Source organism: Mchenga conophoros, linkage group LG23 (assembly GCF_057382185.1).
Source record: "Mchenga conophoros isolate Kocher_MC1m ecotype Shallow Benthic linkage group LG23, M_conophoros_male_GT1.1, whole genome shotgun sequence".
In the NCBI taxonomy this organism is placed as follows: Eukaryota; Metazoa; Chordata; class Actinopteri; order Cichliformes; family Cichlidae; genus Mchenga; species Mchenga conophoros.
In genome coordinates this window covers 23718938-24166415 of record NC_140547.1, presented here as the reverse complement: position 1 = coordinate 24166415, position 447478 = coordinate 23718938, and the positions used below count along the sequence as shown (strand labels likewise).

General features: G+C 42.1%; 11 protein-coding genes and 1 non-coding gene across 41 annotated transcripts in view; 2 read left to right on the top strand and 10 right to left on the bottom strand.

Moving 5' to 3' along the window:
* Window positions 1-5054, bottom strand: part of LOC146547270 (actin-related protein 3) — a 17523-nt gene extending 12469 nt beyond the window's left edge. The window contains exons 1-6 of the mRNA XM_085264882.1: window positions 4846-5054; window positions 4427-4482; window positions 3452-3576; window positions 3255-3365; window positions 434-529; window positions 28-135 (exon numbers count right to left, since the gene is read on the bottom strand). Of these exons, the coding sequence (XP_085121008.1) occupies window positions 28-135; window positions 434-529; window positions 3255-3365; window positions 3452-3576; window positions 4427-4482; window positions 4846-4889 (540 nt within the window). The 5' untranslated portion in view covers window positions 4890-5054. The remainder of the gene's footprint in view (window positions 1-27; window positions 136-433; window positions 530-3254; window positions 3366-3451; window positions 3577-4426; window positions 4483-4845) is intronic.
* A 7886-nt stretch (window positions 5055-12940) lies between these two features.
* On the bottom strand, window positions 12941-25673 carry LOC146547269 (ly6/PLAUR domain-containing protein 1-like). Of its 2 annotated transcripts, XM_085264301.1 has the most exons (5): window positions 24424-25673; window positions 20141-20275; window positions 19754-19816; window positions 16636-16896; window positions 12941-14260 (listed from the first exon to the last, which is right to left on the bottom strand). In XM_085264301.1, the coding sequence occupies exons 1-4, from the start codon at window positions 24470-24472 to the stop codon at window positions 16661-16663; spliced, it is 483 nt and encodes a 160-aa protein (XP_085120427.1). In that variant the 5' UTR covers window positions 24473-25673; the 3' UTR covers window positions 12941-14260; window positions 16636-16660. The 2 variants fall into 2 exon arrangements, with proteins under 2 accessions (XP_085120427.1, XP_085120428.1); XM_085264302.1 differs by lacking the exon at window positions 19754-19816 and having other exon boundaries at window positions 24424-24796.
* A 3261-nt stretch (window positions 25674-28934) lies between these two features.
* On the bottom strand, window positions 28935-29009 carry trnar-ccu (transfer RNA arginine (anticodon CCU)). Its single transcript has one exon. It is a non-coding gene; the product is annotated as a tRNA-Arg (tRNA).
* Window positions 29010-29982: 973 nt separating this feature from the next.
* LOC146547267 (nck-associated protein 5-like) lies at window positions 29983-214578 on the bottom strand. 7 transcript variants are annotated; one of them, XM_085264291.1, is made up of 20 exons: window positions 214362-214576; window positions 200378-200480; window positions 154958-155031; window positions 116784-116904; window positions 103998-104131; window positions 85877-85967; window positions 80221-80400; window positions 74438-74506; window positions 71572-71610; window positions 71325-71444; window positions 63296-63400; window positions 62171-62359; window positions 58290-61840; window positions 57597-57702; window positions 55546-55633; window positions 47643-47966; window positions 44622-44743; window positions 42793-42922; window positions 42493-42668; window positions 29983-32918 (listed from the first exon to the last, which is right to left on the bottom strand). In XM_085264291.1, the coding sequence occupies exons 1-20, from the start codon at window positions 214478-214480 to the stop codon at window positions 32607-32609; spliced, it is 6153 nt and encodes a 2050-aa protein (XP_085120417.1). In that variant the 5' UTR covers window positions 214481-214576; the 3' UTR covers window positions 29983-32606. The 7 variants fall into 7 exon arrangements, with proteins under 7 accessions (XP_085120417.1, XP_085120418.1, XP_085120419.1 ...); XM_085264292.1 differs by having other exon boundaries at window positions 116841-116904; window positions 214362-214575; XM_085264293.1 differs by lacking the exons at window positions 200378-200480; window positions 214362-214576 and adding an exon at window positions 181878-182026.
* A 14519-nt stretch (window positions 214579-229097) lies between these two features.
* Window positions 229098-236175, bottom strand: LOC146547266 (glycerol-3-phosphate dehydrogenase 1-like protein). Its single transcript, XM_085264300.1, has 8 exons — window positions 235770-236175; window positions 235074-235251; window positions 233194-233334; window positions 232827-232965; window positions 232568-232680; window positions 232249-232482; window positions 230198-230304; window positions 229098-229666 (listed from the first exon to the last, which is right to left on the bottom strand). Exons 1-8 carry the CDS (start codon window positions 235808-235810, stop codon window positions 229570-229572), a joined length of 1050 nt encoding a protein of 349 aa, XP_085120426.1. The 5' UTR covers window positions 235811-236175; the 3' UTR covers window positions 229098-229569.
* Window positions 236176-237143: 968 nt separating this feature from the next.
* Window positions 237144-256061, top strand: LOC146547265 (oxysterol-binding protein-related protein 11-like). The gene is made up of 13 exons (XM_085264299.1): window positions 237144-238014; window positions 238253-238321; window positions 238515-238690; window positions 239015-239094; window positions 243723-243908; window positions 244518-244716; window positions 246273-246418; window positions 246553-246693; window positions 248887-249349; window positions 250695-250881; window positions 251654-251836; window positions 251916-252069; window positions 252431-256061. The coding sequence occupies exons 1-13, from the start codon at window positions 237899-237901 to the stop codon at window positions 252485-252487; spliced, it is 2157 nt and encodes a 718-aa protein (XP_085120425.1). The 5' UTR covers window positions 237144-237898; the 3' UTR covers window positions 252488-256061.
* Window positions 256062-258903: 2842 nt separating this feature from the next.
* Window positions 258904-263332, top strand: LOC146547264 (high-affinity choline transporter 1-like). Its single transcript, XM_085266487.1, has 8 exons — window positions 258904-259273; window positions 259439-259552; window positions 259819-259974; window positions 260417-260565; window positions 260708-260851; window positions 261526-261679; window positions 262008-262222; window positions 262308-263332. Exons 1-8 carry the CDS (start codon window positions 259090-259092, stop codon window positions 262830-262832), a joined length of 1641 nt encoding a protein of 546 aa, XP_085122613.1. The 5' UTR covers window positions 258904-259089; the 3' UTR covers window positions 262833-263332.
* A 743-nt stretch (window positions 263333-264075) lies between these two features.
* Window positions 264076-334104, bottom strand: unc80 (unc-80 homolog (C. elegans)). Of its 20 annotated transcripts, none has more exons than XM_085266470.1 (67): window positions 333615-334104; window positions 333267-333315; window positions 332758-332914; window positions 331364-331704; window positions 330827-330950; window positions 329224-329288; window positions 328822-328967; window positions 316423-316696; window positions 316185-316319; window positions 315886-316102; window positions 314762-314902; window positions 311916-312184; window positions 311321-311656; window positions 311090-311221; window positions 309963-310110; window positions 306834-306884; window positions 306242-306459; window positions 303323-303486; window positions 300380-300478; window positions 299944-300152; window positions 296584-296690; window positions 296297-296450; window positions 293509-293681; window positions 293204-293416; window positions 292985-293120; window positions 292133-292266; window positions 291872-292049; window positions 291552-291761; window positions 291023-291120; window positions 290736-290939; window positions 290525-290632; window positions 289288-289426; window positions 288977-289158; window positions 287910-288041; window positions 287408-287440; window positions 286503-286689; window positions 284674-284805; window positions 284452-284595; window positions 284263-284363; window positions 284090-284176; window positions 283820-284003; window positions 282127-282221; window positions 281873-281962; window positions 281502-281603; window positions 281237-281417; window positions 280881-281146; window positions 280622-280756; window positions 280383-280521; window positions 280061-280157; window positions 279813-279983; window positions 279637-279729; window positions 279323-279541; window positions 276549-276779; window positions 274550-274673; window positions 274323-274448; window positions 274114-274237; window positions 273806-274012; window positions 273549-273733; window positions 273293-273458; window positions 272786-272965; window positions 272539-272686; window positions 270637-270693; window positions 269547-269625; window positions 268600-268705; window positions 268243-268263; window positions 267788-268002; window positions 264076-266959 (listed from the first exon to the last, which is right to left on the bottom strand). In XM_085266470.1, the coding sequence occupies exons 1-67, from the start codon at window positions 333704-333706 to the stop codon at window positions 266459-266461; spliced, it is 10461 nt and encodes a 3486-aa protein (XP_085122596.1). In that variant the 5' UTR covers window positions 333707-334104; the 3' UTR covers window positions 264076-266458. The 20 variants fall into 20 exon arrangements, with proteins under 20 accessions (XP_085122596.1, XP_085122602.1, XP_085122592.1 ...); XM_085266476.1 differs by having other exon boundaries at window positions 291552-291791; window positions 296357-296450; XM_085266466.1 differs by having other exon boundaries at window positions 291552-291791; window positions 333615-334103.
* A 2763-nt stretch (window positions 334105-336867) lies between these two features.
* On the bottom strand, window positions 336868-415819 carry LOC146547262 (uncharacterized). 3 transcript variants are annotated; one of them, XM_085265926.1, is made up of 20 exons: window positions 415723-415819; window positions 385637-385707; window positions 372175-372238; window positions 360562-360749; window positions 358169-358243; window positions 355484-355708; window positions 351660-354341; window positions 351265-351456; window positions 351034-351171; window positions 350364-350419; window positions 349681-349698; window positions 349069-349254; window positions 348846-348963; window positions 348634-348681; window positions 346579-346889; window positions 343914-344006; window positions 343165-343257; window positions 342450-342531; window positions 338718-338830; window positions 336868-338621 (listed from the first exon to the last, which is right to left on the bottom strand). In XM_085265926.1, exons 4-20 carry the CDS (start codon window positions 360701-360703, stop codon window positions 338412-338414), a joined length of 4782 nt encoding a protein of 1593 aa, XP_085122052.1. In that variant the 5' UTR covers window positions 360704-360749; window positions 372175-372238; window positions 385637-385707; window positions 415723-415819; the 3' UTR covers window positions 336868-338411. The 3 variants fall into 3 exon arrangements, with proteins under 3 accessions (XP_085122052.1, XP_085122050.1, XP_085122051.1); XM_085265924.1 differs by lacking the exons at window positions 349069-349254; window positions 349681-349698; window positions 355484-355708; XM_085265925.1 differs by lacking the exons at window positions 348634-348681; window positions 349069-349254; window positions 349681-349698; window positions 355484-355708.
* Window positions 415820-417577: 1758 nt separating this feature from the next.
* Window positions 417578-422024, bottom strand: acadl (acyl-CoA dehydrogenase long chain). Its single transcript, XM_085265468.1, has 11 exons — window positions 421813-422024; window positions 421008-421187; window positions 420790-420927; window positions 420270-420434; window positions 420112-420178; window positions 419866-420030; window positions 419417-419518; window positions 418993-419106; window positions 418714-418841; window positions 418542-418628; window positions 417578-418458 (listed from the first exon to the last, which is right to left on the bottom strand). The coding sequence occupies exons 1-11, from the start codon at window positions 421899-421901 to the stop codon at window positions 418365-418367; spliced, it is 1329 nt and encodes a 442-aa protein (XP_085121594.1). The 5' UTR covers window positions 421902-422024; the 3' UTR covers window positions 417578-418364.
* Window positions 422025-429531: 7507 nt separating this feature from the next.
* mylz3 (myosin, light polypeptide 3, skeletal muscle) lies at window positions 429532-432494 on the bottom strand. The gene is made up of 6 exons (XM_085263835.1): window positions 432368-432494; window positions 431974-432001; window positions 430577-430720; window positions 430325-430495; window positions 430143-430220; window positions 429532-430055 (listed from the first exon to the last, which is right to left on the bottom strand). Exons 1-6 carry the CDS (start codon window positions 432368-432370, stop codon window positions 430027-430029), a joined length of 453 nt encoding a protein of 150 aa, XP_085119961.1. The 5' UTR covers window positions 432371-432494; the 3' UTR covers window positions 429532-430026.
* Window positions 432495-436540: 4046 nt separating this feature from the next.
* Window positions 436541-446269, bottom strand: lancl1 (LanC antibiotic synthetase component C-like 1 (bacterial)). 2 transcript variants are annotated; one of them, XM_085265301.1, is made up of 10 exons: window positions 446160-446269; window positions 445683-445829; window positions 445476-445593; window positions 444272-444482; window positions 443301-443448; window positions 443007-443153; window positions 442419-442601; window positions 440150-440326; window positions 439297-439369; window positions 436541-437273 (listed from the first exon to the last, which is right to left on the bottom strand). In XM_085265301.1, exons 2-10 carry the CDS (start codon window positions 445767-445769, stop codon window positions 437197-437199), a joined length of 1221 nt encoding a protein of 406 aa, XP_085121427.1. In that variant the 5' UTR covers window positions 445770-445829; window positions 446160-446269; the 3' UTR covers window positions 436541-437196. The 2 variants fall into 2 exon arrangements, with proteins under 2 accessions (XP_085121427.1, XP_085121428.1); XM_085265302.1 differs by having other exon boundaries at window positions 446152-446253.
* Window positions 446270-447478: the final 1209 nt, after the last annotated feature.

Genomic DNA, 447478 nt, shown 5'->3' with positions numbered 1-447478 from the left:
TAATCACAAAAAAGACGCGACACCGACCACCGGGATGACGTGCGTGACCCCGTCTCCGCTGTCGATCACCGTCCCCGTCAGCGTTCGTTCTCCCACCTGTCTGGATGTCCAGGAGGCAGCCAGCGCCAGGACAGCCTGGGGAAGAAGAAAAAAAAAATCATGAAACATAGGTTTACGCTCAGGACACTCATGTGCATTTATATGAAGTAAGAACAACCCAAACAAACTGTGAAACCTTGAAAAAGAAGAAGTGAAAACCCGCATTTCCCCATAAAACATCCTCGGAATCACATTCTCAGTCAAACACACAAATCTAATTATACGCACGCAGCTCTCACGTCTGAGCTCAGTGTTTGAACCAGCTGTGAGTGCTGGGTTTGAACTTTTAGGGATTTGTTTCCAAAACTCAGAAAAGCCTTTGCAGCAGTCTTACCTGAACAGCAATGTAGAGGCCGGGGACATTGAAGGACTCGAACATGATCTCTGCTGTGTACTCTCTGTTTTCTGGTGTGTTGAGGGGAGGCTCTGTCTGAAAAGGGAAGACAGAAGATTTTAGGCTGATCGTTCACACGAGACGGTCGTTGCTATTTTTGTTGTACTCTTGATTCCCTAGCAGTTTGTATTGAAAACAAACTCTCTGCAGAGGAGCGGACACGTCTGACAGATTAGAGAGGCGAGGCTGAGATGGTTTGATGGTTACTCGGCACAGCTCGACTTTCATTAGGCCAGGGGTCCCCAATCCCAGTCCACGAGGGCCGATGTCCCTGCAGGTTTTAGATGTGTCCTTGAACCATCACAGCTGATTTAAATTACCTCCTCAACATGTCTTGAAGTTCTCCAGAGGCCTGATAATGAACTAATCATGTGATTCAGGTGTGTTGACCCAGGGTGAGATCTAAAACCTGCAGGGACACCGGCCCTCGTGGACTGGTGTCCCTGCACCAGTCCCCTGCATTAGGCGGTAGCAGCTGGTACCAATTACTTTTTTAGTGTCCGTTCAGGCAGGGGCTCCAAGTGATCCGAAAATGTGATGTCAACATACTAAATGCCACCGATTGGCCAGTTAGTGGCGTCTCTCGATCAGTTATGAAGTCCGTCTTCCTCATGAAAATCAAAACTGAAATGGCTCCACACAAACCCACAATGTGGTCCCAGAGTCTGTCCACTGTTATGTTGCTGCAGCAAGAGTGCTGACAGGGACTAGAAAGAGAGAGCAGATTTCTCCTGTTTTGGCTTCCCTTCATTGCCTTCCTGTTAAATCCAGAATTGAATTCAAAATCCTGCTCCTCACATACAAGGTCTTAAATAATCAGGCCCCATCTGATCTTAATGACCTTGTAGTACCATATCACCCTATTAGAGCACTTCGCTCTCGCTCTGCAGGCCTACTTGTTGTTCCTAGAGTATTTAAAAGTAGAATGGGAGGGAGAGCCTTCAGTTTTCAGGCCCCTCTTCTGTGGAACCAGCTTCCAGTTTGGATTCGGGAGACAGACACTTTCTCTACTCTTAGGTTAGGCTTAAAACTTTCCTTTTTGCTGAAGCATATAGTTAGGGCTGCCACGATTTGTCGACTAGTCACGATTACGTCGACTATCAAAATCGTCGACGACTGATTTAATAGTCGACGCGTCGTTTGAAGCTTTGTAAGATCACAAAAGACGCAGGAATAAGTGGCAGGATTTAAGAGTGTAATAACGGACTGAAACAGAAGATGGCAGCACTGCATGTACAAGGATGCCAGCTGCCGTTAAACCCCGAAGAAGAAGAAGAAGGAGCAGCTGTGTCCCAGAATTCATAGCGCGGCCCAGCGCAGTTTCCAACAATGGCGGCAGCTAGTTAGTTTTAATGTTACTCTTATTATTCTTTCTGGGTCACAAAATAAACGTTTAACATATTTTCAGGCGAGAATGTAGCTGTGTAAACTTCAAATATCTGCTCAGTTTATCAGGACACCACATTTTTTCTAAAGCGCTCCGACGTTTTCGGAGACATCTGTTACCCACTAGCTCGTTAGCGAGCCGGGGGCTAGGCTCACTAGCGCCGTGAGAACACCGGACTCCCCGCAAATCGTTTTCAAACCCACCGCTGTCTTTCGCTACTCAGGTTAAATATATATGAGTCACTTAGATAACTTAAAATGTTATTGTTTGGCTTTTTTTTTTGTATTTTATTTGTTCCTGAGTAAATCAGTTTGTCTGAGATTAAAGTTATAGTTTTTACACAGCTGAATAAACGTCAAGCAGACAACTGATTATCAGAAGTGTGAGATGCTCCAGAATATACTCCAGTGTCCTGTTATATTTTAGATAGCAAGGAGTTTATTAAACTTCACCGAAACAATCTGCAAATTTCATTAAAATTTAATAAACTATCATCTTGTCTTTATTTTTAGTTAGCACAGACCTTAAACACTTAAAGCTGTAAGCTAATGATAGTTATATAAGAGCAGATGCTGCTGGTGCAATAAGCTGTAGTTTTACGTCCAATGGATGATGATCTGATTAGTCGACTAATCGCAAAAATAATCGGTGACTAGTCGACTATCAAAATAATCGTTTGTGGCAGCCCTACCCTGAATCCTCCCTTAGTTATGCTGCAGTAGGTGTAGGCTGCTGGGGAAGCTTTCTCACTATGTGTTAATAGACCTCTCTGCATTTAATCATTAGTTATTGTTATTCTTTGGCTCTCTCCCACAGCATGTCTTTTGTCCCACCTTCCTCCGTCACCCTCAACCAGTCACAGCAGCTGGCTGCACATCCCTGAGCCTGATTCTGCTGGAGGTTTCTTCCTGTTAAAAATGAGCTTTTCCTTTTTACTGTCGCCAAAGTGTTTCCTCACAGGGTTATATGATTGTAGGGGTTTACTCTGTTCTATTACTGTAGGATCTACCTTACAATATGAAGTGCTTTGAGGCGATTTTTGTTGTGATTGTGTCGCATACAAATGACGTCACAGTACTTCAAGCCGTGTCACTATAATAACCACGCCCAGAGGGACTCAACTGTAATGTAATGACATGTAATGGTAAACGACCAATAGGAACAAAAGGAATTATTATATTATTTAGGTCGCACCAGTTTCACAACACTGAGACAATTTGATCCCACAAATATACTTTTGAGAACATCTGTGTTTTGCCCTCTAGGCCACAGTTAACAGAAGTTTGTGTTTGGTGTAGACAAGAAAAAACAGAGGAAGGGCCCTGCCTGCTGCTTAGCTCTAACTACCATTAACCCACAGTGCTCTGGTCTTACCAAAAGGAAGTAATGATCTTCAGGTTCTGCCCGCAGATACTTGAAGATGATCTGCTCCATAAACCTTTCCATCAGGTCCCAGTCTTCCACAATCCCGTGACGGATGGGCCACTGTGGACGCAAAGAGAGAAAAACAGCATTAATATCGATCCTCAAACACAAATCTGACTCGGCCCCCACGTCGGCGTCTATCTCACCTTCGTTGCATACGACGGTTTATCGATGGCTTCGTCCCCGATGAAAAAATCCAAATCATCGACTCCCTTCATCATCCTGCGCTGGGCCTGGTCTCCGACCTTGGCCGATTCTTTGATCGCAATACCTGCAGACAAACGATGTAAACTGTAAATACTACGGGTGGAAGAAAAACAAAAATTTGGTACAGCACAGTACCAAATATATTTTATTAAATAACTATGAACAACAGGATTGATCATGCACTTACATCCTGAGATAACATTAGTCGAGCAAACTTAGATTCAATCGGCTCAAGAAAAAACAAAAAAATCATCCAACACTGGACACAATTAGCTTGGCAAAGATATTTTAGACACTCAGTCACACGAGTGGAAACAGGACAGCTGTTTCCTGTCTAAATAGTTGCTCAGAGTTTGATGGCGTCGCACACTCATGAGGTCACCACAGCAGATCAGCTGCATGTTCTCCTTCACCGCATCCATGGATGTGCTCTGAGGTCTTGGTATTAAACATCCTTTGTCCAACTTGTGATCTGTGAGGTACGTCTAACCCACTCCCTTAAATATATGCAGACCAATCATGCTTACAACCACAGTCCCTCCCTACTAGAATTTACATTATGAGCCAGGAAAAACCTGCTGTGCGTGAGTTGATAAGAAAATATTGTTCCAATATGATACCAGCCTTACGGAAACCAGTTTAACTGCTCTGGTACATCTCTAGGGTGAAAGGAAGTCGGCCTGAAACTGTTAACCTGCATTAAACCACACAGAGGCAATCCACATTAAACTGCTGGTGTTTATGCAACTTAACCAATAATGCAGTTTAATAATAAATATGCTCTCTAACAGCATCCCAGCACGTAAATAAATCCACATGTTCGACATTGCCTTGTGTTTAAACTAGTTTTAGGTCTTTAGTGGTTTTGTTTTTTGTTCTGTTTTTTTGAGGGGCGGGGGGGTCTGTTTACTTACATGAAGGCATGATGAACTGTGGCTCTGTGTTTCCTGCATATCCGAGCTTCGTGTACCTAAAAGGGAACACAATCAGGGATATAAGACACTTTCTCCAGGCTTGAGCGAACGTAAGTGTGTAATATGAGGGCTGCTTTCTCCAGGAAGTAACATTAGCTTCAGCGGCTAGCAGCAGCTAACAGCAATGACAAAGCTGAGGGAAGAACAAAAAGCCTTCAAAATAAAGCAGCTGGAAACTTTGGCTGGATTTGTGGCATTAACGCCGACTTCACCGACGAACTCAGAATAACAGAGAGGCGCTGAGCAAAAGCCCCCAGCCTGAAGGCTGAATAGGGCGTTAGCTGAAGTTTGACAGTCGCTTAGGTGGTCAATGAAAAGCAAGCTAACGCTAACTAGCCTTTTATTGTGCTCCTACTCACCCCGTACCGCAGTCAACAACACAAGCCGGTAGCCGACCAGCCATGCTCGCTCTCCTTCAATCTGTCCACGGAGAAGTAAATGAGGCGCCCGACACAAGCGGAGAGATCAACAACGGCTGAATGAAATCGCTGCAGCCTGAATGAATAGCAGAATAGCTGCCGAACGGAGAGCGCTTCCGGGTGCGGTGGAATTTCTTCTAGTGCAGAGTCAGCAGGTTCAGACGGGCAACTGTGGCCCCAAGTGGACGGAGACTCCAACTGCAACAGTAGAAAAACAGAACAACAGTTGAATAGCCCCTTATTGTCGTTGAACTTGTCGGTGATCCACACCAACTGTGCTGGAATAAAATATGAATAGTAAGACAACATGAATATCTTCTTGATGCATGCTCAATCATCCAGGTAAGTAAATCACAAAAAGTTGATTCTGTTCATCTGGACGTAGCGTTTTCAGTGGGAGAAATGTTTCGTCGCTCATCCAAGTGACTTCTTCAGTCTCAGCTGACTGCAGGTTTCCAACCTTATAAACAGTACATTTGCATAATGACTTAAACCAGCACCACTGAATGAACGAATGGGCTGGGAGGTCAGTTCCTTGATCATTAATATGCAGATTCTCATGACCATTGATTAACCACCACTGATCAAAACACTGTGATCAAAGACCACTGATCAAGGGCCATGAGTACGATTCACAGAGAGTTGGGGATTGGCTGCAATCACACAAAGGGCGGGGTCTTATTTGGCCTTCTGTTTGGATTAGTGGCTGCGGTCGTCACGTTTCACCCACAGCATCCGCCTGATTGAGCCCCTCTTTGTCTTCATATTCAGCTACCTTTCGTACTTATTGGCTGAGCTGTTTCCCTTATCCAGCATCATGGCGTAAGTGCAGTCCAGACACGACAATGTTCACAGCTGAGAGCAAAATGTAAATAAACCTGCACCCAACATTTAAAGTGGGAAAGTGTCACCACAGTGTGAAAAATAATCATGTGACATATATAAGTACTGTTAGTAAAATAACAATAAATGTAACTGATGATTAGTTTGGTGTTCAACAACTTTCCAGCTCCATATTTTAATTTTAGACTCTACTAGAAGAGCTTTGCATGATTAACAGTTCAAAATAATCCTTATTTATCTGATGCTCAGCCTTAGTGGAGCCACTCAGGTACTTCCGCTCCTCTTCCTTTCAGACAACTTTCTTCTTGTTGGCTGCCCTCTCAAATGGAAGGTTTAAACATCAAGTGTGCAGGACATCTGTGCTCACAAACAGAGCTGTATGCCACAGATGACCATGTTATGGATGTCTGTTTTTAAAAAAGAATCACACAGAGCCAGAAATGGAAATATTTGAGTGCAGTGATCTCATTTGTTGTATTAAAATAAACAGTTTGAGATGATGAAGATGATCAGAAGATGGTGCACTGTGGTCATAAAGGGATGGACATGGTCAGTAAATATACTCAGGTAGGCTGTGGTGTTTAAACGATGCTCAGCTGCTGTATCCCATCTGTCACAACCATGCTACATATAGAGTCACTTAAATCACCTTTCTTCCTCATTCTGATGCTCAGTGTTATCTTCAGCAGGTCACCTTGACCATGTCTGCATGAACATCAGGCTGGGTGGTCATATGCAAAGTTAAATCTAGCAAACAGGGATTTAAAGCATAAAAACATTATAGACTCTCTGTTGTAAAAGAATCCTTTTGAAATGCCATTAAAATTGGCATTTTTTTAGCCAACTAAATGTAATAAAAACAAATGTGAATTTAAAGCTTGAATAATGCTTTGATATGACTGTTTCTTAATAATCAGGTAAATAAATGCTATAGCACCCCCGTGTGGCCAAAAAACAATGTAAGGTTCAAAAGTCTGTTATAACCAAAATGATATTTATATATGTGTATATAATATAAATATTCCCTCTCTTTTTGGTAATGTTTCATAATTTTTCATAACAATTAGTTTGTCATGTTAAATGCTCTAAAGTTTAAATCTTTATTTCTGTTATTTTTGCACATTTTCCCTTTTATTTTCTTTCAGTTTTAACACATTGAATCAGAATCCGCTTGGTGGCCTCTGAAATATTATGCTGTGTGGACAGAGCTGTGAAAAAGAACCATCTGGGATTTTTTTGGTTTGTTTTATTGTCCTCCCTGCAGCATTGTTGTATGTGCTATAACCACGAAGTACTAAATGGAGGAGAATGTATCCCAGAGGTTGTGCACCACCATTCACCACGTTGTCAAGATGCGGTCCACTGTCTCCAAAATAAAACCTAATATATATAAATATATATGAATAAGTCACACAATAATCAATAATATTACTAGAAGATGGATATGTTGCTGACATAAAATGTATGCAGCATCTTTCTTTTTTCACTTTGAGTTTGCAAATTGAAATAATAATTTTAAAAAAATAAGAACAATATCATCACCATTAATATGAATAATAACAGCATGAATTGGAATTGAATTGAATTATTATCATTAATATTTGTCTTATTATCGTCCTCATGCTGCTGTAGCGTGTGGTGTATAAACATGTATAATGTAACTGCAAAGAGCAGCAGACCTGTTCTGTAATGACCTGTACTTTCTGTGCAAGCTCGATTTTAACGTAGACTTCAAACATTTGCGGTGTTAAAAGTATCCAGCGTTTATTCTTTATGCTGTCTGTCTTTGCAGGTTTTCCCCATATCAAAAATAGAAAGCGACCTCGTCTCCCTCTGTTGACTCCACCAGATAATATCAGTGATTTAGGTCCCATCAGAAGCCAGACGAATTGGTGCCAGCCCTCCACCGGAGGCCCGCTGATAAAGACGATATATGAGCAGGAATGAGCTTTAGGGCTTGATTCTGTCTCTCGAGCACCTTCCCACATTAAAGCCAACCCTATGTCCCGAGAACATCGGCCCTTTGTCCTCAGGCAGACTCATCACTCACACAAGAGTCTCTTCACCACATAGTCTCCCATAAAGGCCCTTGGCTCTGCAGCCTCTGATAGAAACCGTCCTCTTCTCGTTCCTGTGGAGTCTGGCTGCTTAATGAAAAATCTCTATCAAGAACTGTGGCTGAAGCACTTTGTTTCATCTCTGTCAGTGGCAGCAGAGCAGAAGCCGTTATTGAAGAAGGACTTCCTCCCTACATCAAATAAAATAAAACAGCAGAGGCGTGTTTTCTCCTACTGAGGGAAAAACAGCATTTCTGCATCATTGTGAAACAACAGAACTGTACCAACGGGGTAAATAGTATTTAAATGGTGTTAAAGAGGTTTTAATTTAGAATGCAAAGGAAAAGAAAAATACGTTTTTGCAAGGTTAAACAGGCATGTGGGAGATAATCCCACAACTCAAGCGCACTGCCTAATGTCCAAAATGCCCTACATTTGTATTAATAGTCTGTTTTTGTCCTGCTTCGGTGGTATTTCCTGCAATGCATTTCTAACACACGCTACAACTCTTCCTGGAAGTCTTTCCACAGGTTCAATGTTTATGGGAGTTATGGAGCGTTCCTTCAGAAGCACATTTGTGAGGTCAGATACTGATGTTGGACGAGAAGGCCTGGCTCACAGTCTCCACTCTAGTTCATCCCATAGGTGTTCTGTTGGGTTGAGGTCAAGTTCATCCACACCAAAATCTCTCCTCCATGTCTTCATGGACCTTGCGTTGTGCACTGGTGTGCAGTCATGTTGTAATAGGAAGACTCCATCCCCAAACTGTTCCCATAAAGTTGGGAGAAAACATCTTCACTGCTCTCCAATGTAAGGCTTGGATATATAGAAGCCGTAAATCATCATGGCATAGAAACCCATTCAGTCAAGCTCTCTATCCACTGTTCTTGAGTTAATCTCAAGGCGACATGAAGTTTGGAGGTCTATAACACTGTGCCGACCCCACTCTGCACTCTTATAGTGTGTCATCCAGAGCTTCATATTTTTGTGTGTCACTCTTTTGAATACTAGAGGGCACCACTGCTCACGTTTTCAAGGCCTTCCACCCTGAGAGTGCATCACTCACTGGAATCACACAAAGAGCAGCTTCTGCACCTTTTAAACAGCCTCTGTTAAATGCAGGGATTTAAAAAAAAAATTTCTTCTACTTGGCCCTCTTTGATTCAGCTGCTTCTCTCTGCTGAGGTGCAGAGTGTATTTAACACTCGTCCGATACTTGTTAACGTCCACACAGCCACAGATTAATCTCCCCCTTTGCGCTAAATTGTGTTTATTGGCCCCACTTAGTGGAATGGAGATTTGTGTTTGTGCTCTAAAGTGGATTGGAGGGAAGCAGTTTGTGTCAGCTTGACTGCCAAGTCATCAGATTCAGGATCATTATTGGCTCTACCCACTTTCCAGGCCTGACGGTGTAGACAGTGCAATCTGTTAATAGAGTCTCGTCTTAATTTAAGGCCCACAGCTGGGCTTTGATTCGCTGGTTGCAGCTAATGGAATTTAAGGAGGTTGGACACACTGATGGAGGGTTGCTTTCATTTAGTTTAACTATGTGTACAGTATCTGAGGCTAATTGACCCTCTGGAGCTTTTCCGATCTCGCCGTCCTCTCTTGTCCTGCGATCTGTGCCTCCCACACCAGAACTGATCATTTCCTTCTCATTTCCAGACAACAGTAAACAAAAGTAGATGAGTTGAGGTCCCTCGTCAGCTTGAGTATTTCCGCTGCCAGAGTCGTACTGTGACTGCGTCATTAGAGCAAGGCAGAGGAGGGCCTTATTATTTTTAATAATCTCCTGTTTTTTGCTGCTTCTTATCCCCCAGAGGTCTGCAGTCGGCACTTCCCCTCTGTGATCGTCAGCCCTGACTCCCTCGCCCTCCTCCTCCTCCTCCTCCTCCGTATTCATGCTTAATGATGCTCAGTCATACAGGCGCGCCCTCACACTGCAGGACTCTCACTGATGACAGGCACAAAGTTTAAATTGCAGCAGCAACACGCACACACAAACACACAAAACTGAGGTTTAACCTCCCCTAATGTGAGTAACGTTGCCGCGTTCATGATGGCTCCAACAAGCCGACGGTTGTCTTTTCATCGCTTTGCCAAAAATTATTGCATGTTTCTCTCTATAGTCTGCAGGACTCATCGAGTGGGAGCTGCTCTATTGTGTCTCAAACAATGCACCGCTGCATTGTCAGGCGTATAATTGAAAACGGTTACTTGGAAACACTGTTATGGCTCTTACAAGTCAATCATCCATTACTGGTGACGCTTATCATCGCAGCCACAACTGGACTGTCAAAAGCCTTCAAAGCGGTCGGGAAAGAAACTGGAAAAGTAGCTCACGAGGCAGCGTTTAGCACACATGAAGTCACAGCTTAGGGGTGTTCCCACCTGAGAGCTGCTCATTAATAAATTAAATCATCATTTAAACACTGCATTTTGTATTTACACAGGTTATCTTTTATATTAACATGTCCTTGATGATTTGGAACATTTAGGTGCAACAACTATGCAAAACAAAGAAGAAGAAGAAAGATCCCAAAACTAAGAAATCAGGAAGGGGGGAAGCTGATTTTCACAGCAGTGTATTTAAAATGATACACCGAGGAGGAAAACTGTTTTTCCCAGGGAAAAAAATGAATCTGTAGATACATGAGCTGCAAATTCCAAAGACCGAGCTACCAGACAAACAGCCACTAGAAGACAGAGGTGTAAAACAGGTTTGCTGTTCATTCTGATAAAGTCCTCTGTGTGATATAACACTTTTATCACGTTTACACTGTTGGCAGTCTTTCTATCAACTGCAGGTTCACTTAACAAGACTGTGCTTCCTGCTCAATAACGATAAGTGAAAGCAGGCTGCAAACTGTCTGAAATGAATGTCTTGCATGCTCAATCATCCATGTTTATCTGGACGTAGCGTTTTGTGGGAGAAACGTTTCGTCACTCGTCCAAATGACTTCTTCAGTCTCAGCTGACTGCAGGTTTCCCCAATCTTATAAACAGTACATCTGCACAATAGCTGAAACTAGCCGACTGAAAGAACAATGGGCTGTGAGGTCAGTTCCTTGATCATGGGCTAGTTTCAGTTATTGTGCAGATGTACTGTTTATAAGATTGGGGAAACCTGCAGTCAGCTGAGACTGAAGAAGTCATTTGGACGAGTGATGAAACGTTTCTCCCACAAAACGCTACGTCCAGATGAACAACCTTCTGGGATGTCTGAAATAAAAAATGCTGCAAAAACATACATGCATAGTCATTTAAAAAGAACAGTACAGAGACATGTCAGCAAAGTGGTTAATTTAATAAAACACCACATCCATGCCGTCCTCGGGCTGGCTGTTCTCAAGGTTAAAGACTCAGAGAGGTTAGGCATACCTAACCCAGCAGGGACCACCAGCAGAGGTGAATATAATTTGGAGTTTCACCCCCTCAAAAAAGTTAATGCCTAGGTGCAGTGAAATTCTAATATCAGACTGGAAGCAGGATGGTTTTATTATGAAAAAGACATTAACGTGTGATAGTCCAGCACAATATTTCATAGACTTTAAAGGTTCCCTGTAATTTCCTAGATAATAATTATGTGGCTGTAAATTTACAGCAATATTCTGTTAAGGGGCTTAATTTGTTTCTAATTACTGCAAAGGAAGAAAAAGAATCTGTGTTCAAAGGAATTTTTTCAACAAATTAACTTTAATTAAGCAGTAACCTCTGTAAGTTGGAGCACAGAAGGTCAGTAGATATATCGTAAATAAAAATGTATGATTAAAGGAATCCATTCATTGTTGATTTCTAAGGGAACATCTACACAGGCATACATTCAGTAACCATCGCTCCTGTGCAGTTGCCCCCTGTGTTACCAAATGTAAGTTTATCATGTTATAAATGCTGATTGGTCATTAGAGAAACTCTTTTCCAATTATGGTAGCAGAGCTGAAAATGGTGCTTGATCTAATAGTACTGGCTGAACTAATAAGAGTTGAGGGTCCGCGGTTGTTTTGTTGAGCAGAGGTGAGGCCGTGCTGCCAAGAACCCCAACCTTTCTTTTACTTTATATTGTTTAGTTTCAGTTTGGTTTTTCCTAGTTTCAGTGTTAGTTTTAGTTGTTTTTTGTTGCTCATGAACACAACCGATCATGGTCATGTTCTCAAGTTCAAGCTGAGCATCAGAAACTGTTGTGATTTGCCACACCACCGTCTGTTTTACGCAGAATGTCTTGCTGTTGGCAGAGGTCAGAGGAGAATGACCATACTGCTTCCAGCTGACAGGAAGGGAACAGCAACTCAAATAACCACTCGTTTCAACCAAGTTATGCAGAAGAGCATCTCAACAGCAGCAGAAGACCACGCCGGGTGCAGCTCCTGTCAGATAAGATCAGGAAACTGAGGCTACAATTCACAGGGGCTCGTCAAAATTGGACAAAAGAAGATTAGAAAAACGTTGCATGGGCTGGTGAGTCTTGATTTCTGCTGCAACATTCACACGGTAGGGTCAAAATTAGGTGTGAACAACATGAAAACATGGATCAGCCTGCTTTCTATCAATTCAGTCTGCTGGTGGTGTAATAGTGTGGGGGATATGTTTTTAGAAAAAGTATAAAGTGGCCAATGAAAGCATTTGTAATGTGCGTGACATTTGTTAGGGGCAGATTTGATAGGTTCAGACTAGCAATTACAATGCAAACACTTGACGACATGCGGACATGCTGGTCTCGATAAATGTCCAGACTGTCTCGGTGCTTGTTGGACAAATTTGACCACACTGACCAAGACTAAAGCCGAGGACATTTCCCTATCCATAAATTATAAATTTAGTTTGTTTTATAAGCACACAATATTGTTTCTGTTTGTTTTTATTGTTATTTCATTTAAATACAATTTCTAATATTTTTAGCTTCTAGTGTCGTTTTAATGAATTATTATTGCTTTGGTCAGAAGTCTTGCAATTTCTTGACAATTTCCCCGCCTTAAATTGTCTTAATTACATAGACCAAGAAGTTTCCAAAAAGTAACAGAGTTATTATTAAATGTTTAATATTTTGCGCTCCATTATCTGTTAAACTTCTTAGTTTTTAAACACAAAGTGAACGAGCTCTTAGAGTGAAATCACGACGTCTTGCTGCTTAACGGCAGTTTTTCTGCAACATTTCTGCAACATTTATTTACATCACATATCAGCAGAATACAGTGTTACTCTTCACAGAAGATCAATAAAAAGACAAAAGTTTATCAGATGGCCCCGTCTCTGACACAGCTTTTTCAAATCTAGAAATAATAAACTCAAGTATGCCTTTCCTCTTGACGTTCTTGAACTGCAGTTTCTTGTCCTGCGCTCTCCTCGGGACCGTTAAAACCTTCACGTGTGGCATTAAAATACAGCGCCGGAGTGTCTGCATCGCCGTCCACAGCACATTCACCACAGAATAAATACGATACGGTACAGATAGCCAACGCAAGCAGCAAAACAAATATCCGTGATAAGAATAAATAGGCAAACAGATCATTTAGAGGCAAATATAAATGCAGAAATTTTCTAAAATGCTCATCTGAACACTGAAATATGAGAATCAAATCAGGTTTCAGTTATGAAATTTGTTTTACAGCATGCAGAGGGAACCGTGATTTTGGGGCCATGAAGGATACTTAAAGGGAAATATGACAGAGATCACCTGAAGCAAGTCTCGAGTGAGAATTTTATTTGTACTTATATTTTTTTCTTATTATTCTGCACTATGTAATATGAAGGTTATGAGACAATTTAATAGATCATTCTACACAGGAATATTAATGCCTACTAATAGTGCTTTATATCGCAGAAGCAACCCTATGATTGACAACGCAGAAACAAAGAGAAATGACGGTTGATAGTGGAGAATAAGCATAAATGTGAAAGGAAGGTGTGAGAGAGCTGGGAAACCTTCAACTTGTTGCCTCAGTCAATGTGCAGTCTTCACGGTAACATATGAGAAATAAAACTAAAGTTTGGCTTCGTAAGGTCAAATCTGTGTATTCAGAGCATAAACAGCTACAGCGTCGACAGGAAAATGAAACCAGCAGCGCCGTTTCAAACCGTAAGACCAGAAAATGAAAAAGCTCAAAAGTATTATAACCTCCACCAGCACTTTTTTTTTTTTACAGCATCTAATAACCAGAAAATAACTTGAGACCAGCTTCTTCACATAAACACTCCACTTCACAAAAAGCCAAAAGAGAAAAAAAAAAGAGAAAAGAAAGAAAAAAAAGGCGAGAGATGACGCAGCCGCATCCTCTTCAAACCCGAGCAATCAATGATTCACAAAGCTCTGTATGCTTTCACTTCTCCGGGGTTTCCGTGTCACTCTCAGCGGTTACGCCATTTTATCAATAACACTGACAGTTTTCCATAAAGCTGAGAAGCTACGAAGCCGATGTGGTGTCCAAATCTCCTCGTAAGGTCCAGACCCCGGGATGAACCTGTGGCAACAAAAAGCACATCGTATGTATTTGTTTAAAAAGAAAGAAAGAAAGAAAAAGAAAACACTATCTTAAAACAGTAACTTTGAAACCATTTCTGTGTGTGTTTAGTCTTTTCACCTTCATGCTAAATATCTCACAGCCAGTGAACTCAGGCAACACATACGATCCGACACTCGCTGTTTTGTTGAATTTTGGTTGAAATCAGGGCTTTGTGCACTCCACTCACATTCATTTATTAAAAGATGAGAAAAATTATTTGTTTAGGGCCTCCAAACTGTTGCAAAGCAGGAAAAGCAGTTATCACTGTAGAGAGCAGCATTAAGATTTCCCTTAGCTAATTTAAGAGTAATAGATTGAGGACATATGCTAATTTGCTTTCTAGTGCATATCAAATGAGACGATTGATACTAGTCTCACATCTGCCCATTACGTTTACAGCCAGATGGTAGTTAGCTCAGCTAATCACTGGAAAAAAGGGGAAAACAATCCCCCTCGCTCTGTCTAGAAGACAAGAGTCACCTACCTTCACTTCTAAAACTGTCAAAATGACATAACAAGACTTATTTGTTTAATCTGTTAAAGAAGCACAGTGTCCTTTGTCACCCAGGTCAGGTTCCTCTCATAGCTTCCAGGTTTTGTGCACAACTAAGACAACCTGTTGTGAGCTATAACTAAAGCAGGGGCGGGCAACTCCATGCCTAGAGGGCCGGTGTCCTGCAGGTTTTTGAATGAACACAGCTGATTTAAATGGCTAAATTACCTCCTCAACATTTCTTGAAGTTCTCCGGAGGCCTGGTAATGAACTAATCATGTGATTCAGGTGTGTTGACCCAGGGTGAGATCTAAAATCTGCAGGACACCGGCCCTCGAGGCCTGGAGTTGCCCACCTCTGAACTAAAGCATTAACTCACACTTGATCAGCTTTACCTAAAAGAGGGCCGACAAAAGGTCCTGTACCTAGTTTAGCTCCATCGCTCTGTGGTGAAGCTACAGGCTGAGCTCATACACTGTATATATAAGACGGATGGCCCACCATAACATTACCCAGTGATTTGTAGACTATCCATTGAGGCTTTGAGTTTGGTACTTCATCCCTTGCAGTACTGTTCATACCTTTAATCATGCTTAACTCGAAGCCAAGGAAAAACCAACCACATGGAGAGCAGTTGCTGGAGGTTGCTGATTTTTACCAGGAGAAATTGGTAGCAAAGAGGGTGCTGTGCCAAAACTTCCTTGAGATTGCTTTGGCTGCTAGCAGACTGCTGTTGATACCTGTGGTTTACACGGAAGATGCTGACCTGTCTGCAAACACTTACCAACTACTTCCCAATCTTTAGTAAAATTTGCAAAAGATGCAAACCAGACACAGAGAATCTTTGCCTTCAAAGTAAATGTTGTACCTTTTTGATGCAAGCAACACATTAAAAAAGGAGATACCTTTATTTGGTCATTGCATTTCTAGTTTCCATTGCATTATTTGTAGTTTTCTCACTGTTTGATTTGTTTGCAGCTAAGTCGGTGTCTCTCATGTCAGCTACTGACAATCCTGGCAAACGGCTAGTGACTAAAGCAATCAAAAGGAGACCTCTTTGAATGCTACCAACAAAAGCAATCATGATCTCACTGGTTGAGGAATACAGATTCTTCCCTTGGCACCGGTGGTTGCCAGATGGTTGCAGACTGGTCCCTAACTGAGGTTTTAATAAAACTGAAATGATGGAGTGTCAGAAAAATTAAGTTTTACTGAAAAGAAACAAACCAAAGCTTCTTTTTTTTTTCGGTGTGGGGGGGAGATGCTTTGAGCATGTGTATATCTGATTTAAAGGTACTCGGGGGACTGGCTTCCTTTTGCAGTGACCTTCACCAAGTGGCCATTCAAGGAACTGGGGTTTTTGTTACTTGGGCTTTATTTTAGAAGTAGAAGTTCAGCAGCAATAGATCACTGGCTCTGCAGTACAGAATATCCCTGTTTATATCACCTATTTATGGAAAAATATACTCCGCATGAATGATGGATGCACTTTCCTTGTGTGCAAGGTGAGAGCAAAGCAAAAGTGTCTGAAACCTGCATTTTTTTTAATGGCCCCATGGGCAAATTTGTAAAAACCCTTTGGTCTTTGCAGAAATCTGTGGATAAATGTCTCTTGGCCCTGATTTGAGTAATTACTGTCGTGTTTGATAAGCTCAGTGCCTCAGTCATTTTGGGTCACACTGATTTAAAAAAAACCCAAAAAAACCCACATTAAATCTACCGTCTTATTATCCCCTCGCTTATGTGGTTTTAACACCATGCTTTCTTTTACAAACTTGACTTTAATTCTGATTGGAAAGGTAAATTCTTTTAAATGGTTTAGACAGAAAACAAACTGTACAGCGAAGTTGTGGCGGGAACATCATCTACGTCAGTAGGAGGAGCAGCAGTGCGAGCAGGAAAAGAAGAAGAGGCCGGTTCGTCTGCAGGGTGGTCGTTGCCGCCGAGTTGGTGGGACGCTTCCTCTTGGGGCCGTTGCAGAGTGGGGTGTTGCAGCAGGAGATGCAGACTGAATTCAACCTGCCGGTGCAGAACTGCTGGTAGCCAGAGGAGGCGATGAGGCAAGCCCCCGAGGATGCACACGATTTCCGATAATGTATCCCTGAAAATAATAATCAAGAGCTCTCTAAATGTTTCCAGTGTTCAAACAGAAAAAATAGTAAAAATAGTAAAAGAGATTCCAGTAGTTGGAAATGCATTTAACAAAAGTTGCAAAGAAATGTGGATTCATTGTCCCTGCTGTAATAAGATTGCTTAGACTCAACTTATAAGAGCTGCAGTACTTTATTGTCCTATTTGGACTTTGAAAGTACTGATTTCCTGTCTCCTTTTATTAACTAACGTTGTGCGGTGAGGGACAATTTGTTTCTGCGATGTGTTGGAAAAATGCTTTTTATTCACTCTGCACTTTCTGACTTCTTTATCAAGTAACCTTTCTCTATCTGGTACCTATTGCTGTTATTTGTTATGTTTTTCTACGGTATGCTTGATATAGGAAGCATTTTGTCATCTATGTGGTATTGTTACTGTATTATTCATGTGGTTGTTTCTGTTGTCTGCAAATGAAACATTCCTTTGCTGTGTGGATTAAATCAAATTCAGATAAATTCAATTTCTGCAGCAGGGAGTTCCATTAAGTGGAAAGGCAGGAAAAATGTGCATCTTAGCATTTTTTCCCCTTGATAGTGCTTGTTTGGTATGTGGTAATAAGGCACATGTTTCTACAGAACTGCTTCTCTGTCTGTCAAGGTAAAGCCTAAAATTACTATCTGAGGAAATGCTATGAGGGATCAATGTTTTACTCAAGGACACCACGCAAGGCTACTTTGTTGCAAGCACTGAACCTATAAACTTCCAATTATAAGACACTTCATCAAGCCACGTGCTGTCTGAGATTTGACAACTAATAGGAAAAATCTGATAAGCCAATCAATGATAACTTTGTTATCTGAAGGGACTTTTGCAGGTAGCTGCAAACATAATATTGACAGTCTGTAAAAATAAAGAATATTTTTACTTCAAATACTAGGCTGCAAACATGTTAGGGAAAGCAAATGCACAATACCGTGTAAAGATGGAGTAGTTGAAAAATAAACATCCCCAAATTTAGTAAAAATTGAGCAAAAAACAGATTACAGTCACTAATGTTGGTTTAATTTCTGTTTTGCATAATATCAGAAATTAAACTGATATTAATATATATATAATAACATAATTGTTAAGGCAGAAAAAACATTTACACAATAAAATGATAATTAATGATGTGCTTTAGCCTTGGATTAATTATATTAATATCAGTACTACAACGGAAGATTTTTCTTTTTTTTTTAAAAATCGAGCTATATGTAAACACCAAAATCCAACAAAGAACAGGTTACTGTTGACAGTTGTAACTCAGATTCTAATAGCATTTTGCACAAGCTCCCACTCGGGTCTTTAAATAAGAGTGAACAAAGCAAACTGATAGCTAATGACTGTTTGGGCCTTAGAAGCAATGTTACAAAAATATGTTTGATACTAGGTTAATTAATATCTAGATTAAATAAAAATACATTTGTTACATGGAAGAAATTGAACTAAAGGAACAGGACTGAATAAAACTGAAAATGTTTTTTTCCCAACACTATAATAGAAAAGACTTTTAGAAGAACTAGCCGTTGTCTGTGCACATCTTTTGATTATGTTAGCTGGGGATGCTAAAGTGTAAACGTCCTCAAAATGTAATGAAAATCACGTTAATAATTTCTGTTTAGAAACTGAGAGCACCTTGGATCTTTCACAGCTCTTTAAATAAGATTTAACTCAACAACCTTAAAGTTAATGATGAGCTTTGGTCTTTGAAGAAATGCTATGCTAATACTTTTCATACTTGGCTATGCTAGTTAGCCAAACAGATGTTAGCAGATAAATACACAGATAAATGTACAGATAAATATTTTATGGAAGCTTGATTTTGCTACTGAATTTTAATTATTTAGTTTTACCATCAATAAATTAAAATGTTAGATAGCATCTCAAAACAAAACAAAAAACTTGAAATTTCGAATTAGATATGCCAAAATTTTAACTTGAAATTTTAAGATACTCAGTAAGTTCAAATTTTGAGATAGCTCAAAATAATATTCTGGTGCCCAAAACAAATTAAACTTCCTACCTGCTCTGGATGTGAAATAAAAGTTCAAACGCTACACCCGTATTGTGGTTGTATCCACTTTTCCTTTTATTATTTCATATTTATACATTTTTAGACAATAAATGGAGGTTTGTTAATCTTTTTTTGCATTTTCTACCACATGACCCCTGGTAGGTTTCCTAGTTTGGAATTTTAAAAAAATGTCTGCTTAAAAAATTGTCCCACCTCTTTTCCAAACTGTCAGTTTTTTTCACTCTATAGACTGAGCTATTTTATTTCTTGTAAGGCGGCACAAAACTAATCTAATCTCAGTGGCAGCTGAATGAAAGCCTCTTGTCTTTGACAAATGAGCTGAATGAAGTAGTTTCAGTCAGCTGGGGTTTTGGATCAGCAAAACAACATCACAATACAAATAAGGCTTATGTGAAAACGAGCCTGCAAATAAAAAAAAAAAAGCAATGGATGGGAACGTTTATGTAGGTTTACAACTGGAACATTTTTACACACTGTACCACAGCCCAGTGTCCCCTCTGTGATACCGAGTCCTACACCAGAGTCAGCCTACACATCAGTCAGTGCTTCTCTTTTCCTTCAAAGCAGAGCAAAGGAACTAAATTACAGATAACAATATCTATTTCACTGAAAATCACAGGAGATTGCTCTTTTGGACCAGTCAATAAGACACAACGATTAACAGGTATTTTGGGATGGAAGAAGTTGGGTATCCTTGGGTACTTTCTTTTTTGTCACTAATGACAGAGAAAATTACACACATCTGCAAACATCACAGTTAATTTAAAGAGTTGTTTATGTAGGCTCCACTTACGTGACTCGAAAATAAAAGTCATGCTACGACCAAAACGAGCGTAGTCAATTACGGCAGCCTCACCTAAATGGCAGAGAAGAAAACTTAAGAAGTCACGTTCTCTCTGAGCGATGTGTTTTCAGTTTCATCTCTGGTTTCCAGACGGTCACCTTCCTTCTTTCTACTGATAGACAGAAACTCTATCTTTGTACTTTTGGCTGGCTCAGACTGTGCATTAATCCCAGTCTCTCAACCTTTATGGACTCTGTTCTGGAGCGCGTAAAGGAATGAGAAAACCAAGAAAGACATTCCTCCATCAAGCATACATAATTCTGTAATCTCTGTAACGTTGGGGCCTCTACTGAGGCATTGCCAGACTTCATGAGCTAACAACGAGAAGCGGCTTACCATCAGATTTGACCAGCACCTCCTTCTGGCACATGTCCTGTACGTTGACGGTACAGTTGACGATGTACTCTGGCGTGGAGCAGTCATTGTGCTTCATCTCCTCACACTGGTAGCACTGAATCTGAAGGGTATCTCCTGCCACACAGAGTGGAAGCAGAAATGTTCAGTTATTGCAGGACTTTTTTTGTTTCCCGCCCTACAGAGTTCTTCACGTGGATAATCAATCCTCCCGTCACAGCTTGATAAGCAAAGGAATGCGTTTAACATTTGTTTTTTTGTCAAATGTCAAAAGCGCGGAGCTTAAAAACTTGGCTAGATTTTTTTATCTTGTGAAGAAAATTAGAAAGATAGGCCTAGCCACTGTTTCCAAGAGGTTTGCAAACTCAAGATTAGCAGAAGGTGGAATCTTAGCTTCCTGAGAGATCGGTTGAATAAACTTTGATATTACTTATTGATACTTTAAAGACTTAAAAATATGCCCATAAGCTGCATTCTTCTATTATGCACCACTGAGTGATAATGAATGATGCTCTGTGATTAATGTGACTGTGCAAAGCTATGAAATTTCAAGCAATATGATTTTTTAATTTTCCAATCATTACCTAGAACTTGAATCTAGCGTTTGAGTCCATCAAACGATCAGAAAAAGTGTTTACTGAGGTCGTAAACCAAGGAGAGTGTGTACAATCTGAAAAGCAATAGCAGACACCCCCTGCCGGCCATTAAATTAAGTCACTTGGTCCACGAGTATTGCCTGCTTTTAAACTCATTTTCAGGTGTTTTGTTTTTTTTTCTCTCCTCCCCCCCTTCTCACCGTCTCTTCTCCCCTTTGGTTTTCTTTCTCTCCCTCTCTTTCTTTCATTCTTTCTCCCTGTCCTATCCCCCAGTCATGTCTGTCCCGTTTGTAGCAACCGAAAATAAAATAAATTCATACTTATAATAAAGGTCAATCAAATGGACCAATATGGCAAGGCCATGATGATCCAAATCAAATCAAATCACTTTTATTGTCACATCACATGTGCAGGTACATTGGTACAGTACATACGAGTGAAATTCTTGTGTGCGAGCTTCACAAGCAACAGAGTTGTGCAAAATACAATAACATAAACAGGCAAAATACAAGAATGGCTACATCTGAAACTAATAAATATATGTACAATATATAATAGTATATGCATTTCTGGATGTGTATACTAAATGTTTTCCACGTGTGTGTGTGTGTGTGTATACACATATTTTACAATTTAAATAGAGTAAACAATAAAATAAAATATATAAAAATATACAGAGTGAGACATGTGCAAAACAGTGGCATTACTGTACAGTATGGAGTGCATAATGTTGAAGTTCCAGTAGTAAAGGTGAGGTGTCTATGACGTGTTCAGCAGTCTGATGGCCTGGTGGAAGAAGCTGTCTCTCAGTCTGCTGGTACGGGACCGGATGCTGCAGAACCTCCTTCCTGAGGGAAGTAGTCTGAACAGTTTATGGCTGGGGTGACTGGAGTCCTTGATGATCCTCCCCGCTTTCCTCAGGCAGCGCTTCCTGTAGATGTCTTGGAGGGAGGGAAGCTCACCTCCAATTATCTGTTCAGAGCACCGCACTACTCGCTGGAGAGCTTTGCAGTTGTAAAATTGGTAAAATAAATCCGCTTGGCATCTTTCTTGGCCTTAAGACAACAATTCTGATGGCTAAAGATCCAAACGGGACACAAAAAAACAAACAAACAAAAAAAACTCATTTACAGTCCCAGTTTAACTTAACAACGAGTGTCTACAGCCACCTGTAAAACACGGTGGAGGCTCTGTCATGGTTTGGGGCAGCATTTCAGCCAGTGGTGTTAGAGATCTTGTCAAAATGAATATATTTTGAACACAGAAAACTACCGTCAGATTTTGATCCGCCATGCAAAACCATCTGGAAAGTGTCTAATTGGCAACAGCTACATTTATTTGATTGACTGGCCTCTCCAGAGCCTGGACCTCAGTGACTCAGACAACAGGGTTTTTCACACCTCCCCCTCCTCTCAGTGGCGTTATGCACCATAGCAACTGGCCACCACAGGTGTGTGGTGATGTCACCCTTTCTCCCTCACTGTAAACCTAATCATGGCTGATCCTGTGAGTGTGTACGGGCTTCAGCCTGTCCTCTTCAAACAGCAGCTTTAAAGCAAGTCAGGATAGGCGTTATTCGTCATATGAACAGCACAGGTGACGACTGATGAAGTTTGCCAGACTTTTCTCAAGTTTGAAGCTGCTCTTCACAGGACTATTTTTCTTGGATTATTGATAATTGTTCACAGTATCTGTGAATCAGGGCTGTGTGTTTATTTCATCCCCTGTGTTCTCCCAGAGTTGAGCAATAGATGCTTGTACAGATTTTAGCACATATACCATTTGTTCAACGGTATATTTGCTCCAAACATGACTAATGGCGCTCCACGAGAGCGCTCTGTCATCTTTTTATCTCCCGCTGGGTGTTTTGACTTTACGCCTACAAGCAGATGGACAGTGACAAGGTCTCCTGACTGCACGAAGCACATAAAAGCACATGTTTTTCTTTGCTCTCTTTTATTGGATGTCTCGAGTGTCAGCAGAGAGGTTATAAATTCACACAGAATAAGCCGTAAAGAAAACACATCAGCAAAGCTCAGAGTGGCTGTTCTTAATTCCCTGGTAACCCGTGGATTTTATAGCTGATAAAACTCCATTTACAACACAAAGCTGCCGCGTTAAATGTAATCTGCCAGTGCATAGATGACCCATCTGCATCCTCATCCCTGAGGTACTAAAACCAGAGTCCAGATTGCTACGGCAACCTCTTGTAAATATACAAATGCACTTTTATGTGGGTTTTTGCCAATTTCATCTGCCGCTTTTTTTAACTTACCAGCAGAGGCACCTGCAGACCCCACAGGAGCTGTTCAAAGACCTACTCGGTCCTCATTTTTCAAATAAATCATTCTGTTCTTTGCATGTTCTCTGTGGAGCGTTAAAAGATCAGCTCTAATTTAAAAGGTGGACTGGACTCCGTCAGTCATTGCAGATGCAGCAGACATATTTCTTTTGCAGTCATCAAGCTAAATCGTGAGGATTAATTTGAAATACATATATTCAGCCTTTATTTTGAAAGAGCACCATAGGCCTTTATTAACTTTTATACTGTGTGAGAAAAAATGAGCCCAGAAATCACAAAAATATTTATTCTTCTCCTATTGCCAGAAACCTTGAGATGCCTCATGCTCTGCAGAGATCTGCTCAAACCGTGAGGCAAAAAGAAAGCGAGTGTAAGTAAACATATGAATTAGACATCACAGTGCCCACAATGACGTTGTAGTCCTGTTTAAGTGACTGCTACGGTTGGAAATCAGATGATCTACAGACTCAGTGCCACCTCTCTGCATCATAACTAAAAGCAAAGTCTATAAATTTATATAATCAAATCTCAGCATTTTTCATCAGATCACTGCGTATGCTCACTTACTGCTCCATGCTAGGATATCTTCATCAGAGCAGCTCAAAAATCCATCCCTGCAGAAACGCCTGCTCTAAACATCCCACTCAAGCTTATAGATATCACTGGTGCAATCATTTAAATGGCAGCAAGCATTCACCTCCAACTTTAAAGGTCCTCATATCATATCCACCACCACAACACCACCCTAAAACATTTAAACCAAGCAAAACCTGCAGACTCCTGAAATCAGGACACCAGAGCAGCATCCAGCTCCCGAGCTCTGCTCATCACTTCTAGAAAACTGCTTCAAATCCCCCGTTTTCTTAGTTCCGCTAAAGAAAACAGACCACAAACCACATCCTTTTTGCTACTTCTATATCGCCATCCTCTGAACTCCAATCACCTGACGCACTTCGGAACAACTAAATACTATCAGCGCGATGTGGCAGAAAGTCATGCAGCAGCGGGAACAAGCGGCTCGCACTTTTAAAGGGCGTCATTGGCGTGGATCTGTGTTACTATTGTTCCCACTTTGCTCCAAAATGAGCTCGGGGTGTGTGAGGTGTGGGGTGGGGAGAGGGGCACTCCTTCTCCAAAACCATAAATCCTTCCTGCTGTTTCTCCACTTATCTAAAAACATCTGGAAAGATTCTCTTTTTTTATTCTTTATCTATTGGCACAAAGACGAGTCTCCAAAATGTTACACCGGCTATAAAGTAAAGTTCATCTCGACTGGCTCTAAACGAAGTCTGCATTTCCTCTCTGTGCGTGGACATGACTTCTATCATCATACGAGACCACTGCGGTCTCCCCAAAGTTGCACCTACCCGCATCGAGGAGGACTCCGAGCAAAGTCGCGAAAACGAGCAGACGCATTCTCTCCCAAATGATGCTCGGAGGGGAAACATGAAGAGAAGAAGAATGGGGGGACAAACACGCGTGGACTCCCTGAGGTTGTTATAAGACAAGGAGGTCGACCCGCCGCAGAGGCAGCCCGGACTCGGATCCGCTCATCCTCCCGGCTGACTGAAGTGACAGCGAAGAAAAAGAGAGAGAGGGGAGGAGAAGTAGTAGAAGAAGAAGCTCCTGCCCGCAAAGTGCGCGTCTCCTCTCCACGCAGCGCGACTGGAGACAGATCCGGAGCGCAGAAATCATAAAGCGCAGCCACGTGACTGGAGCGCACAGTTGGCGTTTCCATTTCTCATCCTGTGCCCGCGCACTAATTGCGCATCATTACTTGTTATCCTCTCACCGTGACTCTTTCTCGGCGCTGGCGTGTGGATTTGGATAACAAATAAAATCCCCCGTGCGCAAAACTTGGATTGACGCGTTTTGGTGCTTCCTAACAGCTCGCCAGAATATTTCAGTGAATGGAGTCCGTAGCCCCCGCAAAGGGAAACACTTTCCCCTCGTCTGCTTTTAAGATCTTTCAGTCACGTCAGACTCTCAGTGGCCTGGATCACATAGCACGCGACGTGTATGTTTTTTAATGGCGTAAATAGTCCGCGTGCAGACGCACATTTTAATATTAATTAATGTAACTGAGTCAGCTCTAAGGTGGGGTGGAGGGCCACGGTGCGTTTACTATTACTCTTATTCACGCCATGTAATCGCCATGAACTTATTAATGACGTATCATGTGATCATTTTACTTTGGAAAATAAAAGATGTAATGTGAACATTTTTATCTGCGCGCGCGTGTGTGTCACTGAATGCATTTAACTCCGTTTTATTTATAAATAATCACTTTACACCGTGAAGTAAAGACCCTACACTAATAGATTGATTTATCTATTGATAATTATCACTGAATCACTGTAACTGTACCTGCCTGTGTGCACTGAGCTAAACTTTGTTATTTAAGTAACGTCTGTCAGTTCAAACTACACAGAGCAGAAAAATGTTATCTTTACAATTAAATTAACTCAGGCAATCCATCTTTAAAAAAAAAAAACAACAACAAAAAAAAAACGACAACAACAACTATCATCTAGTTTTGGATTCTAAGTACATACACAGAATACTCAGAGGAGAAGATTGTGCCATCGCTGTTGCTCCAGTGTTTCCCTCCGCTGCAGGTGTTGGGGTCCTGAGCTTATTAATCTGTGCTCAATACACCTGTGAACACCACTGTTGGTGAACATGTGGCTAATTAAGTCATCAACTACTTCATTAGGTCCACCTGTTTAATGCAAATATCTAATTGGCCAATCACATGGCAGCAACTCGAGGCCCTCAGGCACAGCCTGCTGAGGTTCAAACTGAGCATCAGGATGGAGAAGAAAGGTGATTTAAGTGTGAATGTGTCATGGTTGTCGGTCTGAGTGTTGGGATTTCCCCACACAACTATCTTTAGGCTTTAATAATAATAATAATAATAATAATTATAATAATAATAATAATAATAATAATAATAAATTTTATTTATGAGCGCCTTTCAAGTCACCCAAGGACACTTTATAATAGGATAAAACACTTAGTAAAACAATGGGAGAATAAGAACAATAAAACAAAAGCACAAGATAAAATGAACAAACAGTGGATTCACAGTGAATATGCAGATTTGAACAGATGAATTTTGAGTTGGGATTTAAACTGGGGGAGAGAACCAATGTTTCTTATTTCTGGGGGCAGAGAGTTCCACAGCCTGAGAGCAGAGCAGCTGAAAGCTCTGCTTCCCATGGGGGTGAGGCGGAAGGAAGGTACAGCAAGCTGGATAGAAGAAGAAGAACGAAGTGAACGGTCAGAACAGGTAGTGGTTAACAGGTCAGAAAGGTAAGGAGGAGCGAGGTTATGAATGGCCTTGAAGGTGAGCAGAAGAAGTTTGAATATTATCCGGAATTTCACAGGGAGCCAGTGAAGTTCCTGAAGAACAGGGGTGATGTGCTGGTAGGAGGGGGTTCTGGTGATAATGCGAGCAGCAGAGTTCTGAAGCAGTGGAAGCTTATGGAGGGATTTTTGGGGGAGACCATGCAGAAGAGAATTGCAGTAGTCAATACGGGAGGTAACAAGACTGTGGACAAGAATGGACGTAGACTGGGTGGAAAGAGAAGGAAGCAATCTTAATGCTGCGTAGATGGAAGTAGGCAGAACGGGTGAGATTGTTGATGTGAGATTTATAGGAAAGTGAACTGTCTAGGATGACACCAAGGCTCTTAACCTGAGGAGAAGGGAAAACTGTGGAGTTATCGATGGTGAGTGAGAAATGGTTCGCCTTCAAAAGGTTGGATTTGGTGCCAATAAGGAGGATCTCAGTTTTATCCTCATTACAGAGAATGTGCTGTAAAAGAGACAATATCCAGTGAGCAGCAGTTCTCTCAGTTAGAATTCTTTGTTGTTGACCAGCCTGGTTCAAGCTGGTAAAAACAGGCAATACTAACTAAACTAACCACTTTTTGCAACTACAGTATGCAGAAGAGCATTTCAACAGGAGCAGAGGGTCACTCCTGACTAGAGATGGACATCAGATATTACGTATCGGTATCGGTCCGATACTGACGTAAATTACTGGATCGGATATCGGAGAGAAATAAAAAAATGTAATCCGATCCATTAAATATAAAAAAAAGCACCTCACAAAACTTGCTACATGGCGTAACTCGGCTCATAACCGTAGCATGTCGGAGCAGTGTGCTCAAGTGATAGAGAGGCTGTGTGTATTTGAAGCCTGCTACCAAACCAGGGTTTCATCTCTGAGAAGGTTATCCCAGAGAGAAGTAAAGCAAGTGTGTAAGTCCATCTCTGAATGTTTGTAAAGCATTCCCGCGTTAAGCTTAACAACCAATACCTGGAGCGACTGCATCTTCTTGCTGCTACTTCAATCGTGAAACTGCTTAATGATCAGCTGATCGGCTTTTCTGTGCGACTCCGTCTCTCTTCTTTGTTTTTGGCCCACTTCGCGCCAGAAAGAGGAAACCAGCGGCTGAACAACAGCAGCACGTTTAAGCTTGATCAGCTGTTGTTAGAATTTATTTAATATTACTTTCTACTTGAGGATCTTTTGCAGCTGGTAACTGTCCAGGGGCGGATCTAGCAAAGTTTAGCCAGGGGGGCCGATAGGGCATGAACAGGGAAGAGGGGGCACAAAGACATACTTTTCTTTCTTATTCTCATTTAAAATGTCTAGCTTTTAATCAATAACTATCTGAATCTTACACCCAAAGTCCATTACTGTATATAGTAACTGTTAAGTCTAATATACCCTAGTAAGCTATATTACTTTTTCCTTTGGGAAGATACCATCTGTGCAGTCTGCAGTTCTGTTGAAGGAAGATGTTGAATCTATTTAATTATTTTTCAAAAATAATTTATTTCTGTGCATTTTTTTTCCCACACTGCATCAAATTAAAGTTGATTACGTCGATTAAGCATCATGAGGTGGAGGGTGGGTGGTTCCCTATTTTTTTTTTGCTGGGAGTTTGCAACCCTATTAGTTAGGTTGCTTAAGATTTCTGCTAAGTACTCTTTAAAATACCAGAATAGGAAGGATGTAGTAGGTTTAAGTTTATTAGATTGATCAGTATTGCTGAACTATGAAATATTTTGTGCAGTGTATTTTTTACATACAGGTATAACAGAATAGCTTTAGTGTTGTTGTTTATTTAAACTTGAGTATGAACTTATACAAAATGCAGCAAGATATTTAAAAAACAGTTTTATTGATTAAAAACACTATATCGGATTCATATCGGTATCGGCACATATCCAAATTTATGATATCGGTATTGGTATCGGACATAAAAAAAAAGGGGTATCGTGCCATCTCTACTCCTGACATCAACCAAGAGTCGTCTTATTCTTCTTCTCTAAAAACAGGAAACTGAGGCTACAATTCAAATTCACCAAAACTGCATAACAGAAGATTGGAAAAATCTTGCCTGGTCTGATGAGTATCAATCGCTGCTGCTACCTTCAGATGTTTTCAGAATTTGGCATAGACATTAAAACATGGATCCATCCTGCCTCGTATTAGTGCTGCTGGTGTCTGCTTCCAGCAGGATAACACACCATGTCACAAGCTTAGATCATCTCAAACTGGTTTCTTGAACATGATAATGAGTTCAGTGTTCTCCACAGTCGCCAGATCTCAGTCCTATAGAGCGCCTTTAGGATGCTAGATGGACAAATCTGCAGCAACTCAGCGATGACATCAAGTCTATAATAGACCAAAATCTTTGAGGAATAAAGGGACACATCAGTACTAGAAGTGGCAAAGCCAGCGTTTGTATACGAGGACAGCAAGGTGGCTGTCTGAAAGTGCTAGCAGAGGATGGTTTTGATCCATCGACCACTGCGTTATGGGCCCAGCACGCTTAGGCTGCGCCACTCTGCTGGACAGCACCCCAGATGGGACTCGAACCCACAATCCCTGGCTTTTAGGAGGCCAGTGCCTTATCCATTGGGCCACTGGGGCTGCACACAGGAGCTAGCAGGTACAAGCAAGGTTTAACTTTAAAGGACACTTAGACATGTTAGTGTTTGTGTGCCTGATTATTAACCCATGAAGACTTTTATAATCACTTGATTACTGCTCCATTTTATTATTTGCAGCAATTGACGTTAGCTTTGGCTTCCGGACCGTTTGCACGTCTCTGAAACTCACTTTGAGAACTTGAACTACTTTTCAGTTTTTGAGTCATATTTTCAGTGCTGTGAAAATCCATTAAGTTCTGCACTTTGTGACTCATTTTTATTTTTGTAATACCGCTGTGTAGTCATCACCAAATTCTGTGACCTTTTCATGAAATTTTAATACAGTCTTTTCTAATAATAAATCAGTGCACCTATGTCTCTCTTATTCTTTCCTCTCTTCGCTTTCTCCTAATCCTCTACCAGTTGCTTCCACTTCCTGAGACTTGGTCAGCTGGAGATCTCTTCCCGTTAAAAGGGAGTTCTTCCTTCCCACAGTCACCAGATGCTGCTCACAGGGGTTATTGGTCTAATACTGTCAGTTCTTTACGTTGTGATTCACCTTGAGGAATTGCACAGAACAAAAGAAAAAAAAAGCATACTACTTAACCTCGACTTTAAATCTGCTCGCGTGCTGATCAAATAACCTACAAGCCTATGCTTAAGAGGCAGACACAGAGAAAGAGAAATCTTCCAAGCGTGCTTAAACTAATTGCGTTTATTTATATGCGTATAATTGCCCATCAGGGGACTAATGGTTATAAATCCCTCTGCAGCGAGAGCTCTGAGCTTCAGCCCCTGCTGACAGATTGTGAGGGGGAAGCGGTGATTACACGCCATGAAACATTTTAGGGAGGGCTTTCTCCAAACCTGGATTTTCACACTTAAAGAAAGGTCAAATGAATCACCGCGTATGAAGGTACACGTAGCACCTCCTTCACTATATTGCTCAGAAAAACACACAGACATCCTGCAGCTCAGGTTGAAATAGGAAATAGTTTCTCGTATTTATTTAGGAAATAGTTACATAAAATATAGCATTAAAGTCTAGTGTAACAGACAAATTGCACACAGTAATAATAATAATAACAATAATATTAATTACCAAAGTAACACTGCTGGTAACTTTCTCTTTACAAAGGAAGGTTTAAGGAAAGAGGTGAAGCATGACAATCACACTACAGTCTGACAGTACAAAATGTGGGTATAAATACTGGACATCTAGAAAAATACACAAGTCCTCTTCAGACTCTCTTCATACAATATTAACAGTTTCATAGAAAAATCGAAAACACACAGTCGGCTCTGTTGATTAGCACCAGCTGGTCAAATTCCAGAGAGAAATGTGATAAAAAAAAGTGATAAAAAACATTTTAGCGTGAGCTCTTATTGATCAAAATAATATTTTTACTTTTTTTAAAAACAACAAGAAGAAGAAGAACGCCCGAAAGAAAACACAAGACGCCAAACAGCAGACATTAAACAGGTTGAACGATTGGCAAACAATTTACATCTTTTTACTTTCTTTTTGTTCTTACTTGCATATATATCGATCAGCAATGCCCGTTCTGATATTAACTTATATTTTTTTAATATATACAACATAATATACAGCCACGAGAGGAAAGCTGAGGTTTTGGAGAGTTTGGGTGTGTTATGCTACATGAGACTACGTTTGGATGCTTGGAGAGCCATTTGTCTACGCTTTCCCAATGGCTGCGTTTTCATTTTTACAATCGACTTTAGTCCAGTATGTTCCCTGAGCTACGGGCGACGACACCTTATGTTTGCTTGTTTTATCTGTACCTGGTCTCATTAATTCATGTACCATGTGGAAACGTCCTCGTTAGAGAAGCTGCGGAGATAGTTTGCCACCACTGGGTGTTTAACTGCTTAAGGAAAAACACAACAAGATTAAAATGATAAAAAATGACTAAAAAAGAAAGAAAACTTTAATTATGTCTTTGAAAAATATTGCTTCAAGAGAGTAGAGAAAGATGGATCAGGTGGTTTTTTTTGTTTTTTTTGGGGGGGGGGGGGGGGGGTAACTTTTCAATGGGCGTTGTACATAGCAGCAATCCATAAGATGACACCTTGGGTTTTAAAAGAGTTTCAAAAATGGAGTTTTATGCAAATATTGCCCATTCTGCTTGTCGTGTTTTCTTTTATTTTACACATCTTTGTACAGTATTTGTTACAGTGCAATGATAAGAAGTACACCAGCATGGTGGGAGGAAGAGGAGGAGGGGTGGTCACTAATGATACAAACGTGTATTGCTGTCCAGTCCACCACACCCAAGCCAAACCTTTAAAAGTCCTGTTTTTTTTTCTTTTCTTTTTTAGGTTGAGGATTCATCCTCGCGTCTGTAGCTCTTCTAAGTGCTTCTTGTTGTAGGCAGAGGGGACCGGCACTCGTCCTTTCATGGCAGGGCTGTAACTGAGACAAGTCCTCTCCAAGATTAGCTGAAGGTTGAGAGGAAATCAAGAGCAGATCCAAACCAAAACCAAGACATTTTTGCAAGGCTGAGAAAAAAGAAGAAAATAAACACAAACTAGTGTTTAGGGTTGGGCGATAGGACAGTGACCGGCTCAGATGATTGGCGGTTGTATTATTGCGGGAGATTTTTGGCGTTTTAGTTTGCTAATTTTCTGCGTTGCAACCGTAGACAGTATAAAAGATGGATGTGGCTGTGGTAACATCACCCATTGGTTTCAGAAGTTCAAACTTCCGATGTTTTTAAACTGCAGTTGACGAGGGACGGACATGGCACACCCCGGATAATCGTTAAACTTCAAAGAATGTACAGAATGGACTTAAATATTTACTGAGTATGACCCAAATTAAGCAAGTGAGCTAATAAACTCATCACAAAAGTGTTTACTTATGTTGTCTCTGGATTATTTTCCCATAGACAACAAGTCTTTCTGGAACTACAGGTCTGCATTCCCTGGTGGTTATTAAAGAATAATGCAGGTTTAAGGCACTTCTGCATTGGCTTTATTTCTTTATTTATTTTGTTATATTCGGAAGTACGTCCACCTTTTATAATGTCGCTGTAAATAATTAACTCTAAAGTGCAATAGCTCCTTACTTTCTGGAGGTTTTATGAGCAAGAGTGGAAAGCTGTACACAGATATCAAAGTTTTTCACTGACATGCCAAATGTTCCTGGTTTTCTACCCTAATTGTTTGATAGAGTTGCTGTTATCCCATCTGTGGTTCCCAAAGTTTGGGCGTTTTCAATAAATAAATACAAACTTTTTAAAATGTCGGCTTTCCAAAACGATGCCACTTCAAATTGATAGTTTTTTAATTAATATATATTTTTAATTTGGGAATGGCTGCTTTAAGATGCTAAGGTGTACCTCAGTTTGCCAAAATAATTAGTTGTGGAGATGTGGCAGAAAATGTTAATGTATCGCCCAACCCTGTTAGGGGTAATCCCCTAGAAAAACAGATGTAATCTACCCAAAAATCCACTCCATATGTCCACTGTGTCATTCAACCTCCAGCCAATCAAGGCATGATTTCCAATAAGAAGGACAGAATCTGAAAGAGAAATGTCTTGAAAACTGGACTCCATCTCTACAGCCCTGCTTTTTCAGACTTCGTTGGATCCCTGGCTGGTGCAGGAAGAGAAGCTGTCGTACAGCGAGTCGCTAAGGGAGCCCACGGGATCCACCGCGGGCCTGCTCGTGAAACTGGAGGAGGACGAGGCCTCGTCTCCTTTGAAGCAGCTCTCCCCGCTCTTCCCCCCGTCGGCGTGGCAGTCAGCTCTGCAGCCGCCCGAGCCCGTGTCCGGGTACAGGCTGCTGGAGCTGCTCTGATTCAGCTTGTTTAAGGACTCCAAAGAGAAGTTGAGAGAGAGCGGCTGGCTTGTGCTGACGGGCATCTTCTCCATGGGAATCTCTTTCTGCAGAGAGAAAGGAACATCTGTTAATGAAGAGCAAATACACGCTAGTTCATGTTACGGTAAATGCTGCAGTGTGAACTTTTTGCGCTGCCCTGTCTCTACTCTAACAACAGTGAGTACGACAGTGATCTATATTGAGATTTTTGTCACGCTCAACGACCAAATGTACGTCTTGGGTGCTGGCAGGTCCCCTCGGCACTCTTCCTGCTACATTAACTGTGCCATTCAACGTTATTATTTCTTTTGCATTACCTCTGACCATCTGCTTTGTAGGAATACATTAGTAAAAAAGCTGCTGTTTGTTAACACTGCTTCAATTAGCAGGAGTGGTTTCATCTCTTAGCTGATGCCAAAATGTGCCAGACCAAGAAACACACCTTTAGCTAACTCAGCTACAAAAACTGTAAAAGCATGCATTAGCCGTCTGCTTCACTGTCATATGACCCATTGCCACACAATCACAGAGTAAAATAATCCCTTCAGAGGGAAAGCAACACAACACATACACCTAAAAATAGTCTGTTCTTATTCATAATGTACCTGCTTCCCAGTATCTTTTTAATGCGTGTCTCAAAAGACACTTTAACAAGGTAGTTACTGTACCCCTCAGCATCAAAACACCTCCTCAGAGGCTGTAAACAACTTTATTTCTGCAACAAATAAAGCCTGGGAGCACAGCAGCTATCTTCATAGGTGCTTTTTGCAGGGGTAAGTACACAGAGGAGTAGCTGCAGGGGCTGGACAACCTCTAGGGACCCTCCAAACCTGGACCGTTTAGCATTTAGCTGCGAGCTGTAGCTCCCTTCGGACATAAATCCAGAACTACTTCACACAAGGAGCACAAACACATACGCCACTGAACTTTATTAGCACAATTTGGCCCGTGCAAACTCTTACTGCAAGGGTCACGCACACACAGAGATCTTTAAAAGTTCCCCTTAATATGAAGGTCTCATCTGCCTCTTATCACACTGAAAACGTGATCACATTTGTCTTACTTAGCCATAAATACATGCTTTCACAGCCTTTATTACAAAAGTTCCACCTAAATAAAAACCAAAAGGGTTTGATCGAATAAGTCATAAAGCAAGGAATTTCTCCTTTTTATCAAAGAGGCCACAATGAGAAAAGTTTAATTTGGTTATTTCTGATTTAACAGTATGTAAAAGTGGGCGACCTAAGGAGACATTAGCTCACCTTTTTTGTTTACTCTGTAAAAATGTCTATGTTCATAATGCTGCTATATCCCAGCCTAATTAATATACTGTAGGGTGAAAGCTTCACATGAGCCTGTTGCTGTTAGTCTGGTCCACAGGGTTGACATTTCCAGCCACAGAGCAGGAGCAGGCTCATAGCATCAATCTACAAGAAGCTGAAGTCACGTAATTTTGAACTGTAGCAGGAAGTACAGTGTCCCTTTATGTAAGCACAGCTGTTAATTAATTAATTAGTCCTGTTGTCTGTGAAACCATTGATTGAACAGCTTATTTTAATTTATTTTTTTATTATTTATATTTTTAATTCATTCTAAGGTCTGTATGTAATGGAAGTGTGTCCATTTAGGGTTTCTTCTATTTCCTGCTGCAGCCTGATCTAGCATATTTTTCTCCTTATCAAGTAGCCTCATCTCTTATCTTATCAAAATATTCCACCTTTGGTGATGTGGTGCTTCTGTAGATGTATGCAGTGACAGCTTACTGACTAAATGACATACCGCTGAAACTGGATTTCTTTCTGTGAGACATAGCAGGCTGTTCGTGCTCGATACAGGGATGTCACTGCTCTATAGTGAAACATTAGTTAAGTCTTCTCAGTTTCTCTTACTAACAACCTAATTACATTCACGTGCCAACCCAGGTGTAAACTATGTCATGATGAGGAAAGGATTGAGAGGGAAGAGAGGAAATCATTTGCCTCTAAATGCAGCAGGTCTCATAAGAGCATCAAATCCTGGAAGAGTTTTAAACATGCAAATGTAAAAGAAAATGCCTGAAAAGTTCAACAGGAAGGCTAAAAATGAAAGTAATCACCTCATATTGTGACTGATGCCGAATCAACACAAAACCCTAACATCCCATCGAGGCCCATTAATCTGCACGGTGACCTTTGTTGGGAGGCGGAGTCATCATAAATTTGTAAAGAGGTCGGAATCAAAAGAAATATTAAAGGAAAAATGTGCCCAGAGGTGACGTGTGACTCACATCTGACACACAGGAGCAGCTTTTTTCTTTTTTTTTTTGCAGGTGCGGAGGTTAACTTCCAAATTAAAAACAGGTGCTGAATGCAGATTAGACCGGACGAGTTTTAATTCGACACCCACGCGTGCTTTTTCATAGCTTTCCTATTTTTGTGTCAGATTTTTGTCAGCTGTACAAAAAAGAAAAGACCTGTCGTTAAACCGCCTCGGGGCAAAGAAAAGAGTGCACAACGTGAATCTGTGATTAGCTGTGCGACAGTGAAAAACAGTCTTCAGATGCTGATTCTCTCAGCCAGCCTCCATTCGTCACAAACAAGAGGAGAGAAAAGAAAGGGGGGTTGGCTGTGCTATCGCTGATTGGGTTTGATTTCGGAGGAACACAATTACCTGCAGATCGAAGCTTCCCGGTGCAGGTCTCTGTACCACCTGCGGGCGCAGCCAAAATGATGGCTCCACACATAACTCAGGCTCCAGGCGGACGTCTCAGTGAGAGCTTCCTTCTTGAAAACACGAGGGCCCGAATCAGCAATTGGTTCTGCATCACATGCCAGTAATAGGATGTCTAAACTCAAATTCAGCAGACCTGCTTGCTACAAAAGCTGAGTGAAAGGGTCTTTTATTAAGGCTCAAGCAAGAAACATTTTTTCGTTTTCCCCTGCTGTTATGTATTTTTCCCTTTTTACGTTAATATTCTGAGTCGTACAGATGTTACACGTCTATGCTTTAGATCTGTAATCCTTCAGATTTCTCATGAAGTCAAACTAATTGTATGCACACTGCTATACTTAGTAGCTTTTAATGACCAAAATTGTAATAGCCACACTCTGTAAATAAAAGATGGAGCTAGTAACAGTTGCCATCTTGGAGTCCCCAGGGAGGGGGGGTCGCCTTTACTGGAATGAGAACACATCAGCAGCCACAGGTCAGGCAAAATAATGACTTTACCTTCTAAGGAGGCTGATGAGAGCCAAACCGCTCCAACAGCTGCTCATCACCTTCTACACATGCACAACAGAGAGCATTCTCATAGCCTGCATGACAGCCTTGTATGGTAGCTGCACCAAAGGTGACACAAGCATGTTGTGAAAGCAGCACAAACAAAAACAAAATCATAAAGAGGGCCAAGCAAAACCATGAAGACAACACACCCCTCGGACGATGGTCTGTATTTGTATAGCACTTTTCTAGCCCCTAAGGACCCCAAAGCACTTTACACAACCAGTCAGCCACCCATTCACACACTGGTGATGGCAAGCTACATTGTAGCCACAGCCAACCTGATGCGCACTGACAGAGGCGAGGCTGCCGGACACTGGCGCCACCGGGCCCTCTGACCACCACCGGTAGGCAACGGGTGAAGTGTCTTGCCCAAGGACACAATGACCGAGACTGTCCAAGCCGGGGCTCAAACCGGCAACCTTCCGATTACAAGGCAAACTCCCAACTCTTGAGCCACGACCGCCCCGATCTGTGTTCAGGCTCCTATGACTATGGCAGGCGCTTTAAAACTATCCAAACACATACAGACCGACCGAAACACAGCTTCCTCCCCATCTTAACACGACCCCACAGTAACTATGCATGAACCTCATGTGCAGTTTCACCTCCTTATGGGGATTTTATATTATGCAAAAAAACTCATGTAAAGTGCTCAGCATCATACCATTACAACCCTCATGTATCTGTTAATTAGTCAGTAAGCTATGTTTAAATATGGTATTTATTGTCAGTAATTTTGTTATGCTGGGATATTGACAATGAAGAATTTTTCTGTCTAGTGACAGTGATGCTGAGATGAGCTGTTTAGGGCGTGTGAACTTTTCTGTCAGTAAGTGCAACTGTTTTTGCTGCTGTTAGCCTCTGTTAGCTGCTGTTAGCCTCTATTAGCCACCGTTAGCTTCTATTATCTGACATTAGTGAAACTGTCTTCAATTGGATTGGACTTAGACACTTAGTGAATAAACTCACCAAGGATTTGAGAATGTAATCAAACTGTTATCAGAGGGAAAGTGTGGTTTTTAGGACTCTCAAGCCTAACATTAGCTGGCATAATGTTAGCTTATAACCAGCTGTTGCTGCTGTTTAGCGAGCTCATTGTCAGATGTCCAGAGACAGGAGCATCACATGTCTAATGTGCTGATAATAACAGTATCAGGAATAAATGAGTATATTTATCCACATTTTTGCATGTTAGTGTTCAGGACATTGAGGATAACATTTTATTAAAATGTTGTTTGCGTTTTCTCTTTCCTTTGCATTCTTTGGTGGAGAGGACACGTTCTCATATAATAAAACATTGGCATGACGCCTCATATTTTGAGTCTGCAGTTGCAGTTTGTTAGAAAACATAATTACACACTAATCAGTGCATATTTATAACTATATTATTCTTGTTTTTCTATTTAATAAAGCAGCTGATGCAAAGCAGTTGGTCCAGAAGTAAACTCTGAGGTTGAAAATTGCAACGACTGCCATTTACTGACATATCAGTGAGTGTCAAACGTATGGCTATGCTGGTATATACATGCATGGTTCATCATTATATATTTATATGTAAATGATGCTTTAATACTGCATAACTTGGAACCTTAATACGATTAAAATGGGTGGCTTAAAGGAGCCCTCATCTAGTTTAGTTTAATTTCGTAACAGGCTGCAAACATGTTTATTTCTCCTGAATAGTATGTATTTTTAACAGGAATGTATATGGAGGATTGACTTGCTTCTTTTGACTGGTTTATTAAAGATATAACTTGCAATAAGATGACAAATATTATTATCTACACTGTAAACCAATTAGCAAACCTTCCTGTCACCACGAGCCAAGATTGAGAGCTCAAGGACTTTGACATAGATGTTATTTGTTCATCCTCAAAATAAAGCAACAAGTCCACTGCTGGCATTTAAGTTTGCCGAAAGGATGTGATGAGAAAAAAAATTAATAGAAGCAGATCTGTATTCAGCACATGGAGGCATTATGAAGCGAGATTTGTGTTAATACTAACAAAACAATTTTTTTCCCATGTTATCTGCAAGAAAATCAGAGCAGCTGTGGACAGACATCAAGCTGGGTGTTGAATGGTTATTAGAAACTATTCATGGCCAGTTTCAATGACGTGAAAGTGTATTCAGTGTGAACTGTGCTGAAAGGAGGCAACAAATCACAAGTTTGGTCAGTGTCAGGTTTGAGAAAAGTTTGGAGGGAGAAGTAATTGGAAAACTCATTTTCTATTGTTGCTGACAGAATTTCAGCAACTTCGTGTCCGTGCATCGTGTGATCGTAGCGTCTGGGTTACTTTACAATGAGGACAACAGTGGTGGTGGGAGGGGAAATGCTAATATAACTTATTTATTGTCTCGGGCTATGTGTTGTCTTTGCTGTCACCACTGCGCGAGTAATTTGATCGCGGGCCAGTGTGGTGAAAGTGCGATGGCGGCTTCTCGCTTTCTATTTCGGGGTCTTTTCCATCTGACTCTGGCGATGCTATCAGCCTGACAGTGACACAGTGGGAAGCGCATATTCCTGCTGCTGATATTTATTTGTACACTGATGCAGTTTTGGTTATCTAGCAGCCTTATTTCAAACTGCATGTCAACTGAAATGTTCCCCTAACCCTCACCATGTAATTACTGCCCAAGGTAACAAGCTGTTCCACGCTTGAGGAGTCTGCTGATTTGTGCTACACAGAAGGGTTTTGTTTGGACCTGGGCCACAGGAATATCACCAATGCCACACCTTGGCACAAGTTCTGATGCTGTTTTCCTGCAGCAATATCCCAGACAAAGCGTGGAAATAAAGGGGGGAAAGTAATGAGTAAGCAGGAAAAGCAATAAAAGCACAAAAGTTCATTCAAGGAGGACAAAAACAAGACAGAAGGAGACAAAGGAAACCTGTTTAGAGCGAAAGCGGGCAAAGTCAACTGGGAAGAAAGACAAAGAGAGTTGTATGGGAGACAGAAATAGAGAGGGGCAAAACTGAAGGGGAAGAAAGGCAAAGACACGTGGGAGAAAGAGAGACTGGGAGGAAGGAGAGGATAGAAAGGAGAAGGGGGTGGGGGACGCCGTTAGCGGGGCTGTCAGGTGCTGTCAGGATGATGAATGGGAGGCCAGCACGGGCTGTGAGGGCCCTGATGGGAGCCGCTGAGCTTTACATCACTCTCCTGAGTGTTTGTGAAAGGTTATTAAAGGCGCTTAAATCACGGGGCTCTGACACAGGCCCGCTACCAGCCACCAAACTTCCCCAAACTAAAGGCGGTGACAGTCAAATGCTCCCGAGCCACGACAAAAGGAGAGCGGCCGCACAGGTGTGGACGTGCACAGCCAGGGGTGAGGAGGTGATGACACTCGGATAGATTGTCTTTTTCAGAGGAATAATGCGGGGTAAATGGGTTCAGAAGCAGTCATCCATCATTACGGTCGGTTCACGGCTGACGAATAAGGTTATTGTTGACACGAATGCTTATTTTAACGCAGAAGTTTGAAATCAGTGGAATTAGCTGCTAGTAAAATCACAGCAAACGTACACAGTGCGATAGGATGCTTCAGTAAGTGGGTTCCCATCGGAGTAAGTAAATTTACTATGCAGCAGTAGTAAGGTGGAGTCAAACTTTACAGGTTAAATTTTACAGCTGCTCTTTTTTTATTTGTATTTTGGGTTTTTTATTGGTGCTTTGTCTAAAAACTGTAAGTTTACAATACTATTTGTACCTAAGAAAAAGTTTAGACAAACTCAGGTGTGCTGTTGTTGCATTTGAAACACCTTTTACCTTTTATTAAAGCTAATCAGACTTCCTCTTCATCTGGATTTGTCTCCCTGGGTTTGAAAAGTCACATTTTACACGGACTGGTACTTCCACTCACCGGTGACTTCATTAGGTACGTGTGTTTAACTGCTCATTAATCCAAATACCTAGTCAGTACCAGCCAATCACAGGGCCCACGCATGCATAGATCCATCCTGTCTTGTAGCAATAGACATAATCAAACTCAGTTGGTACTAAAGGCGTACTAAGAAACAGGTATTACAAGTACTTTAAGCACTTTGTCTAACATTCGTTCGAGGAGTTCTAAATTGGGACCAACTTGGGGTCAGTATCTCGCTCAAGGACAGTGTGACATGCAAACTACTAACCTTTGGATTAACAACAACCAGCTTTACCTTGTGAGAAACAGGACTTGAGATGTAAGCTAAGGGTAGCAGGAACAGATATCATTCGTCACATTATTTGGTTAGCCTAGCAGACAGGTGTGGATACTTGCGTTGGCACCCATCTTCCAGTGAAAGCAGTCAGGCTCTTAAATTGGGGGAAAATTGGTTAAAACCATAAAAACAGTTTTTAGCTGCTGGGTGGAAAGTTGTTTATTTCCTCTGTAAAACTGGAAGTCTATGGGGAACGAGTCATTTTCAGAGCCAGTAGAGAAACTGCAGTTTCTGAAATGTCGTTGTTTTTGTTATTCATGTATGGAAGTTGCTGCTTTATTTGAACTTTTTGCAGTAAACATGACTACCATAATACGAATAGCAGAAAAATACGACACATTTCATACCAAACGCAAAGTGTCTTGAAATTAGAGTTAGAAACCTGCAAAGTGGTCTACAAGTAAATTACTCCTCATGACAGTGTCAGCTATTATTGAGGAAGCTGTTTCTTTAATCTCTTGGATCAGTTCATAAACCTCCAATGCTACGACACACAAAGCCATTGATCCCAAGTGGTAGCAGCTAACACTCATTATCGCTGTATTACTGTACAATGGAGGCCTATTGATAAACTGCATTTGGGGCCATTGCAGCTTTGGTCCTAAAGTACGTGCTCAAAAACACGTGAATATTAGAATTAGGCAGTCCGTTGCGTGTGGGCTAATGGAGCTGTGCTTGCAGCTTGGCCGCACAGCGTCACTTCAAAAGCTTCCCGTTCGATGCTTTGCCTGTCCACCGGGACTCGGATCGGAATCAGAAATCTCTCTCTTCCTGTTTCCTCGCTTGTAGTTCGAGTGGAGTCGCTGAACTTTGCTTTGTTAAATGGCGAATCGGCCTCTGTACAATAATGTAATACTTGATCGAAACGCTGCTTTTGCTTGACTTGGCAGAGTCAGCAAACTGACCTCGGAGCTTAGGGGGATTCATTTGTGCTCGAGTGCCGCTCTCAGGACACTCGGGTGTGTGTTTACTTGCTGAATCACCCTGGACTCACTGCATCACCTACACCCAGCGCAATTTGTCATAATAATCTGCAGCATGGTTCAGATGGAGGCTGCATGTGCACAACAAAACTTGACTGTTTAATGGTGGGAATGAGATCTAAATTCGAAAAAATGTTTATTTTTTCTAATTTGTGGGTGTAAATGATTACAAATAGATTCGATCTGATCTCATTTTAAATTCCAAGATGACTTCAGAGGTCGAGAACCAGCCCACACCATAAATTGAGATTTTTCTCCCCCATCTCTAATAGACAATAGTTTTTCTGAAAAAGTCGTGCTGACTCAGGCCTTTTTTTTTTAAATTATGGATTTTTATGTCAGGGCTGCTGCTGCTGGGGCAGGCGCACTGTAAGAGAGTTTGTCCCAGAGAGCCGGCATATTGCAGGCTGCAGGCCATTTCATGGTCTCTGATTCTAATTTGTCATTCAGCAGCGTTAAATACTTGTAGGCAAATACCCGCTGACACAAGAGGGTGAGGTGATCGAAAGCAATTAGGCGGATTTTTTCCGTGAAAATCTGTAAACGATTCCAAACGGCCGAAGAGAAAAACCTTGGGAGCGCAAACAACTCTATCGGGAAGAAAAAAGAAAAAACCTTGGATTTTTAGTGACTTTGAAAGAGCTCTTGTGCTTTGGGAGTCTGACCATCTGAGGAGTCTCCTTGCCGAAGTTTGCGACATACGAGAATCCTAACGGTCCAATTTATTCTTCCTCCCTCTGCCTCCGCTGCAAGGAAAGCGAAATTATGCATCTTCCATCCTGGGAAGACTTTCATTGAGGTCAGGCGCCGTTTTTCTGACTCAATACTCATCCTCTTTATGCTGCATAAAGAAGCATACATCTGGGAGCTGCATGGCTTTTAACACTTTAAAGTGCCTCTTTTTGGGCTACGCTAAGAGCCAATTGATTTATCCTAGAACAACAAACACAGGGCGTAGTGCATTTTCTCTTTCTAATGGTATTCTGAGGCCTACCAATCAATAATAACTATTAATATACAGAACATTCACCCGCTAAATTGAAACACTTAGAAAGTGACCTACTGGACGGCTTCCTTGACAGGAAAGTTTAACACGAATAAAATGCTTGATGGGAATCGGCAGCAAGCCTGTAAAACAGCTGTTAATGAGCGAATCTGATTAGCGGGGAAACAATGAGGAGTTTGAATACTCACACTGAGCCTGTCTCCAGCTTTTCCATCAAGGGCCGACTCCTTGTGCAGCAGGTTGTACTGCGAAATCTTCCTGCTGTCCTTCTCCAGGTGCGAGAACATGTCGTGTTGGTAGTAGTCCATGATTGACAAGGATTTTTCCACACTTCTTCTCTTCAGGGTGTCCTCATTCTGCTCGACTAGAAACACAGGAAACAGATTCACAAAAAAGGCATTTTTTGTTAAACTTGATCCAACTTCTACAAAAGATAAAGACTGAGGAAGCTTCATGAAAGATTCAGCGACTACAACTTTCAACCACACCTGAGTCATTCCTCTTAGCTCTGTTGATCAGGGTCTTTTGCGGCGAGCCCAAAGTGCTTCCCGTCCCCTCGGGTTCAGTCTCAGTGTCGCTGCTGCTGCCTGAGTACGTGCACACTCGCAAGGCTCTTTCCTATTCATGGACAACAAAAAAGTCATTTTAAAACAGAGACATAACGCGCCTTCAAAGCCATACGAGCGCTATTATGCAGTCTGGTTTTTGCACAGAGAAGATACCAGGAAAAAACTTTAAATATAGCCCTCATGACTAAGTTAACTTTTTGCAAAGCAAAGTGGTGTTTAAGCTTCTCTCTTTTTTAGTTCAGTAGCAAATTTAGTTATTCATATGTAGATACCTACAGTTTTGAGAAAGTTTACTTTTAAAAGTTATTTGCAACATTATAAAACAGTCGGTAATGTTACAGAGTCACAAAGGCCTGGAGACCGGCTGGGAGCCATAGATCCCAATCCCAAAGTGTCAAAGTGTCCCCTTAGCAACTATACTAACCCTATAAATGGAGCGGAGCGGTCAGTAAGCCTAGAAAAGCACCATTTGAATCCCAGGTCTATAAGACCTCAGTCACACAGGTCTAGAGTTTGGTCAACAACCCCCCTGGCAACCAAGAATAACTTTGTTGGCAATTGGCTGCTGGAAGTTGCTTTCTAGGTGAAACTAGTTGCAAAGAGGTTTACTGTGCTTGGGGAGTAACCTCCTTTTAATTGCTTTGGTCTCTAGTGGTTGCAGCAGTTGCCAACTAGTCTGCAAGCACTTCTCAACTACTTGCTAAATGGTAGTGAAACTGTGAAAAGTGTGACACAAACCAGAAACAGAGACTATTAACTGTCAAATAAAAAGCCTTCTGAAACGTAAGTGAGGAGAATATGCATTTTTCACTCATGACTGGAGGTTGCCACGAGGTTGCAGACCAGTCTCTGGGCCTGTGTGATCTTACCTGCTGAGGAGAGCAAAGTCTACAGTACTTTTGGGTTATTCTTTTTCTTTTAATTTTCTTCCTGTGCACCTTGGACATGGACTAACTGCAGAAACATCTGATTCTAAACACACTTTAACCAGTGAAGTGATTGTGTGAGTATCTGTACACTGCACATCATGCTGTAGATATTGGCCAGATTTCTTTGATCTCAATGGGACTGGTTAAATAAAGGTAATAATTAGCTTGTGCATGTTGGTTATGTTGTCAGATTGGAGTATATCCTACCGGACTTCTACATCTGAATGTATTCTCCTCTACCACATAATCAGCAACAAGCTAATTAATCCCCCTTGGAGTGACAGTTTCAGCTGACCTAAAAGCTAGGCACTGATGCTCTGTAGCTGCAGCACGGCCATCATTATTTTTCTCAACACACACACACTGCATTTCACTGTGATGCAGTTATTGTCTCCTTTCAACTATATATTCAAAATAAAGTGAATACTTCCATGAAGAAAAGGCTGTCTTTTCTGCCATCTCACTAGCTTAGCAGCGCTAAAGAAACGCATTAAAAAACTGTAACTGCTTAATTCAAAAGCAATTAACTGCAACAAAAACAGATATTTCTAAGAAGCTCCTTCACAACACGTTACCCTCAACAGTTGGTAAGTATACAGCCTCCCTGGTGACATTAGTGGGAAAAATGCTAGTGTGTGGCCACCACTTTATTACCTCATTCCTCAAAAACAAGCAATGACCATTTTCAACTCTGCAGCTAATGAAAGAATTTCATCTTTGAAACTGTGTAAAGTTTGAGACAGTGTCTGGGTATCTCTCGAGTCCCTTTAAGAACCACAAATATGTCAACTTAGACTAAGTGTAATGTAAACGACTTACGCCCAGCATATCATGGTCCTTGGATTTCATCTTCCTCTCTGCTTCTGTCTCTTTGTCCTCAGTGGAACCTGAGATGGTGCTGCGTGGGGCACAAAAACTCAACCTCTTTGTCTCGATTGCGTCTAGAAATCGGGGGATATAAAAGAGAAATGAGGCAGGAGGTTTATAACAAACATGATAAGACGGTGATGAAGGTGATGAAGGTGATGTGGCGAACACTGACCACTGAATTTTACAAGAAGATCTGAACTAACATATGACCAAGTGGATTACCTGTGCAAACAGAGCGTGGAATATCCACTGGCAACTAGATACACGCAGGATTTTTGAGTATTTGAAAAATCATTAAATTATAAGTGATCAAATAGGTTATGCAACTACTTTTTCTCTTAAAATTGATATATTTGCCGTGCTAATCGATGTGCCTGATAGTGTGTAATGTGCCACTGCTGCCAAAAAGTGGTAATAATTCAACTAGAGGCTGTTCAGCGACAAAACAGAAGCGGAATGGTTTGTTAGCCAGCTAAATGCTACCGCACAAACAGGAGAAACAGCTGTAAAGCTAGCAAGTCAGAAGTCTACCACGACAGTCATTTGAGGAACAGTCAAATACTTCAGAGCGACAATCGAAAAGGACTTTTACTTATAAACTACAAACTGCAACATATTTGGACGTAGGGCAGATAGACGTGGGAGTGGAGCAGGGAAAGACCACTGTAATTCTCGTGGTAATTTCTCCTTGAGCTGACAGGCTGATGAAACACGGGATGAGTACATCTTGTACATCCATTCAGTCGAAACCTATCCAGCTGGCTACAAACCCATTTCCCATTCGCATATCTGAATGAAACATTAACAGCGTCCACCCTGTGACTGCTCCATCCACAACTCCTGGCAGCCAACAGAACAGCTTTCAGCTGTCGTCCCCAAATGACGTCGGGCCGTCTTATTATCACTCTACCCAGTGCTGTCAGACGCCAGTTTAATTGTCTCGCATTCAGAAACCTCTCTTTCAGCTGCATTACAATAACGGGCTGCTTTTGGCTCGTGTTCTGTCTCCATCTGAGAAATCTGCATGGAGATCATAAAAGTCCTTTCCCCTTCTTCCTCTCACCCATTACGAAACAAACAATGTGACAGACGTTCTGTCTGTTCAGGTATCCTTTGCTTTTTTTGAATTTTTTATAATGATGAAGGCAAGGACAAAGAGGTAAAACCTGTGATAAAGACGCACAGCTTACTGTTAAGGCTTTCATAATCAACTTGTTTCACAGGGAAGACTCAACAGGAGCCACTTTATGTTTGTAGTTTTGCCTCAGATTCCTGCCTCTGCAGTGACACCGCAGCACTGGGGTGAACGAGATGCCGCCTAATGTCTTGTAAGCATAAATCTCCGGGTGTGAGCGCTCATCCCTGCATGTTATTGTAGCTTTAATTAGCCATCTGATTGCATGCTACCCTCCGCAGTTCTGCCGTGCATCATGGCCGACGCCGAGGCAGAAGGTGCTTTATGATCTATGGCTGCGGTGACGTGCCTATCTAATTGCATTTGTTGGTTTTCCTCGGGGAGTGGGAGTGTATGGCTTTCTACTATCTCAACTGAGTATCAGATGTCAGTGTTGATGCATTAGTCTCTGAATTAGCTGAACAAACAAGGTTCTTCTTTTAATCAGAGTTTAATAAACCAAACGGCTTCCTCTTGTCTGCTCCTCGGGAGCCCTTGAGCAGTCAGGAGGAAAATGCATTAACATAAAGTACAGTGACATTCAATACTTCACTTAACTTCCTGAAAGGTAAATAAGCTGTCTGAGGCTTTCGAGCCTAGGCTTTTTGTCCATCAAACATGATAATGGTAACGTTTACAGGCATGGATTTAAATTTATTTCCACTGTGACCTCGATGGAAAACATGAATAGCCTGAAAAGCACAATGAAAAGCACTGTTCTTTCTATTGTGGTGCCACATCCTGGCAGCTCTGATGACCTTCAAGTTAATTTAAAGAAAAAAAGTGCTGTAAAAAACTAACAGTACAAAGCACTGATGAGTATCAGTGATATATTAGATTAATAAAGCCAGACATCTATTATCTGTAAGATATAAATGAGGCTGGCACCTTTGCTTTGATTTAAGAAGCACTGCAAGTTGTAAATGTAATGCTTATACAAGCGAATGCACAAGCTAGGGTTACTGCAGGTAGATATACTGCAGAAACTCATCAACCATCACTTGTAACATTGAAGGAAACTCTTCAGAAATGAAACTGCTGTCATTGTAGTGGATTTGTTCATTTGGCCTGAAAGGCAGATTGACTAGGAATCAAATATTCATCCAAGAGATTCACAAACTAGCCAGCCATATTTACTTGGCTGATATTTTGGTTAGGTGTTTAATCCAATACCGATGCACTCATGTCAGTGTAACAACACGAGTAGCTGGGTGTATTCTCCACTTTGACTGTTTCAAAGCAAACAGTTGGCCTCTTTGGGCAATCGCCATCTCTGCTGTTTCAAAAAAATCGTCCACAGATTTCCATTCAGGACTACAACCTCATTCCATTTAGGAAAAATTGGTGGGTGCCCAGTGTTTGCATTGATTTTTTTCTTTTGCATTTGGTGACCGAATGCAAGTAGTTAGCAGCAACCAACTGGTTCCCCAGAGGTTGATCGTGCAGTGCCTTCAACTCCTAAGGAAACAGTTTCAATCACAAGACAATTAAACAGGTTGCTTATTGGAAGGCAACCTGTCTCCAAACGATCAGAGACCAGCTCTGGCTGACTGCAATCGCTCTCAGCAAAGGTTTGTAAGTAACTGCTTCTAATCTATGAAACTCCCATCATGTTGCAGTCAATCTGATTCACTCTACACCAATGAGTACAACTTGTCTGCGATGCCATAGGGGACTCGACTCAATGGGTTGCCATTCCACTTAAAATGACCGGTCAATACTATAAAGGGTCTACAAACAGGAAAAAGAAGGCTATGTTGTGAGGCATTTGTTTACAGTTAATATTCCTGTCTTACCTGAGGATGCTAATTTGGGCAGGCGGCTCTGGGTGTCCTGGGCGTTGTTGTTGCTGCAGGTCACAGTGGGGTCAGACAGGGAGTGACCCATGCTCATAGAGACATGCGGGTGGGGTTTTGAAAGGGAAGGCACTTTCACATCAGGTTGTGAGGGGTCAGGGTGAGAAGAGGGAGGCTCCCGATCGAGCTCAGAGGAGCCACCGGTCACCCCCTCGGGGCTGGATTCAGATTTAGGGATGTGGCGACCGCTGGCCCGGGTGACAGAATCGGGGAGAGGGAAGGTGCCGATGCCACTGTCCAGGGTTCTCATCTGACAGCCGAAGCCTAAAGTGACAGGGAGAGGAGTGTGACGTCTGGGAGAAGCAGGAGACAACGACACAGGAAAAGAAAAGGAGGACCTGGATTTACATGCAGCGGAAAGGGTTGTGTTTAAACAAGGAATCTGTAGCAGGTTCAAAACACAATGTAAATGGAAAAAGAGAGAAAACAAAACATTTTAAACTGACACAGTACTTTTTGGAAGCTCCTTTCTGGTGCCCATTTGTAGTTATCACTATGGTGAGAGGCACACAGCTCTCATATACACAGTACACAAGAAACACCTGCTGCCAGCAATTCTGAACTAAATACACGATTGAGCTGCAACCCGAGGACATGCTCCTTGGATTCATCAGAGTGCACGCTGGGTTGTAATCAGGCGATGTGACAGCGAGTAGGAACAGATGGATGTCGTTTAGAAACCACAGTTTGCAGAGCCTTGACTCAGGCTGGAACAGATGGATGGCCATTCAGCACAGCACAGGCCCTTGTAACTGTGAACGGTAATGGCCAACAGTTACATCGGCTAATTATTAGTGGTTTGCAACTTTTTGCTGAGTTACACTGAAAACCACTGAGGATTAATTAGCTTTCTTACCAGGGACCTGTTATTCTTTTTCTTGTTTTCAGCTGTGTATACTGTTCCAATGGTGGACGCTCATATTAAACATTGCCAGAGTTTTACATAATGAGATAAAAGTACGTCAAAGTAATTCTTGGGTCAAAAAGATTCAGATTAATTTACAGCACTGGGAAAAGCCTTGAGCCACCCCCACTTCTTTCTATTTTGCAAGGAAAATGGGAAATAGTGATTTAATGAAGCATGTGTAAACATACATGTAAATACAGCATATAAAGCAAAACCAAAATGTGTAGAATTCCAACGAGCTTGAAAGTCGGAATTTGGTATGACCAAGTTTTTACTTAATATCTCTTTGGGAATCACCTGGTGCAAAAATACCATACTAGTACAGTTATCTTTGGTATTTTTCATAGATTGTACTTAAGAAATTGGGGGAAAAAAAGTGTTTTTGTGACAGGCTGCTAATAACAAAGTTAAAAAAGTAAAATAGGCTCTTCACTAAGGTGGCTGTTACATACAAAAACAAAACTGGTTCATCCATTGAGTTAGGAGTCTTTTTATGCTTGAATAACTTATAGGTCAGAGTTAAGTGGCTTAACAGACAAAGCCATTCCTTTTAAAATGGTTGGGAACACGTTCTGGACTGACAGTGAGTGAAAAAGAAGCCAATGTCTAAAGAAACACTTTGAAAGACCTTCAGAAAGTCTGGAGAACTATTGCTCAAGTCTGGTTCCTTGGACACAAGAAAGATGAGAAGTATGATCGGAGATACTGGAGTGTAAACCTCCTAAAAAGTTGTCTGAAGTAAAAAACAGTGGAAGTTCAAGACTTTTTCAGTTCTGCATCTCCAAGTATTGGTTGTTAAAAACTCTTAAAGCGAACCTGAAGGCTTTCTTTTCTTCAGTCTCTCAGAAATGCGTAGATATTTACAGATTCTGCTTCTCAGTGTTACTAAAGCTTAAAGGGTTTCTTTCAACGCTGTTGTGCTTCACAGTGAGCTTTAAAAAGAATTTGCAAGTACTTAATCGGGCATACTTCAGAATTAGTTTACCGCTAGAAAGAAAAACAGAAAACAATATTTACACTTAGATGTGAAGCTCATACCATCTATCCATTTTCTCTTTGGACGTTTTTCTAGCAAGGATGCCAAGTACATTACTTAAATGTACATTATCTAAATTTAAAAGCATTGCCAATAGATGCACAAAGTAGGAGAATATTTGAGCGAGTTTTTGAGAAGAAAAATCGGTGCATGTCGCCAACTTTCAGCAGATTTCGCAACATACTGTGAAAACGAGTCCTTATATAAGTGTTTGGATGTACAGATACACCATGTTCATTGCACAGATGGCCTGTTAGTTGCAAATGTATCTGCTATCAGGCCCTCGAGGACACTTACATGTACTGGAATAAACAGAAATGCTGATCTCAGTGCATGTCATAGCCTCCGTATGCACATGGATGTTTACTTGTATATGAGAGCGAAAGGCGGAGAGAGCCATAGATTACACGGCTGTGTAATTGAATGCCAAGCCTGGCAGTTCAAAATGCCCTCTATAACCAAACTATAACAAGGTCCACAGTAATTCTACCCAGAGGGAACAACGACTGGACATAATCTAGTTTTTCATGAGCTCCCTATCACTTCTGTATACAACCTCCAGGGTTTGAGCAGAGAGAGTTGCCTTATTGATACCTCCTCTGCGTGGAAATGGGTTTATTCGAGGAAGAAAAACACAACAGAAATTGTAAGGCTGGATTAATACAACAGAGTGTACTATCTCTTTTGTTGCTGGAGCAAACATCCAGTTGAAATTATTCCTCTTTGGCTGAAGAATACAGTCTTTTTCTGTTATTTTGTACTTTCGTGCTTGTTAAAAATGTTTTAAAAAGGCAGCGCCATTTTCTAAAAACAAAAGTCTACAAAGTAAGTTTTGAACACCACACACATCAGCACCTGGTGAAGTAATAGTTGAATTATTAGTATTGATCAACAGTGCCATCAAACCTCTGCAGACGTATTAGAGTCATTTTGAGCTCCGGGTCAGTCAAAACGTTATTTATTGTCCCTTTATGAGGAAAAAAATACCTGCCTTGAGGGAAATTCTTCTAATGCACAGTACAATAACTGACCAGTGTGAACCTCCAAGCCCACATTCATAACTCGAGCTGCTTGCATCATAAACTGGCTGGATGTAAACTATTTTTATGATTGATGTGTTTACCTGGCATTAAAGCCTGTGAATGCTGCACTTTGGAGGGACGTGACATTATAGCAGTGCTGAAAAGCAACGAGCAGCCACAGCTGAACCTTTATTAAATATTTAATTCAGGCTGTCGGGAAGCGCTTAGTTGGCAGAATGTAAAGAAGGCAGCCTGTTAACCAGAATACAGAGACAATTAACATTTTTATTTTTGGTGACATGGCTCAGACCCAATATTAGTGGCTCAAGCCAAAAGTATTTTGTGATTGATTAGTAGCTTCGCAGCTCAATCTGTGGAGATTATTTCCATCTGCACTCAGCCTTAACAAACACATTTATTTTAATTGTGAGAACTGGCAGATGTATAGATTTTTCACTGTCACCAGCATGCATGTTTTGCATACAAACAGGACTAATTAAGATGCAACCCCAGAGAACAATGGCCAGCTTTTCCATCTAGTTAAAATATATTACGTTTGGAGACTAAGACTTTATTGCTATTGTTAGTAAACCTTTGAATATTCAGTTTTGTTTTTGCTCCGTTTTGATCTCCACCAACTCCTGGAGGAACTTTCTGACTCTTTAGCACCTAAGTTCTTAACTACAGTCCCTGGCCACTTTGTTAGGTACACCTGTTCAATTGCTAATTAATGCAAATATCTAATCTAATAAGTAACGCAACAACTCAGTGCATTTAGATATGTAGACATGATCAAGACGACCTGCTAAAGTTCAAACTGAGCATCAGAATAAGGAAGAAAGTCGAGTTAAGTGACTTTGAATGTGGCATGGTTGTTGGTCTGAGTATTTCAAAAACATAGATGTTTCTAGAGTTTACAGGGAATGGTCTGAAAAATTAGAAAATATCCAGTGTTTGGTAGTTCTCTGGGTAAAAACAGCATGTTGATGCCAGAGGTTAGAGGAGAATAGCCAGACTACATTCAGCTAATAGGAAAGCAACAGGAAGTACAATAACCAATCATTATGACCAAGGTATGCAGAAGAGCATCTCAACAGCAGCAGAAGACCACGGTGGGTAGGGATTGGGTATTGATAAGATTTTCACGATTCCATTTTCGATTCTGTTTAACGATTCGATTCTCTTATCGATTCTTTTTTTTAAAAAAAAGGAGAACACTAAGGTCGATTAGCTTAGAACTTTGTTTTATATCTTCTCTTTGAACAAGATAGAAATTTAGGAGTAACATGGCCTTACAAACCCAACAGTGAGATCTTAAGAGATGCAGCCTATGGCTCTTCAATGGGGGGTCACAGGGTCCCCAGGAAAAAAATTGTAAATGTAAAATAATAAAATAAATATTCTTCTGTAGCAATAACAAAGTATAACATAAATTATTCTGTAGCAATTACACAAGAATATCCAGTAATGTCCCTGCCTACAATTAAACACATTCACTTACCAAAGATCAGGGCATCTGCTGTGGTACATGGGTGCAAGCCTTTTACCACAAACTTAGTCACTGCTCGGTGACATTCGTCTATCCTGGCCTGAAAGGAGACGCTACCGGTAGACTGCAGCGAGAGCTGCCAGCATCTGAGCCAGACTCTGTCTGTCTCTCTCATCATGGTCACCTAAATGCACAGTAATGGCAGGTTTTGTAATAAGGCAGATCGCACTAACATAATATGCACTGTTAGTTGATTATTTACCTGCCGCATTAACGGGAGAGGACGTGGAAACGTTACCGCTGCTGCTGGGTTGAGATTCACGAGTCCGGAGCGGAATTAAAAACACGACATTCATTTAAGGTCATCGTGTGTTTTGTGAGCAAATGTTTCCTCCCTTAAATGAAATATCTACTTTGCAAGTATTGCAAGTTGCCCTGTTGTAATCCGTTCTCGTAAAGTATAACCAAACTTTTGAGCGTTTGAGCCGCCATGTTTCCTGCCAGGTAAATGACGCTCCGCAACGTGGTGATGTCATTCAGGGCGACTGGAATCGATAAGGGAATCGTTTGCAAAAATGGCAAAGAATTCCAAGGAATTGAAACAGTGGGAACCGGTTCTCAACAAGAACCGGTTTTCGATACCCATCCCTAACGGTGGGTGCTGCTCCTGTCAGCTAAGAGCAGGAAACTGGGACTACAATTCACACAGGCTCACCAAAACAAGACAACAGATTATTGGATGTTTTGTTGTCTGATCAGTCTCGATTTCTGCCACGCCATTCAGAATTTGGTGTAAACAAAATGGAAAACTTTGGGCTCTAAGTACCAACTGAGCTTGAACGTGTCCATCCTTTTAAAACCACAGTGCACCTATCTTCTGATGACTGTAGGATAACACACTGTCTCACAAAACTCAGATAATCTCAACTTGTTGAATCTATGCCATGAAGAATTAAGACTGATCAGAAGGCAAAAGGGGGTCTAACCTAATACTAGAATTTACAAAACCACGACTCTGAGCAGTCGTTGGCGAGCCAACTTTCATAAAAGTCCACTGCTGGAACTCACCCCAGATGAGACTTTAACCCACAATCCCAAAATCCCTAGCATAGGAAACTAGTGCCTTATCCATTAGGCCACTGGGGTGTGCACACTGTAATAATGTAACAAAAACATTTTGTTCAGTGTACAGCCGGTACATTGTGGCTTGTTTATTTAAGCTGTCTGTGCTAGCAGCAGCAATCAAAGATTCTTATCCTTTCAGGAGCATCACAATGGTAAAGTAAGGTGTGTCTTTAAACATGGCATAGTTGTCGTTGGTGCCTTGTTGCAAAACTCAAATAAAACTGGTTTCTTGAACATGACAAAAAGTTCACTGTACTCAAAAGATTACCACAGTCGCCAGAGCTTAAGCAACTAAAAGCCCATTCACATGGATGTGCAAGCTGACAAATCTGCAGAAACTATGTGACGCTATCGTGTCAATATGGGCAGAAAAGTCTGAGGAATGTTGCACCTCGTTGAATCTGTGCCATGAAAAATTGAAACAGTTTTGAAGAAGAGGGTCCAATACTTTTACTAGCAGTGGGTAGCTAATAAAGTGTCCGGTCAGTGTATGTTCACCAGCTGTGTCTGGTGGCTAGTTGGTTTTTGGAGGTTTTCATTCTCTGAAAACTCCTACCTATCACAGCTGAAAATGACACAAAAATTCTAAAGTTACATGCTTGAAAAAAGTACCCATAGGGCTTTTCCCTGTCTAAAAGGAATCACAGAGTCAGGAATTTCATCACCTTAAATGACCTCTTTTACATGCAGTACACGCTGTCCTGCAATTCTATTTTTAACATGCATGTACAGGTTGGCCCTCGGGTCTTTTGCATCCTCAGACAGCTGCTCTAAGTGGCAGCTCCAACTCGGCTTCTAAGAAGGACACATTTTTAGTGGTTTTCAGCTCCCTGTAGCGTTTCTGAGATTTTAGAATATACTATTTATTTTATTTGAAGTTTTATTTGCGATACTGTTCTTACCTTTACTTCACTTACATCTTTTATTATTTTCGATTTCTTCTCTCTTACAGTTATAGCACATATAAAGCACGAAATGGTTTGATAGTACAGCCATCCTAACCATTTGCCATCAGAATAAGCTATTTTATTTACAGTTTTAGTGTTCTCCCAAGTTTTGGCAAGGCAAGGCAAGGCAAGGCAAATTTATTTGTATAGCCCAATTCAACAACAAGGTGATTCAAAGTGCTTTACAGAGACATTAGAAACAAAAACAAATAAAAAGCATGATTTAAAATTGATTAAAACAAGCAAACAAACAAACTAATTAAACACACACATTTCACACCTGTTCGCGCGATCTGAACCCTTATCGTAAGGGGAGCTACCAGTCCTTCTGTGGACGAGCTACTTTCTATTTTAAATTCCCTGAATTTAAAATACTCTCTAGACCCAGTCTAGACCCAGTTGGGGAGCTACCCAGAGCTCTAAACCCACTTAACAAACAAACAAACAAACAAACAAAACAGTATATAAAATCAAAACAGATAAAATCAGAACAGTAGATAAAATCAGGCAATGAAGGAACAAATAAAATAATGATTCTGACTTATCTGCACACCCCTCTTTTCCCTCCGAAACAAACTGGCTGGGGTTATAACCCATCTAATTTATTTTAATAAAACTAAGAGAAAAAACAAAATCGCTACCCTGCTATCAGCAAATCTAAATTCACACCTGCAATAGAGCTACATTTCAAGAAGCATGCCATTATGTACTTTGAGATGAATCTGTGAAACAATTTGTCAATAACCCGGTGAGTGACAGCCGAGTAATGAACACGGTGCACTCCACATCCAGTAAACAGCACCTACACCCCCTCCTTCCCCTCACCGAGCTACAATCTACAATGTAAGTTTGTCGCTCTGCAGTAATAACAGTCATCATCTCATCTCACAATTGTTTGATGCATTTATTTTTTCACTTCTTTAGCTGCTCAGGCATTGTGAAACATCACCCGGCTGCACGTCAATCACCTGAACAGACTGTCAACGTGCCGTTTGCAACCGCTGCTATTTCCCCACAGTAATGGTGAGTCTGGCAGTGAGGGGAATCAGTTGGCGACGGAATTGAGTTGTCAGTCACATCAGGAAATTGCAACTGTAAAAATGTGTTAATGCTTTGTTGCACCGGTTGATTTTTGACAGGTTTAAGCCAAATGAAAACCTGTACTCAGTGAGATAAACACTTGCAGATAGAGTATGAAACCCAGAGAAGAGAAGACGTGAAGTTTAGGCAAAGTAACAACTCAAATCAGAGAAGAGGAAAGATATTGTTCTTTTAAACTGCCTTTAGTGAAAGCTGAAAAGTAACTCATAGACTCACCTAACATGTGGTCTTGACAAGCTGCGTCTGGGATGTGTCCCTCTACATTTTCAGCCTTTAGGTTGATCTTCTCTGTCATTATGAGGGTCTAGAAAATGAACAAACTCCATGTTAGTGACAAAGTTATGACGTAAAGCAGAGATTTTAAACCTTTTTTCTGACACACCCTTAAAGGTTTGTCAGATAGACCTGAGAACACCTCACCATCCCCACTTTTCAAGTTCAAACACGTTTATTTGAAAATTATTTTAAACTGGAAACACTTTCAGCTTAGTAACCAATCATAGCAATTAAATTCAGTCACACCACAGTACAAATAGGACAGAAACCTTCTTGCTTGAACAGAGAAAATCAGTGGTTGCTCAGTAACTGCCCTGAATTTTTTCACATTGGTCAACTGATTGCAAGATGTTGCAGCAACCGCTCTCCAAACAATCCTAGTCTAGCTCAGATTGCCTGCAATCACTCTCAGACAGATTGGCATACATTTACTGGGAGTGGTCCCCAACTTTGAAATAACAGTGAAAGCCCGTGCTTTGAATAATTTTAGTATAGTATGACTAGTATAACTGCAGCACTAGTGAAATATCCCAACTATTAGATGACTGACAGTTTGTTCATCTATTCTTATTTTGCTAATAATTTGCTAATAATTTAAAATGATTCATATTTCTAGCTAGATTGTGTAATGGTTTAAGCTAGTTTTAGCTAGATGGTGCAAGTTTTATTGCTCTTTCATTTCTTCATCTAAATTTTTATTTGATAGGTACGCTGTTAGGTCATAATTTCTCCCTTTTTAACCCTAATTTTAGCGAGCTACTGTGACTTTCCTGCAAAAAAATTTCTCTTGCTTATGCCAACATTTATCCAGGTATTTTGACATGCCTTTTCTTAATTTTTTATTACTTACGCAATCCAAATCCCTATACATGTTTATAGTTACATTTCTATTGCTTATCAATTAATTATTTTTTTCTTTTAGATGAGTTGAGCTAAGCTGTCCACATACCCCAGGATACCTTCTGGATATATTAGACCGTATAGATGCAGCTTTGTTAGTATAAGCTGTTAACATTCATCAATTTAAAAGGCTTTCTTTTAGGTAATGTGCAAAAGAAAATTGTGGATGAAAAGGATCGGTTAAACCGATTCACGTACTATATGATTTTCCAGAGGACTGGACAAGCTTCTGGCTTTGTGAAATGTGTTGAAAGTTTTGTTCAGAAAGAAGTAAGGTAATTGTCACAGACTTTCTGCCATACTTTAATTAGGTTATTTTAAAAATGTGGTTTTGGGGGTGGTGTAAAAGGAGCTTGTAGGTCATAAAGTGTGGCTCTTTTGTTGTATTTCTGTGGGGAGAAGATAGACGGAAAGCTTGGAGGATGGTATTAAATAGCTCTTTTGTCAAATTGAGTGTCTGCGATAAGGGGCTCCTCCATGTTATCAAAATTTCACATCATCTGGATTAAATTTCCTACATTATGCGGTGAGACTGTCATTCTTTCCCCCTGTTCAGACTGCTCCTTTCAGTTTCTTTTATTATTGCTGTCTCCCTTCTTTCAGTCGCTCTCAAGCTCTCAGGCTCTCCGTCATATTTTGGCATTTTGACTGACAGGTAATAAAGAATAAACCCACAAGGTCAAGATTTTAGCATTTTGCTTACAAAGTGCACTGATATGATTTACAAAATCAAACAGCTGATAGGAGCCTAATTTAAGTCTGTACTACATCCACAGCCTGATGGCTGCCTCTATGTGAGATATAGCTTAAAAACCTTCAGCTTTGTGGAGACAACAACAACACAGGATTGGGTTTGATAATAAAAAAAGTAGGCGATGAATTGTAGGCTGAGTCAGAACACAATGCGAATCAATATTGAGCCTTCAGGGGATGTGATGGTGAAGAGGCAGAGGTGTTGTGGATCTGTTTGTGAACATGTTCATACTGTACAAGTGTGAAAACCTATGGGAATTTTGCACGTATGCGTGCACTGCAAACAAGCTTGCCCCAAAAACTGTAACAAAGTCCGCAGTGCATGTTTGTCTACTTACAGCAGTATCTGAACAGATCTCCATATCTCCCTTCGTTTCGCTGTGTTTTTTGGGCGTGGCGATCCCAGGCGGCGATGTGGCCACGGAGTTGCCCTTCACAGCGGTCCTGTCAGGAAATAAGATTTGATCTGTTTTTCATGTCTGTGTGCCGAGTACTTCCTTTATCAACTCACCAGGTAGAAAGCGAGACTCCTGATAAATTGCGTTGACCCACTCTTTCGCTTCATGAACGCGCAGGTAAACACATGTGTGCACGCACACATACACACATGGAAATGTCATCGCACGGTTAACAACCTGCATGAAGTGGTACTTCACAAGTGTTTGAAATCTGTCAGCTGGGTTTTTGAAGAGGAAAATGAGCAAAGAGAGTAGATGACTGTGGCTTAAACACACAATAATCCTGAGTGTTGCTGACTATGTGTCTGATCCCCAAACTGTTTATGCTCACTAGTGAAGAGTCACACCTCAAACAGACAGCTGCTGTTTGTGTTTCTCTGAACACACAAGCTTAATGTAGGGATTGCTCATGTTTAATGTAATAGAGCTACTACTTTGCTTCTGAATCGTTGATTCACTTGGTAGAAAGGCATCTCTGAGAAAGCTCGGTGACAGGAAATAATCAGCACAGCATCCGATCAATTAGGATAATAATACTTGATTTTCTTAATGACAAAGGTGTTGCTAACTCACCTGCCAAGAAGCTCTTTCACGAACTGGTCTTTTCCAATAAAGGCCGTCGTGCACTGGATCTGACTGGCAATCTGACCCATCTGATTGTTGCAGTGGTCCATAATGGAGCTAAGCTTGTTGTTCATCTCAGACAGACCCTGCACCTCCTGGCTTTCTTTCTGCTGATTATCATTTTTCTTCTTATCCTTCTTCTTGTCAGACTTCATCTGTTTGCCTCCGATCTTCAGCTCTTTCTTCTCCTCTTTTCCCTTGGGAGAGTCGGCTTTTTTAATACTCAGAGCTGGAAGTTTGCTCTTACGGAGGCCGAACCAGTTTGCCAGAGAGGGACCCGTCTTCTGTTTGGCCTCGGTGGCAGCGACTTTCTCCTGTTCTTGACATTTCTGCACGTTCTCCTCAATTCCCATCATGACTTTCTCTTCAATAGTGGTGACTGTTGGGCTGATTTTTTTCTCCTCCATATCTGGGTGTTTGTTTGGGGAGTCCGTCTGGGTTTTGACTTCCCTGCTGAAGTCTGCCTCATTAGGGAATGCTGCTTTGTCTTCTGTCTCTCTAACTGGATTTTCCAAGCCGTAGACACAAGAGGACGGAGGATGAAACTGTGGATGAGAGGCAACCTTCGATGGCTTACGGATGTTTAAACCAGTCCGATCACTGATGGGTAAACTACGGACCACTTTGTGAGAAGGTGACATGACTGCCTCCCCCTTCCCTGTGCCCTGTGACCCCTCAACTTTAGAACCCGATTTGAAAGCTCTGTCAGGGAGGATGCCGTGACTATTTGACCCTGTCATCCCTCCATAGTGGCTAAGTCTTGTCCTTGGAGAATGAACAGGGCTCTCTGCTAACCCAGCACAGGTCGCTTCTAAGGAACTCTGTCTCGACAGAGAGTTCCCCCTTTCCCCTGAGTTGGTAATGATCTGAGTTCTGATTTTTCCCGGCCCATCTAAGGAATTGATGCTTGGTTTTTCAATGTAGTTGGTGCTGAAACTCTGGCTACGAGCTTTTGCCCCGTTCATCCCTAACGCTGGCTTTAAATGAGGTTTGGCAGCAATAGATATGGATCTGCCAAAAAGCTGACTACTCCTTTTCCCATTATCACAAACACCCCCTTCCTCTGGCACGATAAGAGCTTGTAATTCTTCTTCCAGTAACCTACACTGGACTTCACCTTTCCCCTCTGTAACAGACATCTTGGATGGCGAATCAATATTGTACTCTGTCTGCAAGTTGTCACACTGGGCAGAAGCATTTGAAGTCACAGTCTCCTTGGAGACTGAGTTGATATGATCTTTCTCTTGTTTGCCTGGTATAGAGGGACTATTTTTATGGCTAGGAGGAGACTTTAAAAATGCCTTAAAGCCCATTGGGATGCGAGTCTTTGAGGCTTTTTCTGCTAGGTTAGGGGACATAATAATAGAGCTGTCTAAAGCTTTGCCAGTTTGTGGCTCTGCCTGACCTTGAGGTGTGTCCTGAAGTGAAACAGGTAAACTAATAGAGGTCTTCTGCACTGACTGATGGACATTTTTATTAGATCCTTTTTTGCTTGCAGGTGAGTTCTGAAATGAGGACCCTCTGAGGGCACTGTAGGGAGGAGGGACATTCTTCGAGGTTTTAGGTGCGGTTTCAGGTTCTCGAGCACACCCTGAGTTTGCAGAAGGGAGGTAGTCTTTCGTGGTCATCCGCTTGGAATCGCCTTTAGCAGGTGTCTTAGTCATGGCAGGGGACTTTTGAAGGTGCTGACTGGTTTTGTCAACCAGTTTCTGAGGTGCAAGTGCAGTCCCGTAGCCTGCATCCAAGTCTAAACAGTCTTTATCCTTGATGGGTAGCGTTGATTGCATATTTGGTAAAAGTGAGGTGTGGTAACTTGGGGGTGGACCCCTCACAGTGGTTGGCGGCCCCTCGTAATTTGGTCTGATCAGTAAAGAGGTGGTGCGGCCCGGGGGAGGGGGAGGAGAGGGGGACCTGAGTTTATTTTTGCTGTTTTCACAGTGTTTGTCTCTGGTTGGCTGTTCGCCGTTGTCAGCATACTCCAGGTGTCTCCTTGAGAGGTGAGGGGAACTCGATGAGGCGCCCTTATTCCATTCGGCCCTGCTGGGGAGCTTTGAGTTCACCGCTTTTGGGCTTTGAATACAGGTTCCTGGTGTCTTGATGAATCTGGACATTTTAACTGTCGGAGAGGAGGGGGACTTCTCCTGCCCAGGGGGTCCTGAGTTCCCGCTGTTACTTGGTTCAGTGGCAGAGCCCTTAGATAATCTCAGTGGGGATCCTGAAGGTTTATTACTACCAGGTATCTTTGAACTACTGTACTTGGAACCAGCAGCATCATTCATGGGAGGGATGGAAAGGCCTTTACTAGCTCGGTTGCTTGGTGGTTTGATAAGTTTCCGTTGTGGAGTCAGCTGCATTGATAGCCTCTCTGCACTTCCCTCCCTGCTACTGCTTTGCTCCCTTGGCTTGTGGGTCCTGATCTGATATTCAGACGGCTTCTCTGGAGACTCAAGAACACTGTAGTTTCTTGATTTTGAGGGTTTCTGCTTTGTTGGCCTCTCTTGGGGCACCAGTTCTGTGTAGTCAGGAACTACTTTGCTACCCTGAATGTCTTTTTGAGTCCCAGCAGCTGCTGCAAGTTTCTCTGCACAAAGTTCAATAGGCTCTCCTTCTGCATCAAATATTGCCAACACGCTCTCCTCAGATTGGGTGCATTTGGCCACTTTGGGCTCCTTAATCAGGCTGAAAGGCCTGGGTCTTCCATCTGCAGACTGGGTACGAACCTGGTCTCTCCGCAAGCACTGCTGTGTAATCAGCTTGGCAGCATCTCTTGACAACCTCTTCGAGTCCCTCTCGGCTTGCTCTGGTGGCTGGCTAAAGGACATTCGGATGTCACTTGACTCAGACTTTAACTCCTCCAGATCATCCGCATCAGACAGACGGGGAACTTCTGGTTCAGTAGGGGTGAGGTGCAGCTTCGATGGTCTCGTAAAAGCTGATATCCGCCCTCGTTCAGGGAGAAGGCTGTTAATAAAACTCATGAGTCTTTCAGGTTGCTCCTTTGAGTCATACCCAGAAGGGTGTTTAGTAGCCACAGGACTTGAGATAGTGTCACCTCCGCTGTCTTGCGTTCCCTCCCAGCTACATAAACTGTCTGAGATGCTGTGTGAGAGCTTCTTACAGTGAAACCAGTTGTCCTTGGTGGGGATGTTATCTCTACAACTAGAATGTGCTAGTTCATCATCTGCATCATCAGAATCATAAGCGAACTTCTTTCCCTGAGCAGTTCTCCCCACATGGGTAGGCCTAGACACCCCTTTACTGCTACTCTTGATGCCCAGTGAGTAGATGCCCTCATTGGAGTTCATGCAGTCTTTGTAGCCTGACTTGGAGACCTTGGAGGAACAGGAGGAGCTCCTGTGTTTCCTCCTTTGGAGCTTTCTCAGTCCTTCCAGTATGTGGCTCTCCTTACGTCTTGTGGGGAGGTGCTCCTCCTGAGCAGCACAGATATTACTAGGGGCTGACGAACCCAAACTCAGCCTCTTCTCCCACGTCAGAGATGACTAAATGGGAAAGAGAAAGGAGGCAGAGTCAGTCTCTGTGTAGTAAGAACACATATTCTTTAGTACGTAAAGCAATAGAACTGAGAAAAGCAAATCATAATGTTGGCTTTTGCGTGCAAGCTATTTTTATTCCACCACATATTTTAAATGCTTGGAATTAGGATGGTGCAGGACTGTCTTTAAATATGAAATCTCACATTTTCTCAGAAGCTTTAAACTCCAATTGGAAACATAATCAGCAAACTCATGCATGAAGGTTGTGGGATTAATTAAGGTCTCGAAATAAAGACTAAAGCACCCCTAATGAGCCTGATGAGCGAGGTGGTTTACCATTTTCCCACAGGAGCGTCCATCATTCCAGGTGTACGAGCCGCTGGAGAATTCACTGCACGCGCTCGACAGCGACAGCTCACTGCTGCTACAGCTGCTGCGTGGGTACACGGGGGCTGGCGCTGTCAGGCTCAGCTGGCTCAGACATTTGGCCACAGGGAGACCTGCCTTTCCATTCAACTGAACCTCCTATGACACAGAAAAGAGGCGACATAGCATTAAGATGGAGTCACTTACATGGCCGCTTAACAATGTTTGTGAGTTACATAAGCTTTCCTTTAGTCCGACTAGACATCAAAAGTGTTTATGTGTTGGGTACTGCTGCATATCTAATTGCCATCATGCTGTTGATTTTGTGATGAAAGGTATTGAAGAAAACCTTGAGACACCCAATCAAATATCACAGAAAAGTCGACTAAATTGTCGATGTACTGCACTTTTCAAACTTAAAGAAATACCGATATCAATCATCTTTCGTGTGCAGTCACCACACCGCGGCAGATGTTTGTCCAATTAGCATTTCCCTGAAGACAATCTGACAATGACAGTGGAGTTTAAGATGAGGAATCTGATACATCCATGGCACAGTTTTCAATTCTCTAATCTCACATTCGTGTGCGTGTCACTTAACACGGCTTATTTAAGGATATGTAGAGGTTTTGCTCATCCTGATTACAAGATGATTCATAATTCGCTTTTCAGCCATTATTATTTCATTTTCTTTTTCTGCTCTGATGGCACGCATTAGGGTTTATCAGGTGGCATCCTCAGAGGGGTAAAAGGGCAAAGGAAATGGAGCAAACTCATTTTCGGGCCTTAATGCATAATATATAAGATGATTAATGTTCCAGAGTGTCCTGTGGAGTCATTTTTACTGAAGACGAGTCTCAATCGATGGTTTTCTGGTAATATGACAAGGATATATCCCTCTTAGTGCCAAGTGATACTGCTGGCTTTTCCTGCTGAGAGCACAGGAGGGGTCACGGATTTGGATTTTAGATCTGTATTTTAATATCTTGGAATGATTTCTTGATGGGAGACGGGGGTATAGTTGTGCTGCAACACTTGGATGAGTTATATGGGTAGGGGAAAAAAAGTACATTTAATGTTTCCCATTAGGCTTACATTAGAGGGGGAGTCTGTATTCCTGGAAAGTAGGAAAGCCTTGCTTCTCTCTGGCTCCAGGAGCAAATCTGCTGCAGACAGATCCATGATCCGAGAGTGGAGTTTCTGAAAGTCAAACGGGAAGTACACGCAAAGATGAATTTTTGACTTTGGGGGATCTCAAGAGGAGCATCTGAGATGACAGAAGAGCATAATTGGTATGAAGATCTTTATCAGTACTTTATGCGGCGCACAGCATAGCCTGAAATTCCTTTTTGTAGCATCTCAGCTGGGCGTGAGGATTTTGATCTGAGTATTGTCTAAATCTCCCTCGAATGACAAATATTAAAAGAAAGCAATTAAACAAAGTAATCATTTGAGTTCATTTTTGAAAATCTCAAACAACTGCACAGTAGGCTGAGGCGGAGCAATATTTTTTACCTATCTGATTCCCTCCACTGGTGCCAAACGGAGCCCCGATTCATCCCTCTCTCTCTCAAAGTCATTAATGTCATCGTCCAGAAAAAAAAAAAAAAAAAAAATGTGAATAGGAAATAATTGCATCAGGGAGTTTGGGATTGCTTTGATTTTTTCCCCCTTTTTTATTTGTGCTAGTCTCTTCTGTTATTTCACTCTCATGCTTAAGAGGGAAGGATACAAAACCAAATACATTTCCACATATTAATCCCAGAACTTAATTACACTGGATTCCCTGAGCTCAAATTAACTTAAACTAGAAATCTGCAGGAACAGAACACTTGATCTTGTGCTGCATTTCCTGCCAAGGGTAGAACTAATGCTCACTTAGGGAGTATATGCATGTGCTTCTACGCACTGGTCGCTTTGTTTTCTTTTGTTTTGTTTTTTAATTCAGTTTCTACCATTAAAGTAAGTGGCGACTCACATGCTGTGCACCCCTTGAAGAAAATAAATTGGGTGTTATAAAAGCAAAAGTCACCCACGGTAAATGGAAACTGAGCTTTGAAAATGATCTCCTCAAATTTTCCTTCAATGGCATGAACGTTTTAAAATAAAAATGGTTTCCATTTTATTTACTTCCATAAACCTCTTTCCCGACTGTGTATATCGACTTGTGAAAAGAAAAAATACACGACTTCTAATGACACCAAAACTTCCCTGCTTTCTTTTGTCTCTTTAGAACAAGTAACCTGTGTTGCATTCATTGTGGATTTTTCACTCCAACTTCAGACAAAAAAAAATCCAAAAGAAAAGCTGCTTTTTGTATTAGAGAAAGCCTGTGAATAAGCTGTTAGCGTGACTGATTTTTGTACCATCAGCGACAAGGTGGTAATTTGCCATGGAAACAGATCGATGCCCATTTTCCATGTTTCCTCTGAACAGACTGTATAAGGACCGTATTCTTTACCATTTGTAAGATTTATAAAAGCATCCGGCTTTAGATGCTGGCACAGAGTTCTTTCTAACGTGTTCAGGTTTCAGTGAGTTCAAAAACAGTTAAGCTACAGGGAGGATTTCTTTTTTTTGCCTGTTACAGATCAAAACTTAACTTTTAAAATGATCTTGCCGAACACTCATCAGATTTATAAATATAAAGGGTCTGTTCTGTGCCCTGGAAAGCTTAGGAGATCACATTCTTTCAAAAGCAAATAAAGGCAAAAGTAGTAGTAGTAATATCGTGCAGTTGTACTAGTTTGGGCATATATATATATATATATATATATATATATATATATATATACATATATATATATATATATATATGTCTGTATGTGTGTGTGTTAAGGCATTAACAGCAAAAGAGCAAAAAAAACCTAACATATAAAAAAAATGCATCAGAGAGTTAGGGGTTTTCTTTGATTAAATAAAAAAAATATATTTTAAGTGCAAATTCTTGTCTTATAAAAAATATGCAATTTTCACTTTTCTTTTTAAAAGCCGACAAACTGCTGAAAAACTAATTATTAGAAACTTCTACAGGACTAAACGTGATAAAATAAAATTTGAGTTCATTTCGTTTTGTCAAAATACAGTGCATCTCAGGTTCTGTAAAATTGTTTGTAACTGTTTGTTAAACACAATCCCACTGTTCCCAAGAACAGACGGCGATTGAGCTGCTGAGGTCAAAGTGATCAGCCTGTGCCAGCTAGGACTCGGGTAATTCTGTACCCGGGTTTGTGACAGTTCTGCTTCTGTGTCTAAACTTTGTCTTGTACTGCTCTTAAGCATGTTTTAATTATTGTGCAGTATAAACGGCCTAATTAGTATTATTATTATTATGATATGTGATAGTTTTAGGTTTTTAAATAAAAAGCTGTCTTTTTCACATGGTTTGTTAAAAAAACAAAGCTGACAACCTTTTTCAACGAATGTTTCATCAAGAAAACATCAAAACCATATCGAAACAGTTTTAATTTAAGACAGATGAAAAAACATCTACAGGATTTGAGTTTATTTTGTTTTGTGAAAAAAAATACAGTTCAGGTTCTGTAATTGTCATTTTACTTTGTTAATCTTTTAGTTCTTCACACTTTCCTTGTAACATTTTTTATCTAAAATTATCTTTTGTTAAACATAATCTCACTAAGAACAGGCGGTGTTTGAGCTGCCGAGGTTACAGTGACCGACCTGCGTCAAGCTAAACACTCGTTGCTATTTTAGCAACCGGCTTCGTTCCATTTCTGCTTTTGTGTTTTTTTACATTAAACCTTTTCACCCTCACAGTGCTCTTAACCATGTTTTAATAAATGTGCAGTATTTGTAGTTGATCTTTTTTTTCCTTTTATTTAAAATTTAGATTATTGTCTATAAAGCACTTTGCAGTTTTTGCTTGTAAAAGGCACCATCTAAATAAACATTGTTTGGTTATTATTTTATTCTGTCCACAGAGATAACTGTGTATGAAGCTCTGATGCGACACGGCCGGGCCTGGATGCTGTCCACACAGGATGGGAGTGGCTGAGCTGTCACGGGGGGGCTCTGATCTTATCATGACGGTGCTGGATTTCACCTCCTCAGCATCCTCATCAACGATTCAGTCAATAGTGTCACAGGGTCACGGGGGGAAAGATAGGTGAAGGAAATGCTAGCTGACAAGGCCGACTGTACGCTTCTTGAACTTTTTGACATTCAAAGTCAAAAATGTAAATTGTCCCATTAATGCAGGGATGACTGCAATATATCATGCAAATAATGGCCTTTTATTGACTATTAGCTAACGTCTGGAGTAACTTCATTAGTCTGGGAGCCAAACTTTTCAAGATATACTGAACAGAAGGAAAAAGCCTTCCTGCTTTTGTTCTTTTGTTGTTGCTTTTTTTCTGCTTTGACAGTGGTCATATTTCAAGATAATGAACGTCGGCCCAGAATAGCTTCCAAACAAATACGTCAGTATTGGCACTCGCTGTCAAAAACACATCGTCCTGCAACACACCCACACATGCACAAGAGAGAAAAGCCGTGCTCGCAGATTAATTCACAACACACACACACCTACTCATCCACATAATGCTCACCTGCATGACCTGATCTATACGTCTGACTCATCACAAAGGCTCTTCCTAAATTTCCAGCTACACACTGCCCACTGCACTGTAGCTGGAACTAAGACAAATGCTCCGCTGCAATATAATAAAGTAAGATATATGGAGCTCCATTAAAAACAGACATTCTAAAGCTCCACTCTGCAAATTTTGTTATTTATGTTTGTGGAAGAGTATTTGTTTAAATCTGCTATTGCAAACTTCTTTTTTTCTTCTGTGCACAAAGTTTTTACAACTTTTTCACAACCGCATGAGCAGTAATGAGGTCACGGCATGCATGTTGTGTCCTTGGGGCTCTTAGGTTTGAAAAAGAAAACAAGCATTTGTCCCAGTAATGGGTGACTCAATTGCTACTAGCCCGAGCAGCATTAGTGGCTGGTACTACACATAGCTGGTCGTAGTGCAGAGTTTGAGAAATCTTGCTTTTTGTTTTGTTTTTTTTAACATGTGGATGTCAGAAATGAATATGTGGCATTTTCACACAAAAACATTTCAGCTGAAGGCAGCGAAGGTGCACAAATGGTGCATTCACTATCAAATGCATTATGGTTCTTTATCAGAGGAACTCAAGATGCCCACGGGGAACTGGGGAACGTTTAATTACTGATAAGCAAAAAGGTCCAGAGCTAAATGGGAAACTGTACACTCATATCGGTGATTAAGTCTCCCTCGGCTTGAGGGTGTAGGACAGAAAAGAAATGAAAACTCACCCCGGTTATTTTCATATTCTCCTAAGTAATTCAGCTCAATTGGTTTAGTAAGTTGAACACAAAATCTATCTGTAATCTGACAGATACAAAATCCAAACCCGTTTGTTATCCTTTGCTGTACGCTTACGCAGACTTCTCAACTGAGTATTTATGACTATTTAAATAATGACAGCCTCATTTCTATAAGATGAATGTGTAATTGGTTCACTGTGCTTAGCACGTCAGCGGTAAACAGAGAAGCTATGTTAAAAAAAAAAAAAGATTCTTGCATTTTTCAACTTCACTAAATGTGTAATCCATTAAAAAGGGGGAGGAGAGGGTTAAGCTAACTATCAACTAGCTTTTATTTGAGGCCCCAGTAACATAGGCCCAGAGACCAGTCAGAGGAAACAATCAAATCATTCAAATGTTTAATTAATAAGGAAAATGTGTTTGATATAAAGTGAATGCGTACCAATGCAGTATATTCCATTTGACCATATTTAATAAATGTAACATTTTGTAGTGTAGTTGTGAGCTTTGTGCTAACACAAATCCTGTATTCTTTATAAGAAGAACACACAGACTTCTGTGTCACGGTTTGCGGGGGCAGACCGTGTGTATTGTGTATCAGAAATACACAATACATAATGAACTTGACATTCATTATGTATTGTGACAGATGGCTGCCCATCTATACAACCAGAATGCCCATGACATTCTGGTTGTATATTTAATTCAATTTAGCTCAGTTCAATTCTTCTGTAGCCCCAAATCTCAACAACTGTCAACTCAAGGTGCTTTATATTGTAAGTTAAAGATCCTACAACAATACAGAGAAACAATACAATACAGAGAAATCCCCAACAATCAAACGACCCCCTAAGAATAAGCACTTGGCAACAGCAGGAAGGAAAAACTCCCATTTAACAGGAAGACATCTCTGGCAGAACCAGGCTCAAAGAGGGGCAGCCATCTGTCACAATCGGTTGGGGGTGAGGTAAAGCATTGAAGTCTAAGCTCCCTTGTTCTGGGACCTCCATAAACACTTTCTTGATGACTTAATGGCCTCAATTGTTGATTTCAGGCGTTATTAAATAAAACACAAAGTTCATTTTGTAGCTCATGGTCACTATTGGAGTCAGAAAGGAGGATTATCAAGGGTATGCTCATTGGCTATGCTCATTGTACTCATTTTTTGGTTGGTTCTGCCTCTCAGCTGTCACATCTGGTTTGAAAACACTAAGATAAGAACAACAGGAAATGCTCAGCTCGAGGCTTCAGAGTGACTTCACCACCACTACTACCCATGAATAGCAGCTAAATCCGTCTTTTATAGAGTCTATGGTTGTAGTGTTACAATGAACAGGAAGATAAGAAAGTGGCCTCGATCTTCTTATCTAACTCTGCAAAAAATAAGTATAAAAATAATAATTATACAGCACGACAGATAAAAATATAGCTGTTCCGTAGGAAGTCCCGAGCCTTTGTGACGTGGATAAATATAGCTGTTTTTAAACAGCTCTCCCACACGACTGAAGCCCTCATAAAGGACACGCCGAGCATCCGGAGAGGCGTGATCACATTATGATTAACTCTTACATTGAATCACCCTGATGATGGTTAAAATGTTGCTATTAAATAATGAGCGGACAAAAACCCACACGCTTGTAGAAACCACACAAACAGCACTGTAGCACGCACACGTTACATGATTATGTTCCTTTCACCTGCCTTACGTTACGTACGTACTCATAATGTCTGAATCACGCCGGAAAGAGAAGAAGAAAAACAGTCTCGGCTGGATGCCAGAGGGATATAAAGCAATACGCCGCAATCCAATTACCCGCATGGGATCTCAATAACGACTGAACTTGATCTCAAACTCTATCATATTCCTGAGTGCCTTAATACACCTCTTCAGTGAGATTGCACCTCTTTGGTTTCCGCTGCGGTGTCGGCAGTATCCTTCTTCCAGCCTTTTATATTGCACTTTCACTTAACAATATTCCTGCCTGTCTGCTAATGGCAGCAGAAGTACCTTGAAAGGATCTTTCTAACACGCCTACAACTACATTAGTTCTCTTTCCTCATTTTTTAAATTCATTTTCTGCATTTGTACCACTTCCTGTTTTTGCTTTGCTTTCTCATGTCCTTCCTTTTCCTTATCTACCCATAATTTCTTTCTCCCGAAAGAGCCACAATTATGTGACATTCCACTTTCCGAACTCATCATATTCCCCTCTGACTTCGTATTATGGTTGACAATAGCTGCGTAAAAACACAGCCGCAGGTCCGTCAGCCTCATAATTACACCTTACAGAGTCTGCTGGATGGACACATGGACACTTTTCAGTAAATTGGGACCAAAAGGAGAGAAAAAAACACCCACTCCTGCTGAGAGAATATAGGGTTTATGGGGTGTACAAGTACAGTGATGTTTGGTGATGGCTACAGGGTTCAAATCTTTGTTGTTTGTTGGATGTGGAGAGTTGGAGATTATAGCCCTGGCGCTGCAAACATTTCAGAACTTATGTGAAGTGTGTTATTTTGATTTGGAGGAGGGGATTTGTTTTCAAGAGGGCACCAGGGAAGACGCTCTACTTTGGGGGAAGGCAGGAGATGTTTTAAGTTTGTATCTGCCATTTAAAGACTTCCAACATAGTTTTTAATGTAGAAAGCCGTGCTGCAGGGAGACCCGATTTCATGTGAATCCTCAACATAAAACTATAAAAGTAACACTAAACGGCACATATGTAAGCTTAGAGAGAAAGATGTAAACCCGTAAACAATCAAAGTGTTTACGGGTTATTTTTCTTTTCTTTTTTAGCAGTCTCTTTCTCTGGTTAGGACCCCAAAGCTCTTTAAAAACAACTAAAAATGGAAAACAACTTCAAATGCATGAGAAGAAGTACTCAGGGTCGTTTACTGGAGTTCTTTCCACCATGTTTGAGTGTGGATATGCAAACTCAGGCTAAAACTATAGGACCCCAAACTGACCTACTTAATTTTTAAAATGTATACCTTGAATTTTTTTCAGGATAAATAATATTAATAACTATAAAATTTAACTATATAATATGATATTCAGTCTGCTGCTCAAGTTTGCCAGTAACTTGTCTGAGCAACAGGAGACATAAACTGTTCCAGTAACCTGAGGAGGTGGCTGTTTCGATTGGAGAAGCCAGAGCAAAGACTTATGTTTGAGTTCAAATATCTATATACAGTACTTTGTGCATTACTAAAACATTTATGTGGTAGTAGCGAGACTAAAATAAAAGTATACTGGCAAAGGAGTAGCTGAGGACGGTATAATCCTGCAAAGCTTGCATATGACAGGACTCTCTGCAGCTCTGTGCAAACTAAATCATTCCTTACTGATTCACATTAAGAGGGTTAAAGCACTCGATTAACTGATCATCAGCCACAGGGCCTGGACATCTTACAGTCACTGAGTGGACCATGAACTCCTCTGTATTTTTAATTCACTTTTATTTATATAGCCCCAAATTAGAACAACATTCAACTCAGGGTGATTTGTATTGAAAGACAAAGGCTCTACAAAAATATAGAGAAAGGCCAACGATTAGACAACCCTCTGTGAGCAAGCACTTGGCAACAGTGGGAAGGAAAAACTCCCTTTTAACAGGAAGAAACCTCCCTTAGGCTCAGGGAGGGGCGGCCATCTGCAGCGACCGGTCTGGTCGGCTGAGGGGAGGAACACACTCTGTTCTTCTTTGTTTTTTGTTCTTTACCTGTTTAACGATACATTTCCTGCCATTTGATCACCTACAATGTAGTGTATCGACAGGAGGGTAGGTTCTGGGAAGGGCAGCGTACCTGGAGAAGCAGGTCCGAGGCCGGCTTGATCTTCTGCTGGAACAAAACACCGAGCGCCCGATTCTGCTGCTCGAGATCGAAAACCCTTGTTCGCAGCTTCAGACACTCCTCCCTCAGATCCTGATTCAGGAGGACAAATAGAAAGAGCATCGTCTGAGTGTAAAATTCACATGACAGTTAGAACAACACTGAGAGTATATCCATTAATTTATATTAGCATGCATTAAGAGAAAAAGAAGTAACAAACCTTCTGGGTTAGAAGCGCCTGCACGACTTGATTGGCAACCTTAAAGAGAAAAAGAAAACATCACAGAATATAATTTATCTGCTTTGGCACCATAATAAAGTCCTGACCTCATATGACCCTTCCGGGCCTCTATAGAAACCCTTACACTGCACTTTGGAGTGTTTGTACTTCCTCAGCCAATTTACACCTCGGATGAATTATTATGAGCCCAAGCAACCGCTGTGGCACAATACATTGCACATTTTTCCTCCGCTATTGGGTGTGTGTGTCTCTTTTACACACTCGTGCAGACAATGTTGAGCTCTCACAGCATAATGGTGGTATTGACAGTGCCTGGTTGATGTAGGGTACCAGAGGTGTGCCTGACTTAAGTGCTGCTGTGCCCAGGTCTTGGTCTCAGAGCGGTTCGCACTTCAGACCGCAACGCCGATGGAGGAGCGTCTACGATTACTGCCCATTGATTGCTCATTAATACCCCGTGAAGCCCCATCGGCTCTTTCGAGCGCCTTGTTTCTCGTTTATTGAACGAAGAGAGATGGGGGTAAACATAGCAAAATGAGCCCTGCTTGTGGAACCGCAAAGTTACAGATCTGCCTCTTGTGATCAAACAAACTGGAGTTAATGGTGTTTGACAGAGGATGTGAACTTGCGCACGCTGTACGTCCTGGAAACAAGTTACAAACACAACAAACGACTTTAAAATTTCACACAGACAGCTGGTGTAACATAAAAAATAATCATCCCTTCTGTTACACTGTTGTTCTAGTTAGAGGGGCGCACACAGTCTCCATCATTAAAACAGGATTATTGCTAAGCCGTCCTTCCACCGAAAGCCAACCACAAAGGAAAACAGTTGACAAATAAACACAACAAAACCGAGCTGAGCCATCTTAGTGAGAGCAGGGAAGCAGAAAGGAGACGAAGGCTGAGTTTACTCCAGATGCAATCCATCGAGGATGCAGCTCTGTATAACAATGGCCCCGCTTCCCTGTACTTTCTTTTCTTTTTTTTAACTTTCGATCTTCTTCCTCACCCCCTCTCATTTTTATTTCCCCTTATGCTCTCACCAGTCTTTCCCACCCTGCGGCAGATCTGCTCATTCTGCTGAGCTTGTCGGTTTGAGGACAAATTGGGCGACTTGTCCCTGCTGGACATGCTTTCCTTTAGCAGCGCTCCCTCCATCCCGGAGTGATTCAGCAAGCAGGCACAGCCCAGAGCCGGGGCTGCTTCATTTCCCTCATGTAGCTCCCTAAACAGTGCTTAACAAGCTCTCGCAAAATAACCAGAGGGCACAGAAGTGATATTGTTATGTAAACTATTTCTGCACAAACACCGGTTCATGTCAGGATGAAGCTACATACAAGCTGACATTTCAGACTTGCATCACAAGCACTTAACTGCACGTTACAGTTACAAAAAGAAGGAAAAATAAGTAGTTAAGGAGCAAAAGAGACTGCAGTACCTCAAATAGCCACTTGAAGCTGGCACCAAGTATGAGTCAATCCCCACAGATTTTCATATTAAAATGACCAACTTTACAGCAGAAATAAACATGTTTAAAGGCTAATGCAAGAAGCATTTTGGGCTCTATAAATAATTTCAGCTTCCATGAGAACTTTACAGAGGGATGGATACCAGCCGTATGCTATAACAGCTGTACGATAAGCTTAGCTTAAGCTAATTTGAGTGACTGTACTTGTAGTGTTAGTGCCTTTTACAGTTTAATGTGTGTATAATTGTACTTCAGTGCATCAGTCTCGAAGAGTGAAATTCTAGTAGTTTCTTTGTATTTCATTTTTAGCACTGATTACCGCATTTCTGTTGTGTATTATGCTATTCACACTAGCTAGCATTAGGTCCTGGTGAATTATAGCATGAAAAAACAAAACCAAAGAAAGAAAGAATGGGGTATTATCATAATGCTAAAATTATACATTGTTGCAAACTGGCCTTGTTTAAGGAAAAAGTAAGTGCCTACCTAGCTGCTAGCTGTCCACTAGGCTTAATTTCAGATACTTTGTGCTGCTGTCTTTGTGGTGTTGGTGCTTTTTGGAGTATTTTTTATGCAACTAGTTGTCAAATAATACGGCTTAATGTGTGGGTAACTGTATTGACAGCCTGTAAAGAAGTCTATGCTTCAGTTTTGATGAGTGAAATTCTAGTTGTGTCTTTGAATTTCAATTTTAGAAAATTGTTATCAGGTATCCCAACCTCCAATTTGAACCCATCTGTCACACCTACTGTCTGCCTATCCTCATGTCCTTCCTCCTCACTTCCTTCCTGTCTTTGCATCATATAGATATACTGTTGATGGCCTACCAGCTACTTGCGCTGTATACTGCAGCTGCTAATAGTATGGAAAATAAGTAGTATCCATGTAGTTGTGAAGTTTTAGATTCTTTATTTGACATATAGTGCAGACATAGACATAACAAAATTCCAAAGGCAACTGCTATTAACTATCATATCTTCTATTAATTTAGCCTGGATAGTATAGAGTTATGTAAATGTGTGTGTGTTGTTACTTAACAGTTTAAAAGTAAACAGAGGATGTGAAAAGACAAAAAATGTCAGATAAAAGAGTGTGCGTTAAGATTTAGTTGCATGAAAAATAAAATTAATTGTCATTATCAACAAATTCTCTCCAGCCTTCCTCGAGCTGTGGCTGGAGTAAATTGCCAAGCTGTAAGATAACCATAGCATGGCTCAGGACCTCATTAAAACCTTAATCTTCAGGTCCACAATACAATTTATTTTATTCTGTCAAAACAAATTCAGTTTCAAGGTAAGTAAAACATCTCACAAGCCACTCAACGTCCTTGAATGTTGCCTGGAATGAATAAAGATAAACAAGGTGTGCACTCACCTCGTCGAGACACCGCTCGTACTGCTCCCTTTGACTCTCATTCTCTAAGGCCAGGGTGGAGTTCTCCTCCTGCAAAGAACACACACTCCAGTTATGTTTGATGCAACAAAAAACAACAGAGACAGGAGCGGCAATCGAGCGTTGCTCCGGCTAAGACTGAGACTTCCCTCACAAAGGTCATATGTCAACTTTGAACCAGGACAGCCAATAAAAATTTACCAAGTGCAACTGAGAAAAAGGTCAAGGGGATGGAAGTTATGATGCTGAACTTTGGGGCGGCAGCTAGCCGTTTGGAGCCCGGACCTAATAAGAATATCTCCTCTGCTTGCCAAGCGATGAGGTGGCGTCCTATTGATCTTTGGGAGTTTCCAATTTGTCAGAGGCAGGCAGCATATTAGGAGCTGTCAGACTCTTTGGTTCTCTCGCCCTCTGCCCTTTACTAGAAACTACCAATCCCTTGATGAAAACATGGGAAACATGATTACAACCCAAAACAGTCCAACGATGCTGTCTTACGAAGAAACACTGACTAATTAAAGCCTCAAAGCCTGCAACGTGTGGTTATGAGTGCAAATCTAATGAATGGCCTGAGCAATTAAAGAGAGCTCGAGCATCTCATGTGTTAGTTTCTATTTTCAAGAGATGCATTTAGCTTGGGAAATCCCCCTGACAGTGTATTTATCACTGTTACACAACGTAATTTATGATTCAAATGTGCCAGCGAAGACTCATATTCCCATCATTAACTGCAGAAGGAGAAAAACAAATAAATCAGCTCCCATTTATTCACACCCAAAAAGAAATGAGCATGACTTTTTAAAATATGTGATGATTTAACCAGAGCCTCGCCTACACGGCAGCTCATTTTCTTTAACTCAAGCTTCAGTATGAGGCGCTATCTGACACGTCCGCGCGCAGCCTAAAATCAGTTTTGCTATGTTGTTTTAGTGGCATGCAAGTCTGTAAGTGTTGGCGACTGGACGTGCTTGTGTCCTTCTTTCTTTGTGCTGTAGTTATAGAGATGAGCAACCTGGAAGTGCACCGCTCTCTTAGCAACAGGGCTGCACATGGAAACACATGCATGTGACATTTAGGTCTGTGAGGTAGCACGGTTTGGACGGATTATTTACATTCCTGCCCCTCAGAAGACACCAGAAATATTATATATATTAAATAATCATATAGCATTTAATTTCAAGGTTACTATGCCAAAATAGTAAAAACATTTCATTGTATTAAGTTATGTCGCTGTTAGAAGAATGAATGGCGGTGGCTCTGAGGTGTCTACACCAGGGAAAACACTTAAGCGGGAGCACATCCTTGGCAGGTGACAGAAAATTAACTTTCTTTGTGTTGAGACTGGAATTTAATATTTTTCAGGGATGATGCTTTCTGAGACCAAGAATCAAGGTAAAAGGATTAGTCTGTCATTGAAAATAGTACAACTCAGCACAACAGGCACTAAAAATTTGACAATAAACCTTCTCAGTCAAACCGTGTAATCCCGCTATCATATTCTGCCATAGTTCAGTGTATTATTATAACACCACAACAACCCTGCAGTCATAATGTCAGTGTAAATAACAATTCTTGTAACTAACTTTAAAATCTATTCATGACTTGGGGCAGAGCAGACGCCTAAATAATATAATCTCTAAAAACCTTCGATTATTTAATAATGCTCATGTTATGTGAAAAAAATCTATTTTGGGCCATTTTAAAGCTGTTTGTTGTCATTAGAAATGAAACAGGATTCATCTGAAGTCACCACTGACAGTACAAAAGACCGATATAGCTACCATGACATCACCCACTGGTTTGAAATATTGTCACGGTTACCATCCCGCTGTTTTGAAACCAGCGAGGGGTGCATCTAACAGTGAAACATTTAATGTGCTTCTCATCCTTAGAATGACCATAATTTAGAAAATGCATTTAATTAATTTAAATAATTTATACAATCCAAAATGAATGACTGAGCTCATTAACTCATCTGGAAAGTGTGTACACAGGTCAGGGCTGAGGGGCGTTTTCCCACAGACATCTACAGCATTGGAAGTTTTTTTGCAACCAGAGCTGTCGCCCCCTAGTGATTATTTAAAGGAATGTAGGTTTAAGGCACTACTACGTTGGCTTCATTTTTCAAACTTGGAAGTTAAATCACCTTTAATGTTGCCCATAGAAGTCATGAAAGTCTATTTAACTTGCATCTGCAAGCCGCTTTGCAACCCCACTGAACCCCATTTTCTCCATTTAACGCTGAGTAAAGTCTGACATAACAAATGGCATGCCTATTATCATTGATGCCTGCTTTGTACTGGACCTGCTGTGGACCTTTAATGCTTCCAATCTACACTGTAGGGACAAAATTATTGGGTTCCACAGCTTAATCTTTTATTTTATACCTCTGTGGCAATGGGACTTAAAAAAACCCTTCATGTTAATGGTGTGGGTTTCTATGCTTGAGCAGCTCCTGGAAGTGTAGGTGGCCTAGCACTTTAGTTCATATAGTGCACGTAAATGTGAGGGTGGGAATGTTCCAGAACAGAACTGCAAAATTCAAATTACTGTACATGGGATACTAATCTTCTTTTGACAGTAGTTTTTTCTCACTGTTTAGTGGCTAATAATTTAAGGATTCGACTCTTCTTTATGCTCTATTTTTTGGGGCCCAACATTCTCTGAGAACATTTCTTTGGCTCTTTAGCTCTTTAGTCATTTTCTTCATCAACTAGTACTCTACTTTATCTCCCTGTCATTTGGTGCTTCCTAGTAATGAACTGGCATGGGTAAAATCAAAACAATTTACATAGCTGATAGGAATATATCTATGCTGTCAAATAATATTACAGCAATTACAAACCTATAGCTTATCCAGTTTATCCACCAATATGTGAAGTACAGACATCTTTAGACTCAACCTAATCCATATATAATGTATATACCCTGACACGTCTTACAACAGGCTCACACGCTTGCATTTTTGGGTCTTTGGTAAATATTTATCAGGTTGTGTTTGTCAGGTGTGGACTCCTGGGTAATTTTAGCTTTAATGCCCTTATCACCTAATCAGTAAAATGACCAGTGGCCATTTCTCCCAGAATGTGCTATGTGTATTCATTTAGGCCCCGGTTACAGACTGCAGCACGTGCCTGCCAAGTTAATGAAGAGAAACAGAAACAGGAGCCGGGCGGTGCTTACTTAGTGCCAGTGGAGTTTATGCACAATGAGGGGCAGTGATGTATTGCCTCTGTTTTGTTCCTGCTGCTTTAGCTGGGGGTGCATCCATCACCCACACAGCAGCAAGGAATAAAAACGGCAGATAACTTTTGATAAAGCTGTTTAAAATGTAGCGTCTCCGTAATGCGCTTCACCAGATGGATCGCAGGGACAGGTTGACCATACTTTTCGCCAGTCTCAGAAGATAACTCACCGCTGGAGGAGCAACAGGCAGGCAATTATCTGCCACTTTGCTGTAATTAGGGTCTGTTTTCTTTCAGGGATGAACAAACAAAAGGAAGAAAAGATCAAATACACTCTGAGGACTTTTTTTACTTTTTCACTTCTTTCTCCTTCATGTGTCTTTCTTGCTACCAAAGTGTCATCTTTATTTTTCTACACGCATTTGGATTGTTTTAATTGTTAGATGGCATCTGCTGAAATATTTGGATTGTTTTATTATCAGCCTGTGTACACAAAAATGTTTGTGAGCACTTGTTTTGAACCCATTAAATTGAGTAGTAGGTACTCTGTAGTATCTAGTAGGTAATTGCCACCTCATTAAATGCAAGCTGCTCCACCAAGTGAAACAGAAGCAAAGGGCAGAAAACAGCAACCAAATTCAGCAGAATGAAGCATGAATGGTGGTAGAAGCTTTATCCATTTAATCCAGAGCTCAAAACAATTTTTTTATACAAGCTTTCTAACAACTTGCCTTTTATTTTCAATTTTATTCACTCTATTTTTATTTAATATGTGCGCTGTTTGTTTATATCAGAGGTCAACAACCTTTACTATCAAAAGAGCAACTTTTTAGCAAGGTTTGGCTTAAACAAGCTGTATGGAGACACTGCTGTGTGTGGGGTTATAATGAAGTCAGCTAAATACATATTACACTATTAACATAAGTAATAGGTGCAATACTGTGTACTTGTTATATATAATAAGTTTTTATATTTGAAATAACTAAAAAAACCTACTGACATATAAAGGCCTACTTCAAGCCTGCTTTTGATTAATAAAACATGTAGCATTAGAGCATGACTGATATATATCTGCTGGGCTGATATTATCGACTGAACGTAGCTATTTTGGATTTGCTATTTATAAAGGCCAATAAATGAAAATTTAAAAAGTAAACCAGGGATAGAAAAAACACCCTTCAACCATGTTATGAATGTTGATGTTACATAGTTTGTCCACCAGAGGGCACTCCCTTTGCAGCCTCTCTTTAATGTGTTTGGAATGGCACAAACAATAACCAGATGATCCAAGCTGAGCATAAACGAGTAAATGACGAGCCGTGCCAATAAAACAAGATCATGTTTAAACTGTGTTATCATATTACCTTAATAATGATTAATCATTACGCATAACATATGTTTGGAAAATTAGTTTACTGTAATGTGTGTCTAAAAGAAATAAAATATCAGATTTTTAAAATCACCAAATCTCGATATCAGTTGTAAAAATGCTATATCGCTCGTGCTCTATGTAGCATAATAGCTTTAGTAAAAAGTAACATTTTCATTTCAATTATAACTGAAGTGCACAGATCAAGCACACCAGTAAGAAAACTATCTTTAAAAAAAAAGCAAAGCAACAAACCTCTTTGTTCATTTTTATAATTAAATTCTTTTGTTACCGTCATTAGAAGAGTTGCTGGAATTGGATAAACGAGCCACATGTGGCTCTGGAGCTGGAAGTTTGAGACCCCTGGGTTAAGCTTAGGCACCAAAGTGTCTGGCTGGGGTTAGGAAATGGTCATGACATTTACTTCTACTTCTTCACTTCCTCCTAGATAATCTGTGTTGCTCTCTGTTTATCACTGATGCAGCGGAGGATAATAGCCTCCTGAGCCAGACTAGAAGGTAGAAGAGGGCAGCTCCTGGCCGTATGCATGTGACAAATAACAAAGGATGACATCCACTCACTGGGATGATAATATATGAAATGAGTGACATGACTCGGGGTAAGACCGAGTGCCACGCACCCTTCACCACACCAAAACCAAAAAGCCACGTGGAGCCACTTAGGAGTGTATCAGTGAAGACTAAAAGCCTAACTTAATTAAGCCTGAGCACTTTAATTACTGAAGAGATCTGAGCGGATATGTGTCCAGTGGCTTCAGCACAAAAAACAAACAGTGTAGATCGCTGTGGCTGAGCATCTGCTTTGGCTGCTTTGGCTGCTTTGGCTCGTGGCGGAGTATAGCCCAAATCCCCAAGCGCAGAGGAAAACAAACCAAAGCTGGAGTACAGCCCGAGGCCCCGGCGGCGATTCTCACAGGATGACTTTGCTCTCCAAATGAAGGAGACCGGAGAATTTGATGAGCTGTCATGCTTTCAGACACAACCGAGCAAGGACTCTGACAACTGTCAGACGGGCTGGCCACAAAGGATAGCCAGGGGTGGCTAGGAGTATGGATACAAGAAGTATACAGAGGCACGAATAAAGAAAACTCAGAAGGAAAAGGAGGTAGGCAGAGAGAAAAAGAAAGCTGAAAAATTCAAAGCAGGAGAGACTTAAAGAGACAACAGAAATGCGTGGTGGCGAGTTAGTACCTCCAGGGCCTTGAGGCGCTCCAGCAGGAGCTTGGTTTTGTCTTTATCCTCTTCTGCTTGGCTGGCATCATGTTCAGGATTCAGCAGCAGCCTGGGGTCCAGCTCTGCTTGAGTCACCGGCAGGGAGCCCTTCTCTACTGGGCCGTCGTGCTGTTTCTGCACTTCCTCAGAGAGTTTATCCTGACGCACAGACAGCGAAAAGAGGTTAGAGGGGGGGGGGAAAATAAGGAACAGAAAATCAAAGCATGAATTTGGCGAGCAAAAAGCAGAGCAGATGGGAGGAAAGAATTGAAAATAGAGGTATGACAAATGTTTCAGGGTAAAACGGTTAAGGAGGCGTGAAAGGCAGAACTCAGAGGGAAGGAGGGAGTGAATGAAGAAGAAAGGAAAAGGGGAGAGGATCAGATGGGCAGATGGGACAACAGGGAAGCAGCTTCAACAACAGAGCTCCAAAACATCCCATAATCCCTAATCATGTTTCTCTTGTTTTCTAAAGAGTGGCAGTGACCTTCAGGGGCTTTCTTTTCTGTATAATGGGGATCCTGTGCTCTCCCTCTTTGCCCTTACACAGTGTCTGTCTCACGCAGTCTCATTGCCAGCAATCTTTTCTCTTCTGGTGTTTCCTGGCATCTGTGATAATTAAACACTGGTTATAAGTAGCTAATAATGAGGTACTGTCTGGCTAGCGCCAAACTGCTAAAAACAAACTCTTGGTCACAGTTAGAACACTATTCATGCTTTTCAAGGGATCTTTGGAGCCTCACATTAGATGCTTACTGAAAACATCTATTCATCAATATTTGCTGGAAAAAGATCATCTGCTTCTTTGCTACAAGGGCTGAAAAACAAAACAAACAATTTATAGTAATGTCATTGAATTTTAAAGAAGAAAAAAAGCCCCAAAGTGGATTGTTCCAGCTTTTGTGTTTGTCTGAGAAAACAATTTGAAGACATCACCTTAGATGAAAACTCTGATGCACGCTTTGTTCTGCATTTTTTACTTTAAAAGCTGTAAAAGTATCTGACTCCACTTTTCAGTTGAAGTGAATTTTGCTTTGGCAGTAGTTTAGATATTAAAGTCATCGCTCTCTGGCATTTTTAAACCTAAAATAGTGGTTCCAGTGTTTGCAGCTGGTGACCTTTGCAAGCGCTCATCATAGGCTGAACATGTTAATAAAATTTGAGCACTGATGTTCTCTAAATATTGCCTTTCACCGTACCTTAATAAGTGTAAGAGACAAGAAGTAGCCAGTATAAGATAACTTCTGAAATAAGAAAAATTATATAAACCTGGGGGGAAAATAATAATTGTTTTTGATGAGATATACTCAGATTTGGTCTTTGGACTTTCAAGGAAAACCAAGTCAGTGCTTGCCCACAACCAGTGATTGCCCAGCTGGAGTTCTGGGCAAGTAAAGCTGCACTTCCTCTAACATCAACTTCCAGTTGGCCCTAAAAGTCAGTCGACAAATAATAGTGCTTGTTGAGCAGTAATACGAACTAAAACTGACTGACTGAGTTTTAATTAGTAAAATTCTAGTTTTACTAGAGAATCATGGGTATGGACAAAAACAGCCAAATAATGACAGAATCGAGAACAACCAGTGTTTCCAATATTTCACTTCACTGCCTGCAAATATTTCTCAAAAATGTGCTGTTGAATAGTTCCTGATATATAAACTGCAAATAAACAGCGTACTATCCTCCTCCAGCAACCTTCTCAGGTATGAGGGATCCAGTCTGGCCAATTAAGGGGTGACATTTACTTCCTTGGTGACTTTTCTGTCTTTGGCCTGTGGCGATAACATTTAGTGGACTGACGATTGACGATTTCTTTTAAATATAGTGGAATTTTTATTAGAGGTTTCACCTCATCTCAGTCATAAGAGCTTGAATATACTGATGATTCTTGAGAAAAGAATTGTTATTTTCCTACAATAAGTCTTGCACTTGAATAAATGAATGAAGTAAAATACTTTGCTGTATCTGATATTCAAGAGTGGCTGATTTCTTTAAAATCAGCAGTGTCTCAGTGCTTGATCATTTAGGGCAATTTCCCCCCCAGTGGTCTTTGATTTCTTTCATTTGAACAGGTTTTCAAAGAGGCAAAGATTCACAGGATAAAATAAATATGTGAGGAAAAGCTGGATGGTAAAGACCCAAATTTGATGCACATTTTTCTTTTTTTTCCCTCACAAATTCATCATCTTGTGACCCTTCAGATTGATCCTAAAACCTCTTGAAGTGATCCCTAGTTGCAGTTCTTTATACTTACTAACTGCAGGCTTTTGGTAAAAAGATGTGTTGAATAAATGTTAATAACATGTTAGCTAGATGACAATGAAGGTATTATTGCATCCTAAGTCACAAGAGCAGAGTAAGAACTTGAGTGCGACATATCACTGTGCATGTGCCTTAAAATTTTCCTCCTCAGCAGATGAAGTCTGAAGACACCTGCGGTTAATGTGCTCGACAAAAGTGAGGTTAGCATCACAGATGAATAGCCGCAACTCTTTTTTTTTTTTTAATCTGAAAGCTGCACAGACCAAGCTGCTACTTTCTTCTAAAAGGAATTGGAAATAATGTCCTTCAGAATACACCCCCACCCCACCGCTTGATTAAATGTCGTCTAAACATGTATTAGGTTTTCAATCTTGTTCGATTCCATCAGACAATTGTGTTCAAGGCAATACTTTATAGTCAAGGTTTTAAGTCTGCTTTCGTTCGCCTGTGATGCCTGTGATTTGAGAGACTGCTCATCAGACGGCGTTAAAGGGCTCTGTAATAATCTCCGCAGAGAGAGTCTGGAGTGGGAGAGGGGAGGGAACTTTGTCCCTCACGTTGCCCTTTCAAGTTATTGAGTTTGCCTGCTGAATACACAGAATACAGCAGCGGCAGCAGGAGCACATCACTGCGTAGGAGCGGCTGGTGTTTAGTTATACAGCATATGGGAATAGCACAATAACCCTCCAAGTATATTCTCTATCCGCTGCTGATCACATAAGGAAATGTTTACAGTTTACATCAAGCAGCAGATCACTGAGTTTAGCTTGTTTTTAAATTTTTGACTTCTGTTGCTAAAAAGATAAAGAAATCCAAGTCCTTCATCTGTTATCATTTTGTGATCGTTTCCATGAAGGTTTATGTGATGTATATCCATTTTAATTTGCTTTAATCTAGCTAGCAGTTCACTATGTAGAGAGCTGGCATGCTAACATACTAATGGTAATGTAGTACAATATAGGCTACCATAAAAAACATATCTTGTATATATAGTAGCCTTTCAGAATATACTAGCTAAGGTTTTGAGGGGGATATAGATTCCTGATCTTCCTGTTGGTCTGTCTTTAGGCTTTAAATAAAGAGCACAGAACTTTCACTTGGGAGAGTAGAGTTCAAATCTCACTTGAAGACAAAAATTAGCACTGACTGGTAGGAGGGGCAAAGAACAATTGAGAAGGGAGTCTCCCTGTTGTTTAATTGCAATGGGTTTTTCTAGATTTCCACCTTCTGCAGTTAAAAAACTTTGCAGTGTTAGCGTTCTTGTTGGTATTTTGACGGCAAAAGTTACCATGTTTGGAGTACAACGAGTTCTAAGCTATAAGCTAACACTAGCAAGTGTAGTTAGCAAGGTGCCATCTGATAACAGGTGCCTAAGTAAGAGACTAAAGCTTATTTTAGACTTCTGTGTTGAGCCAAGGCAAGTAGCCAATACCGTTGCCAGCATTTATACCTGTTCGTGCACTTTTGGCACCAAAAACCAATTTGGTGGCTGATTTTCTCTCTTCAAATTGATCCCTTATCTTACAGTCGCTTTTGAAAATGGCAGCAGAAGAAGTAGCTGAAAATGCATAAACAGGCCAATCAAAGGTGTTTTGAGCTACATCGAGGCAATGGAGGTGCATGTCAGGAAATGGCATAGGGCTTCTTCGGTGTTAATGGTTATGATGTATCTACGGTATAGATTTAATTACACTGTAATAAAATACTCTAACTTAATTCATAAGCCACAATCTTCTATACATCACAGCAGGTCATATTTTTCCTCAGATAATTCAATTGCCAACAACATTAGAGAGATCCAATTAAGTCCAATTAGTGGAAGTGGGTAGTAGCAGGAATCCATTAGTACAGTTGCTACCCCTAATTCCAGTATTTGATGGACAATTTATTGAAGTTGGCTCTTGAGTTTCTTCAAGTTTGTCTATTGTTTTCCTTTTAAGGCTTTAGATAAAGAGTACAGAAGTTTCACTTGGGAGAGTAAGGTTCAAATCCCACCTACAACCAAAGGTTAGCAAATGTTATTAAAAAATTAACCCCATTCAGAGTTTTGTGAAGAAGGAAGCACAAAAGTCAGAAACACTCTTGTATTAAACTGTAAATGTGCTTTCTATAGCTGTAAAGTATTTTCTAACATGGGTGTCCAGGGTGAATTGAATTGCTTTTGGAGAACAGCCTCAAGTGGCCATTAGACGAACTGCAGATTTAGTACTTCATGCTCAGAACCCCAAATTTTTTAACACCACTGACTGAGTGTTTCTTCCCCTCACACTCCCTTTTTAAGGGTTTATTTTATATGCACAGACAACAGACAACGCTATCTGCATATTAACAAAGTGGATTCATTTGATATATATTTCATAAGACTGCACTGTCGAGTTGCATTTTTGTGATGAAGCTTTTGCGCCTCAGGACAACTTTCAGACATGAGTCTATTATTATGGCTGCTAAACCCATGTTTCACATGTACTCAGTGGAATACATAAGCAATAGAGCCACTGACAGTGAACTTTACGATCCTTGTTCTTTATTCGGGACACTTTGATTCGCACTCATCAGTCAAGGATGATTTTTTTCTGCATCTATTCCTGTCTTGTGATATACACATGTAGTCATTAATAAAGACACTCTTTTTATTGCATACTTCATGAACTAGTGGCTGCCCTTTTCTTCTCCTCCCTCGAGGCATTTCACTCTCATTTCACCGGCTCGAAGTTAAAGACAATAATGTGGCTGCTGCTTTATGGACACTGTAGTTACCGTGTGCCCCTAGTGTGACATATAAGAAACAAACGACCAGTGAGGCTTAATAAATACTCTAAGAGTCTAAAGTATTTTCAAGACTACAAATGAATGCAGCACACATAGCTGGGGGCAAAAGAACATTTGTTTTCTATAGTTAGGCCTCTCAGATAATGCCCCACTGATGATAGACCGAGCGAAGCATTTCTGCACTGCAACACTGTGTAAACATGTTCAGCTCCAAATTGTGAAGTGAGACCCCAAAGGTGACCCAAGCTTCAAAAATACACGGTATTACTTATTCTTTCTGCATTTCTGCTCAATCCCAGCAGCTGTTTCTCTTACATAACAGGGCCGGGAATGAATTCTTTCACCTTGACTCAGTCTGGCTTTAGTCAATACCCAGGCTCTCAGCTAAATAAGAAAAAACAAACAGTGGAAGACAAAGACGCATGTCTCTACTAAATGATCACTGCATGTCAGTAAATAAATTCTGAAAATAACAAATTTCATTTGTCCTTTCATTATTTCTGTACTTTTTCCTAAGATTGAAGCAGCTTTAAGAATAACCTCTCTCTGGACCATCACTGGCATCACAGTCTCACTGTAATGAGATTTTTAAATGAGAGTTTACCTTGTAGACCTTCATGATGTCCACCGTGTCCACAGCAGTCTGCTCCAGGACACCCTGATTCTGCAGCAGTGACCGCACTGTCTCTTCCATCCTGCGCACACGAAACACACATCGTCAGAAAAAAAGATGCATTAGTGGGAAATGATGATGTGGAGACCTAAAAGTCAGAGGCTATAATGTCCTTAAAACTAATATTAAGTTCTTTATTTTATTTTATTTTATTTCATACAACAACATTGCTAAATATCAGCCCAGCAAAGGAGGAAGTATGCTAATGTTATACATTGCCACTGTGTGCGTACGGAGGAGCTCAGGGTGCATGTAGGGTCAACAAAACATGTAGGAGTGAAGAAGTGTAGTTTTAAAACAGTTTATTTTCCTGTTAGCTCTAAATACGTTTTTTTTACACATGAAATTAGGACCGAGTGTTGTCAAAACTGTTGGTAAAAGCATCTGATTGGTAACATCTTCATTTTTCATCATGATAATGATCCCAAACAATAAATAATATTAATAATAAATAGGTAAAGCTGGACTTTTTCATGTGTCGATACGTCTTCTGGCCCTGCACCTGCCCCATTTTTAGATGGGGTAGTGCATGTACTGTATTTTTCGTTCTTACTGTAAAGCAAACCCTCATCTTTCCTGAGAAATCTAATAAAACCTCCACCACCACCCTCAGATTTGAGGCATGTACTGGCAGATGTGTTTTTCTGCAGGATGGTGCATATTTTAATTTAATTTCGAGGACTTCTTGTTCTCATGCACGCTCACCCAAGCAAAAACAAAGATAGATAAAGGCTAATAACGGTGCCTTTCAGGGTTTTAGGTTCCACTACTCCAAAAAAGATAGTAACTCAGAGCCAAGGTCCAAATGACCTCAACAGTATATAAAACATCCCAACCCATGTGATACCAGCAGCCTCAAAATGATGAGCAGAGTCAAATGTTCGGCTAAAAACATCTGACGTGGAATCTGTTTTCAAGCTAAAGGCTTGCTGTTTGAAACGGATCATTGCGTTCTTCTTCCTTTGTTTTAATACTCTCCATAAGAAATCCCACACAAACACACACACAAATGGCTCAGAAGTGAAAATAGAAAGGGGAATGGGACTGAATCAGAGCCAGAGACACAAGATGGATGAGTCGCAATTTTTCTGGACTGAATCCCAACTTCTGCTCCGTTCGCTATGCGAGGAACATGTCGTCCAAAATGACCAGACTGAGTGCAAAAAACTGCAGTCGCAGTGTTTACTGACTTATTGTGTGAGATTTTCTAGGCGTGTGTCAGCGCACAGCTGTATTCACGTCTGCTGATGACTTGAATTAAGCGCAATCACGGCAGCACAAACCAAGCGAGCGACCCTGACCTTCAAGGCCCCCGTCTGCTCAGAAACAATCTTTTGCTTCTATTTTGTGCTGCGAACGCTGCAAGCTGCATGCAGAACAGGTACCAAAGAGTGAAAACACCTCTACCTATTTCCATCTGAATAGCAGCCACATGCCCTCTCAATCCCCAGCGCTGTACGGTGACCTTTCACCTCACAGGCGTTCACTTTGTGATTCTGTGAAAAAGAAAAGAAAACCTACCCCAGCACCAGATAAGCTGTGAAAGATAATCTCGGGCCCAGCTGGGATCATGTAAATGGAAGTGATAAGATGAAACTGACATTCAGGAGCACCAGAGGATCCAGAGTAACAGGCAGTCTTTGTAAAAAAAAAAAAAAAATTTTAAAAAAGTCTCGACAAAAGAAAAAACGTTGACACTGTCAGCTGGGAATCATCTGGATTCATGACACCATCTTCTTCTTCAACTTTTGATTGGTTTGATTTGCGGTGAAGTTAAACAAGGAAGGACCCACACGGAAGGAGCTGAGATGTAAATTTGAACGTTCAGAGCGACATTCAACCCAGTCTGCCGCATGCTATTTGCATTAGCAAGGACTATCACCTCCTTTTTTCTCTAGCCTCAAAGTCGGGACTCATGTGCCTGTCAGTGTGACAGAAGGCCTTGTATTACTTACTGAGGCAGTGCAAAAGTGCATGAATCATTCAAAAAGTTTAACCAACCAGAGTTTCAATCAATTTCTGGATGTCCTTTACACATTTACAGGCAATGTTATCAAAGTTTTGACTTATTTGTACAAGAATGTCAAACATTCATAAACTGTATGTGGGGGCTACGAGGACACTGTTACACAGTTTTAAAAAATACTTGTGTAATTCAAAGAAATTCTTCAAGGTTTCAGGATTCTCACGTACAGTGTTGTGAGGAACCTTCCTTTCTGATTTATTCGTTTTTTATATATTTGTCACACTTACATGTGTCAAGATAACCTGAGTAAATTCAAAATGCAGTTTTAAAATGATGATTTCATTTATTAGGGGATCAATTTTATCCAAACCTACCTGTCGCTGTGTGAAAAAATGAACTGCCTCCTAAACCTAATTACTGGTTCTGCCACCCTTGGCAGCAAGAACTGCAATCAAGAGTTTGTGTAAACTGGAAATCAGTGTTTCACATCACTGTGGAAGAATTACATCCACTCTTCTTTGCAGAATTGTTTTAATTCAGACACATTGGAGGGTTTTCCAGCATGAAGGGCCTGTTTAAGGACAATGCAAAGCATCTCAATCCAATTTAAGTCCAGACTTTGACTCAACCACTCCAAAACCTTCTTTTTTTTTTTGAGTCATTCTGAGGTGGACTCGCTGCTGTGTTTCTGATCATTGTCCTGCTGCGAAACCCAAGTGCTCTTGAGCTTCAGAGCATAAACTGATGGTCAGACATCCTCCTTCAGAGCAGAATTCAAGGTTCCATCAGTTACAGCAAGTCGTCCTGAAGCAGCAAAGCAGCCCCATCACACTACCACCACCATGTTTGACTGTTGCTGTGATGTTCTTTTTATGAAATGCTGTTAGTTTGATGTCAGATGTAACAGGACTTAAACCTTCCACAAAGTTCAGCTTTTGTCTCGTCAGTCCACAGAATATTTTCTTGGGATCATCCAGATGTTTTTGGTAAATGTGAGACGAACCATTGTGTTGTTTTTGGTCAGCAGTGGTTTTCTCCTTGGCCTCTTATTGTCTTTCTTATTTTAGCGTTATGGTAGGGAGCATTGCCATTTTCAAGGAAGCTGGTGCCACCGGGGAGTTGTGTGTTTGGTCTGAAACAGATTTTGGTGGACTAACAAAGTGCAAAGTAGAAACCATAAAAATACCAGGACCCAACGATAACCAATGCTCCTCATTTTGTCTGTCTTCATTTTTATAATGTCGAGACTGACCAGTGGTTTTATCCATTCATATTTTTGGAGCCAAAGGCAGAAGAGCACAACGATGTTCCTGGTGGTTTTTCAGTGATCAGCAGTGGCTGTCGGCTATGTGGTAGTGGGTGAAAATGAGCACATGGAGGCAGGGCAGAGGAGGAACACCATCTGTCCAGGCTGAGCCATAAAGCCGGCTGTAATCAGGCTGCTAGCTGCTGAACGAACAGTCAAAGCGGCAGTCAGGCAGAGCTGATGGCAGATTGCTCCAGTTTCTGCTTTAAATGCTGCCCTTAATCAGCACAACCTATAGAGAAAAGAGGGCGTAGACACGGATAGCTTCGGTGTCCGGAGACGCCGAAATGGGTCAAGGACGAACATGATCAGCATTGCAAGCGGTTGCCGTCCTTGGGGCTGAGGGGATTTGGGCAGATGACCACCAACAGATATAGCACCAGTGTCTGCCTCTGTGTATTAACATGCCACTGAGATATCTATCAGCCTGAGAGATAAATCCCTAGCAATTTTTCAAGAAGTCACAAAGGTCTTTTTTTTAAAACACCTAACTTTCAGTTTCACACTCAGTTTCTCAAGCTGTGACTCTTGATTCCAACCGAACGTGACGTGCATGAGCTGATTCTGAACAGCACTTCATTATTTTGTTGATCTCATCCGCGACAATTCAGGAACGAATTGCCAACAATTTATGAGAATGCACTATAAAAATGTAGAGCAGTGTGTGGGGTAAATGTGTGTGTGTGTGTGTGTGTGTGTGTGTGTGTGCGTGCGTGTGTGTGTGTGTGTGTGTGTGTGTGTGTGTAGGGGGCTTTTAAACCTAAACTGCGATGACATTTCATTAAGCGACACAACAGATGGAGTCGAAATTATTCTAATACATGAAAAATGCACCAGATAAGCCGGCAAAGCGAAGCAGAAGAATTAAATGAATACATGAATGACATGGTTTGCCAAAAGTTTGGTTTTGTTGCACACAAGTCCACACCTGCATAACTTGCTGTGAACTGGCAAGGCCTCGGTGACCTTCACTTTACTAAAGTGGCAGGATGGTGAGAAACACTTTGATGCCTCAGGATGCCTGCCTGCTGCTCATATTGTGGCTGGAGAAGGAGGAGGAGGTGGAGGAGGGAGAAGGTCTGGTTTTGTGGCACACCTGAAAGAGAGCCTTTGTGTTTCTAAACAGACCCGGTGCGCTCTGGAGGTGCCTCGTTTTCCATACCCCTTCCATTTCAGAGATCACTGAAGCCACAGATGTGTGTGTGTGTGTGTGTGTGTGTGTGTGTGTGTGTGTGTGTGTGTGTGTGTGTGTGTGTGTGTGTGTGTGTGTGTGTGTGTGTGTGCGAGCGACCGTGTGTGCGCGTGTGTGTGTGGCATCTCACTGGATAGACTTTGGTCCTTTTGAAGGCTCGGGCAGAAAGACTTTGAAGTTTTGCGGTGGTGCTGGGGGACTGGAGGTCTTCATTGTTGACAGAAAAAAAAATCTGGCTCCATCTGGACTAAAGATTTATTCTGCGTGGCGATAACTCTCCCGTTTTCTCCGTTTGCTACAGCTACAACCACATTTCCACAGATTTGCAAATCATTTAACGTCCATATGTGACCAGGAAATGTTATAAAGGCAACATATTAAAAAAAATGTTGTTGAAATTCTATTTTATGCTCGTTTGTTACTTGGGGACAGGGACATGTTTACCACAGTGTTGCATCACCTCCTCTTTGAACATCACTCTGTAAACATTTGGGAACTGAAGAGACCAGCTTCTGTGGCTTTGACAGCAGTGTTTTCCTCTTTTTGCTGCTTAGATTTTTTTTTTTTTTTTTTTTTTAGTTTGGCGTTGTCTTGCTGAAATAGGCAAGGCCTTCTCTAAAAAAGTCATCTGCTGGCAGCGTACGTGGCTCCAGACCTGAATATATTCCTCAGAGTTATTGCTCCTGTCTCCAGGATTTCCAATAAGATCTGAGATCTTCTGAGCTCGAAACATCCCCTTTTTTTCCTGTACACTATAAATTTTTACTTGCATTTGAAGATTCAACAATGAATGCACCCACGCAGTGATTTCCAACTACAGAATCAATCCGGTTTTCAATACACTGAGGGCCCGAGGTACATGGCCACTGAATATTAGTTTTCAGCCTCGTCTTTTATGAACACAGTTCCTCTGAATTTTGTTACTATATAAATGATGTAGATACTGTAGATGCAGGAATCTGCAAATTCTTTGAAATTTTCAAATTTCTCTGAAACTTTTGTCCTCACAAACCTTTACAGAGTGGTGAACTACCATTTTACATACTATTGGCCTTCAGAGCTGCCTTAATTCTTTGTAGTACAGATATGACAAGCTGCTGGAAACATTTCTCAGAGTTCATAGTGACATGATAGCATCAAAGAGTTGCTGCAGAGTTGTACATCCAACCAGTGTTCAGTGGATCAGTGCTTTCATGTTTTTTATGCTAATGTCACAACAGAAATCAAGACTCATCAGACCAGGACACTTTTTTCCAATCTAGTATTGTCCGATTTCGTGAGCCCGTGTAAACTATGGCCATAGTTTCCTGTTGTTAGCTAAACAGAATGGTACCTGGTGTGGTCTTCTGTTGCTGCTGAGATGCTCTTCTGCGTAGTTTGCTCATAACAAGTGGTTATTTGAGCTACGTTTGCCTTCCTGTCAGCTTCAAGCATTCTGCCAATTCTCCTCTGACATCAGTGAGGCATTTTTACCCAGAGAACTGCCGATCCCTGGATGTTTTCTCTTTTTCAGATCTAGAAGTGTGTCCTTTGTAAACCCTAGTGATGGTTGTGTGGGGAGAAATCAGATCTGCCCTTCAGGTACCAACAGCCATACCACATTCAAAGTCACTTAAATCACTTTTTTCCCCTGATGCTCATTGTGAACTTCAGTAGAAGTTGCCATGTGCCATTTGTATTAATGAGCAGTTGAACAGACAGACCTAATGAAGAGTCTGGTAAGTGTACATCCAGTTATCTTACTAATTAACCTCACAGGTTGCACTAGGTGTTTCTATTTTTTTATCATTACCTTACTTTTTCAGTCTTTTATTGCCCTAATCATAATGTAAATGCTTAAATCTACAAGCAGATTAATTTCTTCAATCTCATAAAAATCATATTCAATTAAATAGAGTTTCCAATTTATTTGAAAATCCCTACATTCTCTTATTCCTGACAGCTAACAGAGCACCAGCAGTTTTTGGAACGGACTTGTAGTTCATCTGCTTGAATTTTGAACTGGGATCTGACGTCTTGTGCCTGAACTACTCGTTCTAATCTCATTTTCTTCAGCAACTCATGCAGCCGGCACTATGACTAAGAGTGCTTTGAATAATTAGCATTAATTTGTTAGAAAGTGTTTGCGAGAGAGGTAATTATGAAGTAATGCGGTTCCTCGAGCATTAAAATAGTGCATTTAAATAAGCAAACGTATGTTTCCAGAGCTAAGTAAAGAACAGGACAAGCTCCCAGCTAAACAAGACAAGTAAACAGTGCAATTTGTCTCTGCTAAAGTCAGCTACTTGAAACATATGTGAGAGAAAGGGAGTACGCTAAATGCTTTTGATGGATGGAATATAACCCTCAGATGACAGAGCATTAGTTTACATAAAAAACATGCTCAGTGTGATAGTGTGATTAATCTCAAAGTGCTTGCAGGGACCTACTCAAAGCACCATTCTGGGAAGGAGAGACGAAGGAAAGGACAAAAGGCAAATGCCAATTCTGACTCTCGTGACCCTTGTGGTGCACCAGCTGAATTTCAAGTGTGGTGCTTGTCAGCAGTCCAGGAAATACAATTAAGACTCCAATCAATTTTCAGCCTGGGGTCGACGATGTTAAGGCTAACACACCCCTCTCGCCTCCTCTCAAACACGCACACACACACGGAGAACGCACACGAGCTCAGAGCTCTTCATGTGTCAGCGATCCGCAGCGGTACAAAACGATGCACTGTCAGAACAGAGCGGGTGATACAGTTAGCATATGAAAAACTTCCAGTCCTCTTCCTCTTTTTGCCATACAGCTGTCAGAAGCCACAATGACTTCAAACGCTTCATTCAAAACTATTTCTATTCATCAAAACTGCATCCCCCTTTATTCAGCTCTAACCTTCAATGACAAATTCCTTCACAGACCTGAAAATGATCAAAGGGCTCCAAAAACCTCTGCCAAAAGCTGAAAATTGTAGCTCAAAACTCACCCCGTCTTGACTTTTTCTCCATTTTTACTGCCGCCGTTTTTTCCGAAAAAGGCCAGAAGCACCGTGCAGACATCCCTGAGCTCCATATGTGAAGTCATCCGCTGTAAAGTGACCTAGACACTACAGCACATATGTGGGTCTCTGGGCTAAAATAGGCCATGCGGTCATCATATAAGCCTGAGTGCTTTTCACTCAATCGACGGTCAGTCCAGCGGCCGGGTCAACCAAGTCAGCCTGACGGCACAGCTCCTGTTATCACTCTGTACTTGCTGTGTCTCCAACGTGTCATTATCCGGCACTAGCCTGTGCAAAGACAGTGATCTGGCAGGCAAAGACTTTCCCATATGTCCCATGTTAAGCCCTCCACACAAGAGAAGGGCACCTGCTGGGCGGCAAGCAGGCCAGCAGTCTCAGATAGCATGGGGAAGGCGGTGGCGGGGGGGGAGCAGCGATGGACTTGCACAAGTAAGGACAGGGATCCCCCTGTTTGGCAGCCTGTGTGTGTGTGTGTTTGTGTACACGCACATGTGTAGCTGTGTGGGTCTTTATTAGTGATTAAGAGGCTTTGGCTTTCATAAAATCGACACTTTCCGTGCAAGAAAAGCTGAGAGGGAGGCAGCGTGCCAGGACACTCACCGCACGATCAGAGATCTCTACAGGACTTCCAGCGAGTCGCTTTCTACCATCACATTTTTGGTTAATTTTAGTCAGTGCTCTCCTGCCACGTGCATGTTTGCAAGTTTCACAGCTCAGATGAAGCAGGACACACACACACACACTCCTATTGTGGGGATATTCATGCTGCCAGCGTTCCTCGGCAGGCACTTTGTCTCTATCCCGAATTAGAAATAAAAGCAAGGTCTTTTACTTTGTTTTTCCTCTTTATCACAGAAAGTCCCACAGGCATGTGTTTGAGAATGAAGACCATAATGTGAGGATGAAATATCTGAATCCTCAAAGAATCTTCACCTGAACAAGAGGACGCTCTTCTTGCTCTCTCCGACTGTGGTCGCACTCTCACTTTATCAGCGCCGCAGTCAGGCTTCGGTTGACTGAAACCCTCTAATCTGATTTGACCGGAGCACAATTGGAATATCCCAAAGCTGGTGAAACGATACTGAGAACAATCACCTGGTTGTGCAGCTGAATCGAGGCCATGAGGGGCCCTCGCGTGACTGATTCATCGACAGCTCCAATCGCCTTATCTGACCTTAACAAGGCGCTGCGAAACTGTCTGTTTTTTGGCCCCGAAATAGTCCATTCTTCTTCTCAGACTCCTTTCCAGCAACACACACCCACCGGGTGATTGCCTAGCTTAACACAATGCTAAGCCACTCTTATCCTCTTAGAGCTGTTTTTGCAGAAAACTCGCAAGGAGACCCTTTCTAGTACGTGACCTAAATGAAGCAGAGAGGCAAACAAAACTGGTGGTGAAGAGTTTGGCTTTGAGGACAGGTCAGAGTTGTAAAAGTCATGCATATCAGTCATGCATGTTACAGTGGAGTAGCATTTCAAAGGTCCTCGCCCTTGTGACCGCTGCCTCTCGCCAGAGAACTTTAACCTGACCAACAAGACACACATGCAAGAGACGCAAGGGGGAAAAGAGATCAAGCGGCCGGAGCATTTAGTGTGCCCCGTAAATCATATTTCATAAATCTTTGCTGTGACAACAACGGCAAATAGTAAAAATGTGCAAAAACCACAACAGTTCAGCCATCCAAGACTTCTGAAATAACCACAAAAGGGTTTTTAGCAGAAGCACTGCACAGACTGCACAGACAGGGTGCAATCGAGGACTAGCCTGCAAGAGTGTAAATTAAAAAGGACATATGGAGGCGACCAGATTTAGATTCCTCCTTCATCCCCCTCAACCCCCAGCACTTCCACTACGTTTGGGAGGATTTAGAGTGCAAATTCACGAGGTCTGTCCCACATGTTCACCCCTGGCCAAAGGAAGCATTTAGCAGCAAAGAAGCCATCGGCTCTCGAGAGCATCTAGCTGGAGCCTCTCTAAGCATCTCCCTTATGGGCTGCAGGCATGTGCATCCCACATGTGAGAGAGAGCTACAGACTGAGCAAGACATCCCAGCGGGAGACCTTAGTCGTGATGACAGCGTGTAGCGCATTACTTACACCCAGACCCTACAGCCTCTTCCTACCATGGACTTTTGGGAATTTGAAGGGGTCAAGATGGAGAGAAGGGGTGGAAGACCATTGTTTGACCAAACCCAGTCAAGCCATTTTGAAGGAAAAGCAAAGAAACCAAATCAGTTGTACTGATTTCCCAAAAGAAGTGTGGATATGTATGTGTCTCTCTTAGTCTGGATAAGTTAAATATATTTCAGGCTTCTTTTTCTAATGATTAGACAAAAAGATGTATGTACCCACTGGATTTAAAAGCTCTGAGCTAAGCTTTTGGCTGCCACTCTTTAAATCATTCTTTTATTTGTCATCTATTTTACCCTAAATGGGATAATTACTCACAATAAGAACTTTATGCTGTATTAAACTTAACTTCAAACAAGCTATTTAAACTATAATCCTATTAGGAAAATGTTTACTGGGGACATAAATCTAGCAAGAAGCATAGACGTCCTCCTCATAGACTTTTAAACAATCAAACTTCTCTAGGCAATCTAACAAGCTGGAAGAAATACAGATTTAAGGCACTTCTGAATTGGCTTCACTTTTCAGACCTGGAAGCTACATCCATCTTTAATGTCACCCATGGAAGTCATTGAAGTCTACTATTTAGCTTTGTAACTGGCATCTTTAAGCAGCTTTACAACACATGTGAACCCAATTTTCTCCATTTAATGCAAATTCAAGTCTGACTTAGCCAATGGCATGTCTGTTATCACTCATGCATGGTTTCTACCGTACATCAAGCGTCCAATATACACTGCATTGACAAAAGTATTGGGCCATACTACTTAATCTTTAATTTTATTCTCCTTTGACAATGGGGCTGCAAGCCACTTTGCAACCCATGTGAACTCCAAGTTCTCCGTTTAACACTGAGTAAAATCTGACTAGCCTTCCTTTATATCAAGTCGAATGCGCAATTTCAAAATGTAAGCCTGAACACTGGCTATTTTCTGAAAGTTTGGAGACTAAATGAGACCTAAGTTGTTATAGAAAGTAACTGGTTGACTGATCAGCCTTTCTTGCAAATATTCAGGCAAAAACAAACAAATAAATAAGTAACAGCCAAATTTAAATACTGGAATAAAACTGAGAAATCATTTGTGAATAAAATCAAACCTCAACTCTGTATCCTGTAAGTTAAGATTACCATAAAGATTTCCTGCTTAGCATTCTGCAGCAATGAATGGCAAACAGGCAGATTATTACACCGAGGTGACCCTTCTTTGATTTATTTCAGAGGAAGAAATTCAGCGTTTACATTTTTTAAACTCACCTCAGCTGAACTACAGGGGCAGAGGCGGACGAATCGACCCTTTAGGAAGTAGGTGAGCTGCTTGTGTAACACATCTGTGTATATGTGTCATTCAGAGCAGCTGCCAGACAGCGAAATCTATAGTGCAACCATGAGATCAGTTTGAATTACATGCTCTTTGGCTTTAGGCTACAGTCACCAGCTTCACACTCCAGAGAAAACCGGTGAGCTGCTGCTGCTGTAGATGGATGCCCTACTTCCACACACGCTTGTAATCTGACCTATTAACATCATAACCAGCATGTTTAATCCAAGGTGGAAGTTGCTGTGGTGCAATGGAGAGGGCATGTGCAAGTATTTGTGGCCGTCTGACACAATTACAAGCAGATAACGGGTCACTTTTTGCCACAGAAACCCAGTGGAGCGCTTTAAGTGAGGGGACTGTGTCTTATCTTCAAAGAAAAATGTGAAGATTGATACCAAAGCCCTCTTATGGGCTAGTAATTTAGTGCATGTGATAGAGTAGAATAACCCAAATTAAGTTCAATCAGACATAATTCCCTGGTCAGATTTGGAAGTTAAAGAGAGGAGGGAGGGGGCTGAAACGGACCAATAAATCCTTTCAAATATGAGGTGCTCCCAAAATAGTCCAGACACCTATTATCTATTTAACAGCCCCATTCCCCCATTGGGCAACAGTAAGGAAGTAACTTCAAAAAAGACTGACCCCTCCTCCATCCTGTTAATGACCCAAGATGTGTCGCCTTGAACAGAGGGCCTGATTCATCTGGCTAAACCCTGCAGAGGGAGTGGGAGGAGGGGGGAAGATCTGTTTTGAATGCGCCAAATTAAAACACTTGGACCTGGCGTGGCTGGATGCTTGAATGATTAGAAGAGAGGGCATTGATCTGCAAACAGAGCGCAATCACTCAGCTCCCCCTGTCTGAGCCTATCAGGCTTTGGCGGTCCAGCTGTGGCGGCGGTGGTGGTAATGGAAGCAGAACATGAACGCTGCAGACCGCGGTGGGATCTCAACCTGAGCGTGACTGTCCAAACAACGCGTCCAGACTTGAAAAGCGCTGCCATTCCTGCATGTTTACATCACCGGCCTCCTAAATACGCTGCGTATGCAAGCGTGCATGCATGTTCTCACACACCGTGCTGAAAAGAGCACGCCGCTGGGCTGTAAATCTGCAGGCACCCGTCGTCATCTGCTGCTGTTGTTAGTCTGGCCATAAGTCTCCCATATCCTGCGTGAAGAGGGCCCTTCAAAGACAGTAATGAGTCAAAGTCAAGTGGAGCGAGTCGGCTGTAAACGCCCCAGTTTTGTCAATGAGCGCGCCCGTCTTCTGGGCGACAGAGAGTCTGATTTAAAGATAGAGCAGAAAAAAGTAGAGAGGAATCTCTTGGAAAACAAGGACTTCACATTTTCACTCCTTTCTGGAAGTGTCTGACCTCCAAGAACAGGCAGAGGGATGAGTCCAATAAAGTTTTTAGAGTGTGAGGAAGGAAACAAAACAAATCACTGCAAAAAGTTCCTGGGTAAAATGAAATTTGCACTTGTGCTCATTACCTGCAAAAACTGTCTTCTTCATCCTCAAGCCACATTTTTAATGCAGGGTCCCCAGTGGCCCCTGTGTCTCCCCGGCGGTCATCCTGTCTGAGCTTGGAGCCGAGATGTAGTCAAGGCCTCGGAGAACAGACATCCAAATGTGCTCGATCGTTTCTGTCCCTGACATTAATTTATGCCATCATTTAAGGAAGGACAAGAAGATTTTTAAGTTGTGTCCCCCATCTTTTCTCTGTCTTTCCCCTGCTGGGCCAGTCCTGGCTCTTAAAGTGTCCGTGTGGAGTTGTGGGGACGTCCAGGGTGGGCCGAGGACGCTGCTGAAGTCTCCCGCTAATCCGCTGGAGTTTAATGACTGCAGAGGCCTTGCAAGTAGTGGGGGGAAGCCTTAGAGAGGGGGTCGGTCAGGGGAGGTTGGGCATGTGACCCACACCAGGCTAAGAGCCCAACTGGTTGGGGGAGGGTGCGTGTGCATGCAGAGGAGAGGATATAGACCTATGTCTAGAGTTAAGTGGCCAGTCAGTTGAAGAATGCCAGCTTTCTGATCTCGGGAGCAAATTGAGCTATTTCTTTTATTTTCTTTCTTGTTTTGTTTTTTTTTTTCTTTAGGGTGAAAGCTGAAAAGAAAAAGCCAGTTGTTTCAGTTTTGCCAATTCCTGCCTTAAATTGTTACCCCTGCCAAAAAAGGAAAAAAAAAATAGCCTGAGCATTACAAAGGACAGAAAAAAAGCAAAGGAGACAAAACAAAGGCTGTAAGAAGCCGAGATTCCCTGGAGTTTGTCTGGCTGTAGGGGTGACCGACTGATCTTTTCTGTTTGGTGTTGCTTTTTGTTCACGTATCTGATACAGTAAAGAGCAGCTGTAACAAGCAGCTCATTACCTTCCTGCTTCACATCATCACACAACAAAGCAGAGAGCTCAAAAAGCAAAGAATTCGGAGCAGAAATTACTTATTTGCATAGAGTCTGATACCACAGCTAAAGCACTTGGCTGGCTTTTATCGTTCCGACTGGTCCGCCTTATTTCCATCCTCATCTCTGTGATTCCAAAAGTGCCACCTCAATTAATTAGCGACACGCAAATCAATTGTTGCCTGAGGTCAAGCAGATCACGGTCTATTTATAAGACTGGACGTCCACTTAACATGATTTGTGGGCATTAACTCAAAAAGACACATTGATGAACTAAGGTTTCTACCCCCCCCCCCCCCCCCCCCCCCCCACACACACACACACATCAAATGCACAACAAATAATGAGCCCGAATCAATCAATCAGCCAGCAGAGAGGTAAATAAGTGTCGTCTGCCGGTTGAAGGCAAGCATCCGTAAGCCAACAACTGAAACAGCAGATGCAAGTAGGGCAAAGGTTTACAGGAAGGCTTCTTTTTTTTACTGGCTAATTAAAGTGACCACACTGTTGTCCCATCTGCCACCGCAGATTATTGGCTGCCATGTAAGCATGCTAATGCGGCGAAGGGACCAGGTACCAGTAAACACACTCCACATGCTTGTTAGGGGACTCGTTCACATTCAGATAAGCGCTCGGGCATCGCTTTAAACAAAGATTAAGGCTCTGAAAGTGAAATCCTGTTAGCTTATTTGTGCAGAGGCGTTAGGGGAGCGGGGAGATATCTTTCGAACTTGCAGCCCGAACCCCGCGTTCCCTTTGGGAGTTGCTAAGAAGCATTGACGACGCGGGGAAATTGCAGCAATCGAGCATGATGTCAGCGCGCCACACCGCTGGAATGGCAACAGCCGAGCGAGGTAGGGCCGAACATCCCCACTTCGATGAGCGCTTTTTAAGGACATAATGGAATCTTTGTCTTTACTGCCACGCCGTTGCTTGGCAGCAGGAACGGTAGCCGCCGGATGCCCGATGAGAGCCATCTATCTGGACAACCCCTGCCATGCAGACAAATTCATCTGGCTCTGCGGGGACCTGTGCAGGACCCAATCAGGGATAAGCTTCATATATTTCCCCCCTAATAGAATTGCTGTACTTCATCTCACTCTGGCTTCAGCACATTGACTCTTGTATTGCGAGCTACTATCTCACTAATTCACTTTTAGCCTTGAGGAGCGAGTGCACTGTATCTGCACTCTTTATTATGCCGGGGAACCTGTGCAAAAACCCAATAAGTCTACGTAAAGGTCAGAAGGTGACCCCGATGGAAGACGTGGACAGGGGAAATGCCGGAAATAGAAAACTGCTTCAGGTTTAGGAAGGATAAAGCAAAATGAACTCCCCTCAGCTATCTCCAAAACAGTGTAAACTGTATAAATGTGCATCAGGAATGTGAGGAAGGCCAACATGAGTGAGAAACACCGCTGAGCTTAATTCAGAGGCATCAATGGAACATTTTAAATATGTGATAAATCTTTGGAATGGCTCTTAAATATTTTATTCCTCCCCTGGCAGCGACTCTGCCCTCGTCTGCACTATAACACTGGGACCATTAAAACGTACCGGATTTTCTCCAACCAACTTAATGAGAAGATAAGCAGTCAATGTAAAATCCCCCAGACTCTTTTTTCCCCAGCCCCGTCCTTTTGCATACTGAATGCCTATCGCCTAATTATGGCATCAACTCGGGCCCTGGCTCTTGATTTGCTGTCCCTCTCTGTCACACTTCAGCAGCTGCAAAGAGGAGGACGAGTTCATGAAATAGAGGTTACTGAAGTTATGACGAGAGCATTGTTTAAGGGCTTCACACCTTATGGGTTCCCTTTCTGCAAAGCAAAAGTAATGTATCAGACGATCTTTTTCTGACGAAGACAAGGTCAAGCGTCGCAGAGAAATGGCACTGAAGTGCTCTGATGAAATGGAAAAGCAAAGAAAAGAATGTGAGAAATAGAAAAAGTGGGAACAAGGTATCGATTTTGAAGGTTACTGAAAGATTGTGCTGATTGCAGAAAATTGCTGGCAAAAATCTATTGCTTTCACTAAAAGGGATAGTTACTGGTTTCTGGACGCTTCAGGGAAAAAATGCTCCAGGCTGCTGTACATGCCACTGATATCTCCTTAAAGAGAAACAGTTTGATAAAAAATGTCCAAGTTTGCTTTATTAGATTTACTCTGATCACTTGGATCACCCATTACTGCAGCTTACTGTGAAGTTTTAAGAAATTGGAGCAAAGGGTTAAACTCAGTACCCAGGCAAAGGCTTAGTACAGTGATGGTGGCTGTGGCTCCTCTAGTCCACATGCCAAAATATCCTTCGACAAGATACTGAACCCCCGAGCTGTTGGGGTAAAAGTGCACAGGTATAGAAAAGGGTACTTGTTTGAATGACGTTTGTAGTAAGGAAGCGCTTTGAGTGCTCAAATAGAGTAGAAAAGCACTACTAACTCAAAAGCTGCATTGGGACAGATTGGAATCTTCACCGTGCCAATTTTGGCCTAACCTGGCTCCGTTTTTTTGCTGCCTCTGCAAGCTGCTTTGCAACCCACCTCAATCCCAGCTCACCCTTTTCATTGCATGTCTGACCCAGTCGTGTTTGTTGGTTGTCTGCTGGATGATAGCATTGATCAGAATAGAAATCAGGAACTGGCTGTATTGTTCCATACAACTATACTCAGTATTGTCTGCAATATCTTTTTAACCCTATGACCATGATTCTCAGCTAGAAAAGGGTGGAATGCCCACTTTGGGTCTGGAAGGAGTTGTTGTCAAGGGTGGATGAGTTTAAGTATCTTAGACAGTACAGCTGCTACTCCTCCACATCGAAAGGAGCCAGGGGAGGTCATTCAGGTATCTGACTAGGAAATCAGTATTTTTCCCCCTGAATTCGCTGAATGTCACTGTGAATGCTTTCTGTGTGGACATAGCTTTCAATACTTTTAAATGCACTTTTATAAAGAATATGGGAGTTGAGATTCTTCACTCTTGCACATCTATCGTTTTTTCTTAGCATTGGGTCCAAAAGTCCAGTTTTATTAAGCCTCTGGTAAAGACATATTTTAGAAGACAGAAAAGTCTAGCATGGCTCATTTTTCCTTCGTGAATGAAAAGTTAAAAAAATAAAAAAAAGTGAACACAGGTGCCCTTTTCCAGGGCAACAGAGTTCAAACCAGAGAGGAAAAAACATCCAGGGGTCTCTGAGTCCAGACTCTGACTCCGAGCTACAGACTTTGAGTAAAATCTACTCAAACTCCTGTCATAACTTTTACAGCAAAGAGACAATAATTACTCGATGACCAGATGCTTTGGCCTTTTCAAATGAAAGTAGGACAACAAGTAATGCAAGGGACTCGAAATAAGTCAAACCTCTGAAGGATTAAGTGCATTTCTTCACTGATTACAATTTCTTGCAGATGGCTTGTGATGACCTGCAGTTTAGTGAAAGGAAAGCGTGTGAGGTCATCTCTTTAAAACCTTTTATTACCCAAGGATTATTCATCTAGCGTGGTGTCCGACACATCCATAAAGTCTCAAATAAGAACAGAAAATAAATGGAAAAGCAGTTCAAGGATTTATGTGTGGGTGGTTGCCCTTAAATGGGGTTAAGAAGTAAAATTTTTCTTCTTTAAAATGTTACAGATACTGTGCCGTGAAAAAGTATCTGCCTCCTTCCTGATTTCTGAGGGTTTTTTTGCAAATTTGTCACACTTTCATGTTTCAGATAACAAAGCAAATTTGAATATTAAACAAAGAAATGGATAAGGGACAACAGTTATCCAAACCTACTTGTTAATGCCCATAAACTTAAAAAGTAGTTGTTCCGCCCTTCGCAGCAAGAACTGCAATCGAGCTTCAGTGATAAGTGCAGGTGAATCTTTCACATCATTGCGGATGAATTTTGGTCCAGTCTTATGAAATGCTGTTAGTTTTATGTCAGATGTAAAAGGACCCAAACCTTCCACAAAGTTCAGCTTTTGTCTCGTCAGTCCACAGAATATTTTCTTCTTTTCAAGATGTTTTTGGTAAATGTGAAATGTGAACTTTGACCTTAACCGAGGTCAAAGTTCAAAGTGAGGCCTGTGGTTCTTTAATGTTGTTCTGGTGCAGTAATTTTGGTAGGCTGGTCACTCGCCACTGATACAAGTTTTCTCCATGTGTGTATAATGGCTCTCACTGTGGTTCATTGGAGTTACAAAACCTTAGAAATGGCTTTCTAACCCTTTCCACTGACACATGTCAGTGCCTTTGTTTCTCAGCTCTTTAGATCGTGGCCTGATGTGTTGCTGTTTGAGGTCTTTTAACCTGCTTCACTTTCTGGTTTCTGGATTCAACAGGGCTGCCAGTAACCAAGCCTGAGTGAGTCTTGTGAAACTGAACTCAGCTTTCTAACAAATGTGGTTAATCATCAAAGAAAAACTGAATTTTGTACTTACTCAGGGTAAAACAACTAGACAAACAACAAAGAAATGAGGTGGGGGGCAAATACTTTTTCACAGCACTGCATAAAAAGGAGATCAAATCACTCAAGTGAAACACAATCATTTTATAGACGCTCGTACTTTTCATCACCTCCCACACAGGGTTACAGAGGGCTGAATACAATATTTGCTGATGCTGAATAAACAGGATCAGTATCATAGCAACTTTGTAATTCGTCCTCTATTTGTTTTTATTTATTCCTTTTGTTCAAACGTAATGAGTGAGGGCTGAAAAATGGGATTTAAAGCCCGCTCTGTGCTCCTGGGTTCTTTTACCTGGAGAACTGCAGCTGCAGTGAAACCACCTGCGCCTGACCCAGCTCGGACTCCTCCGTCACTTCCCGGAGACGCTTCTCGCTCTCCAGTCGCAGGCGTCGCTCTTCCTCTAGCTCGTGGATCAGCTTTTCTCGCTGTGGGAAAGAGCAGAAGGACGATCAACTCTCAGGCAGTGTGTGGCCTGGGGCTAAAAAGATCACCCTCAAGTCACATGCCACAATTTTTACGACCCCCTTCCCCGAATATTCGACCCTCCTCGGATGAGGGCAAGCAAACACAGGCTGTCTCAGCATCATAATCACCAAAACATCTGCTCACCAAACATCTGAAACCAAACACAGCTTGTCCTAGCTGAAAAAAACAATCCACGCCTCGCCGCTTTTTCCCCTGACTTTAGGTGTGAGAGGAAATAAAAGAATAAGGGCATGATGACATTTAGGCCGCCTCGATTGGCATTACTTCCAGTAGTTTGTTGTTACTTTGAAACACTCATAATGAGCCTCCGCTTCTTTCTGTCTCTATGAGAGAAAGTTCACACTAAATGTCATCTGAAATCACTGAGCCCGCCCTCCCGTGCCTCAGTCTTTCTCCTGCTTTTCATTTCATTTCAGATCTATTCAGAAAATGCTCCCCGATATCACTGAAGCTATGAATAGCATGTTTACCCTGCTCCTCTCTTCCTCACACCATGCAAACCGTCCTCTCTTCTTCTGCGTGTTTCACCTTTTTTTCCCCCCTTTACGTTATAGTTATGATGATGAGTAAACATGACCTCATTCGACCCAACTATTGATAGATCCTGAATTAAAAAGCTGGAGTTCCTCGGTAAGAGGAGGGAGGGATCACTTATGCCTACTTATCTCTGCTTTCCATTCCTTGATTTCAGAGCTTTATAAATGTTGCTTGTGGTGTATATGGTCTCCATGAAGCATTTAGCCAGTTTTCTCTGGTCTTTTCCAATTCTTTAATTGGATTCTTCATTTCTGAAGGATTCTGTCTTTGGATCCCAAAAGAGAAAGACATCCTTGCCTCAAACCCAACTTCAAAGACTAAGGTCCCTGTGGTGGCACACTCCCTACTCCAGTTTTCTTGACAAAGTTGCAAAAAAAGCTTTAAGCAAATTCCTAGCAGCAAGGCGGAGGATTTTTTTTTTTAGCTGACGGAGCAAATAAGACGGGATCATTCTCTTGGTCTGGCAGTTTCTATTGTACATAAAGCCAAGCATCTGTCGCTGCTGCTGACAGTCTATGACAAAGCCACTGGCTTCCATTTCCGTAGATTTGGGTGATCTACCAACTGTCAAAGCCTTGCCAGGAATATCAGCTAAAAATACAAGATTGTAAAATATCTGCAAATGGGTCTGAGGCCAAAGACACACACTAGAAAGAAAAAGGGAGACAGTTTCTTCTTTTGCAAACAAAGATGCAGTGTTTGGTGAATAAGAGATTCAACTTTGGCTTAACAAGGGTTGATTAGAGATGATTATCATCCTTTTATTTCCACCTAGGAGTACAAGTACCCAGGGAGGTGGTGAAAAACGTATATGTGGATATACAGTGCAAAAGTCTCGACTCACTTCTGATTTCTTTTCTTTGGCTAGGAAAATGGGACACTGTTCAAATGAACAGATACTGACACTTCTTTTGTCCGGTTTCCTCAAACTTTTTAAGGACACCCTGCACACCATTGTGAGATATGTTACATTTTCAGCCAATATCTCTTTGGGAATCACCTTGCTGGTGCAACAGTACTATTTTATCTCTGTCAAACTGTGGTATCTTTGACATCTTTCACAGATTGTTACTAGCAGCCCGTCACAAAAACGCACAGAGGGCCTAAAGACACATCTTATAATTGGGTATTTGCAAAGTTCTCTGTTATGCATAGTCACAAGAATAGTTAATCCCCTGAGTTAAGTTTCTTTTTTGTGCTTAAATGACTCATAGGTCTGTGTAAGTGGCTCAACAAACAAATAAAACATTCCTCTGAAAATGGTCAGTTACAAGGACTGGACTGAAAATGAGCAATAAAGGAGTCAACGTGCAAAAAAAGCTTCAGGAAGCCTAAAGAACTATTCACCCAGAGCACTTTAAACATTACCACAAAGTCTGGCTCTGTGGAAGAAAACATCTGAAGTGAATGCATTAGTATTTTAAACAGAGACTACTGTACATAAGTGAATAAAAGTTTTAAATAACCTTTTAAATAACAGCCTTCACTGTACTCTACAGTATATCTATGGAAACACACCTGTTACCTTGGGAATTCTCCTGCACCTCTCCTGACAGATTCCTTTAAACATCTGAAGTTTTGAAAGCTCTTTGCTGTAAAAGTAAGTCTCTGGATAATCCTCTGGATAAAACATTTGAACTTTATATAAGAGTTCAATGAGAATCAGTTCAGTTGTTTACAGATGTGTACTGGCTACTATTTAACATGAATCTAAATGTGATTGGTTAACTCTAAACAGAGGGTGTGCACACATGCTTAAATATTCTAGTTGTTTTGGAGTCAATCAGAGTTTAAGAGCCAATGGAAAATGTTGGGAATCACCAGATTATCCTGTCAGTTCTTCATCAGTTCTCTTCAGTGCAAATGGAATTACTTACTGCCCATCCTCATCGTCAGCACCAGTCATGATGTGGTATTACTCAGTGCATGCCTGCAAAGAAGCTGGAGTGCTTTCTCTCAGACAAGCATTATGGGGACATCTTGTGGCGTGAAAGAATATAGGTCAGAGACAGTGAGCGTGTCACTCTGTGTGGCATATGGACAAAACATCCTCCTCGACATGAGGCCCTCCTTTATGCGGGGTCTCTCGTGAAAAACCATGAAACCAAACTGGAAAGAAAAACATCGAAACAACTATAATGTGACACCGAGTCGCATTGCTCCATTACTCCGTATGACCATACTCTCCTTATAAACTGTCTTGTGTCACTACATTGTTACTTCTGTTACAAAAGCAGATCCTAACTGGGTGATTCAGCTGCTGAGGGGGAATATTAAACCAGAGTCACCATTAAAACCAGTCCCCGTCTTCACCGCGGCAGTAAATTCACGGCTACTATGTGCAGCGGGGAGGCTCTCCCTGTCAGGAGTAATGGCTGCTGTAAATCCACTCATACAAGAATGTAAAGTAGTGCATCCCCCTGCCAGGAGCTGGACGTATATATATATATATATATATATATATATATGTATATATATATATATATATATATATATATATATGTATATATATATATATATATATATATATATATGTATATATATATATATATATATATATATATATATGTATATATATATATATATATATATATATATATATATATATATATATATATATATATATATATATATATATATATATATATGACTTTTCTGGTTCTTCTTTCTTTATGACACATAAAGTTGTTTTATGTTTTATAGGACACATTTTCCACTTAGCGTTTAAAGAAACGGGCGCCGATTTCAGCCTCCAGCGTCGCAGCAGTTTAGCTGAATTTCACCTCGATGCAAATGAGCACAAAGGCCTTTTATTTGCATCAACATGCATGGCTTTGTTCAGCAAAACAAAACAAAAAAAGCACAGTAGCAGCTTTGGTCCTGATTTTTTTGTTGCCCACACAGGCCTCCAGGCATAAACCACCGACCGCTACGTGTCTGCTGACAGTCTTGCCAACAACCTCAATAACAACACAGGATTTACAGTCTCTACATTGTAGTAAAAGCCCTGCGTTGCTTTTGTTCAATATATAATTTCTGCAATTTTACAAGGCCTGAGGACATTAAATCAAACATTGCTGTATCTTTCTGTGGCCAGAAATCCCCGGCAATACATTTCTCCTCGATTGAAATGTTTATTGTCTGCAGCAACTTCTCTCTTTTTTTTTTTTCCTCCTTTGGTGCTCTAATTGAAAGCATATTCTTTAATAAGCCTTCACTGCAGCCACAAAGACAACACTTCTTTAGAAAAAGCCCTGGGAAGAGATCTCAAAGTCAACACCGAGAGGATGAAAACACGCCTGGCAACTTTCTGTGAGAACATTTATTTTAGTTAATCTGGCCGCTGAGGAGATAATCCCCGCTCTCTCGACAGCCTGTCACTGTTGTATGGATGGGATGAGGCGAGGTGTCCTGCCTTCTTTGTCCTGCAGGGGGCAACATGCTCCTGTTCTATTAAACAATGCAGCGCATAGAAAAAAAAGGAGAAAGAAGCCAATGTCAAATGAAATATGGGGTGTAATCTATAAAATAGCTCCTGCTGGATTTTTATACCACATATATCAGAAACAAGCCCAGATTTGGGCATCAGGGGGTGGGGGGTGAGGGGTGAGGGGGTTTGAGGATTAAATTTGACCTCTGCCACAGAGAGATAAATAAAGAAATATATCCATCTGTATGTGACAGAATTTATCACCATCAACACGCAAAGCCTGAGAAATAAATGAAGAATCTGTTACACCGAGCGGCTTTGGAACATAAGATTTTATTAGCTGCACTCGAGCCCAAAATGAAGCCTCCCGCTTCGGTAATTGGACAACATTAGATGGTAATGGTATTCATCCGAGCTGAATTACTAGAATACTCGGAGCCCCCCTTTCATACCCTCTAAGATTCACTGAGGACTCTAAATTAATTAGAGGCCTCTGCCTCTCCTTGTTGTGCTGTGCTGCGACCTTATCAGGTTAAGTGCATGTGTGTGTGTCCCATCGTGTTGTAGGATGTCCATCTGCAACTGTATATACACTGTACTCGTTCAGGGTTAGGGGGTACAGGCCCAATAATCTCTTCATTACACAGGACATCCCCCCCCTTGCCTCGGTTGGAGCTCTTTGCCTAATCAAAGGGGCCGGGAGCGGCTCGGAGGCTCGCTGGCAAAGCAAACATCGGGGACACAAAGCACTGTGCAGGTTCTCCATTCATTAATAAAACATGCCACCGGGCTGTTTGTGTGCATCAGCGAGGCTGGATTCAAATGAAAGTGTAACACGAGGAGGATCGGGCCTCCTGGCCTGCCTGGCTGGCTCCCAGATACAAGTCGTAAAGATAAAAATTATAATTATGCTCTTGTTTGTTTAGAAACAGAAGAGAAAGCATCAAAGTGCAGGAGTGTGTGTTTTCCGATTACTTGTGACTAAAGTGAGCCCAAACAGTGTTTTATCACCCCACCCCACCCCACACCAAAAGACTCCATCAATTCAATTATCATGGAGCGCCACTATTGGAGTGTACCACTGCTCTCTTAGACAGCCACGGGCACTGTGGCAAATAATACACACACCCCAGGAATATGCAAAATCATACGAGTGGCCCATTTATCATTGCCAAGGGAGCTCCCCCACCCCACCCACGCACACACACCCAGAATGGGACGGTGTGGAGATGCGATTTGGACCTGGCTGTCAGCGCTCGTCACCCGGTGAATGTGCTGAGTCCTGCGGGGGGACCCCATCGCGGCCCCTGCCCGTGGCTGATAAGGCCAATCTGCAGAGACAGCACCTGAGTCCCCCCCAGTTCCCAAACCTCCACGCTGTCACACATCCTCCAAACAGCTGTCAGAAACCCTATATGAGGGTCCCCGAGCGCCCGAGCTCCACGTGGAGCCTCTCCTTTTTAAGCCCGTCAGAGAGCCCCTTTATCTGCTGGCAGCACGCTACGGAGCATGTCCACTCTGAAGGTGCTTTTTCTTTTTTACACACCAATAAATCACTGTCAGATAATCATCATACCTCGATCCACTTACAGCTAACTAATTAAACCCCGTGCTCAAAATTAATTAATATTGCCGACCCGGAGCCCTGCCAGTGTGCCTTATTTGCTTATTTGATTTGGCTAAATGTAATCCAGGTGAGCAGAAAAGCCACACATATGGTTATTTAAACAGTGTTAGTTATTACAGAAGTTTTATTTGGTGATAATATGCAAATGCTACACACTTATCTAGTAATCTTGGAAAAGTCCAGGAAAGTTTTTGTCTTATTCTTTGCGTTTATTTTAAATGTTGGTGCCTTTCAGGGACAAAATCTCGCTATCTTCCAGTATAACACAGTATTTTTCTAATGCAGTAAGTTTGTGACAGTAATTGCTGTTATGCTGCTTTCAGACTTCTTTGATACGGTTTTCTGGTGTCTGTTGCGGTTCAGCCAATCATTAGCTAGTCTGATGACTTAGCCTCAGGGGGCCTGTGTAGCCAGCAGATATCCAGGCCAAGGCTTCTTGTTTTATCTCCCCCCCTGCCTCCGGTCTTTGTTTACAAATACAGATGATTTTTTGTAACAAAGGGGTAGCCAACAGGAGCAAATCTAACTCTCCTTCAAACAAAAGCCTGCTCGTATGTGCCAGAACACTGAGAAAGAATAAATCTTGTTCATTTCCTGCAAAAGTTCGCATAATTATATATCTGATAGCTGTTAATAGACACTGTGTGTTAGCTGGTATTGTGAAGCGATTACCTGGTCTTTAGGGTGTTTGTAAAAATATTAAGAGAGTCAGAGTCATAACTTCAGCTGGATGCAGATGCCTGGGCTGCCACATTGATATTAGTTTCTTGTCCTTATTCCAGGTGACATTGTGATAAAATCAGTGTTTAAAGTCTAAAATGATCTCTATAGTTGAAGGATGTGACTTTAGTCTTTGGCTCGCTGACTTTCAATCCAGCAGGAGTTGCAGCATTTTCTAGAATACTAAGATGTTCTGTTTCAGGAGGGTCCAAAAGAGCGGTGTCATCTGTGAAATCTACTATTTAATCCTAAAGATACCACCCTCTGAGACCCAGTACAGTAGGAACCTTAAATTAAAAGGATATTGCCAACCATACAGCTGACATCAAAAATCATCATGCTGGTAAATCTTGTTTCTCCAACCAACCATCAGCGAATGCAAGTACTGAAGAATACAAAAGAAAAAAAATGGCAAAGGGTGTTTTAGATGCAGAGATTGGTTGGCAGCTACAAGGTTGCTCAGGAAAAATTTATATTCCCCAACTGGTTGGCAAGTGGTTGCTGGAGGTTGCTAACAGGCACTAATAGGTAAAACAAACTCCTTGCGATCGCTTTGGTCACTAGCATATTGATGCTGTTGCTAGCAGTTTGCAAGAGAGATAGCAACTTGTTGTAAACACTCACCAGCTACTCTCTAAGCTGTAGTGACACTTGAGAAAGTGGAACAACCTGTGGTCCATTTATTGAGCGTTTTTAAGTTTTTGGACTTTAGAGTTTTGTTTATTTTTAAGATCTATTTAATTTCTGGTTTGTTTAGTGTTTACATTTACCCTCATATATTCCTCTTTAGTGTAATTAGTGCTATTCCTAGTTCCCTGGTGCTTTGGAGTTTATTCCTCCCTCAGTGTTCATTTCACCTTTGTCAAGTTTCCTTGCTAAGTTCATCCATGTGTCTGCATTTTCCCCATTTGGTTTTCCCACTTCCTGCTTTATTATGAGAGTTAGTTCACTGTGCTTTGCTTTTAGTTTTGATTCATTGTGTCATCTTTGCTGATTAATTCAGCAAAGAATTCAGTATTTATAGTCACCACCTCCTCGCCACAGGGTTTCCAGCATGTTTTCCTGTGTTTTGAACTGTTTTGTACTGCCTGCCATCAGCCAAAATAGACATCTTGCTTTTTTGTTAAACAAGCTTGCCTGTCTTTGGCCTGGCTGTAGCTCAGGAGGTAGAGCAGATCATCTATTAATCCAAAGGTTGGTGGTTTGATCCCTGACTGCTCCAGCCTGTATGCCTTGGGCAAGATACTAAACCCAGTTGCTCTTTGATGCATCCTGTGTAATATAAGAAATGCATTAAAAAGCACTGTATAAAAATTATTTACCATTGATGTTGGGTCCTCACTCTTAACCACCCCTTGTCTGGAGTGCTGCTTTTCTTAGCAACTCTGGGTTCGATATCTTGCCCAAGGATACTTCAACATGTAGGTGAAAAGAGCAAGGGGATGAACTCACCGACCTCTCGACGAGTAGGTGGATTATTTAAGTCAGATATTTCCTGGAATATCTGACACCTCCTCTATCAGTCTACATTAAAGCCTACCCCAAGTCATGCTTTAGCTTAGAATCTTGATACCAGCTATAAAAGTGTGTAAATGTTTGTAAAAGTCCAACACAGACATACTGCAGAGCTATCCAGGGCTGCTTCTTCAGTGACTATGTTGAATTATTGAATGAAATCCTGAAGCTGAAGTAGCAACAAGATAGATTCAGGTGAAACGACCTGTTAAAAAAGGGGCATTCCCTCATCAGAGAACCGCAAATGTTACTTGATGTGGCGTTACAAACTATGTCACACACTCTTGAAGATTGCAGCACACGCAAAATCCATTTTCATGTACAGAAATAGCTGATTCCTATCGTGGCTTGGAGGCTTATTTAACCATGCTGTGCTCTCACTTTATATTCACAAACGCAGCGCCTCCCCCATCGTCCTCCTCCTTTATCTTAACTTCATTTTCTACATGAAATGCTCCGGAGAAATCAGATTTTTAAATGAGCAAGTTGCTCAATTAAGCCGAGGAGTTGAGGCAAATAAAAAAAACAATTCCCTTTTATCACTTGCATGTATGCTTCGCTCAACCGTGAAAGAATCAAACGCCGCAATCAGCCCGAGCGCCCATGGAAACGGCAATGTGTGGGTATGCACGAGGCGAGGCTCGGATATCACAGAGCATCCACAAAACCCAAAGAAAAATAAAGCTAGTTGTTCTCAAAGCCAGATCATTTATTTTCACATGTTGTTTAGACAGCCGTTTCCAGCGGTCATAATCTCACCTAACAGCTTTAAATGCCTTTTTAATGGCGAGCCCAGCCCCCCTCCGCCCCCTCAGCCCACAGAGCAGGCAGCGCCGCCTTTACAAGCCTACACGCAGACTTGTGTTCTCTGCCCCTGACAGGAAACCTCGGCATCCTGCCCCTGATGGACTTAGACTGCACTTCGGAGTGGCATCAAAAGAAAAGTGGGAGACAGAGAGCAGCTCTGCCCTGCCCTGCCCGGCACCTCACCGCACCACGCCTCTGGGATCGGGAAGAATTCCAGGGAAAACCTACAGCAGCGACGAGGCCGCGAACAAACGGGAGCAAGCTTGCTGGAAAGAGGCCGAGACTCTCGCAGTATAAACCCCGACCTGTGCTTTGTCAAACACCTAAAGGGAAACCTGCTGTTTTTCTAGCAGGAGTTTCAGCAGAGTGGGCCAAAAGCAGCACGTCCGAGCCTTGATGTGAAGTTTAAGAAGCAGTGAGAGGCGTAAGACAGGCGGATCATTTTCACTAATAACAAAACGCATCTTGTGTGGTCATATATGTGGTGAAATGCAGCGCAGGCCTAATTACTGATTGCCCTGCAAATTATTTAAAAAGGTTTCATGTGATTCTCCCAAACGATCCATAACAAGAGTTGTGCAGCTTCAAGCTGCCAGCAGTATGCGTGCTTCGCGGCGGGACGCCGAATTAAAGCACACACTCCTCAGTAAACTGTGCAGTTAGTGCTGTTTCACATGCGCAACCCGAGGCTTACGATTGTGGCGATGTTTCCTAGCGCCCTGCACGATCATAAAGATACCCTTCCCTTTCTTTTTCCTACACAATGCAGTCGTGATGGCGCTGCAAAAACACTGCCGCACACTCTCGCGGCATCTCTGATCGCCTTATGCGATCAGATCGAGGCAGCGATCAGAGGCTGCTAAAGAGAGGCATCAGATACAGAGGCGGGGTAGTGCCACTTCAAAAGTCTGCGCTGTTTTAATCTGACTCTATCGGTTCATCCCCTTGCAGGCGAAGATGTGGGGGATGTTGGGGAAGAAGGCGATGGGTTTTGGGGGTCTATGACTGGACGCAGGCTGGGGGTGGTTTGCAGTTTCCACTTCACTCTGGCAGCACTTTGACAATTATCTCCTTTACACAGCAGCCTCTTTTTTCACTCCTATTGAAGAACCTCGCCTGAGCTCCGAAGCCTCCCAGGAATGCCAGAGAGAGAGTGGAAGGGGAATCCAATGGGGATAATCCCAATTTCAAATGGAGCTTAGTGATATCCCCCTCCTCCCTTTCTTCCTCCATACCCCCCCCTCCCTCACCCTCCTCCTGTCTGGCACAGATAACTCATCCCTCTCTCAACACTGTGCATGCGCAGACAGTAACTCACGTCGCCCTCTAAAGTAATAATTAGCATGTCATCCAGTCGTGTCAGTTGGAGAGCCGGGCCTTCTGGGGAGGCTCGCGGCATGGCGAAAGATATATTTTGGTTGGGCTGCACTGAGGTCAGAGGAAGCTGGGTTACTGTTAGAGGAGGAGGTGTTGACACACAAACGTGTTGTCACTTTGGTGTGAGCACACGCAGGTAAAAGAAAGGAAAAAGTGGGGGGCAACTGCAACCAACCTCTGCTGGTGTGGTCCACATGAACTCTCCTACTTGTGCCCCAGAAAGCTGAATCTGTTCATCTGAATGATGTGTTTTCAGTGGGGATGTCCAACGCAACATCCAAATGGACTCCCTTTGACTTTCTCACTGGTATTCCTGGGAGGCTTCAGAGCTTTCCCACTGAAAACACAACATCCAGATGAACAGATTCCGCTTTCTGGGACTTCTTCGCCTTGATGACAGAGCGTGCATCAACACATCTCCTGCTTATGGCTGGCATTTGGTTTGGTGGACCAGAATGTGGGTCTCCAAGAAAACTGTGTTCATGGCACAAAATGAATCAACCACAGGACAATGTGACCATCGGATTAGAAGTTTGTAGGAACTCAGAATGTAACTCAAACAACTGGTTGTTTTCTGGGTACATTCCTATATAAAAGCAAGGTTATCGAGCACCAATGTCATTTTGCAGTTAAATCACCCTCTTGCAGCAGCTACGTGGCTGTTTGTGGAAGAATTTCTGTTTCATATCTGTGGCTCGGGTCTGAACGTAAGCAGATTTATCATTTTTGATAATTTATCACACTCGGTCACTGTATTATCACAAACAGATTGCATCTCATTGTCAATTTGACCCCATTCAACTGCAAACTGAGAGCAGACTGACTTTTTTATCGCCTTCAAATCACTTTGAAGATCTCATCTGACTATGAGTGGTGATCTTACACAGTCTCACTCATTTTGGCCACACTGAGATCTCCAGTTACTGTTTTGTTCCCTACTGTAACTGTAGCGTAGGATATCAGTGACCAAACAACTAAACAAGAGGCTTCAACACAGTAACCCACAAACTTCAAAGTGGCTACTTCAGCCTGTTACAGACATTCTGTGGTTGAAACAAAGATCTTTTGGGTTTGTACAAAATTTGATTTTAAAGGGAAATACCACCAATCACCAAGTGTCCATGGCCCTTTTATTCTTCAACAAACACTAACTTGATTTTGGGCTGTTTAGTCTGTCAGATCTGGCCCAAATGTATCTTAAAAAGGACGGCTGTTTTGGACCACGTCGCCCAAATATCATCACAAAAATATGATCACGCAAACTTGCAGGAAAAACTTCTTTCCCAGCAACTTTGAAAAGTCTCAGTTTCATTTGTTTTCTTTAATATTTCAATCCCAAAACTGACAACCCAAACACATACACAGTGAATGAATTTTTTGAATAGCTTAATATTGAGGTCTAACACCAAATCAGTTTCATCTACATATACATTTTCATTTCACAACACACTGGACACAACTTAAACAACTAGCCTATAAGGAACAGTGATGGTCAGGTTCATATTCCATTCATCAACAGTATGTCAACCCATCAATGCTGAACCTTTTTCAAAATCAATAATGAACCTTCTTGTTTCACACACTGGGCCATGCTTGGGGGCGACAGTTTGGAGTCAACCAGAGGTCAGAAAGTAAGCGCTGGCTGACTCCGGCGTGATTTCCTCTGACATCTGCTGACATCAACAAGTCCTAGAGGTAAAGCCGGTCTTTGTCTGTGCTCTTTTAGTGTCTATATTTACGAGCCGAAGCACAAACTTAGCTACACATCTGGTACAGCCAATAAATTCAGTATCTACTGTGCTAAAATGCCCTTGAGCAACATGCCAAACCCCTGCCCATCTCCAAGGAGGGAGCTCTGCTCAGTATCTGACCCTGTGCTCTGACCTCTACAACTCTGAAGAGGTATGAAGAAAAAATAGAGCATTCCTCCTTTGGGGATCAATAATCACACGCAGCGGTGAGGAGATCTCGGAGCGTGTCGGCCCTTGTGTGCTGTAGCTTTAGGCCTGCTGCCACACAGAATCAGAGGCGTCACTGGGGTGCAGTGAAACAGCTGGGCCTGTGGTTAAAGCGTCTGCTCAGAGGCTGCAATCAGCTGAGCCCCGCTTCATCACCCGGTTCTTCTCGCTTCCTGACCTCGCTTACAAACACACACTCTATAAATGCATTCAGACACACTTGTGGAAACGCAGACACAAACATATACGCTGCTTTGAGCGCATATGTATGCTAATGACCACCTCCAGAACTCATAAAAGAACGGCACATCAGCACTTTCTACCAGAGACACGATGCAGTGTGCAGCATTCTACGGTCACAGAGCCTGGCAGTGCATTCAAGTACCTGTAGTTTGTGCAGAAAAGGTCAAATTTATGCAACGCACTGCTTTTTCCACAAACAGGCAACTGTCACATAACACAGTATTTTTGTACTTGCTTCTATTATTGCCTACACATGCATTTCTACAGGATTACTGCCTTCAAGAGCTTCTGATGAGGTGTCGAGACACTCAGCCAACACAACAGTTTTGGCAGAGCCTGACGGTTTCTGTGTGGGTATGTACGTGGAGTGAACATACTGTGGCTTTTCTGGCTTCGTGAAGATGATAGGGCCAAGCACTTCCACTGTACTTTACCATTGTTCCTTCGCTCTTGCTCCGTGCGACTTCCCTCTGCAGGCGAGCCACAGCCAGCTTTTCCCTAAACCAAAGAAACAGGAGATGGAGGGGAGAGAGAGAGAGGGGGGAAGGAAAATAAGAATGAGTCAGTGTGTGGTCAATCAGCAGCTCAGTGTGCCAGGTCTGAGTGCTCACAAAGTGGCAAATCAAGAAGTACCCAAAAACATATTCATTCTCTACTAGTCCACTGATCATGTAAGTGCTATGCATGTGGGACTCTAGTATGTCTTAGAAAATGCAAACCATTCTTGTCCCAGAGTTTTTGATAATGCAATTTTATGAGAGGCCACCTGCATGTCTCCATTATCCACAAGGTAGCTCTTTGGCCTTGGTGCCAGCACTACATTCGTGGTTTCCAGACAGCTGGAAAGAGTCCTCAAAAGATCACAACAGAAGATAGGGAAGAGGAGGATGTTGGGTTTCCAACCAGGATCCCATTCGTTCCGTTTTCTTTGGACCTTGAACATTAATTAAATTTTTCCCTCTCTTTTTATCCTCACTTCTTTCACTGGTTAGGTTTAGGTGTTAAATACCTTAATGCATGCTCAACGCATACCTCAATAATCATCCAGGTAAGTAAATCACATGAAGTTGATTTTGAAAGTCTTTAGACTGAAAAGGTTACTTGGATGAGTGACAAAACATTTGTCCAAATGAAACGCATAAATTAAATGCATAAATTAGCATTTAGCTTCTAGCTTTTAATACAACAGTCGCTTTAAAAAAGGCAGTGAAAGAAAACAGTGGCACAGCTTACATTATTTTGACTATGTGGAACGGACTTGCAATCTCATTGCCTTTGAAATTCTTGCATTTGTTAATATTGCAAGGAGACGCATCACAGAGTGACTCAGGTTGATTGCAATGCAACAGCAATCAATTTGAGTCAGACCAAAGTAGTTTGAGGCTGGTTGCCTCACACCAGACGACCTGTGAAATCACCTTGAGATCAAAGCTGGTCACCCAGACGTTGAGGCTATTACAGGCTCAACCTCTGATCAGCTGGTTGTTGCAACTGGCTGCAACCAAACAAAAATCCAATGCAGTCACCAGGCAACCACTAATAATTTTCCAAGCATACCAAAGGTGTACCTCAAGGATCAATCCCGGGACCACTTGGATTTTTTTTACACGTCAAAACTTTTAGTGAAAATGTCACCAAGTTAATAATAGATTGGATTTTATTAGCGCTTTTCAAGGCACCCAAAGCGCTTTACAATACCACTATTCATTCACACACTGGTGTAGCCACAGCTGCCCTGGGGCAGACTAACAGAAGCGAGGCTGCCATATCGGCCCCTCTGGCCAACACCAGTAGGCAAGTAGGGTAAAGTGTCTTGCCCAAGGACACAACGACTAGGACAGAGAGCCCAGGGATCGAACCGGCGACCTTCCGGTTACAGATGCGATTCCCAAACCCCTGAGCCACGGTCGCGGTACATTCTGCTACAGTTAGCTATTAATACACTAAGGGACACCCAGCATGGGTACTTGTCTTTTGCCCTGTCTCCCTCTCCTCATCCCCAACCAGTCAAGGCAGATGGCTAAGTCTTGTTTTGCCTGAGGTTTCTTCCTGTTAAAAAGGAGTTTTTCCTCCCCAGTCTCTCCAGGTTGTTGTTTATAGGGGGATTCATAGTTGGGGTTTTCTCTGTATTATTGTGGAGTCTTTACCTTACAATGTAAAGCGCCTTGAGTCGACTTTTGTTGGATGAGAGATGAAACATCTTCAACATAAAGACGTCCAGCTGCCAGACAATCAATCCTGATATTCCTCCAATAGGATATCATACCTCACAAACCTGAAACCACTTAGTTATCCTTTTATTTAGAGCGATTCTTGTTTTGTTTCCATCTTTCATCTTACTTTTATCTTACAAAAACATCAACCACCGTCTTCACACCTAAGACTCACTCCCTCTATTCGTGCCTAAAGGCTGTGATGAAAATGGAAAGAGAAGCCTCCCCTCAGCTGCAAAATCAAATTTATCATCATCAGAGGACACTCAAGCTCTCTACTGGGCAAATCAAATTCCTCGACTTAGCTAATCATTTCTTGTTTACTAAGTGGTTGGTATCAGATATCCAAGATCAATATCAGCTCACTATACAAGAAACCAACACTTCTGCCCTCCATCTATCTCCAACTTCGGCAGAACCCACACACACCTGCAAGCAAACCAGCAGACACACACATGGAAGAGGCGAGGTCGTCGGCTAACTACGCAAAACAGAGTTCGCGGTTCTATCCAGACAAAAATAGCTCAGAGGAAACAAAAAAAAGAAAAGAAAAAAAAGCTGGGCATCCTCGTGCCAGACCCTACAGCCTTACAGGCAGACACACACACACTCATAACAAACTCTTCCACACAAATACGCACAGAGCTGAACAAAGAAATTGACTGTGCACATCCAATCCATTTCCCACGTGAGGGCATTCCAGACTTTAATGGGATAAATCTTGGCACACTAGCACGGATAATAAAAAACCCTGTTTTAAAGCCCCTCCTGAGGCATCCACAACAACTGAAGCGGTGCTCCAGGACAAGCCAGACTGTGAATGTGTTTGCTGAAGGCTTGTCAGTATACAAGTGTTTCTATCCGTATTTCTGGGAAAACAACAAATGTGTAAGGGGATCAAAAAGCCTCCTTTGGCAGCGTAGCCTCTGAGTGAATCTGTTCAAGTCATTATTGTTGTAAATATAGTACTCTACATGCATTACTAGAGGCGCATGATGTGTTATCACCCACTTATTAATGTTTCTGCAGACTGGCTTGAAAGCCAGGTCTGCTAGGAGGTAAATATCAGAATCAATCAGAATCAGAATCAGAATACTTTATTGATCCCTGGGGGAAATTATTTTTTGTTACAGTGCTGATATGATAGTTGCTTTAAAAAATACTTGAAAATAATTAACTTACTTAAAAAAGACAGTAACGAGTCAAAAAAACCAAACCTAATAAATGAATTGCATCATCTTACAAAACCTTAGGTGTGCAGCTCAGGAGGAAAGTTCCTGTCAAAGTCTTGTTCCCGACTGTTTTGTCTTCACAGCACACCTAATGTGGGGCTGTGGGACCCAATAAAGAAGCTGATACACCAGACAGCCCGAGTAATCCCAATCACCTGCACATTTTTCACATTTCTTCAACAATAGCAGACATCCAAACCCCCCAAAAATAGCTCATGAGTAACAACTCCTCACCGCCTCGCAGTCTTTGACAAGACGCCGTTGTTTCTGAGCGGCTTACCTGTCGGAGGGAAAACCCCCCGGTGATTAAGAGACAGCTGACAGAGATGGATGAATCAACCGTCTGAACTGAACAGGCAAAATACAAGGTGGGCTACGTTTCTGCTCCTGGATGGCATTCCCACTGCAGTGATTCCTCTAATGGGAAAACACTGATTAAGACAAAGGCGAGCTAAACGAGCCGATTGTGAAACACGCACTGTGGCGGTGACGAATTCAGGAGGAAGTCGAGCAGAGTGCCGATGCTGTGAAGCAAGCAGGGGTGTGTGCGCGTGTGCGTTTGGGTGTGTATTCTGGACTTTTACTGCATTGGTTACTGCATTCATAAATTCCGTGTGAACGCATGCTCCACACCTGACTAAAACACTCGTGTTTACATTACACAATGTGTCTCTTCCCATTACAGCACACTGTACACCATTACACCACTTTCATTTAAAAAAAAAAAAAACTCTCTGGAAGTTCTCACTGCAGATATTGTTTTGTTAAACGGGACCGGCCTGGCATTCCTCCAGTCTGTGTTATGGCTGAGCGTCACAGCGCTGTAAAGGGTTAAGTTTCAGGCCACTTATGTACAGGCATGTTCCAGGAGCAACGGAGCATGAGCCAACTGCGCCCGGCGGCAAAAATCGCCGCCAAATATAGAACAATTTGACATTCTGTGTTAAACGTAATTATAGTAATTGGCACGAGCGGTAGTCAAAACAGTATTCCAGTGAAAAACGCTCACTGGCGACGTCTTGCATCCAGTTGGCGCTGGTGTGGAATTATATGATATCTGCATTCAAGCGCACATGAATGCAATCTGTAATGTACTCTGTGTGTGTTTATGCCTGTGTTTAGGCTGACATATTCCACTCTAAATTTGTCATGTGCATTTCAACCACAATGGATGCGAGATCCATCACGTCGTAAACTTTTACCAGCTGTGTAAACTGGCCCCGAAATAGTCAGACAGAGTCCAACCTGACGGCTGTTAGAGTCAGGGAGTTTATCTCAAGCCCATCTCTCGCAGAAGGCTCTAGTTTGGTATGCAAAGAGCCATGTTAACACATTAATTACGATGTTTTCATTTTTCCCTCCACATGTTCTCATGAATGTCGTCCAAACGGGTCAAAACGCAGGCACGCGGTCCCTAAACGCCTCATTTTAAAGGGTAATTCCATTTTATAACAAGCCGGGTCTTATTTTCCCAGTTATGGACGTTGTTTCGAGTGGTTATGATAACATTAACAAAGTTTTACAGGGGCTAGAAACCTGAGCAGGCAAACAATCAGCCAACAGTTTGGACAGCGATGCAGCCAAATTATCAAAACCATACTGAAAGCATGTAATCCGTCACAGTGGGAAGACACGAATAGAACAGACAAGCCAGAGCTTTCCACATAAATCAGGATAATCTGGGTTTTGTTTATAACCTGTCAGATTGTTTGTGTTTATTGCCCATAGACTGTATATAAAAGATGTATGTGGCCACAGTGACATCACCCTTTTGTTTGTGGACTTTTGGATTCTAGATCTACACCATTACAGCTGTCACCATCTTGAATTTTTGGACCTAGAAGAAAGCATGACAAGCTCACTAATGGTTAGCTTAATGCGAGCAGCCCTAATAACACATTAATGCTGCTCGCAGGTACCCCCAATATAGCTGCAGAAGATTAGCACGCTGTAATCCGGTTTATTTTAATATGGGACCCTTAGAGTGAGCCTCAAGTGGCCACTTGACGAACTGCAGTTTGACACACTTCCATGTTTGCTTAGATTTTCAGCCCTGGATATTTTGCTTCCTGCCGTCCTTTAAATGAGCTAAAAACATTTTCATTGAGGCAGAAAAGTGAATGATTCTCTTTGGACTCGAACTTTATATATTTCACACTTGATGCGTTTGTCTTCTACATCCTGATCTTGTGATGAAAGCATAAGCTGACAGCTGACCGTGTGCACACGTTCTACCTCCGCTGAAACCCGTGTGGGGTGTGGGCCTCCAGTTTCTCCTGCTGATTGCAATCACCTGATAGTGGTGATGACTTACTAAACAAGGAAATCCCACCAAGCACCAGTGGAGATACCCAAACCACCTGATTTGGGTATCTGATAGCCCCAGTTGCAAGTGCACTTCTCTTCAGTACACAAAATGCAACGAGAGTAAGGTGGTCATGTAGTCTGATCATGTCAAAAAGCAGTACTTTAAAGTGGATTTAATACAGTTACAATGCTTGTATTAAACATGGTCAAGTGTTCAAATATTGAGCGTAGTTTGTGAGTCACAGGCGCAGGCTTCAAACAAACTCAGTTTCAGACAGGTTTTTTTTTTCTACTCTTGGCTTCAAACGAGCAGTTAGCCCTAGCACAGTCATCACAGAAGCCCCACCCACCTGCTGTTTAATCTCTGTTTGTAAAGCGGGACCAGTCAGGATGAAGTTTTCATAAAGGAAGGAGCTGGTTTCAGACAGTGGCTTTGTGTAAGATAAATAAAGCTTATTTTGAACTATAAATCATATAATGCAGCTCTAGTAGAGTCCACTTAAAGCTTAAACAGTGATTTAACATCTAGTTTGTGATGAAAATCTTGGCTTACATGCCTCGTTTGTGCACCTGCTTTGTTACATTCTTAACTCGCACTACCTGCCATCCACCCACACACCTCACAGATCACGTCTTTCCTTTTCACATGCATTTCCTTCAGCGTCAAACGCCGCCCCGTCTCTGAGATAAGACAGACAGCGCGGCGCAGAGCGAACATAACACCCGCCCCGCCGCATTCACAGCAGATCAACCCTGTTTCCTCTGCTCAGTCTCCTGAGCTCAGACGCTGTGTAAACCCTCCGTGTGCACCCGCTCTTTCTCTAGCGTCGCAGCGGCGGTGGCGTGCATGCATGCAAAGACACGACCTGTCAGGGCCGAGAGAGGATCAATCACAGCTTGAGCTGACATGTTGTGGAGCCCTGCGCTTTGAACTACATTGTGGGAGGCAGACGTTTAGCCCGTGTTTTCATCACTGTTATCACGGCTCTTCCATACAGGTGGTTTAATCCACTGTACATTGTTTGCTGCTAAGCACATAATGAAAGAGGGAGAAGCGCTGTCTCCTGTATTTTGGTTTCCTCTTTCCCTCGCGGTACTGTACACCACTATCAAGTGCGTTTAATCTGTCCTCTTAAACACCACATACTGGTTCAGCTTTTTCCCTGCAGAAGTTACTCACTTTGACATAAACACATGCATCCTGATGCATAAAAGATGCATAAATATAAACCATCTCTCTAGTATTGTCATCGAGGCTTATGGGGGAGCTAAACATTTCAATCGTTCTCAGCCACAACTGTACACAGAGTGGCCAGGAGGGATGCATAAATGTTTGGATGAGAGCAGAGCTGCCATGCATTTATGTATTAGCGTCTGCACTCCCGCTGGGTTAAGAGCCCTGATACGCACGCAATCCCCATGGCCCACATAGGGCGCCCTCTTCAGAGGGATCCTGACTCCGGACCGGTCATTCCCATCCTTAATCCTTCTACAGCTGTGTTATGTAACCTTCTCTGTACCGATCCACCCAAAAAAATCAACCCAGTCCCAAACCCTAGTGCGGGACAATAGGCTTACTGATGCGTTTGATAAGTTACAACATCCAAGCCAGCCTGACAGGAAAACAGAGTTACAACTGCCAAGAGAGTAAACTCGAGATGGGGTGTGAAATGCATTTGCACAACTCTAATTTCTCATGTTCTGCATGGATTCCCTGACATTGTCATGGAGAAAATGAACTTGAAAAAGTCCCACTTCATTATGTGTAATTAAAAAGTCCTGTACCAACAAAGGCAACGTATCATTAAAGCATCATTTCCTTAAGACTTTAATGCAGGAATTCCTTTCTGCAGTCGAACCCCAAATGCCGAGATGGCATCAAAATCAGCGTCGGTGTAAACACTTTCATCTGCACGGGCGTCTGAGGGGGTGGGGCTTGCACATCTGTGACCGTTCAATTGGTCCCAATGCATTAGGCAGGTTCAATCAATCACCACGAAGCACTGTGGTGGATGGCGAGGAGTGGCCTGACCCGCGGCGATCCCCCGTTTCCCAGCCACAGCTGGTTCCTGACCTCCTGTCGCTCGTCACGGACCCCCGTCTGCAGTGAAGGGCAGCGGAAAAACATGAGCCACATGTCAGCACCTCTCACACCCAGCCAGCCAGCCAGCCAGGCAGCCAGACAACCCGGCACAATGAGCCTTACCTCACCACCGAAGACCATCAATTATTGACGAGGTGAAATGTGATGAGGTTCTGCTGTGAGCACACAAAGAACACACGCCTTTTCAGGCTGCCATGTGGCCTAATAACGTCTTTATTTTCCAAAAAGACACGTTTCTAATCAGCAACATAGTCCTTGTTTGATGTTGTGGAGCAATAATCTGCATTAGACACTCAGAAACACTGTTAGTCTGACCAAGTATGTATGATAAATGCCTCCCTGTGATGTGAATCTGGACAACAGTGTGCTTGACAAACACTAAGAATGTGGGTCATCTCAACACCCATACATAACTTCATCATCATGACTCATACTTAGTTTTAATTTAGGAGTTGCGTACTGGACTTTGTTTGGACACGTGTGTGCTACACTGAGCAATGTAGTTAGGCGAGTTGAGATGATCACGATTAGCAAGATTAATCCAAAGTCAATAACAGGTTGAGCGCTCCGAGTTGTTTATGCTTTTCCCTCCGAGATAACATCTAGCCCTCGGTACTTCACAGGAGTCTGACAGAATACACCGGGAAGCTTTGTTTTCTTTTTTTTCCCCTCCGACTCTAAGCATTGACATAATCTTGGAGCGTGTGATTGATGGCGGCAATCTCTGTGAACTAGACTGTGTGAAAATTTTTTTGCCTTTCCCACTTAAAAGAACTTCAGGGAATTCTTCAAAACCTCAAAAAGTCATTGCTTCTTTTATCCTATTAAGTGTCTATGTAGAAAAATTGGCACATTCAGTGGATAAGTTCTTGAGTTGTGGTCTAAAATGTGGCTTTTGGAGACACTTTGACAAGCAAAATCTCATTAATTCTTCTGTGTCTCCTCAGCTTCCATCCTTAAAACAGTAGAGTCAAGTCATGTTAAACAGACCACACTCCTACCTAAAGTAATAGGAAGGGTTTCAGCTTTGATTTCAGTGGACATAAAGGACATAAAACCTGCGTTTAGATATTCATCAGGACAAACAGCTTTTACAAAAAGCCTAAAACTTTTCATATATCTCAATCAATCAATCAAAATTGTCAAAGTGATTAATGTCTCATATTGCCAGAACTCTTTCAAATGCTAAATTCCACTACAGATACGGTGAGTCAAGAAAAACTGCAAGCACTCCTAAAGAGCAGATATGCCTGCCACTACTCTGTTCAGACTGTTTGCCGAACTGGCAGATAAGTTTCCGAGTTTGGCTGTTTCTAAAGAAGGCAACTGGGTCTTTGGGGACAGGCGAGACGCTACCAAGTGCAACATTTGTAAATCACCAACAAAACTAAACAACACATATCACCGCTATCACACGCTATTTTGCCCCTCTGGCCATACGAGTGTTTAGGCATAGGAAAAAAGTGGTTGTATGAGTGTGTGCTTGAATGAACGAATCTTGTAGTTAGAAAGCACTTTGAATGCTTAAACAGAGTAAAAAAACGCTACATAAGTACCAGTCCATTCACTATCATCGTTGGTGTTGCAGAAATATGTGGAAAATGCCTTCTGTTTTCATCTCATTTCCCTCAAGATGGGGCCGAGTATGGCAGCCTCGTCGCGAGCTCCCCCAAGCAACGGCTTTCTTCTGTGTTTAATTTTACTTTTCCTTTATTTTTTCACGAGCAGCACTTGTCTCCTTGTGTACGACCGACAAACCTTACTGGACATAAAAGACGGTCTTTCTTATAACTTTCCGGAGTTCAAGTTTTGCAACACGGACGCTCCGTTTGCAGACCCCCCATTCATCTCACCTGAGACGCCTTTGTTCTCTGGCCCTGGAGGCCGCAAACGCCGACGCAGAGGGAGAAGATCTGGCGTTCTGGTTCGACTGAGACGGCGCACTTACAGACCACCGTTACCCAGTTTATTACTGGCTAATATGCAGTCTCTGGAGAACAAGCTGTGCGAGCTTCGGGCACGGATCTCATTCCAGCGAGAGATGCGGGACTGCTGCGTGATCTGCCTCACAGAAACCTGGCTATCGGACAAAGTACCGGACTCCGCAATACAACTGCCGGGGTTCTCTGTGCACCGCGCGGACAGGTCACAGGATATTACTGGGAAAAGCAGAGGCGGTGGTGTGTGTTTCATGATCAACAACAGCTGGTGTGATTATGCGAACGTGCACCCGGTCAAATCCTTCTGCTCACCGGACCTGGAGTACCTGATGATTAAGTGCCGGCCATTCTGGCTACCGAGGGAATTTACAGCAGTGATTATTACGGCTGTTTACATTCCCCCACAAGCCGACACTGACCGTGCACTCAGGGAACTGTACAGCGCGATCAGCAGCGAGGAAACCGCACACCCAGAGGCAGCGTTTATCACAGCCGGAGACTTTAATAAGGGAAACCTGAAGAAAGTCTCACCAAAACTCCATCAACACATCCTTTTCAACACACGTGGAAACCGGCTACTCGACCACTGTTACACCTCTTTCCGGGATGCGTACAAAGCCCTCCCCCGCGCCCCATTCGGCCAATCAGATCACTGCTCCATCCTGCTCCTGCCCGCCTACAGGCAGAAGCTGAAACAGGAAGCTCCAACCCGGAGGGCGGTGCACTGTTGGACGGACCAATCGGAGTCTGCGCTGCGGGACTGTTTTGATCACGCGGACTGGGAAATGTTTCACGTGGCCGCCAGAGACATTGATGAATACACAGACTCAGTCTGTGGATTTATCAGGAAATGCGTGGAAGATGTCGTCCCATCCAGAACAGTCAAATCCTTCCCAAATCAAAAACCCTGGATTAACGGAGATGTTCGCGCGGCACTGGCGGCACGGAACACCGCCTTTGCCTCCGCGAACACATCGGACTACAAACACGCACATTACCAACTCCGGAAGACGATCAAAGCAGCCAAACGTGAGTACAGGGACAGGGTGGAGCAACAGTTTGACAACCCTCGGAGTATGTGGCAGGGACTAAACACGATCACAGACTTTAGAGGGAAAACCAGCACACCGCAGACCACGGCCTCTCTGTGTGAGGATCTAAACGTATTCTACGCTAGATTCGACGCAGCGAACACCATGAGACCGGACAGTGTGCGCACCGCGGATGACGTCAGTGCGCACACTGTGTCTGAGGAGGATGTGCGGAAGTGCTTCAGGAAGGTGAACGCACGCAAAGCTACTGGTCCGGACGGGATTCCCGGCCCCGTCCTCAGGTCATGCGCGGCTCAGCTGGCTGGAGTGTTCACGCACATCTTCAACCTTTCCCTCTCTCTGTCTGTAGTCCCAGCCTGCTTCAAAATGGCCACCATCGTCCCTGTACCCAAATCCTCCACCATCTCCTCATTGAACGACTGGCGACCTGTAGCCCTGACCCCCATCGTAAGCAAATGCTTCGAGAAGCTGGTCAGGGACTTCATCTGCTCTGCACTACCCGACTCACTGGACCCTCTACAGTTTGCATACCGCCACAACAGGTCCACTGATGATGCCATAGCCCTGACACTACACACTGCCCTGTCACACCTGGAGAAGAGAGACACGTATGTGAGGATGCTGTTTGTAGATTACAGCTCAGCATTCAATACCATCGTTCCCTCGAAGCTGGACAGGAAACTGCAGGATCTAGGACTGAGCAGCTCCCTCTGCAGCTGGATCCTTAGCTTCCTGTCTGACAGACGCCAAGTGGTCAGACTGGGCAGCATCACCTCATCCCCCATCACACTGAACACTGGTGCTCCACAGGGGTGTGTACTGAGCCCTCTCCTGTACTCACTCTACACCTACGACTGCACAGCCACTAACAACTCCAACATCATTGTGAAGTTTGCGGACGACACTACAGTGGTGGGTCTTATCACCAACGGTGATGAGACGGCTTACAGGGAGGAGGTCAGCGCCCTGACCCACTGGTGTCAAGACAACCATCTCACCCTCAACGTCGCAAAGACAAAGGAGTTGATAGTGGACTTCCGGAGGTGCAGAGAAGTACACACCCCCATCACCATCAACGGCGCTGCTGTGGAGAGAGTGAGCAGCTTCCGGTTCCTTGGTGTACATCTGGCTGAGGATCTTACGTGGTCAGTACACACAAACAAAACAGTGAAGAAGGCGCAGCAGCGCCTCTTCTTTCTCAGGAGACTGAAAAGATTCGGCATGAGCCCCCGCATCCTCAGGACCTTCTATCACTGTGCCATTGAGAGCATCCTCACTGGATGCATCACCACCTGGTATGGCAACAGCACCGCCTACAACTGCAAAGCTCTCCAGCGAGTAGTGCGGTGCTCTGAACGGATAATTGGAGGTGAGCTTCCCTCCCTCCAAGACATCTACAGGAAGCGCTGCCTGAGGAAAGCGGGGAGGATCATCAAGGACTCCAGTCACCCCAGCCATAAACTGTTCAGACTGCTTCCATCAGGAAGGAGGTTCTGCAGCATCCGGTCCCGAACCAGAGAGAGCTTTTTCCATCAGGCCATCAGACTGCTGAACACGTCATAGACACCTCACCTTCACTACTGGAACTTCAACATTATGCACTCCACACTGTATATAAATGCCACTTGTTTTGCACATATTCAACTCTGTATATTTTATATATTTTATTATTATTATTATTATTTTATTTTATTTTTTTTACTATTTAATTTGTAAAAATGTGTATACACACACACACACACACACACACACACACACACACACACACGTAGGAAAATATTTAGTATACACATCCAGAAATGCATACACTATTATATATTGTACATATATTTATTAGTTTCAGGTTGGCCATTCTTGTATTTTGCTCGTTTGTGTTGTTGTGTTTGCACATCTCTGTTGCTTGTGGGGCTCGCACACAAGAATTTCACTCGCATGTGCTGTGCCAGTGTGCCTGCACATGTGATGTGACAATAAAAGTGATTTGATTTGATTTGATCTGATTACATTTGTGCCAAATTTGATGGTGTTTTTAGGGTGTTTAAGACATACAGTATCACAAATATGTATGGGGTGGAATAGCTTAATGCCTCTGGCAACAGCTGCCACCTGAAGAGGCATGAAACTCTTCAAAGAATTCTGCAAAAATCTTCAAAATCAGAGTGAAGACGCTGATTTAAATGCACTGTTTAGTGGGCCAGAACTTCTCCAAAACTTATGAAGTAACAAAGATCAGACATAAGGAATCCTCTGAGAGAAATGCATTTGCCAAGCGTGGATTACCCCTGCTTGGCTGTCTGTCTGTCTACCTAAATGTTTTCTTATTCTGCGAGCAGGGCCTGACCTCAATTGTTTCCAAGCCACAGATGCATTCCTGCCCAGACGAAACGAAACATTGCGGATGAGCAGATGTGCTTTAAAAATGGCTGCAGCACCCGCCCGCCTGCCTTTCTTGTCTGTCGGGAGGGTTTACTCACCAGCGTGGCTCATGAAGAATGAAGATGGGGCTAGACATGATCACACGGAGGGGCAATCTTAAGCACATGGCTGAGCACACATGTACAAACACACTTGCAAAGATATGCAAAGACATGCACACACACACATTTACAGACAACTTTGAATCTTTCATGTGCAATTCATAAATGAGAGATGACTCCAAACTGGAAAGGTGCTGTTGCTGTACCTTAGCAAACACAGTTGAGGGGATATGTGGAAATGGGGCAAGAGAAGGAAAACAGAGCTTATCAAAAAGCATTCCCAGCCACATACTCACACTCCAACAGGTTGTAATCTTGTGTTTGCTTAAAATTTTCCCCAGTGATGGCTGTCTAACTTATGTCGCACCCTCTGACACATAATTGAGTTTAAGTGAGGCACATTTCACAAAAGACTGCAATTACCTCATGATATAGGAGTTCTCCTGTTTTTTGTGAAATGGATTCGGACAAGATAAACAAAACCAGTTTTTTATTTTTTCGTCCCTGAGAAATTATTATACTTCTCCAGAGATGAACACAAAACATCTCTGCAGATCTATACAGGCTCTGTACGCTTGAGATGAAGCCCAACTGTGTCTAAAGGCCAAGAATGTCTCAGCGTGTGCCAAGACGCCACGCTTAAAGGCAGCAATAAAAGCCTGCTATCATAGACAGAAGCAGGATGAAATGAATTGAAAAACTGGCGATGTGGTGAAGAGTGACGACAATCAAGAGACTAAGTTGGCTATTTTACTTCCTCACCTGACCGAAGTGGTATGAAATGGGTGGGTTTGTGTTGGAAAGCTACAGAAATATTTGTGACACTAAGAGGGCGACGTGTGGGAGGATTTTAGGCGCTGTTTGATCTTCTAATAAGTGTTCCTTTTGAGGCATGCTGATGTCTTTGTCTGGGTATTTACAGGTGACCTGGGTGGAAAATGAGATGATGCTGAGCAATCTGCTATGAAGCTGAACCTGATCGGTTACTGTGATAGTCTTTCCATCAACATCGAGTTTTTACAAGACTCTCAAATGTTTTTCCATCCTTTTAGACATGTAGGTATGTGTACTGCTGATGCCTTCATCGGTCTGATAAAGTGACACTGTCATTCAGACATAGGTCCTATTACGTAAATTGTTCTTTAAATACTTTAAGACATCTTTAAGACTACAAACATATACCTTGTATTCATTAAACGTTCATAGGATGAGAAAAGGTGATCTGGGTGACTGTAACAACTGGCGGGGCATCACGTTGCTGTCGGTACCCGGGAAAGTGTTTTGCCTCGCTCTTTTGAATCGGCTACAACACGCAGTGAATGAACGATTGCGAGAAAAGCAGGCTGGGTTTCGGGGGGCCGGTCATGCGTCGAGGAAATCTTCACCCTCCGCATGATCATTGAACAAACATTGGAATACCAAAGGAAGATTTCTAGTAATTTCATTGCCTTCGAGAAGGCTTTTGACAGCGTCCACCGGCTGACTCTATGGGCTATCCTACGCCACTATGGAGTCCCTCAGCAGTTTTTAGATGCCTTTCGTTGTCTCTACTCCAACTCCCGTTGCTGCGTCCGGACGGATGACGGCTGCACAGATTTCTTCAAGATCAATACTGGCGTCCGACAAGGATGCGTGCTATCCCCTTTCCTCTTCCTGTTGGTAATTGACTTCATCATGTGACGATCAGTTGACCAAGCTGGCATTGGTGTGCCCTGGCACGAAGCGCGTAATCTCACTGACTTGGACTTCGCAGATGACATCGCCCTGCTGGGCTCGACTCAGGAAGACCTCCAAAAGTTGACCGCGGCCCTGCAGAGGGAGGCGACGAAAGTTGGATTAAGAATCAGCGTCAAAAAAACCAAGGTACTCCGAGTTGGCTATGCACGTGCCCGCATTCCTGTCATGATCAACCAACAACGTGCTGAAGAGGTGGAGAATTTTACATATCTTGGCAGCATCATCTCGAATGATGGGGTCTCTGATCGGGATGTCGACGCCAGAGTAGGGAAGGCAGTTGGTGTCCTGCGACGTCTCCAACCTATTTGGAACTCGACCTCCCTGAATGTAAGGGTCAAGATCAGACTACTGAACTCTATCGTCTTCCCTACTGCACTTTATGCTAGTGAAACCTGGCGCTCAACAAGTGCAATTATTCAACACCTGAACGTGCTTCAACAACGTGGCCTGCGGCGAATCCTGAGAATTTCCTACCGGGACCGAATAACAAATGAGGAGGTCCTACGAAGAGCAGGCACCCGCCCATTAGCCGATGTTGTTGCAGAAAGGCGCTTCCGCTTTGCGGGCCATATTTTACGCCTACCCCCTCATCGCCCAGCTAAGATTGCCATGACATGGCGTCCACGCACTGGCAAGCTAAAGCAAGGCCGACCAAAGACCACATGGCGTCGAACATTCATGGACGATCTGAGAACTGTCGACATTGCCTGGGACGAAGCTGAAGCAGTTGCTGCTGACCGACATCGATGGAGATCACTAGCTGCCCGATGCGCCGCCTGGCGTAGGAGGAACTAAGTCTAAGTAAGTCATAGGATGAGATGCCATCATATTAACAGAAAGGAACAACTTGTTTCATTGCTGGAAAGTTTTCACTTCCAGTCAGTTTTCACTCAAATTATTGAAGTCAAAAGTCTCAAAATCCTCCTCCAATGAGCCATTTCAGCTTTCAAAAGCTGATTGAAGTTTCTGGTTCATAGAACTAACTTACTCCCCTTATCACGTTCATGGCAAGGTGCCTAAAGTGCTCCTTTAGACATGATAGAGACATGTTTGGAATGAGATAGTAATAGAAAGGAGTCTGAAAAGGACATTATTTTGGCAGATACAGAAGCTTGTTCAAACATCTGCTTATTTGATCACGTTAGATGCCAAAAAATATCTCCGTGAACCCTTCGTTTGTTCTCAAATTATTGTAAGAAAGTCTTAAAAAAGCAATTATGATCTAGGCCAAACTACATGCAACATATACATACGTGGTTGGAGCGTAACGGGGTGACAACAGGGAACCGCACCTCTCACTCCATGACAGCTGAGGTAGGCTCCCCTGTGACCTATGAACTGGATGTTAAGAAAATGGATGGATGGAAAGTAGATCTCACAGTAGCAGGTAGCCATAGTTTTGCACATGGCTACTGTGAGATGTACTTTGTTGAAAGTGACAAGTAAAGGTCACTAGAACTCAGTAGTATTACATCTTCAATTGAAAAGTGAGCATGGTGCACATTTAGGCACAAAGCAACATTTTCAGAAGACTTCAGATTAATATAATCATTAAGGATGTTTTTCTGAAAGACGCACGAACATGTTCAAATTACCATCAGAAGGTTTTAATAACACCACTCCAGTGAGCCTTTCCACACAGGCTTCTCAGCTTTAAAAGTCCAGTAACCCTGAACAGTGCATTACTGCCAGAAGATGCAAATGCTAATGTAGCACTTTTTGCATGTTCAGTGCTATAAATGCATCCACATACATATAACCAAGTCACACATTTCATCCATTGTTCTGTATTTCACACCCCGGCTAGCCTGCATTGAGGTAATTGGGGAACAGAGACTCATGTGTACTACTGTACTACAATGCTAGAAGGTTCTGCTGACTCATGGAGACCATGCAGAGGCTACAGGGTATTTTACAACAGCTGTCAACACAACAGTAGCCCTTTACAGAAGCGGACAAACGGCCACTGCATATACAATAAAGACAAAGGGGCTGCAAACAAGACGCATTTGAGCCAAGGGTCAGCCATCTCTACTGCAATCCACCTCTGCGGGCACACATATGTGTCCTCAGTGTTCCTGGGAAGCTCATAACTCAGACGCCCTCTACAGGAAAGGGCAGAGCAGGCTGTACCTGCTGCGGAGACTCAGGTCGTTTGGAGTGGAGGGCCCACTCCTGAAGAAATTCTATGACTCTGTTGTGGCTTCTGCTATCTTTTATGGTGTGGTCTGCTGGGGCGGCAGCATCTCTGCTGGGGACAGGAAGAGACTGAACAGGGTGATCCGAAGGGCCAGCTCTGTTCTAGGATGCCCTCTGGACCCAGTGGAGGTGGTGAGTGACAGGAGAACGGCGGCTAAGCTGTCATCCCTGATGGACAACATCTCCCACCCCATGCAGCAGACTGTGACAGCACTGAGCATCTCCTTCAGTGGGAGACTGCGGCACCCACGGTGTGGGACGGAGAGATTTCGCAGGTCTTTCCTCCCCACTGCTGTCAGACTCCATAATAAAGACTTTAACTGATCAAGCACACACATCCATACATATGCAATAATACTAAGTGCAATAATCCTTTCTGTCATCGTTGTATTTTTACTCAGTTGTATATAGTATTTGTATTTGTATTCTATTTTTATCTTATTGTATATTTATTTTATTTTATTCTACTGTATATAGTATTTTATTTTATTCTATTCTGTACAGTTGTGTACTGTATTTATTCTTATTGTATTCTAATTTTTGCCTCATAACTTTTGCACTGTCCACTTCCTGCTGTGACAAAACAAATTTCCCACGTGTGGGACTAATAAAGGTTATCTTATCTTATCTTATCTGTTGCAAAAGCCATGGCATTAATATAACTATTCTCCATGTGTGATGCAGGCAGTTTTTCATGCGTTTAGTTGCATCGCTTTACTTAGAGTCACTTTGCACTGTAGCTTCCATCTTTAAATATGTCTGGTCCCAGTAATTCTCTTTTACGTGTTCACAAAATTGCCATAGCGCTCCTGTTCTTGCCCTCTGGCATGTTGGTAACCAAGCAGTTAAAAGCATCTGCACGCTGCCGTAATTCACTCTAAGTAAAGACTGTCACCAAACGGCTAAAATACAACAAGAGAAGTGTTTGGAAAAGAGTTTTACAGCTTCAAAAGGTGAGCTTCTCCAGCAGCCTCTCTCCATTTCCTTTCCAGCTGCGCCAACACCTTCAGCCTCTGGACACGGTCCCGCATGTTTCTCTCACTATTATCCGACGATTTACAGCCAAGATAGAGGGGAGCTGAAGTTTGTTGACATTCCCCGCCCCCGTGCAACCTCAAATACGACACTGACCCCCTTTTCCAACCTCATAAACGGCTCACTCCGTTGAAAGCGTCACCGTGACGAGGAGAGAAATATGAAACAAGTGGGAGCGCTGGCAAATCAGGCTTAGACCGCTTTGAGCGAGAAAACTTGTGAGGTGCGTGCACGCACTGTGAAAGTGTGTCAGCCTGTGTAAAGTAAACAAGGACAACACCATATTATCTTGTAAACTGTTGGCATGCAGTGCTATGACCTAAAAAACAAATCCAATTTGGGGATTTGCTCCCCCCCCCTTCCAACACTAAGACTTATCAATAAAAGCCCTTACAAAGGAAAAAATTTGCAAGCCAAGAAGCTTTCTGTACAGAGGCAATATTTTAAGCCAGTTTTGACTGGAAAACAGGCAGTTTAAATGCAAAAAAAAAACCCAACCCAGAAGTTTTCACACCTTTTTGAACTCAAATGGAGCAAGTTCATCTGTTTAGAAACCACAAAAATGCTCCAGCTCTAATGACATCACTTAACAGTCAGCGAGGGTGTCTGGGCAATGCTTTGTCTCCAGGCAAAACAGTCAGCTCATGCAATAGACCATTGATAGCTAGCAAATAAAAGCCTTTTATTGGTTATAAATTGTGTCAGACCATTAAACTTTATATTTTTCCCGAGTGACATTGCTCTAACTTGAGCCAACGGGGAGACAGAGGAGGATAGAAAAAGAAAAAAAGACATCTGATAATCCAATTGTTCTGCATTTCCAACTTGTTAACATCCAAAGCATGAGACTTCAGTTGGAATTAAATGTGTTGTGGCTGCATGCATCCAAAAAAATAGCTGCGTCGCAAAATGTCAGGATTCTTTACCAAGCTTCTTTTTTTTTTTTCAGATGATGTATTGGCAAAAACAGGTTTGTATTAGCCTGACGGAGCTCTGCATACTGTTTTTAGGGATCCTATGTGCAGTTTGAGGGGGATAGGGGGGGAGGAATGCATTCAAAGCAGCCTTAATTGAGCTGGATGGCCTGCAGTCACAGAAGCAGAGTGTCTCAACAAGACACAAGCGGGCGAGATCCTGAAATGTGCCTCACACGTATACATCATTAAACTGGCTTACGGCTCCACGGTGCCGATCAGCGCTGCAAAGACTCTGGGAATTATATGGGAAAGTTTGTCTGGAAGGAGCCCTCAACCCCCTCCCTCCTTCAAAATGAAAGTCCTCTGGCTGTCAATGAAGGGGAAGTGCTCCCATGCTGAGGCCCACTGGGCCAGCCATTGAACAGAGGGACATTCCTCAGTAATTCTGTTTGACCTGAGCCCAGAGTGGTAGCTGAGGGTCACCGAATACAGAGCGCCACATACGGGGAGGAGACCAAAGGGGAGGAGGAAAAGTTGGGAAAATCGGATGCACAGGAGTGAGAGTGAGGCAGACTGGTGGAAAGAAAATACAGTCGTCTTTTCCCAGCCTTTGTTTGACAAGTAAACACTCAGGTTATGTCATCTGTCAAGACTGTCCTCCAACAGCAATCCCGTAGGCTGTTTCATAAGCTGTCAACGTGACCTGAAAATGTGTTCAAGATGCAAACAACCTCTGGTGGTGCTGCGAAGAAGTGCCAGGTCAAAGTGGTCAAAAGTGCTTGGTATGAAAGCTGCTGGACTTCTTTGAGGTTCTTGAAGATTTTGAGGAATCCAGATATTTGACCTGCAGCTGAAGGCTGTTGTAGTAGATGCATCAAGTTCAGATAAGCAACAAATACTTTATTTTAACCCAAACCATCATTTTCTTCTATGAATAACCTATAATAGCCTCTGAAAACACCCCAAACTGAAAAATGGGCCCACACAGGACTCAAGACTCAGTTTCCTGGTTAAAAGTTGTCTGTTTTTGGCATCTGTGGTACACTCTGTTGATCTGTTTACAGAAATCAAATAAATTCTGCCCACATGTGAAGCTGTAAAGGTGCATCAGTCCTTTTCAATCTGCTAGCAAAAACTGGAAAACAGCCCAAAATCTGCAGTGTGGTGGGACTACTGCTGCACTACAAACAGGGCAAAGAAACCATAGATTTTTTTCGCAGCTAACTATGCAAATAATCCTCAAATATAGCAAACTCTAACACGCTTGTCCAGCATATTGTAGGGTTGACTGTTTTCCCCTTCAGTGGGGATGGTTGTCACGTTCCAGGAAGGCTTATGTGGGTCGTTTAGGCTCAGCATCCAGCATCCAAACCACTGCAGCACTCACTGTTTACTCCAACCAACGAACTTATGGCAAAAATTCCACCAGCACGTGATGAACTCCTTTTGACCGTTAAATCAAAGCTGGCTAAATGTAGGACACACGATGCAGTAATGAAGTAAGTGTGTCATAAAAGAGTGTGGCACCGGGGGCAAACGGGGGGCGGATGATAATAATGGTTGCACTGTGGCATGGCTGGGATGGAGAGAATTACAGTTTTAATTCTATAAAATCAAATCCCTCCACTTGGCAATCCTCTTATCCAGTAATCCCCAGGTAGGTTTCAGAGAGGGCAACAGGCTCAAACTGCCCACTGTGGCAACACATCTGCCTCCCCCGTGGTCGGTGGGGTTGATATCAATGACTGCTCCTGTGCTCCCCGATAAACGCTCTAAACTGAAACCAGACCAAACAGCTGACACATGTCCACCCTCAATTTGTCTCCGTTTCCATCCCTTCCAATAACTTCTTCTTGGTGGCCTTCTGAGAACCAGCCAGCAGCAGGATTTAGGGGTAAATAAATCAAGGTTGGTTCGCGTAGGTGCTTCTGACGTCTGCAATACTGGTGCTACCTTTTTTGCGGTGGAAACTGGGCGTCAGGAACTTGCTGGTGCAAAAGAAATCATAAACAAATAGCAGATAACATGGTGTGTGTGTGTGTGTGTGTGTGTGTGTGTGTGTGTGTGTGTGTGTGTGTGTGTGTGTGTGTGTCGGGGGGATCAGTGTCAAGTATGAAGCTGAGTTTTTAGGGCTTTGTTTGGCCGCTCGCTGCTGAATACCTCAGTATATACCTAAGTGCCTCATATACTGGGGTACTGCTGCAACCGTAATGTGCTTTAAGTTAACACCTTTTAATCTGCTGTTTGTTACCCTTCACATAGATTGCCTACATTCATTGGCATTCCCAGCTGTAAAGCATCCACTCCATGCCAGATGCTATTTTTTGCTCTTGTGATGGGAAGCACCAGTTCCCAGGGCAAAAAAAAAGCTCTCTTTAACTCAAAAAAAGACAGAATGGCATTTCTCTCTGGCGCTTTGACAACACCAGCAAGAGAGTGATGATACCTCCCATGCTCTCCCATGCTCTCATTTCTCTATTCCCCAGCAGTTCTGTTTATAGAGATAACAAAGTCAGCCCAAAAACATAAAGCCGCCCCGGCATCCCTGCGATGGCTGCAGGCACCAAGCACTGAGCATCTATCTGTCTGCTGCAAATTAGGCTGCCTATAAGGGAAGACCCCCCCCCCTACTGACCTGCCGTGACTTTGACACTGCAGGTCTTAACGCTACATCACTGGGAAAGACTATATATACATAATATTCCATATTATTGTCCACCACCTCAACCAGTTCAGCTCATTTCAGTGTGGGATTAGTGGGCTGGATAGGAAATCTTAATCTGCCTGAGCAAGCGAGACAGAGAGAGTGAGTGTATAAGGAAAGAATTGAAGCCTATGCATTCCTGCACATACAAATCCCTGCAAAGCCGGGCTTCTTTAACCTCCACTTTGTCTGTTTCCTGGTGTTATCAGTCAGAAACAAAGTGGGTTGTTTTTTCTATGCAGCACCCCTGACCCCATGCTGTTGCCACCAGCAACAGAACATGCGATTCCCCTCGCAAATCAGTGCAAATCGCACATGTGTGCAGTCCTTCTATATGAAACATGTCCCCCTCTGGGGCATTACTTGGAAATATTGCAGCTCGGGACAAAGTAAGGAAGCCTAAACGAGGTAACAGTGAATCTGCCGGCATGCATGTGATGCACATCTTAAATCCCCAAACAAGCCAAGCGTACTTCAGTCACAATCAAATCTTACAAGAAAACAAGGTTTCTTTCTTTCTTTTTTTGCCATGTCATGAGCGGCTGACGCCGGCTCGCTCCTTACCCTCGTGGAGACGCAGCATCCTGGTGCATTCAGAGGACACGCATGGTAATCCACTGGCACGCTTTCCTCCTGCTCCGCAGCTGCTGACCGACTGATCCCGCAGATGACAAAGTTTACATCCACAAACAGAGCGCTGCCGGCTCTGCCCCGGACTGCCTTTCCCTCTTCCTCGCTCTCAAAGTCCTTGCTTCCCACCCCCCACCCCCTCCTTTTTCCCCTACTCTGCTGCCTCCCTCACTCTGCCGGCGTGCACCGACTTCTCCCGATACACCGCTTTCCCTTCTCCCTTCCTGCTACATGCACGCTTCCCTCAGCGCTCCGAGGCTCCTCTTTACACACACGCACAAACACACCGAGTGTTTTGTGCCTCCGATCTGCCGCCCACCACCCCACCTCCCGGCTTTATCTTTCCTCCGAATATTTCTCTCCTCAGTCTGTCTCCGCTTCTATCTCTTTCTCTCTCATGCTGTCTGTCTCCGAGCCTCCCTCTCCCTCTCTCTCTGTGACTGCCTCCCTCCTCCTCTTCCTCGGGCTTACAGGACGTTTAACATGTGTTCAGGGAGACGGCTGCTCTGCTGCCTCTCTGAAGGTGGATCTTTCCTCAGGGGGGAAAGAGAGGGCCGGGAGGCTGGGGTGGGGGTTTGCACGGAGAAGGAGGAGTTGGTTTTTTTTAGGAGGTGGGGGGTGACAACAGCGTTGTAGGCTGGGGGGGGGGGGGGGGGGGGGGGTGCAAATCTTTACCTCAAACAAGGGGACATGAACAGGCAAGCAGCAGCCGGCTTGTAATGTTCCACTAAGTGGACTCCTTTCAGAGAAGGGGGGGGGGGGGACAGAAGAGCTCACACATGCAAAAATGTGGTAAAGTTGCAACTTTCAGGTAGTCACTCTGTCTCCCTGCACACCTGGTCGATCCTTTCCTGAGGCTGACACCCTTGTTTGATCATACAGAAAGTTGCAAAAATGGGAAAATAGTCAAATTGGGAGCTCTGTGGGGAGATCGGGGAGGGGGGGGGGGGTGTCAGTCCCCATTAAATGATCTGACAACCACCTACTCTGAGGCCTAAGCCGGCCAAATTGAGCCCTTGTACAAAAAAAAAGAGAGAGAAATGTGGACGGGGAAAACACCGCAACACAAAGAGACAAGCATGCTGACAAAAGACAGATAGAGACAACCGAGGAAGAGATCAAGAGCAAGGAGGAGAGCGAAAAGACGAAAAGTGAAGGAGAAGGCGAGGAGGAGAAAAAAAAGGAAAAAGAAAGCAGTGCTTGGGTCTGCTGGGCCGAGTGACTCCGGCCCATCTGCCACAATCACAATCAGTCCCAGCTGAATGGCTGTGACTAACTGCAGCATGAAGCCCGCAGCCTCAACCCAGGCAGGATGGAGATGAGAAGGGGGGGGGGGGGGGGGGTATGAAGAGGCAAAAGTGGGGAAGAAGAGGAGGGTGATGGGGGGGTTCTATTGTCTACTCCCCAATAGGACCAGTGCAGGAGGAGGCGGGCACCGGATGGGTGAAAAGGGGAGAATTAAAAGGGTCCCGGTGACAGGAGTGCTCAGTTAAAGAGGGTAAAGAAAGGACAGGGGAAACTTAGAGCTGGGGCCATCGCTGCCACTGTGCTCTACAGCCACTGTCAGTGATGTCCTCAGCAAACAATCACGCGAAGCAAAATGAGTCTGCAGGAGGCTGATGGAGCGGCTTGCTCACGTCAAGATAAGGGAAGGTAAATAAACCGCCCCAAAAAAGTGACACTCATTATCAGATGTCTCCTAAAGCCGGCAGCGACATTGTCATTTGTCATCATAAAACTCTGAGAGATTCATGATGACCGATGATTGCGCTCGTGACCAAAGTGTCACGCAGAGCGGGGTAATTGTGTTTATCATAAGCGCAGCTGTCTCGTGAGGGGAAATCTGAATGTGGAGCGAGCGAGATTTGATTTTACGAGCAGGTGGTCACCAATTACACACCATTGTCCCATTTGGGTTAAAAAAAATAAAGACAGATGAATGAATGGCTGAGTCAGCATTAACACAAGGACGCGCACAGTAATCAAGAAATATCGGCTTTAATTTGATCGACGGGGAGCGCCGAAACAGCGAGTAGCGCTGTGCAGTGCAACAGATGTGAGGCTCACTGTGTTTTTTTCCTGCAGGAAATAAGCGATGCTTGTTTGCTTAGCTTTGTTTACTTCCATTTAACTACATAATGATGGTACCATAAGTGCATATCTGCATGATTGAGTGTGTGTGTGTGTGTGTGTGTGTGTGTGTGTGTGTGTGTGTGTGTGTGTGTGTGTGTGTGTGTGTGTGTGTGTGTGCGTGCATGGGCTGACAACTGTAATTGCATAATGAATGGGTTTGTGAAAGCATGTGAAGTTAAAGTCCGTACATTTTAGGTATACACTGGTGGATGTGCACGGGTGCATATTTGTCTTCAGCTGCCCCTCATATCTTTATATTTTGCTTCCAAGCTAGACCTTCTTCACTCCTCTTGAGCAAAACGTCTCCAAGTTCTTCTTGTTTCTTCTGGTTTGTTTGGACATTGGTTTCTTTTTCACTGATTTTTAGTCCAGTCCTTGTACCGAAGCATTTTTTGTTAAGCCACGTAACACTGACCTATGAATCATCAAAAGAAACATAACTGAAGGGATGAACAAGTGCTGTGACAACACATAAAAGACAACTCAGCAACGAACTGGTTTTAAATGGTATCTTTAGCCACTTTGTTTCTGGCAACCTGTCACAGAAACACATCATTTTCTTTTCATTTCTAAAGATGAATCAGCTGATCATCTACTGAAGCCTCATCAGAAATTGTCTCAGTGGAAGGAAGGAAGCTGCCTAAAAGAGTTCAGACTGTGCTGAAGAATAAAGGTGGTCACACCAAATACTGACTTTTGAGCTTGTTAGAATTGTACAATCTCTGTTTTTTTTTGCCTTTAGTGTGTGTTTACATGTATGTTTGCACATATTTCAGTAAATCACTGCATCTATTTCCCATTTACAAAGCAAAATATCAAGAAACATGGGGTGATTCAAGACTTTTGCACACTACTATATAGACTACAGTCTGACTGTACACGTGCACAACGTCTGGGACTGAAAAATGAAGCCATGTCTGAAAGAGTCAATCCCTGTAGACCACCCTTACTGTAAGCACATATTTATAGCCCAGCACAACAAAACCCTTTTCCCCGCCATTATTAGGGCTGAAAGTTGTGTGTGGCATAATGACAGGTGATTCTAGCTAGCCAGGCCTATAGATGTCTTTCCACTTGTTACCGAACTGGATGTCGTGACTGCATTTGTGCTGTTAGAGCCCTTTGGACTCTTATTAATGCAATAACAACTCTACTGACAGCCTAAGAATTCTTCGTGCCAGTGTTGCTGGGTGAAATTCTTTTCTTTTATCTGTATGATACTCAGCACTAATTAGCAGCTATCTGCGTCTGTGCTATGCACTTATGCACCCTGCTAACCAAGCCTGTGAGCGTGAGCTGAAATCGTCACTTCACTAATTAATATGTAAAGTCAGGGTGGCAACTCCCATCCTTTATTTACAGTTTATTGTGTGCGTGTCTTCATGCAATACGTGCAAAATATAATCCATACGTTGTCACAGTGATAATTAAGTCCATTAACACCATTGTGTAAGTGTGTGCGCATGATGTTTGCAAAATTCATATGCGTATATGAACGTGCACGTGTGTGTGTGTGTGTGTGCTGAGTGATCTGCTGAGCTCATTAAGGCGCCGCTTATTGCTCTGCCAGGGGTGTCAGTGACAGATTCCACTGTTTGGAAACACTCGGCCGCCCACACAGCCAGCCTGGCTCCACCACTGTCACACACACACACACTCGGACTAGGTTAGCATTCCACAGGGAGGAGGGGGTACAGGGAAGGAGACAGGCCGGTGCTGGGACAGTGGCCGGAGGGCCGGTGGGTCGATATGGATTTGTAATAGGGTGCAGGGTGGTCTGAGGTATGCTGGCTGTGGCTGCATGTAGCGTGAGTGTCAGCACCTCTGAGGTCCTTTCGGGTTAGAAGGACGCTGGTGCTCGTAGTAGTAGTATGTGTGCAGCGGTTGAAGAAGTATTTAGGACGCTTACTGAAGTGAAAGTAGCAATTCAGCCATGCAAAAATACTCTATTACAAGTCTGTCACGATGTGTAAACTGCATTTTTGCAAGTGAGTTCAAAACAAATTTCCCATTTGGAGAGTTCATGCTGGAATCAAAGCTTTCAGTAACCTTGTTATCTGGCACAAATTAAAGTTTTTGGCTCAATTTACCACCCAAAAAAAATTATTTAAAATGAGACAACAGCGAGCACCGATTCCTGGACTGGCCTGTAAAATATAAACACATCACGTAAAACGAACGCACAGCTTGCTTTGCCGTCGAACTGGATATGCCTCGCATTTCATCAGAGCGATATCTCGAGGCTAGAGAGGGCTTGAAAGTGCTCATTATGAAGAACAGTTCCTGCCAGTGTTAAATAATTGATGCATTACTTTGTGGGCAGCATGATAATGCTGACCCAGATGGAGCTAAATACAACAGATAGTTTTTAAAGCACTGCAGCTGGCAATATTTCAACTGTAGTGAAGTGTAGGTGCACTCAGGTGTAGTACAGGGCCCTGAAATGTTTAGAAAAGTAAGAGTAAGTGCACCACACGAACGCACAAACATCCTGTCAGCCCGCTGCTCTGGCGGTCAGCCACACTTTCCCTCCGTGACATTAATCCCCTGCAGCTTGATCACAGATGAGCGACCAGGGGCGACCGGCGTGCGTCACTTGAGGTCATTACCAGACTGGTCGATTCTACAGTCTAGGTGTGTGTTCCCAGTCAGCCTTTAATCGTACACTAGATTAGCCCAAACGTTTGGGCTTGAGATTTGTTTCTGAGAGCAACCATCTAAAATGTCTGAGCAAGCAAGAGGTGCAAAGTCATTTGGAAACACGTCGGTGGTGCTAGGCGTGGATATTTAGCTGTCAACATGGACGGGAATCTTTTGGGAAGAGGTTCAGGGAGTATTTTGTGCACAATGATGAGTAAAGGAAATGCCATTCTGCAGACAGGCAGGCCTGTTTGTTTACCCAACACTAGCTTGCCCTGGATCTGCACAAGACAGATGCAAATCACACGGCGGGGCTTCCTCCGGAGACTCCCTGCATGTTAGTGAGCATCTACATGTGTGTCATTTCACTTCTTTGTTGCAAGATGAAGTGTGTAATACAATGAAAACCCGCAACGCAGTCTTCGGTCATGTTTCATTAGAGCAGGGAAGGGGGTTGATGGGGGGGGTGGGGGACGATGCCAGTCCAGTGAGACATCATCAAGTGCACCGAGATTTTCCTCTCTGGAAGATCTCAGGAAATGTTTAAAGTCATTAGGAGTGGAATGAGCTGGATTAACGCTGATGGCGGTATCTTTAATTAAACTTAAGTAAATCTTTTTTTAAGAAAAAGAGCATTCCTTGTGTGATTACAATTCACAAATGGGGGCTATTATGGGGTAATCTTAGTTTTATCCTCCTCTAATCAAAGGGACAGTTAGATCTCGCAGCAGAAAGACTTTTTTTTTTTTAAAGAAAGCAGCAAATTTAGAATACACAACATTTAATGCATCCTCTAATTCTTATGCAATCAGAAAGTGCTTATTGTAAAGCACTTTGTGATTTTTATCTGTGAAATGTGCTATATAAATAAATTTTACTTACTTACTTATACTTAGAAGCTCGATTAGGTTTAGAGATGGTCAAATGCAGGTCAAAATTAGATACGCTTTAAATGGTGCTTTTGTACTCCAGCCGAGCCCTCAGAACACTTTTCCCCTACAAGCCACATTCAACCAGTCACACGAGCATTCATTCACCGCTTCATTTTATGCCTTTCAAGTGCTTTTTAGCCATCAAGCACACCAATGGATCCATCGGGAGAATATGGAGTGTCTGACTCAAATATGCAAGATGAGAATTGAACCTCTGACCAGCTCTATGTTCAGAGCCGAAAAGTGAAAACTGTGAACTCTAACCAATCATTAAACCAGATGGGGAGTCTCTAAATTGATATTGATCTTTACCTGTAATACGTTTAACAAGGCTTTGCAGTCCTTGTGATCTAAAGCAACCATCAGCCTCTCTCCAGCTACCAAGAGGTTAACAGAAGCTGACATTCACTTTTTCACTGTGTTTATATGCTGTACTTTCTGGTTACAGCCCCGGGCCCTCTTGCAGCAGTGCTGCAGGAGCTCATCTCTGGAGATGGGGAAGATTATCCCAAAATGCAGGACACTTGGGTGGGGTTTTACAGGACTATTAAAACCCCACCTTCCTGCATCTGTAACTGCTTTCTCCACCCTATGTTCATCATGATCCATGCAGCGCCTTACACCACTGACAGAGACTTAAGCACATCATGTTTTTGTGTTAATTCTTGTTAAGATGGACAGTTATCGTCTTCTTAATAGCTATGATTTAATGGTCAGCAGCATATGTTGTGGCCCTTGTGGTAGCCACTTGTTTTTAGTGGTTTCTATTGTTGTTTTCTAACCACTCACATTTCTCTCTCCCACCTCCGTTTTCATGTTTCAGTGTCAATTTGTTGTCCTTTGGTTACTTCCTGTTTGAGTTAAAATGTTAGTTTTACTTCTTTCCCCTCCTTTGGGATTGTTTGCCCCACCTAAATTTGTTTCCACCTCTCTCTCTAAAATCAGTTCTATGTGTTTGTGCAGCCCTGTGAAAAAGTCCACCTCATGATTCAGTAACTTAAAGAACCACCTTTAGCAGAAATAACTGAAGTAATTATTCTGTGTCTCATGTTATCGGTCTCTCAAATCATTGTGGAGGAATTCTGGCCCACTCTTCTTTCATTGAGGTTTATGCACAGCTCTCTTAAGGTCCCAACACAGCATTTTAATCAGGTTGAGGTCTGGACTTTGACTGGACCATTGTAACACCTTGAATCGTTTCTTTTTCAGCCATTCTGTATTTGTTGTACTGTCACAGCACCCATTTTGGGCCGATCTTTATCTGTTGTACAGATAAAGTCACTTTTGACTCTAGAATACTTTGGTATACGGAGGAGTTCAAAGTGTCCAGGTCCTGTAGCTACAAGAAAAGCCTAAATCATCACCCCTCCATCGCCATGCTGACAGTGGATATGAGGTGTTTGGCTTTGTGCTTTATGACCACACATTTTCACTTTGGTCCAAATGATTTTGTTCCAGAAGTCTTGTGTTATGTCCAGATGCAAACCTAAGCTGTGCTGCCATGTTCGTCTTTAGGCACTTTTGTTCCTTCTCCCGAAAGACCTTACGAACTATACTTGTTCAGTCTTCTTCTAATTGTACTGTCAAGAGCATTTAACATACTAGCTGAGGCCTGTATAGTCTAATTTGTAGCCCTTTGGGTTTGTTTATCCATCCCACCTGCTCCACTTAGGATCCGACTCCAGAGTTCTGTTTAAAACTGACCAGTACATTGTCCTGAAACATTATTCTACATTTACTTTAAGAAACATTCAATTTTACAACTTATCACTTCATCAGAGACTCACAGGACACCCACTTTCAGGACTGCAGTGTTTTGATTTTCACACATTTTCACCCTTTCCTGTTTCCTCAACGACATGAGGATGTTTTCCAGAGAGCCCTGAGCTGGGGGTAAATAGCATGGTTGCAACCACTGTGACTGCCACCACACAGGTTGTGTCAACAATGAAAACCACACGGGCTCTATCAATCTGCTCATCTTAAAGCGAGGATGTTTACCGGAGTGCTTCGCAGCACATGTTTTAGTCAAAATAACGGCACACTTTCAGGAGCATAAAAGGAGTCATAACATATTCACCCTAGAGCTGATCTTGACAAAAATCTATTCACTGTACGGTGAAGAACTCAACTAAAGTTTACAGACCTGAACATTGTGGTGAACAGTCAATTCAGCTGAAATCAGATAAAGTAATATACTAATGTGTAGAAGTGTTTCTTTACAGTACAATACATTTAACTTGAGTGTCTGAGAACCCGGTGAAACACCAGCAGTAATTAGGCATTACACAAAATCCCACTGGCAAAAAGTCTCTTAAGTGCACCTAATTGCTTTTAGGAATGCAGATAATACCCCATTCAGTGGAAATGCCAAGAATAAGTGTCACAAGTCCTTTAAAACACTGCATATGCATGTTGTGAAACCACTAGAAAATGGTTTAGTGAAACACTGCATGTACAGGGAAAGGACAGATCCATTAGGTTAAGCTATTTTCAGAAAAACAGCCAGTACACTACGGCTCTGCAGTGTACTTAACCTTGAAACCAATCAGAAAACATCAGAAACATGAAGGCTTAAGGTGAATGATATGGGAGGCGAAGCATATTACTGGCAGGTTCTCATATGCAATGAACAGGGGAATGCACCTATGAAAACGACCTTGAAGACGCTTCGGTAAAAGGCCTCATTAAACCATTCGATTAACCTTTTCCTCTCATGAGCTCCATAAAACTGATGCATGTATTTTACCAGGGCCTGGACTGTTTTGGTGTGGGGGGATGGGGAAGATCGTCCCAGCTAGACAGAGTTAGCGAGTTTCTGAGAAGATAACCTAGCACGTGTTGACTTATGTCACAGGGCGGCGGTGTCACCTCCTTAACTTCAGGCTTCAGTGAGGTTATCATTGTGTTCACAGTGAAGTGAGGTCAAGATAAACAAGAAGCTTTTCTGTCGACTTGCTACTTCCTTCAAGAAAACAAATTCTCACACATGTTAACAACTTACTGCTATTTACAACAAATTTCAGCATTATTTCTTTGGACATTTTCTACATCTTTTTCTCATTCATTCTCAATTTGAGTCAAGTCCAAGGAATGTTTTGTTTGGTCGACCTGGTGTGTAGTATGTCCTTAAAAAACCTGAAGAAACTTGGACCTGAGCAACCCGTTCTCACTCCCAAAGCGTAACATTTTACGCTAGGTGACAAATCGTCACCATATTACGTTTTCGGCTACCCACCACGTTCCTAAATGACGACCTCGGAAAAAGAGGAAATATGAGAACCGTCTGGACTGAACCTACACATGTTCGCTCTTTTTCTTCAAATCGCTTAGAAACACGCTATTTAACATCATTAAAGTCCTGGTTAAGGTCAGGAATAAGGTTATGGTCAGGGCTAGGGATAAGGTTAGGTTTAGGGCTGGAATACAGGGCTGGAACGTCTACTACCGCGGGAGCGTCATTGCACTGGATTCCAGCCATAACCCGCCGCGTATCATAAGAACGCCGAAGGTCTCCTTTCGCGTTCCTCAGGAACGCCGCGGGACGTGACAAAACGTCGACATGTTACGCCTCGGGAGTGAGAACGCTCTGACCTGAGAGATGCATGTAGACCTTCAGCTGAATGAAGCCTCATCAGAAATGGTCTCGGTGGAAGGGTGGCTGTCAAGAAGCCATTCTTAAAGAAGGGAAATACGCAGAAAAAGCTGAGGTATGAAAATTGCAGAAGAACTGAACTGAAAATTAGTGGAAACAAGTCTGATGGAGGTTAGGAGACGGGTAAAAAAGTGTCTACAGCCATCTGTAAAACACGACGGAGTTTCTGTTATGGTTTGGTATGCATTTCATCCAGTGTTGTTGGAGATCTTGTCAAAATTGATGATTTATGAACACAGAAAGGTACCATCAGACTTTAACATGCAGTAACATCTGGAAAGAGTCTAATTGGCGCAATTTAATTTTTTTTTAGCATGAAAACAACCCAAACCCACTGTCAAGAAAAACACACAGTGGAGCACTATCAGTCATGGATCAGCCTCCCCAGAGCCCGGACCTCAACATTATTGAAGCAGTGTGGGATCATGTGGACAAAGAACAGAACAAAAGGCAGAAACATCCAAAGAAGAGCTTTGAATGTCCTTCAGGAAGCCTGGAGTGTCATGGTCCGGAGTCTGTGACTCCGTGTTTATGTTAAGTTTATTATTATTCTGTGGTTTTGGTTATCTTGGGTTTTTGTATTCTCCTGTTTCACGTTTCATGTCCCTATGTCTGTGTCCCCCAGCCTGTGTTTAGTTGGTGTGTGTTGTGTTCAGTCAGTGTGTTTCCTGTTTTACTTTGAAGGTCTCGTTTCCCCTGCCTCGTCAGCTGTTATGTCTCCCAGGTGTGTTTCCCTCCTGTTTCCCATCCCCTGATTACTGGTGTGTATTTATAGTGTGTGTTCCCTCGTCCTTGTTGCTGGTTCGTCTGTGTTATGCCCTTCGGTTATTCTGTGTATTTTGCCCCGTCTTCCTGTGCATTCTCCCCGCGTAGTTCTCCCTGCAAGGTACCCTCGTTCATGTTCAGGTTTTGTTGTTTAAGTTTTAGTTTTCCCAGTTTAGAGTGTTTTCAGTTCTGTTTCTCGCCATCCTTTCTTTTGTGTTGTACATCACTGTCGCAATAAAGCTCGCTCACCTCAGAAGCCACCTGCATTTTGGGTCCTTAATAATTCGCACGGCTTGCCCCGGCAACCCGTGACATGGAGAACTATTCCTGAAGACTACTTGAAGACATGACACAAAAGCTGCCTAAGAGAGTTCAGACTGTGCTGAAGAATAAAGGTATTGACTTTCAAATATTGACTTTCAAGCTCATTAGAATTATACAAACTGTGTTTTGCCTTATATACCATATTTAAGGTAAGCAGCAAGATAAATCTAGTGGCTTTGTGAAGTGCGTGTAACCTCTGGTCACAAAGCAGAGCATAGAACACACGGTACACAATAAATTCAGCTCTATAGTACAAGATTTATGCTACAACGGTGTATTTTAGCAAAAACATTCATAAACCAAACCAAGCATCTCTGGTGCCTAAAACTAACCAAACAAATGGGTGAAAATTAAGCAAATATTATAACAAAGGGAAAGCTAAGTTGAAAGGAAAAGTCACAGTTACAGCTTCTGAATTGGATTTTTTTTAAACCACACTTAACTCATCATATCTTCCTTTCAGCAGAGTGAAACCACGCAGTCACGGTTATGTTATTGGCGGCCACCGACTGATAATTTATACTGGGCTGCTAAACAACTCGTACTGGCCATCAAGTAGGAAAATAATATGCAAAACCAGATAATTATACATAAAGAGCAGAGACTTTTGTCATTTTACCACTGGCTGTTCATGGTTTACACTCCACAAGGTTTAATCGAGCATTTTATTAAAAAATAACAAAGTCTTGAGGAAAAATACCAACAAATTTAAAAAGGCAAATTCCACCCTCGCATGAAGGTTTAAATGAGGGTTTCACAGACTGATTTATTTGCCCACTAACTGCTCCTTTAAGATATTTTGGAGTCTGGACTCCTGGGCCGTAAAGTGACCTCTAATGGATGGATTAGGTTCAGTCATTTACTTCAGAGGGCGCACAAATATACTTTGGGAGCATATTAGATCTCTTTAAGGCTTAGCGTGATCAAATTATTGCATTAGACCGGTCAACTTATCCAATTAAAGTTGTAAAATGCATGGCTCTCGCCCAAGCGAGACGGCAGATCCTCGGGGCGTCGGAGGGGTTTGCGGGAGGCTGAACCCTATCCACCTCCTCATCGGCAGAGCAGGCCTCGCCGCATACTTCAGCTGAGGATTACAGCCTTTCATCTTGCTCAGACCGCCGGCAGCACACAGGCGTCTTTGAGGCCAGATATGGCTTGTAGCAACATCAGCAAGGTCCAGATTTGTAAAGCGGTTTCCCAGCTTTGTGCTCCTGTGGTCTTTCTTTCTCTGGCATGTTTACAGGCTCACTCATTTAGCTCTTTCTCTCACTTAATGCCACCATCCTCTGTTAAAGGCGAAGGCGCTTTGTACGAGCCCTTAAAAAGGACAAACTTTAAGAAAATTCAGAGTCTCTCAGAAAACTTTTAATAGCTCAAACAATTTTGAGAATTTGCAGCTCAAGAAAGGACTTTCTTGACTTTCCAGTCAGTCTTTGATAGTTGGTCTTAAAGCTCAAACATTGTATGATCAAGGACAAATAGGCAGAAATGTTGAGCTGCTTCTCAGAGAAAAAATGGACCAATTTCAATTCCACCCACAGGCGAATTCACTTACACAAAGCAAGTCCTATTAGCTATAATCCCCCACCTAAGAGCACATCTGATCTGACCTCCGCTTTCTATCTCTGCCGTCTTCGGAGCGGGGCTGCTCTATGAACATGACAAATAGCTTATTGATCAGCAGATGTCGTCGTCAATGTCCTTTCGACGTGGGCTGCAGCTGCAGTTGCCTGCTCCCTGCAACCTGTCCTAAGCCCCGAGCATCTCCAGCTGAGTCCCCTGCCTCCCTCCCTGCTCCCTCATCACAACTCCCCACTTCCCAGTTGCTATGAGGGAGCCCCCCCCCTCTCTCAGTCCTACCCCACACCGCCTTCCAGCCACCCTCCTCATCCCTCCTTGTCCTCCAAGGTGTGGAAAGGGTCACAGACAAACGCCATCTGCTCCAGCAGGCAGAAAATGGCAGGTGAGACCAGCTCTGGGCCATGTGACCCCTTACACTGGCCAGCTATGGCCACTGAAAACAAGGTCAGGGGAAGATTTGTGGAAAAACAAAAAACCCCAGCTCAGCACATTGACAAATCAACAGTGGGAAAGTAGAGATGGAAAGAGGGGAAAAAACTAATCTGCATTGTTTTAATCCACAGGGAAGATTACACAGTCACGGTGCCTTGACACAGCAGCTTGTCAAAAAGAGGTCATGCAAACTCACTCCCCGCCCGTCATGCTTTTTAGTGCTGCAGAGCATCCATATGTTCCCCACCACCACATGTCTGTCACTCAGCAACGACTTTAATAAACTCTTTTTCCTCAACACATCCAACCTGCCCTGACTCAACTGTGTGTCAGCGGCATATCAAGGCCACCACTAATGAGAGTGTAAACCTTTAAAAAGACATTTCATCATGTTTAATGAGTGCCCTGCAAACAAACGATGAATAACTGGAAACCCTGGGTTTGGTGTCCAACTGTACAACGTGTCTGATGTTTCCAAATTTGGATTTGCTCCATCTGATGTTGACACTGTGCCGTGGAGCTTTTGTTTCCGTCTGTCAAGGACGTGGTCACATTGAATAGATCGAGTGGGAGAGGCCGGCCAGCATCCCACTGGGGCTTTGTGCTCCATCGAGCAATGATGCTGCGACCGAGTGCAAGAGACGGCGATTGTGTATCTGCATGCGAACTCATGGGGCTTTAGGATGACGAGGATATAGCAGGTGTTTCTGACACTCAAAATTATCTTTAATTAGATTCAGATAATTAATAATCCATGTTTTTCATTAATTTACACTTACCACCTGTAGCTCTGCGACATTTGGAGCTTGTTTAGGTACAGATGACACCCACTTGGCAAACATCAGTGAAAACTCCAGCTTTTGCACAACACACCACATCCATGTTTTCTTTTAATTTATAAAAATGCAAAAGTCTCGATCCACCACTCATTTCTTTCATATTTTGCTTCCAATGAGCCAGATATTCTTGAAATGTATTCAAGCACTCTCGGGCAATAGCCCTCCAGGCTTTCTGGAGGTCTTTCAAAGCTTTTTTTGGACATTGGCTACTTTTTCACTCACTTTTAGTCTAGTACTTGTTACTGGCCATTTTCAGAGGATTATTTATCATTTCCTAAGCCACTTAACGCTGACCTATGAATCATTCAAGCATAAAACACTCAATGGATGAACCAGTGTTGTGTCTAAATATAAAATTCCAAAGATAACACAGTTTGAAAGACATAAAATAGTATTTGTGCACCAACAAGGTGATTTCCAAAGAGTTATTACCTAAAAACTTGGCATATCTCAGCATGGTGTGCAGTGTGTCCTTAAAAAAATTGAGGAAACTGGACAAAAGAAGTTTCCCATTTGATCAAAATATAAAGTAAGACCAAGATGTACATATTTAGCAATTAAATGAAAGTAGTATCTGCCTTCTAACATAAAAGAAAAAAGTGAAATTAGGACAGAGATCAGCCATAATTGTCCAATTGGTGTACTTTGCCAGTGTGAAACTACCCCATAATATGGTACAATGAGAGCCATGAATGTAGTAGGTCACTGGGTCATAAGGAAGGATGCAAAGAACTAGAGGAATGTACGGGCTTCTCTTTCTCCTCTTGACTGATTGATGGGCCCCATATTCTTAGGGGTGGAGCGAGACATCTACAGCATCGTGAGATGCTGCCTAATAAGGGAAAGGAGGCGGTTTTTTGTTTTTTTTTGTTTTTTTTTTTAAGTCGAGGTCTATGTTTTAGCTGAACAAAAGCCTTTGTGAAATCATTCATCACTGTCGCCGCTCTGAATCGAACAACACTGGAAAAGAAATGAGAACAAATCCTGGCTGGTGGTATGTTGTTTCTAAAAACTGAGCTTCAAAGACAAGGAATTTTCAAAGTACGGATTTCCACTGGTTTGTTTACAACATCTAGAGGCTTGCAACAATGCAGAGCCCCTCACAGTTGAATCTCTCACTGGAGCCCATGGAAGACAAAAGCAATCTTTGTAAATAGCACTTCTCCTCAAGACACCAGCATTACGTGAAAAACTGGAGCCTTTATCCATGATTCTTTCAATCAAGATACTGACTTGAAAGATGTACTTCAAATGGCAAAAACTACTTTGAGTTATGAGTGAGTTTATATCTTTGAACCTCAAGGAAACAAATGTCAGTTTTACAAGGCAGGGGTGCATTGGGGGATACTTAGAGAATCGGTCTAGTCCTTTTTAAAACATACCAAACTGACCGTTAGTGGTTTGGTTTCTCAGGTTTTGTCTACTTTTACTGACTGAGCGTTTTACACAATGGCACAATGGCTAGAAAAACATTGTAGAAGACCAAGTTTGATGCCTTGCGGAGATAAGAGCAAAAGGAAGAGACGTGGCCAAAGGCTAAGACACAACGCTTACATGTCAACGCTTAAGCACTTCAAAGTACAATGCCATGTAGCATTAGATCATTTAAAGGTATAATTTACCCAATCAGAAACAGGGTACTAACCTTGTTTTTAAGCCAGTTTGGACAACCTTAGAAGGATCAGGTTGGAGTACACTCCAAAGGGGGGGGGTTTTCCTTCTCACATGGGGTACAAACAGTAAATGGGAAGCTGGACAGAAGCTGGACAGGTAGAGCTTTGAAAAGGGAGCACCATGAAGAGAGCCCACTGGCATTTATCCACTATTTTTTCACTAGTGGGCAATCAGACATCACATGGACTCCATGGTAGGGCGCTGGCAGGTTAATGACCAGTTAATGCCCAATCTACACTACTCGGGGCATTTGTGTTTCACATGCAGCTTCCAGGGTAATCGGGGTACTTCAATCATTTGCAGTTGTACAAGTTCAAGGCTTTTGAAACCATTTGGTCCCCAGGTCAGTTTGCACAGGTCATCTAAGTGGCTATTAGGTCACTCTGGCTCTCACACGAGATGTCTTAGAAAGTTGGGTGGGGATGACTTAGATGAGAGGGTCATTCCTTTACACATCACTTCCTTTATTAAGGGGCTGTCCTGGCCGAGTAAAGGGGATGGTCAGTGGTCATTTAACCCCCCGCAGCCACCGATCCTGAGACCCTTATTCCCCTTTCCCCTCTGTCCAACCCCCAGCCCCTCTTTGCTCACTCAGGGGGAAAATTACTTTGAGCCGGGGGAATACAGCTCCATTGAGATGGAGAAAGGGTTGTACAAAAGAGGGTGAAGTTTAAAAATTGTCTCTCTTTTCTATGGGGGCTGTGCATCGCTGGAAGGGAAAGGATGATAGCAGCATTGAGGGGACAAGGTCATTAGATTGGCATCTCCATAAGCTCTTCATTTCCATTGTCTGTGCAAATCTGCTCCAAAGGACCTCCATGAGAAATGCCCCCAGTCAACCCCAAACTGAGCCTGGAGTCTCCCCCTTTGTCTGCCACTTTTAGTGTGCTTCCAACACAAAAAGCATTTCTCAAGAACTGTGCACAAAGCTTGTCTCAAGCTCAAAACCAAACAACATTGTTCTGCAGCCTCTGGTTGGCAATGAATTGCAGGCAGCTGCTGATATCTTCAGGCAGAACCTCTTACCTTCGAACGTTTCGGCGCTCCTCCTCGAGCTGCTTGAGAAGTTCATCAATGCATTTGTTGGCGTCCATGTATTCCTGCCGAGAGAAAGAAAACTTTATGTGTAAATGATCAAAGAGTCAAATGCTAACAATGATTAAAGGAATACATGCAAAATCACACCCTGACTGCATCCTCGTGTTGCTTTCATAAATGTCAAAGAACGTCAAGACAGGAGTGCTTTTTAAAAGGTGTGATAATTCAGTTTAGCCTCTTATCCCCTCTCCATGTGTAATTCCAGAAGTACCTCTGGGTAACTTCTAATGGCTGGCCCAGAAGCAAGCCCGGCAGTGTAATGTCAGCTGGGAATAGCGCTACTGAGTTACAGCACACACAAAATGAGCTAAGGCTGAGAGCAGAATGGAAGAAACAGATGTTAGGATTTCTCGGCTTTGGCCTAATGATTTGCTTCTTAGTGGTCTGACATCATATAGCAGAAGGGGGTTGTAACTGTGAGAAATAGGCCACATACAGCGGGCACCATACTTCAAACATCTGGGTTTTCAGATACTCAGTGTCTACCTGCAGTACACAGCAGAGCACACACTGTGCTGTCAGATCAGTGCGGTGGAGGTTTAAGACTAATTAATTAGATATTAGCTTGACAGCTCACGATACATCTCATGGGTAAATGGTTATCTCTGTGGGACAGATGCTCTCCATTGATTTCCAGACACTCTCATCATGTGCTGTGAGTGTAATTGAATAATGGGGATTCCCAAGAAGAAGTCCCTAAGCCAGAAATCTCAGTCTAGGAGGGGAAAAATGGTCATAGTATCTGCAAACCATCCATTTTTTTTAGATCCTTTTATTTTTGCTTTTACTGCAACTACGGCGCCTTGGCCTGCTTCTGAACATAACTCCCTTTGCAGCTATTGTAATCTCAGTTCTCTAATTAGTCACTGCCAAAATAAATCCCTTCAATAAAGCACAAAGTCACTGTTGTAGACCAGAATTCAAGGAAAAAAATGAAAAACAAACACAGTGTCTGCAGTTTCCAAACTTTGTGGGAAAACCCTTGATGATAAAATACAGCAGAGTGTCCACACGAGACAAGTTTGGTCAATATGGAAATTTTTCTTGTTGTAGTGATACACTATATCATAGCAATACACTTTTCTGGGAAACACATTGGGAAATCCCACATAATCAGCCAAAAACAGCAACACAGCCTCAAAAATGACCAATTATTTGACAAATGGTCTAATATTGCATTAATGGTCAAAACCAACATAACCCCAGCACCAACAATGCAATTGACCAGTAACACTGTTGCGATAACACAGCATGCTGACTTAAGGGCTTTCTGCCATTATAATATACTTTACGTGATTATGATTTAATCTTTTTTTAACATTTTTTCTCGCCATAATAGCAACAGCAGCAGCTTCATTTTGCAGCATGACAATGATTCTGTTTTTCTTAGCAAAACACAAAGGATTGGGGGGTGGCTCAAGACTTTTGCACAATACTGTTGCTTGGTGCCCAGGCCTAAGCAAAGTAACAGGTAAAACAGATCATTTACGAAAGCAGAAACAACAAGTCAGCTCAATATTCCCTTTTGGTTTCACACAGAGCACAAACCCAGTCTCCTGGGTAAAAGTTTTGAGCTTCACACATTGTCATGACTACATGAACGTTGCCGATCTTTATGCTATTACTTCTACTTATAAGCATTGTTTTTATGTCTTTTCCCCGATTCACAGGGAAGCTATGACATTACCACAACATGACTGGTGAGTAGCAATGATGGTCCCTGAACACTTCATATGATACTGTGGAAAAACACATACACAATGATATCAGATACAACTATTTGGCACAGGCTTTCAACGCCCTTATTGATTTTTCAGACATGAAACACTGAACTATTTCACAGCCTGTAACACAGCACTTTTAATAATTTGCATTGAGCAATATGAGGACAGAATGATTCTGACCTCCCTGCGAACCACATCTGGGGCCTGAACAGACCTAAAGTACTTCTGTTATCACGACATGGGCTTTTTTAAGCTGTGGCCTTGAGAGCAAATTCACCAGATGTTCAGAGACTGCTGATCTAAATACATTAAGCACAGTTGTTTTGTCTGCTGCTTCTTAAGCAATTATTGGACCTAATCTCGCATCTGAGACTGCCACTCAAAGACAGCCATCACCAGCAGCTTGCACCAGTGCCAGGAGAACATGGCAAAGGCCCAGGTGTCCTGCCGAGTTTGCATTCAAGGGCACTCTGGTGACCATTAGGCAAATAGGGGCAAAGAACGACAACAGATCGATGCTTAACAGTGTGGTGTCACATTTTCCAATTTCTGTCATGCAAAAAAAAAAAGACAACAAAAGACATTAACTCAGTTTCCATCCATCATCCCTTTCATCACTGGAATCATCCATTTTTACTTAATCAGCATGACAAATCTTTCATGTTTGGAAAGCAACCAATTATAGTGCCTAACAACACTGCCCTAAAGCCATCTGTCAGTCTCAGAGTGTCACAGAAGGGGGCCAGAATGGCACTCAGACCCAAGGCGAAAAGGCCATTAGTGCTCAGTGCTAAGTTCCCAAAGTTAAATTTACCGTTGGCTCCAGGAGTAGTTAATCAATAGTGCAAACCATGGCAAATGATTGTTCATGTTTGTGTTCTCTGAATTCATCCTGACCACATGGGTGGACGGAGAGAAGCTTGTAGCTGTGAAATGTGTTCTGCAGAAGAAACAAAGTACACTCTAACAGAAAGATCTCATGCTTTGGTAGGAGGTATGCTAGCTAGTAGTGTGGATAAACAGTTGAAACTGCTTATATATTATGAATAAAAAGGTGTAACTTGTGTATGGCAGAAAAGTTAGAACAGGAAGGTGAAAGCACAGATACATATATCAGCAATAACCTTAAAGAAGCAAATGGTGCTGCCTTCTAGGAAGTGTGAGGCCATTTCCAAATAATTTGCAGTGAGAAAGGTTATTTACAAGTGGAAAACGTTCATGACAGCTGCCAGTCTTCCCAGGAGTGGAGGCCCAGGCAACTTCACCCTAAGGTGAATTAGGTTTGCAAAGTTGCACCTGAAAAAAATCACAAGACCTGTGCAACAATGTGCTTTAGAAGGACAAGACCAAAGTGGAGATGCTTGACCATAATGCACAAAACACAACACATCAGCACAATCACCTCATGTTAGCTGTCAGCACAGTGGTAGTCAAATGTGAGGACATCTGTCTGACAGATAAAGCTTCGCCCAATTTATGTCATGAAACAGGTCAATGATCCCAAGCACAGCAGCAAATCTACAACAGAATGGCTGAAAAATGGAAGAATCAAACTGCTGCAATGGGCCAGTCAAAGTCCAGAATTCAACCTGATTGAAATGCTGAGTTGGGACCTTGAGAGAATTGTGCATAAAGTCTCAAGGAACTGCAGCAACACTGTAAAGAAGAGTGGGCCAGAATTCCTCCACATAATGTGAGAGACTGATAAAGTCATTTAGACCTGAATTATTTCAAGTTATTGCTGCTAAATGTAGTTCTACACGCTACTAAATCATGAGATGTGATTGGTTTTCACGAACTACTTCTGCATGTTGGTATGATAATATATCATCACCTAATTTTAAACCTTGTAAAGACCAGATTATTTTTCAATATGTTCTGGTATGAAAAAGGGTGTACCTACCATAACTGTAGCTAACTATAACTGAAAGTTACCTAGATCCAATTAAAACTGACTTCAAGTGAACACATTGAACATGAGTGGCCCTGAAGATGAAGAAGTTCAAATATGCTGAACCACTGGTCTAAAGAAAACAAGCACACTCTGAACATTCAACAAACCAACATCTGCCAATTCATCAACTAAAATGTGTGACTTTTTCTCAAGCGGCCAAGAGAACCTTCTTGGGTAAAACATCTGTCTCTGAAACACCATTAGCAACACAATCCCATAATGATTACGACTGCTCCACAAAGGGGAACCTTCTTTGCGAAAAGCCCTGTGTCAGGGGAAATATTTACAGGCCACATCAAAGTCAAGTAAAGCTGGCTAAGTCAGTGTTGTCATCACGTAGCCCTCGTCCTAATGACAGGGCACTGAAATAATCCTCAGCACACATGAAGGAATGTAGAGAATGCAGCATGCTTGTTGTCATGTGAAATAGGAGGGTATTTAAAGCGGAGATTTAAAGCATGACTCATGTATGTAATGCCGCGTGTTATATCTTCAGCCAGGCATTACTCCTGACGGTTTTACGGCGTAAGTGAAAGCTGTACCGTTCCCACGAGGCCCAGGTACTCACGTGTAGACTGGAGAGGGGAAAAAAACACAGAATTTACTGACCCGAGACTTTATCAGAGGCATATTTCTCAGGACCAGCGCTCTGGTGAATGCAATTCCTTACAGTGCTTAAAATGTCCTAAGAGCTGTAAGCTCATAAGGAGTACGTAAGCACCTCCAAAGTATACTAAATCATGAAGAGGCTTTTACAAAAGTCCCAATATACTTCACCTGACAGCAAGATGTGCACTTACAGAGCAACAGACCTTCAGGAGACGTTGTGGTAAATTAAACTGAATAAGGCAAGATTGGTTGGACTGCTGCATGTAAATCTAATTTTACAGGTAACAGATTTCACTAAAAATTGTTTCTCGTACTCAGTGTTTTAAGATGACAATTGGACTTGAAGCTGCTGAACAAGGTGAAGCCTCTTTTCAAAGCAAATGTCTAAATGTTATTTTATTTCCTTATTGTAGGTATAACGTAGAATGGGGTTAAAACCTGAGCCATTCAGTCGAAGTGGCCTCTTTTAGGATCTTGTTCCCATCAATGAGGCATGAGGGATCACTAGATATTTTGATGAGTACTTCCTTTTGTCCTTTCGCTGGCAACCTGGTCCCACGTTCCTGCAGTGTGGACATATAAAAAGCTTGCACCAGTTACTAAGACTTCATATGCCATGGAGTTTGTGGTCACTAGGTCTACACCCAGCTGAACACCTATGGAAGATTTTGGACTAATGAGGAAATACATGAAGGGTATATCTTTTACAAGAATGATGTCTGTCCCTCAGTAGAGTTCCAGAAACTTAAAAAGTCAAGAAGGACTGAAGCTATTCTGGCAAAGCTTGTTGAATCAACATCTTTTAAGACTCTTTATTTTGTTTTATTCTTTATTTTGTCACCTTTATTTTGTAATTTATTTCCTGCACTTGAGGTTTCCTAAATAAGAAACCGTTTTAATTATAAATACACATTTTGCCTATTCTTTTTTGTGTGCAGAATGAAAGCTTTTTAAGGTGAATGAATGGAAGGATTGCCCATGGTACAGATGATATTGCACTTTAAAAAGCCATTCATTAACAGCCAGTACTGTGCACAGCATTGATTTTTGCAGCTATAATAAAAGCAGGGGCCGAGCTATTGTTAACCTGTCAGGTAATGTGTTTGCAGATGTTCATGCTCTGCGACCGCTGCTTCTCAGTAATGTTTATCCAGCCGTGTTTACTCAAGTGTGTGAGAGCGTTTGATAAGCAGGCGCTCAGTAGCTGCCGAGGAAAGAGCTTCCCCTGACTCGCGCCATGGCTCGAGTCCCATATCCAGGCCCCCCTCCAACTGCTTGTGTGCCTTTATGAAATTTTTAAACGTGAGTGCCATCCCCCCACTGCCTTGGCACCAAGAAGCAGAGAGGGAACATATATATATATATATATATATATAAGTGAAAAAAAACCCAACACACTTCTGACCACACAAACATGCAAACAGGCAGACTGTCTGACACTCAAAGTCAGTGCAATCTGTTTAAGATTAATGGTCCAGATTTCTCAGTAATAAAACATCAGATGCATTATTCATCCATATGAGCCTCGCAAGCACACTCTGCTCTTTCACACATTTTTGGAGATTAGGAGCGATGGAGCCACATCCCCGACGAGCGTCTGCTTCTTATATCGGCTGCTTTGGAGTCGACTGGAAAAAATAAATAAACTTTAAGCTAGATAAAACTGACCTGGTTGCTGCAGAGGTCAGGATACGTTCCTTTAAATCCTCGCTGATGTAAGTTCCTTCCACCACCTTGATGTGTCTGCAGATGAGAACCTCCGCCTGGCTTGACTGATAAGACACCTTGTAGAGGTCTGCAGCCTCTGGGAATAACACCCAGCCAAAGACAAGGTCACAACCTCGATCCTCCCTAACCCTGCGTCCCAACCCATCCCGCCAACCTATCTCTGCTTTCCAGGAATATATTTGTTTTTGCAGACTGATGACATGCCAGCAAGGCCTGTGGGACTGAAAAAGCATCTGAAAAGCCTGAAAAGCTGCAGGTTTGATAGAAAGTAACAGTCCCACATGGGCTACCGCAAGTCAAAGGTTAGGCCAACAGAATTTAAGATTTCGTTCTGGGCGTTTTGTTTTGGGGGGTTTTTTCACCGTACACTTGAGAATGAGTTATGACAGTGACTTCTCAAGGTGTGGGAGATATACTACATCTGATAGGGCTGTTAGTCTGGGCTTCCTGCCAAACACACAGATGTGTCTGCTGCCGAATACACCTGCCATCCAATACTCCAAAGTTTATGTGAACATCACCGGCAAAAGATGTAAACACTGCAAATTTAATTAGCGTCAATGAAAATGTATTCTCGTTTCCCCAGTATAATTTCTAATGACTGTGATCCTATCATATTATCCGGTAAGACTAAAGCCACTGCTGCTTGTATCAGGTTTAGTTCAGCCTTAGTTAAATTCATTAGTCTTATCAGGATGTTTCGGGGCTCTGTGGTGGTGATCCATCTCTCAGTGGTCTTTACTCACATCCCCAATGACCTGGCGTCATAATATCTGCTCAGCCATCAGGCGCTCATATCCTCAGACCCCGATATCTCCACTGATAGCCCTGCTGTTTAATCCCGGAGCGCGCAGCTTCTTGGATTAATGCGTGTTATTATTCATGTGGGAAAAACATAGAGGTCTGTGTGCTGTCAGCTTGATCTGTCAGGGAGGATTGCTGTCAGTGGCGGATGTGATCCCAGATATTTTCATCGGTCGCATAAAGGACAACCATTTCCTGCATCCAAATGATTTGATGAATTCATAAAGGAAATTGTTGATTCTTGAGAAGACACAATGGGCTGAGACAAGGTCACGACCTCTACTGCCGTGGGAGGTCGGCTCTTCTCTGTCCTCAGAGGCTATCATCTATCTTGGTTCAGTCAGAGACACTACAGAGAAAGACGCATTCGAAGAATCCTTAATAGAAATCTATTGGAGAGTTCCTTAATGGCAGAAATGTGGCTTTGCCCTCCCCGTTCCCAAAGAGCCAATCAAACTTACTGATCACGCTGCACAAATCACTCACTAATTCTAGTCTAATTTTAAGCACAGCAGTGAAATGAATGGAGTTTACCGTTATTAGATATTTATAGCTGTTCATTTTGTGGCTCGCACATGTGGACTTGTTCAGTTCTTTTTTTTTTTTTTTTTTTATTTGATGACTTTTAAGTTTTATGTTAGCAGTTTTTTTTACAGTTCTTTTATAGTTCTGTAGTATATGCTGTATATATAGTTTCTATTCGTATGTCATTTCCTAGCGTCGTTTTTGTATTTTTGCTACTATAATGGTTGACAGTTTGTATAGTGCAAAATGGAAAAGGAAACCTTGCAAAATGCAAGGAATAAAACAGTTTAAATGAACAAAAACACTAGAGGTTGTTATTAAGCTATGACGTTACTTTTATTATTGTTGTTGTTGTTATAGGCTGTTTATAAAGATTGCATTATTCTACAGTCACACATGGGGAAAACAGTGTGTAGGAGACCAAAATAAATTTCCCATGACCAAATTATTGCAACTGTGCCATCTTGCTGCCTTGGGTTTCTTCTAAAACAGGGACCAGGTCTGCGACCACTTACGGTCAGGTGCCATCTCCAAAGCAACTTTGGTTCACCAAGATGGTGATAAAACCACAATAAGACAGAGTCTTACTCGTCCATCAATAGTGGCATAGTTACTGCAGGATAGGCTAAATGACTGCAGGCGCTTGGCCAAGTTGATAGGGTCAAGTTAGCAAATACTTGCAATCATTTTGTGATAATACAACAATTAACTGAAATCAGAATCACAAATCTTTTGCCATCTACAAACACAAAAATTCACATTAAAACACAAATTCATATTTCTTCCACAAATTGTGACATAGTCGATTTAGGATGGTGATTTAATTGCACTCAGTAATGTTATTTTTATAGAAATGTAACCAGAATACAACCAGTTGCCAACCCGTTGATTTGCAAAAAACTCACATCATAGAAAAGTTGCATTCTGGACAACCACTGACTGTTGCCAGCTGCAAGGTGGTTGCTATCAGCCACTGTGAGTTACCACTTTGGATCCTTATGTTGACCATGTTTAGAGACAGAAGACACCATATTTGTAACTACTAAGATTGCAGCTAATGCTAGCTAGCTTGGTTAGCAACATGCATATCACGTTTTGGTTGTACTGCTAGGTAGATAAAATAAGAAGAATTTCATGAAATGCAATTGATTACCAAAAATATGATGGAGAGGTGGAAGTCCACCCACCTGTCAGTGTCCTAATTATGTTTCGGGTTTAGTTTAATTGAAATATGCAATTATTATTTTTTTGCATACAGTTGTGAAGAGGAGGAACTTAGCTACACAGACTAACACCTTTGTTTGTACTAGGCTATAAAAAAGGTTATTTTTGCTGTAAAGTTCAAAATTTTATCATGGAAGTCTATGAGGCTTGACAGGCTTTTGGAAAAAGCCTCAAGTTACTGCATGTTATTGCCAGATTACTGACCTATAACAGCTAATAACAGTAACAATCCCGGCTTTGAGTGTTCATTAGAAAATATTACATTTTGAAATGAAAACTAAAATAAAAATCTCTTTCTGGCACGCAGTTAATGAACCATCACTCATTAAATGTTGCTGAATCTGAGTTGAGTGCTTACACTACGCCTGATTGTACCTAAACTGTAACGCTCACACAGTGGCCTCATTGAGTAGAGGACGTTTGTGTAACAAATGCCTCCAGTGAGCAGGATATTCTTCATCTGCCTACCTGCTCCAAACGGAGGAGTGTCAGGCACCAAGGATTACTTCAAGATACAAAAGGGAGCCTGTTCATCATCTAGAATGGGTTTCAGCAGTTTGGGTTATCTGATGTTCTTCCTCCAGCAGCACCTACGGCCGGGCCCAGCCCAAACATCAACACCTCGCCACCGTCAGGAATCCAAATCCCAGCAGATTATCTTTCCAAACATTAAGATACGCTCCTTCTCCGCTCTTTGGGTTTGACAGAGTGTCCCATTCATGCCTGTTGGGAACAGTGGCCAAGCTGTTCATGCCACAAATCTCTCAGGGAGGGAGCTGAAAAAGTGCCTCAGATGTCAATATTTGATCGCTTCCACAGAGCTGCCTGTGTGGAAGAGCCTGTGGATGCGTGGTACACCCATGTGAAAATATACACGTGTGGATTTAGAAGTTTATATGTGTTTTTGCTGAATCTGTGTGCAAATTTCAAAATAAAAGTCAACAAAAATGAAGCAGTTAAGCGTAAAGAGTACCAAGACACCATCATATAGTTTGTGCACATAAGTAAGGCTGTTCCTTCTTTGTATGTGACGTCGAAACCTTTGAAAAAATCAATAAATATATCAACAGGAATGAAGGCGTTTGAAGAAGCATTTTTCAGCCAAGAATTGTACTCCAGCAATGGCTGCTCTGACCAAACCTCACGGCTGAATTGGATTAAAGAGCTACTGAACTTTGTCTGCATTATATATTTTTCCATTTGTCACATAAATCCCCTTTCTCCTTTTGCTTTGTCTCTTTAATCCCTTTTTATGTTCTCTGCCAAAACACACATCAGGGAGGAGCGGTCGAGGAATGCTACCTTTCCAAATATAAACAAACACTTAGTGTATCCACACTGGTACCAGTGTTTCCAGACAGGATGGGAATCTAGGAAACAGGGAGGGGGGGAGTCTGTTGTGTTGCCTGTGCCCAGATTTTACAAGCTTGGGGGTTCGCTGGGTTTTTATTATCATCTGGGGGCCAATATTCAGCCAGGTGTACTCTGAGCGGGAGGGAGGGTGGCGATGACAGAAATCAAAAGGAAACCTGGACCTGACAAGCCGCGGGAGAGCACCGGGGAAACCAGGGAGGCTGCTACATGAGAGAACGAGAAAGCAAGTGAGCGTCAAAGAGGATGAGAGAGACAAAGGGTACAAAGAAAGAAAGAAAAGGGATATTTAAAACTGCAACAGCTGCTGGGGAAAGAGAGCTAAAACGCGGTTTTGATATTGTGATTTTGACTTTACCCGAGGAGGTTTATTTTTTCTGTTGGGTGAGATCTAAAAGGTTCAGATAAAGTCATGGACAGTATACAGTCAACACTGAAGTGCCTTTGCACCTGCACGCTTGTCTGTTTTCTGTTTGTTTTGAAAATGTGCACGTGAGGATGGATGACTCACTGCACACAAAATCTACCAACAGGTACAAGTAAAGTAACCTGAACCTGAACGGACAGCGAAGGATGGCAGTGACCACATTCGCACAGGTCGCCTGGTGGGAGGCACACACTCTGAGACAGATTGGTGAAGATTTGCGAACAACTGTTGCCCAAGTTATAGCTGTAGCACTAAGCTATACTGATGCTACATGCTTTCAATTAGAAAAAGATACCTAATGCTTTTCTAGCTGGATTTTTCAGACAGATAAGCAGCTTTGGTGACGCTGAGGTAAGTGACATGGCGCCATCGTCTTGACAACAAGCAAGCTAAATCAGCACTACCAAAGCCCTCTGTATGTGAGATGCCCAGGCAGAGGTAAAACAAAGTCAAAGCAGCGCTAAGGGACGAAGAAATGACCTCTTCCCAATGACCAAACACGCGTCTCCACTATATAGGAGCTACCAACACCCAAACACCACATACAGGCTATGTCAATAGTGCTGTGCTGGATGGAGCGTGATTTACTGGCTACGTTCCTCCATAATAGCGATGGAGAGTGCTGTTTGGGTAGGGATATCTGGTCCCATTGACATCATAGCGAGCCAAGAGTAGGACAAACTGTCTGAAACAGCTTATTTAGAGCCGTCTAAATCCTGAGCTTTTGGCTCACAGGGATTACTTGTATATACACTGACCTCATTGTTTGAAACTTAGCCATGTTTAATATGAGCTTCCACCATTGTAACAGTAAACACAAGACCAAAAAAATCAGGAGAAACATAATAATAATAATCCCCTTCAACTGAAGTTTCCCAAGACCAGAACCGTAGAGTTAAATCGCAGCAGCTAGCTACTATTAATTATGGCACACATATAAACAGAATACGTAAAACACTGTTGATTATGTCAGTGATTTAAGCCAAACATCAGTCAGTCCTGAGCCAAAGGACGAGTGACAACACTTTGGGGAAAAAGGAACAAAAAAAAGAAAAAACGAGCATGAGAGAAATCCTTTGGCAAGTGACAGAAGAAGGGGCAGATCAGAGCAGAGGGCTGATGCTAACCAGATGTTGGTTGGTTCGCAGGGGTAAGCTGGGCTTCTGTTTATGCAGGCTTTGACAGACAGGCACCACACCTAACCAAGCCACGCTGTAGCCGAACAGTTCTCCAAGAGGAGGAAGGCTCGATCCAGCCGCAGCAACGGCGCTCACTACACGGGAAATTAGGTAGATTATAGATCGAGCAAAAGACCTCAAGAGGATCCATTTAGCACTATCTGCCTGATACTTATTGTACACTCTTTGGAGGCTTTGTTTGCACTCAATGCTTTTGGCTTGTTGCTGGTACGTTCTATATTTCAGTGTGTGTGTACAATTCTGATACAAAACCCACGAAGCAAGGTTTAAAAAGAAATCAGGAAAACATTACCTACTGTGCCAGAGTTCAGCTGAGAGGACAAGAGAGAACAGCATCTCAGGTAACAAATCAAAACCCGCAAACAGGACGAAATCCCTTCCAAGCGTGTGTTTTTGCAGGATATTTCTTGCCTGAGACACTCCATCAGATTCCCTGACAGCTCACGTACATTAGCTTCAGGACTCAGCTTTATCACGGCCTCTCCTCTGTTTAATCCAGAGGCTGATTTATTGACGGGGCCTGTCTGTGCGCTGAGTCGGCCAGCCCAGGTGCCGGGCAGATGTCGAAGCAAGCTCGGAGGCAAAGAATTGCATTCCTGCTAGAGAAAGCATTAATGTCAGCCTCTGATTTTCGGCACTGGTAGGGGGGGAAGACAGAGATTGCCTCGGAGGCATGCAAGGAAACCATAAGCAGAGAAATGGTAATGTGACAAGCAGTAGGCTCCTGTCATCCACAAACCCACCTGTGCCACTCATACTTATCAGGTCCACATCCCCTATCTGGCCTGGCAGACACAGGGTCCAGATATAGTGCGGTGTTTCTTTTTTTTAACTCAGGAAGCTGGAGCAGAATAATAATAATGAGAAATGTGAAAGGAGATAGGATATGGCGACTTCTGACCTCTGCAGCAGGACTCTGTGCTATGATTATTACAGTGGTCATGAATTATTTCTGCGGTGATCTGGATGCTCACTGCATCTTTCCAGACAGATCGTGGGGTAGGCGGCAGCCTCGGGGTTAACACAACAGGTTTGTTTGAATTCGAGGTCCAACCAGAAAGAAAACTGAGTGTGGTGTGGGGGAAATGAATGAGGACAGAATTCCCTAAACAGACAGGTGCCCATGACCACCACTCGAGTATTCTTCGAGGCTTCAGAAATAGCTGTGACTTTAAAGGAGAGAACTGCAATGATAGTTTTTGGGGGGGGAGTGGACAGGCGGATGACTAACTGACAACTAAACAAATATTTTTAGTCACAAAGGGCGGGGTGTATCATCTAATGAGTGCATTTAGGCATGTTCATGATGAACTACCAAAGTTCAAACTAAGCATCAGAATAGGGAAGAAAGGTGATTTAAGTGCCAGATGGGTGGTCCAACTATTTCACAAACTGCTGATCTGCCAAACAACCTTCAGTAGAGTTTACAGAGGATTAGGGCTGCCACAAACTATTATTTTGATAGTCGACTAGTCACTGATTATTTTTGCGATTAGTTGACTAATCAGATTCTGCATCCATTGGACGTAAAACGTACAGCTTATTGCACCAGCAGCATCTGCTCTTATATAACTATCATTAGCTTACAGCTTTAAGTGTTTAAGGTATGTGCTAACTAAAAATAAAGACAAGATGATACATTTTAATGAAATTTGCAGATTGTTTCGGTGGAGTTTAATGAACTCAGCCGTCTGCTCCTTGCTATCTAAAATATAACAGGACACCGGAGTATATTCTCGACCATCTCACACTTCTGATGATCTGCTTGACGTTTATTCAGCTGTGTAAAAACTATAACTTTAATCTCAGCTAAACCAATTCACTCAGGAACAAATAAAATACTGAAAAAGGCCAAACAACAACATTTTTAAGTTATCTAAGTGACTTATATATCATGTTTAACCTGAGTAGCGAAAGACAGCGGTGGGTTTGAAAACGATTTGCCGGGAGTCCGGTGTTCTCACCGGCTCTAGTGAGCCTTGAACCCCGGCTAGCTATCGAGCTAGTGGGTAACAGACGTCTCCGAAAACGTCAGAACGCTTTTGAAAATATGTGGTGTCTTGATAAACTGAGCAGATATTTGAAGTTTACACAGTTACATTCTCGCCTGAAAATATGTTAAACGTTTATTTTGTGACCCAGAAAGAATAATAAAAGTAATATTAAAACTAGCTAGCTGCCGCCATTGTTGGAACCTGAGCTGGGCCGCGCTATGAATTCTGGGATAGGCTGGGCCACGAAGGATACACTCGACCCATCCTTCAAATCTGGGGAAATGAAGGGCACATTTGTCGGCTGCATTTGTTGGAGTCTTCGAATTTGGACAGCCTTCGTCTTGTCGCTGTAACGTAATCGGCCTACAAATGTGGGCACAGGAGGATGCGGTTCCTGAATTTGGACACAGCTACGATACCGGAGACAGCTTCTTCTTCTTCGAGGTTTAACGGCAGCTGGCCTCCTTGTGCATGCAGTGCTGCCAGCTCCTGTTTCAGTCCGTTATTACACTCTTAAATCCTACTACTTATTTCTGCGTCTTTCAGGATCTTACAAAGCTTCAAACGACCCGTCGACTATTAAATTAGTCGTCGACGATTTTGATAGTCGACTAATCGTGGCCGCCCTACAGAGGATAGTCTGAAAAAGAGAAAATATCCAGTGAGCAGCAGTTCTCTGGGAGAAGATGTCTTGTTAACGCCAGAGGTCAGAGGATAATGGCCAGACTGCTTCAAGCTGATAGGAAGGAGTCAGGAAATCAAATCACCACTTGTTACAGCCAGGCTACGCAGATGAGCATCTCCACAGCAGCAGAACACGAAACTGAGATGACAATTCAGAACCACCAAAACTGGACAATAGAAAACTGGATGTTCTGGTCTGATGAGTCTTGATTTCTGCTCCAACGTTCAGATGGTACGGTCATCTGTGTGATATGGTCATAGGGTGTGCCGGCTTTTTTTATTTAAACATAAAAACAATCACTTGAGCCTAAAGGAAAAAATTGGAATACTGTGAAAAAATGTTGTTATTATTCCTGCCCTACAGGATTTAAAAAGCAAACACATCATTATGCTGTTTTGATGGAAACTGAAATTCTGACACTTTTAACTCGTCACAGAAAGACCATGTAGGTCTTACAAATGTGTCTGCAATTTGTGGGTGACCATCATTGAAACATGACGCTGAGTCTGTTTCCGATCTGCGGGTAAGTGCCGCCTCACAAAGCTTACAGGAAGATTTTTGGTCTTATATTTCAATTTCCACGTGAGTGCAGCAGTTTAAGCCTGAAGACATTATCTCCAGGCTACTGCATCCATTTCATGGGTTAATGTGAACAAAGACCTCTCACTGCAGCGGCTTACCGCACTCTGTCAAGTGATCTGACAGAAGACTGAGGGTCCAATAATTCAGCAGCATAAAATATTTAAATCGACCATCATTGACTTTTAAAGGTATTGTTGCGGCCCTTTTTCGGGAAGCTTTTTACGGTCAGAGCTCATCCAGGTTAGGAAGGAATTTCAATATGAATCTGGAGCCAACCACACGCTGTATTTACACAGTTAATGGCACTAAATCTTTGTTATCATCTCAAGTGGAGTCGTATTTTTAGCAGCCATTTTTTTTGTTTTATTTCATCCAGATGGGAGCCGGGGAGGAATCTGACATCAGTGCTGTTTCTCATTAAGCCTCTCAGATGAGGTGACATCAGTAGACTTTTGCAGCAGGGCTGAAATACACTGGATTTCTCCTTGAAACAGGCGTGGGGTTAAAGGTCTATCTGATAAATAAATCACATTTCCATCAACACAAGAACTCATTTTCCAAACAGGAGCCCAAAATCAAATATTATTTGTTTGTGCTAAAATTAAGTTCATATCCTCACAGCACTGAAACTCTTTGAGATATTTCCAGATATTTCGGAACGTGATAGTGTCGCTACTGTGGGAAAATCTCGCAGAGCAAGGACCTGAATTTCCTTTGCTTACACCAGCTATTTGCTCTTACAATAACAACACTGTTCCATCATTATTATTTGTTTACTCGGCTAACCCTCTTTATCTGGGGCAACCCCCCCTCTTTTTAGCGAATGCTCCAGCATTCTCTGAACCCTCTGGAAGCCATTTCTCAACCAGACCTTCCAAAAGGCTGTTTGAAAGTGAGGCACCAGCTTCATTCTGAGAGTTTACAATAGCACACCCATCAGATGCCCTCTGCCCCTAAAAGCATTACCTTCAGCATGAGCTTTTTACCATGGTACATAATACAGGACATGCTAGAGCACTCTGCATTGTTCCACTTGTAGGTCAAAAGTTGGGCTGATCACATTGGCTGTAGCATTAATGGGGGTGAGCAGACAAGATCCTTTCACTCCATGGTAGAGTAAACAACTCTCACTCCTATAATATCCTGTTGTGCAGAGGGGCTGGAAACAAGAATGATTGGAGTCCCATGAAGCTGTAGCCCCAAAAATGCAACTTAATAAGTCAAAGTTTATGAAAAAATCTTGAAAACATGCTACATAAACTGGAAATATAGAGTTTTTGCCACACATTCACATTCACTGCAGTGCTTTAATGGATGGCTTTAATATTATATGTAGTTTAGGGTTAGTATCTTGCTCAGGGACACTTCGACACACGGATTAGAGAGGCTGGGGATTGAACCATATAGCTTCCGAAGAGCAGAGAGTCCCGTTTATATCTGCCCTGCAATTTTAAATGTATTTGACATAAAAACTAAAATGAGGGATTCTTTTCATTACTCTTAGCTCTTTCATCTGGTTTAGATTAGTGTGGATATTTTTTACGGTTGCAAATATGTCAGATCTCCTGTTTAAATAATTTGGTGATGAGTTAATTAAGAAAAAATGAATAAGCACAACTTCATAATTTGAGAGGCATGCTTGTTCGCTCTGTCATTAATTTGGGTAAGAACATCTTTCATATCTGTTTGTTAAACAGCAAGCACCTAATGAGCTTAGTTTAGAGTTAAAGATAGAAACTCCGTGTTTGGTTATCACTGATCTTTCACCATCTTTTATGGGGAGGAAATTGTTACTTTCCCTAGTCTTGTGTTGCATATCAGGTGCTGATGACTGATCGTGGCGTTTTGGGTAACGAGGCCTGAAAGGAGAGACTAAGTCAGTGTGAAAGTTAGTTGCAGTTAGGGCTGCTCGATTATGGCAAAAATGATAATCACGATTATTTTCACTGAAATTGAGATCACGATTATTTGACGATATTTATTTAACCCGTTAAGACCTACTATAGAACCAAGTCCACCAGAGCTTATATTATTTTTTTTACATGCTGTAGTGCCATTTGTGGGAGCATTTCAAGTTGCTATACATCAATACAACTGTTATAGCCCATATTTTAATAATATGTATGCATTAAGTCCATAGTAATTACATAAATTGCAAAAAAGTGCAATAAACTACAAAAAAAATTGAAAATCGCTTTTGTTTTGTTTACATATATTTCTACTTGGAGAAATTTAAGAGGTTTATCCCTCAAAACTTTAAATACAATAAAGTTGCAAAAAATAGTTTCCCACCACAGGAAATTTATTTTGAGTGTCTTCATAGTTTTATTTTGGAGATACAGCAATTTTTATATACTGCAGGAAAAACAAAAAACAATCCTATGATGCAAATTTGCAAAGAAAACAGCATGTGCATCATTTCACTGTGGGAAGTGTTACGAACAGCTGATAGGAACGGCAAAGCGTGTTTCTGGAATATTATGTTTTTGTTCCTGCAAGCGCTTTTTATGCAATTTTTGCAAAGCTATATGTGGAACGAAACCGTGACCGAGGACAAGCTGATGGCATAAGATGTAAGTACAACTCCTCCGGTTTCATATGCAAAACAAATTATTGCGCTAGCTTACACGGTTCAGATTCTACAGGGATTTAAAAATAGTTACGCAAAACGGAGCGTGCTGCTCTGACCGGCTTTAAAGGGTTAACAATGACTTTAAAAAAATAATATAAAATAGTGTGCAACACCACTGAAGTTTTTTTTTTTTAAACTCTTTTCAACCAACGGCAGTCACTCTCCTCTCCAAATAACTTCTGCTTAGCTTTCCGAGCTTCCCTCGGGTCCTCTTAATCAGCGGTCTCCAACCTTTTTTGCGCCACGGACCGGTTTATGCCCGACAATATTTTCACGGAACGGCCTTTAAGGTGTCGCGGATAAATTAGGGAGGGGCTAATAATCGGCTCAGTCATTTTTAATGATCGTTGAAAGCCCAGATCGTAATCGTGATTAAAATTCGATTAATTGAGCAGCCCTAGTTGCAGTGAAAAAATTAGGAGCTTTCAGCATCACCCCATTTCACCATTTTAGCACATAAGAGGTCCATTTACTGTGAAACCTGTCCTGAGATTATTCAGATGCTTTCCAGGTTACCGGTCCATGCTGGACTCGAGCCATGCAAGCAGTTGGGGAAGTGGGTCGGAAGAGAAAGGCTTAATAATGCACTAATTCAACCAGTTTGACTTGATTTTCACTGACCTCTCCTCAGTGTCTCAGCTTAGGCAGGGATATGAGAGGGGAGGGGTGGGGAAGAGAGAAAATCCAATCAGGGAATACCTCCAAAATAAAAACCTGTTTCTGAGTGAATAAATTGAAGGAGGCAGGATTGCATTGCAATATTCAACAAAGGCCAAATACAGGATGCTTTGTTGGGCAGTAATCACACGAGGGCCATTTCCAGCAAATTCATGATAATCCCAGAGAATGAAGGTAATGGAATAATCATAAGGCTCTTGTTTGCGCTGCATAATTTTCCGCATGGAAATCTATTGGCTCCTACAGCTGTTGAGCCAGATGGATGTTGGGTTGCTGTGTGATAGCCCTCTGGTTAGCTCCCACAATAGCCCTTCATTGACCATGGGACCACACACAATGGCGACTGTTGACCACTGGAGCTGCAGACAATCAGCCCTGAGGGTCAAACGGGTCCTCTGCGAAAGCATCCCTCATTCAATCCTGTTCACCTGAGGCTCGCTCCGCCTCATAAAACCCCAATCACTGCACTGCTGTCTGGCTACGGGGAGGGAAAATCATTGAGTGCCATGAGCACATCACCATAAAATTGACTTATGGACTCATGCAAGGTATACAGATCATATGATATCTTTAGAAACTGGGCAACACTCAATAATGTCAGTGGCTCCAGCAGCTGGATGAGCCATACAGACAAACATTGCTGCATGCAGATGACATTGATTAATCCCGTTTCGCTCTGGTAGGAACAAGCTAGCTTTTAATGTTGGAGTTTAGCATTCAAATAGCTTCATCTTATAAATCAACCACTATAAAAGGATGTTCAGTTTTTTTAATACTTTATCTTTGATTATTTAAGAAATCAGCATTTAAAGGTTGGAACCAGGTTGGAAGGATGAAGCTAAACTAATTTAAGACAGACTTTTTTCAGTGTGTAATTGCATAATCTTCTAGCCAGTGACTTTCCTTTAAAATGGTGCGCCATCAAAGAAGCTTTCCCTCTAATCATTGTAATAACTCTGCCCTGCACCTCAATTGGATGCTTGGCATTTGAGATAATGTGCCCACAGTGTCATGATAAGTGCTTTAGAGCCTCAAGAAAGCAATCGAGTACAGTGTTGAAATGCAGATTGCTTTCAAAAAAAGAAGCAGGCTTCCTTTCCAACCTGCAGTGTGATTAGCAAAGTTTATGGTCTGTATTGCCAAGGCAGGGAAAAGACTGAAATGGACTACCTATCGGCCCTGACAGGACCCAATGATAGCAGAGCTGGCATGAAGGTCATTGCCTCTTGACTGGTGAAAGTGTAGCCGGCAGGCGAATATGGTGAGCCGGACTGCACTCAGCTCCCTCTCTCCCTTCTCAGTGACTTTTAACAGAGTGGAGACAAGGCTAGCATCAGCCGCAAACGCTTCTGACAGTGTGCATTAGCCACGTCAGAGGAGACCGGGTTCCCTACAAACAACACCTTATTATAAACAAACAACACTGCAGCAGTTTGAGGCAAAACAGGTCCCTCCGCTTTTGTTGCCTCCGCTCCGTCGCTTTGTTTGCATATGAGCGAGTTCCAGCGCAGGATATTGTGGAGAAACATTGCAGAGAATGGCTTATACAATGAAAATAACCGCTGGCGATTTTTTGTAAAATATGTCAGAGAGAATTAAAACCATTTTACAACAAGAAGCAGCACAAACCAGAAAGCTTCCTGTTATCAGACTTGAAACTCCAACCAGGAGTTTCCACCTTTTCTTTTCCTCTAACGTACCCTTGCAGCGATTACAGGAATGGCTTTCTATTTTCAACTTCCTCATCTGAAATTTACAGAGTTTTTGAGTGGGTTTTGGTTAGATAACTTCATGGTACAGTAGGTTATTGTTTTAGTTTACTGAGTAGCAAAAAAAAACCATTGTGTAGGTTAATCAGCATCAGTTCATCAACTAATCAATTAACAGTTTCAAAGACATTGGTTGGAAAATACAATATTTAAAATACTGAACCTTCTTCTTCGTAGCTTCTGCAGCTTTTGGGCCAAATCCTGATTGTTGGTGATAATTCCTGCACTATCGGTTCTTGACATTGACAGCCTGGAGCTTCTGCACACCCACCTGCATTTTAAAGACTGACCAGTACAACAAACATCCTCAGAGACCAGCTTCTTCTAAAGTTTCAGGGGTAGTTTAGTGAAAATCTGTGTATTTTCCAGCACACAAAGTGGCTCTGAGAGTATCAAATTAACATTTTGGATCCATGGTCCTGCGTTTGACTCCACAGAGTTTGCATGTTCTCATGCATGTCTCCCAAATGCTTGACGGAGCTGCAGAAGCTGGTGATAGCCTAGCATACTCAGCCAGATGGTGGACATGTACATGCTCATACAAGTTAGTTGTGCTTGAGTACTTTGCTCGCACTATACGTCTACACAAGTGGCACACCGCTTTGGTTACATCCTAGGTTTACCTCTTTCATCTGGTTTAAAGCCAAAGAAATCCCAAATTGGCAACGTTATATTTTTTTTAGTGCTGTTAGCGTTAACGCTCCATCATCAGGACAAATGCGATTAACAATTAACCCATTTGGAGCACAGACTGAGTCAAAATCCCTGAAATGTCTCTGTTAATGCATTTCAGCCAGTTTGTCCAAAGTTTGTTCGTTCTGCGCTCCAGATGGGTTGAGTGCGTTAAATCACTGTTAATCGTGTTAACACCGCCTTAACACTGACAGCCCTAATTTTGGGGGGGAAATTAGCTCATCCATGTTTGGACTTCTGTGTTGTATATGCGCAAATCAGTCCATGCATGATTACATTGCTCCACCCGATTATTGGACGGACGATTGTCGGTTGAAAAATTTTTACATATCGCCCAACCCTAATGGCACGTGCATACAACTGCAGATATTATGAGGGAGAAGGGTTGACTTTTTGCATACATTTGATTTATTTGCGAATGAAAGCTTTTAAAATGTGTAAAACGCAGGAGATTATTACCTTGATGCGTCCTGGTGCAACAAAGCTTCAGCTACAAACATCTGTGCCAAATGCTCCAAAAGCAGCTTAAAATGAAGTTAAGGTTGCTTTTTCAGATTGAGGTTATTATAATTAAACTAAAACTAAACTAAAAGATAAATAAAATAAAAACTAGAACTCTACTAGAACTCTAGAAAGTTCAAATGAACTTAAACATTTTCAAAAAAATAACTACAAATAAATAGATAACTAATGTGGAACAAGCAAGCTCACTCTGAACTGAACTAAAAGCCCCACACTGTGATACAAATCAGCATTCACACTCCCGTGACAAGTGTTCTTGTAAATGCCCTGAAGCATTTAGTAGCCAACTTTATTTTTGTCAAAATCTGCTCCACTGCCAACGCTTTTTAGAATTTCTACAGAACTTCATTAAATTTTCTATTCAAACCTGTTCAGCTCCACTCAGTTCTTTAGTTAAACCGTATTTCCCTGTTTGTTGAAGCCCTGAAGCGTCACACGCAGGTTATCCAGCCACACCTCGACTATACCAACAACACATTCTGAAAGACAATATGAAGCTGTCCTGACGCATGTATGCTTTCCCCTCTGGGCTCCAAACCTGTGATGCCTCACACAGCCGGGCAGGTGATCTTTTGTGTGGGAGGGAGTTGATGATAAAACACGGACAAACACATTAACTCCCAGTGTGTGCACAGTATGAGAGCAAAGAGCTTCAGCGCAGAGAGGAAGGGAACTGAGCAGTGAAAAAGCAGAAAAGATGAATGAGGCCTCAAAACAAATAAAGGAGAAAAATGAAAGACAACTGTGCAGCAGGCTTTCTCCCCAGTGTATAGGAAAAATACAGCAGCACTATTGTATTGTCTAGCCTGACAGGCCCTTTAATGCTGTAGAGCCGTCTGTAAGAGGCTGTCATCAAAAGAAAAGCACAGGGGACCAGAGGACGGTCGGTCAGGGCCGGGACACAACCAACTGGAGCACCTGGAGCTCAGAGCGGGCACACAAAAGACGCACACACCGATGCTGACGCACAAACACAGCTACACACACATGAGATGACCATGTGGCGGCACACACGAACCTCTTTTTTAGTGTATTTGCTTGCACATGAGCAAGCAATGATAATCTGAGTGCACATGAATGCTCACATGCTGCACACATAACCAGTAAGAATGTGTGTAATATCACCAAAAACCTGACAGCAGTGGTCAGTTGTTAAATGCAGTTAAAGCAGCAGCTGTGTGGTGGTGACCTCACGGGGTTGTGTTAGTAAATGCATAAAAACAGTGCAAAGACAACGAATAATAGTGGTAACCAGGAACTTGGACTTGAGACGCTTGTTGAAGACGAGCGGCAACTTTCAGGGTTGAAAAATGAAGCCAGCACAGGGGTGTCAAAAACTGCAGTTCCTTCTAGTGGCCACTTGAGGGTGTCTGTGATGAAAATCAATCCAAATATACTTCCATGATATAATGTCAAACTTCACAGCGCAACATAAACACATTTACAGCCTGACGCTAAAAGTGGTTTTGGCCTTTATGAGTAATTTCCACCTTCGTGACAGCTGTACATAACATGGAAGTTTTACATGACTCAGTAATTTAAAGTGTACGAAAGCTTAAAATTGTTTAGGGTGTGGCCTCTTTGAGTGACAGACAAGTCCTGAGTAGTCTTGTTTAGTGCCTAGTTTGGTTCAGCTATCCAGATTCTCTAATAAGTTCATTGTAATTTAAGTCTGTCTTTAGCTAAACAACATTAGCATCCCACAGATTTCCATTGCTGAGCAGATTCTGTAGGGGTACTGTGCAGGTGAAGCAGCACTTTTGTCCATATAGTGTGTCCTGGATCCTCTTTGGGGACTAAGTTCTACACTAAACTTGTGCAACCGTTTAATAACAACCACAACTTCTGAGCAAAACACAATTTTTCTGCTGATTATTTTTTTTGGAGCAAAAAAGCATGAATTTTCTGAACTGTATAACTGAAAGTAAATCATTACCCAGCTTCTTGAAACAGTGTTGTGCTCGCTTTCAAAGGCAACTGTATTCATGACTGATTTTCTGGTGAAGGTCATATAAGAGACAACGACAGTCTGCCACAGATTTACGAGTAACTGTTGGGATATTGAGCAAGACGTGAAAGACAGTAAATCCCGCTTGTGCGACTGCGCATCGCTGCAGCTTCAACAGTTATAATTACAACCATTCTCTGTCAGTGTCTGACAGCTGGCTTCCCGTAGGAGCAGATTCTCTCTCGTAAGTGAAAAACCCAACGTTCACTATAACCAACTCACCTAAATCTCTCTGCTGAACAACACTACCTGCCCACAAATTGAAATTTTGCATATTCACCGCAGCACCAGTGAACACCGTGACCTCGATATTTTCAGAAGTGTGTTTGTGTGCCTGTTTTGGGTGGTAGCTGTTGTGGCGACAGCATAATGTATGCAAAGCTCCGAAGCTGAGTTTTGGCTGTTGAAAGCCAATAAGGCGGTATCAAAACGAGGGCAGAGTTAATTAATCATCTCGGCTTCCTTTTCATGGCCCTCCCGTGACTGTCCCGGGGGCTCGTGTGTGTGTGTGTGTGTGTGTGTGTGTGTGTGTGTGTGTGAGGCAGCAAAAGCAAGGCAGGGAGGCAGGAGGGTGGTGCAGGTTGCAGCTGGGGGTTATTAGCATAAAGTAATGTGAGCCAGTAGACTGCTGAGCTCCTGTAAGCCTGCTGCAAACCTCCAAGGACAAAACAGGAAACTAATGACACCAGATTTATTCACTGACCACGGGGAAAGATAATTAAAAGACAGTAGATGACGCTGCGATTTAAAATCATTTACCAACTACGCTTCTTATGACATTTTTTAAAAACACCACATCAGCTCTTCGGGATGCCGTAACCAGCGCATTTGAAAAGTCACAGTGGTGGTTTTACTGATTTTGTGTGACGAGAAACGATGCCTGCCATCAATCATCATCACCATCAAACTGTGACTCTGGATGCCGCTGCTAATTAAACATCATACGGGAAAAGCAAAATGTTTTCCCAAAGATTTCATACATTTATATTGTTTTGTTTTCTGAGCTCTTCCTCGAGCCGTCTCGCCGCCACCCATAATTAGTTTTAATCTTTTGCAGCTGCGAGCAGCTCATCTCTGTCTCTCGGTGCAGTGCGATGTGGCAGCTCAGCTCCATCAAAACACAAAGGTCGCGTCCAGGCTCACACCCTCGTTTATTCAGTCAGTAGTTCGCTCACTGCCGAGGCACAGGTGTGCTATCGCACAGCTGCTTTTAGGATGCAACAATTGGGACGTGTTGCTTTTTGGCTAAATGCTAATAACCTGCTGTTTAGCACCAAATCACAACAACAGTCACCTTGAGTCGCATTACGTTACACTATAAAGAACTTACAATAACACAGAGAGAAGAACACTAATAAAAGTGTATGGCTGTAATGTTCTGCAGAAATAATTTCTTTAAAACTGCCTCAATCAGTATTTTTTCAGTTCCCACCCTCACCCCTAGAAATAAGCTAGGTCACTAGCTTTGGTTTGGGAAAGGCCTCATCGTGATACTTGTGAGAGGAGCTGACAACCAGAGAAAAAGGGGGAGGGAGGTTGGGGTATGAAAACAAGAGTAAATGTGTAACTGATGCAAGTAGGCATTTATGACCAGAAGGGGAGTGTTTGGGGTGTGTTCCAGCTCCTGAAATTCAGATAAATGACCTCCAATATATAAGCCATGAAATGCAAAAAACTACTTGTATTAGCACGCTTGGTTTTAAACCATTAGCAAGTCACAGTTTTCAACATAATAGCTGCTTCCAGCAAGTCTTTCCATCTTGCATAATACTAAAAAAAAATGGAAACGATTAAGGGAACTGATACGGTACGCTTATTATGGTCCGCCTGGGATTATGTAATGGATGAAAACATGCAAAATGAGATGGATATTGAGTACAGAAAGGATCTTTTTGTCCTTTGTTATATTTTTATTTTCATTATGGCCACAGGGCGAGCTTTTATTTTGGCAGCACAGTCATTGCCAGCTGAGGAGATTAAAGAAAAGGGAGAAAAAAAAGCACTCCTGGTCTTTTAAGGTGCTTCGCAAGCAAACGGAGCGCAAAAAGTCAGCATTTGCTCTCGGCCTCAGAGCGCCTAATGCTTTCATTCAATTGACAGTAAAAGCAACGTTAACGGGGAAGAGTCGCTCGTGGCCCTGACACAGCTTTATTTTGATTTAGGCTTTAAGTACATCGTCAGTATTGAAACTGCGGTGGTGAAATACTGAGCGCTATAATGCAAACATTGATGCCGCGTTGCATAACGGCCAAGAAGAAAAAGAAAAAGCAGGACATATTCTGCAAAATAAAAGTCTTTCAGGCTGGAAAAAGACTCGTGGGACTGAGTGTGCGTGTGCGTATGTTTGTATGTACATGTGTGGAGGTTTGGGATTGTTGAGGGGGGGATTTCTAAAAGGAGCACAGGGAGAGATCTGGGCAAGGAAGAGTGAGAGAGTGAAATAGGATGGAAAAATGCAATCATGCATCGCGGCCCTCTCCCAGCTCCTCGTCGTGTGTTGCTTCCCCCTCCTTCCCCTCCACGAGCCATTAGTCACTATCCAGCTCCTGTTAATGTAATTAGATAAAGGATATATGGAGTCTCGGAGCTCAGCGGAGACATTTGTCTGCATAATTGTGTCCGAGCAGTGGCCGAGGCTAAGAACCCCTGGATTTCCACAAAACACCTCTGGCTTACTAACCCAGAAAAGGAATTTACAGAAGGACAGAGAGAATGAAAGAAATAGACGGGTAAAGATTAAAAATCCTCTCTAAAGTAATCTGTTTTTACAAAATATCTGTTGCTGTGTTCCCTGTTTTCCTGCCAATCCAATAAGCACTGCATGTCTTCCATTTCAAAACGTATAAACCCATCCGAGAGTACAGAGAGTCGAGCATCAAAGAGTTGTCATATCTGAAAGGCATCCTCCAACAAAAGGTGGTGTATTTTTAGATCTCCTGTTGCCAGAAGAAGTTCAAATGCTGGATTCTCCTCCCCAAAATGCAAACCCATCACCACATCCTACTAATAAACTGTCACATGTTGCGATCCATCTCAACCACATGGGGTAAATAACTACAGATGGCAGCAGGTCCCCTGACTCAGACCTTCTGGAGGGGTATCAGAAATGTAAAACAATCTCAATTCTCGCATCTAATTAGTAGTAGTCATAGCTTGCCAGCGAGTGACCTACATATGAAACACGTAAAGTGTTGGAGATGCATGACGCGCTGCCGAGGACTCCGGCATTCCCGTGCACTTTGCGAGGCTTGGACATGCACACAGTGAAAAGCAAAGAGAGACTCAAAACACTCTGATTCCTCTTTTTGATTAATCCTCGACAGTCCAACAGAGAGCATCCTTAGAGAGCCACATACATTTAAAAGTAGTCAACAAACAGCCACTTTAGCCGAAGACCAAAGATGCAAATACAAAACGCACACTCCAGATTTGAACTACTACTTCCCTTTGCTCTCTGCTTGGCTTTAACATTTCCTCCATCAACATCTCTCACTCCTCCCTCCTGCACTTCTTACCCAGGGCAATTCCTGCCTCCTGTCTGGGGCACAAGCAACATAGTTGGGTTTGGAGGGCAGGATGTTAGCCTGATTATCACCCAGTCAGACCTACATCCAGCTCCAGACAGCCTTCCTCTTGCCCCAGATACCTCCTTTGCTTGCGGAGGGTTGGAAAGGAGGGGGGGGGGGGGGGGGGGGGGTGAACGTATGGACCGGCACTCACCGCGAGGAGCTCCAGCAGGGGGATGCTTCGGATCTTCCCGCTGACCGACACAACGCCGTGGTCCACGAACTGGCTCATCCTGCGCTCGCTGTCTCTCGTCTGCTCGCTTCCTCTTCTTCCGCTTGGTTCCACACTTCTGCCCTAGCTGAGTCTCAGCTGCTGCCTGCCACTGGGTGTATGTGTGCGTTTGCATTCAGCGGTGTGTGCGCGCGCACGTTTGTGTATGTGTGTGTGTTGGAATGATGATGCAGCAGGCAGTCGTGCAGCCCTGGCAGCAAAGTGCCTCTTCTGAGTTCTCTCCTCGGCGAGGCCACACCGGCATTTTGTCAATATTTAACCAGCAAAGTCAGGCTGGATTAAATCACCTGGGCAAGACCTACAGCGCATAGTTACCCAGGAGACTTTGTGTGAACTCATGTTTACATGTTTGTGGCTGAAGCAGTGAATTGCTGGTGTTTGTGAGTGCGTGTGAAGACATAAAACATTAACTCATGTCACGCAGAGGAGTCTGATTCAGACTCTGAGTTGGCGGTTTTGCCCGTTTTTGGCGACTCCAGCTTCAGACCAGAAACTCACACTTCTGCCACTTCAGTATTACCACTGCTGTTACCACCGCTGGCAACAATCTTAGGCCATGTAAGTGTAAAGAAGCTAATGAAGCACCTCTCTGACTTTCGCCTAACGACTGTTTCTCAGCATCACAGCTCTTATGACTTGTGAACTCTTGCAGGAAACTACTGTGTGCCGATCTGCAGACATTTTACTTGGAAGACATGTAAGCGGAAGGTCAGAGGACAGATCCTGTCTTTATAAACCACTTGTTTTTATCTACCTTAATTAACAAGGAGCAAAAGTTTTGGTACTTTGAAGCTTTCTGGGGACTATTTGCAATTCACTGCCTATTGACTCAACACATTCGCTGAGAATTTATTTGCATGCAGGTAAAGCAACAGCCTTGAGAGCAGCTGAAAGCAGACACAAGCTGACATGCAATCTCAAACTGGCTGGCCATTGTTTTATTACCTTTTGTAATTTATCTGCATTCAAATACAATAACCGGAATAGGAAGTCTTGGCCTGGATTTCCGTTGGCTACAGTGCAAATCCTAATATATTGGCTACTGTCTCCATATTGATTTAAACACAGTAATCTTTGTTATTTAGCCACAATATTAGATGATAAGGACACTGGTCAGAGGCAACATTTGAACATCTGCATTTTTAGTACAGTTGCCCTGATAAAGCCCATTCACTGTGGTCACATGCTTAAAAAACAGTTACTTAAATGTAGTTTGGACCCTGGAAAAGTATTCTAGACCTTTGTTTCCAAGGTACGTGACAATCTACAGCTCAAGCTGCCAAGGAAGATCACGTGATCGTATCAAAAGGTTCCACAACAGCCTCTAAACTGACCTCTGGGTTAGATCGCTTTCCGTTGTTTTCAAGATCCCGAGTCAGCTTCTGCCACCTCCGCTGACCAGTTTCCTGAGTGACATGCTGAGAATGAACTTCAAATGTCAAGATGGGGGTTTGGATTTACTCACAGTGGTTTGGTCAAGTAGGCCACACAATAGATAATGGCAGTTCTCTCATTCAGAGTGTAAAAATGTGGAAGTGGTTTTGGGGGAACTTCTACATTTCTTCCTAAAGTGTACACCGAGAGTAGTTTATTTTTGCATGCCTGATTGATGTAGTTCCTATCTGGTCTGTAGGAAGTTTCAGTAGATGATTCTCAAACTTTAACCATTTAATGGTGTCAACTACAAAAACGTTGACCACTGAGTCTTTGTCCTTTTTGGAAAAGTTGTTAGAAATTGAGGGGTGTAAAAGTTTGGACTTCTGGGTATGAAAACCAGGAAATTATTATTAAGTAGAGCCGACCGATATATCAGTGGATATTAGCAATTTGACAATATCAGTGTCTGCATTTATGCAAAGCAAAGAAGAGACCGTGTTGGTGCTACATTGCCCATAAGAGAGCACTCTGCAACTTTTATGTTCACACATGCTTGAAAACACCACGAACACAACAAAAATCTAATCTAAGAAGATTTCCGTAGAGCATAACGGAGTAATCCCTGGCTTGTTGTCACAATAAAGCAAAAAGGTATTTTTTAACTATACTCTCGTTTTATCTTAGCAAGGACTCAGAAATAACTACACATAACAACTTTTGGGGAATTCTTGATTGGTTTTGTTTGTCTGAAAGAAAAAAATATCTGTTGATCTGCTAGATTGGCTTTAAATCAGCAAAAATCTGTATCTGTCTTAAAAGTCCTATATCAATCAGATTCTACTCTTAAGTAGACAGTTCACATACTTACTATAAATCTTGCACCAAGGATTGAACTCATAAGATCAGCCAGGCTTCAATATTTCAACCAGCAGTGAAACTATATAACGTATATAACACAGACCATATATGTAAAAGAAAAACGTTGCTACCTTGACATCACCCACTGGCTGGCAGATCTCAATTTAGCCTTTTTGATGTTCACAATCTTTTGGGTGGGGTTTGGAGCCAGAAGTTATCACTTGTGTACAAACGTGTACAGTGTTGAGTTATAAGTTAATGCTGCCAAGCTTTGTTAACAAGCAGCAATCATTTTGACTATATATTTAAAAAAAATCTGGTGTTCAGTGACTCTAGGATTTATATAAAAACTCACCTCTTGTACAACAGCCATAAAGGGGGAAATGAACTACAGACACCAAAATGTTTTTGTACCAGGCTAAAAACTTGTTTATTTCTGCCTTAACATTTGGCTTTTCAACATTAGAGCCTATGGGGGCTGACTCACTTCTGGAGCCAGAGGAACTGCAGTCTTTGGCACTTCCGAGCTGACTTTAATTTTCAGCCCTGGCAGTTGCTGCTTGGTATAAATTACATGATCTAGAAGCTCCAGTGGGACTATTTCAGAGGAGTTTTTCCACTGACATCTCCTAAAATGACATAGTTACATTTTGCAAATGTATAAATCACCAAAAAAAAGCATACATGTGCAGTTTTACAGCTGGTATAGCAGCAAACCATGAATATGAGTCCTGCTCCTGCTGACCTATATAAGCTATGCTTTTTTTTTCCAATAGAGAATAAAGCTCATGACCTTAAGCTATCACTGTGATTGATGGGAGATGAGTGGCAGGTGGTGCTCCTGTTCAAACGAAGATGACAAACTCATCAGTCATCAGACGCCTGGGCGAGCTTCGCAGAGGAATTTATGACATCTGACAGAAGCTTCACACTGGCCAGGTTTTATGGAGCAAACAGAGGTGATGCAGGTGCAAAATCATTGCCCTGCCCAAAAGCATTCCTGCAGATGAGTAACCGCTTACCATCAAAGCAGTTTTCATTTGGTAATGGAACTTTAATTAAATAGAAAAGTACTTTGAATTCTATTGTGGTTTTACTGTTGGTTTAGAGATGAGTTATTTGACTGACACCAGTGCTGCCAGTCATCTGTTCATTGAACCAGTGTGAGCCATTACACAATACAAAGCTATGCAGAACACATAATGAACATTTTATCACTTAAATGAGGATCCATGTCTCTATAATAAAGACAGAGATTTTCATAATGCATCCTTTGGCAATTTAGGGATGCTTCATTTGTCAGTGAAAAGGCATCATGACACTAATGCCCATATAATGGTTTTGGTCTGGAATGGTCCGAAAATTGAATCTGGATGGGAATGACTGAATGTTTTAGTAATAGATCTTTAGCAAATGAGACAGTCCATTTGTCAAAGCTGCAATGAGATTAATGGTGAAATAACATAAATATAATATTATAAATTAAGGCCAATTATTGTGTTTGGAAGGGCCATAAGACAGCAGTGAGGTAGGAATTACTAAATAATTTACATCATTTATCAAGTTGGAAACTATTTGCAAATTACAAGGTAGTCAAATTCCAGAGCATGTGCATCATGTATGAATCCAATGAAGAAAAATCAACCAGCCCCCAACACTTACAGTTTTCACCTTTAACCCTTTTCTCCAGGTGCGAGGAAGCTCTGTAGGAACTCACCCGACAAGCCAGACCAGTATAGGTGCGACAGAGCGCCCAGGAAGGCAGAGGGTAAGTGATTCAGAGGTCATTGTGGCACTTCACGACCACCAACCAATGCAAAGAGCAACTGCAGACTAAGAACAGAAGCAGAAATTCACTAGTTTTCAATGTTTTTAAGACAATAAATGGAAGATTAATGAACAGTAAAAATAACTGCTGGCTACAGCCCCTATTGAAGGATCAAGCAACAACTCTTTGTCTCCGACTAATGAATTTTACTACTAAATATGCACCAGCTATTCATATACTATTTTATCAATATGTTTTTCATCTGTGAGATGACCATGAGCCAGCATTTTCTGATAGATTCAATCAAACATAAACACTATAATCCATCCAGGAAAGATAAACTTTATATGAGCTGAACATAGCATCTGGGTATAGAGAGTGAAGACCTGCTTTCCTCTCGTGGCACCTTGCTACTGGATCACTGCGGTATCCTATCTATTCCCTATGCTATACACAGTGGTGTTTTTCTGCAGGTTAATCTCATAGTTTAATAGATCCGTTTTGTAGCACATTAGAAGCACATTATCTGCTGACTCAACTTCAACTTATATTTATACTATTCACTCACGTGTGTCATTAGGGATATGCTAGCTGAGCATAGCTACCTTACCTCTTGGCCAAATCACTACTAGCATATCTTCCTAAGTGTCAAGTGTTTAGTTATTCCTCAGGCTCCTTTAGTAACAATGACATGTGTAAAAAATGTAGCCTGTTCATAGCTTTGGAGACCAGGTTCAGACCCAGCTCCACAGCTTTAAAAATCCTGTAGCTAGCCAGATCCCTGTAGTCAGTGCAGGCAAAGATAGCTTAGCCCGAGGATTGCATTTCATTATTAGTAATTAAAAACTTCAGGCTCTCTTTGCTTACTTCTCACCCCAAATAGGCTGCAGCAGATGGCCATCCCATCTTAAGCCTGGTTCTGGCAGAGGTGTCTTTCTGTTCCTGTTAAAAGGGAGTTTTTCCTTCCCACTGTCGCCAAGCGCTTACTCATAAGGGGTGGTCTGATTGTTGGTTCACTGCCTTAAAATATAGGTATGCACAGTTATATATTTATACCAATCTATTTATGAATATACAAAGAGAATTAATCATAGGAGATGGTTAGTTTTTACCTATATTTACTGCTTTTGTTTGTGTCCCAGTACCACGGTGGTCACACATTGGCCTTAACTTATATACGAGTGAGTAGCATTAGCAATCTATAGCCAAAAGTCAGTGTTGTTTATGTTTTTTAGCAAAATTGAAAGGAAGTACACCACTTTGTCTCGTGTGAGTGAAGATTTAACCCTCCTGTTATGTTGCGGGTCCGATTGACCCAGAACATAAGAGATGTCACATGTCATCTGCATCGCTACAGAAAACGAAAAAAATCTAAATTCTAAAAGAAAATTGTAAAATAATCAGTGCCAGTGTTTCTGACACTTTTGGATGAGTAAATTTGCCCTGGGTCAAATTAAACCAGGAACATAATTGGTGTTCCTGGAAACCAACATAACAGGAGGGTTAAGATTGGGTGGGCCCTGTGGAATTTTCTGGTTTTTAAGTGGGCCGCAGCTCTCTTAACTGTTCATTTTAAGAAACTGCGGTCTCTTGTGAAATAAATTAGAAGATAAAGCAGGGTACACTTTTGGGCGGGGCTATTTGTGTTTGAATTCTTATCATTTAAGTCTCAAGTTCTCGAAAGTGAGTCAGACACACACCTCACCTGTGAAATCTGGTCTCAAAGGACAAATATGTTGACAGCTGTTTTCTCTTGCACTTCAAGGCGTGTCACACCTACAAACAAGGTTTCCTTTGGAACTGGTTAGTGACACACTATCTTAGGCCGACCGTAACATGTGTCATCATGAGCTTCAATCCTTATCTCTTAATCCAACCAGCAAAGTGAAAACTGAAGCAGAAATCTACAAGTTAAAACAACATGAGTCAGAAAATGCCAAAAAACAAGTGAAAAAACACTAACAGGATGCAAACCATGATCTCCTATCAGATAAATCTGTGGCTAAAATGGGACCTCTGTCTCTGAACAGACTACAACAAGCCAGCTCCCCACATTTAAAGCCCTGGTCTTGGGAAACCATGCATGAAAGAGCCCTCTCAGAGCCCAGCTGAGGGTTTGGCTCAGCGTCCGATGAGGAGGATGTGATCACAGGGCGGCCTCTGTGCGGAAGAATAGCCAGGACGCTCTGCCGCACCACCTTCTGCCTCCCACACCCACACCCAGTCTGCCAGGAGGCTATACAAGGAGCTTGTCCCCCCAACCCCCACCCCAGCTGCAAGGTGAGGAGGTGGGTTTCCTCTCTGCTGACAGATGCAGCCCCTCCTCAGCCTCCTCTCACTGGGCTCTTAATCTGCACGTCCAATCCTGTTAGCCGCCCTCTGTCAGTTTCAAACCCAAACCTGCAGCACCAGTTTGATCCAAATATGGTGCCTCATCTGCATATGATAAACAAACATCCCTGGAGATGGATCTTCCATGCCAGGTGGACGAGGTTAACACCGTGGGTTAAGCCCTTCTGCCTGGCTCATGTTTCAAGTTTGTCTGCTTCTGAGAAAAGAGTATGCATGTTGGGAGCCATGCAGTAGACGCACTTTAAGCTATATACAAAAAAACATATCAGAGAAAAGGCTTATAGGTCCGTAACAGTTCTTGCTATTCAAAATTTAAAATGACTGGACCCAACAGGAGCCAGCTTTCCTTTGATGATTTCAAACATGACTTCAGTTTTTTGAAATATAAATCCATTTTCATTTTGTGGGCTTGTAAAAGTCAGACGTTCATAGAGGATGAATATGGTGAGGCACGCTGAAATCAAAGCTGCCGCAAGTTCACTGCATTTAATAACATTTCTCCACAGTAAAATTATAATTTTTTCAAAAGACCAAATTTATATGGACCACACTTTAAGTTACTAGTTCCTGGTTGCTTAGTGATGTAGTTTCCCTCCTTGAATAAGCAATGGAAATAATGGCTCTGCTTATTAGATGGCAAGGATCTGTTAACTGGTTTTTTTTTTTTTCAATCCTTGACTAAACTGGATAAAACCCATTGAGATGAAAATGTCAACTGCTTTAGTTCCTAATGGCAAAGATTTAACAAGGTGCTGGAAACATTCCTCTGAGATTTTAGTCCATGTTGACATGACAGCATCACATAGTTGCTGCGAGAATCTATTGGACTGAGATCTGGTGACTGTGGAGGCCATTTGAGTGGACTCATTGTCATGTTCATGACTCAAGTTGCTGTTGGAAGACGCCGTCAGAAGATGAGTACAAAGTGGCTGCACAGTGGACAACAATACTGAGGGAGCCTGTAGTGTTTAAACAATGCTCAGTTGGTACTAAGGGGCCCAAAGTGTACCAAGAAAATATCCCCCACACCAGTCTGATACTATTATCTTAATGTTGCTACAGAAATCAAGACCAGGTGAGGTTTTACCTATCTTGTCCTATTTTGGTGAGCCTGTGCAAATTGTAGCCTCAGTTTTAAAGCACCTGGTGTGGTCTTCTGTTGCTGTCAAGGTGCTCTTCTGCATAGCTTAGTCATAACAAGTGATTATTTATGTGACTGCTGCCTTCCCAAAACAGTATGGCCATTGTCGTGTGACCTCTGGCATCGACAGCAGATTTTCTCCCAGAAAACTAACTGGATATTTTCTCCTTTTTTTGGACCAATCTCTGTAATCCCTGCAGTTTCTGAAGTACACAGAACAGCCCATCTGACACCAACAACAATCCCACGTTTAAAGCGACTTAAATCACCTTTCTTCTCCACTGGCTCACTCATTCTGATGATTGGTTTGAAAATCTCTAAGCCACCTTGACCATGCCGGCATGCCTAAATGAATGGAGTTGCTGCCATTGATTCGATTTCTGCATTAACAGGTATACCTAACAAAGAGGTTGCAAAGCTTATATATTTTGAATACATATGTTATTTTACTGGATTCTTGTTTCATGAATAAATGGGGATATATGATTCAAGCTTCAAGCTTTGGTTATACAAGCACAGTTTGTGAGACTTAAAAAAATATAGATATGATTTTTTTAAAAAAGACTAAATGTTGCATGACCAGGAAAAGCATAACTCCTTCAGGAAAGCTGTGAACATCTGATCTGGTCACACTTTTAAGTGTGGTATAAGGCATAACAGTGGCACAATCAAAGCCTTATGTGCAGTGAGACTGAAACAAATAATGTTTTCACCATCAATCTCCTTGAATAACTAATAATTTACTCCTAAAATGTGTGACTTGCTTATCTTGATAAACTTCCACTTGAGTCCAGAGTAAATTTGTGGACACAACGAGTGGTTTAACGTGTTTGATTGTGTGGGCAGATAACGCTGGCTGATAGAGAGGAGACTGTCCTTTCTTTGTCTGTGCAGACTTCAGGCCTCTCAAAAGACCTCTGTTTTTCTGGCACTGGGCTCCAAAGAGGGGAAACCACAGGCTGAATAGAGATTGGTGCAAAGCGCTAATGTTTGGGGAACAACGCATGTGACTCTGACAGCACGCGGCCCCGCTATCAACTTTGATCTCACTCATGATTGGAAGAGGAGAGCTCATAATTGGCCCCTCAACTCAAAGGACACAAAGGATGGTCTCATTGGACGATGGATAATGGTGGTCCAATTACAAGGGCTGGCAGTGGGCCCTGGGCAAGAGGGGATGCACACAGAGCAGAAAACTCACTGTCACTACAAAGTAAAAACACTCTTTAATCAAACTGGAATGAACCCAAAAGCTTCCTCTTTTATTTTCCGACTGATTATTAAAGCGCCTTTGATTGTGCGATGAGCTATAAACCTTGAAGATAGCGCTGTTTACAATGTGGACCTAGGTTCAGCAGGCAAACTGCACGCAACTTGTGACACGGCTCAGAGATTTCAGTAAGGGGGCACTTGAGAGGTTTTCATGCCAAGCTGAGAATAAGCAGGTCATTTAGAAAGCCTGGTTCATTATCACCCAAAGCAAAACTAGGTTATCTTTTGTTGCTCACCTGAAATAAATCTCTAAACTGTACTTGAACCTCTGCTAAGAGCAATGAACTCATTTTCTGACATTATTTGATAAACTAGCTCTCGAGGACTAGAGTTGGAGACCCGTGATCTAAGTCAAGCTGCGCGCATGAGCATGCCCTGTCTGCAACATGCCTCTTTGCAATTGGTTACTCGATTAAGATTGTTGCCAAGTAGTTGTATTCTGATTGTTTTCCAAAATAAAAGCAAGATTGCTGAGCCATGTATAAAATTCCAACTAGATTACTATTTATTGAGGAATTTCTGCATTTCTGTTTCAAATCTATGAGGTTTTGGCTGGACTGTGATTGTAAGTAGTTAATGTAAGTTTCTGTTTAATACGAATTTCTCTGTCTGTAGACAGCAACAGATTTGCAACCTTTGCCATATTATTACAAACAGATTGTCAAGTAATTTCCGACTTGACCCCATTAAATCACAAACCGACAGCAGAAAGACTGTCTCGTTCTGTTTTATCACCATGTTCATACATCAGGGTTGCTTGGAAGCAGCCATTTCAAATATGAACAAGATTTCGAGTTCAATGCACACGATCCAACAGTCTCCAACCATGTTTTTTTTTTTAATCTGCCAGTGCCACAAAGTCATTTAACAGCCCGGCTACATCACTGTTCGCCTATTCCTAAGTGCAGGCCCCTAAGTGTATGCCTTGCACTAGGTTACTCAAGAGTATCCAGCCTACTATCCATATTCAAACCATTTGCAGTCATGAAACTGAAACTGTTGATTTAGGACGCCAGATGAGGATACCAGACTCACTTTTATACTTATTTATCTACAACCACACTTAGACATTCTTTTTTGGGTTATCAAAATGTATAACGTGTCTTTGTGAATTATCTGTCAGATTTGAAACGGTATATGGGTTTTTTTTGTATATGATGAAAAAAGAGACCCTGATGTTATAATGACTATCCACAAAATATTAAATAATTGCTTTAATAAAAACATAAGCTATCTATTAACATTAATATTCTTGTAACTTGGAGGTTGGAAAACCAGACGATAATAATTATTAAACCAATTTTACAGGCAGATGGAGGCTGTTTAGTCTTATCCACAGCGTGTGGTGGAATATGGGGGAAACCTCTGGATTTCAGACTGGAGTCTAGGGAAATGGCAAGGTTGTAATCGCTCATCATCAGGCACATGAGAGCAGAGACGTTCCCATGAGACAAGAGCAGAAAAACGCCGCTACTTCAGTCTCTCAAACTTGACGAGTGTCTCGGAGTTTGCTGGCTTCCCACACCCTGCGGCCCCGTGGCTACCCACGCGGTGAGCCCAGGTATGTCACCTGGCAGCTGAGGAAGCTGTCAGAGACCCGGCCGGAGGCTGGTACACCCCTGCCGAGAAACTTCATTTAAGCACTCAAGGTAAAGTGTGTGAGACTCTGAGAGAAAGGAGCTTTCCAGTCCGAGAAGAAATCTTTTTTATGTAACTGGCTCCCACCCAAAATGTCCAATCAGCCTGGGCTTCAGAACCACACTTTACACCAGTTACTCAAGAATCAAGCTGACAGACTAAGTGAGCACTAAGTGAGCACTCGTCCCATGAGCCTGGCACCCTGTAATACACATGGCGTGAGAACGAGGCCCACGCTGGGGACGGCATTGTCGGTGGATTTCTACTGTATAATTACACTCAATTAGTTTGAGCTGCTCAGTAATAATATCAAACCTCTCCATTTGTCCGCCTGACGATGTGGGAGCCAATCAGATTAGACTGAGCATTTCTTCCCATCCAGCTAAAAAGCCTGCTCCCCTGCTTAGTTTTATGTCTCCATTCTGCATTGTAACAACCAGCTATAATAGGATGAGGGGGGAAGAAGGAGAGGAAATCCAGTCTTGCCTAGCGGACTCCACGCTGGCATGCCATCTAATTCATTTGCACTTAAATTTAGCATAAACCAAACTAATTTGTCTGTTTTGGGGTTTGTTTTGGGACAGTTTTATTGTCTTATTTTCGCCGTTGGGGAATGAGCCAACGAAACAGGCCAATACAACAACATGGCAGCAAATCAGCACGTAAAACACTTTATACGAGGAGGCGGCTTGACAAAAGCCAGGGGGATTTAGCTAAAATCCAAATACTTTGGAGATAAACAGGAAAGCACTACCACATGCTGTTTACTCAATACAACTCACAACTATGTAGCAAGCGTTTAATCAGTAATGTGGAGCACTTGATTATTAACCCTCCCCTGCGGAGTGTTTTCAATTTGGCCTTTTGTTATCAATTATCTCCGAGCATGATTGCACTGCTGCGCACATCATAAATGCTGGCAGGGAAAAGAGTGTGGAAGAGAAAACAGGGACATGCTCTCACCAGTTTAGACATCCTTGGCTATTACTTCACTGTTTTAGGAAATGCATTAGACACTACATTTTAGACAGAAGCACATGAGGGTCTTTTGTTTGGGTACAAGTGAGGAAGAGAATTGGCTTTAAGCAATTTCTGCAGACATGCACTAAAACAAAGCAAAGAAGACAATGATACTGAAGTGCATTTTTGGCAGTGTTGAGCATGTCAGGGGTCAGGTCCATTGTGATGTTCCTGTAAATCTCTTCTTTAATAAGCACCAGTTTGGTAGCGACCTCCTATAGATAGGGTTGGGTTGTAAATAAATTATAATAAATGGAAAAATAAGCACATTTTCAGAAACTAGATGCTACTTGTCAACGCATGTCTTGCAAAAGCTGAGCATTTGGCCCTCACTATCATGTTGATGTGACGAGCTCAGGATGTACCTGACGGAGAACCTGGGGATATTGCACAAACAAAAGCATACCCAGATTTATCTTCTATTTCACGCTAAATAGGACCATGGCTTACAAAATTAAAGGTACATTGTGTAAAATCTCACCAGTAGATGTGACTTGGAGATTGCAGTCAACTTTCTTACCCAACCCAATTCAAGTGCAGACTCCTACCATACAACCACTATTCATCTGTAGTGAGTTTAAGGTGTCAATTCGCTCTTTACCTCAGCCGGGTGTTCACATCTATTTACTTTGGAGGAGGCTGTAAAACTTGTGAAAGGAGTCTGATATGAGTAGATGAGTCAGTGAAGCTCACTTTTCACCGTTGACAGTGAAACGAAGGTGAGTTGCTGAAGATATAATTAACTTTTCTGTTGGTATGTGCTGCTGCTTTTGTCTGTGTTAGCCTCTGTTAGCGGCTGCTAGCCTCTGTTAGCTGCTGTTAGCCTCAGTTAGCAGCTCATTATTATGCACGTTAAAGAGCCCTGACTTCACTGACTGTATCTAACAACATGTTTTATGAAATAGGACTTGAAATGAGCGATTGAGACCACAAACTCACAAGGAACATATGGAAAGGAAGTGAAAAGTAGTGATTTTGTCTTAGATTCCTATACCATCATTCTTCCCCTGATGAAAATTAGAAATACTACAGGTTTAAAACACTTCAATTCTTAATTTCTATATCCATCTTTTATATGCAATCCCCTACTCCCTCAAGTCCAAACCAGATGGTTTCCCATGAATGTCAAGAGGTTAACCAGTTAAAACTAGGGCTCAATGCTATGAGGTAGTGATTACATACATGTGCTGTTGATTCAATTTGGCCTTTCATCTCAGGCTGAATATACAAGGTCTGTGTTGTTTCCAAAAAACAATTCAACAGTGAGACCAGGTGCACATAGGTGTGAGAGCGGGCAAAGCTCCAAGCAATCTGCCAAGTATTTTCAAAGTCAAAGTCAAAGTCAACTTTATTTGTCAATTCTGCCACATGTACAGGACATACAGAGAATAGAAATTTCGTTACTCTCAAACCCTAGATGAAATAGCAAATGAACATTTAAATATAAGAGAGTGATTAAAAAATGCAAATAAAATAATTAAAAAGTAAAAATTTAAATAAATACAATACAATTTAACAAGAAAGCTATGCAATATACAATATACAGTATTCAGGTAAGGGTAAATGACATTGAGTGTACATTGAGTGTTCTCTACATTCCCACTTTAGATGAAGTTTGTGTACACTGCTGAGCAGAAGCAATCACCGCTGTGATGACAGCAATTCAGGTGGGGCACTTTCACCAAAGAATGACTGGAACCAGATCAGGAATAGATTTGCATCGGCTGATAACCTCCAGCACATTTGGAGCTTCCTTTTGAATGAATCCCGTTTAAAGCCAGATTCACAGACTTTAATTGAAGGAACATATCTGTGCTGCACACTTACTAAATATATCCTAAACTCACCTGAACTGTAAAAGTTTTTCATTTGTGTGTTTTTAATTGAGATAAAATGCAACATTAATGGTGTACAACAAGCAGCAACTCCTGGGTGAAGAATGGAAAAATAAAACCAATGCATATGTGCCAAAAGATGCAAAAAAAAAAAAAAGCGGAGGGGGGCCCTTTAGCCTCGTTTCAAAAGCAAGTCAGTCCTCACAGATTACCACATTAAAATGCTCAGCTTTACAGCAGAAATAATTATGTTTACAGCCTGGTACAAACAGTTTTGTTCTCCATAGGTCATTTGTACATTCATGCAGCTGCACAAGGTGTGAGTTTGCTTATGACTCAACCGTTTAAGTGTTATTATGGTTATACATTAATGGAGGTATGGGCATTTTGAGTGATGGATGTGTAAGCTGCTAGCTGTCTGCTACACATCCCCTCAGCTAATTGAATTAACTGAACAGGACTTTTCAACCTTGTTTGTCGTGTTGGTTTCTTTTAGAGTAAGTTTAATGCAGTTATCTGACAAATAACATAACTGATGTGCAGTTAGTTGTCTTTGCTCGAGCTTTTGTGAGTGTGTTTGCAGTGACTTAACACTAATTCCTCAGTTCACCTTTCCACTAATGATGGTCACATCTGGTCGCTGTTCAGCACCCTAAAATGAAACCTTGCACCCCAAAGGATACACAGGTATGAGTCCTGAAACATCATCAAACACAATCTTATTTTCAGCACCTCAATCCTCAGACATGATAATGAACCACACCAGTGTGTTAGACTCCACTGTGTTGGATAGACCTCTGACTGAGGTTCTGTGATGACCTACTTAAAGCTGGCTGGCTGCAGATAGCAGCAGCAGCTCACGGACCGTCCACGGCCGTCGGGCTCACCGTGCACGTCCCAGCATGACGAAGAGAGTCTCCTCCGCAGGCGGGCATCAAATGATAAAAATAAATAGAAGCACAGAATCAACCCAGCAACACAGCTGTTATGTAATTCAAATGTTGCCCCAGTTACTCGCGAGAGCTGCTGCTGCAACTCTGGGCCATCACTGAGCTACATAACCTGATGCAGATTATATAGTCCAACCCAGACTGTTACATGAATAAAATGCTGATAACAATGACTAAGACTCCACTCCCTGCACATGCATTTACAATACATCAAACACAAACATAATCAGAAAGACGGAAAAGCTCGAGCTCTGGACAGCTTTCAGCAAACAAACTCAGGAACATGAGTACAATGAGGAAACACGGCGCATATGTAACTGACATTCAAGCCCTCTGATTGCCAAATTACCCACATTGACAGAAGCTAGGCCATGTAATCCATCCAAGAGGAGCAGACATAAATATTTTACCTGTTCCTCAGCTGACATATGGCATTTTGTCTTCATTTTTGTGTTGCTAGTGTGAACTGAAAAAGCCTTCGGGGGCGTCCCTCAAGTGGAAAATACATTTCATCATCACAGCAGGCCATGAAACTCAAGCTACTTTCTGCATGAAACATGGGTGTAATCTTACATAAAGGGGACAACTACTGGTCATCTCTCTGGGATTAATCTGCAGTCACACAACCAGCAGAGCCTGATTTTTCAAGTGACACAGAAGGAAAACGAGGGCATGAACGCTCATGCCTGTCGTCTGACGGAATGTCAGAAACCGCCTCTTGTGTTTTCTCAGATGCCTGAAAAAATAAATGTATCGGAGCCTCATATCCTCCCAGGAAAAGGAGTGTTTACAGGACTTAGTGGGTTTATCTGTGCCAGGGCCAGCTGGGCCACAAGGGCCATGGACAACATGTCCCGCATCAAGCACTGGAAGGATAAAGACGCAGGTCGGCCTCGAACTGACTGACTTTCGGTCGAACAAAGCCTCATTTAACTAAAGGCATGACGGCACGGTCAATAGCAACGTGCAATATGTGCATATTTGAGTATTGAGCGACATAATAACCCTCTTCTTCAACTTCAAGATTTGCTCCACTTTTCATGGCATGGAATCAAATCTGCTGCAAACTACCACCAGATCTACACTGGACATTTACCAAAAATGCTCCAGGCGTCTACATGTCCCACTACTAAAGCAACCCAGTGCTCCTTCTGCTCCTGCTGCCCTGAGTAGGAATAAATCATTAGAGAGAGAAGAAAATAGTTGAGTTGGAAAGAAGGAAACCAATAGGAGAAAACAAAGACACAAAGTGAGAGTGAAATTAACAACATACCAAAGGCAGAAAGAAGCCGATATATTTAATAAAAAAAAGGAGAAAGTGGGAAAAGGGAGAGAAAAAAATGCATGCATGGATAGTTGAGTGGGCAAATGTGAGCATGTTGAATCATAAAGCCATATCACAAACATGACCCAGATTCAGGCTCACAGTAAATCAGGCCGCTGTGTGTCCAATTTAAGCAATTAAAGCCACACATCAGCCCATATCGGCACGTCTGGAAGTTCTCTAAGGATCACACGTTCAGCGAAAAACAGACATCATCCAGTCATCGTGTGCTGTGTCAAAGGAAGTTACATATTCACAAAGCTAAACCGCGGTGAATAAATGATAAACCAGGAAGTGTCTCGCCTTCCTAAGAGGATTTAAGTGTGTCACCACAGTGAATCTTCGACATCCTCAACTCTCAGTTTAAGAAGTAAATTACTGACAGACTCAAAGGTTAATGCCAGAGAAAATCAAGACCGTTTTCTGAGGAGCTACTTTTTCTTAATTGTCTAATTTACATTGTTGTATATCACATTCTTTCAGTCACAGATTTTCCTGCATTTCCTTGATTAGCAACAACGATTCAGTGAGGACAGTGACTGTGGACATCTGGATGTGAAGTGACTGTAAAGGTGCTGCTGGGGTTAAAACACCGACTGTTATGTAACGTCGTGTTAGATGTATTCATGGACAGATAAAAAGTATGGAGGGCCATTTAGTTTAGTTTGGCATAAATATAATTTTTTGAAAAAAGGAATTATTCATCTCATAATTTCATTTCTGTAACTTTTATTAAGGTTTTTTTTCTATACTTCTACATTTATTCCAGGCTATATTGTTTCTTTCAAAGTTTATTCATTTATTTATTTATTTTTAGTTACTTATGCATTTCCCATTTATTTCTATATTCTTACAATATTTTGTTTGTTTAATTCTCAATTTTATTTATTTCTTTATCAATCTATGTACATTTCTCTAATTATTTCTATCAATTTTTTATTTATCACTTATTCCATTCAATTTCTTTTTAAATTCTCCTCTATTTTTTACATTTCTAAATATTTTTCTTTTGTTTTTTATTATTGTCTTAAGTATTAATTTCCATTTTTCTATATTTAGATGCTACTAACAGTGAGCATAAGTGCATAAACACTAAAAGGGTCATTTTAGTCCGTTGCTAGGTGGTTGCTAGGCAACATGTTGACATTAAAATATATCATACATAAGCCAAGTTTTGAGCATATGAATTCGATTTTATTATTGTGAAGTTAAACACAACACTTTTATAAGGTTTTATAGTTGCACAAACACTAATAAAGGGTCATTTTAGCCCATTGGCAGGTGGTTGCTAGGTAACATGACAATGTTACAAAATGTCATACATAAGTCAAGTTTTGCATATATAAATTAGATATAAATTAGATATTACTATCATGAAGTGATGCAACGCTTTTATAAGGTTTTGTAGGTGCCTAAACACCAAAATTTGTAATTTAAGAGTGGCAGGTGGCACACATCACAATATGTGATATAGATAAGAACCTTCAGGGGTCTAGGATGTATTTCACACCTCAACTCCTTAACAGGTGAGAACAGTTTGGTTTAATTTAAGTTTGTCCCCAAAGTAACAGACGCATACATAAAGACGTATAAATAAACTTTTCTTTCTTCCAGGGTGTATTTATATTTACTTAAATTCTACTTATTTCTGTTTACACTTTCACCATTTCTTGTCGTCCAAAGAAAAGACTGTAAAATTACAGAAATCAATAGCATGTTCACTGGTTTCTCCTGTATGGACTCTAAGGACTGAGGCTCTCTTGCAGGTCAGGAGTAGGTAAAGAAAGGTCAGCAGAAAGCTATAAAGTCAGGTCAAGTCAATAGAGTGTGTAAACATGTTTCGACTTCTTTAGAGACTGATGGTCTGTAACGCAGGCAACAAACTACAAATTAAACCCCTGACCTGCAGCATAAGCATGCATACGTTATTTAACGGCTTTACAGCGTTTCGGGGTTTGTTTTTTGTTTAATTGGTTAGTCACATGGACAAACTGCAGCTTTAAACATTTGCCATTTCATTTGCAACAAACGTGTTCTTGATGACTTCATCACTTCCTATATCTTCATGCTATTTTAAGACTCTTTGATTTATTATTTCCTGCGCAGTGACCGTACTGTATGCACCGAAGGGAAGGGGGGGTAAGCTTCTCTTCTCCCATGCAGACACAACACAGCAGGCAGTTAAAGGCTGCACTTGACATTCCAAAGAGGCTCTTTCGAGCAGATTCACCTTCAGTTAACCCTGAGACAAAACAAGTTTCCACTCCTGTGATTTGCAAGAGCGGCCCGGCATAAAGATAAGCCTGTCAGTCACCGGTGGGCAAAGAGTGTTTCACAAACAGTCATGGCAGACTGTCCTTTCTCACTTCTGTTTGACACGTGGGTGTGTTTATGCACTTGGGGGAAAAAATTAAATCTCAGTGTAGCTTTGACATTCTTGCAAGCTAATTAATCTCAGTCTGTAAAAGGCTTAACATCACATTTTTGTGCTCAACAGTGAATAAAAGAGGGTCATGAATGGGAAAGATTTGAAGACAGGAAATGAAACATTTTTCATTCCCACCAGATTGAATAAACAAAAACAGAGCAGGTATTTACCATGAGCACCGCCAACTGCTTCGTGGGAAATGCAGTCCAAACAAACCACAAGCAATGGTAGCATGGTCCCAAAAGCAATACCCACACAAAACTCACTCACAAAGGTTTAACAGTGCGATTAAAGGAAAAAGCAGCCACTGCTTTGAAAATTGAAATATCAGCAAAAAATATTTATTTCATGTGAATTACCACTATAATCTTAGGCAATAGCCAATAAATACTGTCCACTTCCTGACCGAGTTAATAGTCTAACAAAATAACACACTGACGGTGTTTAGGAATGACTTACCAGTATGTTGCTGTCAAGAGACAATCTCTTTAACTGTTCTCTCCTCTCCAGCTGTCTGTTCATGCTTCCGCTGCCCTGCAGTGATCCATACACCTGGACAGTCCTTCAGGGAGGGGAAAGGGGCGGAGTGGAGGACAAAAGGACAGTGAAAAAGTCAACAAGGAAAACCTCATATCAGGTGGGTCGTATTTCCGCTGTTACGAGGGCTTTCACCTTTTACAGTGAGATCAAAGTCCAAGTTAGGAGCTGCACAGTCCAGTCACACACTATCCCTTCCCCCTTATTTGTGTAACGCTTCATTCGGTCTCTGTTGCCGTACTTTCAGCCAAAAGCTGACAGGACACTGGGATCACAGTGTTCCTGTTAGCCGTGTCTTACCGCTTGCTCTCGGCGTCACCCAGGCATCCCACCCTCTACCCCAACCCCAAACCCCAATCTACAGCTCTTTGTTTTTCTAGGCCTCTCCAAACAGCGCTGGGAACCAGTCCGACCTGGCCTGACTGAGGCCACAGCAGAAGATAAACACTTCACTTCACGCATACTACTCCTTTACAAAGAACTACGGTTTTACACTCACTGCGGTGGTGTACAGAGTAAGTATACCACTTCCTCATTGGTGAGCATGTGGTCAAAGGTCAGCTGTTGGATGCCTCGGGGTCAGAGACAATGTCAGTGCAACTCAACTTGCTCTAATGTTATGTAGTTAAGGCAAAGGTTGAAATTAAACTAAAGAATACAGGTAATTATGTGGATTGCATTTCATGTAAAAAAAAATGGTTAGCATTAAATGTGGCTATGACGCACTTTCCTTATTAGTTATTAGTCTGCAGTGATAGATCTAAATCTCATTTAGATCTAGATCTACAGTCTCATTTATTTAAAAAAAAAAAAAAACCCTCTTAGCCATCTGTCTCACAGGCCTAAACACCAGTTGGCAACCCCCCAGCAAAATATAATCACTTAAGAAAAATGTGTGTTCTTCAACCGGTTGGTGACTAGTTACTGGAGGTAGCTTTTGCTAGCTGAAATCGGTCCCAAAGAGGGTGTTGCAGCAAAAACCTTGTGATTGCTTTAATTGCAAACTGATTTTCAAGGTTACCCATAGTTTGCATGAATGACACCAACTTGTCTTTAAATGCTCACCATTTACTTGCCAAGCATTGGCAAAACTATGATAAGTGTATTTGCAGACAAGTTAGTTTCTTACATACAATCTAGAGGCAATTGCAAGAACCTACTAATTAACTGTATTAATTATATTAATTCTATTATTAAAGATTAGGCTTTATCACTACCTATTAGCTAATAAAGAAAGTCTTTGCTGAGGCCATAAATAATGTGAGAAGTAGGGTTGTTTTCTCATAGACCTTTATGCAACATGACTTCTTTTTCCAGCCAGGAGTTGCCCCCTGCTGCCCATTAGGAAAATTGGATCCTGGTTTCAGGTTGCATTCATCTTTTCTATGCCCATCTTTTCTATGCCCACAGTGACTGCAACTCTGATATGGTTTAGATAATTTAGCATTTAATAAGGTTTACAATTACTGACCAAATCAGCTACAACTGGGGAAAGCCCTGTGTACCTCTTTGTGACCAGTTTCATGCCAGCAATCTTGAGCAACCACTCACCTACTGGTTAGGAAATTCACATTTTTCCATTGCAAACAGAGGTCGCCAAATGACTGAGGCCTTGTAATATGGCCACCCTGTGTTAAACAAGCTGCTTTCCAATTCTGTGAGCATGCAGTGTCCTTGGTTTTCAATCAAATAGCTGATAGCTAAAAGGTTCAACTCAAAACCTCAGAAGTAGCTGAAAAGTGGTGACACAATTGTTAAGTCTACCTTTTACATGGTGGATTTGGTTTAGATCATAGTTAATATCATACTTGAGAAGTTCAGAATAGGCAGAACTTGGAAAAGGCATTTATGAAATTTATAAGGTAAATCTACAGTCCTGCTCTGTATCACGATTTACTAGGTTCAGAGTTTAGGTGATATGTGCTTACCCTCCTCACAAACCTACTTATGCAACAAACAAACCCTTTTGCATCCACTGCAGGCGCTATCCGTTACACCCTGTCTAAAGCTTCAGCAGCATGACTGCACTTGTCAAATATGCCCACACATCAACATGACATGTTCCATCCACTGCCAATCTGTTAAGTCCAAACTTATCGACATGAAACATCAGGATCAGCCGCTGCCTTTTCATCCAGATCTGATCTTATATTTTGAAACATGATACTGTCCCTTTCTGCCCTATTTCTGAACAGCCCTGGGCAATCAAGTGTAGCGGGAATTTCTCTAATCAGCAAACAGGATGTGAAATGCTCTGTCTTTAATGACACAGAAACATCAGACTCCTGACCGTCTCACTTACTCTGGCTTTGTGATGACTAATTGTGAAAGTGTTTTGCAACAGATGAAATGATGGTCTATGTTTAGCATGCATTTTAGTTTGGTCTATTTTCTCCTGGAGATTAGGAGAGGAAGTAAATCTTCCCTTGGATTCAGAGATAGGGGGTTATAGGAAATTGAGAGTAAATGATTAAAATGGATTACAGCACAGCGCTTGATTACACAGACCCAACAAAGAAACCATGGATGGCATTTTCCTTTGGGTGTACAGTGTGAGGGATGAGGCAGTGGATCGATGGGAAGTGATTAAGATGAAACAAACACCTTACAAGCCACATATCAGGGACATTGAGATAAAGGCAGGCAATAAAACACTGGAACACTGCTACCTTTGACATTTGAACAAACCGAATGATGTTTTGTCTTAGTGCTGTCAGTTGCCCTTAGTACCAGGTAACATTCAGTAACAGCTCAGAGAACAAAATGGATCAAAAAAGCATATTTAACACTGATAACAAGAGAAAGTGGAACATTGTTACAATATATACAGTTATAAAGTTAAGCACATAAACACAAGTCAGGGGCTGTACAATTAACTGAATTTAGTCTAGATCATTTTCTGGCTTCTTACTTACACTTAAAAGCCAGTGGAAACCTTTTAAGCGATGAGGACATGTACATCGTGGACAGGAATGCGGGTTTGAGTGGGAAGTCATCAAGACCATTTATGTGAAAGGGGGACAATCATCTCTGAACTGAGGAGGGGGCTTAAGAGTACATCTTTCACCATCTGACAATGTTGTGATTGCAGCCATTCCCCAACTCTCTGTGAATGGTACTCATGGTCATTGATCAATTGTCATGAGCGTTTGCATATCAATGATCATGTAACTGACCTCAAAGCCCAGTGTTCATTCAATGGCTCTAGTTTCAGTCATTACGCAAAAGTACTGTTTATAAGGTTGGAGAAACCTGCAGGCAGCTGAGACTGAAGAAGTCACTTGGATGAGTGACGAAGCCTTTCTCCCACAGAAAGCGCTACGTCCAGATAAACAGAATCAACTTTCTGGTATTTCGTCACCTGCATGATTGAGCATGTATCACGACAATTTTTGGCTTTGATCAAAACAGTTGAGCAACACTGCAAGTTTGCAAAGCAAAGGCAAATCACACTAAACTTGTAAGCTCTTGTAGGGATGTGTGTGTGTGTGATTGTGGGGCTTGTAGTGAAAAAGTGCTACATAACAACAGGTTCATGTATCAACAGTGGAAATTCGTTCAGGTAAGGTTTTATGATACGGCCCGCAACTAAGACCCCTTACTCACGCAACTTGCATTGTCAGACATTCCTCTGTCACTCCTTTTCTTTAAATGTGTGAACAGAACAAGCTGCTTTGATGAGGCTGTGACAGGATATGTTTTCTGTTTGTGTGATCTAGATTTTACAGCATTACACAGCTATCACAAGGAAGACGAGTTAGTCTGTAATTGCTTTGGTTTGTTTCGTCGGCACTTCTTAAAGAATAATAGTTGGCGATGAAGTGTGAAATACTTCCAAGCCTCGATGATAGAGTGTAATCCTGGGCTCTACAGTAAAGAACTAATCAATATCTCATCCATTAAGCATTCACTGGGCAGATGTGGTGCTCATGGAAGCATGGAAATCTGATTGCTGCTGAAAGTTACGGCCGTGGCCGCCGTCTGTAAAAGTCAAAGCCATGGCCAATTTTCCTCAGACGACAGACTTGTTGACTGTCGACCGATCGTTCGTATTTCTCGGTTGCTTGGTTTTAAAGGAAATGAAACACTTGGGGTCTGTTGGCCATGATGAATGCTCTTTTAAATATGGATTGACAAACAGTAGTTTTGGACGAGCTATTAGAGATACAGACATTAGAGTAACTCAGTCTCCATCTACATAATGTGATTTTCTCCTGCGTTTAGCTGAAGTTATACTTCATATTCCAAGAACTGACACCACTTTGCAAGCATTTATGACAATCCAGGGGCCTCTCTGCAACTGTCCCGCCTCCCTCCTCATTCCCCGTGATTTACACCTAAAGCAATTACTGATATGTTAAACTGGACTAGTGTTGACCTACGCAAAGTGACACGCGTCAACGCCTATAGTCCACACGGCCCCCAGCCAGTCGGCAACCAAGGCAGTGGGATGGAAAGGATATAATCAAAGGAGGCCAGGAGGACGCTGACATCTGGGAGCCTTTGTGCTGTAGGCCTAATTAGATGCCAGGGTGAGGGAAGGAGGGAGGAAAGGCAGGATGGTGTGTGCATGTGTGTGTTTGTGTACAACACAAAATGGGGGTTGTTTGAGGTGGGAGTCGTTTTTTAACATCTGCTCCAGGAACAAGAGAGGACCCAGCTGAAGTCACAGAGCCCCAGACAGCTCTGAAACTACAACAGGGATAATGTGAGGGGATAACAGCTTAATGATAACACTTAAACCCATTGAGAGATCGCTGTACAGAAAACAGCCTCGTGGATAAATGGCAATAACAAGCCCAGATTGTCCATGAATATGGATCGTCATGGCTCCGGTTTGATACTGTTCTTTTGTAAGGTGGGATAAATTAGGCAGCTGTGCATTTATTGCAATCACTGGCTTTTTTTTTGTTACTGGCCCTCTTAACTCTATTGCAGGGCTGAATAATCATACAGTAAAGGGACCTCCTGAAGAAACACTGTTGCTCCACCCTCTGGCTTTTGATTCGTAAGTGTTACAGAGATCACACTCTGCCACAAGTGACAATACCGCCCTTTGTACCTAGTATAGTAAGGCATTCTCCCACGCATATTCTCGCTTCGCCACAAATAAGAAAGTCCTTGTCGTGGTTGGTTTAAGCAGGGGGTGGCCTGAACTTTGGCACTCGCGCAACAAAACATTTAACTGAGCAATGGGAAATTATTTCCCCCTCCCTTTATGTATACAGTATGAAGTGGTTTAGTCACGGGTTATATAATAAATTATATGATAAATAGTGGAGCAAATACATGTAAGCCTATATTTAAATGGCCATCTGGAGCCAAAGATTAGCAGTATGGGGGCTTTTTTGTATAATTAGTGGAAACCTTTAGGTCTTGGAAACAAAAGCCTCTTGGCCAAATGGTAACTCTGAACTCTGTGATCAATACCCCAAAATGGGGGGCAGGGGTGCCAGGAAGTGCCAGGGCCTGAAAATGGATGGTAGTGGTGGTGAGGGGAGATTGGACATTGATTGGTGCACCCCCCTTTTGCCCCAGGAACCAATTCATTTTTGTGTCTGTACCCTGTGCGCTGGCTTGAATTAAGGATGGGGGGTGGCTGAAACGGGGTCAGCACAGAGGCATCCCCTACGGTCCACAGCCTAGTTCTCTTTATTTTTCTTCTTCTTCTTCTTCTGAATGATCCATCCGGACTGCCATGTCCGCTGCGACTGAATGAATGAATGAATGACCGGGGAGAAGATTATACGTTTGAGCCTCGCTTTTAATTTGCTGCAGTGGGAGGGTAACGTTTTGGGAGTGGGGGCTGCTATTACTTTCCATTCATGGGGGAGAAAATTGAAGCATGCGAGTGCCTGATTTGGGGGTTTTAATGTGTGGAGAGAGAGCAGCACAGATGGCCTGTGCTGATCGGATGTTTTGAGTCCCTCTGCTGGCCGGCCTGTCTCATCCTGCCTCTGCATGTGTCCCGGTACAGTTGGCACAACCTAACGTGGAATTACAGCGTCTGAGGGTCCCAAACAATAGGCCGTATTTTACACTGGCCTGTTGTTGCTGTCATGCTCTAAGGAAACCAATCATTAAAATGAATGTTTTGTCTAAATGTTGTATAGCCTCTGCCACGGTATATCAGTGTTTAGACTGTGCTGGTAATCAGGTTAAGTGAGGTGAGTATTTATCATGTGGGTGTGAAGATGTGAGGCTTATTGCCAAGGCTAACAGGTCAATGTAACACGCTCTTTAAAATGAATACTGATAATCCAGGCGAGGGATGATTCGCATACGCTTTATGCTTGCTTGTGAAACCATGATTATGTTCTTTCATTTTAATCTTATACGAGGAGGCCAGTCTCAGCATGCGCATGTTTATCAGCACCGAGATTATGCGGCATGAGCATGTGTGTCTCCTTCTGGCACTTAAACTAGATTATTAGAAAATTATGGGCTTGTGTTGAAGGTATGGAAAGGATTTGTAATGCACATGTCTGCATAACTGTGTGCAGGAAAGCATGGTTATTTGCTTAGGCCTTTAGTTCTCAATGTCATTATGATTGCAAAGGAACAAGGACAGCCTATGCATAACTGAATAAACAGCCTACGTCCTTTGAACACAGTGAGAATGACTACAGCTGGCGAGGCCGAGTGAAGACAAACTCGATTAGAGCTGCAGTTTATTTTCATTTTCAATTTACCTTACTAATATGGAGGCCCTAAAGTGTCATAATAATTTTGAAAGTGTGTGGTTAGTCATAAGCTGTGTCCCAAAACGTCGGCTGCATCCATCGGAGGACTTGGCCTTCGCGGCCTACGTGGGCCGGGTCCTTCGAAGACCAAGAAGGCTGGAAGTGTGAGACTGTGAAATGGGACGGTCTAGCCTTCAGATTTGCGTCAACGCTGTCTCGGTGGAGTTTAATAAACTCGGCCGTCTGCTCCTTGCTATCTAAAATATAACAGGACACTGGCGTAAATTCTCGACTAGGGATGGGTACCGGTGTCGTTCTGACATAAACGGTAGTAACCAGACCGAAAAGCAGCGCACATTTCGGTGCTTTATTTCGGTGCTTTTTTTCCTGAGCTGTGATACACTTCTAGCCAATCATTTTACGTTTCCGAGGATAGTTGGCGGGGCCAGGTACGTACGTTCTGTTAGAGCAGAGCTACAGATTAAAAATGTCCAAGGCGAAGTGGTCAAAAGTCTGGCTGTACTTCATAGCAAAATATGCAAACTCAGCAGCCTGCAACAAGTGCTTTAAGCTGATACTGTGATACTGTCAAAGGAGGTAACACCTCAAATCCGATGAAACACCTGGCGACGCATAGCGTTTTTTTTAAAAGCCCAGAAATGCGTTGTATTTGATAGCTTGCTGCGAGACCTCACACCGAGCACATCTACTGCGGGTGGGTTGCCTGTTATGCAACATCCCCCAAAAACACGAAGAGGAGAGTCCTGGCCCCTAGCCCTGCCAGTGTAGCAGAAATGATGACAGATGATGGTGGCAGCAGCCGTTCTTCTCTGCGTGAGTAGCTAATTTACGTTGAGTAGGCTAACCACGTTATTACATTAATGCATGTAAGGTGAACTAGCAAACATCATCATAGCTACATGCGGCTGTCTTCTTGTTTGATGGCAGATGCTCCCTTCACCCTGGCTAAAAAGGCTAAAATGACCAAAGAAAAAGTGGAAAACAGTTAAACATGAGAGGTTTTTGGACAAAGTTTATGTTTTTTCCATTGTTTAAGCACTGCTTCCAGCCAAGAGTGATACCATATATGCCCCATAGCTGCAGAAAACGCTAACATTGTTATATTTTTACAAAAAGCAGCTGAACATGAGAGGTTTTTGGACCAATTTTGTGTTCTCCATTCTTTAAGCACCGGTTTGAGCACCGTTTGAGCACCGGCACCGTTTCAAAAGTACCGATTTGGCACCGGTATCGGATAAAACCTAAACGATACCCATCCCTATTCTCGACCATCTCATACTTCTGTTTAATCAGTTTTCTGTTTGACGTTTATTCAGCTGTGTGAAAACCAAGGAAGAACCCACCCAATGGATTAATAAAGTTTTATTTAATCTAATAATCTAATAACTTTGATCTCAGTCAAACCGATTTACTCCAGAACAAATAAAACACAGAAAAAAGCCCAACAATTACATTTTTAAGTTATCCGAGTGACTTTTAAATCATGTTTAACCTGAGTAGCGAAAGACAGCGGGGTCTGAAACGATGAAGCCGGGAGTCCGCTGCTCTCGCCGGCTCGAGTGACCATTGAACCCCCCGGCTTGCTATCGAGCGGGTGGGTAACAGACGTCTCCGAAAACATCGGCGCACTTTTGCAAATATGCGATGTCTTGATAAACCGAGCTGATATTTGAAGTTTACACAGCTACTTTCTCGTCTGAAAATATGTTAAAAGTTTATTTTGTGACCCAGAAAGATTAATAAGAGTAATTTTAAAACTTAGTAGCGGCCGCCATTATTGGAAACTGAAATTGGCTGGGCCGTGCTATGAATTCTGGGATATGGTGGGCCACGAAGGACACACCCGACCCATCCTTCAAATTCGGGGAAATGAAGGACGCATTTGTCGGCCGCATTTGAAGGAGTCGACGAATTGGGACAGCCTTCGTCGCCTGGCTGTGACGTAATCGGCCTTCAAATGCGGCCTCCGGAGGATGCATCCAGCATTTTGGGACACAGCTACAATGTTGTGTACTATCTTCACACAAGACAAAATAGTTTGTGGGTTTGTGACAATAATTATATTTATTAATAAATACACTAATAAATACACTTTGCTTATGGGCAACATAAATACTAATCATGTTTTTGACTGACATGTACAGTTGTGGTCAGTAGTTTACAGACACTCCTCGTGAGCATGAATGTCATGTTAATTTGTAATTTGGGGGGTTTTAATGGTTTTAAAAGCAGACTTGTCCAGTATCAGCACTGTGGGTGTTGTACCGGACTATCCATCTATGTTCCACCCCTTACCTATGACCATGTGATCTGGGTAACAGTAATAGTAATAATAATAATTAGCAGCCAAAATGAGTTTCCTTCGTAGGGTGGCTGGCTTAGAGACAGCTGATGTGGTTGGAGCATCTGGTTAGGATGCCTCCTGGGAGCCTCCCTTTGGAGGTTTTTCTGTGAAATTGGGAAGAAACCCCAGGCTAGACCAAGAGAATGTATATCTCATCTGGCATGGGAGCACCTCGGGATCTCCCAGGACGAACAGTAAAGTGTTGGTGGGGAGAAGGACATCTGGAAATGTCAGCTTTGCCTGCTACCACCCACAGACTGCGCAAAAGATGGCCACCATGACCTCACCCACTGGTTTTGGACTCCACTTTCTGATACGTCAAGGTTAGCGTTTTGGCCGCCCCCACGTTGGTTTTTGGAGCCAGAAGTTACCTTATATAGATAATTTATAGCTTGGTCACCAATCTACAACTAACAAAACAGTAGAATTTAACTCACCAAAACTGAAGTACAAACCTCTGAGGTGGCCACAATATCTGTAAGATTTTGGAGCTCCAACACTACATACACGGTGACTAGATGTATGGATATCCCATAACTCCAAATCCATTTACTCTCATGGCATGGCCATATTCAACCCAAAACTCCAACACATTTCTCCAACAAGCAACAATGAACAAACTGAATCTTTTGTAACGGTGTTCCACTAGTGTGTATCTGAAATCCCCATGCTAATGTTGTTCCTGTATGATCACAACAATGTTGGTCCATGATCAATATTGCAATTGACCAATCAATGGTTTGATAGTGATAGTTTTAATAGCATTAGGCTAATACTAGCTTAATGCTCAGCTGTCATAGGTCAGTTGCAATGTTGATCCTGGACCAACATTACTATGATGGTGTACGAATGACACCAACATGGCGATATTTTAGATCATGCCAAATTTCCAATTAGGGTGAGAGTGGAAAATTCCACCAGTAAAACTTTACCCATAGGATGAGTCTTCAATAATCCGGTTAAATGCAAGAGCCCAAAAAGATATCAAGAAACATTCACAAGATTCAGTCCAAATCAGACAAGAAAACACCTCAGAGCACCATACACTGCAGATCATTTAAATGCATCTTCAAGGGCAAATAAAGTTTATTAAAAAAAAAAAAAAGAAGTAACATCTAAGTCCTCATTTAAGCCAGGATATTTAGTGGCCTATAATTTATAAATCCAAAAAGCTTCCCTTTGGTTATGGAGCCCTGGTAAATTATTTCATCGTATTGAAAGAGGAATGTGGTTAATTCCAATCGCTTGTACTGTAGAAGAGTTACTATTATGAAAGTCCAGGTAGTGTTTAGCCTTGGACTCATTAATGTTACTTGTGTGTATGGCATATTTGTTTTCCGCTAACCTGACCTCCAACCTCCAATCTTTTTGTTCTACCAAAGTAAAAAGAGAGCAGACTAGCCCCACCAGACTCAGGTCAGGACATCTGTCATTCAAGCCATTCCACTTACTCAGTTATCCAGCTGGATCAACCAGCCCCTCTCTCAGGCTACGTCCACACTAGCCCGGATAGATTTGAAAACGGCATTTTCATCTGAAAAACATGTTTTCAGTTGTTTTCAAAGAGTTCCGCGTCCACACAAAAACGGCCGAAAACGCTGACGTTGCCGTTCCGCGCATGCGTGAAACGCAAGACAACTCGACCTGTGTCATTTCCCTCTGCCATTTATTTACATTCCGGCTCTTTGAACCGTGGCGGCGAAATGGCAAGACAAAGCATGTTACCACTTGGGTTAAGTGGTCACATGACTGCATCATGACCAACATGCGTCACCGTTTTCCAAAGTCTGCATTTTCGAGTGTCCACACTGCGATGGGACAGCTCTGTTTTGAAATGTATCCGTTTTCGAGAGCGTTTTCCAAACGCTGCGTTTTTCCTTGGGGAAAACACCATCTCAGTGTGGACGGGAGGGCAAAACAGAGAGAAAATGATGCGTTTTCAAACAAAAACGCATTAGTGTGGATGTAGCCTCAGTCTGGTCCTGCCTGAGATTTTTTGCTATTAAAAGGGAGGTTTTCCTTCCCACTGTTACCAAGTGCTTACTGATAGGCGGTCATCTGATTTTGGGCTTTTCCTTGTATTATTGTTGGCTCTTTACCTTACAGTATAAAGTAAAGCAGTAAGGCTGTGAAGCTGATTTTTAATAATGTACAATTTAGCATTTGAACATGGGAGTTTATGGCAGACTACTCGAGTGAGAAGAGGAACTACCACTACTTCACTAGCTCAGTAAGATCCCAGTTTACATAAAATTATTACTTGGGTAAGATGACTCATTCATATGACAAATACATATTTTGTGCGCAAGATAATGCCTGGTAAAGACCAAATGAAAACTTCTTTCCACAATAAGTTGATAAGATTTTGCACACAAGATGAAAGAAATCCACCTTTTCAGATCCCATGGGCTAAAATAGCTTCTTGTTTCATAAATCAACAGTCCATAGCTTACAAGTGTTCAGTTCTATCAGATGTAATCTAGAGCAGATTTTGGATATTCAGAAGCTGGAACCAGCAAATGTTGGCAGTTGTCTGCCACGTTTCTGCCAAACGCTCACAGGCAAGGACAGCGTGACTAAGGGAGAAAAAACAATCCTGTATATTTAATAAGTAAGGAACAAACGGAGCTCCTCGTTATGCTTTTAAGCTGTAACTCGGAGGCATTTGTAAATCATTTGGTGTGCAATAACCAGACAGATTTTTGACACCTAGTTCTGCATTTTTAAACAGGGCTGTGCTTATATTTTCACTCGCTTTGCTCCAGTTCTGTCTCAATGTGGAGTCCTCCACATTGTGATGTTATTTATTCATACCATTTAATGATACATTTTACAGAATTTGCATGAAGCCTTCACAGTCGGGATGCTTCTTTGAAGATTGTATTAATATTTGACTTAGCCTACTTGTTCACTAAAGATGAGCTTGGCTGAGAAGACTGACAAAGCTCGTGTACTTTGCTTTCATTACTTCCTAAGTAAAATTGTGCCAAGTGAGATGTCTTTCTCAGTCACTTACAGTAACAAAGACTGTGCCCGAACCTGTCTGCCCTCTTTAGTCAGTGGTATTTAGCAGGCAATTTAATGTGGGGGTTTAAAAGAAAAAGGAGGGAGGGGTCGGAGGTCTGTCGGAGAGAAAAAAGAAAAACAATGACTACAATGTCGTCATCCTGTTCATGAGGGGAGTCCCTGCAATTCCCTGCGATTATCCCACCAGATGCGTAGGACATTTTACATACACATCCTGGAAAAAAAAAAAAAGTTAACTGAACATCCTGCTGGGGGACTTGCAGCGTGCTTCAGCAGCGTGACTCTCCACTGAACTCTCTCATGATAGTGCTTCAGGTAGAAAAAAAGCCAGAAAAATATTCTCCAAAGGCCCAGTAGTGATGCAGCATGCCAAGAGAGGGCAGAGGAATTTTCCAAGCGTTATCAAAATACACAACTGTGCCCCCTTCTCAGCTTGGTATGCGAGCATCATGCGATGGGCAGCTTGCTGAAAAACTGAACACATGCATTTCATCAGCAGGCTTCTGCTGACAGCTTGAGAAACAACAGCGTTTTTGTGCATGTTTATCTATGCGGATGTTTTCCAATGTGCATTTTCTCTCAAAGAAGGATGTGAAAACCAAACACATTCATGTCTTTTTATGAGTTTATCACTTTTTGTTTTTAGGCTAATTTGAGCTGTTTACAGTAATGATTAGTCTGCTTTACGTTACATAAATTCCACAAATATATATTATAAAAATGCTTTTTAAAATGACAGTTGTAATAAATGTAGACTCTTTGTAAATCTGCTTGAGCTAGTTGTAATCAAGCAATTTTAATATTTCAGAATTAAATTAAACCACCTCTTTGATATTGTTTTATTTAAAAAACAAACAAACACAGTAATACAAGCCTTTATATCTATTTGCACACCAACATCTAGCAATTTTACATATCAGTAATTTCATATTTTTAAACATCACAAAAAATATTGTAAAAAACAACTTTACTAGCTCTTTCTTTAGCTAAATGATTTGCCAATTAGCGCATTGCTAAAATGTTACTAAACATGTTTTGATCTAAACAGCATTTTTATTTTAGCTTGACATTCCTCGCTCAGCTAATTATCCTAGCTACAAATTAGCTAGCCTAGTTGCTAATTGCATAGGCTAATTAATAGACTAGCTCATTTGTAGCAAGATGCTAACCTGAAATTTTGACTTCCCAATAGCAAAAAGCAGTTCTCAAAAGTGTATTTATTTTTATTTCATTTTGAAAAAAAGAAGAAGAAGAAATTAGCCAATTACTAATACGGCTACATGCTGGGTGGCAAATAAGTAGTGGATAGCAATCACAGATTCAACTGGGCTTACTTACAAAGCTAATTAGCTTAGTAAATAGCTGGCTAAATTTTGTTCTGAAATCTTGAAATTGCTTCTTACAACCAGCTAAATCACAAAGCATTTACATTTTTGGGGTTTCAGGTACTAATTACAAGTTAACTGGCCTTTTTAAAACTATTTTAACTACCTTTCCACAGACTTTGCATTAATTTGCATAATATAAGACAGAGGAAACATTACTGTAAATACTATAATTAGCCCATAAAAGCTCAACTGTCAGCTTCATGGATTAATCTTGGAGTTTTAAAGTAAGAGTTCCATTTAAATGAATAAAAACAACTGAAAAACAGCAAAATAAAAAACTTTCATGTTGCAGAGCTACTATTACTACTACAGGAGAAAACAATACAAATTGAGTTAAACATCAAATTGGCACTAGCTGATATTAGTCAGCTAGCCCAATGAAGGTTTAAACTGCTCAGTTTCCCATAATGTCAGAAGACAAACAAGCAGGAATCCAAACTTACTCTGCGCCAGCCGGATCCTCTCCACTCAACAGGTCTGCAGCTCCCAGACTGTCAGGAGTGTTTTGGCTAGGAAGACAACCTGATGATGTGGACCTTTCTTTGATGGCAGCTGAAAACATGCTGTTGTAAATTCCCCTGGAAGTGTTGCACAGAGGGGGGGGAGGAGGGAAGTCACACACACAAACACACAACACTATCTGTGCTGCCAGCTCTGGAAGTCTGCAGCAACACCCAGTGAGACTTGTAAATAGAAGGGAGGGAGGGTGGTGGTGCTGGTGCTGGTGCAGGAGGGAGCTGGGGAGGCGTGGTGGGGCGGGAGGATAAGGAGAGTGAGGAGAAGTTCCACATTACATCAGCAGCAGCTGTTGACAGGCCTGCGTTTATTAACTAACTGCCAGGGCCGGAGGAGTCACACCACACAGAGCGCGCCCTTGCACACACACACACACACACATACAGAAATGTGCAAACACATGGATGGTTCCTCAGAATATAAAAGAGAAACACTATACTGCTGGGAAGCTCTTAAAGAGGAGCTTCTTTCCCAGGATTCACCTCTCTCTGCTTGGCTTTCAGGTGTTACCTGTCATGTGTTTACACTGGCTGCGAGACTTGCTGACTGGACTGGAAGAGCTGTTTGCCTGACTCAGACAGCAGTAATGGCATTACTGCAAAGAGAGGCCTGCTTTTGCATTCCTCAAGTGTCTTGGCTTGGCGGACTCCCCAGCCTCTTAGCTCAGCCTGTATTTCTCTCCCTCCCCTTCCCTGCCTCTCTTTCCTTCTCATTTAAATGGAGGCACATGACTCTCGGCTTCACTGCCAAGTATACTTCTCTGTGCCGGCCGCGAGCCACCACCAGCACTCTGCTTTTCATTGCCCTCTCTGCAGGGCACTCCTCAGAGAGTCTGCATTCCTTCGCTGCCACCCATCCGAGGCTCAAAGAGCAGCCCTGCCACTTGTATTAACCTCATCTCTCGTGCTATATCTCCTTAAATTCGGTTTGTTTTACTGATTTTTTGCAGGATGCACCAAAAACACAAAGTGCATTTGCTTGAAATAAGCCGGGGTTCCATGTTTTTCAGCACGACCGCCCACCGCTTCTCATCCCTAACCGCTGTGAACAAATGGTCTGCTTTCAGCCCGTCTCTGCTACATTCCTTGCGGTCTCAAATGCAATAATTTCTGCAGTAATTCCATTCTGTTTGTCGCATTCTTGCCCCGTAAGCTCACTGCATTGCAACATTGTTCACTCGGCGGAGGCAGAAGAAGATGGAGTGAGCTGACGACATTGCAATACGCCGGGGCGGTGGGGAGCTGGAAGATAAATGACTTCATGCGCGCGCACACACACACGCATGCACACACAAAAACACCTAAAAAGATTTCTGAGCTGCTTTGAAGGCAGAGCACACAAGAAAGAGTGAGATCCCCGGCCATCCTGCAATCACAGGCATTCAATTAAACCTAAATGTCAGGAGCTAATGGGATAAAGAGCAGCATGGTGTTACGCTGATCAGCATCAAGGAGAGGGTTAATAATACAAGAACCACCGTATCTTCTTCATTAAGCTTTTCATAATAGAAATCTTTGACTGGATAATTGGAAGCTTGTGATTTATTTATTGAATCTGGAGTGAAGAGAGAAATGTCTTTTGCTAGATTTGAATTTGAAATATTAGCATTTGTAGACTTGAATTTGCATAATTAGGTAAATGTTAGCTTTTATTTTTGCTGACAGTGTAAATATCTCCCCTGTTATTCTGAGCTTTTTACAGGTTCCTCATGAACCTGAGTGGCTGACAGGTGGAGTCTGCAGTATACGCGTGCACCGTGTGTGCGTGTATGTGCGTATGTAAACACCTGTGCGTGCTTATCTCGTGAAGAAACACTGACCGAATCTGCTCCTCCTTCCTAAATCACATCCTGTCTTCCACATCTGCCTCCTCCACTCGTTCTGATGTGTTCTTATCTTGACATAAGGAAAGAAAAATATTTCTATTTTCCTAAATTCTTTTTCTTTTTGCTTTGTTGTCAAGCAGCAAACCCATGGTGGTAAGTTTTGCGGTATAAATCAAGTCATTTATGTGGTATGTTTGGAAACGATTACACAGTTTTATGGAGCAAACAGGCCAGCTGAAGAGAGGTCATGAAGATGCCAGCTATGGCTTTTCTATCTTAAGCTCTCTTTTTACGAATGGTTGTCCAAATGAGAGTAACATCGTCCCTTTTCAAACAGTTTTCAGGTTTTCATCCAAAACCTCAAAAAGGACGGCTATAAAAGGCTTTGGAACTAACACAAAGTTTTAACTGCGATTTGACTTGAGCATGCCCAGAGATGGACGACTGACAAAAGAGTCACACAGATCCAGAGATCATTTGGTAAAATCTAGTCGTTCAGGAAAAATAGGTGTTCCTGTAAACCTCCTTGCAATAGATTTGATTGCTAGCAGGTTGTTAGTCTCCTGGAGTTTGCATGGAACACACCAACTTGTCTGCAAACACAATTTACTCAGCAAACTGTAGTAAGAGGGAGAACATTTGCCTTTAGAGCAAAAGTTGCCCTTGACTGCTGCAAACAAGACATTTCAAAGGGCTGTTTGGTGACTATTGGTGAGTGTTTGCAATCATGCAGGCGTCTTTAATGCAAACTGTGTGCGACTGAGTACAATTCTGGTACAACAGTGAATACTAGTAGCAGCTAACAGCGATTCACCAATAAGTTGGGGAATTAAAGACACAAGACTGGCAAGAAGCTGTTGGATTATTAACTGGTCACATGACAGCCACTGGAAGCCAACGGGTAAAGCGATCGGTTTTTATCGGATTCCTTCGTGGAAGAGAAATTGTGCAAGTCATGTTTCCGAAGTCACGAAGAGGCAACAGAGGGCTTGGATTGCGGGGAAACTCCCAAAACACACCGTGGTACAAGAAATCCCTTTCACTGGAAAGAATAGTGACTGTCGCTGCCCCCTCTCTCTTCCAGTACTCCGGAGCGAAGAGACAGACAGGACGGCCGGGGACACCGCCGGGTATTCTTTGCCCCGTTCCGATTTTAGTGGATTTTAATGCTGTGGCTGACACCACTGGACTTTTAATGTTGTTTTTATGTTTTTACTGTGTGTTCTCCCTGGCCAGGGGTGTTTTTAACTGTTTTTAATCTTTTTTGTGAAATAAATTATATTTTAGTAATAGAGTTTTATATTGTTCTATTGCCTTGGCTACTCCACTGCTCTGTCCGTTTTTTTAAGGGGTTGCCCTTCACTTACAATAAAACCTGGTGTCCACCTACATATCTGGCTACTCGGAACATGTCAGTGTCCTGTACCCATCCGTCGGTAAACTGAAACTGGGCTTGTTGCAGGGATCTGAAGTTACTAAACACTTCTTGAGTGTATGCACTCACACTTAGGAACATATAATTATAAATATGAGCGTGATGAAAGCTGGGCAGCACGCTAACGTCTTTAGCCCAGTCTGTATGCTCGTATGGGTCTAACTCTTTCACTCCTTTGATTTTTTCTTCATACCTTTTTTTTTTTGGCCTTTTCGTCAAGTCTGTCTTTGTACGGACCTGCCATGTTCTCCTTCGTTTTGTACATAACTGTTTTGGGGGCAAATAAAATGCAGGTAGGGATTAAAACTGCTAAATTAATGGTTATCGGTGCTGGAAATGCTAGCGCTTCATGCAGTGTTTTCATTTTGCTGCCACTCGTACCTACAATGCAACGCGCGAAAGTCACGTGGTCTGACTGACTCACTTTTGTGACAAGCCTCCAGTGGCCATATGAGGAATTGCAGTTTTGTGGTACTTTACATTTTCCTTCATTTTTTAACCTTGTATGTTGCTGAGGAATTCAGCTATTACTTTATTTAAAGAAGAGCAAAAATCCTTAATATTATACACAGCTAATGGTTTAAACAGTCTATATTTCTTTTTTTTTCTTTTTTTTCTTTTTTTTTTTTTATATTTCTAAACTATGCAAAACCAAGACCACTAAAATGGAAATCAGTCAGCAAGCAGTGATGATGGAGGCGGCTAATGTTCGTTAATGTTGTACTTTCTGGATGATATCGATTTTAAAAAAAAATCCCAAAACAAAACAAAAAGCACATTAAGGCACTCCGCACCACATCACACTATTTTCCAGATGTGACTCATGTGGTGTAACGGCTGTTCTTCACAGTTGGTTTGTCACACCTGTGTCTCCTGTGGATAAACATCTCAGTTTTGCGTCAAACGTTCTCCCCTGAGCCCTGTGGCATTTATTTCTATTTCTTAAACATATCTGGGCCACCCCGGGCCAGACCACATGGTTAACGCCTTTAGATTTATAGCACCCAAGCTTCGCGTCAAGGTGAAACCTCACACGTAGGCTAATAGATAACTCATAAAATTACCTAAGGGCAGACAAGCCTCTGCCGTTTGGTCCTGTTCATCATTTTTAATCTCGCCTTTACATCTTCATATGTGGACACTCCTACATTTTTGCATGTGTGTGTGTTTGACATGGAGGGGTGAGAGTCTAGTCTCAGATAATTACAGGCCACTGATCCCATCAGCTGTCACCGCCACACTCTTTTTACATGTCAATGACAGCCAAATGGGACCTCATATCCTTCCTCCGGCTCATACAATGCTCTCATTGAAAACATGAGCAGCGGAGAGAAAATCCGAAAGCAAGAAAGCATAGGATGCCACTCCTCGTCCCAGCTGGCGCTGGCTCAATGGCAAAGGGCACTGAATCTTGTCCGCGGAATAACAACCACTCCTATTCCTCTCCTCAAATCCTCCTCCTCATCCTTCACCTCTCTCCGGCCGACTTCATCACCGCCTCGGCTTAATCTCTGCACATTCATGGGGACTTGCACCCAGGCTCTGCTTCTTTGCCTCCTTTTGTGTTTGCCAGCACTCTGAAGAAAAAAGAGGGGGGACAGGGGTGGATGAAGGCAGTGGTGCCTGCGGTTGCTTTGGTTTGTCTTTTTTGGCAGGGGGGGTGGGGGGGTAAGAGCTTGGCAGGACGCCTGGCTGTGGCACTGCATACAAACATAGGGTGAAAACACAAGGTCTGTTTGTGTAGGTTTTGTTTGGCTGTCACATCTCCTTACCTAAAGAAGAGCGGGGGGAAAAAATTGCCACAAGAAATGGTTTGCCCCTCGCTCCCTCTAGACAGCCATCGATTCTCTGCAACAGCCAGGGGGGAGATGGACAGAGATGAGATGGAAAGCAATCCATATCAGGAAATTACTGACCATAACTCAATGAAATTAATTTAATCTTTACAATAAAGTCTTGGCAGGAAGCCCAGTCTTGTTTTTTTTTTCTACTTTCAAAATAGGAAAAGAGCTCTTCGATTAAATCTGAAATACTATCAGTCTGCATGTAAATCTACAAAACAGCACCAAGAGAGTAACCGCAATTCATCACTACAGTATATTGTATATCTGAGTAGACAAAGAGCTGACACAGTCCCTGTTTTCTTTCCTGCATTACATCCCGTTCAGCTAAACCTCCTTAACTCGATCTCCCTTGGACTCGGAGAAGCTGACTTCAGCGCAAACGGCACATTGCATGTGATTTGTGGAAGTTGAAATCTTTACCGTATGTGCCGCTCTTGTGTCCCTCTCGGGGTCCACGCTTACATGCTTGGTAGGGGCCACTGATGTGAAAGGGGACATTGCCGGGTTCCCAGCGCAGCTGCGAATAACATTGAAGTGGCATTCCAACTTGTCAGTGTAGCGTGGGCCATGCACAAAGCCACTTCCTGCTCCTCAGAGGGAAATTTGAACCAGCCGCCCATGCACGGGAATCCGGCAATCTGATCAGATTCAATATGTTTTCCAATGTTTATATGTAAATTAGCCACTGTGCCACTTTGTCATAGTTTAACGGCATGTGGTTTATATCAACGTCTACACAAATTTGTATTTATGTTCTATCCTGTCAGTGTTGCAGCACATCAGGGCCTCTGGGATCTCCTGGTATTTCAATTACAGAATGTCCCCCTGATAAAGGACAATCTGCATAGGTAACGCCGAAAGAGCTGTAACTTATTGCAGCATACGGCTGAGCTGACTGCTTTATGATCACTCTGGTCGTAACCACAACGCCAAATCCAAAGGGAAGCTTTGCGGTGGAATGAGAAGGAAGCCTAACATGTTTGGAAGTAGAATGAAATTTGGAGTTTAAGCTACCTTTGGAATTTCTGTTTTCCCTAAAATAATCCCATCTGTTAATTCAGTTACTGTAATATGCATGAGATTAGCTGGTTCTGTTGGAGGCTTCTTCCTGTTAAAAAGGATATTTTCCTTCCTACTGTTGCCAAAGTGCTTGTTCATAGTTGGATGTCTGATTGTTGGGGTTTTCTCTAGTTTGTTTGTATTATTGTAGCGTCTTTACCTTACAATATACAGCACCTTGAGGCAACTGTTGTTGTGATATGACACTATATAAATAAAAGTGAACTGAAATGAATATATTACATCTATACAGTCTAAAGATTCAGCTTGCTAAGGTCTCATTCACAGGCCTAGAAACAGTCCAAAGAGGGTGCTGCACCAAGTTCACTTGGTCACTTGGCCCAGTTGCCTGTCGCTTGCATGGAAGACGGCAACTTGGAAATAGTCACCAAATACTTGCCGAGCAGAGGTGAAACCTGAAAAAGTCAGGTGCAAACTGGAATTAAATAAAGTTCACTTTTAGAGTAAAAGTAAAACTAAGATGTTTCAAACATCTACTTTGAAGACAAACAGACTGTCTTTCTACTTTGCAGCACACAGTTTCACTACTGTTCAGCGAGTTTTTGGTGAGTGTTTGCTAACATGTAGGGGTCGCACCAGCAAGTTAGGGTATAATAACTATTTTTCCCCAGTGACCTGCGGTCGCCAGGAGTCGCCGCCCTGTCCTAACAGAGTTTGTTAGCTTCTGTCTCCATAAAACCAAGATGCCAATGTCACAGAGGCTTTCTATGTAGTTTATGATCTCCAGCAACTCTTTGGTGAAGTGTGCAGCAAAATACAGCACTATGTTGAGGGCATTAACTTTGTCATTTGGTGGCTTCAGATACCATATATTCAATTTATCCTTAGGTTTGCTTTTTTTTGTTGTTTGTTTTTTTTGGGGGGGGGGGGGGGGACTCAGAGCTCTCTCTTACTCTTCAGAATGGAGATAAATGTGATTTAGTTTGTGGTACTTGTAAAAAAATGTAAACACTGCAAAATCTCATTATAACAAAACAGCACTGTCAACAGCTTTTATGTGGAATATTTCTTCTGTACAAAGTAGTCTCTTTGTTATTTAACTGGTGCGTGCAACTCCCACTAAAACCACAAATTGCTGTTTTTAAATTCCACCTTTCACACAAGTTGAGCAAAACATACACAATGTATTAATCAGCCAGCTCTTCGTGATGGGGAGGGATTTTCATCAGTATACTTGGTACAGTTGATTCCCACTAAGCTGTCAACAGAGAAGATCAATCTGATGTGGAGTTACTCACTTTTTCCTGCAGCTCAAAAGGTAATTCTTAATATTTTATCTTGAAGAGTCAATAAGATAAAGGAGTCATATCATATCTCTATCAACAGATATTTGTATATTTATGGGAATCTCTGCAAGATTTCTGTTTCCACGTTTTTTGACCAATTCAAAATGAGGCAGGCTTTGGTTTCATGCAGATCCATGTGAGTATAACTACACACCTGTTATCAACCAATGGATAACCTGGCTATAGCAGAAGCTTCCAGAACCTGATGGATTCCCAGACTGACTCGATGATGTTGCTGTCCTCCGCTGTCCAAAGGGCTTCTCACTTTCAGACAGTGTACGTCTGTATCCACTGTGGTGATTAAGCTCTTCTTTCAAGCTCGGGTCTCATCTGAAGGTGAGCTTTCTCTTTGAACCAAGGAATCTGGGCTTCTGTCAAACCACCGCAAGAGTCTCAGGGTTCCCACAAAACCCAGCTGATGACAGTTGCTGTTTGGAGATGAGGGCATCAACTTGTGAGACCCGGCTCTCCCATGGGAACCTGTGGAAGCTTATCCCAACCCACTGTGCACCCCCTGAAACTGGTGCCTTTCCCATCATGGATTACAGGAGCTTTATAAAGACCACTTAGATCTCCATGCACATCTTTCATCCAGAATGTTTGCACCCATAAGATTGCAAAAAAACCCTCTAAAACAAAAAAAACCCCAATACAACCCCCCCCCCCCCCCCCCCCACACACACACACACACACACACACACACACACACAATTTCAAAGAATGTCAGGGAAGCAGAGAAGAAAATCAGCCGATTTGCAGAATCTTTAAGGATGGGACAAAACTGTGGTTGCCTCAAGGTGTTTTATTTTGTAAGGTAAAGACCCTACAATAAGAGAGAAAACTCCAACAATCACACAGTGCCTATGAGCAAGCGCTTCACAACAGTGGGAAGGAAAAACTCCCTTTTAGAAAGGAAGAAAGCTTGAGCAGAACCAAGCTGAAGGAGGGGCCGCCATCTAACGTTAACTTCAGGGTATTTTACAATGCTAGCATAAGCTACTGCTTATGGCTAAGAGAAAGTGCTAAGATTGGCCAGCACATCTCTTTGTTTATCTAACCCATTGTTTAGGTGACAGTCGGTGGTGACATTCAGCAGTCCTGGAAAAATTAGTGGAAACTCATTAATCGCTAATGAGTTTCCAGTAACTTTGACAAAAACAATGCCTGGCCATCTAGTTTATTGGTATCGCCTTTGGTAATTCCTTTGAATTTAAACTGTCACATGCAAAAGTAAAAGCGCTATGAACCTCAACTATAATTTATAGTTTTAACTGGCAAACGTGTTAATGCTATCAAGCTAAGATCTCAAACTGAACATCAACATCATTTAAAGCTTGCAAGCATCTTAGTTTAGTCAAAATACCACTATGCTAGCTAGTTCTTTGTTAACTAATTAGTTTTGCTTAATTTCAAAATAATATAAGTTTGTCATGGTCCTGGGCCATGTTGGCCCAGTGTTCTTAGTTTCCTTGTATGTTTGTATTTTGTTCCTTGCTTAGGCCATGTTTTCTGAGTTGCCCTGTTGTGTTGTTCCCTAAGTGTTTTCCCTTCATGGCTTTTACCCCCTGTGTGCCCCTCTGTGTATTTATGAGCCCTCGTCTCCCTTTGTGGTTGTTTCATGTTTCCCCAGCCCGTTATGTCTGTGTTTTCCCCGTGCTCTCTCTCCTCCTGTCTGAACCTCTGTGCACTTCCTGTTTACCTTGTGACTCTCACGCCCGTACATGTCATGTTCAGTTCACCCCGCCCTGTCTCATTATGATTATCAGTGTCACCTGTGTTCCCCGTGTGTTCCCACTTTCCTCGTTAACCCTCTGTGTATTTCTGTCTGCGTCTCCCTCTGTTCAGCGTGATGTCGTCCCTCATGCTGTGTGGATCTCCCTGTGTGTTTTCCAAGTTCCCAGTTTAGATTAGTTTGTATGTTTTTTCCCTGCCAGCAAATAAAGCTGAGTTTTGAGTTCACCTCCCTGAGTCTGTGAGTCCTGCACTTTGGGTCCAACTCCTGCCTGCCGCACAGCGATTCATGACAGAACGACGCGACCACAAAAAGGATCCAGCGGACTCAATGAGGAGGCGCCGCTTGGCTTTTGATGGGACCCGGTTGGTTCTTGGGGGTCCTCCGGTCGTCTTCGTTTGCCACTAACCCGTCTACTCACTTTTCTGTTTCCTCTCCACTGTTGACGCCTGCGACCCGGACCCGAGGAAAGCACCCGAGGCGGCACCGCGAGGAATACTATGAGCCTGCGAGCAACCAGCTCACGCCAGCACAGGCATTTTATAAAATGCTGGGGATTATCATTGTTCCCCCCAGTGCACCCAACATTTCCACACCGCAGCAGGAGCAACTGCAGCCGAGTTTTCCCACATCACCTTCAGCCAGCCCTTCTCCCTCTTCAACAGGGAAGCGGCAGACACCCCGTCAGCATTCACAGCCCCAGCGAGGGCCTGGATTTCTTCCTGTACAGTCGGCTAGGGTGAGTGGTGGAGCTACTCTTTTGGCTCCTGCAGAAATAAAAACTGTTAATTCCGGGCCGGCTTGTTGTGTAAGCGGCACCGGAAATGAAAGAACTGCTTATTTTAAGGACAATTATTCTGGCCCATTGAGCCATTCAAACTGTCACTCCTGTTCCTTTCGAGCCTATCCATGAAACTAGGAAGATTGGTGTCTCTGTGCTCAATAACTCCAACGATCCAAAGACTGTTTTAGACTCAGATGGTTGTGAGCTACAAACTGAAATGAAGGGTCCTGAGGGTTCGGTTAAAAATGAAATGTGTGTTCCCCAGCCCTCAGCTCAGTTAGCCGCCCGGCCTAAAGCCCAGTCGCCGCCTCCACCACCACCATCACTACACCCAGCCATTCAGGCTGCTACTCAGTCAGACATTCAACCCATAGCCCTGCCGTTACTATACTCTGTAGCTGAGCCACTAGCCGCCCGACCCACAGCCACTTCAGCCACTCCTCCACCCGTTACACCTCCACTACAACCATCACTGCAGTCTCCAGTGTCCCCAGTGCAGTCTCCAGTGTCCCCAGTGCAGTCTCCAGTGTCCCCAGTGCAGCATCCCTTAGCACAGTCATCCACTCAATCACCAGCTCCACTTTCCCCTCAACTATCACTACCACCTCTAGCTCAGTCTCCTGTGCACTCACCTCTGGTTCATTCTCCTGTGAAGTCATCAACTCCACTGCCTACTCCACTCTCACCACCTCCGTTACAACAGACATTAGTTCAGTCCCCTGTGCCAGTGCAGACGCCCTCAGTTCAGTCTCCCGTGCAGTTATCTACTTCACCACCATCAGTAGCTCAGCTCCCACTCTCATCCGCATCTCCAGTAGCTCAGCTCGCACCTGAACCATTGGCCCAGTCCCCGATAGCAATACGGTCTTCTGTTCGGCTTAACATTCAGCCAGGGGTCCCAAACCTCTCTGGCTCTACATCAGCTCCTGCTGGAAGCTCGGATGAGCTCATCCAGGACTCCGCGGCTCCCACGCCGCCATCTACCTCGTCCGCTGGGGGTTCCAGTGAGCCCGGCCAGCACCTCCTCGTCTCCGCTGGAGGGTCCGAGGGGCCCGTTCAGCCTCCTGTCTCCGCTGGAGGGTCCGAGGGGCCCGTTCAGCCTCACGCCACATCAGCTGGAGGGCCCGAGGAGCCTGTCCAGCCGCCATCTGCGACCGCTTCGTCATCGCCTGGGCCAGCCTCTGCCTGTGCTTCTGCTACGCCTGGGCCAGCCTCTGCCTGTGCTTCTGCTACGCCTGGGCCAGCCTCTGCCTGTGCTTCTGCTACGCCTGGGCCAGCCTCTGCCTCTGCTTCTGCTACGCCTGGGCCAGCCTCTGCCTCTGCTTCTGCTACGCCTGGGCCAGCCTCTGCCTCTGCTTCTGGTCCAGCTTGGGCTTCTGCTTCTGCTCCGCCTGGCCCGGCCTCAGCCTCTGCAGCTCCGCCTGGTCCTGCCTCCGAGTCTTCGTCCTCGTCTGGTCCTGCCTCCGAGTCTTCGTCCTCGTCTGGTCCTGCCTCCGAGTCTTCGTCCTCGTCTGGCCCTGCCTCGTCTGGCCCTGCCTCGTCTGGTCCTGTGCCCACCAGGCCATGGCCAGCACGCCTGGGACTGCTCCGTCTCCTTCGGCGCCGCCGCCGCCTTCCGCGCGGTCGGCCCCCTGAACTGCTCTGTCGTCTCCTTCGCCGCCGCCACCGCCTTCCGCGCGGTCGGCCTCCTGAACTGCTCCGTCGTCTCCTTCGCCGCCGCCGTTGCCTTGCGCACGGCCGGCCTCCTGAATTGTTTCCACGTCGCCGCCGTTGCCTTGCGCACGGCCGGCCTCCTGAATTGTTTCCACGTCGCCGCCGTTGCCTTGCGCACGGCCGGCCTCCTGAATTGTTTCCACGTCTCCGCCGTTGCCTTCCGCATGGTCGGCCCCCTGAACTGCTCTGTGTTTGGGTTATTTTCTTGGGCTCCGGTGTTTGCTGTGCTCTTCTTTTGTTTTCTGTTCCGAGCCCTCCGTCCTGGGCCCCCGCCGCCCGCCCTGGGTTGTTTTCTGTTTGGTTTTGTTTTTCTGTGTTTGGGCTGTCTGGAGCCAGCCCTTGAGGGGGGGGTACTGTCATGGTCCTGGGCCATGTTGGCCCAGTGTTCTTAGTTTCCTTGTATGTTTGTATTTTGTTCCTTGCTTAGGCCATGTTTTCTGAGTTGCCCTGTTGTGTTGTTCCCTAAGTGTTTTCCCTTCATGGCTTTTACCCCCTGTGTGCCCCTTTGTGGTTGTTTCATGTTTCCCCAGCCCGTTATGTCTGTGTTTTCCCCGTGCTCTCTCTCCTCCTGTCTGAACCTCTGTGCACTTCCTGTTTACCTTGTGACTCTCACACCCGTACATGTCATGTTCAGTTCACCCCGCCCTGTCTCGTTATGATTATCAGTGTCACCTGTGTTCCCCGTGTGTTCCCACTTTCCTCGTTAACCCTCTGTGTATTTCTGTCTGCGTCTCCCTCTGTTCAGTGTGACGTCGTCCCTCATGCTGTGTGGATCTCCCTGTGTGTCTCTCTGTGAGTTTTCCAAGTTCCCAGTTTAGATTAGTTTGTATGTTTTTTCCCTGCCAGCAAATAAAGCTGAGTTTTGAGTTCACCTCCCTGAGTCTGAGAGTCCTGCACTTTGGGTCCAACTCCTGCCTGCCGCACAGCGATTCATGACAAAGTTACTGTTCAACACATTAGTCTGTAAAAATGTCACTGCTAGATGTAAATTGATAGTAGATTTTTTTTTTCTCATCTTTGGAAGGCTTTTAGCCTTGTACCTCAGCTATCAATGCTTGATAAGAAGCGTTTGCCTTTATTTACTCTAGAGACTGTAAAACTTTATAAAAGAAGTCCAACTTCTGAGGTGAGTTGTTGAGTATGTGCTGAAATGTCTGTAAGTGCTACTGTTTTTGTCGCTGTTAGCTACTGTTAGCCTCTGCTAACCAACCTTAGTGAAACTTTCTTTTAGGTGGATACAACATTGTTCGACTCTGACACTTACTGAATGAAGTTATGATTATGATTTAAGAACGTAATCAAACTGTTTATCAAAGGTAAAGTGGTATTTTGTATCCTGAGCCTAATATGGCATACGTTAGCTCTTAATAACAGCTTATAGTTTTTAAATGGTTGTTGTTTAGCAGGCTCCTTCTCAGCTGTCCAGAAATGAGAGGGTCACATATCTAATCTGCTGACAATAAGTTACTGTGACAATAATATCAGAAATAAATAAGCAAGTTTATACATGTTTTCATTTGTTAAAACCCTGATTTCATTTCTGAAGCTGACGCTTGAGGTCATTTTACAAAGAAACCGGTGGTGTACCTTTCATTCATGTTTTCGTTTCGTTGGTGAAGGGGACCCCTTCTCCTGTGATAAAACATGGGTATGGTCTTTCATATCTTGAGTCAGAAGGTGCAGGCATAAATGTATCAGCCTGTCCACAACACCAGAAACCTATGATGGTATTCCTTCACCTCAGCTTTTAGTGCAATATGTATGTGGCTGGTCTCAAGCTACATACATAAAACACCATTAGTGTAAAGGGTGATGTCCTTCCAGCCCGCTTTATTAAAATATGGTGGTGGATGGCAGAGACTGCTTCCCATGAGTCCATGCTGAATAAACTTAAAAACGATACAGAAGATAAAGATGAACATTGGGACTACTTTTGGAGCTATCTGAAGCAAACAGGAAATCATGACCATATTATCATAATCTGAAGGATTATTAACTGTGACCACCGGTCCAAATGTTACTTTACCGTCATTTTTATTTGCCCATTTCTGTGTTTCTTCTCTTGGAACCCACTGTTAGTTAGTTTCTCTTTTCTTTCTTTTAGACTTGTAAGGGCAGGGGTGCACACCAGCAGTTTTCTTGTGTTTTTTGTTTGTTTGTTTTTTCTCTCTCTCTTATACATGTTGCAAAATCAATAAAAACTTAAATGTAAAAAAAAATAACAATAATGAAAATATGGTGGTGGCTCCCATAAACTGCAAACCTGCTCCTATGCATGCATGTAAATGTACTGATTCTTTAGCGCTTCTCTAATCTATCTGAGCACGCAAAGCACTTTTATACAACTTACCTAATTCACCCATTCATACAAGCACTTTCCTATCTAACCTTCACACACATCAGAGAACAATTTGGGGTTATTATCAGGCAGTAGCATGCAGACTGGAGAAGCCAGGGATCAAACCACCAACCTTCTGATTACCAGAGAATCTGCTCTACGTCCTGAGCTACAGGCACCCATAAACACATTTATGAGGATGCGTCAGTTTGTTGGAAGATGTAATTACACGCTAATCTGTGCATATCTACAAGTTCAGTATCCTTTAAAAAAATACAGATTGTATCTTTAAGGTAATAAATACATAAACAGAGACTAGAGACATAATATGTGACTTATATGGACATGTTACAGAGATAAACAGGGATGGGAAGCAGATGGAGATAGACAGTTGAAAGAATATCAAAGGTTTCACCGGTCTGCCCTATAACAGGGTTGAAATGTAGGGACAAGGACGGCGTTTGTTCTTTAATCTGCTCTCTCACACTGGGTTACTGCAGCTCTCCTGGGAATCACTTTCAGCCCAACACAGACTGACGGTGGGATCTAAAACACCACTCAGTCACAAAGCTGCAGACACAGGACAGGATACCAGCTTCCCATTTCAACAAGAAATGACAAGACTGTTTTGTTATGAATGGTTTTATTGAAAAAAAAAAAAAAAAAAAAACCCACCTCCACATACAGAGTTAAAAAAGAATATGCTGGATTTTCAGGTTACAAACAGACATCCTGTAGTGACATACGACAATAGTTACTGACAGATTCTGGCAGTAGTACAAATGGAGTGGTCTGCCTTTGATGGTAGTTTATCCCTGCCACAGTTTCAAATGAAATTAACGCCACACAACGTTTTAAAAAAAAAAGCAAAATTGGTAAAAAGCAAAAAAGCAAAACCCAAAACTTATAATAAAATGCTGCGAAAATATTGTGCAAGAGCCATGATTAAATGACACTGACGGAGATAATATGAAGTGCCCTGGGTTGTCATTGTTTTGTTAAATTGTGCGTTTCTCTGATGATTCTCTTCCGCCCTCTAGTGGTAGTAAATCTCTACTGAAGGAGCAGCAGTGAGCATGTCTGCAGACCCCGTTTACTTTACAAGTGCTCGGGGTGGTTCTGCAGACAGGTGATGAACTCTTTCACCTGTCTGCCCTCAAAGCAGATCTGGTAGACGGCTGCGAACAAAGGAAACCTGCAGAAGGAAGGAGACTCAAAGTTTATTGCATGTTGATGTGAGGACACTGCAAATGAACTGTTTGTAGGTCAAGGAACAGGAACAAAACAAGCTGCTGGCTATAAAAAAATAAATGATTTTAATATCCTTTATTGTCCGAGACAGGTTCAAGATAAAAATGAGCCCACAGCTGCTGGTCTAATCAGAGGTGTAATCAGGCGATATAAGTGAAAACACTTGTGTGTGCGCTTGTGTGGACTATGGCTGTTTATACTGCAGTTTGCAGGTAATTACAGATAGCAGGAATGCTGATAATTCTTATTAGTTTCATTTAGATTTCATGCTGCCGGTAATACCAAAACTTCAAGAACATAATTGTGATTTATAACTTCGATCCCAATCTTCGAAGAGCACAGCCAGAGTAAATATTCAGCCCGACTTGAACCATTAATGTAATGAAGGCGTACCCAGCAGACTGGAAACTGGTTCTGCTAATATAAAACAATAAAACAAAGACGTAACTGTACGTAAAAGGATTAGTGGACTTACTTGTTGACCATGTCCCTCTTTTTTAAGATCTTGTAGACCTCCGCGGAGGTCTGCGGACCCTGGAGCTTCTGGCCATTGAGCATTTCTGCCTCCAGCTCAGCGATAGACTGCATGAGCAAACATAAAAGCGTAGGCTGAGCAACCAAGTATGTTGACAAAAAGGACACACAGATAGAGATCTATTGTGTTGATGGCAGTAAGCTTTTCAGGGCTGTCCCGGATACCATTCTTTGGTCTCCAGAGAGTGAGCACTGCAAGCAGCAGACAAGCAAAACTGCTTCTAAGGGGCTTTGAAAGGGAGCTAAATCTAGCAGAAAAGTCACTAAGAAGGCGACAGTGAGATGAACTGAGCCACGATGATCACTGCTGTGAGCGAGGGGGATATAAAGACTGCCCAGCAAATATTTGGTTAGAGCCCTTAAACTTCTTCCTTCACTGCGTCCATGACCCAAATCAAAGATAGCGTGTGCACGCTACCTCTGTGTACACTTCAATTATTCATAGAGTAAACCCAACGGGGGCCACTTTTCCTCAAGATAAAAATGCTGCAGCCCCATTTAAAGTCTGAAGGAAAACATGACTGACTGAAAGAGTTAAATGAAGTGCAGCTGGGTCCATAGACCTTTTGGACAATGATGCAATTTTTGTAGTCTTGCCTCTGTGCACCTCAACAGTGGATTTTGAATGAATCAGTCCAGACTTCCAGCTTTAATTCAAGAGGTTTAAGTTTTTTTTGCATTAAATGTTCAGAAAAAACAGCCATTAAAAGAAAACAAAACTTTGTTTTCCTTTTTAATACAGTCCCCGATTTTCACAGGCTCAGTCTCAATTGTAGAAACCAACATGGACCAACAAGGATTGTTTTTAATACTTGGAAATTCCTCTCGAGACGCTCTGCCAGAACTTTACTTCACCCACCTTCAGCTGCTGTTGTTTGTGGGTCTCTCTGCCCTCAGTTTTGTATTTAATAACTGAAAGGCTGCTTGGTTCAGTTGAGATTAGGTGACTGACTTGGTTATTGAAGATCTATTTATTTGCCTGTGAGACTCTTGGGTTTTAACTTGGGGTTGAACAGTTTTGCAGCATTTGGTTGTATCCTCGCAGGGAGTAGAGCCTCGTACACTTCACAATTAATCCTGCCGCTTCTATCAGTAGGCACATCATCAATAAACACCAGTGAACCAGTTCATGCCCTTACCACACCATGAGCACCACAATGTTTGATAGATGATGTAGTATTCTTCAGATCATGAGCTGCTTCTCTAATCATACACACCTTTCTCTTTTTATTGTTCTACTACAAGTTCATCATAGTTTCCAGAACTGCGCGGGCTATTCAAGATGTTTTCTGGCAAAGTCTAATCTGGGTTTATTGTTCTTTGTGCAAACCACCTGTAAATTCTCTGTATCTCGATTCATAAAGGCACGTTTTGCTTGTAAACTTTGACAATGATATAAGTACCTCCTCTATAGTGTTCTTGACTTAGTTAGATGCCATTAAGATGTTTTTCTCAACGATGGAAATAATTCTGTCATCATCCACTTCAGTTATCTTCTGTGAGCTTTGAGGGTTTTTGGTGTTGCTGAACCAGATTGTTGATTTGGACACTACGACAGTTTTTGCTGTCTCTCTGATTTTTTTTCCCAGGTTAGTGATGACCTCCCTCATTTACATTAGTATCTGTTTTAACATTATATCGAGAGTTTGAGTGAAATGCAAATGTGAACAACACTCACATGTCTCTGAAACTGCTCAACAGTCAACTGTTTAATTACTTTTGAGTCTCAGAAAATGCGGCACTATGTGTAAAAAGAAAAAAGCTGTAATTCCTGAACAGTTAAAGCTAAATGTTTATATAAAAAAAGACCTTTGAAACTGCACAGTAGTGCACTTCAATAACTTTGATTTTTTCCTCTTAATACTAATAGTAGATATTTGATTTACATTGTAATAATTAACATTTAGTTACCCTTTGGATTTGGATTTTTGTAACTTATATTCCTCTTATTTGAAAAACAATAATTGCGATGGACTGTCCTCTCTGACTCACCTTGGACGTTCTGACGAAGGCCTCTGCGACCTTCCGGTTTCGTCCTCCGTAGCAAGTGGTGATAAGGTCGGCCACGCCGCAGCTTTCCAGGAAGGTTGTAGAGCTCACTGAGCCTTTGCAGAAAATTCTGGCAAAGGCAACCATTTCCATCAGGCCAAGCCTGATTACCGCCGCTTTGGTGTTGTCGCCACAGTCGAGGCCATCACAGAATCCAGCGCCGACCGCCACAATATTCTAGTAATGCATGAGGGGAAGGGTGCAAACATTTTAAGGTTTTCCATTATACAAGGAGAATTTGACTATGGAAACATCCGTTTACCTTTAAGGCTCCACAGAGCTCCACTGTGTCACTCTCCCGCACGACAGCGATGCGAAAGTTGGGAGTCTGCATCAGTTCTTTGAAGATGTGGCCGTTTGCCTCATTTCTTGCTCCTGTAGTGAATGAAGTTTATTAAACATAGAGTGCTAAATTGCTCCAGCAACACTTAAAACAGGAAGTAACTGTGCACTAGCTTGTCTGACCACCACAAAACCTCCTCTGCAACTTATCTACACATGTGCTGTACAAAGTATCTAACCGATGGTGGTTTCACAGAACTTCTCATCCGCCACCTCGCTGGCGATGTTGGCTCCCATCAGGACGCTGACGTCAATCTGTAGTTTCTCTCGGATGATGTCTGAGATTAGCGTCAGTCCTTCCGGTCCCTCATCAATGCCCTGGATGACAATAATCAACTATTTAAAACATAACCTCTACCCTGAATGGGCTTTTGGCCTTGAGATGATGGTGACACATACAGGATGTGATTGTCTCTGTATTATATTGTATTATATACAAAAAACTCATGATGCCATGACCGCAGAAAAATAAGAAGCTGTGGTTAGGATACTGTTTCCCCTTTTATGCTGGCAGAAAATGTGACATGAACAGTCACAGGGTCTTACTTTGATGAGTGATATCCCGATAGCTCCCTCTGCGATGTGAGGTTTCATCTGATCACAGAGTTTCCCAATGAATTGGTGCGGGATTACAAAGACGAGGATCTTTGCTCCTTTAACAGCTTCTGTGATGTCTGGAACAGCCACCTAGTGAGCCGACAACAGCATGTTAGTCCTCATACAGAACCAAATCATACAGTGCCAGTATGCAAGACACTTCATTTTGGATTTCCTCTAACCCACACAGGATCAAAAGTATACATACAGACTTAAATATATACATGTATTCACTTAAATCTTTTAATATGTGTTGCTGAGGGTTGTACAAATTCTTAACAAAGCCAAGGCCCAGTCATGATCACCAATGATCAATCATGACTAACAGACCCTGTATAAAATCCAAATAAATTCAAACTTTTCACCCAATTCTTTTTTTTAAGTGATTAAAGATGTATGCTGTACACTCAATCCACTCTGGAAAAACGGCAGGTCAGAGAAATCATTAAAAGCCCCAAATGACCATGATATTCATGCCCATGACGAGTGGCTGTAAACTTCTGACCACAACCGTATATATCACTGTACACTGATATATATATACTAGTTTAATGCTAATTTACGGCAGTATGTATCTGCGGTATATCGTTTTTCATTAACGTTGGTAAATATTTAATAAGCATGTAAGGAATAATGCAAAGATAATTATGACTAATGCAGCGTTCCACTTGGAACTTGATGTTGGAACTTGGGAATTATGTCTCTCCTGAGTTAGCACGTTCCAGAAAAACCAAAAAAACAGGAAGAACAGGTTTGAAAAAAATTCTTATCAAGGTGGAGCTATTCAGACATCACTAGCAATTCAGCATAATTCTTGTGTTTTTGCACTTAAAACACACAGCCATAAACAGAGCCTGAGAAGTGCTCTGAGTGAGTCAAAAAACACACAACAGTGACAGCACAGATTAAAAGTTTACAGTTTTACTACAGTTTAGGTTCAGTGCCAACATCTTGGATTAGTAACTTTGGGTATGTTGGTCTGCGCTGACTTCCCGAGTGGGAAGTTCGAGTAAGGTGGGTGTTCCATAGAATACATTTCTGACCTCCAACTTATTAAGGAGCGCACCGTAATCTGAACTATTTAAAGATGACACTGCATACCCACTGCAGCAGCTTAGTTATTTATAGATTCCATGATATTTTCTAATTTTTCATATTCTATGACAGTTTGAACTCAAGTTTAATGATCTATAATTAAGCATGTGGTAACTTTATACAACCAAAGACTGCAAATAATGTCTCAAAAGCCAGTTTGGTGGCATTATTCTCACATTTTAATGAAATATAATGCACTCATTTGTATTTTCTTAAATTAGTTTTCGAGTGTATAAATAGTCTGGCCCCAGGATGTCTTTCTAGTTGCATTCAATAACAAAACAGTAAGAGGAGGATTGTGAATCATAACTGTAAAATGCCACACCACAGATCTAAATATGGACGGTCAGCAGCTATGAAACACACTCCTAATTGAAATCAATTTGATTACAGATATCAAATCTTTTAGAGTAAAGGTCAAAGGTTGGTTAATTGTATTAATTTATTAATGTATCTTTCTTACGCTATATTTTTTCAGTATGTGTATGTATTGTATCTCTGTGTATTACAGTGCATTGCAGTTTTATGCTGTTTGAGCATTGTGAATGTAAAAGACCAACAAGGGACAAGGGCAGGAAATTAGCAATGGTATTGGAACCATGTCAAACTGCATTGTTCCTTTTAAAAAAGTTAAACAATCTTATCGGTGCAATGTCGTGTGCTTCAAGATTGCGGTAATTAGCAAACCGGACTGCATAATCTACAGATGATGCTTCTGTAACTGTTGCACTTACCACATTCTTGGGCAGCTTGTGGCCTGGTAGATACTTGACATTTTCATGCTCGGTGTTGATGATCTCTGTCAATTTCTTCCCGTCAACCATTTCTTCATAGACCCACATGTTCACCATTGGGTCAAAGCGGTTGGAAGCTTTGACATTGTGCCCGATAATTTTGGCAATGGCAGAACCCCTGAGGGAGGGACAAAGATCAGGTTAGAGAGCCAGGACTGAGCCTAACCCAAAACCACAGGTTGAAGCTCTGGGAATTAAGTGAGTGCACAAAGTACGGCATGTTCCTGAAAAGGCTAAAAAAGCATGCTTAGGCTTGGAATTGGACTTCTTCCAGGAACATGCCCTTAAGGGAGAACTCTTTGTAGTCCCAAGAGTTAGAACCACAAAAGGTACTCACAGGTACTCCGTACAGGTACTCTACAGGAGTGTATGGATTTTATTTTGCAAGACCCTTATTTTAGAAAGCAGGATGCTACTACACGAACAGCTCTTTAGAAGCAATCGAGGAAGGCTGTAAATAACAGCTCCAGATCTTCCTTTCTGATGTGCAGGACAGAGGTAAAGATAAGCCTATTAGATTATGAATACAGCGGGTTTGCAACCAGTAAACGACCAAATCAGCGATCAGTTTTCAGTTGGCTGAAAAAAGGGAACTCCTACTTCTAAAAGAGGCAAAAAGATACAGAAAAACGTTACCAGTTTCCAGATCCAACGATGCAAACTTTCTTTCCGGGCATTTTTAAAAGTAGAAACTCCGACAGTGAGCGCTTTGCAAATACAGCCTGTTGTCCTTTACTCCCCAGTCTTTAACTTCCTTATACGCCCTGAAAACGCTGCTACTCTCTTACCACGCCCTTACTGTCACGGCTACACCTCTTATTATGTGCAGTTCATAAGCAGCAAAGCCTTCTCCACGCATCTCCACCGTTTAGACATCTCCACTGTTTTTGAAAGCTTCATAGCCCATATTCAGGTTCGAGTTTAAAGGTGACTGCATGCAACAGCAACAAGTCCGCTATATTAAAGCGAACGTTTTAAAGGCCAGTTATTATTTAATATTATCGGGAAATATGGGATACCGCCAGTCACATTACTACCTCATGATAACAAAAGCGTATTTTAAAGGCGCTTCCGGTCATTGGGCTTTTCAAAATAAAGCTCTTGCTAACAAAGGATGCCGCTTAAAAAACAAAACCACTACACCCCTAATTAATTTAACACGTAAATTAGCTTATACATTATATTTAAAAACGAGGTATGAAAAACATTAAAAACAAAGCAGATTAATAACGCGTTTCTTTTTAAATAAATATGATTCAGCCCATCATTGAACACTCCTGGCTATCAAACATTTTTACATATTTGTCAAAATATTTATACACACAAAACGCATCTGTTTAATATCTTTAAAGTTGTACTTGTCTGCACATGTTCAGCGTATACAAAAAATATCAAATAATAAATTAGTGGGAACAAATATGGATAATATGTGGCCTATTTGTGTAATTATTTATTCACTTTATTTTTCACCTACAACAATGCAAAAATATATTATAAATGTTTTTAAGGTTATAATTCCTTCTTTCAGATAATACTTACCAGTCAGTATAAAAATAACAAAAAACTAATTTATTTGTTGTTCTTTCTTGTTACTTAATACACAAAATCTGATAATATTTTATAAAATTATTATGTAAAACATTTATTTCCGTTTTAGACTCCAGCGGGTGGTGAAAGAAGCTGGCAGAATTATTGGAACAAGTCTGCCAGAGATCAGTAATATCTTCCCCACTCGCTGTCTGAGGAGGGCGCACAGTATCCTGCGGGACCAACATCACCCTGCGCGCCACCTTTTCCATCTGCTGCCCTCAGGGAGAAGGTACAGGTCTATACAGGCCAGAACATCCAGACTGGCCAACAGCCTGTATCCACAGGCTGTGAGGCTCCTGAACTCTCTGCCCCCCTCTCACGGACAATAACCATATCCAACTTCTTAATAGCAATGAACTGGTCTGCATTGGTGCATCATATCTTTATTCTCTTCCCCCTCCTGCCCCCCCCCCCCTCTTTCTTAAATAGATAACTATCATATCTGATATCATATCTCACAGTACAATAATATTGAATGGGTTGCATTGTTGTATTTTGTCATGTTTCTCAGGTCTTTGTCTGAATTTCTACGAACATTATTGCTAAGGATTGTCTTATTGCATTGGAGTCACACTGGGTTAAATATGTACACTTGGGTTTTAAGGGGTATTTATTATTTTCTTCTTTTTTTTTGGGTTGTATGGAAGCCCCAAACGCAATTTCATTGTTCTTGACAATGACAATAAATAAATAAATACTAAATACTAAAAATAGATTGCGGCTTTTTAATCCCCTCAATTTTTTTTTTAACCATTTACGCCTCTTTTACGTTTTTTTGTTGTTATTGTTTGTTTTCTTTTTTGGTTGGATGGATTTTTTGTTTATCATAAATGATTATATTTTTATATATCTTATATATCTCAATGCGGAAACGCTCCTGTAAGGTGAGTCACATGACCGTGTCCCCAACCGAAGCCAGTAAATATCAGGCTAGCTAGCAGTCTGTTAGCTACTCCCAGTTCCAGTAGATCAGACCATGTTTTTTCAGCTGTCATCGGCCAGTTGTCAGTCCAGCGTGTGTAGCCTGTTCGGTGGTGCTTTTCGTTAAGCGATGACCTCCCAGTAAGAGAGACTCCGTCCTTTAAAAAAAAATCAGCTCTGTAGACTTGGCTGGCTTTACAGGTTAGCTTAGCGCTAGCAAGCTGCGTCCAGAGGAGGTGTCGTTGCTAGTGACTATGCAAGGGGAAACCACGACGATCCGAATCACGGAAAACGAAGGCAAGCTGGATGTATATCCCCAGAACAGGACCCCGAGCTCGGGGAGAGCGAGTGCCAAAAGCTGGCAGTACAGGTTAGTTTGTTCCGCTAGCAGCTAATTTAGTGTTGTCAGGAGCACTTCGTTGACCCGGACAGCACAACAACCTACTCTTTTTCAGTAGTGTTTAAGTGTGTATTTGGTTCTCAGGTATACAAGCTGAGTCAGAGGAATGCTCTGTGATTGAATTGTGTATTTACCTTGCTGTGTTTATGGGCGTGTGCTCACTGCCTGTATCATTTTATGAGTGTCTCCTTTTGCCCCATAATACCAGCGATCACATGGAGAATATTGATGGCTACCTGATGAAATATACCAACCTGGTGACAGGCTGGCAGTACAGGTGAGTTCTGACCCAACTTCATGTGACATAAGTCATCTCAATGAGCATTAAAGACCTTACAGTTTTATAGGGACAAAGTACCTTTGTGTGTGTGTTTATGTGTTTCTAACTTACCAAACAAAAATGTAAGGTGTGACTGTGATAAAAAGTCATATCATGGACAGCAGACTAAGCCAGTGTTGTTTGATTTCAGGTTCTTTGTCTTGAACAACGAGGCGGGCCTGCTTGAGTATTTTGTCAATGAGCAGTCACGGCCACAGAAGCCCCGTGGCATGCTCCCTTTGGCGGGGGCCGTCATTTCCCCGAGTGATGAGGACTCGCATACCTTCACTGTCAATGCCATCAGTGGGGAGCAGTACAAGCTCAGGGGTGAGGATCTGGCAGCCATGAGTGCTCTAAGTTAATTTGGCTTTAGCTGGTGCTTCTGTGCTCCTTCCTGAGCTCTCCACCTTTTATTGATGCCTCCATTCTACTTTTTCTTTTCTTTGTTTTAAAGCTCAGCCTTGCTCTCATTAACTTCCATCTTGTTCCTGCTGTATTGATCTGGATGTTTTTCCATTATCTGCTGCCGGTGATGCAGAAGCACACAGGAATCAATGCTGAGTATGATTACTGTAGAGTTACTGTAACAAGGTTGTGTTCTTCTTCTCCTGTGTGTGTGTGTGTGTGTGTGTGTGTGTGTGTGTGTGTCAGCCTCTGATGCCAAAGAGAGGCAGCACTGGGTCAGCAGGCTACAGATCTGCACGCAGCACCACACAGAGGCCATGGGGAAGGTAAGACTGACAGTGCCGAGTGTGTTTATACCTGAAAAGAGGCACATGACCATAATTTGTACCATGGTTGGTTTACACTGGATCATTCTTCTGTCAAGAATATATAGTTTTAAAAATTTATCTTTAAAAGAAGAAGCATAATTAAGATAAAAACAAAAAAGTCAAAAATAAAAATCAGTTGAGGCAGGCTGCCTGTTACACTTTTGTTGGATATAATGACACAGTAGTTCAGTTCAATTCAATTTTGTTTGTGTAGCACCAAATAACCACAACAGTCACCTCAAGGCACTTTATATTGTAAGGTGAAGACTCCACGCTTTTCTTTCCAAGCTCCTTGGACTACGATGACCTGGAAGACTGAGAACCTTCACAGACGTAAAGACTCCACAATAATACAGAGAAAACCCCATATATCAGATGACTGCTTGTTAATAGAGGTATCCTATTAGCCAATCACATGACAGCTGCTCAGTGCATTTAGACACATAGAGTATGGTCAGGATGGCCTGCTGAGGTTCAAACTGAGCATCAGCAAGAAGGTGATTTAAGTGATTTTGAATGTTGCTTGGTTTGTTGGTCTACTGATCTGCTGGGATTTTCCCATACAGCCAATTCCTGGGTTTACAGAGAATGATCAGAGAGGGAAAATATCCCGACTGCTTCAGGCTCATAGGAATACAATAGTAATTCAAAACAATCACTTGTTACAAGCAAGGTATGCAGAAGAGCATCTCACCAGCAGCAGAAGACCACATCTGGTTCTTGTCCTGTTGGCAACTGAGGTTGCGGTTCACGCATGTTTGCCAAAATTGAACAATAGAAGACTGGAAAAACATTGCCTGATCTGATGAGTCTCAATTTTTGCTGCAACATTTGGTTGCAGCAAAAATTATAACCACAGTGTACTCATCAACTCATGGCTGCTTTGAGAAGATTAACACACGATGTCACAAACTGATTTCTTGAACATAACAATGAGTTCATTGCACTCATTATGTCTGTGGAAATATTCTTATCCTTGAAAGGATGAGTCAAAATCGCCATCAGATTTATGGCTCAGGTAATGGCCGATCTGTGTGTTTCTTACTAAATCTAACCGATTCTAAATTAGAAGGGTCGTGATCGCTGCATGCAGTTTGTAGACGGGCACACCACCATTTTTCTGTAAGGAAACACGTGAAAGCAGAGAGAGAAGTGACAATGTTGTAAGCCCACAGAAGCACCACTAAAGCAACAAGGAAAGAGAAGGAAGTCTGACTGGCATGAAATCGTGCTAAAGTTTGCTTTGTAAGCTCTTATCAGATAATGCGTCTGCAGCTGTGTGAGCAGTTTGTGCAGATATTTGTGTCTGCGAGCAGTGATGACTGTGCAGAAAACACATTTTCATAAGCTCAAAACTCGGTGTGCTTACAAAATAAAAGCTAAAGGCGTATGGCTGCCTTGATGCATGAAGCTTTGTACTTTACCTTCATGTCCAGGATCTTTATCTAGATTTGCATATTAGCATATTTGCAGATTTTTAAAAAAAAAAGAAGTTTATAGTAAAAACCTGGAAAACTCATCCGATGTGAAATGTGCACTCCAGAGACAGCAGCTCAGTCAGTCCTGTCTGTCTTTAAAGGCTTGTAAACCATGAACAGCTATGTTTTACTTCAAAGTCCATCTTTGACATCATTGTCAAAGTCAAAATCATCATTTTTTTTCTGTGCTGATGAGCAGTGACACAATGCTCTTTCATTAGTATTTTTTGGTTTTTGGAGCAGAAAACCCATGCTGCTGCACACCTTTAGGCTCTAAAGGCCCTTAAATGGCTGCTGATCTGTCAATAAATGTGCAGCAGTGAAACAGCCGGACAGTACTTTGGTATTAAAACTGTTAGGGTGTTGTAAAAACTTCCTCAGCAAAATCTATGACTCATGAGCGGATGTGACAGTTTCCTGTTTTCCTTTCACATGTGCCAAAGGAGGCAATCCAACAGAGTTAGAACAGTATCGGTGTTTATGTAAAGAAATATCAGCTTCCAGCCTGTTTGTAAGTGCAGCAAGCAGCAGTATTGATCTGGATATTGATCTCCAGATTGCTGTGCAGCCCGTGGCCCATTTTAATGGTCTGGAGGTGGCCAAGTTTAGGAAAAATGAGCAAAGATGTGCAAAAATATAAGAAAAATGTTTTTAAGTGCATCACTGGATTCAGGCCAACCAACAGCAGGGGAACTGAGGGAGGTGAGAATAGAGCCGACGAGTTGAATCTGTTTTTCAATAGATTCGACACCACAGTGTCTGCTCCCACCCCCACAACCTCACCTGTAGTCAGCCTGGAATCCAGAGCCACACCACTGTGCCAGCCTCTCTCTTCACATGTTGCCTCCTGTGAGATTCCTGACACCCCTCCCCCACCCATCACCTTCACTCAATACCAGGTTGAGATGCAAATGAGGAGACTTCACTCAGGCAAGTCTGCTGGACCAGACGGAGTGAGTCCCCTTGTCCTCAAGACCTGTGCCCCCCAGCTGTGTGGAGTCTTTCATAAACTGTTTATGCTGAGTCTGAGTCTGCAGAGGGTCCCGGTGATGTGGAAGACATCATGCCTCGTCCCTGTACCAAAGACGCCACGTTCCAGTGGCCCCCAGGATTACAGGCCCGTGGCACTGACCTCCCACATCATGAAGACCCTGGAAAGGCTCATCCTGGACCAGCTGCGACCCATAGTAAGACCACACCTGGATCCCCTTCAGTTCGCTTATCAGCCTCGTCTCGGAACTGAGGACGCCATCATCTACCTGCTCAATCGTGTCTACACCCATCTGGACCAGCCGGCGAGCACTGTGAGGGTCATGTTTTTTGACTTTTCCAGTGCTTTCAACACCATCAGGCCGACCCTCCTGGGTGATAAGTTAGCAGCGATGCAGGTGGATGCTTCTCTGGTGTCCTGGATTGTTGATTACCTGACAGGAAGACCACAATATGTACGTCTCCCACAGTGTGTGTCTGACAAGGTGATCAGCAACACAGGGGCACCACAGGGGACTGTCCTCTCCCCCTTCCTCTTCACCCTCTACACCACAGACTTCAGCCACTGCACAGAGACCTGCCATCTTCAGAAGTTTTCTGATGACTCTGCGGTGGTTGGATGCATCAGCAGGGATGATGAGACAGAGTACCGGGCTGTGGTCGACTCCTTTGTCACGTGGTGTGAGCAGAATCATCTGCAGCTCAACGTGGCAAAGACCAAGGAACTGATCGTGGACTTCAGGAAGACCAGGAAACACTTGACCCCTGTTTCAATCCAGGGGGTCAGTGTTGACATTGTGGAGGACTATAAATACCTTGGAGTACACATTGACAATAAACTGGACTGGGCTAAAAACACCACAGCACTTTACAGAAAGGGCCAGAGTCGTCTCTATTTTTTGAGGCGACTGAGGTCCTTCAACATCTGCCAGAAAATGCTGAGGATTTTCTATGAGTCTGTTGTGGCCAGTGCGATCCTCTATGCTGTTGCATGCTGGGGGAGCAGGCTGAGGGTCGCAGATGCCAACAGACTTAATAAACTAATCCGTAAGGCCAGCAATGTTGTGGGGATGGAGCTGGACTCCCTCAAGGTGGTGTCGGAGAGGCGGATGCTGTCCAAGATAAAGACAATGTTGGATAACACCTCCCACCCACTCCATGACATGCTGGTCAGTCACAGGAGCTCGTTCAGTGAGAGACTGAGATTACCGAAAAGCACCACTGAACGACACAGGAAATCATTCCTGCCTGTGGCCATCTCCCTGTACAACGCATCCACTTAACACACTGTTTGCTGCTATAACTACACATGTTTCTTTTCCAAATATTTATTTATGAGTGACTTATGTATGTATGTATGTATGTATATATATATGTATATATTGTACTATTCTTAGTTAGTGTATTGTCTGTCTTGTCTTAATGTTGGTTTAAAATGGAGCACTGTAACAAAAAATAATTTCCCCCAGGGATCAATAAAGTATTCTGATTCTGATTCTGATAAACCACAGAGCCTGGGAGCCGGAGCTGGCCTGGTAAAGACGGTGATCCAGGCCCAATGACAGCTTTGAAAAATTAGAAGTTTGGACTTTTAAGTTTTTAAGTTGGTCATAGGGGTCATATGATTTTCTGTTTTCTTTGTATTATTTCTTTGTGTCTTTACCTTACAGTATGACGCACCTTTAGGCAATTGTTGATTTGACTATATAAATAAAACTGAACCAAAGGTTCGGGCCAGTTTTGGAGATTCAAAAAAAAAATGAAAAAAAAAACCAAACCCAAAAACATAACAGGATTTTTTCCCTTTTACTAAAATAAAATAAAAAGTGTTTTATAAAATAATATACTTTCAGCATGTTTTGTGCTGTTAGTCCGGCATTTAAAAAAAACAACTTTTTGTTTGTTTACGTACGCTTACAAATTGAGGAAACAGTATGGAGTTCAGGGGCCATGAAAAAGCCTGATAAATATCAGTAGTTTACACTGCTTATAAAATGTTTTTGAAAGCTTTTATTTTGAAAAAACAATATGGTAGTGCAATACACCCCGTCTCATTTATAGCTAGAAACACTGCGCTGACCCATAAATGTAATGACTGTGCTGGTCTCCGTTCCTCAGAGTCAGCCTCCGTCAAAGTCCCGGAGTTACTCCACGGCGTCTCAGGGCAGCGGCAGCTCCCCGATGTCCATGCGCCGGCACAGCCAAAACCCCGCCTCTTTGTTCGGCTGGTCGCAGGTCAGAGGCTCGTCGGCCTACTCCAGTAAGAGGTCCCTGCTGCCCGACCACCTGATGGACGCAAGAGAGGTACACTTTGATCTGAAGAAGTCATAACTCACCGATTGGGGGGAACTTTTAGCCAAGACACAAACAGTGGGGGCTAAATCCCAAGGGACGCTAGTTGCGTGCTACATTTTATGATGATTAAAAAGACTGGATGAAGGCGCCGTGTTTGGACAAGATGAGCAGACAGAAAGCAGTGCTGGCACTCACTACAATGTTTCATTAAAGTTTAAACTCGAGGCCAAGTACAAGCAAAAAGTACAAGAAACATTTAGTTCCTACAAGGCACGCAGCGGTGAATGTGAAATATTTAAGAGGCGCTTTAGAGCAGGACTTTAGCTCACTGAGATTTGTTTAGTCATGAGCTTTAGTAGTCTCTCTCTGAGCCAGTTTAATGCTGCAGATTGTCCACAAGGGGGCACTCTCATGTTTATTTAACTTGAGTGGGATACAGCAGGTTTTTGTTCTAATCAGCAAGGTGTAAATATGTTTTTCCCTTGAATTAATCAGAACGTGATAGTTAAACAAAGGCACTGAGTCAAAATCAGCAGAGCTGCCTGCACAGGTAGTTAATCACGGTCCTGTGAGGCTTTGCCCTTATTAAAAATAACCACGACATCCTTGTATTTCCAGATGATGAGCCAAGCCCAGGGTCAGCACAAAGACCTGATGCAGGGCATTGAGGGCCTGCCTGTGACTCCTGGCCTTTCCCCCCTGGACCAGGACCTGCTGATGCTCAAGGCCACTTCCATGGCCACCATGAACTGCCTCAATGAGTGCCTGCACATCCTCCACCTGCAGCAGGTGGCCCGACAGAGAAGCTCCCTAGGAGGTACGTGGAGGGATGTGGTGGGTTGTTGTTGTTACCTTTTGTGTTTGTCACAAAAGGTAACAACACGTAAGTTGAACTGTATATGTTAAAGTACCTGGATTACGTTAAGGGTGTGCTAATTAATGATGGTACACTAAAAGCTCAAACTCAGTTTAGTTCATCTGGACCCAGGCTGGCAGTCAGAGAGCTTTTGGCCAGCACGAGTTTCTACAAACAGAATACTTACAAAGGTGGGACGGCTTGTAAAATGATCTGCAAACCTCATAAACCTGCATTTTATTCATAGAACATAGAAACATTTTCTTTCTCAGTTTGCACATTTGACATGGTTTCTATTGCTGTATTGTGTTCAGGCAGCATGGACACGCAACTTTATTTAGTTGAACTCATATAGCACTAAATTCCAACTTTGTCTCAAGGGGCTTTATTTTGTAGTGTAAAGACTCTACAATAGTACACAAACCCCCAACAATCATATGACCCCCTATAAGCAAGCCCTTGGTGACAATGGGAAGGAAACACACCTGTTCAACTTGAAGGAACCTCTGGCCACCTGTCAATTGTAGTTTTGACGTAATTTTGAGTCCCTCGTGGTGCTTTATGGTCAAAATCACCTGCTACTGTGGTACTGAGTCGTCCCAAACACTGTCCCTCTGCACCACCTCCATCTTATCCCTTTATTGACCAACCCTTTATATTTACCAGTAAAATTGACCATGGGTTCAATAAAGGGTTAAATAAATTCTATATAAACTCAAGTTAAATTTTAAGTTCAGTAAATACATGATGTTTGGGAAGTGGGTGTTAAATATTTATGTCTCTACTGGGCACGCAATCCTAAGAACAAATCATAGTCTTGCTCATGCAGTGTCTGCACCCAATCTAGGCGGTTAGTTTGGCCGGACACTGGAATTATTCTGCATTATTGATGGGGTCACCTGTCCCCGTTTGTACCACCTGTCTCGCTGGTAATTGGATCTCAGATGGTTAAATATCCATCCGCAGCACCTCGAGGACAGCTCTGTTTTTAAGCTTCACATTAAAAATCATACAGTAAGGTGAAGGAGAGGAGACTCGCTGATCTTTTGTTAAAATGCCAGAAAACTCGTCCCACTTTTTCCACAGCGGATCTCGTTACTCGATGTATATTTCATCAGGCCGGACTCGCCACAGCAGCCAATCAGATTAAGTCTTCTGACGCACAAGGTGAATTTGAATTAGATCTGTCCTCTGCTATACGTACTTTTAAAGGGGGCGGAGGGGGGGGATGCCATACTGAGAGGGTTTAGCCAATCGGGGTGGGGGATGCTTCCAGAGTATCCTGATACCTGTCTTCACGGAGGAGTTGGGTTACACTCTTTTGGTCGACGGCAGCTCTCTGAGGAGCAGAAGCTCTGCCCGGTCAGCTGCAAGGCGATTGCGGGGCGCCGTGCGGTAAATGGTGGGCCGAGCTTAGCGCTACCTGTGCATGTAGGGGGGCCTCGGTCGGGTGGGAGGGAGGGGTAGGACCATGAGTACCTCTGAACCTGCACCTGTGCACTCCCCGTCCACTGCAGGACCCACCATTGAGTGGCTGGAGCCCAAACTGCCCGACATCCTGAAGAATGGCAGCAGCTCTCTGGGCAGCTTCGCGACAGGTGAGGGCCCGCTGGAGGGGAACCGCTTGGAGCTCAGCAGCCCCGAGTCCTGCAACTTCTCCGGGGTAAGACTGGGAGAGGGGAGAGGTTATCTGTGTCATGCTTGTTGCAGTTTTCTGTTAATGCTCTGTGAGACTGCCTCGTTTTAAAATCAGTCATACAAAAAAACTTTAATTTCTTCCCTCCTCTCTCCTCACAGGAACAGGAAGACATAGATGCAGAGGATGAATTGGAGGACTCCTTTACGGACAAGGAGGAGGACCTGGGTGCCGTGGAGGAGGAACGGAGCGTCATCCTACACCTGCTGTCGCAGCTGAAGCTGGGGATGGACCTCACGCGGGTAGGTCAAGTTCCCATATCAGCAAAAACAATCCCTCTGAGACGCCAGCACGAACGGGTCTTTGATAAGGCTCGCTTGGCTGTAACAGAGGAGGATTTTCCCGGAGCGAGAGGAGTTTCTTGTATCAATAAACACAGAGTTCAAAGCACATTGCGTCACAGTGAGGCGTGAAATGCTGCCAAGATTCCCTTCTGATTGGTTTTGAATGCAATTTCACAGAATTCTGGTAAAGAATAAACCAAAATGAGGAGTTCACACCATGTTCATCTGCAGCTAAATAAACCATTTTTTAACAGTGTACTGATACACAGTTAAAAGTATGTGGTAAGATTGTTCCACACGTATTTCAGCCTTGACTCAGCAACTGTTACACAGAAACACTGCCTTTCACTTCTTAGGTTGTTTTTTTTTTTTTCTTTTTTCAAATAAATCCTCCTGTGCTTTTCATGCATCATTATAAAAAAAACAAACCCTGCAAACTTTTCTAATGTAACACAAAAAGATCAACATCATTTACTGCAGTCATTGTGTCCTGATCAGTCCTTATGGTCCAGTAACGGTCAAAGACGCTGATACTGGTGTACTGGTGCTTTGTAACTTAGCTGTTTAACAGAAAATAGAAAGAACTATGGCTTAACACTGACATGTTGGTTATTGCCTGCATCTGTTGTGAAAAAGTATCTGCCACCTTCCTGATTTTTCTTTTTTTGCATATTTGACAGACGTGCATGTTTTAAATCAGACAAATTTTAATATTAGACAAAGATAATCTGAGTAAATACAAAATGTAGCTTTTAAATTCTTTAAATCATTTATTAAGGAACAAAAAAGTAACACAGACCTACCTGGTCCTATGTGGAAAAAGTTATATCCCTATAGTTTGGTCATTTTGCAGATCTAGTGACAAAACATTTGTCCCAGTGAAAAAGCAACATCCAGATGAACAATATTCCTTCCTGGGATGAGAACTGACTTTGACTGACTTTGTTTCTCAGCTGTTTCTTTAGATCGTGGCCTGATGTGTTGCTTTTTGAGATCTTTTCGCAATATTTTTGTGATTTTTGTGATATTGTATCGATACAGGGACAACAAATATTTATCTTGTTAAATAAATTAAAATACTCTTGGAATACTAGGAACAAAAGGGATCATCTCATGCACCATCATCCAGACATAATGTTAGCTAAGCAAACTAACACATTATCCAACATTGGGCGCACTTAGCTTGACAATTCAGATCAAGCTAATGGCTGAAAAGGACAAACTCCTTACATCCACCAAAGAGAGAAAATAATAATCAGCGGCTGCCTGGTGATTAAGTTGAATTTTTCACATTGTGCAATTGACTGTAGCTTGTGGTGATAATCAGTTGCCCAGAGCTTGAGGGTGTTGCACAGTCATGACCACGTTTGATCACAAAGTGATTGCGCAGGTCGCCTGCACCTTTGCAGTGTGACTTGGACCGACTGCAATCCCTTTGAGAGATTTCAAAGGTCTTTAAATAACTGCTGTCTGATTTATAAATGCAGACAGATTGCCAACATTTCGCCATCAGTCTGAATGAGTCTCTGTCATTGAGCACAACTCGAAGGGACTCGACTCAGCTGGCCTGTAGAACAGGAAGGCTGATCAATGAAAATGTAATTGTTAAATGTGAATTTCTGTCTATGCAGACAGCAACAGATATTTGTCACAGTTAAATGCTTATTAAATATCAGCCTGTGATGAGGCTGATATCTAGTAGCACAGTGCTGTATTCGAATTAAAGCTGCCCATGAAAGTAATTGAAGCTGTTTAAAAACCACATTTTGAGGCAGGATAAGGAGTCATGGTTGAAGTAAGCTCCTCATTCTTGGTAATTAGTTGTCAAGGACACGTGCTTAAACACCCTGACCCGAGGCTTACGCTGACACTCTTATCTTTCAGTGTCAGTTTGTTCCCGTAGTTCGATATCCTGCTCTTGAGTTTCTGATTTATCTCGTGGGTCCGCTGGCTTACCTCAGCTGGAACTCTAGTAAACACCCCATGATCCGCAGGGTCACGTCCTGTCTACGTCTTTTCACCTCCTCATTGCACTATATTTTTCTGCCTAACCTGAGCTAATTTAGAAGCATCCTCAGACTCAGTTTGTTAATGCAGTATGTTCCAGAAGATGTGATTTAAAATCTCTTCTCTTGTCCATTTTACTTGTAGGTGGTCCTCCCCACCTTCATTCTCGAGAAGCGCTCTCTGCTGGAGATGTACGCAGACTTCATGTCCCATCCGGATCTCTTTGTGACCATCACAGACGGCAGCAGTCCGGAGGACCGCATGGTCCGGTTTGTGGAGTACTACCTCACCTCCTTCCACGAGGGCCGCAAAGGCGCCATTGCCAAAAAACCCTACAACCCCATCATTGGCGAGACCTTCCACTGCTCCTGGAAGGTGCCCAAGAGACCAGACGCCTCCAAGGAGCCTTCACAGGGAAGCCCCGACCCCACTGCTTCCAGCCAGGACTCCTACCAAGTGCGCTTTGTGGCGGAGCAGGTTTCCCATCATCCCCCTGTGTCTGGTTTCTACGCCGAATGCCAGGAGAGGCGGATGTGTGTGAACACACATGTGTGGACCAAGAGCAAGTTCATGGGCATGTCCATTGGGGTATCGATGGTGGGGGAAGGTAAGGCAGCACAATTTTTAAAAAAAACTGTGTTCTGCGAGGTTGGCAGCAGGAGTGGAAACACGAGCTGTTTTTACACATAGAGCACATGTAGGAGGCCCGCTCACCAGCAGCGAGTGCAGCGGGGGGTTAGCTCCTCTGCACTCTCATTCACACAGGCTTTGTCTGATCTGACTTCTCCCCATTTTAATTCTCACCTGCACCTCGATTGGATGTCTAAAAAAGTTCAGGGGCGCGCTGCATTGGAAACATTAGATGTTTTCACACATGAACTCGAGATGGCGTCAGCAGAATCAGGTTGGCTTCTTATCTAAAGTTCTCACTTCTCACGTGTAGCAGAAAGCAAGAGATGGCCCGCCTCAGATGTGTTTTCACTGCTGGAAGTAATCTGTTTGGCTCAGGTGGAGCATGCTGAGTTCTGGCAAGTTACCTGCTCTCTTCTCACGTGCACAATATCATGATGTGTGCTGTGGAGCTGGCAAGTCGCTATCTCACCTCCTCCTCAGACCTCGAGGCCGCAGTGCCAAAAAAGCCTTTCCATACACAGCTGTAACTGACAATAGAAGTGAGGTGCCCCCAACTCCCTTACTCCTCAGTTTGGTTTTAGTTTTATCTTAAAGCCCTCTTATTACCAAAAGCAGCAGTGTAATTAATTTAGGACTAAATTCTGGTGTATCAGGTGTCATAGTTGGTGTACATTCTCATTTGACTATTAATGCATTTCTTAATAAAAGTATTTCTCTCTTGTCCTTGTTAATAAAAATGTAGGACAGGACATGTTTGTACTTTACTGTGTAGGGCCTCAACCACAGAAGCATCTCTGTCATTTCCTCTGTCACCCAGTACAGACAAATAAGGGAAGTGTCGTGGTTGTGCATCGGTATTGTGCAGAGGCTGTGCACAGCTTTGCAGACTGTCGTCTACATGCCATTGCTGTTTACCGTCACCAGGTGGCAGCATCAAAATTAGGTGGTACAGCCGACCTGTGAGATCCAGCTGCTCTTGATGTTGTTTATCAGTCAACCAGCTGCTGAAAAGAACAAAGTTAAAACCATTTCCATCACCATTTGACCTAAACCTGCCGTCATCCTTGTTGGGCTGCAGGCTCCTTTTGACCATTTCTGCGGTAGGGCTGTTGCAATACTAACATTTCAGACTTGGTTGAGTATTTTCCTGGATATTTCTATCATTATTAATACCACAGGGTGGAAAAAGACAAAAGAAAGATTCGACTGTATTCTTATTTATTGTTGCTGGGTAATACATTACATAGTACACCCCTCATATCTCTTTGTTACAACTGGCAGAAACCTTGTAACTCTTGTTTCTGTATTTATTCTTCCAGGTTGTCTGTATTTGCTGGAGCACGATGAGGAGTACACCTTCACGCTGCCCTGCGCCTATGCTCGCTCCATCCTCACCGTTCCCTGGGTGGAACTTGGCGGCAAAGTCACCATCAACTGCGCCAAGTCGGGTTACTCGGCAGTCATTACTTTCCAGACTAAACCCTTTTATGGAGGCAAATTACACAAGTAAGTCTTAGTTTTTATATCCACAACAAGAAGTAAAAGAAATGTATTTAATGTGGTTGCAATGATTGTCATTATATCAATATATGTGGTTTGAATCGTATCAGATTATGAGCTTGTGTTCCTTTTTGCCCATTGGGATCCATTTTCAGAAAGTTATGTTGTTATGCTGATGATGCTCAATTTTATTTACCACCAAAGTGCAACAACTTCCAAGCAGTTACTGCTTCGTTTCTTGGAAAACAAAAAAGTTTAACTTCAAACTGAAAAGCAGAAAAACCCCCAGAGGTGACCTTATTTGGTCATTGAGACGATGCTTTCATTCATTCAATGAAATGTGCTCTCTAAATGAACCGAACTTGACTATGTGACCAGGTGAACTACTAGCAATACTATGACAGTATTCAATTTAATTCAGTTTTATTTATATAGCACCAAATCACAACAACAGTTCCCTCAAGGAGCTTTATGTTGTAAGGTAAGGATCCTACGGTAATACAAAGAAAACAGATAATCCTATAACCCCATGACCAAGCGTTTTGGCAACAGTGGGAAGGAAAAACTCCCTTTTAACATTCAGAAACCTCCAGCAGAACCAGACTCTGGGAGGGTCGGCCATCTGATGCGACTAGTTGGGGATGTTGGCAGTAAGACGAGTTTTTGATTGCCAGTTCTGCAGCTCTTTAAAATAAGTGTCCAAGATGGGCGTTTATATCTAAACAAATCCTCAAAATTGCATGTTTGTATTAATTCGGTCCTCCTACCACACGTTTAGGGTAACAGCAGAGGTGAAGCACAACTCCACCAATGCAGTGGTGTGCCGCGTACAGGGCGAGTGGAACGGCGTCTTGGAGTTCAGCTTCACTAACGGAGAGACGAGGGTGGTCGACGTCACCAGGCTGCCTGTGACGAAGAAGCACGTGCGGCCAGTAGAGAAGCAAGGACCGACTGAATCCAGGTCAGATGAAATTGAAGTTGAAGGAGCGAACTTGCAGTGTATTTAATAGCGTTTGCTGAAACATTTCGATCCTTTGCAGGCGCCTGTGGCAGCACGTGACCGAGGCTTTACGGCAGAAAGACGTCGAGAAAGCCACTGAGCATAAGACGGTCCTCGAGGAGAGGCAGCGGACAGAAGAGAGGCACCGTGTCGAGACAGAAACCCCCTGGAGGACCCGATACTTTGACAGAGAGGTGAGCAGTGGTGATTTATTAGGTTTCTGCTGATACAGCAGCTGGTATTTACTGCATAGGAAGTCATATTGAATCATATAACTGCCACATTGAAGATCTTACAACTTATATACACAAAATATTTGAATTGCATGAGTTAAAAAAAAAAAAAAAAAAAAAAACTTCTCAGAGGAGTTTCCACACATTAGTTTGATGCCCATTGTTTGGCAAAAATGTTGAAATCAAATACTTTGCAGCCTCAACTTAACAGTCTGGTGTTTTGTCTAACTTTATCAGGGTAAACAATTATGCTATCTCACTGCAGACGCTTCATTATCACTGATACGTGATGCCACACTGACTCTCGTCTCTCCTCCTGCAGGGTGAAGGTTGGGTTTATCACAAGCCACTTTGGAAAAACTCTACATTCAAATCCTAGTTTCTTCAGCCCTCTCCTATCTTGGATGTTGATATTGTAGATTCAGGAGTGTGTGTGTGTGTGTGTGTGTGTGTGTGTGTGTGTTTGTGAGTGTGCCGGAGTGTGTCTGCGTGCACACACGCATGTGGCCGTTGGTTATGAAATGACAAGCATGACCTGCACTGACGTACAGACGAATGCGACGCTGAGGGGGGAGAAGGACCGAGACGGCATGACCGAAGGTGTTCTCGAATCTCTCACATGATGTTCAGGAAGAGTACAAGTTTTTGTACTGCAGATTAGGGTTGTTTTTTTTTTAAATAATCTAATGTCAATGAAAACATATTCTTGTACAGGTAATGGTACTCTATTTACACAGCCTTAAGATGATCTGATGAATGATACTCTGTTTGGACTCGGATGATCCACCTGGATATGGTTTCTTCTTCTTCTCCTCTTTTTAAACTGTGGTCTCACCTGAGGATAAAGGGACTTTTGGTGAATATCTTCTTTAAATAGGAAAGAAAATCCCCAAGTAACTGGAGAATACATCTCATAAAGCTGAATCTGTGTATTTGAGCTGATAAAACAGAAGTCATTCCCTCTGTCACTGGATGTATTTACTTACTCGTGGTGTTTTGATCTGAGCAGTACAGAAACATTTAGTGGATGCCTCCCAGAGTAATTATTAAACGGGGCAATTTCCCAGAGTATATACATAAAATAGCACATTGAGCAGTGCTTACAGAAATTTACGTACTTTAAAATGACAGATTTAAAGAAAAGTACTAAAAATTAAAAAATAACGGCATCTGAATACTGAACACTGAATTCACTCACTGTTTACTGTAGACTGCACTGCGTTTAATGTGTTTACTCTCATTTTATACATTTATTTATCTTGTCACTCTGAAGGAAAGGCCCCAGTCATATAGGCCTAGAGACAGGTTGGCAACCTGATGGCAACCACCAGTTGGTAGGTGGTGCTGGCAGTTGCAAAGAAGGTGCACTAGAACTGCTTTAGTTTCTAACATGTTGCTTATAGTTTGCTTGGAAGACACCAACTTGTCTGCAAACACTTTGCAATGGCTCTCTGAGCAGTAGTGAAACTATGAAGAGTGCAAAACAAGCCTGTAATAGAGACCGCTCACCCTCAAGGTGGAAGTTGAGTCCTTTAAAACATGTTTTCAGTAATAAGGCGTACTTTTACTTTGAATTTGAACGGTGTCTATTTCCAGTTTGCATCACATTCTCAATTCGTAGTTTCACTCCTGCTCAGAGAGTAGTTGGGAGACTGTTTGGATAACACCCAACGTTTCTTTGCACCAACTACTCACGACCTTTCACCGAAGCAATAACAAAGAGGTTATTGGTGCAGCACCCTATATCGCTTTGCGATCAGTTTTACCTTGCAACTGCTGGGAACCACTCCCCAAGCAGTTTGGAAATATGCCCCCCTCCCCCAGTGACGAGAGGTTGCCTGGGGTTTCCAGGTGTGTGTAAGAAGCCTAAGATGTCCTTGGTGGCATCACTATGACTCTATTAGGGTTTTTTTTTTTGGGGGGGGGGGGTTTAAATCATAAAATTTAGTTCAAGCTCCCCTTTAAGCTGTAAGCAGATCTATCTTAGGGTTTGGTGATGGGTAAAATTCTCCAACAGTTCCAAATAGTTACCGTGTCCAGTAGTGGGTGCTGTGTTTGTGCAACATTTCCTCAGTAATGCATTGTGCCACGAGGTTTCCTTAACATCAACCGTACATTTCCAGAGGGGTGTACAACAAAGCAAGTTCAACAACCTAAAAACACGTTCACAGATCATCTGTTGTACTAATCAACTTTGTTAACCTTCGAACGTTATTGGATTTCATGACTTAAATAATCTGATATATTGGTTAGTTTTTCTTGAGATTTCCCTAATGTTTATGTATGATTGTTTATTAGCCGTTACTAAGGGCATTGCAGTTCAAAAATAATCTTGTTTTATTGTCACAAGTAATGGATTACTCTGTTACAGTCTGCTTGGATCAGTTGGTTATTGTTTGTGGCTTCCAATACGTTGCCAGCGGGAAGTTGCAGAGTGCCCTCTGGTGGACACACAACATCAACCCCTGGCAAGGCTGAAGGGTGTTTCTCTCATTTCTTTCTTCCCTACTTTATCACGTTTTCATTTTAACAGTTATTAATGGCAACAGATTAGCACATCGCTGACATTAGCTAATAGCTGAGATGAGCCAATAGCTAAGATTAGCGCTGCTCTGAAAATAACCTGCTCCACACCAGGTTGTTTGGCATAAGTTGCCATGGTGATTTATCCAGTTTGAACCCCCCCACACACACACACCTTTGTGATGCTGAAGACTTTGACTTTAGGCTAAACTTAGCTTGTTATCCTTTCATCTTGCTTCATAGTACACCCCTCAGGTCTGTACAGCAGAAGGAGGCACCACCTTGTGGCACTATTCAGCAATTGCACTTTACAAGCTAAATAATTCTCAAGAAGACAGACCACTAAAAGAACAAAACTTGCACATTGACACTCCCCATTGTAAGTGCTTAGTAGTGCATTCGTGAGCAACTATGATGCAGAGTTTTAGGTAAGTAGGTCAGACCAAAAAACAGTGTTTTAAAAGAGCTAAATGAGCACGTAACCAGCCAACATGTACACTGAATTTAACGCCAAGTTTAGTCAGTGTACGCCCTTGTTGATGATCACTATAAATTCCTTTAGAAACACAAAAAGTTTCCTTTCAAAGCTTCAGCTCTCAATTTAATGCTGAATGCTAATATTGATGTGGGTTTTGTTCACGTTGCTGGAACAGCATGTTGTAGACTGAAAATTAGCAAATTTTATTAAATAATTAAATGATTCAGTCGCAGGTGAATGCTTCTTAAAAGGACAAAAAAATGCTATGCCACTCTTCATGTCTTTTGCCTTTTTTCTTTGTGGTTTTGCAGTGTTTGGAAAAGTCCTGCAGCATGATTGCAAACTCACTTAAATTTCCTAATGTCTGTTGTGAAAGCTTTTAACCAAATTTGCTTCCTTTTGTAATGTAAATAAATATTTTCTTTAAATGTGTGTCCATCCCCGAGCTTGCCCTTCTTATTTCTGGAGTCACTTTGAGTACTTCATGTTCAATCAGTGTTTGTTTTCCTCTTTGATTCCACTCTACCGTGCTGTGATGTATACATGATATCCTGTATGTATCGCCTCCCTGCTAAAGCAACACGTTCTGAGAGCAGAAAGCCACCCTGCCATTGATAAGCTACCCCCTTCAAATCTCGGTGCCTTATGTAAACTCTTCATGTGCGTGTGCCGTCCAGCAAGGAGCACGGCACTCATCACCTACTTATCTGACCAATGCAATGATGTATGTATTGTTAACGTGTGTTTGATTTCTTTTTCTTTTTCTTTCTTTTTTTTAAATCAATGCTTGACGTCGAGACTTCGACTGAGCACTTTTACTAACGGTTTTGACATCCTCCTAGTTTTTGGATTCTGCTGGTTGTCTTACAGGTCTCTGAAATGCACTGAAGGAAACCTGGTATGGGGAAAAATGGATGTGTGAGATAATCTAATAAATGGTGTATCACTTGTATGCTGTGTCTGGTTCCTCTACTCATCAGCATTATTATTTATGTGAAAAAGGCTGATTTTAAGACATATTGGAAGCTACACCTGCACAACTCCAGAGTAGTTTCCCTTTTAACAAATGACCAGTACTATGCTGTGAAATCAAGTCTAGGAACTCATCAGCTTAGCCTTTGGCTTGGAGTTTCAACTCTACTCAGGACATCAACTTAAAGGGAGCTCTATTACACTCATATCCAGCTCCATTGTTGGACTCTACTAGAGTGGCTTTGCATGATTAACTGTTCAAAATAATCCATATTTATCACATTCATGGCCTTTATGCAGCCCGTCAGTTGATCCTGCCTGAAACGAGCTGTTCTTTCTCCCTTTAAGCCAACTGTTTTGTGATTGGCTGCCCCTCATAAGCAGAAGGTTTGATAGCACATGGGTGGAGCTTCTGTACCCACAGCCAGAGCTGTGAGCCTGGTATGACCATATCTTCTGTCATTAATCATATATTTTCTAAATCTGTGCCATCACAGTAGTTAAAAAAAATCTGAGGTTTTGATTACACTGACACTGACCTCATTATTTGAAACTCTCGCTATGTTAAATATAACATCCACCATTATAACTGTACATATATGCACTCCTGTGAAAAGCTAACTCCACCCTCTCTGCTTCCATAGATGGTGAGTAGCTGAACAAACGCACTTGATTAACTGATTGTCAGCCAGCATGAGCACCTCTGTAAAAGCAGTCTTTCCAGTAGTGAACGTCCCAGTAAATTCACCCCAAAGTAAGACCATGTTCAGAGAAACTACAAGACTTCCAAGAGCTACAGCTGAGACTCTACAGGCCTCAGTTAGCGTGTTAAAGTTCAATGCAGCGCAATTAAAAAACGATTGATTAATTGAACAAGTATGGCTTATTTGGAAGAGTTGTCAGAAGACAGACTCTAAAAAGATAAATGTTATATTTTAGTTTGCTGATATTGCCCTGCTGCCCACGGGGTTCTAGGTCTTAACACTCGCTTGCTCAGACTTTGACTAAAGCCCATTTTGGCAGGATATTGTGTAGAATCTATGACGACGCTAGCCCTGAGTGAAAGAGAGACAGCTGACCTTGAACTCAGGCACAAGAAGTCAGGTATTTCAATAAAATACACAGTCCCCCACAAGGAAACCCACTGTGATGGAGCTCTGTGAAGAGCCGACACAGCTTCTTTACCCTGTGAGATTCAGCAAGGTGCAGCAGGATTTGCAGGTCTGTTTATTCAGATTATTCCATCATAATCATACCATTAATGCGCATTATTTGCAAATCAGTTTATTTTTTCTGTTTATTAATCATTAAAAACACGTTAATTTTAGCACATGTATGATCTGCATGACCTGCAGTGTCTTTGCTTCTTGCTGACGCAGTGTGTATCAAGTCATCAGGGTTCTTATCGAAGCATAAAGTTTTTTGTTTCTCAAATAGCAACTGTGTTGCACAAACGAGAGCCAGAGGATGGTGAAACACGCGAGTCATACATGAGGACGAGGCAACTATCTCAGCAGAAGAATGCCAAGGACACTTGAGAGATATGCCGGTAATAAAAGACTTTTACAAAAAGTTCACAGTGTGAAGTGTGTGGCAGACTAACAAAACAACTTCAGAGTTTAGTTGCACATTTTTTCCCACAGTTTGCAGTAAACAAATATTATTTAAGGGGATTCTGTTATTCTTCTTTTTAATCTCTGTTGTTTTGGTCTTGAATTAACTCGAGCCGCTTTGTGTGAAAACTTGGATTTTTGACTCACTCAGAAGTAACTCGAAGTTTTGAGTTGTGTAACTAAATTGATGATAACTCAAATTGTCAACTGTCAACCCTCTGAAAGTTTTTCGTATTTATTTATTTACTGTAAGTGCTGGAAACAAGCATTCATAGCTTTAGGTATGGTTCACAGTTTAAAATAATCCTCATTTATCTTATTCTGGGCCTTCATTCTCTATAACAAGCAGTTTAATCCTCTCCCTTCAAGCTCATCTTCTTCTGATTGGCTGCCCTTCCCAAGCTTTGTTGTTCCTGCTGGCATCTTTTGCACTGGTGCTCCCCGTCAGCAGACAACAGCAAAATCTTCATGATTCCTTCCACCTTGATGAGAATCCCAGTCCCAGACACACTGAAGCATCCCCACAGCATAATACTCCCACCACCATGCTTCACTCTGGGGACAATGTTCTTTGGGTTGTACACCTCTGCCTTCATTCTCCAAACACAAGCAGTGTCTCTGTGGCCTAACAGCTCTAGCTTTGTCTCATGTGCCGATGTGCTTCCAGTATGCATCATAATCGGGTTGTCCTTAGCATATTTCAGTCTGGCCTGAATGTGTTTCTTCTGCAGAAGTGGTGTTTTTCTCAGTCTGTGCAGGGTTCTAGTGATTTTCCTACAATTCCTGACTTGGACAAGTCATTCACAAGTGTCTTGGTAATTGTTCTGAGATCTTTAGACACATCTCTCACTAGTTTTCTTTCCAGTCTTTGAAATCTTTTGCTTCTTACCTCTGTTTGTTCTCAGTGGTTCTCAACGAGTTTCTTTATAACTATGTATATCCATCTCCTGCTTTGTGAAGATCAACAATTCCTGTTCTCAAGTCTAAACTGATTTCTTTTGTTTTTAACATGATGCTTTGAGCAGTCATAGCTTAAACCCTTGCTGAAGTTTTCATACTGTGAAGATAATCTTTACAAGCTTAGAGCATTACAAAGCACATCCTTGGACAGCAGTGGTGCAGATGTGTGTACACGGGGGGTGGGTGGGTGTGTGTGTGTGTGTGTGTGGGTGGTTGGGATGGGGGGGTCTGATACAGTCTGATACAGCTACACAGTGTGAAGAAGGTCATCAGTCTGACCCTCCCTGTGGTGAGCAGCGAGCTTCCTTTACTCTCCTCTCCCTGCGTCTCACTCAGGGCCTCCATCACGGCTGAAGAGCAGCTTCTATTGCTTCTATAACCACCAGGAAAAGTCTCAGCAGCTCCAACTTATCATTATTATCATTTTAATTCACGATGGCTCTCCATATATCTGGTCTAATAACGATGGTCATCTTTTATTTGTTGGTGCTGGGGATTGGGATCTGGGCTTTTTTGAAATCTAAGAAGATGGAGAAAAATTCAGCTGGTGGACAGGTGGAAGTTTCTTTTTTGGCTAATCGGAGGGTCACCTTGGCAGTGGGCGTCTTCACCATGACAGGTGAGTTCACGTAGAAGTGTGTGATCAGTAATTTGGTGCTAACTTCAAACACATTTTGCTTTGTTTTTTTTTAATGAAACAATATCTGTTTGCTTTTATAAAAGTAGTAACTTGTACCATGAATGTGAGACTTGTGTGTGCTCTGTCTTGTATGATCGGCTGCAGCTACTTGGGTTGGAGGTGCCTTTATCATTGGAGTTGCAGAGACTGTTTATGACCCCACAAAGGGGTTAATCTGGGCTCTCATTCCTCTACAAATATCAGTTTCATTCATCATCGGTAAGAACCTCTTACAGAGGAGTATTTACCTCCAAAAATATGCCTAAAATGGGCTATTTTCTTCAAAATAAGATCCACTCATACAGGATATGTCCTTATCTTCTATCATTACTTAAGATTTTTTTCTTAACTGTCCCCTTCTCTTAAAGGCAAATTTTGAATACCTTGACATTCCTCAGCGATCACTAAACTCTTAACCACAAGAATCGAACATAACCTGAAATCTAATTTCGGCACTGCTTTGATTGTTGTCTCTTTTGCTAAAGGTGGTCTGTTCTTCGCAAAGCCGATGCGGGATAAAAATTACATCACCATGATGGATCCCTTTCAGAGGAAGTATGGGACAACACTGACCGGGCTTCTCGCCATCATCCCTTTCATAAGTGAAGTCATGTGGGTTCCTGTCACGCTGATTTCCTTGGGTAATATAAACACACAAACACTTCCTTTCAGAAGTGTTGCCTAAAGGTGCTTTTTGTAGTTACCCTGCAGAATTTAGCCAAACATTTTCACAACCAGGGGGCAGCATTTTACCAGTTACCTCTAAACTTCATATTTTAAATACGGTTATATCCTCATAAGGATTTGCCCACTTAAAGAGCGTATTCACCAGTAACACTGGCTCGCCTGCAACATCTAGTGGTCCAAACTGGTATTACACAAACTACAGCATTCAACTTTAGTTGCCGTCTCTTCAATACAACACACAGGTGTTCTGTTTTTTTTTTTTAACTCTTATTTTGTTATTTTTTGGAAGGTTTTAAAACTTCTAATTGCCTGTATTTGCCATGAGTATCTTTAAATATTTATAATGGTCAACATGATTTTCAGAGGTATCGATTATGTGTGTTTTTCTCCCAACAGGAGTCACACTTTCCGTCTTTTCCGATCTGCCCTTAAGTCTCTGCATCTGGATCTCTGCTGCGGTGGCCATCGTCTACACAGTTCTTGGAGGTCTCTATTCAGTTGCTTTTACTGATGTCATCCAGTTATCACTGGTGTTTTGTAGCTTGGTGAGTTTAATGTGACAACACATAAACAAGACTGCTTTTCCAACACGCCAGAGGTAAAAGTTATCTCTCGCAAGAAAGAGTGCACGTTACAGTTGAAGCAGATTCGTTTCTCAAAAGCTTTACTCTGTTTTTTTTTTTCCAGTGGTTGTGTGCTCCCTTCGTTCTGGCGAGTGATGTCTACACCGACCTCCGTCAAACGGCTTTCAACCACACATTTCAGGCGCCCTGGCTCGGCCACCTTGAGCCTGATGACGTGTGGATATGGATCGATAATTTTCTCGCAATGGTGAGATGACATAACAGTAAAATGTTTCTAATGATTTAATAAGATCTGAAGTCCTTGAAACCTTATATTAAAACAAAAACATTGTATATAAAAGATTATATCAAATAAAGTGTAAAGTTGATATGTCGCTAATAAACAAATTGAACAAAAAGGCTGAAAAAATAAGAGGTACAATAAAAAAGAAACAGCGGGAGGAACATTAGGTTAACTGGCAAGAAGTAAGTAATGTGATTGGGTATAAAAAAGTCTCGTTAGGCAGAGTTTCTCAGAAGTAAAGATGGGCAGAGGTTCACCAATTTCCAAAAACCTGTCTACAGATTTCAGAACAATTTCAGAAAAATTTTACTCACGTAAAATTATGAAAACTTTAAATCTCTCCTCATTTACAGTGCATAATATCATCAAAGGAATCAGAAAATTTGGAGGAATCTCTGTGCGCAAGGACAAAGCTGAAAATCAATACTTGCCCTCAGGCATTTTGAGACATCTACATCATGAGTGTGATTTGCTTTTAAACTCTTGGCCCTGTATATGTTTTTATTTGTTAAAAACAAACTGTGAGCAATAAGTTCTTATGCTGGTAATTACTAAAACACAAGAAAATCTCTCGGTTTTAAAAAAAGTAGCTTAAAAAAATGAACATAGTAGATTGTGGGCTTGCTCTTTGTTTTCAGAGTGTTGGAAATTTGGCGTTTCAGGACTTCTATCAGAGGACACTCTCCTCCAGCTCCACGGCCACGGCCAGAATGATTTGTTTCATAGCGGCAGGTGTGGTCATTGTTCTGGGAATTCCACCTGTGCTGATCGGAGCTGTTGCAGCATCAACAGGTACACCTGACGTCTTCTTTCTTCCGGCTAAACCCTTTAGTTGTCCCCACAGCGGATCATCTGCCTCCTTTTCACCCTTTTCCCTCTGCACATCATTTACTAAAAAAAATTCAAACACTACACATAAAACTTAACTAATATTCTTTTTACTCATCCAAATAGTTTTCATAGATTTTATTTTGAATTTATATTTTATCTGGCAAAAAGGGGCTTCCATACACGATGAGCCTTCAGCAGAATGATTCAGATGATCCAGAGATCAGAAAGGAGCAGGAGGACTCATATTTCAGTAACTTTAAACATTATAATGTTTCCTCTTATGCTTCAGACTGGAACGTGACCTCTTATGGCTCACCTTCACCCTATGAGCGAGGAGAGGCTGCCATGGCGTTGCCCATTATCCTTTTGCATCTTACCCCCACCGCTGTTTTCGTTGTCGCCATGGGAGCCATCGCCGGCGCTGCCATGTCATCCACTGACTCGTGCCTGCTGGCGGCAACCTCCATCTTCACCACCAACATCTACACCCTCGTTAGGCATCAGGTAGGAACAAAGTCGGTCAGAATGCGGAGTTCTTAAAAGTTTGTGTTGATATTTTGGGAAAAATGAGCTTTGGTGTTCTGTTTAGGTATCAGAGAAAGAGCTGCAGTGGGTGATCCGCCTCTCCATAGTGGTCGTAGGGACTGTAGGAACCTCACTCACCTACCTGGACAGCAGAACGTTGGCCTTCTGGATCCTCAGCTCTGACTTGACCTACACCGTCATGCTCCCCCAGCTGATCTGCATCCTCTTCGTCGGATCATCCAATGCCTACGGGGCTGTGGCAGGTTACGTTGTTGCCTTTGTGATGAGAGTGCTGTGTGGCGAGCCGGTGTTCAACCTTCCCGCCATCCTGCGTTTCCCTGGCTGCTCTCTGGAGGATGGTGTTTATGTGCAGCGCTGGCCTTTCAAGACCACTTGCATGCTGTCCTCTCTGGTCACCATCCTGGTATTTTCTTATGCGACATCGCTCTTGTTCAACAAGGGGATCCTCCCAGAGAGGTGGGACCTGTTCAGGGTGAAGACTCAAGAAGAAACAGCACCAGCAGATGGCGCCAGACTCGGTGAAAATGATAAACATGCATCTGAACCGATGTTGGACACAAGATGCTAAGTTTATCTTTTTTTCCTACATTTTCAAGTCTTCAGCACTTCTGCTATATTAAATGATGCACATTGGTAATGGCAATGTTGCCTGATTTCTGGATTACTTTTGTTGTTATGCAAAATAAAATGAACAAATGCCTTTTACTTCACAGCTAGTTAAACATTATGTTTACAATTACCTTGAGTCAGAAAACAATTAATCCCCACCAAGCTGCTTAGAGCACATTTTACATGTTTTTTTTTTAATCATTATTTAAGAGAAATATCTGCTCTGCTGTAACAGCAGCATATTTGTGTATATCACTATTTGTGTGGGTAACTCCGTATAACAACCACTGCTAATAATGAACTGATTGTTAGTTAAACTTGAGTAAATAGCTATTTTACTGTTGACATTTCAATAATAAATATGTCGTACTAATCAGTGGGCATGTTATACTTTAAATCTGTTTATGTCATTAAGTTGTGCAATATAAAATTCCATACTGTGAAAAAGTTTGCCCCCTCTCTGATTCCTCATTTTTTGCACATTTCTCACGCTTATGCTATAAATTTTAATATCAGAGAGGTTAACCAAGTAAATTCAAAGTGCACTTTTTAAATGATTGCATTTGTTAAGGGAAAAATACAATGACCCTGAGAGGTTAAACACACTGGAACTTAAAAAAAATGACAACAGTAAACCACAATAGAAGTAGAAAAAAACTCAGCAAAAGTCGAATAAAACACGAAGGAAGTAGAAAAATAGAAGAAAATATCACAAAACGTAATGGATGTGTTTTTGGGGACACAATAATGTGACGGACCAGCTACGGAAGTGACAGAAACCAAAAACAAGTGTAGGCTTACAGTGACACAGGCTTAGAAGAAGCAGAGGATTCATTGATGTTGTGAGGAATAAAAAGATGAACATAAAGTGTTTTAAACATATGATTAATATAATAGTGTCAGTACGTTTTCCATTAGCTGTTCATTGTTAGCTCGTCTGTCACGTTATTGTCTCCCCAAAAACACACCCATTGTGTTCTTGATTTTTTTAAAGTTTTTGCAGCATTTTTATATTATATATGCTTTTATTTTCTTATGTCGCAGTGTGTTTGACCTCTCAGAGCTACTGTAAAAAAAAAAGAAAGAAACCTGACCCTATTTAAAAAAAGTTGTCAGTCATCTTGCTGAGCTATTTTCAAAGCAAGAACTGAAAATGACAGAAACCTCCATTTAAAAACCCCCCAGACAAAGCTGAAAAACAGTGTAAACAATATCCATTTATTTAGATATTTAGGAAATATTCTGATATAGTGAAGCTTTATTATTTAATCTTTGCACAAAGAAGACATCATTCGACACAGACATGTTACATTTAAAGGGAGTGACAAACCCAGCGACCCTCAACAATAAATATGCTGATGCGTCTTTACACTCTAGGCTTGGCGTGATATGCATTTAGAAACATCAAATGAAGAATTTGCAGAGCTGCGTGGATTTAGACGACACAACGACAACCCCCTTTAAGAAATGCATCATTCCCTCTGCGTAACTTGAGTCTCTGCGTAACCAAAATGATTACATAATTTTTCACAAATCATGACACAGAAAAAAGAAAGACAAGCAGCCAACAATAAAACACTCACAGTGCACTGGTGTGAGTTATGGCACAAAGTTTTGTCTTCTGTGACCTGACAGCACACAGAGAGGTTTGAGTGTGGAGGCCACAGCAAGCAGCTGAGTGTCACGAACACGGCAGACAGAAAACAACCTGACGTTACTGCGGGACTGTTTCAGTGGATACTCCTGGAGGTATGAGGTTCTCAGTGGACTAAATAAACCGATGTATGCAGACGTCTCTGTTAAGGCATGAAATGAGAAACGAGGTAACGTCTATCTACTGCATCGTCACAGTTGCAATAAAGATAAGAGACATCCCGTCCCCACTGCTCTGAATAGAAGACATCACAGACACAAACAGAACAGCATGACGAACACCAGGACAAGTGTCTCTGTAAATATTATATGCCTTTTTCTTACATATATAACTGCTATGTAAAGATACAGTCTTTGGTCCCAAATAAAATATTGTGCACAACATACACTTTAGAGTTAGAGCTGAACTCAATGAGACAATGGTAGGACATTATGACTGCATGATGATGGCGATAGCACAACCGGTGTTGGTTTATTTATCTACCGGTGAAGCCGCAATCTACTGCCTTCTTCCTAAAACTAACAAACAGATAAAACACATTCAAATGTAGTGTCTCTACATTTAAAAGGGGAATTGGTTGGTTTTTTGCTGTGTTTCCACAGCCAGGCCCCAAAGATGAAGCCTGGGATGACAGAGGCTGTGGGAGGGTCTACCATACAAAGTTCCTGATTGGTCACCATGATTTTCTCTCCAGTTATGGTGCACACTGTGGTCCGTGCCATAGTCTCTCCTATTCCTGCAGCCGTTACAACCCTTGCAATCCCTCCCATCTCTGCAACCCTCACAATTCCTACAACCCCTAATATCCCTGCTACCAATTTCTGCAATCTGTTCCATTCCTCCAACTACTGCAACCCCAGTAATCTCTCACATCCATGTAACTCTGTCAATCTGTGCAACTGTGGATTTTTTCTCTCCTTTTAAACGTGAAAATACGAGGTGCATATACATGAACACAAAGGTCGCAACTACTTCATAAGCTGCTGTGAGACTGTGCTGTAATACAGGGAGCACGATTAGACGGCGCAACATCTTCTCACATGAAAAAGTCATGTGACCATGTTTACAGTTTAGCGTTAGCCTTTCAGATTGCATCCACGCTAAAACCACAAAAAGTCAAAATTGTGTTGAATTTGTTTCGGTTATCCTGTTGAGCGTCTCTGATTTATCCTAAACTTTTATTTTTTAGCAGAGTTGATGGAAAAGTTTTTATCCACATCAAGATGTTTACTTTACAAACATCATCACTTAACAAAGCACTGGACATGATGGAGTTTTAGCTGGAAACACGTGTATTCGACTTTATGAACATTTTGAAGTGCAAATGACAGAAAAAAACATCTCTTTCTAAAATATAAAATCTCATAGACTTCTGGATTACAACATGTCATACTCCACTTCTATGTGATTAAAATACATATGCTGTGTTATATATTTATTCCCTTTACTCCATTTCAAATAAAGGTGCTAAGATAAGTCACTCACTTTATCTTTAGAATGGCTCTTTATAACGTTTATACAAATCTGCACCACATCACATGTTATATCATCTCCTTTTTCAATATAGACATATTTTCTATTTTAAATAGTCATTACTGAGTTAAATAATCCTTTCTCTTATCTTAAATAGGTATTTGATATCGTTGCTGAAAAAAAATTTCTGCTCTTGATGAGGACCAGAGATGAGACCTTATGTCGATTGCTGCTGTAACATACATTCAGCCCTCAGTCTGAGGACAGAGAAGATAAGAGAGTGACTCTGATTTGTCATATTTCAGACAGAGGAAGGAGTTTTCTTCATTTAGGAGACGTAAAGTCAAAACAGTCCTGTCCTTTCAAACTGTTTAAGACTTTCAGTAAAACCAAAAACTTTACTTTTTGTGTTTTATAGAGAGCATCTGGATAGAAAAAACATCCATCCGTCACCTCTCTCACACGTGGGACTCATCCAGGTCCAGGTCGACGGGTGAGAGGGGGAGGGGAGAGCGGCGGGGCGACCGGCGGGGGGGAGGAGGGGACAGCAGCGGGGTGAGAAGCGGGTTCTCGGTGCCGTCGTCCTCGCTGAGGTGCAGCAGGGTGTCGCTGCGCGGCAGCAGGGCGGTTGTGTCCTCGTCCCCGGGGCTCTCTCTGATCCTAGAAGGCCCCGGGGGTGGTGGAGGAGGAGGAGCAGCAGCAAGATGAGTTGGTGGTAATGGAGGTGGCGGCGGTGGACCCGGAGCGGGTGCTGTGCTCAGCACTGGGAGTGGCGGTGGAAGAGGAGAGGAGGTGCGGGACAAAGGGAGAGGGGAGCAGGTTCTGGAGAGGGGGAGAGGGGAGCAGGTTCGGGATGGGGGTGTTGGAGTGGAAGGCCGGGAGATGGATGGGGGAGGGGAGAGGCTGCTGCGTAGCCCCCACTGCTCTCTCTTCTCCTTGCTGCTTAATGCTTGAGGGACCTGTGTGGGAATACACCTGCTCCTGTAGTTTAGCTTTTAAAGGGCTACTTCACACATAAATGACATAAAATTATATTTTTATCTCCTTAAAATTAGAGGAATAGCTGCAGATGGTCATCATTCTGGTTTGAAGGCCGTAAAGGCGTGCCACAGGGCTCAATACTAGGTCCACTCACTGGCCACTTTGTTAGGTACAGTTGTTCAACTACTTGCTAGCACAAATATCTAATCGATCAACCCTTTATATTTAGGCATGTACACATCGTGAAGACGACTTGCTGAAGTTGAAACTGAGCATCAGAATGAGGAAGAAAGGTGATTTAAATGACTTTGAATGTGGCATGTTGTTGCTGGTCTGAGCGTTTCAGAAACTGCTAAGATTTTTCGTAAACAACCATCTCTGGAGTTTTACAGGGGATGAGCTGAAAAACAGAAAATCATCTCAAACTGAGTTCTCTGTACTCAAACGGCCCCCATAGTCATCAGATCTCAATCCAGAGCACCACTGGGTTGAATCTATACCACAAAGAATTAAGTGGTTCTGAAGACAAAAGGCAGTCCGACCCAGTACTAGCAAAGTGTACCTAATCAAAAAGCTGGTGAATATAAATCAGTAGATACTGCTACAAAAAAAAAATAGGATTTTTTTAGTGAACCAACTATGTAAGTACTTCAATTGTATTGTTTATACCACAACATGACATGGTATAAAACATGGCGATGGTAAGAAGAAGATGAAATAAATGTAGGTAACACTTAGTACTATAGTTTTATTTATTTTATTTAATGTCCACAGCATTCTGCATTTCCTCCTTCAGCTGGTCCTACCTGTGCATTTGTAGGTCCGTGCAGGTCAGCCAAGATCATGGCTGAAGAGGTGGGGGGTACTTCCAGGGTTGGGGACTTTGATGGGGCAGGACTCGTCCCTCTGCCTTCGCCCGGTGGGTCCACAGTGCTGGGAGTTGGAGGCTTGCTTGCCCCCGTGGATGCCTGCTGGCCTTGATTCTCTGTAAAGGTGACTGACCTCTTTTGGTCTCCATGCGCTGTGGGCAGACATGCATGCGCACGTGGTCAAAACAGAGACGATAGCGCCAGCTAGCGACTCGCTAACACATTAGCACCACCAAAGAGAGTGGAGGCAGGGAGGGGATGGGAGAGGGGGAGGCAGGGGATTGGGGGGGTAATGCAAGACAGACATGCAGAGCGTCCTATTGGGTGAGGTTGCAGATAAAAGGGACGAGCCGTTGCAGGGTGGAGAGGAAGGGTTACGAGTTGTGTCTCACCTTCACAGTCCAATAAAGTTTCTTTATTTCGAAACAAAAGCATGAGACAGAACAGAGTGAGAAGAGTCAGTCTGGTGGCAGGTGGTACAGCAAACAGCATTGGAACAAACACAGAGGTCGTGAATGGGGAGGACGGGTCAGTTCAAGTCAGCACACTGACAATAAATAAAGTATTGTTACAGGTATAAGTGTTTGTAAGTCTGGATTTGGATTGTGTGCTTGATCTGAAGTGCAGGGTGAGTTTTGCTGTTACTTTTAAAGATAGTCACGCATCCTGTTTCAGAGTTTTAAAACACATGATGCGCTTTCATCATCCCTCATCTAAGAAAAGACAGATGAAAGCATGTGTGCTGTTACCCAGTGGTTTGTTCTTGGGCTGGATGCTCCTGCGCGTTGTAGAAAGCCTCGCTCCAGATCGACCGCGTGGTTCGGTTTTTGGAATGGACAGCAGGGGGCGTCGCATCTACGGGAAATTTAAGAAAATCCACAAGATGGTTAGCCTGCCCACTGTATTGTAGCGCCTATGTGTGATGTCTTCCTCGTCTTTTTAGTAAATAAAATGCTTTTTAAAAACAGGTTTATGTAACACCTGTAACGGGACACAACCCAAGAATGACTGAATTATTTAAAATAAATACATTTCCACATCTATTTAAAAAATAATAATAATGATTTATAATAATAAACATGAACATAATACAGAAGAAAGTTCTATAATTATTAAAATGACCACAACAGTGATTGTAACAATATAACAAACTTATTAGACGTCTGAAAAATATAAATATATAAAATGAAAAATATATTAAAATAATATAAATCTATATTGCTTCAAAGACTTTGTCTTTTTTATCCCCACATTGTTTAAGCATTTTTAGGGTGGCTTATTTTGATAACTTGATTGATAATCAACCCCGACTGTTTGCGCAGACGCCACTCCTCCCTGAGCCTGGTTCTGCTAGAAGTTTCTTCTTGTTAAAACAGAGTTTTTCCTTCCCACGGTTGAGCTCTTGCTCACAGGGGCTCGTATGATTGTTGGAGTTTTGTGTGTTTATTTGTATTATTGTATTGGTCCTTACCTTACAATATAAAGCACCTTGAGGCAACTGTTTTTGGGATTTGGCGCTATATAAATAAAACTGAACTGAAGTGAATTTCTTTTATTTTATGTGTGTGTCTAAAAATACTTTTAAATTCTATTTTCTTGTAATGTATTTGCTTAAATGTGAATTAAGATAGCACATACTCAATGCCATCAAGTTACATGGACACATGGGACACATGAAAAAAGGTGATGTCCACACCTGTCTGAGTCCTCGCTTTCTTCCTAACGGGGGCTGGATCAGGAGGTTCTGACCTGGTTCGCTCTGCACACTGGCCACCCTGATGCAGTCAGTCATAAAGAGACACACACACACACATTCACGTGCGCACATTCACGCAAAACACACAGAAATACGTCACCATAAAGGGACTGAAAAGCAAAGATTACCCAACCGTCGATAAACGCAACTTTGATCACAATAAGATGTCGCTGCTACTCTACCCATTCACTCACTACACAATACACACAGTGTGCTACAAGACACCCAATCACAGTACGGAAAAGAATAACAGTGCTGCCATGATTCAAACACTGAAAACACAACAGGGGAGTAGTAGGGCCTGGAGTGGCAATCCTGACAAAGCAACTTGTCTTGTTTTTTGTGCTACAAATGCCCCTGAAACACCTGAAATGTCCCCATCTAACCATGAAACAGTCATACGGCATATTTAAAGTTAGCTTCTAAACAAAAAACAACAACTAAAGTGTCCATTGTTTGTATTTTTTTGTGTTGCCACCCCAGTTCCCTCGTGCCCCTCCAGATTGGTATCCACAATAGGACGCCCAATTTGATCAGCGAAAAGCCTGATAGACACGTAAACAGTATGAAACACCATGGCACCGATGAGAGGCTGACTTTAGTGATGGCACATTAACTGTAAAGAACCACAGCTAACAGAGAAAGAACAGAGGCAGAGCTCCCTGGCCCCAGGGGCTCTGAGACCCTTTTTAACATTTTTTTTTTTGTAAAAGGGGGAGGGGGCCTGGTTAGGATAGCACAGCGGATGAGCTGAGAAGATGAGGGTCAGTGTGGAGCTCAAGGGGAAGTGAGGGGGGTTAAGGGGATAGAGACAAGGCACATTAGACCCACACAGAAAGAGATAGAGACGGGTAAGTGGGAGGTGGGGGGGCGGAGGTGTGACTGGCCGAGGCGATTTGATTCGATGCGGATGAGTGATCAACAGTGAGGCGGCCGATAGAGGTGGCCGTCCTGAGGTGATGCCACTCCCAGTGGCAGACAGATGCAAGAATGCACCAACGGGACACAGACAGAGAGAGGGCCACTGTACCTAGAGAGGTTACCCTCCTGCAGAAGACCCTGGGACTCATCTAGCACATTGGGTTCACTGTAAAAAGGGGGGCGAAGCGGGAAAATGGGAGTTTAGGGAGTGTAGTGAGATCCATCACCACCCTGAGCCCCTTCCTTAGCAGGGTTTATATAAGCCAGGGTGTTTCCTCTAACCAAAAGTAACCAAAGGCAGAGCAGACTTTTGATTTTTAACATTCTTACCATGAAACAGAGTCTTAACACTGCTTAATAAAAAACATGATAAATCAACAGAGATATACATAGATAAATATGACTGTGGTTGTGGAATATGACTGGTTGATTTCTCGTCCATCGGTCGGCTCTACATGTTACATAATAAACAGGAAAGAGTTGAACATTTCATGAAAGCTGCTCTGAAAACAGAAATAATCTCATTAGTTTAACCAGCAGGATAGAAGCACAGTGGTTCTCAAATATAGCTGTGAAGTTTAGACACTTTAGCTTTTTGTAGTCAAGAGTCAACGTATTTGAGAGTGAAGCTATCAGCTGATTTTTTTATTGGTTAGCAACCTGCATTCATAGATCGCAAGTGTAGAAACATATTAATAAAATCCTGGAACATGACATTACAAAGGAGATGTACGTCAGGCACTCAGGAGCCTTGATTGTGAAGCATAAACTCGCTGTAAGCCTCTGACGTCTATAACTGACGACATATGTTTCAGTTAGAAATTTGCACTGTAGCTACACTATGTGGTAAGCACAAGCCCCTCTAAAACTGCACCAAAACCTATGCAGGATTAGGACTTTTTCAGGGCCCCTGAAAAAAATTACTGGGGGGACAAATGTCAGAATTAATCTCCTGATTGACTGTTTTTGTAGAATTCTTTGATTGATCTAAGAAATCAAACTTCTGAGATTAATGTCAAAATTAATCTCATGACAAAGAGTTATATAAAAATGATTACTATCTTCTCAGAATACTGAAATTATTGTCAGGATTCAGACTTTTTCCACTCAGAGTTTTGAGATAAATGTCAGAATTAATCTCGTGACTAAGATTAATGTTCAAATTCTGACTTTTTTCTCTGAATTCTGAGAACAAAGTCAGAATTAATTTTTTTCTTCTCAGAATTCTGAGGGATAAAAAATCCCAAAAGACACTCCCCATTTCTTATTAGTGGCCCTAATCCTCTTCTGCATTAACCTGATGTGTACCTCCCTAATGTAACTGCATGTGGCACCGATGTGGCCTGTAACTATTGTGATCAGCACAGCTGAATCCAGCTAATGTTTTGCCAAAGCTTTGTAATTAATAAATGAAAAAGGAACAATTCTTTTCTGAATATAAGGAATACTAATCATAGCATTAATATAAGGACTCACGAATGTCAGTTAACCCCTGGAGAGAGACTGGTGAAAACACTGGATGGTACAGGGGGGAATTTTGTGACCTAGTGACAGCCTGTAACCATTTGCTGGTCAAGGAAAACAGATAGTTCAGAACAACTGGTTTCCAGGTGACTGGTGCCTTAATGCAGGTTAAACAGAGCTGGTCACTGTAGGCCTTTTTACTCCTTTGTTTCCTGTTATAAAGCTGGCTGTTTGATCATGCAGGATCTGCAGTTAGCTCTATTTTTCAGCCCTTTTGTTTTCTCCCTTTCACTCGGTCTGACATCGCCTTTTAATGGCTAGTGAGATTATTTCTGCCTTCACACCATTTCATCTTTACTTTTCAAGTACAGGAAGAACAACTTGCATATTGCAGCTAACAACTAACTACTAAACCACCATTTTTTGTTTGTTTTTTAACCGATAAAGACTAAACAGATTGAATTAAAAAAAGATTTTCACTGAACTAGGTGTGACTGTTTTACATAAGTGCTTATCTGTGGCTCCCAGGTTCAGTGGGAAATGTTACCTGTGGCTGGGCAACATGGTGGTGCGGGGGGCCTCGGGCTGAGAGGCCGCCGAGCCAGTGGCGTGGCTGGAGAAACGGCGCTGTGACATCACCCTGGGCATGAAGGCTTCGTGCTCGCTCACCACGCTGGGAATGCTCATGGAGTCAACTGCAGCGAGAGGAACGTAGAGTGGTGAGTTCACTTTAAAGGAAGTGAACAGGAATGAGTGAGAATAGCTGGTGAAAACAAGGGAACAGTGTTTCTGACTCTCTTCATCGTCCTCGTCGGTACGGCTGAGCGTGTCCTGTGAGGGCTGCCGTGACGGTTGGCTGTCCTGCTCCCAAACTGTTCCAGTGCCTGTGTTGGATCGCGACATTGTGGCCAAACTGAGGCGGTAGGCTGACGTGGAGGTGCCCACCGTGCTGATGGATGTCTTGCCCTGATATGCTGTGGGGTGGGAAACGCCATACGTGACTGCAGAGTTGATAGCTTCTATTTGAAAACACTTACAGGACAAGTTCACCCTGTTTATCCGTCTATATTACTGATTCCTTTTACGTGGACATTTTTTTAAAAACATACTCATGTTCCATTAAGAAATTAAACATACAGACATACACAGCAATCATCTCCTGTCAGATTATATCAGGGTATTTGGACTGCAGTATGTTGTACGTCAGTATGTGTGTGACGAGAAGCCAAAAAACACTAGATGGATAAAATGGGATTTTTAGATGAACTGTTCCTTTAATTTTTTAGTATGTAGCTCCTGACCCGAGCCGCTGTGCACAGCCTCTTTGAGGATCTTGAGCTCATTGTTGAACTCTGCAAACAGTGAGCTCTTGCAGAGAGGTCGTGGGATGAAGCGCCGCTCCAGCTGATCAGCGATGTGGTGGCGCGCTGTGATCTCTTCCTGGGAATCGGCCGGCTGGGTCAGCAACTGGAAAAGTAAGATGGAGGAAAAGTGAGGAAGATGACAGCAAACTTTTCAGGAGTGCTGAAGGAGCAGGAGGCTCCTGAAGTCCCCTACCTTGCACTGTATAAAGGGTCTGAGCAGGACAAAAATAGGGATCCGGGTTCGGACGATAAAGTCGATGAAGTCCCAGAAGGCCAAGCCGCCCACCTTCCTCAGAGCCATCTCCTTCACCTGCAGGCTCAGCCGATACCACTGGTTCCCCAGCGAGCGCTCGAAGCAAATCAGCACCACCTTCAGAGCTGTGGAGGAAGGAGGATGAGAAGAGGAAGACAAAGCAAAGCTATAAAATGTTCTCCCCTCTTCTATTGTACCTAAATAAGCAGCCTGGCTCGTGGACTCTGCTAATCCCTCCCTACGCAGATCTTTCCCAGGGTCACCCGGCGTGGAGCAGTGAGCCGGAGAGGCGTCAAGCATAAAGTTCTTGGTGCGGGATGTGGAGATGATACGAGGGGGAAGCAGGATGTTGATGACTGTCTGTAGGAGCAGGAAGACCTCCGGCTGCTCCAGGTGGGGGCTGTCTGCATCGAGAAAACAAAACAAAAGCAGGAAATACAAAAAACCTGAGCAAGATGCTGATTGGCGTTTTAAGTCTCCTCCTCCAATCGCACCAATAAATCACCTTTGCTCCCGGAGCCTACAGTTAACACGAAGGGAATGAGCAGGTTGAGCAGCATCCCCTCCCGCCTTTCCTGATTGGTGAAAGGTGAGATCACGTGACTGAGGGGGAAGTCTTCCTTCAAGGCCTGTGGAGAAGCGCGAGGGAATTAGCATTAGCACGCGGAGCAGCTGCTTTATGAGTGGGTGTTTGATAGGGTCATCTCGCCATACCTGAATCTGCAGAGCAACCAATCGGACCACGGCGGTGCTAAAGGGCAGAGGCGGAGACAGGTAAGGGCTGAGGTGGAGGAGTGGCAGCCCGTCCGCCACACTGGAGGGGCCGACCACACCCATCACCTGACAACAGACCAGACAAACCACCCCACCAAAAAACTTAAGAAAATGCTAAAAAAAAAAGAAAAACAACTTTGCTTTTCAACATCTTTGCAGTCCCATACCAGGTTGACGCAGACGTTGATAAGCGAGCGCAGGTGAGGCAGGAACGAGATGATCGGCTGTCGCTGCAAGGTCAGGCAGATCCCCTCGATCAGGCTACTGGCCGCCTCCCACTCCACCTGTCTCCTGGAGAACAAACAAGTACACACCACCACCCCCCGAAACCACATACAAGCACATTGTCATGAGTTTAAAAAAAAAAAAGAGCTCACAGGGAAAAACAATTCTGCCCCTGAAGGGAGTTTGTTTGTTTGTAACCAATCTAGTGTCGACAGTTTTCAAGATATCACCTTCAAAGTTGGTAAAATGGTAGATATGGTACAACCTATATTAACCCTCTCAGGCTCAAATTAAGTTTCTGTTGCTAATGCACAAAAGAATACCTGCAGTGGTACTTCTGAGTAAAAAAACTCATAAAATATGTATGTGGGGTAATCTGCAACGCCTGCCTTGAGAGGGTTAACAACTATTTTTTATGGCCCGTCTTCAAACTTCACATCAACATACTAAGCCTTGGGGGACATTAGCACCCAAGGTCAAAGTTGACCTTGAAAAGAAACTTCAAGAAACCACATCAAGGAACATTTCAGATGAAAGTGCATGGAGAGAGCTGCACAACACACTCAATATTTTTTCATTATGATGCCCTACGATGGCACAATGTTGCCATAAAATTTCACAAAATTACACAGCATGAATACATATTCAAATCTCAAACTTTTAGAGCTCATAGAAGTCAAAGATTGCATCAAAGACAACAAATGTCGCAAAGCTCACAAACATAGCCAACTAAACACTGCAGCAACAGATCCGCCTCAGAGCAGTGTTACCTCTCAGCTAGCTGCCTCCAGTCTACAGTCAGGGAAGCTTTTCTGTACTCTTTATTACCAACATTTATGCATTTATGTATATATGCAAATGGCCCTCTGTGATAGTTTTACTCCAACTTTCTACAGTTTTTTGCAGGATTGGACCACTGGAAAGGCGAGGATAATGAAAAGTTATGTTAAACGTGTGTTTGGTTTTTTTACTTTAGAGCAGTATTACCGCAATACTCAACATACTGCAAAACTTTAAAAACTACAATAGTATTGTATTGTGGGCTGTCTGGAGATTCCCACCTCTAGTAAATACCTGACCATATGAATAAGGACTTTCAGGAGACAAGTTCACTGAAGTCCCTGAAATATTTGGATGTGTGCGATCTGACGGCAGCAGATGTGAAGGCCTGATGTTTTGTCTATAGCTTCTCAAGTACAAGTAACATAATATTCTTTAAAGCAGTCTAAATCAGTAGAAGACGACACAATCACGATGAATTACTTTTACTGAAACATGCAGAGAAGTTGATTTCCAGTTCCAGCTCTTGAGACGAAATATTGCGGCTTTAGTGTTTGACTTGGTTTTTATGTATGAAATTTATTTTATGAAATTTCTTGAAAATAGAGATTATAACTGTGATTATTTGTATCATTACACTGGTAATTCTAATACCAGCAGGTTTCTTGGTCATTACTGCATCAGAATTGTGGAAAAATCTTAGCAAACAAAAGTTTAAATTAAAGCATTAAAAACTTTTTAAGATGCATCAAAATTTTAAAATACGCATATAAAGAAAAAAGATTTTTGCATTGCATCACATCTATAAGGGTGATGAAGAATTCGTTCTTCATTGTGAGCTAAATAAAGACTAAAAAGACAACATAACACCTATATGTTGCTTTCCATGGCCAAAGACTGGACACTCCAGGCATAGAGGAACGCTGCCACTGATCCATTGTTAGAACAAACATCGTCACACACTTTTATGCCATTACGCATTTAAACTCACAGACAGGAAAACACAGTCCACAGAAGCACTTACGGTACAGCACCCACGAAGGCAGCGCTACAGAGGACAGTGCCAAGAAGCCGTCTATTCACTGTACACACCACGGCAGCGGCACAGCACGATACACTCACAGGGAGACGGAGAAAGAAGAGGGATTGTGTTCAACAGACCTGCTGCATAAAGCCTGAGGGCGAGCGCACCTGAGCGTGGGCATCTTGTGGATCTTGTTGAACATGCGGTCCAGCCTCTTGAGGATGAGGATGAGGGCAGGCCGGACGGCCTCGGACGACCAGTCGGTGATGGGCAGCATCTCCATGATGTAACGCCGCAGCCCTCGGCTCTCCATGGTCAGGGTGTCGTAGGGCGCCAGCTTCAGCAGGGCGTGGGCGATCTCTGCCAGCCTGGGGGCAGTAACATTCATTCAGTTCAACTTACAAGTGCTTTTTAGGATACAGCTTTAATTAACTAAGGAATGTGAAGAAACAACTTTACTGACTTTATTCCCAAAATGTGTGTATTGTGTCAACGAGATATCAACCGAAGTTGAATTAGGGCCGATCTGCAATAGTGTATAACACTATGCATAAATGCATAGTACGTGTAAATATTAATTAATATCTTAAGAACAAACAATTGCCACAACAGCAAGAAGGAAAACAAGTTTGAAGTGCCTTAAGTTTCAAAATAAGAGCAAGTTAATTGTCCACTAGTCAATCGACTATAGATACCTACAGAAGAGGATTAGGGCCACTGGAAAAAAAAAAAGTGGGCATATCTTTTTTTCTTCTTTTCAGGAATTCTGAGAAAAAACTCTGAGTTCTGAGATTAAAGTTAGAATTCTGAGAAAAAAAATCTGACTTTTTTCTCAGAATTCTGACTTTAATCTCACTTTAATTCTGACTTTAACCTCGGAATTCTGGCTTTAATCTCACTTTAACTCTGACTTTAACCTCGGAATTCTGACTTTAACCTCAGAATTCTGACTTTTCTCAGAATTCTGACTTTAATCTCACTTTAATTCTGACTTTAACCTCGGAATTCTGACTTTAATCTCACTTTAATTCTCACTTTAACCTCAGAAATCTGACTTTAACCTCACTTTAATTCTGACTTTAACCTCAGAAATCTGACTTTTTTCTCAGAATTCTGACTTTTCTCAGAATTCTGACTTTAATCTCACTTTAATTCTGACTTTAACCTCAGAATTCTGACTTTAATCTCACTTTAATTCTGACTTTAACCTCAGAATTCTGACTTTAATCTCACTTTAATTCTGACTTTAACCTCAGAATTCTGACTTTAATCTCACTTTAACTCTGACTTTAACCTCGGAATTCTGACTTTAACCTCAGAATTCTGACTTTAACCTCAGAATTCTGACTTTAATATCACTTTAATTCTGACTTTAACCTCGGAATTCTGACTTTAACCTCAGAATTCTGACTTTAACCTCAGAATTCTGACTTTAATCTCACTTTAATTCTGACTTTAACCTCGGAATTCTGACTTTTTTTCTCAGAATTCTGACTTTAACCTCGGAATTCTGACTTTAACCTCACTTTAATTCTGACTTTAACCTCAGAAATCTGACTTTTTTCTCAGAATTCTGACTTTTCTCAGAATTCTGACTTTAATCTCACTTTAATTCTGACTTTAACCTCGGAATTCTGACTTTAACCTTGGAATTCTGACTTTAACCTCAGAATTCTGACTTTAATCTCACTTTAATTCTGACTTGAACCTCAGAATTCTGACTTTAATCTCACTTTAATTCTGACTTGAACCTCGGAATTCTGACTTTAACCTCGGAATTCTGACTTTAATCTCACTTTAATTCTGACTTTAACCTCAGAATTCTGACTTTAATCTCACTTTAATTCTGACTTTAACCTCGGAATTCTGACTTTTACCTCAGAAATCTGACTTTTTCCCCTCAGAATTCTGACTTTTCTCAGAATTCTGCCTTTAACCTCAGAATTCTGACTTTTTCATCAGAATAATTTTTCCTCAGAATTCTTACTTTAATCTCAGAATAAGACTCATAAGAAATGCTAAAAGCATTTTGTAATTTAAACACAACAAAGTAAAGCCTGTGTGTTATCCATCAAGTGCTGGATGTGTGAAAGAATGTAGGTGGTGAGAATTAATGAGTCATAACTTTCTGACTAAATCTGCTGATGCCCAGCAAATACTTCAAGTTACAGTTAGTAATTTTTATGTTATTTCACCAAAAAGCATTCTGTACTCCTAAATATATCTAGAATAGTTTGTAATTACATCTTCCAGCGAGCTGAAGCAGTCTCATATCAATAATGTAATAAAAGCATGAAGCAACGAGACAATAATGTCACAGTCATCTGAATAAAATCTCATCTTCTTTCTCCTCACCTCAAGCTGAAACCCTAACCCCTAACCCTTAGGCTGAAAATCCCATGTTCCCTCTGACAAATAGTTTGATTACAGTCTCACACTGAATGAGAGTTTATCTAATACATTTCAACCAACAGTGTTAGATACACGTCAAAGAAAGTTTCACTGATAGAGGATAACAGTTTAGCATATCCTTAACAAGTCACCTCAGTACTGCTGGTCAGAAGTGAGCTTCACTGACTCATCGACTCATTTTGGACTCCCTTCACAAAGTTTTACAGCCTCCTTCAGAGTAAATGAAGCTGGATGCTTCTCAGTCTGCATTGACAGCTGAGGTAAACAGTGGAGTGACAGGGAAAAATTCCAGGGTGGATTTGAATTTGATCCAAACATTAGTGGAAACACAGATACTGAACTGTTTGTATTTCATCTCTCTTGGCTGACTGAAACATGTTTGTCCTATAGCAGCCACTGTAGTTAGGGTTATGCACTTGAATCTCAATGGGTAAGAAAACTAAATAATTTGACAAATTTACACACTGTAACTAAAATCAGCTGCTATTTCATCGCACACCTCATGTGGGACTTGATGTCCAGTAGCTCCAGAGCTGTGACCCGCGGCTCGCCTGCAACGTTCTGCAGGATTTTGAGCCGTGGCCCGCAGTGTTTGTAAAACTCGGTGCAGATGTTCAACAGGGACTCCCGTGGACGGCGGAACTCCTCCCTGGCAATGCGCTCGTCCAGCTCCTCCCTTGGCATGCCCTGGCCCTCCTCCAGCAGGTGAAGATTGTCCCTGACAATACAAAGATCTCCTCAGTCTTGGTTTTCAAACTCCAAAACTGCACTATAGTCATCTATTCTGAGACAGGTGAGAGTTAAAGTTCTGACCTGGTGTTGACCCCTCCGGACATGGCGTGGTTAGCCGTAGTGCCGCCCTTGTGGCCCTGATCACAGCGAGATATCTGGGGAGCCGTCATGGGCCTGTGGACGATCAGATGACAACAACTAAGAGGAGCTAAAAGCAAATCTAGACTCAGTTGTGTCTGCATTGGTAAGAGACAAACCTTGTGAGGGTTTCAGAGCTGTAGAGCAGGGCCTGCAGAGACGTAGCTAGGGCAGCGATGGCCGCAATCTCATCTCTGGCAGCCGAAGCAGACTCCATCGTAACTGTGTTGCTCTTCAGTTTCTGGAGGTAGCAGGGAACCAAGGCCTCCAGCACCATCAGCATCTGGAGACTGGAGAGGGAAGCATGGATAGTATGAGGACAGAAAGCAACTGACAGAGAAAGACGCCTCGATGTTTTTATTGATACCTCCTGAAGGATTCGGGGGCATATGCAACCACAGTGACGCACAGCTTGATGGCCTCGCTGATAGAAAAGGTCAGGTCCTCATTACCATAACAGAAATCTGTGACATATACAGAGTACAGTCAAACTAGTCCAACAGTAATGTTAGACTAACAGTTGAATTTATGAGGCTTCCTTTACAGACTTATTTGATATAAGAGGTTTAATGAATTTGGGCATCAGTCTGAGTTTCTGGACTTCTTTACCAAGTCTCTACTCTCCGACTAAATCCATATGTTGATACCTACGGCAGCTTTGTCTGGAGCCAGTAAAATTGACAGTTTACCCAGAGAGCGTAGAGGCTTCTCAGCTTTGACCAGCTCCAGAGCATCCAGGGCATCCTGGGTTTCACCTTCTAGAGAGACCAGCAGGTCGAACAGACACTGGGCCGAAACTCCTTTAGAAAGACCGGTACTGGTGCTGGTCTGAGATGGATAAGAAGAGAGAAATGCATCAAAGGAGACGAAGAACTTGCAGTGGTGCTGACCGACTGCAGATTCATTTGAATGAGTCCGAAAGTCTTACTGTGAACTCGAGCAGCGGAGCAACGCTGGCAAACAGCTGCAGGATAAAGGGTTTTCGATGGAGGATGTAAAACTGCCGGCAGCAAAACTCAATGCCCTGCCTCAGAAGAGGGTTGCTCTCGTAGTCTGCATAGACCTGTCACAGCAGAACAGGGAGAGGGGATGGGAAATGTAAATTACTGCGAAACTGGAATTCAGAGCCAACTGCTCTTCCTCCACTCACTGTCTAGGCTCAGTTAAGTGTGCACAGGTAAGCATACCTGCAGCATGGTTGGCAGCATCCACTGGTACCCGCTCAGGGAGAACAGATGGTTAAAGTGAACGGCGGTGTTGATGGCGGTCGCCGTGTACTGCCTCAGCAGGGAGCTGTCCTCGGGGTGCAGCAGAAGGGCCCCGTTGAAGACGTTAAGGAACAGCATCATCTCATCGCCCCACGGGTACTCACTGGGCATGCCCAGAAACATTTCCTCCAACAGTTTGATCCACAACACCTTGTGGAGAGTGTCCAAGCCAAACAGCTCTTTTCCTGGAAGGCGGAGCAAAGCAGGATTCATTATCCTAAAATAAACAGTAGGAGCTATACTCAAGTTTATTAAGCTGTTAGTCTTTTTCTCACCTTGAGGCTCATTAAAGAGGGAGAACTCTGCATCGATGGCGGTGCGGGGGAAGGAGGGCAGGCGAAGCAGGTCCTCCTGCAGCAGGGAGACGTGGGACTGCTTGTGCACAGCTGGCATGTGTTGTGTGAGGGAGATGAGGAAGAGGACTCGACCGACTTCTTCTAGTTTACGGGAAAACACCTGAAAACAAAAATTCAGACTATGATTTTCCTGTTGCAGGACGCTGTTTAGGGGCTGATTTAATTTTCACATTTCCAACCTTACCTGTTTCTGGATGAGCTCCTGTCCTTTCTCAGGCAACATGTGGACCAGGTTGAGCTGAGGAGAGACTGACCTTCGGAACGGGTAGATGTCTCTAACATATGTCTGAAGGATAGAGAGAAAAATAATTACACTAAATATCTCTATGTTTAAAATTAAATTCAATGCCAGAGGTACAGTGGAACAGATGTGACTCAAAAGCACTGGTCTGACCTTTCTAATCTGCACAGAGCAAGACCGACCAACACTAACATACATATGAACTATTATTGATGATTAATGAAAATAGGTCTTGACTTCAGATAATTTAGTGCTTTTAAATAGTTGTTGCTTTTTTCAGTGAACAAAAAACCCCCTCAAAATAAAGTTCCCACCTTTGAATAATGGATGAGGTTCCATCGTTTATCCATGAGGAAGTAGTGTGCCGATCTGGCCTCGGGAATGTTGAAAAATTCCAGACACTCCTGGTTGGAGAAAAAGGAGATGGCTGATTAGTTTACTCACGCTGAATTACAATTTTATGCATTTAGCACACGCTCGCCCAGCATGATTTGAATTTAATTACAGTGATAAGCCTCCTCGGTCTTGCCTCACTGTGTGTGTGATTGACTGAGATGAGAGTTTTTACCTTTAGCAGGGCTTCAAACTGAGTGTCTTCGTGGACTGGTAGCTGGGTTGGGATGTCACATTCATTCTGCCCGTGCACCACCAGCGTTTTGGTTCCTGCAGCAACAAAATGCATGAAAATATTTACATTTTGTGACATATTGTTGATTTCTGTTATTCCATCCATCCATTCACTTCCGCTTATCCTTTTCAGGGTCGCGGGGGGAGCTGGAGCCTATCCCAGCTATCATAGGGCGAGAGGCGGGGTATACCCTGGACAGGTCGCCAGTCTGTCGCAGGGCCAACACACAGGGACAGACAACCATTCGCACTCACATTCACTCGCACATTCACACCTAGTGGCAATTTGGATTATCCAATTAACCTATCCCCACAAGTTGCATGTCTTTGGACGGTGGGAGGAAGCCGGAGTACCCGGAGAGAACCCACGCAAACACGGGGAGAACATGCAAACTCCACACAGAAAGACCCCGGCCTGATGGTGGAATTGAACTCAGGACCTTCTTGCTGTGCGGCAACAGTGCTAACCACCGTGCCACCCCTTTTTTTTTTTTCACCCATTCACACACACATTCACACACTGGTGATGGCAAGCTACATTGTAGCCACAACCACCCTGGGGTGCACTAACAGAGGCGAGGCTGCCAGACACTGGCGCCACCGGGCCCTCTGACCACCACCAGTAGGCAACGGGTGAAGTGTCTTGCCCAAGGACACAACGACCGAGACTGTCCAAGCCAGGGCTCGAACCGGCAACCTTCCGATGACAAGGCGAACTCCCAACTCTTGAGCCACAATCGCCCTCAATCGATTTCTGTTATTGAACATTAAAATTAAAACAACAACAAAAAGAGTGACCATAAGGGTCTTTCTCTGTCAGTATGAGACTTGTTTGAATAAAGCTAGAGACCAGAAACAGAAGTTTGCTTTTTGTCTTAGGAAACAATGCTTTTTATACTTTTACCTTTTATCTTTGTTTTGATTTAGAAATGCTGTTGGTATATAGCTGTGGAAATGCTCAAGTTGACTACCTTATCTCAGTGAATGAACCACTTCAGACTAGAAGTGAGAAAAAAGGAATCTAATGATGGATATCAGGGTTCATAATGTCCCTTTTGTTAAAAAAAACATGGTTGTGATGTGTGTTTAGTAACCTGTTGTCTTGTAAAATGGTTGGGTGTGCTTGGGAAAAGAAAGACACATCCTGATATTACCGGGGTTAAACTACACCTTGCTACATTTGGCTGTTCCCTTATCAGTGGGGGCATCACCACAGCGGGTAACTCTCCATGTTTTGTTTTTGCAGATTTTTTGCCAAATACAACCTCAAAGTGAATTGGTGTCTCCGGCTGGTGCTGAACCTGCAGCCTCTCATTTGCCAAGAACCCACTTCACTATGTGGCCACCCCAGTAAAAATGCAACTTAATATTAAATAACACGGTGCTGATCAGACATTGTGGGTATCTCAGCTGGTCTATCGGTCCTACCTTGGTCTGTTTTGCCAGATCGGTGGACGGTCTAAACAAAGATCAAATACAGAGGTGGCACCTGTGCATCAAACACCCTCTGCACCACAAAGTCATCGTTTATAAAGTGCTCCACAAACTGGAGCGTCAGAGCTAACTGGTGGATTCTGGTGGAGAATGGTTTTACAATACAAGCATTACTTATGTCTGCAGTATTTAGCACTCACCTGGCATCGATGCTGTGACCAGCAGTTTGACCTCACACTGCTCTTTCTTCATGGTCTGCTTCAGGTCTTTAAAGAAGAGCCCCTCCACGTAGCCGACCACCTCCCAGAGGAAGGTCAGCGTGGCCGAGATGGCGTCCATGCCCCATTCACAGGGAGTCCGCACAAAATACATGATCAGGCCCACCTTAAAGGAGGAGAAATGATGATGAGGAGAATAAACAGAACTGATGACAAATATAAAGGTACAGGTGAAGGTAGCTGGTGACCCACCAGGTAGTTAAAAAGGATGTGAGAGGTCTGGGCTGGCAGATCTCCAATGTTGAGCAGGAGCTTCCTAAGCATGTACATCAGCTCGTCCTGGTGCAAAAACCAAACAAATGGACAAACAATAAAAAACTCATTGCGAGTCTTTTTCCCACATCTGTCCGCAGGTGTTTGCCTACCTGTCTGTTGCTAACTGTCAGCTTTTCCAGGAAGTGGCGGAGAACGAGAGCTGGATCTTCAATGAGGCAGTTCCAGAGGATTTGCTGGGCAACAGCACTCACTGAGGAAACATTTTTGCATAAATAACCAAAAAAAAAAAATCACAAAAGTTTTGATGCAAATTCATTTTTTTGTGTAGTGACAGCTACCAGCCACGCCATCCTCTCTAACTTCGCCGTCTTCCATGAGGTGCACTATTGGTAGGACGGCAGCACAGATGCATGCTGGGAAGACAGCTTGAGGCGGCTGTAGCATGTGGTGAGTGGGTGTGTGTTCTGTTGTGTTTTCTTCATCTGGCAAAAAAAAAGAATTTGTAAAGAGCAAGTTTTATATAAAAAGTTTAAATTCATTTGTTTCTGACATTTTTCTACCTTCAGCACTGGCCAGCGAGCGGACAGACCATACAGAGCCCCGGCGGAAAGAGTAGTTCCTGTGGGAGTTGCTGGAGGCGCAGGATGGGCTGACAGACAGACGTCGTGATGCCAGGTTCACCACTTCTTCTGCTGGCGGGATCAATGCCAAACATAACCAGTAGAGGTACAGGGGGAAAAACAACATGCTATCAGGGTAAAGAGCTATGCAGAGTCAAAACACTGTGTGCTAATGTGGCAACCTGCAGGGCTGAAATATGAATCCAGCAAGCAAGTGCCAAAGTCTGCAGTTCCTCTAATGAGCACATGAGGCTGAGTCCAAGTGTGAGTCAACCACTATAAGCACCCATGTTTAACATCTACACTTTACATACTTAAAGCATTAAAAAGCATGTTTACAGTATTGTGCAAAAAATGCTTTTGGGCTCTGAGAATAGTTTTACCCTTCGTAAAAACACAGTTTTGACTTTACGAATCATCTTTACGAATGTAGCTTAGTAACCAAGCGTGCTCATGTTAGCACTCCCCCTTTCATCTACCGTAAATATGGTCACTTCTGGCTTTCAAAACTATTACGGCTGTATAAAAGGTGGAAAACGTGGATGTGGCCATCATTACATTACCCACTGGTTTTGGAGCTTAAATGTTAGTGTGTTATAGCCATATTGTTTTTCTTGGAGTGCTAACTTATCAGCTGCATCCCTAAACTGTATGGGTGCACTATGTCAACTCAGTATTTCACTCATCAAAACTGAAGCACAAACCATCAGGATGGTCTGTAGAAAGCTGAAGTATTACTCAGATAATCCATTAAAAATGCTCTAAAAGGCACTGAAAGCACACAAATCATAAAGAGGTTTAGTCTAATGGCTTGAAGTAGTGGACGAGACCTAGCAGCTGCCATCTACCTATATTGGACACCTGTCAGTTAACCATAGACAGTACAAATCATCAACTCAGCTTCTGGGTCAGAACAATAACACCAGTGCAGAAGTGCCTTAAACCTGCATTCTGTCTGAAGGCCGCCAGTCAGTGATAGCGGTGACGTGGGTTTTGCAGACACATGATCTAGAGGTTGGTCTCCAACCAGAAAATGCTGGGAAAACAATTGCTTAACCTTGAGTCACACAGGCCTACTTACCAGAGAGCAACCCCACTGGCAACCACTGGTTGCTAGGAAAAAATACGCAGTTGCAAACCGAAATACAAAGACTTCCTTGTGATTAATATGGTCGCTAACATATTGCTGCAGAATAACAATCTTTTATAGACTGTGCTTTCTGAGCTGTAGTAAAACTGAAAAGTCCAATGAAACCTGGAATGGAGGCTGTTCGCCTTCAAAGCAAAAGTTGTGCCCTTTAAAACATGTTGGTTGTAGTACTGAGGTACAGCTTTTACTTTGAAGGCAAACTTTATTCATTCGTCATTCGTTGTACTACTGCTCAGCTAGTAGTTAACAAGTACTTGCAGAGAAACATCAAAAACTACAGGCAACTGTGGCAACCAAAGCATTCACAAGGAGGTTTTAGGTGCAGCACCTTCTTTGAATTCGATTTCACATTTCTTTGCATTTCTTGAGTAATGTGCACATGACGTCACATTGCCAACCAGTTTTTAAGATGGAGAAAAGGGATAATCAATCCAAAAGGCTAACACAGTTTTTGCACCAGTCTGCAGAAAGCTTTTTAATGCTGTTAACACAAGAGGGTCGACTCTGTTTTGAAATAACTCTCATTTGGCCACTGGAGGAACTTCTGTGCTCGCTGTTTTCCACCTCTTGAGGTTTTTCTTGTATAAAACACAAGTGCTCATACGCCTGGCGGCCCCACCTTCCTCCTCTTGCTCGGGTGGAGGGCTGCATGTGGGTTCGTAGCAGGCCTCCTGAGCCACAGGGATGGCTGTGATGATGCTGGCCTCGCGGCCCAGACGCCGCTTCTCCTCCTCCTGCTGCAGGTTCTTGAGGATGTGCTCAGCTCGCTGGTGGGAGCGCGACACCGCCCGCGCAGAGAAGGATTTCTAAAAAGGAGGGGGCGAGGATCAAATAGCACAGAGGTAGAGCAGCGGGTGTAGAAATTGTAGGAGGTTCAGAATCGGGGGCAGGGGGCGGGGGGAATGCACAAATTAGCACTTTAAATCTTTCAGGAATGTGTGTGCACAGCTACAATAGGCTTCTGAGGAGCAACTGGACAACACATTAATACAGTAACTCTCCTCCAGCACACCGATCTCATGCTCTAAAATGCCGTCCTGAGCATTATGAAGCACGCTGCAGTGTAGACGTATAGAATAGGAGCAATTTCAATCACGATAAACAATAAATGTGTTCAGACTGGAAGATGGAGAATTTACTGTATCTTGTGCACAGTAATTGCCTCACAGCATTCGCACAAACAAATCTAAAACAGCCATGATATGAAAAACAAACACAGCAAAGTCATTCTCATCCAATGACCATGCATCAACAGCACGACACACACAACATGTCTGTATGCCCGATGCATGCTGTTATTTTCTCCTTAACAATCAAAGCATGTGCCGGAAGACTCTTTTTAAATATGTGGATTGTGTGTGTCCCTGATCAAGATGCAACTATCCAAGATGACCCATGAAACCGCCCCCCAGCTTCTGGTCCGTGATGAAAAACCTAAAAGGTCGCTTCCCCTTCTGTCTTTAATGGTCTGAGGTAACAAGATGCATCAGCAGCACAAACACCCGGACAGAAATACCAACTTACTATGGCATGGACTGACTGAATTAATGTGGGGTACTAAAAACAAAGACAGTCGATTAAATTATAGAACATGTGCTCGCTCATTAAAATCTCATATTTCTATTCATGCTTTATGAAAAAAAAATATTTAAAAAAGACAAGAAATTAAAAGGAGGCACCAAGAAATCTGTGTTCACACATTTTTCTTATATTTGCAGATTTCTTGGTGCAGTTTTCCACATTAAACTTGCAGCAATAACAAATGTAATATTCAAAGCAGTAAGAGTGTGCATATCGTCTTTTGTTTTTTGGTGGATTGTGGAGTTAAGTGGGATTAAAAAAATAGTTAAATTATAAACTGGCCTATTTTTACAGGGTTCACAAGCTTAGGAAAACTCTCTCACTGAACTCCAGTGGTGTTTAAAAAACCTTCTCTGTCACTTTAATTAAAAAGATAAACTCTAAAAGCTGTTTCTGATAGTAATACAAGTAGATTTGTGCCTTTTAGAATAGGGCTCAAACTTACAGACTGGTCTTCGTTGATTGGATCCTGGACGCTGCCAGTGTTCTGGGGCACCCAGGGAGGGTCAAATATGGGGACACAGGGCATGCCCAGTATTGGAGAAGGGAGAGTGAAGTTAATGCTGGGTGGAGGGATCTGAAAGAGAAGTACACCAAATTTAGTAAACACAGCGAATGCCCTTCTGCGCTCTCTCTTTTGGGGACGCTAAAAATGCAAACAATCTATTCCAATTTGTTCATGTAAATGGAGAGTCCTCGTCACATTAAGGTTAAGTATGGGGTTCCACAGGGTTCTGTGCTAGGACCACTTCTGTTTACAGTATACATGCTTCCCTTAGGGAGTATCATCAGAAGGCATAACATACATTTTCATTGCTATGCAGATGACACCAAACTTCCTATCAATGAATCCAGATAACACATCCATAGTTAGCTAAACTACGAGAATGTCTTAAAGACTTTTAATCCTCTGCTTCTAAAGTTAGCTAAAACGGAGGTTACTGTACTCAGCCCTGAAAATATTAGAAATGTGGTATCTAACCAAATGTTTACTCTGGATGGCTTTACCGTGGCTTTACCTTGGAGTTGTTTATATGGATATGTGGATATGTTCTTCAGTGCACATTTTAAATAAACACACATGACTGCTTTCTTATATTTGCACATCATCTTAACATCCTGTCTCACGGTGATGCTGAAAAACTTGGACTACTGTAATTCATTATAAACAGGATGTCCTAAAAACTCCCTGAAAAGTCTTCAGTATATCTAAAACATTGCAGCAACAGTACTGACAGGGACTAGAATGAGAGAGCACATTTCTCTTATATATACTATAATCTCTGTCTTTCTTTCACATCATGTCTTTTATCCTGTCTTTGTCCCCTCACCCCCAACCAGTCACAGAAGACGGTCCTCTCCCTGAGCCTGGCTCGGCTGGAGGTTTTTTCCTCTTTAAAGGGAGATCTTCTTGGACATTGGTTGATTGGGATATTACCTTAAAAATATAAAGGGTCTTGAGGTTTTAGTGATTTGGTGCTTTATAAATAAAACTGAACTCAACTGAACTACCTTAAAGATCTGCTGGGCTCCTTCCTCCATGCGAGGCCACACTTGGTAGCGAAAACGCCACAGAGTGTAAAACTTCAGGATGGAGTTAATGCGCTGGCAGGCCTCAGGGTGCTGGAACTCTGCCATCATCATTTCGGTCACTGCATCAGGGACCTTTACGGCGCACAGGAGAAACAAGGCAGCTGGAAGGGGGCAGATAAAAAGGGCAGGAAAGAAAAAGGTGAAACATGGTTGAGGGCAAAAAGCGTTCGTGAACCTTGAAGGGCACAGCGACCTAAGAGGGGACCACCACAGCTCAGTGATGAGCTCACCAGCAGCGGCTGCCATATGTTCATCCACACTGAGTAGGAGTTCCCAGGCTGCGGGCTGGATGTCTCCGTACATGTCGTCAGTCAAGATAGGAGCTGCTTTGATCAGCAGTGAAAGAGGAGCTGGTGACAAACTCATCACCTATGAGAAAACAAACATTTAAGATGAAAGTGCAAAGATGCAAAATGATCTATAATCTCTTTGCTAAGGTAGTAATAAGACACTTTATCTTTGACTTAACATCACCCACAGTGTATACAAACTGAAAAAGGTGCAAGCAGTCCTTTTCAGAGCTACAACACAATTAGAAAACTTTTATTTCCTTTTTTTGGACCCATTTTTTGCTTTCAGAACTGCATCAGTAGTTCATGCTGGAAGCATTTCTCACAGATTTTGACACATAACATCTGTTAAACCTCTGATAAACTGTTAAAACAACAGTTTAGCCATCATGCTGTTTTTGCCATGTTCTGATCCTACCATCTGAACGTTGCATGAAAAATCAAGACTCACTGGACCTGTCAACATTTTTTCCAGTCTTCTATTGCCCAAATCTTGGTAGCTTTTATGAATTATAGCCTCGGTTTTCCTGTTCTTATTTCACAGGAATGGCACCCGGTGTGGTCTTCTGCTGGTGCTTCTGTATAGCTTGCAGGCAATTTCTGTGCCACTTGTAGTATATTTTACAATTCTGCAAAATGTATTTTGGCAGCAGTTTCCGAAATACTCAGACCAACCACTGTGTCACATTCAAAGTCACTTAAATCACTTTTCACCTCAACTCTGATGCTTTGTTTTAACTTCAGTAGGTTGTCTTCACCACAACTACAGAACTAAATGATTTGAATTGCTGCCATATGATTGGCTGATGTGATATTTGCTTTAGAAAGCAGTTGCTTGAACAGATATTACACCTTTGTAAAATCATTAATAGAAATCTCTAGGCCAGACAGGCAGACGTTCCTCTAATGGCCAGACTCCCATGTTAAATAAACAACTTTGCATGATCAACCACACTTGCAGCCTGATCCAAAAATGATTGTCTGTATGAGTAGCTTCTTTCTGCACAACTGTTTTTTCTTTTTAAAATTCATTAATCTCAATGCTGGTTAAAGCTTAAAGCTGGGGTGCGGTCTCCTTTATTGACAGCACGGGCAGCTCTGATTCCAGTCTGAGAATGTGGTGCACATCAGGTAGGATGTAATAATTATAAAAATAACAAGAAAAACAGAAATTCACCTGATTGCGGATGTACTTGAGCATGCCTGTATCCTTCTTCCCTTCTGTGTTGGAGTCAGTGGGTCTTCTCTTCATGGACGGGGTCCTCAGACAAGACTTGTCTGAACACTGATGGGAAATAGTACTTTAGAAAGTGGCGAAGATTAAAAAAAAACTAACAAAACACACATATTTAGGTTATTCATCCAGAAAAACAGCCTGTCAATTCCACCTCTTTGTTTTTCTTCACACGTCCTCCGATGTTACCAGAGGAGGCGCTGTCCTCCCTCAGGCTGTCCACCGTCTCCCCGTACACGAGCTTGATGGCACGGACCAGACGGGCGCAGGAGCGGCTGTGGTGTTGGTAGCAGCGTGGGTGGCAGAAGTCTATGTGGGTACAGATGAAACTCTGCTGGTTGCACAGCAGGATCATAATCTGTGCCGAGAGAGAGCAGAGAGGAGGTCAGTATGCGGGAAAGTACACACAGCTTTCCTCCCCGCATGTACCGACAGACTTACGTGAAGCCAGGACATGTTGCGGTGGTAGTTGTCCTCCGTTCCTCCTGAGCTCTGACCTTCTGGCTCGATGCTGGGTTCACTGGTGCTGAAGGGACTGCCTGCAATGTTAAACAAGAACAAACAACCCCATACAGGACGCTGATAATTGTCCACTTATTTCACGATGGAGAACAGTTTCTTTTCCCTGTGCAGAATACTTATAGTGTTCTTTTCACTCTCTAACAGGATCTGGCAAAAACAATACTGCAAAAGTAAACTAATGTTAACATACACTGTAAATAAGTCTTTAACTTAACACATTTTTCCCTATATATTTTACAGAATTTTCCTGTTATTTTAAAGTACATGAAATACCAATGATATGAGAAAAAATAGACTGTTAATTGGCAGGTCTGATGTAAAATAACATGAAAAACCTGTAACTGTGTTTTACAGTTTTTATTTTTTACAGTGTACTGTCATTTCCTTTGAATATTACACAATAATAAATGAAATTATGTTCTTTCCAGGAGTTTCAGTTACATCATACCGATGTCAGTAACTGTGTCCCTGCTCTGCGTTTGTGACAGCAGGCCTTCTTCGTTCTCAGACTCAGAGTCCTGCCGAGACAGCTTGGTGCTCTTCAGACTCCCCGCTCTGCGTATCGAAGACAGCGAGCCAACCTTCTTCACACGAAAACTGCGGGCTCCTTTGATCTGAAGCAGGCGCGAGCCTCCGATACGAATCTTCCGCACTGGTGCTGGAGAGCAGGGGAGTGGGGAGAGATTGTCTACAATCAACAATGAGCAGTGAGTAAATACGGAGCGGTAATCAGCTGCATTAACCAATCTGGATGACACCGAGTCTCACCCTGAGCCTCCTGGGTCTTCTTATCATCGCAGGTGGTGTCAGACTTCAGAGTGTGGCTGCTGCTGTTGAGGGAATCGTGCCCGTCTTCGTCGTCGAGGATGCCCGCAAAGCTGATCTTCCTCTCGTAGCGATGGCGGCCGAGCTCTGGGTCCAGACGCAGGCGGCAGCTGTCCAGATCCTGCAGACAAAATAAGTAGAAATCAAATTCTCATCGCTATTCACATCAGATTTACCTTTTTGGATTTTGATTTCACTACTGACCACAAGCGGTTCGGTGCGCGGTCGTGGTAAGCAGGGGAAGGTCTCTCGCAGGAAAGTGGTGATCTCCAACAACAGCTGGCAAGCGGCCATCTTCAGTGCGAAGGGGCAGCCACATTTTGTAGGATTGACCGTGTCTTTGGAGTCAGAACAGATAAGATAAAATATCTAAATGTGGCTAGAACATCTTTTTTGTTCTGACAACCTAAAAGTTGTAGAAACTAAATTTTAATTTAAGATTTTTTTTTTCAAAGTACACACAATAAAACGCACAATACTGTGATCTTATTACTTTCATGCAGCATGTTTTTAAGTGTGACATCAACAGCTTGGCAAGTGCAGACTTTTTATTTTCCAATTTGAGTGGACGTTCATGCGAAATCATCTTCTTCTGATTAATTCAACACCACACAAATGCACAATAAGGTGTACCTGATGATCTAAAGCTGCAAATGGACCATTATGAGGTAAATATTTTTAATGATGATACAAGTTATCATTAAAAAAACCTAATTTATTTAACATCCTATTGTCCAATCCCTTACATAGGGAAACGGATGAAAATGTAGAATTCAAGTCATGAGAAAACAAATGAATGAGAGTAATGGTTTGAGTTTTTATGTGCTTCTTATTTGGAGGACTGCATTGGTTTGCAGGCCTCAGCAATGTGATTTCTGCCATGCAGTAGCTGACACCACTCAGACAAGCTAAAACAGCAGCAAGGCCTTTTTGGGTCACCACGTCTCATGAGACGCTACATCTGTGTTATATCTGCACAGTACGATAGAGACGATCTGGCCGAGTGGAAACCTGTAAATAGAAGAAAAACAAGTAACAGACACTGTTTTGACTCACTGTCATCTAAATAGTCTTCTTCCTCGTCTTCTTTCCTCATCCTGCGTTTGGTCTCTTCATCGTAAATATAACCCAGGATGTTGGCGGGGCTCTCACTGTCCGAGTGGCAGAGTTCGCTGAGCCTCGTGCCAATCGCCTGAGCAGATTTAACACGTTTACAGTTAATGAAGCCTTTTTATAAACTGTAACCATAAACAATCTTCGACACATTTAACTCACGTCTCCCCACTGGCAGAAATGCTTGGCAGCGTTCCACTGGAGCTTCTGGTTTCTTTTATTGCCCACAATAGGCGATCGGCCCCTGGACAGCCCTCTCTTGGTGATGTTTACGTGGTGGCCCTTCATCCATTCGGGCCAGTTGCCACGATTACACCGGTGGACAAATCTGGCACATTCCAAGAAAAGGGAGGCCCTGGCCACAACTGGGGCTTCCTAGAAGAACAGAGAAATAAATAGCTGATAGCCTTTGAAAGCTAACAGTGACATCTTTACTCTTTCATTATTTTCTCCAAAGTGAAACGCACGAGGTCCAGAGCAGCGGCGAGGATGGAGGCATCTGGTATGGTTCCTGGCTCGCAGCAGTTCAGGAGAAACTGGAAGCGTTTCATACCCTGTCGGATGGCGCCCAGATTCACTACATTCTTGTTCTTCATGGCCTCCTGGCTGGCTGCGAGACGCTCCTGGAAACCGTGAGGTCCTGAAGGACACCGTGAGGACCACAAGGGAAGAGGTATAACAAAAGCCGTTTGAAGAAGAGTTCTCGTTATAGACTCGCTTGTTTGCACAATAAAGGTTAGACATAGAAATTGCATGAAGCAACATCACCATCCAGGACATTTAACAAATAGCACTGAGCTGACAGATGAAGCTGAGTGAGAGATGACACACAGCCATCGGCAGGGGTTACACCTGAATTTTCAATCGTATAAGAATAGTCACAAAAAACAAGATGAATTTAAGGGCCAAAGATATTTTCAGGCACTTTTCTCCGGCATCTTTCTAAAAGGACCTACAAATCTCATTGAAATGTCAGGCGTAACCACAGCCGCACAGAGGAAAGCTGTATGTGGCCCATTGTGTTTAATCACTAACACTCCAGCACTGGAAATACCACCAGACATCACCACAGAAGAGACGGAGAGAGCACTGACAGCGTCATGCTTGACGTAGCACAGAGACACGCTCCACAGCAGAAAGATGGTTTCATAGACATGAGTTGTTGTGAGACACCGCCCGTCCTCTTTTTTCACCTTTGGGTGAAAACGCAGAGGAGAGGAACCAATGCTGGACAGAACAGGACGTGCACAGTTGGAGAGAAGGGAATGTAGACCTATCGGGATAAATGAAATGCTTTAAATTTCTTATTATTATAGAGCTAAAACTGTCTTTGGAAGTAAGAAGTTTGGTTTCAGCACATATAAATGTCTGGCTTTAGGGTTTTTGTGGCAAATCACAGGCACAACTTTTCACAGCTTTTGCTCAGACATTGTTTAGAAATCTACAGAAATACTCAATGTCATGAGTAGACATATATCCAAATGAATGTAATTATAATATTTATTTTAAGCTAGTTGCTAGCTATATTGTATTTTATTTTACTGAGATACCATTTTTTACAATGTGTTAGAGTATTGTGAAAAAAGTCTTGAGTCATCCCTCGTTTCTTTATGTCTTGCTAGGAAAATGGGAAATAAATGAAGTGATTTATTGGAACTTTTAAAGGAAGGACATTCAGAGCTCTTCTCTGGATGTTGGTCGGTCCGGGTTCTGGACCATGATCCAAGACGTTTCACTGTGTGTTTTTCTATTCAGGTATTAGTGTTGCTGCATTGGTAGCGTGCTTGGAATCATTGTCATGCTTAAAAATTGTCTTTTGTCAGGTTTTTAATGAATTTTTTCTTAGTTTTTAGTTATATATTTATCTGCTGTAGATTTTTCATCCATTTGTCCAGTTTCCTCAATTTTTTTAAGGACACACTGCACACCATGCTGAGATATGTAATGTTTTCAGCTAATAGCTCTTTGGGAATCACCTTGTTGGTACAAAAATACTATTTTAAGCCTGTCAAACTTTGCTCTGGCATTTTCAAAGATTCAACTTGTTTCCGTTTGTACATGGGACAAATTACATATTTTGGGACAGGCTGTTAGTAACAAAGTGACTAAAGATACAATTTAAAATTGGTTCTTTGCTAAATTGTCTATTATATGTAGACACAACACTGGTTTATCCCTTGAGCTAGGTTTCGTTTTTATACTTGAATGATTCATCACATCTGTGTGGTCAGTGTTAAGTGTCTTAACAAACAAAAACATTCCTGTGAAAATGATCAGGTATAAGGACTGGACTGAACATGAGCGAAAAGCAGCCAATGTCCAAAGAAACAATTTGAAAAACCTTCAGAGACCCTGGAGACCTATTGCTTTAATAGTCTGGCTACTTGGAAGCAAAATATAAAAGAAATAAAGGATGACTCAAGACGTTTGCATAAAGCTACATATTAGTTGTGTTTAAGGTAATTTTTCCATGCTGTAAAGGAACAAAGAAATCTCTTAGCTGTTGGATAGTCTGATGTTTTTTGTTTATAGCAATTACAAAAATGACTTTCAAAGGGCTGTTCAAGCAATCAAAAAGTGTTAATTCACTAGCATGAAAAAGTAGAGGCAGCAAAGGCATCCTGAACTGTAGTCAGTAGTATAGGGGGAAATGAGGCCAGTGATTCATATCATGTAACTCTAGAGAACTTTTGGCTGATCTTTTTGGCATATGCCTTTGACTCATCAACAGTACAAAAGAGAGACACAAGTACCTTCAGGGTGTGAAAAGCAGAGCCGGTGTGAAAACTCTATAAGCCTGCATTCTTTTAAGGGGGCGATCCTTACAGCTACAGAAAGATTAAGTGTCCTATAGAAGCAGCTGTCTGCCTCTGACCTCGGTAAACGTCGCCAAGTTTATCAGTGAGAAAATAAAACATCGAGTCCATTTCCCCTTCCCCTGTTGTTTTATATTAGCTTTAGTTTTGGGGAGGTTTTTTGGCAGGCCTTCCAGAAAATGATCACTTTGAATTGACACTGATGGGTTGAAAATTCACCCATCTGGATTAAAAGAGCGTAGCAGGCAGCTATCTGGCGAGGCTGACATGGAGAATGGTGGACGGCAGCACTGTCAAAAGACCACGACTTGCGAGGCCAAACAAAACACGACACCACCAGCGACAAACAGAGGCGAGGACAGAAGAAGAGAGGAACAGACAAAGAACGATGGGGGCATGGGGTGGGCGAGGGGGGCACCCCAGGGTGGGGGGGGTCTACCATCTTTCTCTTCTGTGTGGTGAAGCTTGGATGGATTCCTCCTGCCAGACCTCCATTTACCGAGCCGCTTGAAGAAATTCTCCTCCTCGTCCCTGCCGTACTCCGGCCCTACAGCGCCACCTTCAGATAGCTTCACTGCACTAGTGAACTTCACCTAAACACACATAAACACATCCGCGCATATCAGCTGGCAACGTAGACCAAATCAAACCTCTGTTTGCTCAAAAGGACGGCTGATTAGAAAAGCTGCGACACACTATGGTGGCTTTCAGTGGCGGCGAGCTGACCTTTGAACTCTGACGTATGAAGGAGAGTCGATCCACCGAGCTGATATCCAGCAAGTCCTCGACGCCGTCAGTCAGTCCAGAGAGAGAGGAGCGCTTCAACCAGTTCCCTGAAAACACACAAATAAAAAAACACTGACATGAACATCATCATGTATGGTAATAAAGAGGTAAATCTATAAATCGGGTAACTACACTGGGATTATGTATGCATGCACACCAATGGGTAGAACAGGGAATGATGCAAGGGCATTCACTCAATGTTACTGCACAGACACACACATTCAGGGTGTATAAAGATTCACAGAGATTCACAAAGATTCACAGAGTCATTCAAAGAAGTTACAGAAGAAGGACACTGAAACTAAACTGACCTTCCTGCTTGCTTTTAGCTGTGTTTGCAAATGCACTTTTATGATATGTTCAAAGAAGGAGGTGCCATGTGAATATGGTATATAGACAATTTTCATAATAAATAGAAGGGAAGTATAATTACTACGCTACCCATAACTAAATGAAAACCTACAAACACTTATAAATAGCCAATACTGCACTAGGGAGGAAATTTGCAAATAAAAGCTTAAAACTAAACCAATTTTCTCTGCTAAGCTAAAGTTAGGGTCTGGTTGTGTTTTATATTTTTATTTAATCAGCCAATCACATTTCAGCAATTTAGTGGATTTACCATTTATGTAACTTCAAATGTGGCATGGTTGTTGGTGTCAGATGGGCTCTTCTGAGGTTTTCAGAAACAGCCAATCTGCTGGGATTTACAGAGAATGGTCTGGAATGGTCTCAGCAGTGCATTGGGTGAAATCGTCTTATTGATTCAGAGGTCAGAGGTGAATGTGACCAGACTGCTTCTAGCTGATAGGAAGGCAACAGCAACTTAACTGAAAAAACTTGTTACAACTACTGTATGCAGATGAGCATCTCAACTGTAGCAGAAGACCACACCTGGTGCCACTCCTGCCAGCTGAGAACAGGAAACTGAAGCTACCATTTACTGGCTCAACAAAATTGGACAATAGAAAATTGGAAAAATGATTCTTGGTCTGGTGAGTCACAATTTCTGCTGCAACATTTGGACAGCTGGGTCAGAATTTGGTGTAAACAGCATGAAATAATGCCTTGTATGAATGGTTCAGACTGATGACAGTGGTGTAAGCATCTGGGGGGAATTTTATTTGCACACCTTGGCCTCCTTTGTACCAACTGAGCAACATTTAAACACCAAAGTGTTAGGGTTAGTGTTGAACACAGTGTACCCATCTTCTGATGGCATCTTCTAGCAGGATAACACACCATGTCCGAAAGCTCAAATTATCTCAAACATCTCAAACTATAATGATGCGTTGATTTAACCTTTTTTTCATGCTCACATATTGTTATATAAGAATGAATTTCAAATATTACAGACCTCAAACAGTATGAAAAAAATTGTTATGCTCTGTCCTATCTCTGGTAGGTGTAGCTTGAGTTGTGTTGGTATATTGTTTTGGTTAATTTAAGCTAGAAACAGCCTGCTTGATCTTAAGTAGGGGAGACCAGTGAACATCTCATTTCTACCTGTGTAAATAAGTTTAATTGCACATTTAATATATATACATATTTTTATATATTTATATCTTAAGATAAGAAAAAGAAGTGCAATTTCAATGTCTCAGTTTTTCTACGTGATAAACAAATACTGTTGTAGTAAATCAAAGAAAATTGACAGCATGACTTTGTGGGTTTAAATTGTAAGAAATAAAGTGTGTGTTAGGATGCCTGGGTCGTTGACCCAGGGTTTTTGAGTTTATTATATTATTTATACTTTCTAGTCTTTGGTTTCTTTGAGTTCTGTCTTATGGTTTATGTCTCTGTCTTCTTTAGTTGCTCTGTCTCCCCTATCACCTGTATCCCCTTGTCTAGTTCGCGTCTCTGTGTATCCTTAGTTCCTATATCCCCGTGTTCAGTCAGTGTTTGTGTGTGCCCTGGTCCCACGTCTCTGTTCCCTCTGTGGTGCCTGCATGTGAGTCTGTGTTATGTGTTTCCTGTTTTACTTTGAAGGTCTCTGTCTTATCTCAGTGTGTTCAGTTTACGCTTCCTTTTGTCTCGTCAGTTCTGATTTGCCCCAGCTGTGTTTCCCTCCTGTTATTCATTCCCTGATTGCTCCCTCTTTGTATTTAAGCCCTGTGTTTCTCTGTGTCCGTGTCGCGATCTACCGTTTATTTTGCTGTGTGTTTTGTCAATCCGCCGGTTTAAGTTTATTTAGATTTTTTCCAGTTATGTTATGTTTGAGTTCAGCATTAAAGCTATTTCAATTTACGTTTGTCTCTGGAGTCTGCACCTTGGGTCCTATCCCTGTCCGCACACAGCCCACACCTAACAGTGTGAAATTACAGCTCATTGTTCAGACTGTGCTGTAATTAAACAGAATTTCTTTTTTGTTTCATTGTTAAAAATATAAAAATAAAAAAAGAGATTTCTAAAGCAAATAGTAAAAAAAAAAACAGGAACTTTCCATCATTTATTTTTTTAATCTACAAGTTAGTTACTTTGGTATAGCATGAATGAAGTTATTATCAGTAAAAATAAAGCTGTAAAACTTATGACAATACAGTTAAAAGTCCAAAATCTACGCCATCCCTCACGTTTTCCAAAGCCGTCCAATGAGGCTGGATTAAAGTGTTTGCTGAGCTGATTCTGGCCCCTGGGCCTTATGTTGCAAAAATACAAACTTAGTCTATCATCACCCTACACATGATCCCTAGGTTTTAATTTTCTTCATTTAAGGGTGAAGCTTATTTGCTTCCCTAGAGCAACGCGTGCTAAATAAGCATGTACTCTCTTCATTTAAATCAGTTTTTTTTCCACAGGTCTGCAAACATGCTAGGGGGTTGGGATGATCAACACAACACAGACATGGTACGGATACAGTATGAAGATGGTTCCACATCGACATACGTAGGACAGAGAGAGTGAGCGGTAGGCGAACAGTCCTGCGGCATGCTATGGCACAAAAAGGAGCACAAAACAGACCAAAGAGATGAAGTGACTTGGCCTCGGGGCAGGCAGTGCCACAATGTTGAACACATAAAACACATTATGTTAGAGGGGATTTCAAAGTAAGAGCAAATGCAATGAGATATGGTTGTTGAAATGTATACCGCTGCTCAATAAAAGGATGATTTGTAAGTCTCCATAAGCACACATAGCCTTAGGCTGCCTAATCTTTTAGAGAAATCCTATTTTCGAGCTAGTGCATATTTTCTAGTGCATTCTCGTCACTTACTAGGAGGCAAAAGCTCACTGTAGTTTTAAGACTTTTATTTTGAACCTACCCAGGGACTTCCTTGGGTAAGAAGAGGCTGCTCTTACCGATAGGCAGCTTCAACTTCTTGCGAAGCGAAATGCGACGGGATCTGGATCGTGAGCGGCGGTCGGTGGTGGTGCCAGAGTGTGCGGTGGTGCACTCTGAGGTGTCTTGTTCCGACTGGCTGCTGGTGTCACTGGCGGCGCTCTGCGACTTGAACATCTTCCTCCAAAAATCCTTCCTGCCCAGCAGAGCACCCGGGATCTGTTCTTCACTAGAAGCAGAGAGAGGAGGAGAGGAAAGGTAAGCACAAGGATAAAACATTTCCCACAAAACACTTTTTACTTCTTTTTTATTTTACAGGATGTTTTGGTATAAACTGAATGTTTATCAGAGGGTTAAGAAGGAGCAACAGGAAGAGCTTTTTCTACTTTGAGCAGAGAAATGGCAGCTGAGCTCGACGGAGATGGTGCTTTATGGAGAGGTGAGGCGGACACTCACTGTTCGGGTGTCTGGGGGGGTCTACTGGAGATGTAGCTGCGACACTCGTCTGCAGTACTGGACACCTGACCCTTCTCCCCGGACACACCCGCCTCTGACCTGCGCGCACACACACACCCCAACACACAGACATAGCGCTCAGGCCACCTGATTCAAGGCTCCATTCTGACCTGTAATTTAGGCATCGCACTACTTTAATCTCCACTGAACTGATGTCTTTTACATATTTTATTTCATATGAACTGTTAAAAAATTAAAGGAACACATTTTATTCAGAGTATAGCATCCAGTCGGTCAAACTTGTAGGATCTGGTCAATTTAGTAGCACGGTGTCACTACTCATTTAGTGTCAAACTAAATGACCAGACCTGGAACCTATACATGTTGCACAGGTAGTCCAAATCCGTCAGGGGACCACATCAATATGTGCCATTGGCTGAAGGTTTGCTGTGTATCCAGCAGAGTTTAAGAGCATGGAGGAGATTCCAGCAGACAGGCAGTTACTCTAGGAGAGCTGAACAGGGCCATAGAAGGCCCTTAACTCAGTAACTGCTCCTGCCATAGCCCTTCAAAATGATCACCAGCAGGCCACTGATGTGAATGTTTCTGACCAAACAATCAGAAAAGACTTCATGAGGGTGGCCTGAAGGCCTAACATCCTCTACTGGCCCTATACTCATTGCCTGGCACAGTGGAGCCCGATTGGCATTTGCCATAGAATACTAGAATTGGCAGGTCCACCACTGTTGCCCTGTGATTTTCACAGATGAGATGATTGAACTCATGTGACAGATGTGAAAGGGTTGTTATGCTGCCTGTAACATCGTTCAGCATAACCAGTTTGTTTCTGGGTCAGTGATGGTCTGGGGAGGCATACCCATACACTAGGCCAGGGGTGTCAAACTCCAGGCCTCGAGGGCCGGTGTCTTGCAGGTTTTAGATATCACCCTTGGTCAACTAGTCAAATGATTAGTTCATTACCAGGCCTGTGGAGAACTTCAAGACATGTTGAGGAGGTAATTTAGCTATTTAAATCAGCTGTGTTGGATCAAAGACACATCTAAAACCTGCAGGACACCGGCCCTCGAGGCCTGGAGTTCGACACCCCTGCTCTAGGCAGTGACACCCTGACTGCCATTAGGTGTCAGGATGAAGTAAATGGACCAACTGTCAGATCCTACGGTGGTGCAGTAGGTTCTGAGTCCCTCCTAGTGCTCAACAATACCCGGCCTCATGTGGGAAGAGTATAAAGGCAGTTCCTGGAGAATGAAAGAATTGATACCATTTGTGTTTAGGCTATAAGGTTTCGGTAAAACAGATTAGCTTGCTGTATAATTTCTAGGTTTAATTTTCATTTACATCAAATGATGTAGCCTCCTTAAGTTTCTAACACATTACCCAACCAGTCCACATCAATATAAACATCCAGAATAATTTTTCCCTATTTAGATCTGATGAGTTTTCAAGGTGTTCCTTTAATTTTTTTAGCAGTGTATTTTACTTAAACTTCTTCCAACCAGTGCCTTCTAACCGTACCTTATATATAAAAGACAGACAAGCCTCAAAAATGCATTCTTTCTAATGGCCAGCAGGGGATCAAAAAGAAGTCAGATTGGACACAAGTCTATGAGAAAATAACCCTCCTTCTCTCTTGATCCAAGACCTCAGTAACTACCTTTCTGATGAGTTTATGATGAGGTCTCATTTACTAGCTTGAAGTTTATTGTGTACAGTGGGCCCTCACTATAACGTGGTTCACCTTTTGTGGCCTCGCTGTTTTGTGGATTTTTTTTTTTTTTAACAGCGCATTGTGTTCTGCGTCCTGATTGGCTGTAGACCAATCAGAGTACAGAATGCGTTCAGCTTATCAAATTTACACAAATCTTCAATTGTTAGCAGTGTGACTCTGAAGTGCTGTACTGTATGTTTGTACGTTTTCTCCCCAACAAACACAACAATGTCGATGAAACGTTTTGCACCTTCAAAGGCAACCGCGGGTGCCTTGGTTTCATTCCATAATACTGGACTTATTTTTCTACGAAGGTTTGAACTTCGAGAGTGTTTAAACAAGAGAGAAAAGTGTGAAAATGTTCGTGCCTGTCTGAGAAAAGCGTATAAAGTATGTAGTGAGGGGTTTTACAGCCTTGAAACATCTATAAGAATTGTAAAAAATAAAGTTGGCTATTTTGCGTATTTCACCTATCGCAGGTTATTTTTAGAATGTAACTCCCTCGATAAACGAGGGACCACTGTATCATTACGATGGTCATTTAATAAACGGGGTCACAATTAGAGTGAAATAGATGATACAAGAAGACACCATATGTGTCTGGGTTTGTAAACGAGATCCAGCCCTTGGTTTTGAGGTCCAGTTTAAAAAACAAACAAAAAACAAAGACGGCAACAGTGAAGCTTCAAAACAAAAATCAGTACGATTGTGGTGGCTGTGTCCATCTTTTATATATAGTCCATGAGTCTAAGTAGAAACGGAGTGGTACAGATACAAAGAGTCAGCTGTCTCTGCAACTGTAAGTCTATGCTTTCTATATGGGCACCGCTTCACAGCCAGCAGTCATGTGACTTTGTAGCCTCAAACGTGGAAATAAAATAAGTCAGAGGTAGTTTATTCTCTTCAGTGCCATGGCATGCGGTGGCGGCTGTCAGATAAAGCAGCAAACACAGCTGAGCTGCCTCCTGGCAGGGCTACCCAGAGCGCTAACAGCCACATTATTTTGGAAATAAGAACATCAAATCAGTCACTCAAGCAAAAAAACAAACAGATGCAGACAGGACAAAAAACAAAAAAGTCAAGCAGTGATGAGAAGCAGAGCTCTGTTACCTTTACAAGGTGATGGGCTTTAAATTTGACAGTAATGACTGCAGCAAGACATTTATTTTTCACCGTGAAGTCACATTAAGACCGTTTCTAGCCATTGAGTGTACCTCCTGGGACCGGGCTGTTTGGTCTCCTCCTTCTCATCAGGTTTCTTGGTGGCGGTGACCTTCTCCGCGCTGTCCAGGAGCGCGCTCAGTGCCACCCTGCGGAACACGTTTCCGTGGGCCTCTTTAATGAACTGGACCAGCTGGCGGATGTCACAGTACAGACCCTGGGAAAGGACAGAGTGAGACAAACAAAGTGAGAGCAAAACAATGTGTGAAAGAGAAAAGAGAGAATCAGCAGCCAGTGTGAACAGTATGTAATTTTGAGCAAATGTGCGGGAGCAGGCTTGTGTTTTTGTCAAGCCACCAGCTCCAGCTTGTGAGTGGGTGGCCTCTGATTTCGTGCCATAACAAAGCCTGCCTCGAAAAGTGTGTCATCCTCCGCCAACGTACACCACTCACGCCAGCCTAAAGGCTCTGCAAGCACCGCAGAGAGGCCGAGGTACTTCAATGCTTTCAGACGCATCCAAATACACTTATCAAGGGTGCATTGGATATTTGATAACAGATTCTGAGTATTGTGGTGATTTTTAGACCTTAATATGGATATAAAAGTGTGAAAGAAATATTGTTTTTAGTTGAATTCAGCACAAATTTAAGCAACTTACGTATATTCCTTAAGACACTTACTGTGGACCTGATTTTAACTAAGTTAAAAACAATCTAAGCTGTCATAAATGTCACTTTATCTGCAATTTCACTTTTAAGACAACTGTATATTGTTTAATTAGACATTAGGTTTAAAAAGAATTGCACTCCATATGCAGTTTTACTAAAGAGCATCTGAAAATTACATGAATTATATGAAAAAAGTAGTTTATAGCTATAATTTGCACGCTAACATTACTTTAATTCAAAACATTTCAGCTCTAGCCTACAGATTAGTGTGCTGTGATCATGTTAGTCACTTCCTGCTTTATTATGTTCATCAGTTAGGAGACAAAAAGAGACAGAAGCTTTCTCTTTGCCACCCTTTCTGACTGCCGGCCCTAATCAACCCCAATTAGTTTCAGCTGTGATTTGTGGTCCAGTCATTTCCCTCTACATATATAGTCTCTTGCTCTTTCAGTTTGTCAGATTGTGCTTATCATCTTTTTTTGTATTTAGATTTTTGCTTTTTTGAACCATCATACTTGTGCTATCTGATTCTTTTCCGTATGCGACTCAGTTTGAAGTGCCTGTGTAGCTGATGGATGCTAAACAAATCAGCTCATCTTGACTTGACCTTGGCCTGAAAGAAGATATATAGCTATTATGAAACACTCTTAAGGGGAACAGCAGATATCGTGTCAGACATAAAAAGGGGAAAAAACTGTCACACAGAAACTCTGTGTTTTTAAACTCTGCTGATGCATAAAACCTCTGTACAAAAGACAGAAAATGGTGCGGAAAAACTAAACTGCATGTTTAATATAGTCTGGTGCGAGCTCCCTTCAAAATTTTCTAAAAAAGAAAAGTAAAACATGTGCAAACATACATGGAAATACAAAACATAAGGCAAAAACTGAGTTTTTACAATTCTAATAAGCTTGAAAGTCAATATTTGGTGTGACCATCTTTATTCTCAGCACAGTCTGAACTCTCTTTCTTGTCATTTCTTTAAGTCGTCTTCAGGAATAGTTCTCCAGGCTTCTTGAAGGACTTTCAAAGCTCTTCTTTGGATATTTCTGCCTTTTGTTCTGTTCTCTGTCAAGGTAATCTGATCAAAATCTGGTGGTACTTTTCTGTGTTCATAATTCATCAATTTTGACAAGTTCTCCAACACCACTGACTGAAATGCAGCTCAAACCTTAACAGAATCTCCATTTCTCATGAGGCTTCAGTGAACAGTAGCTGATTAGCTGAAGGTCCAGGTGCATCTCTCCGGCACTGTGTCAGGTGACCTTCAGATCCTGTTTAACTGCTGTAGATAGTTTTGTAGGCCTGATATTTCTTCTTTTGTCCTCCGTTTGTCCAGTTTCCTCAGATTTTGTAAGGAAACACTACACACCATCCTGAGAAGTTTTCAGCTGGTAGCGCTTTGTAAATCACTTTGTTGGTACACAAATACTGTTACAGGCATACAATAGTATTTTATGCCTGTTGAACTGTGATCTCTTTTGCATTTTTCATAGGTTCTACTAAAGCAATGGGAACAAATGATGCATTTTTGTGAGAGGGTGCTAGTAAAAAAGTGCCTACAGATATAATTTAATATTGGTTCTTTGCTAAGTTTTCTGTCAAGAACTGGACTGAAAATGAGTGAAAAAGACAACACGTTCTCATCCCAAAATGTAACATACGTCGCCATGTGACAAATCTTCAGTATGTTATGCGTTCGGAAACATGAGAACCGTTTGGAAGGAATCTACACATGTACATTTATTTTACTTTCTCATCATTAATTGCTTTGGAAAAAACAATCTAATATGATTAAGATTGTGGTTAAAGTTAGGGATAAGGTTATGTTTATGGTTAGGATTAAGGTTAGGGTTAGAGCTGGAATACACAGCTGGAACATGTATTACTGCTGGGAGCGTCTATTGGATTTCATCCACAATCCGGCGCGTATCATAGGGACGCGGAAGGTTACCTCTTGCGTTCCTATGGGACGCCTCAGGATGTGACAAATCGTCAGTATGTTATGCGTTGGGAAGGAGAATGGTCTGGAAAAAGAAGCCAATGTCTAAAGAAAAAGTTGGAAAGACCTTTCTTGGAAGTAAAATATAAAGAAATGAGGGGTGGCTCTTGATTTTTGCACAGACCTACATCTACAATACATGTTCTAGCAGACCAGAGAGCAGCTTAGATAGCATGTCTGATACAACGAATGAGATCAAGCGTCTTTATCTATAATAAAGCATTAATTTAACTAATGAATCTAATGCGGAGCACCAAAACAGCTGGAAGGCAACCAGGTAGACGATTTCACGCCCCACTCACCAGGTTCTCGGGGCTGTGCAGCTCATGTGTGGTTGAGGCGCAGCGGGTGATGAGGGACTTGAACATGCAGCCCACCACCACGGCCTCCATATTCTGGGCTACAGATTTGTTGTCTCCTGTGGCGAAGTTGTTTCCGAAGCCCGCCTTGTCTGGAAGCAGCAGGGAGGCAGGAGAGACCATGGATGACACAGCAGGTGGTTTAGTCATTGCTGACAGCACTGAGCATACAACAGTGAGCCCGTACAACAAGGAAGGAAGGAGAGGGGGCAAAGGAAAAGGGGGTTAATAAAGCATATGGGGGAGAAGCCAAACTGAAAAGGATTCTGAGTAGGGAGTAAGGAATACATGCAAGTGACTAAGGCCTGCTTTAAAAACATACAGTAGAGGGTTTAGTCTCTTGGTCCAGTTAGATTAATATATCAGCCAGATTAAACCAGAACTTTTAGAGTTGCAGGCGAGTTTGTCACTTTTCGGACAGAGTGAGGGGTGCAGCAATGAAAGCGGTGTCTAGGGAAGGGTCTGATCAGGTCAGTGTAGTCATCTTATTGCTTATATTATCAACTGTTATTGATTATTGATCATGTGTATCTACCGATGTTTCTTTTTTTCGCCCTCCTGGACCTCTCACCTGCACTGCCGTACTCTGCAAGAGAAAAGAGGCGGGGCACAAAGTTGATTGACATCAGGCCAGCACAGACATGTAAGGCGGTGTCAGAAAGGAAGTGGCACCCCACCTCCACGAGGAGGTGAACCCCCAAGATGCAAACACACACACTTAAAAAATAACACACACCCACACACACACTGAAAACTAAACAAGGTGCCCTGTTCACTTTCAAAATTAAAAAACACTCATCGGTTCAGTAACTTGCCAATTGTCTCTTGTAGAAAAATCTTCAAATTCCAGTGCAAAACTGAATTGGCATGTAGGATGTGTCCTAATGCTCATCGATAAAAGCCACTGATTGAGCAGGAATGTAATGGGCAAAGCTCTGGATTGGCAAGTGTACAGAATGGATGAGCGTGTAAGGAAGGTAGGATTCAGCTCATTGAAGTGGATGAAGAAAAAGGAGGAGGATGGAAGCAGGAGGAGGAGGAGGACAACGAAGGAAAGCGACACGGACGAGCGGAGACAAGTGGAAGGAGGAAGGGGGAAAACACATATATAAACAGAGATAGCGCTGAAATGCAAAGTCGAAGTGCGGGGTGAGACAGTGGTAGGACAATTCAGCTTTGTCGACCACACTAGAGCTTTAAGTATTTACCTCTTTATGTGATATTATTTCATTTATATTGGCCTGTGCTGTAGCGTCCACACTAGACCTTTTAATGGGACAGATCTGAGTAAAATAAACCTGACAGACTTTGCTAGAGCATAAATATCTGCGCCATTAGGTTGAAACATTTACCGAACAGTTAACTTGGAAATCGATTAATCGTTTAAGCCTTTGATTTAAAAAATAAATAAACAAATTCGCTTGTGCATATACTGTTAAGATGAATATCTTGAGTCTTGAGTACTGTAATTCCCTCACACTGTAATTTTGCTGCAGGAATGACACATTTCCATATTAGCCTGTTGACAAGAGGCCAATGGGATTCTTCCATTAACTTTTTGAATTACTTTCGAAAAAAAGCTCTGTGGGAAATATAGGTGTATGATACTTAATGATTTCATTCAAAAGGATAAAGCTCCATAAAATTTTAGTGGTTTTTGATTTTGGTTTCACTGGTTTACAACTACAGTCATCTCAAAGCACATTTAGGGTAAAAATCATATTATATTAGAGAAAACCCAAATAATCAAACAGCCCTCTGTTTGCAGGACTTGGCAACAGCGGGAAGAAAGAAATCCCTTTTAACAGGAAAAGCCCTTCAACAGAATCAGGCTTAGGAAGGGGCTGAATGACTAATAAGGGAGTGAGGATTAATGCTAATGTTGCATGACTTTACAAAATCTCCCCTATATTCTTGTTTCTTTAGCTTGTTGGCAAATACCTAGCCTATGACACACTTATTTATAGTCCTGTGGAAAACTAACTATACCCTTACTGCTACCATAGGAATTAACAGGGTAACAGCCAGGTACTGCTAATCAGATGCACTTGAATAATTGATCATCAGCATCTCTATAAGAGGAGAAGTTGTCTCAGTTTGCTGCTCTGGAGCATCCAGGTGTGTTTTAACACAATGCCCCAATCTTCCCATGAAAGGTTGTCCAAGCAAAAACTGAAGAGCTACAACTCAGATTCTACAGGCCTCAGTTAGCATGTTAAATGTCAAAGTTCATGACAGTACAATTATAAAAAGACTGAATAAGTATGGCTTGTTTGTAAGGGCTGCCACAAAACCACAACACTTCTGAAAAAATGTCCTTGGGACAGATGAGACCAAAGTGGAGATGTTTAACCATAATGCACAAAACCAAACACAGCATATCAGCACAAACACCTTATACTGTAGCACATTAATGGAGGGGTGATGTTTGGGCTTGTTTTACAGCCACGGGACCTGGACACATTGCACTTATTGAATTGTCCATGAACTCCTCTGTATACCAAAGTATTCTAGAGTAAAATGTGGGGCCATCTGTCTGAAAGTCTGGATTAAACTAGGTCATGCAATAGGACAATGATCCCAAGCACAGCAGCAACTCTACAACATGATATGTGGTGGGACCTGAAGTGAGGTGTGCACAAATAAATGCCTGCAAACCTCAATTAACTGAAGCTACGTTGAAAAGAAGAGTCGACCAAAATTCCTCCATAGTGATAAGAAAGACTGGTGGGGTCATCCTTAAAACAATTACTTTACATTATTGTGTGTTTATTCTACAATTTATTTTAACAAGCTACTGAATGTTGGGGTGCTTTTAGTTTTCCAAAAATAATGACATACTGTAATTTGTCTTGTGTTCATCTCAGATTGTATTTACCTAATTAGAAGAACTGCTAAAGACCAGACCATTACTACTTATGTAAAGCTTCTATGTTAACCATAAACAGGTATCTTTCAGGCAGATGACGAAACCATAAGTGTAAAATGCTAACTCATTGTGTGGTGGTAAGACTCATTCCTGCAGCACTCTATTTCGATAACTTTAAGCTTATGTTCAGTTAAAATTCTTAATTTATCCAATACTTTGGTTTAATTTGGTAGTAATCACCACCCAGGATGCTAACATGCTCACACATAAGCTGCTAGCATGCTGATGTTTAGAAGGGTAATGTTAGCATGTTCAGTATCTTCCTGCTAGCATGCAAGAAATATTGTTAATTAGCACATAGCTGATGGAAATGTTGATTAGTTGCTAGCAAATTAGCATGCGGACAATGAACTCAGCGGTGAACATGCTAACAAACTTCCTAAACGAAGTGCAAATGATATATTTTTCTGTTATTGTGAGCATGTTACCATTCAGACTTGTATTTAATTCAAAGCATTGATGTAGCTGTAAACTTGTCAACATTTGTATTTCCCTACATTTTGTGGACTTAACGATTAATCGATTAATTTAAAAAAAATAATGCTCATTAATTAACAATATTTTTACCCCTACCACACGATTTTTCAGCAACAATCCAATATACGCAATCAAAGCCAGTGTTGTTCATCCTGTTTCTGCATTTATTACCAGCATTTATGATATTTTTCTTTGTGACTGTCTCGTATCTGCATCCCTCTCGCGCACACACACACAAACACACACCGCAGCACTTACTGTCAGTGATGGGCTCCATGCAGAAGCCCAGCAGTGCATGCAGGAAGTCGACTATGTTATTGAGGGAGTCTCTGTTGACGTACTCGCGCATAGTCAGGCGAAACTGAAGCTTGTCCAGCTTATACAGGTTGGTGAGGCAGTTCTGGGCCTGAAAGAAAGATTTTTAAAAATTAACTTCAAGAGCAAAGTTTCTGGCTGCTGGACTTTTTTTTTTTTTTTTTAAATAAGTCAGCTAGCAATAAAGTGGCTTTCCTTTAAATTTAATTTACCATTGAAATTTTTATTTCCATCTTCAGTAGTTTATGCAGTTCTGAGAAAATGTATCTCCCCCCCTTCCGAGTAAGTACAAAATGCAATTTTTAAATTATGATTTAGTTCATTTAAAGGAAAAGTTCTTTAAACCTGCCTGGCCCTGTGTGAAAAACTAACTGAACAGCCTGTTTAAGCTCATGCCAAAGCATCTCATTCAAATTAAAGTCCAGACTTTCACTATGTCTCTCCAACACTTTCATTTTGTTTTTGTTTTTTTGGTTGTTTCTAACCATTCAGAGGTGGTGTGTTTTGGATCATTGTTAGTTTGATCCCAGATATGCGGGACTCAAACCTTCCACAAAGTTCAGTTTTTGTGTAAATGTAAATGTGACAAATATGCAAACAAACAAACAAAAAACAAACAAAAATACTTTTAAACAGCACTTTTTGTCTCCACTGTATGAGTGGAGGTGGGTTCCAAAGTGGCTTGCAGATCCTAAACCAAGTTAAAATACCACCCTCTCTGAATTGATTTTTAGATCACTGTCAGCTGAGTCATCTGTAGATGTGCACTGGCAGTGAGATTAGTTGAAGAGCCAGTATTTGCAGCTAGGGTTTTGTGGCCTGCCTGAACTAATGCTATGTTTGTTTTTAATGAAAAAACCAATTGATTAGAATTAAAAAGAAATTGCGGTTGTCTCTCACTGAAGTTAGAAACTCAGCCCAGTGCTCCAGCCAATGAGTTTCATTTTTATTAAACTTTTATTACACCGAAGGAGCAATTCAGTAAATAATTAATAGGTAATGAATCGATGTCACCATCTGAAACTGTGTTTATTTGCACACATTCAAAGAATTAGAGAATAGAGAGTAACCTGCATCCTCAGGCGATCTCCTGATAGTCCTCGATGGCCCTCACCACAGCCGTAAGCACAGCCCAGAGACTTGACTATCTTTATGAGCATTGTCAAAGCCAGGCGGTGGGGGCTGAGGCCACCAGCTTCTTCCTGTTCCCAGTGAAGAGAAGCAAGAAAACACACAAGTTGAGACATTCAGGCATCCTACACCTTTACAATCTCACTCTAAACAAACCTGTTCAAACACACCTTTTTATCGTCATCCTTATTATTTTTCACATCGTCCTTGCTCCCCTGCCCGCTCCCTCCACCACTTCCCCCGCCCCCTCCTCCTCCACCACCCCCTCCTCCACCTCCTCCAGCCCCTGCAATCGGCCCGCCTCCCTGGGCGACTCCTCCGAGGCCCTGAGCTGCCGCATCTTTGACACGAGCCTCTTGGTTCTCCTTGTTATCTGGCTTGGACAACTTGCCCATCCCGGGCACCACGCCCAGCTGCAGCAGGCAGTCGATGATGTTGAGAGCCACGTCGCAGATCCTGGAACTGATATCGTGGCTGAGAATGGAGTAAAGAGCTCTCAGGATAGCCTAAATTGGAAGAAGGAAGGCAAAGAAAGGGTGACAAAATCAGAGAATTATTTAGTTTGACCAAGAAGGTCCCAATAACATAAGAGAAATAATTAAGGAAACTGTAAAGTGTCTGTGATGTTATGACTTAAAAAGGAAAGCATCAGAATCGAGTCTGCTTGGAGTCCCACTGGTGACATAATTGCTTATTAGAGCAGCCAAATAGGGCCATAACTTCTAATAGCTGTATTTGCCCCCAGGGTCCAATTAAATCACTCACTGTGAGGTCCAACATGCCGTTTTTCAGCACAAAGTTATTGGTGCCCTCGATGTTCTCGCCTTCCTCCAGACAGGAGTAGTTGATACAGGAGTCAGTGAGGCTGCGCGGCAGGTTGGCGCATGCCAGCGGCTCCACTGGGATTTCAGGTACAGCCACGGGGTTGCAGAGTTTCTTCATGTGCTCAGTGAAGAAGTCGGCGTAGCCCACGTTAAAGGACGCAACTGTTGTGTTGAATGCCGCCATGGTGATGGTGGAGATCTGAGATCGAACTTTAGACAACAGAAAATCATTTTTTATTGAGTACACGGTCCTGGTTAATAGTTTTTCTAACTCACAGATCCTCGAGATCGCCCTCTTGTTCCACTTAGGTAGCTCCATAGTGCTTTAGCTCAACTGTTTTGTGGATCTGATGAATGGCTGTGGTTTTTCCAGTGATGTACAGATGGGTAGATAGAGACCTTTCTTGTATTATTAGTTCGATGTTTATCTAACTATGTTATGTTCCAGGTACAAAGGTCTGGACTTTGACTGGGTCATTGCAGAACTTTGGTTGTTTTCTTTTTCAGTCATCGCTGCTTTGTTTGAGATCATTCTCCTGTTGCATGACCCAGTTGGAACCAATAACAGCAGTCAGACAGATAATTTGGTAGACCATGAAGACTCATTGACTGGAAGCTGACCAGGTCCATAAAACAAGCCCAAATCATGACCCCACCACCACTGTGCTGCCAGTTTGTATGAGGTGGTTGTCTTGATGTGTTGAGTTCCATTTTCTCCAACTGTGGTGCTTCATACTACAAATAAACAACTCCACTTTGGTCTCGTCTGTCCAAACCACATTGTTACAGAAGTCTTGTGGTTGGTTCAGATGCAACTTTGCAAACCTAAACTGTGCTGCCGTGTTTTTTGTTTGTTTGTATGTTTTTTAACAGAGAAGAGGCTTTCTCCTGGAAACCTCTCCAAACAAGCCACACTTATCAGTCTTTTTGGAACTGTACTGTCATAAATGTTAAGATTTAACATGTTAACTGATGTCGCTCTTGGGTATTTGCTCGAACGTCTGCTCCTATAAAGTTTGCATTGCTGCATTCTGTGATCACAAACCTGAATGTTCCAGAGCAGCAAAAGGATAATGGATGTACTTAGTTTTCCACATACCTTTGCATTTTGCTCATAAAGTTATTCTTTTGGGTTTAGCTTTAATAGCTTCACATAAGGCACAACAGCCAGAAGGTTGTACAGAGATGTACTTGAGAAGAAATGTGTGTGAAACCTGTTTTTTTTTTTCTTTTTTTCACTTGGCACCATTTCACTTGCTGCATTCAAATTGTAAGAGATCAACACACACACACACAAAAAAAAAACCCTGGCACGCTCAGTTTGAGACTTTAATGATTAATTTAAGTGTTATTGTGTCTGATGTCACAGCACTCTGGCAAGGTCTTGGAACCTTTTACACAGAAGCAATAGAAAGCATCCAAACTGTGAAGATCATTAACTGGGATCGGATGTGAACAGTTGAAAACTGGGAGGCTCGGGTGGGTGATTACACCCACCGGGTCAATGATACTGATTAGGTGAGGTGTCTCCTCAGCGCTCCGAGGACACTTAAAGACAATAACCATCCCAGACACAGCTTGTTCTCCCTGCTGCCATCTGGCAAGCGATTCAAAAGCAACAATGGAACAATGGTTAATGTTGAAGCCCATGTGTCAACGAAAAGAAACCATTTCATTCTCGTATTTGAGTTCAGTCACTTATTTATTCTTCTCATATTTACGGTTGAATCTCTACAGTCCTGCATGTGATATGTACTGAATACAAAAGTGTCCTTTCTGCAAATTTGACCCTTTTGACAGCTTCCTCACAAAATGAGCCTGATACTTTGGTACTTTTCATCCCGGCAGCACCTCATGTCAAATTCAGCTCCTTTCTCGCTAAACCCAAACAGAAAGCGTGTGGCAGAGTGTGAATCAGTTTAAAAGCCGGTGCTCTTATTTTGTGTGTAGTTTGTGTGTAAATTAGCATTGTCACAACAATATTGCTGTTATATAATCCTGCCCTATTTCTGCTTTGCTCAGCGAGCCTCAAAGGGAGCCGGCAGCATCTGTCCTCCCTTTATTGTAGCTGATGGACACTAATGTGATCAGCAGTGGATAATTTGTTTATTTCGCTTTACTTTCAAATAACGTGGATGTTTGTGGTTCCTCTTGCACTCTGCCAGCATCTCTAAGAACTCATTTTGATTTGACCTATGCCGGCTTTAATTTGTCTCATTTAAAACATCTGTGATCTATCTTTTATTGTTTTTTAACCATCTACCAACAAAAGAGAGAGTTTAAACTGTGTGAGTGACATCATCTATGTTCTATTGATTTGTTAAGCCTAGGAAAGACAAATCAATACACTGGTCTACTCATTTTGCTCATTCCTAGCACCATATTTGAGACTCTAACAGAGCAGCTTTGCATGATTCATGCTTCAAAATAATCCGTCTTCACCTCAGGCTGGGCTTTGGTGCAGTCCCTCCTCTTTTAAGCCAACTTTCTTCTGATTGGCTGCTCTGAGATGACCATATTACGCATATTCTCTCTCAATGATGTCATGCAGATCCAAGAGTATTAAAAAACTGTCTAAAAACAAGGATTTAGAGCAGCTTTTAGCTCTTTTTTTTTTTTTTTTTTTGGAAACTGTGGCCTTCATTTCCGGTGTATATATGACAGGAAACCAGGAAAGTCATAATAGGTCCCCTTTAAGACTCCTTCAGGTTTTTTAACATCTAGAAATTTAACTTTTGGGCTTGCTTTAAATACCTGCTCAGGCCCATATTTAAACCATCTTCTTACCCTCCTTGACGGTGTTGTCACTGTGGCTGTTAGAGTGGTCGGGCATGTCTCTGAGCAGCGAGTGGTGGGAATGAGAGTGTTTGGCACTCAGGCTGTCTGCATCTGCAGCTGTGTCTGTGCTGCCCCGCCGTGTGAATTTGCCTGGAAAGAGATGCAACAAATGGACACGTTTTAGGTCGAAAGCACACAACCAAATAACACAACTAAACGTGGACATCAGATGGAGCTGAAAAGAAAAGCTTAACTTTAAGCTCAGCAAACATCAAAGCCCACAGAGACAGAGTGCATTTACGTCCTGCCTACCCCAGAGAGTCTGTCTCTGCGGCTTTGGTGTTTGTTGAGCTGAAAGTTAAACTTTTTTTTTTTACCCAGCTGTATCTGATGTCCATGGTTTCCATCCATCCTCCACAGTCACTAGATCTTGATCCAGTAGAGCCCCTCTGGCATGTCCAGCCTAGAAATCAGCAGCAATTGTGTGATGCTATCATGTCAATGTGGACTTAAAGTCTCTAATGAATATTTCCAGCACCTTGTTTAGTCTGTACCATGAAAACTTAAAGCAACCTCTTTTGCAAGGTAAACAGTGTCCAATGAGTGTATTTCAATGTATAAATATTTGAGACATAAAGTGCTAAAATAATTATCAATGGCCAGCTACGGGCATTTTCATAATTTCTTTTATTTTTTAAGAGTTTCTGCTCTAATTAGCAAACTATAGGAGCAACAATTTGACCCTCCAGCAGTCATGGGTTTCAAATTATGACATGTTGTAAGAAGTATCTCATACTTATACACTATGACACAGACTTGAATCTTTCTAGCAGCAGCTCAGGTTAAGTGGGTTCATAACAGCATGGTAAAAGAGGACAGTAGGTTTTTTTTCTTAATGGAAATAAGCCTTTAAAAAGTCACTAACTCTTGAAAATAATAAAAATAATAACTGCTTTTGTGCCTTGAGCGAATGTTAATCTCCACTATTCAGTGAGAGCTCATAAGGAATACCAGTGTCAATGAAGTGACCTAATTCACCAGCTGACAGCCAGATCCAGACTAAATCCTCTGACTCATGAAAGCCCGGTGGAGTGGAAGCAAGACTTCAAACTGGTGGCATCCAATCTCATTACCCATGATGGTGGCCTGCCAGCCTCCACGTTCCAGGGCCCGCCTGTCGTCACCCAGGCCAGAGAAGCTTCCGAAGGAGAAGGTGCTGCGGGTGGGAGAGACGTCCAGGTGGTCATCGTGCAGCAGGAAGGGAACCCCCATCCGACGCTGGCGCTTCTTCCCCGTGTGATGGAAGGGGATGGAGCCCTTTCTCTCGCGGTCCTCGCGGCGGTTCTTAAACTGAAGTGGAACAACAGGTCCTCTCAATCACATGAATCTGTATTTATTGTTTTAGCTTAAAACATAAAGGCCAGTCTCTGACCTTCTTGAAGATGTTCATGCCCAGGTCGGAAGACAAGTCAGGGACAGCCTGCCGACGAAGGTTAGTCAGGGAAACCCTTGCAAAGGTCTCTGTGCTCAGAGATTTCCCCTCTTCATTGCATTTTAAGCTCATATCCTGCGAAAAATAAGAGAAGGCAAAGGTCACGAACCAGCAGGAGCAACACGGACATCCTAAAGATGGCTTAGAGGCGACTATTAAAGCTGTTTCGATGAGTGACCTGAGTCTTGTGGGTGTTGACCAGTGAGGGTGTCGCAGCCACCATGGAGCTGCTGCGTGGCCGTGGCAGAGGTGCAACCAAGGGCTCTGGGGGACGTTCAGGCCTCTCCTCCAGGATCTGCCTGAGGCGCTGCAGGTAGTACATCAAGGCCCAGTGCACGCCCTCCTCCGTCCAGTGCGGCTGCAGCAGACAGCGCAGCACAGCCACATCAAAATAAGTGGCGTAACGTGCCCGCTGGGCCAACGATGCTGGCAGGCCGGCAGGAGCTGATGTTCTGAAAGAAGAGAGAGGAAATAAAGGAAGTTTCACAGGTTCAACCTTTAAGATGGTGAAGTTTAATTTTAAAAGACAGTACAGAAATTAATCACGCACAGATTAAATCAATCTATGAAAGGAGTTCACCTAGTACGTGAAGGTATGCAGAATAAATCGGGCCCTTGCGGGGAGTTCAACAAGCAAGAGGGCACAACCAACTGTGATTGTGAAAGCTAGAAGCTAAATGAAGATATGTGTGCATCAAAGAGTTAAGCCTGTATTCGCCGTTTGTTTCAGAGCATTTTAACATTCGGGCACAACATATCCACACTTCCGCATAACTGGATGGGTGCTACATTGTCAGATAGATTTTGTGGGACTAAGAAAGAGCTGCCTTTATTACATCCGCTGTAACTGCTCTGCTCTGTGAAACCTGCAACTCTGACATAGCTAGAGAGATGTAACAGGTGACATGTAACCTGATTGCTCAATTTTTATAAAGTAAGAACAGCTTCTGCTATATCTGTGGTCTAATTTACCTAATAGCTGATGGCTTTTACACCACAGTTAGTTTTAAGAAAAAGTTTAGCTCCTTAAACAAAAGTTACCGGGTGTAACTGGGTAGCAAGCTGTTCTGTTTCTATCTGCAGCCGTTTCTGTCTGACAGTATTCCTCTGTTTTGGGATCTCTGTGTCCAAAAAGCCAGAGGTGAGGATAGTAGCAACAAGACCCACATAGAGAGCATATGCCAGTGACAATCAACATTCCCTCTAATTTTTCATGTGTCTGAGTGACACACAAACTCCCTGAGCGGCCACTTGGACCACAATGAGCAACATTAGACGTGTGTACTTTGGTCACGCCAGCATCGAATCGAGTTATGCAAACAACAAAGTTTTTTGCAGCTGTTTACTTAAAAATGCAGCCAAGGCGGTTTTTTAAATAAACATTTCAAACTATTTACAGAACAATCAGCTGTTCTGCATCAAATTTGATGCCACACAAATTGTTTGTGCCACTCCAAAAAATTATTTCTGTCCACTATGAGATAAAGAAGAACAACAGCCTGATACCTGCAGGCCTGACAACAGGAGATGTATCACTCCTGTATCACCTGTAACATTCAGTAGTCGCCTCATTGTTCTGACACACACAACAAAACTATTGACTACACTACACACTAACGACACAAGATTTGCGCTAAACGTCGCAAATCTCTCACATCTCAAAACACCGCCGTCACTCCTAAAACTTCCCCCTTTCTAAACAACTAAATGCCATGTTGCCTTTTCATTTTTTGATTGGTCAACATGGTACATTTTTCCACCAACAGGAAAGGCTGGGGAATTTTTTGATTTTGTTTTTGCTCACATACGGAGAGCGCTTTCGAGCGTTCTCCTTATAAAACGCCATTTTTACCAAACATTACATATATGTTTGGTAAATATATATATATATTTTTTTTATCATAACTCTGGTTTTACGTGGCCTATCAACACAATTTAAAAACTGGTATAAAGTCAACACTTTTCCCGTCAATTCTTCCGTCAGTCCTGCTCACATCTCCAATGGTTGTACACGTTGTCATTAACGTGGCTTCACTCCACATCAGCCACGCTGCTTCGCTAGCTAAAACACCGGTGTCGGCACATAAGGACGCTGTCGTAGCCTGTCAACGACGTTGATTAGCTGCGTATATACGAATGTGAATCGCATCATTGGCTGGACTATGGGATACGGTGGCATCGTTCTAATCCCATACTGGAGCAGCCAGTCACTTACTGACTAACACTGCAAAACAGAATTGTTAAAGTATTGATTTTAATTTCAATTCAGGTTAGATTTTTTTCCTGTGCGCAGAGACCGTGCTAGCAGTGCGCAATTGCACACGCCCGCAGTTTAGAGCAGGGCTCTAGAGTGCGACCAATTTGGTCGCAAATGCGACCAAATTTTTCAGTGGTGCGACTAAAAAAAAATATTTGGTTGCACCTGTGCGACCAACTGTTCGGGTAGCAAAAAGAAAAAAAAAAAAAATCTGCAACCTTCCCTGTGGTCAACAACAGACACACATTTTGCCCCTATCGTGGACTAAACCAATCAGAGATAGTCAGGGGCGGGACCTCTCTGATTGGCCGTGGTCCAGTTGAAAGTGCAGGTGGAAGTGGGAGGTGAGTAGCTTGAATAAAGCGATATCAATTCATTATATCCTGAATCGACTTTTAAATATAACTGTGTTTTGCCAGAAACGCCAGATTCTCAGATTAAAGCTCACAAAACCATTTCAACAACAACCAAACAGCAAATGAGAGCAGGTACACGGATTCCACACAAAGACGTAAACACAGAACGGACCGACGCATCAGAATCAACTTTGTCTTTCTCGGCTTTCTCACCCGACGGCCCGTAGACGGACACGCTGTCGGAGCTTAGCGGTTCTGATGCGTCCGGTCCGCGCTGTGTTTACGTCTTTTTGCGCTGATTCTGAGCTGCAGGTTTTGTCTCTCTCCAACCAAAATTCACCGAGCCAGCAGCAAAAGAAGCAGCAAACTGCGCTTCACATTTGATCAATGTCGTCATGAATTTTGCTGTTTTGCTTCCACGACTATTAAAATCACACTCCATGCACAGCTAGCTCTCTCTCTAGCTCTGTACTTCAAGAACAGTTTCCCGTCTCCAATCTCTGTTTTCTGTATTATTCATTCGCTTATTACCCACCAGTCTACCGTTGTTTACAGCGCTGTGGCTGCTGTCTTTTTCTTTTTTTCACTTAAATGACCTCGGACAAGAAAGCCTGTTTTTTCTGTTATTCAATACTGAAGAAATGTAAACTTTATATGCAGAACATTGTAGAATATTTTTAAGGTTATCTGCTATAAAAAGCCAGACCAGGAAAATCTCCTTCATGTTTTTCTGTGTTTTATTCTCAGTTACTTTCACACAAAGGCATCTGGTATGGGCTCAAAATGTGGTCATAAATATTTTGTACTTGTAAAAAAGATTTGTGTGTGTAAAAAGAATTTGTGTGTGCGTAAAAAAGATTTGTATGTGTAAAAAGAATTTGTGTGTGCGTAAAAAAGATTTGTATGTGTAAAAAGAATTTGTGTGTGCGTAAAAAAGATTTGTATGTGTAAAAAGAATTTGTGTGTGCGTAAAAAAGATTTGTTTGTGTAAAAAAGATTTGTGTGTGGACTTAGAAAAAAAAAACCTGCAAGTTACAAGTACGGATTTTTTCTTCCCTTCATCTGATTGGTCAATGTCATGTCAATCACAAATGTAACAATCCAATCAGAGAACAGATGGGTTTGGCTGTCGAGGGGCGCTTTTTTTGAACTGCAGGTCCTTGAAGGGAATAAATGCCCTTTTACATGCCAACCCAGCGTTTTCCTTCATCACCACGAAGGAAAACAGTCTGTGGTTGTCCGAGTTTGGTGATTTTTGTGTCACAGGTCTACGTGTTTAATACAGGGACTTCCACAGCCTTTTCAACAGCGCTGCGGACCGCGGGGTGGGGGCGGGCAGTGTTTTGGAAATGACAGTCTTCATTACAAAGCTTTCTTCGTTATGAATTAGCATACATGTTTTTATTGAACATTTGAAGAACTAGCAAAAAAAACTAACTCTTGTAGAGGACATAAAGTCAGAGATAGAAAAGACAAGGAGCAGGTGCATCTAGTACAGGTAGAGCTGCTGCAAAAACCCACAGAGCCCAGCAGCCAGCATAACAAATTCTGGATCCTTTGCTTTTAGTTAGCAGTTAGCATTAGCAGCGTATCCTGCATCTGATGTGAAAGGACTTTTATGCTGCGCACTGTGACTCACAGCAATGGTCCTGGGTCAGCCCTGACTTTGTGTTAAACTAATCCTAAAGTAATAATGTTATTTCTAACCACTGATATACCACAACTTTATCCTTTCAACAGCTACTGAAAGTTAGGGGACCTAGCTGCTATCGGATATTTATATAGCGATCCTCCAGCTTCAAACGGTATCACCCTTCAAGGACCTGCAGTTCAAAACAGCGCCCCTCCGACAGCCAAACCCATCTGTTCTCTGATTGGATTGTTACATTTGTGATTGACATGACATTCACCAATCAGATGAAGGGAAGAAAAATAGGGTCAAAAATCAGTACTTGTAACTTGCAGGGGTTTTTTTTCTAAGTCCACATACAAATCTTTTTTACACATACAAATCTTTTTTACGCACACACAAATTCTTTTTACACATACAAATCTTTTTTACGCACACAAATCTTTTTTACGCACACACAAATCTTTTTTACACATACAAATCTTTTTTACACATACAAATCTTTTTTACGCACACACAAATTCTTTTTTACACACACAAATCTTTTTTACGCACACACAAATCTTTTTTACACATACAAATCTTTTTTACGCACACACAAATTCTTTTTACACATACAAATCTTTTTTACGCACACACAAATCTTTTTTACACATACAAATCTTTTTTACGCACACACAAATCTTTTTTACGCACACACAAATTCTTTTTACACATACAAATCTTTTTTACGCACACACAAATTCTTTTTACACATACAAATCTTTTTTACGCACACACAAATCTTTTTTACACATACAAATCTTTTTTACGCACACACAAATCTTTTTTACACACACACAAATCTTTTTTACACACACACAAATCTTTTTTACGTACACGCAAATCTTTTTTACACATACAAATCTTTTTTACGCACACACAAATCTTTTTTACAAGTACAAAATATTTATGACCACATTTTGAGCCCATACATCTGCTGTGATGTTCACAATTCTGATGAAGTCAGTACTGATAAATGATCAGAATTATAATATTTCTGAATGTCTGAGGCTAAGTTGAATTGAATCGGGACTTTGAAAACCGGAATCAAATGGATTATAGAAATCAGTGATGATACCCAGCCCTAGTGAGCAGCCTAGGCACGACAGACGTGGATGTAGCTGTAATAGGAAAAGAACTATTGCTAACTTTTCTGTTAAGTTAAGGCCTGATCCTTCTGAAATTTATTCATTCATTCATTCATTCATGCCAGTGCTCTGACACGGTGTCATCAATCTTTGAATGCTGAAAAAGCACAGTGTATCCAGAAAAACACATTATATTATATAAATTATTATAAAATTTGTGTACACCTAACTTTTGTGCCGGTACGCCTAACTTTTTAAAGTTAGGCGTACCGGTACGCCCATGGCAAAAAGTTAGTCTAGAGCCCTGGTTTAGAGGGAACATTGGTGACAATATATGGTATATGACATTGATAGAGGTAAAAAAAAAAAAAAAGAAGAAGATGAAAAAGCATGTAAAGGAGGAGCAAGGCGTGGGGTTGGGTTGCAAAGCAGCTTGCAGAGGCAGCAGCAAAAAGTAAGCAGTCTGTAGCAGCTTAAATTGTGCAGCCTACATGAGATTTGCTGATTCGATACTTTGAAGGGTGTCAGTGGAGTCATAAAAGGATAAAATCAGATGATCTGTCAGGACTTTCAGCTCAATCAATATGTTGTTTCATGGACAACTGAACCAGCATGTTGGAGAAATGCATGATAAAGTTCCAGTTGTACTGGCTGACAAACCAACCAGTAGCAGACTGCTGAGGTTGTAGTTGAAGACCAGTTCATCACTTTCATGATGAACATTTGAAGAACTAGCAAAAAAAACTTTACTCTGAAGGCGAACCTTCTCTATTTCCGGTGGACTACACCTCAGCTAGTAGTCGATGAGAAAAACTGACCTCTGAACGTGAGGTCAAGGTCACTGGAATTTGAAGTCATTGAGATTTTTAGTAGATGCACCTATGGCATTAATTTGACAAAAATGTGATTTCCTTCTTGAATTATCACATTCACATCACATTACTTCAGCTTAAACTTGTTCTCAACGCAGACAAAACAAAGCTCATGTTGTTTTCTAAATCAAGAAAATGGGCCCAAACAATCCCATCAGTAACCACTCTTGAAGGTAATAAAATAGAGTTGGTTCACACCCATAAATATCTGGGAATCTTAATTGATGACTCGCTCACCTTCAAACCACATGTAGAGAATCATGTGAAAAATCTGAAGTTAAAACTGAGATTTTATTTTCAAAATAAGTTGTGTTTCTCTTTTAGTACAAAGAAGCGGCTTGTTGCTGCGACATTTTTGCCTGTGCTGGATTATGGAGATATTGTATATACAGTGGGGCAAAAAAGTATTTAGTCAGCCACCGATTGTGCAAGTTCCTCCACCTAAAATGATGACAGAGGTCAGTAATTTGCACCAGAGGTACACTTCAACTGTGAGAGACAGAATGTGAAAAAAAAATCCATGAATCCACATGATAGGATTTGTAAAGAATTTATTCGTAAATCAGGGTGGAAAATAAGTATTTGGTCAATAACAAAAATACAACTCAATACTTTGTAACATAACCTTTGTTGGCAATAACAGAGGTCAAACGTTTACTATAGGTCTTTACCAGGGGCCTGTTCTTCGTACGTCGCTTACTACATCCAAGATCAAATGACACATCCAAGACCAAACCATCGCGCTAACCGTGAGCTCGCTAATCCGGTTCCCCGAACACGCCTGCTGTTGACGATTAGTACAGCTGGACGCAGTAATGTGACATCACTGGGTGTCGTAAAAGGGGCTACGCATCGATAGTAGAAACATTGATCGGCAACCCGCTGATTGGTCGGCGAAAATGTCGAAGGGGCGTGCTCGGTATTTTCCGGCAGCAGAGCAAGAACTCATGAGTGAGGGATTTCAGGAGTTTCAGAGTTTAATTAAAACGCAAGAGAACACTGCAAAGGCTGCAAAAGCAAGGAGAGAGGGCTGGCAGGAAGTTGCTGACAAATCAAACTCGTAGGTAATTTAATAATAATACTAATAATAATGGATTGGGTTCATATAGCGCTTTCCAAGGCACCCAAAGCGCTGTACGATACCACTATTCATTCACTCCCACATTCACACACTGGTGGAGGCAGCTACGGTTGTAGCCAGGCTGCCATATCGCGCCATCGGCCCCTCTGGCCAACACCAGTAGGCGGTAGGGTAGATCTATCATATGACACTATATTGTCCAATATCATATGGCATTATATTATATTATAATATGTTATATTATATCCCCTTTCACATTAGAGCCACAACAGGACCCACAAGAACATGGGAACAAGTAAAAGTGAAATATAAGAATATTCTACAGAATGGTAATATTTATCACTTAGATTGCTTTTCGTCTCTTGGCAAGGTAATACTGGCCTGTAATACTCTGTTAGTTTGTTCATAACAGCAACCAAGAAAAGGGCAGAGGAAAAAAAGACAGGTGGTGGTCCTGCACCCCCTCGTCAACAAGTTGGTTAAGTAAATAATACCCTCACGGGAATATCGATATCTCTCAATGAGCACACTGTCGCGCTGAGCTAAAGGATCCTGTCTATCCCGCAATATACGCTGAATTCTGAGGACCCTCCTTATCAATCTTGCACCTTCCGCAATGGGTGGCTCGCGTATACGGACAGGACATGGCTGCGACAGGCTTCCCAAATCCACCTTCACTTTTATAGCCGTGGTCTCTCATCTTGATTACACGAAGTAATTTACAATTACTACTCTGAAATATGAATTACATCTGTAATAATCACATACATGTAATAGAATGTTAATAGTTCATTTCCCTTTTTTAGGAAATGACCTGTATGTATCTGTGTGACATCAATAAAAGGATCAAGTGCTGCATTATCTTTAGTTACATTGATGTTATTTATTTATGGTGAAACAGTGGTGGAATATCGCTGTTGCTTTCGTATAAATGAAGCGGACATACCTGCGTGGCCGCGATCTAATCCTGTTTACATAAAGTAAACCTGCTCCCGAGCAGGTTTACGCTTACGGCTCTGTTGCTATGACAGCAAGTCCCGGATGAGCTTCGGGGAACCGAACGATCCGGGATCACGCGAAATCGTCAACAATCTAATCCAGCTAACTTACTTAGCGAGGTACGAAGAACAGGCCCCAGGTTTGCACACACAGTAGCTGGTATTTTGGCCCATTCCTCCATGCAGATCTTCTCGAGAGCAGTGATGTTTTGGGGCTGTCGCCGAGCAACACGGACTTTCAACTCCCGCCACAGATTTTCTATGGGGTTGAGGTCTGGAGACTGGCTAGGCCACTCCAGGACTTTCAAATGCTTCTTACGGAGCCACTCCTTTGTTGCCCGGGCGGTGTGTTTTGGATCATTGTCATGTTGGAAGACCCAGCCTCGTTTCATCTTCAAAGTTCTCACTGATGGAAGGAGGTTTTGGCTCAAAATCTCACGATACATGGCCCCATCCATTCTGTCCTTAACACGGATCAGTCGTCCTGTCCCCTTGGCAGAAAAACAGCCCCATAGCATGATGTTTCCACCCCCATGCTTCACAGTAGGTATGGTGTTCTTGGGATGCAACTCAGTATTCTTCTTCCTCCAAACACGACGAGTTGAGTTTATACCAAAAAGTTCTACTTTGGTTTCATCTGACCACATGACATTCTCCCAATCCTCTGCTGTATCATCCATGTGCTCTCTGGCAAACTTCAGACGGGCCTGGACATGCACTGGCTTCAGCAGCGGAACACGTCTGGCACTGCGGGATTTGATTCCCTGCCGTTGTAGTGTGTTACTGATGGTGACCTTTGTTACTTTGGTCCCAGCTCTCTGCAGGTCATTCACCAGGTCCCCCCGTGTGGTTCTGGGATCTTTGCTCACCGTTCTCATGATCATTTTGACCCCACGGGATGAGATCTTGCGTGGAGCCCCAGATCGAGGGAGATTATCAGTGGTCTTGTATGTCTTCCATTTTCTGATGATTGCTCCCACAGTTGATTTTTTCACACCAAGCTGCTTGCCTATTGTAGATTCACTCTTCCCAGTCTGGTGCAGGTCTACAATACTTTTCCTGGTGTCATTCGAAAGCTCTTTGGTCTTGGCCATGGCGGAGTTTGGAGTCTGACTGTTTGAGGCTGTGGACAGGTGTCTTTTATACAGATGATGAGTTCAAACAGGTGCCATTCATACAGGTAACGAGTGGGGGACAGAAAAGCTTCTTACAGAAGACGTTACAGGTCTGTGAGAGCCAGAGATTTTCCTTGTTTGAGGTGACCAAATACTTATTTTCCACCCTGATTTACGAATAAATTCTTTACAAATCCTACCATGTGGATTCATGGATATTTTTTTTCACATTCTGTCTCTCACAGTTGAAGTGTACCTCTGGTGCAAATTACTGACCTCTGTCATCATTTTAAGTGGGGGAACTTGCACAATCGGTGGCTGACTAAATACTTTTTTGCCCCACTGTATGAATACTTCTGCTCAATGTCTTTGAATGGTTGATACTGTGTATCATGCTTCTCTGAGGTTCATCACTAACCGCAAATTTCAGCCTCACCCTGTAAGTTATACTCTCAGGTAGGATGGCCTGCTTTGGCAAGTCGGAGGAACTTTTATCTATATAGTTTTATATATAAAGCAATACCCCTCCAAGAACAACCACCACTGACTTTGGTTGTATCACATCCAATATGGGGGACAACTCCTAGGCAATGTGTGCAAGACATCAGGTGAGAAATCTCAACACAAGTGGATAAAAGTAGCAGATATGGAATAGAACACGGACTGTAGAATGAACAGACACATGCAGTTAAAGTCACCTTTTCACATATGTGCTCATACACATCTCAGCATTTAAGTATTAGTTATTATTCATCTCTGGCTCTCTTCCACAGCATGTCGCGTCACCCCCAACCGGAAGATGGCCGCGCCCTCCTGAGCCTGGTTCTGCTGGAGGTTTCTTCCTGTTAAAAGGGAGTTTTTCCTTCCTACTGTCGCCAAAGTGCTTGCTCATAGGGTCATATGACTGTTGGGGTTTTCTCTGCTTTTACCTTACAATAAAAAGCGCATTGAGGCAACTGTTGCTCTATATCAGGGGTCCCCAATCCCAGTCCACGAGGGCCGGTGTCCCTGCAGGTTTTAGATGTGTCCCTGATCCATCACAGCTGATTTAAATGGCTAAATGACCTCCTCAACATGTCTTAAAGTTCTCCAGAGGCCTGGTAATGAACTAATCATGTGATTCAGGTGTGTTGACCCAGGGTGAGATGTAAAACCTGCAGGGACACTGGCCCTTGTGGACTGGGATTGGGGACCCCTGCTCTATATGAATAAAACTGAACTGAATTAAAAGGCACTTTACAGTAAACTATCCCTAAGTAGCTAAACTGAATATCATGATAGCAATGCCAAAAGCCGTAACTACATATATAATTACACTACATCACAACCTTTTGTGTTATATTAGACTGTGATCAACTCCTGCCACATTGCTTCATTAACAATGCATCAAAGGAGGATGATAAACAAGGACAGAGCCCCCCTTCAGCATCATTGGAAGAGGAGCAGAGAGGGAGGGAGGGAGGGAGGGAGCTCCAGCCTACGTGAGTCCACTATAAATAAGCAGGAATGAAGGTCAGCAGTTGGCGAGCTGCAAAGGAGTTACCACAAACTGTGAAGAAACATATTGATACTGTAGGAGAGGCAGACGTAGCGGGCCATTTAATCCCAGCCGCTGTAATAAATGGAGCAGGAAGTGCTGGTCGATATGTACATGAATCACTTTGAGAGCGGGCGGCGAAGGCAGGCTGTATCATGTTTCACCGTCTAGCCGACACACTCACACATACACACTCACTCTCCCTACTGCTATTGTGTCAGGTTGCCACAGAGACCGCGTGACGACAGCCACCCCGGTCCTCCGACTCCATGCGGTAGGAGAGGATGCAGCAGCCAGCGGTTGCCATGGAAACTGCCTCAGCATCAGCAGTGCTGCGCGGATTGCGGTGGTTGAGTAAGCTGCATTACTCGCAGCACCCGGTGCCGGAAATTATTTTATCAGTGCGGTGCAGCGCAGAGGTGCACGAACAGCCTGGTGACTGGCAGATGTAAATGTAAACCGTCCCTCAGAGACCTGGAGTCTGGTGGGGTAGGTGGGGGAGGCGGGGGGTATTTTTGATCAGGAGAGCGTCAAAACTCTCCCTTGCTGCATGTCTGATTTACATTCAGCTCACTGTCCTCCTCAATCCCGCAGTCAGCCTGAAAATCCCACTGCACGCATGAAGAAAGCAATTAATTTGTCTTTGTTAAGCAGGGAAAGAGGAGGGATAGATCCTCCATCTCCTGCATTACCATGTAACCACTGCTCAAACCCTGTGGTGCAAGGATGTGTGAGGATATAATTGGCTCGGGGGTGTTTTTAGGAGGCGAGGGGGTTGGTTTCCGGGCTTGTTTTGATTTTCAGTCAGCTGCCGGCTGTCAGAAGGATTGCGAAAAAGCGTCGGAGTGACATGCTTGGTTGTCAGAATGAGCTAAGATGAGCAGCGGAGGGCTTAGGATGGAAATAAACCTGCCAGTGAGGAACTTCTTTGCTGGTCAGATTTGGTGTAATTGTAAACTTTTTATTTTTTATTTTTTGCCCTGCCTTTGCCAAAGAGAGCTTGAGAGAGACTGAGCCTTGGCCTGGAAGTGGGCACACCAAATCAAGCCAGGCCAGGGACTATGCCAGCATTAGACATGTAGCACATTACTTCAGCGTAATTACCCTGGATATGTGGGCAAAATGTCACATGGGTTTGCTGATGCACAACAGGAAAAGAGCTGTGGTTGTGTGCGTGAGGGACGAGACAGTACTGCTTGAAGCAACATATTACACAGGGGGGAAGTGGATCTATTCATGTACCCTAGCTCATCGCAAGCTAGCAGAGCGAGGCGTGTGGTGCAGTGGGTTTGACAGACGCTGCTGCGGGGCTCGGTGTTTAGCCATCAACAAGACGATGGCACCAGCTCCGTGTCAGTGCAGGTCATGTCTGCACTGCTTCAACCCTCAACTGGCTAAAGCGTGGAAAAATTAGTCATTTCCGAGAGGTTTTATGAAAGCAGCGCCTCCAATATTGATCGTTTATAAATCAAAAATAATGCTTGTGTGATTTCCTCTGTGGGTCTCTATTAATACAATTATCCATTTGTTTGGTAAGTTAAAATTGATGCTTCAACATGTTTCACTGCTTCTTGAGGGGAAACTGAATAACACATGCTCACTTTTTCTTGGAAGGGCCTTTGACCGGTGGGGGTTGCTGTTGGGAAGGGCCACCTTTTTCCACTGAGTTACCACGACGACAACTCTGCTCCCCGACTGACGGGGAGGAGGAATCTGATTGGGTGGCTTCGCAAACCACCTGGAAGCCCTGTGGGTAGGAAGAGAGATAGAGATGGATATCAGGAAGACAGACAGGCAGACAGTTCCTGATAATTAAAGGCTCTGAGGTTGGAGTGTGGTTTCTGTCATGACCCCGGCTCACCGTGCTAATGAATATTAACAGCCAGCCCCAGGGGGAACATTGGAAAAGGGGAGGGGAAGAAGCCTCAGACTCTTGCCCGAGCACATTCAATCAACATGGGAAGCAGAATCTGACAAGATATGGGCTGAAAACGTTAGCTCACCGTGGGACCCGGGTTGCCTGATCCACAGGGGCTGCACTGGTTGTTGACTGGGGAGTTCCTCTTTGCTGTTTAGACAGGCATAACAGTATACATGTGTTAATTCTGAGCAAATAAAAATAGATTATCTCTTAACACACTAATTCCCAACCAGGGGTACAAGTACCCCAGAGGGTTCTTCTGCAGTAGGCAGCAGACACCTGGAATGATTCGTTTCACTATTTATAGAACTGAGTGTCCTATGACTAAATATGTTAGCTAACGTTATGGATTGTGGTTCTTTCACACCAAAAATAGGAGGGTCTGGTTGGCTGGTGATTGCATTGAAGGTTTTTGCTGTTCGATTGCAATTATTGCCGCCTAATTTATAAATGCAGAAGGATTGCAAACACAATATAATCAATCTAAGTCAGTCTGCGCCAATAACCGTAACTCGTCTGTGACACTCTATTTGTTTTTTGTAAAGATTTTTTGGGGCGGCATTGTTACATTACTTTGATAGTAGAGCAGTAAATCTGTGAGGTTCCTCATGGAATTTGTTAGTGTGAATTTCTTTGTATGTAGATTGCAAAGGATTTGCAATTTTTACAGATTTATCACAGTTAATCACAAACAAAATGCATGTAACTACCAAGCTTAACCCCGTCAATCACAAACTGACAGCAGATTGACTCCATCTTATTGTGATTGAAATGCTGGATAACTAGTCAAAACTGTTAGCTAACTTGGTGTATTAGCAGTTGAAATAGCAAAAAGGTATGAATGACCAAATTGCCAAAGCTGTTAGCTAACTGTTTAGATTAACAGTTGAAATATAAAAGTATATATAACTAAAGAGATGAAATTGTTAGGTGACTGTGCAAATAACACTGTTAGCCTAATGTAACAGATAAAAAGCTGTATTACAGCAGCTAGCTAAAGCTATGAAATGAACACCAGTGATTTAGCTGCTATGTTGCCGGAAGAAAACTGTTAGCTAACTTTGTGTATTAACAGTTTTAAATAGCAAAAAACAAACAAACATTTAAATAGTTTAAATTAATTCTTTTTCTTTCTTTCTTTCTTTCTTCAATTAAGAATTAACTGTGTGTGCAACAGTTTATTTATTTATTTAATTTATTTATGTATTTATTTGTTTTCTTCACTGAGTGTGTTTTTTGTTGTTTTGGGTTATTATGTTATGGTTTTCTTAATTGTTTAAAATAATAAAAAACTTTAATTAGAAAAAAATTGTTTAAATTAGCCAACTACAAAAATATAACACCAGCAAACATAATTCTATATATTAAATTGCTGTTAAATAGAGTATTAGCTTAGGGCAGTAGATAAAAGGTTGAAATTATAAGCTTATTTATGGTTAACTAACTATAATTGGGACACGGTAAACTAAAAGTATCCCAGATTTAGGTTAAAATTAGTTCAGCTGAACATCTTAAACATGAAAGATGTTAAGGAGGAATATCTGACACAGATGCATGGGTTATATATTAGGAATACGATTAAGAACCACTTTATATACTCTATATATTATATATATAGCCCTTAAAGATAGCGGCGATTTCTCAAAGATAGTAGGAATTTCTTTAAAAAGTGGGAATTTCTTCACCTGTAACAATGTTTCTGACAGGTTTGATGAGGGCAGTAAAAGCAGGGATGTCAGGCAGGCGGTGCTCCCACATTGGCTGCCATATTACCAGACCACTAGCCAGTCTGAAGGTCAAGTCTGACTCCTGGAAAAAGGCAACATATTTACACATTTCTTTCCTCAAAACAGCCTGTAAACACCAGAAACAATTATTCTGTCTTGGTTAAATGTTTTGTGTTGTTAAGATTCTTAAACCTCCGTTACAACATGCTAACAAGACAAGACAGTAATTCCCTGCACAGCTGGGAAACAGTGCACTCCCAGGAGTAATATAAGCTGACCCTTTCATCTGTGTGCACACACAGATCAATAGGCACAGGGTGATGCTGACTGCAAGTACTAAATTAAGCAACACAGGGGTTGCTGAAATTAATCACAAAATTCTCAAAATTATAAATAGTCTAACGCCACAGATTAACACAATGCCTGTGCCATCCTGGCTCTCTGTTACAAAAATCAATTTCAAGGCCGTACACATTTGCATCCGCAGTTACAGACCTTTATCCGATGAACAAGCGGTGCAAACAGGAACACAAACAGCTCTACTGTTGCCATGCTCTTTTGGAATAGTTTGGTGCGAGTATGCTCATCCTCCTCCAGCAGGGAGCCGCTGTGCTGTTGTCCTAACCCGCCCAGGCCCGAGCTGGAGCAGGAGCTAGGAGCTCCCGGGGAGGAACCCTGGTTCCCCACAGGCTGGAGGAAGGCGCTACTGCTGCTGCCCCTGGACCAGCCGTGGCTCAGGCTGGGCTCATGGTTGCACTCCTGTGGGGCCTCCAGCAGCATCCAGTGCAGCGTGTGGAGCAGCTTGGTCTCCGCCACACCCAACTTGTCCTGGTGACCTGTGATGTAACCGAAAGACAAATACTAAACACACAGACACTTTTTTATCTGCTTAAACATGGCTGGCCTGCCAAAAGTCACCTGCAAGTGGACTCCAGAGAGAAACCAGAAAGCTTCCACTACCAAAAAATCTTGCATGCCTACAAACTGGTCATATTTGATGGTGACCTGTAATTTCCTGCTTCTAAATTTAAACTGAGGTTATTGTCCTCAACCCTAATAATCTAAGAAATATGATATCTAACCAGATGCTTACTCCAGATGGCACTACTTAGGCCTCCAATAACACAGCGAGGAATCTTTGAGTCCTTTTTGACCAGGATACGTCCTTAACTTCACATATTAAACAAATATGTTGGACTGCTTTCTTCTATTTGTGCATTTTCTCTACAATTAGAAATGCCCTTTCTCAGAGTGATGCTAAAAAACTAGTTCATGCATTTCATTACTTCTAGACTGGAATACAGTAATTCCTTATTATCAAGCTGTCCTAAAAACTCTCTGAAAAGCCTTCAGTTGATCCAAAATACTGCAGCGAGAGCATTGACAGGGACTTAGCCAGTGCTTTGGTCAAAGGTGGAGTGACAGGAGAACCAATCTAGCATGTTCTTGCATGAAACCTGAGCTCCCAAAGGAGAAACCCTCAAGGACAACAAGCCGCACAACAGGAGGGATCTGACCTGGATTGAATGAAGGACCCTCTTACTGTGTGGCAACAGTGATTTTCACTTGAAGGCGTATAACAGCTTAGTTCAAAGCCTGCCACCTCCTACTTAAAGAAAGTGTCAAATCCTGCTCAATAATAATGCAAACAGTGGCTCATTCATGTTTCATGTCTGACACATGGAAGTCACATGGAAGGATTTGATGCTTTTCTCTCCTGTTGTGTGCAGGCCATTTTAATCTCATAAATATTAATTCTATCATTTGCCTTTCTGTCCTTTTAAGCGATGATCTCTGAAAGAAGCTAAAAGGAGAATCAGATTTGTGTTTTGGCGATTGGGTATGACCTGGATGAAGCTGTCAGCTCGATTGGACTAAAGCGTCCTCACCAAGCTTGTTCCTGTTAGACAGCAGGATGGAGGTGCAGTGGAGTACGTGAGGCAGCGCCGCCTGGACCAGCTCCCAGCGGGAGATGCTCTGGATGGCCTCTGACAGGGCCGGCGACAGCCCGTGGAGCTTGTTCTCCACCAGCACTCGCTCAAAGGACTGGGGACGCAGCCAAAGGAGAGAGAAAAAAGAGGAGAAGAGAGACATCAGGCGGGCAACTTAAGCCTCTTTCTTTGACTATCTAAATGTCCCACATGGCCCCGAGCGAGCAAAAGCCTGTGGGAGAGACAGTGGAAGCTCTGTTTGGATCCAAAGGGATCTGGAGAAGCGTCATTATGGATATGAGTCTAGCTCGAGGGTAATGGGAGGAAGCACGGGGGCAAAACTAATTTGCTAAATGCAAAATCAAGAGCTCACTTGATTTGCAGGTGCATTAAGGTAAAAACAGATTACTGGGAAGGGAAGCGATTATTTCCCCTCATCGTGCACATGGTATTATGAAATGACTTACCACACAGGATGCCTCATACTGTTTTCCCAACTTTGGCCGCAGAAAAGCACTGAAAGACATCAACAGAGTGCTTGTGAGAGATTAAAAAAAGGACAAATGTAGGTTATAGGCTAGTAAATCACCCCATTTTGTCTATGTGGCCCACTTTTTTTTACAGGTGTGACATCATACAATCTGTACCCACAGCCCCATCTTCTTCCATTTAACACAAATCAGTGAGCAGACACTCACTGGCGGGGTTTCTCAATCACTTCATCAAATAATGTTGACGTGTGACGCGGTGACAAACCCCCGTCAGCCCTGCCTCGTTTTCACCAACGGCAAACACCTGTTATCAATGTCACCAACCTGGTCTGCCTCCACAGGAAGGTCTGGATCGGGAACGGTATTCCCTTCCCGCACTCCGGTTCGTTTTCATCCAGGCTTTTCCTCTTCACCATTTTGGCCGGACCCTGCGTGGCCGCCTGCCTGTGTGCGATCACCGGGACGCGCGGCTGCTGGCTCTGCCCAGGTGACCAGCGAGCTTTTCCCTCCCTCTTCACGACATGATTGGGTTAGTCCTGCGTAAAATGGCTGCAAGTGTCGATCGGTCGGTCGGCGGCAAAGGAGAGATAGAGAGAGAGAGGAGGAGGAGGAGGAGGAGGAGAGAGGAAGAAGGAGCACTCCGAAATCAGCACCTCCCTCCCTGGACAGCGACAGCTGATCGGAGAGCTAATTTATCAGCAGCAGCAGCAGCAGCGGGGCTTTAAAGACGCAGTGTGCAGCTGGGCCAGATGTTCTCCCCCTCTGCCTTTTCCTCCTCCTCTGATTCCCCGCAATCAACACATGGAGCGACTGAAACCGCTGCATCCGCGTGGTGCATCCACCCCTTTAAATATCAACAGGTTGTTTAATAATAGCCCAAGCTGTGAGTCATAAAAACACAGCAAAATCAAATCAGGTGTCACTTCCCGAAACATTCGCACTGTTTAAAGAGGCCATGCCGCGCAATAATATCCTCATAAGGCCATGGAACAGGGATCTAACATGTTGACGAAATCCAGAACAATGCACCGTGTTTTAACATGGCAGTGCTGTTTGAATGCGGTGTTTCCTTGTAAAAGAAGAAAAAGAACGACCAGAACTGTTCTCAGCAGATGGACAGTCACAGCATCTGAACAGTGCCTCACGCTGCAAACACTAAAACCATAAACATTAAAACCCAGCAGGGTTTACAAACTTTACAAAAGACAGAAAAGGATCAATTAAAGGAACAATAACCATGTAGGGAAGAAAAACTTTAGGTTACTTGCGTAACCTCAGTTCTCAGAGTAGCGTAAGTGAGACCTCTTACTATGGGATGACCATCCCTGCACATTCCTCAGAAGCATTTATCTAATTGGCCAAGGTGACCACCAGCCAATCCTGTTAGGTTGGTGGTCAGGAACAGCCATCCACGTTTAAATAAATTGCGCTATTTAATAGCAGTTATTCAAGATAAGCACCTCTTCTCGCTTAGCAACAGCAAGAAGGGCTGTCTGGGTCATGCTACTCTGAAAACTGGAGTTTAGTCACCATCTAGGTATTGAAGTTTATAATTTGCAGGAGAAAGACGCTGATTTGGTCTTGGTTTTGTTCAAGGGGTTTAACAAATATATATATATTTTTAACTGTTCAGGAATCACAGCCATTTTTATATTAAGTCCTCAGGTGACTGACTTGGCCACTAAAAAAATCTCTATCTTTGCAGAAACTCTTGGGTTACTCAAACAGGATGCTTTGGGTCAATCAGTTGTGCAGCATTCGGCTAATCTGAGCAGAGGATAGCCCCACACACTTCATAATTCATCCTGCTCCTTCTGTCAGCAGAGACATCACCAGTAAACACCAGTGACAGTAGTTCCACTGGCAGTCATACATACCCATAACCAGTGTTGGTCAAGTTACTTACTGATTACTTCCCCCAAAAAATAATCGTGTTACTTTAATGATTAATTATTTTCAAAAGTAATTAATTACTTAGTTACTTAATTACTGTTTAAAAACATGATTTACAACCTGAACAGGTGATAAAGCAAAAGATCTTTCAGCTCAATTCTACTTTCTCTGCATACATACATACAAAATGTAATCAAATGGAAAAGTCTCTTTAAAACCCGTTTTACTAGTTTTAATCTTTTAACTTTATGCATCAAGCAAAAATTAAATTATATGCAACATTCTCTGACTGGAAGAAATTTATTTAACATTTAAACCTATTTTCTGCACATTCCAGCACATAAAATAAAATATTTTTTGTGTTTACACTCAGTCTTTCAAATAAATGCAAGTGAAACACAGCAGAAAAATAAAATAAAATTAAAGACTCAGCGATCCTGTTGCTCTACTTTCACCTGTATAGCAGGCGGAGGTTTGCCCTGGTGCAGGTGTGCCGCGGCGGTCAGTGGAAGAATCCGCGAGTGTCTCTGTGAATTTCCCATTATGTTGTAGTGCACTCAGTGCTTGCTCAGAAGTTAAGGGTTTTTTTCGCTGTAAAAAGTTTTCTTCCCACGCAGTGAACAGCGGACACCAATGTTTTTGTCACTTTTTATGGAATCAAACTCAAAGTAAGGTCAGTACTTCCACGCTTTAAGTAAGAAGCTATGAAATTGGACTGGAATCAACTTCAGATATTTTATCTGCTTCATTTGTCATGGAAGAAGGGAACAGGCCTAATCTGGCCATCAAACTGCCTGTCAGTCAATTGTCTAATTGATTTAGAGCTTCTGCAAATGGGATAGTGTACAAAAATGACTGTAATTCTTAACTCATACATACATTTTTGTTAACCCTCTTGAATTAAAAGCTGCAGTGGTGTACAGAAGCAAGTCTGCAAAAATTGCATTTATCCCACTATAACTTTCATTAGAGCCCAGAAAAGAAATGCTTCTCTAGTAAGCTAAAGAAATATGTCATCGCGCTTCGTTGAGCATAAACTAAAACATATTAATGTTTAAAATTACAGAAAAAATTCATGTAATAATAAAACTGAATGTTTTTGTTAATTCACGAAAAATGTCTGTTTTTAAATCACTGTTTTGCCAAACTAACAAACTCATTAAGTTAAAAAAAAAATGTGTGTAGTAATGAAAAAAGGGAAAGGTTGCTGTTATTTAATTGTTTATCTATCACTTAATTACTTTGTTGTTCTTTGGCACAGTATGAACAACTGTGGAGGTGTTTAAACAGAAAGAAAAGCTACAAAATCTGTGAAAATATAGTCAAAATTCCAAAGTTTATCCTCTCCTTCACATTTCCCAAAGCTGTCCACAGGGCCGATGTTTGTTGGGTCGATTCTGGCCCCCATGCCTTATGTTTTACCCGCCATTACCAACTTTATGCAGAACTATAGAAAATTATAACAGGTTTTAAAGCGTTTGTCTGTCAAATATACAAACTTCAAATGACTACAGTAAAGCCAGCAATGCCTCCTGTTTAATGAATAATAATGACATTTTTGTTTAGCCTTCAAAACACGTGCTGATGATAACCAAACAGGCACGCCACACATGCAGGTTGACGTGTTTTTCACAAAAAGACGAGTATTTTCAAAGAATTGATCCACAAGACTAGAATGAACCAGTTTTTTTATTTCTTTTATTTCTTTATTTTTGTTGTTGCCATCATCCTGTAGGAGCATTTTGTCATCAGTACGTCTCAAACACCGGAAAGTGTGCACACATCTACAATTTTTTTAAATCTTTTTTTTTTTAAATACACATACACAGGCAAAGAGGGGGAGGGATATAGGAAGCACAGAAAAACACTGGAAGGGTAGGTGACATCAGGAGGGGAGGTGGGGGGGGGGGGGTCTCATAATGGTGAGCAGAGAATATGCTAGAACATTTTTTTATTCTTTTTAAAAAAAAACTTCTAAAAGATGCAGGTTTGTGGGGTATTATTCCCATTCTTTACCTTCTTTATCTCTGCAAACGTTCAAAAACTTCTTTCAAATGGAATGTTTTCATATAAAGCTTCACACTTAACACTTTTTAAAACAAAATTCGGGGCTTTTACCCACTCAAATACACTACACAACCCAGTCTTTGCAAAAGGAGCAAGGTCACAGGGGCCCGTGTGCTAGAATGCACCCGGGCCATTTTACACCCACACAGAAAAGTCGAAGATCGCTCCAAATAGATCTAATTTATTTATCATTTATTTGCCATGCCAGCATAACAGCATTGTTGTAGCCTAATAAAAACCACAGCGCTAATGTAAAACCAGAAAATAAAAAGAAGAGAGGGTGGAAGGGGCGGCGCAGCCCGACGGCTGACGAGAGAAGAAACTAAAACACAAAAATCTATTGGAAAGCTAGCCTTTTAGCGCCCGACTCGACAGAGCTGCAATGGTTATCCACATTTAAATGCTAATAAGCCAGAGCAGCCACAGGGAACGTACAAAACTGTAAATACTTCCAACTACAGTGACATATATTTTTTATATATTTATATATAAAAAGAAAACAAGAGAACACAAGTTTGTCCAACAATTCAGCACAATTCAGGAAATCCAACAAACGCAACAAAGAAAAGTTCATGTCACACACTTTTCTTTTTTATGTTGTTTTTTTGCAGACATGCTCATCAGCCATTCTTTTGCAGGTCAGTTAAGTCTCTCGCTTATCTTTAAGACTAGCACCTACTGTCTAGTAGCTATATCTTGCATTCAGTACCGTATAAATTCTGAATGGACGTCACGGTCCAACTTGAAATTTTTAGCCCCGTGCGAGTGGGAATGTGTTGGTGTTTTTCAACGCACCAAAGAAAAAGAAGTAAAGATGAACAGAAAAAGGACCAAAGAAAAATCCTGTACAATCGTAAAACCACCTTCTTGAACCACTTGAACCTTGGCATTCAGCTTATCTAAAACAGAAAAGTCCACGTTTGAGTGAATGAGAGGATAAAAAGCAGACCGACAGACGGGGAGTGTCGATGAAGATTTATGAAGAATTCAGTTTTTTTAAATCCCGCTTGGAAGGGCCGGAGGGATCGTTGATTGGATGAGACGGTCAACCAGCTACAACTGTGGGGGTTACGTTAAACACTGGAAGCTTGTGATGGGAACGATGGGAAAAGGAGGGGTGATGGTGTGGATTTGTATTTTTCTTAAGCAGAGGCAGCTGGCTCATAAGCCCTGCTTGGCCAGGGCAGCGGTGACATCCTGGGCCAGCGTGGAGAGCTGGGGCGACTCCAGGAGGTTGATGCTGCCGGAGGAAGACAGGCGAGGAGAGGTGCCTCCCGTCTCGATGCCAGGGGAGTGGGTGACGATGATTTCCGCACCGTGGTCCACCCGAGCTTTGGCCGAATCCCGGAAATTCAGCTTGTGGCTCTCGATCTGGTGAGCAGGGGAAGACGGTTTAGGTCAGCGCTCTTTTTCCTCTTTAACGTGAACTGACAGTGACATTTGGTATAAAAAGAGGCTTCCTTTTACCATTATGTTCCCGCCTCCAGGAGTGTGGCTGGTGTTCTCCAGAGAGTTGACCTTGGCGTGGGCCTTCTCTTTGAAGTCCAGCTTCACATTGTCGATACGCACATGTCCTCCCCCTGGGAACAGGACAGCAAGGAGGAGAAGAGAAGTGTTAAACCCACGAGGAATCGCTCGCCTGCAGGACATCACTTCTCCTAGGCAATGCTCAGGGCAAAAAAAATCTCAGTCTGCACACTGCACAGCCTGAAAAAGGCACAAGTGCCAGCTTTGACCTGATTTATACAGTTTATATAGTACCATGTAAGACTGGATGCAATATTCAATTTCCTGCTTTGACACTTCCTTGTAAATATCATTGAAATGGTGACATTATGGGGGCAAAACTGAAGCTGTAAGTGGACAGATGACAGATGAAATTAAGAAATATCAATCAGATTATTGCTAAGATTAAAGGAAATACATATGCTTTTACTAAATCAAAACTAATTTGACCAGAACAGACTTTCGCTCACTGGTGTTATTGGGCCTTGTTTTAAAAAAAAAAATATGACAAACAGTTTGACATCTTTATGTTGATCTACGTGGAATTTCTGACTCCTTTTGTGCAACCCACAGCCACTGAACTGTGTTGCACTGTAAGTTAAAGACAAGCATGTAATATAAAATAACAATATGTGGATCTGCCTCTATTATAAAATGGATGGTGACCAACTGCATTCTCCAACTGCTAAAAGAGAAAAATTTAAACTTTCGTGCTGTGTGACAGTGGCTTAAATGGTCTTATAATTGTGTAATGTGGTAAAAGACGTTTGGGATCATTTAGAAATCGTCACAGTTTGTCCAGCAGAGCAGCTCTGACTCCATCCGGGCTGCCTGCAGCACATGTAGCAGAGCAGCAGCACAGCTGATAGTTGTGTGGAATCAAGCAGCGTCTTCACATTAAGTTCCTAATAGGATTGGGCAACATGATAAAACCTTCCAACCACCTTCAGTCAGCCCAGAAACCGGCTATTTGTGGAGGAGTATGTGTGCTGCACAAACATTTGTAGCGTTTCAGTGAAAAACTACCAAAATAGAAGAAACTCTAATCCTGGTGCTTTGTTCTACATCAGTTGGACAACAAACTCCATCGGTATTTCTCTACAACTCCCCACAGAATTGACAACAACATTTGATTCTTAAGACTTCAAATTTCCTAAATCAAGAAAATAAAAGCACAAAAGAAATTAGCATCCAGATCTGATGTACTCGACGAGTTGTCAATGTCTCATCAAATTTAGTTATGGAGTACTTTGCTGGTTGCCCTTTTTTAAAAATGTTACAGCATTGTTTGGGATTTTAGTTTGTTGCTTGGTGGTTGTTAGGCAACAAAGACATTAGTATATACCATGCATAATCCAACTCCTGTGGATATATATGAGAGCGCACAGTCCTGAAATTAAAATGATACAATGCTTTTATAAGGAGTTTTAGTTGCATACTACAAATGGGCCATTTTAGCTTGCTGGTCGGAGGTTGCTAGGCAATGTGATGATGTGCTATAGATAAGAACAATCAGGGACCGGGTTTGTTTGCTCAGCTGGAGGTTTCATGGATTACAGTGGATATACATAAAGAGAATTGGAACATATATCAATACTGGAAGGTTTTAATGATCCAACATTTACTATAAAACACAGCATTTGTTACGCTCTAAATGGCACAAAAATCATTTATATCCATAAGGACAAATCAAAATCAGCTAATAGCAACTAGTCTTAGCATTCCTTTAAGAAGAGAGCCTTACATACTTTGTACAAGTAGGTTGCCTTCCTTTTTTCCATACATCATATATACTAGTTAAATGCATGCTGGAGTATTGTTTGGTCTGTGATTTTAGTGTGTTGTTAGATAGTTGCAAAGCAGCATTTAGACATCATAAGTTGCATGCATAATTCAACTGCTGTGGATATAAATTAGATGTTTTTGCCACCAAATTAAAATGATACGAAGCTTTTATAAGGAGTCATAGGTGCATAAATGCTGCAAATGGGCCATTTTAACTCGTTGGTAGTAGAGATGGACCGATCCGATATTAGGTATCGGTATCGGTCCGATACTGACCTAAATTACTGGATCGGATATTGGAGAGAAATAAAAAAATGTAATCCGATCCATTAAATATCAAAAAAGCACTTCACAAAACTTGCGACATGGCATAACTCGGCCCATAACCTTAGCACGTCGGAGCAGTGATCGCGTGATAGAGCGGCTATGGCATGCGAGACCTGTCCGTGGTCTGGTTGAATATTTGTAGCCTCGCTACCAAACCGGCATTTCATCTCTGAGGAAGTGATCCCCGAGAGAAGTAAAGCAAGTGTGTAAGTTCATCTCTGAATGTTTATAAAGCATTCCAGCATTAAGCTTAACAACTGATATATGGAGCGACTGCCTCTTCTTGCTGCTACTTCAATCGTGAAACTGCTTAATGATCAGCTGATCGGCTTTTCTGTCGTGACTCCGTCTCTCTTGTTTGTTTTTGGCCCACTTCGTGCCAGAAAGAGGAAACCAGCGGCTGAACAACAGCAGCACATTTAAGCTTGATAAGCTGTTGTTAGAATTTATTTAATATTACTTTCTACACCAGGATCTTTTTCTATGTAGCTGACGCTGGTAACTGTGCAGGGGCGGATCTAGCAAAGTTTAGCCAGGGGGGCCGATAGGGCATGAACAGGGAAAAGGGGGCACAAAGACATACTTTTCTTTCTTATTCTCATTTAAAATGTCGAGCTTTTAATAATTAATTATCTGAATCTTACACCCAAAGTTTTAATATGATGTAAAATGTATAGAAGTCCATAATTGTATAAAGTAACTGTTAAGTCTAATATACACTAGTAAGCTATAGTACTTTTTCCTTTGGGAAGGTACCATCTGTGCAGTCTGCAGTTCTGTTGAAGAAAGATGTTGAATCTATTTAATTATTCTTGAAAAATAATTTATTTCGGTGCGTTTTTTTTTCACACTGCATCAAATTAAAGTTGATTACGTCGATTAAGCATCATGAGGTGGAGGGTGGGGGATGGTTCCCTTTTTTTTTTTTGTGCTGGGAGTTTGCAACCCTATTAGTTAGGTTGCTTACTCTTTAAAATACCAGAATAGGGAGGATGGAGTAGGTTTAAGTTTATTAGATTGATCAGTATTGCTGAACTAGGAAATATTTTGGGTGCAGTGTATTTTTTCCATACAGGTATAACAGAATAGCTTTAGTGTTTTATTTTTTTAAACTTGAGTTTGAACTTATACAAAATGCAGCAAGATATTAAAAAACAGTTTTATTGATTAAAAAACACACTATATCGGATTCATATCGGTATCGGCCAATATCCAAATTTATGATATTGGTATCGGTATCGGACATAAAAAAGTGGTATCGTGCCAACTGTAGTTGGTAGGTGGTTGCTAGGCAACATGATGATGGTCATTGTCTGAGATATAGATAAGAACCATTGGGGGCCTAAGGATTTTTTGCTCAACTGGAGATTTCGTGGATTACAGTGAGATATACATGAAGAATATATATCACCAATGTTTTTAAAAGTTTATAGTACGAGTAACTTCTTTCAACAAGGACAATTAAAGATGTGGTAATGACAACTAGTCTCAGAATTCCTTTAAGAAAAGGCCCTTAAACACATTGTACAATAATGTAATTCTCTAAGTTTTTCTAAAAGGCCAGCTGTGGCTGTACAGTACCTGGTCTGTGGTGGATGTTGGAAAAGGAGCCACATTTAGCGGTGACATGGCTCAGGTCGATCTTCTTGGTCTGGATTTGGATCTGCGAGCAGTGGCACATTGCACAAATTCACCTTTAATTGCTTTGAATGTGAATAAAACACAAATAACAGGCATGAAATGCAATGAAATGAAAGCGACAGGTTTCAAAAAGAGAGAAAATGAACGTGGTGAGATGACATGAATCTCTAGACAAAGGCGGTGTGAGTCAATCAACCGCAGTCCACAGAAAAGCCACAGAGAGGCTGATGTCAGATCCCTGGAGGGGAGGTTAACATGAACGCAAGCAGTGACGGTGCAGACATCAAACAAACACAGAACACGGGCGCTACTGTGTGACGCTACGGGGAGCAGGTGCTTCAATTAAACTTTATTGTCCATGGGTGATGTGAATTAGTGCGAGCATTGTAAACAAGAGAAACTGACAGCCTTGCAGGCTGCAGAGGGAAGTGGTTTATGTTATGAAATATATGCACTATGCAGACATGCTGTATGTTGTGGCCCAGGTGAATGCACAAAGATTATACAATTGTAAATGTTTTTGTTTCTGAGACACAAAATACAGCTAATGAAGACGAACACACTCCACGAGGACGGCTCACACACACATCTTAATGTGAAGTGTTATCAAGAACGACAGATCTTGGATGAGATGATTTTCTGCTAAGTCACTCACGTTTCCCCCGCCTGCCGCGTGCTGGATTTTGTCCAGGGAGCCACATTTAGACTTAACGTGGCTAAAGTCCAGCTTAACGCTTGGAATCATGACCTGTGGATGACAGGTTGACTTTTTTCTTTTAAAAAAAACCCCAAACAGACAGAACACACAGGGTCTCTCACACAGCCATGGAGTCGAGGGGCTTAATAAAAAAAACCCCTTCCTACTTCCCTGCTTAAAATAATCCTGTAGAGGCGTCCCAGGTTTACATCAGTCTGTCGATGCCCACTTTAACTCGAGTGCGCTTGAATTCAGACTGCATGAAATGGGCTGAAGCCTATGCAGAAATCAAGGCCCTGTTTAGCACCAAGTCTCAAACGTGAAGCGCACGAAAGAGTTTACTTCCCAGTGTGCAACATCCACAATTTTTAAAAATTAAAGAAAAATCAAATCTACCAACAACTAGCTCTGCAAGCTGCTTTGCAACCCACCTCCACCCCAGTTTCCAGTCTATGCTAACTTTCCTGTTATACACTAAACAGTAAACAGTGCTAACTGAAAAAAAGTAACATAGGCGTGCTACACCTTTGGAAATAAACCCCTTCTCTTTTGCTTGTCCGAAACAACGTATTGGCAGACGGACAGATGACAGACGCGTGAACACATAATAGTAGCATGACAGAGTGCCACGACAGCCCCAGCTGAGAAAAAAGAGAAAGAGAAATAAGAGAAAGAGAGAAAAAAGAGAGAGAGAAAGGCGTACATACATTGCCTCCTTTGGGCGAGTGCTTCAGATTATCCTTGGAGCCACACTTTGGCTGAATATGACTGAAGTCCAGCTTCTCGTGTAAAATGTGAACCTAAAATAAAATTGGATAATTATGATAATAATAAAAAAGAAAAAGAAAACACTGTATGTGCCTCATTTAGATAAGTGTGCAGTGAGGGGTCGGGGTCTGTTTGCGTGCATCATTAGAACTAACAATGCTTTTCTTCGTGGTGGTGTATACAGCTCTGAGAATAGCAGTGATACGAATGTTTAATTCCCACTTTAGTGTCTCTCGCTTTGTCCCTTTGTCACTATAGACTTATAATAGACAATAGTCTTCTAGGTTTCTTTACAATCTGACTTCCTTCTAATCGCCCCCTGCTGGTCATTAGAAGGAATGCAGTCTGGCTTCAGTTTCAGAGTCGGCCTTTTATATACAGTCTATAATGACCAGGATAAAAAGGTGCAAGAACCCCAAACAGTGGTGCTACAAACTGCTCGACTCTCATGTTGTAACTGAGACTGCAGTCACGCCCAAGAAATGACCTTCCAAGAATCTTTTACAGAGGACAAATTTGTGTTATTCTCAGAGCTGACCTGGAGGCAGAAATAATCTCACTGGTCAAGTTAAGCCTCACTGTGAGTAAGAAAAACTGAAAGATTGAGTTTCTTTCCTGAGAGATGCTCAGACTGATGCTCAATAAAAAGATCAAGATGTTATAAATATGATGAGGATCAAATCTGCAAATAGAAAACAAGAAAACGTATTTTTCCCCTGCATTAGTAAAAACCCAGCAAACAGTAGTTTTGCTTGTACAGCAAAAATAAAATAAAGTAATAAAAAGGGGGACTGTCTCCACTGAACTGACCTGGATTCTTCCGACAGCTCTGATGTTGATTTATTCCCACGTATAACAACATGTGCCGTGTTTAGAGGTTATCTTTCTCATTCCTTCTGTGGCTGTTTCAGCTCAGAGGTTTCAGCCTTTCTGCAAGGTCGACCAATGACAGAGCGAATGAACTGAACTCAATGACGGCCCTGTTTGGTTTATTTTAAAAACATGAACTAATTATGTAAACTCGGAAAATCACAATACTGAAAACAGAAATACCACATTTACTGTTTTCAGGTCTCTTAAAGTGTTTCTTTAGTTTTGAGTCCAGTCCTTGTACCGGACCATTTTCAGAGGAATGAGCCACTTAACACTGACCCAAGAGTCATTCTAGCTCCTGTAGACTTCAGTCTAAATAGAGTGATTTTGTGTGGAAGAAAAGCTTCTCTGTGAGCAGAAGCTAATATGAAAAGATAGAAAATGGTCCTCTAATGTTTCTGGTCTATATATCTGTCTGCGCTCCTGTGCCGCTCCGCTAAGCCGTGCGTCACCGAGCCTCATTAAAAATTTCTGTCCCTCTGTCAGTTTTCTCCCCAAAGAAGTAAGGAGAGCTGGCAGTGAATCGACTCCACCTCCATATATCACAGGGTTAATGACCTCACCAACACAGCACTGTGGGGACATTAAAATGATCAGTTACACCCCAAAGATTAACAAGGAGATGGTTTCTGTCTCCTATCTGCATGCAGTCCATGTGTTATTTTACGTGTGAGGTACGTCATTACAAAGGAACATCTCTCAGTTATTCTAACAGCTTGGCCACCTTGAGATCCTCTAAAATTTTTATCTCGTAGGTTCCTAAAAGACATCTTTTTCTGAAAGTCAAGGGTGGATAAAAGGAAGAGAGATGATATATTTTTTTGCTGTGACCTTGATGTGACTCCTCCATAGGTAATTCTGCACGCTTGAAATTATTAATACCCAGAGCTGGAAGGGAAAATCCTGCACAGTGACGAAAGCAGCTCCCTCAGGGGCAAATGCTTTTGCAGGCTGGCTGCTCCTTGGAGGCGGTGTTTTCTTAGGAGGAAGGCTTTATGTTACAAAAACAAAACAAAAAAACTTTGGGAGAGCTGAAGGTCACCGGGGAGAAAATTGTTGGGAAAGAAAGAGGAGGAAGACGGAGGAAGAGGGGAAAGGATGCAGCTGGTGACGATTCATCCAGACTGATGGAGATGACGGTGGACAGGGAGAGGGCAGAGGACAGTCGGAGGGAGGCAGACACACAGACGGTGGGTTAGAGGCACACCAGACAGTGAGCGAGAGCAAACGCAGAGCATGAGGAGACTATTTGAGCATTTTATGACATCTCTAGAGAGAAAAAGGAGATAAAAACCCATCCTTTTAAAGCTGCCTATTTTTTTTTACTGGTTTGCAGGAGCTGTTTAAGATTTTTCTAAACTCTGATACTCACAGAGCATCCAGTAATACTGAGTCATGATAATAGACAAAAGGATGGATTTAAAAAATCTCTTAAAAATAGTCAAATGTTTTGACTGAGGGAAATAATACAAAGAACGGACAATAATTCAAGTTAAAAACAGCTGTGAAATCGTGATTGGTTTGCAGTTTAAAGTCTTGTGCAGCCTATTTTATTTTAAAATGTGTACTTTACTGCCCCCATGTGGCAGAATTATGTACACACATAATACTTATAAGGACAGAAATCATTAATCTATGGAAATCTGTGCTTTTTCTACCTGCAGATGTTTTCCTGTATTTCTGTGTGCTGCAAAGACAAAAGTCACTCTGTGTCTCAGGGCTGCTTGTTACCTGTCCGCCCTTCGGCTGATGCTTAATGTTGGAGGTGGAGCCGATCTTGGACTTCACATTCTTCAGGTCAGGCAGAGGCTGATTGATGACCTTCAGCTGCCGCTGGACAGAGGATGGAGATTTGGGTGGGGTTCGGATCACTGCCACCTTCTTCTCCTGGAGGACGCTGAAGGACTTGGGCGTGTGGCTGCCCGGGGTGCGCGAGCCGGGCGTGCGGCAGGAGTAGCTAGGGGGCGTGCCGGGTGTGACGGCGGAGGAGCCCGGGGTGGAGGCGCCACTGTGGACTGATCGGGAACGCGCCGAGTCTGTACCTTAAGAGAAGAGAGGGCAGTAATGAGAAGACGAAGGAGGAGGAATGAAAAGAAAACCTTCAAACTATTGGATAGAAAGGAGTGATCCTTCATCTGCTTCTTATGATGATGATGATGGAGGAGAAACACAGCACTGAAAAAGACCTGCTCAGTTTCCACCTAAGCAAACAGCCAAGATCACACACAAGTGTTTGCCCAGGAGCCTGAAAGCACAAACACAGGCAGCTGAATTCATTTAGCTACTGGTGGCTTGTTGCTGCGTTACCGGGGAAGACCCAATAAGATTTTATCCTACATGAGAACAAGGAACACACCTGTTGCTGTGATCCACACCTGCTTTTCTGATAAGATAACTGCAGGGTGGATAAAGCCTATTTAGACACGCTTTACCTGTTTCCAATGGAAACTAAAGCTTTTTCCCAATTTGTATCACCCTGACCTTTGAACTATGACCTTGAAGCACTAAAATTGGCTTCTATAAGCTGTAAAAACCTGAGATTTTTGGATACATTCATGCAGTGTGTGGTTTTGCACATCTTTATGGCACCATTGTGATGTCATCGTTTGAAAAAATAAAAAGCGTGTCTAATGTCCAAGAGCTTAGGAAAGCCTGGAGGACTATTGCTCAAGAGCACTTTAAAAGAATTACAAAAAAGTCTGGCACCTTGGAAGTAAAATATAAAGAAATGAGGGGTGGCGCAAGACTTTTGCACAGACCTGCAAAGTGTTGTGCTAACATATGAGGTCAATCGATCAGTCTCATGTTCCAGCGGTCCATTGTGGAAGGCACAAACATACTAAATTTACCTTCTTACAAGCAGTTTTTCTGGTCTTAAGGATCACCTGTATCAAACATTACTTCAGCTGCTGTTCTGTGTGATTACCCTCTTTGAATTTCTTGGGGAAATAAATAAATAAAATAAAATCTATTTACTTTTTTGGTACAGTAGAGCTACTCAAAATATGGGACACTGTCTCGATGCATGTGGACGAGAAGTCAAGTCTCACATAAAGGGGGACATCTTCGACCCTTCTCGGAACAGGGCAAGATGGCTTTGTACCAGAGGAGGAGAAAGAGGAGATCCTGGTACAAAACCAGGCAATAAGACAAGTGCATCCACAGACCTGACAAGTTTTCAGCTGGTTGAGCGGTTTGATTAAATGATACCCAGAACAGCTGAATTGTGCTTGTTTATGAAAAGGGTAGTACACACTGCTGAATGAAAACCTCTTTCCGGACACCCAAAAGGCCAGATTCAGCGCATTTTAACCATTTGGGTGAGAGTTTTCTGATGATCCAGCCCCATTAAACTTGCATGAGGTAAACAAGGCTGGCCACTGAGAAAGAAACAGAGATATCTGTTGCCATTTGCAACATTTCCAATCCAGTTCATGTTTGTTACACAAAAACAAATATGCTTTTCTTTCAAAATCAAGTGACCCTAAACTTTTGTGCAGATTACTGTCCCTCCCTGAGCCAAGCTCTGCCTGAGGTTTCTTCCTGTTAAAAGAGAGTTTTCCTTCCCACTGTTGCCAAAACCTTTCTCATAGGGGTTCATCTGATCGTTGGGGTTTTCTCTGTATTACTGCAGGGATGAAGGGATGATGCTCTCTTCTATGGAAAATATAAGTCCTTATCTTATAGTTATTAAAGCAAACAAGCATAAATAAACTGTATAAACTAATAAACAGATGTCGATGAAGATGGTGTGAAAGGTCTAAAAGGATCTACTAGGTGTTCTACCTGCCATACTAGGGGCTCTTCCAGACCTGGTGTCCGCTGTTCGGAACGCTTTACAGAAGAAGGGAATAAAAAGGGAAAATCAGGGGTAAAACAGCAGGTGGGAAGTGGAAGGTGTTGGGAGTTAAAGTATAATACAAATAATCTGGTGAGTAAAGAAGCAATTAATCTGGGAAGCAAACAATCTGAAGGTTTTGGACCGTGGAGATTCTTACAGGTTGGCCTGGAGGGGGTGCTGTTGTCCTCCTGTTCAGCAGCCGGGATGTGGCGTGTCAGAGACTTGGCCGGCCTGGGGAGGGATGACTTCTTCTCGGGGCTCCGGTACGCTCTCTCCTGGATTAACAGACACACAGCAGAGTTGAGATGCAGGCTGAGGCATGCACATGCTGGTCACAGCCACCCCTCAACCCTTGCTTTTATCCCCCACCCTCACTTTACCTTCTCCACCCATTTCTTAGACAGAGGTGATGGGCGTGAGCACGCGGAGGAGGGACGGGCCTCGCAGAGCTCCGCCTGTACGAGGGGGCTCCGTTTAAGGCTACAGGCAGAGCCGGGCCGGGGGGGCTCGCGATCAAACCCCCGACGCTGCACTGCCATCTTTAATACAACCGCCCTCGTGGGGCTCTTGACCGTGACCATGACAACAGGGAGGAAAGGCATGCAGGGTAGGTGGAAGATGTTCAGGATGGAAAACAGGCATGACAAGCAGATGGAGAAATGAAAAGTTGAGACAGGATGGAGTAAAAATGCAATGTGTTTATTTGTGGCTCATACACAAACAGTCTGTTTGTGTACGTGTGTGTTTTGATCTAACCGAACATATCTAAGAACATTGTTGTCTTTATAAATATGCCAAATGAACCACATGAACATTGGATTATTATTATTTCTATTTGGTTTAATAATCTTTAGGAATGAAATGAAAGGAACAAGAAACAGAATTTGGCTGAAATCGTTTGAATGAGCTGCGTCGCTCGTTGCTGCACATCATAAGTGTGTTTTTAATGGTAAAATGTAAAATAATTTTGCACTTTTGATGTCTATACTCACAGATTTTCTCTGTCGAGACTGACACAAGGACAGAAGCAAGCATGCAAGACAAAATGATTATGGAGAGAGAGAAAAGCAGACATGCAAAAAAAGAGAAGAAAGCCCAAAAACAAAACAGAAAATATGAAGACGCCATGGCCTAAAGTCGTACAGAAAATGCACTCACCAGCCACTTTGTTAGATAGAACTTTTCAACTGTTTGTTAATGCAAAAGCAGCAAATTACATTGGAGCAACTCAGTGCATTTAGGTCTGTAGATATGATCAAGCTGCTGAAGCTCAAACTGGGCATCAGAATGGGGATGAAAAGTGATTTAAGTGACTCTAAATGAGGCATGGTTGCTGATTCGATCTAATTTTCCAAGCAACCATCAGTAGTGTTTACAGAGAATGGTCTGAAAAAAGAAAATATCCAGCAAGTGGGTAAAGATGCCTTGTTGATGTTAGAGGTCAGAGGAGAATAGCCAGCCATTTGAGCTTATAGGAAGGCAGTAACCCCAAAATAAAAAGGCACACATGGGAATCACACGGGAATCCAGGTGAGGGGTAGCCAATAAGAAGAAAGCGGTCTTTTAGGGATCAATATTACTGAGAGATGATGAAAACACTCTTGGAATAACCTTAACTTTGTGAGGATTTCAATTGAAAGACAAAAAATAATAAACGTTGACTTGTTATACTTACAGTGGTCCTCTCCCTGGACTGGTGGGCCACACTGAGGGGCTGATGGTGCTCCACACCTGTGAAGCAAACATGTTCATCAGTGTGACACACACAAATGCACATTTGCTGAATACAAGGTGAAAAAGTGGACATATGAGCACATTCATATTACAGAAGCACCTTCTGTACACGTATCACGACATTTCACGTCACCCTCACTTCGCTTGTTGACAGAACACACAACCTTCAAACATGCAGCCATTTTCAGGAGACATACACACGCACACAAGTGTTAAACCAGAGTTATTCAATACCAGTCACAATGAATAACATCATCACTGAGCAGAAAAAAATAAAAGCATGAATTTGAAGCAGAGCGGGAACAAATACTCCATGTTTGACAAAATGAGAAAAAACAAAGCATGTTTAAAGCTTTTAGAAAAATAAAACTGAAAAAGAAACCCAAAGCAGACCAGACATGACAGAACTTTAAAAAATAAATCAGCAGCACATGATGTTTGCCAGCTACACTGCACCTTGCTTGATTCCTCAATGAGCCATCAATGGAGAGAGAGCAAAGACATCAAACGCCACATATCCAAAACTGATTTACATTTGAAAAAATGCTTTAATTATTTGGGTGTTGCTCTCTCTCTATCCACGGCACTGACTCCGGGTGAAAAGTGTTCACCTGTGGCCTTGCGTCTAGCAGAGCCGTGAAGCAGAGCAGGCCTAGGATGTCTGGCCGCCGCTTTGGCTACACCCTTTCGAGACGGGGAATGACTTTGGAGGGCTGACACCTTACTCTGGTCAGCCCTCCTGATGCCTACTAGCAGAGAGGAGAGACAAGGTTATACCGACATGCATACCTCGGTTAGATGACAAGGATTATAAATTTCAGGCGTAAATACAGAATTGGAACCTTTTTTCTTCTTTATCTCCTCTCTTGGTGGATGGTGGCTCAGTACTTTGCGGGATACTTTAGACTCAGTGGTGGCCCTTGATCTGCCGGGGCCCCGTTTAGCGGGTCTGTCCACCACCACAGGCTTATTGGTCGAGCTCTGGGGCTGAGGAAGGGCTTCGATTTGCTCAGTCATAATACTTTTGTCATCATCTGCAGTGGAGAAGGATCAACAGAGGGCTAATTCTCCACGCTCCTTGCTAGCTAGGAGCTAGCTTAGCACAAAAGATACATTTCCAAACAAGTTTTCTGGTGCTAGCAAGTTTTTAAACCAAAATTATTAAACTAAATAAACATTTAAAGGCTTTTAATCTTTTTTTAAACAAGTGATTTATTAACAGGTTTACTCTGGGTACCTTGTGAATCCATCCAGCCACTGTCTGTATCTAGGATGGACACGTCCATGGTGGTTTCATCGTTAGGTGCTTGATCGGTCTGGCTAAGAACATCCGAGGTCTCCTCCTCCACCTTCCTCACCTTCTTTCCATCCTCTTCTTCTATCATTTTATGATCTTCCGTTCCTTCCTTTTCCTCCTTTGTTTCCTCTTTCTTCACCTCTTCGTACTCGTCTGTCTTCCCTTTCACCTTATCTGTGTCTAAGTCCTCTTCTATTTTATCTGCCTCCATGTCTTCTCTGCCTCCTTCCTCTGTTTGCTGTGTCAGCTCGTGGTCAGAGCAGGGAGACAAGTGCGAACTGTCTGTTGCAGGTTCGTCACTGTTTTGGGCGCTGTGACTCCATTCTTCTGCTCCAGACTTTGGATCTTCTTCCAACATCTGGTCATCCACCATCAGTCTCACTTGTTCTGTCTTTTGCTCTTCCTTCCCAGCTTCTTCAGTTTGACTCTTCCTTGTTTCATCCGGCTCTTGGGCTTCTTCCATTATCTCTTGAGGCTCCTCTGCAATCTCAATATCATCTTCCTCCTCTGCTTCTTCATCTATTTGTGCTTGAGGGATAATGATGATCGGAGAAGATATTTGGAGCTTCGGTGAGCCTTTCACCAGACTGCTTTTTTGCTGCTGGTTTTGGTCATTTTTCTCATCTGTGTGCTTTGTAGTAATTAAATCCTGAGCAGTGTTTGAGGTCTGTTGCCCACTTTGGATTGTCTTAGCTTTGTCTGTGCTCTCTTCTAAAGACTGAGATGATCCTGAAGCCAAGTCTTTGTTTGGCATTTCTGGTTCATCACTTCTTTCTTCAGATTCTTTCTGCTCAGGCTTCAGATTTTCTTTGTCTAACTCTGACTGTTTATTATCAACGTTTTCAGATGCTTTTAGCTCTGATGGGTCATCTTTCTGTGCTTTCTCTCCTGCAGTTTGGGTTTCTGATGATGTGTCATCTGGGGACTTGGGGGTTGTTGGAGTTGGAGGAACCTTGGTTCCAGTTTCTGTAGGCGCGAAAGTGAACGAACTGTCTGGTGGGATAGGTGAAGCTTCTCTTGATGGGTCTTTTTCAACATCTACCTCAGGGATAGCTTGAATCTTTATGTTCCCTGGCAACCCAGTCTCCAAACGAAATTCACTCAGTCTGTCTTTTGAAGTAGTCATTGGGATTCTTAGCCGATCCGGTTTTATTCCACTGGTTACAGCTTTTTCAAGGATCAGGTTAGACTTTACTGGTGAGCCTTTCTTTTCTACCACTGGTATTTGAGAGATCACAGGGGTAACCTCTTTGTAATCTTGTTGTTGTATTCCTTTTGAAACATCTTTTGCTTTCAAATCCCCTAGATCCTCCTCTACTTCCCCCTCTACAGAAGGGAAACGCTGGTGTGGAGAATCCCCGGGACTGGGTACATCAGCGGGAGAAGGCATGGGCCCTGAATACTCACTGAAGACACAGTAGCCCACCTCCTCCAGCTGGTTTTCTTGTGAGAAAACACTTGGGGCTTGATCTGTCAAGGCAAGCTTGGCTAAAGAACTTCCCACAAGGGCAGATACATTGGCGGGCACTGACTTTCTTCTCATGTAGTCAACCTCCATCCTCTCCAGGGATGGACGAGGTAGGGCACCAGCCAGGTCCAACATCTCAGAGAGGCTTCCTGATTGTTTAGAACTATCTGTGTGCTTATCATAAGGTAAGGGCTCATCTGCCACGGTGGGGATATTTTCAGGTGTTTCAGTGTTAGTTGGGGTAATGGAGACAGCTGGTGGAAATGTAGGTGGATGGCTCACCACAGATGGAGTTGACGGATAAACCTCTGATTCATCATAGCTTCCACTGATTGGATACAAGCTTCCCATGAAGATCCTTGATTTCTCTTCCTTCACCGTCTGTCCGGCTGAAGACCCAACAGTAATGTTCAAGGAAAGACTTCTTTGTTCCAGTCCCAGTTTACCAGAAGATGTGTTGACATTTTGCTTTTGTTGTTTCTCCATATTCTGCACAATGTTTTCATCATCTCCACTTAATTTTGTCTCTGCCGTTGTGCTGAGCTCATAATAGCTCTGGGTTTGTGGCAACTCTTCTTCTCGACCCTCCATGGATGTGTCAAAGTAGGTTTTTGATCCTGACACGTGTTCTACAAAAACATCCGATCTGTCAAGTTCTGGACTTGACGTCAGAGTTTCTTGCGAAAGGTCTGTTTTTTGAATATCAGTGAGCAGTGGTGTGTCATGCAATCTACAGTCATTTGCACCATGCTGGTCCTCCTTATTAACCGCCTCAAAAACATCAGTTTTTTCTTTGCTTTCATTCATATTTGACCCTGACTCACTTGGTAAGATAATTCCTGCTTCTTCTTTTTCTTCTGCCATAAGTTCTGATGAGGCCTCTGTCACAACAACTTCTTTTGCTTCTTTTTCTTTAGACTCTGAAAGTAATTTTCTGTCAGTGACCTCTTCCTTCCCACCCTCTCTGTCTTGATTACCCTGCTCTGTTGAGGAAGTGCAGGGGAGAGGTTTCTCTCTATCAGAAAGAAGGGGAGGGCCAGTCGAGGCAGGTTCTTCTCCTTCTGCCTTTGCTCTTTGTTTCTCAGGTGGCGATGGTTCATCTTCCTTCATAGTGGACTCACAAGATGGTTTACTGACTCTCTCTTCTGGCTGGGCTGCGAGTTTGAAGGATACTGTACAACTTTGTGTCGGGTCATGTTAGCTAAAAGCTTTGCTTGCAGCATCCACAAAAGCTAGCCAATACAGTCAAGCCGGCGCCGTCTGCACATAGATACAGTAGCTCTCCATCAAGCAATACACACAGCACAGTGTATTTTGTGGCAGGCCACAACAGCACAGAGGGGGGATCACAGCACCTAATATAGCGTGCAGAACTGGAATGAAGGAATGAGTTGCATGATGTTAGATGACAAGAAGAAAATGATACCCGAACACACTGAATTCCTATTGCAATACAGGAGGATTTATAAAATATGGTCATCAACATGGTGATCAAAATAAGTTACTTTTATTTGATGTATAAATGGTGTTACTGCAATTTCTACTGCAAACATTGGCATACTGTGGATATGAATGAATTGTTACAGTGCACAAATTATAAAACTAATATTTGCAATATAATCTTTATTAAGTTTCACAATAGTGATGAGCAATGAGGGTGAATCTTATTATCCTAAGTGTGTTTTTAGCAACAATAGGAAATTAACTTTTGCTCTGGGATGAAATGAAAACAACAGTGAAACTGAAAGCAGTGATACAACAGACTCAAAATACATTCAGGACTGATTTGTGAGGCACCCATACATGTGGGTACTCTCAGAAACAGCTGCTTCACACACAATTATTCCAGCAAAACCCACATAAAAAATATAAAGAGCGATAATTCTAGCAACAATTACATCTACAAGGCTTTACAGTTTAGACAATGATATTTGCATTTGCAATGTAGCTGGCAATACAAAGGTGCAGAAATGGATTGACTGTAATGTGGTTGATCGGGCGTTCTGATGTCGCTCCGATGGAAAGCAAATGGTAATGTTTTGGATGAAAAAGCACAAACTCAAAATGCTGCCACGTCATTTTGCAACTTCAGGTATTGAAGCGGAAGCTTAAGGATTTCAGGGCAACAAAGCTGCAGGAAGGCTGGCAGCAAAGCCTCAGTTGCATTACAGTTCATTAAGAGTTTTTGAACCCGCTACAGAACACAAGAGGAGCATGCAAAATAGGTTACGGGCAGACGTACACTCACGCTGTACTCTCACACAAACTGTATGCACACACAGAAAACCACACACACCTTTTTGTGATGGGTTGTGATCACCTTGATGACTTCCTCCATTGAGGGCCTCAGGGGTTTGGGCTTGCTGGAAGCCCAAAGCCTGGGGCTCTGTTAAATAATTTGTTTGTTCTAAGAGCAAATCTCTTGGCTGCTCATATGTCACATCCTCTTGGTGACTGTTGAGCTCCTCTGGAGCCTCCTCCTTCTCATCCTGCTGTTGACTGACAACCTCTACTTTATCATCTTTGGGCGGGGAAGGAAGACGCATAGATGAGACATGGAGGATGACAAAACTGGGATTACATGGTTTACAAGATACTTTCAGCTCTGATGGAGATGCATGGGATGCAATCGACAAGACTTCTAGCTTGGTCTTTATAATTAAATACATAATATTTAATGGTTTGCATACTAGATGTAGAAGCGGTTACAGCATCTTACTACAATAGTATATAACAGTATATAACAGGGGTCCCCAATCCCAGTCCACGAGGGCCGGTGTCCCTGCAGGTTTTAGATGTGTCCTTGATCCAGCACAGCTGATTTAAATGGATAAATGACCTCCTCAACATGTCTTGAAGTTCTCCAGAGGCCTGGTAATGAACTAATCATGTGATTCATGTTGACCCAGGGTGAGATCTAAAACCTGCAGGGACACCGGCCCTCGTGGACTGGGACCCCTGCTCTAAGCCATCTGTCTTTTTATTCATAGACTGTACGTAAAAGATGGGCATAGCCTCTGTGTCGGAAAAGTGCCTTAAAGTTAAGTCGGTATTTGTATTTTGAGGTTATTTAATATAAAAAAAAGGGATATTGTACTTATAAATATGCATAGATAAGTTATTATTAAGCTATTAAAAGTACATATGAGTGGGTGCTGGTTTGTGGAAGCTGCCATGTCACCCTGCCATCTTGAATGCAGTTGCTAGGAAGAACGGTTTATATATTTGCCCATAACTGACAATGAGCTGGCTAAAAATAACAACAGCTGGTTATAGGCTAATAAAACTCACACTTTACTTCTGATTAACAGTTTGATTAGGTTCTTACATGGTATGAGAGTTTATTCACTAAATGTCTGAGTCCAACAATGTTACATTCACTTCAAAGAAAGTTTCACTAACAGCAGGTAACAGAGGCTAATAGCAGCTAAGTGAGGCTAACAGCAGCACTCACTAACATAAAATTTCAGGATAGCCTCAATAACTGACCTCAGTATCACTGTCATTGGAGAGAAATGAGCTTCCTTGATTCACTGACCTGTATTGACCTCCTTTCACAAAGTTTTACAGCCTCCTTCAAAGTAAATAAAGCACGATGCCTCTCACCCAGCATTGACAGCTGAGGTAAACAGTGGCCTAACTGCCTACACCATCGGGCGATCTGGTCCGGAGTTGCTTTTGCCGTGTGAGAGCACTTACTACAGGTGAATAGTGCCCAAAGCTTTTGAGGTGACTACAAAATATTAAACTGATTGTTAATTGACTGTATTAGATTTCCTTCTTTTTCCTTATTTATTGCTAAGTGTTGATATTATTCAAGTATCTTAAAATATAGTGTGTACAACATTGCACTTCTTACACACACAGAAGCAGAAACATATCGACCAGCCTCGTCGGTTATGGGGTACAGTCTAATTTTAATATTTTTTATCTGTCTTTGATGACTAAAACATGTTTGTCCTATATCAATCCTTGATTGCAATCTACAATTTACTGAGATCTAGCGGTACAAAGTTTAGATAGTATAACTTTAAACCTGTTGGCCAGAACGGGGCGACTCGTCTAGCAGATGGAACAATAACAACCTTATTTGTCACGTCTTTTACAACCCCAACAGACATTTTCCTGAAGAGTGTGGCGTCTCATGTACTAGCTTCAATTCTTATTGAGTAGAAAAGCCATTTAAAGTCAACATTACACGAAATCAGTGTATGATTAAGCGCGCGACCTCAGAGTCAGATTCATTCTCTCCCACCTCAGGTTTCAAAAAGCTAAGATGGCAATGACTGAAAAAAAAGCATTACTTCACAAACCAGCTGTCAAAGTAGCTATTTCAATCTTTTTAATACGGTCTATGAGCATATCTCATTATCCCACAGATCTAAATTTCAGACACTGAGTACAGAAACTAACCCTAAACCATGCAGTGAGACTATACAACGCTACACTTTTGTAATTGCATGCCACATGTCAAGAAGAAACACGCAGATATGTTAAATAGCTGAAAGTCAGACTTGGAAAAAATCAATACACAGAGTGAGATAGGGAACAACAGAGGAGATGCTGAGGGGTGGAAAGCAGACTAATGAAATGAAGGACTCCAGTGGCTGGTAATGTACCATTGCCTGAATGGAGGAAGAGTGTTTGTGTTGCCTAGTCCTTGTGTGCAGGGTTCACAACTCAACTAACTGTTATGTGTTTTAAACCAATGCAGGAGTGTGGACAGGACAGGGCGGCATGCTATGCATGCTCCAAACTCCTTAAAGGTGATATGACGATCAGCTGGCATGCAGACAGAGCACCGTGAAATTAAACGGTAGGGGGAAAAGGAAAGAGAGAGAGGAGGAAGAGGGTGCCCCATCTTTAAATCCTAGGGACAAGTGTGCTTGGGTGTCTTTTAGAGACTTTTGTGCCACTCTCACAGCCATTCACACCGTCAACCTGGATAGCCTGGATTGGCTTTAAGTGTGTATAGGTGTACCTTGTGCCACGGGCCCAATCTGCTCAGCGGATGGAGAGGGGGGAGGGGAGGGAGGCAAATTGGCTGAGTCATCCACTGCGAAGGAGAGAGAGAGAGAGAGACACACACACACACCGGGAAGACAAGACATGGATGGGAGGAAGGAAATGAAGACGATTCACTCTGCTGACCTTATCTCTTTGTGAGGTCTCCCTTTGAATTCAGAGCTTGGCAGGTTGTGTGTGCTTCATGAATGGTAAGTGCTCAGCACAAGACTGGATGCTTTCTCTGAGATTTAATAAGTTGGGCCTTTTGTTTGCTGCCCGTTGAGGATAAATGCAAACAGACTCACTAACTTACCCAAATGATGCAGAGAAACTCTTTTTTTTAAAAACATTTTATTAAGCTTTATAAGGCAGAATACACCCAAGATCAACACATCATAAACTTTCCAAATGTACTTGTTAGACGGTGGCACAAATATCATTGGTTCTCATTTAAATTCTAACATGGTGTTGTAGCACTGCATTATCTAAATTACAAGCTTATTTCTTGCCTAGTTTTTCTCTGTCTGTTTTAAGGGTTTATTCATTCAGTTTTCTTGGTATTTATTTATTCAGCTCAACTTTTTATGAATGCTTTTAGTAAACAATTTAATTGTTTATTGGCAGCAAACATTGCTGGAACCCTTATATCATGCAGGCGCTGGACCGCAGAGAAGTGGATCTTGATGCTGTTTCCATGTAGATGTAATGCTGTCTGTTTAATGTTGTCTTTTTTTTTTTTTGCAGGCAACTAATTTGGTTGAGAATAGACTTTAAACAATGTATAGTGCTTTGCAAAAGTCTTAAAGCCACCCCTTGTTTCTTTATATTTTGCTCGAATGGAGCCAGACTTAATTTTTATTTTTAAAGGGCTCTTGAACAATAGTTCTCCAGGTTTTCTGAAGGACTTTCAAGTGATTAGTTGGACATTGGCATTTTCAGTCCAGCCGTTGTACCTGACCATTTTAAGAGGAATGTTTTTGTTTGCTAGCCACTTACACTGACCTGTGAATCATTCAAGTATAAAACACTCAAGGAATGAACCAGTTGTATTGTGTCTACCTATAACAGACAACTTGGCAAAGAGCCAATTTTAAATTGTATCTTTAGACACTTTGTTACTAGCAGCCTGTCATAAAAACACATAATTTGTTCTCATTTCTTTAGTTGAAACTCTGAAAAATACCAAAGATAACACAGTTTCACATAAAATAGTATTTTTGCACCAACAATGTGATTTCCAAAGAGATTTTGAAAAATTTGCATATCTCATCATGGTGTGCAGTGTGTCCTTAAAAATAATTGAAGAAACTGGGCAAAACAAGAAGTATCAGGCTTAAAAAAACCCAAACCCTAAAATATTGACTATGTTTGGAGGAGGTCAGTAGAGAGGAACGAGAGTGACAGCCGTCTACAGCCATCTGTGAAAAGTAGCATCAGATTTTGACTGTGCAATACAATCTGGAAACGATCTGATTGGCAGCAGCTTCATCGTTTGATTGACTGGCCTCTCCACAGCCTGGAACTTAACATCATTGAAGCAGTTGATTGGCAAGAGCTTCATTTTCAGCATGACAATGATCTTAAACTCACTGCCAAAATCATAAATGTTAGAAAAGAATAAAGCTGAAGAATAAAGCTGGTCACACCAATATCGACTTTCAAGCTCATTAGAAACTTTACTGCATTTCCATGGATGTTTGGACATTTCAATAATCACTGCACCTATTTCCCATTCTCCTAGTAAAATATAAAGAAAAGAGGCTGGCTCAAGACTTTTTCACAGTATAATAATATACTGCAATTATATAATAATTTAACCCTCCAGTTTTGTGCATTTGCTGATTGCTGATGATGATTATAACTGTTCGAGACAGTTTATCTATAGCCTAGTAGGTTTATAATCATAACTTTTTTGATAACTTTTTTCCCCTTTTTGGCTACTTTCATTTTTTGCTATTTGTTAACTTTTGTGCTCAATTTCAATCCGGTCCACTGCGCTCTTAAATCTTATTGTAATTCTACTTTGTCAGACGAGTTGAGCTGATCCTTCCACTTAACACCGTTTGGGAATCACCAATTTTACACCCACCAAAGAGCCATCACTGTACCTTCCCCAATGTCCTTCTGCCTTTGTTAACACAGCTACAGCAGACTGTCCATGTTCAGCACTCATTCAATCAAAACACTTTCATTTGTTCAAGTGCCTTCATGGGATTGACTGCTCTTGCCCAGCATGATGGAGCCAATCACAATCCTCACAGCTGTAGACCCATCTGGTGGTGTGTGCAGGCACTCCAATCAATGCCATTGATACAACTTTGCATGCACATGCTTTTGCACACACTCGCAAACACACCGCACGCCTACCTGACGTCCCAGGATGCGCAGCCGCCCCGCCCCCGTGGTATCCATTCTCTCTATAGGCCGAGCTGTAGGCGGAGTAGCCATTCTCGCCATTCTCCTGGCCGTTGGAGGCCCAGTGCCCCTCTGGCTGCTGACCGTCTGCCATACCTGCCTGCTGGGAATCCGGGGAGGGGAAGGGTCACCTGTTGTGTCTAAGGGTGGGGGGCGGGAGAAAAGACAACGTATTATATAACAATAATAATAATAAACAGATGAGTCTTGGCAGAGAAGAGTCTTTGCTGCAACAATAAGAGGGAGAAAACCCCCTGCGTGGTGAAGGTTACAGAATTGGCCACTAGGGGGAGCACTGTGCTACGCTGATGCTTTACCGGCCGGCCTTTGTCTCAGCATCCACGTGCTGAGACAGGAGGGAGAATATGTGCATCTCATTTGTCATGATTCATTAGTTTCTTTGTTTGGTCTTGCTTTTATCATAAAGGTGTATATGGCAACACCGCCTGATAAAATACATGCCTTCATTGTACGATTATTTGGATTAACCCCCCCTGCCTCCCCCACAGAGTGCAGGGATGGAAAAAAAGCAGGTGATTAGTAAAAAACAAACAAATTCTCTCAATTTTTAATCCAAAATATGTGACACTCTGCTGTAGAGAGGCTATGACACCGTGGTTGAACACACCCTTGATATCCCATAAGGAGGCTGTTACCATGGCAACCACAACGGGCCTTAAGGGTAGTGGGGAGGGGGGGGGGGGCGTCCGGCAGATGGGTTTGACAGGCTCACCCTTTCAGTAGCAAACAAGTGCTCAATATGCACACAAATCTCGGAATATAACACAGCGACCACATTTCCACCAATTACAATAACAAAAAGCTTTGTTGCATTCAAGTACGTGCTGCTGAAGTATCTACGTTTTAATCAAGCCTCACTTAAAGCTATGTTTTACCCTCCAGAGCAAACACATAATGTTGCCTCCCGTGTCTGCCATTCTCCCTAAACAGGATCATTATAAACAAGCAGCTGCAAATTATTTCATCATAACAAACCATCAAGAAGACTCCTTTCTTCTTCCTCTCCCTTCTGAGGCACAACCTTCATGCAGGCAGGGGCCGGTCAGTCAGACTTTCAGCAGAATGTTAATACATCTATTATACCCCCAAACTATGGAATAAAAATAACCATCACGCCAGCGATTGTGTCGCCTCATCCTTACACTCCTTTCCTGTCTCCTTTCCCACTCTGCAGCGTCGCATGATGACAGGCCCGCAGTGATCGGGGCTAATGTCTGCTGCAGTGTGAGGCTCAGACAGAGAGGGAGAGAGAGAGATGAAGAAGGAGTAGAAGGAAGACCTACTGACACTCAAAGATACTAGGCCAAAGTGTCTGAGACTGAAAATCTCAGCCCAGGGCTCAGTCTAGTCCCAGCTGTTGCTAAGGAAGAAAACTGGTGCGCTGACAGCCACATGGTGCTCATGGTGGTTCAGAACCGCTCTGACCTGCTTTTAGCTTCTTTTTCAGCAATATTGTGCCACACTTGGCATTCACACATTGTCCCTGCAAAGGATGTCATAAACCCTGGCTGTTTAAATAAAGACGTTGAGTAAAAAAACAGGTTAATTTACAGAGTTTTGGGCCAATTAAAATCTTCAATTAAAGAGTACTGCCTGTTTATAGTACTATTAAATTACACATTGACCTTAGGAGCAGAACATGTATTTTTTCCATACTTCTTAAGGATACTGATAAATAAAATTAAAGCAAAGACATTCAAGAAATTGGTGTGCTTCTAAACAGCATCCAGACATGATCAGGACGACCTGCTGAAGTTTAAACTGAACATCAAAATGAGGAAGAAAGGTGATTTGTTCTCCATTCTGCATCCTCCATTCAACAGTGATCAGTATACAGAGAATGATATGAAAGAGCAAATATCCTGAGGAGAATAGCCAGACTCCTTTCAACGGATAGGATGGTAACAGTAACTCAAGTAATCTCAAGAAGACCACACTGAGTGCCACTCCTGTCAGCTAAGCAGGAAACTGAGGCTACAGTTCACACAGATTTGCCAAAACTACACAACAGAAAATTGGAAAATTGTTGCCTGGTCTGGTGAGTCTCAATTTTTGTGACATTCAGATGTAACTTGATTTAAACAACATAAAAGCATGGATCCATCTTGCCTTATCACGATTCAGGCTGGTGGTGTAATGATGTGGTGGATATTTTCTTGGCACCTTTTGGCCTCCTTAGTACCAACTGAGCATCCTTTAATTACCACACCCTACCTGAGTATTGTTGCTGACTATGTCCATCCATTTATGTCCACAGTGTACCCATAACACACCCATCAGGTGTCAGAAAGTTCACCGAGTTCACTGTACTCAAATGGCCTCTGCAGTCAGCAGATCTCAGTCTGGTAGAGCACCTTTGGGATGTGGTGGAGATGGAGATTCTCATCATGGATGAGTAGTTGGAAATAACAACTCTGTGATGCTATTACTTTAATATGGTCTTAATATGGTGTTTGGTGAGTGTATAAACAAGCAAATTCTGATTTTTTTAAATCCCCAGATTAGAATTATACTTAATTTATTCTGTGACCTTTGGACTTAAGTAACACTTTATACTGAAGTCACGCCAAATTGTCTATTTTTTTCTGTTGTTTGGCTTTGCCAACTCTCCAGACCTTGCTCTCCAGGCACACCCTGTCATCCTCGCACACTTAACATGATTCGACATTGCCCTCTCGCACCGGTTCCCCTTGGTTGTTTACCAGTCTTAGTGTGTTAGAAAGGGATAAAGTCTGCAGTGGCTATTTTCCAACCACAACACCAAAAAATTAGAAGATTAAATGAGGCGTATTCTGCAGTGATGAAAAGCCCTATAACGGTTTTCCTCTCATGTTTCCCACAGCAATCCCTCTCTTTTAAGACACAAGATACTTTAAGAAATACACTCTGCAGGGTTGAACAGACAAAGTGCAACAAAATGAAGTTTGATCTTTATATTTTTAGGCATTTTTTAGATACAATCCTAACAGCAATAGCACAGCATGAGGACCATCACATTTTTCTAATGCTTAGAGGGTTAGCTCAACAGCACTAGGAGTCAAAAGTGATCCGTCAAATTCCATCACATCTCGAGTTTGATGCCTTAAATGAAACGTTCCAGCGTGATCGCTCGCAGAGAAGAAGAAGAGAAGGTGTGGCAGCAAGCCTGAGGCTAATCGGACATGAGTGGGTTTCTCTTCTTCGTCTTTCTTTCCTCTTTTACTGTCATCGTCTCGCGCTCTCATGACCCCCTGCTGCGCTCCTCTCTACCTTCCACCCCCAGCATCTCATCGCACCACCCAAGCTCTAATCCCACCACATTTCCCTCCCTGTCTGCACCTCATCCCCCCTTCCAACCCCACCCCAATCTGGGTCACCCATCATGCCTCCGTAGAGCGCCACTCACATCGGAATGTCACCATCCATTTAGGATGGAGGATGGAATCTCTGGCAGCCTGTCTCAGTAGGCCAACCTGGCCTTAATCCTCTGTGGGAGAGGCCGAGTGTGTGTTTGAATGTGTGTGTGTGTGTGTTGGAGAACCTTTGTGTTTGCAGCTAGGATCAGCACGGTCACTAGGTAAGATTTTCTACACCACACTACAGATTAACAGTATCATTTAATCTCTTCTATTTGCTTTTGAGCAGACTAATCTCACGATAGTATCTACTGAATATCTGTATGAAATGAACGTGTTATAGAGATATAGATATTTTATTTATTGTTCGTGTCTTTTTTCAAGCAAATCAGCTTGTTACACGCGCATTGGTGCACTGAATGATGGCTGACTGTCACACTGAACAGAAGAACTGTGAAGTACTAAAGGACAAAAAAGTTTCCCGTGACCTGTAATCAACCCAGAATCCAGTGGCTTCCTCTCCTCTGGCAGCAGATGGGCAGATTATGTTTTGCTGACTCAGCAGAACATGTGGCGGGGGGCTGGGGGGGTATGAAGCGTAATGAGTGCCTTCAGCGAAGTGTGAATGAACTGTGTAAATGCTGGAGAGCAGCACGATGAGCGAGGCACGCGCACACACAAACTCACAGCCGTGAACACGAGGCAGGGGTGATATCCACTCCTTACAGATTAAGTGCCGTAATAACTGGGGTAGAGGTGCCCTGAGATTATATTAGCACCTCTTTCAAAAGCACTGTTTTCTAGATAATGTTGATATTACTCAGTAAAAATACATTAAATATTTTAAATCACGTGATAATAAAACTGTAAAAAAGCTCAAGGTTGTTTGTGTCCTACTTTTTATTTATTAATACTTTAAACAATAACCTGAGTATCAAAAACTAATGTCACCAGCCTTTCTTTTTGCTGTGTTTACATCACTATGTATCTGCATTCCTATCAAATAACTGCTTCAAGAGATCTAAGTGACTGTATCCGGGTCTCCTTCCCTTTCTTTGGTCACAGTCCAGATCTGTCCATGTATCTCCTGCCAAGAAGATGAGCTAGACTCATACATGGTAAAATAAGATTTTTATCGACTCATAAAACTTGACGATTGATGATTACTTAGTTTTTTAAAATGTCTTTTATGTTGCTGCCTCGTGTCTCGGTGCTCTATTTTTTCTCTTCTCTTCTCCATCACACTCTTCCAGTCATGGTGGATGGCTGCCTCTCCCCGAGCTCTTGGGTCTCATGAAGGACTCTTACCTGTTAAAAGGGAGTTCTTCCTCCCCACCGCTGATAAGTTGTTCCTCAAAAGGGATCGTAAAATTGTGGGACTGTGGAATATAACCTCCTTAAACCTCTTTAATTTGTCAGTAATGATTGGGGTTCATATATACAGTTTTACTAATAAACTTTTCAACATGTCCACATACATGTCCCTAAAGAGGACAATATAACAACACTGGATGACTGATTTGACTGATAAGTCCTGTAAGTTTTGAGGTGGAAGCTCCATGGATCAGACTTTTGTCCAGCACGTCATAGATGCTGGATTAGATTGCGATCTGGGGAATTTTGAGGCCATTCCTGAACCATTTTTACTTTGTGGCAGGGTGCATTATCCTGCAGAAAGAGTCCACAGCCAGCAGGGAGTACTTTTTCCATGAACTGGTGCACATGGTCTTCAGTGCTTAGATACATAGTTTGTTTTCAAACCATGACACTTGCCGGTCATGTGAGCAATGCACATGAACCCAACTATCCACATGATGTAAAAGAAAACCTGATTCATCAGACGAGGCCATCTTCTTCCATCGTTCATGGTCCGGTTCTGCTGCTCATGTACCCATTGTGGGAACTTGTGGATAGAGGTTAGCATGGGCACTCTGACTGATCTGTGGCTATGCACGTTCTTCTGCAACAAGCTGTGATGAACAATTTGATATGCAGTAGCTTGTGTGCTGGATCAGACCATACGGGCCAGCCTTAGCTGCCCATGTGCATCATTGACCTGTGGCCACCCATGACCCTGTCTCTGGTTCAGTGCTGTTCCTTCCTTGTATCACTTTCAACAGAAACTGATCACTGCAGACTGGGAACACCCAGAGGAGCTGCAGGTTCGGAGATGCTCGGAACGATTCATCTAGCTATCACAATCTGGCCAGTTTGTCAAACTTGCTCAAATCCTTATGCTTGTCGTAATGGTCATAATGTGATGTCTAACTGGTGTATGTAAGTTATACTTGGTAGGTTTTAACTTAACTTTAACTTATTATTACTGTTAGTAATTTCTGAGCTAATTTCCTTGACCCTTCCAAAATTTCTCCAAGCTTGAAAAAAATCCTTTAAATTTGTACATATGTGCATTAGTTAAACACATTGCCTGCTGCAGCTGTCACCAAAACACGATGTAGGCTGAACTGATATGTGTTCATCACACAAACAAACCCATACAGGTGCTTAGTCATCATCATAGTAACCATGACAATATATTCACTTTATGTAATCTAAATGCTCCTCACTCGAAAACAATGACAACAGTAAGTTCATTAATGTGTGCTATGCAGTTCATTTTAAGTAACCCACACCTGCAAACTGATGTTCCCCCTTTTAAGGCAATTCAGGGTTGAGTTTAACTGAAAGCAACTGCTGGCTTTCTGCACCCTTTATTTTCAGCCCCCAACCTCATCACAGCAGTAGATGTTCCCTGGCATGCATCAGCCCCATCCTGCAGTGATGTCATTGTTTCCATGGTGATATAACAGCCAGTGCAACCAGTAGAGGAGTGTGACTTTGACCACGTTATGGATCCACAAAGAGGTCAGCAGAGCCTGCAGGATCCGGGGGGGGGGGGGGTCACAAATGGGAGCGGAGCCGTTTGATTCATCAATATCCTGATAGCTGGTTACAGGTTGGGCTCTAGATGTCATTTTAGGCTTTTATGCTGCTGGTGGTGCTAATGGGGGCGGTATTAATTATATATTTTTGCATGTAGACTCTTTAGTTGCTATGACAGTAAGAAAAATACCACACAGCAGGATTTAAAAGAGAAATAAATCAAGAATGTATGCCTTTCATGCTTTGATTACAAAAATAATCAATAAAAGAAAAAGAAAACTTGAGAAAACTCCTAATTTTGTTAATCATCTTGCAACCCTTCCAGTTTAGTCTTGGCTCCTATTGTCGTTTCCCACACCTTTTGCTTTTCAAAAAAGGTTACAGCCAGATTGTTTAGATACATAAGGAACACACATCGAAAGAAAAACAACACAGTCAAGCATAATAAACTGCATGATCAAAAACTGTTTGCTTCTGCAGTATCTTCCCCGGCACATCTGTGTCAGGTGAACCTGTGCATTCAATGGTGTCAGCGTAATTGGCAGAATCACTGCTCCCCCTGGTGGAGCCCCTGTTCCAAAATCGACACCTATACTGTATGTTCAACTAAAATTTGCAGCTGCCCAAATGGACAAGCCAGATGCCTTCTGGAGAAAGGTTTTATGGAGAGATGAGACAAAGACTGAGATGCTTGGTCACAATGACCAGAGGTATGTTTGGAGGAGTAAAGGTGAGGCTTTCAAACCCAAGAGATGACTCAGTTCATCTCGGCTGGAGATGGTTTGCTCTGCGCCGAGTCAAACTGGGATATCAGAGAGGAATCGCTGACCTGACGTCAACTGAAATGAAGTTACTGCTCAGAGACATGTAGACGGGGTCTACAGTAAAGATGGTGTAAAAGAAATGAATTCAGCGTCTGAACACCATACAGGTGTTTTTTTTTCTTGTTTTTATGCCACTTCATTTTTTAGTTCTTTTACTTGTTTTTTTTACACTACTTTTTGACTGTTTGTATGTGAAAAGTATTTAATAAATAAATAAACTTACTTAATTACTTACAACACTTGGAGGCTGAGGTACAGCTTTGCCAGGATCCTCAGATACGCACATATCGACAGACAGTTAAAGAAAAGAAAACTATGTGAATTAAAGACAGCGTAACGAAGCCCTATAGCTGTGAAATACATCAAAGCTCGTTTTGGATGTATCTCCTGAAGGCTCAGTGCTAATAATTTCGGGTTTTTTTAGCTTATTATTTCGTTTTTATTATGGTATTAAAGAGTGGAGGCAAATCTCTACCAGCCTACCGTGCCCACCAAGTAGACAGTGGACCATTCATGATCATGAAGAGTTGGAATTACACTTGTGAACTGAATAACTTTCTATTATTGACACATCAAACAAACGGCTGCCAGGACAAACAGGACAACTGTGACATGTTTACACAGCACGAGCTCGCCGCCGTGTTTCTCAAAACTTCCTGTCTGTCAGCCCAAGCCCTCTCTTTATTACCCAAACTGAAGTGAATTTTGATGCCAATTACTGCACTACCGCACTTGTATACACCTACACCTACGCACACAATCTGCTAGAAATCAACTGACACGTACACAAACACCCACCGGCTCACGCAAACAAACACAGCTCAAATGCATCCAGAAGTCGTTGCTTAGGAGCGAGCGCGTTGTTAACACAAGCTAGATATAGAAACAGATGGTTGTGAAATCTCCGTCCTGCCGCTCGCTCTGTCATTTCTCTCTCTGTGACGCCACTCAAACACATATCAGCGGGAAAACACAAGATTAGACTTTCAGCTTAATGACTCCTTTTTGGCATACAAAAATATCCGTCATGACACCAACACAAACAATCATTTCTCTTCTTTGTGAGCATAATTCCCCCTCTATTATATTTAAATATATATATATATATATATATATATATATATTTGACAATAGTCAAGCTGATCCTCTGGCTGAGTGCAGTCACTTAGAGCTGGCTCCCTGGGCCCCATGAGTCATGGGAAAACTGAGTGTGAAATGTCATGGGGGCATTTGAGCAGAAGTAGTGAATCTGGCAGCAGGTTTCCTGCTTTTGCTTTTTCTTTTCTTTATGTCACTTTAAAAGCTCTCATTAAGCCAGAGTTTATCAGCGATATCTCTAGTAGGTTACTGTGTCTGATGTGGGCCTGTCTGATCATTACTGTGTTTTCTTTGAAAGTAAAATCTCAGCCCACACAAATATATCAACAACAGTGATCACAAAACGGTGTATAACTGAACACAGTAGTGAGATCTTTAACCAGGTCTTCCCATTAACACCTGACCTGTCCAGAGGGTCAGTCAATGAGCTCGTCAATAGCTTCAATGCTAACATGTTAAATGTAATGGACACTATTGCTCCCATTAAGGTGAAGGTTATCTCTGGAAGGAAAAAGTCTCCATGGAGAAACTCCACACTGGTGAAAAATGAAAAAAGAGAGTGTAGGAAAGCTGAGCGCAGATGGAGAAAAACAAACCTCCAGGTTCATTATGACATTTATAAAGAGAAACTTCACAATTATAATTTACAACTGAGGAATGCAAGGAGGTCCTACTTCTCTGACATCATCACTAAAAACAGCCATAATGCTCGGGTCTTATTTTCTACAGTTGACAGGCTAACAAACCCCCCTGTGTCAGTGGCAGCTGAACTTCATTCGACCATGGCCTGCAATGACTTTGCCAAATTCTTCACAGAAAAAATCCAAAAAATTAGACAAGCAATTGGTACATCAACAGCAGATCCAGGATATGTACTGTGTCCACCAAAAAACTGTTTAAACACCATGAAACAGTTTCAACCTATTAACAGCAAAGACCTGGAGGACATCTTAGGTAAATTGAACTCCTCCTCCTGCTGTTTAGATGTCCTGCCAACAAGTTTTTTCAAAAAGGTCTCAAAGACTTTAGAGTCAGACCTGTTACAGATCGTCAACTTTTCTTTATTATCAGGTGTGTTTCCAGAATCACTAAAAACTGCTGTAATCAAACCTATACTGAAAAAGGACAATCTTGACAAGACACAAATGAACAACTACAGGCCGATCTCAAATCTCCTGTTTTTAAGTAAGATCATTGAAAAAGCAGTTTCTCAACAGCTCAGTTACTTCTTAAAACAGAATAATTGCTACGATGCCTTCCAGTCAGGTTTTAGACAGAATCACAGCACTGAAACCGCTCTGACCAAAGTGTTTAATGACATATGTCTGAATACAGACAGTGGAAAAATGTCAGTCCTAGTTTTACTGGATCTCAGTGCAGCATTTGATACAGTTGACCACAACATATTACTCAAACGACTGGAGAACTGGACAGGTCTTTCAGGAACTGTACTAAACTGGTTCAAAACATACGTAGAAAACAGGAAATACTTTGTATCAATAGGTAACTTCACATCTGAGCAGACAAGTATCACATGTGGAGTTCCCCAAGGTTCCATCTTGGGACCCCTTCTGTTTAACATCTACATGCTCCCACAGGCACAGATTATAAACAACAACAAAATAAACTATCACAGCTATGCAGATGACACACAAATATATATCACAATGTCACCAGGAGACCGAGGCCCTGTACAGGCTCTTGGTAAATGCATTGAGGAAATCAATGACTGGTTGTGCCACAATTTTCTCCAGCTAAACAAAAACAAAACTGAGGTAATAGTCTTTGGCGCCAAAGAAAAACGATTACAGGTCACCAGAGAACTTCAATCTATACATCTAAAAACCACAAACCAGGCGAGAAATTTGGGTGTAGTGATGGATGCAGACCTAAACTTAGAAAAACACATTAAGACAATAACAAAGTCAGCTTACTATCACCTCAAGAATATATCAAGGATAAAAGATCTGATGTCTCAACAGGACCTGGAAAAACTAGTCCATGCATTCATCTTTAGTAGGCTTGATTACTGTAACAGCATCTTTACAGGTCTACCTAAAAAATCAGTCAGACAACTACAGCTCATTCAGAACTCTGCTGCTCGAGTCCTCACTAAGACCAAAAAAGTGGACCACATCAGTCCAGCTCTGAGGTCTTTACACTGGCTGCCTGTCCGTCAGAGGATAGACTTTAAAGTTCTGATGCTGGCCTATAAAGCTCTGAATGGTTTAGGACCAAAATACATCAATGACCTCCTGACCCAGTATGAACCATCCAGATCCCTCAGGTCATCTGGATCCGGTCTTTTATCAGTTCCCAGAGTCAGAACCAGACACGGAGAAGCTGCATTCAGCTTTTATGCTCCTTATATCTGGAACAAACTCCCAGAAAGCCTCAGATCAGCTGAAACACTCAGTTTATTTAAATCCAGGATGAAGACTCACCTGTTCTCAGCTGCATTTGAATAAAGCACCAAATCCACACTTTAAGCTTAAATTTCAAAACTTACATTTAACTACTGATTTTATCTACTGTTCTGATTTTATCTGTTTTGATTTTATATACTGTTGTTTGTTTGTTTGTTTGTTTGTTAATTAGTTAGTTAGTTTATTTGCTTGTTTTATTCAATTTTAAATCATGCTTTTTATTTGTTCTTGTTTCTAATGTCTCTGTAAAGCACTTTGAATCACCTTGTTGTTGAATTGTGCTATACAAATAAACTTGCCTTGCCTTGCCTTGCCTAGGTTTATATGTATATAAGGTGGCTCTGCAGATGGCAGCGATGGTGCGTCATTTTATCTCATGGAGGTAAAATCGGATGGAGCACATTTATTAAGTTGTTCAAGACCAGAGTAGAAAACAACTCATCGCTCTCCGCTGACTTTGTTTTGCATGAAACTGCATCCTTGTCAAACTGAAACATGCTTAGCTGCAGCGTGACATGCAAAAATGAGTTTCATATAAGTTGCTGAACATTATTTCTGTAATATTGTAGGGTCTACACCTACTTCTAAATTGCATTGAGATGCCACTTATAAATTTAAATATCCACTTTTTAAATAAGTGGATAAAGTTCTTTTTAAGTAAAGTTTTTTTTGTTGTTGCTGTAGTTCAGGTTGTATTAGCATGGTATTTATATCATTGAGCCAGCTGTGGGTAACATTATTATGTTCACAAGGGCCCTAGCTGTGTCCTGTATGGAAAAATGTTATGTTTGTAGCCGACTGTTCCCCTATGCCATGCTTTTCAGAGCATGAGTCACTGTGTCTATGTTCTTTGTTCTGGAGTGAAATAACTCATCAGCCATTCATGAATTTATTCAATGTTGTTACTGTAACACCTTTGAAGCTGTGTTTTTAACTAAAATACTGAGAAGAATTCATGTTAAAACTGTGTTGGCTTACCGAAGTTGAAAAGCTGTCGTCGGTGATCAATGAGATAGGAAAGCGACGAGCTGAGGCGTCTTCTCTGTGAGGGAAAAAAAGAATACATGTTAGGACATCATTAAACTGTGGAAAAAAATGTTTAACTTGTAACATCCTTCTCTCTAAAAGAGGAGCTGTGTGTCACTGGGTCAGAAACAAGCCTAAGCTGCTTTAATTCACCAACATCTTTACATTTAAACCTCTGAATCATGTCTAGCTAGTCCTGAATCAAATGAGGGGCGTTTTCTACATGACAGCTTTCATTTTGGACTGTGCTTGAAGCAGCCGGGCGGGAGACATGCGTGCGCGCAGCAGCTTAGCTCTGTCACCTGGAGTCTGCCGGCAGCGTTAATCCGATCGTCAGCGTGACCTTTCCTCTCTTTTAAGCTGCCGCTGATGCACAACAACAAAGCCAGAGATGATCTAATCTATTCACAGTGTCAGCACGTGTGAATATTTTTTGCCTGTCTGGGTGTTTTATTTTCTCATTATGGGCTTGAGTGTCATTGCAAGCATTGTTTTATTGTTGTTGTTATTGCACATGCTTTCTTTTGCAAAACCATATGAAACAAATGGTTTTGTTCTCTAACAAGATCGTACTGTTTGATTTTCCTTCAAAAAAGCAAGATTTCCTTTTAATCTGTAACTGACTTTGTAGGGTAAGTGGGTTAAGGTGTAGGTTAGCATACGTTAAAAGTGATAATGGGGAAATTTTAGCTAGCTTGGCTCTGGTAAAAGTTGACAAAAACCAACTATCAGCACTTCTAAAGCACAACTCTCATTTCTTGAGAGAAGCAGATGTGGATCAAAAGCACCAAAACTGCAGTTCCTCTAATGGCCACTTGAGGGTGCCCCCAAAGGCGATCAATATCCATTGACGCCCATGTTAAAACTTTACAGCAGAAACAAACATGTTTGGAGACTGACATGAAAAACTCTTTTGGTATCTACTACGAATTTCCCCAAGTACTTTGATAAATTTTTACTATGTAAAGTTCTACAACGTGGTCGCAGTTTTTATGTGGCCAAAAAAATAAAAAATAGAAACAGAAGTCATTAGGATAGCTTCCAATTCAATTGTAGGGATGATAATATTCTAAAGAATAAATCAAAAATAATTATCTTCCACAAACAAGTGATTACAAGAGTGTGCATGCCAAACAGACGCACTCCATGGCGAGCTGCTTTTAAGATTTATCAAATTCTTGGATCGGACCGCTGGGGCTGAGCCAGGGGATGAGTTAAAGCTTAAGTCGGCCATGAAGAAACACAGATTTGCACGTTTGCTCTGCTTTGGGACTGTAAGGAGGCAGAACACAGAGCATCCTGTTAACATTAAAACAGTGTGAAAGGACCGTGGGGGAGTTCTGGAGCCAAAAACAGGCATTCGGAGAGAGACACCGAATGCAACAGAGGGCTGAATGAAGGAGAGAGAGGAGGGGAGAAGAGATTTTCCAAACAGGAAAGGGGGGGGGGGGGGGGGTGAGTTATTAGAGTAGAAAGAATAAGAGGGGAAAAAGTGGGGAAAAGATAACTCACAGAGGAGGAAAGTCAAATATTTCCTTCTTTTTTTTTTTTTTAAAAGAATGAACATCTCTGCAAGTGACAGAACAATGCCACTGTTATTAATGTTGTCTTGCTCGACAGTAATTTTTTGTGCTTATGCTATTAACCCATGTGGTCATGCTTAACTTATCAGCTTTAGCCTTTAGCTATTAAATTAAACCACAAGGTCTCTTGTAATTTAAGACATTTTCATTCGTCTACTCAGTTGATGCACAGAGTAGGAAATGTATTTACTAATGCCGCTAATGCTTGCTGAAAACTATACTACTATTTTAGCAGTTTAAGGTTATAACCACATGTAAATTGTACAGAAAGCAGATTTTTATTATGAATGTTTAAAGTTTCTGAGTTACAGGTGAACTTTCAGTATTTCCCATGCAAAGACTTTATACTTTCAATTATATGGAAACTCATTTCTGTATGTTTGTTTATATGTCTTTAATGGTTCATCACCATATGCAATCAGATTACTAGTGGATAATCTCCTGGCCCTTATTTTGAAAACCCAGCCCTTGTGATATCCCACCAGTCTGCTTGCTGGACAGGTTCCTGTTGTGGCTGTCCTCTTTATTATTCAGCTGCTTTCCAAGAACCTGGAACTAGCAGAAAACAGTTTTCACACGACTCTTTGTCCTTCCTCTATAGCAGGGGTGGGCAACTCCAGGCCTCAAGGGCCGGTGTCCTGCAGGTTTTAGATGTGTCCTTGATCCAACACAGCTGATTCAAATGGCTAAATTACCTCCTCAACATGTCTTTCATTCTCCACAGGCCTGGTCTGTTGACCCAGGGTGATATCTAAAACCTGCAGGACACCGGCCCTCGAGGCCTGAAGTTGCCCACCCCTGCTCTATAGGAACCTCCTGGATACACCCTTACTAACATCAGAGGTTAAGAATTAAGAGGTTAAGCGTACTGATGATTGATAAGTCTGAGCATCTCTATAAAAGCATTAGTTTTGGCAGTTTGCAGGTCAGTAGCATTCAGGTGTGTGCTAACACAATGCCACAATATTCCCAGGAGTGGACATTTCAGTAAATTCACCATAACATCATAAATTCATAAATTCACCCTCAGCTTTCAATTCTGCTCCAGTCAGACCCAGAGATGCTTAAACTCCTCCACTTTGGGCAGCAACTCAGCTATAAATCAGGCGGAAATCCTTGGGCTACAATCCCCAGCTTCCAAAACTACCCTCTGGTACAATGAACATTAAAATTTTAAATATTTTCGCTTATTTTGCTTCAGTTCTATTTTTCTTTAATTAGTTATCCATCTGCATACAGACAGAACCAGATAAAAGGCAGGCAGGCTCTCTGAAGAAAGGCAGAGAAAGAAAAAAAAAAACTAAGATCATACAGGAAGTAATGTCTCTTACAGAGGAGAGCTGCCCAGCCAGGGAGGCTTAGCCAGAAAGAGAAAGGGATGAAGGGAAAGAAAGAAACTGAGAGACGTATAGTTACAGCTCCGTCCAAAAATATCGGGAGCGTGACAGGAATAGAACCGCTGGACTGAGCACCACATGTTTTTAATGGTTACAGTAAATGATCCTGTCTCTCACACAGCAGCTGCCCTGTTTATGAAACCCAAATGTTCCTCAGCACAGTTCGTCATTCTTTTATTTTCAAAAGTGCATCCATCTTCATTACTCATGAGTAATTCATTATTAAGTGCAACTTTTCCTCACTGTAGGATGAAACCAATTAACAGGAGTTGCTTAACTGAGTAAAAAAGTATGTTTTTGGCCTTCTCATGACTGTCTCTTTGTCTCTGCAAAGCACCAGAATCAGCAAACACCCACTGATTTCCCCAGACTGCTTTTTAACAAAAACGATATATCTAAAGAGTTTCTTATCTTATCACCAAACTCATTAATTCAAGCTTTTACAGGATGATAATTTGACATCTTCACAATCTTATCAGTCATCCAAAGCGACTGTCAACCCACCAGCGCATCGTCTTCATCGGTTTAAAAACAAACAAAAGAACAAAGTGCAAGGTGGAACAAACACGTCATTACTCATCAGCCCCTGGAAAGGTCGAACACAGATGACTAGATACTTTTTGTGCATCCTGACATCCAACTTGACCCGCATACGCCTCCCTGGAGGAGGGATTCCAAGTGGGTCAAACAGGGGGCAAACTGAGAGAAGACGGAGGAAGGATGGAGGAAGGCGGAGATGGAGGTCAGAGGGTGACATAATCCACAGATTTTCCCTCTTCATCAGAAATGAGGCAAACAGGAAATTAATACTCATCTTAGTGTCGTGTGAAAGGCCCCGACAAAACCTCGCTCAACTTCTCTGAAATGAGAAGAGGCAAAAAAAATGGCAGAAAGACACTTCCAGAATTATCTGGTTGTGTTTTAATTGAGCAGCCTCTCTGCATTATTGGCAGTTTCTAACTCTGGCAAATGACCTGCAGAGTCTTGGAGATCCAAATCCAAATTTCACACTGAAGCCTTTACAAACATACATTAACTAAAAATCAGTGGAGAAGACACTTGATCTGTCTCACTTGATCAGGTCAATTTCGACATTTCTTCAAAGGCAATTAACTGATCTTAATGCTGAAACCCTGAGAGAAAGCTCACAATGAGCCATACTCTTATCCTATCCTTTGGATGCCAAGAAAACTCATAAATAAGCAGTTTTCCCCATCACAGCGTTCCCCCCTGAGCACAACATTAGCTCCAACCCCTCAACACGAAACCATGGCTCAGCCTGTACACTTCGTCATTTGCAAATCTCAGATAGGCTGCTTAAATTGCATCACTGTGCAAACAGTTGCTGCTGACTCTGCAAGCTTCTTTGCAACCCACTGTCACTTCAGTTCTTTTACTTTTGAAGATGTCTATTGTATTTGCTGATGTAGCTTGTCAGTAATGCTTTACCCACCACCAGGTGGTCCAAGAACAGCATTTCTGCCACATATAAATTACTGCAGCTGGCACGACCATCCAAAACTAAAGTGGCCTTCATAGAACTCATACATTTTTTGCTTTCTCAACAATGTCACAGATTATGATTAAGTTTAAAGGTTTGGCTGTGGCTCAGAAGGTAAAGCAGGCTATCCACCAATCAGAAGGTTGGAGGGTCGATCCTTGGCCCCTCTAAGTTATGTATCTTTGGGCACCCTGAGTTGCCCCTGATGCATTCGTATGTGAACATTAGATTAAAAGTGCATTAGAGGTGGGAATCACCATACATCCCATGATACGATATTATCACAATACTTAACGCACGATACGATATTATTGCAATTTTTTTTAAATATTTTGCGATATTCAGATTCTGTACATAAAGGTAAACTTTATCAATATTCATTTTATCTAATATCAAAGTCTCACACTCAGTCTTTCTCTCATTTCAGTCAGTTTTATTGTTGACAAACTGAACGGCTTGTATTATAGTCTAGTCCAACTTAACTGAATGCAACCATCTGGTACAATTATAGCTATTCTGAACTATGCAACTTATGAAAACTATGCAGCCCATTCAGCAACTGAATAATTTGAAAGTAAATTAAAACAAAATATAATTTTACATTAAATAAAAAAGTTTTAAACTTAATTAAAATAAAACATGTCTTAAATTAAAATAAGTAAACTGTCATGTTTATTGCTGCCAAAAAAAGTTAAACACATTTGGACAGTGAAGGAATGTCAGGATTCTTGCTCAGAAAAAGGATCAACATGCTCTGAAGTCAGAGTTCTAGTCCCCAAAAACCTTGTTTGCAACAAAATATCGATTTCTGCTGTCCCTGTATCGATACATTATTAGCAAACAAAATATCACGATACTACACAGTATCGATTTCCCCCCCCCACCCCTATTATGTATAGAAAAAAGCACTTGTATAATGACTGGGTAGCAAACTCTTTATTTTTGAAGCAGGGTTGTTTTAGAGGCAGGTTTTTATTTCTAATCCCTTGTGTTTGAAAAGTACCATCCACTGCAGCAAGATGTTTACTATAATTTCTGCTTCAGAGTTGGACATTTTCACACTGACGTCCATGGGGATTGACTCACTTTCGGAGCTGGCCCCTAGTGGCCATTGGCGGAACTGAAGTTCTTGGAACTTCAGCACTGGCAGATGTGAACACATCACTTAGTAGGTGAAAGGGCAGAATTGTCAGTCCTGTGATGAGTAGATGATCTCACAACATCCACAGAGGTGTCTTTAGAAGAAACACTGACAAGGATTACTTCTATTTTGAAACCACCTCTAATCATTTTCACTCTAGTTTTAAGAACAATCTCAGACAGTTTTTTTATGCAAAGCATCCATAAAGCACCTACAGGCCTGTGTTTAGTGCCAAGGTTACTGAGGATAATGAGTATGGCTGCCACCTGATGACTTAGTAGCTTCTGCTAAACAGACTCCTACCTCCTCGAGCAAGTGCTAAAGGCTAAATAAAGACTGCACGTTCGTGTTGCTTAGCAATGCTGCTGTACTTTAAATCACTAAAGTGCCACTCGATTCTCCGGTTTTATTTTCAAAACCCACACAAAGATTTTCCTGAAATAATAATGAAAACATGCTGCAGGAAACGTGTTGCTCTATGGTAACAACGTGAGCGCTGAAGCTGCGGTCTGTGTTTGTGGCGTGTTTTGGTTCAAGCTGGTGATCCAGACAGATAATTTGACAGAGACTCTCCTCCAAGGTTTTTGCTTCCTCCCTTTTAACTTGGCCATCACCCCCGCTTCCTCATCTATAATTCACACAGGCAACCTACCTCCCTCCCCCCCACACACACAAACCTGTTCATACACAATCCCTCAGGCCACACGCAAACACGGGTATGTTTAATGCATCAAAGTCGCTATAGGAGTTCAAGGTGAAATCCATTCTGTAATATGCGCGGATACTGCACAAAGAAATAATTCAAGACAACTTTACAGGGAGTCTTTAATCCCCAATAAGTACTGCAAACTATGAGATTAGGCTTTGCACTTCTTTAACGTTCCTCTACATCATGTTGGTGTCGATAACCATTTCACATTTGGCATTAAACGCTTACGACTTCTCATTATCTTTCCATCGCCGCTGTGTAATTACCTCAGTGATTCATTTCGCCTTATTCCAATCACGACTCTCCATCTAGTCCTGAACTCTTTTATTCTGCAGGAGACTTGTAATCAGTGCAATCACACAGTGGTAAAGAGAGAGAAGGAAGGTGGCAGTTTTCGAAACTACAGAAGAGGTGAGCATCAGTGATCCCTGTGAAAACTATTAATGACTGTAGCACCAGTTTGGAGATGAAAAGGTGTACCTGAATGTTTTTTCTTTGTTAAGCCACTTAACACTGACCTGTGAATCGTCCAAGCATAAAAAGCCCCTTTTGTTAAAGAAACCATTTCTTTTGTTGAATTTATGAAAAAAAAATGTCAAAGATTACACAGTTTGACAGGTAAAATAGTATTTTTGCACCAACAAGATGATTCCCAAAGAGCTATTAGTTGAAAACCTGACATATCTCAGCATGGTGTGCAGTGTGTCCTTAAAAATATTTGAGTAAACTGGATGAAATAAGTATTGGACCTAATAAACTATCTATAGCAGATGATCAGTAGCTAAAAGTTATACCCTGGTGAAACAGGAAAAAAAATCCAACAATGACCTGACACAGGACCTGAGAGATGCATCTGGACTTCCAGGTCTGATGGAGTGATGAATCCACATTTTTTGGTTCAAATCATTGGCAGTATGTACAGAGGAGGACAGGAGAGCGGTACAACAGTGAGCGTCTACAGCCATCTGTAAAACATGTTGGAGGGGCTGTCATGGTTTGATGTGCATTTCAGCCAGCGGTGTTGGAGATCTTGTCAAAATTGGTGGAATTATGAACACAGAAAAGCACCATCACTTTTTGATCCACTGTTAAATACAATCTGAAAATCATCTGATTGTCAGCAGCTCAACTTTTCAGCATGACAATGATTGCAAACACACAAATACAGTAAAAGCATGGAACACTATAATGGATCGGCCTCCCCAGAGCCCAAATCTCAACATTATTGAAGCAGTGTGGGATCTTGTTGACAGAGAACAGAACAAAAGGCAGAAACATCCAAAGAAGAGCTTTGAATGTCCTTCAAGAAGCCTGGAGAACTATTCCTGAAGACGACTTAAAGAAATGACAAGAAAGCTGCCTAAGAGAGTTCAGACTGTGCTGAAGAATAAAGGTGGTCCCACCAAATATTGACTTTCAGGCACATTAGAGTTGTACAAACTCTGTTTTTTGCCTTATATATTGTATTTGGATGTATGTTTGCACATGTTCACAAAATATGAAGAGCACATTACTGCTGTCTTAACTTTATTAATATCAGAGAGAAAAGAAACATAGGAGATGACAGGGAATAAACCAAACAACTGTAGATGGTATCTGTCTTCTACATAAGTCTGCAAACTTGTTTTAGCTTATGACGATTGGACCAAAGCTTCATTACAAGTTTCACATGACTGTGAATTATGAGGTGTGAAAATACAGCATTAGTTTGGCTCTAATTTTAGCATAGGGGGTGTCACAGATAAATTTGTGGGTCATACTATAATTTAGAAAGGCCTTTCTTTTTCTAGTTCACAATTTCATCAGAAATTAATTATTTATCCTGAGACTCTGAATTCCCATTATTCCCAGTAGTGTTTTTTTTTACTCTAAATGAGTACTTAAAGTTATTTTTTATTAAGAGCCACATACATTAACAAAGTAGTTTATTACGTGCTTTTTAGTGCTTTCAAATGGTCATAAACACAGTCACACAGTCATGTCTAAAGGTGCAATAAGGTGTATTTTTATCCACACTTTTAACTTTGGGTAGATTTTTGTGGGAAATGGTAAAAAGTAAACAGTGAGTGAGAACGAAACTTAAAGGGAGGTCTTAGATGAGTATCCCAGTCAAATTTGTGTATTGTTTGGTTGTTTTCCTGGAATGAATTGCATAATGTGACGTTAGTTATCATCTGACAGCAAAACTTACAGTTATTTGATCTCAGTTAGCTGCTAATGTAACCCAGTGAAACCTGAAATCCACAGCAGGTAGGCTGAAATGTAAAATTTGCTTTAGCTCACACTTAATTAACTTATCAATTTCCTTTGACTTCCCCTACAGTTGTGGTATATCTGCAAACCACTCTGCAACCCACCTTCACCCCAGTTCCTCCTTTTACGCTGCATGACTCAGTGTTCTGTCTTACGTCACTGATGCCTGTTTTGTGTTGTACCCGGGATGTTTGTGTTGCTTCCTGCACAGAGCCAAGCTGCTAAATAAAAATTGCAGAAGGAAATACCGATCTACTTTTGACAGTTCCTGACTGAAACATTTATCTTAAGACGGCAACACAGCCAAAACTCTGTTCTCTCCACTTTCCCTGTGGCTAAACAACAGACTTGTTTTACAGGAAACCAGTAGGAAAGTGTAGACCTGTAAAATCCATGCAAATCTCTCTTTGTCATAATTTGAAATGTTAAAAAGTCACACAGGGAGGTATCACTGTACAGTGTGTGCAGGAGTCAGCCAGAAGAGGACTCAGTGGACCCAAGAGAAGATGCTTCGGAGCAAATTTCACTGGAAAAATAGGGCATCGTGGAATCCAGCTCTTTAAATGCATCCATTAAGTCTGATCCTTGAGTCAGGAGCCCTAGAGAAAAGTAATATCCTGTTTATGACAAGAAACAACAGGAAATGTGGTTTTGATTATTGGATTTAGTTGCTGCAATAGCATGCTATTAGCATGAAAAAGAAGCTAGAAAATTTCCCATGTTTAGACTGACTACAACAAGTAACCACACAGTAACATGAGCTTTATAATGGATTGGCTCTTTTACTCACTGTTGAAGTACAGCAGAGAAGAGCATAAACACACATGCTTCCTACGTGTAATGCTCTCTGCCCTTCACATGACCTAAAAGCTTAAACATGTGCTCGTAGCACTTTCTCCTCTGTAAAGCAGGAAGGACCAGGTGCGGGTCTTCGTGTCTCCAAGACGACAGCTGCAGTTAACAGCGAGGACAGGTGGCTGAACTGATCTATATGCATTCACAGTATGTATATATGGAGGTTTTTAGTGGCCTTGGAGCATTACAAGCACATTCATCAATCAACACGTTAGCACAGCGCCACCCGAAATGGTGCCCGGAGGCTGCGATTTCATTACTTTCACCCTGAGGAATGCAAAGAGAGTGAAAAACATTTAGGAAGAAGACTGCAGTTGTTACGCAGACATTTCTGGTTAATCCTTGAAGCTTTTTAAAGTTTCCTTGATGGAAATATGCAGCTGAGACATAAGCTAGCCGCCAATGTGAACCTCTGCGATGATAATATACAGGAACTATTTAGTTCTTAGTTTGTGTTATAAAAGCTACTCTGAACATCTTAAATGTCTTAAATGTCGCCCATGACAAATATATATCTACATTACTGTGCAAAAGTCTTGAGCGACACCTAATGTCTTTATATTTTCTTGCACTTGTTTGGGTAAATCACACTTTTATAGCAAAATATAAAGAATATAAAGTGAATTTATAAGTATAAACTAAAACTAAAATAACAAATAAAAAGTGAAATGAGCAAACACAATCTAAAAGTTAACAGAAACTGAATAAAACTGAAAATGATCATGTAAAGAGTTACATTACAAAACTATTAAACTTTAAACTAATGACTTACGCTGCTTTCTAAATCTGAGCGCATCTGAGGTTAAAAGGAAACTTTAATCTAAGTAAGATTCTGCTCAAGTCACTGAAATGGCCAGAAATTACAAAGCACACGCACACCTGACACCGTTTGAAGCTCAATGCTGTACACATTTAGTCTCTGGGTTTTATTACCTGTTGTTACTAAGCAGCTACCTCACCTTGCTCCTTTTTATCTGCACCCAGACACGTGTCAGAAAAACCTATATGTCCTGTGCTGTCTCGACTGTCTCAGGCTTTCAAATGAGACGTCCTTTTCTCCTGTAATCATCTCACGAGGAGAAGATGAAACTGTCGGAGGTGGTTATTGTTGGGAATAACACTTCTGGTCAATCTGATTGCCCTAAAACTTCAACTAAAGCTGATTAAAAACTGCACCTCTTGAAGCTTCTGTTATTTTTAGCCTTTAACCTCATGCGAACTGAGATGAATTTTGCAAATACATCAAGTTCTGTTTTCTTTAAATCGTCCACTCAACACCCAAACTGACGGGATGCTACCTCATGTCATTGGCCTCCTCTGGGTGTTTTCCACTATGCAGCATCATCCCGCATTCCTCAAATACACTACCAGTCAGTTCACCGGCTCTGCTGCAGTCTTCCCCCCTCCCGCCCCTGAAATGACAAACTGTCTCCTGTGGCTCACCTCCTCTTACAGCTTTGGCATCTAGCGTCATGCACATCAAGTATCACTTGTCAACACTCACTTCAGGGCTTCCTGTCAAAGTCAAGGGACTCCCGTGTTCCTGTCTCCAACACTTTGCCTCTTCAAATTATCCACAGCACGCATTAATCTCTGACAGGGAGGTATAAAAACACTGCAGCCTGAGAGGCAGATGTTGAGAAACGCTGGGCGACTACAGCAGCTCCTGTGCCAGCTGGATAATCAGCCTAGAATTTATCTCCCCCCCTAATGATTAAGAACCTGATTAAGAAGTTCGGAAAAAGTTGCATTTTGTATTGTTAAATACCCGGGCTCAATATCCCTGCAATTTCGGATTAAATCTACAGTTTAGGCATATTTTTTTTGCAGTTGAAGATGTCATGAAGAGAAAACAGTGCCTTTCTTTTCTGCACTTGACTTCGCTGTGGCACCTACATTTATCTCCGCTGACTAACAGCAGCGAGAAGCAGGGTGGTGTTGACTCTTTCTCTCTCCCACTCATTTTGCCCTTCAAGCATGGCAACAGTTGGTTAACTGCCTGCTGCGCCCTATTCCGAAGGCACGGGCTTGGCAGAACCGGAAGAGGGATGCAGGAGGAGGGAGGAGGGGAAAAAAAGGGAAAGAGAGGAGAGGAGGTGCTGGGTGATTGGGGGACAAGCTGTGACCCCAACAACAAGGACAGAAAGAGGGCGCATCCGCCCCCCTCGTCCTGCCCGCCTCAGCCCTGGCTTGTCATCCCAAGTTGGTCCCAGAAAGCAGACAGCTCGCCTGAGAGCTGCCCAGCAACCGTGCGAGCAGACGGAGACAGAGATAGGCGGAGAGAAAAGGGGATTCAGGGAGGGGAGCGAGGGGGCGTCATGCCACTATAGATATGACAGACATTGCGGTGACTTCTAGCACGCAGTTATACATGCGTAACGTTGGCGAGACGGCAGAAACAAAAGTAGGAGGGTGGCACAGCGGTGTGGTGGTTAGCAGCGTTGCCTCACAGCGAGAAGGTTCTGAGTTGCTGTGTGTTTGCCCTGTGATGGACTGGAGACCTGTCCAAGGACTATATACATATAAATATATATACATAAATATGTGAGTCACAGGCCTACGTCCATCTTTCATTTACAGTGAATACTGCAACCTGCCCGAGGCCAACTGTCCACTATAAAAAGTAAGGGAGGAAAAGGCTTCTTACATATAAACACCGGTGCATGCCGTTACACGCCCATGTTACAGTACTGTCTGCCCTGTTGGTGCTGCTGGCAAGAAATGCATAGTAGATGTTGTTTAGTTTTAAAAAATACCAGTTCATTTTTGTCAGTTGCTTTGAAGGCGTCATAATTTCTCATGCATAATGCAGTTTTTGTGGGTATAATTCAAATGTTATTGTTGTGAATTTAAAAGGATAGGATGCTTTAATATGTTTTCACAGGTGCATAAATGCTAAAAACAACAGACTGTTGCTCAACGACAGGATGGCTTCATTTTATCTGATATAGATAAGAACCTTCTTGGTCTTAAGATGAACCTGTGTGCCAAGATCGGTTGCTCAACTCTTAATGATATGGGAGGAGTTTGTGGACAAAGAAACAAACCAACACACAGAGAAACAGAGATTTGGTGCATTACGGTGAGATTAAGACTATTAGAAGTTTGTTTAACTACTAAGTGAATATGGAGTGGTTTATTGTCCCCTCGGATGGTGCCACAACACGAAAGAACAAAACAGATAAAAGCAGGAGGCGGAGGAATAAATAGTAGAAAGGACAAAAAGAAAGGAAAAAGAAACAGAAAAGATAGAGTGGGAGAAAAAAAAGGGCGCTACATCGCCACCTGCTCCAAAAGTCGATCGAGCTGTCAGCAAACTTGTGACAGCCAGCTCAGCCGGCGCTGACAGGCAGCGTAATGCATCCCGCGGTCTCGCTCGGCTTGGTGTCGCTCCCACTGAGAAACCACCAACAATCTGTTGGCTATGAGTCGCTAACCGCCAACGGCCGCATGCCATCACAGCTACAGCCTCTAAATAGAACCCAATCAGCATTGTTTCCAAGTGAAATAAAGTATAAAAAAATCAGAAGATCAGGCTTTTATCTCGGTTTCGCACACACAGGCACACAGCAGCAGCAGCAGCTCACCCTGAGTGAACCGTGGTGGCTGAATAATCAGGGGTGTCTAGACGGAGCACGTCACAAAGACTAAAGGTCATCAAACCAGAGGAACAACAGCCCCTGGCTTATCACAGCATCACTTTTTTCATATTCGCCGTCCTTCGAATATGTCAGCAGCAAATATTCTCAATCTGTGCCAAACAAAAGAGAATGATACCCAGGGAGATGCTGATTAGAGATCATACACACAATCAGACAAGGAAGAGGAGAAGAAGAAAGAAAGAAAGCCGGCTCTTTTTCTCTTGAGAATTTTCCTTTTTTCCCCCAGCCTGTATAATACTGAGCATGCACATCATATTTGTAGCTGTAAAAGCAGCTAGAAAGGGACTATATAATATAATACACAGCATCTTACCTGGTGGGGCAGTTATTCCAGCTTTTTGTCTGCAAAGAGGACACAAGGGGGAGGGGGCAAGGCAGCGGCTTCTGCAGAGAAAGAGAGAGGAAAAAGAAAAGAGATGAAGAGGTGAGAAGAGGAGAGAGCAGGAGTCAGAGGGGCAGCGCCACGCAGACGAAGAGATGCCTTTTTGTCAGCAAGCGGAGCTGGCGAGCACGCCGCTGCAGATTACGCACTCCCTCTCATCCACATACACAGAGGACCGGCACACTGCCTCACAAAGATCTCCCCTTCACCAGCACGCACACACACACACATACAGATAGTGCTGCAGACAAGCCAGTGTCTGCATTACATTGGGGTTGGGTGGAGAAAAGGGGAGGGTGGAGATGTACACAAGAAATGTGTGTGTGTCAGGGCTACATTAATTCATCTTTGAAAGGGATATGAAGCTCATCAAACCCCCAGAGGGAATTAAGTTCCAACATAAAAGACCATCTCCATCCAAGAAATTTCCAGAAGTGCGTTTCATTCTCTTCCCTGTTTATCTCAGCCCTACACATTACAAATGCATGAAACATTTTAACATGACAGTATCTGTGTGTGTGTGTGTGTGTGTGTGTGTGTGTGTGTGTGTGTGTGTGTGTATCGTATGTACAAAGGAGGGGTGCAGGGTTTGCCCCTGTGGTGAATAATTGCTCTGTCCTGGTGCTCATTTGCAGGCATGGCCAAGTGCAGCAGCAGCAGCACCGAAACAAAGACAGCGAAGGGGAACCGGAGGGTGAGGGGGGGGATGTCTGTAGACTGCAGAGGCCGGACCAGCAGAGCAGAAGCACACACAGCCCGGTTTCACCAGGCCTCCGACCTCAAACCACATGAAATGAAATATATTTAGAGTGCAGAGGCTAACAATGGTCTCGGGCCAGTAATCCATCACGTGAGCTACTAGAGATGTCAAAGATGTTAATAAATACAGGGATTATGAGCCGAGCGCTGGAGTGGCTAAAAGACTGAGTGAGTGCAAATTTGAATAATTGGAAGGGTGAGTGGATTTAATGAAACAAACGACAGGTTCAGATTTTTTTCTTGGTCAGAATTTGTCTCACTCAGGTCACCGCAAAAAGAACCAATGACTTCCCATTTATAACGTGACTCATCATCATGTACCATCGTCTTCCTTCCTTCCTTCCTTCCTTCCTTCCTTCCTTCCTTCCTTCCTTTATGTTCAGGTTCGTGTTCTTGTTCTTGCTCTGTAGTTTAGTTGTCCCAGTATAGTTTAGTTCTCCATTTTGCCGTTTGCCTCTCCATATTTTTGTGTTCAATAAATCACCTTCACACCTTCACGACTGCCTGCGCTTGGATCCTCTTTTTCCTTTTCCACATGGCTCTTCTCACTCGCTGTGACAGACAAATAGTTACAGACTTGCTGCAGTGCAGCAGTTTAAGTACAAAATGACAGCCTTGCTATTCAGCCTTTAATAAAGGAACATAACCCAAATACAACCAGTTGCCAACCAGTTGAATTGAGTGTCAAAGACGAGTAACGCTCACCTGCGTAGACAAACTCACACTGACTGCAACAACGTGACATCCTGTGTTCATAAATTACGTGGCAATTATGTGTGAACCTTCATCAGTGTGAGAGCGACTGCAGTCACTTTGAATCAGACTGTGATTGTTGCCTTCCTCAAGGTAATCTGTGCAATCACCATCCATCCAAAGTGGTTGCCCAGAGGCCAAGAGTGGTTTAACTCTGGGCAGCCAGGCGGTTGCTGGTTTCTGATAGCAAAATATTCAGTTTAATAACGAGGTAGCCACCAGTTGCAAGGAGGTTGCTGCCCCATTTTTACTATAGCGTGACCGAGTCTTTAGCTAGTAATCATGGGAGCGCATTCAAAGACTAAAGACTTGTTCTCATAATATCCAACCGCACATCCATTGCTTCTAATCGCAGACGATAACGTTAGCAACTTGCTAGCAAATATAGGAGCATTTACTGTCTAATGATCTGGAGTTTGTGGAGACCAAGCCTGAGCTAAGCTTACAGTAAACAGTAAACAGTCAATCTTTGATACAGGGTCTTGACTTTGCAATATAAAATCTAAAATGTACAAGTTTACAGTTTCTATAAGATGACCAAAAAAAAAATGCTATAAAAAGTTGATGGTCTTTATTCTGAACATAAGCATTTTTAAAGGACCTGCCCTTTAAGGAGCCAATAAATTAAGCCATTAAAGTAAAACCAGTACAACCACATTGATGTCAAGAGACACTCCCTGACATGATCGCCAAACCTCGGAGGCCAGTGAGGTTGATGTGAAGCTGAATCACAAAGGACAGAGTCATTACGGTTTCCAAAACCACTTTAGAAGTTAGAGGCTGTGCTCCTTCCACATCCTCTCTTAGTCTCCAATGTGAAAAATTATGATATCAGCAATACACACTGGCCACCCTGCTCTCTGAAGATTTTCTATTGGTAATTGAAAAACCAATATCGGTCGACCACAAGCAGAAAGAGCCATCAGCATGAGGCTATAATCAACCTGTCAGCATCGAGGTCTGGATCAAGTTTAAAGAAAACAAATGAGACATTTAAAATGACAGCTGAAAAATAATCTCAGTGTCAAATTAAAATATGAGCTCATATTCAGATTTCACCTCTTCGGGAGGGTTCGGTGCTCATCATGAGCCGAGAAACAAAGCAGATCCGTCAGAGTCTGAAGTCCAGAGAGACGGAAGAGATAAGGAGAAAACTGGATGGATGGAGAGACGAACAGAAGGAATGAAAGATTGGGGGAGGGAGGCTCAGACGTCCCTGTCAACGCCTCCAGCCTTTAAGGAGGTCGTGCCAGCACCGATTAGAGACCAAGCCTGGACCGAAGCTGCAGAGCCAGCTAGCACAGTCCGGTAACATCTAATCTCCCAGAAAGCAGATGTCGGTTGCGCTAACGCCAATATGCCACAGCCGAACTGTCAACAAGACACAGCGACAGGCAGATCACTCGTCATGTTGTTCACCCTGTGTTTAAGCCGCACACGTGGTTGGTAAAACAAATCAGTGCAAACAGACCTCAAATCTGCAGACTGATCCAACATTATGTCGATCTCACTGCACTGTTGGAAGCACAGGTTGGTCAATGAAGGTTGTGTTTGGCTTCTGTAAGGGCAGGGATAGCTCAGTAGGTAGAGTGGTGGCCCCATGATCGAAAGGTCGGGGGTTCGATTCCCCTGAACGGCTACCCTGAGGTACCCCTGAGCAAGGTACCGTCCCTACACACTGCTCCCCGGGTGCCCAGTGGCTGCCCACTGCTTCACTGAGTGAATGGGTTAAATGCAGAGAGGGATCTTCCCCACGGGGACCAATAAAGTACACCTTCTTCTTCTTCTTCTGTAAGACTGGGACAGAGCCAAGTCATCATGATCTGGCTTGGCCGAACTGATCACCGTGACTTCTGTGCAATCACCCCGGGCTCCTTCAGCTAGACGTGGATGATTTGGTCCTGTATGAAGAGCTGCTGGATATCCCTGGACAACACCCAAATCATCACAAGAATAAGGCTGGAAGAAAAGTCTTTTAAATAATGTAATTTCAAGATGTACCTCCTCTGATCGAGTCTCTAACTCTTGCCTTTAACGCAAACACCTGCCAGATTGGAAGCTGAACGCACACATACACAGACAGGGATGGATTAGCACTTGAGGGAGGTTCTAAAGCAAATCACTGCAGTGTGAACTAATTCAGCATCATCTGCTTCTCCAGGATAGCAACCAGCTGCTGACTATTACTGGAACTGATATATATACAGACTTGCCTGAGTACCATCATAAGATACCCAAAAGATGACAACTCATCTTCTGAAAGCATGAGGAAAAACAAAATGCAGCACTAGCACAAATTACGTTTGGCTGAGTGAGCAAATTTACTGCAGGTGCTTCGAGGACAAAACAGCAGCGATGGCAGCCTCGGTGCTTCAGTGTCATTAGGGCTGTGATTGCGGCTCCATTTTATTTTGTATAACTCGGACTGCTGTAGCTTATGAGAGTGCTGAGAGGAGTTAATATGAATGCAGATATCGATTAAAGATTACAGCGAGTGCTTTGGGAAAATAAGGTCAAACAAGTGCGAGATAAAGGGAATGTGGGAAGCTAATCTTAGGTTTAGATGTTCCATCGATGTTTTCTGACATTTTAAAGGTTATGAGATGAATCAGGATAACAAATGGCAGCTTAAAGAGGCAGAGAAATTTTTTATTACGGCACATCTATAAAGCTGTGTAATGCAACAGCTAAGATGTCTGATGCAACTTGGTCAGACAGATTACATCCATCAAGGCGAGGCTATAATCTCCTGTGATTGGTTGTTTCATTGTCCGGAAACGTTGGAAAGAGGTGGCATAGCAGCTACATGGGTCAGTTTGGAAAATGTTATTTTATTAATCAGGAGTCCTGAAACTGCGATTTTACACCCATGAAATTGCAAGTGGTTCCAACAAGCATCTACTGTAAGGACTGGTTTGTAAAAAAAAAAAAATCAAACAACAGTCTCAAAGCTCTTTGTCCAAGCAAGAGCTCAAACCTCAAAGTCATCAACATTACTTACAAAAAAATGTAACAAACCCACACACTCCAAGGTATTTGTAAAGGCTTTTCAGCTTTGCTTCAACACAAACCTGCACGTTCACTGACTAATGACTGACGCTTTATTAGCAAGTGAGCATATGGTTTGATACTACAGTTAATCCTCTATTTTGAAACGTATAAACTAGTACGATTAAGATGTAAATTACTGAATATGATCCAAAATGAGGGAGTGCACCTATAAACTCAGCAGGATAGTGTTTAGAGAGGTCAAGACAAAAAGTCGTTTGACCATTTTTATTAATTTATCTTTTTTACAGCCACAGCTATCGCCATCTGGTGGCCTTGAGATAAAATGAATCTACATCTACAATATGTTTTATAAGGTCTATGGAGGCAGTTGACACTTGTTCTGTTATTTGTTCTTACAAAATTTATACAAACAGCATTATTTATTCATTGATAAAAATTTCCTCTAGAATGAATGGGAATAGAAGAGTTAAAAATGAAATAGTGGAAATACTTAAGTAAAATCCCAGTAGAGACGAACTCTTATCACAAAGAGAGTCACACTGGGTAAAAGAGTGCAAATTCCTCAATCAGGAGGGGAACTTCAGAGTGAAAGAATTTATTTCAATAAGAGAGCAGTGATAATGATTTAGAGACTCTTTTATAGCCTGCCTGGCTCTGGAAGATGATCAGGTAAGTCTTCAGTCAATAACTAATCATAGCAGACACAACAATGCTAAAACCCTCAAGCCCAATCTAAGAGTCCAAGTCTTTTTAGTATTTTGGCCTGCTTTATAAAAAAACATAAAGGTTGCATTCATATGTTTCCTTGTTTCCTCTTACCATGTTAACTCCACGCTAATACTTTCACCCAGACGTGGACCTAATAATCGCCTGTGCTGGCACAGTAATGGCTGAGGATTGGATCACCGCTAGCATCAGCAGGACGGCGGGAGCAATCTCTTTCCAGCATGAGGCTGACGTCCAATTCAAACAACAACAACCAGAGATCACCAGTAACTTCGTCCACTGAGGATAATTATGATTATTACATTAAAGTCTCTCCTTTTAGTACAATATCAATTTGATTAACTTGCTCAAAGGTTTCTCTGGTTTTGAGTCTCACTCTGCTTCAAATTTGCCTATTGGACAAAAATTTTCTCTCCTATGTTTCTGCCAAGGCATTCACTTATTGATGTTTGCTCTAGGACGCTTTGATGTTAAGAGGTCAAAGGTGACTCTGTTCAGACCAAACATATGAGCTGATCCGCTCCATCCCTTAAGAGCCTTCTGTATATAGACACAACAGCGTGACTCACACAAACACCACTGCGTGACATCTTATCCGAGCCGTGTGCGCTGCAGACAGCATAAGAAGTCATTAGACATCCACTGATTTACCACAAAGACAATTATTCTGCACAATCCTATAGCTCACAAATGTTCCTTGCTTTATATTCATGTCTGGTAACATCCTAATTTCAGATTCCAACTATCTGCACTTCAGTTAAGATTTTTAGGTTACTCTGTTGCTGGTTCACACCATCCATCCATGTTCTGCCATTTCTCTGGGCCTGATATGGAGGGGCATCAGTGTTAGTACAAATGCTAAGACTTCCCTCTTCCCAGCAATAGTTTTCCACCAAGCTCCCTAGCCAGTCGAGAGACATAATCATAGCATGTCCTTGGTCTTCCCCATTCTCTTAGTGTTTGGACATACATTGAAAAAAATCACTCGGAAAGTGTTGAGGACCCAGCCTAGTCAGATACCAAACTACCTTTCCTGGGTGGCCTTCTTTTGCTGTATCTAAGGGTAAGCCTGGAGTCCTTTGAGACGCAGATCATTTCCATCACAACTCTTACCAGTTAGTGAGAGTAGGAAAGTACAGTATGAGTAAAAAATTAAACTTAAAAAAGGGGTTTTCTAAAATTCAGCACAAATTCAGGTCTCTATCAGCATGCTTTGTGGACTTTCCAGTCAGCCTAGGAAACATAATAACATGGTTAAGCTTACAATGACAGCTTCAGTCATCAGCAAAGGTAACTCTACACTTAAAAGCCACAGATCAGCAAAATGTTCAATTCAGCTGTTTAAACCTTTAAAACTTCAATCTCAAATTCCAATGCCCTGTTCAGGTCTCCTTGAGGAGCTTGACGTTTGCTCCCCACCTTATTCGCTTAGTCTAAACTCTGCAGTGAAGTACACCAGACACCAGTCAACACTTTAAGGGAAAAAAAGAAAAAAAATCTTGTCCTTCTGTTGAATTTAAGCCTTGACTGCCTAAAAGCTACTTCTGTCACCATCTATGCTTCTATGTAGTCATATATTGCTTTCTGACCTGCAGGAACATTTTCGTAGTTTCAGTGATTTTAATAGCTCTAGTACGGTCTCAACTCGCTGTAGGAGCAGAATGTCTCAGAAAACTGTTCTTTTGTGGTGTTTTTTTATGCTGCTACTATAAAGTAGATACTTTATTATCATGAGAAGAGTCAAGCACATAAATACAAGAAACTATCACAGTCAAACAAATGTTTGCTTTTCCTTATATACTGCAGATAGCGGATACTCATATTAAATACCCAAATAACCACATGAGTTTTTAAGACAATGAATTAATTAATAAAACAAATTAATCTCTGTGAGTCAAAAACTCAGGATGCAGACAGTGTTTTCTACTTTGAATCTGTGACACAAAGGGAAACCAGTGTCTTCATGCATTATTGTATGGAGACGGTGATAAATAGGATGGACACAGTCTGCTAATCGGTTTGTGATTGGATGTAGTCACAGTGGCAGTTACATGCAATCTGTTTGTGATATTACAGTGATGAACTGTGATGAAACAGTGAAAAACAAAAGTCTGTTGTTGTTTATATGCAAAGATATTCACATTAACTTCTTACATTCAGAGTCCAGCCACAAACTCATAGATTCTAACCAGAAATACTAAAAAATAGTGACTATAAATAGTGACATAGTTGCTGCAGGATGCCAATTTATCTGCAAATTCAAAAAGGGGCTTGGGAGTCTTGTTTCTTTATTCCAAAGAGATGGGTCACAGACAAGCTGTACTCATCTGAACTGACTGACTCAGATTAATTGCAGCATGCTGGCAATTTGTCTGCATTTATAAATTAGACCAGTCCAATTCAGACCACAGCTGTCTGGACACTGGTTGCCTCTCGCCAGGTGATCTATGCATTCGCCCTGTGAAAGTGATACCCCAGAGGTTGAGGGTGTTGAATGTTCACTCTCTGACCAACCAGTTGGTGGCTGCAACTACTTGCAGTTGGCTGCCAAATGCAAAAAAGTCACATCCAATCACCCAGCCATCACTGATTTTTTTCCAAGTCGTGAGGAGGTTGGCGTCCTATTTTTACTCTGTTGTGACCGAATTGTTTAAGGAAGGTGGCAGGGAGTTAAAATGTGACCCGAAGCATCAAGGAATAAGATAAATAAGGATTCTTTTGAATTGCGACTCTATTAGGGTCCAAAAATAGAAAGAGCTGGTGATAAGCAAAATCAATCCCCTTTCACATCTGCCTTAAATAATAAAATAAAACATAAAAAATGACCAACAGTGAAGACCAGGCCTTATTGAGCCAATATGAGGGTGAAAATAAAACATATTGACTTGTCAGAGCCAATTATAAAAATCATTATGAACCAAAGACTGACTATCGTCCCAGAGTTGCTAATATAATGTGAAAGCTAGGAGGAACAAAACATGAATAAACGAAGGCATGTCGTTCCCAGAGGACCTGTCTAATGGATGGTTACTTCCTGAATGCCTGTTTCATGCTCTGCAACATCAGTTATTCAGTCTAACAAGCTAAATGCTTTAATGGTTGGCATGAAAGCAGATTATTTTTCCCCTTGACAAACAGTAGAACATATCTTCCTCCACAAAGAGGGTGCCATACTCCTTTTACATCCACACACCAGATGAACTGTGATCCATTAATGTCTTAGGAAACTGTTTATTATATTGACACAGTCACCCTATCATTATTCAAAAGGCACAATTGCAAGAAGGTTGGTGAAAAGCTCTTGAGAGCATAAAAGCCTGAGTGGCTTGTCAAAGTGCAGCCGTACTTGTTTGCCGCTGCCAAGAGTAAATAGCAGGCGGTCCATTTGCCAAAAGAGAGCGTCAGACCATCTCAACTGGCTTGCCATTCATAACAAAAACCTCAAAATGTGTCCTGTAACTTACAGTGAGTGCGTGGGAATGTCCAGTCCTGTGCAACAGTTGGACCACCACAGGATAACATATCGAGTGTGATGGATTTTTCCCTTTACCACCCAGCAGGAAGGCCTCAGGGGGGTATATATTGTTCCATCATTCACATAATACATGCACACACACACACTGGCAGGCTAAAGATGGCCTGAGTGCGCTACTCTCGGACTGTCATTCCTCTCAGATATGAGCAGAGCACAGGAAATGCCTCAAATGTGAAATATGCCTCAGAGAGGCCAGTTTAAAACAGAGACGTGATTTGAGGAGAAAGAAAAGAGAGGAAGTGGAGGGGTGGGTGAAGGAGGCTGATGCTAAGACTGTGGGGGGAATTTAGGGGTTACACGCAGTCAAGTGTTTTTATGGACTTAAATAAATTTGTGCCTGTCTGAGGGCGTGTGCCTGCCTTACAATAAATGCTGTATATATTAACTGTCTGCAAGGTTTGTGCGAACACTCTAGCTTGCATGTGCCTGGCTTTACACTAACCACAGGGTGTAGCCGAAGGCTTTGAAGTAGTTCCTACACCCTGGGCTGAACTCTAACACAGGCTACTGTACAAGATCCTGTATTACCCCATGGAAAAATCACAACATGCTCTCTATATTCCCCTTGTAAAACTTCACTAGGCAGAAAAGGCTGAAAAAAGGGCAAAAAATAAAGTATAGGAAAACTGTGCATTTTTAAAAGAAGAGCCAATCACATTTATTTCCAAGCTTGAGATGGTAAATGGACTGTTATGGACTGTAGCTCCTTTCTACTCAGCTGAAAACTTAAAGCACTTTATACTACAAGTCTCACTCACCTTAATTGTATATTGCTTTGATCTATGCCTAAGCTCTCAGCCTAAGTCACACACTCTCTCACACTCTGATGGAGGCATCAGGGGCAAGTCCGGATTCAATATCTTGCCCAAGGATGCTTCAGCGTGAGGACTGAAGGAGGCAGGGTTTGACTTTACCAATTAATTTTTTGTCTGACCAGAACAGCCGAACCCAAAGATATTTAATTGACTTTATATAAATCATACACTGTTATAAAGAGAGTAAACCTTGTGCATGCTAACAATAGCCAGAATGGCTTCAGGAGGTAAATCTGGATTTCTTCAAATTCAAATTCAAATTTTATTTGTCACACACACACAACCATACACAGTATGACATGGGGGTGAAATGCTTGTAGCTGTACAATGCCCGACCATTAAATGACAGAAGAAAAGTTTTACAATATTTACAAGTTAGTTTACTACAAAATTTACAAATTAACTTAGGAATTTACAGTAAAGAATGTGCAAATAGCAGAAGAGATTATAAAGATTAGAAATTATAGGAATTCTTCTTCTTCTGGTGAGTATTAGGTATGGAGCCTGGCCAGCGACACCCAGCAACCTTTGTGCGTATTACCCGACTGGCTGGCAAGTGATTTCTTGAGGTTACAGTTAGTAGCTACCGTGAAACTTGTCACAAAGAGGTATTCAGTGTTACACCGAGAACATTCTCAGAATATCTTTGATTGCACATTGTCGCAGTTTCCTGTATTGTATAAAGGCAACTTCTTTGATGCTATTCATCATCCAAGCTGAAGTGAAACTTGAAAACATGTGCTGTAGCCCGAAAACGATGAAGGTTCAAGGTTCAAGGTTCTTTATTTGTCACATGCATAGTTATACAAGTATAACACACAGTGAAATGTAGCCTGACACACTCCTCGACATGTGCAAAAAAATGGGGGTGGGGGGGTGGGGGGTGTAGAGGAAGAACATTATATATATATATAGTATATACATTGGGTGAATGTGCAGTAGTAGCATGAATGTTCATCTTTAAATTAAAAGCTGTGCCTTGATGTTGCAACAGATTGATTTGAAAGAGAATGTTCTTTGTTTCTAGTTTGCGTTGCACTTTTCATGGTTTCAATATCATTAGTTTGTAATTATTTAGAGACAAACTGGCATCTTCCATGAAACTACTGGTGACTGTTCGACCTGGAAAGCAATCCCAAAATTTTTAGTGCAGAATCGTATGCTGCTTTGTGACCACTTGTAGCGGAAGGCCACAACCTCCAGTGACTACTCGCCATCTGTTTGGTCTCCTTGCAAACGGTGGTTGCCAGATGGTCACCAACAGTTTTCTATGTCTGTTTGACTGAGCCCATAGCTTATCTGGAAACACAGGCAAATAAGTGACTATGGAATGTAGAAGCAGCTGGCTAACCTTGGCTGGCTTTCTAGCCAATCCTGTCAGAAACCAGATCAGTTTTCGTTTTTCGTCTTTCTGTGATGTGGTAGGAGCTAGATGTGGTAGGTTGTTTGCTAACATTAGCATTAGCCAATGTGGAAGTGCCTTAAACCTGCATTTTAAGCTAATGACGGGGAAGCTTCACTGCTTTCCCAACCCTTTGCTGATGACTTTGGGGGATCAGTCGCTAGTTTGAGGTCAGTTGCAGGAGTTAATTTGATAAATGATGGCCCTTCTTTTGATTAGAAAAAAGTGAATCCACTGCTACTCATATTGGACAGATGACTGTTGAGCACTCAAAAGGCTTTCTTACTGCAAGTTTCATTCTTCCAGTCACACACACACACATTCATACAACATTGTTTATCTATGCTTTGGTTTGCCGTCCTGTTTCTAAACCCTGAGATAACTGACTTCAGGACTCGACTGACAAATAATTGATATCACACTGGCTAGAGCCATCTTGTATCGAGCCAATACTGCTGCATGCTGTTATTAGCAATGCTGTAGGGGAAGAATGGCATTTAGGCAAAATGCTTACGAGCAAGCATAAATGTCACATCTTTTTGATTTTGCAACAAATTCCACTTGAGTGACATGCCTCACAGAAATCAGTCGATCCGTGAAAGTCTAATCTTTTTTGGGTTTGGCACATTGGCAATTAAAAAGCGCTCGGAGAAATGCTACAAACTGCACCTTAAAGAACTAAACTGCCTGTCACAGCAACCGTGCTACCTCAAAGCTCCAAACGTCTCTTGGAGAACATCGGCCTCAGGTGCTCATTTTCCAACTGAAGCCGTCTCTCTCTTCTGCTTTACCTGCAGGGTGTCTGAATGCAGCAAAGCAAGCAAATAATCAAGCAAACAGAACAAAGGTCAGAGATTTTGCACAAGACTTAAAGCGCGCACAGCAAAGGCAAACTAAATGGAAATGAGGGTGGCACAATGAATCAAACGTGCCAAAAGAGGGAAAAGTAACTTCCACTGTTGCTTCCCTTTGTTGCTCTGCATATGCCTTGAGTCTTTTACTAATAATGCAAACTCTCTGTGGATCATTTCAGGGGCAGATTACTAGCAAAGAAAAGTAGACAGAGGTAATTTGTAGCAGGGATGTCCCCATTTCAGAGCCTTTTACTGCTCAGGGGAGATCTAAACCTTGGCTTCCACATGCCATCTGTTCTAAATTAGCACCTACGCAGGGAGCGCTCAGATCTGGGCACCAGTGGTCAGACGCTGAGGTTTAGAGTCCTGAAGCTCCAACAGCACAGGACAGCACTAAGCTACTGGCAGAGAAAGAGTGAGCTCTTCTTTTTTCATGGTTTATATGCAAATAAGCAAGAGCAAATGAGCAGCAGAGGTCGCACAGTTGTTTGGACAACGTACCAAATGACTTCCTGAACAAGTTGCAGTTGAGTGCTGAGCAAGAATAATAAGGCAGATTAAGCACAAACACATAAAATTAAGTACACCAATAATCGATTCAGGAATGACTATTAGCAAGGCTTTTGGTGGACTGAATTATATTTAAGTCCAGATGTTGGCTTGTTTCTTCAGAGAGAAGTATGAGGGAGAGACGATAAGCCCTGCAGAGCTGCTGTGGCGTCCAGGCTTGGAGGAGAGAGGACACATGTGTCACTGAGACTGAGTGAAGAGCGGAAGTTTCTGGAAGTCATCAGGCAGGGCGGAGGGGGCCAGCTGCACAGGGCTTTTACTGCAGTGGAGGAGGATGTCACAGCACAAAAACATCCACACACTTAGCATGGACGCAAGGTCCAATGATATACCGTGTGCATTCAAATATAGCAAATGAACACTCACACGTGCAAAATACTACTTGCTGAAAAACATAAAAATACGTTCTGGGCGAGAGAAAAAACGCAGCCCATATCCTGGGCTGGCAGGTCAGCCGCCTGACATGCAAACACGCAGCCATGGTTAACACCAATAAATGACAAACACGTGGAAACACATCTCGGAGTTGGTGTCAACAGCTGTCACGTCTTATGGGGCAACTCTGTCATTCAGGCCGTGCGCAGGGAAACCGCCCTGTCAGTAAAGCGTCCAAGCCTCCCTCCTCCCATCCCCCGCAACAAGAATGAGTCATGGTAGGCGACTCAGGAATTGAGATGATGTTGATTTTTTGGCTGTACTGTATGGGGGGGGGGGGGGAAATGCAAGCAACACCCTCATGATAAATGAATAACAATGTGTTATGTTTCGACATCTATTTTTATTGAGAGTAAATCCTGGCGTCTGCCGTGGGGCCATACATGTGGTTTTGCATGTTTTAACCCATTTACTATAAAACAGACCATTTTGAAAACCACTCTGTTCCATTTTAGTGTTGCGGATGCAGCTTTCCCATTGTTCCCAGCAGCTGGTTGTTTTTATGTATATCTGTATGGTATGAAAACTGGTTACTATTTCAAGTGAATGTAATTCTGAATTTATTTTTGCATCAAAAAAACCCTAAAACTCATATTTTACTACAAATTAGCATCCACATTACTGATGGTTCTTTTGTGCTTCTTTTGCTTAAAAAGCACTATGCTTATTTACAGCTCCATATTTTTATTCTGGTACTCTAATAGAGTGGTTTTGTATGATTTACGGTTCAAAATAATCATTTATTGGACTTTGGTGCAACCACTCAGTGCACCCTGAGTTGAACAAGCTGGTTGGAAACATGTTGGAACCAGTGCGGAAACCTGGAAGCTGATATATATTTTGGTCATGTTCCAAAATAAAGTTATTCTGGGAAAGAATTTGTCTGAAACTGAGTAAAATATCAAGAGCTAAGAGTAAGAAAAAAAAGGCCCAAAACTGAGCGTTTCTAGTAGTCTGAAGCCTGAACCTTTGGCTCTCTGGGCTGTGGCAATTCTAGTCTGCTAGGACGCTGAGCAAAACCTCTGCAACCAGCATATATCACCATTAAATCATAAATAATGTGACATCAACAACACGCCCACTTATGTAATACTGTCCAAAGTGTTAACTGCTAGCTTCTATGCTCTTTGAAGCCTGCTAGCTCTGCTAAGAAATTGTCCCCTCATATCCCAATTTACTAACTCCACACTCGACTGTCATGTCACAGCCTGCAGACAGAAAACTTGTGGAAGCTATTCAAATATCTCTTCCCCTATATTTAAGCCGGTATGCGCAGCATTTAATTATTGAGCATTTTATTTAATCATTTTTATCTACTCCACTCACCACAAACTTTCCTTTTTTTTATAACACTCCTCTTTCTCTTTTTTCCTTTTTTTTTGTCACTCCCAAAAGGATAACACGTCTTTGTTTTCATGAGACGAGTCCTTATTGTTGTCATTTAAACAGAGTCACGCATGCCACTTGCAGTGGGAGTACATGGAGTCGGGCAGGGAGGTCACGTCTCTCCAACTGACTTTGCAAACTTTGCACAATGTCGCTGCTGTAGTTTAAAGATGATCAGCCCTTAGAGTCCCCCACCAATGTAAGCACCAATGCCAGTGTATTCATATGAGAAAGTCTGGAAAAGCGTGTGCTATTAAATGAGAAGATATGCAAGGGTTTAGTTGGGGTGTGATTCGAAAAGAGGTTCCAGAATCGTATGCCTGCAGGATTATCGAATCATTTCATCAATGTTGGCACGCTTTATCGACAGCAACAAAGTGCATAACATTGATGTCTAACTCATAGCAGTGAGCTTTCCTATGCTTCACTTCCACTCTGTGCTCAGGACTCGGCGACAGTCACAGTTGCGGTGAAACTGAAAACACGAGCAAGCCTTCACCTGGTTTTAATATTGTGATTGATTGATGTAGTACACCTGAAACTGTGCAGCATGTAAAGTAAAAGCAGCCAGGGAGCTTAACCTTACACTGCAGGCACTTCCACTCTGTCAACATCAACGGCATCGATGTTGACATGGACTGGATGACAACCAACTCAAACGGGTTCTCTTTAAAACTGCATTTTAATAGCAAACATGAGTAGTCAAATTTGTGCTCCCCGTGCGCATTTCCTGTCATCGGGAAGCATCGCAGCAAAGCCTTTCACCTTGAGGTCCTCTAAGTGCACACTATTAGTGTAAGTGATACAAGCAATATTGTGGTTAGAGTGAGAGGAGAAGCAGGGGGAGGTGGTAACATGTTCAGCCCCTTGAGGCTGGAGAAGCAGCCAGATGAGTTGGGGGGTGGGGATGTTGTTGAATGGGAATCAGTTATGAGTTTCCATTAACAAAATAGGATGGAGTGAATACTGAAGATAGAGTTATTAAGATAAAAGAGCACAGGTATAATACACCAGCAGGGTGGGAAGCCAATAATGACTTCCTGCACTTAAGGGGCTCAAGGCTGAGGTCATTCACCATTAACTTTACTTGACATTTGCATGCTTGGAGCCGGCCGTGGCTCAGGATATGTCTCTCTGATTACTTCTGCGGTCTCTGTAGACTCTGATTTGCGAAAGTGTCGAATAACAGAAAGTGAAAAGTGGTCTAGTTCATGCCCAGTGAGGGTGTATCTGTCAGGGTTACATCTGAAGTCAAATCCAAGACTCAATCAAGAGTTCTGAATGACCCTTCAAAAATACTGAAAATTGAGTTGACCGGTCTCTTACATTGATCAGACAATAGGTTATGGTACTAAATTTGATTCAAGCAAAGGCTCCACAGTTTAATCTAGACATTATTCTAGTGCACAGCTGGGGACGCTGTGTGGGCTCCGTGTTTGTGTGGGGTTCAGGAGGCTGCCGTTATTATTGCAAAGATAGTACTTTGTTTCCATGACACTGAGATGAGTCACTATGGCTACGGCTCCATTGGGGAAGTCAAATGAATAAGGAAGACCCAAGGACGGCGGTGGTGCTCTTATTGACAGAGAGGTGATGTGTTGGGAAATAAAAGCTTGGTACTCTATGAACTTACAGACGGTGTTAAAATGATGGTGCTTTATCTTTTTGAAGGAAGCTGATACTATTAACCCAGTACTTTTGAATTCTCGCCTATAGCCAAGGTCATAATGAAAAGGCCTGAGTCATTCCCAAGAAATCCGATAACAAAAAAGAAATGAAAATATCATGAAAACAACTGCGAGGTAAAGATTTACCAGTTGTCAACGATGCTTCTGTTTTAAACACAACTGAACACAAACTACAGTAACAATACAATTTATTTACCACACCTATTGTTCGTTTACTTCGGTTGAAGTCAGTTGACAAGTTTGCAAACTTGTAGACTTTCCTGCTGTTTTGTTTCTTTTCACACAGTAAAATCCAAGCGAACTCCAATCGAAACAGTATGTTCTGTCTGTTTACTGACCAGATGTTTGAGGAAGGAGCACAATTAAATACTTTTATATAAATATTTTGAGAACATGGAGAATTTAGATTTCTCAGATAGTTGCTAACCCATGCTTACCCTTGAACATCTATGGTGCCTTGTTGGATCCCAGAATGCAAAGGATACGTTAGCTCAAACTTGCAACTTACACCAGGTGTTGGGTTGGACTTGAACCGCACACAATTTAAACTGACTAAATGTCACAGGTGTGAACCCCCCCTAAATATGCATATAGGTGATATCTGTACATGCATATAGGTCTCCCAACTGAAGACTAGAATTATTAAGCCAATAGTCTATAGTTATATTTAAAATATTTCATCATCAAATATTTTCATTCAAAATGGTGATTTCCTATTTTTTGTTTAAAAATGATCTAAATGAGTTTCAATTTAAGTGTATGTACCAAATAAAGAATAAGAACAACAAGAAACAGTAACACCATGACAGAAATCACACGCTAAGCTTGAACTCCTGAGTCGCACACAATGCTGTGCAACAGCTGAGTTAATTTATTATTTATTTGCAACAAAAGTGATGATACAATCTTCTGCAGGTGAGTCCATCTGTCAGAAAGAGACACCGAGCACTCGTGTCAGTGCATCATCAGCATTCAGAGCGCCGCAATCGCCGGCTCTGCAGCAGAGTGACATCGTCTCCAATGCAGCTGACTGAGTGTCACTTTGGCTTTGCACAGCTAGACACACACATATGCATACCCACACCCACAGTGGCTGGAATTCACACACACACAATCAGTACTGCCACGTGCAGACAGAATGATGCAGGGCAGCATTAGCCAGACCGGGTGTTGTGTTTTCATTACACAGATGTGGATGCAGATTAAAGCGTCTTGTATCTCCAGCTTTGTGGTTCCCAGCACAACTGGTTCACATGTCTTTTGATGGGATGCCACCCAGCACAGGAAATAGCTGGGCCTGAGAACATACGAGCTAAAATAAAGTAAAAATGCACTCCGCGTCTCCCCCAGTTTGAAAAGCACAGAGCTGTGCTGAATTTGTGGTGGGAATACGACAGATAAAGGCTGGTGGAACCAGGACGTTGTGCGTCAACGATCTGAAGGGTTTACTTTCCTGTTTGTATTGGCTAGTTCAGTTTTCATCTGATCTCAGGCTGGGGGAGGCATGAGAGGGGCAGGGTACTCTGTGTGTACTTTCAGAGGCGTTTATCACAGCAGTTATCAGGGCAGCAATGCTTTCAATCATCGCTTATTTACATTTTTTATTTTTATCTGGGGTTCAACGGCTTTTATTGAACTGCACCACCCATTGTTAGTGTGCATTACAGTGGGACAACATGGCTAAGTCGTTTCACTATCTGCCTTCTGAGCAAATGCGTTTTGGCTTAGTTCCGAATGGGGAGTTGGTTCATGCAAAAATAGATGGCCATATAATGTTGAACACAGAATTGCCTTCTAAACACAGGCTACAATCACAAGGAGGAACTTCCAGCCGCGAGTGCCAAAATACACTCTATTATGTCATCCTGGAGATGCAAAATCCAAGCACAGTCCCACACACAGCACCAAGCCGGAGAACTGTTCCCACTCAAACAAGTGGGAGCTAAACTTGAGGCGCTCTAAACTTACGTGTAAATCACATCTGCTTCATTTGATCGGCTAAAAGACCAGCAGCTCTAAGCGGGCCGCGACGGCGCACCGGTGGTGATTAACTCATCAGGCTGGAAGGCTCTTTGATTGAACTTACCAGGGGTAACGCAGAAAATGAGGTCTTTTATCCTAGGGTCCAATGGCCCTGCACAGAATCTGCACACAGGGATCTCTATAGATGATCCCCATGTGGGGAGAAACGGGGTGGGGGGTGGGGGGTTTATAATGCTGCGCCTAGATTAGGGTGAAAGGGAGGCAATCAGCCTGGCAGCCCCTGAGGACACATCAAGCTTGTGGTTTTTCTCTTGGACAGTAAGGCATCATCATGGTAGAAAGCAGATGGCGGAGGATTAGCATCTGAATGTGGGCATGAAGATCCACAGGGGTCCCCCCCCCACACCGCTACTCCTCCTCCTCCTGCATCCCCGCAGGGGATAGGTGAGCTGAGAAAAAGACGAGCTCTGGAAGGACAAAATCAATAATTGGAGACCCGTGGTGCGCAGACAAAGGAACCGATGGAAAGCTGGTGGATTTACACAGAGAAGCAGCTAATTACGTTGTCTTCCTCAGAATATTTTTACTGCGGGCTTCCTATAACAATTTCTGGGTGCAGAATCAGAAGGATGCGCAATACAAAAACAAAGCCAGAGATGGCGATCGAGCTCAAAGCTGCCGTAGACATGGTAAAAAAAGAGATAACATCAGGACACATCCCACGTAAAGCTGCTTTTGAAGTTCACGCCTGTGCTGTTTGGACTTGGTCTGAGGGAAAACATGCTGGTATCATCAATGAGCTCTATTTGTAATAAAGCGTTTAAGCTTCACGGCAAGGTAAGCCTACTGAAAGTCATTTTGGCACAACAGAAACAAAAAGAAATGGTAGAAGAAAAGCAGATATGTCTAAAAACATTGTGCAATCTATACCGACTCCATGCACAGCGGGATTTCCCCCCTAAGCTTCAGTAACATAGTAAAATACTACCTCTCAGGCCTCTGCCTGAAAAAATGGCAGGCAGTTTAGATGCAGAGGTAAAACACAGAAGACAGGTTTGCTGCTCCCAATAGACCCAGAACCTGAATGGATTTGCTATAAAACCTTAAAAAAACACAGTGAATGTAAGTTTTACAAGAAAACAGGGGCTATATATGATGTAGAAGGCAAACTATATAAGTATGACTCAAATAATAAATAAAAGGATTGGAAATATGGAAAACCTTTGCAGCCAGTTGCATCATGTACAAATGCTGAATTTCCCCAAAACCTTCTGCCTTCTTCTTTTTCTATGTTCTTAGCTACAAGTTTCAAGCACTGCAGACGTGCCATGTGAAAGCATGCGGCTCCGATTCTCCAGTTTATTGCCCGTTTATCACCAGATACTGTCAGCAGGCACACTGAGTCAATGGCACCCAGGAATACAAATCTCTCCTTAAGAAAAAAAAATGTCACCCAGCTCATTGTGGTGGAAAACAACAGTCTCCTTCCCGCGAGGGGGGGGCATTCGCAAACATCTGTTGACGCTCCTAAATAAAGCTTAAGTCTCCTTTTTCTGTAGAGATTTATGTTGTTTGATTTAATGAGGTGACCCGAAGTAGTGAAGTCTCCCCATCCCACCTTCAGTAGACGGCACCTTGGGGACAACTCAATGCAGCTGGGCCATTCAAAGTTCAAGATTAGCTGGAATTATGAGGAATTACAATACAAAAAAACAAACAAACAAGCAGATATTCTTAATTTTATTGATGGTACTGCTTGTAGACCAATCAGCGGATTCCCAGATCCAGTTGAAGGTGTGTGGAGGAAAAGAAAGGAACAGCGAGGAAAGGGAACATTATGCTGTGATAAAAAGGACAGAAAGGCTTTTTTCTAGGCTTCTGTCTGTATCTTTTTTTTTTACAAGTCGAGGCAGAGACGCACAGAGGGGCTACACACTCAAAGAGGGTCATTCCTTTGAGGGGCTGGTTTCCATGGCAGGGGTTGCCCTGGTGAGTGGGAAGGGCCTTGATGGTCCCAGTGGAGCAATAGGCCCCTGTCAACAATTCAAATCAATAGAGAGAGTCCAGGTTGGAGGATACATGTGAATAAGGCTACGTTCACACTGCAGGTCTTAATGCTCAATTCCGATTTTTTGATCAAATCCGATTTTTTCGTCTGCTTGTTCACACTACAACTAAAATGCGACAGCAAACACGCTCTAGTGTGAACGCTCAAAGCGGCCCGCATGCGCAAAAGAAGACTTCACACACAACGCGCTCTGTTTAGACCCAGAGCAAACAATATTGTTTGACTGATGGCTCTTAATATAAAGACTTCAAACTTTACGTTTCCCAATTTTTTCTTTAAGTTATTTTGTTATTTACATAATAATGTAGATAACCTAATAATGATCCTTATTGCTGTTTTAGAGAGGAGCGGTGCTTCAAAGGATAGTTACAGATTTCTGTCAGAATCTGCAGATTATGCAGTACAAATAAAATGTTAACGTTTCTCCAACGTTGTCTTCCCAGCAGTTTCACCGATGGCCAGGAAGCGTTCGCGATGTCTTCTCGGGCGCTTCTCCGGAGCTGATAATTGGCTTCTGTCTTGTGTCAGTGACGTAAAAGACAGATTTAATGCGACATGACCGTTCAAACAGCAGTCGCTTTCTAAAACATCGGATATGTATCGGATTCAGTACCACATACGAAAGTGACCCAGATCGGATTTGAAAATATCGGATTTGTGCCGTTCACACTGTAATAACATGATCGGATATGGGTCGCATAGGGTCAAAAAAGTCAGATTTGATGCGCTTTCGCCTGGGGTGTGAACGTAGCCTAAGTGTTGCACTAGAGCCTACAGCTTCACTATTAATTGATCTGTCATGTCATATATAGTCAATTTCTTGCCTACAAACATCAGAAAATTTTTACTTTATTTAGTCATTGTGGCTCTAATGCTTTCATTATCTGTTACTGATTTTGACTTTGTCTACAATTGGAAAAACAATATATGTAAATGACTGCTATTGGAGACATTTCCTAAGTGATCCCCTACATGACCTCCTAATAGGTTATTCCTGTCTTTGGTGGGGAGAACAAATAAACACAACTAAGGCTGCATTAACTCTATACCCCTTTAAAGCCTTCCAGGAGTCATGTAACCTTGAACAACTTTTCTGATCTGACCAATATCTGTCATATTTCAGGGCTGCTTATAGGACAAAATGACTAGGAAGTTATTGAGGCCGGTCTCTCCCTATGGAGTTACCTTGGAAACGAATCTAATGGTTGTCAAACCCCGTCTTTTAATTTTTACTGAGGTCTCAAAACTTGCCATTAAGGGTACAGGAGAGATTGTCAAATGCCATTATGGGGGAAAGACTTAAGGTAGTACAAGACTTCCAGGACAATAATGAACTGTACATCAGCGGTCCCCAACCGTTATTGCGCCACGGACTGGTTTATGCCCGACAATATTTTCACGGACCGGCCTGTAAGGTATCGCGGATAAATACAACAAAATAAAACTAGTACCGGTACCGAAAACAAAGAAGATTTATTCATAACACACGTGAAAAGACCCAGGAAAACCGAGTTAACGATAAAAACGATAACAAAATAACGTTGAAAACTGATAAAAACCCTGAAAACCATACATTTCACACCTGAGCCTCAACTCTCGCAGCCCGGTACCAAACGACTCACGGACCGGCACCGGTCCGAGGCCCGGGGGTTGGGGACCGCTGCTGTACATAACACTTTTTAGCCTTTATTATGATAGGACACTAAGGAGTGGTTAAGAAAGCTTGGAGAGAGAGCAGGTTAGGGAGAGACAGAACAAAAAGCCTTGGGCAGATCCAAACCTGGACTTCTGAAATGGTCTTACAGCATATGGTTCACCTGCTCAACCAAATAAGCTATAGTGAAAGACCCCCCCAAAATATTTCTGACCTGAGGAAACCAATCACATGTTTACTAACTAAAAATGCTACAGCTGCGATTACAGCTGCAACTCTAAACTGCGACTCAAGACCCCTCACTTTTCTGAAACGTTAAAAAATGTGCACAATGTTCCTGTTATGAATTCTGTCTCTGTGTTGGGAATTATAACAATAACAGTTATGATTCATTGATGATGTTGTGCTAAATGTGTAAAATAACAAAACTCTTGGTTTCTGCTGCTACCTGATATTCCAAGAATGCAATAAACTGAGATTAGAGACACCTACAAACAGCTGCAAGCGACAAACAAAACGCCAGTTCCAGTAAACGTTTTGTCAAATTATATTTGGTTGACTTGAGTGTCTTATTATTCTGAATCATTAGAGTTGAGCTGTCATTTCACAGACATTTAAATGTATGAAAGATGTGAAAACATAGGAAATCTAACAAAGCCAATGACCATAATGGTGCAATTTCTTTGGCATTATCAGCTTTTCAGGTATTATTGTAATGCATTAATTGACACACAGAGAAGGAAAATGTGATTAGAATTACAAAGTAGCTACCAGGCATCCTGAGGCGGACATGTAAGGCATTATTCATTAAATTATGTACTCCAAAATGTCAAAACAGTGAAAGAAGACGTTAAAATGAGACATAAAAAGACAAAACCAGTTGTTTTGTCTTGCCAATGGCATAAATTATGTAGTAAAGTAACAAATCTTCATATTCAAGAACAAGAACCAGAGGGTCCTTTTGATTTGGCGTGAAAGCAATTAACAAATTATTAAAATTGCTGATTAATTAATTAATTCAAATACCTGCTTCTAGGGTAAAACTGAGTTATGTGAAGCCAAAGTGGGTTTGCAGAGTCTGATGATTTCATCCTGCATATTTTTCCATCGTCTCTCTGTGGCATGTGTGAGAGAGAGGATGTTAGATATGCTTTTAAGCCTCTCTTCAGACACATTCGGCAGCGGTCACAGTAAAACCCCTTCCTGGATGCTGGCCAGGACGTCCACTACACGCAGTCAGCTGCCCCTTGTTCCAGCAGACTAGTTAAAAACAAGACTCACAAGGAACGAAATGTGCTATCGCCGTAATCATGTCTTCCATCTGTTTTTATGTTTCACACTGGCTTCACAGAGCTCCTCTGTGTGATGCTTCTATGAACTAGGGGGTTTCCATTCATCCAAAATACGACCCTGACAAGCAGACGCACTCAAGCGTGTGCACGCTAACACAGTGAAGAGATGTTCTGGTTTACTTAAGAAGCTTCAAACCCAGAGAAGCAATTTACCCCGAATCCTTGGGGACTTTATTTCCACTACATTACCATCCAATCTTTTCCCTTAATGGATGAACTAAAAAAGAAGAAAAAAAAACACAAAAGAGAAAACATGTTCAAAAAACCTCGAGAAACCCAATAGAGTTGGTATGTTCTAACAATACTCTAACAATGAGCTTCATTCAGTCCTCTAGCACACTTCACTCAGTGTATTAGCCTCCAACTGCAGTCAGTTGGCTGTTTGCAAAAGGATGAGGAGAAAACAATTGAGCTGTTTAGCTTGCACATCTGGAAATCATAAAGGCTCAGCACTAAGTAGCTTAGCTACTACGCTAGGCTAACAAGAGGTCCCCAGCCTATTCGGTAAAAAGCTAAGGCTCATTAGTGGTTTGTTCCCAGTCCGAAAAATCAGACCAGCCTCACATGTAAGCACTGCTGCTCCAGCTGCATCGTTCAGACTACCATTAAGTCCTAAAATAAGTTCTGGTTTTGAAGTGACATAAAATAACCTCACATTGAAAGGCAAAATCCCGCCAATGCTTTTTCAAGACCTTCAAACATGTAAGAAACCAGCAAAGACTCGAGCAGCTTTTCTATCTCTCCAGCAATACTGTAGTCCACTACAATCTGAAGGCTAATATTTGCGTGTAGAATTCTCCAGGTTTAATCTAAAGGGTTGTACAATGTAGCTTCATTAATGTTTTGCATCACTTTCCTCATTTGCTCTTTGTTGTGCTTCAATAAAAAATGTAATTCATTACAGTAGTACATTATATTGTTTTTAAACTGCAAAACCCATAAAAATCCAGCCAAATATTAGCACTTTACTAAAATACAGTGGCAGGACTCAGCTGGTTACATATAGCTGACCTAACATCGTCCAGAATATGTCAGCAGGCCAGTTGTGTGCAATTTTGTTTGCCAATTAAGGGTGTAAAACCACAAACAGCAGGTTAAATGTCATAACCCTGTTAACACAGAAACACATAAACGTCCCTTGACGGCTTTTTGGGAACATGCAACAAGTTTTTGCCTGGAATGTGTTGTTGTCTACAGAAACTGCTCAAAAAAAGACATTTTTACAGTGGATGACCAAGGATCAGGCCTGGTAGGCAGGTTGTATACTTCGTCTTTCAAAAATTCTGAAGAATGTTTTTTTCTGTTTTCTTTACCCAGTCCTTATGTCCTCCTCACAGATTAGCTAACACAAGATCAGAGGGTAGAGCGGCAGCAAATATTAGAGATGCCAATATCTGGGGGCGCAGCCCCTGACTGTAAGAATGCCCTGCATGAGTGTCCTCTCTGTTGAGGGGCAACGTCCGTGAGGAATGAAATATGACACTGGCTGTCAGGGCTCGTTTGGGAAACTAGCGGTGAGCCAGCCATGGTTGGAGCTCCGGGTAGAAGGGCGAACAGGGTGGATGAGTGATTAGAGAGACTATCTTGTAACAAGGAGGTCACAAGATGAAGAATCTGTGTGGTTAAGCTCAATTAACACACACTAGTTTAGACTTTACCAGCTCTTCCTACTACAACTAGACAGCAGATTCTGCATTATTGTTGAATCCAAAAAGCTGTAGGCCTTTTTCTAGGACTGATCACCTCTGCTCCTATCCCACAGCCTAGGTACCCGCTACATCCATCTGTCCTCTGTTGTTACAGCATGCTTCCTGTGCATACAAAGTGTCTCTGACAGCTGTATCTTCTTTTAAAGAGCGGGATACTAGAAACGGCCTTGGTGGACAAGTGCCTACGTCAATGATAAGTTCATTCATTACTGAAAAAAGAATGACGTTCACAATGCTCTTCATCCATGCCTAACAAAAGACTTGTAGGTCCTAATTAACATGGCACACTGCTGAGTGGCAGCCTGTTGAAGCTTTCGTGTGTTTTTCTTGCTTTTTTCAGCATTTCCTTAATCACTTACTCAATTATTCTTAATTACTAATTACTTTACTACTTTACAAATCTTTTTTTCTTGCTTTTGGATTTTTAAACAATTTATATTTGCCAGCTGTGCCAGTTGACAGCACTGAGTACATGCGTGATGCTAATGCTAGAGAAGAAGCAACAGGGCTGCAGAGCTGAAGCTATCATCATGTGGAGTTTAAGGCTACAAGTTGCAAAGTCAATTGACTCCCAGCCTATTCAAAGTATCGTTGGACAGGAAGACTTTGTATAGTGAAAAAAGATGGAGTTCACAGTGATGATGAATAGTAATACCGGAAACGTTCTCTTCATCTCCGAGCATGAAGTAAGGAAAGCCTTCAAAAGAGTGAACACCAGGAAAGCAGCAGGACCAGACGGCATCCCAGGTCGTATCCTAAGAGACTGCGCATACCAGCTAGCTCCTGTGTTCACTGAGATATTCAACATCTCTTTATCTCAGTCGGTGATCCCCACATGCTTCAAAGAGTCCATCATTGTTCCTGTCCCGAAGAAACCCCACCCTGCTTCTCTCAATGACTATCGCCCTGTAGCCCTCACCTCAGTAGTGATGAAGTGCTTTGAACGCCTGGTCAGAGACTTTATCATTTCTTCACTACCAGACACACTGGACCCACTACAGTTCGCTTACCGTCCAAATCGTTCCACAGACGATGCCATCTCTCATCTCCTCCACACATCACTCACTCACTTGGACACTAGAAGGGGGAATTATGTTAAAATGCTCTTCATAGACTACAGCTCTGCATTTAACACCATAATTCCCTCCACACTCACCACCAAGCTGGAGCATCTGGGACTCAGCTCATCTATGTGTCAGTGGATCTCCAACTTCCTAACTGGCAGACCACAGGCAGTAAGGATGGGCGGACATGTCTCAGCCTCCACCACTCTCAGCACTGGAGCCCCCCAGGGGTGTGTTCTGAGCCCCCTGCTGTACTCTTTGTACACATATGACTGTGTGGCCACTACCAGCTCCACCACCATCATCAAGTTTGCTGACGACACCGTCGTGGTGGGCCTGATCTCTGATAACAACGAGACGGCCTACCTGAAGGAGATTAGGAATCTGGAGAACTGGTGCCAGAGGAACAACCTCCTTCTAAACGTCAGTAAGACAAAGGAGCTGATAGTGGACTTCAGCACTAAGCAGGAGAGGAACTACCAGACCCCCGTCATCAACGAGTGCCCAGTGGAGAGAGTGGACAGCTTCAAATACCTCAGAGTTCACATCACGCAGGACCTGTCATGGTCCTGTCACATCAACACCGTGGTGAAAAAGGCCCGTCAGCGTCTCTACCACCTCAGACGCTTGAGAGGCTTCCAACTGCGCTCCAAGGTGCTCAGGAACTTTTACTCGTGCACCATAGAGAGCATCCTGGCGGGAAAAATCTTAACCTGGTTCGGGAACAGCACCATGCAGGACAGACGAGCTCTACAGAGGGTTGTGCGGTCAGCTGAGTGCACCATCCGCTCCGAGCTCCCTGACCTGCACTCAATCTACAGCAGGCGGTGCTGGACCAAGGCCAGGAAGATCGTGAAGGACCTCAGCCATCCCAACAACAGACTGTTCTCTCTGTTGAGGTCGGGAAAGCGATTCCACTCCCTGAAGACCAACACAGAGAGACTGAGGAGCAGCTTCTTCCCGCAGGCGATACGGTCTCTCAATCACACCACCACACAGTACTGACCCACACATATAGTTCTTACACACACACTGGACTTTCTGGACATTGTTTTCACTTCATCACTTAAATCACTTTAAGCATATTTGCACTGCACAAGACATAATGTGGATTGCACATCACTGGACATTATATTCTTCATTTCCAGTTAATACTTGTACAGCTGCTGGTATTGTGTATTGTGTTTTAAATGGCACTGCACCTTCTTACCTGTCAGAACTCCTTAGTACTTATCGCCCCAGGAGATCTTTGAGGTCAGCCGATCTGATGCTTTTAGATGTTCCCAGGTATAAATTAAAGACAAAGGGAGAGAGGGCGTTTGCTGTGGCTGCACCCAGACTGTGGAACAGTTTACCTCCTCACGTCAGATTCTCCAAAAGCCTAGAAACTTTTAAAACTGCTCTTAAAACTCACCTCTTTTCATTGGCTTTTAGAAAGGTTTAATTTATTTGTTTATTTATTTTTTATTTGATCAGCGAGGTGTTTTACGAAATTGTGTTCTATTGTATTTTTATCTGTATTTACTGTACAGCACTTTGGTCAGCCTTGGTTGTTTTTAAATGTGCTCTATAAATAAACTTGACTTGACTTGACTATATATTTATTTATATTTCTTCATACATTCTTATATAGTTCTATATTGTGTATTTTGTTGTACAGTTATTTTATTTTCAACTTTAATTTATATATTTTATCTTATTCTTTCCCAGTTAAATTTACCCTTCATTCTAATTTGTGTTGTACAGTTATTTCATTTTTAACCTTAATTTATATTTTATTCCTTCCTAGTTAAATTTAACCTTTTTAATTTTTCATATTTATTTCCTATCTTATTCATAGCCTTTTCCTTTTTTGTTTTCTTTAGGTCACGAGCAGTTGTCCAAGCATTTCACTACATATCGTACTGTGTATGACTGTGTAAGTGACAAATAAAATTTGAATTTGAATTTGATTTGATTTAATAATACTATAAACTTCATGGAAATGTGGCTGAACTTACACTTTACTATAATCATTTACATTATATTAAAGTATACAATACTATTATTATTACCATTTTTCCACTTGCTGTAAAAAATAAATTCCCAGATATGGGGAATAAATTAAATATTTTTGTCTCATTTCTATGATCTTTTCTATCACTTGAGTATGTCAAGAAGCTGCATATCAAGTGTGTGTGCACTTGATATGCAGGTCAGTGGGCCGTTTGGTTCTTCTGACGTAGGCGAATTAGATTAGGTCCCTCTCACAGTTGAGACTTAATCACGTACTAAAGCACAGCTCAGCCATCTCCCATTAGACACCTGTGGAACAAAAGGAGCCTCAGACGGGAGCAACAGATATGTCCTGAGACCTTAAACACCTGTGTCTGAGGCACTGAGGTGTACTGCAGTAATCTACTTCACCAACAAGCTAGAATGCACATAAATTCTTGAATAATGAGCAATATCAGAGACTGATCGTGATTCCAGACACAACTCTAATGCAATCGCTTGTCATCAGGAAGGGCCAACGAAGATGATGTGTCTAAATTCCAGTGGAGTGGATGACAGGTCTGTGGTTCCAGGACCTAACCAGAATCAACGATGGGAGATTTACTTAAGGTCACCCAAAGTGGTGCAGGGAGGCGGCTCAGGTTTCCTGGTGGTTATATGAGCAAGAAATGGCTAGATATGGCTTACACACACACACACACACACACACACACACACACACACACACTACAACTGAAATTTAAAGACGTTAAGAGTGAGCACACACACAAAACCCCAACCTGTCGTGCCCTGATTAAGGTCATTTCTGTCAGTGATTAGACTCAGCCCAATCTGGTCTGACAGAGGCTTGTCCTTACAGGAGAAGCAGGCGAAACTTGATTCACATCTCACCTGCTGTGCTAATGCACTTTGTCAACCTTCATTCGGCCTGAGCCAAGAAACACCTATTCTGTGTCAAACAGGCAAATATGTTTTGCATGTTTATCTGAATCTGCCATTAATGTGAACCTGAATTACACGGGGCTTTAGGAAAAACTCTCGTGAAAACAATCAGTCCATTTCTACTACGTTCCTCTGGCTCATTACTGCTGGTAAAACAAATTCCACTTTTCGTGATCAAATCGAATCTGACTGAACAAGCAACCACAATGCATTAAGCTGAACTTTGGGGGGATCTCAGGTTACCAAGCTTGGACATCCCCAACATGCCAAGGCACTGATTTCCCTCTACATCTCGTCTACAGCCAGGATCTTCTGAGGCAGGAACTGGAATGTCCAAACACACAAACTCTTGAATTCCTTTCCATAAAAGACTGTTTTCACACTTAAAATTCTACAGAGTTCCTGCTTCTCCTCACTGCACTGAGGCTCGGGAGATGCTGAAAGGATGCAGAACTGAAACAGACCCTTTTAGCCTGCAGATTTTCAGATCACTATCTGTGACTGAGCACATATATTTAAGGCTGTAAAACGATATTAGAGTCCGTCAGGGAAGATCCCAGAATATGGTTTTGGCTTTCAGCTGTCATAACAAGGACATTGTTATTAATTTGAGTCACATAAAAGGCTTCCTTCAAACTACATTTTGCTGGTGAGAGGTGGTGGTGGTGCCTATAATGCCAAGTAGACGCTGGGCTACTCCCATCATAACGCATTGACAAATCGGTAATAGCCCGAAAAGGGGGGGGGGGGGGGAGATGGGGATAACTATAATAATCCACAATTATATTGCACTTATATTTACAGTTTTCCTTTTAAATATCCACTGCAGAAATAGGGGGATCCTTTCCTGCAGTGGATGGCTGCGAGCGGCGCCGGTTTCAGCACCATGCAGGCGTGGACCAGAACAAAAGGCGCAGGATGCAGCAGCGCAGAGAGCCTCGCAGGGACGCAGTGAGACGGTGACAAATGCCGCAAATTAATACCCAGGTTAACACATCTGCCTAACAGCATTTTAAATACAAGTCTCCACTGAAAAGCGACTTTAAAAGGCACGCATTTCAATCCGCCACACTCGCAGATATCCCCCATTCTCTCTAAGAATCACGCACATAACCATAATTAACACCATAACCACACACAGCAGCAGAGGATTAGTGGACAGCGACATTGATGTGCAGACTCTGACTTTTTGTCAAACTTTCCCAGCAGCCGGTGTCGCAATCCTACATCTTAAATTTGCGCATCCGCGCTGCTTTGCGCCATCGTAAAGTCTAATTTCCCCGCACATGACGAAGCAAAGCGATTTGGGTCTTACCTGGAGGTTCAGGCTGCTGAGCGGCACTAATGCCCTTGGATAGGAAGAGAGCTGTGGTGACAATGAGAGCGGTATGGGGCCCTGTGGCCCCTCCCCGTTGCAAATGAAGCTACCGTAAATGCAGAAGTCTGCGCGCAAGGAGGATTATGTGGCTTCAGTATGCGATGATGTAGAATCTGTGCAACATCTTTGTAGTGTAAAAACACAAAAATAAAGAAAACACAACGCAGCTCCTGTAAATACTGACACACGCACATATAGGTATAAAGGTTTGATGTCAGGTCATTGCTAAAGGGCTTTGAGTGATTTGATGCAAAGGGGTCAGCTCTCTGTCTGCAGTGGATGTGAGCGCGGAGCTGAAGCACCGGGGTGTGGCTGTTGCTGAGGGAAGATGGAGAAGAAAAAGGAGAGGCGGGGGTTAGACGAGTGGGGCTATGGGGGGAAATGGGAAGGAGGCAGAGGAGATGGACCAGTGAACACGAGAGCTGTGCAGTAGTATTGCTATACTAATACAGATACCAATAGGCTCAACTTACAAAGGCAGCTTATGTTGATCTCATAAAGCCCACGATTTATCTGACGAATAATCAGCGTTTAACGTAATCGAAACATCTATTTTAGACCTGGAACCTAAATGTGCCTGGCTATAAAGAACTTTGGGTCAACCTCTACTGTTTAAATGCGTTACAGGCTTTAAACGAAACAGTAAAAAAAACAGACTGACTGACAGTTAACACAAAAAGGTGGGGACATCTTTCATAATGAATGTTTGAGGTCTATTTTTTAGTTTTCAAAAACAATAACTTATTTAGAACAATTAAGCAGGATACATATTGAACTTGGAGGACAGAAACAAAGTATCCAGCGATACCAATTATTGGTACAGCATTACCCATATATTTGGATCAATTTGAGCCACCTCTAGTCAACAGCAGATACTCTCACAGTGCCCTCGAGGTGAGGCGTGATGGTCACAGACAATGACATGACTCCATATTTACAAATATACACAAGCTCTGAAACACTGATGCTCCAAAATTCTGAATAAATGTGCAGAAAACGTGGTCACCAGCAAGCCTAAGGTGCAAAAAAACCGAGCTTCAAACTTTGAAGGGATGCTTTGAATCATCAGGTCTAATTCAACAGCCTGCTTTTTTCCACTGCACTGTCATGGGCTCCTCCAGGTTTGAGCAGTCCTTTACTGCCACCTACTGATGGAAGTAAGTCAATGCACTGAAGATGCTGACGCTGCCATATTATTAAGCATAGTATATGCAGCATAAATCAGTGTGGCACTTAAAGCAGACATCTTTATTTTGATGTTTAACTAAAACAACCCATAACTGATGAATTAAGAATGCAAGTATGCACAAATCTGAGTTAATTATAATTAACACTTGCCAGTAATTCATAATTCATGTTTATGTAATGATGCAGACAGTTCCACCCCATTGATCTTAAACCTGCTACAGTCTGTGCTGTATGTAGAGAGACTTGCAGAGTGACATAACTTTCAATAAGCTGTCACTAGATGTTCCCTGAAGGTAACACATCAGGGAACCGTATCCGAAAGATGTTTCTGAAACTTCAGAGGATCTTCGAGAGGTAAAACACCTCCCTGCTTACCTGACCTGCCAGTCTTGAATTCTTAAACTTGGAACATGTGAAAATTTTGTCTTGATTGTAGCTTTTAAGACCTGAAATATATTTTCAGGCCTGAAAATTTCAAAAAGATATATCCTATTTTTAAGAAGTTACGAGGGCTCAAAAATGTTAAAAAAGCTAGGACTTTTTCCAAAAATCTGGGGGATTTTCCATGTACAGAATCTAAAATTGGCATTTAGAGGAGTCTCCCTTCTCAGTCACACTCCATGTCATTTATTTAATTACATTCATGACACTCACAAACAAGAGCTGAGAACCACTGGCACAAAGTTAGTGCTTCATGCACTTTGAATGGCAAATAAATCAATTTACAACAAGTGTCTAGTGTTAAACATTGTTCATGCCGCTTGTAAATTAACTAAGAGTGGCAGATTATGAAAGCAGGCATTTAAGTGCATATTAAAAAACACTGATTTTGAAAAAGAAAACCTCCTATAAGGGAAATTATGTCAGATATCTTTAATCTGATGCAGACTGGCCACATTATCAATGCTAAAACAAGGCATTGCTGACAAACTTAAAGAAAATTCTCTGTATTTCCTGTCATATGTGTACTGTAGCAATGCTGAATGCTAAAATTATTATTATTATGTCCAAAGATTCAACTCATGAGGTCAGTGTATGTCCATCCTTAATATTACATATACAGTCGTGTGAGTGCAGAAGCTCCGCCCACCTGCTGCTCAAAACTTCTCTTTAAAAGGGGCATAAAGGGGAATACAGTGGTTGAACATTTACAGTGTTCTTTTATTCCCTTTATCGATCTGAAAATTTCAAGTATAATTAAACCAGTGGACGTACTGGTGTTCACATTCACACTTCCACTGCACGGCTATCACAGCCGAAATAATTCACGTAACGATATGAGTGTAATACCTACAGAAAAAAAAACTAAACTGGAGATCTTTATTGACAGTTTTGTGGGTTTTGTTTTTTAAAAAAAAAAAAAAAAGGTTACAAAAAACGACAACCCAGTTTCACTTCTGGCTGACGATGGTACGGGCGATGAGCTCCTTCATGATCTCGTTGGTTCCTCCGTAGATAGGCTGAACTCGTGAGTCCACAAATGCCCTGAAAACGCAAACATGTTGATGAGCTGGAAAAAAACCCAAAACAATCAAAGCTCTCTGTTGCAATGTTTACGTGATACTAACTTGGCGATGGGGTATTCCCACATGTACCCCCAGCCTCCGTGGAGCTGCAGGCACTGAGTGGCCACTCTGTTCTGGAGGTCAGACGCCCTTCAGATAAGATGAAGTACATCAGCGCGTGACAACAACACAGCTTAGCCTTTAGATCATGAGGTGGTAAACTCCAAAAACTCACCAATACTTGGCCATGGAGGCCGTGGCAGGATCCAGGCTTTTCTCAGCATGGAGCTGAAGGCAGCTATCCAGGAAGGCTCGAACCACACAGATCTCGGTCTTTAGCTCTGCTAGCTTGTGCTGCACAGTCTGTGGAGCGCAAAGACAAAAAACAGATAGTATGATGACTGGGAGGATGATTTGATAAACTGGTCCTCTTTTAATAGGAACTCATCAGGACAGACTATATCCTTACATGAAATATCCTAAAAATATTCACCAAAAGAATTACTATAAAGACCTGAAGGTGAGCGACTGTTTTGCTGAAAGCCTTCCGCTGCATTACATAATTTCTGGTTTCCTCAAACATGAACTCACAGCTCGCTATGGCCATATCAGCAATCAGCAGACGCTCCTAGAGAAGGGAAAAGGTTGTTTGACGTCAAATGAACCCATGTGAGACGTTATATGCAGATGATGTGTACAAGCACGTGATAAAACATATTTAGGAGTGCCAAAGTACAAAGACGATGAGGCTAAAAATCCAAAGATACATGTCTGTAGGTTCAAGTTATGAATATAAAGATGTTTTAGGCATTTCATTTTGTAAAAATATGGGTACAGCCAGACTGGATCTCCACCCAGGTTCAAGGTACGGAGAGTTACTCCTTCAGTGGAGGCATTAAATGTTTCTGATATGAACATGCCATAAATGTTGTGTTCACCTGAGGGAGTTCATTCATCAGGTAATAGAAACCTTTGTTGAGTTCTCCTAAGAGGGCATCAGCTGGGAGGCGCACATCCTCGAAGAATAACTCAGCTGTGTCCTTTGAAAGAAGCAGAAACACAAGTGAGAGGATGTAATGAAGTATAAATCCTTAGTAGCACAAATGACAAAGTTCTGTTGTCACTTTTTAGCCTCATGCATTTGTATAAACTGTAATTTACAGTAAAGGTTTGAAATTTAAAGTGCTAAGAGAGTTATATGTGCAATCAAAATTGCCTTTGTTTCTTCAGCTGAACAATCAGAGCAGTCTGATCGTCCCACAGACACAAAAGCTGTTTCAGACAGATACTTCTTTTTGATTTTGAAACACTGAACCAGTTAAACCTACACTTGTAGACCACAAAAAATGATGTAGGGGCACTTCATATATTTCCATGACCCTGGTACCTGGGCTTTCAGGCCAATCTTCTCCAGCTTCCGCCCTTTGTGAAAGCCCTTCATGCCCTCCTCCACCAGGAACAGACTGATCCCGTGTGCTGCCGTCTTCGCCTCTCGGTTGGTCACGGTCACTACCACCACCAGATCTGCCATCCAACCATTTGTAATAAATACCTGAAGAGGTCAGATGGAGTAATATCTATACTGGACTTTAAATGTAATTGAGTGGATACTTTTGAAGTCTTGACTCAGTACCTTGTTGCCGTTGAGGATCCAGTCACTGCCATCCTTCTTGGCATACGTCCTCACACCCTGAAGGTCACTGGAAAAAAATAGAGGAGCTGAGTCGCTGAAGCTACCTGACATTATGTGTGCTGATTTCTTGATGTTACAATCTGTGATTGAGTCCTGACCTGCCTGCTCCTGGCTCAGTCATGGCGATGGCAGCGATACATTTCCCAGCGGTCATCTTTGGGATGAAGTGTTTGATCTGTTCCTTGCTGCCGTAGTTGACGATGTAGGGCATGACGATGTCAGAGTGCAGCGCAAAACCTGGGCCTGTGCAGTTGCAATACATTCTGTAGTGGTGCAGACAGCAGAGATGAGATGAAGGATGAAGAGATAGCTGACTATAAGATCTGGCAAATACACTGGTCATCATCACTAAAGCTACTTTCTTGTGATTGTTTTTTTAAAATGGTATTGAGCAACAGTTCTCCAAGCTTTCTGAAGTGGTAAAATCATACCTGGATAAAAAAAAAAACAACTGCAGCAATGGATCGATCACATGTCCTCACTTGGAAAAAGCTTAATTCTCTTTCTTGTGTTTTTAAAATCACATCTCAGCTGGAACTCATTGCTAAAATATTTCAGTCTCTCTGAATGTCGGTGAATAGCTTCAGATATAGAACGGTGGTTTGAAGGACAACTCACTGCTCCTCCCATGTGACAGCTGCAGAAAACAGGTCTCCTCCTATGCCACCATGCTCTTCTGCTGTCATTACTCCCAGCAGACCTTGCTCACCAGCCTTTTCCCACACCTCCCTGCTCACCTGACCTGCCTTCTCCCACCTGCAACAAAAAACAGTTGAAGTAAAGCTATTAAAGGCTTATTTTAATAATTCTTGGTAGGTCATCAAACTTCCACCTACTCTTTGTGGTAAGGCACTACTTCCTCTTGGAAGAAGCGCCGCACATTTTGTCTGAAGAGGTCATGGTCCTCATTGAAGATCCGACGGGTCCCGATGTCCATCAGGGATTTGGCGCTAGAGGTCTCAGGTCGGCCTGAGGATGCGGGCTGCCTGAACTCCTCAGACTTATTGTGCTGAAATCTGTGGGGACAGAAATTCAACCATCCGTCACTATACAGCCAGCAAGTGCCTGACCTGGGAGCTCCATGACAAATTAACTCACTCAGCGGTCAGTTTTTGAGGTGACTCGTGGGTAAAAAATGTGAAATCCTGCAAAATAATTAATTGATGCAAATCAATTGCTAAGTGTTAACATTATTCAAATATTTAAAAATATAGAGTGCACAAAAATGAGCGCTTAGCTTACTACAATATGGTTGTCTTATAGAGGTGGGAATCACCATACATCCCACGATATGATATTATCACAATATTTAACTCACGATACGATATTATTGCAATTTTTTAAAATATTTTGCGATATTCAGATTCTGTACATAAAGGTAAACGTTATCAATATTCATTTTATCTAATATCAAAGTCTCGCACTCAGTCTTTCTCTCATTTCAGTCAGTTTTATTGTTGACAAACTGAACGGTTTGTATTACAGTCTAGTCCAACTGAACTGAATGCAACCATCTGGTACAAGTATAGCTATTTATAAAGCGTAAATGTTCCGCTCACAGCTTTGAATGCATTTCTTTGCGCTGATATCGACAGATGCGGCTCCAGCTCACCAGAAACAGCTTTAACTGCGCATTTTTACCTCGCAGAAACTGCAGCGAGCGCCCGTCCTCTTCCAGACACATTTCTCAGTCCGAAAACACAAGTTCCGATTATTCTGTTCGCCAACATATTCGAATCAAAGTACGACTTCACAGGAAAAAGACGAAAAGATCGTTTGAGGGACACTAGATGCGTCACCGCGTCGTCTTCTTCTTCTACATTTTTATTGGCGGTTGGCAAACAACTGAAAGGTGCATTACCGCCACCAACTGGTATGGAGTGTGGGCTGGAACGTCGCTCAAAACAAACAACCCCCCAAATCCTTTCAAACAATTTCCCCTCTTTTAAAAACTGAAACAAGGTCTGATAACTTTTACTTCCAGATTCCTTTTGCAATAAATCAATAAGATCCAGCATCACTCGGTTCGTTTCACGGGTGCCTTTAAATGTGAACGCCTGAGAAGTATGGTTGTTATGTGAGGTGGGTCTCGCTTATGATTGAGTCCAAATAAAGCGGGAATTTGCTTTAAACTACGTTAATATCACAAATACAAACGATTTGTTTAGTCCATAAAATAGGGCTTACCAACTGTCCTCTTCTTTTTGCACTTGTTGACTTGTAAAAGCCTGTATGACATTTTTTATTTCACCATTCATTAACCGCACCGAGAAGACATCATTTAAATATGTTCACGTTTTCTTTAAGCAAACGGTATTATTAAAATTATTCATGACTGGGCCAAGTGTCCTCTTTTTTGGAAATCAAAATATGGTCACCCTACCATAAAAACACCAGCAGAATGAGACCGCTAACTTTTGTCTTCTAGTGATGGGTCGGTCGCGAACGAAATGGCTCTTAGAGCCGACTCTTTGACATGAACGACGCGAGCCGGCTCCTTATCGCCAGTAGTGATGTGTGGATCGATCCTGAAATATCAATTCCTCCGATACCAGTCATTTATGTTCTAGAATTGATCCTCACATTAAAATATCGATATTTTTAGTAATTTAGGGTTAATTTGTAGTTTATCATTAACAGCAACACAGTGGAAAGACCCAGAAAGAGAAATAAGAGTAATATTAAAACTAAGTAGCTGCCGCCATTGTTGGAAACTGGAATTGGCTCGGCTATGAATTCTGAGATATGGTTTTTCAATTTTGTTGTCCAGGTGGAAATTCGGGAGAATGGTGGCTCCGGGATTCTCCCGGAAAAATCAGCAGGGTTGGCATGTATGGTTGTGGCAACATCACTAACCTTGTCAAACACCTCAGAGTAAATCATATCACAGAATATGAGGCGCGTATGTTGAGATTAACTGAAGAGGAGGAGAGGGACAGGTGCTGCTAGGGCGAGACAGACGTTTGTCATGGAGTCCTTTAGTGCTGCAGGCAGGCAAGGTGTTCAAATAGACTTGAGGTTTTTTATTTCTATATGATGAACTCTGCATTATTAAGTGATAAGAACAAGTAATCTGATGTCCTGTAATCATTATGACGCTATAATTTGAGATACAATAAATAAAATACGTTTTTGTACAAAGTATCGTATTGGATCAGTATCGTCGATACCACCCTGAATATTACTTGGTATCGGATCGGAAAGGAAATCAGTGGCATCGCACATCACTAATCGCCAGCTGTGTTTTTTTGTTTTTGTTTTTCTCTCACCCTCTCTCTCGCACTTTTTTCCGCTTCATTCAGCATGTGAGCCTTGTGCTTTATGCTGGGAAGAGGGGGGGAGGGACGGTAGTTACACTCAGTAGCACAGGAACAGAGCAGGAGGGAGAGAAAGAGAGCCAGGGACAACAAGGTCACATTAGAAAGGTATAGTAATCATCCACAACTATTTTCAGTTGCAGATGATAAAGGATTCAGAAAGTTTATTCATGCAGGTCCATATGACAGAGAATATGCATCTTCTTTTTGTTTTCATATTTTAATTTATATTTAATTGTGTTGTGGTTTGCAGTGTTTTGTGTTGTTTCACTTTAAATTTGTAAAAGGAAAAAGCTGAAAATTTAAATAGTTAAAAGTTGAAATGTGAATAGTTGATTTTTGTATTATATGATTTATTTATTACATTTTATGTGGAGTGAATAAATAAAAGTATATTTACGGTGGCCTCTACAGACAAAGCACATACAAACTTCAAATCACGTACGAACCCTGAAGCACGTACAAACTCCAAAACACGTAAACACGTACAAACTCCGAAGCACATAAAAACTCAAAACACGTACAAAAGACAACAGAAGTGCTCCAGGATGGGCAGTGTTGAGCTTTTGTTACGTAGTGGCTACACAAGCCAGCAAGTACCAACGACCGGATTTGGTGTGTGGTAGTACCAGGTAAATGAACTTTTTTTTTTTTTAATTATTTGACTATATATGAATGCTTGTGTATAAATACACAAACAATACACATATGCTTTCATGCTTTCAATTGTGTAATTTAAGTGATCTAGGTAGCTCTGTTTTGGAAGTTCAGTACTTGCTAGAAATGTGTTTTGGAGTATGTATGTGCCTTTTGGAGTTTATACGTGTTTTCTCTCTAGGGGCCACCGCATATATTTATATATAAACATATATAAATAAAACCACTTTTTTTTTTTACATTAGTAATTCCTTTTGTGCATAATTTTATATTGTTGTTAATAATAAATTAATTAAAGCAACAAAACAACCTGAAGAGCCGGTTCTTTTTAGTGAGCCGAACTGAAAGAGCCGGTTCTCTAAAAAGAGCCGGAAATCCCATCACTATTGTCTTCTGTTGATTTGTTGCTCAGCATTTCCACCTATTGCTGGGGGTTATCCTATTGCGAACACACTCATTGCAGTAATTTAGAGTTTAAGGCAATTTTCTGACATTTATGGGCCAAAAAAAGCACGCCAACAGCAGATGGGTTTTAATTAAATAATTGCACGATTTTTTGTGTTATTTCAGAGTAACAAGGCGATTCACACTTTGTGCCCAACAAAAATGTTCCAGGCAAGCGCATCAGCTGCTTTAAGAAACCAAAGACAAACCAAATGATGGAAATCTGGTGGTTTATTTGTCTTTATTTGTTTATTGCATTCTTCCTGTCACATGGTGAAATATAATAAAGAGATAAAATAGCATCTCTAACACCAACTTCTCATTTAAACACTGTGAAAGATATGGAGTGATCTGTAAAGCACACAGGCAAAAATAGATCAGTTTAAGTTTAATATATCAAAATTTGGTTGACCTAGTTCAAACAGTCCCACAGTAACTGATAATAAAATGCATATAGTTTTCCAATGATAGAGCTTTAACATAATTTGGCTAGCTATATAGCTAGCTACATTTAATTGTTCAATCAGTCTTTTTTCACTGGACCCTAATCATCTGTTTTGAAACATTATTCCATAATTTTAACAAATATTATTTGAGCAGAATAATTTTTTTTTTTTAAATTTCTTAATTTTATGTTTATAGCTGCTTAAAGCTATTTTTCTCTCCTTTTTCATCTTTCAGACACACAAAACATAAACCAGATTACTTTAACATTTCTTGTGTGGTTACTTATTTTCTCATTTATTCTCTAACCAGTTCAGCTGGTTGATCTTTGTGACAAACATACCAAACAATGCTGTCAGGTAAACAAACTATGCAGAGCCAGCACTCGTCATTTTTATTTATCTTGGTCTTGGTCGTATTGTTGGACTAGTTAATGGGTATGCCCTCATTGTCATCTGTTGGGATTTTATTTTGAAAGGACATGTCGTGTCATTTTGCAGCGCATCTGTGAGAGTTTAATAAAGTCATGTTGGTGTGTGTATTCCTGTGAAAGCTGATGCCCCACATGTGTTTATTCCTCCGTTTACATCAATAACTAACTCTTATTATCAGGGACTAAAAGTAGTCCTGTTTTTGCCAGAATATAATTGGCGAGCCAGCCAGGGGAGCAGACAGCAATCCAGAAGCTGAGGACCTGGGGGGACTGGGAAGTTGCATATATGAGTGATAAGACACCAAAGAAAAATAAAAGTAAGGAAGAGCTGTTTCTGCTAATTTTTGTTGCATCTGGGTGAAATCAGGCTGGATCTCTACACACGTCAAAGGTACAGAGAGCTGGTCCTTCTGCAGAGGAGGCATTAAGTGTTACTGATATGAACATGCCATAGATATTGTGTTCACCTAAGGGAGTTCATTCATCAGGTAATAGAAATCTTTGTTGAGTTCTCCAAAGAGGGCATCAGCTGGGAGGCGCACATCCTCGAAGAATAACTCAGCTGTGTCCTTTGAAAGAACCAGAAACACAAGTGAGAGGATGTAATGAAATGAGCACGAAACGAACACTATTAAGCAGTAAACTAGTCAAAACTTAGTAAACTAGTAAACCTAGTAAACTAGTCATTACCACGACCTTATTCTATCCCTGATAAATAAAAAAAGATGCCAAGAAAACCATTCAGAGATGCAGATGAGGACCTGGGCTTTCAGGCCAATCTTCTCCAGCTTCCGCCCTTTGTGAAAGCCCTTTGGAGGAGGCCATGAAATAGAGGAGCTCAGTTGCTGAAGCTACCTGACATTATGTGTGCTGATTTCTTGATGTTATATTTGTGCTTTAGTCCTGACCTGCCTGCTCCTGGCTCAGTCATGGCGATGGCAGCGATACATTTCCCAGCGGTCATCTTTGGGATGAAGTGTTTGATCTGTTCCTTGCTGCCGTAGTTGACGATGTAGGGAATGACGATGTCAGAGTGCATCGCAAAACCTGGGCAGAGATGGACAGGAGGACGCTGCTAATAAAGTTACACAATTACACAGTGAATTCGCGTTATTCGCGTGTATTATTATATTTACAAAATACCACAGTTTTTGTCTTGGACGTATCATTTTATTTTTGTTGCATTTATCCGCGACACCTTAAATATATAGATAGATATAGATATAATCATACAAAGTAAAACTATTTCCCAAAACTGCGTAAATGTTCCGCTCACAGCTCTGAATGCATTTCTTCACACTGATATGGACAGATGCGTCTCCAGCTGACTAGAAACAACTTTAACAGCACATTTTTACCTCGCAGTAACCGCAGAGACATGCAAACATATTTCTTAGTCCGAAAATAGAAGATCAGATTATTCTGTTTGCCAACATCTTCGAATCAATTAGTCAGTGAATTATTAACAAATACAAATCAACAGTTTCGTCCATTAAAACAGTAGCAGAGTGAGACCTCCAACTCATCATTTATGGGTAGTTTTCTTCTTCTATTGAAGTGTAAGCAAGTGTGTTTGCACAGCATTTCCACCTATTGGTTGGAGTTACAAAACACTACCTGCAGAATTTATCATCTTAAAGGCAATTTTAAGCATAAAGTTTAGTAAAAAATTATAGGCCAAAAAAGTGTTGATGTATGTCTTTTGTCTGAGAAAACATAAAGCATAAAAAAGGCTCCTGCCAGTCATAACACAGTATGGAAGCTTTTTTTTTTTTTTTTTTTTTTTTTAATGTTTTTTAATTAAACCCAAATGCAAAAAACCAAAAACACTATCAGCAGCTTCATGTATGCACCTTTACTACTACATCACACCACACGGGGGCAGGACTTACACAGGTTAAAACTTGTCTTACTGCACTGAAACACAAGCACCAGAGGCACTGTACATCCTGAGGGATTGTTAACATTAGGAAACATCTAATGCACAGTCCAGAATGGAGATGTTTCATTCAATAATCACACACTTTTTTATGTTATTTCAGTTTAACTAGATGATTCACACTTTTTTGCCCAACAGAAAATGGTCCAGACAAGTGGGCTGGTTTAAGAAACCAAAAACAAACAAGTGAAATCTGGTGGTTTATTGAGCTTTATTGATCTTCTGCAGTACCAGTATGTTCTCAGTATGCTCTTTGACATTAAAAAGGAAAATTGTTGCTGGATAACTGAGAACCTTCACAGACAAAATTGTTACTGTTTCAAAACGACTCAGGTATACCTTCCTCTTAAAAAGTGGAGAAAATCTCATTCAGCTCTCATGAAGTTTCATTTTACAGTCACTGGAAAGATCTTTCAGTGAATGTACAACAACTACATATTAGGACAAGTTTACAATGTAAATTGTTCCATTTTTCCTGTCACATGGTGCAATATAGAGAGATAGAAAAGAACATTTACTCTTTGACTCAAATTAGGCTGATGTCATAGGCACATACAAACAAATATTAATGATCATTCTGTTATAGCATGAATATTGAAAAATAAATCAACAATAATTTTTACTCTAATAAAGAAAAAAATATTTTTAGTGGGGCAAAAGTCAACAATGGCTGAATGGCTTCTTATTTAAATACTGCAAATTATATGTAGCGATCTTTAAAATGCATCGGCAAAAACAGAGCACTTTAACTTTAATATATCAAAATTTGGTTGATCTCTTTTGGGGGAGCATTTGGTGTTTCTGTTCTTTTGTGAGTAATTTATTCAGTTTTACACACACACACACACACACACACACACACACACACACACACACACACACACACACAATGTTATGGTTCATTTTTTCCCCCCACTTTGTTTTTTTCTCTCCCTTTGTATGATTTTTAATGTTTTATGTCCACTTTTAGTGTTGGATCTACATGGACTCTCTATGGTTTTTCGTGCTGGCTGGATCCTTTGAACGTAAAAACAAATGAAGGAACCACTTTGGATCAAATCCAGCTGAAGTCTCAGTTTTAACTGTTACAGTCCATAACCGTTACTTTCTGTGTAACATTCATTTGAATATTAAATAAATTGTATGAATATCTTTCAATATGTAGATATCTAGGAATATCTTATTTTTAGAGAGAACCAATATGACAGAAATATATTTTTGTAAAATTTCAATTTAAAATCTCATATATTGTATGTGTGTTTGGTAAGTAATCTACAGTTAGATTAACCAAATTAACCTTAAATGAGTGCCAATAAAATTAGAATTTTTGTTTTTTTTAAAATAGCTGATAGACACTATTTTATTATTCTTCATTCTGTCTTATTGACTTTATTGTTTTAATGGACTAAAATTATGTTTTATTATATATTGCTAACAATTTTGCTTGTACTGTTAGCTAATAATGTAAATTCTAGTTTTTGTTTCCAATTCTGTAGCTAGCTGCTATAATATAACTACTATTGAAATCCAATTTATTTAGCTAAATTTTTTTTTAACTGTGTCCAAACTGTTATGTGTTTCCACTATAATGTTAGCTAACAATAGAACTGCTAGCTACATGGAAGTATCCCATAGCTTTTTCATAATTTTAGCTAGCTACCATATTACAGCGATCACCCCAGTATATCTAGGATAGATTTTTAGCTGTTTAATCATTCTTTGCTCACTGTACCCTAATTGTTAAAAAAATTGAACAGTTGAACAATTAGACTGTTGTATTGTTATTCCATAATTTTAGCTAATATACATTTTTGCAGAATTATTTACAAACTGATTATTTTAGCTACACATCGGTGTCCATTATTGTTTCATTATGTATATTTAACAATTTTATTGTTTATAGTTACTTGGCTATACTTAAAGCTAATTCTTCAGTTCTTAATTCACTTTCTGACCCTTTTCCTTTTTAAATGTATTTAATAATCTATGCTTTCTTTTTTGGCTCTATCTTATTCATAGCCTTTTGTTAAGCATCAACTTTTTTACATAAATTTCTTCAATCTGAGACCTGCAGTCTACAAAAGCATGTGGGCAATGAAAGATCAAGAATCAACCCAGATGGGATGTACGTTGGAAAAGTTTATTCTCAAATGAAGAGAGTGAAAATAAATACAACTTTTCAGGGAAGGAGGGAGCTCTGGCGCTCTGACCACAACCATTCTCCAGCACCTTTGGCATTGCTGGGCCAGTGATGGCGTGACTGAATGAGGTGGCGGTGGGAATGGAGGGATCTACCCTCACTTGATGAGTGGTCACCCCTTTTCCCCCGTTCCTCACCCCATGTGGTGAGTGGAGACGCGCCCCAGTGGGGGGAAGTAGAGGCCGGGTGATGGAGGTCTACAATGGAGAGGTGATGGCGATGTCCCAAGAGAGGAGGGTGAGAGACGAAATGGAAAAGAAAACAAAATAAACAAAATGAAAAAATGGGCGTGCTTCAACATCCCTTGTACATAGTCCTTGTCTTTCCGTGGTTGGTCTTTGAAACAGTGTAGATGTCACGAACACTGTGGGGCTGTCTGTAGGCGAGCTACAGTTTCTTCAGCACTCTCGCTGCTGGCCTCTTACACAGACATGATGTGCTTGACGAAAGCTGCAGGAAGAAGTTCAAATATTTAGCTTCCTGGAAATTCAAAAAAAAAAAAAAAAGGAAGTGGAATGGTTTGAAGTCCGGTCTTACCCTCATAGTGCACACTGCCGTTCTCGTCCTCCTGGCCGGCCATAAGGGCATCAATCTCTGGCTCGCTCATCTTCTCTCCTGTGGATGCACAACGATCCATGTCAGGGATATGTTTCCCATTTCACTCACTATTGCATGCTAAGCAAACTATATGTGTGTGCTTCTAAATTTAGGAGGCTCACCCAGAGTGGACAGCACAATACGCAGCTCAGCACCCATAACTGTGCCATTGCCCTCCTTGTCGAAGACGCGCAGACCCTCAACGTAGTCATCATAGGTTCCCTTGGGTTGAGCGTCGACCTCCTTCAGCATAGGCAAGAAAGCGTCGAAGTTGAGCCTCTTGTTGGCCAAGTCTGTTGATAGCACACCAAATTATTACACATACCATGACACAGACTGCTCTTTTGTGTTAGAAAAAACAGTTTATGTCTCACCGTCAGCAGTTGGGTTGCCCAGAATCTTATTAACGGCCCCGTTGGTGGGATTCTGGCCCAGAGCACGCATGATGTCAGCCACCTGGTTGTAGGCCACCTGGCTGTCACCAACTCTGTCAAAGAGACCAAAAGCCTCCTTGAAGTCTGGCCAGGAGGAGAGAAACAAAGTTGAGTACAAGTTCTTCAGGACTTATAGTTAAGACTTCAACAATAAGGAAGAATTAAAACAAAAAAGTCTGCCAGAGTCTTTTTTCTTGTTCCATCCAAATGGTATAATTGATATTATTTTTATGGCATGACATCCATGTTTTCTTTGCTGTGTTAGATCCATCCCCTTTGGATTTCCTACTCTATCTATTACAGTGTTACTACTAGTCATCTATGTCAGTTGCACAGTGCCACAACGTAGAGGAAGATTAAAGACAGTAAAAGCCACATAATTCTGTCATTGTTCTCAGCTAATTGAGAGGGACAGCTGTGAAGAGGAAGGCACCAACTGGGGGCCCAGACAATGGTTGGCTATGTCTGTGAATCCCACCAGGAACTCAAAGTGACCTTTTTGACAGATTAATGTGTTCGTGTGGCTTCTGAACAGCAGTTGTACCCTTCCACCACACTCGACCCACCCCGTCCTTCTACATTCCTGCCTCCACTTGCATTTACAGCAACATTGCGTGCAAACTGATACACCCTGACAGAGAAACGCAGGCCATTTAGAGACATAGCGACATGGCCCCCCGTGCAGTCAAAGCCAAGAATGCTGACTGGGCCGTAATTAACACCGTAACTTGGAAAGGAACTTAATGTTAGACATATAGTATAGCTGTACCAGAATGTGCAGAAGCAGCACTAAACAAATAAGCCTGATTGAAAACGTGTTAAAGGTTTGCCTGCAAGTCTAGGATACACAACTGGAAGAGTTTTAACTACACAAAAGTATCCATGTCCAAATGGGGACCCCAATATATCCCATAGGGCATGTTTATAGAGGACATGTCTTTCGGCAGTTAAACAAAAAAGGTATGGGGTGATTCAGATTCTTGTGTAAGCTGATGCCACCAGCACTGCATCTTAAACCCTGACCTAAGGATTAACGCCCCTCCTGAATAAGGACAATGGCGACTTGCAAGACAAGGCTGAGAATAGACATGTCTGAAATCTTTCCCGACAGCTGGAGAAATTGGTAGAATGGCATGGCGCTCTTCATCCTCTGCTTCCACTTTTCTAGCACTTTAATCAGATTAAAAGTTCATCTAAGTAAGCCTGGAGCTACTCTGAGAGTTTGGTTCGTGTGACAATTGCAAAAGCTAGACGTAAATACCTACCAGCACATTGATTGAGAGGTTGGTGCCTTCATATATGAGGCAAAATTTCTCTTTTTCTTTTTCTTCACTTACCCTCAATCTGGTCCGGTGTGAACTCAGTCTGTCACATTTGAAAAGGCACATTAACAAATACACAAACACACAGAATACAGAGAAATAAAGAAAAACAAAATGAGTATATCCAGCTTATGTAACTGTCCAAAGGATTCTGAACACATGATGGATGCTGAAACTCTAAAACGGCCTCTTTGCATTAGAATATTAGCCTTTTTAGACATTAAACATAGACATGTGAATGCATTCCAAGACTCTAGTCCTGGGTGCCAGTCTTCATTTTGCCTCACTAGCAAAAGTCTCAGTTTTGGGGTCATTATCGAGCTCATATCCAAACCAATTAAAAGGAAAAAAAGGTAACTCCATCAGCAATGCCCCACCCAAAAGGTCCAAAACAGAAGTTCGTACACACCATTTTGGAGAGCAGGAGCTGGAGGAGATGAGAAGCTGAAGTCCCAAGACAGTGTGGTCCTTAGCCATGGTCAAAGCACCCCTCTTATTTATTCCGGGCATGTGATGTCACGTATGCTAATGGGCAGATCAGATGACACATTGGAACATCTTTAACTTTCTTAGGGCAAACGGAAAGGAGAGCTGTACGCCCTCGGAGCAGTGGGAGTAGGCCTTTAGAAGGGGACAGGGCTATTTTTAGAAGGCTGAAAGAACGGTTGCAAGATTTCAAAGAGTCTGTGAATGCATTACAATTTCAACCGAAATGCTTTTGGCAGCATTGACACTTAAGACTTCTCTCCTCTGGAAAGAGATGTACAGCTGGTGAGTGAAAATGCAGAAAACTCAGCTTCCTTGAGGCTCACTTGAGGAGGGCTCCAGGTGTGAGGAGCTCATTTACAGGGTGGTATTTTTAAACAGCCCCACTGCTCCTCCTCTTATGGTTAAATAACAGAACCGGGCAAAAAATCGTTTGAAAAGTTCACTCCATTCAGGCATGTGTTAAAAACATTGACACTGAGTGGCAGATAACCTGAAAACAACAGGTTTTATAACAATTCTAAAGACCTTAAAAAGATCTGCTCTCACAGCGCTACCCTCAGAATAGGACAAGTAACAAATAAATTCATAATGTGCAGATTTGCTGGCTTCAACTAACTAAAAATTGATCAGTTTGTCCATTAATAAATAGGCAAATACACTGGAGCAAAGTTAAGCTTACATAATGTAGGTTATGTTATTAAGAACTACATTCATAGCACAATAAATGACGTTTTTAAAAGTCAATTTCATTTCCATCTTCAGCAGAGCTCTCCATGGTGCTGACAGCGGAACAGAAAGAACCAATAAGATTAATCTTAATAAATGAATTTCTTGATGCATTTTTTGATGTAACAAACTTAATTTAAAAAACTGGAAAAAAATCTAAAATCATTACCTGCGATTCTGCGAAGTGCAGTTTCATTTTTCAAGTTATTTATAGCCCACCTATTACAAATCACAATTTCAAAGCATCAAGGTTATCCTTACTTTATGTAAGTAATAGTAACTAATCCTCATATACAATTATTACCCAACAGTTTAGTTTCATAGATGCATAGAGATTCTTTTTAATCGTTTATCTGTAGAAAGCATTTTAAAATTTTCTTTTATTGTCTGGTGTTTCCACTCTCTGTAGTTTATAAGACCAAACTCGGTTGGCTTTGTAAACATGGGCAGTAAGAGGTCAGCAACAGCATAGTATGTGCCAACTTTGGGAGTCATGAGTGATGGGACGGGGCGAGACATTCACAGAGACGTAACACACAGTCATCATAGTCAAGACAGCAGTACACCAGCTTTGTGAGGACCTCGCGCCCCGAGGTCGTTTATACCTTGTACAACTCTGCTGAACACATCCAGGTGATATTTGTTATGATGTGGGATGACATAGATGTCTTTAATGTCTGTAACTGTGATATTGTTGTTGTGGTTATTTGTCTGACAGTCGCCCCGAAGCACAAATTTCTGAAAGGATAAATAATAAATCTAATTGAATCAATCCATCCATCCTCCCAACTCTAAGTTGTGCTGACATCTGTCCGTCCATCCGTCCGTCCGTCCGTCCGTCCGTCCATCCATCCAATCAGTTCAGTTTGGGTAGAATTTGACTCTTGGTTCGAATTAGATAATTAGTTTGGTATCACAGGGCAGAACCACAAATGAAGGTAGGAGATAGTGACCAGACCCTAAAAGTAAACAGTTGGATAGTAGGTAATATAGCATCATAGCAGCTACATGAAACAGGCACAAAGAAGGCAACAAAAAAAAAAAACAATTGAGAAAAGGAGGCAGAAATAGAGACAAGACAGGGAAAATAGAGATAACAGGAGTCTTTGATTGGTTAGAGGCTGTCAGATTCATACGAATCTTTCATTTTTTAAAATAATTTGTTCATTGCTGTCTGTTTAGAGGGACGCCAGTATTGACAGAGTCCTGATATTCTTTGATTTCAGCTGCTCTGCTTTTCTCTTTAAAAAGGCGATTATTGGATTCAAGTCTGACAACATACTAGGACAGGTTGTAGTGTGATTCTGGCAGTTTCCTCATTGTTCTGTTAGGCATCTGCAGACTGGGAGCCATCCTGTCAACCAGCATTTTGGTATATACACAATCTACCAGTCTTCCCAAAACCTTTCACATGGTAATCGTCTGTGGACCGCGTGCGCCCAACTTTCAGAAGTCTTCTTTTGGAATTCTTTAGCAAAATTCAATCTTGTAGTTTTCCTTTAAAGAGCCAGCAGTGTTTTTTCGCTTAGGGTGCCGTCCATAGAGGATGGCATTATGCTATGTGTTGTGAGCCATTTCCATTTATAAACCCTGTGCCAAATCTGAAGCGCTAGCTTTCTTAGAGCTAGACTGTGCAAGTAATGCACTGCCCATGGTGTCATTTTAGGAGGTCAGTTGCTGGTTAGCACGATTATTGCTGCAGCTGTGCTTTGACTGACTTTCTGTCGGTGCCCAGTCTTCTTGTATCCTTTTTCCATCCTTAATTTAGATTGTTCAGTTCCTCTGGCAGTTCTTTTTCTATTTGGAACAACACATAGGTCCAAACAACAAGGAGGCTCTGGTGTTCACAGGTCATTTTATAGTCATGTTCATTGGTTCAAATTATGTCAGTGATAACTGGTGTGCTTATTGCTGGTTTGGTTTCTGCCTCAGGGCCTGTATTGTCAGTACAGTCTTTCTGGTATAGTATTGTTCTTATGAAAGTCTACTTGTCAACTTGACAGTACCATTGATACAAACTATTATTTCAAATATAAAATGTTCTGAAAATTTAGAAAGCTGTGAATTTCATAGAAGAAATCTGTTTTTGTTTTTTTTTTAGGTTAAATTTATGCTCATCTCTGCTGTCACATACATGTGACTCCACGTGGGTAACAGCCTAGAAGCAGTGATCCCTGTGTGTTAACACTGAGTGTTGTAGAAGGCTCAGGGCAGATTGGTTTAGGTGAAGGAGACTATATATGCCTGCGTGTTTCATTAATATAAACTTATTAATGAAAAATATGCCAATTATGTATAAATAGCAGCTACAGTACTGTGCAAAAGTCATTTATAATACTTTGCTTCCAAGGAGCGAGACTTTCTTGCTGTCAGTTGGTGTTGAGCAATAGGTCTCCAGTGCATATGGTGTGCAGGATATCCTTAAAAGATTTGAGGAAACTGGAGTCGAGGACCAAAGCAGAAGTGTCAGGCCTGAAAAATCAACTACAGATGGACAAGATTTAAAAGTCATGTCCTTAAACATCCAAAGAAGAGCTTTGAATGTCCTTCAAGAAGCCTGGAGAACTATTCCTGAAGACGACTTAAAGAAATAACAAGAAAGCCTGCCTAAAATAGTTCAGACTGTACTGAAGAATAAAGGTGGTCACACCAAATATTGACTTTCAAGCTCGATAGAATTGTACAAACTCTGTTTTTGCCTTAAACACCGGGAATTGAGGGATGGAACAAGACTTTTGCACATTACTACATGCTTATGATCTTCCTTAAGTACAACCAGTTGTAAGAATACAGCAGATTTCCATAAACATTTTTTGGCCTTTTGGACAAGTATATATATATATATATATATATATATATATATATACACGATTGTTAAAATAGAATAAATGTTTTCTCTAAAGTAGGTGCAAAAGGAAGGAAAGACACTTATAGTGCTGCTAGGCTGCCTAAGTTGTCATCGTCTATGTAACACAAAGCAATCAGCTGCTGAGCATCAGAACGGACACGTTGGAAGATACTTGTAGGAGCGCGTGAACCACAGTGAAGCACATGCCTTTGGAGACCACTCCCCTCCTGGACAGATGAGCTCTATTTTTACTCTCATTCCCACTGGTGGTATTGAGTTTCTCCTACGCTGCGTTTGCTCTGCGAAGACTGAGGTCTCAAGACTCCCTGGTACAGTAGCCACCTCCCCCTTCACCACCTCCTCCTACCAAGCTGGCCGTGGGTCATAAAGAAGCTCTGGCAGGGAGCTTAAAAAAGAGAGATGGCATTGTGTTGCTGCTTGGTACATGAGCCTTATATGGAAAAGACTGGATTAGATGAGCTAATGGTCCCACAGAGGAAGAAAAAGAGAAAATTCAACTCATTGCAATACAATATTTATCACTTAAAGCCAGTTTAAACCCAAACTTTGCTTGCATACACCAAATGATAATGAAAAAACAAACAAACATCTGATGAGATATAAATACACTGCTAATGAAGTCACCACTGAGTGAACTTTGTGGCTCTCTGCTGCCCCTCTGTGCTTTTTCTTCACCGCTGCACAACATCGACAAACTAGGCAGCTGCGTTACGTCTGGTGCAACGCAACGGAGCATTGCACCAGACATTTCTACACCCAAAAAAGACAATAGAAAACAAAAGCATTTAAACTTACAGAGAGCAGACAGATATATACAGCTAAGTGCTAAAAAAAAATTACAGTCAGCTTTCCCATGTTTTCATTTTAAAATTAGTTCCCTTCCTTTTAGTTCACAGAGCAGGAGTTGCTGGGGCATGCTAGGGAAGCTCACAACCTTGACACGTTTCCAAAACATTACAGGAAATGTATTGTTAATAACACATGACGTTTCCAGGTGGGAAAAGCAGGAAAAACATGGCACAATGTCTGAATGTTGAATTAAAAGCCAGCCGTCATGACTGCGGTGCCCATGTGTGACAAAGAGCAGAGCGGTGTGGGTCTTCTTATTCAATGATTTCCAGTGTGGGTCTGGGATCATTACCCGCAGACACTTTCTACACCTCAAAGGCCGGGAAGCGGGCGCTCATTGGATGCAGAAGGTCAGCCAGGAAGTAGATGGTTCCTGCCATGCCTGATAAGAAGAAGGGACACTGTTTAGTTAGTTTAGTTTCCGTAGATACACGACCAATAATATGGCCTCCCCAGTCAGCTAGCTGTGGTCTCATGCATGTATCACTTATTCCTATCAGATGAATTATATACTTTACTTATGAGTCATTATGGGTTTTTTTATACAGTTATATTTGAATGATTACCAAAGCAGGACTTTGAATCGTCTCTAAAACAGACTACCCAGACAGCTGGAGCTGACTGCTGTTGCTAGAGACTGAACTGAACCTCTCCACCACGTTTCTGCTGTTGGGGCAGAAATCCAAAGACTGAAGATTCTGGTATTTTATTTATATGTTTCTCTAATAAAAACACATTCGTCTGTGTGTTGTACACAAATATAACTATAGCATTATCTCATAATTTAATATTGCAGTGGATACATCCACTACCACTGAAAACTGACCTTGGTAAGGCAGCTTATCAGTTTTCTACATTCACTTAGTAACAGAGAATCAGTTTGGTTGATGTAATTATTAGAAAGCTGATATTTGTACCCTTTTTGTTAAACCTGCAACCCTGGCTGCTTTAACACTGCACTGCAGAAAGTATTCACTCACCCATTCAAAATCAGGTGTTCCAAAAGTTTCCATGGCAACAGGTGTATAAAATCAAACACCTAGGCCTGCAGACTGCTTCTAGCAGCTCAGTGACTTCCAGAGTGGTACTGTGATAAGATGGCATGTGTGCAACAAGTCCAGTCGTGAAAGTTCCTCACTACTAAATATTCCACAGTCAGCTGTTAGTGGGATTATAGCAAAATGGAAGCAATTGGGAATGCTAACAACTCAGACATCGAGTGGTAGATGGTAGAGTGCGTTGAAGTGGATGGTGCGCAGAGGTCACCAACGTTTTGCACAGTCAATCGCTACAGACCTCCAAACTTCATGTGGCTTCTGATTAGTTCAAGAACAGTATGGAGAGAGCTTTATGGAATTGGTTTCCACGCTGAGACGTGTTCTCTGGAGTGACGAATCACACTTCTCCATCCACTCTTGGTTGGGCGGTTGCCAGGGGAATGGTACTCCATGAACTTCACTGTGCCAAGTGTAAAGTTTGGTGGAGGGGGGGCCAAGGTGTGGGCTTGTCTTTCAGAAGTTGAGCTTGGCCCCTTGGTTCCCATAAAAAGAAATCTTAATGCTTCAGACTACAAAGACATTTTGACCATGTCATGCTCCTAACTTTGTGGGAACAATTTGGGGATGGACCCTTCCTGTTCCAACTTGACTGCACACCAGTGAACAAAGCAAGGTCCATAAAGACATGGATGTGCACGTTTGGTGTGGAAGAAGTTGACTGGCCTTCACAGAGTGCTGACCTTAACCCGACAGAACAGCTTTGGGATGAATTAGAGCGGAGACTGTGAGCCAGGCCTTCTAGTCCAACATCAGTGTCTGACCTCACAAATGTGCTTCTGGAAGAACGGTCAGTAATTCCCATAAACACTCCTAAACCTGTGGAAAGACTTCCAGGAAGAGTTGAAACTGTTATAGCTGCGAAAGCATGATCTGACATCATATTAAACCCGATGGGTTAAGAATGGGATGTCGCTCAAGTTCATGTGTTTGTGAAGGCAGACGAGTGAATACTTCTGGCAGTACATTGTGCATTTATGTGTGAGGGACAGATGAACATGTGTGAAGCAGCTGGCTGTGATTACAAGTTCATATTTCTTACCACAGAAGCCAATTTAGCTCCTTTCAAAATAATCTTATTCAATTTCCACTGCACTACTCCTGTAATCTCACAGCATGACTCATTTATTTGCACTTGTAATTCTTACTACAATGTAAGCCATGCCTGCAACCTGGCAACAGCAAGTCTTAAATATCTAACAATGTACCAAACCCAGAAAAATGGCATCACTAAAAATGTAGTGCTTAGTTTACCTTGTAATCTGTGACACATGTAACAAAAACTTAAAAAATGCCCTTTTGTGCATAACATGATATTTTTGGAAGGTTGGATCTGCCATTATGCATTACCTTCAAAGAGAGAGAAGGGAGTGTCTGGTGTCCGACATCCATGTTTGCCGTAGTTCATACACCAGTCTGCAAACTGCAGCGAAAGAGAAAGTAATGTTACAACAGTAATGACACTGGACCGCTGATCCGTCTCCGGAGAACAGCGAGCAAATGTCAACAAGTCCTAAAAATCGGGCCCTTCTCTGTGAAATCCGAGCATCTGTCGATGTATCGGATTACGACCACAATGTTGTGCTTGGAGGCAGGCAACACATCTGAAGAGTCTATTTCCATCTATGAATAGATTCATATTAATGAAAGCACATGTGGAACTCTCGCCATCTGGAGTGCATCCAAGACCAGCTCGCTAGCGGCTAGCGAGCCACGCTTTGACGCCAACTCGCACAGACAGCGACCGACCTGCTGTCAATAAACATAAAAGGCCCTGCCTCTCACATGCCCATCGTTTCTGGAATAATTTTCAATTTTAGGGCTGGCGAGTGACCAACTACGTTCTGATTGGTTAAGCTTTGAACTGAAGTTCAATATGACTTTTGCGTCTCACATCAAAGTCGTTGAGCGTCGAGGGAGGACGCGACAGAGACTCAAAAATGGAATTATAAAAGGACTTCTCGTGGCTTTCTACAAACACATTAAAATTTCAGGGATAAAAAACGTCCTGCTCTTATGAGGAACCCCTAGTCATAACTCTACAGCGTCAGACAGTGGAGGCATTAATCAAGCCTTTGGACACTAATTATGATGGATGCACTGCTGGTGCGACGCAATTAATATTTGCGGTTATTTGATCAGACGACTGGCCGCTGCAGCCCAGGAGTGATTACATTATTAAAGAGCTTTTATGTCCTCTCACCATGCAGGCTCTGTACAGGTGCTTCGGATCCTGCGTATGCCGGTACAACGCCAAGAAAGTGTAGGCGTTACCAGCCGCGCCGTGGCACAGGCCGTAACCCTTTTTCAGCAGGCCGTACCACCACACCACCTCCCCGCACTGCAGAGCGTCGCCCAGGTACTGAGGAACTCTGAAAGCCTGGAATGAGGGACATGTCATCATCTTAACTGTGATAAGCATAAAGCAGATCTTGATTTCTGTGAGATCTGAATTAAAAAAAACCTCCAAGTTAAAAAGAGAACCTCAGCGGTACTGTATAAACGATACCCTCTGTCTCATGTAGCACGATAAGTTAAGAAATACTACAAATAAACTGTTCTGTGGATATGTTCTGTGAGGACTGTTTGTCCTTTAAATGTCATTCATTGGCAATATTATTCAATTTAGACAGAAAAGGGAGAATTTTATGAGATTAAAACATGACTCTACTTCACCACAAGATGGCACTATGAGTCTTTCGATGACCCCTGTGTTTCTCAGACAGTGGTTTTTAACAAAGTACCCCACAGAACCCCTTTAATTTGTCAGTTAGGCTTAGCTAACTGTTTATAACCATCCATAAGTAACAACTTATTTCAACCCTTTACCCGCAGCTTTTAGTGACTATTCCAGTTAACAGCTGCCCACAATGTTTAGTGACTGGTTTGAATAGAATAGAATAGAATAGAATAGAATAGAATAGAATAGCCTTTATTGTCATTGTACAGAGTACAACGAAATTGGAGTGCCACTCCCTTGGTGCAAGTTTCAATAATAAATATAAATGTAAAATATAAAAAGTACAAAAAAACAATCGTAAGTACTCAAACAATAGTATGTACAATATATACAGGATAGCAGCATTAATATAATGACAGTATGACAGGTGAACTGCTTATCCACCAGTTCACCTAGCTAAAGTACTGTGCAAAAGTCTTGAGCCACCCCTCATTTCATTATATGTTGCTAGGAAATCTGGAAATAGGTGCCGACAAGGAGCAAAATATAATGAGCTGAAAGATGGCTCAAAACTTTTGCACAGTTATGCATTTTAACTATTTAATTTTATGGACAGTTAACAAAAATATTAATGCAGTTTAATCTTTAAATTCATACTTACAGCTAACACATTGTGGGGATTAGAGAAATATTTTGCTGCTATTGTTAATAATCATCATCATTACCATTGCATTAATAATTAATATTGATATTGTATTCAGATGTTTAAACATATTGGTACCCAATTAGCCTTTATTACAGGTGCAGCTATAACCACTTTAAACTGTTGAGTTAAATCAATAATCTTAAATGCTTTTGAATGCTTGTTATAATCTTAAATGTGTATGTGCTGATTCTGTTGGGTTATAAAAGAAAGGCCTAACTCTGAGTACACTCTGTGCCAAAGTAGACAGGAAGCGCAGGCTTTTGCAGAGTGTGCTTGTGAAAGTGGAACTAAAGCAGAGTCTAAGTGTAAGTTACTTTGAGGAGCTGTTGGGAGGATGCTATTTGAATAACCAGGTTATTCATTATTGTCTTTTATACATTTATATCTTTTGATTAAGCTTTTAGTAGAAGTTCTTGATTAAAACATTTATTCAACATATTACAAATATAGTTTCAGTTAGACTCAGGGGTAGGTGAAGGTTCAAATAATATTTTGTAAAAGCTTGCAACTGCAAAATTGTGCCTGCAAAAGAACAGTTTGTTGCAGAATGTGTGCCTGATGTTCCAGACGATAAGCGAGCGTCCGGCAGCGACAGGAAGACACCTGGGATGGAGACAAGGCGATGTTGTTTTGCAAACTGTGTTAAAAGTCATTGTGGTTTTGATTTGACGTATGCATATATTGTATCTGCTTAACGCATGAGGGGGCGTTATAAATTTCCCTGATGGTATAAAAACAACTGATTGTGTATTGTTCGAGAGAGATCGATGCTGATTGTGTAACAGTGTTCATGTCTCCACGCGTGTTCAGTAAAATCATCGTTTGACTCCACCCGGCTGGATCAGTGTTGTTATTTTGGAATTCCTCCTGTATCCCTCCTCAATATTTGAACCCTAACAACATCCATACAACTGCACTTTTATGCATTACTTTTAGCCAACTGCTGACTTTTCTGCTTAACACTGTTCCGGTGAACAGACTAACTAAATGCAGTTTCATGTAGGACCTGGTACACAAACAGACTGAACAGACTCACTGTTTCTTTCTGCAAATGAGTAATCAAATTTTCAAGCTCTCAGTCTTTACCTTGTAGGCCTGCAGGAGCATGTACACGACCCCCGGAGATCCGTGGCACCAGTGCACCAGCAGGTCTCGATCGTCCCCCATGCAGGGAGGGTAGTTTCCCGAGGGGAACTTAAGACGGCAGACGTGGTCGACGCTGGGTTTCACCAGCCTGTGCACGAGCTCCTCCGAGAACACAAAGCCAGGCTGTGAAGGAGGGGTAAGATCAAGTTCAGAGGAGGGAAAAAAAGGTGACAGGTGGCAACTTTGGTAGAGCGTGAGGTACCCTGGAAACAGACAGATTAGCTTCTGCACAAGAGCACTTATTAGAAAGTTAACTTTGGAGCTAGCATAATTAACTTTTTAGATGGCATAACAAATATTTGCAGGCTTGGCTTCTTAAACGAGGAGAGGGATTTGTATGTTTTCTTTGATTCTTAGAACTGAAAATTTAATAACTTCAGCTTTCAGAGTTCTTGGTGCAGCCATAGATCCCTTCGAATGAAAGTGCATACACCGAATTACTGCAAAACCACAGAAAATTATTTCCCATACGGCCTGCACAAGCACAAGACTACTCCACTTGCATCTAAAACCAGGATCCTGTTCCACCTGCATGAGGAAGTAGTAGATGCCAGCCAGGCCGTGGGCGGCCCCCACATACTGCTCCTGGTACCACTCGTACATCAGGGGGCTCTGGTTCTGGACCCGGAACTTCCTACTGAGGTGCTCACCCGATTCCAGCACAGCCTGGGTGATCTGCGGAAAGAAGCAAAAATATAAATTAGTGGAGATAAATGAGAGAAAATGGTTTAAACCTAGAGGTTTCTATGGCAACTGTCACTCTCACAAAGAAAATACAACAAAATAAAAAACTTTGGACTGAGCGCACTGTTTCTGAATCACCTGTTGGATGTATCCATCTGGAATCCTGTCTTTTCCAAGCTGCTGGTTGATGAAGACCAGTGAGTAGAGGTAGCCCACCCGCCCATACAGCAGCTCGTCTGGCAGCCCGCCCGAACCCTTCACCACCGTCTGGTGGTACTGCATCAGCCTGGTGGAGAGGCACAGGAAGTTTGTGACAGATTTTTTGCACCACTGAACCACATCTTAAAATAGACCTTCTATTTATGACGACCTATAAGCGCGTACAATTAATTATATCATAAATGCGATTCCTGCTCCGGCAGTTAAATGAACTAGATCCGGACCATTAAGCTGGAAATTAAACTGGTCCAATCGGCTCCATTCGAGTGCATTTGATTCATACTGCAGATACTTAATAAAGCTGTAATAGCCTCAATAATACTAAGTGCAGTTGTATTGAAGAAAACATGCTGGCACGCAACACAATGATGTAGGCTATACAAACTGCATATTTTAATGGCTACGGAGGGGGGGGGGGTCTAAATTATTAACAGGGACAAAATGTTTCTTTTTGCAGCTCACAGGCTCAGACTGGTGCTCTATGTGTTTCACAACATCATGGAGGAGATCCCCACAGAGGCAGATGTGCCTCTAACCTGTAACAGAAGACTCTCAAGGAGAAGTCTTTCACAGGAGGTGAGGTTTTGCAGGGAAACAATGCTGCAAATGTGAGTGCTAAAGAGCGTTTCAGTAACAGTGGAGTGACGTTACACAGCAAATCCATAAAATAAAAAGCCTTTTTCAGTATTTTCTTTAGTGCATTTGACATTTTTTGGGCCAGGAAAACTATCGCCTGTCAAACAGGAGAAGAAATCTGGCATCAAAACACATTTTCCTAAAGAGAAACCTCCCAAGAAAGGAGAAAACTGCTGCAGACACAGTGGTGGTTACGTAGTACACTTTAATGTACACCTAAATTCATTACTTATACCGACTTATATGAGGCTGACCTGTTGATGCACTCGTCGCTCTCTTGCACTCTCTGAAGGCGATAGAAGACGACAGCAGCCACGGCCAGCGGCCCCGCATCCCCACACAGGAAGGTGACGTCATGGCGCCGGGTCAGGCACTTGAGGCTCTGGGTGACATGCTCGAGAGCTTTGTGAAGGAACGAGGGCTCCCTGAACACATCATGGAGGTGCAGATAGAGCAGGGCGATGCCTTTTAAGACACAATGTTGAAAGTTTGGAAAGCGCCCCAAAATTTTTTCTTAATTTAAAGGTATACTGTATCTTGCAATTAGATGCTAGTAGATTTCAGTCAACTGAGTTTTGTTTTCTTAGCCCTCCCATTTCAATTGCATAATCCTAGCTACCATCGCTGCTTTAGGACAAACAACTCTGGCTGCCATTTATTTGTACTGAATGTATTTGTACTGTTTACCTCAGCTGTCAATGCTATTCAAGACGAAGAACAAGTGTCCACCTTTATTTACTCTGAGAGGCTGTAAAAGTCTAATATGAGTCCATGAGTCCATTAAGCCCCCTTCTGTCTAATGACAGTGATACTGAGGTGAGTTGTTGAGGATATCCTGAACTTTTCCAAGCACTGCTGTTTTTGCTGCTGTTAGCCTCTGCTAGCTGCTGTTAGCAAGCCTTACCAAAATGTTCTTTGAAGCAGCTCTAACATTGTTGTACCTGGACACTTAAACAACTCTTATAAAACTACTGTTTATTGGAGACAAAGTATGATTTTTAGGACACTCAAGCCTAACATTAGCTGGCTTAATGTTGGCTTAGCAAGAAGGTCCAGGGTTTGAATCCACCATCTGGCCGGAGACTTTCTGTGTGGAGTTTGGATGTTCTCTCTGTGTATGCGTGGTCAAAAGACAAGACTGCCCACAGTCCAAAGACATGCAGTTAGTGGAGTTAAGTTAGTGGAGGTTAAAGGTTATGCTAAATGGCACCACGGCACTCGCTCATATGTATTATTAATTAATTAATTAATTACGTTTAGAAGAAGGTATCAGTCTGTTGGAAGACATAATTACACAATAATTCATGTTCATTAGTAGTCCACATAAAAAAAAGAAGGTCTCACTGAAGTAAAGCTGCATACAGGTAAACGGCAGAACAGTCTCACAGCATGTGCACAGTTACGTGCATTTCCCTGCTACTTGACTTATTTATCCCAGCTGTGTAATGCTATCATCACCTGCCCAGCCAGTGTAAGCAGTGCAGTCTCTGGGATCAGCAGACCTAAGCCCATTCTCCATGACACCTAACAGCTCGCTGATCTTGCTGCTCAGCCGCTGGGCAAACTCTGGTGTGAGCTAAGGGTTTAAAAAAATACAAAACAAAAACTGTAAATATCATGGTGGACATGAAAGACATGCTCGCACACTTCTTTTTAATGCATTACCTTTCCCTGAAAGTCAAAAAACGCCTGTGTGGATGCGAGGCTCCCATCATAGTCGGGGTAGGGATTCTTCAAGGCTCTTGTGTCCATTTTCAGAGCCTTGTTACTGCTGCTGCGCTGTTTTTTATTTTATCTGGGTCAGAAAATAATCTGCAGGGAAAAGAGGCAATGTAAAAGCCGCAAGAAGCACAGACGAAGATCGTGTAATAGAAGCAAGACTAAAAATAGCAAATTATCGATCCTGTAACATAGAATATAAAACAACACGGAGCATCGAGCCTGCTAGGCAGAGCTCCACACCCCCACACACCAACTCATGACAGCTAAGCTCAACTACGCTGCTTCTGATTACGCAGCTGAAGCTAGCTGCTAACATTAGCCGCTAGCTGCAAGGTTATGTTGTTATAAAGTAATGAACGACTTTATACCTTCAAATTATGACAGGGTGAGAAAATAAAATAGAAATTTGCACCTTGGTACCTTTGCAAGCGCTGCACTGTTGGTGTTTACTCTTCTTTGTCTTCACTTTTAGCTGACGGTACATCCGCACTGCTTTGCTCACTACTGACACCTCCTGCGGCAGGAGTGGTACTGCAGCTCAGAAACTCAGGGACGTCAAACTCATTTTGTATCGTGGCGTGAGCCACCTACACAGCGCAGTTTGATCTGAAGTGTGCCAGAAACTCCCCTTTCTGTCAGTGTACATGAGGTTAAGTACACATATAATCCCGGAGATATCTTAATATACGAAAAAGAAGTGCAGTTTCAACTCAGTTTCTCAGTTTTTCAACTGATAAAGCTGATCTACTCTATCAGCATGACTCTTTGGGCTTAAATTGTATGAAAGAAATTTGTAAAATTACAAAAAGAAGAAGAAGAAAGCCTCTGGTTGCTCATTGCCTAGACTGTCCTGTAAATATAAAAATATTTTTGTTGATTCATTGAAAATGTCCTACTTTTTAAACAATCTAAAACAGGACTACCAACACTAACAAGGACACTAGCAATAAGCAGAACTAGAAAAAGATGAATCAGGAGGAATAAGGAGGGAGAAATGGTCTCTTCCTGTAACACCATTACCCTTCTGGGGGTTGTGTTGTTGCCTGTCCAGTGCACCAGCTGTCAGATTCATTTTCACCAAAGCTGCTGAAATTGGTTCACAACACTGTGCACTTCCTAACTGGACACACTGAGATCCCTGGAGTTCTTGTGCAGTTTAAATGTACCATAATCCTAGGAGGATCTAACATGCCATGGTGCGTTTATTAAAGGAAAATGATACAGTGAGTTGTGCAGCCTACTTCCACTCCTCGCTTTTAGTTTTAATTACCTCTGCTAAGCTGTGTCCCAGTGCCATTAGATACAGTTTAACTTCACCATGAATTAAGTGGTGATTTATGGCCTGATAAACATCAGTGTTTCCGCAGTCAGAAAACTGCACCAACAACCTTATTTAGGAGTTTAGAGTAACTGTCACACAGGTGTCTAATCCCAGGCATTTCAGCCCATCATCAGATCTTTATGGTAATTGCTCAGTCACAGTCGCCTACGTCAGTGAACCCGCCTCAGCTAATCTTGTCACCTTTTTTGTAATTTTATGATTAAAGACTCCACACTGGTGAGTCTAATGACTTCCAATATAAATAGAAAGGCCTAAATGCATGGGCACGAGGTGTAGCGCAGGTCACACAAACTGCTACCATGGAAACATCATGTGCCACCAATCTGCTCTTGACCTTCTGCAGAGCTCAAACCACATGGTATTATTCCTGTGGATGGTGATGATAATTACTGTAGTC

What these genes read in the sequence shown, in the direction of transcription:
- LOC146547266 (XM_085264300.1), bottom strand. Translation starts at nt 235,810, where the DNA reads ATGCCCGGAAAGAAAGTTTGCATCGTTGGATCTGGAAACTG. An exon ending in ATCGTTGGATCTGGAAACTG is followed by an intron (nt 235,252 to 235,769) that starts GTAACGTTTTTC and finishes TCCCTCCCTCAG; the next exon opens with GGGTTCTGCCATTGCCAAAA. An exon ending in CCTTCGTCAGAACGTCCAAG is followed by an intron (nt 230,305 to 232,248) that starts GTGAGTCAGAGA and finishes TTGCTCATGCAG; the next exon opens with TCTATCGCTGAGCTGGAGGC.
- LOC146547262 (XM_085265926.1), bottom strand. Translation starts at nt 360,703, where the DNA reads ATGGCAGACGGTCAGCAGCCAGAGGGGCACTGGGCCTCCAACGGCCAG. An exon ending in ATCAGCCGAAGGGCGGACAG is followed by an intron (nt 344,007 to 346,578) that starts GTAACAAGCAGC and finishes ATTTTATTTTAG; the next exon opens with GTTCACATTTTACACGAGAA. An exon ending in ACTCGCCCAAAGGAGGCAAT is followed by an intron (nt 343,258 to 343,913) that starts GTATGTACGCCT and finishes TGTCATCCACAG; the next exon opens with GTCATGATTCCAAGCGTTAA.
- acadl (XM_085265468.1), bottom strand. Translation starts at nt 421,901, where the DNA reads ATGTTGGCGAACAGAATAATCGGAACTTGTGTTTTCGGACTGAGAAAT. An exon ending in CTCGCTGCAGTTTCTGCGAG is followed by an intron (nt 421,188 to 421,812) that starts GTAAAAATGCGC and finishes CTGTCCCCACAG; the next exon opens with ATTTCAGCACAATAAGTCTG. An exon ending in TGATGAATGAACTCCCTCAG is followed by an intron (nt 419,107 to 419,416) that starts GTGAACACAACA and finishes TCCCTTCTCTAG; the next exon opens with GAGCGTCTGCTGATTGCTGA.
- unc80 (XM_085266466.1), bottom strand. Translation starts at nt 333,706, where the DNA reads ATGGTGAAGAGGAAAAGCCTGGATGAAAACGAACCGGAGTGCGGGAAG. An exon ending in GAAGTTGAAGCTGCCTATCG is followed by an intron (nt 296,691 to 299,943) that starts GTAAGAGCAGCC and finishes GTGTGTTTTCAG; the next exon opens with GGAACTGGTTGAAGCGCTCC. An exon ending in CGACGAGGACGATGAAGAGA is followed by an intron (nt 272,687 to 272,785) that starts GTCAGAAACACT and finishes CTCTCGCTGCAG; the next exon opens with TTGACTCCATGAGCATTCCC.
- lancl1 (XM_085265301.1), bottom strand. Translation starts at nt 445,769, where the DNA reads ATGGACACAAGAGCCTTGAAGAATCCCTACCCCGACTATGATGGGAGC. An exon ending in CAGATGGATACATCCAACAG is followed by an intron (nt 443,154 to 443,300) that starts GTGATTCAGAAA and finishes TTCTTTCCGCAG; the next exon opens with ATCACCCAGGCTGTGCTGGA. An exon ending in ACCTGTACAGAGCCTGCATG is followed by an intron (nt 439,370 to 440,149) that starts GTGAGAGGACAT and finishes CTTTCGCTGCAG; the next exon opens with TTTGCAGACTGGTGTATGAA.
- LOC146547265 (XM_085264299.1), top strand. Translation starts at nt 237,899, where the DNA reads ATGCAAGGGGAAACCACGACGATCCGAATCACGGAAAACGAAGGCAAG. An exon ending in ACCTGATGGACGCAAGAGAG is followed by an intron (nt 243,909 to 244,517) that starts GTACACTTTGAT and finishes TTGTATTTCCAG; the next exon opens with ATGATGAGCCAAGCCCAGGG. An exon ending in TATGGAGGCAAATTACACAA is followed by an intron (nt 250,882 to 251,653) that starts GTAAGTCTTAGT and finishes CCACACGTTTAG; the next exon opens with GGTAACAGCAGAGGTGAAGC.
- LOC146547267 (XM_085264291.1), bottom strand. Translation starts at nt 214,480, where the DNA reads ATGTTTTCAGCTGCCATCAAAGAAAGGTCCACATCATCAGGTTGTCTT. An exon ending in CTGCAGCTGCAGTTCTCCAG is followed by an intron (nt 85,968 to 103,997) that starts GTAAAAGAACCC and finishes TCGTGTGCGCAG; the next exon opens with GATGGAAGAGACAGTGCGGT. An exon ending in AGGACCATGATATGCTGGGC is followed by an intron (nt 42,923 to 44,621) that starts GTAAGTCGTTTA and finishes GTCCATGAATAG; the next exon opens with GAAAGAGCCTTGCGAGTGTG.
- mylz3 (XM_085263835.1), bottom strand. An exon ending in CACACCGGACCAGATTGAGG is followed by an intron (nt 430,721 to 431,973) that starts GTAAGTGAAGAA and finishes CCTCCTGGCCAG; the next exon opens with ACTTCAAGGAGGCTTTTGGT. An exon ending in GGGCAACCCAACTGCTGACG is followed by an intron (nt 430,496 to 430,576) that starts GTGAGACATAAA and finishes TGCTATCAACAG; the next exon opens with ACTTGGCCAACAAGAGGCTC.
- LOC146547269 (XM_085264301.1), bottom strand. Translation starts at nt 24,472, where the DNA reads ATGCGTCTGCTCGTTTTCGCGACTTTGCTCGGAGTCCTCCTCGATGCG. An exon ending in CGGAGTCCTCCTCGATGCGG is followed by an intron (nt 20,276 to 24,423) that starts GTAGGTGCAACT and finishes TCTGTGTGGCAG; the next exon opens with GAGATACCCTTCAGATTCAG. An exon ending in GGTGCTGGTCAAATCTGATG is followed by an intron (nt 19,817 to 20,140) that starts GTAAGCCGCTTC and finishes TCTGCCATTTAG; the next exon opens with GTGAGGCTGCCGTAATTGAC.
- LOC146547264 (XM_085266487.1), top strand. Translation starts at nt 259,090, where the DNA reads ATGGCTCTCCATATATCTGGTCTAATAACGATGGTCATCTTTTATTTG. An exon ending in GGGCGTCTTCACCATGACAG is followed by an intron (nt 259,274 to 259,438) that starts GTGAGTTCACGT and finishes GATCGGCTGCAG; the next exon opens with CTACTTGGGTTGGAGGTGCC. An exon ending in TGTCACGCTGATTTCCTTGG is followed by an intron (nt 259,975 to 260,416) that starts GTAATATAAACA and finishes TTCTCCCAACAG; the next exon opens with GAGTCACACTTTCCGTCTTT.